The sequence below is a fragment of the Theropithecus gelada genome, chromosome 6, assembly GCF_003255815.1.
Source record: "Theropithecus gelada isolate Dixy chromosome 6, Tgel_1.0, whole genome shotgun sequence".
In the NCBI taxonomy this organism is placed as follows: Eukaryota; Metazoa; Chordata; class Mammalia; order Primates; family Cercopithecidae; genus Theropithecus; species Theropithecus gelada.
Genome location: NC_037673.1, coordinates 62,226,286 through 62,803,001, shown reverse-complemented (window position 1 = coordinate 62,803,001; position 576,716 = coordinate 62,226,286). Strand labels below are relative to the sequence as shown.

The 576,716-nt window shown below is 37.6% G+C and overlaps 4 protein-coding genes and 1 pseudogene across 13 annotated transcripts in view; 3 read left to right on the top strand and 2 right to left on the bottom strand.

Annotated features, from left to right (window-relative positions):
* The window catches only part of PPWD1 (peptidylprolyl isomerase domain and WD repeat containing 1), a 24,510-nt gene extending 11,203 nt beyond the window's left edge, over positions 1-13,307 (bottom strand). The window contains exons 1-6 of one of the 4 annotated variants that reach the window (XM_025388623.1): positions 13,040-13,247; positions 12,720-12,768; positions 8,689-8,791; positions 6,571-6,671; positions 6,306-6,426; positions 3,768-4,215 (exon numbers count right to left, since the gene is read on the bottom strand). In XM_025388623.1, coding sequence (XP_025244408.1) covers positions 3,768-4,215; positions 6,306-6,426; positions 6,571-6,671; positions 8,689-8,791; positions 12,720-12,768; positions 13,040-13,108 — 891 coding nt within the window. In that variant the 5' untranslated portion in view covers positions 13,109-13,247. Of the gene's footprint in view, positions 1-3,767; positions 4,216-6,305; positions 6,427-6,570; positions 6,672-8,688; positions 8,792-12,719; positions 12,769-13,039 lie in introns of all 4 variants that reach the window. The other 3 variants (XM_025388624.1, XM_025388622.1, XM_025388625.1) reach the window with 3 other exon arrangements.
* Positions 13,308-13,377: 70 nt separating this feature from the next.
* Positions 13,378-62,464, top strand: CENPK (centromere protein K). Of its 5 annotated transcripts, none has more exons than XM_025388160.1 (11): positions 13,378-13,448; positions 14,968-15,035; positions 21,278-21,427; positions 23,679-23,735; positions 24,911-24,983; positions 39,701-39,747; positions 53,810-53,892; positions 53,992-54,090; positions 54,427-54,553; positions 58,678-58,731; positions 61,590-62,464. In XM_025388160.1, the coding sequence occupies exons 3-11, from the start codon at positions 21,317-21,319 to the stop codon at positions 61,746-61,748; spliced, it is 810 nt and encodes a 269-aa protein (XP_025243945.1). In that variant the 5' UTR covers positions 13,378-13,448; positions 14,968-15,035; positions 21,278-21,316; the 3' UTR covers positions 61,749-62,464. The 5 variants fall into 5 exon arrangements, with proteins under 5 accessions (XP_025243945.1, XP_025243946.1, XP_025243948.1 ...); XM_025388161.1 differs by having other exon boundaries at positions 14,968-15,069; XM_025388159.1 differs by having other exon boundaries at positions 13,384-13,448; positions 21,326-21,427.
* Positions 62,465-103,708: 41,244 nt separating this feature from the next.
* Positions 103,709-430,415, top strand: ADAMTS6 (ADAM metallopeptidase with thrombospondin type 1 motif 6). The gene is made up of 25 exons (XM_025388157.1): positions 103,709-104,286; positions 111,777-112,151; positions 114,619-114,983; positions 125,412-125,580; positions 132,561-132,772; positions 133,266-133,349; positions 133,863-134,008; positions 253,795-253,838; positions 258,425-258,530; positions 283,943-284,089; positions 292,668-292,809; positions 310,123-310,230; positions 320,657-320,802; positions 323,260-323,323; positions 342,350-342,452; positions 357,849-357,982; positions 359,018-359,141; positions 359,665-359,745; positions 368,669-368,832; positions 369,229-369,367; positions 387,066-387,195; positions 395,749-395,953; positions 411,497-411,673; positions 414,765-414,921; positions 427,199-430,415. Exons 2-25 carry the CDS (start codon positions 112,055-112,057, stop codon positions 427,306-427,308), a joined length of 3,354 nt encoding a protein of 1,117 aa, XP_025243942.1. The 5' UTR covers positions 103,709-104,286; positions 111,777-112,054; the 3' UTR covers positions 427,309-430,415.
* Positions 430,416-499,111: 68,696 nt separating this feature from the next.
* Positions 499,112-499,862, top strand: LOC112626340 (annotated as a pseudogene). The gene has a single exon (XR_003119869.1). The product of XR_003119869.1 is annotated as a peptidyl-prolyl cis-trans isomerase A pseudogene (transcript).
* A 67,040-nt stretch (positions 499,863-566,902) lies between these two features.
* The window catches only part of CWC27 (CWC27 spliceosome associated protein homolog), a 256,746-nt gene continuing 246,932 nt past the window's right edge, over positions 566,903-576,716 (bottom strand). Inside the window, exon 13 of one of the 2 annotated variants that reach the window (XM_025389139.1) lies at positions 566,903-567,509. In XM_025389139.1, coding sequence (XP_025244924.1) covers positions 567,486-567,509 — 24 coding nt within the window. In that variant the 3' untranslated portion in view covers positions 566,903-567,485. The remainder of the gene's footprint in view (positions 567,510-576,716) is intronic. The other variant, XM_025389137.1, reaches the window with a different exon arrangement.

Genomic DNA, 576,716 nt, shown 5'->3' with positions numbered 1-576,716 from the left:
GAATCGCTTGAACCTAGGAGACGGACGCTGCAGTGATCCGAAATCGCGCCACTGCACCCCGGCCTGGGTGACAGAGTGAAACTCCGTCTCAAAAAAAAAAAAAAAAAAAAAATCGTATTTCAAAATGGTAACTGGTTCTTCTAATTTAAAACAAAACCCAGTTGGTTAATATAACTACTGGTTTCTCTACAGAATACATCTGCTGCCTTTTAAAAGTCACAGAGTAGCACTTTCCAATGAAATATAATGCAAGCCATATATGTAATTTTAAAGTGTCTAGTAGTTACATTAAATAAAAGAAACCGATGAATTTCATTTTAATGTTTGATTAAACTCAAAATATCCAGAATATCATCTCAACATTAACAATATAAAAAATTGGGATAGATTACATTCTTTTAAAAAAATATTAAGTCTTTGAAACCTTGTATTTACACTTTCAGCATATCTCAGTTTGGACTAGCCATCTCTCAAGAGCTCAGTAGACACATGGCTAGTAACTATTTATATTGGATAATGCAGCTATAGACTATGAGGTCCTTGTGCAAGGTTATGTGCCTGACATATAACAAGCTCTCAATTTTTGCTGAATGAATTCATCTCACTAATTTATAACAAATTCATGATATTTCAGAAAATGTTTCAAGTTATTTTGACACAGGGCAGTGAGATTACCATTAGGTACATGTGGTTTAGTAGACATGACTATTTCTATGAGTGTCCTTTAGAGTTTGGAAAATTGGTTTACTTTTGATATTACACAAATTTCAAGATAGGCATCACATCTCTAACTGTATGAACATATTATGAACCTTCCAGAAGAAGATAATGATCTTTATATTGTTTTCTACACAATCTGGGCATCAAACAGCAGCATTCAAAAATAGCTCTCCATTGTAGATGAAAATAAGCCAGACTTCTGTCCCATCTAATTCTATCCTTATTTCCTGATTACATCAACCAAAATCTTGTGTTTTCTAGATAAGGTTAGAACAATATACAAAACTCAAAGAATCAAAAAGAGGTACGTGTGTTAGGGTATAAGCACAAGGTCAAGGTCTTACAGAACAGTTAGAAAGCCTAGTTGTTAGGTTTTTTTGTCTCTAGTCTCAAAGACAGAGAGACTGATACATATTACGCTGCTTATTTATGTGCCAGGAATAGCCTAGGATGCTGGACTACACATTTTGTAGGGAAGGGCCAATGATCATTTCTGCTGGAGAGAAGACTCAGTTTTTAAGGCATAAGGTCTGTAAGTGGTCATCTGTCCATATGTAAGTATTCCATAAATGTTATCCAACCTGGTAAGTATCTGATCAGAATCTTTTTAGAGTGTTCTAGACTTCACAGCAGGGCTTATGTGATACGCCAACTGAACAGCCATATACAGTGACCCTGGTTAATAAATACTAAAAGATAACTCACACCATCCCATTCAATTGCTTTTCTGTTAAAGTAGGATTCTGATTGGTTAGAAACTACCCTCCTCCACTACCACCTCCTTGAGACTCCAGTCATTTACTAGTCACTAGCACTGTAAGTAATTTAACTGATCGTTGGCTTTTTTGGCAAGCTCTCATTCTGAATCTCCACTTCTGTCTTAAGTTCTACTACTGACTTCTTGTCACCTCAGGCCAATCATTTAAACAAATGTTGAAGACAACAATGAGCAAATAGAGTGAACTGAGCAGCTCAGAGTATGTGTGTTAAGAAACGTGTGTCCAGAGACTAGATTCTGAATATTCCTTTGCCTAAGGGATCTTGGACGAGCTGCAAGTTAATAGAGTTTTAAAATTTTATTTAAATTGCAAGTTATATTTAGTTATCTGCCACCATTAAAGAAAGTATTACCAATAAATGTTTCTCCTTAAAAGCAGAGTGGAAAGCTCTCTTCTTCCAACAAGAAAATGTGTCATGAGGATAATTTGGCTGGCAAACAGATCTTCACATTTGTCTGGAATTATATTACTTCAGACAGACAGACAGACAACCAACTCATTTATTACCACGTGCTACCAACTCAAAAGGGCCACTAGGAAGAGTTGACAATTTATGAAGAAGTTACAGCAGGGAATCCAATGCAAATTGGTCACTGCCAAGGACAAAAGAATTGACAATGTCATATAGTAAACACTGCAACAAAGGTTCAATCCGGATAGCCTCGGATTCAGAGAACCACTTGATAGCAATAGTTGCAATCACAAAAACCATTGAATTGCATGGATTAAAAACTCTTATTCCACAACTACATGCTGTAACAAATTCTTGTTAGCAGTCTAACAAGTGATGGCTAGAGTCACTCTTTCAAGATATTTGAATAACTCTGTGTGAGGTAATGTTTTTACTGTTGGAGTTAGAATCATGAGCTAAATCATCACACAGGGCTTAGTCTACTGGAGGTGATACACATTAATCAAATAATATGACCATATCAAATGCTCTAAAAGAAAGAGTGAGCTATAGTCACATTAAAAAAAACCTCTGCTGGCTTGGCACAGTGGCTCACGTCTGTAATCCCAGCACTTTGGGAAGCCAAGGCAGGCAGATCACTTGAGGCCAGGAGTTCAAGACCAGCCTGGCTAACATGGTGAAACCCATCTCTACTGAAAAAAAAAAAAAAAATTAGCTGGGCGTGGTGGCACGCGCCTGTAGTCCCAGCTACTTGGGAAGCTAAGACAGAAGAATCGCTTGAACAGAGGGCGGAGGCTGCAATGAGCTGGATCATGCCACTGCACTTGAGTGCGACTCTTATCTCAGAAAATAATTAAGAAAAAGAAAACAAAACAAAAATAACCCAAACTATGCAAGACAGGATGAACAGTCAAAGCCTCCCAGGGGAAGTGAGTCTTCATTTGAAATTTGAAGTACCAGTTCAATAGGTAACGGAGGAATATGAGGAGGGAGGGAGGGCCTCACTCCAAGTGGAGGAAACAACTTATAAAAAGGTCCTGTGGTGGGACGCATGTTCAAGAAATAAAAAGAAGGCCCAAATGGCAGAATAAGAGGCAGGGAGAACAGTGACTTATGGTTTCACATCATGGTAAGCCATGACTCTGGTCTTGATCCCAAGAACTGAAGGAATTAACTGAAAAGTTCTAGGCAAAGGAATGACATAACCAGATATATGCTTTTAAAAGATGGCCCTGGGTGCAGAGTGGATATTAGGAAGAAGCCAGAATAAATACAGGTAGTAGGCCATGCAATAGATCAGGCAAAAGAGCATGAACTATGGTGACAGCTGTGCTGAAAAGAAATTGGTGTATTTATATTTAGAAAGCAAAATTGGCATAGAAGGGTAAAAGAGTTAAGGATAACTCTTAGATTTCTGGTTTGAGCAACTAGATGGATACTGGCACCATTTACGAAGACAGGAAAAGAAAGAGATAGCACCAGGTTTGCTTGTAATAGAAGGCTAGAGAAGTAAATTTAGAAGTAGTCATATGGACAGGAGTGAATAGTGAGAAGGGGTCCTAGAATGAGTTTTGAGGATCTTAAGAGAATAGCTTGCAAACAAAACAAAATTGTAAAAAACAAAATAACCACAAAAATAAGACAAAACTGACTTGGAAAACGCACATCATAAACCCCTAGAGAAGAGAGTTTCAAAGAGCAACACTACAAGATAGAAACAGTTGAATATCTTTAATGTGCTAAGAAAAAAAATAACTGTCTACCTAAATGTCTATGTGTAGAAAAAAGATCTTTCAAGAAAAGGCATAAAATAAAGCATTTTTAGAAAAGTATGGTTAAATTTAAATTACACTTACGCTTAGTGATTCATCAAAGACTCTCATGAGTTTTCCAGTTAAAAACCTGAAAATTCTAACTTTTCTATCAGAACCAATAGTAGCTATTTTCTTCCCATCCGGTGAAAAACATATGCTGGTTGGATAAGCCTTACACTTGGCAAATTCATATAAATCAGTGTCAGTTTTATATTCCCAGTTCACATTTTTGGGGAATTTATATTCATGAGGAGGCCCAGTCCAGTATTCAATCATCCCAGATTTGTCAGAAGACACTACTGCTTTGAAAACTGGGTTTAGCCGTATCTGAGTAAGAGGTGATGTATGGAGTTTGTCAAAAATATGAAGTGGCTGGTTATCTCCTCGGCCATCATAAATGAAAATTTTTCCCGTACTCTTTTCAGAAGCAGCAACTGAAGAAATTGCATCCCCTGGGCAATAGATCCACTCACACTGTCCAGGAAAATAGCTAAAATCGTAAAGAATTGAAAGGGGGGGAAAAAAAAGGTCAGCACAACAAGCAAGAATCCCTCCCTATCCCACTACCAAAATGTCTTGGCCAGTGATTTAGACAGTTTTGGATTCCCTGCTCAAAAGTAGCAGAGACACAGAATGGGGAGGAACAGCTAAGAATAGTTACTTTTTTTTGTCTTTCTGACCTCATCAATATAATGATAATTCTGAGAATCTGTCAAAACACAAGAAGAGAACTGCATATAGCAGCACATTTATTTCTCTTGGGCAGATAAGGAAACTTAATCACATCTGGACCCTAAGACCTTCTGGGACATTGCTTTTTGGATCTCTCTACAACAGTCTATGTATACTTACTTTAAAATAGGTTAGCATGTAATAGTATACTTTATAAATCCTTTCTTGAAATATTTAAAATCAAATATTTTATTATGGCAATACTTCAAATAAAAATACTGTCCTAAAACACTCTCATTACTAACTAAATCTTGATATTAAAACTCTAAGCTTTAAACATTCTACCTGATGAATAAGGCATAAAATAATTCAGACTGATTTAATCAATTGTACTAAAACACTCAAAAATGAATGTTGTTTCCTTCAAGGTAGTGATTCTGGGAAGCGAAACTATTATTCTTTTTTTTTTTTAAACCTTCCAGTATTTCTTTATTATACTTAAAAAATAAAATCTAATTTCTTTATCTTGGGTACAAAGTCCTGCAAGATCTGACTCCTGTCAACCTCACATATTCTTGTCCTCTTGCTTACTCTGCTCGACCCATATTGGCCTTCTTTCTGTTTTTTTAAATTTTTTTTAAAATTTAAGTTGTAGGGTACATGCGTACAACATGCAGGTTTGTTACATATGTATACATGGCAATGACACTATTATTCTAACCATGGTGCTGATGCTCAAAACCTTCTGGACCTCTTCTTTAAGAATTTCTATCAAAGTCTGAAATATACTCTTCCAAGTATTCTCAAAGGGCAAACGTTCAATATTTGTGAATGAAAAGCTTTGAGGAAACAAACCTGGGGAGTAAGACAGATGATCAAGACAGGTAACTATGTTTGTGCCATTCTAACCATAAATAATGAGACTGATTTCCTTCAGTGGCTCATAAAGTCATAAACTGATTTTGAAGGAAATTCTAAGATTTGAAATTATTTGAATTGTGGACATAATTCAGCCCACAGTTGGAATTCCATCAGTTGGAATTTCTAGAGACAGGGTCTTCAGGAGGTAATTAAGGTTAATGAGCTCATCTGATGGGCTTGTGGCCTTACAAGAAGAAAAAAAGATCTCCCTTTCCCTCTTTCCTCTTCCTTCCTTCTTCCTCCAGCCATGTGAGAACATAGGGAGAAGCAAGAAAGACAGCCCTCATCAGAAATCAAACCCTGATGGAACCTTGATCTTGGACTTTCGAGCCTCCAGAACTGTGAGAAAACAGATTTCTGTATTTAAGTCACCTAGTCTATGGTTTTTTTTTTTTTGTTATGGCATCCAAGCAGACTAAGGCAAGTCCCAAAACTTTCTGACACTGTTATGACTTTCAAGCTGACATTTATTTAGATGTGTATAAATTCAATATGTTATCTTAAAAAAGACATGCTTAAAACAAAGTATCAGTCCTAATACTGTACAATCTAACCATAGTTTTAGTATCAATATATTCCAAAGTTTAACATCACCAATAAATAGCTTTAATTCCAAAAATGTAAATAAACCTTATAGGAACTCAATTCTATATTACTGAGATAAGTAAAGCAAGGAAGTTAACCGTAAGTACCAGTAATTAGATATGACGGAGCTCCAGTAATATTACTAAGTAATGTCAATTTGCATATAAGGAATCCTTGTTATGATGCTGTTTAGAAATTTCTGTGATTGATAACAAACCAGAGCAGATGCTTCCAAACATTATAAGGGTTCACTGTATCTAACTTTCCCAAGAAAAACCCAAAGGCACATTTTTTTTTAAAGATCTGGTAATATACTATTTAGAAATAACCTATTAAATGATAAAGTCTGATTTACAAATTACTTCAATAAGTTAAAATATATATACTTTTTAAAAGACTCACCCAAGTTTCAGCATGTTGATCATGTCAAAGTTCACTACATCAAACACCTTCATTGCTTTATCATCACCCACAGAACAGAACAATGCTCCCTCAGAGCTAACTGCAATACTCTCAATAACTCCTATTTCAATAAATGAAATTAAAACATTCTAGTAAATACCAATAAAATAAATGTGCATGATTCAAAGAAAAAATTTTAAAAAATTTAAACTTTAATTAGTACAGTTTAGAAAAGAGCTACAAGAAAATGAGGTGAAATTCTTACCCAGGTGACTACGAAAATGTTTAACAAATTCAATTCCCTCTTCTATTTTTTTCCAGAACTTGACATGTCCATCATGACTGGCAGTAATAATAAAATCTGTTCTGCATATATGAAATGTTAAAAGTTAATTTCTAAAACAGATCTATGAATCACTCAGTATTCCCAAAGCAATCATTCACTAAGAATCTGACTTTTGCATAATGGGTTTTTTAAAAAAAACCTTTCTTTAAGCAGACCACTATATTACAGAACACTGTAAATTTTGAAGCTCCTTTCTGGATATCAAAACAGTTACAGCTGCACTTAGTTTAATCTCAAGAGCTAGGATCAGAATTGAAATAAAATTTGAAATTAAAATAAAAATCTCACTAAGAATCACTATACTTTGGATTCCTTATTGCTAAAATTACCCTATAGACAGTCTTTTCACAAGAAAATAAACTATTTGTCAGTAGCTGATAAGTAAATCTAAACATACTACTTTCACATACAACAAAATTCAACAAAAGTTTGTTTTATATCCTATACAAAGTATTTTGGTTACTTAAGTATCAAAAAGATTTTGTACAGAAGGATCTCTCCTATTAGGTATGTAAAAATAGAAATCATTTATGGAAACCCAGTATATGTCAGGTACTTTGTACATATTACCTTAGTAATTTTACAGCAACTCTATGTATTTTTATCATCATTTTATAAGTAAGAAATAGTTTTAAAATGTTAAATGTACTTGCCTCAGGTCCATATAGCTAGAGTGGCTTTCAATCTACCTAACCAAAAAACGTATATTCTCTGTATTACCGTCCATTGCCGTGGGTTAAAAAAACAAAACAAAAATATTTGAGAAGAGAGCGACAGCAATGCTAGTATCTATATGTTGTTCAACACACTGAGAACTTGAGACTAGAAAAGGTGCTAATATTTGGTCAGAATTATCCTATTTTTCATGAAATATAAATATTTTATTTAGATTTATATATGAAATTAAATTTGTCTTCAAGCCATCAAGAATAGACTGATCTACAAAAGCATAAAGTAATCCATGTACTTCCCATAGTCACTGCTAGTATCATCCAAGCCACCATATCTCATCCAGATTTCTATATCAGCTTCCTAACTTCTCTCCCTGTATCCATTCTTGACCTGTTTGAATCCATTCATCTCACCACAGCCAGGGTGGTCCTTTAATAAAAATAAATCTGATGTTACTCTCCTGCTCACAGGTTCAAAACCCGTACAAGAAATAAAGTCTTCTAGGATTTAACCCTTGCCTTTTAAATAGCAGCCTAATATGCTATTTAACCTCTCTAAACTTCAGTTTCCTCATCTCTAAAATGAAGAGCATGTACTAACTCACAAGATTATTCTTATGATAAATAAAAAAATTTATGAAAAAGCCTTAACTTGACAGATAAAAAAAGAAAAAGCCTTAGCACAGTACCTGGGACATATTATGAGCTCAACAAATGGTATAATATTACTACAGTTTGAGTATCCCTTATCCAAAATGCATCAGACCAGAATTGTTTTGGAGTTTCAATTTTTCAGATTTTAGAATATTTACATTATACTTGCTGGTTGAACATCCCTAATCAGAAAATCTCAAACGCTCCAAAGAGCATTTCCTTTGAGCATCATGTCAGCACTCAAAAAGTATTGGATTTTGGAGCATTTTAGATTTTGGGTGCTCAACCTGTACTATTATTATCCTTTTTCCAAGATCCTACTCATCTGTTTTGAAGGTCCTTTGCTATTCTTAGGGTATCTTAGCCCACATTTTCTCCACTAGTACCAAAGAGGCCAGGTACCAATTATTCGTATCTTAACTAATGTACCCTCTTCTTCAGGGAAGCTCAGACACTACCTGGTTCATTCCCCTCTTGGCATTTATCTCCAAAGACATACATATAAACTAAGGAGTTCTGTCTTAGAGAATTCATTATTTGTATGATATAGGAAAGAACATGTAGGACTTTATTTCAGAACTAATGAAATTAAACAAAAATCTATAAAATTTTAAAATTACCTCTATAAATCTACCTCAAAATTGAAGCTTTTTTTTTTTTTTTTTTTTAAATAAACTTCTCAGAACAAAGTAAAAAAATGTGATAGACTTACTTGGTGCATACCACATGGGTGATAACATCTCTATGCATGTAACTGCGCTCATACATGGATGCACTGGGGAGATTATCAAGATAGACTCTTTCAAACTCTAAGACTGAAGAAAAAAAAGTAAAGTATAAAATATATTTTTAACAAATAAACCAAATACTATCTTGTATTTTATTTAAAATTGTCTACACTCTACTTAGTATTTTCTCCTAGATTTTAATTTTTCTCAATTCACAATTAAAAAATCCAGTATTTTATGTCAGTTTTAACGTCTATTATTTCAGAGCACTGAAGAGCACCATGATTTAGTGAGTTACAAGAGGTTCCCAGGTATTATATACATGCTAACTGTCCCCAGGACTTAAGAAATGAGTGGTTCTGGCTTAATGTGAATGTTCTATTAAAAAGAAAAGGACGGGCGCAGTGGCTCACGCCTGTAATCCCAGCACTTTGGGAGGCCGAGACGGGCGGATCATGAGGTCAGGAGATCGAGACCATCCTGGCCAACGCGGTGAAACCCCGTCGCTACTAAAAATACAAAAAAAAAAAAAAAATTAGCCAGGCATGGTGGCGGGCGCCTATAGTCCCAGCTACATGGGAGGCTGAGGCAGGAGAATGGTGTCAACCCAGGGGGCGGAGCTTGCAGTGAGCTGAGATCCTGCCCCTGCACTCCAGCCTGGGCGACAGAGCGAGACTCTCAAAAAAAAAAAAAAAGAAAAGAGAAAAAAAACTTAAAAAGTTTCATGAAAATATCACAACCATCTTCCTGACATTGCAGATATAATTTAGTGCTAACTTAAAAGAGTCCAGTGGCCATCTGTAATTTGTCTCAGTTAATATTTAAAGCACTGATTCTCTTTGAAGTTACTGACACTGTGTTTGAAACATTTAAACATGGTACAATTCTTAGATATTTACGCCTGAGAACATCCTAGGGGGTATCCAGTTGAATGTATCTCAAATTTTTTCCAAGGGCAAAACCTGGAAAAAATCCACCTGAAAGAGTAGTAATCTGAGGAATGTCAGGAAATACTGATTTACTATATGAGGTATGAACAATTTTACTAGCAAAAAAAAAAAAAAGAAAGGAAGGGACGGAGGGAATGAGGGAGGGAAGGAAGGAAGGAAAGAAGAAGGGAGGGAAAGAAAGAGGAAGGGAGGGAGGGAGAGAGGGAGGAAGAAAAGGAAGGGAAGGAAGCAGAGAAGGAGGGTAGGGGAGGGGAGAATTATATGTATCCCAAATAAAATAACCCAACGATGGCCAAACGTGTCTAAAAGTTGCTAAATTAAACATGATGAGCTGTTTCAGGCTTGTGTCTGATAAACTACTTTTCCCTTCATTTTTGGGAACAGAACCCCCATTTATATATGGGCATACTGATGTCCAGCTATAACATGACCTTTCTCACTTTCCCCTGGAGTGAGGTTTAACCATATGCTAATGAGTAAAGTGGAAATGTTTTGTCACAGGAAGTCTTGAAAAAATGTGCCCTTCTTGCTTTCCTCAATCCTATACCTTGGAACTGCGATATGACTGCTGTAATCTTAATCATTCAGAGAAATAAAGATGAGGGCTGTACCTTCGTTATGTTAGGGCAGAAAGCTGGGGAGAGCCTAGGAACTTCTGGAGCCTCCACACCAATCCTGGACTGCCTGTCTTGGTACTTCTACACATAAAAGAAGTAAAGCACTATCTCTTCAACATCATTGTTATTTTGGGTTTTTCTGTAATATGTAGATAAAGTTAATCCTATCTGATTCAGATTCCTTTTTCTGTGTGATAGTTCATTTGTGGACAAATACTTATTAAGAACAAAATGTGTTCTAAGTCACATGGGCATAAAGAAGAGTAAAACACAGTTCCTGTCCTGAAGAGGCAGTTTAAAGTTCAGTGTCATATAATCATGTCTTTCTGAAAATATATACAACAGTCCAAAGTCCAAAGAACATGTTAAAGGGGGTGACTCCATTTCTAGAAAGCTGAAATTGTTAAACACTTGTCCATTTAGACAAAATTTTAAATATTTTTGTCACATTCCATGTATGTTTTTTAGTTTCCATTTTTTTCTTCAAACTGAATACACTATTGGCAGTCTTTTTTTTTTTTGAGACGGAGTCTTGCTCTCTTGCCCATGCTGAAGTACAGTGGAGCAATCTCGGCTCACTGCAACCTCTGCCTCCCGGGTTCAAGCGATTCTCCTGCCTCAGCCTCCTGAATAGCTGGGATTATAGGCGTGCGCCACCACGCCCAGCTAATTTTTTTGTATTTTTAGAAGAGACGGGGTTTCACCATGTTGGTCAGGCTGGTCTCGAACTCCTGACCTGATGATCTGCCCGCCTCAGCCTCCCAAAGTGCTAGGACTACAGGCGTCAGCCACCGCACCCGGCCAACTATCGGCTGTCTTAAAACAATAAACAACTGATTAAAGATTTTCACACCTACTAATTTATATGTCTCAGTTATATTAAGTTTATAAGTCACTTGTCTGGTAACACTAATATCAGCATTTCGATATTTCTGGATTTTTACACTTCTCCTTACTCGTTTAATTAAAGGAGAACTTGCAAAAATATTCATATGCAACAAAATAGTTAAAGACCAGCATAAACGCTTTAATATTCATTCATTAAATAAATACTTAGGCAAAACACTGTACACCAAGCAATGAACAAAAAAGGCGGGATCCTGGTTACTTGCTTACAGTCCTAGTAGTGTAGAGAAACATTCATCAATCACATGAATAAATATGTAAGTAGAAAATGCGGCAAGTGCCATAAATGAAATGGTTAGCATGGAAACATTTAATAAGAGGACCAGGAAGTAAAAATGATAATGCACTGTAAGGGTGTTGATATACAAGGTTCAAAAAAACAGCTTCTTCAAAATTTGTATACATAAAATTTGAAGGCTACCTATAAATTCAGTGTTGATAGATAACTACCTCAGAATTATGATCAAAGTACTTTAGAAATCCAGTCCAGATTGGAGAAGTCACAGGCTTCCCAGAGAAGATGATAGCTAAGTGCTAAAGGTTGACCAAAAGTCAGTTCAGTGGAAGGGGTGAGGGAAATTATTCCCGGTAGAGACACCATATCTGGGTAGGAATCCAGAGGAAAAAGAGTACATGACCCATTCTCGAGTGATTTTAGAATGGCTGGAGTACAAAGTAAGGGGTTGGAAGAGGAGGATAATGGAAGACGCACTAAGAAGGTAAGGAGAGATCACATCATAAAGGGCTTTATATACCATGTGAGGGAGTTTGGGCTTTAATGAAAATAATGAGCCGGGCGCCGGTGGCCCACGCCTGTAATCCCAGCACTTCGAGAGGCCGAGGAGAGCAGATCAAGAGGTCAAGAGATCAAGACCGTCCTGGCCAGCATGGTGAAAACCCGTCTCTACTAAAAATACAAAAATTAGCTGGGGCGTAGGGGCGTGCGACTGTCGTCCCAGCTACTCAGGAGGCAGGAGAATCGCTTGAACCCGGGAGGCGGAGGTTGCGGTGAGCCGAGATAGCGTCACTGCACTCCAGCCTGGGCGACACAAAGAGACTCCACCTCAAAAAACAAAAAAAAAAAAAGGAGAAAATAATGAGAAATCATTGAAGAGTTTTAAGGGAAAGTGCTAAAGTATGATTTGAGCTTACACCACATTTAAAATGTCCTAAATACTTAAGGAAAACATTTCACAGAAAAACAAGACAAGAAAACAACAAAGAAAACTTAATCTACTCCTTTTCCTACCCTTTTATTTGATAATAATTTGTGATTATTCCTCGTTAGTGACAAAATGCTTCAGCCCATCGTACCAAGAGTATGATTTCAAAACCACAGACTTCGGGTTTTGGATGAAAACAAATCTGTGATCTAGGAAGCTTACGTGACTTTCCCTAGATACGAAAATTTATTAGTGGAAGTGTCAGAGTTGAAATTATCTTTACCTACCATGATTCGAAACAAGCACCGCCTTCCTCTCGCGCCCCAACATTAACGCATTAACACCACGCCTGAACTAAAGCTTTAAAGAGAACTAGTACCCTTTTCCATATCTAAATAAGAGTTCAAAATTCCAACTTCATGTGGCTGCTGTGGGGAGTAAATGAGAGAAGCCAAACACGTAAATATAGGAAAATGTTAGTTTTAGCATCTATCATAACAAATCAACACGTTGTACTACGCTTAAATCACTATTTCGTTAAGACATGCAAGTATGGAGTGGCTAGAAGTGAGAGGACGGCCCTCTGTTCTGAGGGCACAAAACTCCACACACCATCCCTCTTCGGATCTGGCTTGAACTCAACCCTCCCACTCGGCGAATGCAGCACTCCAATTCGTCCGGTACTATGTCTGCAGCTACCTTTCCTCTTCTTGGCCAGTGTTGCCTCCACAGGTAAAGGCCCAACCCAGCGCTCTTCGTTCTCCTCATCGTTCTCCTGGGACACCGCCACTGCTACTGCCAGCTCTCTTTCGCTGAGTTCTGTTTTTTCCGATTCCTCCGGGTCCCGACGCCTTCTCCGTCTCTGCTGAAAATCGCTACCACTTTCCGCCGCCATGTTGTTCGCGTCGCCAGAAAAAGCGCGACACACAACACGGCAACCAATCCCAAAGCAGCGGCGCAGTCTTCTGTTAGCGTCCGAGCGAGCTTCGGGATTGGCTGGGGTGGGAAAGAACAGCTCCAATGGGCATGCAGCGCGCGCAGACGTCCGGGACTGGCAAGCGCTGCCTACACAGCGCGGAGGCGACCTGGAGTTTGTGGCGCTGTGATGGTAAGAGCTGAGCTGGGTAGGGCGATATAACGGTTGAAGCTTGTGGAGCTCCAGTCCGGAGGGTGCAACCCTTACCGCTGGCGAACTGCATACCTGACTTCCAAACCCGGCTTTGAGCCCCGTTTTTCTCGGCTTCCCGCCCGCCAGCGCCAGCTCCAGAACCTCGCCAGTATCTAGAGAAAGATGGAGGGGTGGGGACAGAAGGAAGTGGTTAACTGGCGGGTTTCCTTTCAAATGCACTAGACCTGTTTTGTCTCCTGACCTTTATTCTCTCACACACTCTCTGAAGAAGGCGGTGAGTGCCTGTTACCGTTTCTGGGGGTGGAGTGGAGAAGCAGCTACTTCAAGTAACCAAATGACCTAGGGCAGAACGGGTCACCCTTCTGTCTTCTCCCTGGTATAGGATTTCATCACCTGGCAGTCATCTGAACTCTTTCTCCTCCTTCTCATCTGTGTTCTTCATTTTTAAAAAATTAGGTAAAAAGCACATAACATAAAATTTATGATCTTAATCTCTTTTTAAAAAAATCAAATACAACTTGTCAAAAATGACCTCCGTAAAACACTTTTTTTCTCCGCAGTTACTTTTGCACCAATCCAATAAAATCCTCGTGGTAAATCTCTTCTCTACTTTTGCCTTGAGATAGGCACCACGTACAGGGAGGAACTGCCCCCCATAGTAGGCTCTTTATTTCAAAGGTTCCCATTGTTTGACCATTCTACCTAGCAAGTCTCATTTCTTCTCTGCCCTCTGCTCTCATCAGACTACTTTCTTTTGTGTCTCACAAATTTCCCTTGTTCGTTCATGCCTCCCAGTCTTATGTGTTTATGCTTGAAAGCATCTCCACAGCAATCTAGCCTTCATGTTTACAACTCATTTTTCAGAGACCATGGCAATAATGAGGATGAAGATGATAATGATAATAATAATAATGTAGCTAGTTAACATTTATTAAGCATTATTATGGACTAATTCCTTTATTCCGGGTTTGTTTCTCTAACCTTCACTATCTTGAATTCTGATAGTACTTGCAGGCAGTGGTGTATACTTTACCATTTCATAGCACTTCTGACTACCTGAAAGCATATCATGTGTTTAGTTATCCATTCATTTATATTGTCTGCATGAGAATGGAAGCTCTATGAGTACAAAGACTTTTTCACCTACACAGTTAGTGTCTGACCAATGGCATATATTAACATATTTGTTGAATAAATGAATATATTTTAGAATTATGTGGGGTTTTTTTGCTTATTTCATGTATATTAATCTTTTCCCAATTAATAGTGCAAGTTTCTTTAAGTATAGTATTATCCCTAAATAAAGAGATACTGTTTTTCTTTAATAAATGATTAAGTATTGTAGTCTTAACTGGGGACCTCAAAAGGTTGACTTGTTCCCTTTCCAGGAAGATAGGTTTAAGGATACGAAATATGGGAAGGGGAAAAGTTAAACTCTTAAGTGTGTGTGTGTGTGTGTGTGTGTTTTAATTAAACAACTGAAATTTATTTCTCACAGGTCTAGAGGCTGGAGATTCAAGATCTCGGCACCATCATTTTCTGGTTCTTTTGATGACCCTCTTCCAGGTTACATACAGCTCACATCTTGCATCCTCAAGTGGTAGAGAGCAAACTATTAAATGTTTCTATATGTTTTTATTCTAATGCCACATTAAATCGCCACGCCAGATAATTTGTTGACTATCTATCCCTCACCCTCCACCCCCACCACATGTGCAGAGTTTTGCATTACTTTTGCATATTGATAATATATTTTAGTGGTCAGTAAAGAAATATTTATGTTTGACTTTTTCGCTTAAAAATATTCTAAAATTGATCATGACTGATTTTGGCTTTGTAGACTTTATGTCTTATGGGTATAGCAGGTGAGATATTCAGCCTTTTGCTAGTTGACATTCAAATTGTTAATAGCAAACACTGATAAAGCTCTTTATATGCTAGCTACATTGCTTTTATATACATATATATATACACACACACACACACACACACACTTAATTCTCATAACCCTAGGGAATATTTAATGTTATCTTCATTTTATAGGAAAGGAAACTGATGCACAGGAAGTTTAAGTGACTTGCCCAAGTCTCATAGCTTTTAAGTTATCAAAACTGGGATTTAAACCTATATAGTCTGGTTGCAAAGTTCATACCTTTAAAGTTTTTTTTTCTTTAAGTAATGCGCCATAATTGTTTAGATTTACGCAGACATATCTATCTTTAGGATTATTCCTAGGAATAGAACTTCTGGGTCAAAAGAAATGCATGTGAAATTTTGATGGATATTATCATACAAAGTGGTTGTTCCACCAACAGTGCAAGCTTCTTATTTCACATGCTTACCAGTGTTATCTCTTACCAATTTTACATTATTGCCATTCTGAATGAAAATTAATGCTTGTTTAATTTGCATTTTCATAAATTATATATGAGCTTATGAATGTACTTTTTCTGTATTTAAAAGGTATTTGTTTTTTCTTTGAGTTCCTCATTCGTGTCCTTTGCGGGTTTCTGTTGAACTGTTTTGTTGTTTACGTTTTTATTGTAAAAATGCAGACACAAATCCACACAAAATAAATGTAAAGTTTACTAATTATTATGAGGTGAACACCTTACCATCATGCTAGTCAAGAAATAAAACTTTGATAATTACCTCAGAAATCTCTCCATTTGGCCCATCCCAGCTACAACCCTTCTCTCCCTTCCACTCTTTCTCCAAAGTAATTGATATCCTGACTTTTTTGGTAATCTTTTTTTAAAATTTTTTTTAATGGTGAGTTGTTTGGTTTCTTCTTATGAATTTGTAGGCACTCGTTATACATTAAGGAAATTAGGTCTTGGGTTGCCATATATATTACAAGTATTTCTCCTAAGTTTGGGGGTTTTATATTTTAACTTTGTTGATGAGATGTTTGTCCATGAAGAATTAAAAAAAAAAAAATTTATGTAAAGATTTTAGTTTTGCTTAGAAAGGTGTTTCCTAGTCTAAGATTTAAAAAGTTTCTGTGCTTTCTTCCTATTTTTTATGATTTCTATTTTGGGTTTTTTGAGGGAGTGAGGAGTGACGTAAAGATTGAGGTATGAATTTAGACTTATTTTTTTCTCCGCAAGTACTGATCAGTTTGTTAAAAAAAAAATAAAAGGGAAAGATTTATATGGACTAAAGTATACAATTAAAAAACAGTATTATATATAAAATACGTATCTATTTGGATTAGTTTTTTCTCCTTGATTTGCATTGTCATCTCTGTCATATGTCATGTGTCCATATGTATGTGAATCTAGAAAGTCAAGAAGGGCTTTGTATTGTGTTCGTTGCTCGATTTGCCTATTTTTGTGCCAATTCTACATTGCCATAATAGTGTAGGGTATGTCCTCCCATCTTATTTTTCATGAGGAGCTTAGGCTAGTTTTAACCCTTTGTACTTCCATGTAAGTTTTAGAATTTGCTTGTCAAGTCCCGTAAAGAGAAACAAAAACTTTCAGGATTTTGGTTAAGATTCAGTAGCTCAACTTGGGGGAGAATTAATGTCTTTACAATGTGGATCTTTCAGTCCATGAATATGATGTATCTTTCCATTTATTTAGGTTTGCCTTAGAACTTCTTGTTAATAAGTTACTGATTAAGCAGTATAAAATGCCGAAGTTCCATATGAATAAAGATATTGAGGAGGCATATTCTGGTTTGCATTCGATGTGGGGTAGACATCCTCATTCTTTATTGCACTGTCTACCTTCTTAAAATTGCCCGGTTTTGAATCTTATGCCACCAGATTTGGTAACCCCCTTCTATTCTTTGCAGGAATCATCTAGCAAGATTGTTTTACTCGCCCTCATTCCTTGAAGATTTTTAGCTCCTGGCTCACTGTTGCCCTTTGCAGTACTACTATCATCATTCTTAGTGATTTTAATATCCTTATAGATGATCCAATAATTTGGCCTCTCTTTTTCTTGACCTTCTCTTCCCTAGTGATTATGTTCTCTCTCTTGTATTAGCTGCTTATTCCTATGACCATTCTTTCACTTTGTACCTGTCTGTGCCTGTGGTGCTACACCATAGAAGAAAACATAACAACCATGCTCTGGTTTTACTTTAAACTCATGATACTAATCTCAGGTGAGCCTGTAATGCTACTGCTGAATAATCCTGTAACTTTATCCTCTCCCATCTTTTTATATATCTGTTTTATACATCTCTTTTTCCTGTGCCCTTAAACTTGCAATACTTTCTTCCCATCCTTTCATAGCTGATGACTGTAGTTACCATTTACTGAGAAAAGAGAAACAATCCACATGGAATTTCTACAAGTTCCTAGCAGCACGTCTACTTACCTACCTACATCTACACTCTTGATATTCTGATGACCCTCCCATTAAAATGCATGAACTGCATGTCCATTTATCTTAAGCCAACCCCTCTACTTATGTACTAGATCCCATTCTTTCTTTTCCCCTTTCTCTTTTATATTAGCAATATTTCTTTCTTGTATTGTACCATATAAAGATACTATATTTTCTCCCATCTTTAAAAAAGAAAAAGTCTGTTTTAACCCTATATCTCCCTCCAGTTAGTAACCGTATTTCTCTCTTTTGCTTTAAAGAAAAAAAATTTGTGTGTGTGGTTTTTTGTTTTGTTTTGTTTTTGTTTTTGGTATGGTCTTACGGTCTTGCTTTGTCACCCAGGGTGGAGTGCAGTGGTGTGATCATGGCTCACTGCAGCCTCAGTCTCCTGGGTTCACTGGGCTCAAGGGATCTTCCCACTTGACCTCCTGAGTAGCTGGGATTACAGGCATGTGCTGCCATGCCTGGCTAGAGAAAAAACTCTTGAAAACATTTCATATACTTAATATTTTTAATTCCTTGCCTTCCATTCTTTCTTGAATCCACTCCAATCAGACTTTTATTCTTGCCATTCTTCTAAAACTACTCCTATAAAGGTTATCTGTGGCCTTCATTTTTGTATGTTTACTCCAATAAAATTGTTGTAATAAATTACCCCAGAATGTAGAGGTATAAAACAACTATTTATTATGCTCATGGGTTTTGTGCATTAGAAATGCAGACAGGACACAGCAGGGGCAGCTTCTCTGCTCTACAGTATCTGGAGCCTTGGCTAGAAGATCAAAGCCTAGGGGCTTAATTGTCAGAAATGATCATGTGTATGTCTGGCAGTTGATACTAGCTTTTGTCTGGGAACCTCAGTTCCTTTCCACATGGACTTCATGTGATCTCTTCCTTTTGTGCTACTTTGGGCTTTCTCATAACGTGGTGCCTGGGTTGCAAGGGTGAATGTTCCAAGAAAGAGAAAGCGAGAAGTTAGCTATATTGCCTTTTGTGACTTAGTCTTGAAAGTCATGTGGTGTCATTTTCATTGTATTCTGTTTATAAAGACAGCCACAAAGTCACACTCAGTTTCAAGGGGAGGGGAAAAAGACTCTGCCTCTTGATGGGGGAATACAACCTGAAATATTGCTGTGACTATTTTTAGAAAAAACATTTTGTTCCTCTTTATTACTAAATACATTGTCAGTTCTCTGTAACTTGACCCGTCTCCAGTGTTTGACAGTTATCATTCCTTCCTTGAATACATTCTTGGATTTCAGGACATCATGTTCTTGATTTTCCTCTTAACTTACTGAGTGCTGCTTCTCAGACTATTCAGTTGGTTCTTACCTCAATAACTCCTGGCCTGAAGATCTCATTTCTAGCTGCACGCTCTTCCTTTTCTTATTTCACCCACCCTCACAACTGTAAGTACAGTCGTGTATCACTTAACGGGGATATGTGCTGAGAAGTGCATTGTTAGATGATTTCATCATGTGAGCACAAACCTAGATGGTATAACCTACTACACACCTAGGATGAATACTGTAGGTAATTTTAACAGAATGGTATTTTTGTATTTAAACCTTTCTAAACATATAAAAGGTACATTAAAAAATATGGTATGAAAGATAAAAAGTGGAACACCTGTCTAGGGCTTTTACCATGAGTGTAGCTTATAGGACTAGAAGTTGCTCTAGATGAGTCAGTGAGTAGTGAGAAGATGTGAAGGCCTAGGACATTACTGTACCCTACTGTAGACTGTAAATACTGTACACTTAGGCTATACTAAATTTATTTTTTAATTATTCAATAATAAATTAACCTTAGTTTGCTGTAAGTTTTTTGCTTTATCTTTTTAATTTTTTAACATTTCAACTCTTTCGTAATAACAGCTTAAAACATAAACATGTTGCATAACTGTGCAACAATATTTCCTTTCTTTTTTTATTTTCTAATTTAGAGACAGAGTTTGTCTCTGTCACCCAGGCTGAAATGCAGTGGTGTGATCATAGCTTACTATAACCTTGAACTCCTTCGCTCAAGTGATCTTCCTGCCCCTGTCTCCTGAGCAGCTAGGACTACAGGACTGTGCCACCTCACCCAGCTAATTTTTAAATTTTCTTTTAGAGAAGGGGGTCTCACTTTGTTGCCAGGCTGTTCTGGAACTCCTGGACTCAAGTGATCCTACCACCTTGGCCTCCCAAAGTGGTGTGATTACAGGTGTAAGTCACTGCACCTGGCATATTTTCTTTAAGTCTTTTTTTTCTAGCCAATTTATATATTTTTATTTTTTACTTTTTAAGTTTCTTTGTTAAGGACGAAGACACACATTAGCCTAGGCCTAAGGCAGGGTGAGGATCGTCAAGACCTCAGTAGGCAATAGGAATTTTTCAGCTCCGTTGGAACCACTGTTGTATGTGCGGTCTGTGATTGACCAAAATGTCATTATGTAATGTGTAACTCTTATCTATGTTATGATGGCTGTCAAATTCATATTTATAGCTCAAAACTTTCCACTGCAGACATGTATCTCTAATTGCTTAATTAGCAGCTCCAATAATTGACACCTCAAATGTAGCATATCCTAAACTGAGTTTTTAATCAGCACTTCTCCCATGTTTGCCGAATCTGTCTTTTACCATCTTTCTCACCTCAGTAACTGGCAACGTAATAATTTACTTCTCTCTTTGACAATCCATATATGTGCTGTTAAGATATTCTGTTGGCTCTGTCTTGAAAATATATCCAGAATTGGACATTCAGTGCTGCTTCTATCAGTATTATCCTGGCGTACATCTTGCTTGGGTCATTGCAGTAACTTTCTAATTGGTTTTCTTGTTTCTGTCCTTACTGCCTATAGTTAACCAGAGTTGTACTGTTAAAATGTAATTCAAATGATTAATTCCTCTGTTTCAAACTAATTGCTTATCATCTCAAAGTCCTTAAAATAGCCTACCAAGCCCACATGATCTCATCCCTATTGTCTCTCTGACCTCATATTCAACTCTGTCTTACTTAATCTGCTGTAATCACACCAGCTCCTTCATTACTGTGGAAACATGACAGTCATATTCCTGCCTCAAGGCCTTTGCACTTGCAGTTCCCTCTGCCTGGACCCTCTGCCCCTGTTCATCCCTGTACTTCATTTCTTTATCTTCTTCGTGTCTTCTTACTCAGTTGTCAATTTCTCAGTAACCTTATATCACCACCTTATTTAAAATTATATTGTCCTTGCCCTAGCATTCCCTGTGTTTCTTCCCTGTCTTTTCTCCATGGCACTTATAAATCATTTTATATACTACAGTATATATATGTTCTATTTTTTATTTTGTTGTCTGTTTTCCTTATTTAGAGTAAGGTTCACGGTAGGAGGAATTTTTGTCTATTTTGTTCGTTGCTGTATTCTTATCCCCTAGATGAGTATCTGGCAGGTAATAAGTGTTCAACCAATACTGCTGAATGAATAAATATTTTTTGCTTTAGTTTTTCTTCTACAGCTAAAAAATCGCAAAGCACATATCAATGAATCAGCAAGATCTAGATCCAGATAGTACTACAGATGTGGGAGATGTTACAAATACTGAAGAAGAACTTATTAGAGAATGTGAAGAAATGTGGAAAGATATGGAAGAAGTAAGTATCAAAAAATAGAAGTGATATTTAATATAAGATGTAAATCAACTTCAATATTAGACTCAGGAAAGAAATGATTGTTGTGCTAGTTTCCAAAAGCCATTATGTATGATAAATATTTATATAGCTTTTAGACCTATAAGCATTCATTCAAGAAACTTTACACTAGATGAGCTATAGAAAGAAAAATTTTGGCAATCCATGCTCCCAAGGAGATTACCATCTTATGGAAACAACAGCCATTATATTATGTTGTAGTACAATATTAGATGTATTATAGAAGTACAAAGACTATGCTTAGGAGAAGTCCTAAACCCAGATGAAGGGGTCAAGGATAGCTTTTTAAAAGAGGTAATTACTGGGATAGGTGCGGTGGCTCACACCCGTAATCCCAGCACTTTGGGAGGCCAAGGCTGGGGGATCATGAGGTAAAGAGATCGAGACCATCCTGGCCAACATGGTGAAACCCCGTCTCTGCTAAAAATACACAAATTAGCTGGGCGTGGTGGTGCATGCCTGTAGTCTCAGCTACTCGGGTGGCTGAGATAGGAGAATCGCTTGAACCCGGGAGGCGGACGTTGCAGTGAGCCAAGGTAATGCCACTGCACTCTAGCCTGGTGACAGTGGAGTGAGACTCTGTCCCAAAAAAAAAAAAGAAAAAGTAATTACTGATTTCGTTTCTAAAGAATAATTAGTAGTTAGCCTGTAAAAGTAGAAGTAGTATACAAAGCATGAAGAAGAAAATGTGTAAAAGCTGAGAGAGTTGACAGAACACTAAATAGAATATTATGTATAATGTACATTAGGAGAAGGACTTCTAGGGTAAGAATGGAGAAGTAATCAGGGGCAAAAACATAAAGGATTTTGTTGAGTGTGTACTAATGGGGAGCCACTAAAGGATTTTAAGTATGAAAGTGACATGATCAGATATGCAGTTTGGGAAAATTACTCTGGTGTTTTTGAAGAAAATCAAATGCAGAAGAGTAAGACTACAGATAGAAAGCATTTAGGAAGCTCAAGTAATAGTCCTGGTAAAAAGTAAGGAAGCCCTAAGTATTGTCATTGCAAATAGAAGAGTGGATTCAAGAGATAAGTAAGTAGGATTAGAAGTTAATTGATGTGCAATGGAAGGGATATATGGTTAGTTTTAGGTTCCTGGTTTGGGTCATTGGGTGGTTGATGGGATTATTTCCCCAAATAGAGAATATAGAAGTGGGAAGAACACATAATTATGAGTGAAAACATAAATTAATTTAGAAAATGTTGTTTGAAATGTGTGTACCTTTTTGAAGTTGGTGAGATAGAACTGCCTTTGGTACACTAGAATATGTTGGTGAAAATTTGTTCTACTTAAAGCAAGCTTGTCCAATGCGCGGCCCAGGATGGCTGCGAATGCAGCCCGACACAAACTTTCTGAAAGCATTATGGATTCCTTTTTTTTTTTTTTGCTCATCAGTTACTGTAATGTATTTTGTGTGTGGCCCAAGACAATTCTTTTTCCAGTGTAGCCCAGGGAAGCCAAAAGATAGGGCACAGATATTTTCAGCATCTTATTCTTCCCAGTAAAGTTTCAGAATTGGGCAAATTAGTGAGGTTTTTCTCTTTTCTTACAATTATTTTTAATATAAATACTTGGTATTTTGTATTATTAATATATTTTCAGGATAATTTTTATAATCCTCCCACCTTTTATTTTTTGCTTCAGGTATTTTTTCAGTATAAAAATTTGGATTTTAAAATTACTTAAAATTTGTATAGAGAAATGCTGCACTACAAATGAGCAGAAATAGAATTTACTCATATTTTTATCTCATATAATTATCATGAACAGTTTTGTACTTTTTTAACGGCACAGAAACAATGTCTCCTGAAGGCTTTATTTTCTTAGGATTTCTTAGGATCTTTACTATTTTCTTACTTGTTATTTTTCTATAGTGCTATCCCTCATATTTTTTAATCTCCCACTTCCAGTTATCTGACTTATAATTCATTCTAGCTATTAGTTTTTGGGTTTTTTTTTTTTTTTCTCTTCATTCTAGTGTCTCTTTTTACTTGTGATGTATTCACCTTGGGACTTGTTTGGCTGCCTTAATCGTCCTACTTACAAAGTGAAGAATTTCAACAAACTCTTCTCCATCAGATGTTTGTGGTTTAGAAGAGTGTTATATTGGCCTGGTACAAAAGAGGAGGGGAAGGGAATTTTCTGTGAGTTATTGTGTGTGACTTGCTTTTTTTTACTTTTTAAATCAAGTGTCAGAATAAATTATCACTTACTGGAACCGAAACACTCACTGATTCAAATGCTCAGGTATGAATCTTCTATTTCTTCCTAAAAAATACAAGGTAAGTGGAATTCATTGTATTTTGGAAAAGAAATATATCTGTCTATATTTTTCTCAAGTTTAATAGCTTTGTTAATACCTGTATGCTTAATCATTTGGAAAACTTCTCACTCTTCTTGCTTTAAGAGTTGGGAGAATGTTCTAAAAACTTACTAGAACAAGCTATTATAAATAAGAGGTTTTTTTGTTTTTTTGTTTTTTTGGTTTTTTTTTTTGAGATGGAGTCTCGCTGTGCTCCCAGGCTGGAGTGCAGTGGCGTGATCTTGGCTCACTGCAAGCTCCGCCTCCCGGGTTCACGCCATTCTCCCGCCTCAGCCTCCCAAGTAGCTGAGACTACAGGCGCCTGCCACCACGCCCGGCTAGTTTTTTTTTGTATTTTTAGTAGAGACGGGGTTTCACCATGTTAGCCAGGATAGTCTCGATCTCCTGACCTCGTGATCCACCCGCCTCGGCCTCCCAAAGTGCTGGGATTACAGGCTTGAGCCACCGCGCCCGGCCGAGGTTTTTTTTTTATTATTTGTCTTTTAGCAGGTATACATATATTTAACAACTGAGTAAATTGCTTGTTGGTTGCTATTTTGCTACCTTATTAAAATTAGAAGAAAGACCAGTCCGGCCTACATGGCAAAACCCCGTCATTACCAAAATGCAAAAAAATTAGCTGGTCTTGGTGGTGTGGTCATATGATCCCAGCTACTCAGGAGGCTGAGGCACGAGAATCAGTTGAACCCAGGAGACTGAGGTTGCAGTGAGTTGAGATTGCGCCATTACACTCCAGCCTGGGTGAAAGAGCAAGACTGTCTCAAAAAAAAAAAAAAAAATATTAGAACAAACTGCTAACTTTGTGTTAGGTATAATAGTCACAGATATATTACTATATGTGTTGAATCTGAATTGATTTTACTCTTGGCCTACAAAAAGGACTAAGATATTCATTATAATAATCAGAATTATGGAATTGCTTTAGGAATAGATCAGTGGATCAGTGAAACAGATTAAAAATTAAAATTGCCTCGAGCAGCATGAGAGTTAGGAATGCCAACCCCTTGCAGAGTATTAAAGTATTAAGAATGTTTATATTTTCATCTATGTATAGCTATGAATAGTCCACAGAATATGACTTTGTTTTCTTCTTTTGTAGCTATCATTATTAATTATGCAGGTAAAATGTTTAACCGCTGAACTCAGTCAATGGCAGAAAAAAACACCTGAAAGTAAGATTCTTATTTTAAATTTGAATTTTTTGTAAGCCTATTAATGACAAATTAATTTAATAATTGTAAGAAAAATTACAAGATCCATTTGGCCTTTCTGACATCGCCCAAATTTCAGTGATACTGAGAAGCCGCTTATTTTTTTTCTTTCTATAAATTATTTTGTGCTGCTTTTGTTGTTATTGATAAACATATCTTACATTAGATTATAATAAGCTTGATTATGGAGGCGTTATTATATCCATTATGTTATCCTCATAGACACTTAGACTGCCTTATGCTCACTAGAAATGGTAAATTGTTTTTTTCTTCCCAGTAATCTGAGAGTGTTGTTCTTTTTTTTTTTTTTTTTTTTTATTATTATACTTTAAGTTCTAGAGTACATGTGCACAACGTGCAGGTTTGTAACATATGTATACATGTGCCATGTTGGTGTGCTGCACCCGTTAACTCATCATTTACATTAGGTATATCTCCTAATACTATCCCTCCCTCCTCCCCCATCCCCACAATAGGTCCTGGTGTGTGATGTTCCCCTTCCTGTGTCCAAGTGATCTCACTGTTCAATTCTCACCTATGAGAGAGAACATGTGATGTTTGGTTTTCTGTTCTTGTGATAGTTTGCTGAGAATGATGGTTTCCAGCTGCATCCATGTACTTACAAAGGACTCGAGCTCATCCTTTTTTATGGCTGCATAATATTCCATGATATATGTGTGCCACATTTTCTTAATCCAGTCTGTCACTGATGGACATTTGGGCTGATTCCAAGTCTTTGCTATTGTGAATAGTGCTGCAATAAACATACGTGTGCATGTGTCTTTATAGCAGCATGATTTATAATCCTTCGGGTATATCCCCAGTAATGGGATAACTGGGTCAAATGGTATTTCTAGTTCTAAATCCTTGAGGAATCGCCACACTGTTTTCCACTGTGGTTGAACTAGTTTACAGTCCCACCAACAGTGTAAAAGTGTTCCTGTTTCTCCACATCCTTTCCAGCACCTGTTGGTTCCTGATTTTTTAAATGATTACCATTCTAACTGCTGTGAGATGTTATCTCATTGTGATTTCGACTTGCATTTCTCTGATAGCGAGTGATGATGAGCATTTTTTCATGTGTCTGTTGGCTGTATGAATGTCTTCTTTTGAGAAGTGTCTGTTCATATCCTTTGCCCACTTTTTGATGGGGTTGTTTTTTTCTTTTAAATTTGTTGGAGTTCTTTGTAGGTTCTGTCTATTAGTCCTTTGTCAGATGAGTAGATTGCAAAAATTTTCTCCCATTCTGTAGGTTGCCTGTTCACTCTGATGGTAGTTTCTTTTGCTGTGCAGAAGCTCTTTAGTTTTAATTAGATCCCATTTGTCAATTTTGGCTTTTGTTGCCATTGCTTTTGGTGTTTTAGACATGAAGCCCTTGCCCATGCCTATGTCCTGAATGGTATTACCTAGGTTTTCTTCTAGGATTTTTATGGTTTTAGGTCGAACATTTAAGTCTGTAATTCATCTTGAATAAATTTTTGTATAAGGAGTAAGGAAAGGATCCAGTTTCAGCTTTCTACTTATGGCTAGCCAATTTTCCCAGCACCGTTTATTAAATAGGGAATCCTTTCGCCTGTTTCTTGTTTTTGTCAGGTTTGTCAAAGATCAGATGGCTGTAGATGTGTGGTATTATTTCTGAGGGCTCTGTTCTGTTCCATTGGTCTATATCTCTGTTTTGGTACCAGTACCATGCTGTTTTGGTTACTGTAGCCTTGCGGTATAGTTTGAAGTCAGGTAGTGTGATGCCTCCAGCTTTGTTCTTTTGGCTTAGGATTGTCCTGGCCATGTGGGGTCTTTTTTGGTTCCATATGAACTTTAAAGCAGTTTTTACCAATTCTGTGAAGAAAGTCATTGGTAGCTTAATGGGGATGGCATTGAATCTATAAATTACCTTGGGCAATATGGCCATTTTCACAATATTGATTCTTCCTATCCATGAGCATGGTATATTCTTCCATTTGTTTGTGTCCTCTTTTATTTCACTGAGCAGTGGTTTGCAGTTCTTGAAGAGGTCCTTTACATCCCTTGTAAGTTGGATTCCTAGGTATTTTCTTCTCTTTGAAGCTATTGTGGATGGGAGTTCATTCATGATTTGGCTCTCTGTTTGTCTGTTACTGGTGTTTAAGAATGCTTGTGATTTTTGCACATTGATTTTGTATCCTGAGACTGCTGAAGTTGCTTATCCGGATAAGGAGATTTTGGGCTGAGACAATGGGGTTTTCTAAATATACAATCATGTCATCTGCAAACAGGGACAATTTGACGACTTCTTTTCCTAACTGAATACCCTTGATTTCTTTCTCTTGCCTGATTGCCCTAGCCAGAACGTCCAACACTATGTTGAATAGGAGTGGTGAGAGAGGGCATCCCTGTCTTGTGCCAGTTTTCAAAGGGAATGCTTCCAGTTTTTCTCCATTCAGTATGATATTGGCTGTGGGTTTTCATAAATAGCTCTTATTATTTTGAGATACGTTCCATCAATACCGAATTTATTGAGAGTTTTTAGCATGAAGGGCTGTTGAATTTTGTCAAAGGCCTTTTCTGCATTTGTTGAGATAATCATGTGGTTTTTGTCTTTGGTTCTGTTTCTGTGCTGGATTATGTTTATTGATTTGCATATGTTGAACCAGCCTTGCATCCCAGGGATGAAGCCCACTTGATCATGGTGGATAAGCTTTTTGATGTGCTGCTGGATTCGGTTTGCCAGTATTTTATTGAGGATTTTTGCATCGATGTTCATCAGGGATATTGGTCTAAAATTCTTTTTTTTTGTTGTGTCTCTGCCAGGCTTTGGTATCAGGATGATGTTGGCCTCATCAAATGAGTTAGGGAGGATTCCCTCTTTTTCTATTGATTGGAATAGTTTCAGAAGGAATGGTACCAGCTCCTCCTTTTCCCTCTGGTAGAATTCGGCTGTGAATCGGTGTGGTCCTGGACTTTTTTTGATTGGTAGTCTATTAATTATTGCCTCAATTTCAGAGCCTGCTATTGGTCTATTCAGGGATTCAGCTTCTTCCTGGTTTAGTCTTGGGAGAGTGTGAGTGTCCAGGAAATTATCCATTTCTTCTAGGTTTTCTAGTTTATTTGCGTAGAGGTGTTTACAGTATTCTCTGACGGTAGTTTGTATTTCTGTGGGGTCGGTGGTGATATCCCCTTTATCATTTTTTATTGCGTCTATTTGATTCTTATCTCTTTTCTTCTTTATTAGTCTTGCTAGCGGTCTATCAATTTTGTTGATCTTTTCCAAAAACCAGCTCCTGGATTCATTGCTTTTTTTGGAGGGTTTTTTATGTCTCTATCTCCTTCAGTTCTGCTCTGATCTTAGTTATTTCTTGTCTTCTGCTAACTTTTGAATGTGTTTGCTCTTGCTTCTCTAGTTCTTTTAATTGTGATGTTAGGGTGTCAATTTTAGATCTTTCCTGCTTTCTCTTGTGGGCATTTAGTGCTATAAATTTCCCTCTACACACTGTTTTAAATGTGTCCCAGAGATTCTGCTATGTTGTGTCTTTGTTCTCATTGGTTTCAAAGAACATCTTTATTTCTGCCTTCATTTCGTTATGTACCCAGTAGTCATTCAGGAGCAGGTTGTTCAGTGTCCATGTAGTTGAATGGTTTTGATTGAGTTTCTTAGTCCTGAGTTCTAGTTTGATTGCACTGTGGTCTGAGAGACAGTTTGTTATAATTTCTGTTCTTGTACATTTGCTGAGGAGTGCTTTACTTCCAACTATGTGGTCAATTTTAGAATAAGTGCGACGTGGTGCTGAGAAGAATGTATATTCTGTTGATTTGGGGTGGAGAGTTCTGTAGATGTCTATTAGGTCCTCTTGGTGCAGAGTTGAGTTCAATTCCTGGATATCCTTGTTAACTTTCTGTCTCGTTGATCTGTCTAATGTTGACAGTGGGGTGTTGAAGTCTCCCATTATTATTGTATGGGAGTCTAAGTCTCTTTGTAAGTCTCTAAGGACTTGCTTTATGAATCTGGGTGCTCCTGTATTGGGTGCATATATATTTAGGATAGTTAGCTCTTCCCGATGAATTGATCCCTTTACCATTATGTAATGGCCTTCTTTGTCTCTTTTGATCTTTGCTGGTTTAAAGTCTGTTTTATCAGAGACTAGGATTGCAACCCCTACTTTTGTTTGTTTTCCATTTGCTTGGTAGATCTTCCTCCATCCCTTTATTTTGAGTCTACGTGTGTCTCTGCATGTAAGATGGGTCTCCTCAATACAGGAAACTGATGGGTCTTGACTCTTTATCCAGTTTGCCAGTCTGTATCTTTTAATTGGACCATTTAGTCCCTTTATATTTAAGGTTATTATTGTTATGTGTGAACTTGATCCTGTCATTATGATATTAGCTGGTTATTTTGCTCGTTAGTTGATGCAGTTCCTTCCTAGCATTGATGGTCTTTACATTTTGGCATGTTTTTGCAATGACTGGTACCTGTTGTTCCTTTCCATGTTTAGTGCTTCTTTCAGAGTCTCTTGTAGGGCAGGCCTGGTGGAGACAAAATCTCTAAGCATTTGCTTGTCTGTAAAGGATTTTATTTCTCTTTCACTTATGAAGCTTAGTTTGGCTGGCTATGAAATTCTGGGTTTAAAATTCTTTTCTTTAAGAATGTTGAATATTGGCCCCCACTCTCTTCTGGCTTGGAGAGTTTCTGCTGAGAGATCTGCTGTTATTCTGATGGGGTTCCCTTCAAAACCATTCAACTACATGGACACTGAACAACCTGTTCCTGAATGACTACTGGGTACATAACGAAATGAAGGCAGAAATAAAGATGTTCTTTGAAACCAATGAGAACAAAGACACAACATAGCAGAATCTCTGGGACACCTTTCTCTCTGGCTGCCCTTAACATTTTTTCCCTCATTTCAACTTTGGTGAATCTGACAATTATGTGTCTTGGAGTTGCTCTTCTCGAGGAGTATTTTTGTGGCATTCTCTGTATTTCCTGAATTTGAATGTTGGCCTGCCTTACTAGGTTGGGGAAGTTCTCCTGGATGATATCCTACAGAGTGTTTTCCAACTTGGTTCCGTTTTCCCCGTCACTTTCACACACACCAATCAGACGCAGATTTGGTCTTTTCACATTATCCCATGCGTCTTGGAGGCTTTGTTAATTTCTGGTACTTTTTTACTCTTTTTTCTCTACACTTCTCCTCTCACTTCATTTTATTCATTTGATGTTCAATCGCTGATACTCTTTCTTCCAATTGATCGAGTCAGTTACTGAAGCTTGTGCATTTGTCACGTAGTTCTCGTGTCATGGTTTTTATCTCTATCAGTTCTTTAAGGTGTTCTCTGCATTGATTATTCTAGTTATCCATTCATCCATTCTTTTTTCAAGGCGTTTAGTTTCTTTGCGCTGGTTACGTAGTTCCTCCTTTAGCTCTGAGAAGTTTGATCAACTGAAGCCTTCTTCTCTCAACTCGTCAAAGTCATTTTCCGTCCAGCTTTGTTCTGTGGCTGGCAATGAGCAGCGTTCCTTTGGAGGGGGAGATGCGCTCTGATTTTTTGAATTTCCAGCTTTTCTGCACTGCTTTTTCCCCATCTTTGTGGTTTTGTCTGCCTTTGGTCTTTGATGTTGGTGACGTACTGGTGGGGTTTTGGTGTGGGTGTCCTTTCCGTTCGTTAGTTTTCCTTCTAACAGTCAGGACCCGCAGCTGCACATCTGTGGGAGTTTGCTTGAGGTCCACTCCAGACCCTGTTTGCCTGGGTATCAGCAGCGGAGGCTGCAGAAGATAAAATATTGCTAAACAGCAAGTGTTGCTGTCTGATTCTTGCTCTGGAAGCTTCGTCTCAGGGGTGTACTCAGCCATGTGAGGTGTGAGGTGTCGGTCTGCACCTAGTGGGTGGTGTCTCCCAGTTAGGCTACTCAGGGGTCAGGGACCCACTTGAGCAGGCAGTCTGTCCATTCTCAGATCTCAACCTCTGTGCTGGGAGAACCACTGTTCTCTTCAAAGCTGTCAGACAGGGTCGTTTACATCTGCAGAGGTTTCTGCTGCCTTTTGTTTAGCTATGCCCTGTCCCCAGAGGTGGAGTCTACAGAGACAGGCAGGCCTCCTTGAGCTGGGGTGGGCTCCACCCAATTCGAGCTTCCCGCAGGTTTGTTTACCTACTTAAGCCTCAGCAATGGCGGGCGCCCCTCCCCCAGCCTCGCTGCCGCCTTGCAGTTAGATCTCATACTGCTGTGCTGGCAATGAGGGAGGCTCCGTGGGCGTGGGACCCTCCGGGCCAGGTGTGGGATCTAATCTCCTGGTGTGCTGTTTGCTAAGACCCTTGGTAAAGCACAGTATTAAGGTGGGAGTTACCCGATTTTCCAGGTGTCGTGTGTCTCAGTTTCCCTTGGCTAGGAAAAGGAATTCCCTTCCCCCTTGCACTTCCCAGGTGAGGGCATGGCTCACCCTGCTTCAGCTCTCTCTGGTCGGGCTGCACCCGCTGAGCAGCACTGACTGTCTGACATGCCCCACTGAGATGAACCTGGTACCTCAGTTGAAAATGCAGAAATCACCTGTCTTCTCTCTCGCTGACGGTGGGAGCTGGAGGCTGGAGCTGTTCCTATTCTGCCATCTTGTCTGCCCCCCTAGAAGAGGTTTTTTTTTTTTTAAGACAGGGTCTCATCGTGTTGCTCAGGCTGGAGTGCAGTGGCACAAGCATGGCTCACTGTAGCCCCGATCTCCTGGGTTCAAGTGATCCTCCCACCTCAGCCTCCTGAGTAGCTAGGACTGCAAGTGTGTACCACCATGCCTGGTTAGTGGTTAATTTTCTTATTTTTTTGTAAAGATGGGGCTTTACCCTGTTACCCAGGCTGGTCTTGCACTCCTGGACTCAAGGGATCCTCCTCCCTTGGCTTACAGGCTTGCCAGTAAATTGTTTCTGAATGAATGAGATTTACCTAGTGGAAGAGAGAAGCTATAAAGTTAATTTATTTTAGATACTTACACAAAAGGGCCACATGGTTTATATGGTTTCTTGTGTCTTGTCCAACTGGTGCCAACTATATTTTTGTCTTCAGTTAGGGAATAGAAGACAGCATAAAAATTTATAATTGTGATACTCAACTAGTACATCTTTTTTTTTTTTTTATTATGAAAGCTTAAGTTTCTCTATGCAACATATTTCTATACAGGCACACCTCATTTTATTGCACCTCACTATTGCACTTTGCAGATACCGTATGTTTAATAAATTCAGTTTGTAGTGAACTTGTGTCACGTTTTGGTAATCTCTCAATATTTCAGACTTTTAAGTTATTATTACATCTGTTAGAGGGAATCTGTGATCAGTGGTTTTTGATCTTACTATTTTAATTGTTTTGAGGAACCACAAGCTGCACCTGTATAAGATAGTAAATTTAATTAGTAAATGTTGTGTGTATTCTGACTGCTCCACTGACCAGTTGTTTCCCCATCTCTCTCCCTCTCCTTGGCCCGCCCTTTTCCTTAAAACACCATAATATTGAAATTAGGCCAATTAATAACCCTCCAATTGTTTCTAAGTTTTTAAGTGAAAAGAAGAATTGCACATCGATAACTTTAAATTAAAAGCTAGAAATGATTAAGTTTCATGAGGAAGGCATGTCGGAAGCCAAGATAGGCCAGCCACTAGGCTCTGGCGCCAGTTAGCCAAGTTGTGAATGGAAAGGAAAATTTTTTGTTTTTTTTGAGATGGAGTCTCGCTCTGTTGCCCGGCCGGAGTGCAGTGGTGTGATCTCAGCTCAGTGCAGTCTCTGCCTCCTGGGTTCAAGCTATTCTCCTGCATCAGCGTCCCAAGTAGCTGGGATTATAGGCGCATGCTACCACACCCACCTAATTTTTGTACTTTTTTATTAGAGACAGGGTTTCACCATGTTGGCCAGGATGGTCTTGATCTCCTGGCCTCGTGGTCCACCTGCCTCGGCCTCCCAAAGTGCAGGAAAAAATTTTAAAGGAAATTGTAAGTGTTGCTCTAGTGAACACACAAATTATGAGAAAGCAGAACAGCCTTATTGCTGTTACAGAGAAAGTTTTAGTGGTCTACTTAAATGATCAAACCAGCCATATCATTCCTTAAGCCAAAGCCTAATCCACAACAAAGCCCTCGCTCTTTTCAATTCTACAAAGGCTGAGAGAGATGAGGAAGCTGCACAAGAAAAGTGTGAAGCTAGCAGAGGTTGGTTCATGAGGTTTAAGGAAAGAAGCCATCTCCATAACATAAAAGTGCAAGGGGAAGCAGCAAGTACTGAGGCAGAAGCCCCAACAAGTTATCCAGAAGATCTGGCTAAGATACTTGAAGGCAGCTATGCTAAATAGCAAATTTTCAATGTAGTCAGAACAGCCTTCTATTGGAAGAAGATGCCTTCTAGGACTCTCATAGGTAGAGAGGAGAAGTCGATGCCTGACTCCAAAGCTTCAAAAGGATAGGTTGACTCTCTTGATAAGGACTAGTGCAGCTGGTGACCCTGAGTTAAAACCAACACTCATTTATCATTCCAGTAATCCTAGGGCCCTTGAGAATTATACCAAATCTACTCTGCCTGTGCATTGTAAATGGAACAGTAAAGCCTGGATGACACTACACCTGTTTATAGCATGGTTTACTGAACAGTTTAAGCCCACTGTTGAGACCTACTGCTCAGGAAAAAAAAGAAAAAGATTCCTTTCAAAATATTACTGCTCACCATCTCTTCACTCAAGAGCTGTGATGGTGATGTACAAGGAATTTAATGTTTTCATGTCTGTTGATGCAACATCTGTTCTGCAGTCACGGGACCAAGAAGCCATCTCAACTGAAGTCTTATTATTTAAGAAATACACTTTGTAAGGCTATAGCGGTCATAAGTCCTCTGATGGATCTGGGCCAAAATACATTGAAACCTTCTGGAAAGTATTCACCATTCTAGATGCCATTAAGAACATGCGTGATTTATGGAAGGAGGTCAAAATAACAACATTAACAGGAGTGTGCAAGAGGTTGGTTCTAACCCTTATGGATGACTCTGAGGGGTTCAAGTAACTACAAATGTGGTAGAAGTATCTAACTCGAATTAGAAGTGGAGTCTGAAGATGTGACTGAATCACTGCAATCTCGTGATAAAACTTGAACAGATGAGGAGTTGCTTCCCATGGATGAGCAAAAAAAGTGGTTTCTTGAGACGGAATCTACTCCCATTGAAGATGCTTTGAACACGGTTGAAATAACAACAAAAGATTTATAATATTACATAAACTTTGTTGGTAAGGCAGTGTCAGGGTTTGAGAGTAGTGACTAATTTTGAAAGAAGTTCTGCTGTCCGTAAAATGCTATCAAACAGCATCTCATGCCACCGAGAAATCTTTTTGTGAAAGGAAGAGTCAATCAGTGTGGCAAACTTCATTGTTGTCCTATTTTAAGAAATGGCCACAGCCACCCCAACCTTCAGCAGCCACTAACCTGATCAGTCATCAGCCATGAACACTGAGATAAGACCTTCCACCAGCAAAAAATTACAACTCACCAAAGGCTCAGATTAGGCATCTCAGTTAGCATTTTTTAGCAATAAGATGTTTTTAAAATAAGGTATGTACATTTTTAGAAATAATGCTAATGCATAATTTAATACGCTACAGTATAATGTAAACAAAACTTTTATATGTGCTGGGAAAACAAAAGATTTGTGTGACTCGTTTTGTTGTGATATTTGCTTTAGTGTTGGTGGTCTAGAACCAAACTTGGACTATCTCCAAAGTATCCCTGCATTTGGTATTCTATTCGGATTGTACCCTCTTTTTCTATACGTCTCCCTGCTTCTTTCTTCTCCCACTCTGTTTTCTTTCCTTTAACTGTCCTACACCCCATGCTTCCCTTCTTAGTCTTCTTTGTAGGCTTATCATTCTCTTTCCCAATTAATTGAAATTCCGCTAGGAGCAGTCTTCAGCTGTTTTCTCCTCATTCTCTTCCTATACAATTTTATCCATATTCTTGCTTTAATGACTGTCTTCATGCCAATGTCAACCATTTTTCCACATCGGTACTACTACCTGTTAGTCATTCATTTGAGCATTTCTGATAGGTGTGTAGTATTAAACAATTGTGATTTTAATTTGCCTTCAACCGTATGTCTTACTGCCTTTTCAGTAGTAAGCATCTCAAAAACTGCTCATACTGAAATTTTGGTTTTTTTTGTTTTTTTTTTTTTTTGAGACAGTCTTACTCTGTCACCCAGGCTGGAGTGCAGTGGTGCAACCTCAGCTCACTGCAACCTCTGCCTTCCAGGTTCAAGCAGTTCTTGTGCCTCAGCCTCCCAAGTAGCTGGGATTACAGGTGCCTGCCACCATGCCTGGCTAATTTTTACATTTGTAGTAGAGACGGGATTTTGCCATGTTGACCAGGCTGATCTCGAACTCCTGACCTCAGGTGATCCTCTTGCATCAGCCTCCCAAAGTGTTGGGATTACATGTGTGTGAGCCACCATGCCCAGCCTCAAATATTAAAATGTTCAAGTTCTCCAGAGAACTCTATAAGCTATACCAGCATTATATCTTCTGCTCGTATTTTTATGTGTTATATCTATAATAATAACTGCTGAATGTTCATATTCTCCAGAGGACCCTATATGCTATATCAGCATTATATCTTCATCTCCTGTTTTTATGTGTTATATCTATAATAATAACTTCCATATTAGTATACTAGAGCTATCATAACACTATGGATTAGGTGGCTTAAACAACAGAAATTAATTTTCTCACAATTCTCGAAAATACAAGTTAAAGATCAAGGTGTCAGTAGGTTGATTTCTTCTGAGGCCTCTCCCCTTGGCTTGCAGATGTCCCATCTTCCTGTGTCTTCACATGGTCTTCCTTCTGTGTCTTAATCTCCTCGTTTTATAAGGACACCAGTCTTATTGGATTAGGGCCAACCCTAATAACCTAATTTTAACTTAATTACCTCTTGAAATACCCAATTTCAAATGCCATCATATTCAAAGCTATTGAGAATTAGGATGTCAACATAGGAATTTGGGGGTGGGAGCACATCAACCAATCACAACTTACAAATCTATATATTTAAACCAGACTTCTCTGCAATATCAGACTCAAGTATCTTTGTACTCCTAGGCGTCTTTTCCAAAATATTTCATAGACACCTCAGATTCATAAACTGACCTTTTCTGTTTCCTCATTCATTGAATGGAGCATATTTGATCAGTTACCAATTTAAGAGTCCTCCTAGATTCTTCCTTTTTCATTTTGCACATATAGCACATTTGTTAAAATTAGAATAGTTGGGCGTGGTGGCTCACGTCTGCAATCCCAGCACTTTGGGAGGCCAGGGCTGGTGGATCACCCGAGGGGGAGAAAAAAAATTGAACAAAAACATTAGAACTAGAACATATAGCTAGTTACTAAGTATCGAGTCCTACTGTCACAGATTTTCTTTGGGTTTTCATCACCAGTCCATTAGATTATTATAATAGACTTTTTTTAATCTCTTGACCACAATGGGTTTCCCCCACCCGGGCAATGATAGAAGTTTTCAAACTTAAAGAAAAGTTAAAAAATATATATATAGTTAGCTGCAGTAAACTCAGAGACCAGATTCTACAGTTACCAACATTTCTCAATCTTGTTTTAGGCTTTTTTGGAATGGCTTTATATAACATACATTTATTATCTCATAATTTCTGTAGGTCAGGGGTCTGAGGACATTTACTGTTTCACGGTTTCTGCCGGTAGGAGTCTGGACATAGCTTAACTGGATCCTCTGCTTAGGAATTTCATGGCTGCAATGATAGATTTTCCTCAAAGGCTTAAGGAGGGATCCATTTCCAAGCTTACTGAAGTTGTTGGCAGAATTTATTTCCTTGTGACTGGGATTTATGGTAGCTTTAGTCTATGTTTTTGTTCTTTCTATTGTTTGTTCTTTCTTCCTGATCTTCTGACATTCCTTTTATTGTTTCTGTTTCAAGAACTTTCTTGAGCCGTTCTTTTAGAGTTGATCTGCTGACAACAAATATTCTTAGTTTTTCTTTATCGGAGAATTTCTTGATTTCTCCTTCATTCCTGAAGGATATTTTCACTGGATATGCAATTCAGGGTTGTTTTCTTTAGGAACTTAAAAATGTTGTGCCACTTACCTCTGCCTCCCTTGGTACTGATGAGAAATGTGCTGTCATTCTGATGGGCTTTGCTTTATAGAAAAGGCTTTGTGTGTGTGTGTGTGTGTGTGTGTGTGTGTGTCTGCTTTGGGGACTTTTTCTTTGTCTTCAGCTTTTAGAAGAATAGTTATGTATCTTGGCCTGGCTTTCTTTGGCTTTATCTTACTTAGGAGTCACTCAGATTCTTGAATATGTAGATTTATGTCTTTTACAGAATTTGAGAACTTTTTAGCTCTCATTTGATGTATTTTTTTTAGCAACTCCCACCACCTTCTTTCTCCTTTCCTGGAATTTCAGTAACATGAATGTTAGACCTTTTGTTACAGTTACCCAAGTCCCCAAGGTTTTCTTTAAAGAAAATTTTTTAGTTGTGGTAAAATATAAACTTTACAATTTTAACCATTTTTAAGTGTATAGTTCACAGTAGTGTTAAGTACATTCACATTTTTGTGCGGTGTTATCTTCAGAACTTTTTCATCTTGCAAATCTGAAACTCTAAACACATTAAGCAGCAACTCTCCTTTTCCATCTTCCCCCAGCCCTGGCAACCTCAATTCTACTTTCTATTAATTTAATTAGTTTAGATACCTTATATAATGGAATCATATAGTATTTGTGTTTTTGTGGGTGGCTTATTTTACTTAGTGTAATGTCCTCAAAGGTCTTCCATGTTGTAGCACGTTAGAATTTCCTTCCTTTTTAAAGGCTGAATAGTATTCCATTGCATGTATATAGCACAGTTTGTTTATCTATTCATCTGTCAGCAGAAACTTGGGTTGCTTTCATCATTTCATTACTGTGAATGTGAGTGCTGCTATGAACATGGATGTGCAGTTATCTCTTTGAGGCCCTGCTTTCAATTATTTTGGATGTCTACCAGAAATAAAATTAGTAGATCATATGATAGTTCTATTTTAAGTTTTTTGAGGAACCACCATACTATTTTCCATAATGGTTGCACCATATTACAATCTCACCAACAGTGCACATGGTTTCAATTTCTCAACATCCTTGTCAACACTTGTTACTTTCTGTTTTTTTGATAATAGCTGTCTGCTATGGCCTAAATATGTCCAGCGAAATTCATGTTAAAACTTAATCACCAGTATGATAGTGTTAAAAGGTGGGGTCTTTAGGATGTGATTAGTGAGCTTCTTATGGAGGTTGAAGGGAGTGTCTAGTCTTTTTTTCCCCCTTTTGCCTTCCACTATGTGAGGACTCAGCAAGAAGACACCATCTTGGAAGCAGAGAGCAAGCCCTTCCCAGACACTGTAAATATTCTAATACAAACCTGTCTATGAAGCACATGTAGAAAGTTCTTTCCTGTTAGAAGGCTTTCTAGAATAGCAGATATCTTTGAAAGTTTTCAGTAGCCTATCATTTGAGAAGTTTCAAATAGCACTTCATTAGGAAAGGAAAATTTCTAGTGTAAGGATTGAACACATTAAAATTTGCTATACAAAATTACACATTTGTTTCTACTCATCAGGCTGGCAAAAATTTTAGAAGAGTTTTTAATGTTTCTTGCTGTTTTTTCTTCATAGTTCATGGGAATGTCTTTAGAAAGGAAGCTGACATTCTTGACTCAGATTCAAAATGCATATTTCATTCTCCGAAATTTCATTTCTGAGACTCTGTTCTATAGAAATGAGAGCACCAGTACATAAAAACATATATAAAAAAGTCTGCTTACTGCATCCTTGTTTGTTATGGTTAGAGACTAGACACAAAGTTAGTCTAAAATCAAAGTGTTCAATCAATAGGGAAATCACTCAGTATATTATGGTATATTCATTTTGGAATATCATGCAGCCATTAAAAGTTATGAATTAGACCTATATAAGTCTAGGTTTTCCTGGGGGCTTTATTGAGTGAAAGTAAGATGAATATAATATGTATGATATGATCCCATTCTTATAAAACCAATGATGATAAAAATAACCCTTTTAAGTGTATGTATATGTATGTTACATATGTGTACATAGGATACATGACTGCAGGGAAGGTATTTGAGGAACACACTATAGATTATTAGCTTTGCTTTTGAGGGTTTGAAGAACAAAAGAAGAAAAAAGCACTAAATGGTACATAAATAGGATCGAATTTATCTAAAGTTGTATGTAGTTGGCTATATGTGCAAAGATGTTAAACATAAATAAAATGAAAACTACACACATTTCATAAAAAGTTGTGTATTATCAAGGCAGGTGGATCACTCGAGGTCAGGAGTTCAAGACTGGCTTGGCCAACATGGTGAAACCTCATCTCTACTAAAAATGCAAAAATGAGCTGGGCATGTTGGTGGATGCCTACAATCCCAGCTACTCAGGAGGCTGAGGCATGAGAATTGCTTGAACCAGGAAAGTGGAGGTTGCAGTGAGCCAAATCGTGCCATTGCACTGCAGCCTGGGTGACAAGAGGGAAACTCTGTCTTGGGGGGAAAAGAGTTGTATATTATGTAAATAGATATGGAAAGAATTATCTTAGAAAACTGCAAAATTAAATTCTTGATTTTTGAGAGTTAACGATGTGTGACTTTGTTTTGTTTTTGTAGTAATTCCTTTGACTGAAGATGTTCTCATAACATTAGGAAAAGAAGAGGTAAGCCACTCAATGAATTTGTAGTGACCCCAAATAATTTCTAACTAGATCTATTTTAGATAAGTTCATAACATAAGAAATAGGATGAAACTACTCTAAAACCATATTAAATTTTCCGCTTTTATTTATGTTTTATGGAACATAATATTTGAATTTTGTTTTGTTTTGTTATGTTATGTTATGTTATGTTATGTTATGTTATGTTATGTTATGTTATTTTTGGGACGGAGTCTTGCTCTGTTGCCCAGGCTGGAATGCACTAGCACAATCCTGGCTCACTATAACCTGTACCTCCCAGGGTGAAGCGATTCTCCTACCTCTGCCTCCCGAGTAGCTAGGATTACAGGCACGTGCCACCATGCCTGGCTAATTTTTGTATTTTTAGTAGAGACGGGGTTTCACCATGTTGGCCAAGCTGATCTTGAACTCCTGACTTTGTGATCCGCCCGCCTCGGCCTCCCAAATGCTGGGATTACAGGCGTGAGCCACCACACCTGGCCTAAGGATTTGAATTTTGAACTCGATTTTTGCATCAGAACTATTACTGAAGTTAATGGTTATGTGTAAACGTTAATCTCATACCTAGTTTTTAGTTGATTAAACTTCATAATAAAAGCAAAATATTAAACATAGCTTAATGACCCCATACATGCATCTCTCCTTCTGCTGTGGACTAAATATTTATGTCTCCCCAAATCCATACGTTGAAATCTATTCCCCAGTTGATGATATTAGGAGGTGAGACCTTTGGGAGGTGATTAGGTCCTGGGTGTAGGACCTTCGTAAATGAAATTAATGCCCTTATAAATGTCTGAAGAGACCAATGTCCTCCCCTTCCATCATGTGAGGACGCAACTAGAATGTACTGTCTATGAAGACGTGGGCCCTCAGTAGACATTGAATCTTGGACTTCCTAGCTGACAGAATTGTGAGAAATAAATTTCTAGTTTTTATAAGCTGCCCAGTCTGTGGTATTTTGTTATAGGAGACTGAATGGACTATGACAGAAAGTTGGTACTGAGAAGTAGAAGTGATACTATAACAAATACCAAAAAATATGGAAACATCTTTGGAACTGGGTAATCAGTAGTAGCTGGAAGAATTTCGGAATGTGTGCAAAGGCCTACATTGCTGTGAGCTGACCTTTAAAGGTGATTCTGGTGGGAACCGAGGTTATAAGAGAGCTGTAGAGAAAGCCTCAGTTTTCTTTGAGAATACTTGAATAGTCCTGAAAAGAATGTTGGTAGAAATATGCACAGTAATGGCCATTTTGATAGGTCTCACCTGGAAAGAAAGAACATGTTTCCAAGGATAGAGAGGAAAAAAATCAAAATATTTTTCCTAGTCTCCCTTACCACTCAGTATAACATAGCACTTCTGTTACCAAAATGAGTGGGGAATTCTCCTCACCAGCAACCAATTCTTTGGCAGATTCTTCAGAAGATGATTCTCTCCTAAACACCAGTTGGGTGTCCTCTTAATTCACTTCAGTTCTGACACAATCTACTTGGAGGTAGCATCAGATCCCACAGGTTGGGCACTCAGTCCCACATGCTTAACCCTAGTTTCAGATACCAGTTGCCAGTAATAGATTGTAGCCTGTATTCTGACTGACTGTAAATCAGGGGTTTCCATGATCCCCTCCTCCTTAGGTTTGATTAATTTGCCAGAGCAGCTCACAGAACTCAGAGATAAACTTACTTTCATTTACTCATGTGTTGTAAGAGGTATTACAGAGGATACATGGCTGGGCATGTTGGCTCATACCTGTAATCCCAGCACTTTGGGAATCTGAAGAGGATGGGTCACTTGAGCCTAGGTGTTCAAGACCAGCCTGGGCAATATGGCAAAAGCCTGTCCCTACAAAAAAAAACACCAAAAAACAGAAATCTTTTGTGTGTGGTGGTGTGTGCCTGTAGTCCCAGACACTTGGGAGTCTGAGGTGGGAGGATTGCTTGAGCCTGGGAGGTTGAGGCTGCAGTGAGCCATGGTTGCATCACTGCCTTCCAGCCTGGGCAACAGAGTAAAACCCTGTCTCAAAAAAAAAAAAAAAAAGATACAGATGAACAGCCAGATGGAAAAGATGTGTAGGGCAAGTCATGGTGGAAGGGACATGGAGCTTCCATGCCATCTCTGGACATGGTACTCTCCAGAAACTTGCCTGTGTTCAGCTATCTAGAAGCTCCCCATACCCAGTTCTTTTGGGGTTTTATGGAAGCTTCGTTATGTAGGTACGATTGATTAAATCATTTGCCGTTGATGACCAGCTTAACTCTCAGTTCTTCTCCCCTCACCAGAGTTTTGAGGGGCGGTGCTGGAAGTCCTAACTCTCTAGTCAGGTTTTGGTCTTTTTTTATGACCCGCCCCCATCCTGATGTTACTGAGGGGCTCCCAGCCATCACTGAACTCATGCATAAAAAGATACCACAATAGGGGTAAAGACCAAATATATGTTTTACAGTATCACAATGTTATTGCATAGTGGAGTAAATATCATTCTTGTTATAAAGAGGCAAAGAGCTTGGCTGAATGGCATTCCTGCCCTAGTGTTTTGTGAAAGATAGAACTTACAGGAATGAAGTTGAATCTTTGAGGAGATAGTTAAGAAAAGTGTTGAAGGTATGGCTTGACTTCTCTTACTTGTGTATAGTAAAATGTGGGAAGAGAAAAATGACTTAAATTGATAATAAAAAATGAAGCTGAATTTAAATGTTTGAAAAATTGTCAGCCTATCCATATTGTAAAGAATGAGAAAGGCTGTTTGGGAAAGAACTTAAAGGGTGTGGCCAAATGACCATCTGATAAGGAGATTAGTCAGCTATCTCAACTGAAGCCAGGAGCTGTTGTTCAAAACAATGGAAGAATGCAATGTAAGGGCTACTGGAGTCTGTGGGACCTTGAGCTGTACTGCCTAGCATGAACTCATGCTGTGGGCTCTGCTCCCTATACTTAAACTGTGTTCATCAGTTGCCCCAGGTGCAGCTTCCGTGTGTCTAGATGTGGCAGAGGCTGCAGTGGTCACCCTTCTGGAGGATCATATCTCCTCCAGGGTGCAGAATGCAGAAGCCAGGGGTAATGGCTGGTTCCACCTGGGTTTTAAAGGAAGGAGCCTCCTGGCAGAGCCTTCAGCTTATGACATCAGCCCAGGAGAGCCATGGTGCCCAGGCACAGCGATACTGTGAGTGAAGCACAGACAGAGCTGCTGGAGGGCCATTTTGCCAAGCTGTGGGAACAAGGATGCTCAGAGCTGTGGAGCCCCAAATCCCTGCTCAGCAAAGCTGCAGGGGCAGAACCACCTTCACTAGTGGGCCTGGAAAACAGCATCGAACCAAAGATTATTCTTGGGCCTTAAGATTTAATGTTGTTTACCCTGTTGTGCTGGGAGTTAATTGGGACATGTTACCCCTTCTTTCCTATTTTGGAATAGAAATGTCTGTCCTGTGTCCCTCCCACCATTGTATTTTTGAAGCACAAAACCTGTTTGATTTCACAAGTTCACAGCTGGAGATCAGTTTGCTTCAAAATCTATTGTACTGTGAATTTTACTCATTTAATTTAAATCATATTTAGATGAGGTGTTAGACTTCAAACCTTTGAGTCGATGGTAGAATAAGTTAAGACTTTTGTGGCCATTGGGATGGAATGAATGTACTTTTGCATGTGAAGAAGACATGAATTTCTGAGTTTTAAATATGAATGTCCAGACAAGGATCATAGAACTTTCTCAAACCTTAAATGTCAATAATGTCATGTTTTTAAAGTGTCAGTTCATAAGGTTAAAATATAGAAGAGAAGGTAGAAGCAAACAAAAATTTTTACAAGTTATAGAGCATGGAAAGAGGTAAGTATGTGCCTAGAGACAGAAATCATGATGAAAAGAGTTTGTCTGCCCCCACAGAATTGAAGAAAGTCTTGGGATTTGAAGGAACCTGTTACTGCAAAACTCAGAGTTCAAGTGTGGAGCTAAAATCAAGGCTATTTCTTTAAAATAGGAATATAGATGGTTAAATTTTCTTAGCTTACTGTTGCTAACTTCTTACCCATATATTTGAAAACTGGAAGTATATGATATGGAGACAGTAAACTAGTGAGGCTCTTGACTCAGGGATACCAGGTTGGGTGGTTAGTAGGGGTGGTGTGCAGGTCAAAAGTCAGAAAGATCAAGTTAACATTTTTATTTTGCATGGTGTACTGCTAGTTCCCTCCATTGCTCTCTCTGTCTGCAGAGGTCCCTAGTGTTTTATGAAAGATAAAACTTACGAGGAATGAAGCTGAATCTTTTGCTGAGGAAATACTTAAATGAAATGTTGAAGGTATGGCTTGGCTTCTGTTGGACTGTATAGTAAAAGTGAGAAGAGAAAAATGACAAAGAAATTGCTAATCAAAAAAGAACATAGCCTTAGACGGGAGATAAAATATTTTCAAGAGAAAATATTTCTAAGTAATAATATATGGAGTCCCCAGTGAAAAAGCAGGGTGGGCACACATCATAAAGCCTTATTCATAAACATAGCATTCTTAATAAGTTTTTGAATTTTAAATATGAATGTCCAGACAAGGATCATAGACATCTGTGAAATGTCTCCAAGTTGAAAGACAGAAGTTCAAAACAACTGAACAAAGATGAGCCTCTAGGAGAGACAATTCAGGGAACCAACGAGAATTTAAAGAAATAATACCATCCACAGGATAAGAAAAAATTTTGATTCCACAAAATAACAATGCCAGTTTTTAAAAAAGGACCACTTTACACCATCTGGGATGGCTATAATCAAAGAACAGACAATAATGTGGGTTGGTGAAGAAGTACAAAAATTGGAATAGCAATACATTGCTAGCGGCAGTATAAAATGGTATACTATTTTAGAAAACAGTGTGGAAATTTCTCAAAAGGTAAAAGAGTTAGTATATGACGCAGCAGTTTCATTCCTAGATATATACCCAGGAAGAATGAAAACGTGTGTATCCACACAAAAAGTTACACATGAATGTTCATAGCATCATTTTTCTTACAGGCAAAAAGGGAAAACAACCTCAAATATCCATCAATTGATGAATGAATAAAATGCAATATATCCTAACAGTGGCACATTATTGGACAATAAAAAGAAATGAAGTACAGGTACATGCTAAAATATGGATGTACCTTGAAAACATGCTAAGTGAAACAAGCCAGTCACAAAGAACTGCTGTCTTAGTCTGTTTCCTTCTGCTATTACAGAGCATCACAGACTGGGTAATTTATTTTTAAAAAGTTTATTCACCAGTTGGGCGTGGTGGCTCACACCTGTAATCCCAGCACTTTGGGAGGCCAAGGTGGGTGGCTCACAAGGTCAGGAGATCGAGACCATCCTGGCTAGCATGATGAAACCCTGTCTCTACTAAAAATAAAAAAAAATTAGCCGGGCGTGGTGGTGGGCGCCTGTAGTCCCAGCTACTTGGGAGGCTGAGGCAGGAGAATGGAATGAACCCAGAAGGCGGAGCTTACAGTGAGCTAAGATCGCGCCACTGGACTCTAGCCTGGGCAACAGAGCAAGACTCCATCTCAAAAAAAAAAAACCAAAAAGTTTATTCTCCTATAGCTGAAAAAGTTTATTAAAAAGTTTGTTCATACATAGTTGCAGGGAGTATTGAGCACATCTATGCAACTCTACTGGGAAAGAACTCCTGTAAGCTTATCCCGTGTGCCTTTTCTTTGTCTATATTAATGTTTCCTCTCACTTTAACTCCAACAAAACAAAGTTCCACTTTTTTTAACTGCAGAACTTTAAAAAGGTTGAGAATCTAAGAGCATGGTGTTGTTTCTGGTGAGGGAGGGCCATCTTACTGTATTATAGCACAGCAAAAGGATAGAAGGTGGAAATGAATACAAGAGACAGGAAAAGGGGGGTTGAACTGCTATGATAACTAACCTCCTCTGGCAATTATGGCATTAGTCATTTCATGAGGGTGGAGCCCCCAATTGCTTCCCAAAGACCCTACCTCTTAAAACCACCACAGTGGCAACCAAGTTTCTGTAGTCATGGAAATGTAAAGAATGGGTCAGGAATGGGAAAAAAGGACAATTGGAATAATAGAAGAAATAAAGCTAAACTCGAATTACGAAATTTTACTATTAGAGGTTGGAGAATATTAAAAAATAGAAGGCAAGAAATAAATAATACATGGACATTTTCTCAGAATAAAAGATAATTATTCTCCTAACCCCCACCCCTATATACATATATTTTTTTCTTTGAAACAGGTTATTACTCTATTGCCCCGGTTGGAGTGTAGTAACATTATAGCTGTCTCATCTCAAACTCCTGGGGTCAAATGATCTTCCTGCCTTAGCTTCCCAAGCAGCTAGGAGTACAGGTGTGTGCCACCATGCCTGGCTAATTTTTATATTTTTTATGTTTGTTTTTTCATAGAGGTGGGGTCTTACTGTGTTGTTCAGGCTGGTGTCAAATTCCTGGTCTCAAGCAGTCCTCCCACCTTGGCCTCCCAAAGTGCTGAGATTACACGCGTGAACCACTGTGCTTGGCTTAGATAATGATTCTTTACATTGAAAAAGATCCACCAAATTTCCAACACAATTTAGAATGACCCATGGTAGATGATCCAGCAAAATTTTTCCCTTTCGAGCAACTCTTAGCAACCCCAAACTAGCAACTGTAGCTTAGAGTGGCCAAAATCCAAACTTGATGCAGTGCCAGCATCCTTCCCAAAAACTTTCATTTTAGCTATTTTTCATTACAGTTAAAAATAAGAAGGGGATTGTATATTTAGCTTGCTTCTCATTTTACATTTTGTTGTATATTCAGTGAGCCAGCTCTACAGGAACTGGTTCTATGATTGTATATTTTACTAGTAACTTCTACCTACAGTAACTTACTGCAGTGCAGCTGTTGTTTTATACCATCGGTGACTTAGTAACCACCTGGCATCAGAGTTTACCCACCCTGTAATCCTTCCTTTTCTTAAACAGTGCTTTCCTCATGTTTCAGCTAGCAGGAGTTATTATAGCAAATCTCATTTGTAATGCTAGTTGGGTCAGTGTTTTCTCTAAGACTACCCTCAGGTGCAATGATTTGTGGGATAGACTCACTGGACTCGGAAGAACTGCTGTTCTCTTGGTTGCAGCTTATTAAAGTGAGAGAGAACATTACAGTGAACAAAGGAAAAGGCACATGGGATAAGCTTACAGGAATTCTTTCCCAGTAGAGTTGCATGGATGCACTTAATTCTCCCCGCAACTATGTGTGACATCTCATGTGGTGAGTTGGCAACCAGGGAATCTCACTTGAGCCTTGTTGTCTAGGGTTTTTATTGGGGGTCAGTCGGGTATGCATGCAGTGCTTGTGTGACTGACCTTAACTATGTATACTTCATCCACCTAGAGTAAAAATGCATTCAACACAAATCACATAGTTATCATAAACTCTCTAATCAAACTGGTGCCATGTGACCCAAGGCTCTAGACATAGAAAAATGCTCATCAAGCAGAATATTCCAAGGGCTCAGAGCTTATTTTCAGGGAACTGACCAAGGGCAGTTCTGAAGACAGGCTTTAGTAATGTCAAGGTTTTTGCAATCTAGGCCTGCTGAGTTAACTCTTTACTGCACAATTGTCTTTTCACCTCCCTCCCTCCCTCTTTTCCTCTCTTCCTCTCTTCCTTCCGTCCTTGGCAGGGTTTTGCTCTGTCACTCAGGCTGCATTGCAGTGGCATCATCTCAGCTCATGTAGCCTTGACCTCAGGCTCAAGGGATTCTCCTACCTCAGCCTCCTGAGTACCTGGGACTATGGGTGTGCACCACCACATCTGGCTAAGTTTTGTATTTTTTTGTAGAGATGGGATTTGCCGTGTTTCCCAGGCTTGTGTGCACTCCTGGGCTCAAGTAATCTGCCTGCTTCAGCCTCCCAAAGCGCTGGAACTACAGGCATGAGCCACGGTGCCCGACTCCTTTTCACTTTCTCTGCGGTGTTTTGGAGAACTTAAGTTCCTAATTTGATTAACTCCAAACTCAAGTTTTCTATTAAGGTCTGAGCTCAAAATCTAAGAACTGTTTGCCCCATTCAGGGTCACAAAGATTTTCTCCTATGTTTTCTGTTTAAAAGTTTTTAAGTTTTAGGTTTCAGTATTTAGGTTCATGATCCATTTTGAGTTAATGTTTATGTGTATATAGTATGAGTTAGTGATATAGGATCTTTTTTTTTTCATTTGGATACTGACTGTTTCAGCGGTATTTGTTGAAGAAACTGTCTTTTCTTTTTTGAATTTCCTTTACGCTTCTGTTGAAAATTAGTGACTATATATGTGTGTATCTATTTCTGAACTCTATTTTTCTCTATTCTGTGCTTTGGATATTTCCGGTTTTTTGTTCTGTGTTTCTGTCTTTAAGCCAATACCACATTATCTTTTTTACTGAAGCTTCAAAATAAGTCTTGAAATTAAGTATTATGAATTCTCTAACTTTGTTGTTCTTTTCAAAATTGTTTCATACTTCCATTAACTTTTAGAATTGGTTTGTCATTTTGCCCCATAAAAAGCTGGAACTTTCATTGAAATTTCCCTGAATCTATAGGTTAATTTGTGGAAGATTGCTATCTTTAACATATTTAGTCTGAATGCAGATCCATTAGCACTGTATCATCTTTGTATTTATTTAGGTCCCCATTTATTTGGTATTTAAAAATTTTGTCTCACTGGTATTTTGCAGTTTTCAGCATACAGGTCTAGCACATCTTTCGTCAAATTCATCATTTTAGTATTTCATAATTTTGACTATTAAAATGGTATTCTTTTAAATTTCAATTTTTGTTGTTGAGACGGAGTCTCACTTTGTCACCCAGGCTGGAGTGCAGTGGTGCAATCTCGGCTCACTGCAAGCTCCACCTTCTGGGTTCACGCCATTCTCCTGCCTCAGCCTCCCGAGCAGCTGGGACTACAGGCGCCCGCCACCACGCCCAGCTAATTTTCTTTTTTATTTTTAGTAGAGACGTGGTTTCACCACGGTGGCCAGGATGGTCTTGATCTCCTGACCTTGTAATCTGCCCGCCTCGGCCTACCAAAGTGCTGGGATTACACATGTGCCTGGCCTTAAATTTCAATTTTTATTTATTACTAATAAATACAAATATAATTAATATTTGTATATTGATTTTATATCCTTGAGAAACTTTTATTCTATATATTTGTTATCTGAGATCAAACACAATTTTACATATTTTTTCCCTTCTGTATGATTTGTATATCTTTTTGGGGGGGTTATTTTGCTGTCCTAGAACTTGTACTTCAGTAAAATATTGAATAGAAATAGTAAGAATGGACATCTTTTCCTTATTCCTGAGGTTATCAGAAAACATTTGCCCTTTCACCATTAAGTGTGATGTTAGCAGTAGGTTTTTCATAGATACTTTTAATCAGATTGCAGAAATTTTCTTCTGTTACAGTTTATGAAGTTTTATTTTATCCTCCTACCCTCCCTCCCTTCCTCCCTTCCTTCCTCCCTTCCTCCCTTCCTCCCTTCCTCCCTTCCTCCCTTCCTTCCTTCCTTCCTTCCTTCCTCCCTTCCTGCTGTCCTTCTGTCCTTCTGTCCTTCCGTCCTTCTGTCTTTCCTTCCGTCATTCCCACTCTGTCGCCCAGGCTAGAGTGCAGTGGCACGATCTCAGTTCACTGCAATCTCTGCCTCCTGGGTTCAAGCAATTCTCCTGCCTCAGCCTCCCGAGTAGCTTGGATTACAGGCACCTGTCACCACTTTGGGCTAATTTATGTATTTTTAGTAGAGACGGGGTTTCATGTTGTTGGCCAGGCTGGTCTTGAACTCCTAACCTCGGTCCTCGGGCTCCCAAAGTGCTGGGATTATAGGCATGAGCCACCGCCCCTGGCCTAAGTCTTTTATTTTAAAATCACAAATTAATACTGAATTTGGTTACTTACTCTTCTTGAATTTATTGAGGTTATTAAATGTTTTTCTCCTTTTTAAAATCTGTTGATATGGTGAATTACATTGATTGATTTTTAAAATTGATTTTTTTTTTTTTTCTTTTTTGGAGATGGAGTTTCGCTCTTGTTGTCCAGGCTGGAGTGCAATGGCATGATCTTGGCTCACTGCAATCTCCACCTCCCGATTCAACCAATTCTCCTGCCTCAGCCTCCCAAGTAGCTGGGATTACAGGCATGCTCCACCACACCTGGCTAATTTTATATTTTTAGTAGAGACGGGGTTTCTCCATGGTGGTCAGGCTGATCTCAAACTCCCAACTTCAGGTGATCTGCCTGCCTCAGCCTCCGAAAGTTGTGAGATTACAGGCATGACCCACCGCCCCCGGCCTTAAAATTGATTTTATCTGCTTGCTTAACTGCATATTCCTGTGATAAACCCCACTTTGCCATAGTATATTAATCTTTCTTACTTATTGCTGAATGTAATTTGCTGAAATTTTATGAGATTTTTGCTTCTGTGTTCATGAGGTATATTGGTCTGTGGTTTTCTTTTTTGTGATGTCTTTGTTAGGCTTTAATACCAGCCTCATGGAACAAATTAGGAAGTATTCTCTTCTCTTCTAAAGAGTTTGTATAGAATAGAAATTTTTTATTCCTGACGTGTTTGTTTGAATTCTCAGATAAAACCATCTGGGCCTAAAATTTTCTCATAAACTGAATAAAAATTTAGAGATGAATAAAAATTTTCATCTGTGAAAATTTTTAATTAGAAATTTTGTAATTTTTAATTACAAATTCTGTTTCTCTGGAGCCAGATTTCTTATTTGTCTAAATGAGCTTTGGTAGCTTATGTCTCTCAAATAATTTATTTACCTGATTAGTGACAAGATTGTCCATAACGTTTCTCCATTATCATTTTAATGTTTGTAGTGATGTCACCTGTCTCATTTCTGATATTGGTGATTTATGTCCTCCTCCCCACCCAGTAATTAATCTAATTTTATTGACCTCAAAAACCAATTTTCATTGCTTTTTCCTTATTTTTTATGTTGTACTGATTTAACTTCTTTGTTGTTATTATTTCCTCAACTTACTGTGGGTTTCATTTGCTCTTTTTTCATATTTCTTATGATAGAAGCTGAGGTTATTAATTTGTGAACTTTCTTTTCTTTTAAAATAGGCTTTTAGGCCAGGTGCAGTGGCTCACACCTGTAATCCCAGCACTTTGGGAGGCTGAGGTGGGCATATCACGAGGTCAGGAGATGGAGACCATCCTGGCCAATATAGGGAAACCATATCTCTACTAAAAATACAAAAATTAGCTGGGTGTGGTGGCACGCACCTGTAGTCCCAGCTACTTGGGAGGCTGAAGCCAGATAACCTCTTGAACCCGGGAGGCGGAGGTTGCAGTGAGCCAAGATAGTGCTGCTGCACTCCAGCCTGGCAACAGAGCGAGATTCTGTCTCAAAAAAAAATAGATTTTTAGTGGTCTGAATTATCATCTGAGTACTGCTTTTGCTTCATCCCAGAAATCTTGATGTTGCATGTCATTTGTTTGGGGGATGAAAAAATAAAAGACAAATTTTGATGTTAATGTTTTTATTTCTACTCAGTTACAATAATTTCCTATTTTCCTATTGGTTGCTTCTTTGACCCATGGATTATTTAGAAGTATGTTTTTGGTATCCAAATGGTTGCAAAGTTTTCTAGATACCTTTCTATTATTTTTCAATTTAATGCCATTGTTAGACCATATTTAATATAATCAATATGGTTGCATTGAAAGATGTGTTATTGATTTATATTTTTGGGTGGGGAGGGAGGGTTGGGAGCAGAGGATCTTGCTCGATTGCCCAGGCTGGGTGCAGTGTTGATATCATAAATCACTGCAGCCTTGAACTCCTGGCCTCAAACAACCTTTTCACCTTAGCCTCCTAAAGTGATAGAATTACAGGAATGAGTTACCAGGCTTGGCCTTGATTTATCTTTCTTTTCATCCTACTGTTTTTCTGTTCCTGTTTTTTCCTTTTCCCACTTTCTTGGATTGTGTGTGGTGTTGTTGTTGATTGTGTGTGGTGGTGGTGGTGTCGTCGTCGTCGTCGTCTTTGTTGAGGCAGGGTCTTGCTCTGTTAACCAGGCTGGCATGCAGTGGTATGATCTCAGCTCATTGCAGCCTGCACCTCCTGGCCTCATGTGATCCTCCCGCCTCAGCCTTCCAAGTAGCTGGGACTACAGGCTTGTGGCATCATGCCTGGCTAATTTTTGTATTTATTTATAGAGACAGGGTTTTGCCATGTTGCCCAGGCTGGTGTCTAATTATCAGTATTGGCTTATTAGTTATTTCTTTTCTTTTTTTTTTTCATAGTTACTTTAGGGTTTGTAATATACACGTTGAACTTACCTGATTTATGTTTAAAAAGAGCTAATGGAAACCCTTGTGATCAGGAGAATGGAACACTAGTGCTTATTGTAATTCTCTTTGGTCTTCTTTGTTGTTCCTGAAATCCCTCAAGCATACTTTTGCCTCCTGGCCTTAGTACTTAACTATTCCCTTTCCCTGGAACATTCTTTTGCTAGAGAATAACACGATGTTTTCCTTTGTCTTCTTTCTCTGTTTTTTTTTTTTTTTTTTTTTGAGTCAGAGTCTCACTCTGTCACCCAGGCTGGAGTATAGTGGTTCAATCCCGGCTCACTACAACCTCCGCCTCCCGGGTTGAAGCGATTTTCCTGCCTCAGCCTCACGAGTAGCTGGGACTACAGGCGCCCACCACCACTCCCGGCTGATTTTTGTATTTTTAGTAGAGACAGGGTTTCACCATCTTGGCCAGGCCAGTCTCGATCTCCTGACCTTGTGATCCACCCGCCTCGGCCTCTCAAAGTGCTGGGATTACAGGCTTGAGCCACTGCACCTGGCCTTTCTCTATTACTTAAATGTTATCTGATCAGAGAAGGCTTCTCATATCATACTACCTAAAACGTCCATTTCTTGCTCTTCATGCCTTTACTTTTATTTTGATTTTTTTTTTCTTTATGACACTTGACCATTGCTGGAGTAAATGTCTGAATTCCTCTTTGTTCTGTTCACCTTTGCATCTCTCCCTCCTTCAGCAATGCCTAATAGTCAATGATTGATCACAAATTTGATTGAATGATTGAATAAATATTGAATGAGTGAGTCATTTGTGTCTGTTTTGTACAGTCTCCTTAGAAAAGGTACCTGGGGCTGGGCACGGTGGCTCACACCTGTAATCCCAGCACTTTGGGAGGCTAAGGCAGGTGGATCACAAGCTCAGGAGTTTGAGTCCAGCCTGGCCAATATGGTGAAACCTAGTCTGTACTAAAAATACAAAAATTAGCTGGGCGTGGTGTGGTGCGCCTGTAATCCCAGCTACTCGGGAGGTTGAGGCAGGAGAATCATTTGAACCCGGGAGGCAGAGGTTGGTTGCAGTGAGCCAAGTTCACACCACTGCACTCCAGCCTGGGCGACAAAGCAAGACTCCGTCTCAAAAAATAAAAATGAAAAAGAAAAGAAAAGGTACCTGGGCCAGGCGCGGTCGCTCACGCCTGTAATCCCAGCACTTTGGGAGGCTGAGGCGGGCGGATCATGAGGTCAGGAGATGGAGACTATCCTGGCTAACATGGTGAAACCCCGTCTCTACTAAAAACAGAAAAAATTAGCCTGGCATGGTGGCGGGCGCCTGTAGTCCCAGCTACTGGAGGAGGCTGAGGCAGGAGAATGGCGTGAACCTGGGAGGCGGAGCTTGCAGTGAGCTGAGATGGCACTACTGCACTCCAGCCTGGGTGACAGAGTGAGACTCCATCTCAAAAACAACAAGAAAAGAGAAAGTACCTAATCTCTGATTACTGAAAACACACCATTATCTTGCCTTTCAATATGAAATTAAAATTTACTGCTCAAAACCCCTTCTGATATTTTTGAATTTAACCATAGAATATTACCACAAATTTAGCACCTATTGTATATTTACCTTTTCAAATGCTTTCTGCTAGGCTTTTTTACTACTGATGTCTGACTGGAAGTATCCTGGACCACTATGTAAATTTGACTGTTGTTCAGAAATAAAACTGTAAGATTAAAGACTAAGCAATTAATTTGAATTATTTTATTCTAGTTCCAAAAGCTGAGACAAGATCTTGAAATGGTACTGTCCACTATGGAGTCAAAGAATGAAAAGTTAAAGGAAGACTTAGAAAGGTATGTTTATGTTATAATTACTATTAATCATTCATATGTATTAAGTGGCCTTTAAAGTTTTATTTAGATATTGCTTGTTTTGTTTTTCCATGTCAAAAGAGAACAACGGTGGTTGGATGAGCAGCAACAGATAATGGAATCTCTTAATGTACTACACAGTGAATTGAAAAATAAGGTCGAAACATTTTCTGAATCAAGGTATTTTAATTTTATGTTCTAGGTTTTTAAAATAGGAAAAGTATTTTATTTTTTGCGTTACATGAAACATAGATGAAGTTAATTTTACCAGGAATCAGGAGTCTTGGCCTAACTTTTGTTAACTATTAGCTATTATATGATATTTTATGAGTGACTTGACTGTACCTTTGGTTTCTCTACTTGTTATATACACAATATTATTTTCAAAAAGGTAGTTATTTGGTTTGAGCAAATGAAGTTTTAGCAAAGTTTTCGATCAACTTCATGAATAACTAGTTACATGTGCATATGTGTTTTAGCAGTTAAATGTTTCTCTTAATTTTTTGAATCTATTAGAGTCTTTAATGAGCTGAAAACTAAAATGCTTAATGTAAAAGAATATAAGGAGAAACTCTTGAGTACCTTGGGCAAGTTTCTAGAAGACCATTTTCCTCTGCCTGATAGAAGTGTTAAAAAGAAAAAGGTAAGTTTTAGAGAAGACATTTATATAAATTATCATATTTGAAATTATTTTAGGTGGGTTTAGAAGCATATTTTCTTATTTAGTTCAAAGGTATGCACATGTATGGAAATATGCCATTATCACATTATATTTATTGAAACACTAGAAGCAACCTAATTATTCAATAAAATGGGATTAAGTATATGTATAGTTTTTTGGAGGGGGCGGGGGGACAGAGTCTCTGTCACTCAGGCTGGAGTTCAGTGGTGTGATCTCAGCTCACTGCAACCTCTGCCTCCTGGGTTCAAGTGATTCTCGTGTCTTAGCTTTCAGAGTAGCTGGAACTACAGGTGTGCGCCACCATGCCCAGCTAATTTTTTGTATTTGTAGTAGAGAGGGGATTTCACCAAGTTGCCCAGGCTGGTCTTGAACTCCTGAGCTCAGGCAGTCTGCCCACCTCGGCCTCCCAAGTGGGATGATTAGATGTTAGGATTACAGGTGTGAGCCACTGCACCCAGCCAGAGTATATTTTTCATATTATATCCATATGATGGGAGTAAGTCAACTTGTCATATAATGTATTGAACACCTTCAGAGAAGTTAATGAAATACAACTAATTGTTGAACAAATAAAACCCTGATGGTTAAATTGTTTGAATCTAATTTATGTTTAAAAAATTGATAGTGCTTATGTCTGAGAGCTAGGATTGTAGGTGTTTTTTTTGCTTTTCACAATTTTTTCAATTTTCTGTGATGAGTATGTACAACTTTTTAAATCAAAAGAATGATGTTTAAAATTTGTTACAGATTATTGTAAGTTATTGACTATTTTAATAGTAGCTATAATGAAATAAACCTTTTCTGAAAAAGCGAATAAATATTTTATTGAGTGGCAGAAGATTGTGAACAGTTCTTATATATATATACATATGGTGTTAAGACTTTTTTGAAATTGGAGTAATCATTGAATAATAATATGTTTAGTTTAATCATTTTCAGTGTAAAATCTTTCATGTCTTCTTAGGGAATGAAGTCTGTAAACTTCTTAGAAATCTCTTCATTAGGATTTATACTATGGACTTCTGTCTCCTCAGCCTCATTTCCCAACATTCATCCATCTCTTACGTGAATCCATTCAGCTGTGTCACCAGTTGACCTCTCACTTTTTTGTGGCTTACACATTGTTTTTTCTGCCTAGGTTAAAACCCTTCCAATCTGTTGAGGGTGGCAGATTCCTACTTAAGACAGTTCAAACATCTTTTGAGTGAAACATATGAAATTTAGGTGTTCTTTTATTTATTTATTTTTAATTTTTATTTATTTTTATTTTTGGGGACTGAGTCTTGCTCTGTCACCCAGGCTGCAGTGCAATGGCATGATCTCTGCTCACTGCAACCTCTGTCTCCCAGGTTCAGGCGATCAATTCTCCTATCCTAGCCTCCCGAGTAGCTGGGACTACAATTACATGCCACCACACCCAGCTAATTTTTTTTGTATTTTTAGTAGAGACAGGGTTTCACCGTGTTGTCAAGGCTGGTCTCAAACTCCTGACCTCAGTTGATCCTCCCGCCTCAGCCTCCCAAAGTGCTAGGATTACAGGCATGAGCCACCACACCTGACCTATTGATTGATTTTTTTAGAGACGAGGTCTTGCTATGTTGCCCAGGTTAGACTTGAACTCCTGGGTTGAAACTATCCTCCCGCCTCAGCCTCCACACAACAGGTACTACAGATGTGAGCTACTGAACCTGGCTCTAGGTGTCCTTTTATTAACACTTTTCAAATGATTTTGTTAGTGTTATTTATGTGTATCTCTCCCTTCACCCCCATGCCCTGTGAGCTACTTGATGTGTTCAGTTCATCTTTGTATCTCTTCTATCTTGCATATCTTTTATATAGAGCCTTCTCAGTTCATATTTATTGAATGGATGTGACTATAATAAGAAAAGGAGAAAAAGTTCTGTTTGTTTTTGTTTTTACTATCTGTGTTCTTTTTACTCTTCCCTTTCTTATAATTGTCTATAGGCTTTACATTTGTTATGGACTGTGTCTTCCATTCTATTATTGTTTTTTACCTCTTATTTATTTGTAAAAGTATGACAGCCTTCTTTTGACCATTTCATTAAAGTCATGATTCCTTGCCTCTTTATGACCTTAATCTTGAAATAACTCGCTGATGTATTTTCTGGTCCCAGTCTCCTCCATTTTTTTCAACTTTTTTTGGTTGCTTTTGCTCCACTAATAGAACCGGAGGTTTGAGGCATCCTTAAAAGGAAGCTTGATTACCATGAGCCATTTTGGGGTCGTTACGTCAGATTTGATAACCTCACTTCTTTTTTCCAAGATAATACTAATCCTAATCAGAAAGTTTTGAATTAAGATTAGTATTATCTTGGAACTTTCTAGCAGCTTCCTTTAGAGTCTGTCCTGTTGAACATTTTTAACAATAACTTAGGTAAAGAGATAGAATATATGGCTATCAAAGTTTACAAATGACGTGAAAGTAAGAGGGCTAGATAGTAAATATGTTGGATGACGGAATAAAGACTTTATTTCTTAGCTAGTTAGGAACTAAGGCAAATAAAATAGGATGATGTTTAAGTAGAAATACAGAGGATATCTATGTTTAAAACATTATAGAATAAGGAAGACATTTTTAGCTAGATATATGAAAAATACTTTGGCATTTTAGATGATAGTATTCTCAGAAGTCCACAAGGAAAAAAATAGACGTCTAAAAGCTAATACCATCTTAAATTTAATGTATAGAATTCTGGTCTCCGTAATTATGAAAGTGGGTGTTCTTTTTTTGTCTTCGGTAGTCAAATCACACCTAGATCATTGTGGGAGACTAGATGAAGGAAAACAAAAGACAAATTAGAGCACATTCAGAGAATAATCATGGTATTGAGAAGCCTCAAATTTGTGCCATATGAAAAATATTGAGGTGGGGTGTGGTGGCTCACACCTGTATTCCCAGCACTTTAGGAAACTAAGGTGGGAGGATTACTTGAAGCCAAAAATTTGAGACCAGTTTGGACAACGTAGCAAGACCCTGCCTCTACAAAACAAACAAATTTAAACGAAAACATTACTGTGTCATATGCTTGTAGTTCCAGCTACTCGGAAGGCTGAGGTGGGAAGATAGCTTGAGCCCAGGAAGTCAAGGCTGCAGTGAGCTATGATGGCACCACTGCACTCCAGCCTGGGTGACAGAGTGAGACCCCGTCTCCAAAAAAAAGAAAAAAATAATTGAAGAAACAAATGGTGATTAATGTGAAAAAGAGAAGACTTGGGCCTTATAATAGCAGTCTTCAAATATTTGAGGAACTCTTGGATAGAATTGGAGTGAGATTTGTTCTCTGTCATTCCAAGGAAGAAACAACTAATGAGTTAACATGACAAACTGTCAAGAGCTATAGAAAGATGATTAAGTCTCTCATAAGAACAAGTTTCCTGTACTGAAACTGCATAAATATACTCTAGAATGTCATTTGGGGAGTTTTTATTGGGGGATTTAAATACTAAATTTTTTATATGATTATATATAATGTGTATATCTATTATATGTTTATGGATAGTTTTAATTGTATCTTCCAGTTACTATAAAAGTTTTCACTGTCTTAGAAGATATTTCCACTGCATTTTTATGAATCTGACTTAAATACAATAACATTTACTTTCAGAATTTTTTGTCACTTAATTATGAATATTTGATTTTAGTTACTTTATACCATTACAGCTAAAAAATACTAATTTTAAAACTCTTGGCCAAGCATGGTGGCTCATGCCTGTAATCACAGCATTTTGGGAGGCCAATGTGGGCAGATCACCTGAGGTCAGGAGCTCCAGACCAGCCTGGCCAAGATGGTGAAACCTTGTATCTACTAAAAATACAAAAATTAGCCAGGCGTGGTGGTGGGAGCGCCTGTAATCCTACCTACTCGGGAGGCTGAGGCAAGAGAATCACTGGAACCCGGGAGGCGGAGGTTGCAGTGGACTGAGATTGGCCATTGCACTGCAGCCTGGGCGCCAAGAGCGAAACTCTCTCAAAAATAAAATAAAAGTCTTGTAAAAACAGTCCAATATTTCACCATTGGCAGAACTGAAGTGGTAATTGTTTGTTATTCACATTTCTCTTGAAGAAAAACATTCAAGAATCAACTGTACAGCTGATAACACTGCATGAAATGTTAGAGGTAAGTGTTTTGTGTACTTTGTCTTGTCTTGAAGCTGTCTCTTAATTAGTTATTTGTGAACAATTATACTCAGACTTGAAAAACAAGAAATAATTCTTAAAGTATTCATCATTCTTTATTAAATATATTTGTAATAATATATCTTTGGTATAAAATTAGTTTCTGTTCCCTGTATAGTACTGAGAGGAATATTGTTATTTTTAAAATAATGTTAATTTAAGGTCTATCTCTTAATCATATTCCCAAGATTTATTACAGGTAAAGTTTTTATCTAGGTATGAGCTGACAGGGTGAAAAAAAATTTTTAATGATGTCATCTAATATTTACATAGTAAAATTCTATGCTGTTACATTGACTCTTTAATTGGTAGCTCTGTACTCTGTATAAAATACATAATGAACTTAAAGATTCCTTCCACAAAGTTGTAGGAATTGTACAATTTAAAAAAAAATAACATCAGTCTCTTTTCTTGTAATGTAAGTACTGAGTTTTCCAACTTTCTCTGACTTGACATATACCTTGTTTTATAAATATCTTCGACCTTTTCAAAAATGTTTTTGAACCTCAACCATATTATCAATTATTTTAAATACTTTGGAAGATCTTGATATGACAATTCATGACAAATTGGGCAGAAAGGAAAATGAAATAGTGTATGAAGAACAGGGTATTTACCAATTAGTGTACCCCCTTTTAAAATTATTGTTAAATTTTGAAGAAAGAGTGATTTCAGAAAATGTGTTTCATTTAACTTAATGAACTAGGTGTTAAAGTCTCTTTTTGCCCAGCTGACAAGTTTTGGTTCCTCAGGATTTAATACAGAATATTATTGCTTTGAAAAGCAAAATACAAATATATATTAGATTTGTAATTAGAATATTTTAACATATTTCTAGCTACTCTAGTTTATGCTGAAACTAAATTGTCTATAGTTTCTCATGGATGACTTAACTTTTTTTTTTTTAATGAAAATTGTCAGTCATGGGAATACTGAAAGGTATTACATGTATAATTTTTTAGTAGTGTACATAGTATGTACCATATGTGTTAGGCCATTCTTGTATTGCTGTAAAGAAATACCTGAGACTGTATAATTTATAAAGAAAAGGAGTTTAATTGGCTCATGGTTTGCAGGCTGTACAAACATGACACTGGCATCTGCTCAGCTTCTAGGGAGGCCTAAGGGAGCTTTTACTCATAGCAGAAGGTGAATCAGGAGCAGACAGTTTACATGGCCAGAGTGGGAGCAAGAGGGAGGGGGAAAGGTACCACACACACTTTTAAGGAACCAGATCTTGCAAGAACTCACTGTCATGAGGACAGCACCAAGGGGATATGCTAAAGCATTCACGAGAAATTCACCCTGATGATCCAATCACCTCCCACCAGGCCCCACCTCCAACACTGGGGATTACATTTCAATATGAGATTTGGCAGGGGATACACCTAAACTATATCAGCATATAAAACTTAGCATTAGAATCCTAAGTTTGTCTCCAAGGCTCATATTGTCAGTGATAAAGGAACTAATATTAAAACTGCAGTTAGGTTAAAAATAATATGATTAAAATTAGAAATGCAAAATAGGAAAGATTTGTACTAAAATAAGCCATTTGTACTAAAATAAGCCATTGCTCTAAAATACAATTAATATTTAGTTCTGTATCATGGTACTCAAAAGAAATGAGGCCAAAGCTTTTTTCCTCCCATGGGATGTGGGACATGAAATAATTAATAATAGTTGAAAATTTTATTTCAAGAAATAAGGTATTACAAAATTTTATTGAGATTAGAGCTTGATGGATTAATTTGATTTATTTCTATGGCACTTTGTAATTGTATAAATTATGCCTTTTCTTTTCCATGTTCCTTAAAATAATAGCATCTTTCAGTTAAAAATTTGGCCTGACAAATTTTTGAGATGCGGAGGTAATTTTGAGATATGGAGTCTAATCCAAGATCCACCACTGATTATGTGCCCCTGAGGAATCCCTTAACTCTTCTGAGTTCTAGTTTTGTAATTTGTGAAGGCACTGGAAGATAGCTGAGGAGGCAAAATAATAATTGATCTACATTTAGCGTTTTTCACTGTATTTCATAACATTAGTATTGAAACAATTGTAAATACTTCTTTCTTCAGAAGACTTTTATAATAGCAGTGGATTTGGGAAAGACAGCTGATTCTCACTTCACATTAGCAAGCTTTCCCAAGCTTGTTTGATCACAGAACTCTGTTTTTCAGGAACTAAGAACATCTTCAGGGAGACTAATTCTATGGAATGCAGTTTGGAAAATGCTAGCCTATATAATTTAATACAAATAATAAAAATTCAATTTGTGGTTGTAATTCCACAATATCCTTAATGAAGATCAGGGATACTCAGGATGAAGCTGAAGGAAGCGATGGTGATAAAATTGAATCTTATAAATATTTATCAGAAGAATAGGTGTTTTGTGGAGGACAGGACCAGTGATTTTTCCCTCAAATATTAAGACACACTTGCTCACTTTCTTTTTAACTTTTTTGTGTTTTTTGTGAAATATTAATTTTTTAAGATTTTTGTCTTTATCCTAAAGAAGATATTAATCCCAAGAGAAGTGGGAGAATTGTAAATTCTTTCTTACCAATTTTTAGGAAATGTTTTTCTAAATTAAAGATGCAAAACTTCACTTTAAAGTTTTTTTCATTAGCTAATACCCGTAGTCCTTTCAAAAAGGAAATTCAAATTTGTAGATTAAAAGTATTAAACAGTTGTTGAAAAAGAAAAGAGGTCAATATTCTTTGACAAAAAACTTTATTATAGCTGTATTGACTTTTTCCCAAGTAAAGTATATTTTGAATGATATTTTCTCCTAGATTCTTATAAATAGATTATTTGATGTTCCACATGATCCATATGTCAAAATTAGTGATTCCTTTTGGCCACCTTATGTTGAGCTGCTGCTGCGTAATGGAATTGCCTTGAGACATCCAGAAGATCCAACTCGAATAAGATTAGAAGCTTTCCATCAGTAAAAGGATGTTTTCTTTTTTCACACAGTAAAAAAATCTTATCATTCAAGGATATTGGAACCACAGGACTATTTGGATAAAAAACATTATTTGCAAATTAATGCACATAGTCCATCTTCCTTTTATTGCTGAATGGCATGTGCTGCCATCTATTATTCATTTTTAAATGATCCTTTCTTCAATCAGTGCTTTGGTGTTTTAAACTATATGGAGAAGAATGCAGGTAGATAATATTCTAGGCATAAAACATTTAATATACCTTACCTCATGCAATATTCTTTGGAAAATTCTTTGTTGATTTATTATATTCCTAATATAATGTTTTCTTAAAATGTGTAACAATATCTTTCATGCATTTTGAGTTCCAATTGGTGCTTCTTTATATTTAGAAATTATAATGGGAAGGTCATTTAATTTGCGGATGGTTTTAAAATTGAGGTAATACCTGATGTAGAAGCTGGCATAATTTAAAAGTATTTAGCAAATTGTTTCATATGTACTGCCTTATTTCTAGCTTTGTTTAAAATTGGAATATGAAAAACTGATGGATAAAGCTAGCATAAAATTGATATTTTAGTTTGTATTATTCATATACCATGTAACCTTATATATTAATCTACTCTTGATTCTGCTAATTATTACCAACAAAATTGTATTCATGACATTTTATTAATCCTCTATGAATTTTCTTTAAATAAAATTATTTCTAAAAATCTCTAGCAATTGGTGATGTGGGATATTTTTATAAGTAGCAAATACTTTTTAAAGCTGGATAAATTAAGATATAGGACTCATTTAGTATTGCATACAAGCTAAACTAGAGAATCCTAAATCCATTAATATCATTAGTTTTCTAAGAGAAATTTGTTACTTTTTTACTTGAAAGTGCTTCCTACTGTATATTATCCAAGTTCCTTGCTTACCTTAATTGCTTCATATTTTCTAAAGTAAACAAATAATATTTGAAGTATACCAATCCCTCTGTAGAAAATACAAATACTATTATATTTTAGGGAATGTAACTCTTTTAGGGGAAGATGATACATAAAGTACCTCCTAGAATACTCGAGTTGGATATTGAAGGGGTGAGCAACTTTTTACTCTTTGAAGTAACTGGAGAGGGAAGAAATGGCAGTGTAGGTCTGACAAGAATTCTTCAGAGCAGGTGGTACTGTTGTCCATGAATTACTAGCAAAACACTTTTGGTGTTTGCTAATGAAAACATTAAAAATATGTAAATCGAGCCAGACATGGTGGCTCACGCCTGTAATGCTAGCACTTTCGGAGGCCGAGGTGGGTGGATCACTTGAGGTCAGGAGTTCGAGACCAGCCAGGCCAACATGGTGAAACGCTGTGTTTACTAAAAATACCAAAAATTAGCTGGGTGTGGTGGTGCACACCTGTAATTCCAGCTACTTGAAGGCTGAGGCAGGAGAATCGCTTGAACCTGGGAGACAGAGGTTGCAGTGAGCCAAGATTGCGCCGCTGCACTCCAGCCTAGGCGACAAGAGCAAAACTCCGTCTCAAAAGAAAAAAAAAAAAAAAAGCAATCCTTATGCTTGCAGTGTCTACCAATAGACCGCATTTTTCTAAAAGTTTATATGGGGTATGTCAATAGGCTACCAACTGCTAAATGTAGTGGTATCAAATACTTTATTGCATTTTATGACATGCTGATTCAAAAATTAGTAAGTGAAAAGTTGCTAATGGCTTATTTTTAATATTCTTAATACTTTTCCTAGATTATTGTTTATCCTACAACTTTGTTTTGATGGAATCTTGCCTTTTTTTTTTAGCTTGTAGAGATGTAAAATTTTTAATTTATTTTTTATTATACAAGAAATAAATGCAGATATTACAGATAAAAGTGAAATGTCCTTTGATATTTCCTATCTAGGTCGTCCTCTCTGCCTTGGGGTAACCACTATTTGATACATGCTGTTATTTTTCATGTTACATAATTATTCTCTTCTATCATTTGACTGTGTCCAGAAGTTTGTCCATTTTAATCTTGTTTTGCAACAATCAGAGAGCCAGTTCACATGATGGTAGATTGTTACATATCTGTTTAATCCTGGTAAGAGAGCAGAGACAATGGAATTGTACAGGATGCTAGATTAAACTTAGAGAAGGCAGAAAAGTGGAAGACAAGAACAAAAGAAGAGCAATTAATAGAAAACATTAACAGATATAGTAATTTATATCAATCAGTTTAAATGTGAGTTGTCTAAATACACAAATACACAGATACTGTCACAGAAGATTAAAAAACAAGACTAAACAAGAAATCCACTTTAAATACAAAGATGGAGAAAGATACATCACGTGTTAATGGACTGAATGTTCATGTTCCCCCTGTTCCCCAAATTTGTATGTTGAAGCCCTAACCCCCAGTGTGATAGTATTTGGAGATAGGGATCTTGGAAGATAATTAAGGTTAGGTGGCACCATGACTAACATAAGGTTAGTGTCCTTATAAGAAGGGACACAGAGAGCTTGCTCTCTTTGCCATGTGAAGATACGACTAGAAGGTAGCTGTCTACAAATGAGAAAGCCTTCCCCAGAAATTGTGATGACACCCTGATCCCAGACTTCCAGTCTTCAGAAATTTGAGAAAAAGAAAATTTATGTTGTTTAAGTCACCTAGTGTATGGTATTTTGTTAGGGTAGCCTAGATAGACTAACATATCAAACTACACTCATGAAAAGAAAGCTGGCGTAGCTATATTAATTTCATACAAAGCTGACTTCAGAACAAGGAAAATGATCAAGCATGGTGATAAAGGGGTAATTAACTTTTAATAAAAGACACCATAGAATGTATGTCTTTAACTACAAAGGAATTAAATTAGAAAATACCTGGAAAATCCCAAAATACTTGTAGATTAAGGAGCGCACTTTTAAACACATAGGTCAAAGAAGTCTCAAGAGAAAATATATTTTGAAATAAATGAAAATACAAATTATCAAAATTTGTGAGATGCGATTGGGCGCGGTGGATCATGCCTGTAATCCCAGCACTTTGGGAGGCCGAGGCGGGTGGATCATGAGGTCAGAAGTTTGAGACCATCCTGGCTAACACGATGAAACTTCATGTCTACTAAAAATACAAAAAATTAGCTGGGCATGGTGGCGGGCACCTGTAGTCCCAGCTACTTGGGAGGCAGAGGCAGGAGAATGGCATGAACCTGGGATGTGGAGCATCCAGTGAGCGGAGATGGCACCACTGCACTCCAGCCTGGGGAACAGAGCGAGACTTTGTCTCAAAAAAAAAAAAAAAAATTGTGAGATGCAGCAAAAGCAGTGGCTAGAGGGAAATTTATAGTATTGAATGCATATATTGGAAAATGTTAAAGATCTAAAATCAATTACTACTTTAGGAAATTAGAAAAAGAGCAAATTAAATGCAAAGTAAGCAGAAGAAATAGAGTAGAGATCAATAAAATTGAAACAAAAACAATAGAGAAATTCAGTGAAACAAATGAAATTCAATGAAAAGTTAAAATTTATGAAACTTCCTGCCATAACAAAAGAAAAAACAAAAATTACTAAAATCTGAAATGAAAAGAGGTGCCATTATTATTATTCTTCTTCTGAACATTAGGACATTAGAAGGATAATAAAGGAATGTTATGAGCAATTCTGAGTGCACAAATTTGATAACAGATGAAATGGACCAATTTTGTGAAAGCACAACCTACCAAAACTCACACAAGGAGAAATAACTGCCTTGCATAAACTTATAAAATAAATTGAATCAATTATGAGCTTCCAAAACAAAGCACTGGTCTCAGATGGCTTCACTTGTGAATTCTACCATTCAAGGAGAAAGTGATGCCAGTTTTATATAGTCTATTCTAGAAAATAGAAGCAGAGGAAATGTTTTAACACATTATGTGAGGCCAGGTGTGGTGACTCATGCCTGTAATCCCAGCATTTTGGGAGGCTGAGGCGGGTGGATCACGATGCCAGGAGTTTGAGACCAGCCTGACCAATACGGTGAAACCCCATCTCTACTAAAAATACAAAAAAAAAAAAAAATTAGCCAGGCATTGTGGCACGTGCCTGTAATCCCAGCTACTCAAGAGACTTAGGCAAAAGAATCACTTGAACCTGGGAGGGGGAGGATGCAGTGAGCTGAGATTGCGCCACTGCACTTCAATTCAGCCTGCATGACAAAGTAAAACTTCGTCTCAAAACAACAACAACAACAACAACAACAACAACAACAACAAAAGCATGTGAGGCCAGAATTACCCTGATAACAAAATTAGGTAAAGTTGTTACAAAAAAGGACTACAGACCAGTATCTCTCATGAACATAGCTGTAAAAATTCTCAACAGAATATTAGCAGATCTGCCGGGTATGGTGGCTCATGCCTGTAATCCCAGCACTTTGGGAGGCCAAGGTGGGTAGATCACCTGAGGTCAGGAGTTTGAGACCAGCCTGACCAACGTGGAGAAACCTTGTCTCTACTAAAAACACAAAATCTGCCGGGCATGGTGGAACATGCTGAGGCTGGAGGCTGAGGCAGGAGAATCGCTTGAACCTGGGAGGAGGATGTTGCATTGAGCCGAGATCACACCATTGCACTCCAGCCTGGGCAACAAGAGCGAAACTGTCTCAAAAAACAAACAAAGAATATTAGCAAATCTAACACAACAATATATAACAAAAAACTATACACCACAGTCAAGTGGCATTTATTTCAGGTATGCAAGGCTGATTCAACAAATCAGTTTATACAATCCATTACATTATCACACTAAAGGAGAAAAGTCATGATCATATCAACAGAGGCAGAAAAGCCATTTGACAAAAAAGCCAACACCTATCTGTGATAAAAACAAAGCTCTCAGCCAACTAGGAATATAAGAAAACCCTTAACTTCATAAAGAATATCTACAAAAAACCTACAGCTAACATACTTAATGGTGGGACATCAGATGCTTTCCCTTGAAGAACGGAAACAAGGCAAGTAGATTACATCACTCCTATTTAATGTTGCTCTGGAAGTTCTTGCTAATGCAATAAGACAAAATTCCTATGTCTCAACGAAAAATAATTTGGAACTAAAATCTGAATATAGCAAGTTTACAGAGAATGTATGGTTCATACACATTCAGTTACTTTCTTGTATATACCAGGGATGAACATTTGGAATTAGAAATTTAAAACATTTACATTAGCACCAAAAGAGAGCAGAGAGAGAAGAAAGGAAGGAAGGAAACGAAATTAACTTTGTACAAGATCTATATGGAAAACTACAAAAGTCTCATGAAACAAATTGAAGATAGAAATAAATAGAAGAATATTCCATGTTCATGTGTAGGAAGACTAAATATTGTTAAGGTGTTATGTCTTCCTGACTTTACAGATTCAATGAAATCTCAATAAAAATCCTAGCAAGGTACTTGTGGATGTTGACAAAATTTTAAAGTTAATGAGGGAAAGACCCAGAGTAGCTGCCAAGATACTTAAGAAGAACAAAGTTGGAGGACTGACACTGACTTTGGCGATGACTTTTTAGCTACAACACCAAAAGCATGATTCATGAAAGAAAAAAATTAGTTGGACTTTATTAAAATTAAAAACTGCTCTGTGAAGGACACTGTTAAAATGAAAAGATATGCCACAACCTGGGATAAAAATTTTGCAAAATATATATGATAAAGGATTTGTATCCAAAATATACAATGAACTCTTTAAAAATCAACAATAAGGAAAACCAATTAAAAAGTAGGTAAAAGACCATTTGGCGAGGGGTGCCCAAGATGGCTGAATAGGAACAGGTCCAGCCTCCAGCTCCCAGCGTAAGTGACACAGAAGACGAGTGATTTCTGCATTTTCAACTGAGGTATTGGATTCATCTCACTATGGCGTGTCAGACAGTCCATGCTGGTCCGTGGGTGCAGCCCAGCCAGTGAGAGCTGAAGCAGGATGAGGCATTGCCTTACCTGGGAAGCGCAAGGGGGAAGGGAATTCCTTTTCCTAGCCAAGGTAAACTGAGACACTCAACACCTGGAAAATCGGGTAACTCCCACCTTAATACTGTGCTTTACCAAGGGTCTTAGCAAACAGCACACCAGGAGATTAGATCCCACACCTGGCCCGGAGGGTCCCACGCCCACGGAGCCTCCCTCATTGCCAGCACAGCAGTCTGAGATCTAACTGCAAGGCGGCAGCGAGGCTGGGGGAGGGGCGCCTGCCATTGCTGAGGCTTAAGTAGGTAAACAAAGCTGCCGGGAAGCTCGAATTGGGTGGGGCCTACTCCAGCTCAAGGAGGCCTGCCTGCCTGTCTCTGTAGACTCTACCTGTGGGGACAGGGCATAGCTAAACAAAAAGCAGCAGAAACCTCTGCAGATGTAAAAGTCCCTGTCTGACAACTTTGAAGAGAGCAGTGGTTCTCCCAGCACGGAGGTTGAGATCTGAGAACGGACAGACTGCCAGCTCAGGTGGGTGCCTGACCCCTGAGTAGCCTAACTGGGAGACACCACCCACTAGGTGCAGACCGACACCTCACACCTCACACAGCTGAGTACACCCCTGAGATGAAGCTTCCAGAGCAAGGATCAGACAGCAACACTCGCTGTTTAGCAGTATTCTATCTTCTGCAGCCTCCGCTGCTGATACCCAGACAAACAGGGTCTGGAGTGGACCTCAAGCAAACTCCAACAGACCTGCAGCTGAGGGTCCTGACTGTTAGAAGGAAAACTAACAAACAGAAAGGACACCCACACCAAAACCCCGTCAGTACGTCACCATTATCAAAGACCAAAGGCAGACAAAACCACAAAGATGGGGAAAAAGCAGTGCAGAAAAGCTGGAAATTCAAAAATCAGAGCGCATCTCCCCCTCCAAAGGAACGCTGCTCATTGCCAGCCATGGAATAAAGCTGGACAGAGAATGACTTTGACGAGAGAAGAAGGCTTCAGTTGATCAAACTTCTCAGAGCTAAAGGAGGAACTACGTAACCAGCGCAAAGAAACTAAACGCCTTGAAAAAAGAATGAATGAATGGATAACTAGAATAATCAATGCAGAGAAGACCTTAAAAGAACTGATAGAGATGAAAACCATGACACAAGAACTACATGACAAATACACAAACTTCGGTAACCGACTCGATCAATTGGAAGAAAGAGTATCAGCGATTGAAGGTCAAATGAATGAAATGAAGCGAGAAGAGAAGTGTAGAGAAAAAAGAGTAAAAAGAAATGAACAAAGCCTCCAAGAAATATGGGATAATGTGAAAAGACCGAATCTACATCTGATTGGTGTGTGTGAAAGTGACGGGGAAAATGGAACCAAGTTGGAAAACACTCTGCAGGATATCATCCAGGAGAACTTCCCCAACCTAGTAAGGCAGGCCAACATTCAAATTCAGGAAATACAGAGAACGCCACAAAGATACTCCTCGAGAAGAGCAACTCCAAGACACATAATTGTCAGATTCACCAAAGTTGAAATGAGGGAAAAAATGTTAAGGGCAGCCAGAGAGAAAGGTCGGGTTACCCACAAAGGGAAGCCCAACAAACTAACAGCAGATCTCTCGGCAGAAACTCTCCAAGCCAGAAGAGAGTACGGGCAAATATTCAACATTCTTAAAAGAATTTTAAACCCAGAATTTCATATCCAGCCAAACTAAGCTTCATAAGTGAAGGAGAAATAAAATCCTTTACAGACAAACAAATGCTTAGAGATTTTGTCAGCATCAGGCCTGCCCTACAAGAGATCCTGAAGGAAGCACTAAACATGGAAAGGAACAACAGGTACCAGTCATTGCAAAAACATGCCAAAATGTAAAGACCATCAATGCTAGGAAGGAACTGCATCAACTAACGAGCAAAATAACCAGCTAACATCATAATGACAGGATCAAGTTCCCACATAACAATGTTAACCTTAAATGTAAAGGGACTAAATGGTCCAATTAAAAGACACAGACTGGCAAATTGGATAAAGAGTCAAGACCCATCAGTTTGCTGTATTCAGGAGACCCATCCTACATGCAGAGACACACAGACTCAAAATAAAGGGATGGAGGAAGATCTACCAAGCAAACGGAAAACAAACAGAAGTAGGGGTTGCAATCCTAGTCTCTGATAAAACAGACTTTAAACCAGCAAAGATCAAAAGAGACAAAGAAGGCCATTACATAATGGTAAAAGGATCAATTCAGAAAGAGCTAACTATCCTAAATATATATGCACCCAATACAGGAGCACCCAGATTCATAAAGCAAGTCCTTAGAGACTTACAAAGAGACTTAGACTCCCATACAATAATAATGGGAGACTTCAACACCCCACTGTCAACATTAGACAGATCAACGAGACAGAAAGTTAACAAGGATATCCAGGAATTGAACTCAACTCTGCACCAAGAGGACCTAATAGACATCTACAGAACTCTCCACCCCAAATCAACAGAATATACATTCTTCTCAGCACCACGTCGCACTTATTCTAAAATTGACCACATAGTTGGAAGTAAAGCACTCCTCAGCAAATGTACAAGAACAGAAATTATAACAAACTGTCTCTCAGACCACAGTGCAATCAAACTAGAACTCAGGACTAAGAAACTCAATCAAAACCATTCAACTACATGGACACTGAACAACCTGCTCCTGAATGACTACTGGGTACATAACGAAATGAAGGCAGAAATAAAGATGTTCTTTGAAACCAATGAGAACAAAGACACAACATAGCAGAATCTCTGGGACACATTTAAAACAGTGTGTAGAGGGAAATTTATAGCACTAAATGCCCACAAGAGAAAGCAGGAAAGATCTAAAATTGACACCCTAACATCACAATTAAAAGAACTAGAGAAGCAAGAGCAAACACATTCAAAAGTTAGCAGAAGACAAGAAATAACTAAGATCAGAGCAGAACTGAAGGAGATAGAGACATAAAAAACCCTCCAAAAAAAGCAATGAATCCAGGGGCTGGTTTTTGGAAAAGATCAACAAAATTGATAGACCGCTAGCAAGACTAATAAAGAAGAAAAGAGATAAGAATCAAATAGATGCAATAAAAAATGATAAAGGGGATATCACCACCGACCCCACAGAAATACAAACTACCGTCAGAGAATACTGTAAACACCTCTACGCAAATAAACTAGAAAACCTAGAAGAAATGGATAATTTCCTGGACACTCACACTCTCCCAAGACTAAACCAGGAAGAAGCTGAATCCCTGAATAGACCAATAGCAGGCTCTGAAATTGAGGCAATAATTAATAGACTACCAATCAAAAAAAGTCCAGGACCACACCGATTCACAGCCGAATTCTACCAGAGGGAAAAGGAGGAGCTGGTACCATTCCTTCTGAAACTATTCCAATCAATAGAAAAAGAGGGAATCCTCCCTAACTCATTTGATGAGGCCAACATCATCCTGATACCAAAGCCTGGCAGAGACACAACAAAAAAAGAGAATTTTAGACCAATATCCCTGATGAACATCGATGCAAAAATCCTCAATAAAATACTGGCAAACCGAATCCAGCAGCACATCAAAAAGCTTATCCACCATGATCAAGTGGGCTTCATCCCTGGGATGCAAGGCTGGTTCAACATACGCAAATCAATAAACGTAATCCAGCATATAAACAGAACCAAAGACAAAAACCAGATGATTATCTCAACAGATGCAGAAAAGGCCTTTGACAAAATTCAACAGCCCTTCATGCTAAAAACTCTCAATAAATTCGGTATTGATGGAATGTATCTCAAAATAGTAAGAGGTATTTATGACAAACCCACAGCCAATATCATAGTGAATGGGCCAAAACTGGAAGCATTCCCTTTGAAAACTGGCACAAGACAGGGATACCCTCTCTCACCACTCCTATTCAACATAGTGTTGGACGTTCTGGCTAGGGCAATCAGGCAAGAGAAAGAAATCAAGGGTATTCAGTTAGGAAAAGAAGTCGTCAAATTGTCCCTGTTTGCAGATGACATGATTGTATATTTAGAAAACCCCATTGTCTCAGCCCAAAATCTCCTTAAGCTGATAAGCAACTTCAGCACTGTCTCAGGATACAAAATCAATGTGCAAAAATCACAAGCATTCTTAAACACCAGTAACAGACAAACAGAGAGCCAAATCATGAATGAACTCCCATTCACAATAGCTTCAAAGAGAATAAAATACCTAGGAATCCAACTGACAAGTGATGTAAAGAACCTCTTCAAGGAGAACTACAAACCACTGCTCAGTGAAATAAAAGAGGACACAAACAAATGGAAGAACATACCATGCTCATGGATAGGAAAAAGAAATATTGTGAAATGGCCATACTGCCCGAGGTAATTTATAGATTCAATGCCATCCCCATTAAGCTACCAATGAGTTTCTTCACAGAATTGGAAAAAAAACTGCTTTAAAGTTCATATGGAACCAAAAAAGACCCCGCATTGCCAAGAGAATCCTAAGCCAAAAGAACAAAGCTGGAGGCATCACACTACCTGACTTCAAACTATACCGCAAGGCTACAGTAACCAAAACAGCATGGTACTGGTACCAAAACAGAGATATAGACCAATGGAACAGAACAGAGTCCTCAGAAATAATACCACACATCTACAGCCATCTGATCTTTGACAAACTTGACAAAAACAAGAAACAGGGGAAAGCATTCCCTATTTAATAAATGGTGCTGGGAAAATTGGCTAGCCATAAGTAGAAAGCTGAAACTGGATCCTTTCCTTACTCCTTATACAAAAATTTATTCACGATGAATTACAGACTTAAATGTTCGACCTAAAACCATAAAAATCCTAGAAGAAAACCTAGGTAATACCATTCAGGACATAGGCATGGGTAAGGGCTTCATGTCTAAAACACCAAAAGCAATGGCAACAAAAGCCAAAATTGACAAATGGGATCTAATTAAACTAAGGAGCTTCTGCACAGTAAAAGAAACTACCATCAGAGTGATCGGCAACCTACAGAATGGGAGAAAATTTTTGCAATCTACTCATCTGACAAAGGGCTATTAGAACCTACAAAGAACTCCAACAAATTTAAAAGAAAAAAACAACCCCATCAAAAAGTGGGCAAAGGATATGAACAGACATTTCTCAAAAGAAGACATTCATACAGCCAACAGACCCATGAAAAAATGCTTATCATCATTGGCCATCAGAGAAATGCAAATTAAAACCACGATGAGATACCATCTCACAGCAGTTAGAATGGCAATCATTAAAAAATCAGGAAACAACAGGTGCTGGAGAGGATGTGGAGAAATAGGAACACTTTTACAGTGTTGGTGGGACTGTAAACTTGTTCAGCCATTGTGGAAAACAGTATGGCGATTCCTCAAGGATCTAGAACTAGAAATACCATTTGACCCAGCCATCCCATTACTAGGGATATACCCAAAGGATTATAAATCATGCTGCTATAAAGACACATGCACACGTATGTTTACTGCAGCACTATTCACAATAGCAAAGACTTGGAATCAGCCCAAATGTCCATCAGTGACAGACTGGATTAAGAAAATGTAGCACACATACACCGTGGAATACTATGTAGCCATAAAAAAGGATGAGTTTGTGTCCTTTGTAGGGACATGGATGCAGCTGGAAACCATCATTCTCAGCAAACTATCACCAGAGCAGGAAACCAAACACCACTCTTCTCACTCATAGGTGGGAATTGAACAATGAGATCACTTGGACACAGTAAAGGGATCATCACACACCAGGTCCTATTGTGGGGAAGGGGGTTAGGGATAGCATTAGGAGATATACCTGATGTAAATGACGAGTTAATGGGTGCAGCACACCAACATGGCACATGTTTACACATGTCAGAAACCTGCACATTGTGCACATGTACCCTAGAGCTTAAAGTATTATAATAATAATAAAGAAGTTAGGTACAAGATCTGAGCAGGCATCTCCCAAAAGAAGATATATAGATAGCAAATAAACATGAAAAAGTTGTTCATTATCATTTGTCATTAGATTATTTCAGGTTTAAATAAAGAGATATCACTATGTGTCTACCACAATGGCTGAAATTAAAATATAATACCAAAAGCTGATGAGGACGTGGAGCAACAGGAACATATAGCCGCTTTGTGTTACAGTTTGACAGCTTTTTGCAAAGCTAAATATAGCCGTACTACAGGCATACCTTGAGGATACTGTGGGTTTGGTTCCAGACAACTGCAATAAAACAAATATCCCAAGTGAGTCACAGAAATTGTTTGATTTCCCAGTACATGTAAAAGCTTTGTTTACACTATAGTCTAGTAACTATATAGCATTAATTCTAAAAATGTACATACCTTATTTAAAACAAACCTTATTACTAAAAAATGCTGAGATGCCTAATCTGAGCCGTCAGCAATTTGTAATTTTTTGCTGGTGGAAGGTCTTGTCAGTGTTAATGACTGCTGACTGATTAGGGTAGTGATTGTTCGAGGTTCTTGCGGCTGTGGCCATTTCTTTTGTTTTTTTTTTTTTTTTTGAGACGGAGTCTCACTGTGTCTCCCAGGCTGGAGTGCAGTGGCGTGATCTCGGCTCACTGCAAGCTCCGCCTCCCGGGTTCACGCCATTCTTCCGCCTCAGCCTCCCAAGTAGCTGGGACTACAGGCGCCCGCCACCGTGCCTGGCTAATTTTTTGTATTTTTAGTAGAGACGGGGTTTCACCATGTTAGCCAGGATAGTCTCGATCTCCTGACCTCGTGATCCACCCGCCTCGGCCTCCCAAAGTGCTGGGATTACAGGCTTGAGCCACCGCGCCCGGCCGGCCATTTCTTAAAATAAGACAGTGAAGTTTGCCACATCGATTCACTCTTACTTTCACCAATCGATTTCTCAGTAGCATGGTAAGATGCTGTTTGATAGCTTTCTACCCACAGTAGAACTTCTTTCAAAATAGGAGTTACTCCTCTCAAACCCTGCCACTGCTATGTCAAAAATGTTTATGTAATATTGTCAATCTTTTCATTTCAACCATGTTCACTGCATCTTCACTGGAAGAAGATTCCATCTCAAGAAAACATTTTTTTCTCATCCATGGGAAGTAACTCCTCATCTGTTCAAGTTGTATCATGAGATTGTATCGATTCAGTCACATCTTCAGGCTTCACTCCTAGTTCTCTTGATATTTCTACCACCCGTGTGGTTACCTGGACCCCCCCCCCTCAGAGTCATCCAAGAGGTTTAGAACCAAATTCTTGCACACTCCTGTTAATGTTGATATTTTGACCTCCTCCCATGAATCACACATGTTCTTAATGGCATCTAGAGTGGTGAATAATTTCCAGAAGGTTTTCAATGTACTTGAAATCCCAAATCCGTCAGAGCAGCCATCTCTGATCTTTTTGTCACCAGGGACCGGTTTGGTGGAAGATAGTTTTTCCATCGACCCATGCCATGGCTAGGGGGATGGTTTTGGGATGAAACTGTCCTACCTCAGATCATCAGGCATTAGCTTCTCATAAGGAGCATGAAACCTAGATCTCTCCCATGTGCAGTTCACAAAAGTGTTTGTGCTCCTGTGAGAATCTAATGCTGCTGATCTGACAGGAGGCAGAGCTCGGGCCGTAATGCTCACTGGCCTGCTGTTCACCTCCTGTGGTGTGACCCACTTCCTAACAGGCCATGGACTGGTACCAGAGCACAGGCAGAGCAGATTTTAGTATGATAAGGACCCTAGGATTGCTGGAATGGTAAATGAGCACTGGTTTTAACTTAAGGTCACCAGCTGCATTAGCCCTTAACAAGACAGTCTTTCTGTCCTTCGAAGCTTTGAAGCCAGACATTGACTTCTCTAGCTATGAAAGTCCCTAGATGGCCTTTCTTCCAATAGAAGGCTGTTTTGTCTACATTGAAAATTTGCTGTTTAGCATTGTCACCTTTATCAATATCTTAGCTAGATCTGGATAACTTGTTGCAGCTTCTGCCTCAGCACTTATTGCTTCCCCTTGCACTTTTATGTTATGGAGATAACTTCTTTCCTTAAAGCTCATGAACCAACCTCTGCTAGCTTCACACTTTTCTTTTGCAGCTTCCTCACCTCTGTCAGTGTTCATAGAATTGAAAAGAGTTAAAGCCTTGGGGATTAGCCTTTGGCTTAGAGGAATGTTGTGGTTGTGTCTTAGTCCATTTTCCGTTCTTATAACAGAATAACTAAAACTCTGTAATTTATAAAGAAGACGAATTTCTTTCTACAGTTATTGAGCCAGGAATTCCAAGATTGAGAAGCTGCATCTTGTGAGGGCCCTCTTGCTGCTGGTGACTCTGAAGAATTCCAAAGTGGCACAGGCCATCACATGGTGAAGGGTCTGAGAGGAAGATCTCTCTTCCTCTTATAAATTCACCAGTCCCATTCCAATGATAACCCAATACTCCATTAATTAATGAATGGAGTAAGCCATTTTTCTTTCCTTTTTTTTTTTTTCTTTTTTTTTTAAGATGGAGTTTTGCTCTTGTTGTCCAAGCTCGAGTGCAGTGGCACAATCTTGACTCACTGCAACCTCCGCCTCCTGGGTTCAAGCGATTCTTCCACCTCAGCCTCCTGAGTAGCTGGGATTACAGGTGTGTGCCACCATGCCCGCCTAATTGTTTGTATTTTTAGTAGACACGGGGTTTCACCATGTTAGCCCAGCTGGTCTTTAACTCCTGACCTCAGGTGATCTCCCCATCTCGGCCTCCCAAAGTGCTAGGATTACAGGCGTGAGCCACCGCGCCCAGACACCATTTTTCATTCATTAGAGCACAGTCCTCGTGACCCAATCACCTCTTAAAATCCTTGCCTCTCAATACTGCCATGTTTTGTGGATTGAGTTTCAACATGGATTTTGGAGGACACTCATTCAAACCATAGCAGGCTGGTTTGATCTTCTCACGAGAAAACTAAAACTTTCTCCATTGATCAGCAATAAGGCTGTTTCCCTTTCTTACCATTTATATGTTTGCTAGAGCAGCATTTTTAATTTTTTTCAAGATTTTTCTTTGTATTCATTATTTGGGTAACTATTGGTGCCAGACTCCCAACTTTTGTCCTATTTTGACTTTTGACATGACTTTTTTCACGAAATTTAATTCTTTCTCAGCTTTTGATTTAAAGTGAGAAATATGTGATTATTCTTTCATCTGAACACTTAGAGGTCATTGTAGGGTTAGTAGTTGGCCTATTTCAATATTGTTGTGTCTCAGGGACTAGGGAGGCTTAAGAAGAGGGAGACAAGGGAATAGCTGGTTGGTGGAGCAGTCAGAATACACAAAACATGTATTACTTAAGTTTGCTGTTTTATATGGATGTAGTTCTTGATTCCTCTAAACAATTAGACTGATCGCTGATTACACATCAACATAACAGACATAATAATGAAAAGTTTTGAAATGTGAAAATTATCAAAATGTGATATAGGGACACAAAGTGAGCATGAGCTGTTGGAGAAATTGTAGTGGTAGACTTGCTCAACACAAGATTACCAAAAACCTTCCATTTGTACAACAGACAATATCTATAAAACACGATAAAGGGAAACTCATTAAAATAAAGCATGCTTTTATATGATCTAGCATTACACTCCTAGGTATTGGCCCAAATGCGTTGAAAATATGTCTATACAAAATCCTGCATATGAATGCTTATAGCAGCATTATGTATAATTGCCCAAAATTGGAAGCAACACAGATATTCTTCAGTAAATAAATGGATAAACAAAATGAGGTACATTTGTACAATGGAATAATATTTTGCAAAAATATTTGGAGCGATGAAGCTATGAAAAGACATGGAAGAACCGTAATGCCAGTTACTCAGTTGGAGAAGCCAGTCTGAAAGTGCTATATGCTATATGATTCTAACTATATGAATTCTGGAAAAGGCAAAACTACGGAGGTGGTAAAAATATCAGTGGTTGCCAGAGGTTGAGACTGAGAAGGGAGAATGGAAGCAATGCATAGGTTGCCCAATGAGGACTGACTTTCTTAACATAGAGGTGAGACCAAGCATATTGTTTATAACTGAGAATCTGCCCAACTCACAAAGCAAAACCCAAATGCACTATACAGGAGATACACCAATACAAGATGATTCAGAAAGGGTAAACATAAAGGGATGGGAAAAAGTGTATTAAATGGAATTCTTTTGCCCATGTTTAGAGTGGGTGGTCTTATTAAGTTTTAAGAGTTTTTGTATATTCTGAATATAAGTCCTTTCTTAAACGTATGTTTACAAATAGTTTCAGTCTATGGCTTGTCTGTTTTTATTTTCTTAACGGCATCTTAAAGCACAAAAATTTGAAATTTTAATGGCATTCTATTTATTAACTATTTCTTTCATGGATTGTGTTTTTGATGCCATATCTAAAAACTCTTTGCCAAACCAAAGCACAAAAAATTTTCTTCTAGAAGTTTCACAGTTTTAACTTTTTGTTGTTGTTGTTGTTGTTTTGAGATGGAGCCTCGCTCTGTCACACCCAGGCTGGAGTGCAGTGGTGTGATCTCTGCTCACTGCAACCTCTGCCTGTTGGGTTCAAGCGATTCTCCCACCTCAGTCTCCCAAGTAGCTGGGATTACAGGCGCCTGCCACCATGCCTGGCTAATTTTTTTGTATTTTTAGTAGAGATGGGGTTTCGCTATATTGGCCAGGCTGGTCTCGAACTCCCGACCTCAGGTGATCCACCCACCTTGTCCTCCCAAAGTGCTGGGATTACAGGCGTGGGCCACCACACCTAGCTCATAGTTTTAGCTTTTATGTTTATGTATGTAAACTATTTTGAGTTAAATTTTGTGTAGAATATGATATAAGGAGATAGTTTTGATTTTAATACGCAGAATAAAATAAATATCCAAATCCATAGTGATATAAAATTACAATCAACTAAATGTGAGAGAATGGATAATTCTTCCTTATAGAAGTATTACAACTAATAAATGTAGAAGAAAAGTTGTCTTTAAGCAAATACCCTAGTGATAATTTTGTAGACACACAGTAATAATTTAGCGTCTTCTGAAGGATGCTAAAATTAGTGGGTGAAAATTCAGAATGAAATAGGATCTTTGCATCATCTAAAATTATATTTTGTATTTATTACTTACACAGGAAATACAGTAACTTTATAGTGGAGAAACCCAGCAGACACCACCTTATTCATGTGGTCAAGGTTAATATCACAGGTAATCAGATAAAAGGTCTCAATAATGAAAATCTCTTTATATGATATAATTAGAAAGACACAACATTGTTTCTGTAGTATTTTTGCCAAAAATGCATAACCTCATTCTAATCATGAGAAAATGTCAGACAAATGTAAATGAAGTTTATCCGATGAAATAAGTTGTCAGTAGTTTTCAAATGTGTCAAGGTTATGAAATACAAGGAAAGTCCGAGAAACTCAAATTGGAGGAAACTAAAAAGAAATAATAACTACTTGTAAGGTGGGATCCTACATAAGTTCCTTTAACTGAAAAAGAACAATACTGGAAAAATTGGTGAAATTTGAATAGGGTCTACAGTTCAGTTAATGCCATTATATCAATGTTAGTTTACTGGTTTCAATAATTTTAATATAATTATTATAAAATGTTACACATAATGGTATCATGATAACTGACTCGGAGCTTGTAGATGAGGCAGACTGAAACAATTTAAAACCTTTAGGTGGGGAGGGGCGAAAACAGAGTGGGAGTAAGAGAATAAAAATGACAAACCGTAAACATAACACTTTTCTAGTAATATGACCGTGCAAATCAAAATGAAGGAATCTAATGCAAAGATAGCCAAGGCAAGCAGATTTTGTTTTTTGGCTCTCCCGTTCTTGCTTTCTAACAGAATTGATTTTTGTTTTGGTAATCCACTCTTGGCTACACAGCCATGCATTTAGCTAAACCAAACATGCTTATCTGAATCCTCTTTAGTGATTTATTAAATAATATATTTGATGCCGTATTTACTTATTATGTATCTTCTGAGGAACTTTGGGGAAATGTTTTTTTCACTGATTAAAAAAATGCCAGGAAGAAGTGGCTTCTCTTGTTCTGGTGGATATTACTTGGCCTGCATGGGACATCTGGAACTGCTTAGCCATTTTGTAACCATAAGGAGAGCTTGCCATGGACAAATCTGGGATGTTTAATATGGCAGAAACACAAAAGAAAAAGAGCAAATTCTGATAATGTTATTGAGCAAGTGAATTAATTTATTCTAGAGCTTTCCTACTTGGGAACATAATATGTAAAATAGTAAATTTTCCTTCTGGTTTAAGCTGATTGAGACAGGTTTTATGTTGCTTGAAACTGAAAGCATCCTAGCTGGTTAGCAACACCTAACAAAATCATGAAGTGGAACATTTATTTAGTCTTGATCAAATTAGTTTTATAGAATAGTGTGACAGAGGCTTTTGTAGGGACATGGATGCAGCTGGAAACCATCATTCTCAGCAAACTATCACAAGAACAGAAAACCAAATACCACATGTTCTCACTCATAGGTGGGAATTGAACAATGAGATCACTTGGACACAATAAGGGGATCATCACACACCGGGTCCTATTGTGGGGAATGGGGGAAGGGATAGCATTAGGAGATATACTTAATGTAAATGACGAGTTAATGGGTGCAGCACACCAACATGGCACATGTATACATATGTAACAAACCTGCACGTTGTGCACATGTACCCTAGAACTTAAAGTATAATAAAAAAATAAAATAAAATAAAATAAAATGGATATTTTGAAGATGTTTGAAAAAACAAATTTCTTTTAAAAGACTTTTTATCTGTGTTTTGAAACCAAGTGTTGCTCTGTTGCCCAGGTTGGAGTACAGTGGCGTGATCTTGGCTCACTGCAATCTGCTCTTCCCGGATTCAAGAGATTCTCCTGCCTTAGCCTCCTGAGCAGCTGGGATTACAGACACCCACCAACACACCTGGCTAATTTTTTGTATTTTTAGTAGAGACGGGTTTTTGCCATGTTGGCCAGGCTGGTCTTGAACTCGTGACCTCAAGTGATCCACCTGCTTTGGCCTCCCAGAGTGCTGGGATTACAGGTGTGAGCCACCATGCCTTACCAATTTTTGTGTTTTTAGTAGAGACCATGTTTCACCATGTTGTCCAGCCTGGCCCTGAACTCCTGGGCTCAAGCAATCCACAAGCCTCAGCCTCCCAAAGTGGTGGGATTCCAGGAGACAACCAACTCACCCGGCCTTTTTTTTTTTTTTTTTTTTTTTTTTTTTTTGAGATAAGGTCTCACTTTTGCAAAGGCTGGAGTTCAGTGGCTTTGAACTCCTGGGCTTAAGCCATCTTTCTCTCTCACGAATAGCTAGGACTACAGGTGCCTGCCACCATGCTGACTAATTTTTTTTTTTTTTTTTTAGAAATGGAATTTTGCTATGTTGCCCAGGCTGGTCTTGAGGTCTTGGTCTCAAGACATTCTCCTGCCTGGGCCTCCCAAAGCACTGGGATTACAGGTGTGGGCCACCATGCCTGGTTAAAAAGAGCAAGGACCTTTAAAACAAAAATAGGAACAAATGAACCAACATTTGGTTATGAAATTGAATTAATTACAGATTCCATATAGGATTAAATATAATAATTTCAACACAATTTCTACAAGTAGGATAAGTTTTGACTGGCAACAGTCAGAGAGAATGAACTGAAAGACAGTTGAAAAATTTACCCAGAAAGATTAAGAGGTAAAAATTATGAAGCATGGATAAGAAATGTAGAGGAGAGATTGAAGGACCCTACCATATGTCACATAGAAGTTTGTGATAAAAAGAATGAAAGAATGTAAATAAGTAATATCTGAATAGATTATAGCTGAAAAATCTCCAGAATGGAGAAAAACAGAAGTCTTTGGAAAAGCATGTACACTAAATGCTGTGCAGGATAAAAAAGCTAAATGTGCTAAATCCACAACACGACATAAGTTTTTGATTTGTTTTGTTTTTGAGATGAGCTCTCACTCTGTCACCCAGGCTGGAGTGCAGTGGCAGAGTCATGGCTCACTGTAGCCTCAACTTCTTGAGCTCAAGTAATCCTTCCACCTCAGCCTCCCAAGTAGCTTGGACTACAGGTGTGCACCACCATGCCCAGCTATGTATTTTTTATTTTTATTTTTGTAGAAACAAGGTATTACCATGTTGTCCAGGCTGCTCTCAGACTCCTGGCCTCAAGCAATCCTCTTGCCTTGGCCTCCAAAAATCCTAGGATTACAGGCATTAGCCACTATGCTCAGCATATATAGTTTAGTGAAACTACAACACATTAAAGAGAAAATATTCAAAGATACCAAGAGAAAGGATAGTAACCTAAGGACAGTAATTATATATATCATCAGAAACAGTAGACATTGGTGCTGAGGGGTAAAAGGGATCATCAATCTTGAATGACATAACCAGCTAAAGTATTACTCAAGAATGAGGACAAAATAAATGTTGTAGCCTGGGCAGCAAAGTGAGAACCCATCTCTACAAAAATAAAAATTAAAAAAAAAAACTAGCTGAGTATGGTGGGACATGCCTGTAGTACCAGCGACTTGAGAGGCTAAGGCAGAGGATTGCTTATACCTGGAGTTCAAGGTTGCAGCTAACTATTCACTATATTCTATCAAGCCTGGGTGACAGTGAGTGACCATCTTTAAATAAATAAATAAACTTTCTGACATATAAAAACTAAAAATCTTTCCCACTTACACACTTTCCCTAAAATAAGAGTTAACAGATATAACTTCAACCAGAAGAAAAGTTAATCCAGGGGAGGATGGGGTTAAGGAATCAGCCATGAGCACATAAATTTATTTAAAATCAGTTGTGGAAAGAAGAATGTAAAGACATTTAGAAAGAAAAAGTGTTTCTTGAAGAGATGTCACAGGGATGTCATACTTCAGAACAACTGGCTATTCAATTAAAAAATGCAATATATGTTTAAAGGAAAATTACCTGCAAGGTTACAAAGTTTGTATTAGCCTATTGATAGTGGGGACAAAAAAGCAAATTTTTCACATTGATATCATGCACAAAAGTGCATATGTTCAGACAGTTGTATTACATAAGTAAGTAATAGACATTTTGTAGAAAGTTAACTTTTGAGAAATACTCTTTTTTTTTGTTGTTTGTTTTTTGAGACAGAAATTTGCTCTTCTTTCCCAGGCTTAAGTGCAATGGCACGATCTTGGCTCACTATAATCTCCGCATCCCAGTTTCAAGTGATTCTCCCACCTAGGCCTTCTGTGTATCTGGGATTACAGGCATGTGCCACCACATCCTGTCTCAGGTAGATTACCTCAGGTAATCTACCCACCTTGGCCTCCCAAAGTGCTGAGATTACAGGCATGATCCACTGCACTGGGCCAGGTTTTTTTTTTTTTTTTTTTTAATTTAAAATTTAAAATTTAATTTTAAATTAAATTTAATTTAATTTTTAAAATATAAGACAAGATTTCCCTTATTTTTAGCTTATATCTGGGTCAAAGTGTTTTCTGGTTGGTTTGTTCTTTGACTGTGGAACATGATATTCATACTTAGTATAATGATAGCAAAGGGTTGTGTTTGCTTCAGGACAGTTGCATATTACAAAGAAGCCAATGTTTTTTGCTTTTCCAAAAAAAAAAAAATGTTTAGCAGGCCAGGCATGGTGGCTCACGCCTGTAATCCCAGCACTTTGGGAGGCCAAGGCAGTCAGATCACGAGGTCAGGAGTTCTAGACCAGCCTGGCCAATATGGTGAAACCCCATCTCTACTAAAAAATACAAAAATTAGCCGGGTGTGGTGGCACGTACCTGTAGTCCCACCTACTCTGGAGGGTGAGGTAGAGAATTGCTTGCACCCAGGAGGCGAAGGTTGCGGTGAGCTGAGATCAAGCTACTGCACTCCAGCCTGGGCGACAGAGTGAGACTCCATCTCAAAAAGAAAAAAAAAAGAGGTTTAGCAAGTAGACAAAAACAAAAAGTATCTTAAAGATAATAGAAAGAGTTCTAAATATTTTTTTAATTTTAAATGTGCCAATTTAAATTATAAATTTCTGTCTATAGAAAAAGAAGACATCTTTAGACAGAGTCTATTAGAAGGCAACCCACAGAGTGGGAGAAAGTATTTATGGTAACTATCCAACAAAGAATTCACATCTTAAATGCATAAAGAGCTCTCCTTAAATCAACAATTAGAAGACATTCATCCTAATTTAAAATTATAGGCCGGGCGCAGTGGCTCATGCCTGTAATACCAGCACTCTGGAAGGCTGAGGCAGGCAGATCACCTGAGGTCAGGATTTCGAGACTAGCCTGGCCAACATGGCGAAATCCCGCCTCTACTGAAAATACAAAAATTAGCTGGGCATGGCGGTGTGTGCCTCTAATCCCAGCTACTCGGGCAGCTGAGGCAGAATCGCTTAAACCCAGGAGGCAGATTTTGCAGTGAGCCAAGATCAAGCCATTGCATACACCCTGGGAGACAGAGTGAGACTCCATCTCAAAAAAAAAAAAAAAAAAAAAAAAAAATTACATTGGTGGGCAGGCGCTGTGGCTCGCACCTGTAATCCCAGCACTTTGGGAGGCTGAGACGGGTGGATCAGTTGAGGTCAGGAGTTTAAGACCAACCTGGCCAATATGGTGAAACCCTGTCTGTCCTAAAAATACAAAAATTAGCCAGGCGTGGTGCCTGTAGCTCCAGCTACTTGGGAGGCTGAAGCAGGAGAATCACTTGAACCTGGGAGGTGAAGGTTGCTGTGAGCCGAGCTTGCACCACTGCACTCCAGCCTGGGTGACAGAGCAAGACTCTGTCTCAAAAAATAATAAATAAATAAATAAGTAAAATTTTAAAAATTATATTGGTTAGAAGACTTCAGAACCCAGGCGCAGTGGGTGATGCCTGTAATCCCAGTGATGTGGGAGGATTGTTAGAGCCCAATAATTTGAGACTGCAGTGATCCCACCACTGCACTCTAGCCTGGGTGACAGAGTGAGACCCTATTTCTTAAAAAATCAAACCAAACAAACAAACAAAAAAAAGAAGGCTCTTCACGTTAGAGAATAAATATCTTGAAAATGTTTTAAATATCTCTTCATATTAGAGAATAAATATCTTGAAAATGTTTTAAAGGAAGGAGAGAACTTCTAGTTGCAGACTAAGAATAGACATACTTCTCTCTATTCTTTCTGTTAGTTGTAGCTTAAAACTTTGCACATTATATGTGATACACGTGTTAGGAAATGTCTGAAAAGTGGAGCGAAGGCAGCAGACTGCCTAGGGACTTTGGGACGCAAAGAGGGACACAGCAGTTTTCTTTTTGCCTTGTATATACCAGACTGGATGCTAGAGAAGCTTGTAACCTTGAAAACACCAGGCCGGGCGCGGTGGCTCAAGCCTGTAATCCCAGCACTTTGGGAGGCCGAGACGGGTGGATCACGAGGTCGGGAGATCGAGACCATCCTGGCTAACACGGTAAAACCCCGTCTCTACTAAAAAAATACAAAAAACTAGCCGGGCGAGGTGGCGGGCGCCTGTAGTCCCAGCTACTCGGGAGGCTGAGGCAGGAGAATGGCGTGAACCCGGGAGGCGGAGCTTGCAGTGAGCTGAGATCCGGCCACTGCACTCCAGCCTGGGCGACAGAGCGAGCCTCCATCCCAAAAAAAAAAAAAAAAAAAAAAGAAAACACCAATGGAAGGCAAGTCTCCCAAAACTTGGCTCTATCAAAAGGATGAGGAAAGAGGCAACACTGTAAGACAGAAAACTTTTCAACTATAACCACCCTACTACACCTTAACACAATGGAAAAAGTACCACCCTACCACTACTGCTGTCCAAAAAGGCCAAAAGTGGTAGACCTCAGATTCTACCCTTGTTGAACTATAACATGGTGTCCTGCCCCTGGGGTGATCAGAGAAGACTGAGTTGGGAGTCAGGACTTTCTTCCCTGCCAGCAGTAAGAAGCCATGTGGTGGCTCTGAACTTACATACCCACCCAGTGGTAAAGAGGCAACCCTGTTCATTAGAGGAAGCCACGTCAGAACTTTCACCACCATCCAGGGGTAAGGAGGCCTCCTACTCTTGACTGTAGAATCAGTGGAGGCCACCTGGCAATCAGTAACAAGGTGCTCCTTCCTTTCTTAGCCAGACTGATGTCAGTGGAGGCCTTTGAAGAGGCTGAAATTCCCCAGCTGCCCAGATGTCACAAAGCACTTCTGTTTCCCTACCCCTGGGTGTCAAAAAGGCTGAGCAGGAAATGTGGACTTTCACCACTACCTGTGGTAGTAATGAGACTGTGCCCCATTTTCCTTCCATCAGAATGGTGTCCAAGGTGGCCTGCTAAAACAGAAGATTTGAGTAAGATCTAGAGTGTTATAATAACCAAAATGTCCGGGGTACAATACATGCCCCACCAAGAACTAGAAAAATCTGAACTTTAATGAAAAAAGACAACACACAGCAACATCAAGATAAAACAGGGCCAGGAGCAGTGGCTCATGCCTATAATCCCAGCATCTTGGGAGGCCAAAGCAGGTGGATCATATGAGGTCAAGAGTTCGAGACTAGCCTGGCTAACATGGTGAAACCCCATCTCTACTAAAAATACAAAAATTAGCTGGGGGTGGTGGCAGGTGCCTGTAATCCCAGCTACTAGGGAGGCAGAGGTAGGAGAATCGCTGGAACAAGAGCGCCAAATGTGGCAGTGAGCAAGATTGTGCCATTGCACTCCGCCTAGGTGACAGAGCAAGACAATGTTTAACTCAGCAATTGCAAACATGCCTGAAACAAATGAAAATAGAAAGTCTCAGCAAAGAAATAGAAAATATAAAGAAGAATCATATTGAAAAGTTTAAAATAAGAGGCACAATAACCAGATTCAAGATTCGGTGATGGGCTCAATAGCAAAATGAAGAGGGCAGAGGAAAGAATCAGCGAACTTGCAGATAGAACAATAGATACGGCTAGGCACAGTGGTTCACGCCTGTAATCCCAGCACTTTGGGAGGCTGAGGTGGATGGATCATGAGGTCAAGAGATTGAGAACATCCTGGCCAACATGGTGAAACCCTGTCTCTACTAAAAATACAAAAAATACAAAAATTAGCTGGGCGTGGTGGTGTGCACCTGTAGTCTCAGCTACTCGGGAAGCTGAGGCAGGAGAATCGCTTGAACACAGGAGGCGGAAGTTGCAGTGAGCCAAGATCGTGCCATTGCACTCTAGCCTGGAGACAGAGTGAGACTCAGTCTCAAAAAAAAAAAAAAACAAACAAACAAAAAACAGAAAAACAAAGAACAATAGATATTCCCTAATCTGATTAACAGAGACAAAATATGATGAAATCAAATGAACAGAGCCTCAAAGACCTATGGTTCTGTAATAAAAGATCTATATTTGTGTCATCAAAGTCCCAGAAAGAGAGGAGAAAGAGGGTAGATTTTAAAATAGTGGCTGAACATTTCCCAAATTTGGTAAAAAGCATAAACCTACAGGTTCGAGAAGCTGAGAGAACCCCAGCTCGGGAAAGGATACACCTAAATAAGCCTACACCAAGACACATTGTAAGTAAACTGAAAACAGAAGGCAAAGAAAAAGTCTTAAAAGCATTGTGAGAGAAAGGATACCTTACCTACCGGAAAAAACAGTTGGGAGGACAGTAGATTTTCATGAAGTATCAAGGAGGCCGGAAGGAAGTGGCTCAACATTTTTCAGTTGCTCAGCGAACTGTCAGCCCTGTCAGATACCATTTATCTGGTAAAATTACCCCTTAGGAACGAGGGGGAAATAAATACATATTAGATGAAGGAAAACTAAGAGAGTTTGTTGCTAGCAGACCTACCCTAAAAGAAGGCTAAAGAAAGTTCCTGGCTGGGTGCAGTCTCACTCCTGTAATCCCAACACTTTGGGAGACTGAGGCCTGCCAAGCTGAGGCCAGGAGGACAGCTTGAAACCTGGAGTTCAAGATAAGCCTGGGCAATAAAGTGAGGCCACATTCTCTATTTAAAAAAAAAGAAAGTCCTGAAACGTAAAGGGAATCATAAAAGAAGGAATCTTGGAACATTACGAAAGAAGGACAACAGGAAAGAGCAAAAATGTGACCAAATACAAGACTGGGTATGTTGACTCACACCCGTAATCCCAACACTTAAGGAGGTTGAGGTGAGAGGACTGCTTGAAGCCAGGAGTTTGAGACGAGTCTGGGCAACATGGCGAGACCCTGTCTCTACAAAAAATAAATTAGCCAGGTGTGGTGTCATGCGCATGTAGTCCTAGTTACTAAGGAGCCTAAGGCAGGAAGATTGCTTGACCCAGGAATTTGAGATTATGGTGAGCCATGATCAATGCCACTGCACTCCACCCAGGGTGGAGTGAGACCCTGTCTCAAAAAAGAGACAGAATCAGACCCTGTCTTTAAAAAAAAAAAGAAAAGAAAAGAAAGAAAAGGAAGATATATGACCAAATACAATAGTTTCCTTCTTGAATTTTCTAAGTTATGTGTCCATGATCGAAGCAAAACGTATAACGATGTATGATTTGATTCTCAGTGATGTAGAGGAAATATTTAAGACAATTATAAATGGGGAAAGGTAAAGATATTTAAAGGAAGGTAGGGTTTTACTTCATTCAAACTGATAAAATGTTAATACCAGTAGACTGGTAAGTTATATAAGTGTTATGTAAATGTAATAAAGCAATCACATACAAAAAACGTATATAAAGAGATATGCCGTCAATCCCTAGATGTATTCCTTGAAGCTTGGGAATATATCTATATTTGTATATTGATAAACATTTATGTAACATTAGAGATATATAATATATAAAAATGTTTCAGAAAACATTCAAGATATTTTAAAAGTAAATTCTTTCTAGGCTAGGGTAGCAAATGATAATGTAAGGAAATTGTAGCCTAGTCTTATGAACATAGATGCAAAATCCAACAGAAAATACTAGAAAAACAATTCATACCACTTATACATATAGTATAAGAAATTTACAATACTGAAATTCAATTTCTTCCCTCTTGGCATTTGTGTTATTGTCAGGTCTTTTATTTTGACAAATGTTACAAACTCCACACTATATTGTTTTTATTCTAACTTAAATAGACTTTTGAATATATATATGTGTATATTTTATTTATTTGTTTGTTTGTTTGTTTGAAATAGGGTCTTGCTCTGTTGCCCAGGCTGCAGTGCAACGGCACAGTCATAGCTCATTGCAGCCTTGAACTCCTGGTCTCAAGTGATCCTCCCACCTCACCCTCAAAAAGTGCTGGAATTACAGGCATGAGCCACCGGCCTGCCTTTTTATTGGAACATTTAGTTCATTTGTGTTTACAGTAGACAGACTTCTAAAACCCTGTTCAGTAATTTTCACCTCCTGGTATCCCTGGCTTTGTGTTATCCCCTTCCCATTAGGTGTGGACCAGGGAACTTATGACTTGTTTGTAATGAATCAATAGAACAAAGGGACATGACTTCTGAGACTAGGTTACAAAAGACTGTGACTCCTATCTTGCTGTCATTCTGTTGCTCTTTCTCCTTTGCTTACTTTGACGAGGTCAACTGCTATGTTGTGATTGTCCATATTGTAGTTTCTTATCACTAAGGGTGACTGCTTCTAACAGCCCGTGAGGAACTAAATTATTATTATTGTTTTTTGAGATGGAGTCCCAGTCTGTCACCCAGAGTGGAGTGCAGTGGGCCAGTCTTGGCTCACTGCAACCTCCACCTCCCGGGTTCAAGCGATTCTCCTGTCTTAGCCTCCCGAGTAGCTTGGATTACAAACATGTGCCACCATGCCTGGCTAATTTTTGTATTTTTAGTAGACATGGGGTTTCACCACGTTTGCCAGGCTGGTCTTGAACTCCTGACCTCAGGTAGTCCGCCTGCCTTGGCCTCCCAAAGTGCTGGGATTACAGGCTTGAGCCACCGCACTTGACCACTTTTTAAATTTTATTTTTATTTTTTGGAGACGGAGTCTCGCTCTGGTTGCCCAGGCTGGAGTGCAGTGGCGCGATCTCAGCTCACTGCAACCTCCGCCTCCTGGGATCGGTCAGTTCTCTACCTCAGCCTTCCGAGTACCCGGGATTACAGGCGCCTGCCACCATGCCCGGCTATTTTTTTTTTTTTTTTTTTTTTGTAGAGATGGGGTTTCACCATCTTGGCCAGGCTGGTCTTGAACTCCTGACCTTGTGATCTACCTGCCTTGGCCTCCCAAAGTGCTGGGATTACAGGCGTGAGCCATCGCACCCGGCCTTTTTATTTTTATAGTGAAAATATAAGTACTTAGGAAAAAAAAAAGGAAAGTATTAAAATGAAAATTTAAAACCCCACCACCCAGAGATAACCACTTGTGACCTTTTTTGTATTACTTAACCTTGATCCTAACTCTATGACATGTGCTAGAAAATATGAAATTATGATCCTAATTTTATGAAGTGTTTATATATACATTTTACATATATGCTTATAATGTTCTTTATGATTATACTATATAATGAGCTCTGCTTGTTTTACTCTTCGCTGTATTTTTCTTATAACTAGGTAATATTAGAAAAAACATTTTCAAGGCTACTGGACTATTAACAAAGTAGGAGTACCATCATTTATTTAACAATTTTTCTGTTATTGGCTATTGAGGTTGTTTCCAGTCTTTCACTCTTAAAAACAGCACCATGATCAATGTCTTTATATAAATTCCTAGAAACAGAGACACTAGGTCAAAGAGTGTAAGTGTTTTGTTTTGTTTTGTTTTGTTTGAGATTTTAGCCCAGGCTGAAATGCAGTGGTGAAATCATGGCTCACTGCAGCCTCAACCTCCCTGGCTCAAGTGATCCTCCCACCTTAACCTCCTAAGTAGCTGAGACTACAGGTGTGCCCCACCATGCCTGGTTAAGTTTTTGTATTTTTTTTAGAGACGGGGTTTTGTCCTGTTGCCCAGACTGGTCTAAAACTTCTGGGCTCAAGCAAATCCACTCACCTTGACCTCCCAGAGTGCTGGAATTACAGGTATGAGCCACCTTGCCTGGCCACTAAGGCTCTTGATTCATATTGCCAAATGCCTTTCCAGAAAAGTTGAAGCAATTTCTACCCCCACCAGCAGTGTATGAGAGTGCCCATTTTATGGAACCCTTGCCAACAATGAGCATTTTTAAAAATTTTGTCTATTTGATAAAAAATTCTTGTTTTAATTTATATTTCTAGGATTATAAGTGAAATGGAACTTTTTTTTATAGATTACTGGCTGTTTGTGTTTCTTATTTTGTGAATTTTCTCTTTGTTTCCTTGATCATTATTCTAGAACAATACTGAATAGGCACCTAATGCGAACTATGTATGTAATTTTATAATAAATTTTCTTATGGCCTCGTTAAACAAGTAAAAAGAAACAGGTGAAATAAATTTTAATGATAAAATTATTTTAGTAATAGCAATCTTAATAATAAAATTTATTTAACTAAATACACCCCAACTATTATCATTTCAACACTGGCACTGGCTACATTTCAAGTGCTCTTGTGAGCAGTGGCTACCATATTAGACAGTGCAGATTCAGAACATTTCTGAATGTTCTGGAAAGTTCAACTGGACAGCACTAGCATGGAGCTACAGCTTTTGATTTTTTTTTTATAAGGAAACTTTATATGTTTAGTTTTTTGTCTATCCTATTTGTTGTAGTTTTTTCCAGTATGCCATTAACCTTTTAATTTTGTTTATTCTTTTTATTTACTTATATTCAAACAATATAGGTGGATCTGTCATTCCCTTTGTTGTCTCTTCCATTGTTTTAGGTTTACCTATTCCCAGATAGTTAATTCTTCACCTATATTTTCTCCCCTCGCCTCCCTTGTTTTTACAGACAGGGCCTCACTATGTTGCTCAGGCTGGAGTGCAGTAGCTATTCGCAGGCATGATCATAGCACACTACAGCCTCAAACTCCTGGCCACAAGTGATCCTTCTGCCTTGGCCTCCCAAGAAGCTAGGACTACAGGGACACCCTATTGAACCAGGCTACCCTAGATTTTTTAATGGCTTCATTTGTAATGCAATTATTTAATCCTGAAATTTATCACATTATTTTAAAAGTGTACCTGGTTTATCAAGAAGCTTACTATGGTTGCATGTCTATCAATTTCTCCGTGGAGTTTCTAAGAGTTTCTATCTCAAGTATTTTGATGCTGTGTTATTTAGTACATAACAGTTTGGGATTGTTGATCATTGTAAACGACTATGATTCTCCTGGTCCTTTGTAGCAGTTTTTGTTTTTACTCTACTTTATTTGAAATTCATATTGTCACCCCTGGTTTGGGTGGCAGCATTTTCCTAAGAAATCATTGCCCAAGCTTTAATTTTTAATCTTCCAATTTTATTTTGCATATACTTTTGGAATTATTATTATTATTATTATTATTATTTTGAGACAGAGTCTCACTCTGTCTCCCAGGCTGGAGTGCCAGTGGCGTTATCTTGGCTCATTGTAACCTCCACCTCCCAAGTTCAAGTGATTCTCCTGTCTCATCCTCCCGAGGTAGCTGGGATTACAGACATCTACTACCATGCCAAGCTAAGTTTTACAATTTTAGTAGAGATGGAGTTTTACCATGTTGGCCAGGCTGGTGTTGAATTCCTGGCCTCAAGTGATTCACCCAACTCAGCCTCCCAAAGTGCTGGGATTACAGGTGTAAGCCACTGCACCCATCCTTTTGTAATTATTTTTGTAACTGTGATTTAATCTTAACTCTGTTAAATTGATTTTTTTCTTATTGCTGGTCCTTTTATACGTCAGTTTCTCCCATTTTTGAGTTGTTATTTTGTATATCATTTAGACTACTGATATATGCCTTTGGTAATTATTTTCAAAAACATAACTTATAGTCAGTACTCAATAAATATTTCCTGAATAAAATAATACATGAAGGAAGGAAGGAAAGAAGGAAGGATGTTAAGCCTTTACACATCATAGAATGTCTTTCTGTTCTGTGGTAAAAAGCATATGTCTTTTTTATGATAAATCTACTTTTTACTCTTGAATGATGGTCTCATGTCTCTCTCTTTTTTTTCAACAAACTTAATTTTTTAGCTTTTATTTTCTTTTAAACATTTAAACATTTTGCCAGAATATGTCTAGGTTTTGGTTTCTTTACATTGATTTTACCTGGAAAAGAATGAGACTTTTAATCTTCCAATTTAAGTCATTCTTAAATTCAGGAAAGTTTTCTTCTGATATGTATTTGTCTGTTTTTGTACAGTTGTTCTGAATCCATTTTCAGGAATATGACTAATTTTGAGATTGGATCCCCAGGTTCTAGCCCTTATATCAATAATTAATTTTCATCTGTTTGCTCATTTTATGTATATTTAGAAGGATTTTTGGCAAATGACATAAGGTGAGGAATTAAGTCTTTTTTTTCTAACTAGCTTGCCTCCTCAAAACTGAAAAAAAAATGTTTATTTTCTATATCTTTCATTCTGTTTTTATTTTTTAATTAATTTTTTATTTTTTATTTTTATGGGCACATAGTAGGTGTATATATTTATAGGGCACATGAGACATTCTGATACCGGCATGCAATGTGTAATAATCACATCAGGGTAAATGTGATATCCATCACTTCCAGCATTTCTCTTTTGTTTCACAAACAATCTAATTATACTTTTTTAGTTATTTTAAAATGTACCATTAAATTGTATTTGACTGTAGTCACCCTGTTGAACTAGCAAATACTAGGTCTTATGCATTCTTTTTAAAAATTTTTATTTTAAATTATTTTTTGTAGACACAGGGTCCCCATATGTTGCCCAGGCTGGTCTTGAACTCCTGGGCTTAAGCAGTCCTCTACCTTGGGCTCCCCAAGTGCTGAGATTACAGCCACTATGCCCAGTCATGCATTTCTTTATTATTTTGTACCCATTAACCATCCCCACTTCTCTTCAACGCCCTGCCCCCCACTATCCTTCCCAGCCTCTGATAACCATATTTCTACTCTCTGTCTCCATGAGTTCAATTGTTTTAATTTTTACCTTCCACAAATAAGTGAGAATGTTTGAAGTTTGTCTTTCTGTGCCTGGCTTATTTCACTTGACATAATGACCTCCTGTTCCATTTATGTTGGTGCCAGTGATAGGATCTCATTCTTTTTTATGGCTGAAGAGTAACTTCATTGTAGAGTATTCCATTGCATACCACATAGTTATGATTGCTAGTGAGGTTGAACACTTCGTTATTTATTTATTGGTCTTAGCTTGTTTTCTCCCGTGACTTGCCTATTTAAGGCATTTTCCAGTTTTTTTGGTCTGTCTCTCATAGATTTGTGAGAGTTATTTAATGAGAGATATTTATTCTGTTTCAATTATATGTATTGCAAATCCTCCCAATCTCTGGTTTATATTTTTCACTTTTTAATGATCTTTTAATTTTCATTTAATAAAGTAAAACTCATCAGTCTTTTCCTTTATGCTTTGAGTCTTTGCACTTAAGAAATTCTACGATAATTAGAAAATATTTATTTTTACTATATGAGATTCAAATCCCATCGTATGGAAGGAGTGAAATGTATCATATTGAAAGTATATGCAATTTGGCCAGGTGTGGTGGCTCACGCCTGTAATCCTAGCACTTTGGGAGGCAGAGGGAGGTGGATCACCTGAGGTCAGGAGTATGAGACCAAACTGGCCAACAGGGTAAAACCCCATCTCTACTAGAAATACAAAAATTAGCCGGGCATGGTGGCATGAGCCTGTAATCCCAGTTACTTGGGAGGCTGAGGCCCAAGAATTGCTTGAACCTGGGAGGCAGAGATTGCAGTGAGTTGAGATCACACCCTGGGCGACAGAGTGCGACTCTGTCTCAAAAAAAAAGAAAGTATATGGAATTTGGTTTAAAAATTTTTTTTTTTTTAGAAACAAGTTCTTGCTGTCACCTAGGCTAGAGTATAGTGGCAGCATCATAACTATTGTAACCTCAAACTCCTGGGCTCAAGCAATCCTCTTATCTCAACCTCTCAAGTAGCTAGGACTACAGGTGTGCACCACTATACCCAGCTAATTTAAAAAAAATTTTTTTGTGGAGTCAGTGTCTTGCTATGTTGCCCACTCTCGTCTCAAATTCCTGGCCTCAAGCCAGGAATTCCCATTTCAGCTTCCCAAAGCAAGAGATTTCAGGTATGAGTCACCATGAGAGTTTGGTTTTAATGTGTTACATCTAGTTTTAATATCTCAGAAGTTGAATTAATAATTCATCATCTTTAGAGAGAGTCACCTGCTTCAATGCAGCAATTAATTCCCAGCAAGTATACAATCAGAATTCTTCATGTCATTTTTCTGAAAACACAAGCAGTCTAATTTTAAGAAATGACTTGGTTTTCAACTTAAACATTTAAGTTTAATTTATAGGTTAATGTATTAAAATTTTTAAGGGTTTGTTCTTACCTCTATAAATTCCTCAATCCCTGTTCTTTGGCTGTCAAATTCTTCTGCCTTTGCTTCTAGTTTTCAGTTTCTGAAATATATACCTATATATAAACAAATTTCTTCCTCTCCCCAATTTCCATTTATTCCATCTTTGGTTTCCTGAACAGGGTTCACTTAAATTTATTAGTTTTCTAAAGACTCCTCTAACTTTTTTGAGAGGGTGTGACTAGGGAGTTTGCTGTCAACTCTGTTCTGCCCATAATCTTCATTTCTTAATTAAATGAAGAAAGAAAAGCTGGAGGGAATGAATGATGGGAAACCTGGGTCCCCTGAGGAAGGACCCCACTACACTACCGACAATTTTTGCTGTTAATCTTTCTCCCATCTTTCCCCAAGGAGACCTCTGGCCTTTTACCAGAGTAACTGCACTGGGGAAAGGGGAATGATCAGACTTTTCAGGGACTTACTGGATACTGGCTCTGAGCTGACATTGATTCCAGGGGACCCAAAACATCATTGTGGTCCTCCAGTTAAAGTAGGGGCTTATGGAGGTCAGGTACTTAATGGAGTTTTAGCTCAAGTCCCCAGGAGTCCAGTGGGTCCCTGTACTCATCCTATGGTCATTTCCCCACTGTCAGAATGCATAATTGGCATAGACATACTTAGCAGCTGGCAGAATCCCCACATTGGCTCCCTGACCGGTAGGATGAAGGCTATTATGGTGGGAAAGGCCAAATGGAAGCCATTAGAGCTGCCTCTACCTAGAAAAATAGTACATCAAAAACAATATTGTAAAAACAAAAACAACAACAAAAACGAGTATCACATCCCTGAAGGGAGTGCAGAGATTAGTGCCACCATCAAGGACTAGAAAGATGCAGGGGTGGTGATTCCCACCACATCTCCATTCAGCTCTCCTATTTGACCTGTACAGAAGAGAGATGAATCTTGGAGAATGACAGTGTATTATCATAAGCTTAACCAAGTCGTGACTACAATTGCAGCTGCTGTGCCAGAGGTGGTTTCATTGCTTCAACAAATTAATACATCTCCTGGTACCTAGTGTGCAGCCATTGATTTGGCAAGTGGCTTTTCCTCCATTCCTGTTTGTAAGACCCATCAGAAGCAATTTGCCTTCAGCTGGCAAGACCAGCAATATACCTTCACTGTCGTACCTCAGGGGTATATCAGCTCTCCGGCTTTGTGTCGTAATCTTGTTTGCAGAGATCTTGATCACTTTTCCCTTCTCAGGACATCACACCGGTTCATTACATTGATGACAGTATGTGACTGGATCTAGTGAGCAAGAAGTAGCCAACACACTGGACTTATTGGAGATACATTTGCATGCCAGGGGATGGGAAATAAATCTAACTAAAATTCAGGGATCTTCTGCCTCAGTAAAATTTCTAGTGGTCCAGTGGTGTGGGGCCTCTCGAGATATTCCTTCTAAGGTGAAGGATAAGTTGCTGCATTTGCCCCATCCTATAACCAAGAAAGAGGGACAACACCTAGTGGGTCTATTTGGATTTTGGAGGCAACACATTCCTCATTTTGGTGTAGTACTCCAGCCCATTTATCGAGTGACCCAAAAGGCTGCCAGTTTTGAGTAGGGTCCAGAACAGGAGAAGGCTCTGCAACAGGTCTAGGCTGTTGTGAAAGCTGCTCTGCCACTTGGGCCATATGACCTAGCAGATCCAATGGTGCTTGAGATGTCAGTGGCAGATAGGGATGCTATTTGGAGCCTTTAGCAGGCCCCCATAGGTGAATCACAGCAGAGGGCTCTAGGATTTTGGAGCAAGGACCTGTCATCTTCTGCAGATAAGTACTCTCCTTTTGAGAGACAGTTCTTGGCTGGTAGAAACTAAATGTTTGACTGTGGGTCATCAAGTCACCACGCAACCTAAACTGTCATAAACTCGTGCTTTCTGATCCATCTAACCATACAGTAGGGGCATGCACAGCAGCATTCCATCATCAAATGGAAGTGTATATATGTGATCAGGCTTGAGCAGGTCCTGAGGGCACAAGTAAGTTATGTGAGAAAGTGGCTCAAATGCCAATGGTCCCTGCTCTTGCCACCTAGCTCTCTTTCCCCCAGCCTGCACCAATGGCCTCATGGGGAGCTCTCTTTGAACAGTTGAAAGAGGAAGAGAAGACAACAGTCTGGTTTACAGATGGTTCTGCACGATATGCAAGCACCACCCAAAAGTGGACAGCTGCAGCACTACAGCTGCTTTCTAGAACATCACTGACAGACAGTGGTGAAGGGAAATTTTCCCAGTGGGCAGAACTTCGAGCAGTGCACCAGGTTGTGCAGTTTGCATGGAATGAGAAATGGCCAGATGTGTGATTATATACTGATTCATGGGCTGTAGCAAATGGTTTGGCTGGATGGTCAGGGACTTGGAAGAAGCATGATTGGAAAATTAGTGATGAAGAAATTTGGGGAAGATGTATGTGGATGGACCTCTCTGAGTGATCAAAAACTATATTTGTATCTCTTGTGAGTGCTCATCAAAGGTGACCTCAGCAAAGGAGGATTTTAATAAGTGGATAGGATGACTTATTCTCTGGGCATCACTCAGCCCCTTTCCCCAGCCACCCCTGTCATCACCCAATGGGCCCATGAACAAAGTGCCCATGGTGGCAGGGATGGAGGTTACGCATGGGCTTGGGAACATGGACTTCCACTCACCAAGGCTGACCTGGCTATGACCACTGCTGAGTGCCTGATTTGCCAGCAGCAGAGACCAACACTGAGCCCTTGATATGGCACCATTCCTTGGGGTGATCAGCCAGCTACTTGGTGGCAGGTTGATTATATTAGACCTCTTCCATCATGGAAAGGGCAGCAGTTTGTCCTTACCAGAATAGACACTTACTCCAGATATGGGTTTGCCTATCCTGCATGGAATGCCTTGTCCACCATCATGGTATTCTGTATAGCATTGCCTCTGACCAAGGCACATACTTTACAGCTAAAGTGCGGCAGTATGTTCATGCTCTTGGAATTCACTGGCCTTCTCCTTATCATTTTGAAGCAGCTGAATTGATAGAACAGTGGAATGGCCTTTTGAAGTCACAATTACAACACCAACTAGGTGACAGTACTTCGCAGGGCTGGTGCAGAGTTCTCCAGAAGGCTGTGTATGTTCTGAATCAGTGTCCAATATAAGGTACAGTTTCTCCCATAGCCAGGATTCACGGGTGCAGGAATCAAGGAAGTGGAAGTGGCACCACTCACCATCACCCCTAGGGGCCCATTAGAAAAATTTTTGCTTCCTATTCCCACGACATTACATTTTGCTGGCCTAAAGGTCTTAGGTCCAGAGTGGAGGGTGCTGCCACCAGAAGACACAACAATGATTCCATTAAACTGGAAGTTAATATTACCAACCAGACACTTTGGGCTCCTCCTACCTTTAAGTCAACAGGCTAAGAAGGGAGTTACAGTGTTGCCTGGGGTGATTGACCCAGACTATCAAGATGAAATCAGTCTACTACTCATCTTGAAATCAGTCTACTCTTCCTTACCTAATGGAGGTAAGGAAGAGTATGTGTGGAATACAGGAGATCCCTTAGGACCTCTCTTAGTATTACCATGCCCTGTGATTAAGGTCAATGGGAAACTACAACAACCCAATCTAAGCAGGACTAAAAATGACCCAGACCCTTCCAGAATGAAGGTTTGGGTTACTCTACCAGGTAGAAAACCACGATCTGCTGAGGTGCTTGCTGAAGGCACACGGAATACAGAATGAGTAGTAGAAGAAGGTTGTCATCAGTACCAGCTATGACCACTGTTACCAGTTGTAGAAACAAGGACTATAATTCTCATGAGTATTTCCTCCTTATTTTATTAAGAACATGTTTATACATGTATACAGTTGTACTAAGAAAATATCTTCATTTTCCTTTTTCCTTTATTGTGTGGCATAAAATTTATTGACTTCATATCAGCATTTAAGTGGCAACTTTATGTAATAGCAGTTAAAGGATTAGTGTGCTTCCGGTTTTACGAAGGATAGAGATAGCTGTATTATGTTAAGCATAATTATGACCTTATTATTATTGTCTTTATTTGAAGATTATGTATGATTTCAGGAGATGTGTATGAGTTCCAGTTGGCAAAAGGTAGACTTCTGATGGTTAATGTTGAGTGTCAACTTGATTGAATTGAAGGAAGCAAAGTATTGTTCCTGGATGTGTCTGTGAGGGTGTTGCCAAAGGAGATTAACATTTGAGTCAGCAGACTGGGAGAGGAGGACCCACCCTCAAGCTGGGTGGGCACAATCTAATCAGCTGCCAGCATGGCTAGAATAAAAGCAGGCAAAAGAACGTGGAAGTACTAGACTGACTGAGTCTTCCAGCCTCATCTTTCTCCTGTGCTGGATGCTTCCCGCCCTCAAACATCGGACTCCAAGTTCTTCAGCTTTTGGACTCTTGGACCTATACCAGTAGTTTGCCAGGGGCCCTTGGGCCTTTGGTCATAGACTGAAGACTACACTGTCAGCTTCTCTATTTTTGAGGTTTTGGGACTTGGACTGGTGTCCTTGCTTCTCAGCTCGCAGATGGCCTATTGTGGAACTTCACCTTATGATCGTGTGAGTCAATACTTAATAAACTCCCCTTCATATATACATCTATCCTATTAGTTCTGTCCCTGTAGAGAAACCTGACTAATATAGCTTCTGTTTTTTGGTTTATGAAATATATACATATAAACAAATTTCTTCCCTCCCCAGTTTCCATTTATTTCATCTCTGGTTTCCTGAATGGGGTTCACTTAAGTATATTAGTTTTCTAAAGACTACTAGCTTTTTTTTTTTTAAGATGTGACTAAGGAGTTTCCTGTCAACTCTATTCTGCCCATAATCTTCATTTCTTTCTTCTTTTTTTTTTTTTTGAGAGGGAGTCTCGCTCTGTCGCCCAGGCTGGAGTGCAGTGGCGCAATCTTGGCTCACTGCAAGCTCCACCTCCCGAGTTCACGCCATTCTCCTGCCTCAGCCTCCCGAGTAGCTGGGACTTCAGGCGCCTGCCACCACGCCCGGCTAAGTTTTTGTGTTTTTAGTAGAGATGGGGCTTCACCGTGGTCTCGATCTCCTGACCTCATGATCCGCCCGCCTCGGCCTCCCAAAGTGCTGGGATTACAGGCGTGAGCCACCACACCCGGCCCAATCTTCATTTCTTAATTAAACGAAGAAGGAAAAGAAAAGCTGGAGGGAAAAGTTTTGAAAGAGAAAAAAATTGGTCTCTATAATAATTTTCAAGAATTTTTATTGCAACTAAAATTCTTTCAGTGATTAGTTTATGAAGAAAAAAATGGATGGGTATAGTACATACATTTCCATGGTAACAGAAGTGTTAAATACAAGATATTTATATTTAAATTTATATTTAAATATCTTGTATTTAAATATCTTATTAATTTAAATATCTTGTATTAAAATGGTAAGATATACCTGTAATCCCAGCACTTTGGGAGGCCCAGACAGACGGATCACGAGGTCAGGAGATTGAGACCATCCTGGCTAACACGGTGAAACCCTGTCTCTACTAAAAATACAAAAAATTAGCCGGGCGTGGTGGCGGGCGCCTGTAGTCCCAGCTACTCTGGAGGCTGAGGCGGGAGAACGGGGTCAACCTGGGAGGCAGAGCTTGCAGTGAGCCGAGATCATGCCACTGCACTCCAGCCTGGGAGACAGAGCGAGACTCCGTCTCAAAACAACAACAACAACAACAACAAAAACTTAGCTGGGGATGGTGGTTCATGCCTGTAGTCTCAGCTAATATATATATATATATTTATTAGTCAATTTAAGTAAGTAAATAGATAATAAAATAAAAATTTAAAAGAGACTTCAGAGAATGGCGGTTACACGGGACAGTTCACTTGTGAAAATTCATTAGACTGAACACTTGTCATCAAACTATATAATTATTTATGCATTTTTCTGCATGAATATTTTACTTCAATTAAAAGTTTATTTAAAAAGAGATCAAGCCATTGCAATGTATGGATCTTGATTCTAATAAAAGAGGCATTTTTTAAAGCCCTTTTTGCAATTGGGACAGCTGAGTACAATATTTGATGACATGAAAGAGTACCTGATGTTTTAAGAAAAGAGTTACTGATGTTTTAAGAATAATAGTGGTGTGTATTTATTTTTTAGTCCTTTTATTTTAGAAATACAGGGAAATACTTAATGGATGCAATGAAATGATATCCGAGGTTGACTTCATACAGTAGGGTTGATGGAACAACTAATGGGAATACATAATAGATGAAACAAAGTTGGTCACACTTGAACACTTGAAACTGGATGATGGCTGCCATGAGTGTCCATTATACTGTTTTTTGTTTTTTTTTTTTGATATATGTTTGAAATTTTCTGCAATGCAGTTAAAATATTTACACAAACACATATATATATACACATATATAAAGTTAAATTGACAATTCGCCATTTCCCACCCTAATCAATTTTCACCAGTTTTTCAGAGTATTCTTGACCCAATCACTTGGAGACAGAATCTGCTGGAAAAGTTTCATTACTCTGTTTAGACACAGGATGGCACTCTTTGAATAAGTAATTAGCCAAAGTCCACTCCCACTAAGTAAGCTCCTCTACAAGCTGCTACTTTGTAGGGCAGTTTATCTTAGTTGAGGGTAAAATCTTTTCAGAGAGCTTACATAGATGTTTATTGCTCATACCTTTATTTTTTGTGTGTGTACTGGCTGTCCCTATTTACTGCCAGTACTGGAAAAATTAAGGAAGGTTAAGGTTCAAAACTATTTAAATAGTCATTTGATGCCTACTTTTCTTATTTTTGGTGTTTACAATTCTTGCTATATTTTGCTACCTCATGTATTTCACATATATGTACACACATATGCACACATACAAATACACACACATACATACATACATATGAATCATCTTTATTTAAAACTCAAGGCCAACTATTGAACAGATTTCTACATTTTAAATGGCATTTAGCCAAATACTACTGATTAACGTCAGGATGAGGACTATTGACTGTGGACAGATGCTTTCCGGACACTTTCAACCCTTGAAGAAGAATTGAAATAACTGTATTCTTGGACGTTCTCGGTCTGATTCATGCCTCCTTTTAGCCAACTATTCATAGATTCACCAGAAGAATTACACCTACTACCTCCGGCGTAGGAAGGAAAAAAAAAAAAAATCAAATGGGCAATAATGTTAGCAGAAGCTTGAAATTTAAGAGCCGGTGTTCGGAAAGATCATCCTACTCCCTTCCCCCTGGTCCAGTTCTCCTTTCTGGTTCTGGCCATCGGAAATCGACTTGGCATTAACTAAGGACTGGAATTTCAAGGCGTCAATTTTCCCCTGCCCCCAACCTCGGAAACTCTTAAACAGCTCCCTATTCTACACTCAATGGTAGAGACAGATAAATGATGCAGCAGATTACACCGTTGAAAGGCAACATTTGTCCTGAGCTATTTTCACATTTTTTCCTGTTTCCGATGTATTTGCCAGACTTTGTTTGCTTGCTTAGGACATGGAAAACATTGGGCATTTTCTCCCCAGTGGCAGGTTTCTCTCAGCAAATGAAAGTGAAAGTGCTACATTGTAGCGGTATTTTATCCTTAAAGTCTGGACTGGCAGCTGGTGTGTAGGGGGGAGGGAGGGTGGGCTTGGGAAGCTTGAAGAACCAGTTTTGAGGTTTTGTTTGTTTATCTTGAGATCGCAGCAGGGTTCCTGTTCCCCCCCCCCCTTTTTTTGGTGGGGGGTGGTGGGAGGGAGGTCCTATTTCGGATTTATTTTCATTTGGGCATCATTGAAGTTTCATTCAATGAACTGACTTTAAAAAAATACACTGCACTTGTGGTTTTTCCCGGTTGCACTTTAAAACACCATCCAGTCTCACCCTCATCTGGAAATAATGCAAGCTTCTCTCTTCCCCCGCTCCCTCCTCCCCTACTTTTTTTTTCTTTCTCTTTTAAAGCTCCACATAACCTGAAGTCGATAATCAGATGGAAAATGTGCTGGTATTAGTTTACTTTAGTTTACTTTTCCTTTTGGTGCTAACCATACTTGCTGAAGTATGTATAAAACACAGGCATTTTGTACACTTGTAGCTACTGAGGCTTGATGTCTGCCTGCTCCACGAATCTAAGCTTTAAGTTTCCTCACAGGCACTGTTTACGTGCAAGTTTTAACATTTTGATTGTGTGGAGTTCAAAAATAAAATTACACAGAGAATGACACCAGAGATCTTAACAGTGACATTAGTCCATCTAAAGTCATTCATCCTTCTCCCTCCCCCTTCATTTTTCCAAGAAACAACTAATAGCAAACCAGGCTAGAATTTCTAAGAGTTTAGAGGAGGAGGAGGAAAAGAGGCGGAGTGAGATAGGAGAGAGGTTAGAGAGGCCAGAATTTCTCTCATTCACAGTGTGGAAAAGTTGACATTGTTTAAGCCCTTCTGAATGGCTGGTAGTTGGTTACCCTGATTGTACCTCTACCTCCCCTCCCCCTCCACGTGACGACCCAGGACACATGCGCACCCGACGCAGCCCAGGCACATCTGCAGACTGACGTCAGTGTGCTCTGCCTCCGAGGAAAAGCTGCCAAAATTTTCTCCTGCTGCAATTCAAGTTGGCTGGGGGCCGGTAGTGAGATCTAGGGCTACTTCAACAAAACTTTGCTGCCCTTCCTGCTCCTCTTGTCTTCTTTTCTCCTGATACCTTTTGATGCTCTGCACATGTTATTTGCATAGCAAAGGCACTAAGCTTTCCAGGAAGACAGGGCACCACTTCCACCCCCAATAAGTCTTTTTTCCCGTCTTTTCTTTCTTTTCCTTTCCTTTTTTGGGGGGTGGGGAGGGAGAGAAAGGGGGTTTGCAAAGGCAGCATCTCAGAGTGATAGCCTAGATGTATTGAAGGCATCTCTTATTCTGCCAAATCGGAAAGTCAGTTCTCTAAAGCCCGGGTTAGCCAGACCATAGGGTTTTATTCTGGCTGCAGAATAACTGGCTGGTGTGGCTTTGCAAAGGGGGGCAAAAAATTTAAAAAAAAAAAAAATTAAAAAAAGTTAGAGAAGAGAGGGAGTACGTGAGTCGTCCAGTGCAATCTCTATTGTCTGAAACTTACTTTTTATCAGAATTTGAAGATGAAAACGGTAAGGAAGACTTAACAATATTCAATGAAGCTTTTTTTTTTTTTTTTTTTTTTTTTTTTTTTTTTTTTTTTTTTTTTTTCCTTTTTAAACCAACAACTTGTGCTTTGCTTGTCTTCCAAATAACGCTTAGAAAACTTTTTTTCTGTGTGTGTGTTTTGGGTTTTTTTTTTTTTCTTTTTCTTTTTTTTTTTAAATGGCAATGAGTGAGCTTGACTGAACTCATTTTACAAATAGATATCTTTTTAACTCCAGACTTGTCGGGGGTTGTAGAATTCTGGGACTTGCAATTATTTTATGATGCAAAAAATACGTTTATTTTATGAATATACAATACATGTTTTGTGAAGTGGACTTGATTATGATTATTGTAATCTTTTAACTGATCACCAAATAGTAATCCGGAAGGTAATAATGATGTGTGTTTTAAATTGATTTCCAGTTTTCTTAAAGAAAAGTCTTCTGCATTTTGTAGTTTCATGTCAGTGTCGTAAGTCTTCAGACAAGTGCATATTTTATGCTTGGACTCAGAGGGTAGCATTAATGTGCTAGCTGTAGCCCCGATGCTCTAGGACATGTTAAGCTCTTAATAGGCTAATCAAAGAGATGGAAGCGTGTGTTTTTGATTTACTTTTGGCCACTTGGGACGTGCTAGACTCATAACCCTCCGGAGCCTTGTTTATCGGGGTATGTCTGTATATATGGTGTATGGGACCAAAGTTCAGGGATTGAGGAGGGAGAGCTAGAGTGCGAGAATGGGGTATTGGAAAGCCTCTTTCTGATAATATGTGCTGCAATTCCTGTCTTTGATGCTTTCTTTCCTTGTACTAGAGGAAAAGTGAGCGAGAGATTGAGAAAGCGCACTGAGAGGGAACAAGAGAGTGAGTTTCTTACTCTTGTTTTTATTTGAGCTGCCGGTGCAACGCGTTTGGGCCAGATGCCAACTGTCTGGGTCACACGCGTTTTATCCAAATAGATTTAGCGCTGCTGTCTGGAAATGGGCTGCTGAATGTTAACTTTAGGATCAACTCAACCAGGGCAGCTCAGACTGTTACCCTCTGTCTGGGCGAAGTGGAATGGTGGGGACGGGGGGAGGTGAGGGTGTGCAGAGCAGAGAGAAAAAGGGAAACTGAACCATTGCTTGGAACTTTAAAAAAGACACTTGAGTGTGATTTTCAGCATATTCTTTTTATGTTCAGATGTCGTGGACTAATTTTCTGTTCTTTTTTCTTTCTTTTTTAGTTTTTGTTAATTAGACTGAAATGTTTAGATGTGGGAATGACAGTTTTCAGAATTCATGACAGGAAAAGAAATGTAACAAAAACTTGGTGTAGTTGAAAGAAATTAAGAAAATTAATTTTGGAGATAATTGTTTTCTTGTGTTGCAGCAAAGTGGTAGCTGCAGTCTAGTTTATGTTAATTTTGTGCTTAAATGTGATCATTAGTGTTTTGAATTTTTGAAGAATAGCATTTAGAGGCAAATACATTGATTTCAAACAAGTCAAATTCATTCATTTGCCACAACATTTGCCACAAATGGCTGCAAATGAAATCTGTGTAGTGGTCTTAATATTTTTGTGATTCCCAAGAAGAAAAACTTCTAGCCTCAAGACTTAAAATACTGTAATATTCCTCATGTCTGATTCCAATACCTGTAAGATTAATTCCTACTCTGGTCTACTCTTAGCACTTCCTCTTTCTTTCCTTAGTAACCACTAGTAGTTACTAGGATGGGTCTTTATGCCAAATCTTATCAAGTTTGTGACTTTAGTGAGTGAATGAAGGGAGTTACCATATTGAGAGTTAGTTAACAACATATTTGGAATATGTGTTGGGGGTAGTGGGGAGAAAAAGAGGGCAAGAGGTGGATAGCTCTCTTGCTTCTGCCAAAAATCATGGTTGATTATCAAGCTAACCTCAAGAGAAAAAACTTCTAATACAGATAATGTGTATTTACTTGCTATCTGGAAAAAAGTGTGAGACTACATGTAATTTAGGGCTTGAGTTTTATAAATCATGGATTGTGTTTTTGCTTTTAGCTCGTTTGCTTTTCTTGATAGATATGTTTTGGGTAATTTATGTGTTTAGTTTCACCTTTCCTTGGAAACCAATCTCACAAATTTTATAAATGACCTAGAAACCTTTATACTTAGAGCCTAATTGTGTCCTTAGCATATGGTAGGTGATAATAAATATTTGTTGAGAGAATAAATGGAAAATGACAGAAGTTAATTTTCATATATAAAATTTAAATACCTGAAACGAGCATGGTATTGTTGTTTCTTCCATGGAGATCAAATCAGCCTTAAATAAATAACCAGAGTTAAGATGGATGAAAGAAGTTGAGAAGAACGTTATACATGTTCTTTAGCTTCATAATAATAGTTCACAAGAGGAAATTATTACCTTGGCTACTCCCAGATCACTTGAGTGGGAAGTAAAGATGATAGAGGAAAAAAGACAAGTAATACCCTCCAACCAGAGCAGACTACTGAGGAAATCACTATAGTGCAAGTTGTGTGATCTTTTTTCTTCTTAGGTAGTGTAGCTTTGATCCATGGAAGCAGGTAAATGATCACTTTACTGCCTGGTGCATTTGTGTTAGGGAAAAAAGCATACGTGAAATCAAAGTGAAATGGATGTTTTGGTTCTGTTTTCAAATTTAAAGTAGTTATAAGTATCATTATCAAGACCGAAGTTCTTTATTCCTTGCTGTAAAAGACGATGTAACTAGTTGATTGACTCCATCATCATATCTAACTTATTTCACATTTATGAGGGAAAGAGGAACATGAAACTATTTTTGAAGGAAGGCCTTTGAAAAGTGATGTTAGATAATGAAGGAGGGCTAATATTATTTAGCTTAAAGTGAAGTACAGAGACACTTTACATCATATGTAATCTAATCTCTTAACAAGTCTTTGTGAGATAGACATCAGTATCATAGTTTTATAGATGAGAAAGCAGATACAGAGAGGTTAAGTAACTGGGGGTCAGGCCAGGACTCAAAGCCTTTGTGCTTTCCACAACATAATGATGTTTCTGCTATACAATTTAAAAGGTCAATGCATTGTAATTTTTGGACAACTCTTTAGTATTTTAATGTTAGTTTGAACTTTGTAAACTATATCTGGAAAAGTCACAGGCTCTACATATTTATGGTGTCCAGATTAACCTCCCCACCAGGTGTCAGAAAGTGGGTTAACTCATTCACTTTTATTTTGTAGGGGACTAAGAGTCATTAGATTTGTTAGTTGTGTTGATTTTAGTTAAATTCTTTTTTTTTTTGTTTTTTGTTTTTGAGACCGAGCCTCACTCTGTCACCCAGGCTGGAGTGCAGTGGTGCAATCTTGGCTCACTGCAGCCTCCACCTCCCATGATCAGGTGATTCTCTTGCCTCAGCTCCCTGAGTAGCTGGGATTACAGGTACGCACCACCACGCCTGGCTAATTTTGTATTTTTAGTATATTCAAGGTTTTGAAATGTGGACCAGGCTGGTCTCAAACTCCTGACCTTGGGTGATCTGCCTGTCTCGGCCTCCCAAAGTGCTGGGATTATAGATATGAGCCACCATGCCTGGCCAATTCTAGTTGAATTCTATCTAGACTAATTTACTTAATGTTAAGTTTCTTCACTGAGCACTGGAGGCCAAAAAAAAAAAAAAAAAAAAAGAGAGAGAGCAAGGGAGCGATAAAGGAAAAAGAAACTCACATGCCAGTTATTGTAACTAGTGTTGGAACCAAGACTATAACTGGTTTGTTTAACTTCAAAGCTCCTGCTTTTTCAACTATGCACCAATGCCTTTTTTACTGCAAATCTTTAAATCATACGGTAGTCTACTTCTGGCCAAATAGGTATTACTTTTTTTTCTCAATGCTACTGGCTTAGTTAACTTGGGCATTTACAGGAGAATAAGTAAGAGTGAAGGTTATGAAACTGTAACAATTTACAAAAAGAGCAGGACATTTCTCAAGAGGGAAAAATAGTTACTCCCTAAATCCAGTCAACTGTATTGTAAGTTTCTCAGTAGTTTCAAAACCCAGAAAAATAGGGATGAATGATTTAATCAAATCTATCTCCATTGCTAGAAAATTAACTCAAATGTGTTAAGTATATGTTCTTTAAAGGACGATTATAACCTAAACTATATGAGGGACTCATTTAATGTCAGATTTTATTACTCAGAACACTCCAGTGATTTAAAAAAATTAAAACAATGAGAATGAATGTTGTTCATGAGGCAACAATTATAATTTTAAAATTACATGGGAAGGTTTAGAGTATGGAAACTGTATTTAAGTAGGTTGGAAACCAAGATAATGGAATTCTTTTTATTGCTGTTATTGAATAATGGTATAACTTAATCTCTCTAAAAATTTTTACCTGAGAAAGGATATATAGTACCTGGTATCTTGCCTAAATTAGTGTAGAAGTAATTTCGAGAAGAAACAATGACTGTATGTGAAGTTGTTAAAAACTATTCACATTAACTAAACAATACCATTTATAAATATCTTGGCCGGGCGCAGTGGCTCATGCCTGTAATCCCAGCACTTTGGGAGGCCAAGGCGGGCGGATCAGGAGGTCAGGAGATCAAGACCATCCTGGCTAACACGGTGAATCCCCGCCTCTACTAAAAAAATAAAAAATAAAAAATAAAAAAAATCAGCTGGGCATGGTGGCATGCACCTATAATCCCAGCTACTCAGGAGGCTGAGGCAGGAGAATCACTTGAACCTGGGAGGCGGAGGTTGCAATGAGCCAAGATCGTGCCACTGCACTCTAGCCTGGGCAACAAGAGTGAGACTCCATCTCGAATAAAAAAAAAAAAATCTTATTTGACATTGGTTGTTATTAACTGCTATTGACTGTTTAAATTTGAGTGCCTTAAACTGAAAGTGTGATGTAATACAAAGAATTTAGACTTTAGAATCAGACAGCCTTGTGTGAATCTGGGCTCTACTGTTTGATACCTATCTGACCAGTGAGCTTCAGTTTATTTGTGAATTGGTGGCTGTATTAGTAATCAATTGCTGTGTAACAAATTACCACAAACTTAGTGAGTTAAAACAATACACATTTATTATCACACAGTTTCTCTGGGTCAGGAATCTAGGGGTTGTGTCCTCAGCTTTAGTGTATCTCACGAGGCTACAAAGTGTTGCCAAGGACTAGGGTCTTTACAGAAGGCTTGACTGGGGAAGAACCTGTTTCTAAGCTCACTTATTACTGAATAGGATTTAGTTTCTTGCATACTGTTGGACTGAGGGCCTTAGTTCCTTGTTAGTGATATCAGAGGCTGCTCTCAGTTTCTTCAATGTGGGCCTCACCAAATGACAGCTTGCTTCATCTAAACCAATTAGGGAAAGATGTGGCTGGCAGGATGGAAGTCAGAATCTTTTGTATGTAATAATGAAGTGATATCCCCTCAAAGTTGAGATATTCTATTGGTTAGAATCAAATTAAGAGGAGGGGAACAAGGGAATGGATATGAGGAAGCCATTATTATTATTATGGGCTTATCAGAGTCTATTCTACCACAGGGGCAGAGTATATTTACTTCACAAGATTGTTTTGGAGATTAAAAGAAGCAATATATATTTAAAGTTTTTTATTTTTGGTCTGATCTTAAACTACCTTTCTGGTTATTACCTGTTATTTTTTTTTTCCACAGGAACAAAATTTGCTATTGCTATTATTACTAATATTGTTTACTATTTCCCATTTTTTTTTTCTGGTTATCTAGACTTTGTGGAATGCATTTCTTCTATTTGTAATGATTACCTTCAGCAATTTGATTTGTAAAATTATATTCGTCTTCCAGGATCTGTCTGAAATGCTGCTTTTTCCATAAACATTCCTTGATCAATTCTTCTCTGACCCAGAAGTTATCTCCCTCATCTGATCTCCCACAACAACTTTGCACAACCTTGTCATGGCATTTGTCAGTCTGCCTTACACTTTTCCTTGTTGTTTAGATTATGAGCTCCCCAAGGGCAAGGATTGAATCTTAATCTTTTCTGTTTCCCTTAATCCTTTTCTGTATTCTGATGTTGTTATAACATCATCTTTTTAACATAGTAGGACAATATTTATTGATTAATGAATTAGCTTTTCCAAGGCTTAGCAGTTTAATAACTTGTAGAGACAGATGTAAGGAATTTTAAATGGCTGTTGTTGTTTTATATGTTGTATGTACCAATATTTCTAGCACCGCAGGGAATGAAGTGTTTCACATAAGTTAATTTTACAGGTAACTACAAATACTTTTTATATGCCTAAAGTGATTTTATTTTAACCACTATTCATTTATTCATTCTTTTACTCATCCATTTTTTTCAACCAACAAATATATATTAAGTATTTAGTATGTGAAAATTTTATGTATTAGGGATTTGGAATGAAAATCTTTCTAATATCTTTTGTGTACTTTCCTAACTTACTAACAGTAACGTATCTTATTAAAAGCATTTATCTTCTTATTTTGGACTCAGGCATAGTATTATGAATGTCAGATATTGAACTATATAACACAGTTGTACATACAATAGGAACTGTTAAACTATGTAAGACCCATTTGCCTCTACCCCAAACTATATTACTTTGGGGTTCTTAAACTACATTTTAGTTTTTTATCGTTTTTTTGGGTCACAGTTTTGCTGTTTATGGCTAGTTTTTAGTCTCTTAGTTATTTTCTTCTTCTGATCTGCTGTATCCTGGGAAATCAGGCAGCCAAATATGCTATTCTGTATCAAGTGTGAATGAAGACTCTGAGTGAGGTTGTTAGTTGAAAGTAAAGTACATGAGATAGTACTTGAAATCTGTTGTAATACTTGAAATGAAGTTTTTAAAATTTCTTTTAAGTTACATTCCAGAGAGTTGAAATTGACTCATGAGTTGCCTTGTAAGTCACATAAGACTTCCAAGTAAAGTCAAGGGTTATGGTACATATAGTTCAACTTTTTAGAAGTTTAGTTTCTGATACTGTCTTAGTGTTCACAGATGGCTGCTAAATGTCACTGTATTTGTAGATCTACTTTGTCAGAAAAAAAATGATAGGTGCCTTATAAAGCAACACAATATCTGGATATGAGTGTGTTTAAAAGGCATGTTATGGAATGGGATCACATATTGTTTGTCACTTACATATAATGAACTGAGGTAGTGAAGTCAGCTGACTTTATTTTATCAAAAGGAAGTTAACTCACTGCCCATCATTGTTATCTTCAAAGTTTTTTAAAAAGAATTATGATTTGTCTTTAGATTCCTTATTTGATTATTAAGTAGCTCTGGCATTATGCTGATAACCATTGAGGTCTCTAATTCTGTGTCTAATCTTGTGAATGTTTATTTAGACTACAAAGAGTAACAATGGTCTAATTTAACTATATTATTTTGTAGTTACGTCTTTTGGCAAGGATTCAGTACTATATAGGACTTGGATTTTTCCATTCTGGATATTTTTCAGTTAACTTAAATTTTTTTTTTTCTAGGTTAAAAAATGGCCATACTTTAGTAACTAATCAGCCTAATGCTTTGCTTATGAAAACTTTTACCATCATTATTTTTTCATTTTGGATTGAGAAAATGAATCCAGATATAGAAGAAAGTGCAGGATGTTGGATAAAAGTGCCTCTTAAACAGTGGAACATCCAATAACTAATTTACAAGAAGTTTTAAAGAAATAAAATTGTTATGCTTCGATTTTGGTATGGTATTGACTCTTTAGCACATAGGTAGCCCTCAAAAAAATCATCCAGTTTTCTAAATTATGGAAATTTTGTGGAAGACGTTGACCTGGATTTTGAGCCTCATCATGGCTTCATCGGAATTTCATAGTGACCACAGGCTTTCATACAGTTCTCAAGGTAGGATTCTTGCTTTTGAAACTGACACAAAATATTGCTATTAATTGGACAAGAAAAGATTCTGCATATTTAGTTTGGGTGGATAGTTTTTTTTGGGATATGTAGTGATAGGAATAGAGTCCCACTGTGTCAATTCGGTGCTCGTTTCATAAATGTTAAGGGCTATGCGTCGTTTAACTTGTCCTACTAGTATTTAACATCTAGTGGATTTTAGAGTTGACTGGTCTTTCTTGGAAAATGATAGACCCCAGGCCTTGTTCTTCTGAGACTTAAACTTTAATAAGCTTGTTCATGACTAGAGTTTTTGGGCAAGGACATGTTCAAAAAAATCCAAACATTTATACTGTGGAAGAAGAAACCAGATAAATTATGATACAGGACCCTTTTAATATGGACCCTTTGTGAAAAAATACTTTTCCAAACCTAAGAATTCTGATCTAAAGACTAGAATCTGAGTATAAGAGTGAGAACTGTAAGAAGTGCAGCTTTTCATGTTCTAATCTTTATAATTTTAATCTATAGAATTGAGCCTTATATCATAGAAATGATCTTAATAAAGCAGGCCCAGGAGTAAATGTCATTTTGCTTTCCATGGACCAGTCCAGTCCGTATAGAATTATTGAAAGGCATACCTTTTGGATTTCCCTCCCATGAATACATAGTAACAGATAATTTTTTGGTGCCAATGAACCAGATTTTCAAGACTATTACAGATTGATGTATGTGTCTAGAAGTCCGTGTTAAAAAGTGTGGCTTTGAGTAAATCAATGAAGCCGTGACATTTAGTATGAACTCTATTTATAAGAAGTGAAATAAACACTGTCTTTTAATTTATTTACCATTTGGTTATGGTTTTATGGGAGTTTATATTAGTGGGTAAACTCCATATGTAGATACTGAGGCAAATAAGCAGACATTTGGTTTCCCTTAGTGGTAAATCTAGCTGAAAGAAGGTATGGCTAAGAAGGTAGGTGGATAATATTTAGTACATCTAAATGAGGAAAATATGTCTAAAAGTTATCTGAAATTTTAGTCAAGCTGTTTTTAAAATAGCTTTATTGAGATATTACTACACGTACCATGTAATTCACCCATTTAAGGTATATAAATTCAGTGGTTTTTAGTATTTTCAGCATTGTACAGCCATCACAATAACCTATTTTATTTTATTTTATTTTATTTTATCTTATTTTATTTTTTGGCACTAGTGTCATCGCCAACATAATCAATTTTAGAACATTTTCATCACTCCAAAAAGAAGCCTATACTTCTTAGTGGTCACTCCCAAATTCTCTCCAAACCAGCTTTCACCCCCAGCTGTAGGCAACCTCTAAGCCTTCTGTCTGTAGAGATTTTCCTATTCTGGATATTTCATATAAATGTAATGATGTGTGGCATTTTGTGACTTGCTGTTTTACTTAGCATAATGTTTTAAATGTTAGATAATGAAGACATAAAATGTTTGATTATGAAGACAGTTGTTATGAAGGTTCATTCATGTCATAGCATGTACCAGTACTGCATTCCTTTTTATTGTAAAATAATATTCCATTGTGTGTATATACTACATTTTGTTTATTCATCAGTTGATGGAAATTTGGTTTAATTCCCCTTTTTGAGTATGATGAATAATGCTGGTAAGAGCATTCACATCTAAATTTTTATATGAATATGAATTTTCATTTCTATTGTGTACATACCTGATAGGAGAATTGCTGGATCATATGATTACCTCCATGTTTAAAATTTTGAGGAATTGTCAGGCTGTTTTTCAAAGTGGCTACAGCATTTTACATTCCTATTGCCGATTTTTTTTTTTTTTTTTTTTTTTTTTTTTTTTTTTTTTTTTTTTTTTTGAGACGGAGTCTTGCTCTGTCGTCCAGGCTGGAGTGCAGTGGCGCAATCTCGGCTCACTGCAACCTCTGCCTCCCAGGTTCAGGCGATTCTCCTGCCTCAGCCTCCAGAGTAGCTGGGACTACAGGCGTGTGCCACAACGCCCAGATAATTTTTTGTATTTTTAGTAGAGACGGAGTTTCACCGTGTGATGATTTCTTAAAAAATAATAATTTCTACAAGGCTATAGAGATTCTTTTTTGGATAACTTTCAAAAACAGATTCTATCTGAGCTAAAGTCTTTTCTTTTACATATGTGTGCTTTTCATTATTTTTTATTTCAATGTAAAATTTTCATATTACAGAATTTAGCTCTTAGGATCCATGTTTTAAAAATTAAAAAAGTAAAATAGTCTTTCACAAGTAATATTAAAATAATTGCAACTTAACCTTCAGATTTTAAATTTTTCTTTCATTTTTGTTTAATATAACTTTTTTTGTACATACCTCACGTATAACGATTCATAGTTTTAACTGACATGGTTGTTGTTTATATTGCTGCTTCTTTGTTCCGTTAAATTTTCTTTTCTTCCATGTGTTTTTTTTCTGGATTCTCTGCCTTGTGATTACAAAGAGGAATTCCTGACTTACCTTGAACACTACCAGCTAACTATTCCAATAAGGGTTGATCAAAATGGAGCATTTCTCAGCTTTACTGTGAAAAATGATAAACACTCAAGGAGAAGACGGAGTATGGACCCTATTGATCCACAGCAGGCAGTATCTAAGTTATTTTTTAAACTTTCAGCCTATGGCAAGCACTTTCATCTAAACTTGACTCTCAATACAGATTTTGTGTCCAAACATTTTACAGTAGAATATTGGGGGAAAGATGGACCCCAGTGGAAACATGATTTTTTAGACAACTGTCATTACACAGGATATTTGCAAGATCAACGTAGTACAACTAAAGTGGCTTTAAGCAACTGTGTTGGGTTGGTAAGTAGATGCTACAATTTTAAACTTCTGATGGGAAAATAAGTTCGCAATATAAATGTCTTTCCTCAGATTAAAAATATATATATTATATATATGTGTAGTTTAAGTAGGAAGGTAATAGTTTACATTTTTTTTGCTATTTCTGCTGCCTTTGATTTTGATTTTCTTTTTAATAATGTATTGACTTTTCAAATGGCAGCTTTTAAAACTCTATTATTAGAAGAGGAATGAACAAAACTTCAAGTTTCCCTTTAAGTTTTTCTGTTCAGATAAGATATCTTTTATGCATAAACAAAACTCAGTCATTTTTGAAGAATTTTAGGGTATGTTTGTATGTATGTGTGTATTATGGCAGGAAGCCATGACACTGACATTCTTTTTATAATCTCTTTCTTTGGTAGGTAACATATCTTAAAATTACTTATGACCTACTTATAGTTACGAGTTCTCGAAGTAGAATCTTTTATACCAGTGTCTATGAGATAATTTTTTATGTATTTATATGAAGATTGATGTAAATCTTACTTTACTTAGAAACTGGGTTCTAGGCTGCATGAGGTGGCTCATGTCTGTAATCCCAGTGTTTTAGGAGGCCGTGATGGGCGGATTACTTGAGGCTGGGAGATCAAGACCAGCCTGGGCAACATGGCGAGACCCCCATTTCTAAAAATATATTTTAAAGAAAGAATAGAAAAAAGAAAAGAAAATGGGTTCAAGACTACAGAGTTTATCCTGGGCATTTGAATCCATTCTAGTCTAATGGTAAATACACAGTTCAAAGTTGCACATAGTAATAATTGCAAAACAAAGCAAATTTCCATACTTTCTCTTCTGTGTTTACCCTGTTCAGGCTAATGTAGATGTTCCATTAAAGCTGTGTCTGTGAAAAGGGTACAAACATTTTGATGCTCAAGGAATATTTTCAGAAACTGTTTTTCTTTTTTATTGTAACATACCCATCTGTTTCAATATAAAATAACTATAATTCGAGTTGGGTTTAAGTAAGTTTTAAATTTGAAAGAACTATCAAGAACTACACAATGGAGGAAAACATTTCACTGTAGATGTATATAGGAATGTGCTCCAATTGTCTGCTTTCTATCACTGTTAAGTAAAATGAGCCAAAATGTTTACTTAGCTTATAAGATTTAGGTTTAATTTCTATAGACAAATTGAGTACACTCATTACTAGTTTCTCTATAAGCAGTGTTAGGACTTTATCTATAAAACAGACTTATCTTTTTGAATAAGATTATCCAAAATGTATTCTAAAACTTCTCATATGTTAAAATGACACACTATTAATTATCATAGAAAAATGCTATTCCTAGTCATTGACTAAGTTATTTACATTTGGCATTAACATTAATTATGCCATTGCTAGTTTTAACAGGGTGATGAAATGAGCAAATTCAAGATTTAGAAAAAAGCAAAACAAAACTAATTCCATTGTGGGATTTGAGAGAAGAGTGATTGTAGATATGAAGATAATTTAGAACATGTAGGAGACAATAAGGGCCTATTCAAAGACTATGGCATTGAGAATAAAGAAGATAGAATGAATTTGAACCACATTTTAGGACAAAATTTAAAATATTTGCATCCTATTTTTTCTTTCCTGACATATAATAAGACAGAGAATAGTAGGTAGTTAATAATATTTTTAAAATTGAAATAGAATTGAACTTGTTGTGAGAGAACAAGGAGAGAAAGCAATTGAAGATGGCTGAGATATCTCTTTTGGATGAAAGTATATATGAATGTTATGAGTTGAGAACGAATGTCAGAGGAGAGCTGGATTGGAGAGTAATTTGAAGAGAATGCCTTTGATATAGCAAATATGAGGAATCTGAATAAATAAAGGTTAAAGATGTCTAATGGTATTTGAGAAATATAGCTCTGAAGTTTAGAAAAGAATTCAATTCTGGAAACAAGTAACTTCAGAGCAAGTAACTTCATATAGGTGACTTTATGAAATTGTGAAACATGCTCTTTGATGACTCAAAAGTGAGAATAAAGTTGAAAATGGAACCTTTTCTACAATGAAGGAGATGACAAAATGTCACCTATTCATCCTTATTGAGACTTTGTCTCTTGTTCTTTCCCTCTGTTAACACCTTTCTATTTTACTTCATCCCTTATTGACACTGTATGGCCCATGTTAACTAAGTTTGCTTATTTGATTAAGGGGTGATCTGCCAGGTTTGTCCTCTGAAGTTACTATTTTTTCCCTTGATAGTTCCTAAGGAATTTGTGAGCAGATATTTCACACTTTTACACACCAGTTTTAGTAAACTTTACCTTCATTCTTATTCTGTATAATGTTACTTTTTTTTTTTTTTTTTTGAGACAGGGTCTTACTAACTCTTGCCCAGGCTGGAGTGCAGTAGCGTGATCTTGGCTCGCTGCAACCTCTACCTCCTATGGATGTTACATTTTTAATCAAATGGAATATGTAAACAAGTGTTTTTTTTTTTAATTCTACTTTTCAAAGGCCACCACTTTTAATAAATTCTGTGTTTTTAATCATTCTATATAAAATAGTTGTTAATGCAGAGATCATCAGTGTTTTCTACTCCTATCTCCTCACCCATAGTTTTAGTGCTGGGACTCTTGCACCATTCAAAGGACAAAATTCCTAACATTATAGTCTGTCAGTTTCATATAATGTCATATTTTAATTTGCTTTGTATTTGGACCACGGTTTCTTACTCAGGTTTTATTTTTTTCTGGAGTTTCTATTTACTTTTACTTTTTCTTATTGAGAAAAAAGCATAGATTCTTTATCAAGTGATATAATATTTTCCAGTTCCTTAGTCCTTGTATCTATTGCTTGAAATACATTCCATTCTTCTTTGGAGGCATTTTTCATGGAGCCATTTAATTAATTTCTTGGGCTAATTTCTTGATGTTAGTTTCTGTAACATCTCTCATTTTGGGGCTTCTTCTTTCCTAAAGTAGTTCCACATCTTTCTCTTTCTGAGTTTACATCCTGGTTTTGTTGGAGAATATCTTCAAATAATTACCTCAGAACAGGCAACTGGGAAGTAAAGTTTCTGAGTCTGTGTCTGTTTGAAAGGGACCTTGTGCAGCCCTCATGTTTGATTGATAATTTAGCTGAATGTGAAATTCTGGGTTCAAATAATCATCTTCCTTAATGATGATGGATGGTAGTACTGGGAAAGGGAATATATAGGGCATAAAATTTATTTATATGGTTTTATAGCTTTAAAAAAGGAAAAATACTTAAAGGTCTTAAAAGTTAGCATTGATTCACAGGTAGATGTCTGCTGCTAGTCAGATTCTTGTCCTTTTTTTCTTTAAAAAATTTTTTTAGTTAAAAAAAAATTTCCCTCAGTGAAAGCATGTTCCTTTTATCCTTCCTGTTTCAGGAATTTATAACACGTCTAACTATGGGTTTTCTTTCCTAATTTCTGCTTAGTATTTGATGGGTGCTTTTAATAAAGACCCTCCTTCAGCTTAGAGAAATTAAAAAAATTATTTTCTTAATAATTTTATCTTCTTATTTTTTTCTTCCTCCATGTTCTCTCTTTCTGGAATTGGTTCTCTGCTTCTCTTATCGTTTTCTCTTTTTCCATTGTTTTCTTTTTTGTTCTAAGTTCTATGAGATTTCCCTGATTTCATCTTCTTTTCCTTCGGTTGATTAAAAAATTATAGCAGTCATATTTCTAATTTTCAAAAGTTCTTTCTCTTTTTTCTTGGATTTTCTTACATTCTGTTATTTCATGAAAACTGATTATCTTCAGTCCCTCTGAAGATTATAAAGACTATATAGCTAGTTAGAAAAGCTCAATGACCCCATTAGACTTTCTGGTCATTTAGTCATGTCCACAGTTGTCATTCTCCCCTTTTCATTATTCATTCATTTCACTAATACTTATAAGTACCTTCCATATAATGAGCACTGTTCTAGGTGCTAGGATTACAATAGTCAAAAATAAAAATCTCTATTATCATATAGCTTGCATTCTAGTAGGGCATACACACAATAAGATAAATAAATAAAAACTATAATATATTGGGTAGTGATAAATGCTCAGGAGGAAAAAGTATTGAGCAAAGACCCTAAGGGAAAGGAGGAAGGAAGTGCTGGCATCTGAGGGATAAGATTTTCAGGTAGAAATTTTCAAGTACAAAGATATGATCTGAGAGTGTTTGAGGAACAGCATGGAGGCCACATGGCTGTAGCCAAGAGAAAGTGAGGGAGAGTAATGGAAGTTGAGGTCAGAAAGGAAACTGGGAGCCAGACGTAAAGACTTTAGGGGTTGCAGAATAAAATCAATGATAACTACAAGTTCGAGGCCTGAGCAAGTAACATAATCTAACAGCCATCAATTAAAGTGAGAAAGACTCAGGAATCAACTGAGATGAAAAAGCTGTTTGAAGAGTAGGTAGGGGGATGTATATCATGAATTCAGTTGGAGGTATTAAACGTGAGATGTTGTATAGGATATTGGATATGTCAGTCTGGAGTTCAGAGGAGAGATATGAATTAGAAAGTTGTAAATTTAGGAGTCATCAATGTATAGATGCCATTTAAAGCCAAGAGATTATATGAAATTGCTTTGAAGGGAGCATAGGTTGAATAGAGAAGAGGTCTAAGGACTGAGCCCTTGGGCATTCCGAGAGGTCAGGGAGGTCAGAGAGACATAGAAGAAACAACAGAGAACAGAGTAATAAAGTTGAAGGAATATCAGGAAAATGTTCTGGCAGCCAGAAGGAAATATTTCAAGAGGAAAATGCTGCTGATGAGTCCAAATAAGAGTAGCACTGCAAATTGCATTGAATTTATCATTGAGGAAGTTATTGGTGACCTTGACAAAAGCAGTTTCAGTGAAGAAGAGTTTGGAGAAGAGGCAATGACATGATTAGAGTAGGTTTAAAATGGAGTGGGAGGAGAGAAAAAGAGTATATAGACTGTTATTTCAGGACTTCTGGAAAAGCAAAAAAAAATTTTAGTAGCAGGCAGAAGTATGGTCACAGGAGGTTTTGTTTTGTTTGAAGATGGGAATGATTAGGTAGAGTGAGAGGTGCTGGAATGAAGTTCTTGATAGGTGAGAAATGATAGAATTTTCCACACGAATAGAATAATTTTATCTTTAGCTAGGGGAATAGATAGTTCATCCATTATAATAGGGAAAAATAGATTTTATGGACATAAGATGCAGGTAGGTGAGTATTTGTGATTGTAGGAATTTGTAGGAGGTTTTGCGTTGTCTATTGGAGGGGAATATGAAGGTTTTAGAGGAGTAAGTAGAGATGAGAAAACATGAAAGAGTTATCCAGGAGAATGGGTTACTGAATGAACTTGATAAATATACGATTTCTGTGAAGCATTACAGTTACAGTTAAAATTATTAATGAATTTAAAGTGAGACCAGTCAGCATTCTGGTATATTTTCCTCTGGCTAAATGCAGCTGCAAAGGTGCAAGCTCAGCAAAGTTGAATCTTATCAAGGTTGTGGTTTAGCCAGCTGGATTCCATGAGGTGAGAAAGAGGTAAGGGAATTGAAGGTGGAATTGAAGCTGGGTTATGAGGGAGGTGAGGACATGAGGTGGGTAAAGGACAGTGAAAATGTGGTAGGATCAATGGATTATGGGACCTCATGGGGATAAAAGGACTATCCCTTGGAGTTGGTATATTAGAGGGACAGTTTTAGAAAGATAGAAGAATGGGATACTTGAAATCAAGATTATAGAAGGCTCCAAATACTGATAATGCTCAAAGTCTAGGGTTTGACCATGGGCATAGTGTAAAAGGTAAGGTGAGGGACAAGATATTTGAGGGGGAGGAGGTCAAGAAATTGAGAGGACAGGGAATGAAGAGACCATCTATGTCATTAGTTTTTAAACTAGGTCCATGGATGGGATTATATGGTAACCATATGGAATGATAGCAGTACATGTGACTTTGCCTCCAATAGAGACCACAGATATTTTCATATCGTTACAGTTTTTGCATTCTTTTCAAAATATTTTTATTCATCACTGTTGTGAAATTGTGGAAGTTATTTGAGCCACTGAAGATCTTATTTAAAGTGTTATGCAAGTTGTATGTATTCTTTTTAAAAAATATTTTGATAACTGTATTTTACTAAATTGGTTTTATTTAGTAAATATATATATTTCCTATATATTTTTTCTGCATTTAAAATATTCTGAGGAGGAGTCCTTAGGTTTCACCCTTAGACTTCCAAAGGGATTCAGAGTATATGCATATGCACATACATGTTTTTTAAGAATCTGTGATATAAGAAGATATTGAAATCAACTATTTCAGGAATGATGTTGCAGAGAATGACAGTAATCCAGAATCTGTTATTTTTAAGGAATGAGGGGACTGACTTGGGATCAATAGATAAATGCAACTGGGAAAGGAGGGAGAAGATCGTGGCACGAGGTTCAATGCTGGTGTGTGTTTGTTGAGGAGGGAGAAAGAATTGTTTGGAAATGGCAGTGAGTTGCAAGAACATCTGATGCTACCTTCAGGTCCAATAGGAGGCATGTAGAAGAGAAAGCAGCCACTGTTCCAGAGGACTACAGGAAAAGAGTATCATTTAGGGAGCTTCAGGTTTTTGTTAGAGCAAGATGAAGTGAATATTCACAGATGAAGCTGGGGATAGAGGAGATTTTATTGATGATTGACCTTGAGTTTGCGAGAACACAGTGGAAGTGTTTCAAATAATAGGGAGAGGTAGGAGATGGGATCAGAAAACATGATGTACGTAATCATATGAGAATTAGAATCCAGGGGGTGAGGTTTGGGCTTCTCATAGGAATTTATACTGCCAGGAAAGAGGACGCATGGTGAGATTAACCCTGATGGTCCTGAGGCAGATAGTGTAAAGGTGAATGGGGATACTGAGGTAAGTGAGAGCAGGGCTCTTGCCAGGCATGCATGGATTTCTGGTGCTCCCACTAACTTCAGGCCCTCCATCATCTGGTTTTCAGACCCTTTTTAATCTCATAATCACTGTTCCCTTCCCTCCCTTCAGTCACTGTAGCTCCTGATTGTTTCTGAAATACTGTAAGCATGCTCCTACCTCATTGCCTTTGCATTTGCTGTTGCCAGTATCTGGTCTGCCCTTTCCCAAGATAAATGTTTAGCTTGCTCCCTCATTTTATTCAGGTTTCTGCTTAAATACCACCTTATTAGGGAGGATGGTTGCAACTATCCAATATAGTTTCTATAATTCTCTCACCTCTAATTATTCTCTGTCCTTTTTGATTGCTTTTATCTCTCCTCTTAATGTTTATCACTACCTGCTTCATCATTTATTTGTTTAATCAATTAGCTTTTTAAAAAAATTTTATTTTTTTTTTTTAGACAGAGTCTTGCTCTGTTGCCCAGGCTCTGGAGTGCAGTGGCGTGATCTCAGCTTACTGCAACCTCTGCCTCCTGGGTTCAAGCGATTCTCCTTCCTCAGCCTCCCGAGTAGCTGGGATTACAGGCATGCGCCACCACGCCCGGCTAATTTTTGTATTTTTAGTAGAGGCAGGGTTTCACCAAGTTGGTCAGGCTAGTCTCAAACTCCTGACCTCGTGGCTGACCTGCCTCAGCCTCCCAAAGTGCTGGGATTACAGGTATGAGCCACCGCACCAGCATAATTAGCTTTTTCTAGCTCCTCCCACCAAAATGTAAGTACCATGATAGAGCTGGAACTTTGGTTCACTGTTGTATCCCCACCACGTAGCATAGTATCTGCCTTGTGATAGGCACTTGTGAAAGCATATTTTGTGAAAAAATAAATAAATACAGAAACAGCCCTTAGAGGATAAGAGAATTATAGTATAGTGGTTAAGAGTTCTGGCTCCAAAGTCAGTCACAGGAGTTCATTGTTTAACTTTGCTCCATCTCAGTTTCTCATCTACAAAGTGGAACAGATAGTGGTACGTCAAAGAGTTATTAAGAAGAGATAATGTTATAAACATTTTACAAAGTACCTAACATATAAAATCTCTGGATTGTCCTTCCAGAGTCTTTTCATTCTTGAAATTAGAGATTGTGTTTACTTACCAGGCTTCTGACTTCATTTTTCCCCAGCAAATCAAATTTCTTGTCTGGTAACTTTCAATTTTCTTGTGCCCACAGACCAGCATGACTTTAGTCTCTAGCCTTTCTGGACTGTAGCCTAGACCCTGCTTCCTACATATCCCTCTTATCAAAACTTGTACTTGCCTGCTATTCTGCAGGAACTGTGTTCATTTTTTAGCACATTGTTGATCTACCTGGTAAAGTACTTCATACTGAGGTATTAGAATATGTTAATGGCATATTATGTTATTTTTGCTAGTATTTGCATTTAATATAGGGACTATTTTCCTTAAATTAAAGCAAACAATGGTGAAAATTATATGAAGTGACTCAGGGCTGCTTTTTTTGTTTGCATTTCTCAGCTCATTTCATGTAGGTGACTGCCAACTTAATCTATAAATTAGAGCAACTCTGATTATGTCTTATCATTCCTTCCAAGCATGAGGTACTTAACATGAATTTCCCTAAACAGAATCATAGAGGTTTAGAATTCAAAGGGACCTTAGAGATTATCTGGACTAGAGGTTTTCAACTTTCTTTTTAAAGCAGCAAAACTCCTTTTTCAAATGAAATGTTATGTGGAAACTTAATATGTAGATTAATAAAAGCACAACTGATTCCTAAACCCAGGAATCCAAGCCATGTAGGTCTCCCTTTGTTGTCTGGGGCAATCCCCTGAGGGCACTTCCATGGAACCCTTAGGGCTCCCCAGAGTGCTGTTTTAAAACCACTAATTTAGACCAACTCTTTCATTTTTCCAGCTGAGGAAATACACCCAGAGAGTTTTTATTTTATCTGGTGTTACAGGGTAAATTAGTTGGATTAAGAGCAGTCCTCACATGTGCCATACTTAGGAAAACATTATTAGACAAGAGTGGAAATTCTTATTTCAGATAACTTTTACCATCTCATTCTTTTTCATCAACAAAGTTTTATTTATACCTATTACATGTGGGACACTTTCTATGGTTGTAACTGATACAAAGAAATATGAGACATAACCCTTTGCCTTAAAAAGCAAATAATCTAATTGGGAAGCTAAAACATGAAGTTGAAAACTTATACCAACTTTAAATAAGACTTCAAGACTTGAGATGTAACAAAGCAGTGTGGAATTAATTGAAAATAAGTGATACTGAGAATTAGCTCTATTGAAGCTCAGTGGAGGGTGAAGCTACTCCATTTGGACTAGGGACTAGAGAAAGTTATTTTTTGTTTTTCTTGTTTTTTTTTTTTGAGACGGAGTCTTGCTCTGTCGCCCAGGCTGGAGTGCTGTGGCCGGATCTCAGCTCACTGCAAGCTCCGCCTCCCGGGTTCACGCCATTCTCCTGCCTCAGCCTCCCGAGTAGCTGGGACTACAGGCGCCCACCACCTCGCCCGGCTAGTTTGTTTTTTTTTTTGTATTTTTTGGTAGAGACGGGGTTTCACCGTGTTAGCCAGGATGATCTCAATCTCCTGACCTCATGATCCGCCCGTCTTGGCCTCCCAAAGTGCTAGGATTACAGGCTTGAGCCACCGCGCCCGGCCGAGGTGGTTTTTAAAGAGGAGAGATAACTAAACTGAGTAGCACTTGGCTAAGTAGATAGGGATAAGGTGATAAAATACTGTAAGTAAGGGCAGAACTTTGAATTCCAGTACCTTCACTTACCTCTGTATAATATTGGGCAAGTCTTCTGAGCCTGTTACTTCATCTGCAGAATGGGGATGTATGGGATGTGTGTTAATTAACAACTTATTAATTGATGCAACATAAACCTCAAAATGTCAGTGATTTATCACAATAGAAGTTTATTTCTTGTGTGTGTCTGTGTCTACATCAGACAGCTTTCTAAGAGGTCATGCAGGGACCCAGGTTCCTTCTTTTTTGGTTTCTACCTACCCTAGGTATTTGGAGTTGTCTTCATTCAGTGAGGAAAGAGAGTAGAAGATTCCACTGCAGAGGTATTCAGAGGTCGGGCTGAAAGTGTTATATAACCCTCTGCCCATATTTTTATTGTCCAAAACTCAATCACAAAGCTATATCTAAACACAGAGGATATAGTTACATGCATAATGTGGAACTGAAATAAGTTTTAGTGTTCACATAAAACCTCTGTTACCTCACAGAGTCATTGTGAAATTGGAGGAAATCATGTATGTGACATGCTGAGTACAGTGCATAGCATATGGAGGTATTTAAATATTCTTTTTAAAGAATAGGAACATTTATATAGTGTTTTACTGAGTACAGATAATTCGCTAATTTTTTTTTATTAACGTGTTTTAACCCTGTCTTTAGAGAAGTGTCTATTTATTTTTAGCTCTTGTTAATAATGATAACTAATATTTAAAATTATTCTCCTTGGTAAGTTCTTTGTTTATTTTTCTTTTAGCATGGTGTTATTGCTACAGAAGATGAAGAATATTTTATTGAACCTTTAAAGAATACCACAGAGGATTCCAAGCATTTTAGTTATGAAAATGGCCACCCTCATGTTATTTACAAAAAGTCTGCCCTTCAACAACGACATCTGTATGATCACTCTCATTGTGGGGTTTCGGGTGAGTGAGTGTGCAGCTTTTAGAAAGCATATTGTATTGGATTGCTGCTTTTTCTTTCTTATGGCAAGTGTAGTAAGGTTAGCAATAAAAGTAACTAGGAATTTGACTAGGATTATAATGTCCAGAGCCCTTTTAATGGATGTCACCTACCAGTAGTTTTTTTTTTTAAACATTTTTCTCTCTGCTTCTTAGGTTGGGTTTCTTTTTTTTTTTTTAATTTTTTTTATTATACTTTAAGTTCTAGGGTACATGTACACAACGTGAAGGTTTGTTACATATGTATACATGTGCCATGTTGGTGTGCTGCACCCATCAACTAGTCAGCACCCATCAACTTGTCATTTACATCAGGTGTAATTCCCAATGCCACCTACCAGTAGTATTAAATCAATCTGGGAGCTCTTTGAGAAGTCTTTAAACTAAATTTGTATAAAATTCATTTTCTTTTTTTGGTTGAAGGGAAAAAAATAACCATCTTATTTTAGGTAATAGCTATAGCTTTTTTGCACAGGTACTGTAGTACTCTATTTGTGCAAATAGAGTATTTGTTTAGCCTGATATTTTTATGCTAGTAGCAGGAATCTAGACACTTTAAGACTTGAAGAATCTTAAGGTAGTATTCAAAAGTAGTGTTAGCACTGAGTGAGGATACTATAAAAATATGCAGTACAGACAACAAACCTAGACTTCAGTGGTCAAGGAGAGCTTCATGGAAGAAGTGACTTCTAAGCTGAGGCCTGGGGGAAAAGTAAAAGTAGCTGTGTAGAAGTGGAGAAAGCATTGGCTATAGTGTTTCACATAGAGAAAACAGCGTTTATGAAGCTCCTAAACCAAAAGGGAGAATGTCATGTTATATAAATTGACAGACAGTTCATGTAACTGGATATTAGAATGTGGGCTGGAGGGATAAAGGTGAGGTTCATAGTGGTTGGGGGAAGTGGCTGTGAGAGATGAAACTGGAAAGATTAGCAGAGGCCACATCATGAAGAGCTTGTAAACCATGTTAAGGGGTTTGTTTATCCTAAGTACACTAGAAACCCACGGACAGGATTTAAACAGGAAGAATAACATAATCAGATTTGTGTTTTACAAAGACTACTCTGGCAGCAATATGGAGATGGAATTAGAGAAGAGCAAGACTAGAGCTAAGGAGTTAGGAGGATGTTAGTCTAAAGGTGAGAAAATGTAGAGAAACAGTGGATATAACATAGCATAGCAAAAAGAACATGTGCTTTGGTATAGCATAGGACCAATTAATTACCCAACCTCTCTGAGTGCTCATCTCAGCACATACTAGTTACCCAATCAAACTGTAGCTATCATTAAAATGACTGTTTCTAGTACACTAAAGTGTTATTATATTAAAATTTTTTTAAAAGATTTGTTCTATATAGCTCCAGTAGCTAGAACCAGGGGCAGAATGTTTCAGAGAGAGATTTCAGCTTAATGCAAAGGTAAAATCACCAATGAATACATTTAGTAAAAAATAGAAAGGGTTAGCCAGACGTGGTGGCTCATGCCTGTAATCCCAGCACTTTGGGAGGCCGAGGCAGGCAGATCATAAGGTCAGGATTTCGAGACCAGCCTGGCCAATATGGTGAAACCCTGTCTCTATTAAATAAGCCAGGCGTGGTGGCGCTTGCCTGTAGTCCCAGCCACTTGGGAGGCTGAGGCAGAAGAATCGCTTAAACCCGGGAGGCGGAGGTTGCAGTGAGCCCAGAACATGCCACTGCACTCCAGCCAGGGTAACAGAGCGAGACTCCATCTCAAAAAAAAAAAAAATAAAAAGAAAGAAAGGATTGCCTTGTGAGTTAGTGTATGATATGCATCATCCTTTTGTTTCTTCTCCATATTCTTCATGGGCTTGTTTTCTTCTTAAGTATTAAGTCTTCTTTTCTTAACCTACTATTCTCATTCTGCACACTTTCTTCTTGAGTAATCTCTGAGGCTGTTAATTAGGTCCTTGTTGGTACCAGAAAAAGACAACTTACAGTGAATCTACTTAAAACTTGAAATAAAATTGCATAGTTAATAATGAAAGCAGAAGATTTGTTGGGTCTTTGTATTGAGTAATGAAACGAAACATTATGGAAATAAGTTTATCTTATATTTAACAACATTTAGACTGTAAGTGTAACTATATGTAAATTCTTTAAAAACTAGAATTCAGTCTGGGCACAGTGGCTCATGCCTATAATCCCAGCACTTTGGGAAGCCAAGGCAGGCGGATCACGAGGTCAGGAGATCGAGACCATCCTGGCCAACATGGTGAAACCCCTTCTGTACTAAAGATACAAAAATTAGCCGGGCATTGTGGCACGCTTCTGTAGTCCCAGCTACTCAGGCTGAGGCAGGAGAATTGCTTGAACCTTGGAGGCAGCGGTTGCAGTGAGCCAAGATCACTCCGAGTGCGAAACTCCTTCTCAAAAAAAAAGAAAGAAAAAAAACTAGGATTTAAATATTCAGTTGTTTATTATAATGTAATTATTCTATCATTTTTCCATAATATGCCAACCTTCACTGTATGATGGTAAAGAAGATCACCTTTTGTAAAAATCTTTAAAGATTTTATCATATTCTGAAAAGCCTATCTCTTAATCCTTTCATATTTAAATTATCCTTTTTTGAAGTACGTATCACATTATTTTAAGTCAGGCAGATCCTTATTTTTTAATGGTTTACGCATTAGTGAAACACTTCTCCAAATCCATTCTTATGGCTGTCATAAAATTCTGTCCTTTTGGGGAAAGATTCTTCTACCATCTCTCATTTGGATTACTATGAGAATTTCCTAAACAGTGTTCCATTTCAATGTTTTCAATTCACTTGTCATTTCTACTACCCCGAACTCTAGTCTGTTTGTTTTAGACCGTCATTATCTCTTGACGAGACCACTATACTGACTTTCTAATTATGCTTTCTGCCTCCAGGTTTGTGTTCTTGTTTTCAGTAAAATCTGTCCCCTAAATCTGGCTGTATCACACACCTTGAAAAACTTCACTGGCTTCCTATTACTGGGAATATAAAATAGTATTTCCCTATGTTCTGGGCAAGTGTTACTAGACTTAATTGGAAAAAAAAAATGTTTTGTGTTTAGTAGTAAATTTGGGAAATGTCTGGCTAACATCTTAATTGTAATACTGTTTCAACAGCATAGGTCAAGTGAGAGATGTGAATTTATAGGCATACACTGCCAGTTAGCCTATTACCTGGAATTCAAGTTTATGTCAAAATATAAGATATGAAAACCCCTTTGACACTGGATATATTTATCTTACATTCAGATACTAATTTTTTCCATTCTAATTAGATTCAAACTCTGAATTTTTAAAAATTTTATAGAAGTAATAAATGTTCTTTTTAGAAAATACAGGACAAAAAGGAAAAAAAGAAACTGAAAATTACTTATTCCAACACCCAGAGATAACTAAGTATTCTTCTAGTCCATTGAAATAGATGTCATTACGTCTCTATATCTTCATTATCTACTTATATATTCATTAAGTAAATATTCATTTAATTCCTGTATGCAAGGCTATTCTAGGTGCTGGGGATGCAGCAATAAATAAAGCAGAAAAAGTCCCTGCTCTCATGGAGTTTATATTCTAGTGAGGAGAGACAGTTAACTAAATAAGCAAACAAACAAACAAACAAATATATGGCCAACTGTCCAGAAGTAGTAAGTACTATGTAAGTACTAAAATAAAGCAGGTTAATGAAATAATAGTGAATGGCTGTATATATTCAAACACTTTGATATTGATCAAAAAGTTAAAATCTTATTTCAAATGGCAATGAAATCCATATATTGATTTTGGGAAAAAGTTACCGTGTTGTATGTGTTTATGAGCAATATTTTCCTAACATGCTATAATCTAATCAAAATTAAATTAAGCAAAGCATCTGTAACAGGTATCATTTGAAGAACTACTGTCTTTATTTTGAAACAAAGCAAGTTAATCTCGTTTTCTATTTTAGACTAAGAAAGATAGTACTTACAGATCACTAAGCTTAACATTAAGAAGTCAATTGGCAATTATAGAATGCATAGTTTTATAATGAGCTAATTATGCTGGATTAATTTAATTTTTAAAGTGAAACTGAAGATGTTCTCTCTTGATTTTATTCATTCAGTATATGTGTATATGTATAAAATATTGAATATATAATTATATATGCTATATATAAAATACCTTTGATGGACATTCATAAATAAAAATATATAGTTTTAATGTTCAAATAATTTGTAGTTTGTTAGAGTGATAGCCAAGCCAACTAAAAATTTTAAAAACTAAAATGTTGAAAATTAGGACAATAACAAAGATGATGATAACACCAATTACCTTACACTGAATACATTTTTAGTTTTATTATCATTATTTTTGAGATGGAGTTTTGCTCTTGTTGCCCAGACTGGAGTGCAGAGGTGCCATCTCAGCTCACTGCAACCTCCACCTTCCAGGTTCAAGCAATTGTCCTGCCTCAGCCTTCTGAGTAGCTGGGATTACAGGCACCCTCCCCACATCTGGCTAATTTTTGTATTTTTAGTACAGATGGGGTTTCACCATGTTGGCCAGGCTGGCCTCAAGGTCTGACCTCAGGTGATCCACCCACCCCAGCCTCCCAAAGTGTTGGGATTATAGGCGTGAGCCATCACACCCGACCTGAATACATTTTAAATGAGAACTACCATTGCGTTGTGTTTATTGCACAATAATGTCTAATTGTTTTCACAATATTTTAAATAAAAATAAGGAGAAATTGAATGGGTCAGAGAAGGGGAAATGATCAAAAGAATGAAAATAAAATCCTATATTTGGACATTTAAGCTGTTTAGCCAGAGTAAGAGACTAGGCATGACTTGAATACATGAGTGGTTTTATGATCACAGAGGACTGAGCAGGAGAAATTGGAGTTATATTGATGTGGAAAAGCTTTCAGCTGTTTTGTAATAATATTAGCCAATAAAACCTAGTGGCTTACTCAGTATACTTTTAGTATTTCACAGTTTCTGTTGGTCAGGAGTCTGTGCATGGATGGGTCATCTGCTTAGCCTCAGCTAGGGCTGAATTCTCATCTGGAATCTTGACTGGGGAAGAATCCACTTCTCTACCCCCATAGTTGTTGGCAGCATTCAGTTCTTTGTGGTTACAGATAGCTTTAGTTTTTGGATGATTGTCTTCAGATGCCAGCGTCAGTTCACCAATGTGATTGCTTGCTTTCTCTAAGTCAGCAAGGGAGAGACTCTAGGTAAATGCTACAATATTATGTAACATAATCATGTACTAATATACTCAAAGTCACAGGCATCTCATCATCTTTGCTGTATTCTGTTAGTTAGAAGCAAGTCACAGGTCCTACCCATATTCAAAAGGAGGAAATCACAAAAGGATGTGAACATCAGGAGACAGAGGTCATGGAGGCCATCTGGAGAGTCTGTCTGCCACAAATGGATATAGAGAAACACTTACTATCTGGAGGATATACTATTGAAATAAGAAGTGGTGTTTATGTCTTTGCTTCTCTTGACTTTAGGAGTTTCAGGAGTATTTAACTGATGGGTCTTATGATCATTTCCACCTTATTTCCTAAAATTTATTCATCCTACTGTCTTAGCACGTTTCCTGCTGCTGTAACAGAATACCTGAGACTGGATAATTTAAGAACAGTAAAAGTTTACTAAGCATATGGTTCTGGATGCTGGGAAGTCCAAGAGCATGGCTCCAGCATCTGGTGAGGGTCATCTAATGGAGGAAGGCAAGAGGAGGAAGTGAGTGCACACAACAGAGAGAGGAAATTGGGCTGAACTCATTATTTTTTATCAGGAACCCACTCCCACAATAACCAACCCACTCCTACAATAATGCTTTTAATTCCTTCATGAGGGTGGAGCCCTCAAGTTCTAATCATCTCTTAGAGGCCCCAGCTGTTAATACTGTTTCAATGGCAATTAAGTTTCAACATGAGTTTTGGAGGAGATATTCAAACCATAGCACCTACCAATGCAATTTTTTAAAGAGAAAGGCTAAAGAAGTTGGAGAAATGAGAATAGTTACACTTTCTGTCAAGTGTATCATATATATTAATCTAATTATTCCTCACTAAATTTTTCAATAGTGGGGATGAGAAAGATTTCCTATTCAATATAAGGATGTGGAAGATATACAGAGGCCCTCTACATGCTCAAGTTTATTTAATGAAGATGATAATCAGTGAGGCAGGTGTTTACAAATGCCGTAGCACTAAAAGGCTGCCTCTATACTGAAGAACCAAATGTGTAGAAAACAAAGGATACATTGCAATCCGTACTAAATGTGGTTCAAAGCAAATTATGCTGGAATCGTGATCTTTCAACTCTAATTGAATGTCTCTTACTTCTAGGCTTTGGAAAATAAGTATTTTGAGTACTCTGTCAGAATAAATAGTTGTAGACTGCCGACCTAAGTGAAAAAAGTAATTCATTGCCTTTTAGAATTGAGATTTCTAGAGCAGTAGAATTGATTCTAATTAAAATAGCTTAATAGAAGCATCTTGTTTTAAAATGAATGCTCAAAGTATCTTTGAAATAGATTTTTGCAAAATCAGGGTTCTCTATCAGAGCTGTCTTAGACTGATTCAAAAGTTCATACTCTAGATGCTTTTTAAATAACTTTAAATGATTCTTTAAAGTATATATCCTAAATTTAAATGTATCAAGATATAATTACTGGAATAATATGAAATGATTATTTGAAAATTATTTTTTATTAATTCATTTATTAGATTTTTTTTGTTTTCATGAGCAGTTGAATTTTTTTTTTCAGATAACATTATTTTCAAAAATTTACAGACTTATTTCTCACTACTGCATTTTCTCATTCTCTTCCCTTTGAAAAATCTTAATATATTAGATAATTTATGAGAAGCATGTCTACATGAAAGATTTATAAATAAATATGTTTAATTAGTGAACTTACCTGAATTGGTTGCTTTTATTGTAGATTTCACAAGAAGTGGCAAACCTTGGTGGCTGAATGATACATCCACTTTTTCTTATTCACTACCAATTAACAACACACATAACCACCACAGACAGAAGAGATCAGTGAGCATTGAACGGTTTGTGGAGACATTGGTAGTGGCAGATAAAATGATGGTGGGCTACCATGGCCGCAAAGACATTGAACATTACATTTTGAGTGTGATGAATATTGTAAGTTTGATCCCTCTATATAATATTTTATTTCATATTTGTTGTGTTTTTGACTAAGGTCACAAATTTTTGCTGTGAAGTTAATAATGATAAGAATTTACCTGTCTAAAATGGTAAAAGATTGGTCTAGTATTGTTTCAGTTCCATAGAAATACATTTAAAGATGACCTTATCATTCATTTTTAGATAATACGACAGTTTTAGTGGATCGTTAAATCTTGTTTGAGGGTTTTGTTTTTCTTTTTTAACTTGAAACATCAGCTCACCCTCTAATTTCCATGCTGTAGTTCATGTCTAGGAGAAAATATTTATTGAGGTAGACTGGTATAAAAACCTTTTACCAAGGCACCTTGAGGGTAGAGTTCTAAGTGATACAGAGTAATGTATACAGTGGTTAAATTTATAAAAACTTGTTTTAGCACTTTAAAAAATCAAACTATCACCCTATGATTTTTGTCTGACTTTGTGTCTTTTCTTATTTTCTGGAGGTCAGGTTGCCAAACTTTACCGTGATTCCAGCCTAGGAAACGTTGTGAATATTATAGTGGCCCGCTTAATTGTTCTCACAGAAGATCAGGTAAGAATGTGTTAGTTTATAAGTCTAAGATTCTTAACAGACAGGCTATAGAGCTATAGAATTACTTATTATTAAATAATATGTTTTATTATTGCTCCTATTAGGAAGTTCTAGTTGGATATGAGTTTTAGCTCTACACATTTAATATCTTAAGCAAATTTTAAATACATTACAAGAATATGCCTTTTATGTTAAAGCTATATAGATTAGCTATGTTTCAGTATAAGGGTGAGCATTTGCATGGCATATCTTATAATAATGGTTTTCTTTAGTTTTTATGTTGATAATCTCACATATGTTCACGTTATCATTACAGCTGGAACTGGAAAAAATATCTGTTCAATAATATACCAAATGAGCTCTAGGTCAGATATTACAGAAATAAAAATTGGCAAGAGATTATTCCTAGAAACCACTGCTTCTAATTATACTCCCACTTTAGTCTTCAAAAGTTTTAACAACTGACCTTAGTAATTTGTTTGGAACATTTCTGGTATGCATGTTGTATTGCAGCCAAACTTGGAGATAAACCACCATGCAGACAAGTCCCTCGATAGCTTCTGTAAATGGCAGAAATCCATTCTCTCCCACCAAAGTGATGGAAACACCATTCCAGAAAATGGGATTGCCCACCACGATAATGCAGTTCTTATTACTAGGTATGGTTTGTTGCAAGTATTTTTCCATTGATTATTGTGTTTATTCACTATTGTAATAAATTTGGTTCTATCTAAAGCCTCATTCAGATAATGAGTATAGAGAAAGCAAAATGGTAATTTATTTTTCACTACTGGGAAAGAATGTATTACACTATTATTGTGTTTGCATCAAATGAACCAAATAAGAAAAAAGAAAATATTAAAATTTGACTTAGAAATTTAATAAATGACTTTCCTTCTACTGATAAGTTCTATTCATAATGTTTAATAGAAAGCATGTAGATGATTTGTTAACTGAACAAAATACACACTAAAACAAGATTAAAACATATGAGAAAATATATATCACAAAAATAAAGTGACCATTATTGGTTATAAAATATATTAACTATTTTTACCTTCCAGTTGTGTTAAAGTTTATTAAAAGAGAGGAGGACACTGGCAGTTATACAACTTACTTGAATGTCTATCTAATTTAAAATACTTTAATTAAGATATATAAACATAAAGAAGCAGATTGATTACACTATGTGTTGAACAGCTTGTCTCTCAAGCAAAATTATTTTTTGATGATAACCCATTGAATTTTTATATTGCTTTCCAATTTTACAAAACTGTTTTCAGATCCATTTTATTCTTTACTCTCCAGCAACAATTCTGTAGAGAGTGTTATTATGTTAGGAATGAGGGAACTGGTAGGTAAGTTTCTCAAGATTACTCAGCTAATAAGTGAAAGAATACGGCTCAGATCCTGGTGATTCTGTCTTTGATTATATGATGCTATCTGTTTTAGTTTTTAATACTCTTAATTATAATTGGTTAGAAATATTATACTTAAATTATTTTAAGATAAGTGTGCCTTTTGACTTCTTATCAATATTTTAAAATAAAAAGTAACAATAAACAATAAGCAAAATGGAAGCATTATAGTCTTTGGTATGATGATTATTTCAATTTGCAAGACAGTATTTAACATACGCTTCATCTGTGGTATGTTCATTGACCCTACATTAGGTTCTAGGGAGGGAATACAAAGTATATGAGTTAGAATCTTGAGATCCTGTAAGATAATGTAAACTTTAGAAAAATTTTTTGAGTAACTGAGTCGTACAGTGAAATTTCTGAATTTTTTTTATAGTTATAGTCACTTTAATTGACTTTATCTACCTGGCATCATAAGTGAGAAAATTTGGTTTATGACATGCCTGCTGAATAAAAACATCATATGGTTCTATATAAATACACGTTGACATTTTAGTCTGATAAAATTTGCAACCCCTTAGAGTCTTGTGGTCTGGAATATTCTTAAATATACTTAAAGAATTAAAAATATACTGGGAATTGTGCAAATGTAGAAACCTTTCTGTTAAAAAATATGGACGTTGATTAGTGTCAATGAAATTACTAGAAGAAAATGTTGTTGTATATAGCTTACAAAATGATCATAAATATTTACATGACTTTTGTATTTATATTTGTAAAGCTCTTTCTCTCTTCCCAAATGTGACACACAGTGGGCTCCCAATACTTCACATTTGCATTATTATATCTCTATTGGATTTTTACCTTTTGCCTCAAATGACAGAAGTTACACCAAGCATGTATATAGGTATTCAAGTAGTAGAGTACATCTGGGCAGTTAGCCCACCTTTCTTTGCACTGGCTACAACATTCAGCTGTCTAACTTTTTACTCTGAATTCGCTTGGATATTTTCCTGATTCTCTGCAGGGCTCTTGTTTGCTTTTGTAAGCTACTTCAAGTACCTTTTTGAAGTTTGAGATTTAAACATAAAATTTTATTTTTTATTTTATTTTATTTATTTTATTTTTTTGAGATGAGTCCCGCTCTGTCGTCCAGGCTGGGGTGCAGTGGTGCGATCTCGGCACTGCAACCTCTACATCCCAGGTTCAAGTGATTCTCCTGCCTCAGCCTCCTGAGTAGCTGGGATTACAGGTGCGTGCCACCATGCACAGCTAATTTTTTGTGTTTTTAGTAGAGACGAGGTTTCACCGTGTTAGCCAGGATGGTCTCAATCTCCTGACCTCGTGATCCTCCCACCTTGGCCTCCCAAAGTACTGGGGATTACAGGCATGAGCCACCGTGCCTGGCTGAAAATTTTCTTTTTAAACTTGTCTCCTAATGATCAGACTAGTACTAGAAATGATCTCAGGATTTAATAGAGTAGTAGTTCAAAGAGTTCATATCATATTATTTTAGATTGGCTAATGTAACAGAGGTTAGAAAAATGCTTTTTGGAGCAGTGTATAATTCTTTTTTGAATTCTTATTAAAGTTTCAAAGTAACTTCTAGCCTATTTAAAAGTCTATAATTATTTTTGGATTGCTAGGGCCACAGAGTGACTTATCAAAATGAGAGGAGTATCATCTTTAATATTTAAAAATGGTTAGTTTTTGAGGATCAGAAGAGAGGTACCAGTGTTGGACTCTCTTGTATATTTTTTATTTTGAAATCCAACATGTGTTTAAATCATACTGCTAATTTTTGTAAAAATATTTTTTAAAATGGTTAGTTTTTGAGGATCAGAAGAGAGGTACCAGTGTTGGACTCTCTTATATATTTCTTATTTTGAAATCCAACATGTGTTTAAATCATACTACTAATTTTTGTAAAAATATTTTTGAGAATTCCACAGATGATTTTATATTACTGTTGAAAATTGGTTGATATAACTCACTTATTAACATGTTCAGGGGTTTGACCCGACTGTTTTTGAGTGAGATCATGTTGTATGTTTGCTTGAAATGTCAACTCACTAGGGAGAATGTATAATGTGTGTGTCAAGAATGCCAGGGCTGGGCACGGTGGCTAATGCCTGTAATCCCAGCACTTTGGGAGGCTGAGGAGGGCAGATCACAAGGTCAGGAGATCAAGAACATCTGGCTAACATGGTGAAACCCTGTCTCTACTAAAAATACAAAAAAATTAGCCAGACGTGGTGGTGGGCACCTGTAGTCCCAGCTACTCGAGAGGCTGAGGCAGGAGAATGGCGTGAACCTGCGAGGTGGAGCTTGCAGTGAGCCAAGATTGCGCCACTGTACTCTAGCCTGGGTGACAGAGTGAGCAAAAAAAAAAAAGAAAAGAAAAGAAAAAAAAGAATGCCAGAGGAAAAATGATTGATATGTTTATTTCCACTGGGCCAAATTTTGTCCCAGGGACTCAAAGGTTTTATGCAAAAGCCATTTGAGATTGCAATCACTTAAGTAACAGTAGTTACTTTTAAAAACTCAAAATGTTATCCCTTTCTTTAAAAATGGTATCTTATTGTTTTATTTTGTTGATTTACATTTAAAATGTACTGTGCTCTGCAAAGCTATCAGATCACTCTGACTAGAGAGAAAGAAAATAAAGGAATTTTGCATGTTGTTTTTTCTGATATCAATAATATTGAATGAACACCAAAGAACATATTAAAATTTATATATATTATATATGTGTATTTTATATGTACATATGTGTGCATATACTATGTTCTATATAATTTTTCATAATAAATAATATATAATATAATGAATACCTGTTATCACTACCTAGATTTATCAAATCTTAACTTTATGCTATACCAAAGAGCAGCTTTAAGCCACTTCCTAAAATGATGATTACCTCTCTATGTTGTATTAAGTACCTGACATCTTAGCTCTGAATACCAAAGTTAGGGCTAAAATGTATACATTTGTAGAAATATGGCAATATTTCTATAGTTTATTATATTTCATATATTATAAATATGCATTAATAGAATAATAAAACTGATCTTTCATTTTTGTGATCTATATTTTTAGTTAAAATATCAGTATTAGTAACTGGTATTGATTGATTTCATAGACTAAGATCTATTAGAATTATTTGATGATGATTAATATTCACCTAAAGTAGTGAATGAAATTCACAATACATCAGTGGTGAAATATAACATTATATACCTAGGTCAAGAAATGATTAATATTCCTTACTTGAAACTCTAGAAGCAGAATTTTTGAAGGCAAAATAAGACTGTGCACACATAGTTAAAAAGCTAACTTGCTATAAAACTTGCAAATTATCTTTATTAAGCTTTGTATTTTGTTGTTTTAAAATTATTAAATTGACAAAAATTGTGTGTCTTTATGGTATTCAAATGATATTTAGATATATCTAAACACTGTAAAATGGCTAAATCTATCAGTGGCTTGATATGTGTTGCCTCCCATACTTTATTAAGGTTTTTATTGATAAACCAAATTAATAGCTACTTAGGAATAAAAACCTGCAAGTTGACAGGTTATTTAATTTAATTAAATTTTCAATTGAAGTCAGGAAATATCCACCACAAGTTTAAAGTCAAGCCAATATCTAAATCTATTTTGTGGTAAAATACTCAAGAAATCTATTTGTTGTCTGAAATTCAGTAGGAATTCAAAGACGTGGAGTACATTTGCATCAATGTTTAGCAATTAGCATGAACAGACTAATGCATACATTTCTTGGCTTTCTCTCGTATAAAGTATTGGAATCAGGTTTTTCCATTTTTAAGATAATAATACATAACAGTTTATATTTAGGGTAGGAATTATAGCCTAAGTTCTTTTTATGGTAACAGCTTTATTGAGATATAATTCACAGACCATACAATTTATCCATTTAAAGTATACAGTTCATTGGTTTTTAGTATATTCACAGAGTTGTGCAATCGTCATTATCATCAATTTTAGAACATTCCATCACTCCCAAAGGAAGTCATCCTCCATTTCCCACATTCCCCTCAGTCCCCACTCCTACCCTAGTCATAGGCAACTGCTAATGTACTTTTTGTCTGTATAGATTTACCTCTAGACCATACATATAAATGAAATAATACAATATGTGGTCTTTTGTAACTTGCCTCTTTTACTTAGCACAGTGTTTTCAAGGTTCATCTATAATGTGGCGTGTATCAATACTTCATTCCTCTTATTAGCCTAAATTCTTGAGAATTCAAGACACCTTTTAAGACTGCCTCTGTAGGCTATTTGTCAATTATTATACTTTTACAGTTTTTCATTAATGAAAAGCACAGGATTTATAAATACGTCTCAAAATACAGATGCAAAAATTGCACACCAAGTCAAATAATTTAGTCTTTAATTAAAATGGGCATATTTATCCTCTTAAGGGGTCATGACTGTTTGCTTTGGTGCTGTTGGATTATAAAGGAATTAGAATTTCCAAAGTCACATAATGTTTTCAGTTGGGAGTATAAAAATAGCTATAAAAGTGGTTTATTGTTAAAATTTGGCCTGCAGTCTATGCATTTAAACAAGTTTTCTTATTTTTTAAATAATGTGTTTATCAGGATTATATATTGGTTTCATGGTAATGTATTAGAACAGATAGAGGAAAGGGAAGTTAAATGTGATACATTAACATTTATTTGGTATTCATTTATGGATTTTTAAAAATCTTTAAAGAAATGCCAGTTACCTGTTTTATGACCAGTTAAATATTTATTTCACTAAGCTTTTAAAGAATATATTAGGTTTATAGGAAGTGTGAATTCAGATTGTGGGTGAATTAATTTTGTTATGTGGGCATTTTGAAGCATTTATTTTTCTCTTACCATGCTGCTTTTTCTGAATTGTTTGAGACGATCATATAGTTCATCTTTCTAAAAGTGTATTAACACAGTGAATTGCAATGATTGGTTTAGAATATTAAACCAACCTTTTGTTCTTTTTTTTCTTGAGACAGGGTCTCACTCTATTGCCCACTATATCTACCCACCCCCATTGCCCATATTCCTCCTCTTCAGTTTCCCTTCCTTTTGTCCATGCCTTGTTGGTTTCTTACTCAAAAATCTTTATCTAGATTCAGTTTCCATTTCAGTCTAGGACTGTGACAAACTGGAGTGACTCTAATTTCTTGTGTACACTGGGACACTTTTAAGAGTGAAAGAGGGGGGCTGTATGCAATGGGTCATGCCTGTAATGCCAGCACTTTGGGAGGCTGAGGTGGGAGGAATACTTGAGGTCAGGAGTTCAAGACCAGCCTGGCCAACATGGTGAAACTTGTCTCTACTAAAAATACACAAAAACATTAGTCAGGCATGGTGACATGCACCTGTAATCCCAGATACTCAGGAGACTGAGGTAGGAGAATCTCTTGAACCCGAGAGGCAGAGATTGCAGTGAACTGAGATTGCACCACTGCACTCCTGCCTGGGCAATAGAGTGAGACTCCATCTTAAAAAACAAAAAACAAACCACAAAAAAAACTGAAAGAACATGCCATTGACAGTTATGTCTGGAAAATAGGCACAAATTAGGACCTGGTGAAACAGGATTATGGTTATCTCAGGCATTACCTGTGTGTGTTTGTTGAAGTTCAAATAAAAATGAAAACAAGAAGATACTTTTTCCTCAGTACCCAAATTTAATCAGTTATCTTTATGCACACCTTGAATAAATACTGTACCTTATTTGTAGTAGGCACCATTAAATAGTTAAAGAAGGATGTATCGTTCTAAGCTCTAAGGAATAGTAACTTAAGTATTTATATTGGTTTTATGGATGTATTGATGTATGTATATAACCAAGTACCAGATACTTAAGTGCTTTACAGACACTTAATCATTTAAACCTTAAATAACTGCATGAGATAGGTACTGCTGTTTTCTCCATATTGCAGAAGAGAGAGCTGAAGCACAGGAAAGTTAACTGATTGGCAAGGTCACACAGCATCTTAGAAGTCTGTGGTAGGCAGGCTTCTAAGATGGCCTTCAGTGATCTCTGTCTCCTGGTATTCATGACTTTATGTAATCTTCTCCTCTGGAGTGTGGTCTAGCAAATTGCCATCTTAACAATATGGAGTCTTCCAACTCATGAACAAAGTCTGTCTCTCCATTTATTTAGGTTTTCATTACTTTGTCTCAGCATTGTTTTGTGGTTTTCAGTGTTTTTATACATTTGGTCATATGTTTTGATATTATTGTCCATGATACTCTTTTTAAAATTTCATTTTCCATATTAATAGTTTTTCACTGGTATATAAAAATGCAATAGATATGTATATGGATTTTGTATCCTGTAATCTTGCTAAGTTCATTTATTGGTTTTAATAGCTTTTCTTGTGTGTGTCAGAGTCTCTCTTATCTCCCAGTCTGGAGAGCAATGGCACGATCTCGGCTTTGTGATTCTCCTACCTCTGCCTCCCAAATAGCTGGGAATACAGGTGCCCGCCACCATGCCCAACTAATTTTTGTATTTTTAGTAGAGATGGGGTTTCGTCATGTTAGCCAGGCTGGTCTCAAACTCCTGACCTCAGGTGTTCTGCCTGCCTCGGCCTCCCAAAGTGCTGGGATTAGAGGCATGAGCCACTGAGCCTGGCCTGGTTTTAATAGCTTTTTAAAAGATTCCATATATAAAGATGATCACATTGTCTGAGATGAAAGACATTATGCTTCTTCCTTTTAATAATGAATGACTTTTATTTATTTATTTATTGCCTTATTGGAATGTCTAGAACTTCTAATACAGTGCATAATAAAGGCGGTAAGAGCAGAGATCCTTGTTTTGTTCCTGACCTCAGTGAGGAAAGAATTCCATCTTTCACCATTAAATATGATGTTAGCTATAGGTTTCTTTGTTGATTCCCTTTGTCTGGTTGAGAAAATTTCCTTCTGTTCATAGTTTGCTGAGAGTTTTTTTTTTTTTTTAATCAGTAATGGGTGTTGGAATATTACCAAATGCCTTTTCTGAATTGTTTGAGATAATCATATAGTTTATCTTTTTAAAAGTGGATTAATACAGTGAATTGCAATGATTGATTTACAGTGTTAAACCAACCTTTTTTTTTTTTTTGAGACAGGGTCTCACTCTGTTGCCTAGGCTGGAGTGCAGTGTTGTGATCTTAGCTCACTGCAACCTCTGCCTCCCAGGCTCGAGCAGTCCTCCCACCTCAGCCTCCTGAGTAGCTGGTACTACAGGCGTGCACCACGATGCCCAGCTAATTTTTTGTATATTTTATAGAGATGGGGTTTCACTGTGTTGCTTAAGCTGGTCTTAAACTCTTGGGCTCAAGTGATCCTCCCACCTTGGTCTCCCAAAGTGCTGGGATTACAGGCATGAGCCACACTGTGCCCGGCCAAACCAACTTTTCATTCTTAAGATGAACTAAATTTGGTCATCAATGTATTATTCTTTTAATATAGTTAGATATCTAATTTACATTCCCACCAACAGTGTAAAAGTGTTTCTATTTCAACCATTGTGGAAGATGGTGTGGCCTAGTTATCCCAAAGGAATATAAACCATTCTATTCTAAAGATACGTGTACATGTATGTTCAATGCAGCACTATTCACAATAGCAAAGACATAGAATCAACCCAAATGTTCATCAATGATAGACTGGATAAAGAAAATGTGGTACTTATATACCATGGAATACTATGCAGCCATAAAAAGGAATGAGATCATGTCTTTTGCAGGGACATGGATGAAGCTGGAAGCCATCATCCTTAGCAGACTAACACAGGAACAGAAAACCAGACACTGCATGTTCTCACTCAAAAGTGGGAGTTGAAAAATGAGAACACATGGACACACAGAGGGGAACAACACACTGGGGCCTGTTGAGGGTAGAGGAAGAGGAAGGAGAGCATTTGGGGAAAGAGCTGATGCATGCCGGGCTTATTACCTAGCTGACGGGTTGATAGGTGCAACAAACCACCAAGGCACATATCTACCTGTGGAACAAATCTGCACATCCTGCACATGTACCCTGGAACTTAATTAAAAAAAAAAAATATATATATATATAGTTAGATATCATTTTCTATATAATTAGATATTATTTTCTAAAATTATGGGGTTTTTTTTAGATTTATATTTATGAGGGATGTTATTCTGTAGTTTTTTCTTAGACTGTCTTTGCCTGATTTTGGTATTAGGGTAATGTTGCCCTCACAGAATGCGTTACGAGATAGTTCCTCCTTTTCAATTTTCTGGAACAGTTTGTCTAGAATTGGTATTATTTCCTCCTCAGATGTTTTGTAGAATTCACAAGAAGCCATCTGCACTGGGAGTTTTCTTTGTGGAGTGATTTTTTTAGAATTCACAAGAAGCCATCTGCCCTGGGAGTTTTCTTTGTGGAGTGATTTTTTTAAAACTACCAGTTAAAATTGTTTAATAATATAGGGCTAATTAGGTTATCTTATTCAGTGAGCTTTGGTAGTTTGAGTATTGCAAGGAGTATGTTTATTTTTTCCAAGTGGTGAAATGTATTGGCATATTTGTTCATAATATCTTGTTATCCTTTTAATATCTATAGAATATGTAGTAAAATCACCTCTCTTTATGGTATTGGTAGTTTTTGTCTTTTGTCTTTTATGTCTTTTTCTTGTCTTTTGTCTTTTTCTAATCACTCTGGCCAGACATTTTAATCATCTTCTCAAATTTGGTTTCAGTTATTTTTTTTCATTTTTCTGTTTTCTGTTTCATTGATTTCTTTCCATTCGTCTACTTGCTTCAGGTTTATTCTTCTGTTTGTGGTTCCTTATGGCAGAAGTTGTGGTCATTAATTTGAGACCTTTCTGCTTTTCTAATATATGTGTTTAATGTTAGAAAATCTCCCCTCTGTATAGCTTTATTGCATCTCACAAATTTGGATATGCTGAGTTTCAGTTCCATTCAGTTCAAAATACTAATGTTCCTTTAGAGTATTTCTTTCTTTCTTTCTTTCTTTTTTTTTTTTGACCCATGGCTTATTTAGAATTGTGTTATTTAGTTCCAAATCCCCCGCCACCACTGCAGAAATTCTTCTGTTATTAATTCATAATTTATTTCCACTATGGTCAGATAATATAGTTTGCATGACTTGAATGCATTTCAATTTATTGAGACTTGCTTTATGGCCCAGAATATTGTCTTTCTTGGTAAATGTTCCAGGTGGTTGCGCTTGAAAAGAATAGGCATTCTGCTATTGTTGGATGGAAATGTCTATATATTATCAATTAGGTTAATTTGGGTGGTCATGGTGTTTAATTATTCTTTACCCTTACTGAGTTGAACAATTTGATTACGAAATGTTTTGGAGTAGTTTTCATGTTTGGGGTCATTGAGCTTCTTAGATCTAATTTAATCAAATTTTGATGATTTTGGCCAATATTTTCTCAATATTTTTTTTTGGTTTTGCCCTTCTTGCCTTGCTTTGGTGACTTTAATTCCAGATATATTTGGTTACTTGAAGACAACTCACATATGGTCTGTTTATTATTTTAAATTCTCTCTTCTCTGTGTATTCAATTTTGGGTAGTTTCTATTGCTGTGTCTTCAAGTTGACTTTTTTCTACAATGACTAATCCAACAGTCTGATCTACTATGTATTTTCGTCTTATGTAGTATAATTTTTTTCATTTCTAGTGGTTTAATTTGTTTTTTTTTTATTACTGTACTTTAAGTTCTAGGGTACATGTGCACATCATGCAGGTTTGTTACATATGTATACATGTGCCATGTTGTTGTGCTGCATCCATTAACTTGCCATTTACATTAGGTATATCACGTAATGCTATCCCTCCACCTTCCCCCCAACCCGACGACAGGCCCTGGTGTGTAATGTTCCCCTTCCTGTGTCCAAGTGTTCTCATTGTTCAGTTCCCATCTGTGAGTGAAAACATACAGTGTTTGGTATTTTTTCTTGCGATAGTTTGCTCAGAATGATGGTTTCCAGCTTCATCCATGTCCCTACAAAGGACATGAACTCATCCTTTTTTATGGCTGCATAGTATTCTATGGTGGATATGTGCCATGTTTTCTTAAATCCAGTCTGTCATTGATGGACATTTGGGTTGGTTCCAAGTCTTTGCTATTGTGAATAGTGCTGCAATAAACATATATGTGCATGTGTCTTTATAGCAGCATGATTTATAATCCTTTGAGTATATACCCAGTAATGGGATCAGTGGGTCAAATGGAATTTCTAGTTCCACATCCTTGAGGAATCGCCACACTGTCTTCTATAATGGTTGAACTACTTTACAATCCCACCAACAGTGTAAAAGTGTTCCTATTTCTCTACATCATCTCCAGCACCTGTTGTTTCCTGACTTTTTAATGATCGTCATTCTAACTGGTGTGAGATGGTATCTCATTGTGGTTTCGATTTGCATTTTCTGATGGCCAGTGATGTGCATTTTTTCATGTGTCTGTTGGCTGCATAAATATCTTCTTTTGAGAAGTGTCTGTTCATATCTTTTGCCCACTTTTTGATGGCGTTGTTTGATTTTTTCTTGTAAATTTGTTTGAGTTCTTTGTAAATTCTGGATATTAGCCCTTTGTCAGATGAGCAGATTGTAAAAATTTTCTCCCATTCTGTAGGTTGCCTGTTCACTCTGATGGTAGTTTCTTTTGCTGTGCATAAGCTCTTTAGTTTAATTAGATCCCATTTGTCAATTTTGGCTTTTGTTGCCATTGCTTTTGGTGTTTTAGGCATGAAGTCCTTGCCCATGCCTATGTCCTGAATGGTATTACCTAGGTTTTCTTCTAGGGTTTTTATGGTTTTAGGTCTAACATTTAAGTCTTTAATCCATCGTGAATTAATTTTTGTATAAGGTGTAAGGAAGGGATCCAGTTTCAGCTTTCTACATATGGCTAGCCAGTTTTCCCAGCAACATTTATTAAATAGGGAACCCTTTCCCAATTGCTTGTTTTTGTCAGGTTTGTCAAAGACCAGATGGTCGTAGATGTGTGGTATTATTTCTAAGGGCTCTGTTCTGTTCCATTGGTCTATATCTCTGTTTTGTTACCAGTACCATGCTGTTTTGGTTAGTATAGCCTTGTAGAATAGTTTGAAGTCAGGTAGCGTGATGCCTCCAGCGTTGTTCTTTTGGCTTAGGATTGACTTGGCAATGTGGGCTCTTTTTTGGTTCCATATGAACTTTAAAGTAGTTTTTTTCCAATTCTGTGAAGAAAGTCATTGGTAGCTTGATGGGGATGGCATTGAATCTATAAATTATCTTGGGCAGTATGACCATTTTCACGATATTGATTCTTCCTATCCATGAGCATGGAATGTTCTTCCATTTGTTTGTGTCCTCTTTTATTTTGCTGAGGAGTGGTTTGTAGTTCTCCTTGAAGAGGTCCTTCACATCCCTTGTAAGTTGGATTCCTAGGTATTTTATTCTCTTTGAAGCAATTGTGAATGGGAGTTCACTCATGATTTGGCTCTCTGTTTGTCTGCTATTGGTGTATAAAAATGCCTGTGATTTTGGTGCATTGATTTTGTATCCTGAGACTTTGCTGAAGTTGCTTATCCGGTTAAGGAGATTTTGGGCTGAGACGATGGGGTTTTCTAAATATACAATCATGTCATCTGCAAACAGGTACGATTTGACTCCCTCTTTTTCTAATTGAATACCCTTGATTTCTTTCTCCCACCTGATTGCCCTGGCCAGAACTTCCAACGCTATATTGAATAGGAGTGGTGAGAGAGGGCATCGCTGTCTTGTGCCAGTTTTCAAAGGGAATGCTTCCAGGTTTTACCCATTCAGTATGATATTGGCTGTGGGTTTGTCATAAATAGCTCTTATTATTTTGAGATACGATCCATTTAATACCTAGTTTATTGAGAGTTTTTAGTATGAACGGCTGTTGTATTTTGTCAAAGGCCTCTTCTGCATCTGTTGAGATAATCATATGGTTTTTGTCTTTTGTTCTTTTTGTATGCTGGATTATGTTTATTGATTTGCATATGTTGAACCAGCCTTGCATCCCAGGGATGAAGCCCACTTAATCATGGTGGATAAGCTTTTTGATGTGCTGCTGGATTCGGGTTGGCAGTATTTTATTGAGGATTTTTGCATCGCTATTCATCAGGGATATGGGTGTAACATTCTCTTTTTTTGTTGTGTCTCTGCCAGGCTTTGGTATCAGGATGATGTTGGCCTCATAAAATGAGTTAGGGAGGATTCCCTCTTTTTCTATTGATTGGAATAGTTTCAGAAGGAATGGTACCAGCTCCTCCTTGTGCCTCTGGTAGAATTCAGCTGTGAATCTGTCTGGTCGTGGACTTTTTTTGGTTTGTAGGCTATTAATTATTGCCTCAATTTCAGAGCCTGTTATTGGTCTACTCAGGGATTCAACTTCTTCCTGGTTTAGTCTTGGTAGGGTATATGTGTCCAGGAATTTGTCCATTTCTTCTAGATTTTGTAGTTTATTTGCATAGAAGTGTTTATAGTATTCTCTGATGGTAGTTTGTATTTCTGTGGGATCAATGGTGATATCCGCTTTATCATTTTTTATTGCATCTATTTGATTCTTCTCTCTTTTCTTCTTTATTAGTCTTGTTAGTGATCTATCAATTTTGTTGATGTTTTCAAAAGAGCAGCTCCTGAATTCATTGATTTTTTGAAGGGTTTTATGTGTCTCTATCTCCTTCAGTTCTGCTCTGATCTTAGCTATTTCTTGCCTTCTGCTAGCTTTTGAATGTGTTTGCTCTTGCTTCTCTAATTCTTTTAATTGTGATGTTAGGTTGTCAAGTTTAGATCTTTCCTGCTTTCTCTTGTGGGCATTCAGTGCTATAAATTTCCCTGTACACACTGCCTTAAATGTGTCCCAGAGATTCTGGTATGTTGTGTCTTTGTTCTCATTGGTTTCAAAGAACATCTTTATTTCTGCCTTCATTTCATTATGTACCCACTAGTCATTCAGAAGCAGGTTGTTCAGTTTCCATGTAGTTGAGCGGTTTTGAGTGAGTCTCTTAATCCTGAGTTCTAGTTTGATTGCAGTGTGGTCCGAGAGACAGTTTGTTATAATCTGTGATCTTTTACGTTTGCTAAGAATTGCTTTACTTCGAACTGTGTGGTCAATTTTGGGATAAGTGTGATGTGGTGCTGAGAAGAATGTATATTCTGTTGATTTGGGGTGGAGAGTTCTGTAGATATCTATTACGTCCGCTTGATGCAGAGCTGAGTTCATATTCCTGGATATCCCTGTTAACTTTCTGACTTGTTGATCTGTCTAATGTTGACAGTGGGGTGTTGAAGTCTCCCATTATTATTGTGTGGGACTCTAAGTCTCTTTGTATGTCTCTAAGGACTTGCTTTATGAATCTGGGTGCCCCTGTATTGGGTGCATATATATTTAGGATAGTTAGATCTTCTTGTTGAATTGATCCCTTTAGCATTATGTGATGGCCTTCTTTGTCTCTTTTGATCTTCGTTGATTTAAAGTCTTTTTCATCAGAGATTAGGATTGCAACCCCTGCTTTTTTTTTGTTTTCCATTTGCTTGGTAGATCTTCCTTCATCCCTTTATTTTGAGCCTGTGTGTGTCTCTGCACGTGAATTGGGTCTCCTGAATATAGCACACTGATGGGTCTTGACTCTTTATCCAATTTGGCAGTCTGTGTCTTTTAATTGGAGCATTTAGCCCATTTACATTTAAGGTTAATATTGTTATGTGTGACATTTGATCCTGTCATTAGGATGTTAGCTGGTTATTTTGCTTGTTAGTTGATGCAGTTTCTTCCTAGCATCAATGATCTTTACTATTTGGCATGTTTTTGCAGTGACTAGCACTGGTTGCTCCTTTCCATGTTTAGTGCTTCCTTCAGGAGCTCTTGTAAGGCAGGCCTGGTGGTTAGAAAATCTCTCAGCATTTGCTTGTCTGTAAAGGATTTTATTTCTCCTTCACTTATGAAGCTTAGTTTGGCTGGATATGAAATTCTGGGTTGAAAATTTTTTTCTTTCAGAATGTTGAATATTGGACCCCACTCTCTTCTTGCTTGTATTCTGCTGAGAGATCTGCTGTTAGTCTCATGGGCTTCCTTTTGTGGGTAACCCGACCTTTCTCTCTGACTGCCCTTAGCATTTTTTCCTTCATTTCAACTTCAGTGAATCTGACAATTATGTGTCTTGGAGTTGCTCCTCTCAAGGAGTATCTTTGTGGTGTTCTTTGTATTTCCTGAATTTGAATGTTGGCCTGCCTTGCTAGGTTGGGGAGGTTCTCCTGGTTAATATCCTGAAGAGTGTTTTCCAACTTGGTTCCATTCTCCCTGTCACTTTCAGATACACCAATCAGATGTAGATTTGATCTTTTCATATAGTCCCATATTTCTTGGAGGGTTTGTTCTTGGAGGGTTTGTTCATTTCTTTTTACTCTTTTTTCTCTAAACTTCTCTTCTCGCTTCATTTCATTCATTTGAACTTCAATCACTGACACCCTTTCTTCCAGTTGATTGAATTGGCTATTGAAGTTTGTGCATTTGTCACATAGTTCTCGTGCCATGGTTTTCAGCTCCATCAGGTCATTTTAAGGACTTCTCTACACTGGTTATTCTAGTTAGCCATTTGTGTAATGTTTTTTCAAGGTTTTTAGCTTCTTTGCGGTGGGTTCGAACTTCATCCTTTAGCTCGGAGATGTTTGTTATTAGCGATCGTCTGAAGCCTTCTTTTCTCAACTCATTAAAGTCATTCTCCATCCAGCTTTGTTCTGTTGCTGGCGAGGAGCTGTGTTCCTGTGGAGGGGGAGAGGCGCTCTGATTCTCAGAATCAGCTTTTCTGCTCTGTTTTTTCACCATCTTTGTGGTTTTATTTACCTTTGGTCTTTGATCATGATTATATATAGATGGGATTTTGGTGTGGATGTCCTTTCTGTTTGTTAGTTTTCCTTTTAACAGTCAGGACCCTCAGCTCCAGGTTTGCTGGAGTTTGCTGGAGTTCCACTCCAGACACTCTTTGCCTGGGTATCAGCTGCGGAGGCTGCAGAACAGCGAATATTGCTGAACAGCAAATGTTGCTGCCCAATCGTTCCTCTGGACGCTTCGTCTCAGAGGGGTACCTGGCAGTGTGAGGTATCAGTCTACTGCTACTGGGGGGTGCCTCCCAGTTAGGCTACTTGGGGATCAGGGACCCACTTGAGGAGGCAGTCTGTCCGTTCTCAGATCTCAAACTCTGTGCTGGGAGAACCATTACTCTCTTTAAAGCTGTCAGACAGGGACATTTAAGTGTGCAGAGGTTTCTGCTGCCTTTTGTTTGGCTATGCCCTGCCCCCAGAGGTGGAGTCAACAGAGGCAGGCAGGCCTCCTTGAACTGTGGTGGGCTGCACCCAGTTCGGGCTTCCTGGTCTCTTTGTTTACCCAATCAAGCCTCAGCAATGGCAGACACCCCTCCCCCAGCCTCACTGCCACCTTGCAGTTCGATCTCAGACTGCCGTCCTAGCAATGACTGAGGCTACATGTGCTTGGGACCCTCCGAGCCAGGTGTGGGATATAATCTCCTGGTGTGCTGTTTGCTAAGACCATTGGAAAAGTACAGTATTAGGGTAGGAGTGACCCAATTTTCCAGGTGCCATCTGTCACAGCGTCCCTTGGCTAGGAAAGGGAATTCCCTGACCCCTTGCTCTTCCCAGGAGGTGATACCTCGCCCTGCTTTGGCTCTCACTCGGTGGGCTGCACCCACTGTCCTGCACCCAGTGTCTGACAAGCCCCAGTGAGATGAGCCAGCTACCTCAATTGGAAAAGCAGAAATCACCCATCTTCTGCGTTGCCCACGCTGGGAGCTGTAGAATGGAGCTGTTCCTATTCAGCCATCTTGGAATCACCCCCTAATTTGGGTTTTTTAAAAAAATTTTCAGATCTCTAGGCTTTAGAAAATACAAAAACTGTTTTAAAGATTTTCTCTACTAATTTTATTATATGTGTCAGTTTTGGATTGGTTTCAATTGACTATTTCTTTATTATGTACTGTATTTTATTGCTTTTTTGCATTTTTGGTGATCTTTGATTGTGCCTGACATTGTGTTATTTACCTTGTTGGGTGCCAGATATTTTTGTATTTCTGTAATTACTCTTGAACTTTTCCTTGGGGTGCAGTTAAGTTCCTTGGAAACTGATTCTTGCTTTTAAAATTTGTTTTGTTGAACCAATTCAGTGTTCAGTCTAGTGCTAATTATTCCCCAGTACTGAGGCAAGTCCCTTCTGGGTACTCTACCCAATTGCCCTGTGAATCTTGTGGTTTTCCAGTTTGTCTTGGTGGATAGATGTCCTATATTTAATGTTGTGGTAAGTGCTAGGCATTATTACCTCTAATCCTTTTGGGTGATTCTTTGCCTGGCCTTAAGTGCTTCTCTTATGTCATATGAGCCAGATTCACACTCAGTTGAATAGTTAAGGGGAATCCTTTGCAAATCTCCACAATTATCTCTTTGTGTAGCTGCCTCTGCTGCTGTACTTAGTCCTGTAAATTTTAGCTGTCTTCATCTCCTGTATTTTCTATTCTGTCTCTTCAACTCAGAGAGTCCATTGGGCTCTGCTTTGTTTTCCCTACTCTGTTTCATGGCATCCAATTTCTCAAGGTAGTAAGCTGGGGGCAATCTTAAGACTCACTTTGTTTACTTTCCCATTTCTCAGGGATCACTGTCCTTTTCTTCCTGATGTCTAGTGTATTGCAAATTGATATTTCATATAATTTGTTCATTTTAAAAATTGTATGAGAAATCAGGATAAATTTGATCTCTATTAATTCATTTTGTCTGGAAGCAGAAGTCCCAGGCAAACATTTTAATATTTCTGTATTACTTTCGAGAGTAATTGTAGACATCATTCTTCTTTACCCCTAAATACTTCAGTTTGTGCTTTCTAAGAACAAAAACATTCTCAGCGGGGCATGGTGGCTCACGCCTGTGATCCCAGCACTTTGGGATGCCGAGGCGGGTGGATCACTTGAGGTCAGGAGTTCAATACCACCCTAGGCAACATGGCAAAACCCTATCTCTACTACTAAAAATACAAAAATTAGCTGAGTATGGTGGCGCATGCCTGTAGTTCCAGCTACTTGTAGGCTGAGGCACAAGAATTGCTTGAACACGGGAGGTGGAGGTTGCAGTGAGCTGAGATCATGCCCACTACACTGCTGCCTGAGTGACAAAGCGAGACATTGTTTCAAAAAAATGAACGTAGACATTCTCTTATATAATCCCAGTATAGTTGTCAAAATCAAGATATTTAGTGTTGATACAGTACTATTATTTAATCTTCAGTTCATATTCAAATTTTATCAGTTGTCTTAATAATATTCTTTATAGCTATTTCCCCCTCATGCCACTAGCTAACCTAGGATCACATGTTTTATTTACTTGTCTTGTTCAAGAGTCTCTTTTGATTTGGAACAGTTCCTCAGCCTTTTTTTAGCTTGACTTTGACATTTTAAAAGAGTACATAGCAATTTTTTATTTTAAGCATGTCTTCATTTGGGTTTTCTGATATTTCCTCAGGATTAAATTTGGATTATTCATTATGTCCTTTTAAATGCTTTGTATCGTAAGACATTTGATACTGGTTTTTCCAAATATTGGAAAAGTTGATTTTGATCACTTGGTTCATCTAATGTCCACCATGTTTCTCCTTTGTAATTTTTCCCATTTTAATTAATAAGTAATTTTTGGCAAGTTACCTCAAGACTGTAAATATCTACTTTTTATGAAAATTTTACCCTCCAATTTTGGCATCCAGTGATGATAGTCTAACTCTCGTTATTCCTTCGTTATTAGGTAGTTGGCATTCTCCATAAATCAAATATTTTTTTCTTTCTTTCTTTAAATATGGACTCACACTTTTTAAAAAATATAGATTTGGAGGTTTCTTTTCTAGGGCTCCCTAGTTTTTGGGATTTCCCCCCACTTTCCAGCAACCCTCCCATTTCTGTAGCTTTCTGTCCTTTGACTCCTCATATCAGAAGACTACCATCTTCTGCTTTATATTTTACCACCCTGCCAGTAAATAGCTTCAATAAACTGAGGATAGGGAAGAGAGGAGGGAGCTAAATGAAACAGATTGTCTTCTCTTAAACTTTCTTGTACAGAAATTCTAGAGTTCGCACCTTGTGTTTTTGTTTGTTTGATAGTTTATTTCTGCCAAATCTTTATGACCTTTGGTCTAATAAATAGTTATAAAATCTTTTCAAATATATTTTTATGTTCTGAATAAAAAATGTATTAAATGAAGGGAAGTAGTAACGTGAAGGCAAATTAAGTGAACCCCAAAGTACATACTATATCTGCAGCACTGTCCAAGGGAGAAGATGGCCAATAGCAAAGAGAAGTATTCCAAGATATAATGGCAAATATTTTCTTGTGTCAGAGATGGATTCAGCTATAGTTTTCTGATACTGCCCATTAAAATATATAGGTATGATGTAGGAATCTGTTTTTTATTTTATTGATTGATTGATTGATTGATTGATTAGACAGAGTCTCACTCTGTTACCCAGGTGGAGTGCGGTGGTGTGATCTTGGCTCACTGCACACTCCGCCTCCTGGTTCAAGCAATTCTCATGCCTCAGCCTCCCAAGTAGCTGGGATTACAGGCACCTGACACCATGCCTGGCTAATTTTTTGTGTTTTTAGTAGAGATGGGTTTTGCCATGTTGGCCAGGCTGGTCTCAAACTCCTGACCTCAGATGATCCACCTGCCTTGGCCTCCCAAAGTGCTGGGATTATAGGCATGAGCCACTGTGCCCGGCTGGAATCCTTTTTTTAATACTGGGCATTGGTGAAGCCTCTAGTAAAATATTATATTCCATTTTGAAAGTCAGTTTGAGGTGAACAGCAAAATGAATAAAACTTTGGAAACAGGTTTTGTGTTGAGAGGCTAATCCATCTAGGCTTACTTACCTTTGGAGGTGACAAAACCAATTTAGTTCTGAATAGTCTTCAAATTGTCAAGGAACTATTTTTGAAAATTCAGTAAATATTCTTGCCCTTTAATAACATCACTCTCTCAAAGGGGTAACATTTAAATTATAGTAAGAAAGCACCCACTTGAATATTAAAAATACTTTCTTGACTGAGAGGTTTGAAATACAGTTGGCCCTTTAGATTTGCAGGTTCCATATTTGCAGATTCAACCAATCATGGATTGAAAATATTCCATGGAAAAACCCCCAATAAAAAATAACAATACAACAATAAAAATATAACCACTATTTTTGTAACATTTACACTATACTAGGTATTATAGGTAATTTAGAGATGATTTAGTGTATACAAGAAGATGTGCAAATACTATACTATTTGGTCATATGCAAATACTACTCTATTTTGTATCAGACTGGAACATCTTTGGATTTTCGTATGTGCAGGAGTCCTGGAACCAATCTTGAGAGGATACCAAAGGATGACTATACCTTGTGATATGGTTTGGCTGTGTCCCCACCCAAACGTCATCTTGAATTGTAACTCCAAAATTCCCACCTTTTGTGGGAGGGGGCTGGTGGGAGGTAATTGAATCATGGGGGTGGGTCTTTCCCTTGCAATTCTTGTGATAGTGAACACATCTCATGATATCTGATGGTTTTAAAATGGGAGTTTCCCTGCACAAGCTTTCTCTTCTCTTGTCTGCCGCCATGTGAGACGTGCCTCTCACCTTTTGCTATGATTGTGAGGCCTCCCCAGCCATGTGGAACTGTAAGTTGATTAAACTTCTTTCTTTTGTAAATTGCCCAGTCTCAAGCATGTCTATATCAGCAGCATGAAAATTGACTAATACACCTTGTTAATAAAGATAGTGGTATTTACATTTTGAAAGTTTTTTTTTTTTTTGAGACAGAGTCTTACTCTGTCGCCAAGGCTGGAGTGCAGTGTCACTGTGTTGGCTCACTGCAATCTCCATCTCCTGGGTTCAAGCAATTCTCCTGCCTCAGCCTCCTGAGTAGCTGGGATTACAGGCGCCCACCACCAAACCCGGCTAGTTTTTTTCTTTTTTTTTTTTTTAAGTAATATTTTTAGTAGAGACAGGTTTTACCATGTTGGCCAGGCTGGTCTCGAACTCCTGACCTCAGGTGATCCACCCATCTTGGCCTCCCAAAGTGTTGGGATTACAGGCATGAGCCACTGTGCCCGGCCAAGATTTTTTTTTTAAATAAAAGGATGCAGCTTGCAGCTGTTTTTCTTAAATGATTTGAATGAAGCCTGGCCTTGAGGTGAGCTCAATGACTAATTTTCAAGGTTCTTTTAATCTTATGATTCCATTCTAAGATAAAATAAAGTATGTCTTAAAATAATGCCACAATTTGTTGAAGAAGAAGCAAATTTGATAAGAAATAAATCGGTGGCCTTCAATCCATTAATTGGGCTTTTTGTTGTTTTGAGACAAGGTCTCACTCTGTCACCCAGGCGGGAGTGCAGTCATGCCACTATGTCTAGTATTCCTAAAAACCATTATAATTTAAAACACTTTTACAAACTTTTTCTAAAGCTTAATCTGTCACCCAGGCAGGAGTGCAGTCATGCCACTATGGCTGGCTTTGTGAGTGTGTGCATACGTGTGTGTGTGTAGAGAGATGGAGGTGTATGTTGTTTAGGTTATGTTGCTTAGGTTGGTCTCGAGCTCTTCAGCTCAAGCAATTCTTCGGCCTCTCCCCAAGTGCTGGGATTATAGGTGTGAGCTGCAGTGCCCGGTCCCCTAATTAAGCTTTAGAAAAAGTTTGTAAAAGTGTTTTAAATTATAATGGTTTTTAGGAATACTAGACAATAAGAATTACCACCACCATTTATTTGACCTCTAAAGTGCATTTTATTTTTTAAAATATTTATTGTTTTTATTTAAAAAATTTTAAGGCTGGGTGCATTGGCTCACACCTGTAATCCCAGCACTTTGGGAGGCTGAGGTGGGTGGATCACTTGAGGTTAGGAGTTCAAGACCAGCTTGGCCAATACAGTGAAACCCAGTCTCTACTAAAAATACAAAAATTAGTGTATGGTGATGGCACGTGCCTGTAATCCCAGCTACTTGCGAGGCTGAGGCAGGAGAATCACCTGAACCCAGAAGGCGGCGGTTGCAGTGAGCTGGTATCACGCCAGTGTACTCCAGCCTGAGTAATGGAGCAAGACTCTGTCTCAAAAAAAAAAAAAAATTAAGATATAATTTTTAACTTATTTTAGAATTACAAAAAAAAGTGCAGAGTTCTCTTATGATCCTCACCTTGCCTCTCCTAATGTTAACATCTTGTGTAACAGTAATGCAGTTATCAGGAACAGGAAATTAACATTCATATAGTATTATTAACTAACTTAAAACGTTCCAAACTGAAAGAAAATACAGAGAAAATGTAAGAAACCCATGTAGTTTAGCAGATGTAAACATTTTTCTATTTGCTTTGAATTATTTGAAAAAATAAAAAATTACTCATAAAAGTTGAAAGCTTTCCTGCACTCAACTTTTTTCCCCCAATTCCTTGCTCTGAGATAATCACTATCCTGAATTTGTATGTATCCTCCATATCCACGTTTGTATTCTTTTGCTCTATCAGCATATATACTCAAAGCTTAAGGAATAACAATACATAGAATATGTTTTCATTTTGTGTTTTATTTTTAAAATTAACTTTGTGTTTAATTTTGTCTTTTACACTATCTAAAAAACTGCAGTTATCCTTTCTAATTTGATTTTTTTAATTCATCTTTATTTTCAAGATTTATCTATCTGATGGACATAGGTCTATTTAACTAGTTGCTGTGTAATATGGATATATATTCAGACTTTTACTGATGAACATTTAGATTATCATTTTTCCATTATTATAAACAATTTTAAATGATGCTGCAATCTGCATCTTTGTATCTGTCTCCTTAGGAGTTTTCTAGGGCAAATACCTAGAAGTAGAGCTGATGGGTCATAAAGGATAATCATTTTATCTCTACTAAGCACTGACTAAATGCTCTACAATGTGATATTACCAATTCACATACCCCAAAGCAGTGTAGGAGAGTTCCAGTTTGTCCCAGCTTGTTTTGTAGTGCTTAATACCTTGTAAATAGTCAATAAGTAGTAATTAGTTGTTTTATTATTATGGGACCCAAGTTGATGTTATTTTACTATCTGAAAAATTTTACTCGTAAACAATAAGGGAAGACTTAGAGAAGTAATTTGTGTATTTATCTGTTATGAACTTAGTTTGTCATTGTCTTCTAGCTTTACTGTCTTACTGTAATGTACTTTTCCCTCCTCATGTCGTAGATGAATAAAATCAAGGGTAGTTCCAGTTATATTTATTTCTTTCTTCTATAACAGCTTTACACACCATACAATTTACACACCATACAATTCACCCATACAATTCATACCCTACAATTTACACACCATACAATTCACTCATGTAGCCTGAGTGAATTGTGTAACTCACAAATTTTCATTTATTCAATGGTTTTTAGTTGAATATAATTAAACTGTTTTTAGTTTATTCGCAGACTTGGGCAACCATCACCACAATTAATTTTAGAACATTTTCCTCACCCCAAAATGAAACTTTATACTCATTAGTTGTCATTCTCCATTTCCCCAGTTCTAGGAAACCACAAACCTATTTTCTGTCTGTATAGATTTGCCTATTCTGGACATTTCATATAAATGGAATCATACAATATGAGATCTTTTGTAACTGGCTTCTCTTTACTTGTTTTCAAAGTTCATCCATGTTATAGCATATATCAGTATTTCATTACTTTTTATGGTCAAATAATATTCTATTATGTGGATATACATTTTATTTGTTCTTTCATCAGTTGATGGACTGGGCTGTTTCTCCTTTTCAACTATTGTGAAAAATGCTATGGTGGACATTCATGTGTGAGTTTTTGTGTGGATGCGTGTTTTCATTTCTCTTGGGTATATACCTAGGGGTAGAATTGCTGGCCCATATGGTAACCCTGTGTTAACCTTTGAGAAACTGCCAGGCTGTTTTCCAAAGTGGCTTCACTAGTTTACATTACCACCAGCAATTTCTCCACATCATGGCCACCAGCAATTTCTCTGTGTCATGGCCAACAATTTTTATTGTCTATCTTGTTAGTTATAGTCTTTCTAGTGGGTGTAATGTGATATCTGACTGTGGTTTTGACTTGCAGCTCATTGATAGCTAGTTATATTGAGCATTTTAAAATTTACTCATTGTCTATTTGTGTATCATTTTTGGAGAAATATGTAAGTTACTTTTACTTGATTAGATTGTATTTCTTGTATTACATTTATATAAAAAGTTATGTAAAATGAACACAACTTTATGAAAAATCAAATAGTCACTTGGACTATATTAATTATTCAAAGATTTATTCAATAGATATGCTGCATAATGGAAAAGAAGTGGATTTGGTAGTCACACAAACCTTGAATCCTGCTCTTGCCATCTGTTTGTTGGTATTTGAAGCTGAACACCAAAACTCTTTGAGTTTGTTGAATGGTTATAATGTTACGACATCATGTGTGAGGTTTTTGGTACAGTGCTAAGCACCTAGTAAGGAGGCATATTAATAATTTGGAGCTATTATTAACTGTATGTTAGTCACATACTGGGTTTTGAGAAGAAAAAATATGGTGGAATCATAGAAGCAGCACTCAATTTTGCATGGAGAAGCATCCAAGCATAACTTCATTAGGGTGTGATGTTTTATCAAGGATCTGAAAGTTGTATAGGGATTTGGATAAATGACAGATGCCTACTCAAGAAGAAGGCAGTGCATGTATAATGATATGGAAAAGATGAGAAAAAAAATGACCTCATTTGGGGAACTAAATGGTTAGTATTTTTAGAGGGGAAAGAGTGGGTAAGGAATTGTAGGATATATGATTGGACAGTAGAAATTGATTCATTCATTCAGCCCATATTTATTGAACTGATAATATGTCATGGTGCTGTTATCTTCTAGGTACCAGTATGAAGTAAGTTAAAGAATGAGCTTAGTGGGTTTGAGGAAAACAAGTGACATGTAGTGAACAAAGAGGAGGATGATATGCAATAATGTTAGAGAGGTTGCAGAGGCCAGTACATGACATAATATAAAGTAAAACAAGCAAACAAAGTTATAGAATAAATCATACAACATTTCTTTTATGTTAAAACAAACTCAACAAAGCTAATAAAAGAAATTTAGCTTCTAATTAGTTTACATAATGGATGGCATTGGATAAATTTAAGCAGAAAAGTGACATGATCAGATTCGAAAAATGTTCCTGGCAGGGGTGTGGAGAATAGATGTTGTGTGTGTGTGATTAAGTGCTAATGTATGCAAAGCAGTGAAAAATGGGTGGAAAAAATTGAATGGCTCTTTTCTTTCTAGTTCAGAAAGGCTTTTAAGAGCCATTTGAATTAACATTTCACTTTCTTTTTTCTTTTATCCCAAAGAATTGGATGCCAGGCAAAAATTATTGAGTTCTGATGTTGGGAGATGGGGAGTTTTTGATGAGTGAAGTAGAACGGTAAAGGAGAGAGAGAGGAGATTTGGGGAATAAAGAGAGTGAAAACTCCATTTAGAAACTTATTTATTAGAAGTTCTTCCTCTTTTTTGGTTAAAATTTCATGCTGGATTATTTTGAGATGATATCTACTAAATCAGCTATCTTTCCTACCCTACCCCACTACAAATTTATCAAAAACTATCATCTTTACAAATTTTATTCTTATTTCATAAGTTCTCTACACCTTAATAATAGGCCAATGTTAAAGCAATGCTGACAGAAGTAATTCTAAAAAGTCTTTCTAGACTAAGAAAAAACAATGTTTGAGTATTTTACCCGCCTCTCTCAAAGTCTCTTCTAAACTTTCATTCCGTTTTAGTGATCTCATTCATTTTTATGGTTTTAAGTACCATCTATAGTTAAGTATATGCAGCTTTAAGAATTATCTATATCCAAATATACATCTCTTGCCCTGACACCTCCCCTAAATTCTCTATTTGTATATCCATTTGCTTAATTGACATCTCCATGCATCTCAACCTTAATATGTCCAAAACGAAATTCCCAATTTTTCCCTTGAACCTGCTCTTTCTGCAGTTTTTCTCATTTCAGGTTTTCTCTATGTGGCAATTATGTTTGCCTGTTATAGAAAATGCAAAAATGGTTTCAGTTTAAAAACTAGTATCAGGAAGTTGACACTGGGAAATTAATGTATATAAGGTTGAGCTCTCACAGAATATTTAATCTTTTCCTCTGTTACCTTGTTTTACGTTGGTATTTTTTGTTTGCCTGTGTCTCGTGTCTTTGGTCCTGTCTTATGGTTAGTTTACACATATCATGGGCTAAATTAGCAAAACATACATACTTAAAAGTACAATTAAAATGGAAGAAGACGAATTATAGTTTTTGAAAAGGCATATGAAATGAAGTATTAGGGGATTCTGTCTACCAGCGTATTTCTCTGGAGTTATCAATTTAAGTCGCCATATAGGTTTGGAGAGCCTTAAAGACATACTTAAAATGACACAATATGGTGTCAAAAGTTCCCTTGAAAAACTAACATTTATTCCTTCATTTTACCAATTATAAAGGCTATTGAGAAACCAAAGGCTATGAGACATACAATGTTTATATGGCTGCAGTGGAAAGACTGGAAAAAGTAATAGAGAAATTATTAAAAAATAATTTTGAGGCCGTAGAAATAGTTATCGCCTCCAAGAAATACCTTAAAACTTCATTTATTGATTTACTGAGACACTCAACGAACATTTACTGAGTGCTTTCTACTTGTAAGTTGTTGGGATTATACAACCGTGAATAAGACGGATAAAAATCTCACCTCTTAACTTTCACTGAAGAGAAACTTGATTATGAATAAGTAAACAACAAATAAGTACACAATTTTAATGTGTGATATGTATCTAGGAGTAGAGAGAAACAGTAATTACATCAAGTAGTAGAAAAGCCTGTTGAGATAACTTTTTAAAACATTCTGAAGAATGAGGAGTCAACAAAGAATAACAATGGCATGTGTTCTAAGCAAAGAAAAAAGCATGTGTAAATGAGATGGGACAGAGCTTGGCTTATTTGAGAATATTTGCTACAAGAGTCTGAGAACATGCTCTTTTTTACCCCTGTTTATTTTGGCTGTCTTACTCTTTGAATCCCCTTGCCTGTCTGTTCATTTTGGAAAAACTGCTAACTGGGAGCTTTATTTACTTGGGTAAGATTGGTTATGGAGGACTTCCATTAGAGTGATTGGATATTGGTTTACTTTTTTCCTGAGGGAGCAAAAAAGTTTATAGGTCTTGTCTGTGAGACCATTCAGTTTCTCCAAAGAATAATCCAGTAGTGTCCTGCTTGGTTTTAAGTGTTCTGAAAGTAAGATGGGAAAGGAGTGTGCGAGTGTTCCAAGTAGGCACATTGTCATTGTTTTCAGCCTTGGGCTTCACCTTTGCCTTATACTGGGTTAGGTGTCCTTGAAACTCAGCCTCTCTAATTCTGTTTTTCCAGAGAATAAAACTGGGGTCAGGGCTGGGAGAGAGAACAGTTGTCTAGGTTTGTAGGAGTACCAAGTCTTTTGTATATAGTCCTTGAACCAATCTCTGTTTTCAGTCTTATATCTCAGTCCCTTCAAAGGTGGTTAGTTCTTGAATTTCTGTCTTTTTTTAAATAACAAAGATAATTTTATTAAGTTATTTAAATTAACTTTACCTTCATTCAGAAATAGAAAACTAATGTTGATAATAATAGTTGCAATTATCAGCTATTATAATGATAACTGAAGTTATCTGCTGAAATGATAATAAAGTTATTATTTTATAATTTTATTAAATTTTATTTTATTAGACAAAATTTTATTAAATTTAAGACAGATTAGTAAATATAATTTTAACAACTTCATGGAATATACCCTGGTAACACCTTAATTGTTAAGTGACAGTTGTTAGAATGCCTACTTTCTTAAAATACTACCTATAAAACAGAAAAGATAGAGGTACATAGTATGTAATAGTTTCTAATTTTGTTTATGAACTCTTGATTATTCAAATAGAACTATTATGCGTATTTTCTATGTCAGGTATGTTACTAGCTCTGTATTTTATTGACTTTCTTTTAAAACTTCTCCAATTTAATTATTTAATTTTAATGCTGTACTGTTATTTAGTACTGGCTGCTTCTGATTAAATTGTTCAGTAGTATGATGGTAAACAATATCGTATACAAAGCATAGGGGAGAAAGGATTTGTTTTCTCACCCATCTAAGGGTTCATGGCTGACACCCCTAATAACAAAAGACTGATTAACAAAAGAAAGCATACAAGTTTAATATATTTTTTAAAATTTTATTTATTTTTTATTTTCATAGGTACACAGGTATATATATTTATGGGGTACATGAGATGTTTTGATACAGCCAGGCAATGCATATTAATCACATCATTAATGTAAGTTTTATGCAACACTGGACCCATTAGAAATGATGACCCAAAGCAACAGGAAAACTGTACATTTTATGTTAAGTTTGATGAAGAAGTGGATAGTTGTGGAGAAACATGATTGGACAAAAGGGGAGTGATCCAATGGTAGTAAACTGGGGGGAACTCAGCAAGGCCTGTTTATCCAGATTCTTCTTTGTGTCTATCTTCATAGATAAGGACATTCCTTTACTCTGAGTATAAGGAGGACCCTCTGGAAGGAGGATCTGATAGCTGATTTTCAGGGGAAGGTCAGTCAGGTTTTATGACCCTTGCTTCGGTAGAGAAGGGGCAAGAGAAATTCTTTCTAGTTTCTATGGACTGGTTCAGGAGAGAGGAGGTCAGAGAGATGTTCCTGTTTGTGCAGTTTTCTCAGTTTCTTTCAAGTATAAATACTCAGTGTGCCTAGGTACTGTATTTTGGGATAGCATGTCCGGAACCCCATCAATGTAAATTTATTTTCAATTTCATGTTTGATTATTTTTTCCTGTTGATTCTTTTTCTCCCAATGGCAGTTCCTCATTTCCTCAACTTTTTTCTGTAGTTTTTTTGTGTGGTCCTTAATTAAGTCTAGTCAGAAAGCAAGCCTTGATTTCCATACAAGGGTTGAGTTAATACAGACTGAACATGCCCTTTGGTCTTCTCCCAGATAAATGCTCTAGAAAGTCATCATCATTGCCTGACAGCAAGGTACTTTGTTGTGTATCAGGGTCTCCAGGAAAATTCAAATATGTAAAATAAGTTCTTAAATGGTTTGCAGAGAAAAGTAAGCAACTTGAGTGTAGCATGTAAATTGAGGAGCCATTTTGGTGATTGGCAGTTAAGTACTTCTTGAAGTCCCCCCTGTTTTTTCCTTGAAGTCTTTTAAATCCGGTCCTTTGGCATGTAAGTACTTTTACTTTTCAATAGAGTTGTAGAAGAATAATGATTATATTCATGAGTTTGAATGTTTATTAAATTTTAAAAAAAGACTAAAAATGGTAACACTTTCTTAGTGAACCTTTTTTGTTGGAAACAGAGGCAACAATTGAATCCATGCTGAAATAATGGTTTTTGAGCTTTTAAATTGAACCTGTTGTATTACTTCTCCTGTTTCACAAATGATTTCTTAAAACAAGGAAAATGTAATAAAACTTTCTTTAACTTTTTTTTTTTAGATGGAGTCTCACTTTGTCACCCAGGCTGGAGTGCAATGGTGCGATCTTGGCTCACTGCAACTGCTGCCCCCCAAGTTCGAGTGATTCTCCTGCCTCAGCCTCTTGAGTAGCTGAGACTATAGGCACACACCACCACATCTGGCTAATTTTTGTATTTTTAGTAGAGACAGGCTTTCACCATGTTGGCCAGGTTGGTCTCAAACTGCTGACCTCAGGTGATCCACCTGTCTCGGCCTCCGAAAGTGCTGGGATTACAGGCGTGAGCCGTGCCTGGCCTTCTTTATTGAGTTAATCGTGATTAGACTTCTGATTATGTTTTTTTATTTTCCAAACTTACCTTTTTTTCGTACAAGTTTGGCTTTAAATTAAATAATTTTTTTTTTTTTCAAATACTGTTTTGAGTCATACTGGCATTTTGACTCATACTTGCATTTAGCTGAATTTGTTTATCTACTTTTATTCTAAATTTGAGTTTATATGTATACCAAATAATATATTTGTAATCCTAGCCATTTGGGGGGCTGAGGGGGAGGATCCCTTGAGGCCAGGAGTTTGAGGCTGCAATGAGTAATGATCATGCCTTGGCACTCCAGCCTGGGTGACAGAGTGAGACCCAGTCTCTAAAAAATAAAATAAAATAAAATAAAATAAAATAAAATAAAATAAAATAATTGATTCAACTTCCTAATTTGATGTGAAATGATAGAATAAAAATATAGAAAAATAGAAAATTTATTAAATTATGTTGCTATTCAGTACATTTATATAACCACAAGAAGTTGCTAATATTTTGAAGTGGCATTTTTATACTTCAAGTTTCTTTTAGGTAGTGTTGGTATTTTTTCTATTGTTTTACTTCTAACCCTTTTCTATTATTTATTGCAGGTGTGCCTCTATTAAATAGCCATCACTAGGAGGCTTATTTCTTCATCCTTTTTGACAGCCTCAGTCTTTTAGCTGCAAAGTTTGTTCTGTTTCCATTTAGTGTGATTTTTGATGTATTTGAGTAGGCTTCTGTAATCGTGTGTAGAACTGTTTATCCTGTTTAATATATAATGTGCCTTCTTTATCTGTGGGCTCATATGTTTCATCAATACTGGATGTTTTGCAGCATTAGATTTACAAATATAGCTTCTTAGTTGTTTGTGTTTTCTCCTGGATCTCTTTTGACATATGTTTGACCTTCTCATTTATCCTCCAGGTCTCTTAAACTTTTGTTTTGTTTTTAATAACCTTCACTTACTTGTCACTCTATGCAGCAGTCTGGGTAATTTTTTCATATCTACAAGTTCTTAAGTATCTCTTTAGCTGTGATTAATCTGCCACTTAACTCCACTAAATTTTTGTTTTAAAATTATACATTTTTTGGAAAGTATTGTTTTTATCTTCCTATCCATTTTTAACAATCTTTTTTTTTGTTTTGTTTTTAAAATATTTCATGTATTTATAAATTTTTTATATTTTGCCTTTTTTCGTTTTTTTCCCAAGTGTCCAGTTCCCCTATGTAAAATAAAAAGAAGATAAATCTAAACTTGATTTTAGCCAAAAGACTGAGAAGTGATTAAAGTAGGTTAATTTAGACGCACTACTTAGGCCAGACACAGTGGCTCACACCTGTAATCCCAGCACTTTGGGAGGCCAAGGTGGGTGGGTCACCTGAGGTCAGGAGTTTGAGACCAGCCTGGCCAACATGGTGAAACCCAGTCTCTACTAAAAATTAAGAAAAAAAAAATTAACCAGGCATGTTGGCAGGTGCCTGTAATCCCAGCTACTTGGGAGGCTGAGGCCGGAGAATCCCTTGAACTTGGGAGGCGGAGGTTGCAGTGAGCCAAGATTGCGCAATTGCGCTCTAGCCTGGGAGACAGGAGCAAAACTCAGTCTCAAAAAAAAAAAAACAAGCACTACTTGAACTCATGCAATACATTTGTCTTTCTTCTTTTAGGTTTAGTTTATTTGTTCTTAATAATAAGATAATAATGTCCTAGGAAGGTATAACTAATAATGGGTAAATTGCACTAAGGACAGAAAGATCAGTTAGGAAGTATCTATATGACATAAATACCATACTTCTGAGAGTGGGAAATTTACCTTAAGCAGGAACATCGCAAAGGCAAATCTGGACTATTCTACGTGAAAGCCAAGAGGGAGCAGTCAAAAATAACACTGAGTTTCAACTTGTAGGATGAGAATGATCTTTTGCATTTACAGGTATGGAAAAGATGAGGTTATTGGCTTCAGAATATGAGAGTGATGGTAGGATGTTAGGATAGAAAAATCCATTAGGTAGGAAAAAATGCAGGTCTATCATTCAAAAAGTAAAACTTTATATATTGGCTGGGCGTGGTGGCTCACGCCTGTAATCCGAGCAGTTTGGGAGGCTGAGATGGGCGGATTACCTGAAGTCAGGAGTTCAGGACCAGCCTTGCCAACGTAGCAAAACCCCATCTCTAAATACACTAAAATACAAAATTTTTAAATACACTGAAAATACAAAAATTATCTGTGCGTTGTGCCGTGTGCCTGTATTCCCAGCTGCTTGGAAGGTTGAAGCAGGAGAATCACTTGAACCTGGGAGGTAGAGGTTGGAGCGAGCTGAGATTGCACCATTGCACTCCAGCCTGGGCGACAAGAGCGAAAATCCATCTCAGAAAAAAAAAAAAAATCTGTGTGTATCACTAGGAGAAGGAGAGTTGAAACCAAGGGAGTAAAAAATTATTTAGAGGAATTAAATTCAAAAAGGAAAAGACAATCCGAGGCTGTAAGACTGAGATATAATCAAAATTAGGTCCTAGAAATTGATGTAGAGTCCACTGATGAAGGCAAACAGTATAATTAAAAAGGCAGGATAAGTAAGATCAGTGAAACAATGGCTAAATTTATTGAAATGGTAAGTTTTATTATTTTTAAAATAGAATTAACTTGAGGTTTTTGTCTGTGTGTGCTTTTTTTTTCTAAGCAGACCATTTTTGCCTTATAGATGCAACTTTAATGCTTCTTTGATCCATTACTATGTTTCAGAATATACTGTCATAGGATCATTAGTGAGATGTTCTCAGAGCTTTAATCTGAAATGCAGCAGTAATGGAAATGACCCCCCTGCCGCCCCACAACTGTGCTCATTTAGCCTTTAAAGGTACAATCCATTTACTTCCAAGAGTCTTGATGTAGTAAGATCAAGAGACTTTGTTAACTTTTTGCACTTGTTTTCCAATGTCCATTGACAATACAATAAAACCGTTTTTTAAAGTCCCAATTTACCAACAGTACATTTGGTTCATAGGTGGATGAGGTTGAGCACACTTAATCTTTATGTATAAATTTGATTTTCTAACTAAAACTGCCCATTTAATTGCCTACTTCGTGAGTTCTGTAGTAGAACTCTTTTGGGGAACAGAGGGTTTCAGAAAAGCTTTGATTTATTCTCTTTTCATGATCTGTACTTCAAAGTGGAATTTTCCTTGCTTGATTACACTTAGAGGAAGAGGGGTGGTGAGGAAGGGGTAAAATCAAAGTAAGCTATGCTTTAAGAAAAAAAGAAAAGAAAAAGTAGTTGCAGCCTGGAGAATAAATTTGACCTCTTTAGTTTTATATTGTTTCAGCTAAAACCTGTGATGAGGTCATTCCTAGTGAACTACTTATAACTACTTATTTCTTCTAAATGCTGCCAATATATTTTTTTTTAATCGTGGTATTTAGGAAAGAAAAAAATAAAGATAAATAGTGAATACATGTTGATGAGTTATATGAATTTGTTTATTCTTGGTATTGCTTCTTAATTGTAAAATGTGAAATGGTTCCAAAGAATGGGCTTTTAGCTCTGTTTTTTGAAGTAGCAGCTATTTGTGCAAAATGTGCAAAATGCATAGTAGGCAAAATGGTGTTGATAGTTTACATTCTGTATTTTGTGATTAAAATTAGACAGCAATCCAAAAAGATACATAACTTCAAGTACATTCATGTCATACTTTTGCTTATTCTTTAATGTTTTTCATCCTAGTATGAATTTGAGATTAGTTTTACTGGCATTAAAAAAAAGAAGAAGAAAATATTTTATCTTACACAATAGCTTTTACACAGGCTTTTGCTTTTAATTGCTATTGATTATCAGCTGATGGTATTGAAGATTTAGATCTAAAATGCTAAATTATAGGTATTAAAGGGGAATAGAATAATTTTGTTAACATTAAGTAAGTTACCATCCACTACATTAGTTGGGTTTTATCCAAATTATGTTACATTATTACTATAAATGAAAATTGGGGAACTAAGCTGAACTTTATTCTTAGTCCAGTAAGTCACTCAATTTATTTTATACTTAAAGGAATTTTTAAAGTGTATATATACCTTTTATTTCAATAGCTTTTGAAGTACAAGTGGTTTTTGGTTACATGGATGAATTGTATAGTGATGATGTCTGAAATTTTAGTGCACCCACCACCTGAAGAGTATATATTCTACCTAATACGTCCTTCTTTATTCTTCACCCTCCTCCTATCCTTCCCCCTTCTGAATCTCCAGTGTCCGTTATACCTCTTTGTATGCCTTTGCATATCCATTGCTTAGCTCCCATTTATAAGTGAGAATATACAGTATTTGGTTTTCCATTCCTGAGTTACTTAACGTAGAACAGTGGCCTCCAGCTCCAACCAGGTTGATGCAAAAGACATTATTTTGTTCTTTGTTATGGCTGAATAGTATTCCAACGTGTATGTATATATACATATATATGTATCACATTTTCTTAATCCATTCATCAGTTGATGGAAACTTAGGCTTGTTCCATATCTTTGCAATTCTGAATTGTGCTGAAATAAGCATATGAATGCAGGTGTATTTTCGGTATCATCACTTCTTTTCCTTTGGGTAGATACCCAGTAGTATGATTGCTGGATCAAATAATAGATCTATTTTTAGTTATTTGAGAAATCTCCATACTGCTTTCCATAGAGTTTGTAGTAATTTACATTCTGACCAGCAGTGTATAAGTGTTCCCTTTTCTTGTTCTTTTTTTTTTTTTTTTCTGGAGACATAGCCTCACTCTGTTGCCAGGCTGGAGTGCAGTGGCACAATCTCAGCTCACTGCAGCCTCTGCCTCCTGGATTCCAGCAATTCTCCTGCCTTAGCCTCCTGAGTAGCTGGGATTACGGGCATGTGCCACAACACCCAACTAATTTTTGTATTTTTAGTAGCAACAGGGTTTCACCATGTTGGCCAGTATAGTCTCCATCTCCCAACCTCGTGATCCACCCACTTTGGCCTCCCAAAGTGCTGGGATTACAGGCGTGAGCCACCAAGCCTGGCGAAGTGTTCCCTTTTTATCATGCCCACACCAACATCTATTGTTTCTTGACTCTTTAATAATGACCATTCTGGCTGGGGTAAGGTGTTATCTCATTGTTATTTTAATTGGCTGATCTTTAATTTCCTGGTGATTAGTGATGTTGAGCACTTTTTCATATATTTATGTTGGCCATTTGTTTATCTTTTTTTGAGAACTACCTGTTCATGTCATTTGCCCACTTTTTATGGGATTACTTTTTTCTTGCTCATTTGTTTGAGTTCCTTGTAGATTCTGGATATTAGTTCTTTATGGAATGCGTAGTTTGCAAATACTTTCTCCCATTTTGTGGGTTGTCTGTTTGCTCTAATCTCCCATTTTGTGGGTTGTCTGTTTGCTCTAATAATTGCTTCTTTTGCTGTACAGAAGCTTTTTAACAAGGCCCCATTTATTTAGTTTTGTTTTTGTTGCATTAGCTTTTGTGGTCTTCTTCATAAATTATTTGCCTACACCAATTTTCAGAAGAGTTTTTCCTAAGTTTTTTTCTAGAAATTTTACAGTTTCAAGTCTTAGATTTAAGTCTTTTATCTCTTGATTTGATCTTTTTATGTAGTGAGCAATATGGATCCAGTTTCATTCTTCTACACGTGGCTATCCAGTTTTCCAAGCACCAGTTATTGAACAGGATGTTCTTTCCTCAATTTGTGTTATCATATGCTTTGTTGAAGAGCAGTTGGTTTTAAGTATTTGGCTTTATTTCTGGGTTCTCTATTCTGTTCCGTTGGTCTACATATCTACTTTTATATCAATAGCATCCTGTTTTTGTTACAGTAGCTTTGTAGTATAATTTGAAGCTGGGTAATATGATGCTTCCAGATTTGTTTATTGAAGAGCCTTTATTCAGGCTATCTTAAGTAAATGTGAAGGAAAAAATTCTAAGAGCAGTGAGACCAAAGCATCAAGGTAAACTATAAAGGAAAACCTATCAGACTAACAGCAGACTTCTCAGCAGAAACCTTACAACCCAGAAGGGATTATGGTCCTGTCTTTAGCCTCATTAAATATAAAAAACTGTCAGCCACGCATTTTGTATCCAGCAAAACTAAGTTTCATAAATGAAGGAGAAATAAACTCTCAGACAAGCAAATGCTGAGGGAATTTGTCACTATCAGATCAGACCTATAAGAAATACTAAAAGGAGTTCTAAATCTTGAAGCAAAAGGTTGATATGCAAGAGAATGGAACCTCTTGAAAGCATAAAACTCACTATAAAACAATAACACAATAAAAAAAAACAGAGTATCTTGATAACAGTCAACGTGATGACTAATACAGTACCTCATATCTCAATATTAACATTGAATGTAAATGGTCTAAAGGCGCCACTTAAAAGATACACAGATTGGCAGAATGAATTAAAAATCACCAAGCAAACATCTGCTTTTTTCACAGACTCATCTAAGACATAAGAATTCTTACAGACTCAAGGTAAAGGAGTAGAAAAAGTTTTTTTTTCTTTAAATGGCCTATTGATTGTTTTCTTCCTATAATTATCCATATTCCTTACTATTATTGTCAGTATGCTCTTTTGTCCTTTAAATAATGTTCAAACTTTAGACTAGAATTCAAAAAAACTTTACCATTTGACCCTAAGTCTACCTTTCTAGCTTTTTTTCCAGCTACATCTAATACTTTATATTGTCTTCAAAAGGCATTCCTTTTTCTTTATTTTCCATTTTAAGAAATTCAGAAGCTGGGTGTAGTGGCTCACGCCTGCAATCCCTGCACTTTGGGAGGCCAAGGTGGGCGGATCACCTGAGGTTGGGAGTTTGAGACCAGCCTGACCAACATGGAGAAACCCTGTCTCTACTAAAAATACAAAATCAGCCTAGTGTGGTGATGCATGCCTGTAACCCAGGCTACTCAAGAGGCTGAGGCAGGAGAATCACTTGAACCCAGGAGATGGAGGTTGTGGTGATCGGAGATCGTACTATTGTACTTCAGCCTGGGCAACAAGAGCAAAACTCCACATTGAAAAAAAAATTTCAGATCTAATTTATATACCATAAAATTCACCTTTCAAAAGTGTACAGCTCAGTGGTTTTAGTATTGATATGGTTAGGCTCTGTGTCCCCACCCAAGTCTCATCTTAAATTGTAATCCCTATAATCCCCATGTGTCAAGGGAGAGACTAGGTGGAGGTAATTGAATCATGGGAATGGTTTCCCCCATACTGTTCTCATGATAGTGAGTTCTCACAAGATCTGGTTTTATTACATATAAGGGACTTTTCACCCTATGCTTGTCACTTCTTCCTGCTGCCTTGAGAAAAAGGTCCCTTGCTTCCCCTTCACCTTCTGTCATAATTGTGAGTTTCCTGAGGCCTCCCCAACCATTCTGAACTCTGAGTCAATTAAACCTCTTTCTGTTATAAATTACCCAGTATTGGGTATTTCCTTATATCAATGTGAGACTGGACTAGTATAAGTATATTCACAAAGATGTACAACCATCACCACTATCTAAATTTCGGAATATTTCCATTACCCCAAAAAGAAACCTTGTGCCCATTTGTTGTCATTCCCCATTCTCTCCAGCCCTAGGTAACCACTAATTTACATTACTTCTCTATCGATTTGCATATTGTAGACATTTCCTTTAAATGGAACCACACAATATGTGGCCTTTTGTGTTTGACATCTTGTAGCATAATGTTTTCAAGGTTCATCCATATGGTAGTATAAATCAGTACTTCATCCCTTTTTATGGCTCAATAATATCCCATTGTATGGATATACCACATTTTATTTTATTTTATTCATTGATTTATTCATTCATTCAAAAATATTTTTCTTTTTAAAAATTTTTTCTACGTTTATTTTAGATTCAGGAGTTACGTGTGCAGATTTGTTGCCCAAGTATATTGTGTGATGCTGAGGTTTGGGGTACAAATGATTCTGTCACCCAAGTAGTGAGCATAGTATCCAAAAGTTAAGTTTTTCTACCCTTTTCCCCCTCCTTCCTTCTGCCCTGTAGTGGTTCTCAGTTTCTATTGTTGCCATCTTTATGTCTATAAATACCCAATATTTAGCTCCCACCTATGAGTGAGAACATGTGGTATTTAGTTTTGTGTTCCTGCATTAATTTGCTTAGGATACTGACCTCTAGTTGCATTCATGTTGCTGCAAAGGACATGATTTTATTCTTTTGTTATGGCGGTGTAGTATCCTGTAGTGTATATTTATCACATTTTCTTTATCCAGTCCCCCATTGATGGGCACCTAGTTGATAACATGTCTTTGCTATTGTGAATAGCACGGTGATGAACAGGAGATTGCGTGTGTCTTTTTGGAAAAAAGGTTTGTTTTCTTTTGGATATATACCTATAAGTGGGATTGCTGGGTCAAATGGTAGTATGGTTTCAAGTTCTTTGAGAAATCTCCAAACTGCTTTCCACACTGGCTGAACAAATTCACATTCTCACCGTCAGAGTAGAAGTATTCTCATTTCTCCACAGTGTGCCAGCATTTGTTGTTTTGGGTTTTTAAAATAATAGCCATTCTGACTAGTGTGAGATGGTATTTCATTGTGGTTTTGATTTGCATTTTTCTGATGATTAGTGACATTTAGCATTTTTTCGTATTGTTTGTTGGCCACTTATATGCCCTCTTTTGAGAAGTGTCTGTTCGTGTTTTTGCCCATTTTTAAATGCTGTTACTAGTTTTTTTTCTTGTTGAATTGTTTAAGTTCTTGATAGATTGTGGATGTTAGACCTGTCTTGGATGCATAGTTTGCAAATATTTTCTCCCATTCTCTCATTTTTTGAAGTTATTAAATTGTTTATTATACTGCATTTACAAAAAAACCTAGACAATTATTGAGCTCAGTAAATGTATATGGGGTACTTGGAAGATCAAGTTCTACAGCTGCCTATTTCCACATCTTTTAATTCGTGTGACTCTGTAAACAATAGGGAAAAAGCCCCTATTTGGCAGAGGAGTGTTTTAAATCTGTTGATAGTTTATTTTGCTGTGTGAAAGCTCTTTAGTTTAACTAGGTCCTAACTGACAATTTTTGTTTTTGTTGCAATTGCTTCTGAGGACTTAATCATAAATTATTTCCCAAGGCCAATGTCCAGAATGATGTTTCCCAGGTTTTCTACTAGGATTCTTATAATTTGAGGTCTTTCATTTAAAATTTTAATCCATCTTGAGTTAATTTTTATTTATGGTAAAAGCTAGGTGTCCAGTTTCATTTTTATATAGCTAGCCAGCTGTCCTAGCACCATTTATGGAATAGAGAGTCCTTTTCCCATTGCTTATTTTCATTGATTTTGTTGATGATCCGGTGGTTGTAAGTGTGCAGCTTTATTTCTAGGTTCTCTATTCTATTCCATTGGTCTAGGTGTTTCTGTACCAGTACCATACTGTTTGGTTACTGTAGCCTTATAGTATAGTTTGAAGCTAGGTAATGTGATGACTCTGGCTTTGTTCTTTTTGCTTAGGATTGCTTTGGCTATTTGGGCCCTTTTTTGGATCCATATGAAGTTTAGAATAGTTTTTTCTGGTTCTGTGAAAAATGGCATTGGTAGTTTGATAGGAATAGCATTGAATCCGTAGATTGCTTTGGGCAGTATGGCCATTTTAACAATATTGATTCTTCCAATTTATGATTATAGAATATTTCCCATTTGTGTCATCTATGATTTATTTAATGGTGTTTTATAGTTGTCCTTGTAAAGGTCTTTTACCTCCTTGTTTAGATGTATTCCTAAGTATTTTATTTTTGTGCGTGTGGCTGTCGTAAGTGGGAACACATTCTTGATTTGGCTCTCAGCTTGATTGTTATTGTTGTCTAAAAATGCTATGGGTTTTTGTATATTGACTTTGTATCCTGAAACTTTACTGAAGTTGTTTATTGGTTCCAGAACCTTTTGGCAGTCTTCAGTTTTCTAGGTATAGGATTATATCATCCTATGCACAGAGATAGTTTGCCTGATTCTTTTGCTATTTGGATGACTTTTATTTATTTTTCTTGCCTGATTGCTCTGGCTAGCTCTTCCAATACTATGTTGAATAGGAATGGTGAGAGTGGCCATCCTTGTCTTATTCCAGTTCTCAAGGGGAATGCTTCCAGTTTTTGCCCATTCAGTATGATATTGGCTGTGGGTTTGTCATAGATGGCTCTTACTATTTTGAGATTTGTTCCTTCAGTGCCTGGTTTTTTGAAGGTTTTTGTCATAAAGGGATGTTGGATTTTATAGAAAGCTTTTTCTGTGTCTATTGATATATGGTTTTTGTTTTTAATTCTGTTTATGTGGTGAATCATGTTTATTGATTTGTGTATGTTGAGCCAACCTTGCATCCTAAGAACAAAACCTCCTTTATCATGGTGAATTAACTTTTTGTTACACTGTTGAGTTCAGTTTTCTAGTATTTTGTTGAGGATTTTTGCTCCTGTGTTAATCAGGGATATTGATCCGCAGTTTTCTTTTTTGTTGTTGTATCTTTACCAGGTTTTGGTATTACAGTGATGCTGGCTTTGTACAGTTAGGGAGGAGTTCCTCCTTCTTGAGTTTTTGGAATAATTTCAGTAGAAATGGGATATACCACATTTTATTTTATTTTATTTATTTGGTTTTGTTGTTGTTTTGTTTTGTTTTTTGAAATTGAGTCTTGCTCTGTTGCCCAGTGCAGTGGTGTGATCTCGGCTCACTGCAACCTCTTCCTGGGCTCAAGTGATTCTCCTGCCACAGCCTCCCAACAGGCTGAGATTACAGGTGCCCACCACCATGCCTGGCTAATTTGGGGGGATATACCACATGTTAGTTATTCCTTCATCTCTTGACAGATTTTTGGATCAATGCCTCCTTTGGGCCATTATGAATAATGCTGCTATTAATAGTCATACAAGTTTTTGTGTGAACGTATATTTTCAATTTTCATGAATATATACTTAGGAATGGAATTGCTGAGTCATATCATAATTCTATGTTTAATCTTTTTTTTTTTTTTTTTTTTTGAGACAGAGTTTCGCTGTCTTGCCCAGGCTGGAGTGCAGTGGTGCGATCTTGGCTCACTGTAAGCTCTGTCTCCTGGGTTCACGCCATTCTCCTGCCTTGGCCTCCCAAGTGGCTGGGACCACAGGCGCGTGCCACCACACCTGGCTAATTTTTTGTATTTTTAGTAGAGAGGGGGTTTCACCGTGTTAGTGAGGATGGTCTCAATCTCCTGACATTGTGATCTGCCCACCTCAGCCCCCAAAAGTGCTGGTATTATAGGCATGAGCCACAGCGCCTGGCCTATGTTTAATCTTTTGAAGAACTTAAAAGTTATTTTCCAAAGTGATTGCATTATTTTACATTTCCATCTTCAGTGTTTAAGTGTTCCAGTTTTTTCACATTATCACCAACATTTGTTATTGTGTCTTAAAAAAAAAAACAGGCTTGATTCTTTTTATTTTTCTTGTATAAAACCCTATCTTGTACCCACAGCTGGAGACTGGGTCTTCTGCGTGGAGACTCTGGTGTGGGTCTTGATGGGGTGGTCAGTGAATTCCTGATAGGGAGACTTGGTGAATACAGTCTCCTTCCAGAGGTCAGGGGTCAGGTAGCTATAGGTCTTAGAGATGGCATTGAAGGTGGCCTTGGTGAAATTGCCCAGGGCGTCCATGCAGCCCCTGGCTGAAGTGTAGCAGTCATCGATACCAGCCGTCATCAGCAGCTTCTTGGGCATGGGAGCTGAGATGATCCCAGTGCCCCTGGGCACAGGGATGAGGTCACCAGCACAGAGCTGCAGTGGCCTGTCACCTTGCAAGGGACCATGTGGGGCTTGCCGATCTTGTTCCCCCAGTAGCCTGTGCACACGGAGACAAGGGAGAGCTTGGCCAGGATGATGGCCTCGTGGATGGCAGTGTCCACCTTCTTGGAGTGCTTATTACACAGACCTACCTGGCCATTGTAGTCCCTGATGGCAACAAATGCCTTAAACTTGGTGTGCTGGCCAGCATAGATCTGCTTCTGCACTGACATAATCTTCAAAACCTCATCCTTGAGAGAGCCCCCAGAAAAAAGTCAATGATCTCAGACTCCTTGATGGGCAGGAAGAAGAGATGGATCTCCTCTAGGGACTTCATCTTCATGTCCTTGACCGGGTGACCCAGCTTGGTGATGGGCATCCACTCCTAGTCCAAGGCCTTGCCTCTGTGAGCTTCGCGACTTGGGCTGTGGCCCCGACCATGGCCACAACCCTGGCACCAGATGCCACTGCTGAAGCCTCCATGGAAGCCACTGTGGTTTCCCATCCCTGGGCCTCTGGGATACACCCTTGCACCGGCATCATCCGCCATTTGGTGTTTTCTCAGAGAAGGTTATTGTATCTTTTTTATTGTAGGCATCCTAGTGGGTTTGAAGTGGTATTTTGCCTGTGGATTTTATTTGATTTTCCCAAATGACTAATGATGTTGACCATCTTTTTATGTGTTTATTGGCCATGTATATATCTTCTTTGGAGAAATGTCTATTAAGAGCCATTACTCATTTCTTGAGTGAGTTATTTGCCTTTTTATTGTTCATTTGTAATAGTTTTTAAAATAAATTTGAATATTAGACTTATCACATATATGATTTGCACATATTTTTCCTCATACTCTATATTGACTTTTTACTCTGTTGATAGTGTGTTTTGAAGCATGAAAGGTTTTATTTTCAACGAATTCCAATTTCCCTATTTTTTTCTTTCGTTACTTGTGCCTTTGGTGTCATATCTAAGAAATCATTGCTTAATACAAGGTCGTAAAGATTTACTCCTATGTTTTCTTCTAAGATTTTTGTAGTTTTAGCTCTTGCATTTAGGTCTTTGTGTTCATTTTGAATTAATGTTTGCATATGATGTGAGATAGAGACAAAGAGTACTTCTTGTCCTTTCTGTACACAAAACATGTTTTCACACTTTGTCCTGTTACTTAAAAGTGTTCCTGCACTTCAGCTAGTCTTCCCCTATTCTAAATCATCACCAAATTCTATTTTTTTATATTGTAGCTCAAATACCCAGAAATTCTTTTAAAACTTCTTTCCTTTACTGCCAAGAAACCAAGAATAATCTTACCTCTCATATGGCTTTATCTATATCCTTCTTACAACACTTTTGTCACTTTCCATCTAATATTATAGTTGTTTATGTCAATATATTAGCATTTTTTCCTAAGGTAAAGTTAATAGTTTTATTTGTTTTCATCATTTAGTGTAGGTGAGGAAAATCTTTCCCTTGACCTTCTTAGAGTCCCCAGCTGAGTCTGAAAATTAAATGGAATAATAAGACATGTTAACAAGTGGAAAGCACACAAATTTTATAAGGTTTTTTTTTTTCTTTCCGAGACAGAGTCTCGCTCTGTCACCCAGACTAAAGTGCAGTGGCCCGATCTCGGCTCACTGCAAGCTCCACCTCCCAGATTCACGCCATTCTCCTGCCTCAACCTCCTGAGTAGCTGGGACTACAGGCGCCCGCCACCACGCCCGGCTAATGTTTTGTATTTTTAGTAGACACAGGGTTTCACCGTGTTAGCCAGGATGGTCACGATCTCCTGACCTCGTGATCCACCTGCCTCAGCCTCCCAAAGTGCTGTGATTACAGGTGTGAGCCACCGCGCCCAGCCAAATTTTATAAGTTTTATGTGACACAGGAGTCTTCATAAGGAAATGAAGACACAAAGAAATAACAAAAGTAAATAAAAAATAGACAAATGAAAAAATAAAAAATAATTTAAAAAGCCTGAGTGTTTTTATACTAGGTTTGATGAAGAATGGAAAGTTGTAGAAAAATGTGATAGACAAAGGGATATGAGCTAAGAGTAGTAAACTGGGGAAAACTTAGCAAGGCCTATTCATTCAGACTCCTCGTGGATTCCCTCCCTCTTTCTTCAGAGATAAGGAGGCTTTTTCCCTCTGGATATAGGTCTCGATCTGCTGACCTCGTGATCCACCCGCCTCGGCCTCCCAAAGTGCTGGGATTACAGGCATGAGCCACCGCGCCCGGCCTAAATATTGAATCTTTTTACAATTAGATGTTTATAATATTATTAAAAGAATTTTACTTAAAAAAATCCCTGCCATGTTTGTTATGAGAAATATTTTTGGAAAATGTGAGTGTTACATTGTCCTACTGAAGAAAATTGCCTGGGAAAACTGTCATTGACAGCTTATGGTAAGGTTTGCAATCTTGCATAGGTATCATGCCAAGTTTTCATTTATTCACTTTCTTGAAAGTGGAAAGAAATTTAGAAAAACATAGGCTTACCACAGAGTTCCTTTACAGAAACTATTTTCATGTGAGAAGATGCCCCGCTGAGCCTGTTTTAGTCTGTGATTCTTTAAGATATGGAGGCCTATTGCTAGGTCTTATAAGGCCATTCTGAGAGGCTAGACATTGATCAAAAAGACAGGTTCTTCCTTTGGTGTTACAGATAAGTAAATGCAGTTTCATGAACTTTGATTTTTAATATGTAGGTTAGAGCTGTGTGTTAGCAAACTATTAAGCAAGCTATAGAGGGTTACTAAATCTTGATATTCATAAGATTAAATAGTATCACAAAGAGTAATGAAGTGCATATAATTAGAGAATTGTAAACTAATATTAACATTTTCAACTACAAATAGTTGGATTAAAAAACTCTTTGTATCAGTATTATTTGAATTATGGTTTTCAATTATTTCAACTGCTAATTTTCAATTATATTATTGCTTTTAATTTAGCTTCATCATTTATTTTGGTTTTAGTTGTTATTTGATCAAATATGTATTTTGCATAAGCATTTTTTTTGTTTTTGACCAAAATTTTCTAATAACCAGATTGTCATATATTATATTTCCTATATGGATCATTTTATTGCTAATGTAGATGTATGCAAAATGCCCTCTTCTCCAAATTTATTTATGTAATGACATATTATCGGTGATGTGTGCCTATGAATGTGAAAATAGCTTATAATACACTGTCAAGGTAAGAGTAATAAGATTACAGATTTAGAAATACTTAAAGGGCATTGTTTTGATATCAAATCATGTGTTTTTGGTTATCAGTATTGTGTGTGCATGTATGTGTGTGTGTATGCGCCTGTGTGCATGTGTGTATGTGTGTATGTGTTTTCACTAAAAAATTACTTCTATATAACTCTGTAATCCTAATCCTCTCTTCCGAGGACTAACTATCAACAGGTGAGACTTTGCATTAGTGTGTCATTCCACTATTACAATTTAATTTCTTGGTTTTTAAAGGCTTTTAGTATTTAGCATTCCCATTTTCATTTTAAAAATGTATATTCTTCCAGAATACATCACATATTAAGCATTTATAGCATTAAAGATCTTTTCTTGCATTTTGCGACTTTACTGTGTGATCTTGAGGCAAGTTACTTTACTTTGTGCTTAAATTTCTTTACCCATAAAATGAACAGTATAATAATAACCTACCTTATAGGATGGTTGTGAAGATGAAATGATTCATGTAAATGTCTTAGAATGGTGCCTGGTTTAAATTAGCACTCAATAAATGATAGCTATTATTAACATTAGTACCGTAGTGGGACTAATTGACTTGGTAGAAGACTTAATGGGGTACATAGTATGGCATTTCTAATTCCCTACTTCTTTATACTTAAGGATATAGTAAAGGGAACTAAAGAGCACTCTATAAGTTTAGTTTGTGCCAGCATAATTTTTCAAAGACTTATATTTAAATGTTACTACATAATATTATTTAATATAAATGTTTTCGGTGACTAAATTGTTTTTCTCTCTTCCTCCTTCCCTTTATACACTTATCTTTGAATAAAGTTTTATCAGCAAGAAGATGCAGCATGTTTTAACTTATGTTTTTCCCTACCTGTGACAACCTCTCAAACTCCCTAGGTCACTCATACTCCGGTTTGAGACATACAGGGACCAGATAGACTATGGGGAAGGATTGACACAAAAGATGGAAGACAGCTGGAGTAGGAAGAAAATGCTGATGAAGGAGATAATAGGATTCCATTAGATTACAGTCATTTATAGAAATTTGGCTCTTAAACTTTTCCATTTCTAAATAAAGACTTTTTATTCAAAAATTATTGAGAGAAACAAAGCTGTATAGGCACTATGGAAAACAGTGTGAAGGTTCCTCAAATAATAAAAAATAGAACTGTCATAGGCTTCAGCAATCCCACTGCTAAGTATATATTCAAAGGATATGAAATCAGTATGTTGAAGAGAGATCTGCACTCCCATCCCATGTTCTTTGCAGCATAGCGAATCAAACTCACTGTTCACTGATGGATAAATAGATTTTTAAAATATGATATATACACGTAATAGAACACTATTTACCCTTAAAAAAGAAGCAGGCCACGCTCAGTGGCTCACACCTGTAATTTCAGCACTTTGGGAAGCTGAGGTGGGAGGATCATTTGAGCCCATGAGTTCAAGACCAGCTTGGGATAGATGGAAAGACCCCCTTTCTACAAAAAATGCAAAAAATTAGCTGGGCATGGTGGTGTGTGGCTATGGTCCCAGCTACTCAGGAGCCTGAAGCAGGAGGATTGCTTGACTTCAAGAGCTCAAGACTGCAGTGCGCTGTGATTGCACCACTGCCCTCTAGCCTGGGTGACAGAATGAGATCCTAAAAGAAAAGGAAATCCTGTCATTTGTGATGGCATGAATGAACCTGGAGGATATTATAGTAAGTCAGCCAGGCAGAGAAAGACAAATACTGTATGATCTCACTTCTATGTGGAGTATATAAAAAAAGTCAGAGTCATAGAAACAGAGTTAAATGGTGGTTGCCAGAAGTTGTGGGGGTTACGAGATGTTGATCATAGGACACAAAATTTCAATTAGGAGGAATAAGTTCATGAGATCTATTGTATATCATGGTGACTATAGTTAATGATAATATTAATATGCTGCATTCTTGAAAACTGCAATGGTATAGGAAAGAGTAGATATTAAATGTTCTCTCCATAGGAAAATAAATATTTGAGGTAATGCATATATTATTTTGATTTAGCTGTTCCATAATGTATACATATATCAAAACATCAAACTATATGTTATAAATATATACAATTTTTACTTGCCAATTAAAGAAAGAATGTTAACTCTTGTTGGCTGTAACTTTTACCCATAATTTATTCAACTGATTGAGTTATGAGTAGCTCAATGTAAACTGTTAAGTATAACATGATTGAATTTATATCTAACAATAATTTATATATGAAGAAATGTTATTTTTCATAATATATTCACTTTTGTTGTATAGTTGGTTATCTGCAAGTTCTGGGACTTGAGCATTTATGACATGAGTTAAGTTTGTCATTGGAAGTCCCAACTTTTCCTTTTGATGCCTTTTCCCACTTTTTCTCTGCTCTCAGTATTGCCCGTCTTCTTTTCTCTCAAGTACAAGTGTTTTTAGGAAACAATATGATGAATTCAATCAAATGAAGTTGGAAATAATTTTATGAAGTTACAAATACTGTGTTTTTTCTTTCTAGAGTAGGTGATTTTAATAGCGGTCAAACCTTTTAAGTAACTTATATTGCATATGATAAAAAACTAAGTCTGCATCTATTGAGATAATCACGTGGTTTTTGTCTTTGGTTCTGTTTATATGATGGATTATGTTTATTGATTTGCATAGTTGAACCAGCCTTGCATGCCACGGATGAAGCCAACTTGATTGTGGTGGATAAGTTTTTTGATGTGCTGCTGGATTCGGTTTCCCAGTATTTCATTGAGGATTTCTGCATCGATGTTCATCAGGGATATTTGTCTAACATTCTCTTTTTTTGTTGTGTCTCTACCAGGCTTTGGTATCAGGATGATGCTGGCATCATAAAATGAGTTAGGGAGGATTCCCTGTTTTTCTACTGATTGGAATAGTTTTAGAAGGAATGGTACCAGCTCCTCTTTGTGCCTCTGGTAGAATTCAGCTGTGAATCTGTCTGGTGCTGGACTTGTTTTCCTTGGTAGGCTATTAATTATTGCCTCAATATCAGAGCCTGTTATTGGTCTACTCAGGGATTCAACTTCTTCCTGATTTAGTCTTGGGAGGGTGTATGTGTCCAGGAATTTATCAATTTCTTCTAGATTTTCTAGTTTATTTGCATAGAGGTGTTTATAGTATTCTCTGATGGCAGTTTGTATTTCTGTAGGATCAGTGCTGATATTCCCTTTATCATTTTTTATTGCGTCTATTTGATGCTTCTCTCTTTTCTGCTTTATTAGTCTTGCCAGTGGTCTATCAATTTTGTTGATGTTTTCAAAATTGCAGCTCCTGAGTTCACTGATTTTTTTGAAAGGTTTTTTGTGTTTCCATATCCTTCAGTTCTGCTCTGATCTTAGTTATTTCTTGCCTTCTGCTAGCTTTTGAATGTTTTTGCTCTTGCTTCTCTAGTTCTTTTAATTGTGATGTTAGGGTGTTAATTTTAGATCTTTCCTGCTTTCTCTTGTGGGCATTTAGTGCTATAAATTTCCCTGTACACACTACTTTAAACGTGTCCCAGAGATTCTGGTATGTTGTGTCTTTGTTCTCATTGGTTTCAAAGAACATCTTTATTTCCACCTTCATTTCGTTATGTACCCAGTAGTCATTCAGGAGCAGGTTGTTCAGTTTCCATGTAGTTGAGTGGTTTTGAGTGAGTTTCTTAATCCTGAGTTCTAGTTTGATTGCACTGTGGTATGTGAGACAGTTTGTTATAATGTGTGTTCTTTTACATTTGCTGAGGAGTGCTTTACTTCCACCTATGTGGTCAGTTTTGGAGTAAGTGTGATGTGGTGCTGAGAAGAATGTATATTCTGTTGGTTTGGGGTAGAGAGTTCTGTTAATGTCTGTTAGGTCTGCTTGGTCCAGAGCTGAGTTCAAATCCTTGATATCCTTGTTAAAACTTTCTGTCTCGTTGATCTGTCTAATGATGACAATGGGGTGTTAAAGTCTCCCATTATTATTGTGTGGGACTCTAAGTCTCTTTGTAGGTCTCTAAGGACTTGCTTTATGCATCTGGGTGCCCCTGTATTAGGTGCATATATATTTAGGATAGTTAGCTCTTCTTGTTGAATTGATCCGTTTACCATTATGTAATGGCCTTCTTTGTCTCTTTTGATCTTTGCTGGTTTAAAGTCTGTTTATTCAGAGACTAAGATTTTGCAACCCCTGCCTTTTTTTGTTTTCCATTTGCTTGGTAGATCTTCCTCCATCCCTTCATTTTGAGCCTGTGTGTGTCTCTGCACGTGAGATGGGTCTCCTGAATACAGCACACTGATGGATTTTGACTCTTTATCCAATTTGGCAGTGTGTGTCTTTTAATTAGAACATTTAGCCCACTTACATTTAAGGTTAATATTGTTATGTGTGAATTTGATCCTGTCATTAGGATGTTAGCTGGTTATTTTGCTCGTTAGTTGATGCAGTTTCTTCCTAGCATTGATGGTCTTTACAATTTGGCATGTTTTTGCAGTGACTGGTACCGGTTGTTCCTTTCCATGTTTAGTGCTTCCTTCAGGAGCTCTTGTAAGGCAGGCCTGGTGGTGACAAAATCTCTCAGCATTTGCTTGTCTGTAAAGGATTTTAGTTCTCCTTCACTTATGAAGCTTAGTTTGGTTGGATATGGAATTCTGGGTTGAAAATTATTTTCTTTTAGAATGTTGAATATTGGCCCCTACTCTCTTCTGGCTTCTGGAGTTTCTGCAGAGAAATCCACTGTTAGTCTGATGGGCTTCCCTTTGTGGGTAACCCGACCATTATCTCTGGCTGCCCTTAACATTTTTTCCTTCATTTCAACTTTGGTGAGTCTGACAATTATGTGTCTTGGAGTTCCTCTTCTTGAGAAGTATCTTTGTGGCATTCTCTGTATTTCCCGAATTTGAATATTGGCCTGCCTTGCTAGGTTGGGGAAGTTCTCCTGGATAATATCCTGAAGAGTGTATTCCAACTTGGTTCCACTCTCCCCGTCACTTTCAGGTCCATCAATCAGATGTAGATTTGGTCTTTTCACATAATCCCATATTTCTTGGAGGCTTTGTTTGTTTCTTTTTACTCTTTTTTCTCTAAACTTCTCACTTCATTTCATTCATTTGATCTTCAATAGATGCAGAAAAGGCCTTTGACAAAATTCAACAACGCTTCATGCTAAAAACTCTCAATAAACTAGTTATTGATGGGATATATCTCAAAATAATAAGAGCTATTTATGACAGACCCACAGCCAATATCATACTGAATGGGCCAAAACTGGAAGCATTCCCTTTGAAAACTGGCACAAGACAGCCATGACCTCTCTCACCACTCCTATTCAACATAGTGTTGGAAGTTCTGGCCAGGGCAGTCAGGCAGGAGAAAGAAAGAAAAGGTATTCAATTAGGAAAAGAGGAAATCAAATTGTCCCTGTTTGCAGATGACATGATTGTATATTTAGAAAACCCCATTGTCTCAGCCCAACATCTCCTTAAGCTGATAAGCATCTTCAGCAAAGTCTCAGGATACAAAATCAATGTGCAAAAATCACAAGCATTCCTATACAGCAATAACAGAGAAACAGAGAGCCAAATCATGGGTGATCTCCCTTTCACCATTGCTTCAAAGAGAATAAAATACTTAGGAATTCAACTTACAAGGTATGTGAAAGACCTCTTCAAGGGAAACTACAAACCACTGCTCAACAAAATAAAAGAGGACACAAACAAATGGAAGAACATTCCATGCTCATGGATAGGAAGAATCAAATACCTGGCAATACTACCCCAGGTAATTTATAGATTCAATGCCATCCCCATTAAGCTACCAACGACTTTCTTCACAGAATTGGAAAAAACTACTTTAAAGTTCGTATGGAACCAAAAAAGACCCCGCATTGTGAAGACAATCCTAAGCAAGATGAACAAAGCTGGAGGCATCACGCTACTTGACTTCAAACTATAATACAAGGCTACAATGACAAACAGCATAGTACTGATATCAAAATAGAGATATAGACCAATGGAACAGAACAGAGCCCTTAGAAATAATACCACACATCTACAACCATCTGATCTTTGACAAACCTGACAAAAAAAATAACTGGGGAAAGGATTCCCTATTTGATAAATGGTGCTGGGAAAACTGGCTAGCCGTATGTAGAAAGCTGAAACTGGATCCCTTCCTTACACCTTATACAAAAATTAAATCAAGATGGATTAAAGACTTAAATGTTAGACCTAAAGCCATAAAAACCCTAGAAGAAAACCTAGGCAATACCATTCAGGCCATGGGCATGGGCAAGGACTTCATGACTTAAACACCAAAAACAATGGCAACAAACGCCGAAATTGACAAATGGGATCTAATTAAACTAAAGAGCTTCTGCATGGCAAAATAAACTACCATCAGAGTGAACAGGCAACCTACAGAATGGGAGAAAATTTTTACAATCTACCCATCTGACAATGGGCTAATATCCAGAATCTATGAAAAACTTAAACAAATTTACAAGAAAAAATCAAACAACCCCATCAAAAAGTGGGCAAAGGATATGAACAGACACTTCTCAAATGAAGATATTTATACAGCCAACAGACACATGAAAAAATTCTCATCATCACTGGCCATCAGAGAAATGCAAATCAAAACCACAATGAGGTACCATCTTACACCAGTTAGAATGGGAATCATTAAAAAGTCAGGAAGCAGCAGGTGCTGGAGATGATGTAGAGAAATAGGAACGCTTTTACACTATTGGTGGGACTGTAAACTAGTTCAGCCATTGTGGCAGACAGTGTGGCGATTCCTCAAGGATCTAGAACTAGAAATACCATTTGACCCAGCCATCCCATTACTGGGGATATACCCAAAGGATCATAAATGATGCTGCTATAAAGACACATGCACACGTATGTTTATTGCGGCACTATTCACAATATCAAAGACTTGGAACCAACCCAAATGTCCATGAGTGACAGACTGGATTAAGAAAATGTGGCACATATACACCATGGAATACTATGCAGCCATAAAAAAGTATGAGTTCATGTCCTTTGTAGGGACATGGATGCAGCTGGAAACCATCATTCTCAGCAAACTACTGCAAGGACAGAAAACCAAACATCGCATGTTCTCACTCATATGTGGGAATTGAACAATGAGAATACTTGGACACATGATGGGGAACATCACACACTGGGGCCTGTCGTGGGGTGGGGAGAGTGAGGAGGGATAACATTAGCAGAAATATCTAATGTAAATGACAAGTTAATGGGTGCAGCACACCAACATGGCACATGTATACATATGTAACAAACCTACATGTTGTGCACATGTACGCTAGAACTTAAAGTACAAAAAAAAGCAACAAAAAACTGTCAATTATGTGTTCTTAATTCATTAATGAATTAGTGATATACAATACTAAAATTTTATAAGGTTTATTGGAATTTTTTCAGGATTTGGTATATAATCTCTGGATTTAGTTGACAACTTGGGCAAAGATTCTTAAGCAGTGATTTTATATTGGGAGAAAGTATAATGTTCATGAAGTTACTCATTTTTATCAGGCACTTTTTTTTTTCTGTGCATTCTGTGCACTGAAATACAGGAGTGAACATATAAGTTTCTTGTTCTCTTTTGAAGAGCTTACATTTTACTAGGGACACAGGTGAAGAGCTTACATATTACTAGGGGACGCTGGTGAAAAGAAATATAAAGAAATATGGAATAAGTAGTGATAAATCCATGAAGATAATGGAGTCTAGAGAGTTATATTATATGTGTCAGAATTGCTATTTTACATGTAACTTTTTTACATGGTAACTTGTCTCATTCTAAATATACACTTGGAAGAGAGTTCCAACAGATTTTTGAAAATTTATTGAATAGGAGTATGAGAGAAAGAGGAATAAATGAAAATGTGAAAATTTTAGACTCGCAAATTATTTGATTGGAATTGCTTCTTACAAGATAGCGGTAAACATGCTGGAGGAACAGGTTGATACAGAAAGATCAAGAATTCTTGATCATGATCTTGCTAATTTTAAGATGTTTGTTGGCCGGGCGTGGTGGCTCACGCCTGTAATTCCAGCACTTTGGGAGGCCGAGATGGGTGGATCACGAGGTCAGGAGATGGAGACCATCCTGGCTAACACGGTGAAACCCCGTCTCTACTAAAATACAAAAAAAAAATTAGCCAGGCGTGCTGGCGGGCGCCTGTAGTTCCAGCTACTTGGGAGGCTGAGGCAGGAGAATAGCATGAACCCGGGAGGCGGAGCTTGTAGTGAGCCGAGATCGCGCCACTGCACTCCAGCTTGGGCGACAGAGCGAGACTCCGTCTCAAAAAAAAAAAAAAAAAAAAAAAGATGCTTGTTGATAAGCCTGGATTTCAGAAGGGAAGATGGAAACGGACTTAAAATTTTGGGAGACATAAATATATAGATAGTATTAAAAGCCATTAGACTAGATGAAATCATACAGGAAGTGTATGTTCAGAAAAGAAGTGTTTCAAAGATGGATTACTTCTGTGTGTAAAGTCTGGATTACTTCAGTGTGTAAAAATTAGAGAGAAGAGGGAAAATCAAGAAAGGAGACAGAAAAAGCAGCTAGTTAGATAGAAAGAGAACCACGAGAAAGTGTTGTTCTGAAAGACAAGTGAAAAAAGTGTTTCAAGGAGGAAAGCATCATCATCTGTATCAGATGAATGTGATAGTTTGAGTAAAATGAGGCCTTAAAATTCATTATTGTAAAAGGGTTGGAGCTATTGATGAGTTTGAAAAGTTATTTTAATGGAGGGGTAAGTGGAAAGATAGATTGGAATGGATTTATGGAAAAAAAAAAAGGAAGAAAAGGAAGTAGAGACACTGCATATACACAACTTATTCAATGAGTTTTGTCATAAAGCAGACCATAGAAGTCTGACTGAAGAGTCCTTGGAGTTCATGGAGGTTTTTCATTTCATCTTATTTTGCTTTTTAGGATCATATATTGTATGATAGTGAGAATAATTAAAGATAGGCCAAAAGTGATGATGTAGGGAAGATGGGGGAAAGCAGTAGTAACAGTGTGCTTGAGAAGACTTAAAGGGAAGAGATCCAGTGCCAAATATGGGAGGGGTGTCCTTAGATAGGAGCCTGGACATTTATTCATTGTGATACCATGGAGGGCAGAGTATGTACATCAAAATGTAATTGGTAAGATTTGGTGTGTGAGTATCTGGAAGTTTCCTTCTGGTTCTTTCTGTTTTCTCAGTGAAATAGAAAGCAGTCATTAGCTGAGAATAAATAATAAGAAGGTGATGTTAGAGATTTGAGGAGAGAGAAGTATGAAGTTATCATTGATGAAACTAGGAGAAAGTCCCTAGTGAAAGGTAGTAGCATTGTTGGGTATTGCTAAGGTCTTACTTGAGGTCACTTGTTGAATTTAAAGTGAAATCAGTCAACATGGTTGTATTTTGTCTTCAGTCACATTCATCTTGTTGGGTAGAAGTGAAGGATAGGTAGAGATTTGGATTTCCCTAAGATATGTGTTTTTGCAAGTGAATTCATTGGAGAGAGAGAAGGGAAAGAGACATAAGAGTAGATGCAAGAAGGTGGTGAGAATGACTAACCATGGAGTGTAAGCCAGGTAAAGAGAGAAAAAAATTATGTGAAGACAGTGAGAAACAGTGAAAAGTGGTAAGCTGGGAAGATCAGCAATGGTAGAGAGTGCAAAGCTTGAAATTAGTAATGACAAAGTCTTGGATATGATGATGGAAGTAGATAGCTGAGGCAGAAGGAGGAAACAACCACTGGAAATAACAATGTTAAATAAATGAGAGGCCAGTGTATTAGGATGATTTAAGTTGGAATTGAAATCATTGAGAGTTATGACATGTGATAGTGGAGACAGAGAAAGGGAGGGAAAGAAAGGGAGAGACTAAAGAAGGAGAAAGTGAAAAAATCAAAGAATTTCAGTTTCTACCAGTAAGGAGCTTTGAAGCTGCCACTCTATCCTAACAGTACACGAAAATCTGAACAACTGAAAAATCAATAACTCTTCTTAGATCTGTAAGAGAAGTGAGGTCACAGGGCAAACAGTGTCTCCCAAAATTGGAGTGACAGACAAATACAGAGAATCACAGCATATCAGAGCAGAAACCTCCATGGAAATCAGTGCTGGGATAGGAAAACCTGACCTGTAATTGACAAATTGCTGGAGGCTCTATGTGGACAAGTCTAAGAGTTAAAAACTCCAGGAGGACCTAGTTTTAGATGGACCCCCACACTTGAGAATTATACCTGTAGGAGCTCGACTAGGTTCTCACAGTAAATATTGGAGAAGAACTCCCTTGTGTTCCAGCAGCAGAAGGGGAAAGGAATCTATCTGGGAATTTGCTAGAGCACTCTGTTCTTTTTAATAAGATCTGATCTCAGGAGAAACTAGCTAACAAGAGCCTAATCTGTGGGGTTTGATCAGAGCTAACTGTTCTGGGGGAATGGAAATACTCAACTCTAGTCATCCTGTCCCACGTAAAAGGGGAGAAAAAAGACTACAAAATACTTTTTCAAGAGTTCAGAGGCATAGGCGTACTGAAAGGCTGAGACCTAATTGTAGGACTATAGAATGTTTCCCCTTTCCCCACACCTTATCACCACATTATTAAAGGCCTATTTACAGTAATTGCTTTTACCCAGTATATCATGTCTGGCTGTCAAGAAAAAATTACAAGGCATACTGAGAGGCAAAAAACACAGTTTGAAGACAGAGCAAGCATCAGAAGCAGACATGGCTGAGATGGTGGAATTATCAGATAGAATTTACTACTATGATTAATATGCTAAAAGCATTAATGGAGAATGTAAACAGCATGCAAGCACAGATGAGAACTGTAAGCAGAAAGATGGAAATTCTAAGACAGCCAAAAAGAAAGTGCTAGAGATCAAAAACACTGTAATGGAAATGAAGAATGCCTTGATGGGCTTCTTAGTAGACTGGACATGACTGAGGACAGAATTTCTGAACCAGAAGATATATTAATAGAAGACTCTAAATTTCAAAAACTAAAAGAACAAAGACTGAAAAAAAAAAGAACATCCAAGAGCTGTGGGAAAACTATAAAAGATGTAATACATGTGCAATGAGAGTACCAGAAAGTAAAAAGAGAAAGGAATAGAAATATTTGAAACAATAATGACCGATAATTTATCTAAATTAATGTCAGACACCAAACCACAGAATGCCTATTCCTAGGCATATCACTTTTAAATTACAGAAAAGCACAGAATAAGAAAAAACCTAGCTGGGCTGCAGTAGATCATGCCTATAATTCCAACAGTTTTGAGAGGCCAATGCAAGAGGCTTGCTTGAAACAAGGAGTTAGAGAACAGCCTGGGCAACAAAGCAACATCCTGGTTTCTACAACAACAACACAAAAAACGAAAAAGCCATATGCAGTGGTGTGTACCTATAATCCCAGCTACTTGGGAGGCAAAGGTAGGAGGATTGCTTGAGCTCATGAGCTCAGGAATTTGAGGCTACAGTGAGTTGTGATCACGACACTGCACTCCAGCCGGAACCACAGAGTGAGACCCTATCTCTAATAAAATAAAATGTACATTTAAAAATTAAAAAGAAGAAAAAATCCTGAAAGAGGACAGAGAAAATAAACATCTTACCTATAGAGAAACAAGGGTAGGAATTACATCTGACTACTCATCAGAAACTATGCAAGCAAGAAGTGAGAGGAGTGAAATATTTAAAGCGTTGAGGAAAAGAACACCAACTTAGAATTCTGTACACTGTGAAATTATCCTTCAAAAGTGAAGGGGAAATGAAGACTTTCTCAGATGAACAAAAACTGAGGAATTTTATTGGCAATAGATCTGCCTTGCAAGAAATGTTAAAAGATAGAGAGAAGAAAAATAATATAGATGAGAAACTTGGATCTATGTAAACAATGGAAAGCATCATTGAAGGAATTAGTGATTGATCTATCAGATAACAGTTTGTTAAAAATGATATTAGCAACAATTTGATTATGTGTGCTTATGTATCTATCATATGTATATCTATATCTGTATATGCTCATATAGAAATGAAATAAATGACAGTAATATCACAAGGGAAAGGAGGAAGGAATTAGGATTATTTCATTATTATAAGTTACACTACCTATGAAACAGTATGGTTTTATTTGAAAATGAACTTGCATTAGTTGTAACTGTATATTGCAAACTCTAGGGTAATCACTTAAAAAGGTAAAAAAAAAAGAAGCATAATTGATACACTAAAATAGGAGAAAAAGTGGAGTCATACACAATGCTCTATTAAAAACCACAAAAGGCAGACAGAGTGGAAAACAAAAGAACAAAGAACAAGGGCAACAAATACGGTAGATATTAATCCAGCTATATTAATAAGCATTGTGAATATCAGTGCTCCAAATGCACCAGTTGGAAGACAGAGATTGTTAAAATGGATAAGAAAAATAAGACCCAATGAAACTATATGTTGTCTACAAGAAATCCACTGTTTTTTGAGACAGAGTCTCACTCTGTGGCTCAGACTGGAGTGCAGTGGTGCGATCTCGGCTCACTGCAACCTCTGCCTCCCAAGTTCAGGCGATTCTCCTGCCTCAGCCTCCCAAGTAGATGGGTTTACAGGGGCCCACCACCACGCCCAGCTAATTTTTGTATTTTTATTGGAGACGGGGTTTCACCATGTTGGCCAGGCTGGTCTTGAACTCCTGACCTCAGGCGATCCATCCGCCTCGGTCTCCCAAAGTGCTGGTATTACAGGCATGAGCCACTGCACCTGGCCAAGAAATCCACTTTAAGTATAAAGACACATATAGATTAAAAGTAATTGGATGGAGAAAGATTTACCATGCCAATCCTAAGCAAAAGAAAGCAGAATTAGCTTGCTTGCTTGCTTGCTTTCTCTCTCTCTCTCTCTCTCTCTCTCTCTCTTTCTTTCTTAGACAAGAGTCTCACTCTGTCATTCAGACTGGAGGGCAGTGGTGCAATCTCAGCTCACTGCAACCTCTGCCTCCCGGGTTCAAGAGATTCTCCTGCCTTAGCCTCCTGAGTAGCTGGGACTACAGGCACATGCTGCCATGCCTAACTAGTTTTTGTATTTTTAGTAGAGATGAGGTTTTGCCATGTTGGCCAGGCTGGTCTCGAACTCCTGACCTCAAGTGATCTGCCTGCTGTGGCCTCCCAAAGTATTGGGGTTACACGCGTGAGCCACCGCACCCAGCCAGCTATATTAATTTCTGTTAGAGCAGAATGTAGAGCAAGGAAAGTTGTTAGGGATAAAGAAGAGTATTACGTAATGATAAAGGAGTCAGTTCTGCAAGAGACATAACAATCCTTAATGTGTATTTGCCTAACAACAGATCAATAAAATACATGAGACAGAATCTGAAAGAACTGTTGGGAGAAATAAATTAATCTACTATTATAGTTGAAGACTTCAGCACCGTTCTATCAGAAATGGATAAATTCAGCAACTGGAAAGTCAGTAAGGACACAGTTGAACTCAACAACACCATCAATCAGCTGGATATGATTGATATCTATAGACTACTTTATCCAATAACAGCAGAATATATATTCTTCTCAAGCTCACATGGAACAGTCACCAAGACAGACCACATTCTGGGCCATTAAACCCATCTTAACAAATTTAAAAGAATAGATATCATACAATATCTATTCTCAGACCACATGGAATTAATCTAGAAATCAGTCACAGCAAGGTAACTGGAAAGCCCCAAACAGTATATGGAGATTAAACCACATACTTTTTTTTTTTTTTTTTTTTTTTTTTAAGACAGGGTCTCACTCTGTCACCGAGGCTGGAGTGTAGTGGCAAAATCATAGCTCATTGCATCCTCTGCTTCCTGGGCTCAAGCATTCCTCCCACCTCAGCCTCCTAAGTAGCTGGGACTACAAGCATGTGCCACCACACTTGGCTGATTTTTCTATTTTTTGTAGAATCAGGGTTTCTCCATGTTGCACAGGCTGGCTTTGAACTCCTGAGCTGAAGCAATTTGGTCTCCTGGGCCTCCCAAAATCTTGGGATTACAGGTGTGAGCCACCACGCCTGGCCGTAAACAACATACTTCTAAATAACACATGGTTCAAAAGAGAAATTAAAAATGCTTTGAACTAAATGAAATGAAAACATAACTTACAAATTTGTGAAAGGCAGCAAAAGCAGTGCATAGAGGGAAATTTATAGCATTGGGTGCATATATTAGAAAAGGAAATAGACTTATAAAACCTAAGCGCCATTTTAGGTAACTAGATAAAGGAGGGCAAATTAACCTCAAAGTAAGCAGAAGAAATTGAATAATATAAACTAGAGCAAAAATCAATACATTCGAAAACAGGAAATCAGTAAAGAAAATCAACAAAACCAAAATTTGATAAGATAAATAAAATTGATAAGCCTTTACCCAACCTAAGAAAAAAAACAGAGGACACAGATTACTAATACTAGAAATGGAAGAGGGAACATCCACAGATCCTGTGGACATTAAAAATGTTAAAATGGAATGCTATGAACAACTCTATGCTCTCACATTTGATAACAGAGAAGAAATGTACTAATTCCTTGAAAGACACAATCTGCTAAAACTTGCACAAGAAGAGATGGACAATCTGAATAGGCCTTTTAGCTATTAACGAAATGGAACCAACAGTTAATAATCTTCCCAAACAGAAAGCACTAGGCCCAGATAGAGTCACTGGTGAATTCTACAAAATATTTACAAAAGATATTATACTGATTCTCTACAGTCTCTCAGAAGATAGAAGCAGACAGAATGCTTTTGAACCCATCTTATGATGCCAGCATCTCCCTCATACCTGAACTGACAGAGACATTATAAGAAAACCACAGACCAGTATCTCTTATGAGCATAGATGCAAAAATTCTTAACAAAATATTAGCAAATAGAATCCAACAGCGTATAAAAAGAATGACATATCATGACCATGTGGGAAAAATCCTGAATACTCCACCGTTTTAGCCTTCTGTTCTAACTGTAACAGCGTCCTAGCCATTAGAAGACGTATTTAGTGTTTTCTAAAGGCAGAATCAGTGAAGACTGAATTTTCTGAGTACTTATCCGATGGGCAATAAGATGCTTTCTGCTTTTAAATCTCTAGTGGCTGGAGAGGTAGCCGGAGGGTTGGAGTGGGAAAGAGGTGACGGTTTGGCAGCACAGATGAGATGGGTTAGATTAAGAGTAACCAGGAGAGAAACTGGGTGGCCACTGACAGAAAATGTCTGTGTGTTTCAATCAGATAGTAGTGTTGTTTTCTTTCTTATCGCATAATCAAGACATTTTAAATCCTATAAACTTTATTTTTAAAGTTTCTGAATTTAGATGAAGACTGTTACAGCATTCTAATTCTTTGGCAAGAATTATTAAAAGGGTTGTATGCATGCATAAAAACAGGAGTAGAAACTAGAAATGATATCCTTTGGACTATTTATTCACTTTCTACCCAAAAGGAAGGTTGTACAAAATGTATGTAGAGTTCTAGTTTGCTTTTTTTTGAGATAATTAACTAGTTTATTTCATTTTTTAAATTTCTGTAAATTTCCTATGATGAAATAAATAATCAGGTTAAACTCTATTGGCATATTACCTTAATTTTATTTATTTATTTTTTAAGAACTGAAGTGCCATGTTAGTGATTAAGCAAGTGTATTGTGACTTATGCTGGGCTAATGTGACAAGTATGTGGCTTGAAGCCAGTTAAATGTTGGTATGTTCCCAACCCTACTTAGTGTTCTCAGATATATAGCTGTCATAGTTACTGCGCCTGTTATACTGTTAGGATTGAGTCTATTGTTAATGATACAAGTTATTGTTGAATGTCAGAATTTAAGTTATATGGTTTCTTTGTATCATTGGCCGGGAAGATTTTTTGGTATATCTTTTCAATGTTGCAAATGGGACTGGGGATTTACAGTAGAACTACAGAAGCTTTAAAATATTAACAGCCCATTAAGTACAGGATATGGTTCATGAGGTTTAATGGGAAGTTGTTAAAAGGAGATGGAACTATTCCAATGGTTGGGGAGGCATGGTTAGTGGCAAAGAACAGGGCAGAGAATTTTTAAAAGCTTGTTTTTTGTATAAATAATATTCAATGTTTGGGCACACTGAACAACAGCAACAACAAGAGACCTCCTCTGTCTGACAAGCAGTATCTTGGAACTCAATGAGAATTCCATTTGGTGCATATGTTAACTTTCCTTTTCAGAAGATACCCAACAGTGTTTTGTTAAAAAAAAAAATGTCCTGTGGATTTGAGATGCTTGGCGTTCATTAAATCAAACCTTAAAGGACTTTGAAATAGCACCTACTTTGTTTAACATTAAAAAAATTACAAGGCTCCTGAGACTAGTCCTTGGAACAGTCTTTAGTGATTATCCAGAGTATAATAAAAATGCAAGATTTTCAGAAGAGGGTATTTAAAAAGCAAAATAGTGTAACACTTAGGAGCATAATGTTTAATATACACCTGAATCTTGGTTCCTTAGAGAGTGGCACACACAGACTCTGGGTCACATGGTCAGTGATTAGAGTATAATGTATCATGTACATTCCATACACATACTTAGATCTTGGCTCCCAGATCAGGGTAGCAGGTCTAGTCTTCTACTTGCTTGAATTAAATACTTTTTCCCTTCGTTCCTTAATCCTGAGCAATTTTTGTAACTTTTCTGAGACTCAGTTTTTTTCTCTATCAGGCTCTGCTATTTCATAGGATTATTTATAAGATCACATGAAATCAGGTACATGAAAGCACTTTGGAAATTATCAAGTGTTAAACTTACTATATATAATATTATTATTAGATTATAATAGATAAGACAGAAGCTAAGACTCTGTAACTTTGGAGGCCCAAATATTGGAAACATAGCTCTACTTAATGCTGCTGCTAACTCTTTTTAGTAGACCTAAGTTAACTTTACCACATATGCATCATGAATTTGTTGCTTTGGATTTTATATTGGATCCATATCACTGAATAGAATTTGAAGAAAACTGAGAGTCCTGTGGAAACTTGAATGAAAATTAAGGGAACATTCAGCATGACTTCCATACCTTAATTCCCTACTTGAGCAATCCTCCTCAACCCAATCCATGTTATTATTCAGTATTCACTGTCTGGAATGCTGACATGTCCAGTTTTCTATTGCTGCATGATAAGTTGCCCCAAAACTTGGTGGCTTAAAACAACAGCAATCATTTTTATTATTGCTCTTGGTTTCTCTGGGTCAGGAGTTTGGGAGGTGCTCAGCTGGTCAGTTCTGGCTAGGTCTCTAATGCAGTTGCAGTTAGACTGTGGCTGGAGGTGAAACAGCAGGGGACTGAAGCAGCTGGGGGATGGCCGGGCATCTTTATCTTTTAATGTGGTTTTTCCATGTGGACTAGTTTGGGCTTTTGCCCAGCATGCTGGCTTCAGGGCAACCAACCTGCTTACTTGGAGGCTCCAAAGGCCAGTGTTGCAAGAGAAACAAGAGAACTGAACTGTGATGTAGGACTTAGCCTCTGACACTACAAGCCTGCCAAGAATCAAGGGAAAGAAACATAGATCCTGCCTCTTGAGGAGAATGTCAAAGTCACATTATATGTGGATGGGAGATGCTATTGTGACCATCTTTGAAAAAAACAATTTGCCACATGAATGATTAACTCTGTCACTTCATATATAGCTTTTGCTCCCTATTAACCTGACCTCTGTAGGGCCACTGTATGGAATAATTTATTCTTCCTTTTATTTTGCAGCTACACAGTTTTCCTGTCACAAATGAACAAGAAAGAAATAAAAGCTAACTAAAAGTAACAGAACTACTCTTTTTATATCCTCTTAAACCTAAAATCAACGTTATTTTAGAAAGATTGTTTGACACATATAATGAAAAAGAAAAAGTCTCAATCTTTCTTGACATCTTACTTTCTTAAGAAAAGATATGCTCCTAAATATTGTTTTGGAAAGCTCATATTAAATAGCAAAAAAGCATTGCTACTGACTGGCATTAAAACTCCAGAAATTCATGCTCAGAGAATCATTTGTGCTCTGACAGGCATTGAGGATGTTTAATTTTATCTCCCAAGGCACTGATTTTTTATAGGCTGAGTCTTTGTGTAAGAAAAAATTCAAAAATTGTAGAGATCTGCTTACATATGAAATATCCTAATATACCTCAAGGAATTACAAGTTTTCAGATGATAATTCAGTCATTTGGAGAAATGATGAGAGCTAGGTCATAGTGTTATAATTATGGATATAAAAATTACCTTTTGCATAATAAGTATGGATACAAACCTGCATTAATATAATTAAATTGGTATATGTTCATGGAAGGATTATGTTAAAGTAATATGATTGGAATAAAACAGTTTTAGGGATACACATTTTTAAAAGGAGTTTGAAATGACATTTTTCCTACACACTTTTTTTAGCAATTGTTCAACTGGCCAACTTTCCATATGTTCAATACATGTAATATTTTAAGCCTAGAGAGTAATAAAGAAGACATTCTTTTTAGCTTCCTACCTTTGTGTTCTATGGAGAAAGGATAGTTTTGGTAAATAATGTTTTTGGCTTTAATATTCGAACTAATTGTCAAGGTTGGCTTGCAATGAATGACTATAAATGAGATCTACTGAGCATATTTTGAAAATCTGTTTTTAACGGAAAAATAAAAGCATTGCTAACTTCAAATGTTGAGAAAATTTGGTAGAGTTGACAAGGAGTACTTAGAGTATACTACTCATATCCTGAGATTCTAGGTAAGCTAGAAAGACATATAAAATATAGTATTTTAATATTTTATGATTATCATGTCTTAGATGGCTGTAAGATTGCCAGATAATTAAGACATTTAAACTCTTAAACAATCGAAGAGATTTTTTATTTTAAACACCAGGCAGTTTTATAATGTTGGTTTTTCCAAAGTGTTAGAACCTTCTGAAAGTGACCTTTAAATTCTAATATTTAAAGATAATTTAACTTTGCAAAGAAAAGGAGGCTTCTCAGAGAAATGGCTGATTTCAGGAGTATAGGTTAGGGTCAGTGCTAAATAAAACAATGGGGTCACAAAACAAGGACACAGGGATCCTATTGGAGGCATTCTCACTGGCCAATTTGGGACCAATAGAGCACAAAAATATAAAGTATGGTAATAGTTTATAAATCACTGAAAAACTAGGAATTGATAGGTCTATAAATAGATGAGAAAGAGAGGTTCCTCTTTATAGTAAAATACTGAGGGCTGACTAGTATTAATATATATAGAGACCTGGAGTTGAAAAATCATCATGATAAAGATTATATTAGGCAAGGATCATGTATGGATGCTAAATCTAGGGGAGGATTTTGATGAGGACAGGGTATTTGATTAACTTCAAGTGTTAGACTGCTTATTAAATTGCTATAAAGAAAAAAAGTCTACTATTTATGTAGTGGAGAAATAGGTAACATCTTGACCAGATGATAAAAGTTTATGCAATGAATGAAGGACAGATAGATCTGATATTTCTCCAGATGTGATTTTCTGCTCAAGAATGTATAACTTCAAATTAATCACATCAGACAAATACAAAATGAGGAATGTTTTTATTAAAAGAAAGGAAGGAAGATGGTGTCCTTTAAAAAATGTTAATGTCAGCTTGGGCGCCGTGGTTCATGCCTATAATCTCAGCACTTTGGGAGGCCGAGACGGGTGGATCACTTGAGGTCAGGAGTTTGAGACCAGCCTGGCCAACGTGGCAAAATCCTATCTCTGCTAAAAATACAAAAATTAGCTGGGTGTGGTGGTGGGCACCTGTAATCTCAGCTGCTTGGGAGGCTGAGGCACGAGAATTGCTTGAACCCGGGAGGCAGACATTGCAGTGAGCCAAGATCACGCCACTGCACTCCAGCTGGGTGACACAGTAAGACTCTGTCTCAAAAAAAAAAAAAAAAGTTAATGTCGCAAAGACAAAGAGGCTGTTGAAATATTCCATGTTAAAAGAGACTAAAGAAATATGACAACTAAATATAATTCCTGACCCTAAACTGGGTCCTGTACTAGAGGAGAAAACATAAATACTATAAAAGACTGATAAAATTGGAAAATGGATGGTAGAGTAGGTAAAAGTGTTGTAATGTAAATTTGTGCATTAAGGTATGCATTAAGTGGATTTCTTAGGATTTACATACTGAAATATTTAGGGGTAAAGGGCCATGATTTCAAATGGTTGAGGAAAAAAGTGTGTGTGTGTGTGTGTGTGTGTGTGTGTGTGTGTAGAAACACAGAGAACATGGCTGCAAATAATAAAGCAAATGTTAACAGTATCGATAGATAAGTCTGGGTAAAAGGAACATGGGTATTCCTTGTGCTATTTTCATTTTTGCAACTTTATTTTAATTTGAATTATTTTCAATAAGAAGTTTTTTTAAGGAACCTGAAAACACCTACCTCATTTTGAAATTAAACAAACAAGGCCAGGCTCCGTGACTCACGCCTGTAATCCTGGCACAAGTTGGGCAGATTGCTTGAGCCCAGGAGTTCGAGACGAGACTGGCCTACATGACGAGACCCTTTCTCTACAAAAAATGCAAAACTTAGCTGGCTGTGTGCCTATAGTCCCAACTAGTTGGGGGGCTGAGGTCGGCGAACAGAGATCATGCTACTGCACTCTAGTCTGGGTGGCAAAGCGAGAACTTTTAAAAAATAAAAAAACCCCTCAAAAACAAACAAAACCAACTTCCCAAGGCACAATTTCATAATTTAATAAACTGTAGAAGATCCATTACTTGGAGACATTTGAAAGTATATCATGTGAAGACATGTAGGAGATTCTTTATGAGCACCAAAGTGAACAATATGATGTAATTAGCTCTGGTGTCTATAATTATTTCTCTCTGTGACTGTTTCAACTGATGTAACCAAAGATGTGAGAAAAGAAAGGTAAAGATGAAACAAAATAGTAGTGAGTTTATTGATAATATCTTAATTTATTGTGTCTGTTATTTTGGACTATTCATGTGTACAGTAAGAAAAAAGGACCTAAACTATTGTCTTTCCTTTTAGAACATATGCAGAATTAGAGAAGAAATAACATACATTACTTTCAATGGCCTGAATGACTGAATTTATACTGTTACTCATGAAAATAGTTGCCTGACCTCTGCTGATATATTAACCATTCTGTTGTATCTTGCTTTGAAAGCTCTCTTCTGTTCTGAAGCTTTGTAATTAGATTCATTAATCCTCTAATCTACTCTAATTTTACCAGTTCACAGAAATTTCCGGCAGCCTACTCTATCAATGCCTTTTTTACTTATTTTTTTCTCTCATCTTTGATTGGATGATAAAGTTCCTCTTATGAACTGTTTAGTCAGGAGGAATCTTGACACATTCAGACAATTTAAAATGCTCGACTAAGCAAGTCACAACACCAGGTGAAATCTCTTACTATAGTGGACCTGGTCTATACTAAAATTTGTCATATTTTATGACTTTATTAATATTAATATGCTTGTATCAAATTGTGAAAAGCGACAGGCCATGTATAAATGAATAAAACTAAATAGTTTTTTTTCAATGACTTGTTTATACTTTCAGAATTGTTCCAGAGTGTTAGAATTACTGTATAATCTGTTAAGCCCTAATTACTTATGCTTCTAAGACACCATGATTTCGGGCTTTGAGAGTTCTCTTGAACACTCTACAACTTGTTCTCTTCATTAAATCAAAGAAAAACATTACTAATGGCAAAATTCCAAAAATGGCCATTAAAGGTTTCTCTTTATTGTCACTCAAATGACACTGCATAAGCAGTGATTGCTAAATTGGTCTATCTTTATGCCCATTGATTAATTTTGTCATATAAAGCCTGAAAACTGAAATCAAATTATGCCCATTAGACCTCCCAATTATTACCAGGAACTGGAAAAAAAAAACAAATAAGCCCAGCCAAATGCCAGATAGCTATGTGATAATAAATGTATATGGGGAAAAAAGGATGGGTACTAAATTTTACTAAAAGCTGTCTTGGGCTAGGCACTATGTAACTAGTATCACGGTTTCAAAAGAGAAATGTACAGATTCCTTTGTAAAGAGAAAAATATACTCTCATATCCTCCAATATTAAATTATTTTTGTTTTGTTTATATATGTACAAATATAAAACAAAATGTTTTTATACTTACAGCTCTTACAGAATTATAAACTCATAATAAGTTATAATTTTAATAATGAGAAAAGTATAAAACCAAAAGGAGTTACACCTTACTAGGAGGTTCTTCCTTACTAGGAAGGCAGAAATCATTACTGAAACTAAATTGCTTTCTCAAAGTGAGTATGACACAGGTTTCTTGGAGGCTTAGTATGCCTGTAAACCACTGTGTGATAATTATTCTCCCATCATTTTTCTTTATTCCAACTATTGGAAACCTTCATTTCTATAGCATTGTGACTTTGTTGAGCCTTCACTTGACACAAAAACATTCTTTATGTAAGTATTTCCCTGTTTCTCATTTGGCTATGACAATTAAAGTAGTAATATTTGGGGACAGGGTCACCCAGAACACAAATGCCAAAGCAGACACTGACACTACGTAGCAGTATTTTGTTGTAACATGTTCACATTATATGTTTGTTTTTATCAGAATATATTCATGTTCATTTTTTGAAAGATTGTCATCAAGATTTAAATCTATATGAAATAAGAAATTATCAAAAGGAGGATTTGATAGACTTCTAGGATGAATGACACTGTATTATCAGATCTAATCTTGCAGATGAGGGGATTGAGGTCTAGAAAATTTAGTAACTTGCATCAGGTCACGCAGTGAGAAAGCACCTTTAATCCCATGCTTTTCTGGCTCCAAACATCATGCTCTTTCTGTTAAAACAACTTGCCTAAGCTAAAAGTTTAGGAGCTCAACTGAGTGTAGGCTGAGGGTTTCAGTGTTATAACTTCATCCCCTGCACCTCATCAGAACCTTCAGAGGCAGTGGACTACAGAAGGATGGTAGTTGTAGGAATGGTAACAGTCAGGTTGCATGATATATTTAGTGTGACAATCTGAAAACATTTATTGTACAAATTATTTATTTATTTATTTATTTATTTATTTATTTATTTATTTATTTATTTTGAGATGGAGTCTCACTCTGTAGCCCAGGCTGGAATGCAATGGCGTGATCTTGGCTCACCGCAACCTCCGCCTCCCGGGTTCAAGCGATTCTTCTGTCTCATTCTCCCAAGTAGCTGGGATTACAGGCACCTGCCACAACGCCCGGCTAATTTTTGTGTTTGTAGTAGAGACCGGGTGTTGCCACGTTGGCCAGGCTGGTCTTGAACTCCTGACCTCAGGTGATCCGCCCGCCTTGGCCTCCCAAAGTGCTGGGATTACAGGTGTGAGCCACCGTCCTCGGCCTATTGTACAAATTATATTATTTGTTTATTTATTTACTTTAATCCCCCATGTTATATAGGTATTCTAAGGCATAATAATGCTATGGTATTTAAGTTCACTGTTGTTTCAATTCACTGAATAGTCTTTCATTTGTGGTAGTATATAGTAATCTCCCCCCACTTGCTTTTTCTTTTTTTTGGCCAGAAGATTAACCAACACACGCCTCTCTGAAAATTTTCAGAGTGACCCATGAAAATCCACATGAGGTGCACATCAAAGGAGTTATTGATGCTCTCCTTCTTTACCACCCTCTGAGACCAAAAATGTCACCGCTATAAAACTGCTGATTATTACCTACTCGGAGAGTAAGAAACTCATTCATGCAATCCGGTGTCTTGTATCCTTTAGACATCAGGCTCATTTGACCCAACCATGAATCTGAAGTTAACAACGACCTTACTGTCAACCTGTCAGACATTTTAAACTTGTAATTTAAAAGGCACATTGTAAGTATATATAAGGTGTGAAGTCCTAGTCCTGTGCTAGATATGGAATTATAAAATTTTTAAAATGTGACATTAATCACTTAGCTACAATAGTTTGATGCTGGAAGAATAAAGGAATAATTAATCTATGAAGTACATTTTATTTCTTATTTTGAATATGTTTTAAATAAAGTGAATATTTGCACTCATGGGTAATTGTATATATAATGTTAGTTTTCTAGCTTTCAAATTAAACTTCAGACAAATAGTGTAGGTTTTGTTTCTTAGCACTTACGCTGATATCAGTAAATGTTGATTATTATAATTCTGCCTTATATTTTGAACCAAAGAATGACTCTCTACTCATGGAATTTCAGGTACCACAGAAGACCAACATGAGATAATTTTAAAATTGTGTAATTTCCAAATGACTAAAATATAAATTGGCTTGCATTATTGTTCTTCTTTCCATAGCAAATACAGTGAAGTCATCTTTGTTTTTCAATAATCATTTTGTGCTTATCTTTGGCAAAAAATAAACAGTCAATGCTTGTTAAGATGTTGATTAAAGAAGTTAATACTCGACTGGGTGCGGTGGCTCATGCCTGTATTCCCAGGATTTTGGGAGGCCGAGGCGAGTGGATCACTTGAGGTCAGGAGTTTGAGACCAACCTGGCCAATATGGTGAAACCCCATCTCTACTAAAAATACAAAAATTAGCTGGATGTGGGGCAGGCACCTATAATTCCAGCTACTCGGGAGGCTGAGGCAGGAGAATTGCTTGGACCTGGGAAGCAGAGGTTACAGTGAGTCAAGGTCAGGCCACTGCACTCTGGCCTGGGTGTCAGAGTGAGACTCCATCTCAAAAACAAACAACCAACCAAAAAAGAAGTTAATAGTTAAGGTATTGTATCATAGGTCCTCATATCTCCTGTGCTTGGTAGTATAAATTAGCATAATATTTCTGCATTTGTTGTTAATGTAAATCAACAGTGTTAAACATTTTTCATACTTACCTTTGATCTGTCAGGTACACTTCTAGAAATTCCTTATAAGGGCACAAACAAATGTATCATCAAAGATTTGTGTACAAGGATATTGCCATACTATTTATTATAGATAAAAATCAGGTGCAACTTAAATACCTGATAATACCTGATAAAGGGGAATGTTTCAATATACATTTTGAAATATATGAAAAATAAGACAGATGTACTCATCACCCAACTTTAAAAGGAACATTTTTTAAAAAAAGAAAAATGTGAGATATTATCAATGTTAGACATGACATAATAATATATAGCCTGGAATTCAATTAGAAGAAAAACATATTTAAGATGTTGTTGAGAAATCATTGGTATTCTTTGTGGAGGACTCATAATTCTGGTAGAATTATAGCTTATTTAGTAAATTACATAGTCCATATTGTTAAAATGTTCAATAATAGGCTGGAGGGATTCTGATAAAATTTAGTTGCCATAAACAGCTTATCTTTTCTCTAACCATAGAAGACATCACTGCTTCTTAATTCTTAGTCCCTTCTCCAGTGCTCAGCCAAAATAAGCAGTGGTAAATTGTAATGACCACATTGAACCTTACATTTGGTCAGTGCTTTTACTTTATGAGATACTTCACATAATGTATATCTCATGTTAATTTAAAATTCCTACAATTGCTTCATCTCATGTATTATAAAATTGGCTGTATTTGCCCCTTTCTTTGTAAAATACTCTATAATCTAAGATAAGATCATGCCACAGCAAAGGAATTACAAGCATCTTTCTATCCTCATGCTTTAAAAATTTATTGGGAATCAGAATTAATTGATCTTCATATAGAGAGACTCAAAATGTAAATAATTTAAAAAATTAGAAATAATAAATAAAATTAAAAATGATAATAATTTTTACTAAGTGGTACTATGAATCGGTCCTCTGCTAAGCCCTTTACACATAACAATTGATTTCATACTAATATAATCTCACTTCACAGTGGAGAGAACTGAAGTTCAAAGGAGATTACCCAAGATCACAATCACCCAGTTAAAATATTGCAAAGCTGAAGTCCAAACTTGGGTCTCTCTGAGTTTAGTTTGCAGTCATTGTTGTCCAAGTATTTGTTAGTGTTTATTTTATGCTACTGTGCAATGAAGTGATTCTACATTTGTGAATAAAAATTTCATACAGTCTATACTACTGGAATTTCTATTCTAAAGGGGAAAGATAGGCAATAAACAAGTAAACAAATACATATTTGCTAATTGTGATAAATTCTGTACAGGAGAAATCAAGATACAATGTGCTATGATCTGAATGTATGTCCCTTCCTGCCTCTGAAATTCATATTTTGAAACCCAGTCTCCAAGGTGATGGTATTAAGAGGTGGGGACTTGAGGAAGTGAATAGTGAGGGCAGAGCCTTCATGAATGGGATGAGTGACCTTATAAAAGATGCCTGAGGGAGGTTGTTAGCCCCTTTTGCCCTTCTACCATGTGAAGATGCAGCAAGAAGGTATCATCTATGATGCAGAAAACCCTTATCAGACACCACATCTGGTGCTCCCTTGATCTTCTTCCCTGCCTCTAGAACAGTGAGCAATAAATTCCTGATGCTTATAAATTACCCAGGCTAAGGTATTTTGTTGTAGCAAGCTTAATGGACTGAAACAGACAATGGTATCAAGAAGTGGGGTGTTGCCATATAACAAATACTTAAAAACATGGAAGCAACTTTGGAACTTAGTTATGGGTAGAGGTTGGAAGTTTTGTAGTACACAGCTGTGAAAGGAGGCTTAAGGACAATTCTGTCAAGTGCTCAGGAGAAGAGGAGAAATGTAGAAAAAGCCTAAGTCTTCTTAGAGATTACTTAAGTGGTTATGAGCAGAATATTGGTACAAATATGGATAAAGTAGGTCATCTTAATGAGGTCTCTTTGTTATAAATTGACAAAGAACTTGGCTGAATTGTGTTTGTGTTCTACTGCTTTGTGGAAGATGGAACTTCTGAGTGATGAAATAGGATATTGGGCAGAATGGAAGATGGAACTTCTGAGTGATGAAATAGGATATTGGGCAGAAGAAATATCCAAGAAAAGTGTTGAGGATGTGGCATGGTTTCTCTTGACTGCGTATAGTAAAATGTGTGAGAGAGAAATGAATTAAAGGTGGAATTTATAATTAAAAAGGAAGCAGAATTTGAAGACTTGGAAAATGCTCAGCCTGGCTATATGGTAAAGAATGAAAAATGTTTGGGGAGAACACTGAGGGTGTGGCCAATCAAACGTTTGATAAGGAGATTAGTATGGATAGAAGGCAGTCAGATGCTACTCATCAAGACAATGAAAGAATGACCCTAACGGCATTTCAGTAATCTTTGGGGTTGCCCCACCCATCACAGGGTCAGAATGCCAGAGCCTTGGAGGTGGAACGTTTCAAGGCTCTACTCCCTGAGTTCTGATGCAGTGCTCCTTCACAGATTTAGTTGTGGCTCAGGCTGCCTCTCCAAAATGCATGGGTGGTAGATCATGCTGGTGTTCATGCAGTACCATCTTCATGACTGCAGAAGGCATGAACTGTGGTGGCATGGGTACCTCCAACTAGATTTCTAAGGATGCCCCAGAGAGTCTTGGATCTCAGGCAGAGAATTGTTATGAGGGGAGTCATCACAGAGGGCCGCCACTACAACGATGCCTAGTGGAGCTTTGGAGAGAGTCTCCACTAGGGCAATGACCATTGGAGCTGTGAGGGTGGGAATGCCCCCAACACCCCAGAGCAGTAGAGGAACCAAAGTGCAGTTCCAGCATGGGAGAGCCACAGGCACATGACTACAATTGGTGAGAGCTGCAGTGTGGACTTCACCAAGCAAAACCATGAGCGTAGGATTGCCTGGAGCCTTGGGGGCCCAATCCCTATCACAGTATGTCTGGAAGGTGAGTCATGGAGTAAAAGATGGTTCTCCAGTCTTAAGATTCAATGTTGTTTGCCCTGTTGGGTTTTGAACTTGGGACCAGCTACCCCTTTCTTCCTTCTCATTTCTCTCTTTTGATTTGGGAACACCTATCCTGTGCCTGTCCCACCATTGTGTTTTGGAAGTTTATAACTTGTTTTATTTCACAACTGGAGAGCAGTTTGCCTCAGGATGAGTCAAACCTTGAGACTCACCAATATTTGATGACTTTAGACTTTCGAGTTGATATTGGGGTGAGTTAAGACTTTTGGGACTATTGGGATGGAATGTATGTATTTTGTATGTGAGAAGGATGTGAATTTTGTGGGGTCAGAGCCAAAAGTGTATGTTGTGGATATATGTGTCCTCCCAAAATTTATATGTTAAAACCTAACCCTCAAGGTGATGATATTAAGATGTTGAGCCTTTGGGAGGTGACTAGGTCCTGAGGGCTTAGTCTTCATGAATGGAAGTAGTGTCCTTATAAAACAGATCCAAAAGAGCTTATTTTCTTCTTGCACCATATGAGAACACAGCAAACAAGTGCCATTTAGGAAGTGGACTCTCACCAGACATAGAATCTGCTAGTGCCTTGACCGTGGACTTCCCAGCCTCCAGAACTGTGAGAAATAAATTTCTGTTATTTATAAATTACCCTGTCTAAGGTATTTTGTTATAGCCGACTGAATGGACTAAGATACATGAAAGAGAACATACTTAGATATGGTGGTCAGGAATAGAGGGAATACTTAGATATGGTGGTCAGGAAAGACCTCTTTTAGGAGTGACACTTAAGCAAATATCTGAAAGACGAGGCGTCACCTGTGAAGGGCAATGAGAAGACTACTCCAGGCCTGGAAATAGCATATGCCCTGTGGCAGGAGGAGGGAATCCCTTTTGGGGAGGCAAAAATGAAGTATGGAGTGGGGTTGAAGATCAAGAAAGTACCAGGTCCCCATTCTTAGAAACACTCTGTGTTTTGTGCAATGCTGTCTTGTCATCATCTTGAAATTCTTAATTTTTGTACAAAGGGACCCAGAATTTTCATTTTACCTAGTGGTCTTTGCAAATTGTATAGGGAGTCTCTTTGTGAGTCATGGGAAACTGGATTTTATTATAAGTATAATGGAATGTCTCCAAAGTGTTTTATGCAGGGATACAACCTGATGGCTCAACATCAATACGTAGAAATTAAAATTGAGTTTGACAATCATGACCCAAAATATAAGTATCCAATTTCAAATGAGTACATTCGGAGTTCAGCTGGTTCAATTACTTGTATTTCAGGACAGTCTGGGGCTCAAATCAGATATTTCACAGGAGTAATATTGAGACTTCTTATATGGCCAAGTCAGGTAATGACTAATACCTTATCTAAACATTTGTTAGAAATCTTTATCAGTGAATCCAAAGTTGATCTTTGAGGAAAATCTTAGCTTTGCCTGCAGATATGCCTTACTTTCTGTTGAGGTGACAATACCGTTTTGGCTTTTTATTATATTGGAAAATCCAAGAGTTATGGAGTTTCCTTCATTTAGAACTCCTGTGCTCCCGACTTTTTCTAAACACTTCAACCTCAAATTGTGTGTTCCAAGAAGCAAAAGTCTAGCTGAAATAATTTTTAAGAAAAACAGTCCGAGGGAGCTGCTAGCTATCTCCTCTTCTAGATATACAGAAGTCTGTTTTTAGCATTATGATATACTACCATGCTTGAATTATATTAATGTGATTCATTTTCCACATTCCATAAATGCTAATTTGAAAATAACATTAATTCCTCACAGAATGGCATTTATCAAGTGAGCTTTTACTCTGTATCTATAAAACTATTGTTAAAGATATCATGTGTTACCTGAATTTTCTATAACTTTTCTTTAGTTTCTTTTTTTTTAAACTTCATGAAGAATTTCTATACGAAAAGTCTGTGTCTTTCAAAGGATTGCTATGTTTTCTTTTATCAGCAACAAAAATGGTATAATCTGGAGGCCGGGCATAGTGGCTCACACTTGTAATCCCAGCACTTTGGGAGGCCACAGTGGGTGGATCACCTGAGGTCAGAGTTCAAGACCAGTCTGACCAACATGGTGAAACCCTGTCTCTACTAAAATTACAAAAAAAAAAAAAAAAAAAATTAGTCAGGCACAGTGATGCATGCCTGTAATCCCAGCACTCGGGAGGCTGAGACAGGAGAATCGCTTCAACCTGGGAGGTGGAGGTTGCAGTGAGCCAAGATGGTGCCATTGCACTCCAGCCTGGGCAACAGAGCGAAACTCCGTCTCAAAAAAAAAAAAAAAAAAAGATATAATCCTCCATAGTTTCCATTTTGCTTTGGTTACCTAGAAGCTTATAGCCAAATTTAATGTTTAATACAATGTTTGCCTTTTTAACTCTCACAATAAAGCTAGCACATTTGCTTTTTTCTGTACTTGATCATTTAAAAATTTTCATTTTGCTGACCTTTTTGTGAGGAAGAGAAAACAAAAAAGAGAGAGAAACAGAGAGAATCATTTAGTATATGCCTCATTAGATTGTTTTTGAAAAGAAAGAAAACTAACATTTGTAAAGTACATGAGTTATCTCAAGTGCAATTACTGTATTTATAGTTACAATTATGTTTATCATTTAGATAATAATTTTCTAAGAATTCTGTATTTTTGCTTAGTTTATGTTAATTGAGCTTTTCTCAATCAGTAGCCAGAATTTCCACAATTTCAAATCAGAATACTTATAGAACTGTTACTGCATATAGAATTTTATATGTCATAAATCATTATTAGAAAAATTATAAGACAAATGGCCAAAATGTAAAAATGTTTATATCATATGTATTGGACAAGTGTTTAATATCTTTAATAGTAAAAAACTCTTACAAACCAAGAAAAAGCTATATATTCCAGAAGCAAAATGGAAGACATGAGTAGATAATTTAACACACAAAAAAATCTGTGGCCAATACAGTTATGAAAAAAATGTTATATCTCACCATCAAACAAAGAAATGCCTAAATAAATTTTAAAAATTTTATCCATCAATTTAGGGGCATTTCAGAAGTGATGAGTCATATTCCCAATATGTTTTTGTTTTTTGAGACAGAGTCTCACTTTTATACCCAGGTTGGAGTGCAGTGGCGTGATCTTGGCTCACTGCAACCTCCGCCTTTCAAGTTCAAGCAATTCTCCTGCCTCAGCCTCCCAAGTAGCTGGGATTATGGGTGCCTGCCACCACACCCTGCTAATTTTTGTATTTTTTTTTAGTAGAGATGGGATTTTGCCATGTTATCTAGGCTGGCCTCAAAATACTGACCTTGAGTCATCTGCCTGCCTTGGCCTCCCAAAGTGCTGGGATTACAGGCATGAGCCACTACTCCCGGCCTCCAGTATATTTTTAAAGGTAGTGTAGTATAAAGTGCTAGTTGTTAATTCCGTATGTACTGATATGCATAATCTGTAAGATATATAACTAAATTTAAAAAGCAAGGTGCAGAACCTATACAGCATTGTCAGTGGTATGCTGGTGAAATGGCTGTCTGGAGAAAAAAAAGTTCTGATTTATAGTATTTTCGTATTTTCTTGGTGTAACTAATTCTACCATGGCCTATTTTATTACTGACATGCTGTCACTGAAAGTGGAGATGGAAAGAGACATATAAGCAATCGTCATGAGTAAGAACTGACTCCAGCACACAGTTAAATAGTATAATGTATATATATTAGGAATTCAAGCAATAAATATAAAAGTTACTCTTGATTTAACCTTAAAAGGCAAATGTATGTATCAAATATTTTGTGTATATATATAATATTTATATAATTATATAAACACGCATGCATACGTGTGATCCCAATTTTGTTTCAAAGTTATGTACATGTGTGTGCATGTGTTTAGGAGGGGCGGGAGGAGAAAGCAGGGGCATTGTTTGCCAGGTATTGAAGACATGAAAGTTATGTACGTGTGTGCGCATGTGTTTAGGAGGGGCGGGAGGAGAAAGCAGGAACACTGTTTGCCAGGTATTGAGGACATGAAAGTTATATACATGTGTGTGTGTGTGTTTAGCAGGGGTGGGAGGAGAAACCGGAGGCATTGTTTGCCAGGTATTGAGTACATGAAAGTTATGTATGTGTTTGTGCATGTGAGTAGGAGGTGTGGGAGGAGAAAGCAGGGGCATTGTTTGCCAGGTATTGACATGAAAGCTGTGTACATGTGCATGTGTGTGTTTAGGAGGAGTGGGAGGAGAAAGCAGGGGCATTTTTTGCCAGGTGTTGAGGACATAAAAGTTATGTACATGTGTGTGCATGTGAGTAGGAGGGGCGGGAGGAGAAAGCGGGGGCATTGTTTGCCAGGTATTGAGGACATGAATGTTATGTACATGTGTGTGCATGTGTTTAGGAGGGGCAGGAGGAGAAAGCAGAGGCATTGTTTGCCAGGTGTTGAGGAAATGAAAGTGCTACCAACAGAGTCTTCTCTGTGACAATGTAGAAAAGAAAGAAAACCAGTTTATTGTTAAGTAAGTATAACAGAATATGCACACATGCAGCCTGCTAGAGACTACAAAGTTAGGATGAAATATCACACAATTTATATGGCAAAGCAGAGAAAAGAACAATAATTTTTATCACCTTGTGACAGTCTGTACATCTCATGAGAGCCCTGGGCTAATTCTGGAAGTATGTGTTTACATATGTAGAAGTTATTTGGTCTTACAAACTTTCATGTATCTCTTTACTATAAAAATGGAGCAAAGATGGAGTTCAATCCCTACAGACATTTATCAATATTCCAAAGGTTAAAGACTTGGATTCACTGTAAGGGAAAATAATTTGTCTTTACTCTTGCACAGCTGTAAATGAGGACTAAAACAAAGGATTAAATGAGGATTAAAACAATTTTTTAAAGTGGTTGTTTGATGACTGGTTTTATTTTTAAATGATTACCTGTGTTTTCCAGATATTTCTAATGAACACATATATCTTATAATTAGGAAAAAATGTTATTAAAAACAGATTTTGAAGACTTGATTTTACAGTAAGATCATGACTTTTTTTTATTCTCTTGAGATTCCTTTTTAAAATCTCCAATTGTTTTATTGTTAATGTATGCAGAAGTTTGTTACTATGTTCTCTTTTCTGTTCTGGAGAATACAGAAAGAAGCACAGAGAATGACCTTGACTTCAAGAGTTTATAATATATTCAGCATTAGAAGCTTAATTTATATAGAATAGCAGTGAATGACACAAGCAAATGATATATATCCAGGGATTACAGTGTGTAGTATGGTGCTGTAGTAGTTAAACAGAGAAAGAAATCAGGGTATTCTTAAGTTCAAGAAAGGTTAGTTAGAAGAAGTAGTTTGGGGTTAGCTTTGGATGTTGCTTCTTTAAGTGGATGAAAATCCCTTTAGATGAGTGTAACATCATAAGACAAGACAGGGAGGCAAAAGTGAAACTGGAGGAGTTTTTAAGGGAATTATATAATTTCACGCATATTGAGAGGAGTGAAGAAAGCAGTGTATATAGAATGGATTCCTTTGATGGGGAGAGCCTGGAAGTAGAGAGGCCAATTCAGAGACTTTTGAGAACAAATGAAACTCAAAGGACTAAACTGAATTAGTACCATGAGAATAAAGAGAAATATTGATAGGCATTGATGGTTGAGTGGATATTGGGAGAAGATAGAGAAGGATAAGTTAAGATTATTCCAAGAGGTATGGGAGAAGAATGAAAGGAAAGAAAAATCTGTAGGATAAAATAATGCTTTTTATATTTGAAGCAACAGTTCTGCATCTGATTTGAAATGTCCATTTGTCAGATGCTGTATGGGTTGGATTGTATTCCCCCCAAAAGATATGGTGAAGTCCTAACTCCCAGTCCCTCAGAATGTGAGCTTATGTGGAAATAGGGTCCTTGCAGATGTAAGTAGTTAAGATTACTGCAGTATGGTAGACCCTTACTCTGATGTGGCTGGTGTCCTTATAAGAAGAAAAGAGATACAGAGACAGAGACATACATGGAAAATATGGCCACATGATGGTAGAATCAGATATTGGAATGATGCATGTCAAGGAATACCAATGATTGCCCGCAAAAAACAGTAGCCAGAAAAGGCAAGGAAGGATTCTCCCCTTCAGGTTTCAGAGAGAATATGGCCTTGCTGATACCTTCATTTCAAACTTCTACCCTCCAGAAATTGTGACATGATAAATTTGTGTTATTTTAAGCTAGCCAATTTTTGGTACTTTGTTAATGGCTGCCATGAGAAGCTACAGATGCTGGTACTATTCTTTCATTCTTCTTTGTTGCCATCCCTCCCACCCACTGAAACTTTCTCCCTGGAAAAAATTTATAAACACAAAATAAAGCAAAAAACTATACAAAACACAAATGGAGGTACACAGAATCAAAATTAGAGTGAACAATGTGTTAACATTTTTTAATATTTTGTATCTACTGGTATTTTATTCTCTTTATCATTCTTAAATGGGATTTTAAAAGGGGCTAAATCATCTTTCTGGATTGTGCAGGGATAGCTCATTGGAGTGTGTGTTCTGCATCTCCTTTTAGGGGGTATTTAAAGATAGTAATGTCTCTCCAGCTTGTTTGGCAATCTAGAATTCCATTGCTTAACTTTTTATTCAAGAATATCAGATGTCAGAATGAAGCGACAACTTAGCCATGTGGAAATGGGAAGAATATGGGGATCACAAAGTAAGCAAGGCAATATGGGTCATAGAGCATGTGGGCAAAGGCATATGCTCGAATGCCTTGAGGACCCACTGTAGTAAGAGGAAATGTAAAAAAGGAGAGAGAAGGAAGTGCTTGTCTCTGTCACTCCCACCAAAAATTTCTCACCTGAGCGTTTGTATTAATGTTGTCTTTACTGATTTTTTAAAATTTTTAATGATTGAAATGAGATCAGAGTCATATTCCATTCCAGACACTGTTCCCTTTTGTCTTAATCTGCTTTTCTTGTTGGGTATATTTATATATATATATGTCTTCCATGAAGTAGGGGGGATGCTCTCACCCCTTTTTCGACTGTTAAATCAACAACTTTTAGAGATTGGTCAATTAGGTTACCAAATATTTTACATGACTTGGAAACCAAATATTTTACATAATTTGGAAAGTAAAGCTGTTTTGTTAAATTTTTTTTAGCTTTTTAATTTTTTTGAGACAGGCTCCCATTCTGGGCTTGAGTGCAGTGCTGTGGTGTTTTATGGCTCACTGCAGCCTCTACCTCCCAGGCTCAAGTAATCCTCCCACATCAGCCTCCTGAGTAGCTGAGGCCACATGTACATGTCACCATGCCTGGCTAATTTTTGTATTTTTTGTGGATACAGGGTTTTCTCAACGTTGCTCAGAATGGTCTCGAATTCCTGAGGCTAATTGATCCACCCGCCTTGGCCTCCCAAATTTTGGGGATTACAGGCGTGAGCCACCTCAGGCTTCTGCCTGAGAGTATTTCCATTAACTATTTTAGCTTTATGTCTCTTTAGTAGAGGAAGGCACAGAAAAAAGCATTGAAAAGCAAAGTGAGGGACACTTTGAAGCAACAAATGGTAAGCCATTCAAGACCAATAAATTGTCAGGCCAATTGAGTTGGTTTTGCATTTTAAAGGCAAGTATGCTTTGAATAGCATCAGGATCCAAAAGAAATGCTGTTGCTGGTGAAATAATTTAAATAAGCAAAAGGAGTTTCTGTTCTTAAATGTAGAGACACAGATTGATTTCTGATAACCATCTTGCTACAGGGAAATGTGAAATTAGAATAAGAGGGCAAAACAGACATACTAGGACCAACTCATAAAAGTTAAGTAACCTTTAGTCTTATCTTTATTAAATCTTTCCTTTCAAAATATAGCCCTGTAAATCTTCTGAGTTTTGTGACCTCAGTGACAGTAGACTTTTAGCCTTAGATTACTTTGTGAAATAAAATAATGAATTAAAAAAGATAATTTTTTTGTAGTAAGATATGACGTGGTACAATCACAAATAGAATTTTATACGATTGGTCATATGTGTGTGTGTGTGTGTGTGTGTGTGTGTGTGTGTGTGTGTATGTAGTACTGTTTGGTTTATGTCCAACAGTTGCCGGTTTGTTCCCCAGGAAACAAGATTAATATGCAGTAACTTTGTAAGTGGGAACTCTTGGGATTTGCACCTGTAGAGGAAGGGATGGAAGCAAGATTGGACAAAAGGAGAAGTTGGATGCAGTCAGAAGAAAGGCCTCAACCAACTGCATGGGAAGGCTGTTTGGAGTTGTTCCAGGTTGGAGTAAGGAGGCTGAGCTTTTGTACCCCAGTATTGACCAGTCATTTGATGCAAATTGCCCCTAGGAGATAGTGTGATCCTGGGCAAGGTAATCTGTACAGTTGAGGGTAATTCCCAGAGAGGACTAGATAGCTGAGGGCTGACAGCAGTTGAGAAGTAAATTCTCCAAACTTAACTGTATCTTGGGAAAATCAGATTTAACTTACAAATTTTAGTTTTGCATCTTACTTTTTAGGAATATTACCCATGGTAAGTGCAATATTGTACCCATATGTGTTCTCAAGGCTCTGGGGTTGGAGTATTAAAGATGATTTATTCAAGCTCAGGATAAAGAATGCTCTTTTAAGATTAATATGGAAGCTCCACTTGAGACTCCTCCCACGTCCAAAAATATTAAGTTAATTCTGTTTAAGTCACTTATTTGTAACGGCATCCTGTGTATGCCGAATACTAAAGAGGAATAGTGTGTTGTTATTCTGTTTTTTAGTTTTTAATTCAATTTGATCATGGGAATATTCATTTCAATACAGCTCCATGATTATCTCTGTAATATTTTGAAGGATTCTGATGTAATGCATAATTCTTGATTCCCTTGTCCTGTCTCATAAAATAACTGGCTTTTATTTAAAAAGTCTCCCGGCTCCCCCAACCATTCTTTTTCTTGGAATGAGAGCTCAGAAAGCACAGAGTCTGTCTTGGTTGTTATCCATGCATCCTTGCCTCTTGGATAGACTGTTAAAATTTATTTTCTTTTGGCCTTTCCCTGAAAGTCATCCAGAAGCAACAGTATTTATAGAACAGGGCAGCTCTACTACTGAACATGGCAGGGGATGGGGGTGGGAGGATATCCTCTGGAGCGTATATTTACTGCAAGAACAGCAGTCAGATGGATTGAATTTAGATTTTACTGATTTAATACTTAGAATAATCTGAACTTTAAATCTATGAACAGTAAGAATCTGAGGTCAGCAAGATCTATCATCTTTAGGAACATTGATTTCTATGAAACTAGATTATAATGAACACACTAATTATGTGATGGTCCCACACATCTTGTGTAGCAGAATTAGAATTTTTGGAGTGAAAATCTACAAGGCTGAGAAAATCAGTAATAGTTTAAGCACCATTTTACTCAGCTACCAGGGGCATTGTGACTAACTTCTTGGTTCAAGTGTTTCTGGTCTTGATTGGATTCAAATATCATTGGTAGATTTTGGTAGAATTCTGTATTAAATATTTTCTTCTCCTTCCCATTGTCCTTTTTCTTTGACTATTTTAAGACATAATCAGAATGAAAGTGTTATAGATAGTACTTTTATAAGACCTGCCAACATTTTTTTACCATCACCATTAGTAAATAACTTAAAATATTTGATATAGGATTCTCTGAGCCATAATTTTTACTTCTACCTTTATCTAAAACTAAAGTTATTGCATTCCTTTGTCCCTTAGGAGGTTGCATTTATCAGGTTAGGCGTGTTTTCTTCAGGTTAGTTTTAGAAACAAGTTTCTGTGAGATCTGATGCAATGATTGGTTTTAAACCCAGAACAAATGGATTTTTGTTTTCGGAGTTTTATTCAATGACTTTGTGCCTATGGTACCAAAAGAGATGTGTTTTGTTTTATTTAATGATTATAAAGTTCAAAAACAGAACCAGAAACTTATCTCTTAGCATTTGATTATATAGAATTGCTCATTTCTTGGAACTATAGATGTATTAAATCTGTAAAGTGCTAAAAAGCATGTACTCAAGTGAAACAATTAGCAGGCAAAGACACATTTTACTTTGTAAAATAAGAGCTTATATAGGATGTTTTATAGTTTGTATTCAAGCTAATTTTACATAAAAATATGACCATCTATAATAAAAGCTATCCTAAATAGGGTCCTTATAACAGGGTTCTTAGTCCCTTAAAAATTCTGTTCCAAATAATTTATTTAATATTGCTTTATTCAGTTAATTTTTTTTTTTTTTTGAGACTGAGTCTCGCTCTGTTGCCCAGGCTGGAGTGCAATGGTGTGATCTCGGCTCACTGCAACCTCTGCCTCCCAGGTTCAAGTGATTCTCTTGCCTCAGCCTCCCGAGTAGCTGAGATTACAGGCATGTGCCACCAGGCCTGGCTAATTTTTTGTATTTTTAGTAGAGATGGGGTTTCACCATGTTGGACAAGCTGATCTCAAACTCCTGACCTCAGGTGATCTGCCTGCCTTGGCCTCCCAAAGTGCTTGGATTACAGGTGTGAGCCATTGCGCCCAGTCTGTTCAGTTAATATTGAGAAGAATTTTCTAAGTTTGCCCACTTGCAAAATCATATGTGAATACTATGCTTCAGCTTATGAACACTTTGTTTTTTTTGTTACTTGATTAGCATAATTCTATGGAATTATTAAGACATATTATTGTCCCTAATCTTGGTATTGTCCCTATATTCCAGATAAGTGATCTGGAGTATATAATTAACAAATGGTAGATCTCCTGATTCCAGTGGTCTTTCTGCCACATCATACTATTTACTGTGGATGATCAGTTGTTTTGGTTTCAGTACAAGTTAAGTAGTTCCCCTCTGCCTCAGCCTTGAGCAAGCAAAACCTCTTTTAAAAGGATAGAAATAGGTGGTGTTAGGTTATAAATGATGCAGATCTTCATCAGGCTGGCAAGATCTATAACCTCGTAAGTTTATTTGATTTGAGCATCATATCTACGATAAGTAGCCTGTAAGAAATTAAATCAGGCAGGCCTGGCGTGGTGACTCACGCCTGTAATCCCAGCACTTTGAGGGGCCGAGGTCGGATCATGAGGTCAGGATATTGAGACCAGCCTGGCTAACACGGTTAAACCCCGTCTCTACTAAAAATACAAAAAAATTAGCCGGGCGCCATGGTGGGCGCCTGTAATCCCAGCTACTTGGGAGGCTGAGGCAGGAGAATGGTGTGAACCTGGGAGGCGGAGCTTGCAGTGAGCCGAGATCGCGCCACTGCACTCCAGCCTGGACGACAGAGCAAGACTCCGTCTCAAAAAAAAAAAAAAAAAAAAAAAAAAAAAAAGAATTTCAATCAGGATTCCATAGTCAATAACTTAACAAAAGGCAGCAGGAAAGCTTTAGTGATGATGATGTTACCAGCGCTGTCTGAGTTTCAAAACTCCAGGGGGCATACTCATATTTTATTCTCTATGTTATACTCTGGAGTTGTGCAACATGATGATACTCCATGATATTTTAAGAATATTGAAAGAGAGTAGTTGTTTAATGAAGAGCTCTGAAGATTGAGATATTTTATTCTGGCTAACTCTGATAATCAGTAAGTCATTTTCCCAGACAGAATCTTTTCGTCTTAGAAGGCTGAGGTCAACTGTCACAGCTGCAATTTCTCCAGGGAAAAATAGTCCTTGTACTTAGCCAAAAGCCTTTCAATCAATATTGGAAGAGAGAGCCATATCCTGCAGTCAAATTGAGGGTAGTTATGCCCCCTTCAAACATAGAGTGATCGACTTTTTAGATGAATGAACTGTTTGGCCAAGTGACAGGAGTTCAGGACACTAGAGTCCTTATCAAATCTTCATGTGATTTTTGTGCTTCAGTTTTTCTAAATTCAAAATAGATTGTGAAGATCGTTCTCAGTTGGCTCTGAGAATTTTAAGTTATGGCTTAGATCAAGTTAAATATCCTGGGATTATCTTTAAATGATTTATAGTTAGGCACAAGCTTTTCACAACATTAACAACATTTCTATTTGATACAGAAAATCATTCTTTTTGAATAGTTGGTGATTTATTTTTATTTGAAATTCTAAATCCCAAAGATAATTTTCTTACCGTGAACATTGTGTTGTTTGGCTGGTAGTTTTCCCTAAAGATTATTTAAAAGTCTCTTATTCTTAATTGAATATGTTACACAGCATAGAAGTCCACTAAGTGATGCTTCCAAAAATTATTTGCATTTAGTGGATTATGCATAACCCCATTTTAGAGCTGATGAAAGGAGTAAGCTTAAATGCATTTTCAAGATGTTGAAATACTCATTGCCAAAGAGAAGATTAAATATTGGTCTGAAATGAATTAAAAGTAAACGTTTTATTTGATACCAGAAAGTACCATTTTGGGATGAAAAGGTAAAGATTTTTCAAATTTATGTTAATGATAAAATTTTCTTTTACTTTTCTAATGCTAATTTTAAAATTTGTCAAGATAGCATTATTTTCAGTCTATGCATAAGGGATGTGTAATTTTTGTAGCACAAAAGGAGTGTGAAGCTATTGTTACAACCTTGCTGGTCATAGATTAAACCATTTTAGTATGTTGTCACATGAACCTAAAAATAGAAAAATAGAAATAACCATATTTGAAGCAGCTTACATTGAAATTGTATCGGTAACATACTATGGTATTTTCAGAGTATTCCCCCCAAAAGGTTGAGTATTAACTATTTTATTTACATGAGAATTATATCTTATCCATGGATTAGTATGATTTCACAGAACTATAGTACAATAATATTTAATACAAACACTACTTAGAATATAATTTAATATACAATGAATGTGAAACCCTGACAAGCTTCTGCTGTATCTTGGGGTACATCTTTATGAATTTTAGATATTATGTGGTACCTTGGAAAAATGCTGATTTTTCTCATTTTACCTTTTGGATTTTGGATAAACTGGGGTTTGTTATATATTCCTGCTATATTTTTTGATGTGGAAATTTAAGAAGCAAATTATTTTTATTCAGTAATATTCAAGTTTGCTTTTTAAAAAAATTTCTTGACAGAAATAGGATAGCTCCATTTGATTGCATTTATGAATGATTCCTCTACTGGAGTGAAAATTGTAGACTAAGCTCTATTTGTCTCTCACACCACTGAAGGCAGAAATCTCTTCTGAAGTCAATAAAAGGTTAACAAGGGAAAAGAAAAATATGTGATGGAAAGAATTGAGCCCAGAAATTCTTGCCATTATGGTACTACATCTGAAACATGTAGAGTACTCTTCAAGCTCTACTTCCCATTGTTAAATTAATATAGAAATATTTATAGAATATGATTATGAGCAGTGTTTACTTTTCTAGATTTATAATTTGATTTTTAAGGAAACAGTCTCAGAGAAGTACTTAACCTTGGATAATTTTTTGGAGGAAAAATGACAACAATGAAATGAAATGATGTTTGATTAGTTTGTTTAATAAGTTTAAGTACTTTTCTGTCATGTAGAAGATTTCACCTGCCTTCCTAGCAATGCTGTGAAGTTGAGAGAGCCGATATGGGAAAATTACAGCACAATGAGATGCTTGCCAGATGGTATATATAGCTAGTTACCACTGACTGGGTATCACCAGAACTAGTATTCACATCGCCTGACAGGCTAACTTCATGTTCTCTTCAGCCAACCACAGCCTCATTTTATAATCTGTTGATCACTATGAGGGAAAATTTTTAATGTTATAGAGATTAGCCCTTTCAAAAATCTACAAGAATGATTCCTTCAGGCACACTACCACTACTTAATACCAAGCAGTTTTCTTGAGTGATAAATTAAAAATTACCATGGTAGGCCGTGTGCAGTGGCTCACGCCTGTAATCCCAGCACTTTGGGAGGCCAAGGTGGGCAGATTGCTTGAGCCAAGGAGTTTGAGACCAGCCTGGGCAGCGTGGCTGGTTTTCTCTACAAAAAATACAAAAATTAGCCTGGCATGATGGCCCATGCCTGTTGTCCCAGCTACTAATGGAGGCTGAAGTGGAAGGATGGCCTGAGCCTGTGAGGTCAAGGCTGCAGTGAGCTGTGATCATGCAACTGCACTCCAGCCTGGGTGACAGAGTGAGACCCTGTTTCAAAAAAAAAGAAAAAAAAATTACCATGGTAAAAATAACTTTCACCCAAAAAGGTAGAGACTAAATAAGGTGATGCATTGAGTTACTATTTCCTAGCCCAGCTAAGGTACCATTTGTAACCCAACTGATTTAGATCTTTATCCTGGCTTGAATTTGGTGGCACCTCCTAGTCTCTCATGGACTTTTTTTCCACATCAGACGAAACCACTGAATGGTTTTGTGTAGTCTGGCAGGATTGTTAGTTGCAGTGGTGTAGAAGCGGAAACAATTTGGGAGTTGTAGGTTGAAACTGAGGTGCCTGCTTCTATGAAGTGGTATTGGTACTGAACTTTGAGTACCAGATTTATGTATATATTTAAAACATTTTTTTAAAGGTGGATAGTAGTGGTGGCTATTTGAGTGTCTTTGGAATACTGAGACATTCAGCATAATTGTACATCTTATAAAGTGGAATTTTGGAGCAGGATGGGTTGTAAATTCACTGTAAATTTAGAATCCAAACAAAACTCATTTCATGTTTGTCTAAACTATTTTAAACCATTTTGATCTTACTAAAATTTCTTTCTGTAGTCTGTATTTTTGTGTTTAAGGCTAGCTTTTTCTTTTTCACTATGGGATTCATATTCAGTTGGCCTGCTAAATCACTTCCATACTGGTCCTAAGAGAGGTTCATGCTACTCTGTTACATTAAATCCATTGCAATCCTTATTTACAAATAATATTGAGGATCCACAGGATTCACTAAGTTCTTAGGAGACCTGACATGATAAAGAGAAGGTATGATCAATGCCTGCCAAAAGCCCATGTTATAGGGCATTAGACCAGCACGGTAAACTATTTTTAAAAATCAGTAAAAAGTTTTATAAGATACACAGCAGTAAGCAACTTACATGAGGTAGATAAGTTTGGAGTTGTTTTAAGAACATATTTGGCTTCTTTTGAACTCTTATAACATTCACTCTTTTTCTTAGGTGTCTGATTAAAGAATCAGATCACATTGCTTTGTAGTGGTCAGTTCCCAATGTGTGAATGAAGTAAGAAAAATGATCTTGAATTTTGGATTACAAATACAATTTTCCTTCAATCTACAATTTCATTAATTTTTTACACAGTTACATGCATTTTCTACTTTTTTTTTTAACAAGGAATTATAACACGTTGACTTGTTTCTTGTTTTTTACTCAGCTCTATTAAGGTATAATCAACAAATAAAAATAGTATATATGTACTGTGTACAATGCAATGTATTGCTATGTATGTACATTGTGACATGATCACATCAAGCTATTTAACATATGCTTTACCTCACATACTGATATGGTTTGGATCTGTATTCCCGCCCAAATCTCATGTTCAGTTGTTGGAGGTAGGGGCAGCTGGTGGGTGATTGGATCTTGGGGGTGATTTCTTATGGTTTAACACAATTCTCCTAGTGCTGTTCTCTTGATAGAGTTCTCAGGAGATCTAGTTGTTTAAAAGTGTGTAGCACCTCCTACTTCCCTCTCTTCCTCCTGCTCTGGCCATCTGAAGTGACTCACTCTCCCTTTGCCTTCTGCGATGATTGTACGTTGCCTGAGGCCTCCTCAGAAGCCGAACAGATGGCCAGCATCATGTTCCTGTACAGCCTGTGGAACATAAGCCAATTCAACCTCTTTTCTTTATAAATTACCCAGTCTCAGGTATTTCTTTATAGTAGTGCAAGAGCAGACTGATATACATGCATACAGTTATTTGTGGTAGAGAACACTGAAAATATACTCTCTTAGCAATTTTTAAGTATACATTATTATCAACTATAGTCACCATGCTGTAAAATAGATCTCGAAAATGTATTTATCCTAACTGAAACTTTACATCCTTTAATCAACAACTTCCCCCTTCACCTCTCCCTACCCTGTGATAACCAGTATTCAACTCTACTATGAGTTTCACTTTTTTTTTTTAGATTCTACATGAATCAGTATTTGTCTCTCTGTGCCTGGCTTATTTCACTCAATATAATGTCCTCCAGGTTCATCTGTGTTGTCTTAAATCACAGGATTTCCTTCTGTTTTGAGGCTGAATAGTATTTCATTATGTCTATGTAGAATGTTTTCATTATCCATTAATCATAGATAGACAATTAGGCTGATTTCATATTTTCACTACTGTGAATAATGCCACAGTGAATTGACTTTGGATATATACCTATAAGTGGGATTGCTGGATCCTATGGTAGTTACAATTTTAAAATTTGGAGGGCCCTCCACATTGTTTTCCATAATACTAATTTATATTCTCACTAACTGTGTAGCAGGGCTCCCTTTCTCTGCATCCTCTGTACCACTTATTATCTTTTGCCTATTTGATGATAGCCATTCTAACAGGTATGATATGATTTCTCATTGTGGTTTTAATTTACGTGTCCCTGATGATTAGTGATGTTGAATATTCCTTCATATGTTTGTTGGCCATTGTGTGCTTTGTTTTGAGAAATGTCATTCATATCATTTGCCCACTTTTTGTTCTATGGATCAGGAGATTCTTTGTACATTTTTAATTGGCTGATTGGTTTTCTTGCTATTGAATTGTTGGAGTTGCTTATATATTTTGGCCATTAACCCCAATGAAATGTATGGTTTACAAATATTTTCTCCTATTCTGTAAGTTGTCTGTTCACTCTGCTAATTGTTTCCTTTGCTATGCAGAAGCTTTTTCTTTCTTTCTTTATTTTTTTTTTGAGATAGAGTTTTGCTTTTGTTGCCCAGGCTGGAGTGCAATGGCTTGATCTCGGCTCACCACAACCTCTGCCTCCTGGGTTCAAGCGATTCTCCTGCCTCCGAGTGATTCTCCTGCCTCAGCCTCCCGAGTAGTTAGAATTACAAGCATGGGCCACCATGCTCGGGTAATTCTTTTTGTATTTTTAGTAGGGACGGGGTTTCTCTATGTTGGTCAGGCTGGTCTCGAACTCCTGACCTCAGGTGATCTGCCCGCCTTGGCCTCCCAAGGTTCTGGGATTACAGGTGTGAGCCACCGTGCCCAGCTGCAGAAACTTTTTCATTTAATACTGTCCCATGGCCTGTTTTTGCTTTTTAAATCTGTGCTTTTGAAGTCATATCCAGAAAATCATTGCCCAGACCAATGTTGTGGAGTTTTTCTCCTATGTATTTTTCTAGTAGTCTTACGGTTGCAGATCTTATGTTTAAGCCTTTAATCCATTTTGAGTTGATTTTTGTATATGGTGTGAGTTAAGGGTCCAATTTCATTCTTCTGCATGTGGCTGTCCACTTTTCCCAGTACGATTTATTGAAGAAACTGTGTTTTCTCCATTACTTGTCCTTGGCAACTTTGTCAAAGATGAATTGAGTGCAAAAGCATGAATTTATTTCTGAGCTGTCTGCTCTGTTCCATTGGGCTATGTATCTGTTTTTGTGTCAGTACCATGGTGTTTTGATTATTATAGCTTTATAGTATATTTTGAATGAGGTAGTGTGATGCCTTCAGCTTTTTTCCTTTTGTTCAAGGTTGCTGTGGCTATTTGAGGTCTTTTGTGGTTCCATATGAATTTTAGGAATTGTTTTTTATATATCTGTGAAAAATGTCATGGGAAGTTTGGTAAGGATTCTGTAGAATCTGTATATTGCTTTGAGGAGCACAGAAATTTTGACAATATGGATTGGACATTTTGGTCTTGTTCCTCATCTTAGAGGAAAAACCTTCACCTTTTCCCCACTCAATATGATGTTACCTGTGGGCTTGCCATATAGGATCTTTATTGTGTTTAGGTACATTTCTTCTGTACCTAATTTGTTGAGAATTTTTACCCAGAAAGGTTGTTGATTTTGTCAAATGCTTTTTATGCACTTATTCAGATGATCATTTGGTTTTAGTTCCTTATTCTGTTAATATGATGTATCACATTTATTGTTGAACCATCCTGCATCCCCAGGATGAATCCCATTTGCTGATGGTGAATGATCCTTTTAATATGCTGTTGAATTTGCTTTGGTAGTATTTTATTGAGAAATTTTACGTTAGCATTTATCAGTGATATTTGTCTACAATTTTCTTTTCTTGTGGTGCCCTTCCTTGGCTTTGGTGCCATAATACTGACCTTGTTAATTTAGTTTGGAAGTATTTCCTCTTTTTCAGTCTTTTGGAAACTTTGAGAAGGATTGATGTAAAGCCTTTAGATATTTAGTATAATTCACTAATGAAGCCATTAGTCTGGAGTTTTTATTGCTGGTAGTTTTTTTGATTACTCATTTGATCTCCTTATACATTATGTGTCTGTTGGAGTTTATATTTCATTATGATTCAGTCATGATAGGTCGTGTATCTCTAAGAATTTATCTATTTTTTTACCTTATTCAATTTGCTGGCATATAATTTTTCATAGTAATCTTTTAGGATTTTTTATAGTTCTGCGATATCAATTGTAATGTCGTCTCTTTCATTTATGATTTTTTTTGAACCTTTCTTATTTTTTAGTCTAGCTAAGGATTTATTCATTTTGTTTTTCTTTTCAAAAGACCAACTCCTAATTTCATTCATCTTTTTTATTGTTTTTTTTAGTCTCTATTTCATGTATTTTGCTTTGATCTTCTTCCTTCTGCCGACTCTGGGCTTAATTTGTTCTTTTTTTTCTAGTTCCTTGGGGTGCAAAATTGGGTATTTTATTGACATATTTCTTTATTCTTAATGAAAGTATTGCTATATACTTTCCTCTTACAAATGCGTTTTGTGCATCCCATAAATTTTGGTGTGTTGTGTTTTCATTTTCATTTGTCTCAGGATATTTTTTGATTTTGCTTTCTATTTCTTTTTTGACCCATTGGTTGTTCAGGGGTGTGTTGTTTAATTTCCACATATTTGTGAATTTTCCAATTTTTTTCTATTATTTATTTCTAATTTCATACCATTGATACACATGAAGTAGTTTTGTACAGTTTTTGAGTCCAGTAAATTCTATTATTTATGCTTTTATTATTTGTTTGACACTCCTCTCCTCCTTTGTCTTCACCCCATTATACCTCACAGCAAACTCTTTACCAAACCCAGTTAGTATTTCCCTGTCTGCACTAGAGGATATTTTGTTAATAATATTATTGCCCCTGAAACATACATATCTTCATTTACAATAGGAAGCTAAATAAAACAGAATTGAGGTATAGAAGGAAAGTAGAGGTAGAAAGCTAAACACCTTCAATGCTTATTCTTTGAAACACACAATTTTAAGATATCCTAAAACTTCAGAGAGCAGCTGCATCAATATTTAATTGGAACTTAAAATCCCCAGTAGAGTCCACCTTCCCAGCAAGATAGAGTTTGAACAAAGTGATAAATGTTAGTATGGTATTATTGGCTTGAATTAATTTGAAGAGACATACACAGAGGGGATCCTTGGCAGTAATGATAATGCATATAAACAAAAGATACTAAATGCTAAACAAGAAAAACTGCAAAATATTTTCCAAGAAAATAACTGAAAAGCATGGCTCTTTGGAGCTGGACAGCTGCTCTCTGGTCCTGTTGTTTGGCTGTTCCTGTTATATTACATGCCTTCCATTCTTATGAAATATGCTTTTGAAAAAACAAGAGGGAAAGAATAGCAGTTGTCATTTGACGTAATTGTGGAGAGGTTCAATGATACACCACAACCAGAACCAGAATGGAGTTCTCCTGTTTGCCAAGATTAGGGATCTTTCTATTGATGACAGGTAGTTTTCAAGAGACCTACAAAAATGTTTTATTTTTAAGATAATGAATTTGTACCTGAGATTATTTTAGTGGATTATTACATCTGTCTGTCTTCATCTAACATTTTTATGATTGTTTACATTTTTCTGGCTCTCAAGCTTGCAAACTAAATACCATATTGATGAATTAAATGTATGAAATACATTGAAAAAATTCGAAATGGAGAACTATTTTTAATCATTTAAATGTAGTCTAACAATATGTCTACTAAATGCAGGAGCCCTGATACTAAAAAAGGAAAAAAAAGTCTGAACATGAATTGTTTCTTAGCATTACTTTACTGTATAAATGTGTGTGCTTGTATTGGAACTAGGAGTGCAGGAATGAAACAATAAAATTAGGGGATAACAGGAAACAATTTTAAAAATAAAGAAACAATTAGAGTAGATAAACCAATCTTATGACAGTGATTATAATTCCAGAACATATTTTCTGAAATAATATTATGCCTGAAGAGTGTGTATTATTAGTTTTATAAAAATTCCTAGTCCAATTATAATATAGAAACTCTAACAAATTAATTAAAATGAAGCTGTTAATATTAATATAATTAAAATAGTTTTGGCTCTAGATTAGACTTCTTGGTCATGCTTTAGATAAGATGCTTTAGTTCCCTTGTTTATTATTTCCCATAGATAGAGTAAATCCAATTCTATTTATCCAAATTGGCTTTGTGTTTTATCTCTCAAGCAGTCATTGTTTTGAAATCTAAGCGGCTAAGTGCCATGACAGGCTAAAGATGGATTTAGAGAAGGCATGTGATTTGAGTGAGAGAAAGGTTATCTTTACTTTGGTCAAATGTTTTTCTCTTGTTTCAGTAATGCCAGATGTGGGTGTCACAGTTCAATTTCCCTTTTGCCATAATGATTCTTTGGTGAGACAGTCATGTCCTATATAGCATAGGAATTGAGTAAGTTAATGATGGAAGTTGAAACCTCAGGTGAAGATAAATTTTTCAACTAATTTGTTTTTTGGAGGATCATTCTGAACTCTTGAATCTTGCCTTTCTTGTCTAAAAAAGTCACCACCTTGGAAAACTCCTTATGGTACAGTTGTAACATACCATTATCCACATCTTTTAACTATTTTATCAGAAAAATATTTAGGATTGGAAGCAGCATCAGTGTTAAGGAACTAGAGGAAGAAATTAGAAGATATACTAGATTTGGCCAACAAACAACAACAGTGCTTCAGGGATTTCAAATTTGATTTATAACTTCTTTAAAAATGAAAGTTAACTATTTTTACAGGACTCACGAGACTAAAAGAATACTAACTTTTTGAAAGAAAGGTTGAGGAATATTTGAATTGGCAAATGAAGAAAACTTACAAACCAACTATGCCTTCATAGTTGCCACAATACCTTTCCCGACACTTGATTTATCTTAACTATAAGGGCTAATAAGTTTTTAGGTTGGCAACCTCCAAGGAAAACCTTGTTGAAGATTCAGAATAAAATGCAAGGCTTGATATTAGTTACATTATAATACCACAAATACCATCTTTCAGTGTCTATTTTTTTAATTCAATTAAGTGAGAATCTATAGAAATTAGAATATTGTTAGCTGCTTCGTAATATTTAGTAAAAGAGGTATTATTCCTAAATTAAAAGCAGTTTACTGAGTGAAATTTGAAATTTGTAATTAGGTTTTAGTAAAGAAACAGAAGAATAAAGTTAGTAGTAGTATCAAATATCAAATCAAAATAACAATTTTATTAATGACTGAATTAGGCTAATCTAATAAATTAGCTTACAAACATTTACTCATATTAACAAAAGCAACAATAATTAAAATGTCAAAAATATTTGTTAAGCCTTATTACATGAATGCACAGTTTATATACATTATCTAAGGAAGACTTAGGTAATGTATATATACATTATTTGCAGAAATCATAAGGAGCCATAGTAACCATTATTTTCCCCATTTTATAGATAAGAAAACTGAAGTTACATAAGTAGGTGAGGGATGAGATAATTCTGAAACTGGAATCCATTTTAGAACCCTATTATGGAGGACACGGAAGCAGTAGAAATAATTGCCTCTGCTCTCATTGTGGTTGCAAATTAGTTGGAGAGAGAAAATTAAATGAAAAATGCAAAGCAATAAAGAATTAATTGCATAATTTAAGAGCAGCTGGAGCTCAAAGGAGAGATCAACAGAAGAGTAGGCATAAAATGCTTCATGGATGAGGTGAATCTTGGATATCTCATATTTACATAGAAAGATGGTAGACGAGGTATGGGGAAAGAAAATAACACGTATGGAAGAAGCCATGAACATTACACTTGATACCAGTCCAAAAAGAACAATGAACTAATATGTCAGTCATTACTACTGCAACAATTTAATAATCTATTTGAAGAAAAGGCTTAAATAGTCTTCCAGAGAGAAGCTTTGGGTTTTTTTGCATATATTTTTGTTATAGTGTCAATATTCACTGAAGTTTCCATTGCCTAAACATGTTGGAAGAGACTAACTCCCTTTAGATGAGCCAAAGAAAGAAAGCTTGTGTGTCTTGTTAACTACTGTATTCACAAAATCTAGAACAGTGCCTCCCCACACATGTTATGTTCACATTAATTATCTGTTGAATAAATGAATTAATATATAAATATATACAATTTGTGAGTAACATCACAGTTTTTAAATCTGAGAACATTTAAGCTTTTTCCAAATGTTAGTCATTGATAAATATCACAGTAATTTTATTTAACTAGAAACTAAAGAATAGTGAGAGTTAATGTTTACCCAGCATTCTGTAATGATTCAATATTAGGGACAAGAATCTTCACATTTCCTCTCTTCCAAAAGTAAAAGTTTTCATTATGTTACCTTCAACAAATGATAAGAACACTAGACTGTTTTCAAACTTACTGAGTTTGAATCCCACCAAGTTTCACTATTTCCTAGCCCTATGCTGTTGGGTAAGTTACTTAACTTCTGTAAATCTCAGTTTGCTCATCATGGATTGAAATTGAAATTGAAATGAAGATAACCTTTTTGCTTCCTATACCACAGAGGTTATTGTGAGATCCAAATGAGATAGTTTCTATGGGAACCATTAATATACTGTAGAAATGTTACATGTTTTGAATCATTTCTTTAATATTAACAGTGTTTCTGGCCAAGACGCACCTCATAGATAACAGCATAATGTTAAGTCTGTTATTATTATAGCATTAATTATGGTATGTACATATATACCTAAAGGGTAAGATTCATTCATTCATATAAAGATCTAAGGAGGAATCCTCAGGTAGAAAGAAGTTATTCATATTTAGGGAAGAATGTAGGCCATTGTGGTCAATAGTGAATGAGAAGGAACATAGTGCTGGAGGGTCTTATATGTCGTTTATGGTCTTAGATCATTTATATATCATTTAGGGTCTTATAGGCCATGATAAGTAGTGTGGATTTATTGGTAAATATATATATATCATATTTATTTGAAATATAGTACTTTTCAACTGAGGATGGCAGTGTTATCTTACTTTCTAATTAGAAGAGAAATCAAGATAAGAGAACTTATATGTATATACACAACTGGATTATGAGAGATGAGCAGTTATATATATGCTGTATGGTATCGTGCACATTTATAAGGCTAACTAAAAACAGTAATGGTTATGATATTACTCTGTCTTACCTTAAATGTATTTTAGAGTTATCTGATCTATTCTAAATTTCGTTTGACCATGAATTATATTTTGATTAGTCTTGTGTAGGACAGAATTTTTCTTCGTTAAAAATTTTTTTTTTACCAAAATATTATAGTATATAATTGTGATAAGCAACAGTTTCTTGCCCCATCCTTTCCCACTCATAGTTGAACAGCTTAGCCAAAAACCACTATTAATTTTTTAAACCATTACTTCTGGAAATTGGTGCCATACTTCTAAATAATACGATTTTTACCACAAGTTTTTGATTTGTCAATTTGAGATATTCTTTTTATTTGTTTCTCTATGGGTAAGAATTTCACTGATTTAAAGAAAGGACTCTATGCCTATCTTCCTGATATATTTAATCATTTTAAATTCCTCTTTTGGTTATCATTTTAACTTTAAGCAACAAATTCACCTTTTTTCTTATTTTATCACTTACAAAACATCTTTGCATCTAAGCTGTGTAGAGGGCAGTATCAGTACCTACTAGATATTTTGACAAGTTGGCTAGAACAGCTTTGTTCAGATGGAGCATAGAACATCAAGATTACTTTGCTTCACCATGGCAATTGAGTACTGATCTTTGTCTTCCATCTCTTAAGTACAATTACTTCTGAACTCTGTATGCTATATAATTCAGATCTGTGATAGTAGCGGGTGACTTGATAGATTTTGTCTGGCTATGTGTACTTCCATGTTAGCAAGCCATTTATATGTCAAAGTTTCTACCCAGTGGGAATTAGGTCAGTTTAATTTTGTTGTTGTTGATGTTTTTTCCTTCTTTCTTTTTTTTTTTTTTAAGAAGATGGGTTCTGTCTGTGTTGCCCGGGCTGGAGTGCAGTGGCTATTCAAAGGTGTGATTATAGCACACAGGAACTTCAAATTCCTGGCCTCAAGCCATCCTTCCACCTCAGCTTCCTGAGTTGCTAGGACTACAGGCTCACACCACTGTGCCTGGCTAATTTTCTTAGTATTTTATCTGGCATAGCTCCACATATAATAAGGTCATTATAAAAATTCTTTTTTGGATATTTATCCATAAACATTCAGATTTATTCAATTAATGACAGAATCAAATGCCTAGTAGACCAAGGTAACCCAAAGAGTTATAACATATTGTGATTCTCCAAGATTTTCATTGTTTTCTGCAAAAGAAATGTCAGTATTTTGGGAAATTTTAAACTTAATTCTTTGAGACTTTGTGAAGTTTTAAAAACATTTTGGTTTTTTGTACTTTATGCTCTATAGCCCTTGAGACAGTCAATGTCACTTGAGACAGTCACTTGAAAGAGATGGAGCAAATTTAATAAGTCTTTCATAATTATATATTTTCCAGAGGACTGTGAATTCTGGCACTCAGTCTTGTAGAACACTTAAACAGCTCTTACAGATATGTGATGGTTAGATTTCTAATATTAAATTACTGGCAACTGGAGTTGGAAAGAAATATGGTGCCATCAAAGCTTTATATCATAAAAGAGATTAGTGTTAGACTAAAATAATTTTGCAAATTGGAATATTGATTTGAAATTAGAATTATGAAATATAGTAGGAGAGGAACATAAAGCATTATGGTTAGAGAGGGAAAATAGCATAAAGTCCAGAGGATGAGTAACTATATATAAAGTTAGAGGCCGGGTGCAGTGGCTCATGCTTGTAATCCCAGCACTTTGGGAAGCCAAGGCGGGTGGATCATTTGAGGTCAGGAGTTTGAGACCAGCTTGGCCAACATGGTGAGACCCTGTCTCTCCTAAAAATACAAAAACTAGCTGGGCCTGGTGGCGTACACCTATAATCTCATCTACTCAGGAGGCTGAGGTAGGAGAATTGCTTGAACCCGGAAGGTGGAGGTTGCAGTAAGCTGAGATCGCACCACTGCACTCCAGCCTGGGTAACAGAGTGAGACACCCTCCCCAACCCCCAACCGCCCCTAAAAAGTTAGGAACTCCCTGAGTAGTAGAGTATTAGCATTAGCTCACAATATAATGTTGTGATTAAAGCAAACACAATACATTGTGACATAAATATGAATAAAAAATGTAGGAAACTTGGGATTATTTTCCCATTGTTCTTGTCACTTGGTCAGACGCCTGCATGAGCTTTGTTTCTAGTTCTCTGTGCTTCCGCTAAGGAAGGACTTGGAAAAGTTGGAGAAAGTTCAGAGGAAGACCACAAAGATAATTAAAGGGTTGGAAAAGAAACCTAAAAGAAAAAAAGTTAAAGTAGCAGGGATTATTATTCCAGAGAAAAGAAGACTTAGAGGTATTTAACTTATGCCTAAAGGATGGAGGCCAGATGTTCTCAATCTTCACTGAAGGTCAGACAAAAAAGAAATCCACTTCACCTTCAGCATGAAGGATTTAAGTTAAATATGAGGAAAATTTTACACTGATAATGTTAGAATAGGCCACTATGGAACACGTGACATCCTTTACAACACTATAGATACTTACTGACAACATCAAAGAGCTCAGAGGGCATTCATTTGATATACTTATCATTCTAGTAGCTCATTAGTAAACATGTATTTTAGCATTTTTGAGTTCTGAGTAAGGAAAAATAACAGCTGATCTGGAAATTCTGACTTATGATCAGTTCCATGGAAAATGTGGTTGATTTCATAGAAGTAATGTAATTAAAGTTACAATCAATTCTGTTTATAAGACACTGTAGTGTGCTGCTCCATTAAATCAGGATAGACAATCTGACCTCTGAAAGTCTTTTTTTTTTTTTTTTTTTTTGGAGACAGAGCCTCACTCTGTTGCATAGCTGGAGTGCATTGGCACGATCTCGGCTCACTGCAACCTCCGCCTTCTGGGTTCAAGCGATACGCTTGCCTCAGCCTCCCAAGTAGCTGGGATTACAGATGCCCACCATCATTTCTAGCTAATTTTTGTATTTTTAGTGGAGATGCGATTTCACCATGTTGGCCAGGCTGGTCTCGAACTCCTGACCTCAGCTGATCCACCTGACTCAGCCTCCCAAAGTACTGGGATTACAGGTGTGAGCCACTGTGCCTGGCCTCAAAGTCCTTTTTAAGCCCATTTTAACTACACAATGCTTTAAAAGGCAAAGGACAGCTGTTACTTATCAGTTGGTTTGATGATAAATACCAGTAAAAATGAGAAATGATTATGTTGAAATTTAAATATATTTTAATTCTAGATTTTAATTTTTAGATACATATTTAAAAATTTTAAAGTGCTATGGTGATTTTTTTTAAAGGGTGCTCTATTTTTTTTTGAAGTCCAGTTTTCAAAATCAGTGTTGTTGAATAATTTGCCAGACTGTAAATAAAAATTCTTTATCTTTGCAAACCAACTTCCAAGGTATGCCTAACAGAATTAGACTATTGGCTGCTTGAAACTAGATTTAAAAGACCCTACTAATAATAGAAAAATTTTTCTTTTTATTGAGCAATGTGTAACATGTATATTATGCTTTTTCTTCCTTGACTTAAATAGCTTCTTTGGTTTTGAGGTTTTTGAGGAAGAAGACAAAATAAGCTGTGTACTTTATTTTAAGGCAAAGAGCTGTTGTGGTCTACCATGTTCTGTAAAACTAAAATGATGCTGTAGTAAAAATTTGGAAAGAAAAAATTTTAGATGTAGTACAGTGTATAAACTGTCTTTATGTTACAAGTAACATTAAATGGACTGACCAATTTTTTTATTGTTCATAAAGCATTTTCATTATATGTTGGTATCAAGTATAGTTTTTAATTCCTTTTTAATTTTTTTTTTGTATTTTAAAAATTTATTGTTTTGTTGTATATTGACAAGTTACAAACTTTTTTTAATGGGCAATAATTGTGTATATTTATGGGGTACAATGTTATGTTCTGATATATGTATATATTCATTTGGAATGATTAAATTAAGCTAATTAATATAATTATCACCTCACATACTTTTTTTGTGGTACAAACATTTAAAAATCTACTTTCTTAGTAATTTTTACATATACATTACATTCTTAACTATAGTCTCTTTGCTGTGCAATAGATCTCAAAAACTTATTCCTCGTAAGTGAAACCTTGTATCCTGTAACCAATATCTCCCCATTCCCTTCTCTCCCATCCCTAGCCTGTGGTAACTACCGTTCAACTCTCTACTTCTATGAATAGAGATTTTTTGGATCCCCTATGTAAGTGAGATCATACAGTATTTGTCCCTCTGTGCCTGGCTTATTTCACTTAACATAATGTCCTCCAGGTTCATCTATGTTGTCTTAAATGACAGGATTTCCTTCTGCTTTAAGGCTGAATAGTATTTCATTGTATGTATGTAACACATTTTCATTGTCCATTCATTTGTAGATAGACAGAGGTTGATTTCATGTCTTAGCTACTGTGAATTATACTACAATGAACATGGGAGTGCAGATAGCTCCTTGACATACTGACTTTGGGTATATACTCATAAATGGGATTGCTGGATCCTATGGTAGTTATAATTTTAAAACTTGGAGGGCCCTCCACACTGTTTTCCATAATACTAATTTATATTCTCACTAACGGTGTAGCAGGGCTCCCTTTCTCTACATCCTCTGTAACACTTGTTATCTTTTGTCTTTTTGATGATAGTCATTCTAACAAGTATGAGATGATTTCTCATTGTGGTTTTAATTTGCATTTCCCTGTTGATTAGTGATGTTGAACATTCTTTCATATGTTTCTTGGCCATTTGTATGCCTTCTTTTGAGAAATGTCTGTTCATGTCATTTGCCCACTTTTTGTTCTACAGATCAGAAGATTCTTTGTACGTTTTTAATAGGGTGATTGATTTTCTTGCCATTGAGTTGTTTACATATTTTGGACATTAACCCTGATGAGATGTATGGTTTAAAATATTTTCTCCTACTCTATAGGTTGTCTTATCACTGTGTTAATTGTTCCTTTGCTGTGCAGAAGCTTTTTCATTTGATATGATCCCATTTGTCTTTTTTTGCTTTTTTAATCTGTGCTTTTGAAGTCATATCCAGAAAATCATTGCCCAGACCAATGTTGTGGAGCTTTTCTCCTATGGTTTTTTCTAGTAGTCTTATGGTTGCAGGTCTTATGTTTAAGCTTTTAACCCGTTTTGAGTTGATTTTTGTATGTGGTGTGAGTTAAGGGTCCAATCTCATTCTTCTGCACGTGGCTGTCCACTTTTCCCAGCACTGTTTCCTGAAGAAACTGTGTTTTCTCCATTACTTGTTCTTGGCACCTTTATCAAAGATCAATTGAGCATAAAGCATGGATTTATTTCTGGGCTCTCTGTTCTGTTCCATTGGGCTATGTATCTGTTTTTTGAAATGAGATAGTGTGATGCCTCCAGCTTTGTTTTTTGTTGTTGTTGTTGTTGTTCAAGGTTGTTGTGCTTTTGTGAGGTCTTTTGTGGTTTCATATGACTTTTAGAAATTGTTTTTTCTATTTCTGTGAAAAATGTCATTGGAAATTTGATAGGGATTATATAGAATCTGTAGATTGCTTTGGAAAGAGCGGACACTCTGCCAATATTGATATTTCTGATCCATGAACATGGGCTATCTTTCCATGTTCATGGGCTGTCTTCTTTAATTTTTTTAATCAATGTCGTATAGTTTTCAGTGTACAGATCTTTCACCTTTTTGGCTAAATGTATTCCTAAGGTTTTTTTTTTTTTTTTTTTTTTTTTAATGCTATTGTAAATGGGATTATTTTCTTGATTTCTCTTTTGGGTAGTTCATTGTTAGTGTATAGAAATGCTACTAGTCTTTTTTTTTTATTTTTATTTTTTTTTGAGACAGTCTCGCTCTGTCACCCAGGCTGGAGTGCAGTGGCGTGATCTTGGCTCACTGCAAGCTCTTCCTTCCAGGTTCACGCCATTCTCCTGCCTCAGCCTCCCGAGTAGCTGGGACTACAGGTGCCCGCCACCATGCCCATCTAATTTTTTTGTATTTTTTAGTGGAGACGGGGTTTCACTGTGTTAACCAGAGTGGTCTCGATCTCCTGACCTCGTGATCTGCCCACTTCGGTCTCCCAAAGACCTCTCCCAAAAAAATCTTGCTGAGATTACAGGCATGAGCCACCGTGCCCGGCCGCTATTAGTCTTTTTACGTTGATTTGGTATTCTGTATTTACTGAATTTATGTTATTAGTTCTAACAGTTTTTTAGTACAGTCTATTTCTGTATTTACTGAATTTATGTATTAGTTCTAACAGTTTTTCAGAGTTTTCTATATGTTAGATCATATTATCAGAAAGCAGAGACAATTTTGTCTTTCTTTCAAATTTTTGTGTCTTTTATTTTTTTCTTCTTCTTTCTTTCTTTCCTTCCTTCCTTCCTTCCTTCCCTCCCTCCCTCCCTCCCTCCTTCCTTCTTTCTTTCTTTCTTTCCTTCTTTCTTCTTTCTTTTTTGCCTTTGCTCTGCCTAGGACTTCCAGTACTATGTTGACTAGAAGTGGTAAGAGTGGGCATCATTGTCTTGTTCTAAGAGACAAAAACTTTCACCTTTTTTGTATTCAGTATGTTGTTAGCTGTGGGTTTGTCATATAGGATCTTTACTATGTTGAGATACATTTTTTCTATATCTAATTTATTGAGAATTTTTACATGAAAGATTATTAAATTTTGTCAAATGCTTTATCTTTACCCATTGAGATGATCACAGGGTTTTTGTCCTTCGTTTTGTTAATGTGATGTCTAACATTTATTGATACATATGTTGAACCATCCTACATCTCCAGAATGAATCCCATTTGATCATGAAGAATGATTCTTTTAATGTGCTGTTGAATTTGATTTTCTGTTGAGGAATTTTACATCTATAGCAATGAGTGTTATTTGCCTGCAATTTTCTTTCCTTGTAATGTTCTTGTCTGGCTTTATTACCATGATAATGCTAGCTTCATAAAAAGAATTTGGAAGTAGTCCCTCTTCTTCAGTCTTTTGGAAAACTTTGAGAAGGATTGGTATAAATTCTTTTTTAGATAAGTCAAAATTGCGTGCAGCAGAAGATATGTTTAGGGAGAAATAAAAGACAATTTTGTAAAGGTAAATTTAAGCTAGATTATTAGGGGTTTTGAACTTCAGTCTAACGTGTTTAGATTTTGGGGACAATTGAGTTTTTGAGTGCCAGAATGGCATGAGCACAACTGTGCTTTCTTTAGGAATAATAAGCTATGTACTGTATAAGATAGATTTTAATAAAAGATGTTTGCATTAATCGTAACACAATTAAAGGTATAAATTAGGGATTTTTAAATAGGGTCAGAACTGAAAGGACAAATACAGCTACGTTGCGGGAAGATTTTTCATTCGTGTGAAAGAAGAAAGGAAAGGGAAGACTAAAAAGCGACTTCAAAGTGACCAAAGTTCAGGCTAATAAATTGTACTCCAGTGGTGTAAAAAAAATGAAAACCCTTTCTTTTTCTGGTAATGTATAATCAAACCTTTCCTGATTATAGAAAAGTTTCTAAATTTTCTAAGTTGAGAGATTATGTCAGTCTTGTGTGTTTTTTCCTTTCCCTGATACGTGGTAAGCTCTAGTATTTATTGAAAAAGTGGTTCAATTTTTTTTGATTCACTAATACGAAAGAATGTCTTATTAGGTGAATTTTTATGTGAATCAAATGTATTTCATTATCTATTTACCAAGGCAATACTATATTAAATATACCTTTTAAAATTGTTTGATTCCCTTACAAATGTACAGCAACTTCATGATCTGTATTTTGATACTTCAAAAATAATTTTTTTCTTATGAATTGGGAAATAGAAATAGAGACTGGAAATTGGAAGATTATTAAATTACTGGAAATTAAGGATATTGAGAATGGATTTGTGGAATCATAAGCTGATGTAACCTTTGTAGAGGGCTTTAACTCTATAAATATTATAGACACTTACTATGCTCCAGGAATTTTTTTTAGATGCTGGGATACAATAGACAGCAACAGAGACCACTCCCTAATTTCAGAGAATTTGAGTCTAGTGTGAAAGACGCATACATAAAAATTACCAGTTTGATGAGAGATATGTAAGAAAAATTTAAGGAGCTACATTTTATTAGGGGAATCTCAGTTAGTTAGAAAACATTTCCTTCAGGAAATCCGTTGAAAAGAATCTGAAGGATTAGTAGGAATAAACTAGCAGAAGAAAGTGTAGTCAGTAGAAAAGTGAGCCAGATAGCATGAATAGCATAGTCAGAGGACATAAAATAGAATAAAGCATTTTTGTTTAGGAAACGAAAATACGACAAATATGTCTTGAGACTGAAAAGAGAGGACAGAGTGGACATAAGGCAACAGAATTGGATAGGAGCCAGATCATGACAATATAAATGATAATCCTTAAATATGTTTCACTCCTTGGAATTTATCATGGAAGAATCAGACAAATATATAAAAATATAGTGATGTTCATTGTGATTAATTTTGTATCAGTGAAAACTTGGAAACAAAAATTTTCAACAATAGGGAATTCTTCAATTACACTTTTCTACATCCAGAGGGTAAAATATGATAAAGTCATTAAAATGATATCCGTATGTCTTTCCTGACATAGAAAGATTTTCAAAATATGTTGGTAACTAAAAATCAGGATGCAAATGATGTAATATCCCATTTTTGTGGATGTATAGAAGTATAGTAATAATTTATTACTATATTAATATTTATTGCAAATAAATATATAACATAATTTAGTAACAAAACAATCAAAGAGAAAGTTATTTTGTTATCCAGGAGAAGGAAAAGGGTTGGAATAGTAGTGAAGAAAGGCCCAGAGGACAGATGTTATAATCTGTTGAATTGTGGTTACTGATGATGGCAAAGAAGTGAAAGCCCTCTATTTGTAGGCTTTTGTAACTGAGCTCTTGTTAAATAAATCAATATTTTAAAACACTGTGGGGACAGTTTTGCCAGGGAAAAAGACATTTCTGGCTGTCTCTATGCTTTCTAATAAAAAATACCCTGCATTAGAATGAATGTAAAACTCAAATTATGATGTGACTAGCCAGGGAAATATTTTACAAATAGCAAATCTTTAATTGAGGCTATCAGCAAAAGCATGATGATTAGTGATGTTGAGCATTTTAAAAAAGTAAGTGTTGGTCATTCGAATGTTTTTTTTTTTTTTTGAGACGGAGTCTTGCTGTGTCGCCCAGCCTGGAGTGCAGTGGCGTGATCTCGGCTCACTGCAAGCTCCGCCTCCTGGGTTCATGCCATTCTCCTGCCTCAGCCTCCGAGTAGCTGGGACTACAGGCGCCCACCACCACGCCTGGCTAGTTTTTTTTGTATTTTTAGTAGAGACGGGGTTTCACCATGTTAGCCAGGATGGTCTCGATCTCCTAACCTAGTGATCCACCCGCCTCGGCCTCCCAAAGTGCTGGGATTACAGGCTTGAGCCACGCGCCCTGCCTCCAATGTCTTTTTTTGAGAAATGTCTGTTCAGATTATTTGCCCATTCCTTAATTGGATTGTTTGTACTTTTGCTGTTGAGATGTTTGAATTTCTTGTATATTGTAGGTATGGTATTAATCTCCTGTCAGATGAGTAGTCTCCAAATATTTTCTCCCATTGTGTAGGTGGGTGTTTTATTCTATTGATTGCTTCTTTTGCTCTGCAGAAGCTTTTTAGTTTGGTATAATTTCATTTGTTTATTTTTGCTTTTGTGGCCTGTGCTTTTCAGGTTTTATTTATAAAAATTCTTTTCTCAGACCAGTGTCCGGAAGCATTTCCCTTATGTTTTCTTCTAGAAGTTTTAATGTTTCAGATATTACATTTAGGTTTTTGATCAATTTTGAGTTGATTTTTATGTAGAGTGAAATCAACTCTATATAAAAGGGGGGTCTGGTTTCATTCTTTTGCATATGGTTATCTGGTTTTCCCAGCACCATTTATTTATTTATTTATTTATTTATTTTATTTTATTTATTTATTTTTTTATTATTATTATTATTTTTTTTGAGACGGAGTCTCACTCTGTCGCCCGGGCTGGAGTGCAGTGGCCGGATATCAGCTCACTGCGAGCTCCGCCTCCCGGGTTCACGCCATTCTCCTGCCTCAGCCTCCCGAGTAGCTGGGACTACAGGCGCGCACCACCTCGCCCGGCTAGTTTTTTGTATTTTTTAGTAGAGACGGGGTTTCACCGCGTTAGCCAGGATGGTCTTGATCCCCTGACCTCGTGATCCGCCCGTCTCGGCCTCCCAAAGTGCTGGGATTACAGGCTTGAGCCACCGCGCCCGGCCTATTTATTTATTTTTTTAATTATACTTTAAGTTCTAGGGTACATGTGCACAACGTGCAGGTTTGTTACATATGTATACACGTGCCATATTGGTGTGCTGCACCCATTAACTTGTCATTTACATTAGGTATATCTCCTAATGCTATCCATCCCCCCTCCCCCCTCCCCACAATAGGACCCAGTGTGTGATGTTCCCCTTCCTGTGTCCAAGTGATCTCATTGTTCGATTCCCACCTATGAGTGAGAACATGCAGTATTTGGTTTTCTGTTCTTGTGATAGTTTGCTCAGAATGATGGTTTCCAGCTGCACCCATGTCCCTACAAAGGACACGAACTCATCCTTTTTTATGGCTGCGTAGTATTCCATGGTGTATATGTGCCACATTTTCTTAATCCAGTCTGTCACTGATGGACATGTGGGTTGATTCCAAGTCTTTGCTATTGTGAGTAGTACCACAATAAACATACGCCCAGCACCATTTATTGAAGATACTGTCCTTTGCCCAATGAATGTTCTTGGCACCTTTGTCAAAAATCAATTGGCTGTATACATGTGGATTAATTTTTGTGTTCTCCATTCTGTTCCATTGGTCTATACGTCTGTTTTTAATGTCAGTACCATGTTGTTTTGGTTATTGCAACTTTGTAATGTATTTTGAGGTCTGGTAGTATGATGCCTCCATCTTTGTTCTTTTTGCTTATGATTGTTGTGTCTGTTCAGGGTCTTTTGTGGTTTCTTACACATTTTAGGGTTTTTGTTTTCTGTGAAGAATGTTGGTGTTTTTAAAGGAATTACATTGAATCTGTAGATTGATTTGGGTAGTATGGTCATTTTAGCAATATTAATTCTTCTGATTCATGACCACAGAATATCTTTCCATTGGTTTGTATCCTCTTCAGTTTCTTTCATCAGTGTTTTGTAGTTGTCCTTGTAGAGGTTTTTTGCCTCCTTGGTTACATTTATTCCTAAGTATTTTACTTTATTTGTAGCTATTGTAAATGGGATTGTCTTCTGGATTTTTTTTCAACTAGTTCATTTATGTATAGAAATGCTACTGATTTTTGTATATTAATTTTGTATTCTGTAACTTTACTGAATTTGTATATCAGATCTAAGAGGATTTTTGGTAGAGTCTTTAAGTTTTCTATATATAATATTATTTCGGAGGGTGGCACCAAGATGGCCAAATAGGAACAGCTCCAGTCTGCAGCTCCCAGCATGAACGACGCAGAAGAAGGGTGATTTCTGCATTTCCAACTGAGGTACTGGGTTCATCTCACTGGGGCTTGCCTAACAAGTGGGTGCAGCCCACAGAGCAGGGCGGGGCATTACCTCACCAGTGAAGTGCAAGGGATCCGGGAATTCCCTTTCCTAGCAAAGGGAAGCCATGACAGACTGCACCTGGAAAATCAGGACACTCCCACCCTAATACTGCACTTTTCCAACAGCCTTAGCAAACGGCACACCAGGAGATTATCTCCCGCGCCTGGCTTGGAGGGTCCCAAGCCCATGGAGCCTTGCTCACTTGCTAGCACAGCAGTCTGAGATCCAACTGCAACGCAGCAGCCAGGCTAGGGGAGGGGCATCTGCCATTGCTGAGGCTTGAGTAGGTAAACAAAACAGCCCAGAAGCTCAAACTGGGTGGAGCCCACTGCAGCTCAAGGAGCCCTGCCTGCCTCAGTAGACTCCACCTTTAGGGGCAGAGCGTAGCTGAAAAAAAGGCAGCAGAAACTTCTGCAGACTTAAATATCGCTGTCTGACAGCTTTGAAGAGAGTAGTGGTTCTCCCAGCATGGAGTTTGAGATCTGAGAACGGACAGACTGCCTCCTCAAGTGGGTCTCTGACCCCCGATTAGCCTAACTGGGAGACACCTCCCAGTAGGGGGAGCAAAGGACACCTCATAAGGCCAGGTGCCCCTCTGAGATGAAGCTTCCAGAGTAAGGATTAGACAGCAACATTTGCTGTTCTGCAGCCTCTACCGGGGGTACCTAGGCAAACAGGGTCTGGAGTGGACCTCCAGCAAACTCCAACAGACCTGCAGCTGAAAGTCCTGACTGTTAGAAGGAAAACTAACAAACAGAAAGGACATCCACACCAAAACCCTATCTGTACGTCACCATCATCAAAGACCAAAGGTAGATAAAACCACAAGGATGGGGAGAAAACAGAGCAGAAAAGCTGAAAATTCTAAAAATCCCAGTCCCTCTTCTCCTCCAAAGGAATGCAGCTCCTCGCCAGCAATAGAACAAAGCTGGACAGAGAATGACTTTGACAAGTCGAGAGAAGAAGGCTTCAGACGATCGGTAATAACAAACTTCTCCGAGGTAAAGGAGGATGTTTGAAACCATTGCAAAGAAGCTAAAAACCTTGAAAAAAGATTGGATGAATGGCTAACTAGAATAAACAGTGTAGAGAAGTCCTTAAATAACCTGATGAAGCTGAAAACCAATGCACAGGAACTACATGATACATGCACAAGCTTCAGTAGCCGCTTTGATCAAATGGAAGAAAGGGTATCAGTGACGGAAGATCAAATGAATGAAATGAAACAAGAAGAGAAGTTTAGAGAAAAAAGAGTAAAAAGACATGAACAAAGCCTCTAAGAAATATGGGACTATGTGAAAAGACCAAATCTACATCTGATTGATATACCTGAAAGTGACGGGGTGAATGGAACCAAGTTGGAAAACACTCTTCAGGATATCATCCAGGAGAACTTCCCCAACCTAGTGAGGCAGGCCAACATTCAAATTCAAGAAATACAGAGAACGCCACAAAGATAATCCTTGAGAAGAGCAACTGCAAGATACATAATTGTCAGATTCATCAAAGTTGAAGTGAAGGCAATAATGTTAAGGGCAGCCAGAGAGAAAGGTCAGGTTACCCACAAAGGGAAGCCATCAGACTAACAGCGGATCTCTCGGTAGAAACTCTACAAGCCAGAAGAGTGGGGGGCCAATATTCAACATCCTTAAAGAAAAGAATTTTCAACCCAGAATTTCATATCCAGCAAAACTAAGCTTCATAAGTGATGGAGAAATAAAATCCTTTACAGACAGGTAAATGCTGAGAGATTTTGTCACCACCAGGCCTGTCTTACAAGAGCTCCATAAGGAGGCACTAAGCATGGAAAGGAACAACTGGTACCAGCCACTGCAAAAACATGCGAACTTGTAAAGACCATTGATACTAGAAAGAAACTGCATCAAATAATGAGCAAAATAAGCAGCTAACATCCTAATGACAGGATCAAATTCACACCTAACAATATTAACCTTAAATGTAAATGGGCTAAGTGCTCCAATTAAAAGACACAGACTGCCAAATTGGATAAAGAGTCAAGACCCATCAGTGTGCTGTATTCAGGAGACCCATCTCACATGCAGAGATACACATAGGCTCAAAATAAAGGGATGGAGGAAGATCTACCAAGCAAATGGAAAACAAAAAAAGGCAGGGGTTGCAATCCTAGTCTCTGATAAAACAGACTTTAAACCATCAAAGATCAAAAGAGACAAAGAAGGCCATTACATAATCCTAAAGGGATCAATTCAACAGGAAGAGCTAACTATCCTAAATATATATGCATCCAATACAGGAGCACCCAGATTCATAGAACGAGTCCTTAGAGACCTAAAAAGAGACTTACTCCCACACAATAATAACAGGAGACTTCAATACCCCACTATCAATATTAGACAGATGAATGAGATAGAAAATTAACAAGGATATCCGGGAACTGAACTCAGCCCTGCACCAAGTGGACTTAATAGACAGCTACAGAACTCTCCAACCCCAATCAACAGAACATACATTCTTCTCAGCACCACATTGCACTTATTCCAAAATCGACCACATAGTTGGAAGTAAGCACTCCTCAGCAAATGTAAAAGAAAAGAAGGATTTAAGAAACTCAGTCAAACACTAAACTCCGTGGAAACTGAACAACCTGCAAAAGAAACTACCATCAGAGTGAACAGGCAACCTACAGAATGGGAGAAAATTTTTACAATCTACCAATCTGACAAAGGGCTAATATCCAGAATCAAAAAGAACTTAAACAAATTTACAAGAAAAAATCAAACAACCCCATCAAAAAGTGGGTGAAGGATATGAACAGACACTTCTCAAAAGAAGACATTTATGCAGCCAACAGACACATGACAAAATGCTCATCATCACTAGCCATCAGATTACTGCAAATCAAAACCACAAGGAGATACCCTCTCACACCAGTTAGAATGGCAATCATTAAAAAGTCAGGAAACAACAGGTGCTGGAGAGGATGTGGAGAAATAGGAATGGTTTTACACTGTTGGTAGGACCGTAAACTAGTTCAACCGTTGTGGAAGACAGTGTGGCGATTCCTCAAGGATGTTTAACTAGAAATTCCATTTGACCCAGCCATCCCATTACTGGGCATATACCCAAAGGATTATAAATCATGCTGTTATAAAGACACATGCACACGTGTGTTTAGTGCAGCACTATTCACAATAGCAAAGACTTGGAACCAATTCAAATGTCCATCAATGATAGACTGGATTAAGAAAATGTGGCACATATCCACCATGGAATACTATGCAGCCATAAAAAAGGATGAGTTCATGTCCTTTGTAGGGACATGGATGCAGCTGGAAACCATCATTCTGAGCAAACTATCACAAGAAAAGAAAACCAAACACTGCATGATCTCATTTATAGGTGGGAATTGAACAATGAGGACACATGGACACTGGCTGGGGAACATCACACGCTGGGGCATCAGGGGCAGGGGGAGGGATAGTATTAGGAGATATACCTAATGTAAATGATGAGTTAACAGGTGTAGCACACCAACATGGCACATGTATACATATGTAACAAACCCGCACGTTGTGCACATGTACCCTAGAACTTAAAGTAAAATAATTTAAAGGGGAAAAAAGATTATGTCATCCACAAACAGGGGCAATTTGACATCCTCTTTCCAATTTGGATGCTCTTCATTTCCCTTTCTTCCTTTATTGTTCTGGCTAGGACTTCTAGTACTATGTTGAGCAAGAGTGGTGAGAATAGGCATGCTTGTCTTGTTTTAGATTTTAGAGGAAAAGCCTTCTTCTTTTCTCTGTTAAATATGATTTTGGCTGTGGGTTTGTCACATATGGCCTTTATTAAGTTGAGGTACTTTCCTTCTCATATGATTTAGCTGTGTCCCCACCCAAATCTCATCTTGAATTTTAGCCCCCACAATTCCCACCTGTTATGGGAGGGACCTGGTGGGAGGTAAGTGAAACATGGGGGCGAGTCTTTCCCATGCTATTCTTGTGATAGTGAGTAAGTCTCATGAAATCTAATGGTTTCATAAAGGGGAGTTTCTGTACACAAGCCCTCTTCTCTTGTCTGCCACCATGTGAGACACGCCTTTCACCTTCCACCATGATTGTGAGGCCTTCCCAGCCATATGGAACTATGAGTCCATTATACTTCTTTCTTTGATAAATTGCCCAGTCTTGGGTATGTCTGTGTCAGTAGTGTGAAAATGAACTAATACACCTTCTATATCTAATTTATTATGAGGTTTTATCATTAGGCAATGTTGAATTTTATCAAATGCTTTTTCTGCATCTATTGAGATGATGATATGGGTTTTTTCCTTCATTCTATTCATGTTATATATGACATTTATTGATTTGCATATGTTGAACCATCCTTGCATTCCTGTGATATTTCTCACTCGATCGTGATGTATTATCTTTTTGATGTGCTGTTGTATTTGGTTTACCAGTATTTTATTGAGGATTTTTCTGTCTATATTTATCAGGGATATTGGCCTGGAGTTTCCTTTTCTTGTTGTCTCCTTGTCTGGTGGTATCAGAGTTATGGTGGCCTCTTAGAATGAGTTAGAAAAGATTTCCCTCTGCTTCAATTTTTTGGAGTAGTTTGAGAAGAATTATCCTTCTTAGAAGATTTGTTAGAAATCAGTGGTGAAGTCGTCTGGTCTAGGACTTTTCTTTCTTGGAAGACTTTTTATTATTGATTCAATCTCTTTGCTTATAATTGGTCTGTTCAGGTTTTCTGTTTCTTTTTGGTCAACCTTGGAAAGTTGCATGTGTCCAGGAATTAATCCATTTCTTCTAGGTTTTCACACTTATTGGAATATAGTTGTTCACAGTAGTCTCTAATGACCCTTTATTTTTCTGTGGTATCTGTTGTGACATCACTTTTTTAAATTTCTGAGATATTATTTATTTGGGTCTTCTCTCTTTTCTTCTTAGTCTAGCAAATGGTTTGTCAGTTTTCGTTATCTTTTCAAAAAACCACCTTTTTGTTTTATCGATCTCATATTTTTTAGTTTCATTTTCATTTATTGTTGCTCTGATTACATTATTTCTTCTACTAATTTGGGGTTTGGGTTTTTCTTATTTTTCTAGTTTCTTGAGATTAATTGTTAAGTTGTTTATTTGAAATCATTCTAGTTTTTTGATTTATGCATTTATTGCTATAAGCTTTCCTCTTATATTGCTTTTGCTATGTCCTATAGGTTTTGGTATGTTGTGTTTCTATTTTTATTTGTTTCAAGGAATTTTTAAATTTTATTCTTAATTTCTTCCTTCACCCATTGGTCATTCAGGAGCATGTTGTTTAATTTCATATATTTGTATAGTTTTGGATGTTCTTCTTGAACATCTGATGTTTCCTTGTTGATTTTCTGTCTAGATGATCTGTCCAATGCTGAGAGTGACATATTATTGCAGCCTATCTCTCTCTTTAGATATGATAATATTTGCTTTATATATCTGGTGTTCCTGTGTAGGGTGCATATATATTTATGATTGTTATATTCCCTTGCTGAATTGATCCCTTTATTATTTATTAAATATTATTTTGTCTATTTTTACAGCTTTTAATTTCAAGTTTGTTTTATCTGATATAAATAAAGGTATACCTGCTCTCTTTTGGTTTCTGTTTGCATGGAATGCCTGTTTTTATCCCTTTACTTTCAGTCTCTATGCATCTTTACAGGTGAGATGCATTTCTTGCAGATAAATTATATTGGGTCCTTTTTTTAAAAAAAAAAAAATCTTATTTAGTCAATTTATATCTTTTCAATGGGGAATTTAATCCATTTACATTCTAGGTTACTATTAAGAGATAAGAATTTATTCCTGTCATTTTTTTGATCTTTTTCCAGTTATTTTGTTTATCATTTCCTCCTTCCTTCCTCTCTTATTGTTTACTTTTGCCATTGGGTGGTTTTCTGTAGTGCTGAGGTTTGATTCCTTTCTCTTTATTCTTTGTGTATTTACTTGACCAGTGAGTTTTATAATTCTACATGTGTTCATGATGGTGGTTATTATTTTTTGATTTCCAGATGTAAGACTTCCCTGAGCATGTCTTGTAAGGCCAGGCTAGTGTTACAAAAGTTCCTTAGTTTTTGCTTGTCTGTGAAATAATTTTTTTTTTTAATTTCTGAAGAATAGCTTTGCTGGGTATAATATTCTTTGGTGGAATAGTTTTTTTTTTTTCTTTCAGTATTTTAAATACACCTTCTTATTCTCTCCTGGTCTATAAGGTTTCTGCAGAGAAATTAGCTGTTAGTCTAATGGTGATTTGTTTATATATGACTTGACACTTTTCTCTTGTTGCTTTTAAAATTCTTTGCTTTGACTTTTGACAATTTGACTATATGTGCCTTGGAAAGGATTTGTTTGGAGTAAATCCATTTAGAGTTATTCGAGCTTTCTGCACTCTCTCCTAAGACTTTGGAAGTCCATCTCTTTCCCAAGTCTTTGGTAGTTTTCTGTTATTCTTTCATAAAATATGGTTTCCTCACCTTTTTCCTTCTTTTCTCCTTCTGAAAGCTCATAATACAACTTTTGTTAACTTATTGGTGTTTCATAAATTCTATAGGCTTTCTTCATTCTTTTTTATTCTTTTTTCTTTCTTTACTTTTTCTGCCTGTGTTATTTCAAAATACCTGTCTTTTTGTTTGGAAGATCTTTCTTCTGCTTGATCTAGTCTGTTGCTGAACTCTTGATTGTATTTATTTCCTTCATTTAATTCTTCTGTTCTAGTATTTCTCTTTTCTTCTATTTTTTATTTGATATTTATCTCTATTGAACTTCTCATTCAAATCATTAATTGTTCTGATTTCATTAAATTGTCTATATTATATCTCACTTTCCTTAAGATTATTTTTTTGAATTCTTTTTCTGGCATGTCATATATTTCCTTATGATTTGGTTTCTGTTACTGAAGAATTATTGTTTTTCTTTGTGGGTTACCTTTTTTTCCCCTTTTTTTATGATTGACATGTTCCCATATTTATTTCTGTGCAACTGGTAGAAAAGCTACCTCTTCTAATTTTATGGAGTAGGTTTCATAGGGAAAGATTAATCCATATAAGTAGATCTTGGGGTGTCAGTTTGGTAGGGTCTGTTGGCCTTGGTTCTAGATAGACACAGTAGTATTGTCTGTGTGTAGTTTCTTCAGCTGTAATTCACATTAGTGGTATTTGTGAATTTCTCAGTGACCTAGGCTGAGAGAATTTGCTTTGATGGTGGCATAGCTTTGCCAGGGGTGGGCTTGCTGGGCTATTTCTCAGGTCAGAAATGTGTTCACATGGTGGGTTGGCTAGCTTGCGGTCTGACTCACTAGGTTTAGGGCCATCGTGCTATTACTCTGATTGGAAACACAGGCATGCAGTTACTTAGACAGCCTGGGGGTGTGCCTGCCAAGAGTCGCTTGGGGGGCTATTTCTCAGGTCCAGGACATGAGTGCACAGCTGCTTGGCTGGCATGGGGATGTGTCTGCCAGGGTTGGCCCACAGGGCTATTTCTCAGGCCTGTGACGCAGGCATAAGGATGTTCAGCTGGCCTGGTGGCATGTCTGCTGGGGGCAGACTACAGGCTGTTTATCTTGCATAGGACACAGCTACATAGCTCCTTGGTTAGCTTAGGGGCATGTTTCCCAGGGGTGGCCCACATGGCTGTTTCTTAGGCCTGGGATGTGGTCACATGACTTCTTGGCTGGCCTGGGTGGGTGTCTGCTGCAGGTGGCCCATGGGGCTGTAGTCCTGGCTCTGGGCCCAGGCACACAGCTGCTTGGCTGGCTGGGAGGGCGTGTCTTTCAGGGGCAGTCCATGGGGCTGCTTTTTAGGCTTAGGATTCAGGCAAAGGGCTGCTTGGCTGCCCTGGAAGCATGTCTGCTGGTGGTGGAAGGTAATGCTATATTTTGGAGATCTTAAAATGCAACTTAATCATGTGTTTTGGTCAGTTTCTCTGATAGTCATGCCTAGGCAAAAGTTACCAGAAAATTAAAGAGTTGAAAGTATCCATACCCGAAAAGTATCCTATGTTATAGTCTCAACCAAATTCTCTAGTTTTGATCTTGCTCAATTGTCCAACCTCATTATGAATTTAGGATAAAAGAATGGCAACATATGCATTCATCTGCTTACTCAAAAGTGGAACCCTAATTTCCCTAAAGTCCTGGGCTTTATGTAGATTCCCTATGACCATCTTTCTTAATTCTTTTTCGTCTGACCTGAAGCCTTTATTACACTTTCACGAAAAGAAAACCAAAAAAGTACCATAGGGATAAGGTGCTATTTTTCTATCCTAATTCAGAATAATGGACATTTTCCAATTTTATTTCAGCTTTTCTTTTACTTCTTAGCATTCCAGTGTACTTCTTAGCCTAGTCTGAAGACAGGATCACAGGCCCAAGTTTGGGGGCTCCTGCCACCTGTGGGTTGGTAAGGATTTAGTAGTGACTGATTTTTGTAAAGGGTGTTGAGAGTAAGCAATCAGAATTCCTTTTCCTCAATCTTCTCTTTTTCAATTTGTACTGCTGCAATAAAAGTCCTAAAAGTATACCAATTATATATTTGGGATAAAGCCAGACTCCTTGCATTATTTTTCTTTGTAATTTTTCTGAAGTGGTTCAGATCTGGAGGAAAATAAGGCAAACCTACAGTATGGCAGAGAGTTGATGGGATGTAGAGTGAATGTGATGCAAAGTAAAAATGAGAAAGGTAAAAGAAAGAAAGAGGGTGTGAAGTTAGTGAAGATTATTATTATGGCATAAAATTTAAAAATGCTATTTAAAGATAAGATGGGAGACAACTGAGAGTTATATCGAGGAACTGAAATAAGCTGGCTCATATTTGGCCTACTTTAAGAGACAATGACTTAAGTGTAGTACAGCTTGAATTAAGTGATTTCTTAAGATTTTTTACATTTGCAAGCAATATGGGGCTGCCAGCACAGAAAATAGTTTCTGGGAAAGGAATCAGGAATTTATACATGAAGAAGGAAAATAGGAATAAGAGAATGAATAGAATAAGAAATATCCCACAAAAAAGAAATTGAAAAAGGTAAAATATGAGATAATAGTAAGTTTATAAAATATGTAAATAGTAGACTAAAAGTAATTTTGAGTTTTAAAAAATGTCTCAAATGATTACCTTGCACTTCTGCTGAACATTTTGTTACGTGTAGGTAACATGATATTGAGCAAGTATACACAAAGTGTGAAAAAATATTTGTATTCATCAATTCTATATTTGAATAGAAATTCAATATAGTTGAATAAGATTACCTTCAGTAGAAACTTTAATGTTTCAGATTTATTATTCCCAATTTATAATATAAATACAACTTGATTCTATGTAATTCATGGATAAGATGGTGTAATTTTAAAATCCATGACTGAAGTCTTTTTCTGCCCACAGTCTGTTTCTACTATTCCATGGTACACATTAAGGAAAGGCAATTATAGGAATGGCCTAAAGAAGATAAATCTATTAGAAGTAGGTATCATGGTAGATAAAGCCACATATAAATTTTTTTTTTATTACCTTGTCATGTCTTCCATTTATCAATCTGGAATTTTTATTGTTGCAAACTGTCCTAAGCTATGTTCAGGCAAAACCTTAGGATTTGGTGGATAAAGGTTATCAGTTATAATGAAGGGAAGTTTTAGATCAAATTCCATTATAAATATAAATATTCGTAAAATAAGCAAGAAGGCACAAATATTTCATATTCCTTTTTTTATAAGCTTGACGACATTCCAACTCTGTTATTTAGGTGCTCTGACAATACTTTGCATGAAGAGTGCACTCAATATGTATATGAATTTTTTATTACCCTTATATTTGTCATCAGGTACTCTAATACTCCAAACCATTGAGTGAACATACAGGACAAATCTCAGATGTGTTACCTAAGTGTACATCCTGCAATGCTTGCTGGGTTTTTGTATGGGTTCATGCAAAGTGGGGCAATGTTTCTGAAATATTTTGGCCAATCTACAGATCTGGAACACCATTAATTTTTTCCTTCAGTGCAATGAAAAACACATTTTTAACATTCATTAGACATTCATTGGCTAATTATCAAGTTTCTCTTTTGTTTATCATCAGAGACAGGCCTAGCTGAAAGACTTTCTGATTAAAGTTGGTTGTACAGAAATTTATATATGTATGTATATTCTCCATACTCTCTCACCTCTCCCTTAGATACCCACTGTTATCCTTCCAGATTTATATGTATATATAAGCAATCTGTATAATAGTCATACTTTGAAAAAATTCTTTTCTACTATACAAACTATTTTCTAAGTTGCTTTTGTCTATAAGAAAAACAAATCTGGTTTAACATTCAATATTTCAGCCTCTCTGAAATTCTCATAGTTCTTCAGTATGCAATACTCTTTCTAGACTTTGTTCCTTTGAATACTCTATTCTCTACTTGGAATGCTTTTACTTTTCTTTGTTTTAATCTGGCTTAAACTTTAAGACCTGTTTCAGATGCATGTCCTATATGAAGCTGTTTCCTAGTTTTCTATGTGTATTCACTGTTTTGTCTGTATTTCTATATTTTGTATTTAAGTAGGTTATGGCAGTAATCATCATGATAGTCGTTAACAAATACTGGTTGCATAGTGTAAATCTAACTATTTTTACATTTATTTTTTTTAATCTTTTTTCCAGATTTCTCTGTAATTTATCACTTGTCTTTTGTTTTCCAAAATAGACCAAAAGTAACTTATTTATCTTTCTATTCCCAGTATATGGCACTATACCTGGGCATATGATAAGTGTTCAGCAAACTGGTAGACCAGTTTTAGGAAGGGCACTGTGGAACTTGGAGATTTAGAAATAGATTCTATTGAAACATCTGTATCTGCATTACCATGAAAAGTCTTCCTTTACGTTTTCTTGAAGACAGCTAGAAAGGGTTGTGGCTATTTAACAATAGGCATAACACACTATGATCACAAGATAAATTGACTGTGACACCAAGAATATACTTTATAGTGCTTTGGTGAGTACATTAATACCCTCTCTATATCTTACATTCAATGGTGTTCCAAGCATTGCAGTCCCATGGCTTGCTAATTGCAAAAGAAGAAACAGAGAGGATGAATGTGTGAATGGTCAGAAGAGAAGTTTATGCAAGAGGAAAAGAAAATCCCTTTGCTCAAATGTAAAATGAGCAGGATGAAGAGTTTGAAATTCTAAAGATAGACACAGGGTATCTCCAGAAATTTTAATGAGTTCAACAACCCAGTGATATGGCTGGTTATAATATTTTTCCATGAAAATACATTTTGGTCTGGTGATTGATAAGTAAAAATGGGATTATTTACTAACCCTCTACCCTACTAATATTGACTAATCGTTATATACAATAAAAGAGAACTTTTACAACTTGGATTTCACTGTAGTTTATGAAACTTTACTTTTTAACTGTAAAGCTTTCCGCTTCCAGCATAAAACAGAAGCAAATAAAAATTTTTAGCCTTTTACATTTATTTTTTACTCTCACTTTAGAAACTTTAAATACTTTTGGTTTTAAAAATATTTACAAGGATATACCAAAAATGCTTAAAATAAATGTTTATATCAATATTGACAGGATTCTAAATGTAATATTTTTAAAATATGCAACATTATGGACTCAATCTTTTGTATTGAGTTATAATGCAGCATGGTATAGAATAAATCTGACCAACATTAGGAAAGCTTTCTATTGAGAGATTCATTTAGCCTTTTGTAAAATCATCTAAAAATATTTGTATTTTAGCCATGCTAATTTGCTGGTATACAATTTGGAGAAATATGTAATATCAATTTTATTCCCACTGTTGTATTACATGATCTTTTCTTCTTTAACAAGAATCTGTGTTAAAGCAACTCCAAATAGTGCCTATAGCTCAGAAGTATAAAATACAGTCTGTGTCTGTAACAAAACCCTATTCCCACAGGTTCAAAGGAGATTGGCAATAAGAAGCTACCTATTTGCACTTTGCAGAAGTAGCAGCAATCTGCAGACAACCCACTCTAGCTTCAAAACAATATGGTAGATGGTTTTATGGAACTTGCAATTACAAAAATCCGCTTTAACCTTTCTTTCTTACTGGCAGGTGTTCTATTGGCTTGCAGCCAGAGGCTGTGAGTGTAGTGCTGCCTGTGGTGTTCCTCAGCACTGTAGAGTGCTGAAAATGCCAACACTCCAGTTGATTGCTCATAATTGCATTAATTGTGATTTGACAACTTCAGGAGAGAAGTATGATGACTATAGAAAAATATTTTACAAATTTGATCAGAGTACAAATTGCATCTCTTTTTTCTCCATAGATATGATATCTGCACTTATAAAAATAAGCCTTGTGGAACACTGGGTAAGTTTTTTTTTTTTTTTAATTTTAATAAAGATAGAATGGTTCAGATTGTCTTCCTGGACCAACGACTTTAATCTTTATTATTAATTTGCTCATTTTCCTTTCTGTACATCTGAAATCCCTAAAATCTGTTACACCCAGCCTTTGCAGATATGTCATTTACTAGGAAACAAATATTTATTACTATCATAAATATTATATAAATTTCATTGGCTTTTTTGACAACTGGAATGATTATTAAAATTAACTTAGAATATGATTCAAAATCATTAAAGAATTATAAATTGAGGTTATCACTCATGTTCATATAATCCATCTCTGTAATGTATTTTCTAAAAATACCAAGATTGTGAGAGCAAATGAAAGCAGTCAACATCTTGAAATTTCAGGCTAGAAAAGGAAAGGGGGAAAAAAAAAAGAACTAAGGATACTTAATGAGGAGGCACCAAGAACAATACTTCTTTTGGTACAATTTTGTGGAAAGAGTATAGCCCCATAAGATAGTATTGGAAATTTTATACTACCCAAAAAACAACAACAAAAAATAATCTTATAAAATATTATAGCCACAGGTGAAGAAGGGGGACAGGATTATCTTTCTTGTGCTCCCAAAGGGTCATTTGTCTTTTTAAAAGCATTTCTGTAGTATTCTAGAATTTTAAAAATTACACGTTGTTACAGAGCATAATTTCATAGTTAACTGCAAATACAAATGGGCAAAAAAGGTAGCTCTCCAGTAGTCTAACATATTAAGCAACTAGAGTTATTTTAAAGGACAGAAGCTCTTTTTCTCTGATAAATTTTTTAAGGTCATAGAGACTTTTTACAGACTCAGAAGGTAAACAGCTGAAGATGAATTCTCTAGTTTCTCTATGACAAGTCTCAGTTTTCTTAATTGTAAAAGAATAGTTATGAAATTGATTCCTATGCACCTCATAAGCATTTTGGGAAGATCAAATTAAAGTAGATATAGGAGGAAAAGTGTAACCCAACTTCCTGGGAAGTTCAGTGAAATATCTCTTCAGAAACTAAAATTTCTCTTGATAATTTTACCCGACTTCCCAGGCTTCTCCTACCCATTTCCCTCAGGATTTATGGCTGAAGAAGAAATCCCAAATAGCCAGTGCTGAGTATTAACTATGGAGAAGCTTGCTAGTTAAAAAGCATAATGGAGACAGAGCTCTCTTTGCTGAGCGAGCTCACATCAAAAAGATTTACTTTGTAGTGTTTTAAGCTAACAAGACCAACATAATCCAACAGAGGGGACTCTGAACTGGGAACTAACAACTGGCTTTGACAGTTTCAGTACATTAACTTTTACAGTGTATTTAAGCTCTTTGTTCCCCAATTTTCTTATCTATGATGTAGGAGTAATATCTGCCCTTATGCTACATGGACATTGTTAAAGTCATTTCAGGAAAAAAATGTAGATATATTTAGTAAAGAGGTAGTATAAAAATGAACTGGTATTATTTAATGTAGAAATTGCCTATACTTTTAAACTTTAGATATAATAGACAGTAGACCTCAAATCAGGTGCACATATCAGCCAGAGCTAGTATTTTTCTAGTATATCTATATTTGAAGAAATGTGTATATATACACAAAAACACATTTATACATATACACACATATTCTCTCTCTCTTTATATATATATACCCTCACTCTCCCTATGTATATATCTCTCTATATATAGATATATCTATATATATATACCCTCACTGTATGTATATCTATATATACACCTCACTATATGTATATCTATATATATAACCTCACTCTCCCTATATATATATACCCTCACTCTCCCTATATATATATATATATATTCTGCTTTTTGAAGGTAGATTATTTACATCGAGATATGCTCTTCGTTGTATTAGATTGGTGCAATTTACTTCGCACCAACCTAATGACATTAGTAAGACACACACACAGTGATTTTTACTTTTATTTTGAGATATAAAGTATTTTGGTACTGCCTAGTACTTTGTCATTATTGGCAAAGATTTGAGGTGTTTTCCTATTCTACTTCTGATTTTATTTTTCTGAAAATAATGTGTTCTAACTTTGATAGTTTATTAATTCATAGAATCAGTATATTAATAGGTATGTATCAATGCACTTTTCAAGCTCAATATAAGTTATTTTTCAAATTATAAACTTGTATATTGTTTTTATACTACTTCTTGTGAAAATGGAATGAGCTGTATATATATTTATATATATTACACACACACGTTTTAACTTCATCTATGGAAAATGTATTATCAGTAGAGAATTGAGCAGATTACTTTTTGACTTGTATTCTAGTCACTTTCATATTGGCTTTTATACTGATTTTTCAATAGTATCTTGCTTAATAATTCTGATGACCAATTGTAACATGGCCAAGTAGGCTTAAGGGTGCAAACTGTGGCCATCAAGCTGAGGAAACCTCAATGACCCAAATAGTAATCAAATCGCCATTAATACAATCACACATAAGAATTTTGACAGTCTCAATTTTATAGGTATACAGAACATTGTGGGGGGTTGTGAAAATACATCGCATTTAAAATACTTCCATTTTAGTTAAGATTTAGCTTTATATTTCAATGAGTAGGAATTTTCCAAGTATATTCTTTCTGAAGTTGTTGTTTTAGCGGAGATAACAATTTTATACAGTAAACCTGTGCTTGTAAATACACCTTGAGGAGTCACTGAAAATTCTCAATTGAAAATACAGCCACATGGCACGTACCAAAAAACGACGCAACAACAACAAAACCCAAAAGCTAACCCATGGAATAATAGATTTTGGGAAATGTAAGAAACTTTAATTTAACAATAATTATTCTTAATAATTCTGCTTTTCTTTTGAAAAAACATACATTTCATAAAGCTCAAAACAGAAACAGTATTCAGAGTGGCTTTGTTCTTTCCATATAATAGGCCATATTGAACCAAATAATTTAAACCCAGATAATATAATGCAATTTTTAAAAAGATTTCGGGTACTTTCCTATTCTACTTCTCATTTTATTTTTCTCAAAATAAAAGTAAAATTCACTATGTGTGTCTCTCTCTTTCTCTCAGTGGAGATTGGAAATGACATTCATTAAAATATTTTAAATATTTAAACAAATATTAAATATTAACCAAAAATTAAATGAAACAAAAAAAATAAGTTATCCTGCTCCACTTTTTACATTCTCTGTTTTAGGTCCCAATACCTCTAATGAATGGAAGGGCAGCCCAGGGGTATCACCAGTATTTATAACTCTGTGAGGCAGAAATCACCTCCCTCCCCAACTCCTGCCTCTCTCACATAAAACAGTAGGAAAGGCAAACAATCTATTAGCAAATCCAGCATTAATCTCATCTCTGTTCCAATGTAGCTGTTGATACATATATTAGAAAATACAGAGAAACACAACTTCTAGAGCTTTCTTGTCAGTAAAATTATGGATTATATATCATTTATTGTTTCTAATTAGTACAGCTGGGAAATTATACCTAGCACAGAACATTGCTTATTGCATTCAATAAATATTCATTGAATTGAATTGAAATCACTTTTGGTGGGAAAGTAATTATTAATGTTTGGGTGACGATAGTAGACTACTGACCATAAAAAATGTTTTTCCTACTTCTCCTTCAACTTCTTTGAAATAACTTTTTGTTTCTTTGTGCATGAAGTATGATTTGGCATCTGTTTCCTTATAAGAGATGACATTTCTGCTTTTGCACAAAAATTCTTTTTTTGAGCACTCTGTTAAAGTTCTGTAGTATTTCACACAGCATGATATTCATTTGAAAGTAAATATTAAAACTTTTACATACTAAATCCCCAAGGGGAGAATACCTTGAGTAACATAACATTTCACTGGAATCAGCGAATTAACACCATAGTATTTGCTTTATTAGTAAAACTCTAATGCATTGAAGTAGGGAATAGGAGAGAGGAAAAGTGACACTGAATGTGTGAATGACTTTCCTCCCATTAATATACTAAAATAAATTGTTGCATCACTGTCAGGATTAATTTGAGATGATTAAAAAAATATGCAAAAACCTCCCATCTTTAATGGCTCTCCTTTCCATCTTTTGAATCATTCATTTTATTTTTAATAAAAATATCACTTAAAAAATCATTTGGGATTCCCCCTTTTTTTGGTAACTAGAAAGTTACTTGTATATTTTTATGAACCCACTAAACTTAAACAGATCTCTTTAGAAAAATAATGTGGATATATTTTGCTTTCTACAGCCTGAAGAATGTTAAAATAGAAATGCTTTCTTGAATTCCCTCTTCTGGCTCAAGTTACTAGGTGGTCCCAAGTTACCAGAAGTAAAATTTATAAATCTAACCCCTAGTCTAGACATTTTCCAGCACTGACTGCAGTTCAAAAAATATTAATGTCTAGCCGGCAAAGTGAAATTCCCCCCAGTGATTTTGCAAATGACTAGAAAGTTAACCTTTTGCCAACGGCTCCTTCTGTGCATGGAGGTTATTAAAAAGAATCCAGGCATTTATAAGTATGGGCTTTTAAAGACTGAAACACCTTGGCTTGACCCTTTGTGTCTCTTTCTGTTTATTCAGGCTTGGCCTCTGTGGCTGGAATGTGTGAGCCTGAAAGGAGCTGCAGCATTAATGAAGACATTGGCCTGGGTTCAGCTTTTACCATTGCACATGAGATTGGTCACAAGTGAGTGAGTTTAAGAAAATCAAAATAAATTTTAGAACTCCGCTCTTGAGCAACTTGTAACTACTGTGTGGAAAGGCTGTGCTGAACCTTATTTTACTGCCTTTTTGTCTGATTCCAATAGAGGATGTTATTATTTTGGGTATTGGGATAAATCATCTTAAGAACTGGAGACTTGTTAGATCATCTTTGTTATTCAATGAGTAGTGTCCTCAGTGGTGAATGCACCACGTTTAAGTTTTTGTTCAGTCTCCTCGATACCTGTTTCCTTACAAGTCCAGTTGTTTAAATGATCTTTCTTTTCCTCAAGTGACAATGCATATATATTTTAAAATCATTGACACCACTACCATAAAATGTAGTTTTAGTTTTCACTCTTCATAGAGCTGTCAGCATCCCTTTTCCAGGCATAAAGTTTGTGCAGACATTGCTATGTAACTTGTATTTTCAGGTGCGTTTGTATGTCATTGAAAAAAATAACTGCAAGAAGTACACGATACCATCCTCCTTTCTTCCTAGGAGAACCTGAAGGTTTTAATGTTTGTTTTAAGTGAACCTGTGCCAAAGGAAAAACTATCTTATGCACCCTGCCCCCGACCCATGGCAAAAAATACCATTTAAAATTGTAAACAACAGGCAGTAGTAATATGAAAGCCTGTTCATGTGGAAGGAGAGAAGCTTGGTAATACTTTTTTAAAAAATTTCAACATTTGTGTTGAAATTTGACTGAAAGATGACTTGCCTCAATTAGTCAATTTCTAAGCTGATTCTGATGCTCTTATAAAGGTAAAAACTAAACAAAGGAGCTTCCAATTTACTAACAGGATTTTTTTTTAAGCAGGGAAGCTCTTCTAAAACAGAAACAGTTAACATTTAGCAAATGACTAATTATATCTGCTTAAAAAAATGAGAGAAAACTTTAAAATGTTAGTCCAGCATTTTTAGCTAAAACAAGCAGCTTACTTGCAAGAACTCCTGACATATTTATAATTTAAGTTTTATAATCTACTTTTTTGGTGGCGACGTAGCTAGGGGAAAAAGAACAAATAAAAATCAATGTTTTTAACCAACATTCAAGACCCATCTAAAATGCCAATTCTTCCATTAAACTTTTAAAAATTCTTAAAAAAAAAAATCAATGTTTATTATATAATTGCCTCACAGGTAATTCCTGAGGTAAATCTGTAGTTCAGCTTTTTTTGTTGTTGTTGGAGAGTAAAATTGGGTCAGTTGGCTGCATTATTTCAAAATTGCAATCAAATTTTATCAAATTGATATTGATTTAGGTGTAAATTTAAATAAACAGCAAGTTTCAAACCTGGCTTGATTCAGACACAGGAAAAGTCAATATTATACTCTTAATGAAGACTGAAAAATATTGATGTTCTACTTTCCATTGTAATAAATATCAGGTGAATAAAAGGAAAAAGCCCTCTTAACCAAGCAGTTTATCTTTAATTCACTTAAAAATCTGGCTAATTAATGACTGTCATACTCCTATGCAATCAAACTGAATTTAATAGGTTCTGTTAGATTCAGTTAAATTGGAAGGTTAGGAAAAGTAACATACAGTGAGTGAACACTTGTGTATGTGAAAACACTATTATCTTATGTAGTCACAAGTTAGTCAATGTCAACACACACATTTCACGTTCCTTTCTTGTATGTACATACTTAAATAGTTGAGGTGAGGGTTTATCTTTTTTTGTATCTTTTATAAAGATTCTGATTTGGCAACTTCCCAGGCTTCCTAGATTTTGTTGTTGTTGTTGTTGGCCTTATAGATAAATCTTTTCAATTCTTCCTACAATGAATGGCTTGTACCTTATGTAGAAAAACTGTGAAACAGAAATAGAATATACCTCTGAAGTTTTATGTATCTTGGAGTAACTTTGTTTCATAGTTAACTCTTGTTTGAAAGTATGAGTGTTAAAAATGGCAAAAAAATCCACAAAATCCTTGGATTGAGAGCCAGAAAAATGCTTCCATTTAAAAATGTTGTTTGACAGACAAAAAAAAAAAAATAGCTTTTTCCCTATGTCCAGTTTATCACCATGTTACTGTCCCCCTTCCCCAGACAACTGGGCAGATGTGTTTAGCATATATTGTCTGTTTTGTGTTGCTCTAAAGGAATACCTAAGCCTGAATAACTCATTTAAAAAAGCAGTTTATTTGACTCACAGTTCTGCAGGCTGTATGAGAAGCATAATGCCAGCATCTACTTCTAGTGAGGGACTGAGGAAGCTTCCACTCATGGTGGAAGGCAAAGCAAGAGCCAGTGTACCACATGGCAAGAGAGGCAGCAAGGGAGATGCTGTGCTCTTTTAAACAACCAGCTGTCATGTGAACTCATAGAGCAAGAATTCATTCATTCCCCCCAGGAAGGCACCAAGCCAATTATGAGGGATCTGCCCCCATGACCCAAATACATCCCACCAGGCCCCAGCTCCAGTATTTGGGATCACATTTCAATATGAGATTTAGAGGGAACAAACATCCAAACTATATCAACATACTATTTTTTTCAATTAATATGTCAAATTATTATTTGGTCAGTTAGGGAAAATCTGTTTCATATGTGAAGATCCCTTTACTTGCTTTTAAGATCTTAGGGTTTAGCCTTCAGGAACTTAGCAGGTCAACTCTGGCACAATTCATGTTATCATTAAAATATAGTGATCTCTATTTTTCCTGAACCAAAGCAGTAGCCATAGTAAATATATCAAATATATTTTCAGATGAAGTATACTGATTTTTTGTGACTCGTATCCTTTACGAGAATGGATGTTAAGTGATGTGATGATATCAGCAGATTCATTACAGTGAAGAATATTTGACCATAAATTACTGAGAAGAGCCCCCTCTGAGTAACTAGACTGTGTGAATATTTTCTCCCTTTCTTTAAATTGTGTAGAATATGGTTTTGCACACAATGTATACTTGTGCAGGGATATAATATCTATTTAAAATAGCTGTGAGATAACATTTTCTTTGGCTAAGCCTTAGTGACCACTTTTATTTCTCTCCATCCTCTCCATCCTTTTGTGAAAACAAGAAATTAGTTTCGTTGTCAAATGAAAAATTGTGGGTTTTTTACTATATTTAAATGACATGTCTAGGTTTAATATAGGCTATAAGCCAAAGGCACTTAATGAAATCTTATAGGAAAGAATGTTCTTTGAAAGATTTAAAAAATTAATTATGTAGTTGACATGAATTTTATAAGTTGAAAAGATTATGATGTCAAAGAGGGGTGGCAAGAATGCAGCCAGACATCTGGTATATTGAGAAAGCTATCTAGTGTATCTAAACTGTACAAAAACAAATAATCTTAATAAGGGATCTTAAAAATACTCATTTTTTGGTTATGAATGCATACTGAAGTATGTGAGACTGAAGTGACATGATGTACAGGATTTTCTTTTAAAAGAAAGGAAAAAAAGAAAGAGAAAACAAGAATAGCAACATCTTGAATTTTATTATCTTGATGATGTGTTTATGGAGTTCATTATGCCACAGTTTCTACTATTGTATATGTCTGATTTTTTCCACAAAATGAGTTCTAAGATCATACATTGTTCAGGTGTGGCTTAACTCATTTCTTAATCATGACTGAGTGAACTTTAATATTGAGAGAATTTTTAAAGTATTACAATTTGTAGTCAGACACCGTGGCTCATGCCTGTAATCCCAGCACTTTGAGAGGCCAAGGTGGAGGATTGCTTGAACCCAGGCATTGGAGACCAGCCTGGGCAACATGGCCAAACCCTGTCCCTACAAAAAATACAAAAATCAGCCAGGTGTGGTGGCATGCACCTGTAGTCCCAGCTACTCGAGAGGCTGAGGTGGGAGGATAGATAAGCCCAGAAGATCAAAGCTGAAGTGAACCATGATCATGATCATGCCACCACACTCCATTCTGGGTGACAGGCCAAGACCCTGTTAAAAAAAAAAAAAAAAAGAAAGAATGAAAAAAGAAAAAGAAACCTGTATTGAAAGCTGTAGGGATATATTGGTCTTGCTTTAGGAAGTAAATATCAGTATTTTGTCTTAACCATAGGAATTCTCCCTGTGGATTAGTTAGGAGATAGGTTTTAATGTTAGTTTTATAAAATGAATTAGGAAATATTTTCTAGAATAGTTTGCTTTCCCATAAGTACATTTTAAAACATTATTTAGGTATAATTTACATACATTAAAAATGCACCCATTCTGTTTATGATTCATTGAGCTTTGGCAAAGTTGTATAACCATGTCCCACCACCACAGTCAAGATATGAACATTTCTATTATCTGAAAAAGTCCCCTTTACAGTTAATTTCTACCCTCTTCCCCACTCCTTCATCCCCAGACAACCGTGGATCTCCTTTTTATCACTATAGATTAGGCTCACTTTTCTATAGTTTCATCTAAGTGGAATTACTCAATGGGTACTCTTTTGTGTCTAGGTTTTTCCCCTGAGCATAAGGTTTTAGGAGAGCCATCCATGTTGTTGTGTATATCAGTAGTTCACTTTTTTTCTGAATAGTAATCCATATCACATCACTTTTCTGGTTGTTTTTAGTTTTGTGCTATTATGGATAGAATTATAATGCAGATCTGTTCATAATTATTTGTACTGATGTAAGCTTTCATTTCTCTTGGGTGATACTGTTGGTAGCATGGTGTTAGTTTAATGATGTTAGTGATGGTGAGCAATTTTCATGTGCTTCATATACATCACTCATGTATCTTTGAAGTGTCTGTTCAAATCCTTTTCCCACTTTGAAAAAATGGGTCGTTTTCTTCTTATTGAGCTGTATTATGGATAAAAGTCTTCATCCTATTTATATGTATATTATGTGTATACATACACACACATAAATAGGATGAAGACTTTTATCCAAAATATATAATATATATAACATATAACATATATTCATCCATAATATATAACATAAAACATGTATAGTTTATATTTGTGTGTATATCATCATTTTCTCCTCATCTGTTGCTTCCTATTTACTTTTTGAATTGTGTCACCTTATGAAAAGCAGAAATTTAAAATTTTGATGAAGTCTAACTTAAAATTTTTCTTCTGCGGTTTGTGCTTTTTGTGTCCTAAGAAAGCTTTGTGTATTTCAAGATTGTGAGGATATTTTCCTGTAGAAGATTTATACTTCTAGCTTTTATATTTAGATCTATAATCCATTTTGAGTTAATTTTTATGTATAGTAGGAGGTATAGGTTGAGGTTCATCTTTTTTCCATATGAATATCCAGTAACTTCAGCACAATTTGCTTTAAAAAGTTGGTTGGTTTGTAGTTTTATTTTAATGCCTTTGTCAATAAAGGTTGTCTTATAAAATGGGTTAAGTCACAGCCAACGTTATACTGAATGGGCTAAAGCTAGAAGCATTCCCCGTGAAAACTGGCATAAGACATAGGTGCCCTCTTTCACCACTCGGGCTCAGCATAGTATTGGAAGTTCTGGCCAGGGCAATCAGGCAAGAGAAAGAAAGAAAGGGCATTCGAATAGGAAGAGAGGAAGTCAAACTACTCCCTGTTTGCAGATGACATGATGCTATATCTAGAAAACCCCATCATCTCAGCCCAAACGTTTCTTAAGCTGATAAACAACTTCAGCAAACTCAGGATACAAAATCAGTGTGTAAAAATCACTAGCATTCCTATAGACCAACAATAGTTAAGCCAAGAGCCAAATCAGGAATGAACTTTCATTCACAATTGCCCCAAAATGAATAAAATACCTAGGAATACAGCTAACTAGGGAGGTGAAAGATCTCTACAAAAAAAAAAAAAAAAAAAAGCTAATGGGACTAATGGGATTTAATTAAACTAAAGAACTTCTGTACAGCAAAAGAAACTACCAACAGAGCAAACAGACTGTGTACAGAATGGAAGAAAATTTTTTCAGACTATGCATCTGACAAAGCTCTAATATACAGCATATATAAGGAACTTAAACAAATTTACAAGAAAAAAACCATTAAAAAGTGGGCAAAGGACATGAACACACACTTCAAACAAGGCATACATACATACATACATATATGAAAAAAAAAGCTCAACATCACTGATAATTAGAGAAATCCAAATCAAAACCACAATGAGATACCATCTCAAACCAGTCAGAATGGCTGTTGTTAAAAAGTCAAAATTAACAGATGCTGGTGAAGTTGTGGAGAAAAAGGAATGCTTATGTTCTGTTGGTGAGAGTGTAAATTAGTTCGACCATTGTGTAAGACAGTGTGGCGATTCCTCAAAGATCTAAAGACAGAAATACCATTCAACCCAGCGTTCCCATTACTAGGTATATACCCAAAGGAATATAAATCACTCCATTTCAAAGACAAATGCACATGTATGTTCATTGCAACCCTATGCACAATAGCAAAGACGTGAAGTCAACCTAAGTGGCCATCAATAACAGACTGGATAAAGAAAATGTGGTACATGTACACCATGGAATACTATGCAGCCATAAAAAAAGAATGAGATCATGTCCTTTGCAGGGACTTGGATGGACCTGGAGGCCGTTATTCTCAGCAAATTAACATAGGAACAGAAAACCAAATACTGCATGTTCACATTTATAAGTGGGAGCTAAATTATGAGAACACATGGACACATAAAGGGGGACAACAGACACTGGGGCCTTTTGGAGGGTAGAGGGTGGGAAGACAACTAATGTGTACTAGGCTTAATACCTGGATGTATTAGTCAGGGAAATAACCTATACAATAGACCCCCATGACACAAATTTACCTATGTAACAAACCTGCACTTGCACCCCAGAACTTAAAATAAAAGTAAAAAAAGAGAGAGAGAGAATAAAATAAAATGGTTTAAGTTTTCTATTTTTTGGAATAGTTTGTATATTTAATGTTATTTTTTTCTTTAAATGCTTTTAGAATTCATCAATGATGTCATCAGAGCTTAGAATTTTTATTGTGGGAAGATTTTTAATTAAAAATTTCATTTCCTTGTTAGATATAGGATAACATTTTCTAGATCTTCTGAGTCCTTATTTTGTAATTATGTCTTTCCAGTATTACTCAATTTCAGCTGAATTGCCAAATTAACATTTGTGATATGCTTTTACTGTTTTTTAATGCCTGTAAGTATATTCCCTCATTTATTCCTGATATGTACAATTTGTGTTTTCTCCCCTTTTTCTTGATCAGTCTACCTATAGGTTTATTGATTTTATTGTTCTCTTTTTAAAAAACATCTTTTGGTGGCCAGGCTCAGTGGCTTACACCTGTAATCCCTGCACTTTTGGAGACTGAGGTGGGTGGATCACCTGAGGTCGGGAGTTCGAGACCAGCCTGACCAACATGGAGAAAGCCCATCTCTACTGAAAGTAAAAAATAAGCCAGGTGTGGTGGCACATGCCTGTAATCGCAGCTACTCGGGAGGCTGAGGCAGAAGAATCACTTGAACCGGGAGGCAGAGGTTGCAGTGAGCCGAGATTGTAGCATTGCACTCCATCCTGGGCAATGAGAGTGAAACTCCTTCTCAAAAAACAAATAAACAAAAAAACCTTTTGGTTTCATTGATATTCTCTATCGTTTCCTTCCTTCCTTCCTTCCTTCCTTCCTTCCTTCCTTCCTTCCTTCCGTCCGTCCCTCTCTTCCTTCCCTCCTTCCTTCCTTCCTTGCTTCCTTCCTTCCTTCCTTTTTTTTTCATGGTCTATCATATGTTCTATCTTGGTGAATGTGTCTCACATTCTTTTTTTTTTTTTTTTTTGAGTTGGAGTCTCTCTCTGTCACCCGGGCTGGAGTGCAGTGGCCGGATCTCAGCTCACTGCAAGCTCCGCCTCCCGGGTTCACGCCATTCTCCTGCCTCAGCCTCCCGAGTAGCTGGGACTACAGGCGCCCGCCACCTCGCCCGGCTAGTTTTTTGTATTTTTTTAGTAGAGACGGGGTTTCACCATGTTAGCCAGGATGGTCTCGATCTCCTGACCTCGTGATCCACCCGCCTCGGCCTCCCAAAGTGCTGGGATTACAGGCTTGAGCCACCGCGCCCGGCCTCACATTCTTATTTTTAATTTTTAATTTTTGTGTTTACATAGTTGATACATATATTTATGCGATATATGAAATGTTTTGATGCAGGTGTGCAATGCATAATAATCACATCATGGAGAATTTTGGCATCCAACTCCTCAAGCATTTATCCTTTGTGTTACAAATAATCCAATTATTTTAGTTATTTTTAAATGTACAATTAAATTATTATTCATTATAGCCACCCTGCCGTGCTATCAGGTAGTAGGTTTTGTTCATTCTATTTTTTTGGTACCCATTAACCAGCCTACCCCCATTCCCCAACCTCCCCAACTACCTTACCAGCCTCTGGCAGCCATCCTTCTACTCTCTATGTCCATAAGTTCAGTTATTTTGAGTTTTAGCTCCCGCAAATAATTGAAAACATGCAAAGTTTGTCTCTCTGTGCCTGACTTATTTCACTTAACATAATGATCTCGAGTTCCATCCACGTTGTTGCAAATGGCAGGATCTCATTCTTCTTATGACTGAATAGTACTCCATTATGTGTATGTACCAGATTTTCTTTATTTATTCTTCTGTTGATGGACACTTAGGTTGCTTCCAAACTGGCTACTGTGGATAGTACTGCAATAAACATGGGAGTGCAGCTATTTCTTCCATAACATGATTTCTTTTATTTTGGGTATATACCTAGCAGAGGGATTGCTGGATCATATGGTAGTTCTATTTTTAGGTTTTTGAGGAACCTCTAAACTGTTCTTCATAGTAGCTGTACTAATTTACATTCCCACCAACAGTGTATAAGGATTCCCTTTTCTACACATCCTTGCCAGCATTTGTTACTGTCGTAATAATAAACGCCATTTTAACTGGGGTGAGATGATATCTCATTGTAGTTTCGATTTGCATTTCTCTGATGATCAGGGATATTGAACACCTTTTTATATGCCTGTTTGCCATTTGTATATCTTATTATTATTATTATTATTATTTTTTTTTTTTTTTTTTGAGACAGAGTCTTGCTCTGTCGCCCAAGCTGGAGTGCAGTGGCGCGATCTTGGCTCACTGCAAGCTCCGCCTCCCAGGTTCATGCCATTCTCCTGCCTCAGCCTCCTGAGTAGCTGGGACTACAGGCACCCTCCACCACACCTGGCTAATTTTTTGTATTTTTAGTGGAGACGGGGTTTCACCGTGTTAGCCAGGATGGTCTCGATTTCCTGACCTCGTGATCCGCCCGCCTCGGCCTCCAAAAGTGCTGGGATTACAAGCGTGAGCCATCGTGCCCAGCCAGCCATTTGTATATCTTCTTTTTCAGAAATGTCTATTCAAATCTTTTGCCTATTTTTTTAATCCAGGTATTAGACTTTTTTCCTATAGAGTTGTTTGAGCTCTTTATATATTCTGGTTTGAGCTCTTTATATATTCTGTTATTAATCTTTTGTCAGATGGATAGTTTGAAAATATTTTCTCCCGTTCTGTGGGTTGTCTCTTCACTTTGTTGATTGATTGTTGTGCTATGCAGAAGCTTTTTAACTTAATGTGGTCCCATTTGTCCATTTTTGCTTTGGTTGCCTGGCCTGTGGGATATTGCTCAATAAATTTTTGCCCAGACCATGAGATTTTCCTTAATGTTTTCTTGTAATAATTTCATAGTTTGAGGTCTTAGGTTTAATTAAGTGTTTAATCCATTTTAATTTGATTTTTGTATATGGTGAGAGATAGGGTGTATCTTGCATCCTTGAAAAGTATATCTGCCCTTGTTGGGCCTGGTGTTCTAGCATTGTCAATTAGTTCCCTTTTGTTGATAATGTTGTTCAAGTGTTTGGTGTTATACCTTTTCTTTATAGTTGATCAATCAATTACTAAGGGAGGAGTGTTGACAACTCCAAATGCGTACGTAGATTTGTCTACTTCTCCTTTTCACTCTGTCAATTTTTGCTTCATGTATTTTAAGTTTTTAAATTAAGTGCATTCACATTTAAGATTTTTATGTCAGCTAGGTGCAGTGGCTCACACCTGTAATATCAGGACTTTGGGAGGCCAAGGCGGGTAGATCACTTGAGGTCAGGAGTTCGAGACCAGCCTGGCCAATGTGGTGAAACCCCATCTCTACTGAGAAATACAAAAAAATTAGTCAGTTGTGGCGGCGGGTGCCTGTAGTCCCAGTTACTCAGGAGGCTGAGACAGGAGAATTGCTTGAACCCGAGAGCTGGAGGTCGCAGTGTGAGCCGAGATCACGCTCCTGCACTCCAGCCTGGGCAACAAACAAGACTCCATCTCCAAAAAGAAAAAAAAAGTTTCTAACTATAATAGTGGATTTGTGTATTTCACTTTGCAGTTCTATAAGTTTTTGACTCACTTTTTTTTTATACTTGGTTGTTAGGTGCATACACACTAAGACTTTTTTTTCTTCTTAGAGAATTGATGCTTTTATTGTTATGTAATGTCATTCTTATCCATGAGAATTTTCCTTTATCTGAAGCATGCTGTGTCTCACATTAATATAGCTACCCCAGTTTTCTTTAGATTAGTGTTAGGATGGTATATCTTTTTCCATCCCTTACTTTTAACCTAGCTGAGTCTTTATATTTATAGCAGGTCTCTATGGTATTCAACATGTAGTTGGGTCTTATATTTTTCGCCTCTCTGACAATCTTGGGCTTTTAATTGGTATATTTAAAACTTTCATATTTAAAGTGATCATCAAGATAATTGAATTAATATCTGTCATGTGTGTAACTTTTCTATTTATTGTATTTTGTTTCTTTTTATCTTTTTTCTGCCTTGTTTTAACGGAGCACTTTATGATTCTATTTTATCTCTTCTCTTAGCATATCAATTATACTTCTTTTAAAACATTTTAGTTGCTGCTCTTGAGTTTGCAATATAACAATTTTATATATAAATTATATTTAATGTGTACATATATATCAATTTGTAGCTAATCTAAGTCTGCCTTTAAATAACACTAAATTGCCTCGTGTGTACTGCAGGCTCATTTAAAGAATGTATGTCCAATTCTTCATTCCTGTTCCTTATGACATTGCTGTCCTTCATTTTATTTATCCATTTACTGTAATAACTAATACATTGTTACTATTATTAATTTAAATAGTTATCTTTTATATCAATTAAGGATAAGAAAAATATATTTTATTTTAGCATTAGTCTTTTTTAATTTTTAGTTTTTATAGATACATAATAGTTGTATGCATTTATGGGGTATGTGTGATATTTTGATCCAAGGATACAAGGTGTATGATCAAATCTGGGTGATTGGGATATTCTTTTTTTGATGTCCTTCCTTTCTTTATATAGACCTAAGTTCCTGACCTATGTCATTTCCTTTTTCCTGAGGAGCTTTAAAAAATATATTTCTTGGAATGCAGGTCTGCCAATAAACTGAATTCTCTTAGTGTAGGTTTGTCTTAGAAACTCTGTTTCTCTTTAATCTTTGAAAGATAATTTCATTGGATACAGAATTTACATGGTTTCTGATAGAAATAGCTGAAATTTCTATCCTTGTTTCTCCACGAGTAAGGTGTATTTTTTTCACTGTATTCTTTCAAGATTTTCTCTCTGTCTTTTATTTTCTGCCATTTGAATATGATATGCGTACATCCAGATTTTTTGGTATCTACCTATTTAGTATTTCTGAACTTCCTGGATCTGTAGTTGGGTATCTGTCATTGATGTTGAAAAGTTCTTAGCCATTATTACTTCAAATACTTTTCTGCTCCCTTCTCTTTTTCTTCTCCTTCTAGTATGTCAATTACATGGAAGTCACACTTTCAGATATTGTCTCAGAATTCTTAGATGGTCTATTCTGGGGTGTGCGTGTGCATGTGTGCATGTGTGCGTGTATGTGTGTATGTGTGTGATTCTTTTTTCTCTCTGTATTTCAGTTTGGGAAGTTTCTATTGACCCTATTATCAAGTTCACTGGTTCTTTCCTTAGCAAGTTCAATCCTTAGCATGTTCAGACATTCTTCATTTCAGATATGTAGCATTAAAAAGATTTTTTCTTAGAGTTTTCATCACTCTGCATACATTAATTATCTATCTCTTCTTGCATGTTGTCTACTTTTTCCTTTAAAGCTGTTAACATATTAATTATAGTTATTTTAAATTCTCTGTTTATTCCAAAATCTGTGTCATATTTAATCTAGTTCTGATGGTTGATTTATCTTCTTTGCCCATGTTTCAGTATGTCTTATATATATTTTTTTACTGAAAGCCAGACATGATGTATTGGGTAATGGGAACTGAGGTAAACAGTCTTTTAATGTGTAGTAGTAGGTATTCTGTCAATAATTGCTAATGAATGATGCATGTTTGCATTGTAAAGTGTAACTCTAAAATGAAACTTGTGGCTCCTTTAAGTCTTTATACTCTTTGGAAGAACCAAATGAACTCAGTTTTTTCTGGTATGGAAACATTTTCAGTTAATGGAGCATGACTGAAGCATTTTACTCTGTCAGTTGATTAAGTTTCAAAGCTATATAGTGTCATCGTTTTTTTATCCAAACTTGTAAAATCATGCTTAATAATATTATTTTCTTATGTCTCTGCATTTACATTATATGTTTTAATCACTATAAAATTTTTATATTTTTCAAATTAGAATATACTGCTATTATTATTAAAGTAGCACTCCATATTGTCTTTTAATAAATATTAAATTTTGGTCAGGGCCAGTAAGATGCCAAAATTATGCTATCTATGTATCCACACACATAAATAAATGCACATACATATACACACGTATATATTATATATACAATATATATAAACTTTCATCTGTAGACACTCACATATGTAGACATATTCACGTAGTAGCTAAAACAATAATGTGAAGACATTCTTTAGAAAAGTTATTAAAATAAAGTCTAACAATTAAATTATTTCAATAATTAGGCTCTTGCCATAGTGTGGACTAATGCCAAAAAATAGGTAAGTCAGTCTGCTGATTACTGCATTAAGTATCTGGAATTTCAGAATAAACTCTGTGTGTGTGTGTGTGTGTGTGTGTGTATGCTGCAAAAATAATAAAACTACTGAAATAGATTTTGTCACTATCAAATTTTGGAACTTTGATGGGAGATTTTCTTCATTTTGCTGGAAAAATAAAGTTAATTTGTAGGCAGACACCATTGTCCGAATTGACTGGTAAGAATTTTAGCTATCATTAACTAATTCAGCAACATTTTTCTCATAGTACTAAGGAAGACTACAATGGCCACAGTTTCCTTGTTCCAGCTACCTTCCCTATCTTTGCAATGACTATTATATACCCACACATACACATACATATACCCCAACATGTTAGTATAGCTCTAATAGCTAGCTTCCTCTGGTAACTGGCATCTTTACAGTGACATGAAAAGAAAAATGTGTAAAGTAGTAGTAGAAAATATATAAATATGTTATGATACTTTCTTTGACTATTGGAAACTTAACCTTCAACTCAGAAATGCTTATACCAAATGTGATCATTATTATGTATGATGTGGGGACAGTCTAGGTCCTGGATTCTGCTAGACACCACCCTTATTAAATATTTTCTTACCTAAGTTCAGTATCTTGAATTCACTTTTTAAAGTAGATTGTATATAAAGTTCAAAAGTAGAATTAACGTTCAAGCTCTGTTTTAGAAAACACATGAGCAAATTGTAATAATTATCCTATTGGGTAAATACTAAATCTAAAAATGTTTGCCAGATGTGGGTATAGAAGGTTCTGACCGAGTACATCACTTAAATTCTGTCTTTTCTTTACTGTAACAAGTGATTCGTAGCCAAGCTCAGTTATGTATTAGAACAGTTCTCTAAGGGAAAATCATTCTAAATTTAGAATGTCATTTTATTCCCTTTTTTTTTTTTTTTTGCAATGGGAAAGCTTAACTTTGAGATTTTTACAGTTGGCACAATTTAGACTATCATTATCTCATCATTTAAAAAAGTTGCTTCTTAAAGAAAAAATCAATCATGTTAAAAAGCATTAGGAAACTGTTCTTTAATCTGGTAATCGTATGTGTGTTATCTCTTTGAAGAACTGACTGATCATCTATTTATTTTTTCCTTTGGAGGCAGACTTTAGAAGTACATGTTCTATATACTAGTGATTGTTTAACAAAATGCTTGACAGAGTTTAAAGTACCATGATTATCTAACAAAAACAATGATGTTGATATATTAGCAACATGATTATCTTCAGTTTAAAAATTAAGATTGCTTAGATAGAAAAATTTAACGAGGCATTTTAAGATTTTCCTTCGCTATATAGATCTTCTGTTTGGTTTGAAAACATCTGTTACGATTTTTAAAAGAATCTCCAGACTAAATGCAAATTAAATTTATACTCAGTACGCTATGTTTGCTCTCTCCATTCTTACAAATCTCCCAACAGAACCAATAAGAATTATGTACCTAAATCAAGAGTAAGCTATTATTTTTGTGGTACAAAATGCATTATATTATTTTCACACTGTTAAGGGGAGGTCATATAATGTAGGAGGAAATGACACAAAATATAATCACAAATGGGCTGCCTCATATATCTTAAAAAATGAAAAGACATGATAAATTCTGTCATTTATAATAGTATGCTTTTACCCTATATAAGGAAATTTTGTTTTGTTAAATGACATTTCAAAGAAAAATATCATTTGCATGGAAAATGATCTGCTTTAATATTTAAAATATTTCAGAAAAGCATGTATGTCAAAAGACTGATAGATGCTGAGTTACAGAAGCTTAATTTAATGAATAACCTTTATGGCACAATTTCTGTCAGTCTCTGTATAGTAACCACTTTGTCTCCGACTGAGATGCCACTTGTTGTGACCAAAAACTCACCCCTTTTACCCTTTTATTACTTATTATATAGTATTATATATTTTATTACATTATCCACCATTAAGGGAGGTATGTACACATATGATGCTTCCAACATTCTGCCTCTCATGGTTTACAGTTAGTCAGCAGATAGTTTCTAATCGATGCACAATTTATTTGGATTTAGAGAGTTACTGAGCACCTAATTCCAGAGATTTACTGAGATGGTTACAATGGATACTGTGCATTGTGGGTATAGTGATGATGAAAACAAAAGTCTTATCCTGGAAGGATATTTTTTTTTTTCACTTTTCTCTTTTTCTTTCTCCAACTCTTGATCAGTTACTTCGAGAGCATCTTCCTCTAACCCACTTGCATTCATGAGCCAAAATGTAAAATTACTAGGCTAGGGATGTGTAGTGTTATGAAGAAAAATAACAATACACAATTTTAAATTTGAACCTAAAATAGAATCAGAGTCATTTACCTGTAGAACTTTTTGGAATACTTTAAAGTCCCCTTTAGAACTTCTTCAGTTATTTTCATGTACCTTTTCCTTGTTAAATCTGCTTTTCTTTAAATGCCACTAGTTCTATAGAAAACTTTAAAATATATTTCATTCTGCTAAATTGCTAATGCCAACAGTATTGTATACTATTCCTCATTTCACAGACACTGATTTAGTCTGCAAAATATGTTAAATAGGCTTATTTGAGCCATTCTCAGACATATAATAACAATTTATACCATTATTTTAATTCAGTTTAATTTAATTTTTTTTGAGACAGGGTTCATTCTATCACTCAGGCTAGAGTGCAGTGGCATGAACCCAGCTCACTGCAGCCTCAACCTCCTTGGCTCAGGTGATCCTTCTGCCTCAACCTCCCATGTAGGTGGGACCATAGGCATGTGCTACCACACCTGGCTAACTTTTTAATTGTTTGTAGAGACAGGGTCTCACTTTGTTGCTGTGTTCATCCACTCTTGCATTGCTGTAAAGAAATACTTAAGACTGGGTAATTTCTAAATGAAAGAAACTTAATTGGCTCATGGTTCTTCAGGATGTGCGGAAAGCATGATGCTGGCATCTGCTTGGCTTCTGGGGAGGCCTCTGGGAACTTACAATCATGGAGGAAGGCAAAGGGGGAGTGAGGTATCTCACATGGCTGAGCAGGAGCGAGAGAGAGAGGGAGGAGGTGCCACACACTTTTAAAAGACCAGACCTCACAAGAATTCACTCACTGTTGCAAAGACAGTACCAAGGGGGTTGGTGCCAAACCGCCTCCATGATCCAATCACCTCCCACCATGTCCCACCTCCAACACTGGGGATTACAGTTTGATATGAAATCTGGGCAGGGACACAGATCCAAACCATACCAGTTGCCCAGGCTGGTCTGGAATTCCTGGGCTCAAGTGATCCTCTCACTCAGCCTCCCAGAGTGCTGGGATTACAGGCATGAGTCACAGCGCCCAGCTATACCATTATATTTAGAGTAAATTTTTTCAGGGTTCCAAGAATGAGCTTCAAAACTTGAGAACAAAATCAATTTACAAAGCCGAGTCTGCTGTCTTGTGTAGTTAATCTGAGAGGAGAAATCAATTGCCAAATTGTAGAACAAAGTATTCTGTGTATATTCAGGTATGTATATTTAACTATATAGAAACTTTATTTTAAAATATTCTCTCTGTGTGTGTGTGTGTGTGTGTGTGTGTGTGTGTGTGTGTGTGTATTATAACAGGGGTCCCCAACTGTGGCCTGTTAGGAACCGGGCCACACAGCAGGAAGTCAGCTGTGGGTAAGCAAGGGAAGCTTCCTTTGTATTTACAGCCGCCCCCCGCCCCCCCTGCCACCCCACATTGCCCACATTACTGCCTGAGCTCCACCTCCTGTCAGATCAACAAGGATTACATTCTTACAGGAGCGAGAACCCTTTTGTGAACTTCTTATGTGAGGGTTCTTGATTGCCAGCTCTTTTGGAGAATCTAATGCCTGATGATCTGTCACTGTCTCCCATCACCCCCAGATGGGACTGTCTAAATGCAGGAAGACAAGCTCAGAGCTCCTACTGATTCTACATTGTGGTGAGTTGTGTAATTATTTCGTTATATATTACAAAGTAATAACAATAGAAATAAAGTGCACAATAAATGCAATGTGCTTGATTCACCCTGAAACCACCACCACCCCCAACCCCACCCTGGTCTGTGGAAAAGTTGTCTTCCCATGAAACTGGTCCCTGGTGCCAAATAGGATGGGGACAACTGTTTTATCACACATTCATGTGTCCACCATTCACATTTAACAAATATTAATATTGTCTTATTGCTGTTTTAGGGCTTTTATTGCTGTTCCTTTAAAAGGTTGCAAATATCATATTGCTTTAATTACCATAGTTTTATAATAGGTATTGAAGCTCTCCCCTCCTTCTTCAAAATTAGTTTGGCCTTTTCTGATTCTTTACTTTCCTATATTAATTTTGGAATCTTAGTGTCAGTTTCTATTTTAAAAACTAATAGAATTTTAGTTAAGCTGCTTATTCATTCAGCCTTGATGATGGGTTTGCAGGAAATTTACATGATTCCTAAGTGTTTTCTCATGCACTGAATGAAGACCCGTTCTTATGTGAGGTAATGTAAGAACCTAGGTAGGGCCATCCAGGGAGAGTTATGCTCCAGAGAAGAGAGAAACCTTTGGATAGGACAGGTGATGAGATAAGGCCTAATGAACAGAATGTCTTTTTTTCCCCTATAGTGCAATAACTGCAATTCTTAAGATCCTATGTTATTTAAAATTATGTTTAAAAGTATTACTTGCATATGAAAAAAATTGATTACCACCCAGAGTTTCCAGTTCACAATTTTATAGTTAGTTTTCCTGCAGAAATTAAACAATTAAAGGCTTCGATCAAACCTAACAAAACACATAATTGCATCAGTTTTTCCTTTTAAGCCACGCTTCACTAACACTGTCTTCTCTATTCCTTTCGCCTTGACCTGGCATTTTTACATGGAGCACAATGCATAGGCACCAGCAGTTCTTAACAGAAGCACACATAACTAAGTAACACTCCAATGAAGTACCTAGACTGAAGCAACCATGTGTTCCTATGCTACAGACACAGGCTTTTTATTTTTTTCTTCGAAGTTGGTCTAGTTCCCAATACCCCCTGCTGTATAACCAACATGGGTCTAGTTAAAGCAAATTATGTTAACTAATGAATTAAGCACATTATATCCAATTCACATTATGAGAACTTTACTAGTTTAGTCTGGCATCAGAGCTTAGATACAGATTCAGTCAGGAAATTGTCAACATCATGGAAGTCCTGTGGATTGCTGTAAGTGTATGTCCCAGAGGTTGGAGAACAAGGGAGACTGTGACTTTAATACCCCAAAGCCAGATGGGATCCTTGCTTAAAGAGAAATGAAGTACTGGCCAGGATCTCAGAGTCTCAGGAGCAGGGGAACTAGACAAGTGATTCAGTTTCTCAGACTGGGGTATAAAATAGTGTCTTGTTCACAAGAAACAGGACCAGAGCCTAACTACTAGAATTCACTGGAAAACTAGAATAGAACTGGACCAACAATATGCCATATTTTAATGCTGCTCTACAAAGCTAATGGCCTCCATCTCTTTAAATTCTCTCTAACAATGAATGCAGTTGGTCCCTGATCCCATGAGCAGAGTGGAGCCTTGCTGTATATGTGAATTGTATAACTCCAGTGTGGTAATTGCAGGAACAAACGGGCAGAAAAAAGGGCAAAGTTCATCATAGTGAAAATGGAACTCATGGCAGATCCTCTGGATCCCACGTTTTACAAGAGACTGTTTATTAGGTCTGCATTTTAACCTCATGAGTCTCCTCAGTTTATCCAAATGAAATATCGACCTCCACTGAGATTCAGTTCACTTCACTAAACCTCTAAGCCTTCATCACCAATTGTTAGACTGTTTATATGCTAGGTACAGTGAATAAAATGAAATATAAACCATACTTTTTGCTCAGTGGGATAACAAGTAAAAATGGAATTCAGTGTCAAGCTATACACATAGGCTTAAAAATTTATTATTAACAGCCACTTTGGAAGACACTTTGGCAGTTTCCTACAAAACTAAGCATACTTTTAACATAGGATCCAGCAATACTTAAATGTGGAAATCAAACTATTAAAGATTTCAGAAGATAATATGGAAGTAAATCCCTGTGACCTTAGGGTAAAGAAGGATTTTTTTTAAACAAGATTTAAGAACATGAAGCGTGTGATTAACCAGTTCAACCACATTAAAATTAAGAGTTTAATCAAAAGATACCATAAAACAAACGGTACAGTGGAGGAAAAGGTGTTTGCTACTGTGTTACAGTTAAACACATTTAACTGATACGGTCCAGTTTCAAGAATATATAAAGAACTACAAATTAATAAAATCAAATACCCCAATAGAAAATATGCAAAGTACCTGAACACTTTACAAAAGAAGGCATCCAAGGAGTCAATAAGCATATAAAAAGATGTTCAACCTAATTAATATTCAGAGAAAGGCAAATTATACCTACCATATTTGGCACAAATTAAGAAATCTGAAAATACTAAAGATTGGTGAAGATATGGTGCAACTAGGATTCTTACACACTGCAGGTGAGAATGTAAATTGGTGCAATCACTTTGAAAAGCTGTTTGGCATTGTCTAGTAAATTTGAAATTTTATGCAATTTATGACCCAACAGTTTATTTTGCACATCTATACTAGAGCAGTGATCCCTGGGATCTCTGAGGCATTTTCAGATCAAAACTAGTTTAACAATATTAAGACTTCATTTGCCTAAAAAAAAAACCAACAAAAACTATATTGATATTTGCACTGATTGTGTAAAAGCAATTGTGGGAATAAATGCTGACACCTTAGCCTGAATCAAGACAGCCATACTAGTATTCAGTGTGTTTGTAACTCCTATGCACTCACAATAAAACCACACCATTTTCACTTGAGTGTCCTTGATGAAGCAGCAAAAGTATTAGTTTTATTAAGTCACAATCCTTGAGTTCATGTCTTCTTAATATTCTATGTTACCCATTACTGCTACATGAATACTGGCTACATGATATTTCTGGGTCAGAGGCAAAAGATGTTATTACAGTACAGCAAGCATCATAAGCATCAACATATTTACATTGGTTCCCCTTGGCCCCAAATTCCACAAGGGTGACACCATATGGCCCATATAAATGCTGCACATGCAGTGAGTTTGCATTGCAACTGAGAAACATGGAGCTTAAGGAATCTACCACTTTTATAGCAAGTATTAAGTTAACCTGTTCTTTGTCCAAGAGGAGAGATGTTACCTCATCTCTCAAAATTACCCTGACAAATGGCTTGAGTAAAAGAACAAGTGATCAGGCACATGCAGCAAGATGTGGAGGATCACAAAAGGCCCAAGGATGACTGTCTCTCCCAATATGTATCTGTCTCTGTGTGTGCATATGTGTGCATGTGTGTGTGTCCCTGTGACTCTTTTTCTCTATCTGTGTGTGTGTGTTCCTAAAACCCTCCACAAATGAGAATCATTAACTCAATGTAATCTGAAATGTTTACTAAACACATAAAACTGGCAGTGGAGATATTCCCTTGTTACCACTATTCATCCATTGGGGTGGGCCCGAGGTTTGCCAAACACTCCTTTGTTCTTGTTTTTGTTCTTCTTTTTTTAAATTATTATTTTTGAAACTCAACAGCAGAGAGTTGAGTTAGTTTTTCTTCTCTCTATTATTTATCTATACTTAGTTCAAGGCACAGCATCATTATCTGTATCAGTACAAGCAGGGACCCTTCTTGTTTAATGCTTGTATTAGTTTTTATATTTCTATAGTCCCACTTATCTCCTCTTGTAGACAGTTACTCAGATAAATTTGATATGTATATTTGAATCCCTATGTATCCTCATAAAATATTGCAGATTGTTTTGTTGTGTGTTTACTTTTTACTTTTTAAGTCTGAAATGATTTCATATTTACAGAAATATTACTATAGTAGAAAGATTTACCATGTGTTTGTCACCCAGATTCAAAAATAGTAAAGATTTTACAACACTTGTTTTATCTTTCTCTATTTATATGTCCATAAATATTTTTCTGATCTCTTTGAGAGTAAGCTGTAGACATTATATCCTTTTTTCCTAAACATTTTAGCATGTATTTCCTAAGAACAAAGGATATTCTCTATATAGCTGTCATACAATGGTCAAATTAGAAAGTTTGATATTGATACACTACTATTATCTAGTATACAGTTCATACTCCAATTTCATTTATTGTCGCCAGCAATGTTTGTTTTCTGTAGCATTTTTTTTCTCCCTAATCCAGTTTCCACTGCATTTACTTGTTATCTTTTGAGTATTTAATCTGGAATAATTCTTCAGACTTTTTTGTTATTCAAGATTGTATATGTAACTTTTGTTTACTTATATGGTGTAGCGCTACAGATCTTGCTCCCTTTCTTAACTATATATTTTTTACTCTTTTTAAGATCCACTCATATAGGCCAGATGTGGGGGCTCATGCCTACAATTCCAGCACTTTGGGAGGCCAAGATGGGAGGATCACTTGAGCCCAGAGTTTGAGATCAGCCTTGGTAACATAGTGAGACCCCATTTTTATGAAAAATTTAAAAATTTGCCAGGTTTGGTGTTGCACACCTGTGGTCCCAGCGACTTGAGAGAATGAAGTGGGAGGATTGCTTGAGCACAGGAGGTCGAGGCTGCAGTGAGCCGTGATTGTGCCACTGCACTCCAGCCCGGGTGACAGAGCCAGACCCGGCCCCGTTGCCCCAAAAAAGATCCACTCATATTAATGTGTAGACATCTATCTTGTTTGTTACTTCTAACTTCTGCTTAGTATTCCACAATATACATCTGCCAAAAAAGAAATATATTTTATACTACAGCCTGAACATCCTATTAAAGGGATCTTTTGAAGCTGATGTCATGAATGTCAGTTGTAAACTTACATTGTACTTTGTGTCACTGTAAGTGAACTATTTGACATTGCCAGATCATTTCTGGGATTTCTTATGTTTGAAATATAGGTTACAGAAGTATATATTCTCTTAAATGACTAAAACCTAAATCCTTGAGACAACTATCCACAGCTGACAGCTAAACTATAAATATTATTAATAGAAATAAAACTCAGGATTTTCTTCAGTACTTGAGTTCATTGGTTTTAAAATCTGTTGGCTTACATACATCTGAAAGGATTTTTTAAAATCATGTACCTTATTGTGTATTTTTCAGTTGATGTCTAAAATTTTTCCTTTTATGTCTAAGTAATTGCAAAGGATAGAATTTCCAGTGTTGCAAATATTGTTATTTAAAAATAGAATTGATATAGCCCTCTCTTAATTATATGCAGTTTAATCTAAATGCCATAGCAATTAGGTAACTATCATTATGCATTTAAAAAATACATCAACAGGTTCTGTAGTCAAAATTTACATCATTTTCCCCTCTTTTAATTCAATGTGCTCATTCCCATTTAGAACTTTATCTTAATGTATATTTTAATATATCCTAATATATTTTAAAATATATTTTATGCTTGAGTATTTTAAAATTATACACTGTATTATATCTCTCTACAGCAAAAACATGTATATTAACATTTATTAATTTGTTTCTATGATCAGAAAGAAAATAAAAATTTCTTCCAGATTTGATGTTCATTACATTACAATAATTATTAGTTTCAGTGATTGTTTGGAAGAACATATACATATTACAAATTTTGATAAATAATTAAATACATAAGTAAAGTTTTTATTAGAAGATGTTGTTAATTGGATGTATTTTTTCAATTATTGCATTTATGTATGTAGTGCTATAACGAGGCAGGATTTCAGCATCAATTCAATTTCTATAGATGTGAATGCTGAGAAAATTTGCCCACATAAGAAGTAGACAGGGATAAAAGGAGTTTATTATAGAAATATCACTCAACTCTTTGAACTCCTTTTGAATTATTTGTCAAAATATAACCATGGGAATCTATCATCAAAGAATAGTTTTAACCATTGATCAGCTGGTTGTTTGATTATGTGCTCCTGCAAACCTGATAAAAGTGAGGAATTGGAAACTACCTGATATGGTTTAATTAAAATCAATCATCAAAAGTTATTCTCTTAACATTGACACAAATGTTCACTTGCCTCTTTTCTTGGCATCATGTTTTTATACTCCAAGGCAATGTACTATTATAAAATTATAGATAGGTGAAAGATATGCCTTTCTTTGTAAGACAGGAGATAGAATTTTGAAAGTAGGAGCTTGATTTGTTTTTAGAAAAGAGTGCGTAAGGAGTCAAGAATCTCGAAATTGATGCTCTTAAAGCCATCTGAGCCTGTCTACATACCTATGTTAACATGAAACAGGGATACGTATAAAATTGCCGCTAAAAGGAAATAGTATTTTTAAAGCTATCATTACTTGAAAAGAATCATAGTGTTATTAACACAGTAGCGTCAACGTTTCAGAGAAATAAGGAATATTACCCATTTACACTACTGAGGTCTTTATGTAAATCCATAGTTGATTATTTTGACAGAATGTACGTCTGATTCAACACACTTGAAACTTCACCTTCATATTCCTTGAAGACCATTCACAGAGACTTACTCCACTGTGTTGAGGTCGGCCTAGAATACTAAATATTGGTGTTCTTGGAAGGTTATTTGATGTTTTAATTTAGGGCTCTGGATACTGTCATACACTTCTCTTTCTTTGCTTATTTTTGTTCCTCCACCTGAATTACTAGCTCTTCCTAATATGTGTGTATGCACATATATGGGGCTGGGAGGAAAAAATATATATAATATTTTATATATATATATATATATATATTTTTTTTTTTTTTTTTTGAGACAGAGCCTTGCTCTATCACCCTGGCTATGGTATAGTGGTACGATCTCAGCTCACTGCAACCTCTGCCTTCTGGGTTCAAGTGATTCTCATGTCTCAGCCTCCTGGGTAGCTGGAACTACAGGTGTGCACCACCACCCCCGGCTAATTTTTTCTGTATCTTTAGTAGAGGGTTTCACCATGTTGGCTAGACTGGTCTCGAGCTCCTGACCTCAGATGATCCTCCCGCCTCAGCCCCACAAAGTGCTGGGATTACAGGTGTGAGCCACTGGGCCTGGCCTATGCGGACATATTATATGTCTTTATTATAACTCTTTTAATGTTGTACTTATGAAAGTCAATTAATTCTGCTTCCTAAGCATGTCTCAAACCTAATTCTACCTGTTTATCCAGCACCCTTGTTCAGATCAACATCAGTTCTCAGTTGGTAATGATCTTCTGACTACTCCCCTGGCTCCATTCTCTTCCTACTTCAGTATCCCCACCATGGAGTTACTATAATTACTTGTCTAATAGACAGATCAATTCCATATTCCCTGACTCAGAAATCTTCAGTTGCTCTTACTTACAAATCTTCCCTGTTTCTATGCTGCCAAGAGGACTGATATTAATATTTACTTTTATTAATTATCTTGTACTTAACTATTCCCAACTACCTTTCCAGATTTTTTTCTCCAGCAACTATCCTCATCTATTTTATACTCTAGTGACATTTTCTTGGACATATATCATGGTGCACTTACTAGAATATATGTCATAACAGACACATAAATTTATTTTCTTAGTAATATTCAACCTAAACTTCTGGTTACTTGTGAAGAAAGGTTAAAACGTATATGTAATCTGTATTACACATACATTGTATAAACACACACACACATATAGAGTATGTAGTGGGTATATCCTTTTCAGGAAAACATTTTTATTTTAAATGTAAAATGTAAAAATGTGTTTTTAGATCACATTGTTAGCACTAAGCGTGGCTATATAACACAGGAAAAAAATGACAAAATATTTTTAAAATGAAGGAGGCCACAATAAAGAAAAACCATAATCCTTAACTATATCTATGGTTTTCAAAAAAGCGTTTTGAAACACACATACAAACGACTACAAATTACATGTGTGTTAAATTATCTTTTATTAATATTAATAAGAAAAAGGACTTCTGTATTTGGCCTATAACCTAAAACTCAACTGATCATAGCTATCTTCTTATAATTCTCTTTTGGATTCAGCATAGTGAGGTAGGATGAACACTAACATATTAAAAGGTAGGTTCTGCTAACAGTTCCAACACTGACAAACTGTGTGATCTTTAGCAGGTTGTTTATCTTTGCTAAATCTGTTTTATAATTTATAAAGTAAGAATTGATATGTAATATATACGGCTCAAGGAGAAATTGAAACGTGTGATAACAGGTGAGAGTATGTGACTACATTTAAAGAGATTTAGACATGTGTTGTATCACTGAAGTATTCTTTATTCCTTAGTCTCTTTAATTTTAATCCTAAATTTCTTTAGAGGATATAGCCTATCCTGATGGAAGGCATATGTTGATAAGGCTAATAAATGGCCAAACAAGGAAATAAGGGATGTGTTGGTTTTTTTTTTTTTAATTTATTTTTTCTATGTTTCTTCCTCATTAAAACAGTTTTGGTATGAACCATGATGGAATTGGAAATTCTTGTGGGACGAAAGGTCATGAAGCAGCAAAACTTATGGCAGCTCACATTACTGCGAATACCAATCCTTTTTCCTGGTCTGCATGCAGTCGAGACTACATCACCAGCTTTCTAGAGTAAGTAATCTCTGGAGAGTGATGATAAATTGCTCCAGAAGTAAGCCACTGGTAGAAGCCTAATATGTAGTGCTTTCAACTTTGCATAATGAGTAACTTTTATAGGGCCTACTGATATTTCAACTGTTTCTTAAATACTTTAATATATCATTGTGGCAATTTTTTTTCTTCATATAGAATTTATAGAATAGAGGAAGTGGAGCAAGGATATAAGTGGGACTGATGGTGTGAGTGTTACAATTGTTTAATAAATGGGACACAATTTCAGAAAGCATTCAGATTTGCATGATTTAATAGTACATAGGCCAAACTTATGTTCAGTGATTACATATTTTATTTTGTCGGTGAAAAAACTGAGTTCTATAGGAGAGCCAAAGTATCTAATAGTAACAAACAACAACAAAAAATAACCAAACACCAAGGAAATGAACACTTTGAGAAAAATATTTGTTTTTGAAAATGTATTAAGCGATCCATTTTTCTGCAGTTTGAGAACTTTTTGGTCCTTTAATGTATATTCCAAGAGTCTGGTTATTTAAATGTGAAGAATACAAATTAGCTCAGGTATAAGCATGTTAAGGAAATCAGATGTTCTTCTACATCTCACTTGCATAGGGCTTGAGGATTGTACTTTGGAAACTGATAGACTTGGGTCTCACTTCTAAGTGCGTGTTCCTTAACTTTTCTAATCTTCAGTGTCCTAAGTTGTTAAATGAAGTTAAGTCATACTGTTTATGTCATCAGGTGTTATATATGTAATTATGTGTCATACTATAATGTATATAAAATATATAACAGACATTCTTTAAATGGTAAATATTATTTTAAATAATATCAAGATTTCAGTGCTTTATTGCTTTACCATGATTTTTAACTGTTTTGTGCCATTTTTTTTTCCTTGGGGAAGAGAAATTAAATACTCTGTGAAAAAGTAAGGTATACATAAAGTACAGACCAGCAATGGAAATTCTTCTTAAAAATTGGCTCTGTTCAAAGTTTATATTAAAACAATTATATTGTAAAATTTTAAAAATTCAAACAGGTTACATACGGTAACATTATTTATTAAAATTTCCTTCATATCTACTAATAGCCAGAGCATATATTTTGAAAACTATGATTAGATATTTTTAAAAGGTCACAAACAAGAGACTTTAAATTACCTAGCACAATGCTTTATTAAAAAACAAATCAAAAGATAAATGTTTAAAATGAGCTCTTTTAAATTAATGTAATAATAAAGTTGAAGGAATTTGAAATTTATTTGAGAAGGTGGTTCTTCTGATAACCATATTATAACCTAATAACTTTTAATTTTAGTAACAGAAGAGTATAAGATTATACTTGCCTACGGTGAAAACTGATTGAAGTGCTATAAAGGTACACCACAGAGCATTTGTAAGATATCTTTTGGTTGTTCTTAATACAAAGCACTAGCAATATCACGTTCTAAGATGTTTTTAATGAGATCGTTTACCTGAAACATTTTTGAAGATCTGCTCTCCCTAGACATCAAGTCAGATCTGGAATTTCTCCCTTGACTTGGCTTATGTTTTTATAATGGAGTATTAATGTCCATCACCAGAAAGACAAACTGTGTAACATGCTCAGGATTCCTGTGCATTTCTGATGGTTGCTCTTATCTTGTTGTTTTCGTTGTTGTTGCTGCTGTTGTTATTGCTTTTGTGCCGTTTTCTTTTCTCCTTTATCTTGTTTCTGTCCCATTGGCTATATTGCACAGCTCATTTGCTAGTACCATCTCTGTATACTAAATACAAGGACCAGTTGTGATCTCCTGTCAGATCTTGTCTACTTGAAACCATATTGAGGCTAAGACACTCCAAAAGGGAATCCTTAAATTGCTGGTAAAATACAGTTTAAAAATCACCACTGGTTTGGTGAGGGACATAAAAGTATTACTAGTTTCAATAAAGTGTTCCATTGAATTAATTAAAAGAATTGATCCAAAAAGCATTATTTAAGCCTTATTGCCTCTTTGCATTTTGTATGTGTAAGCATGATTAGTGTTGACAGGGTTCTAATGGGCTTATTTATCCTGTATTTTATAAAAATATTTCCATGTACATCCTCATGGGAATGCTCACAAAGTTAAAACTATTAATGAAAGATAGATGTGAAGCACAATGGGTAGAGACTTGGGGAAAACTTGGCTTTCCCTCCTCTTTAATAATAAAACTAAACAAATCTGATTATAATCTGACCAAGCAATAAAGGGTTTTTAAACACAAGGCTCTTTAAAAAGGTCAGTTCACCAGAGCACAAAGACATAATAGTAACTTTCTTGAATTTCTTTGTTCCTTTTTATTAATGCAGTGAACTTAATTGCTTTAACAGCTATACGTGATATTTTTTAAAATCCAGTGCTATTTTGATCAGGGATTGAGGTTACATTTATGTTTTATAGTTGGCTCAAAAAGGCTCATAACATTTTATTTTAGCTTCTCTTCTCAAGAAAAAGAATCTTGAAAGATGAATTGTTTAGGAACTGCAGCCCAGCCAACAAAACGCATACCTTTCTCTACTTAGTAGCTGTATAGGCCAAAGATGATGGTGGATTTTAACAATGAGCTTTCTATGATTTATAGAGATTCACTATTCACTATGTTCAACTGAAAACGATTCCATGGCCAATAGAATACAAAGTCTCTCGTGTCATTCTAAAACACTAGGTGCTACTGATCAATCAGGAGTTTACCAACTCCCAATATTTTTTTTCAGATTTCTTAAACTCGGTGATTCAATAAGTGGTTCATGAATCGCCCAGAAGCCGTCCTGATTAAATAATAAAGAACCCATTTCCGTTAAAATGGACGTGTTATGCCAGCTTCTGATGTTTTCCGGCGACGGCTTTGCAGGTAGTGTCTTTCCTATCTGCCTGCGGGACTGATTTATTTATTTATTTAGAATATAGAGAAAGGTGAACCTGGTATTATGGCTCACACCCATTGATGACTATGGGCTAATTTACCAGGCAGTGGTAGACAGCCAGAAGTAATTTAAGCCAGTTTTTCGTACATTTTCCACCACTTAGCAATAGTACAGAATAATTTCATATAGTTTTCAAAAATTATGGGGGCTCTGTGAATCAACTCTTGCTCTATTAAAATTAAAGCCTGTTAACTTGTTTGAACTGTCAAAGATCCATAGCAAAATTTCCTACAGTTCCAAATTAAATACAGAGTAGACATTTTCACAGAAAGGATGGAAGCTGAACGTATTAAGAGAAGCAATGTTACGGTCAGAGTTGACCTAGGAGGAAAGGTGACTGTGGAGCTACAAGAGAAGTGATATAAGATGAGCAAGATGACCAAAGCACTCACATTTCCTCTCTAGCAATGACCTTCGAAAGTCAACATCAGGCTGTTATATAAAAAACAATCTTTATAGATGAAACCTTTTTAAATAAATGTAGAATCTAAGAACTTGGCAAAACAGGTTTCTCCTCCTTCTGTTTATCTGATACATTTGGGGAACCTTGCTCTAATCATAATAACTTTGATAAGTCATAATTATATATAGGGGGAAAAGGGTAAACCACTCTCAATACAGTATTTGTGTCTTGAAAGCTTCAAGCTCAGTTATATTAAGGGTGAGAGAGAAAGATTTGCCTTAGAAGGCAGTACGTTGTTAGCTTCATTGAGAAGACTGACAAAGCAGTTTATGAGAATATAGTATGTAAGATGGTTGACTTACTATAGATGATACCAACCCAATTCTGTTTTGCTTAATTTATGAATCAGCACAACTTAGTGGAATAAAAATAGGAGGTGGCATTAAGTGTTAACTTTTTGTTGTTATTGTTAAGAGACTGTTAAGATATGTACAGGGTTATAGAGAAAGATTTATTTTTTAGATTGACCCACTGTATTATGGACTAAAAGTTTCTATTTTATGGTATAACTGTTTTAGTGAAAATACATCTAAAATCACAATTAGGAGTATATCCTAATGTGTTCTGGAAACAAAGCCATGAATGCATATTTTACATAGGAATCTAAATTTTTGCTGAAGACCGAACTCTAACTCATATTCCTATATTCAAGGCTAATTTTTGGACTATGCAAATAAGACCTCTCTAAATTAGAAGTAGAATTCATAAAATATGACTTTCTCATCATGCTGCAAACATTTTGGGAAATGTAAATATACTTTGATTTACTATGAATTTCATAATCAAGGGAGAAGTATATTCTGAAACTAATGCATTTTTTTGCTTGGTCTTAGAAGCATAAACAAAAATAGAGGCTAGGAATTCAATAATTATCTGTGTTGCTGTAGATATTAACTAGGGTTTGGCTTTTTAGTTGTGATTATATGCTGCTAGGAAAATAATCACAGGTCTACTTTTTATATGTACAATTTTGCTCTGACAAGTACATGTTTAATAATGTTGTAACTACATATCATAGATGGAGACTATTCTACATTTGATAATGAGTGAGGTTCATGTTTTCTGACTGGAAAAATTTGCATATTACACCAACATACAAACCATCTATGTTTAAAATTATTATTTGATGAGAAGATTTGTATATAGTATCACTACAGTACTATTATAATTTTGATAGTAGCATAAATAACACTGGACGTTGTAAGAATTGTATAGTTATATCTCCATTAGCTAGAACCCTAGATTAAATAAAAATTTCCCATAAATTTCAATTTTTTAAAAAAACGAGATAATTACAAAATATAAGACAACAACTTATATCTAATATTTTATGAAAGGAGATGTTAGGTTGGCGCAAAAGTAATTGTGGTTTTTGCCATTAAAGTAATTGCAAAGCCACAATTACTTTTGTGCCAACCTAATAGATTTACACATTTATACCAGGAAACATACAAAAAGTGTTCATCTCAGCATAATTTGCAATTCTTAGAAATTGGAAATAATCCAGATATTTATTAGTAGAGGAATTATAAATAATTGTGACATACTTATAAATGGAATATTAAAGAACAATAAAAATGAACTGGCTACAATTACATTTACACACATCAACATAAAAGTATCTCATATTCACGATATTGAGCAAAAGAATAAAGTCACAAAAGACTACCCACAGTATGACTACTTTTATATAGAGTCTCAAAACAGGCAGATGAATAATAATTAGACAGTAAAATTATTAAGCAAAGCAAGGAAATTATTATTATAAAAAGTCAGAATAGTAGTTACCTTTGGGGGTGGGGGGAAATGAGGGCTATTACTGGAATAAAGCACTTGAGAATTTTCATAGGAAAAAAAAATAAGGAAAAGCACTCCCAAAATATACATTGCTCGCATCTATGTCTTCCACCTCTGTACCTGTATCTGTAATATTTCATAATGGTAATTGATGACTCAGAGGCATGAAAATATCCAGAATTATTTTAAGAATTAATTAGTAACTAATAATTATTGTCTATAGACTTTAGTTACTTGAACATAGCAGGAAAGTAGCAGACAAATTTTGGTTAACATAGTGCAAAAAGCATTTTTCTTGCTTAACCCTTAGTTAAGAATTCAAATATAGGCTGGATGCAGTGGTTCATGCCTATAATCCCGGCACTTTGGGAGGCTAAGGCAGGAGGATCTCTTGAGACCAGGAGTTCTAGACCAGCCTGGGCAAGATGGTGAGACTCACTATCTACAAAAGATACAAAAATTAGCCAGGCATGGTGGTACGTGCCTCTGGTCCTAGCTCCTCGGGAGGCTAAGGTGGGAGGATCACTTGAGCCCAGTAGTTCAAGGCTGAAGTTAGGTGTGATCATGTCACTTCACTCCAGCCTGGGTGACACAGCGAGACCCCATCTTAAAACAAAATAAAAGAATTAAAACAGGAAAACGATCCCATCCCTCAAATATTTAAATCAAGGTTTTACTGTATATACCAGATATGGTTACTAGAAGGAAAATGTACTACACATGTAGTAAACATGCATTGAAATGTACAGACAATTTAAATCCACCTTGCAGATATATCCCCACATTTGCTTTACTGGCAGACACTTGACTTGTAAGCCTTGCTAATTTGTACAAATACAACCAAATCCATTTCAAAAGTCCTTTGTTTATTCCGTGTTTCTAAATACTGGTTCATTTTTAAAGATCCATATGGTTTTCCTTTATGTTTTATTTCATATGGTGTTTTATTCTTCTGTAAAAATATACTGGAAAAGGAGAACAAGACTTGTCTAGACTACATTAATACAAAGCAATAGGTGCTTCCAAAGAACTAAAACAAAAACACACGTTTGGGATAAACTTTCTTAGAAGAGTTTTGACCACAGGTGTGTGCAGTTCATGGCATTCTTGGTGGTGTGAAGGCCATTGCAGTTGTCCTCTGGTTTGGTAGTTTTTAAAGAACATGAACCATGATTAGAAGCCCACTAATATTAATATATTGAAACAATAATTTTAGATGAAGCAATTATTCTTGCTTCCTGCTGGGTTAAGTCAGTTTCCAATTTGCCATCAGAAAAGAATTTTTTCCTCAGGATATCTATTCTTAAACTCTTCTTTGGAGTCCACACAGTTCTTTCTCTGATTCTGGGTTAATTTTATGTATTACTAAAAGTAATTATTTTAAAATTTAAATAAAATAAGTTGATGTCACCAAAAGCTGGTGTCACTTAGGTGAATATATCCTACACTTTTTTGATTATGTCATTGTAAATATTTTTTGCCTATTGGATACCTACTCCAGTACACAATTTAAAATAAATATTTTCTATAAAAAATATTTATAGTAGTGCTTAACTTGTTATTTTATTTTTATTACATATTTAATTCCTTTCATAAAGATGTTTATAATTTTATTGTCAATAGAAATGAAACAGATATTTTAGAAGAAAGTTGGGGAATTAAACTACTAATTCAGTTATCTCACCAATATCCATATTATCAAAATGGTTCTTTTCCCATTATACTATTCAAATATGACCTCTTTGTCATTAACCTTAATATATAATTTAAAATTTACTAGTAGCATTACATTTGCCTAAAGTTTGCATATCCATATAGATTAAAGATATATTACTTAATAAAACCAAAAAAGCATTCTATTTAAAAAATTCATCTAGAGATAATTTTTCTTGCTGAGGTACATGTTAATTTCTAAAAGTATAATAAAAAGGTAATAAAAAAGTGTTCTGTTATGAAAACTGGATAGCTGGGTGAAAAAAGATTGTTCTTTTTTAGTTAGATACCTTGAGCAGTGACAAACGAAATGATTGTAGTAGCCAATGGTAAAATCCATCTGTATTAGTACCATACTTAATATTCCATCTAAATATTTCTTATTGATTAAAAAATTAGGAGGGCATGAAAGAAAGGAGAAGGATATAAAGAAGACAGTAGTCTGTCTCTTTCATCTTTAACTCTATATCACCTTAGGAATAGTATGGTTCAGTTTTTAAAAGGTATTAATTTGCTGCTGTGTGGGAACATACCTTTTTATATAACAAATTGACTTTGACATGTTAAGAATATAAGAAACTTTTAAGTGAATAGGAAAGTGATTGTTATGCATAGTTCTTTCTTAGTTATCTATAAATGAAAAATTGTACTGTCCTAAATAACAGTTGAGGAACTTCTACTTGTGAAATTATTTTCCTTTGGCAAAGTGGATGGAAAAGATTTGGGAAAAAAAAAACAAAACACAAGTGCTGGCACAATGGACAGGAATGTTGGAAAAAATTTTTAAATGTTGGCATAGGAATTCTTTAAAAATTCTAACTTACTCACATGTGAAATGAAAGTAAAAAAGCATCTGTCCTATTTTATGCACACTGACTAAATAAAAATGAGCAATTATATTTAGCAAAGTTTAAAGCTTTTTAAACTAAGGTATTCTGTCTGGGTTTTGGCGACCTTTATGTTATTTGTTCCACTGAATTAAAATATTATGTTTGAGTGCAGGCATAGCTTGAAACGTAGAAATTATACAAAGAAGAGAACATTCTCTTTTCCAATTCTGATGATTCTAGATGAAATATGAAATTTTTGAGAGACTAAACACTTCTAATATATTTGAGAGGAAAACTTTGGTCCTTGGCCTCATCTGTCATTCAACCCATTTATTAGTGAAATATTTCAAGAACCTATGGACATGCCTTAACACAACATCTATTGTTCTGCGCAAGGTGGAACTATATAAATTAGGTCTTTAAGGATTATAACCATATTTATTTTTTAAAAATTTTCTGCATTTCATGTTTTTAATTCTACTACCAGATGTGGTTATATTTTGAATGAAAACAAACAAGAAGCTTACAGCAATATGAAATTCTGTTTTGATTCCTTGAGAAATTAGTTTAAATCAAGGCCAACATGACATTTTCAGATTGTTGTCTGAAATGATTTTATTGTGTCTTGGTGCTGAAATGAATTATTTGGAGCTCTTATTCAGGTTTCAGTAAAGCTATTCTGTTCTGTCATGTGATTATTTATTGGGAGAATGTATTGTTTTTCATGCATCAAGTTATTAAAACAAAGCTCAACACATGGTTTCATAATTGTGCCTGAAATAGTCCATAGAGTACCTAATTTCCTTTGATCCTTTATGTTGAACAGTTCAGGCCGTGGTACTTGCCTTGATAATGAGCCTCCCAAGCGTGACTTTCTTTATCCAGCTGTGGCCCCAGGTCAGGTGTATGATGCTGATGAGCAATGTCGTTTCCAGTATGGAGCAACCTCCCGCCAATGTAAATATGGGGTAAGAAGTCTTCATCCTTATGTTTCGTCATTTATATGTGTTCTTCCATGACACAGATGTTGAGATAGAATTATGATGAATGTCATTTCCCTCTAGCAATATCTTTAATTTAAATATAGCTTTTGACACTGCAGTTTTTCTGATATAATATTTATAATATTTTTTCTAAATGTTTCAATAATCCTAAGTTAAGCACATTACAGATTTCTTGTGAGGGATGCAGGTAGAATTTTAGTAATTCTTAATGTGTTTTTTCTTTAAATCTTAAATTTATGATGCCGACTTTATTTCGTCTTTTGAAATATTATGGCTTTAAAATCCCTCTACATGCCACTTTTCTGATACTCTTATAATTGAGCTAAAGGAAATTTTTACATTAGCTAGACGGCTTTGCTTTTATTCATACTTGATAGTACTAAGTCACATCATGTTGCTTCATCCACTGCCCACATTCCAACACCACAACCAAGCAGGAACAAGAAGACATTAGCTTAAGTAGTGAAACAAGGAAAATTGCTATGGAAGAAAAAAATGTAGGCATCATAATTTACTCTGCATGTCTGCCTTAAAAAGAAGTCACAGTGTCTACATCAGAAAATGAATACAAATTCTTTTTAAGTTTCACAGAGCAAGATTTTAGTGGACATGTTCATATTAAGAACATAATATAAGCATAGTGAATGAAAAAATGGGTTGTTAATATGTCAAATTGCTTACCAAAAAAATTCAGATTTAAAAAATAAGTTGAAAGCTTGATTTCTTTTTCTTTTTCTTTTTCCTTTTTTTTTTTTTGTTTTGAGACAGAGTCTTGCTCTGTCACCCAGGCTGAAATTCAGGGGTGCAGTCTTGGCTCACTGCAACCTCTGTCTCCTGGGTTCAAGCGATTCTCCTGCCTCAGCCTCTTGAGTAGCTGGGAATACAGGTGTGCACCATCATGCCTAGCTAATTTTTGTATTTTTAGTGGAGACGGGATTTTGCCATTTTGGCCAGGCTGGTCTCAAACTCCTGGCCTCAAGTGATCCACCCACCTTGGCCTCCCAAAGAGCTAGGATTATAGGCGTGAGCCACCATGCCCCACCTGATTTCTATTTTTATGCAAATAGTCTTTTAAATCCTGTTTTAGAAATAATAATAAGTATTAGGGTGGTATTGTACTGTATCATTGTACTGTATGTATCCTCTTTGGGTACAGAATAAAGGGAAGTGTTTTCTTAAATATCTCTTGGATGACAAGTGTATTATTATTATTCTTGTTAGGCTTTAGCAGCATATTTCTGCACTAGATTTAAAGATTGTGTGTGATTATATGGATATGTAGAACCTTGTGTAAAACTTTGGCTTATCCTTAATCTTATTTTGTATGGTTCTAGTTTCTTTTGTTCTTAGGTTGTTTGTTTCAATAAAAGTCAGTCAAACTTTAACCATAGTCTTTCTATATATACTTATGGATTAATACATTGAAATTCATGATCAAATGAACTTAGAAAATTTCTGTTAGATTATTCATATCCATGTCTCTCATTTCTTTGTTAGCAAGTGAAATAATCTATATTTTTGTTTTCTATTGGAAACTGGATTTTAACTCCACCTGCAAATTTCTACATTAGATAATTTATATTATCAGTTTTGTAGAATCTATGGCTACAGGATACAGTCTTTCTCTCTCTCAAATAAATTAATAAAAATTTGACTTAATTCTTCTTGCTATATCTATATATCTAATTCAGTTCAGACTAATTGATTTGAAATGAGATGAACAATACAAAATTACATATTTTTACTTTATGTTCCTGATATTCTGCTTTTACATTCTTTTTATTTGAGATGGAGTTTTACTCTGTCACCCAAGCTGGAGTGCAGTGGCACAATTTTGGCTCACTACAACCTCCACCTCTTGGGTTCAAGAGAGTCTCTCACCTCAGCCTCTGAGTAGCTGGGATTACAGGCATGTGCCACCACACCTGGCTGTTTTGTATTTTTAGTAGAGATGGGGTTTCACCATGTTGGCCAGGCTGATCTTGAACTCCTGACCTCAAGTGATCAGCCTGCCTCGGCCTCCCAAAGTGTTGGGATTACCGGCGTGAGCTACTGTGTCTTAATATGTTTTGTTTATAAATACTTCTGTAATGGTACAAAATAAAATTGGAAAACTGAGAAAGACATTAGCATCTTACAAACCTATACAGTTTTAAGTATTTTATCATGAATCCTTTTCACTTTGATTTGTAGCAAAATAATGGTTTCCCTAGATTCATATGAAAATGCTTGTGTTATTTTTTTAAGTGCTATATGTTACTAACAAAGTATATTGAGTCATAACTGATTCTTTACAATCACTCCCACCTCTGAACTTGTGTCAGTTTACACAAACCTACACTGGTTTATATCTGGTGAATCCCTAAAGTTTTAAACAATTCTAAATACTACTTTGGAAAACAATAGTGGTTTCAAAGTTCAGAGTCCAGTGGGTAAGCAAATCATATTTCAGATGGTAGCTGAAGGGAAAAACAAACCAGCCCTGATTTAGGTAGCTGTCTGAGTATAGCATGCTGAAATGAACACTAAATACAGTTGCTGTAGACTTAGGAGAACACTTTAGAATTTTTGAGAGGGGATACATCTGGTATTGAAAAATCATGAAATGATTCCTCTTTCAACTAGCAGATCTCTCATGATGTCAGGAAAGATTTTAAAGAACTACAGAATGGGCTGGGCGTGGTGGCTCACCCTGTAATCCCAGCACTTTGGGAGGCCGAGGTGGGTGGATCACGAGGTCAGGAAATCGAGACTGTCCTGGCTAACATGGTGAAACCTCATCTCTACTAAAAGTACAAAAATTAGCCGGTGTGTTGACGCGCGCCTTCCAGCTACTCAGGAGGCTGAGGCAGGGGAATCACTTGAACCTGGGAAGTGGAGGTTGCAGTGAGCCGAGATCGTGCCACTGCACTCCAGTCCAGCCTGGGCTACAGCGGGACACTTGGTCTAAAAGAAAAAAAAAAAAAAAAAAAAAAAGAACTACCGAAGGATCTATACTGCTTTCCATCTCTTCCACTTGGCCATGAAGTAGTCATTGCTGGGTTACCAGTGATTACATCTGTAGTTAAGAAAAATCTTGCCTGAATTCTTAGTGAGTAGGTTCATTAATATACATGTTAGTTATGTTTGGAAATTTACATGAAAATTTTTCTGTTTTATTTTACTCATGGCAACATTTTTCATATTATTCTTGCATATCATCTATTCTTATTTTTCAGGTGTTATTAAAATTCCAATAGAAGTTGTGAGGAGGTTGTAATGGCTATGAATACAAAGAGCAAAACTGTACAGTACAATATACAGAGTAATATAGTTGTATAATGCAGTAATCTATAAATGATGTATAGTTTCTGGTATTTATGTAGTGACTTTTTTCTGAACTACTTCAGACTGAGTTGATAAAAATCGTAATTATTGGCCAGGCACGTTGGCTCATACCTGTAATACCAGTACTTTGGGAGCCCGAAGCAGGTGGATCACCTGAGGTTGGGAGTTTGAGACCAGCCTGACCAATGTGGAGAACCCTGTCTCTACTAAAAATACAAAATTAGCCAGGCGTGGTGGCACATGCCTGTAATCCCAGCTACTCGGGAGGCTGAGGCTGGAGAATTGCTTGAACCCGAGAGGCGAGGCTTGCAATGAGCTGAGATCGTGCCACTGCACTCCAGCCTGGGCAACAAGAGTGAAACTCCATCTCAAAAAACAAACAAACAAATCATAATTATTATATAATATTTTATAGGTGAGGAAACTAAAAATACAGAATGTGATATACCTACTCCAAAGTAAAATAAATAAAGTCCTAATTGATGTCAGTTCTCTTTTCTATTAGGAGTAGTAATTATGTTAATGAAGCAAAGGTAGCAGATGTATTTTGTTTCACAAGACACTTGTTATTAAATTTTTATCAGGTAATGTCTGTTACTAAAAATCTTCTCGAAAGTCCCTATCTTGTCCTAGTCTTTTTTGGGAGAGAGGTGGTCAGGAGATCTTCTCTAAAGTCATTTTTTAGGGTCATAAGTTATCAGATGTCTGAAACTCTGAGTCCTGGATTTGAGTGAATTTCTTTTCTTTCACCTTATATAAAAAAATAGGATGTCTTCAAGGTAAAATACAAGTACAGACAAGTAGCCTGAAAAGCTAGATTCTTACTAGATCATCTAAAAATATCTGCTAGCTCTGTTGTAGGTTTCTAAGGGGACTTGGATAATTCCTGGATGAAAATACATTGCAAATAAAACAGCAGTATCAGTATGTCCAAGAAATGTTTCTTTCCCTTTTTAGAGTAACAAGCTCTTTCCTGTAAAACTCTGGAGAATCTGTTGTCTCACTTTTCTTCCATTTTCCATTAATCTCCTCTTTTATTAGAAAAGAATACAAAAACTGAATTAACAAAAAGCATATTGCAGTAATAACAATAAGTTTAAACTTAGGAAGGAAGTCACTAATGAACCTATATAATGTAGGGGCCGTAGGTGATCTTTTGACTGCTTCCCAAAAGGCATAGATTAATTTAAGGCTCAGCCTCAGCTTTAGCTCTTTATTTCTTTATTCTGTCACTTAAATCATATCTCAAATATTGTTTTCCAGTACACTTAATGGTTCAGTATAGGTTAACAATATCCAGTACATAATTTACTATTGATTATTAAGAGCTGATTGTTCATCTACAGGTAGATTTAAGGCCACAAAATCAAAGAAATTTTATAGACATCATAGATTGGTTTATTTATGGGAAATTTTTATTGTCTGTGAAGTTTGTCACTGTTTACATAGACTTAAGAGTTAGCACATAAATGCATAATAGTGTGTTGTACATGTTACTGCTTATTTTAAATGTAGAACTGAAGAATCAGTAGATCATATATCCTGAACCATAAATGGGATGATCTAGTACATGGTGTCATGATGGATGGAACAGCATATTTTTATCAGAATATTTTAAATAAAAAAAATCTGTTCACCATAAACTATTACCTATGACCTAGAATTGACCATTAATAGATTTTACTCAGTCTTGGGCACTTTTTTTCAGTGAACAGCAGCCAGGTTCTTGTAAACTTCAGATAGCAAGAGGGTATGACAAGCATGCAAATTGTCTTTTATTTACCTGGCACATGACATTCAATAAATGTTTTCATTTCCTCTATGAACCTCTGTAATCTATGATAACATTTCTGTATAGATGATAATGCTGGTACTGCTTTAGGAGAATCTGAACCTTTTGTACTTTGGGGAGCATGTTAAGATACTCCAAGGCACACATACTGACTCAATTTCACTCTTCAGTCTCAGCTCAAATGCCAGTTTTTCTTCAGACAGGCCTTCTGTCTGATCATTCCCTATTAAAAAGGCTTTCCCCAGTTACTCTGTTTCACATTATACTGTTTATTTCTTTCATAGCACTTTTAAAATCCATAATCATGTTGCTTATTTGGTTACTTATTAAATGTGATCATGTAAATGAGGCCTTTTCTAACAACATTACTTAATATTGTACATCCACATGCACACACACACAGAGTTTCTATCATTTTCCTTGCCTTATATTTCTCCTTAATATTTATAAATTTCTGACATACTATCTATTTTACATGTTTATCTTGCTTATTACTGTTTTCCCCACTGGAAAGTATTTTTCTTGGGGGTAGATATTTTGTCTGTTTCATTCACAGCTATATCCCCAGTGACTAGAACAGTGCCTGGCCCATGGTAGGTGCTCAGTTAATACTTGTTGAATGAATAAGCTGATAATTATCATGGGAGTGTAATTGCCATGAGGGGAAGGATTCCACCTGACTTGTTTATGGCTATTTGTATCGTGACTAGCTCAATGCCTGGCTCTTATGGGAACTCAATAAATATTTGATAAATAAATGAGTGAGAAGAGTTATCTGGTGAAGAGAGTGGGGAGAGGACCGTTGTGAAGACCCTGAGCCTGTGTATTTGAAGAGCTGAGAGAAAGCCACTGTGCCCAGTGCTCTCAGATAAACACTACACAGAAGAAACAGGAGAAAAAGGTAGAAGCCAAGTGTAACTGCACCTTATAGGCTACGTTAAGTTTTTATCTTAAAAGCAGCAAGAAACTATTGAAGTATTTTTAATGGATGAGACCAAGAGATGCGCAGAAAATAACAGAATTTCTAAGGCATATTATGTCTTAGGAAACAGATTTAATTCTGTAATCTGGAAAACCCAAGTTAGAAAATTAAAGGCTTTTGTAAAGTGATCTATGATGTCCTCTCTTCCCTTTTCTCTTGCCCTCCAAACACACCCTACGCAGAGTACTAAAACAGCTCTGCCACTAATGATTCTCCAGTGTAGCAATGTCCTTACTTTTCTAGGTAAATATAAATTTATTCTTTTTATACTAGAGGGTGCTCATAACTCTGAAATTAGATGAATGGAGGTGTTTATGTGTAAAGGTGTGTGGGCTCCATAATTTTGATTTAAGATTGAAGAATCCCAGTGTGTTGTAGTGGAAACATAAAAGAACTTGTAAAAAGAGATTATGACATAACTTTAAGACTTCTCATTAATTTTGACTGTATTTGTGGCCATTGTTATATTTTACTTACAGATCACCAAACTTGAAAGTTTTCTCTTCTACTTACCTCAATTAGATGATTAATGATAGAATAATCTACAAGTGGTTGAGTACCATATTTGTCCCAAATTTTAAGTGATAAGAGACTTTTAGGATTTATTATTAGAAATGAAGATCAAAAGAGTAAATATAGATATAAATTTGGATTAATTTATAGTAAGAAATCTAGCCACATAGTTTATATTCATTCAATTCTATTGAAATCTGCATACTTTCTCACCGAAACAAACCTACCTGGTAGGCCAATTTATTATTGAAAACTTATTCGGTAAGCATTGAATAAAAATATGAGGTACTACATAGATTATTTCCTTAACATATTAATTAATAACTATAATAATAATGCCATCAAGCTATGCCTACCTGAATGTAGCTCTTTGACGTCAGGGTAACTGCTAGAGACAAGATAGTTGAGTTCTCTGATCAGGGTATCCTTCCCCTGGAGAGTATTTAATAAAAAACAACATACTTTGTCTCTCAGACTCATGCTTACTCCCTTTTGTTTATTATTTTATCACCACCAATTAAATAAGATTCAGTCATTGCATTATTATTGAGAATAATTCTTTCATATAATTGTATGTTAGTTGTACGAGTCTTGGGGGTATCATTGGCCACCTATGCAACTTTTTTAAGAGATACAGACAACTTGGGAGAGGATAGCAAGGAAATACTGAGAAGTACGTATAAGGGAACGAGAAAATGAGTTTGAGTAGCCTGTAAAAAAGAAAGCTAAATGTTGGCCTCGAAACCATTTTCTGGTTTTGGAACGCTTATTACAGTTTGATTGCTAGTAACAAATTGTTCTGCTTCCCTACCAAGAGCATAAAATATCCCACAGTTGTCTTAATTTTTACAGCTGGATGGTTGTAGATTAGGTATTAGGAAGAATTTCAAGTTATTAAATATTGGAATGTTAAACTGAGAAAGATTATAAAATCACACTTTCTTTGAAGATTTTAAGGTGGTATAAATATTCTACAGTGTCGTTTGATACGGGCTTAGGGAATAAAAGGTATGTAATTATTTTAGCACCTCAATATTCTTTTGAAATCCAAACATATATTTATCAGGCATACACTTGACAAGAAGTTTATTTGATTTTTTTCTTAAATTCTAAGCTAAAATCATAAGTCCATGATCACTTGTATCTTTAAAGATTACTAGTTTTTACTAGTAATTTACTAGTTTTGCATTTGCTTCTTAGAGGTTTTTTCTTTCTTTTCTTTTTTCTTTTTTTTTTTTTTTTTTTTGACCATTTAGTCAGTTTTGAATACTTTTAAGTTGGTGATTAGTTATATAAATGGGATTTGTGAATTAAGGGGTTTTTTTTAGTTTAATTTTTGTTTTTTTGCCTTTCTAAGATCTGTTGCACTTAAATTTCTTATTACCTGTAACATAGCAGGATTAAACTATTTAAGGCAAAAATAAGGGTACATTATCCTCTTTCTTCAGTTCGCTACTAAACACCTGGAACTAGGCCATAAGGTCACCATATGTTGGTTTTCAATTTTCCTTTGTGTGATCAAATGATAAGTAACCTTTCTAAGCACTGATGCTCCTTCCTGACCTTTAGGGCTTTGCTTTCCCTCTTTACCTTCAGGATCGTTTATTGCAAGCAGCTGTTGAGAGGTGTTACTGATAGGCTAATGTGGACAAAGAGGATGTTTCATATTTAGAATCAAGGACCCAACATGCGTAGAATTTAGAGTTTCCCAAGGGCCGAAAGTGTGCGCATGTCTCTTTTTTATTCTTTAAAGTTTATTTTTAAAAAAATTTTAAAGCCAGCCAGCAACTGTAAACCAACAATAAAATCCTAAGCTCCTCAACCAGCTGATATACCCCTGCCTTCCTTCTTGGCCAAGGTTATTCCAAAGTAAACCTGAAAATCTAGTTGAGGCCACGATGGGAAGGTGAGGTCAGACATACCTCATTATACCGTCCTCTCTTTGGAAGGCACAACTGACCAACATTATCATTAACACAGAGATCTTAAGATTGATGAAACAGACTCTCTGTAGCAATAAGATACCAAATTCCAACCTGACTCTCGTATAGCATCACATGACAGATAGCAGGCCCTGAAAAAAATGGAAGAATTTTACCCTAAAATCTATTTATTTGGCATATGTTGAAGTGGCCCTGTAGAGCTGTCTCGTGTGGGGAGAATCCACATTCTGCAGAGAATCCCCTTCCCTTTCCAGGTCTTTTCCCTGATCCAGCAGAGAATTAACCTTTTTAAGTCTAATAAGAAACATTTACAAACTATTCTTTCTTGGAAGCCTGCTTACCTGGAGGCTTCATCTGCATAATACGAACCTTGGTTTTCACAGTTCCTTATCCTAACCCAGACATTCTCTTCTATTGATTCCAGGTCTTTAGATAATAACTCTTTGAACCAATTGCCAATCAGAAAATCTTTTGCTCCACCTATGACCTGGAATTCCCCACCCCTTTAAACATATAAAACCAAGCTGTAGCCTGACCACCTTGGGCATATGTTCTTAGGATTTCCTGGGGCCCTATCATGGGCCGTTGATGACTCATATTTGACCTAGAATAAATCTTGTCAAATATTTTACGGAGTTTGACTCTTTTTTGCAGACACAATAAAGACACCATTTTCTCTTCACATACTGCTTTCCTTAATGACATAATAATTATAAAATGATTTTGTACTTTTATGATGTCACCTCCTCCCCTTGTGTAAGCTGCTAATTTTAATTTTCCTCGGTAAATAGAAGAGCTTCTCTTCCCATTTTTTAGTCTGCTTTAACATATATAGTTTCTTAAAAATAATGAAAACATTAGAAAAGGTAATTCTAACATTTTTTAGAAATTATAAAGAGTCTTTGTGAAATAATCATTGTATTATCAAAAAAGCCCTGGTTTAGTTCTTTACAAGGTTATTTTTAGTGAGGTTTTATATTTTATTGGAATACAAAAGCAAACCATTACTAATCAGCCTTAATTGGCCAGTGCCATTATTCAGTTCTATTACATTTAAGAGAAATGGGAAAGTAGCTTAGGTGTGTGGTGATTATCTTGGACACTGATTATCGAGCAGAGCTGATTCAAATCTATATCTAGTTAGAATTGAAACAAATTGCTAAATTTTTCTGAACCTAAAGTTTCTCACATTTTCTAAAGAGATTACCATGATGAATAAATGAGACACAAATATGAATATGCCTGGCATACTAGTTGATAGTATACCCTGAAAAAAAAACATTAGTTCCTTTCTTTTATTCCTGCCTACAACATCCCTGCTAAGCGATCATGAAATATGTGCTGAAGTAGCTACAGTGATAGGGATTCAGTTTTGTAGTTCATCATGGTTCACTCTGACTTTTGGAAGATTATTCTATATATAGAACTGTAATCTGCTGCCTCTAGCTTTTACGCATTGATTGAACTGACTTCTTTTCTAGGTTGACCTGCACATTTTTTTCCCCAGTCATTTATAAAATTGACTTTCTAAACTGCAGGAAAGTAGTTCCAGTTTCAACAACAGGACAAACAGTAAACACAATCATTCCTTCAGGTATGAAAACAAAAATGCTAGATAAAATAAAACTAATAAACTCAACTAAATTTAGTTCATTTAGCTACAACATGTGATAAGAAGGGACATAGGAACAACTGAGGAATGATGCCAGTGTAATGCATGAGCCTTGTTTTTTTCATGTGTGATTGTTTCCTAGAATATTAATGATTTGAAGTTATCAGGCAAGCTTTCTCATATTTAAAGAAATAGTCGATAGCATTAAAGACTCTTAGGCCTACAGAAAGGTCTTTTTTTAATTGAACATGTTGGTTTACTTAGTGGCTTTATTTCTAAAACACTAAGCTTTCTATTGCAGCCATGAGGGCAGATGAAGAAACTGTGAAGATACACATCGTTTGTATCATTTGTGTTATAGTTTAAAAGATGATTGATAAAGCTAAAGTCTGGATCCAATTCTTAATTTTTATGAAAGTGGTCTCTATTGGAGGCAAATGTCCTCCAAAGCCAATGTCTCTAAGAAGGAAGCATTAAAAACCACAGAGGTTAAGGCTGCAAAGGATCAGCTGATTGGGATGCTGGGAACAAATGCCAGTAGAGATTTAACTGTGCAAATGCTTTAATGAGGCAAAAAATGGCACCCATAAGAAACTGAAGCCCCAGGCTTGTGCCTCACATAAGAAGAAAGTAAAACCGTATAAAGCCTACATGGTGCTGATCAAATAAATCAACATGACAAATGGATTCAGTGAAAACCTTGGGATGTGTGATAGAAATAAATGAAGATGCACTTCTGCAATTCAAGAGGCACAGAATACACAAAGAAAAAGTAATGTTCACTGAAGATAAGCGTGAATACAAAAATACAACACAAGGAAACAATCCACCATGAAGTTGACAGGTTAGGAAAATTAATGACCCAAGACAAAAAGATACGGAAATATCGAAGACAGGTTAAGAAATAGGTGATTGAAATGAGAAGGTCTAATGCAAGTTGAATAGCAGCTTTAGAAGAAAAAATAGGAAAGATACACATTAAAAGAGATAATAACTAATAGTTTTTTAGAATCAAAGAAAGACATAGAAATTAGAGCATGAATCTCAAGTAGATAAATAGAAAGAACACTTAGATACAGTAATGAAGCCCAGGCAGAGTGACTCACGCCTGTAATCCTAGTACTTTGGGAGGCCAAGGCAGGTGGATCACTTGAGGTCAGGAGCTCAAGACCAGCTTGGTCAACATGGTGAAACCCCGTCTCTACTAAAAATACAAAAATTAGCCAGGCGTGGTGGCAGGTGCCTATAATCCCAGCTACTCAGGAGGCTGAGGCAGGAGAATCACTTGAACCCAGGAGGCAGGGGTTGCAGTGAGACAAGATGGCACCACTGCACTCCAGCCTGTGCAACAGAATGAGACTTTGTCTCAAAAAAAAAAAAAAAAAAATACGGTGATGAAATTGTCCTAAAGCAGACAGAAAAAATATTGAAAGCAACAAGAGAGACTATAAAGATCCGGTGCGGTGGCTCATGCCTGTTATCCCAGTGTTTTGAGAGACTGAGGCAGGAGGATTCCTTGAGCACAAGAGTTCAAGACCAGCTTGAGCAACATGGCAAAGCTCTGTGTCTACCAAAAAATACAAAAATTAGCTGAGCATGTTGGCATGTGCTTGTAGTCGCAGCTACTTTGGGGGAATGAGGTGGAAGAATCACTTGAGCCTGGGAAGTCAAGGCTGCAGTGAGCGGTGTTCACACTACTACATTTCAGCCTGGGCTACAGAGTGAGACCCTGCCTCAAAAAAAAAAAAAAAAAAAAAGACTATAAAGAAGAAACAGCAGTTAGACCGACAAGTGACTTTTCATCAGCCTCCACAGAAGTCAAATGGCAATGAATTTTAACACCTTCAAATGCTAAGGTAAGATAAATGTCAGCCTACTATATTCAATTTAAATACATTAAAAATGAGGATACAATTAAGATGTTCAGAAAAATAAGAAAAAGTGTCACTTACTAAATTAACTGCTAATGGATGTATGTCAAAAAGAAAGAAATTGGATTCAGAAGATAGTGGCAAGATATAAGAAGAAATTGGCATTAAAAGCATTGATAAACAAAACACACAGATACAACTAAACGAACATTGATTATCAAGTGTTGGGCAATGGAAAAAATGTTCAACATCACTAATCATCAGGGAAATGCAAATTAAAACCACAGTGAGATACCACCTTACTCCTGCAAGAATTGCCATTATTAAAAAGTCAAAAAACAACAGATGTTGGCATGGATGTGAGGCGAAGGGAACACTTACACATTGCTGATGGAAATGTAAATTAGTACCTCAATGGAAAACATAAAGGAGATTCCTTAAAGAGTTAAAAGTAGGTCTGCCATTCGATCTAGCAATCCCACTACTGGGTATCTACCCAGAGGAAAATACGTCATTATATGGAAAAGACTCTTGGACATGTATATTTATAGCAGCATAATTCACAATTGCAAAGATGTGGAACCAACCTAAGTGCCCATTGACTAATGAATGGATAAAGAAACTGTGGTATATACATCTTGTGGAATACTACTTAGCCATTAAAAGATCAAAGTATATCTTTTGCGGCACCTTGGATGGAGCTGGAGGCCATTATTCTAAGTGAAGTAACACAGGAGTGGAAAACCAAACATTGTATGTTCTCACGTATAAGTGGGAGCTAAGCTATGAATATACAGAGGCATACAGAGTGATATAATGGACTTCAGAGACTCAAGGGGGAGGGTGGGAGGGATCTAGAGATAAACTACACATTAGGTACAGTGTACACTGCTCAGGTGAGAGGTGCACTAAAATCTCAAAATTCACCACAATATAATTCATCCATGTAACAAAAAACCACTTGTACCCCAAGCGTTACTGAAATAAAAAATTTTTTAAAAAGTCTTGGGCAGCGGATCATTCAGAAACTTTTAGACTTTTGTAGGCAAGGAAAATTTCCCTCTAAAAACTAGCAGACAAGGATAGAGATGCCAATTCTTAATTTTGCCAGGAAGGAACATTTTGCAAAGCCTGCCATAAGCGTACAGACCCTGCCCTTGGGAATTTTACAGTCTACTGTAACACCAATAAAATAAAAAGATTACAACTTAACAAATAAGGACAGTCCATTAAAATAATAAAAAAAAGTTTTGTGGAAAAAAAAAACTGTCCAGGCTTGGTATGGTGGCTAACACCTGTAATCCCAACACTTTGGAAAGCCAAAGCAGGAGGATCTCTTGAGCCCAGGAGTTCGAGGTTGCAGTGAGACCTCAAAACTAAACAAGCACCTGTTCACATTGACATCATCCTTCTACTTTTGTCAAAGAATATTAAAAACTTTATCATAGAGCAATACCAATCCGTGCCATTTGGGCTACATGTCTGACTATAACCTACCTTTTCCTCTGAAGTGCCTGTTAATTCTAAGTGATTATTATTTTTTTATAAAACCAATATAATACCTGGTGCATAGCAGATTCTTGATAAATATTCTTGAATGCGTTGGGAAAATGCTATTACTTTTGTATTGCCAGGCATTCCTTCTAACTGATTAGAAGTTGACCCCATAACGTTAGAGATTCCAATTCAGATTTCCAGTGTCATATAACGGAAATGTCCTTTAGTGGTGACTGTGGGTAACTTCTCTCTCCTTCCTTAAACTCAAGAGCAAGCATAAAGACCCGAATTTCCCCTACAGAGTCTTCCCAAAACAAAATTTAGGATTATCAAGGGGATTCTAACACGCAGGTGCTGATTTGTTAATTCACAGAGGTTATGAAACTAATCTTAATAAATCTTAACTTCTATCAGGATTCATGAGTATGTGAAAAGAACTAGAGCTAAGCTGGTGGATAGTAAAAAAAAAAAAAAAAAAAAAGAAAAAGAAAATCATTCTTTCTCACTATACTTCAACACCTCCTATATTTTATTTAGGGAAATCTGCCTACTATGATGGTTGCCATGCAAATTCCCCAAGAGGCAAACAATTTCAGCATGCATTTAACTTCATTAGAGCCTGGAACCTATGTTAGGCTGCTTATTCAGCAACTAATGTGCATGTGCAAATGAAACTGACATACCTATGCAAATATATCATCCATGTTCTAGGATTTAGCAGTATAGAGAAAGAAGTATATTTCTGAAAGTGTGAAATTGATCTCAAGTTCATTCAGGAACTGTACTTCTTGTTTACTTTGTATGAAATGAAATTTTCTTTTTATCTTTCAAGAGAGTATCCTTTTAAAAAAAAAAAAGTAAAAAATCTTGGGAAACATTCCTAAATTGGCCATCAGTATCTTTCTTATTCAAGTTGAGATTCCAATTTCTAGAGCTATCTGAAAACTCTTCAGAGCCTTCTCCATGACTAGTTCTACATTTTGGGAGTATTCCTCAACATAGAATTCCACTCCCATAATTTAAACAGTGATTTCTGAGAAGTTAATGCGTTAATGAAATTTGAATCCCCAGGAGTCCACCAAGGTAACAAAATGCATTAGAAGTGGGGATCTAGTTTTCAAAATGCATCATTCTCTAAAAGTTAAGAGGGCTCTATTGTGAATCTTGAGATTAAGGTTTTGAAAAAAGTATCTTAAGCACCTGCTACTTTGGGTAGAGATTTTCAAGGCACTTTTGGAAAATAAAGTTTCTGTAACCTAAATAGTGTGTTTTCCTGATAGATAGATAAGTATTGTCCTTTTCAATACTGGAACTTTCATTGCTAAGTTTTGTCTGAAGTAAACTTCAGGCTTCTTTTACCTTTGTCTAAAGTAAGAATGCAACCTAATAAAGATCACAAAAGATCAGGAGTATCATCCAGGACTATGGATGAAATTTTGTTGTTGTTGAGGCGGAGTCTCGCTCTGTGTCCAGGCTGGAGTGCAGTGGCGATCTCGGCTCACTGCAAGTTCCGCCTCCCGGGTTTACGCCATTCTCCGGCCTCAGCCTCCCGAGTAGCTGGGGCTACAGGCGCCTGCCACTACGCCTGGCTAATTTTTTGCATTTTTAGTAGAGATGGGGTTTCACTGTTAGCCAGGATGGTCTCGATCTCCTGACCTCGTGATCCGCCCGCCTCCGCCTCCCAAAGTGCTGGGATTACAGGCGTGAGCCACGGCGCCCGGCCTGAAATTTTTTCATAATCTATATTAATCTCTATTAATGCTTCTCTATTTTTACGGACACATTTTTCCTTGAATTTGGATAGATTTTTGATACATGGAGCAATATTTCAAAGCCCTTAAATGTTACTCCTACTGTTTTATAAATATTAAACTACAAGAAAATATTAATAAATATAAACTAAAAAACCATATTCTTCTTGTTGTTTATTTTATTTTTATTCTTTTTCCTTTTCTTTTTCTTTTTTTTTTTGACACAGAGCCTCATTCTGTCATCCAGGCTGGAGTGCAATGGTGCAATCACAGTTCACTGCAACCTCTAACTCCTGGGCTCAAGCGATCTTCCCACCTCAACCTCCTAAATTCTGGGAATACAGACATGAGCCACTGCGCCTGGCCCATGATCTTCTTTTCTAATGTTTTCTCTCTCTCTAGGCCACTAGTTCTCCAAATGGAGTTTAAACATTTTCAGGTATTAAAAAGCCTAATAGGACCAGGCACGGTGGCTTACGCCTGTAATCCCAGCACTTTGGGAGGCCAAGGGGGGGGCAGATCACGAGGTCAGGAGTTCAAGACCAGCCTGGCCAACATAGTGAAACCCCGTCTGTACTAAAAATACACAAATTAGCTGGGCATGGTGGCGGGCACCTGTAGTCCCAGCTACTTGGGAGGCCAAGGCAAGAGAATTGCTTGAACCCAGGAGGCAGAGGTTGCAGTGACACTGCACTCTAGCCTGGGTGACGCAGCGAGTCTGTCTCAAAAAACAAAAACAAAAACAAAAAAACCCTTAATAGATGCTATATGTCTCCTCTCTGCCTGGTAGGAGGCACCCTAAAGAGGAACCCAAAGAGATCCCCTCAATTCGTTATACTCTGTGGGGCACTTCCATTTGTAGGACCAGTTAACTAGTGACATTGATATTTCATTGCCTTAATTCTGATTGGGTTTGTAACGTGAGTTCTTGTTTTGAGAGTTAAAAGATCAGTTGAGGAATAAAAGCAAAAGGATTAAATGTCATGTTAGTTTACTTTTGCATTTCAGATAATCATATTTTTATTATAAATATATATTATACTAGGTTGTTTTAGCTTAAATTAAAAACTTGTAACATTGGTAATGATGCTAGTTGGTGATTACATATTTAAAAAACTGAAAATTTGAGTACTTTCTTCAAAAGTAAGCTTTTTAGGGGCTGTTGAAATGCTTTATATAGGAATAATATTGGACAGCTTGTTTTAAAATCTGATACGTTAATACGGTATTAACAAAAAAGTATTTTATATTGTCAATATTAGAACAAGTGTTGTAATTTTCCTATGCTGAGGTAGCATAATGGAAAATCATAAGAAAGGAAACAAGACAACTCCACACAGCATACCCAAAACATTCTATAAATAGCAGCGTTTGTTCAAAACCAAGTTTGTTTTTCATGGAGGTAGGCTATATTGATGTACTGAAAATAATGTTGCTAGATTGTACTTAGGCATATATGAATGTTAAAAATTACTCCAAAATATACTTCAAAATTTAAAAAATTCCTACATTAAATTCCTATCCATTCCATGGCCTATTTTCCTGCTTTTTAAAATTGTCTTCATTTGAATATTATGGTAGATCTAAAAAGTCATTTTCCTGGAATCTCTTTATTAGTAATTGGTAAGTTTATATTATTATATATTTTTGAGTGTAATAAACACATATTTCCTTTCTACATAGTCATTGTTTTCTCCCTACTCATCTATATTAATGAAATTTCTATACACTATTGTAGAAAGATCCTAACTAATATTAAAAGCTAAGATATACTTTATCTGCTAAAATAAGAATTATAAAGACAAATATTTAAATGATACTGCAAGATGTTTCATAAAAACCTCCTCCAAAATCCATCTCTGATGCTTCAGCAGCAAAAGGTACCTAGGGTCTCTTTTGAAAGTAATGCAGAGTGACTTTAAGTGTATTTTATGGAAGAACTGGACATGACTCTATTTCTGATCAACTTGCTTTTGCCTTCTTTCCTAGGAAGTGTGTAGAGAGCTCTGGTGCCTCAGCAAAAGCAACCGCTGTGTCACCAACAGTATTCCAGCAGCTGAGGGGACACTGTGTCAAACTGGGAATATTGAAAAAGGGGTAAGCTCAATGATTTACTACCTGTTTGACATGTATACAAAAGTGATAAATTCCTGGTGCTGATATTCAACCACTAGGAAGTCTTATATATTCATTTAAAATCTACTTAAAAATAATTAATTCCTAGAACAATAGGTTAATTGTCATACCTTGGTAGCTGAAATATGCATTATTTAGGAAATTACAGTTGGTAACTATCTTTTATGTCAGTTTCACGTTTCTGTTGGTATATGTATGTTACATTTGTACCAAAAGTAATGCAACAGCAATCTTTTTGTTATGTAATATAGTCTGTTTACTTATATGACATAGTCTAGTTTTTCTGGTAAATAATTCCCCAGAAAATTATGCGACCCAGAAGTAGACTTTATAACTATAGTATTACTAAAGTCACTTTTTTTTTTTTTTTTTTGAGACAGAGTCTCATTTGGTTGCTCAGGCTGTTGTGCAGTGGTGTGATCTCAGCTCATTGCAACTTCCGCCTCTGGGGCTCAAGCGATCCTCCCACCTCAGCCTCCTAAGTAGCTGGGACTACAGGTACACACCACCATGCCCAGCTAACTTTTGTATTTTTGGGTAGAGACGGAGTTTTGCCATGTTGCCCAGGCTGTTCTCAAACTCCTGGGCTCAAGCGATCTGCCCACTTCAGCCTCCCAAAGTGCTGGTACTATAGGCATGAGCCACCACACCCCTTTTAAAGTCACTTTTAGATTGCAGTATGAGAGAAGGGACTAGTAGAAAAATAATAATTAATTAATTAATTGGCCATAGAAATTAGAGCAAATAATTTGTTTCATCAATCTAGTTTTCAAAAATATAATTATTAAGACTTGTTTAAACATGCTTGGCACAGTGGCCCACCCCTGCAGTCCCCGCTAAGTGGGAAGCTCGGGTGGGAGAATCACCCAAGCCTAGAAGCTCGAGTCCATCCTATGCAACAAAGTGAGAGACCCTGTCTCTAAAAAAGAAACAACAACAACAATTGTTGAAACAGATAGTAGCAGTTTGTGTACCACTCTCAAAATTTTCTAGGAATTGCTCTTTATGTAAATTTAAATTCTAGAGTTTATTTCTATAGACTGAATTTGTAATAACTATCACTGTCATCTGTTCTCAGTTCTGACTTCTTCCATGTTAGCTGGGTTAGTTTCAACAAGGATTACACTGAGTTTCAGCTTGCAATCTGATGTTTGAATAAAAAAGAATGAAAGCTTTTGGGCAGCTGTCACAGTTTATTAATCCTTGCGGACGGCTTCATTCAGGACCCATCACCTAGTGCCATGTTGATGGCTTTTCCATGCTAAGTTTGGAAATGTTGGTAAATTATGCTAAATATATAAATTGATAGGGTAATTTAAAAAGGATTTAGAATCTTTTTTTAGATATTGTAAGTAGCCAATAAAAATACGAAGAAATTCATGCACTACCAAAAATTCCTTCTACTTTTTTTCACTGAAGTAATAGAAAATATTAGGAATTGCATTCTTGAAACAACAATCTATATTTATTTTGGAACCAATAATTCTTGTCAATTTACCTCAATCTCTGCTTAGAAGAAATACACAACCATAAAGAGGGAGAGTCACAGGGAGAATCTATTTCTTTATTTACCATTTTATTATTATTCTCATGATCAAGTTCATGGTCCACAGTAAACCACTAGTAGTGGCTATCTGAGAACAAATAGCTCAGCTCCACCAATAAATTATACTGTAAATACATATTTAATACCGATCCTTTGTGCTTAATAGCAGGGCCCTCAAATGTCATATCTTATAGCATATATATGCATATATATGGTAGAGATGATATATTTCTTGGAAATTACAATTTGAAGGATAACTAGAAATACTCTCAGACAATTTTAAAGCTAACAGTATTGAATTTAAATTGAATTTAAATTTCAATAAGCAAATAGAGGGGAAATGTAATACTTCTTTTTTTTAAAAAACAGAGTCTAGCTCTGTCACCAGGCTGGAGAGCAATGGCACAATTTTGGCTCACTGCAACCTTCACCTCCCGGGTTTAAGCAATTCTCCTGTCTGAGTAGCTGGGATTACAGGCACACACCACCATGCCCAGCTAATTTTTGTATTTTTAGTAGAGATGAGGTTTCACCACGTTGGCCAGGCTGGTCTCGATCTCCTGACCTCATAATCTGCCCACCTCGGCCTCCCAAAGTGCAGGGATTACAGGTGTGAGCCACTGCGCCTGGCCAAATATAATTACTTCTAAGCATAAATAAGAATGATCACAAACAAGAGAAAGTGAATAAAATGGGGCAAAATATATTTGATTTCTAAAGATTCAAATTCTTAATCTAGGTTAGTCATCAACTTTTTGATCCATAAAGGAAGTCTGTAGAATTCTAATATATATACATTTGAAAAAATGGAAATGCTGTGGTTTAAAAGCCCCTTGCCTGCCCTTTACCCTGTCTTTGGACCTTGTCAGCTTCTGACATACCTCCAAAGAACCCATGGCCTCCATGAAAAACTATTTAAAAACCTTATAAGTATGGCAAAATTTATATGTCAAGGGGTCATTTATATTCATAATGTAAGAGTGTACTATCACAAGGCCAATATAGTGGATATCACTATCTAAAACTAATCTACAAAACAAATCTTTGTTGTTTTTCCAGAGACCTGGAAGATAGGTAAAGTTTTAGGAATAACACTAATAAGTCTTAAAAAGAATGAATAAATGAATGAAAAAATACAAATGCAGACTCCTAGAAAGGAAAAGGATAGAGTAGTAGATGGCCCTCAGAATAACCTTATCATTAACTTTGAACTTATGAAGAAGCTTTCAGAAAACTAAATCAGCCTGCATTTTTAAGAAAAAACAAACAAAAAACAACTAGACATGTGATCCGAACACTTCTTTATTTTTTATCTTTTACTAACTGTATTGACCATGTTATCTCTCGTATGAATTTTTGTTGTTAATTTTTGTTATTTTTTTCTCCTTAAGAAGGAAGCATATTTACTGTTGCCAAATGGAGATTTTGCCCTTAGGGCTATAATATTTGGAAAGTAAACCAGACTTCAGAATTTTGACCCAAAGCAAAACAGCCCTGCAAAGAGCTAGTGACAAAATTAGAGTGGAATTTTCAATTAATCTGGTCAACTTTCTGTGGTTAGTTTGTATACGTGCCATCTAAAAATAATTGACATCCCAGTAACAATAATGACAAAGATGATGAATATTTAAGAAGTACTTACGGCCGGGCGTGGTGGCTTACGCCTACAATCCCAGCACTTTGGGAGGCTTAGGCGGATGGATCACTTCAGTCAGGAGTTTGAGACTAGCCTGGCCAACATGGTGAAACCCTGTCTCTACTGAAAATACAAAAATTAGCTGGGTGTGGTGGCAGGCACCTGTAGTCTCAGCTACTCAGGACACTGAGACAGGAGAATCACTTGAACCCAGGAGGCAGAAGTTGCAGTGAGCCAAGATTGCACTCCATTGCACTCTAGCCTGGGCAACAGAGCAAGATTCCGTCTCAAAAAAAAAAAAAAAAAAAAAAAATGTACTTACACTATGCCTGGCACATATTGCTAAGTGCTTTACAATCATTCTTCTGTTTAATATTAAGAAAAAACCTATGAGGTAGGTACAGTTTTAACTCCATTTTACAGAAGAGAAAAATAAGACTTACTAGCTCCAAATTTCACAGTAATTTAATGGCATAGCTGACGCTTCAGCCCAGCTCTTTCTAATTTCAGAGTTGAAATCTTTGCCTCTCTCTACTGACTCTAATTTTACTTTATCTTCACATGAGAAATTTTGCAAAGTGAAAAAGCAGTTTTTCATTATCACAGGAATCAAGTGGGTCACTAAGCCTAATCTAGGTGGTGACAATGTATTTCACCCTTTAATACTAAATAGATTTTTCATTTTCTACCTGTAAATGGTATCTTGTTTTAGGAATCACAATAAGAAAACAATGTCAGTAGAACATTGAGCTAAGCATATATGAGTGTGTGACAATTGGTAAAATAATGAATCTCTAAAATGAGAGACAACCAATTTCTATATATTTCATAGAGATATTATGAGGATAGAATTAGATAATATTTCAGTGAGCTTTTTGCGGGCCTCCTCAGAGGGAAGGTGCTAACATATTACTAATGAGTATCATCAATACTTTTCGTTATTATTTGCCAACCTTAGATGATGGTGAGCAGAAAATTCTTTGGCAGACTGCCGTAGCTGGCAGTAGAGAGTGTAAGCATGAGTTTGTGTGTCTCTGAGAAATGGATGAAATATTCACAACCTCTGATCTTAACTCTGAGTTTCAAAACTACTCTCACCGGAAGGAATAAGAAAGAACCTATACACAGTCTAGCCAGGAGAATAAAACCAAAGCTGCTCCTAGTTTTCTGTATAAATCTATTTTAAAAAGGGAAGGGCTAGAAATACTGCTCAAGTGATAGCATAGACATATCCAAAGGATTGAATCCATGATGATCTCGTCAAACTCTGGCTGCAAAAGATATGGGATCCCTGCCCAGGGGCGCAGTTCCACAAATGTTCCATGTAAGTATGGGAACTGTTCCGTGCACATTTAACAGATGGAGTAAGAAATATGGCCAAAAAATTAAAAACTGATCTTTGCGTGAGTCCTGGGGGGTCTGACATCGCTATTACAGCCATTGGATGTTCGCCTGAATAAGCCATTCAAGGATTGAATAAGAACCATATGGTCTGAATGGATGTGCTCAGGGACAGTAGCATTAACCAAAGGAGGAAATTTGATGAGCCCAGACGGTGTGCTGGTACTGCGTGTCCATGGGTCAGTCTCCTACAAATCAATTAATACAACTTTCAGCCAGAGAACTTTCCTTGGATACAGCATCAGCAATAGCCCTTTGGACAGGAATCAGACTGATGCCATAATTGGTGAAATAGTAAATAAGGATTTAGATTGTAAAAACTTTGATAGTAGTGTTGGCATTGTTACTGAACAGGATATTAAGGATAATCAAAACCCAATCCTTGTAATCCCTGTTGGTGACCACAAAGAAGGCTTCAAATACTGGCTTATGGCCAATAGATTGATTTAATGATTCTGCAAGCCCCAGTTAGAGATATAGCCCAGCATTTGGGTTTACATGTAAGTGACATTGATTCCTAGTATCTTTGCATAGGAAACATACGGCTGGATTAGAATAGGATTATTAAATGCCCTTCTCAAGCACTGGATATATAATAGGACATTTGCAGCCTTAGATCTTAATTTACTTAGGGTAGAATACAGTATGTTTTGACTGGGTCCCATACTATAAACACAGGAAGTGAAGAAAGAATAGTTCTTCCAATTGCTGTAGAAATTTAAATAGTATGGGATGACAAATTCTGATTTAGAATTTGGGCTGAAATGTAGCTTTAGCATTCCTGCACCTGCACAGTAGAAAGATAAGGCTTTTAATAATGCTGTGCTCCAACACTCAGCTCTTCTGACTTGGGAAGAATGTTCTATACTGAATCACTAATATTACTTCCTGCAAAATCTTAGAATTTCCTTAGAGGTCTCTTATTTCAGATGCTGCCTGGACCCAGTACTGGCTATTACAAGATATACCATAATCACATCTAAAAAAAAAAAAAATTTAAATACTGCATATACTTATCTTGAAGTTTTCCTTTGTGGAAATGTGACAAATTTTCAAAGTTAAATTGTTTGATTTAAAATATATCTTTCTTAAATGAAGTCCCCTGATGTAGATCATAGTATTTAGTAGTATAATAGCAAGATACGTTGTTTAATAATAAGTAGTATTTCTAAAGAAGGCTCCTAAAGCCTTACTGGAATATGCCATCTTTCGAGATTGTGTTGAAAACATTTATTTAATTTAGAAGGAATGGGAAAAGCAATAATGAACAATATAAGATTTTATTCTTGGAAAAAAAATATGATGGCTTAACTTCTTTCACCTTTATGAATGTGGTTAAACATACCCCGATTAGCAAGAAGGCGGCCAAATTTATCCGATTTATGTGGATAATTTAGGCTAAAGTAACACGACTGTTATTTGGAATAATCCAAAATCATTAGATTGGATCACCTTTGAAAATAAAGATTAGAAACTTGTTTGCATCTACATATTTAACTTTTCTAGTTTAAAATGTAAAATACAATTCTGTGTCTCTGTAAATAGAGCTTTTACAGGTTTGGTAACTTCAGGTAAAAGAAAGAATAAAAACAGATGGCACAACACTCAGAATCTCATTATTATGTGCTTATAAGATTTATATACTCCAAGTTGCTTTATTTGGTATAATCTAATTATTTTACTCATGATTTACACACATTAAACTTTTAATTTATATTGATTAATGCAATCAGCTAGAAGAGTCATTCAAATCACTTGATCCACATGAAGTTTCCATGGGCTTCTTAAAGCCATTTTGTTAAGTTAAATAAATTTCTTCTCTTAAAATCATATACTGCATTGATGTTTACTACTACCAAAGGAGAAAAGTAGCTGTAATTATAAAGAGATCCTTTTTTATAAATAACAAAGGAGGAAAACAAAACACGAACACTTCTGCAGAGATAAAAATCAAACAAGTTGTTTGGTAGGTCTTTAACTTTTTTGAAGGTATGTATGCATTGAACTAATTTTAAAAGTTTTCCTAATCTAAACCATAGTGGAATCTAAAGAACTAAAATTAGTTTCCATTTTATAGTTAAGGAAACAAAAGAGAAGAAAGAAAAGTGACTTGCTTTGGACCAAAGATATTGCTAGAGCTGAAGTTTGTAACATGAAGTCCTACACAGACCAAAGTTGTTAACTTGTTAGCTAGTTAAGTAAGTTGTTAACTAGTTTTAAATTAGAGACTAAACTTGTCAACCGCTAGGTGACTGATACTTATGTTATATTATATATTATGATTTATTTACCCATTAATCTTTGTTACTTAACTTTCTGATAAAATTTCCTATTATGATATAACTCCATGGAATAGATATAACCAAAGCATGAATTTGTGCAATATAAGGCCTTTTAGCAAACCATTTATGAAATACTACTGCTGTGTAGACTGTAGTGATGAACACTGAGCAACATTTTACAAAGTGAATATTGTATTTATCTTTTACCTGAAGAATGACTTTAGTTCATGTGACTTTTCTTCCTGCCCTACATTTTGTGAGCATTCTAGAAATGTGTAATAATATTAATATACTTTGGAAACTACATCTTTAAGTATTCTTGTAGCTCTCACAATTCTACAATTCTTTTATCACCTGACAAATGAAAAAACCTGAATATTTTTTCTCTACAAATCATAGGTATATACAAAGAGGTCTGAAATAACATGCGTATCTACAGCTGTGTTTAAAAAAAAAATCTCTAGTATTATTTTGTATTTTATGTAGTTATAAAAATCCAGTAAAGCATATTATTCTTTAGTGTCTTCAAATACATAATCATACACCTCCAATGGATTTTTTTTTTTTAACCACTAATTTTTTGTGTGTATTTTAGACAGATAATCCCTTTTCTACTAGTATGTGATCTTGGGCAATTCAACTCCTTTAGGTTCTGGTTTCCTCATCTGAAAAAATGAAGTGCTTAGGCCTTATGAATTCTAAAGTTCCTTTGAGCTTTAGATTCAACTCTGTGATTGTATAAAATAAATGTAAAATCGAGCTTTAATCTTATTTGAAATCAATAATGCTAAGTTTCCAATTTGAAAAAATAGGCATGTTTTAAGATTTGAAGTTTCTGAAAGTGTCAGTTCTCATTAATTGCAGACAGGGGGAAAAAGAGCAGTTAATTGCTGGCCAGGACTATACTGCTCAGTTATTTGCATAGGAAAACTGGGTGCAGACATAAATATTTTCACACACAGTTACTTGTAGTAACAGAACCACAAAACTGGAGATTATTTGGCCAGATGCTGTGACTTTTGTATAGGTACAGATCTGATACAATTAACATATCACTATAAAAATTATTGTTCTTCAAGACCAACTAGGTAAGTCATAAGTTTTCAAGTGGAACATTTTCTCCTTCTCAAGTATACATTATCAGTAACCCTGATCACAGGGTTGATACTATATTATTGGTTTAGCCAACTGCCTCTTCTTCATCATTTTGGACAGATGATCTTTTTTTCTTCATGATAATTTTTACTGCTCAAAACTCAATAATCTTTCTTAATATCCTGTTTTAATATTTATCAGACTTAGGGTCAGATATTCTTCCCTACAGCCAAGGAAATGTTAACTTCCTCTTGCCTAATTTTTTTATAGACACATAATTGCTCAGCACACCTCTAAAAAGTCCATTATGATTGTCAATTGAGTACCACCTACTAGGAAACAAATATGAATTTGGTTTCTTTACCTTCCATATCTCGAGTTCCTTCCTGACATGTGATAACCAAAATAGGACACAATTCCTTAATTTATTTACTAATTAATCTAATAAATTTTTGTTGCATATATACTATGTGCCAATTAATTAATTTAATAAATTTTTGTTGCATACACAATACATGCCAAGTACTATTCCAGGCATTCATTGTTTACAATAAAATATTTTGTGGTGATGCAGATATTCTGCATCTGCTCTGTCCAACACAGTAGCCACTAGCTACCTGTGGCTAGTGGGTATGAGGAACTGAATTCTTTAATTAATTTAAATTCAAATAGCCACAAGTGACTCTTGAGGCTTTTACATTCAAAGGAGGAGAGACAAACAAAGAAATAATCTAATAAGTAAACAGGGCAATTTAAAGTAGCGTTAAGTGGTAAGAGGGAACTAAAGCAGTAGGACAGAATCACTATTACATGGGGCGAGGGATGCCGGGACGCGATCTGGGAGCAGGAAAGGGTATTGAGGTATCATTTTAGAATAAGGATGGTCAAGGAAAGATCTCTCTGTTGAAATGACACTTGACCTGAGACTGAAAGATGAGAAGACAGCAGTAGAAGGAATTGGGAACAAACCATTACTAGAAGGACCAGCAAATTTAGATGCTCTAAGGAGGAACAAGCTTAGTGTATGAAGGTGGAAATCCAATGTGTCTGGAGTAATCTGTGTAAGAGAGAGAATGGGGTTGAGGAAGGAGGCAGGGGCTAGATCACTAAATCTACTGTTCATCGGTGTTATGGAAATAGGAAACCACTGAGGTTTTTTAAGCAAAAAGGTGACATAATGTGATAACATGTTTTTAAAAGATCTTTCTAAATGCTCTCTGGAAAATAGATTCTAGGAGAAAAAAGTAGAAGCACAATCATCAGGTAAGAAGCCACTCCATTTGCCAGTTTGATCTAGAGTATAGCGATGAAGAAGGTGAAAAGTGAAAGAATTCCAGGGATATTCTGGAGATAAAACCAACAAAGCTTGGTGATAGAATTAGTATAATAAACTGATCACTTTCTAAGTACCATGTCATGATCCCTTTTCATTTTAATATAAGGTTGAATTTTTATTAAACAACCTAACATGGATGACATTTGTTCAACTTTGCTTATAACCATGTTCCTTACTGTTATTCATATAAACAAATGACTTTCATAGTATCATTATTTTGATTTGTCAAAGTTTGATAATTTGAAAAATGCATCAATAAAATTCTACAAATGCTTAGTTTAAAAAAGACTTTCATTTTGCCATATTCTGCAAATAAGATTTATCATGCTAGAGTTATGAGTTGATTTTGTGATGTCTGTGTCTCGATAAATTATTCCTGACTTTCTACTTAGGTGCAGTATGTGTGGTTTATTGCAGAGAGTAGAGCTGAGCAGAATTCCAATACATATGTTCATGTGGGGGCCATACACATTGCTAGTCGGTGTATAAAGGGTTTTTTTGTACCCAGTCCCTAATGTCTTGGCATTACTTTTATTATGTCTGCAGTGCTCATGTAGATGAAATGCCACAACACATTCTTTTACTATTGTAGCCTCAACCAATCTTTTTTTTTTTTTTTTTTTTTTTTTTTTTTTTTTAAGAAAGAGCAATTACCATCATAAAAATTCCTTACTGGGGAACTTTCCATATTGCGTTATCATTCCATGCGTCCAATAATAGTGGAATATAAAGAAAAATTTTAAAGAAAATACTAAAATATCTAAAAAAGACTTTGAGGTCTATAGCTAGCTCTATAATGAGAAACACTAAAAGTCTAGAGGAATAGAAACAAGGGAAAAGAAGCAATGTGACTTTTTTTTAAGAACTCCCAATATATGTTAGAGGCTTATAAATCATGGCCTAGCTAAGATCATTTGCAAGTCACATGAACCTTCACCAATGTCTGAACACAGTTAGAGAACAATCTGTCTGTTATCTATTGGGAGAATGCTAATGCCTATAATTGGTCAGTACCTGACCCTTATGTATTTCTGTCCTGATAGCTGTATCTGCCTAACAGCTAATTCTGTGTTTTCTGTGAAATCTTGCAGTGGTGTTATCAGGGAGATTGTGTTCCTTTTGGCACTTGGCCCCAGAGCATAGATGGGGGCTGGGGTCCCTGGTCACTATGGGGAGAGTGCAGCAGGACCTGCGGGGGAGGCGTCTCCTCATCCCTAAGACACTGTGACAGTCCAGCGTAAGTAGCTAAAGTAAGCCGGAGCCAACAAAAAGACACAGTTGGAAATGATTCAAAGCTGTGGTTTCACATGTTATCTGTAAAAACGTTTCACTAGTGAGCCAAGTACTTGTCTTCAGAACAAGCCATAGGCACAGGAAGGTGGAGGAGCTTTGTTAAATAGACTTTCTTTTTCTTCCTTTCCCCTTATTGTGTAACTAAAAATAAAATGTAAAAAATAGAAAGTATTGTATATCTGTCCCAGATAAGCCAGACTTTTAATCTAATAATAATCAGATAGATTTCCTCCTCCAAAAACTACTGAATTATGGATGAATCCAAATCTGGTCTTAGCTACATTACTATTATTCCCAGGAAACCTAAGGTCTTTTCACATGTCACATAAAATTATTACTGCTACATTAGTATTAAAAGGACCAATGAGAGCACTTCAAGGGTTGAAATGCCTTGATTCGCATCACAAATCACAATGAAAAGAATACTGCCCATGTGTTAAAATAGTTTCCATTCATATGCCCCCATTAATCATCTTCCGGAGCTGCCACCACTTTTCTCCCCATGACTGTTTCATGCAGGTCAGACTGCTCCTCTCCCACCACTCTTTTCTCCAGCCCGAGTCCCCCTGGCGCAAGGCCAGCACCATCAGTATTCTTTGCTAGCTCTGTTGCTTCTCCCTCCTACCAGTGCTTCATGCCCATTACAGGTGGACGGTTCCTCTGGTTGTATTTTCTTGTCCTCCCTAAGACTAAACCGTTCTTTGGCTGCCACATGTCAAGTGCCCATTTTTGTCTACAACGCTGGTTGAGGACCTTCTTTCCCAGCTAGTATTCGAAGGAGAATAATGTTATGATAATGCTTTTCCTTTTTTTTTCTCCTTCTGAGATAAAAGATGGTCTATTTTTATTTTTTGTTTTTCTCCATTTTTAACTCAGGATCCCTCTCTTTGGTTCCTATCTCCAACTGTCTTTTCTTTTACTCTTTTAACTTGTTTTGCTTTATATTAGTTCTGTGTTTCCATTCTGCCACTTCCTATCAGTTATTCCCCTCTTGCTAAACAGAGCTTCCTGTCACCCATTCATGAACAAGTCATGCTACCACCATCCCCACTATCTTGTTTTTATCTGACCAACCCATTTCTCCAAAGCTGGTTCAAGCTGAGCCATTTCCCTTCCTTACTTAGAGTCAGCATTCACTGGCATTCAAAATATATTCAAAAGGTAGCTTTAATGATCCCATTGATACCAGTGAGCCAAAATTATGATTTAGACTTGATCTTTTTTTTTTTTTTTTTTTTTTTTTTTGAGACGGAGTCTCGCTCTGTCGCCCAGGCTGGAGTGCAGTGGCTGGATCTCAGCTCACTGCAAGCTCCGCCTCCCGGGTTTACGCCATTCTCCTTTCTCAGCCTCCCGAGTAGCTGGGACTACAGGCGCCCACCACCTTGCCAGGCTAGTTTTTTGTATTTTTTAGTAGAGGCGGGGTTTCACCGGGTTAGCCAGGATGGTCTCGATCTCCTGACCTCGTGATCCGCCCGTCTCGGCCTCCCAAAGTGCTGGGATTACAGGCTTGAGCCACCGCGCCCGGCCTAGACTTGATCATTTTTTAAAAATTACAGAATAACTAACCTAAGTTCAACTGAAAGCTGCTATAAATTAATAAAAGTATAAAAAACCCTGTGATAAATAATATACGCAGATACTTAAGGAAAAAAACTGGACCTCTTTTAAAAGAAGAAATTAGTTGTTTTTATCACTCAATGGTAGTATGCCCAAATAATAGCAATGGCTTTCCCTAATGTTAAATCCTTTAAAGATAACTTATATGGTCAAATATGTGATGTCTTACTGTTTCATTAATTTTGGTGAAATATAAAATATTTAGTATTTATATAATGCAATGCCATCTGATTTTTAGATTTAAATTTTTAAACTTCATGGACTATTTTGAAATGAGATGGAAATTTGTTTTTGCATTATTCACTTTGAATGAAAGCTATTTCCAGGGAGTTATTTCATGTTTCCTTGCTTCCTGTTTGGAGTAAAAACAAACTTTCCATTTCCTAGTTGGTAAACATGTAGCATCAGATTATGGATTTTGTTGAATATGATTTAAATATCTTTTCATTATAAATAAGTTATTTTTACTATGATAATTAGAAAGTATATTGACTCAATTGATTTTCTTGAGAATATAAATCATGACAATTAAAAATCTTATAAATTACTAGTAAATTAATACAAAATTAATAGTACTATTAATACAAATTAATAATAAATTGCCTTAATTTTTATGTTCAACAACCATAATTATTGCTAACAATCACCAGCATGATTAATAATTAAAACATGTCAAATGATACAGTTTTTGAAAGTAAACTTTAGTATGTTTTCATCAAGTAATATATATACTCTGTATGGATAGATGTATTATATTCACATTTTAAACAAAATGTTTTTTCAGACCTTCAGGAGGTGGAAAATATTGCCTTGGGGAAAGGAAACGGTATCGCTCCTGTAACACAGATGTAAGTAAACCAAACTCTTCTATGAAAAATTAGCTTACTCTTTCCCTAGAGTAGGGAAATTTTTTAAATTTTAAACTATTTGATAAGAAATTCATGTGTGTGAAGGTCACATTAATTTTCTAAATTGTTAATGAATGGAGCTGGCCTCAGCTCCATCAATTCCATTAATAAGGGTCAAGGAGGAGCTCCAGCACTGGGAACAAGTATATTCTTCCCCCAACAGATATCAAGAGAGGCCCACACACTCTGAACTGCCCTGTCCCACACACTCACAACTTCAACACCACTATCTTTCTTGACTCCACAGAATTAATCTTATTATGCCCTTTATTCAATTTTATGTTTGCCACTGCAAGAAGTCCCAGACTCCTACATCATCCCTCATCCAATAGACAAGATGCTGTATATTTCCTCTTCTGTTCTGTTTTCTATCCCTGCCCAATTACTGAAACTTCTCCTGTACCTTCAGGAATTCAAAACCCCTAATAATCACTTCTCTGAATTTTCCTTCCTTTTACCTTCTTACTTTAATGGAAACTAGCTCTTCCTCTGAAGATAATGCTTCTCCTATAGTCTTCAAACTGGTAGGCTTTTGTTTTCTCTCTTAGCCATTGAATGACGGAGCCTGAAAGTGGATTGACAGTGTTTATATCTCATTACTCCTCCAGATCACTCTTCCTTCCCCTATCTAAAAACCATACCTGTTAATTAATGTCATTAGACTGTTAACATTTTCATGCTCTCCACCTCTACTTCTGTCTTAATTCTTGGTGATTTTATAAATATGCAGATGATTGTCCTAACATCTTCTCTTCTGAATTTTTTCATAAACACACAAACATGCTCCTATCTGTAAACAAACAAACCAAAAAACCATGCTAGTTATTTTCCTATTGCTTTGTTTCCCATTGAAACAAAATTTCTCAAAAGATTTGTCTATACTTACTGAATCCATTTCCTCTCTTCACATTTTTTTTTTCTAAAATGGCTCCTATCAGGTTTTTGCCTTGATCATTCTATGGAAATGCTCTTGTTAAGTCACAGATGATTTCCATGCTGTTAAATCTAATAGTCAATTCTGAGTCTTCAGCTTACTACTTCACTTTCAATAGGCTTCCAGGAAACTACATTGCAGTTGTTATTTTACATTAATGCTTACTCCTCTTCCTCCTTCACTGGTTCCTACTCTTTATTTTATTTTTATTTTTTTGAGACAAGAGTCTTACTCTGTCGGCCAGGCTGGAGTGCGGTGGCACCATCTTGGCTCACTGTAACCTCTGTCTCCCGGACTCAAGCAATTCTCCTGCCTCAGCCTCCCGAGTAGCTGGGATTACAGGCGTGTGCCACCACGCCTGGCATATAGTTGACGGCATATATATATATACTTTTTAGTAGAGACTGGGTTTTTCACCGTGTTGGCCAGGCTGGTCTCGAACTCCTGACCTCAGGTGATCCACCCGCTTCGGCCTCCCAAAGTGCTGAGATTACAGGCATGAGCCATCGCGCCGGACCGGTTCCTACTCTTTACTCTGACCTCAATGTTAGAGTACCCAGGAGTTAGTCCGTGGCCTGTGTCTCTGCTCTCACCAGTACTCCTTTCTTTGGTGATCTTATCTGGTTCCATTGCTTTTGTACCATTTATTTGCCATTTGACCCAAAAATTTATATCTTCAGCCTGTACTTCTTTCATGAATTTCAGGTTCATATCTTACTATTTGAGTAGACTTTTAATGGACATTTAATGTTTCACATGTCCAACTGTTATCCCCAAAACATTTTCTCCACTCGTTCTTCCAGCAGGTTTTCCCATCTCAGATGTCAACTCCATTTGGCTTACACCAAAAATCCTGGAGTCTTTCTTGACACCTTTTTCTGTCTCATAGCTTATATCCAATTCCTCAGGAAATCCCATTAGTTTTGCCTTCAAAGTATATGGTAGGTGCTTCTTAACTTCACTACTGCTGCTGTGGTCTAAGTTACTGTTATCTTTCACAGGATTACTCTAATAGCCTTTTATGAGGATTCCCCTTTACTATCCAGTCCTCAATATAGGAGGCAGAGTGAGTCAGATTATCTTTTACTCAGAACCTCACAATGGCTCCCCATTTTACTTAAATCCAAAGTCGTTACAACAACCTGCAAGGTCTACACAATCTGGCTTTCATTACTTCTCTGAACTCATCTCTTACTAGTTTCTTTATCATTGTCTCTACTCCAGCAACATAGGCCTCCTTCCTTGAATGTGCCTGACATGCTTCTACCTTCGGGCTTTTGCAGTAACTGTTCCCTTTGCCTTGTGTACTCTTCTCCCAAAATATCTATGTGGTTAACTCTCTCACCTCATCACCTTTACTCAACTGTCACATTTTCAATGAGACCATTCTGAATACTGAATTTCAAATTGCAGCCCTCTCCACTCCATACAACTCCAGGACTCCTAATCTTCCTTACCCTACTCTATTTTCTGCCCTTCTATCACCTATATAATTGATTTGTCATATTTAATTCTATTAAAATTGTATTTTGGAGTATTTTGGAATAATTACATGTAACTTCAATTATGATGATCTTTTAGAGTTACCAGTGTTATTTATTCATTTGTTTAAAAAATAATTGAATGCCTGTTGTATATTAGACCATGCTTGGGTGGAAAAGACAATCTCTGCCCTCAAAGAGCTTATAAATTTATTGGGAAATCACTTAGGTACAGAAAATTATAATACAGAGTGATAAGTGATATGATGGGATTAGTATGGGATGCTATAAAAGTGCATAGAATGGCACCTAACCTAATTAGAGACTTAAGGACTTTGTCCCACAGGAAGCTAGAGACATGAAGGGCAAATCTAAGGTGACCAGAAAAAAGTGACAATGAGAGCATCTTAGACAGAAGGAAAATTAAGTGTAAGGCCTGAGGGTTAAGAAGTGTGATCTTTATCTTGGGACATTAAGAAACCATTGAAAGAGCCTCAGATTGATGCTTTAGATGAGAATGGATTTGTGAAAGACAAGATTACAACAGAACAATAAATCAAGAAAAATGTAGGGATATTGGTAAGAATGATTGAAGTGCTGAGCCATGGGCTCCATGCCAGGAGTAACAGTGGAGTCCAAAGAGGGCTAACAGGGAATAAATTAAGGACCTAACTTAAAAAGCCATAAAAATCAAAGAACCAGAGTAGTAGGAAATACAGGGTGAGAGAGATAGAAGGTAAGGAGATCAGAGAATGACATGTATTTCAATTAAAGATATGACAAGTGAGAATATTCTCAATGATGACAAACTGACAAATCTGGAGTGTGGCCATGGGAGTGTGTGCCTAACCTGACTAGAGGTAAAGGAGTTCAAAAACCTTAAGTCTTGAGGAGGAGGACCTTTAACATAGGGATGTGAAAGTCACTTAGGATGCTACTGAAACTTAGAATTTAGTTCATACTATGAACAGGCTATCAGACTCCTTAATAAATGAGAGAGAGAGGCACAGTGGCTCAGGCCTATAATTCCAGCACTTTGGGAGGCTGAGGCAGGCAGATTTCTTGAGTCCAGGAGTTCAAGACCAGCCTGGGCAACATGGTGAAAACTTGTCTTAAGCAAAAAGAGAGAGAGAGAGAGAGAGAGCGAAAGTGACCCTTATTTATTAAGCCAGATAGGAGTGAAGCCAGATAGTGATTTGGATGATATGAATCTCGGAAGAATGGAAGTTTTATATAAGGTTAGAAGAACTGAATACCTATCTACAGTATGTCACACTTTTAGGTAGGAGTGAGAAAATCAAACCCTCCTCTCAATTCCCAACTCATTCCATTATTGTATAATCGCAGGGTTGGGCATACATTTAGGCCCCAATAATGTATGTATTATATACTGTAATGTGAATAATGGTAACAGGAAAAAAGTGCCAAACATCTCAGCTTGTTGCATTTTATTCATGAGTTACGTGTTAGATGTTCAGATTGTAGAACTTACTATTGGTGGGTTGAGATTTCTATTACTATCTTTGTCTTCTGTTTCATCTTTCAGCAAATTATAAGGAGATACAGTAAACATAACTATATTATGGATACATAAATATTTATGTTTTCTTCATTAATATTGACTCTACTAGCTCAGAACTTGAGGCAATTCTGCTGTCATACTAAAATATATTTTCATGCTATCCAAGTTAATAAAGTTGTCTGAATGCAATTTTGTTTAAGCTGGGGCTTGCTTTAATGTAATCTAATATATAAAAATTTCCCAAATACCTCATCTACACTAGCGCTGTCCGATAGAACTTTCTTCAATGATGAAAATATTCTATGTGTGCACTGTCCAGCCCAATAGCCACTAGCCAAATTAGCTATTAAGGACTTGAAATGTTGCTAGTGCAGCTGAAGAACAGAAATTCTGAGTTTAATTAATTTTAATTTGAACAGCCCCATGTGGCTGGTGGCAACCATATAGGACAGTACAGAGCTCGACAGTCTAGCTATGCAACAGAAAAATTCTTGTTACAAAGAAGGTTGTAAATTTTATGCGTAAAATTCTCCAAACAAATCACTCTTAGCTCATAAAGAGTTCACACCTATAATACCAACTACTCAGGAGGTTGAGGTCGGAGTATCACTTGAGCCCAGGAGTTTGAGGCTGCAGTGAGCTATGATCATACCACCACACTACAGCCTGGGTGACAGTGAGACCCTGACTCAAAATAAATAAATTTTAAAAATTAAATTAAAAATAAATAAAAACATAAATAAATGTAGAGAGACTTCCATTTTTGGTCGTGACAGACTAGGTTATTCTGACAAATTTTTTTTTTAATTACTCAGTAAGATTTTTTTATCATTTAAAAATTAGCAAGGAACTGACAAGATAGCAAAGGGGATGTCAGGAGGTCAAATTCTGTGAGAAAGGGGAACATAAAAAGATAAGTAGAGCATCCAAGCACCTAAAGTACTTCTGCCCTGACGATATTGAGAGGAAGAGAAAAGATAAACTGCTCCACTGTCGTTTTCTTAAGTATTACGAAAGTTGTTCCCAGATCTCCTTCCCTGCTCCTCAGCAAATTTTTTTCAGGTTTTCAAACATCATATGCTCTCAGTCATAAGTGGGAGCTAAGCTATGAGGATGCAAAGGCATAAGAATGATGCAATGGACTTTGGGGGCTCAGGGGAAAGGATAGGAGGGGAATGAGGGATAAAATACTACACATTGGGTGCAGCGTCCACTGTAGAATCTCAGAAATCATCACTAAAGAACTTACGCATGTAACCAAACACCACCTGTTCCCCAAACACCGATAGAAATAAAAAAATTAAAATTAAAAAAAAAAAATTTCCTCAGGTTTTATTTGCCAGGAGGTCATTGTGGCCACCCTTAAAGCAGCCATTGACAAAAGGAATGAGATTACCAGAATTGGTTTAGATTAATAGTGATTTGCCCCTAAAATGGGGTTAGGGTCACCTTTCCTGAGAGACAGATTCCTAAGCAAAATATTGAACTTCTATTAGCAAGAAAGCAGAGAGTAATGGATATTGGGTAAGCCACAGGTGTCTCTCTCAGAGCTATTTTAATTTCTATCTTTACTAGTAAAAGTAGTAGCCACAGAAGTAGTGATAGTAGTAGGAGCAACTGCTGCTGACATTTACTGAGCACTACTATGTACCAAACATATTATTGTAATCATATTCTCTTCCCATACTGAGAGAAGTTCTCCTTCTTGTCAGTAGTGAGTTGGTTTGGTGGAGTATTTTACATTTCCATTCTTTCAACATAAATCTAGAAAAACTATAATATAAAGTTTTGGTATAGTTTGCTCTGTTACAAGCTTGCTTCTGCAATACAAATTATCTTATATTTGATTGTTATTTTGTGATATTAAATAATATAGCAGCAAGAGTCAAACAACATCAGCATAGCTGAGGGACAAAGGAAAATTGTACTGCACATGATGACTATTCACCCCACATTCTTCTTTTTGCTCAAAACGTTTGGCCACATGCAGCATCATAGGAGCCTTATTGTGTGTTTCTGCCTGTTCTTCCTACGCTGGCCTCCTGTTTCTCTAACTCAGCAGTCTCAACTGATAAGCCTTCCTTATTTTTTCAAGTTTTTAAAAAGATAATATCTTACATTTACTCCAGTATTTCTTTGCTAGGAATTTGCCATGTGTTTAAAATATTGTGCTAGTATTTTATTAGAATTTTTTCTTTTTGTTTTAATGCCCTGTCTTGAATCGTCTGCTTCTAACCCAATTTTTCCCGTATGCCAGCTACTTTTAGTGTGCAATTTTACAGAAAGAGATTTTTCATGAAGGCGTGTGTCATATTAGAGCAGAAGTGTCTACATTTTAAAAATCTAAGAGCTTCTATTATATAACCTATAGAATTTAATAATAAAGTATAAAAGGTGAGGTGATCGGAGTTAAGACTGAATAATGTGGTTGGGTGTGGTGGCTGGCTCCTGTAATCCCAGCACTTTGGGAGGGAAGGTGAGCGGATCACTTGAGGTCAGGAGTTTGAGACCAGCCTGGGCAACATGGCGAAATCCCTTTTCTACAAAAAATACAAAAATTAGCTGGGCATGTGCCTGTAGTCCTAGCAACTTGGGAGACTGACATGGGAGGATCGCTTGAGCCCAGGAGGTGGAGGTTACAGTGAGCCGAGATTGCATCACTGCACCCCGGGCTGGAGATAGAGCGAGATCCTGTCTCAAAAAAAAAAAAAAAAAAGATTGAGTAATGTAAGCAAAAGTTTAGTGTTTTCCAGTTAACAAAGAATAGGTGTTACTCTTGAAACAGTATGGTATTATGTCTGTGTTCTTTAAGTTAACTTTGATGCTTTTTCTAAATGTATAATAGTTTAAATGTTCTTTTTTCCAATGATGCCCAGGTGTCTGTTATGTGTGAGCCACCCCAATTTAAAGGATTTAAAAGAATATACCTTTCTTTTATCAAACCAGCTTCCTGCCTTAGTACCTATTTTACATAATTTAATACTACACATATCATGTTGAATGGTCTTATAAATAAGATTTGAAAGTAAACTTTCCAATTAGTTAAAATTAATTTGACAGTCAAGGACTAGATAACAATACATAAGCGTTTTTGGCTTGGTCATTTGCAATTCAAAAACTTTTCTTGAAACTTAATTAGAAGTAATACAAAGAGTAAGTTAAAATGATCCTGGAAGAATTTTCTAATCAGTGCTCAAAAAAATAAGATAACGTCAGATAGTCAAACAACTGGAGAACCAGAGTTTTTTATTTATTGCCATGAATCTTTGAGACTTGCTGTATGTTTTCTAAAGTATGCTCAAAGTGTAAGTTAAAATAGAAAATAGAAAATTGGCTGGGTGCCATGGCTCACGCCTGTAATCAATTCCAGCACTTTGGGAGGCAGGGGCAGGTGGATTGCTTGAGTCCAGGAATTTGAGACCAGCCTGGGCAACATGGCAAGAGCCCATCTCTACAAAAAATACAGAAATTAGCTGGGCATGATGGTGCATGCCTGTAGTCCCAGCTACTTGGGAGGCTGAAGTGGGAGGATCACCTGAGCCCGGGAGGTTGAAGCTACAGTAAGCTGAGATGCTCAGTACCCTCTAGCCTGGGTGACAGAGACCCTGTCTCAACAAATAAAAAATTAGAAAAAAAGAAACAGAAAAGAAAATAGAAAATCCAGACTATTAGGCTGGTTCAACTGTGTTTGATAGATTTTACCTGAATTCCTTTTAGGACCTTGCAACCCATTCTACATAGCCCATGTAATATAATAGTCTTGATCCTCTCATTTCTGTGGTTGAGTAGTTGGTACTATGGTTTACTGCATGGTTCTCATGGTTTTACATATAATAATAATAATTGTTATTAGTTGTAACTCTCTGATTAGAGTTGTTAGCTTATAGCACTGCATTAAAATCAAAACTAAAAAAAAAATATAATACATTAGAAGATCAGAGGAAAAGGAAAATAATATAAATATGTATAATTTAAAATACGTATAAAATTGGCCAGGCACAATGGCTCATGCTTGTAATCCCAGCATTTGGGAGGCCAAGGCGGGTGGATCACGAGGTCAGGAGTTCAAGTCTAGCCTGGCCAAGATGGTGAGACCCCGTCTCTACTAAAAATACTAAAAATTAGCCGGGCGTGGTGGTGGGCGCCTGTAATCCCAGCTACTCGGGAGACTGAGGCAGGAGAATGGCGTGAACCCAAGAGGCGGAGGTTGCAGTGACCCGAGATCGCGCCACTGCACTCCAGCCTGGGCGACAACGAAACTCCATCTCAAAAAACAAAAAGATGGGTCACAAATTTTGCTCCGAGCTTCCTAGTAACCCAAGTAAAGAGACAAACATGATCAGTTCTAAGATTCATAATGTCTTGTGGTCATGACAAAAGGACATACATCCACAACCAAAAAGGAATACTTTATTATTTTGAAGCTTTGATATTCCTCCTGTGTGGAGCCCTACACTGGTGAATCAGATTGAAACATACAAGGCTCATAGGACTCTCTTTGCTTAGGTTAGAGGAGAAATTAGAACCTAGAGTCAACGTAGGGCAAGTAGTCTAAAAAAGTAGCAAGCTCAAAAACAGTATATCTGCAGTTTCTTTTTTTTCTTTCTTTCTTTTTTTTTTTTTTTTTTTTGACGGAGTCTCGCTCTGTCGCCCAGGCTGGAGTGCAGTGGCGCGATCTCGGCTCACTACAAGCTCCGCCTCCCGGGTTCACGCCATTCTCCTGCCTTAGTCTCCCGAGCAGCTGGGACTACAGGCGCCCGCCACCACGCCCGGCTAATTTTTTGTGTTTTTAGTAGAGACGGGGTTTCACCGTGTTAGCCAGGATGGTCTCGATCTCCTGACCTCGTGATCCACCCGCCTCGGCCTCCCAAAGTGCTGGGATTACAGGCGTGATCCACCGCGCCCGGCCTCTGCAGTTTCTTTCTAATGCTGATTTAATTTCTACCCCAAACATTTAAAAGGTATAGAAATGGTAAGAAGAGAAGAGAGCTCTTTGGTGGAAAGGGAACAGTGTTCCTATTAACTCCTATCCCTCTTAACCTGATTTCAAAGAAAAGATCCACAGAGATAGAAGAAGCAACTTATGAAGACAAAACTTTCATTCTAAGAATTTAAGAATAGAACAGAAAAGGATGTCAAGCTGTAAAATTGGCCTGCCCACTCTCAACAACGACATAACCAGCCTAGATGCCAAAGGTATTCAGTTACTAGACTCTGAGGCTGATTAGTTGCATCAGGATGTGTTGGATGGGCAGTTTGTTTCCTGTATCACCGTTTGTCGCCCTAGAAAGTCTTCAAAAGCAGCTACACAAGGACCCTTTCTTTGATATACAAATAATGATCTCCAGGCTGGAATAACAGGTAAAGACAATAGCTGCAGCAGGAACAAATTAATATACTTTTCATCTTGAAGCTGCTGAGAAACCAGGAACATTTATTAAAGACATATAGGAGAAATGGATAAAATTTGATCTTTCTGTTAAGCCAGGAACTACAATAGAGTTTTTGGCATCATGAGCTAATCTAATAGACATGGCCTTGTGGAACCTGGGTTTGGAGGGCAGAATTTTATAGAAGTCATAATGCTTGAGAGTTCATTGGTTGAGGACACAGTTCTCGTTTTTGCACATAGAGATAAATGGTTGATTAGGTCCTGACAGATTTTATAAATATGCAAAGGTAGAAACTAACATGATTTTCTGGCAGAGCCATTATGAAAAGTGAAGACCCAAGATCTGTGCTCAATCTTCTGAAAAATGTTTGCTTAGGAGCTGCTCAAAAGTAGACTTTTGATTATTATGTATATGGAATCTTGTTTTTACTGGCATAAAGAACACTGACTACTAATCAGGCATTTCTGTATTTCTGAACAATTTTTCATTCAAATGACTTGAAACTATCATGCAGAATGTTCTAAGAGGATAAAAATTGATGTACATATTATAACTATTTTAAGTAGCAGAATTTAAAGGTTAGTGTTGTGAATACTAGAAAACTTAATTTTTGTAAAGAGCAAAAATATGACTATATAAAGGTTATAAACCAAATTTTATATCAAAGCCTAAAGAAGAAATATTAGCTACTATGAAAAGGATTTTCCCAAATTTCTGAAAAGAGTTTTCTGGTGCTTAGTTGTTTTCCAAAACCAAAATTATCTTTGTATTTTTCTTACTCCATATTATTTGTGATTTGGTGTTTACTTGATAATATGATTATGATAGAACTTCTTGTGAAGCATATAAGCTCCGCTTTGGCTGGGATGGAAAGGCACGTTATTCTTGCATCTTAAACATTTGATTTCCCTTCTTTATGTGTAAAAGCTGAAAAAAATGTATGGAGGAAAAGGGTTTTCCAGGTCATCTGTGGTCTGTTCTAAGATTTAAGTATAGGTTATGTAGTACTTGGGTGTGTTCTCAGTCAGCTCTGCTAGAGGAGTATATTATTCAGCAATTTTTTTCCTTTTCAGTGCATTGCTTAAGATCATTAAATAGTGTTTTTGCTTTGGTTGTGGCAGACAGGAAAATTATATATTTGGAAGTAGGATTGCGGTGAAAATAAAAGCATGCAGTTGGAAGTTAAATTGATTGACTTGAGTGTGAATGTCACACATGTTGCTATTTGACCTTGGCAAATCACCTAACCTCTCTAAATTTCAGTTGACTCCTATATAAATAGGCTCTATGAAACTTGCAGAGTTGTTTGACAATTAAAAGAAGTAACATACATAAAACATCTAGTGCTATTTCTAGTACCTAATTGGTATTCAGTACCTCATCAAATCTTCAAATCTTTAGTCTTTGGAAAGACCAGTATTTTTAAAGAAGAGGAAACTAAAGCTTAGCAACTGGCTAGTGCTGTGAAAGAGATCCAGTAAAGCGTGGAATTTCTAATCTAGTGCTCTTAAAAGAGATGAAGCCCTTGGGAGGTGGGTGTGGCAAGGTAAGCTTCTCTGAAAGAACTGGGTCACCTTAGACATTGTCTTCCAGTCTAACCTCACTAGATAGCTGAGAACCAGATAGCTGAGAACATTCTGAAACTACACATCTTGCCCTCAGGGAGAGTTGCAGGGTAAGTGAAGACAGGGTACAGAGTTGATCCATTGACAAACAGTGTTATAATCATGTCTTAAACTATAATTAGAAAACAAGTATGTGTCAACCATTTTATTCTTATAAACATACTTTATATATTTTACTGGTAGAAGGTAGCCGAGTTACCAGTGGCAAATCACTACAGGTCTGCAGCAACCTCAGTTCTTGCCTGTTCAGAAGAAAGAATACAACTGAGGGCCGTAAGGCAGAAAAAGACACCGAGGCAAGTTTCAGAGCTGGAGCAGAAGTTTATTTAAAAGGTTTTAGAACAGGAAAGAAGGGAAAAGAAAGGATGCTTGGAAGAGACTCAAGTGGGCACCGAAGTCAAGTGCAGTGTTTAACTTTCATCCTAGAACTTAATAGCCTGGCCCCTTTCTCATGATTCTTCCCTTAGGGTGGGCTGCCCACATATGTGGTACCCTCCTGCCCTTGGGAGGTGAGCATTCCCAGTGTGTTTAGGAAGTTGTACGCATGCCCATCTGAAGCTTTTCTTCCCTTTTCTGGTGGAGTGACCCTGGAAGGTCATACTCCACCATTTTGTCTCTTAATGTGCATGCCCAGGAAGTTGCTTCTCCCTGGCACTTGCATTCAATTAACACTTTAGTGCAACAGGTGTGGACCATCAGGAAATGGCCTCTCCCTGGCGCCAGCTGCCAATTTATCACTTTTAGAGAGGCAATATGATAATTGCCAAACTGTCACCTGACATTCCTAGTGGGTCGGGGAGAGCCCTTTCCTGCCCTGTTCATGCCTATCTAACTACCTGTAACATACACACACACACACACACACACACACACACACCACACACACACACAACACACACACGGCAAAAAATAACAGGAACAATATCTTGGTAATCTTAAGTTAATATGAATTTTATAGTGTGTATTATGTTTTGAGAAATAAGGACTAAGTTTTAAGCACAAAATAGAGCTTGTTTGTTTATTTTGTGCTTTAAAATACTTTTAAAAATTACAAAGTAAAAGTTTGTTTCTTAACCTTTTTTTGGAGACAGGGTCAGGCTCTGTTGCCCAGGCTGGAGTGCAACAGTATGATCTGGACTCACTGCAAGCTCTGCTACCCAGGCTCAAGCAATCCTCCCACCTCAGCCTCCCAAGTAGCTGGGACTACAGGCATGCACCACTACACCCGACTAATTTTTGTATTTTTTGTAGAGATGAGTTTTGCCATGTTGCCCAGTCTGTTCTCAAACTCCCGAACTTGAGTGATCCACCCTGCCTCGGCTTCTCAAAGTGCTGGGATTACAGGAATGAGCCATTATGCCTGACCTGTTATTTAATGTGTTTATAAGCTCAGGGAAAGAGTTTTGCCATAGGTAGATGGCGTTTTAATTAAATTCAGACTATTGAAGGCATACACAAGTAACTTTAATTTTTAAAACCTGCATAAAAGATTATGGTATCAAGCATGACACTGGATTCAAGTTTGTCTGGACAATGTGAGTTATCTGCCTTTTGTTTTCTTTTGCTTTAAAAGTAAATGTATAGTGAAAAAAAATCAGAAACTATTTGGGAGAAAAAAGAGAAGAAAGTTGAATAAAAACTGAGGTTGAGATGCTTCACTACAGGCATTGACCACTAAATTCAACTTTATTTGAATGCCCTAGAATGAATTACTTTATCAGTGGTATATGATAACTAAGGAATCAGGAAATTTGTTTGCAACATTTAAAAGAGGGTATAGAAGCAAGGCTTTTGTTAGCGTGTATGGTACCTTTGTGTAATTTCCAAAAAGATGCCCATCTGGGTGAACACATAAAAATGTATCCCTTCACAGGCCCTTGTCAAGTACATGACTTGCTAAGTAGGGCAGGGGTTGGATTTTAAACTCCCTCAATAAACAGGGTGCAATCTGCTAAGAATATGTTGTTTTCCTGTAGAGGAAAAAGAAAATGAAATTTTGGAAGTGTTGAAGGTTGATGTAGTGTAATAGGGATGATGTAAGAGTGAATTTGATATGAAAGCAAAAAGGAAGAAGCAGAAGGCGGGAAAGGAGTAGAGAAAGGAAGCAGAAGAACAGAAGGTCAGTTTTGCTTAGTTTGCAATTTTCCCTGAGGCCATAGGAGTCATTGTATCTTTCCAACCTGCATATCTTCCTTTAGAAGAGGAGAGGAAAGGAAAGGGAAAGGGACAAAGGCATTTTCATTCTTGGCTCTTTTTTCATGTTACCAGTAAGAAATTATACATCGTTTTTAGAATTTTCCTCATTTGCAAGATATTTTGATGTGTATTTCTCTTGAAGGTAAGAGTTTTGGGAGTATATTTTGCAAATGAAAAAAAGGAGGCTCAAAAAGGATTGGGGACTTGCCAGTGTCACCCTATTCTTTGGGACAAAACCAGGATTAGAACCCCAGTAATAGAAATGCCACTGAAAAGTTTGTAAGCAGAAGCTAGATTTCTTTCTGTAGCAACTTTTAGGCCTCAATGAATTATTCTTTTTTTAAGAATTATCTACCAATACAAAGTATTAAGTTTACTCAGAAGGAGAAACTTCTAAACAAAATAGTTGGAAGACTGTTGTTAACTTATACAGATCTCTGGAGAAGAGAATAGTGATAAAGATGCTAATATTAATTTATTTCTTTGAAAATACTAAGATCTAAAGATGCTGAGACCTGCGGCTTTGCTATCCAGATTTATGTAGGGCCCTACTAGTTTGTTTTTTAAAGGAGAAGATGCTTGATGAGTGTTAGCACTAGAAGGCTGAAAATCTGTCAGGCTTTTACTTTAATTATCTGTTGCTTATGCTTTTTTAATTACTGCTTTCTGTTATGGTTTCTGCATAGTGTCAGCATTTATTATCCTTAAGTAATTTCAATACCATTATTCTTTAAACTCTCTACTATTCCTAAACAAAACAAAAATGTATTTTACGTAATTTTTCCTTAAGGAAATCCTCTTTCGCTCTCATTTTTTCTTTTTTTTGTTTTTTTTTTTTTTGAGACTGAGTCTGGCTCTGTCGCCCAGGCTGGAGTGCAGTGGCCGGATCTCAGCTCACTGCAAGCTCCGCCTCCCGGGTTCACGCCATTCTCCTGCCTCAGCCTCCGGAGTAGCTGGGACCACAGGCGCCCGCCACCTCGCCCGGCTAGTTTTTTGTATTTTTTAGTAGAGACGGGGTTTCACCGTGTTAGCCAGGATGGTCTCGATCTCCTGACCTTGTGATCCGCCCGTCTCAGCCTCCCAAAGTGCTGGGATTACAGGCTTGAGCCACCGCGCCCGGCTCGCTCTCATTTTTTCAAACCAGCATATGTAATTGCAACTGAGCCTATTTTTAATCAACGCAAATTCAGAGCATTCCCTGATGGAATGAAATCAGGAAAGCAGAATGCTGGCTGATGTATTCTAGAAACAATGGCATGGAATCAAGTCCCCAAGTCTACTTCAATTCCCTGAAACCTTTCCATTCTCTATACTATTCTGTGAACACCCTGAATACACTCCTGCCTCAGGGCCTTTGGATTTACTGTGTTCTGGAAGATTCTTTTCACGGATATGTACATAAATCATTCCTTCAGTTTCTTTTCACTCTCCGCTTGAACGCCACCTTATCAGAGAGGATTTCTCTGATCATAGTATTTAAAACAACTTCCCTCCCACCTCACTGTCAATCTCCTTATCTTGCTTTATTTTTCTTCTTTCTCATCTCCAACTAGAGTAAACTCTATGAAACCAGAACTCTAATCTGTTTGGGTTTTGTTTTTCTGTAACCCTGCAGCCTAGATTGTATCTGCCACATATTAAGCATTTTATAAATACTTGCTAAAATGTAAAGAAAGATACTTAAGGCCCAGTCTTGCTGCCTTGTTTTAAGAGGACTAACAATAAGTTATGATGTGCCCCTAGGAAAGCCATCAAGGTCCAGATACCTTTCACTTTAGGGTAAGATTTGTTCAGTGTGGATCCCGAAGAAAGGAGAAAGATAATTGGGTTATAGGAAGGCAGGTTTTGACTGAAAGTAAGGAAGAACCTGCTAATAATTGCAGCTGTTTGAAAAGTGTTTGATCTTTTTTTCTGTAGATGTTTATATAGATTGTATGACCACTTTGGGGATAATTATAGAGGAAATCCAAGCATCTTATGCAAATTAGATTATATCACTTCTAACATGAGTTCTTACAAGGTATGATTCTATATTGACTGAGAAATTAATAGTTGGGTTGAGTTCTTCCGTGAAATGCTGCCAAACAGATATATCTATGTTATGTTAACACCCTACACCAGGAGTTGACAAATTGTACCTCTCAGGCCAAATTGTATTGGTTAACTCTTTTTAAAGTATTTTTATTGGAACACAGCCATGGCCATTTGTTTACATATTGTCTATGGCTTCTCTCACACTATAATGCACAGTTGAGTAGTTGCAACAGAGACACATGGCCTGCAAAGCCTAAAATATTCGCTGTGTGGACCTTTACAGTAAAAGTTTGACAACTTCTGCCCTAAAGTGCAAAAATATTGTGTGGAAACTTATCTTATTCAGTTTCCAAGTCGTTCATCATGATGATGATGATGATGATGATAACTGTTGTATCAATTAAGATTTAACTATAACATAATAGACTAGTCTGAATATTAAAATAGAGGGAGTTTAATGCAGGAAATTGATTACATGGATGATGAGAGTCTGACTAGTTTCTTCCAGGAAGATACGTAGGAGGTAGGTTTGTCAGAGCCCAGAGGTTAGAATCACACAGCAGAAGCTGGAATCATAGGATAGAAGGGTAGGGAGGATGGAACTGTTACCTGAAGGTGGAGCTACAAAAAAGATTCTCCTTCTGCTGAGATGCTGCCCAAGGCACAGAGGAAAGGAGAAAAATACTCTAGCTTCTCCAACTAGTGCCTCCCATTACCTGAACCCAACCATAAGTCAGCTGACAAAAAAGCCTGGGAAATGGAGCTTTCAGGGTTTGTTCCCCTAAAATACAGAGCAGAGCAGAAGGGTAAGGAATGAGTGTAAGGACCCCTGCATAGCTGCTAATGATTATTAAGTGCTACCTTAGGCCAGGTACAGAGCTAAACAGTTTGCATGAATATGTTGCCTAGGAGGTAAATACTAGTATTACCCCCAGTTTGTAGATGAGGCTTAAACAAGTAAATTGCTCAAGGCCATGAATTAAATAAATGACCAAGTTAGAAATAATCCAGGTCTGCCTTACTCCAAAACTCTTGCTTCTATCCCTCTTATTTTACAAATGAGAAAAAAAAAGTAATATGGAAAGATAAGAAACTTGCATCTGGTTAATGACAGGGCCAAGTCTAGAACCCAAATTGTTCCTATTAGGTTTTTGTACATTTTAAGGAAACTACAACCTGTAATGCTATTATTGTAGCATTTGGAGAGTGTCCAGAGGAGACTCCCACACTTATGGTGAAAGTATCCTTATACGCTGAAACTATTACTGAGCAACCTTTCTGTACCCCAGTTTACTTCGTTGTAAAATGGGATTATTAATTATAACTACCTCAAAAGAGTGTTGAGAAGGAGTATATAGATAATATATCTAAAGATCCCGGAACAGTGTGCCACATAATAAGTTCTTAGTAAATACTAGCTCGCTATTGTTATTGTTAATGTTTTTATTATGCTCACCCTGAGAGTGGTTATCACAGGAAAAAAGTAGATCAAAAATGTCATGAAACATTATCAAGTGCTTCATTAAATAGTAATATCCTCATATTGGACATTTTACTTTTCTTCTATTTAGGAGAATTGTTAGAAGATACTAAAATATTGCATTTTTGTTTTGTTTGCCTTTAAGCGAACGGCCGTCATGATGTCGTAGTTTCTTAATTCAAGGTCTTTTTAATGTACCAGTGCTTATACATGTGAAACATCATTTCCTCTTATGCTTCTATATAGTTCATCTCTTTCATCTAGGTTGGCCTTTTTCCAACCATTCCCAATATGTGACCTTTTCCTTCCTATTCCCATGGCTTTTCTTGGCTTCATTCTTAATAGTCTCCCGCTCCCTGACAAGTCCTTTTTCTTTCTTAACTAGAACAATTTCTGTCATACTTCGGTACATGCTCAAGATTTTTTTCTTAACTGATATATCCCTAGCTAATCATAGGACACATTTATATTTCACTTGTATCCAGCACATATAGACAGTCTGTAACATGCTGTCATATACTATATGTATTGCTCAAGATGGTTCTTTTTTCATGGTCGTTTTTCCATTTGTGTCTTGTTTCTCCAACAAAGTTGAAAGTCATGCTTGGATGAACTTTAGGTGATTGGTGCTTTACAAATACTTAAGTGCTGAATGAAAACTTATAGCTAGAGTTCAAACTGTTTGTTTTTGAAATCGTTATTTGCTTTTAAAAGTAGTCTTGCTGCATGACAAAACCCACTAACAACTTAAGTCCTTGTGTGGGATTCACTAAAAATCGCTTGAAAAGTAAAGGATTCCTTTAACGGTGAGCACTCTGAAGATGCAAAGATTAGCTGACCAGGAAACAAAAGACCCTGAAACCATATCCTTCCAGCCTGATACACCTTTTAGCCTATGGTAAATATTTTTCCTTTTTTTTTTTTAAAGGCAAGCAAGAAGGTAATTTGACAATATTAATCAGTAGATTTGGCATTGGAATGTCATATTTTAATGTGCTGAAAACACTTTAAAATGCAGGGCTCATAACAGAGTGTGGACCTGCTGCCACTATTTTCAGAATCGGAGGCTTTGGACTTGATGTGGTGAAAATTGAACTGTAGTATATAGGAAGCAATGATGACCATGCAAATATTTGCACATTGTGGTCTGTTATTACTGCATATGCTTCAGAGTGACCATTTGCAATGTACTGTCCTCAGAAAACTATATAAAGCAAACACAGAGATCTAAGGGAGGATAGTAAAAAGTCCTCAAAACAATCTCTGAGTGTGACTGTAACACACTTGTCATTTATTCCCAATTCAGAATTTTCTCTAGTGACATATTCTTTTCTTCCGTATTTAAGGAGAATGTTTTCTCAGTCTTTCAAAATCAGTATTTTTTAGTTTTTAAGTACTACAGCTGTTGAACTTTGAAAGATAAGTCAAATTAAGTCATATCACTCAAACACGATGAGCTTTATAATTCTTTGTGAACTTAAAGGTTGAGTTTAGGATGACCCTGTGGTATATAGAATCTAGAGCTAGCTGGATTGGCAAGATTTTTCTCTTTAAAAAACTTCAGAAGCGTTTCTGAATAGAAGGAACATTTCCAGCTTTTAAAACAGATAATCCTTTTTTCACCCTCTTAACATCCCTCTCCATACCTCATACAAATGTCCATGTTTTGGGCCATTTTGTATTTTATTTTCTGGGATGTTAATAAATTAAATGTAAATCTTAATAAGTCCAAATCCCTTGAATTTCAAGATGTTTATAGTTGAGGTCTAGTATTTTGCCTACTTTATTCCTCATTTAAAATATGGTTTTTGTCAAGGCTAAACAGTAAATTGCTATAGTAGTAGGAGTCCAAACCACAATTAATAGGGCTGAATGTCATGTTACAAGCCTGCTTCTTGATTTTTTAAAATAAAGATCAGGGAGTAGCTATGGCAACTGGACCTCAAATACTGTTACCCCAAAGGATTTTGTGTTTTAATTTCTTCATCTAGGTTTTCTGTGTCTTTATAAGGAGACACCTGATGGACTACAAAGAGGATTATGACATGTATCCAACCGTAAATTTATAGGGAAACAGCATACCACTTTGTTTAAATTACCTAAGTTAGATCTTCTATAGCTAAGATTACAGCTCACACATTTCACTCTGAATACTGATTGTAATACAGAAAAGCAAATGCCAGAGTTATAGCCACAGAATAAGGTAGTGAGTTAATTTGATGGAGTTCATTTTAGGGACATTGTCCCTTGCTTTTGGTATTTTCCAACAATGGTACCATTTATTATTTTATTTTATTTTAGCCATGCCCTTTGGGTTCCCGAGATTTTCGAGAGAAACAGTGTGCAGACTTTGACAATATGCCTTTCCGAGGAAAGTATTATAACTGGAAACCCTATACTGGAGGTAATGTATAACCTGACAGAGCATTCATGCTTGAGCACTTTGCAAATATCAAAGAATATACAAATACATAAAAACAAAAACACGCATACATTCATGTACATACTAGTTAAAATTAGTGTCTGCCAATAAAAGCAGGGAAATGCTTATAGTACTATAAAGGTCTCATGGCTTATTTGCCCTGTAATAAGGTTTATATATTAGTACAAATGATCAGAAATCATTTTTTAAAACCTAATTATGTTTAACAGGTATAAAATTCCTAGAAAGGATATCTGGATATCAAAACCATGTAGTATTTTTTGAGTTCTGCTTGAAGCTTCCTTGGGGTATATGTAAGTTACATTATAATCTTTAAATGTTTGCAATTATCACCCTAAAACAAGTTATAAGAATATAAATCAGGAAACTGTGTCCTTGCTTAGTCAAAGGCCAAGATTATTGTTATTCTTTTTCAGAGTTAGGAAACATTTTTGCTCTTTAATTTGGGCATGTATCAAGCACTGATTGTTCAATAAGCAGATGTATTTTACACTCCCAAAATATAAATTACATTTGATTGAAAATTTCTCTTGGAGGCCAGGCATAATGGCTCATGCCTGTAATCCCAGCACTTTGGGAGGCCGAGGCAGGTGGATCACCTGAGGTCAGGAGTTCAAGACTAGCCTGGGCAACATGGCAAAACACCATCTCTACTAAAAATACAAAAAGTAGCTAGATGTGGTGGCGTGCACCTGTAGACCCAGCTATTTGGGAAGCTAAGGCAGGAGAATCACTTGAACCCAGGAGGCGGAGGTTGCAGAGAGCCAAGATCACGCCACTGCACTCCAACCTAGGCGACAGAGTGAGACTCCATCTCAAAATTTAAAAAAAAGGAAATATACTCTTAAGATAAGTTTACTGTTTGCTTGCTTTTCCAGTATCTTATATTAAAAGAATTTTACAGTGACAACTTTGTATTTACCACCAAGATTCTACCATTAACATTTTACTATACTTTCTTCATACATGTCTATTCTTCTATCCATTTATTAATCCATCTTATTTTTTGATGTATTTCAATTTAAATAGCAGTCATTAATGTACTTTCCTCTAAGTACTTCAGCATGGTAACATTATTGACAGTTCAGTTATTTGTTTACTTTTTTCTCTTAAGGCAAGATTATACACAGTGACATGCAAAATTTTAACTATGCTTTCTCTGGTTTTTGACCAATGCACACACTTTAAAAATCCTATTGCAATATGGAACATTGACTTTACCTCCAAAATTCTTCTAGTCTTTGCCTTAGTCAATTTGGACTGTGATTACAAGTTACCATACACTGGAGATCTTAAAATATAAAATTATTTCTCAGTACTGGAGGCTGGAAATCTGAGATCGAGGTGTCAGCAAGGTTAGAGTCTGGTGAGGGCCCTCTTCTGGGTTGTGAACTGTTGTTTTCTCATTGTATCCTCACATGGCAGAAAAAGTGGGGAAAAGAGCTGTCTGGGATCCTTCTTATAAGGCTACTACTCCCATTCGGAGGGCTCCACTGTCATGACCTAGTTACCTTCCAAAGGCCTCATCTTCAAATTGGGGATTAGGATTTCAACATATGGGTTTTGGAGGGACACAAACATTCGGTCCGTAAAAGTCCTTATAGTCCTTTGCAGTCAATAGTTGCCTCTCCCTACTTCTCCTAAGAGACAAGCATCATTCTGATTTTTTTTCTCACCGTAGTTTAGTTTTGCCTGTTCCAGAACCTATTGTATACAATACCGTGTTGTAAATCTTCTTTAAACCTAATGTTTCTGAGATCTATCTACATTGTTGTACATAGAAGTGGCTCACTCTAGCCAAGCGCAGTGGCAGATACCTGTAAGCCCAGCTACTTGCGAGGCTGAGGCAGGAGAATCACTTGGGTCTAGGAGTTCTCTTTAAAAAAAAAAAAAAAAGGAGTTTATTCTTTTTTACTGCTGAGCAGTATTCCATAATAATAACCAGTTTTTCCATTCTGCTGTGATGGACACCTGGGTTGTTTCTAGTTTTTAGCTATTATGAGTAAACTGCTATGAACATTTGTGTACTGTCATTTTGTGGGCATATGTTTTCATTTTACTTGGGTAAATACTTAGGAGTAGAATTGCTGGGCAATAGATTAGATGTGAATTTAGTTTAGTTTTTAAAGAAACTGCCAGATGTTTTTCCAAAGTGATTGTAGCATATTTAACTCCCACTGACAATGTCTGAGGGTTCTATTTGCTGCACATCTCTGTCAATATTTGGTCTTTTCAGTCTTCTTCTGGAGGGAGTAGAGTGGTATTTCAATGAAATTTCCGTTTCCATTTTCTAATGATAATGTTAAGCATGTTTTGATATATTTATTGGCCATTATATATCTCCTTTTGTACTGTCTATTCAAATCTTTTGCCTATTTTTAATTGAGTTGTTTACCTTCTCAAGTGGTAGTCATTTATAAGTTTTACAAATGTTTTGTCACATTCTGTGGCTTTCCCATTGCTTTTTAAATGGTGGTTTTATGCATATAAGCTTTTAATTTTTCTGTTTTTAATTCCAATTTTTAAATAATTTTTCTTTCTGGTCATTGTGTTCTGTGTCCTAAGAACTCTTTGCCTACCTCAACTTAAGAAAATATTTTTTTATGTTTTCTTCCAAAAGCCTTATTGTTTAGTCCTTACATTTACATCTATGATCTATCTCAAAATAATTTTTGGTATGATTTGTATCTGTAGTGTATTTATGGATTTTCTGTTTTGTTTTGTTGATCTGTCAATCCTGTGCCAGTACCATACTGACTTGATTACTGTAACTGTATAGTCATGAACAGATTTGATGTTTTTTATAAGAGTTCTTCCAATATGCTAACTTACTTACTTTTTCATGTAAATTTTTGCCTCAATTGTTAATCTCCACAGAGAAACCTGCTGGACTTATGAATGGTGTTATGTTGAATCTATAGATCAATTGAGGGATAACTGAATATTAAACCATATTGAATTTTACAATTTTTGAACATGGTATATCCCTCAATTTATTTATGTCTTTAATTTCTCCCAGCTATGTCTTGTACTTTTAAGTGTAAGGTCCTGCATGTACTTTACTAAATTGATTCCTGAGTAATTTATGGTTTTGACATTATTGTTAATTAAACTTTTGAAAATTCCATTGATATTTGTATATTAACTTTGTATTCTGTGACCTTTCTAAATACCCATATTTTTTTCTTTCTTTCTTTTTTTTTTTTTTTTTGAGACAGAGTCTGGTTCTGTCGTCCAGGCTGGAGAGCAGTGGCTCAATTTTGGCTCACTGAAACCTCCACCTCCTGGGCTCAAGCAATCCTTCCACCTCAGCACCCTGAGTAGCTGAGACTACAGGTGCACACTGTCATGTCTAGCTAGTTGTATTTTTTGTAGACACAGGGTTTTGCCATGTTGCCCAGGTTGGTCTCCAACTCCTGGGCTCAAGTGATCCACATGCCACAACCTCCCAAAGTGCTGGAATTACACACCCAGCCTAAATTCCCATATTCTAATTGTTTTACAGATGCTCAGGATTTTTTTTGATAAACAGTCATGTTGTCCTGAAATAGAGACAATCTATTCGAATCTTTATGCCTTTTATTTCATTTTCTTGCCTTAATGCACTGGATTGGGCCTAGAGTATAATTTTTACATGTACTGATTATATTTTTTATTCTTTATCCTATTAATATGCTGAGTGACCTGATAGATTTGACAATCTCAAACCAAGATTTTTTTTTTTTTTTTTGAGACAGGGTCTTGCTCTGTTGCCAAGGCTGGAGTGCAGTGGTGTGATCACAGCACACTGCAGCCTCAACCTCCTGGGCTCAAGCACCCTCCCACCTCAGCCTCCTGAGTAGCTGGGACTGCAGGTGTGTGCCACCATGCCTGGATAATTTTTGTATTTTTTGTACAGATGGGGTTTTGTCATGTTGCCCAGGCTGGTCTCCAATGCCTGGGCTCAAGCAATCCACCCATCTCAGCCTCCCAAAGTGCTGGGATTACAGGCATGAGCCAATGGGCCCAGCCTCAAACCAAGCTTATATTCCTAGGATAAACCGCATGTAATCATGATGTATTATTTTTTATTTATTATTGTATTTAACTTAATTGATAATGTTTTATTATGGATATTTGTATCTGTGTTTAAATTTGTAAATATTTTTCATGTAATTTGTAAATATTTTTCTTGTGACGTCTTTGATAAGTTTTGGTATCAGATGCATTCTGGTTTCCTGAAATAGAATCTTTATTTATTTTCAAAAGAATTTTAGGATTGGTATTATTTATTCCTTAGAATAGATTTCACTAGTAAAACCAGCCAGGCTTGATATTTTCTTTGTGAAAACCTATTATTAAAAATTTAACTCCCTTAAGAGAAAAGGGCTATTTAGGTTTGTTGTGTGCTTTTTTTTAAAATTTCTCGTGGGGTTTTTTTGCTTGCTTTTTTTTTTTCTTTTTTGAAACAAGGTCTCCCTCTGTCGCCCAGGCTGCAGTGCAGTGGCCCAATCGTATCTCACTGCAGGCTCGATCTCCCGAGCTCAAGAGATCCTTCTTCCTCAGCCTCCTGAGTAGCTGGCCACCACACTAGTTAATACTTAATTTTTATTTTTAGTAGAGACTACATCTTGCTATATTGTCTAGGCTGGTCTCAAACTCCTAAGCTCAAGGGATTCTTCAATCTCAGCCTGCCAAAGTACTGGGATTATAGGTGTGAGCCACCATGCCTGGCCTTGTTTCAGTTTTTGATTTTGTGTCTTTAAGAAATGTATGTTATACCCATGTGGTCCAGTTTATTGATATAAAATTGATCATAACATTCTCTTGTTATGCCATTTAATATTAATATTTATAAAATCTGTAGTGATGTATGCTTTCATTTCTGATATTGATAATTTGTGTTTTCACTGTTTTTCTTGGTCAGTCTTGTTTGGGATTTAACAATTTTATTTATCTTTTCAAAGAACCAAATTTTTGCTTTGGTACTCTTTCCTGTAATTTGTCTTTTTTTCTAACTTATTTATTTTTGTTCTTATAGTTATTATTTTCTTATTTATTTTCAGTTTCTTTTGCTCTTTTACATTTCCAAAATTTGATGTTATATTTTTATAGCTTTTAGTTCAAACTATTTTATTTACATTGTGAGTTCTTTGACCTCTGGGTTACTTAGAACCATTTTGTTTTAATTTCCAAATATTTGAAATTTTCTAGAATTTTTTGTTGTTCATATATAATTTAATTTCATTAAGATTAGAGAATAGGCCAGGTGTGGTGGATCATGCCTGTAATCTCAGCACTTTGGGAGGCCAAGGTGAGAGGATTTCCTTAGCCCAGGAGTTGGAGACCATCCTGGGCAACATAGTGAGACCTTGTCCATACAAAAAATAAAAAATTAGTTGGGTGCAGTGGTACATGCTTGTAGTCTCAGCTACTCAGGAGGTTGAGGTGGGAGAATCACTTGAGCTCAAGAGGTGGAGGCTGCAGTGACCTATGATCACACCACTGCAGAGTGAGAACCTGTCTTAGAAAAAAGAAAGAAAAAAGATTAGAGAATACTCTTTTCTTGGTGAATGTTCTATGTATACTTGGAAAGTAATGTTTTCTTCTGTTATTGGCTATATAGTGTTCTATAGATATCTATGAGATCAACTTGGTTGAGAATGTTGTTCAATCTTTTATATTCTTTCTGATTTTTGTCTACCCTTATTGTATCAATTATTGAGAGTGGTGTGTTAAAATCTCCAACTATTATATGGCTTTGCTTTCATTTTTAAGAAGATTTTGCTTCATGTATTTGAATCTTTTTTATTAGGTGCATATACCTTTGAGATTGTTTTGCCATAGTATAGGAGAAGTGTCTGAAATAATTTACAGACTTAATAATTACCATTTACATAATTTCATGCATATTGAATTAATCCTAAATTCATACTAAGCATTAGCTTAAGGTAATTGGTTAATATGACCTTTCATTTAGAAAATCATTTTAATTCCTTTCTGGAATTAACAACTGTATTAGTCAGGGTTCTCTTTTTTTTTTTTTTTTTTTTGAGAGGGAGCCTGGTTCTGTGGCCCAGGCTGGAGTGCAGTGGCCGGATCTCAGCTCACTGCAAGCTCCGCCTCCCAGGTTTAGGCCATTCTCCTGCCTGAGCCTCCTGAGTAGCTGGGACTACAGGCGCCCGCCACCTCGCCCGGCTAGTTTGTTTTTTTTTTGTTTTTTTTTTTCGTCTTTTTTAGTAGAGATGAGGTTTCATTGGGTTAGCCAGGATGATCTCGAGCTCCTGACCTCGTGATCCGCCCGTCTCGGCCTCCCAAAGTGCTGGGATTACAGGCTTGAGCCACCGCGCCCGGCCTTAGTCAGGGTTCTCTAGAGGGACAGAACTGATGGAATATATGTAAAGGGGAGTTTATTAAGTATTAGCTCACACAATCACAGGGTCCCACAATAGGCCATCTATAGGCTGAGGAGCAAAGAGAGCCAGTCTGAGTTTCAAAATTGAAGAGCTTGGAGTCAAATGTCCGAGGGCAGGAAGCATCCAGCATGGGAGAAAGATGTAGTCTGGGACGCTAGGCCAGTCTCTCTTTTCACATTTTTCTGCCTGCTTATATTCTAGCCTAGCTAGCAGCTGAGTAGATTGTGCCCACCCAGATTAAGGGTAGGTCTGCCTTTCCCAGCCCACTGACTCAGATGTTAATCTCCTCTGGCAATACCCTCACAGACACACCCAGGATCTGTACTTTGTATCCTTCAATCCAATCAAGTTGACACTCAGTATTAACCATCACAACAGCCTTACATTTTTCCCCAGTTTCCCTGACATATAATTGACAAATAAAAATTGTATACAGTTAAGGTGTATAATGTAATGTTTTGATATACATATATACTGTGAAATGATTACCATAATCAAGCTAATTAATGTATCCATCACCTCACATAGTTACCTTTTTTCTGTGTATGATGAGAATACCTAAGATCTACTCTCAACAAATTTAAAATATACTATACATTATTCTTAACTCTACTATATTAGATCTCTAGAACTGATCCCTCTTATAACTGAAAGCTTGTACCCTGTGAGCAACATCTCCCTATTTCCACCTAATCCCTGATAAGCACCCTTCTCTCTATGAGTTTGACTTTTTTAGATTCCACATATAAGTGAGATCATACAGTATTTGTATCTGACTTATTTCTGTCAGCATGATGTGCCCCAGCATTTCTTTATTTCTTTCTCATTTAAGATGGAATGATATTTCATTCTATATATCTGTATAAAACAATTTTCTTATCCATTCATCTGTTGACAGACACTTGGGTTGTTTCCATATCTTGACTAATGTGAATAATGCTTCAGTGAACATGGGAGTGTAGGTATCTCTTCAAGATAGTGATTTCATTTCCTTTGGATATATACCCAGAAGTGGGATTGCTGGATCATATGGTTATTCTATTTTTAATTTTTGGAGAAGCCTGCATACTGTTTTCCATAATGGCACTGCTAGTTTACATTCCCACCAATAATGTATATAAGAGTTTTCTTTTCTCCACATCCTTACCTATACTTATTATCTTGTGACTTTTTTGTACTAGCCATCCTAACATGTGTGAGGTAATATCTCATGGTGGTTTTTATTTGCATTTCCCTTATGATTAGTGATTTTGTACACCTTTTCATATACCTGTTGGCCATTTGTATCTCTTCTTTGGGGAAAAAAAAAATGTCTATTCACATTCTTTGCCTATTTTTTAATTAGTTTTTTTTTTTAAACTAGTGAGTTGTATGAGTTCCTTATATGTTTTGGGTATTTTCTCCTATTCTGTGGATTGCCTTTTCATTATATTGATCGTTTCCTTTGCTGTGCAGAAACTTTTTAGTTTGACATAGCCCTGCTTGTTTATTTTGGCATTTGTTGTCGTGCTTTTGGTGTCATATCCAAGAAATCATTGCCAAGACCATCGTGCTGGAGCTTTGCCTTTACGTTTTCTTCTAGTAGTCTTATGTTTAATTCTTTAATCCCATTTCAGTTGATTTTTGTGTATGGTATAAACATCCAATTTCTTCTTCTTTCTTTCTTTTTTTTTTTTTTTTCCTTTTTTGCATGTGAACATCTATTTTCCCCAACAGCACTTATTGAAGAGACTATCCTCTCCTCACTCTATTTTCTTGGCACGTTTGTCAAAGATTAGTTGACTATATATGCATGGGCTTATTTTCAGGCTTAATATTTGTTCCATTGCTCTACTTACCTGTTTTAATAAAATACTATACTGTTCTGATTGCTACAGGTTAGTAATATAGTTCAAAATCAGGAATTGTGATGCCTCTAGCTTTGTTGTTCTTGCTTAAGATTGCTGTGGCTATCTGGAGTCTTTTTTAGTTTCATATGAATTTTAGGATTTTTTTTTCTATTTTTATGAAAAATATCATTGGAATTTTGATAGAGATTGCATTGAATCCATAGATCACTTTGGGAAGTATGGACATTTTGACAATATTGATCTTTCCAATCCGTGAACACATGACATCTTTCTATTATTTGTGTGTTCTTCAATTTTTTTCATCAGTGTTACACCTATTTTTGATGCTATTATAAATAAGATTGTTTTCTTAATTTCTGTCTTATGTAATTCATTGTTGGCCTATAGAAATGGACTGATTTTTGTTTGTTGATTTTAGTGTCTGTATTTACTGAATTTTGGTATTAGTTCTAACAGCTTTTGGTGGAGCCTTTAGGGTTTTCTATGTATAAGAATATGTTGTCAGCAAACAGAGATAATTTTTCTTCTCCATTCCGTCTTGCATGCCTTTTGTTTCTTTTTCTTGCTTACTTGCTCAGACTAGGACTTCAGTACTATATTGAATGGAAGTAGTGAGAATGGGCATCGTTACCTTATTCCTGATCTTAGAGGAAAAAATGTCAGCCTTTCATCACTGAGAAAGCCCATTAGCTGTGGGCTTGTCATATAGGACATTTATTGTGTTGAGGTATATTCTTTCTATCCTTAATTTTTATAATGAAAAAATACTGAATTTTGTCAGATGCTATTTTTGCATCTATTGTAACGATCATTTGGATTTTCTCCTTCATTTTGTTAACATGGTGTATTACAGTGCCTGATTTGTGTATGTTGAATCATCCTTGCATCCTCAGGATAAACCCTACTTGATCATGTTGAATGATCCTTTTAATTTGCTATTTAATTTAATTTGCTAGTATTTTGTCGAAAACTTTTACATCCATGTTCATCAGGGATATTGGCCTGTAATTTTCTTTTCTGTTAGTATCATTGTCCGGCTTGTTATCAGGGTAATGCTGCCCTCATAAAATGCATTTGGAGTATTTCCTTCTCTGCAATGTTTTTGAAAGAGTGTAAGAAAAATTGGTCTTAATTCTTCTTTGAATGTTTGGTATAATTCACTGGTGAAGTATAATATTGCACTTTTATTTGATGAGAGGTTTTTTGTTTTGTTTTTTTTTTTAGTGTTTCAGCCTCTCTTCTTATTATTGTTCTGTTCAGATTTTCTATTCAGACTTCATGATTCAGTCTTTGTTGTATGTCTCTAGAACTTTATTCATTTCTTCTAGTTTAAATTGTTGACATATAAGTGTCCATAGTAGTCTCATGGTCCTTTGCATTTCTGTGGTGTCCATTGTAATGTCTCCTCTTTCATTTCTGATTTTTATTTGAGGCTTTTCTCTTTCTCTCCTAGTGTAGCTAAAGATATGTCAATTTTGTTTATCTTCAAAAAAAACCAACTCAGTTTTGTTTACCCTTTCAATTCATTTTCTTTTCTCTATTTATTTCTGCCCTGAGCTTTGTTATTTTGTTCCTTCTTCTAACTTTGGGGTTAGTTTATTCTTCCTTTTCTAGTTCCTTGAGATGTAAAGTTAAGTTGTTTGTTTGAAATCTTTCTCCTTTTTTCATGTTAGACATTTATTGCTATAAGCTTTTCTCCTAGTAGTGCTTTCGCAGCATCTCATAAGTTTTGGAATGTTGTGTTTCTGTTTTTACTTGTCATAAGGTTTTTTGTTTGTTTTTGTTTTGTTTTTTTGTTGTTTGTTTGTTTTTGAGACAGAATCTCATTTAGTCATCCAGGCTGGAGGGCAGTGGTGCAATCTTGGCTGACTGCAACCTCTGCTTCCCAGGGTCACGTGATTCTCCTGCCTCAGCCTCCCGAGTACCTGGGATTACAGATGTGTAGCACCATAACTGGCTAACTTTTTGTAGTTTTAGTAGAGACTAGGTTTCAATGTGTTGACCTGGCTGATCTCAAACTCCTGACCTCAAGTGATCCACCTACCTTGGCCTCCCAAAGTGCTGGGATTACAGGTGTGAGCCACCACACCTAGCTGCTTGTCATAAGATACTTTTAAATTTACTTTTTTATTTCTTCTTTGGCCCATTGATTGTTCAGGAGCACGTTCTTTAATTTCCACATATTTGTGAATTTTCCCATTTTCTTTTTGTAACTGATTTCTAGTTTTATACCATTGTGGTCAGAAAAATGCTTGATATGATTTCAATCTTAAATTTGTTAAGACTTGTTTTGTGGCCTAACATATATGTATCCTGGAAAATTTTCTGTGTGGGCTTGAAAAGATAGTATATTTTGATGCTTCTGGATGGAATCTTTTGTATGTCTGTTCATTCTATTTGCTCTAAAGTATAATTCAAGTGCATCTTTTTCTTATTGGGATCCTGTCTGGATGATCTATCCATTGTTGAAAGTAGACTACTGAAGTATCTTCCTATTGAATTGTTGTCTATTTCTCTCATTGTATTTTAATATTGCATTATATATTTAGGTACTCCAATGTTGGGTGCATATTTACAATGGTAAATTGTACTGAATTCATGAATTGACTCCTTTATCATTATATAGTGACTTTGTCTCTTGTTACAGTTTTTGACTAATAGCCTATTTTGCCTGATAGAAGTATAGCTCTCCCAGCTCTGTTTTGGTTTCTGTTTCCATGGAATATATTTTCCCATCACTTCACTTTTAGTCTATGTGTGTTGTTAATCTGAAGTGAGTCACTTGTAGGCAATATAGAGTTGTCTTGTTTTTTAAAAAAAAATTCATTTTGTTTTTCATTGTAGAATTTAATCCATTTACATTTATAGTAATTATGTTTCAATAATTACTACTTGTATCTTGTCAATTGTTTCTGGCAGTTTTATAGACTTTTTTGTTTCTTTATTTTTCTCTGGCTGTCTTCCTTTGTAATTTGATGATTTTCTGTAGTAGTATGCTTTGATTTCATATATATATATATATCTGCTATAAGTATTTTCGTTTGTGATTACCATGAAGCTTATATAAAAATCTATAGTTATAATAGTCTGTTTTAAGCTGTTAACAACTTACCTTCAATCATATACAAAAATTTGACACTTTTACTCTTCTATTTTATATTTTGATGTTATAGTCTTATCTTTTTATATTGTAGTCCATTCACAAATTAGTGTAGCTATCAGCCTCTTCTGGCCTGCAGGGATTCTGCTGAGAAATCTGCTGATAGACCTATGGAGTTCCCTTGTATGTTATGAATCTTTTTTCTCTTGCCTTCAAAATTCTTTGTCCTTGATTTTTGACAGTTTAATTATAATGTGTGTGTGAAGTCTTCATTGGGTTGAGCCTTATTAGAGATCTTTGAGCTTCATGTATTTGAATGTCCATATTGCTCTCTAGATTTGGGAAGTTTTCAGCCATTATTTCTTTAAATAAGCCTATTCCACTTTCTTTTCCATGTAAGATTCCTATAATGTGAAAATGTAGTTATCTTGGTGATGTCCCATAAATCCTTTTTATTCTTTTTCCTCTGACTGCAGATTTTTAAATGACCCCTCTTCAAGTTCATAGATTCTTTCCTCTGCTAGATCAAGTCTACTGTTGATGCTCTCTATTGCATTTTTTCATTTTATTCATTTTTTTTTCACCTCCAGAATCTGTTTTGATTAATGATTTCTGTCTCTTTATTGAACTTCTCACTTTGTTCATGTATTGTTTTTCTGATTTCATTAAGTTGTCTGTGTTCTCTTATAGTTCCCTCCCCTTCCTTGAAATAATTATTTTGAATTGTTTTTCATGCCATTCATTGATCTCCATGTCTTTGGGGTTGGTTATTGGAATATTACTATGTTTCTTCAGTGGTATCATGTTTTCTTGATTTTTATTCTGGTTCCTTGAAGTATTGTGTTGCTGTCTTTGCATTTGGAGAATGCAGTCTTTACTGATTGGCTTCCAGAGAAAAATGTCTTCACCATACAGCCCAGTTAAAGATTCTGAGGCTCTCTCAGACCTTCTCTATGGATGTGCCTACTCCACACCTCTTATTCTGTCTTGGGGAGGAATTCTTAAGAATGTACCCCTCTCTGGATTCCACGTAGCTGAACCAGGTGCTGAGAGCCTCCTGTTTGTTTTTTCTAGGGTGGTTTCCTAAATGCTCAAGTCGTGACTTCTCCCAATCCTACAAAGTTGTGGTGGCTGCATAAAATGCTTACACTTTCATCCATGGGAGCATGCTTGGGCAGCTGGCATATAGCAGTTGGGGGAGGATGGGGCATGCAGAGTTTTTGACGCAACTGTTGGCTAGTTGTGAGGTGGCCCATAGGCAAAACATCTTAAATGGCTCATGAGTTGGCTTCCCAACAGAGTCCGTGGAGTGGTTACTTGGGCCTATGGCCTCTCGCCTCTACTCCCAGGCTCTTCCAACCACTTAGCCATGCTGATCACCTCAGTATTCTGGATGAGGCAAGGAAACAGTAGGACTCTTAGGCAGTGTCCCACACAGCTAGGGGAGCTTGGTGCTTACTCTCTGTACTCTCACTTTCCCCTGTGGGAGAATCACAGGCTGGGGAGGGTGGCAGGGAGTCTCTCTTTTCACTGAGCTGTGCTGCCTTGAGGGAGGTGTGATACAGGTGAAGTGAAACTGGTCTTAAACCTCTTCAATTTATCTGTTTGGGGATTTTTTTTTTTCTCCAATGGCATGCTGGAACTTTTCTGCTGGAGTCCCATGAAAGTACACTTGTCTATAAGTAGCTGTCAGAATTGATCTTTCTGCAGGAAGATGACAATAGAAAGCTCCTCTTCCACCATCTTGCTGATGTCACTCTAGTACCTTTTCTGAAAGCTCATTATATCAGAAGAAGCTGAACACATCTTCAGCAGTAAACAAGAAACTTATTCCCATTTTCATCACATAATATAGTGGGCTAAGGATTATAACCGTAGTATTTATATGTCCTGCCTATCAAATATTACCTTACATAATTAATGTTAAAATGGAATAAACAGAAGACTCAGTTTCTCTTTTAAAAGCCTAATGCATAAAATGCTATATTAAATTCCAAAGCATTACGATAAAAAAATAAGAACTGTATTAGGTAATAATGAAGAAATTTCTGTTAAGATTCATGGACATCTAGGGTAATTTAGTTCATGAGAATCATATAAAAATAAATATAAGTAGTTTTGTTATCAGTTTGGGAAGAAATTATTTTATTTATTACTTGTTATTTCTATGCTTAGTATGGCAAAATTAATCATTAATCATTAACCTAAGGCTAAAAATAACATTATAAGTTAGATAGAAGCTCTATAGCCTAGAAACATTGAAAATGGAAGAAAATATAGACTCAGGCCAGAGGTTGTAAGCTGGCAATTTAGCGACCAGTTTTTATCTGCATACATATTTTAGCCTCCCACAGTATTTTTTATTTTTTTTACAAAACTTTGGATCAGTTGTTACATTTAAAAACAAGAAGAGTTTAGATGGGAAAAAAAACTTGTTTTCATCTCTTCTTGAAAAAACAGACTGACAATATTGGACTATCTTCTTGCATAACAACATTCAACTGTAGCAGTGATCTCCTTTATTGGAATATGCTCTCTCTAATTTATCATTGACTCTACCACCCAGTCTATTTTTTTTTTCTTTACTTACCGTCAACCTGCAGAAACATGATTTCTAAAAACTTCACTGAGATGCAGGCACGTCATTTCATCTTTCTGCTTTATTTCCTTTATTAAAAGTAGTCTTTATTTCAAAGAGAAATTTTAGCAGCATAATTAGATATGGTCAAAGTGATGAAATAGAGGTACAAAAGAAAATATTTTAAGTCATGATTTAGTCAATAATTACATTTTTATAAATAGTAGCTTTATCATGTGCTGCTTTTAATACAGTAACTCCACATTTATTGCTATTTTTCCAATATACTGTAGTTATGATATATACTCTGTTTTTTAAAAATTTCTATTAGTTAAGCCTATTTTTAACTTCAGCCTTAACACAAATTTCAATGACAAAATGAAAATGTTCAAATTACTATATGTATTTATTCACAAAGAAAATTAGTGTTTTAATTATTCAAATGTAATACTATATTTTATATTTATCTTTGATTAATTTGATGAGAATTATTCAAATTTAAAGTTATAGTTAATTTTAGTTTTGATTTGCTAATCATAAAAATTTATATCCTTGCTAAATCCAGGTTCACAGACTATGATATGTTTAAGGCAGGTACAAATTTAGTTTTATTTTATTTTATAACTACCACATCCTTGCTTGATGTAGCAGAGTTTTTGTATCAGCTTCAGTAACATATGTAGCAGAAACTTCTATTTGTTAGGCAAGGTTCTTTTTGCAAGCATCCTTAAAGTTTATTTTCTTAGGTTTTTTAAAAAAATTGTTTTTCTTGGCCGGTGCAGTGGCTCACACCTGTATAATTCCAGCACTTTGGGAGGCTGAAGCAGGTGGATCACCTGAGGTTAGGAGTTCAAGGCCAGCCTGACTAACATGGTGAAACCCTGTCTCTACTAAAAATACAAAAATTAGATGGGCATAGTGGCAGGCGCCTGTAATCCCAGCTACTCAGGAAGCTGAGGCAGGAGAATCTCTTGAATTCAGGAGGCAGAGGTTGCAGTGAGCCGAGATGGCGCCACTGCACTCCAGGCTGGGCGACAGAGTGAGACTCCATCTCAAAAAAAATTGTTTTTCTTTCATTTTTTTTTAAAAAAACATTCAATTACCTTCACTATGATCCTTTTTTACCTAAATTATAAATATATAATGGAACAAGAAATATAAAATACATTATAAATATATGATTATATTACAAATATATAATGGAAATACCTGAAACTTTTAAACCTGAAAACTGCTGATTAAGTCCCCCTTTAAGTTGCACAACCAATTAAAATAAAGGTGAAATTTTAGAAAAGGAGGAAAGAAACCTACACAATCAGGCATGTAAGCAGGGAATTATGTCTACGTGAATTATAAATTTGCTATGGATAATACTGAATCACTCATCATTAGGACAACCACTCCACTTATTTATCTTCTACTGTATTTGTCCAGGTGGGGTAAAACCTTGTGCATTAAACTGCTTGGCTGAAGGTTATAATTTCTACACTGAACGTGCTCCTGCGGTGATCGATGGGACCCAGTGCAATGCGGATTCACTGGATATCTGCATCAATGGAGAATGCAAGGTTGCTCAGATTTTACTCCTTTCTGTTGGGGTTTTTGAGACTTTTGTCTTTTTCTCATTAACTCCTATTTAACACTATGTTTAATTTTGTTAAAAAAAGAGGGCCACATTTTAGAGAAATTCAATTCCCATTAAGAATAATAAAATATATAAAGGTAAAATGACCCATTCATATTCAAGCACCATACAAATGTGCTTTATTCTGGTATTCTAGTTATTTTTACAGTAATTGCCAGAAATATGAAAATATTTTGGATTTTAATTTCCGTTATTCTTCTGTTTACAAACAAAATGATAGAAAACGAGAGAGAATGAGGATTCAGCTCTTATTCATATGCCTACCATATGTTCTTTTGGAACATTATTTGATAAATTTCATAGCATAAATTTTCCTCAAAGTGTGAAACAGTAATGCTCCTCCTACTTTATCTCTTTTGAAGCATTTACAATGGTTTTCATTGTGGAGTTAGTCTTTATCTTATTAAAGCATTTGCTTTAGGGAATTAGTCAGACTAGTTGGGAATTGTAGGAGCAAATCCATGCTATTTTCCTAGATCTGTGTATGATTGTGTCATAATAAGAAAAGCCACAAAAACCACTATTTTCATAAATTTTTTTACTTGTCTAGTTTTGTTTTACTTTAAAGAGAAGCACAAATTAAGTGCTTCAAACTGAGAAAGATGAGATAAAAAGCACCATTTTACTTAGTCTCATAATTTCTTGGAAAACTTTCTATCCTTCTGGCTACTTGTCTACAAATATATCTGATAATGATTCAGTTTGTGTATGATATTTGTGTGTGTTTATGTATCTGTGGGCAAGGGGTACTTTATTTTCTTGAAGAAAAAGTCATTTTTATGGCAGTATCCAAGTTTTTCAAATAACAAAGACCCAAGTATGGTTTTTATTCATGGATTACCTTATTTTTATTTTCTTTACTGGAAAAACAAGCAAATAAATAAGTTATATGTATTTGATTGGTGATGATTCCAATAATTTCTCTCTTGACACACTGCATATTCCTCTGTGTTTTCAGCACGTAGGTTGTGATAATATTTTGGGATCTGACGCTAGGGAAGATAGATGTCGAGTCTGTGGAGGGGACGGAAGCACATGTGATGCCATTGAAGGGTTCTTCAATGATTCACTGCCCAGGGGAGGTGAGTATGTAGAGACAACTCTTCCTCACACCTCTGGTGTACTGGGAGGAGCCAAAACCCTTGGTTTCCTCTACCCCCTTTTTTCAGATTTCTTTATTTAGGGAGACAATATTTTCTTCCCCAAATTGCTTTCAGTCATTTTAGTGTCAAACGTGGCTTCATGTAAGATATTTTAAGGAAATATTCTCCCTGCTTAACTTCATTTAGCCATGTTTCTTTAAGGTGTACATTCTCACAGAGCATTGATATGAGGGGCATGTGCTGAGGAAGAAAAGGAACCATTATTATACGTGTTGAGGCTTTTAAAATATCTTGAGATGATTTTAGAGAAAAAGACTGTTAAATACTGTTTCTCTAAAATGTGTCCATGAACCCAAAGGGTAATTTGCCCATATTTCATAACTCATAAAATGCAAAGTCAAAGAAAGAATGGAATAATAAGGAAACTATTAGTATTGAATGGTTACCAAATTCTCATTTCCTGACCAAGGCTGCTTAATACTGGCTGTCTTCTGTGTTCCAGGCTACATGGAAGTGGTGCAGATACCAAGAGGCTCTGTTCACATTGAAGTCAGAGAAGTTGCCATGTCAAAGAACTATATTGGTATGTTAGACTGGTATGTTAGTTTGCTAGATTTTAGTTGATGAGGAAAAATAGCACCATATCATGAAGGAAAACGCATGCTGCTTTGAGGTAGATCACTTTCATGCTAAAAATGAAGTAAGCTCCAAGTTTTATAGGACCACATGTACAATGCTGAAGAGAAAAATTATAATTTATAGCTTATTCTTCACTGGGTTATTTTATATGTAAAAAAAAAAAATCGGGCCAGGCGTGGTGGCTCATGCCTGTAATCCCAGCACTTTGGGAGGCCAAGGTGGGCGGATCACGAGGTCAGGAGATCGAGACCATCCTGGCTAACACGGTGAAACCCCATCTCTACTAAAAATACAAAAAAATTAGCTGGGCGTGGTGGCGGGCATCTGCAGTCCCAGCTACTCGGGGGGCTGAGGTAGGAGAATGGCGTGAACCCGGGAGGCACAGCTTGCAGTGAGCCGAGATCGCACCACTGCACTCCAGCCTGGGTGACTGAGCGAAACTCCGTCTCAAAAAAATAAGTAAAATAAAATAAACCACTGTCTCAAAGAGATATCCACACTCACATGATCATTACAGCATTATTCGCAATAGCTAAGATACGGAAGCAACATAAATATCTGTCAACAGATGAATCGATACAAAAACTTGGTTTATCCATATGCAATAGAATATTATTCAGCCTTAAAAAAACAAGGAAACTTTTCATTTGCAACAATATGGATGAACCTGGAGGACATCATGCTAAGCTAAATAAGCCAGACACAGAAAGGCAAATACTGCATGATCTCACTTACATGTGGATTCTAAAAAAGTCAAACAGAGAGTGTAAGGGTATTTACGAGGGGGCAGGGAGAAGGTGGAATGGGAAGATGTTGGTCAAAGAGTACAAACTTTCAGTTATAAGAGGAATAAGTTCTGCATATCTAATATACTTAATATACTTAAAAGTTAATAAAACGTATTGTATACTTGAAATTTGTTAAGAGAATAGAGCTTATTGTCACCACATACAAAAAAGGCAACTGTAGGAAGTTATGGATATGTAAATTAGCTTGATTGTGGTATTCATTTCACAATGTTTATGTATATCAAATCATCACATTGCACACCTTAAACTTACAATATTTTATTTGTGAGTTATACCTCAATAAAGCTGGAAAAAAGAAAGTATGAAAATGTTTCCCAAAATGGATGTATTATTTTATATTTCTTCAGTAATATAGAAGAGTTCCAGCTGCTCTACATCCTTGTCAGTACTTGGTATTGTCAGTCTTTTTAATTTTACCCATATGGATTTTTTTTTAGTGAAGTGTCTACACAAATATTTTACCCATTTAAACATTTTTTCCTTTTTTTGAGTTATGAGTTCTTTATATATTCTGGATAGAAGTCTTTGTCAGATATATTTTATGGATATTTTCTCCTAGTTTCTGCTTGCTTCTTCATTTTTTGAAGTGTCTTTTAATTTTGATGAAATTCAATTTATTAATTTTTTAATAGTTTGTGCTTTCATGTCCTATCTTAGAAATTTTGCCTGCTCCAAGATTGAAAAGATAGTTTTCAATATTTAAGAAGCTATAGTTTTATTTTTATGTTTAAATATATGGTCTATAAAATATAAAATATATTCATTAAATGTAAAATAAAATTCAAAATACAGTCATTAAAGACGTGTATTGTGCATACTACGACTGATACCTATGAGGGGGAGAGACAACCAGGCAAATCTATTTGGGGAAGAACAATTATTTATTTACTTGAGTAACACCCTGTCCTTTGATTTAACACTTAGAGTAATGAACTTAAGACTTGAAACTATGATAAGAAATGTAAGATGCATGAAATTCAAAAATAAAATTGAAAAACAAACACATGTAGTCATTTTAAGTTAATTTTTATATAAGGTATAAAGTAAGGGTTGATGTTCCATTTTTTCATATGAATATTCAATTGCTGTAACACTGTTTGTTGAAAAGACTATCACTTCTTCCATTGAATTACCCTGACACATTTGTGAGAGATCAATTAAGCATACATGGATGAGTCTATTTCTCTTCTCACCCATTGATCTAGGTTTCTGTTCTTAAACCAACACCACACTGTATTGAGTAATCAAACTTCCCAGTGGGTCTCAAAATCCAGAAGCATTAGTCCTTGAATGTGCTCTTTCTCAAAATTATTTTTGCTTTTCTAGGTCTTTGTATTTCTATATACATATTAGCATGAACTTGTCAATTGAGACAAGTCTTTTTATACAAAAAGAGAGTATATGGAATCTATAGATTAAATTGTGGAGAATTGACATCTTAAAAATATTGAGTTTTCTAATACATGAAAAGATTTACCTCTACATTTATTTAGGTCTTTTTAAAATTTTTTCACCAATGTTTCATTTTTAGTATATAGGTCTTGCACACATGTTCTGTTAAATCTAATCATGCTTTTTGGTGCTATTGTAAATACTACTGTATTTTAATTTAACTTCCAGTTTTTTGTTGTTATGTAATAATATAGTTGATTTCTTTTTATATTGCCCTCATGTCCTGAAACCTGGTTCACTCACATATTACTTCTAACAGTTGTTTTGTAAATTCATTTGGATTTTCTCTATATATTATCATGTCATCCTCGAACAAAGGCACTTTTACTTCTATCTTTCCTATCTTTATGCCCTTTGTTTTTTCTTACCTTATAGTAGTGTTCATGACCTTTAGTACAATGTTGAATAAATAAGGAGACTAGGTAGCCTTTTGTTTTCAACCAATCTTAAAGGCAAATCATTCCTTGTTGTTTTTAACCATTAAATATAACATTAGCCAGAAGATTTATGTAATGACTCTTTGTCAGTTTGAGGATGTTCCCTTTTATTTCTAGTTTTCTAGGAGTTTTAGTCATGAATAGGTATTGAAGATGTCTGAATCTATTGACATGATTAGGTTGGGTTTTACCCTCCCTTTTTCTGTTAATACAGTAAATGCATTGATTGATTTTCAAATGTAAAATCCATCTAATATTCTTGGGCTATAAACCACTTTTTCATGATCTATTATTACTCTTATATATTGCTGGAATTGATTTTGCTAATATTTTATTAAGAATATTTGGACCTATGTTCATGAGAGATATTTTTCTAGAGTCTTTTTCTTGTGATTTCTTTGCTGGTTTTTGTATTAGGTTAAGCCTGGCTTCATGAAATGGCTTGAGAAGTGTTCCTTTCTCCTCTATTTTCTGGAAGAGTCTGGAGAGAATTGTTATTATTTTTTAATGCTTGATAGAATTCAACTGTGAAGCCATCTAGAATGGAGTTGTCTTTGTGGGAAGTTTTTAATGTGGGAATTTTTATAGCAAAGTTTTCAAATTTATTGGCATAAAATTATGCATATTTTCTTATTATCCTTTTAATATATGTAGGATCTGTAACAATGGCTCTTCTTTTCATTTTCCATATTGAAAATTTGTGTCTTCTTTCTTTACCTTGGTAATCCTAACAAGGGCTTTATTAATTGTATTGATCTTTTTAAAGAACAAGCTTATGGTTTAAATGATTTTCTCTATTGTTTGTCTATTTTGCATTACATTGATTCGCACTCTTCTGTTTGTTTCTTTTTTCTATTCACTTTGTTTAATTTGTTCTTATTTGTTCTAGCTTCTCAAGATACAAACTTAAATTACTGATTAAAAATCTTTTTTCTACTATAAAACAAGCATTTTTTTTACTATAAATTTCATCCGACATTTGATACATTGTATTTTCCTTATGAAGTTTTAAATATTTCCTTATTTATCTTGTGACCCATGGCTTAGAAAGTATTATTTAATTTCCAAATATTTTGGTGTCTCACAAATACTTTTCTGATACTGATTTCTAGTTTAATTCTATTATGGACAGAAAACACACCTTATATGATTTTAGTTTTTTGTTAAGGTTTTTTTACAGTCTAGCACATGTGCACTTGAGAAGAATGCATATTCTGCTATTTTTGGGTTAGTATACCATTACTTGCTGCCTTCTTGTTGAAGAATTACTGAAAGAATTATGTTGATATCTCCCATTGAATTGTGGATTTGTTTACTGTTCTTATTAATGGCAGAAGCTGCGATTACTTTTGCACCAACCCAATAGTTTGTAAGATTTTTGCTTCATTTATTTTGAAACTATGTTTTAGGTGTGTAGACATTTTTGATTGTTACATCTTCTTGATATATTGAGCATTTTATCATTTTCAAATGTTTCTGTATATTCCTGATAATATTCTATGACCAGTCTGGCATGGTGGCACATGCCTGTAATTCCAACCACTCAGGAGGCAGAGGCAAGAGAATCATTGAGCTCAGGAGTTTGAGATCAGCCTGGGCAACATAGTGAGATACCCATCTCTTAAAAGTATTCTTTGTCCCAAAGTCTGTTTTATCTGATACCAATCTAGCTGCCCCAGTTATCTTCTGATCAGTGTTTGCATTGTAAATCTTTTTCTGTCTATTCAATTTTCATATGTAGGTACGTCTGTCTTTAAAATCTGTTTCTTTTAGGACACATGTAGTTTGATCTTTGTTTTTTATTATGTCTAACAATCATTGCATTTTTAAATTATAGTCTTTAGTTTGGTGGGGGGTTGGGGTCGGCAACTATTTCTGTTAAGGGTCAGACAGTAAATCTTATAGTCTCTGTTACAACTATTCACTTCTACCATTGCCCTGTGCAGGCAGACATAGGTAATAAATAAATGGGTGTGACTGTGTTCCAATAGAACTTTATCTACAAAAACAGGAGGTGGGTCGTAAGTTTGGTGACTTCTTGTTTAGATCATTTATATTTAATGTAATTATCAATATCGTTGGGTTTAAGCCTACTATCTTGCTGTTTTTCTGTTTGTCCTGGGTGTTTTTTTCCCTTTTATTCTCCCTTCATGTCTTCTTTTAGATTAACCATGGGTTTTATTGTATTCCATTTAATCTCTACTAAATAGCTTATTAGCTATAGTTCTTTGCTCTGTTTAATTAGTGGTTGCTTTAGGATTTACAAAATGCATTTTTAATTTATCATAATACATTTCCAAATAATATTGCACCATTTTGTAAGGTCATAGAATATTATCAGGAATATAGAGAAACGTTTTAAAATGATAAAATGCTCAATATATCAAGAAGATGTAACAATCATAAATGTCTACACACCTAAAACATAGTTTCAAAATAAATCAAGCAAAAATCTTACAAACTATTGGGTTGGTGCAAAAGTAATCGCAGCTTCTGCCATTAATAAGAACAGTAAACAAATCCACAATTCTAATGGGAGATATCAACATAATTCTTTCCGTAATTCTTCAACAAGAAAGCAGCAAGTAACAATATAAAAAACATGAAAAAACTATCCAACCAAAGGATAGTTGCGTCCTTTAATTTAATGAACGTTAATGGTATACTAACCCAAAAATAGCAGAATATGCATTCTTCTCAAGTGCACATTTCCAAATAATATTGCACCATATAGTGTAAGGCCCTTGCAACAATTTACTTCCATTGTCCCATTCCATTCTCTGTGCTGTTTTTTTTTTAATACTTTTTACTTCTTTATATGTTATAAATCCCACAATATATGGTTATTATTTTTGTTTCAAAGAGCCAATTATCTTTAAAAACAATTTTTAAACAAGCAAAATTATTTTGCATTTACCCACATATTTACCATTATTCCTTTCTTTGTATAGATCTCAGTTGCCATCTGTTACAAATATGTGTGTATATACATGTAATGTCATCATGTTTCTTCTCATTATATTTATGTTTTCATTTAAAGTTCTTGAATATAATAGCTACTTGAAAATTATTTTCTGCTAATTCCATATTTTTTGTTATTTCTGGGTCTGTTTCTTTGGCTTTGCCTTCTTCCTGTTTGAATCACATTCTCCTCCTTTTCCACATTGGTAGTAATTTCTCATTGGATGTTGTACATTGTGAATGTTTCTTTGTTAAGAGCCTGGATTTTGATTTATTTCTTTAAAGGGTGTTAAGTAACTTGTAGATAGGCTTGATCCTTTTGATGTTTGCTTTTGAGCTTTGTTTGGGTAAATCCAGAATATTCTTTATTCTAGACCTTGCTCAGCTCTCCTACAAAAGTATGATTCTTCTTGGGTGTCTATTGAATGGCCTGGTGATTGAAATGCAGTAGTTCTGCTTCCTGCTCCAGAGTAGTTTTTTTGCCTGACTTTATGTAATTTTATCCTATGCATATGCAGATCAATATTCAGCCACAGATTTTCTCCCTCCACTCTTGTTCTCTGGTCCTGCATATTCCAGCTATGTCAGCCTTCCCAGTTTCTGACCTCTCTTCTTCACTTGGTGAGACCACCATGTTCTGCTTGGGTTCTTCACCTAAAGAAAGTGTCTCCAAGCAGAAAGTTGTGGAGATCATGGTCTCTGCACAGTCCTGTTCAATGCGTGAGAACAGCTGATTCACATATTTTGTGAGTTTTCTGATTATTTACAATGGGAGGGCAAGTCTAATACCAGTTATTTCAACATGAAAGTGAGTAGAAGTTCTATTTATTTGATGTTTAATCCTTTGAGATGGTTTTAGTCTCTCCAGAAACCCTTAGTGAGACCTAAATGAGTTTTTGTTTTAGTTAAAATACCATTCCCTTTCTCTGAAAGCTTTTAAAAATAAGGGTACATCCAGAGTGTGTCTTGAGACAGAACACCAATATCATCAGCCTCTCCTTTTATTTAAGAAGACTCCTTTATTTTTACACCATAATTCTGAATTATTTTCTGCATCAATAATACTCAAAAGAAAAAGATTTCTAGCCTCAGCTTTTTCCCTCTCTGGTAATTCTCTTTTCATAATGCCACATCATCTTCCTTTAGTCATTCTTACTTAATGCCTCTTAAATGGTTGGCATTTTTCTGAGCTACATTATGGCACCATTAGTTATATATTCCTAACAGCCAAGAGGTGTTAGAATTCCTTCATTTAGTAGTTGTATTTTTAAAAAAAAACACACAAAAACAAAAAACAAAAAAAAAAAACAAGGAAGTGAGAGCTCAACCTGAAGGAGAATTCAAAGGTGCTTAGTTGTTTTTATCTTTATTTTTACTATTTCATATATGACAGTCTCAGATGTCATTATAAAACCAAATGTTTTAAACTAGACAGAAAACCACTGCAAGTGAGAGTTGAAAATAAAAATTTTTAAGTTCGGGAAAAGTTCAAGGCCAGGTAGTTCTTCTATTTGCTTGTTCCTGTCTCAAAAGGTTCATTAGATTTATTTTTTGGCAGTTAAATGAATCTTGAAAACATATCTGAAGTTAAGAAACTACAAATATTTTTGCCAGGCAAATGGGGGTTGGGAGATGACAATGGTCTGTAGTATGAAGGACAAGAGCTGGAGGTCTAGAGAGTCAGAGACTCTGTACCATGACCCTTTAGTCCTTTTGGCCTACTTGTTTATCTGGACTGATGAATCACAGTTTTTGCAATCAGCTAGCATACTAACAAAATATTAAACTGACATATTTATTTATTTCTTGTTTGTTTATGGGAGTTTTTGTATGTTAGTACTAAAAATACTTTTTCAGCCACATGTACTTTTAAACTGTGTGTGTGTGTGTGTGTGGTTCTTGTAAGAGATTTTTTTTAAAGTATGCATGTTTATCTATTAACATTTTTTTCTGAGTTTTTTGTCATGCTTAGAAAAACTTTTTATACCCTAATATTATGAGAAAAAAAAGTTCTATATTTTCTCCTGACATTTTAAGATTTAAGTATTTTTATATTTAAATATTTACCCATCTGGCATTTATCCTTTCTCTCTTTTTTTAACTTTGTTTTTATTGAGGTGAAATTAACAATACATAAAATTAACCATTTGAAGTGAACAATTAAGTGGCGTTTAGAACATTCCAAAACATTTACATCACCTCAGAAAAAAAACCATATCCATTAAGCAGATTACTCCCCATCCTCCCCATTCTCCCCATTCCCCATCCCCTGGCAACTACCCATCTGCATTCTGTCTCTGTGGCTTTTTACCTACTCTGGATATTTTATATAAATGAAAGCATACTATATGTGATCTTTTCTGTCTGGTTTCTTCCACTTAATGTTTTTGAGGTTCATCACATTACAGCTTGTTATCAATACTTCATTACTTGTTATGGCTGAATAACATTCTGTTACATTATAATACCACTGTTTGTTTGTTTATTCATCCATTGATGAACATTTGGGTTGTTTTGATTTGGGGCTATTGGAAATAGTGCTACTACGAATATATGTGTCCAAGTATTTGTTTGAGTACCTGTTTTCAATTCTTCTGGATGTGTGCCTAGGAGTTGAATTGTGGCATTTATTCTTATATAAAGAATGAAATATAAATTCAGCATTTTTTTTTTGCCAAAAGAATAGTCTTTTGCCTTACCGCCATTTCTTGTTATCTTTCCTTTACTAATTTAAGATACGTTCTTTATCATAAACAGAATTCCAAATGTACTTGGGTATATTTCTTAAATCTGTTTGATTTGTGTTCTGTTGATCAGTCTGTGTCCAGGTGCAACAGGTCATCCCCACCCCATATCCATTTAATTACTATTTCAATATTTGGAAAGGAAAGCCTGCTCCCCACCCTCATGTTAACTCTCATCTCTAGTTATTCCTTTTCTCATAATTTTCCTTGCTAATTCCACATGTTTATTCCTCCAGGTTAACCTTTCATTGCTTTCTATTAATGACATTATAAATACTTAAGTAATATCTTCTTACCATTCACATGAAAAATCACCATTTTAATTTGTACTTAAGAATATGGTCAAGAGTCATATCTCTAAGTGGAAATCGACATTCATTGTATACTTTATTGCAGTAATTAATCAGTGACACTTTGGTAAATGAAGTTTCACATTTTTAGGTGAATTGTGATTTGTTTTCTAGCTTTAAAATCTGAAGGAGATGATTACTATATTAATGGTGCCTGGACTATTGACTGGCCTAGGAAATTTGATGTTGCTGGAACAGCTTTTCACTACAAGAGACCAACTGATGAACCAGAATCCTTGGAAGCTCTAGGTCCTACCTCAGAAAATCTCATCATCATGGTAAATGCGTCTTTGCCATTGTATTTCTTCTGTTTGTAATTCCTCCTTGTGAGGTAGGAAGGGGCAGGTTTTACTATCTCTGTTTTACAGGTGATGAAATTAAGGTAAATAAAGGTAAAATGATTTACCAAAGGGTGTTAGAACTGTACAAAGTTAAGGCCATCGTGCTCTTGCTTGAATAGAATTTTTATAACCAAACAAGACAGATGAAAGCAATGGCTCCAAAATACCCATGAAAATGGGAAGCGAAAATTTGATATAAATGCATGTGTTTTATATTATCTTAAATTTCCTATAAGACTTGTTTTGAAATTTTCTTCTTCAAAAGGAATAATAAATATCTGAATGAAGGCTCATTGTATTTTAATTGTCTTCACCAGTTGTTTTCAATGGCAGGTTCTGCTTCAAGAACAGAATTTGGGAATTAGGTATAAGTTCAATGTTCCCATCACTCGAACTGGCAGTGGAGATAATGAAGTTGGCTTTACATGGAATCATCAGCCTTGGTCAGAATGCTCAGCTACTTGTGCTGGAGGTAAGATGCCCACTAGGCAGCCCACCCAGAGGGCAAGATGGAGAACAAAACACATTCGGAGCTATGCTTTGTGTTTGTTAAAAAAGCTAATTGGAAACATTTCTTGCAGGTTTGCTTCAAGCTGTAATTTAGCAAAAGAAACTTTGCTTTAATTATATTATATTCTATTTGTTTTCAACCTCATGTAATTTGTGCAGATTTGTTGGTAAAATACATCTTGGCACAATGAGTGTCTCTGCTGGTGCTTCTCCCAAGACTGTCTTGAAGGTGGGCTGTTTGCCTTTCGTGAACACATTCTTGGTAAAGAACATCAAAAATTTTAAAAAAGAAAATGAGCAAGAATCAGACATCACAGATGCAACTTCTTGTAATGGGAGATGAGAATGTACGGCTATGTGCTTGTTGTGTGTGTTTGCGTGCCTGTGTGTTTGCCACAATCCTATTCAAATTCCCTTCTCCTGCCATCAAAGTTAAGGGACTGTATACTGGGATACTACAATAATTACTGGTATCTGGGTTCTGGGTTAATGGTGTATACTGACCCCATTACAGTCCCTCAGAGGTAGCTGCTAGGCGGTGGTTGGTGATGTGTTGGTTGTCCCATGTGCGTTTTTCATGGGTGCCTTTTCCCTACAATTTACTCTATTCCTAATCCTCCTCCCTCTAGTGGCCACCAATGCAATTCTTTACCTCTGGCTGGGAGAGCAGGACAGTTGGCTTCCTTCAAAGCCAACACCCTTGCTGCTGCATGGACTGGTGAGTAGAAGTGCTGTGCAAGCAGCATCTTCCTTCTCTCTGGAGACTAAATGCATCGCCTCCACCGTACACCTTGATCCTGATAGGCAAGGAAACAAACCTGTCCTTCAGGCCTAGGCTGGACTAGATCACCTCACCATTCCAGAAGCAAATATTAAATTTTAAATAGTGATATTTAGAATGGGCAAAATTAAAATAAAGTAAATCACCCAATATATTACCTATACTCCTTTTTTAAACTATGCAGAAATATATGCTTTTTATGTAGACTTCATCCTGTCTTATATTTGCGTCTTCTGATTTTCAAGTCTTAAATTGGAGAGGTTATTTTTAGAGAAATAATTATCATACAATCTAGTCAGTATTTTTATTTTATTACTTATTACTATTTTTTTTTGAGATAGATTTTTGCTCTGTTGCCCAAGCTGGAGTGCAGTGGCACAATCATGGTTCACTGCAACCTCAACCTCCGGGGCTCAAGTGATCCTCCCACCTCAGCCTTCTGAGTAGCTAGGACCACCGGAGCACGCCACCACGACCTGGCTAATTTTTAAAATTTTTGTAAAGATAGGATCTCACTGTGTTGCCTAGGCTTCTCTTGAACTTCTGGCCTCAAGCATTCCTCCTGCCTCAGTGTCCCAAAATGCTGGGATTACAGGCATGGGCCATCACTCCCAGCCTAATTCAGTATTTTTAATCTCATACAGAATTAAAGCAATGATTAACTACAACTCCAATTTCAATATAAAGTCTATACAACATGAAAAAAACAAAAAAGATGAATAATATATTGATGTTCTCTACTGTATAAAGTATCATGAAACATGGTTATGTATAATTTGTGACATATTTTAAAAGATCTCTAGTTCCCATCCATTTTATGTGTAAAATGGCTGGTGATTTGTAATGTAAAGTTTTTAAAGTCATAGGGCATTACCACTTTTAAATAAATAAATATGTGCAACTAATTGATCAAGTATATGCCATTGCATTATTTTTTAGTGGCATTTATACGTGTATCTTTCTTTTATCCAGTTCAATTCTTTTTATTCTATAAATTAACTTTTCCCTTTGCATATTCCAACAAAAAGTCTTCTAGAACAGTACGTACATAATTCAGGCCCTGAGGCAAGGTGGAATGAACTTATTAAAGAAGAATTAAAATAATTTAAAGTTTAGGAAATCTAATAAGGATAGTCTAAAGTTGAGGTGGATTAGCTTGTAGAAAAGAAAGCTAAGGGGATGCGTATTAGTATGCGACAGAAGGTTGAATGGAAATTCTTAGAGCCGGTTCATCTTTGTACTGAAATTGCTATATTTGGGGATGGTTTAGACACAGTCTTGTCTGAGACCAAGAAGGGATTAAATGAATTCTCAATGTTCCTTCAATCCTATGATTTTATTTGTTCAGAAAGGAGATAGTCCAACAAAAAAACAAAGAAGGAGAAGAGGAAAAAGGCCATGAGAACTGAATTTGGAAGAAAAAAATATAATTTTGTTGAAGTAGGAAAGTAAAAAGTCTAGATGAGTGTCATTTTTTCCGATAACACTTGTATTGAGAAATAGAAGTGATTTCTTGTGGTAGGGGGTTAAAAAAAAAAAAAAGACAGGGAGAGAGAAAAGCCTCTGGAAGGGAGCGCTTTCTCTTCCTTGTTATTTATCCTTCTTTCCGTGATCTGGAACTACTGGTCTTAGATACTGGAGGTGGTTCTGGGAACTCACATTAGGCTTGGTTGTGGGTGATTATGAGCATTCTTGAGGCTCTTGCCTTCTTCAGATGAAGGGCATGGTGTGAAGAGCTGCCATTTGTTTTGGTAAGTGGTTCTTAAAGTCTGCCCCCCATCCCCAGCAGCATCAATATCATTTAGAAACTTGTTAGAAATGCTAATTTGAGTGCCCCATTTCAGACCTACTGAACAGAAACTCTTCAAGTGGAGCCCATTAATCTGTGTTTTAACAAGCCCTGCAGGTGATTTGGATGCTCGCTCAAATTTGTGTACCACTGGTCTTGGCTGACAGAGAAACCAAATCCAGTGTTCTAGACACATGGAATCCATGTCCTCATCACTGAAGTCTGTGCATCTTTGTAGACTCATTTTGCCCCTAGAACAATATCCAAAACATAGTAGGTACCCAATAAATGCACTTTATTGAGCACCTTACTGAGGCCAACGGTGGCCTCCCAAAGTGCTAGATGAGTGAATGAGTAAAAGGAATTAATTTTGGCAATTATATATTTGTGCTTGTCCTTTCTAATGTGGGAGATGAAAGTTTAGAGTTGCTACTTTTCTTATAGAGTGGGGCAAAGCTTTGCCAAGGAGAAAACAGTATAATTTTAATTAGCATAGGTAAGTAAAACCAAGCTCCTCTCTTTTTTACTTTGTTTTTTGTTTTGTTTTGAGTTTTTTTGTTTTTTGAGACAATCTCACTCTGTCACCCAGGCTGGAGCACAGTGGTGCGATCTTGGCTCACTGCAACCTCTACCTCCCGGGTTTAAGCGACTATCCCACCTCAGCCTCCCAAGTAGCTCGGACTACAGGTGCACACCACCATGCCTGGCTAATTTTTGTATTTTTGGTAGAGACGGAGTTTCACCATGTTGGCCAGGTGGTCTTGAACTCCTGACCTCAAGTGATCCACCTGCGTCAGCCTCCCAAAGTGCTAGGATTACAGGCGTGAGTCACCACACCTAGCCATCTTGCTTACTTTGAATAGGTGGAAAATATTTCCTAGGATATAGAGTGCAGGAATCAATTATTGAAGTTGCTCTTCTTACACATACCCTCACTTTTAACCCCAGGTTCTTTAAATATAGGAAGCTTATGATTGAGGGAAGTGAAGTCCCTTTAGGGTTTAGGAACTTTGACCCAAGAAAAAGCCAGAGTCATCTTCTCCTTAATGAAATTTAATTTTATAGTTAAGAAACCTTTCCAGAAGAAGTCATTTCTACCTAGCTTTCACTCAGAAACTAAGGATTAATTCTAAAGTCAGTTTTTTTGTTGTTTTTTATTTTTTGTTTGTTTGTTTGTTGCTGTCAATAAGTCTATTGTCTATATAAGGGACATTTTGGGATGGTTCCACCTCATCCTTTTAACTTCTTTCTTGGGCTTCTTCTCATAGACTGGATTCTCTCCTATGGCAGCATGAGCTTTCTTACACATCTTCCCCATCATTCTGGAGTTATGCTGTTCTTTATGTATTGAGAGAACTGTTTCTTGTAAGCATCTTCATCTTCCTCCATTAAGTAGCACATGTAATCTGAAATATTCTGGCCCATGATGTGCTTCTGGTGTATTTCTACATTAAATTATTTGCTTCCAGAATCATAACCAGGGAATTGTTTGGTACTGTGAGGGATAGAGAAGCCTCCGTCCACATCTCCCTTCAGGGTACCAAAAACTTTATTGCCAGTGGTAGTTCTGGCAAGGCCTGCATCCAAATAGCAGATAAAGGCACCCTTTTGAACATCAGTGATTTCCACATTATACATTCATCTTCAATCACCTCAGCTTGGCCTTCATAGATCTTATCCATGCCAAACCTATTGAAAAGCCTGGGCCCGCAGCAGGCCAATATAATATGCTGCAGCATCATTTGTCAGGCCAATCTTCACACCATATTTTGGCAGTTCATGTGCATATGCTGTGCAAACTATCACATCCCCTTCTATATGGGGATAAGCAATCTGACAAATGGTATCTCTGTTTGTTACATGAACTATCAACCTGTATTTGGGTGTGTGTGTGTTTTATTTATTTATTGTCCACCGTTTAACAGAGACCTGCAGGCGCAGCAGTGCTAGATGGGGAAAAGGGATAAAGTCAGTTCTTAACTGGGATACTCCATGTTCATCTCTCCAAGGAGGTGCTGGGTGTCTTGAGGCTGTCAAAATTCTTTTAAGTGGCAAAGAGAAAACAAGAAATATCTCAAGGAACTTTTGGTGGCAGTCTCACAAGATCTTTCAGTGTTCTCACTTGTTATTGTCCTGCATGTGTTTTATTAATATCCAGACCTTTGGGCTTTAATTGAGTTTGGGAGCAATAATGATAGCTTGATCTTACGAGATCTTTTAAGATAAGAAGCTTGAAACTTTTTCTGTTGCTTAGCAGATCTAGTGACAAATCTAATGCTACAGGAAACATTGGTGATTCAGTCCAAGTAATGGTCTTTTCTCTGAGTCAGTGATGAAACACTTCCTTTGCCTCAAAAGGAACATTGAGATGCTATGGGGTGTTGTCTTCAGGATACGTGTGATTTTTGAGATACAGCTGCAACTCTTCCTCAGAGAGAAATCCAAGCCCAAAATCATGACTATTTCCAGAACCATTGCTACTAGAATTTGTTTCTGTATTCCTTACCCAAACTTATTTTGTACTTTGTAATTTACTGACTCCCAAATTTATATGCTACCATTGGATTAGTGATTATAATCAGGTGCTAATTAATAAATCTTGGCTGTGTAAGGAAAGTTGTATTGTTTTGAAATACAAAGCTGTAGCAGATTTTTAAAAGTAGTAATTATGCCAGTATACTTATGCACTGTGACTTCTAAAGTTTCAAATAACAAATATTGTATATTCATCCTTTGATTTTATTCATACGTATTCTCTTTTTACTGATGTTTGGCTAGATGTGTGGTTCTCAAATTTAAGCACACATCAGAGTTACCTGAAGGACTTATTAGGACACAGATTGCTATGTTCTACCAACAATTTCTGATTCAGTAGTCTAGGGGAAGCTTTAAGAATTTACATTTCTAAGTTTCCAGGTGTTGCTGGTGCCACTGGCTCAGGAACTATACTTTGAGGCTTCAGGGTAGACACTTAGATTTCCTAAAGTAAATGCCCACTAAACAGACTGACAAGTCTTTTAGGTAATAATCCATATTATAGTTGTAACCACAGTATCACTAATCTTTTTTGGTGACAGGTGGTTCTACTGCTCAGCTATGTAATAATAAAATTGTAAAGTTTAAAACATTTTCTGGTACTGTATTTCATTTGATCATCCTCAGTAGCTACATAAGATAGGCATTGAAATTATTAGTCATAATTTATAGATAGAATTCAAGTAATTTGCTGAAATCAAGACCTAGCAATTTAGTCTCTAGTGACCTTTTTAATTTAGTAATGCAGTATTCTCTTGTAATAAAGAGAGCTTTTTCACCAGTTGGCCACCTCAGTAGGGAAACGTGATATATCCCCACCCATAAAGATCTCCTTCACTAGCTTGAAATTTCATTTTTTCAAATGCTTTCCCTAGAGCAATGATTCTTAACTTTGGCTGCACAGTGGAATACCCAAGGAGAACTTTAAAGAATGATGATACTTTGTCCCCACCCCCAGAGAGTCTTCTTTAATTGGCTGGGGGTATGGCCTGGGCATCACATTTTGAAAAGTTCCATAGGTAATTCTAATGTACAGCCAAGGTTGAGAAGTACTGCTTTTGAAACTGATTAAAAGTTTTACTGCTTTTGAAGCTGATTAAAAGTTTTAGTCTTCAAAAAATTAACATTCAGATGCAAATACCTCTGGGAGCATTACTAACACATATCTCTGTTTTTAAGTGGCTACTAGTTGAATTCTAGGGTTATGAGACTTAGGAATGGGTTTCTGGGATGGGAAAGTAGAGAGGAGCATCAGAGAAGGGAATGAAAGAAGGGATAGCGTGCTACTTAATTTCATAATTTTGTTTAATATGGCCATTGGCCTTGGGCATGCCTATATATTTACAGTCTTCCTTCACTTGATGGATCATATAAACATCCAATTAATGTAATAAATGCTTTTAAAACTGACTGAAATTGTGCTAAACAGATTTCTGTTTATTAGAATAAACAGAAATTTATTCTAATTTTAAGTTTATCTGATACTTAACAGAGCTAAAATGAGTAGATGGTTGGGTATTCAACCAACTTTAATTTAGATGCACAAGTCAGAATAGAAGAGGCATATGGCCCCTGTTTGAACTCAGTTATTATGAACACTGATACAATTTGTTTTCTTTTAAATTACGGTTCTAATCAGAGAAGGCCTTCTATTTTTTAGGAAATTACTTTCTTTAAGGGAATGAATCTTTGCAGAATGCAGCAATATTCATGATAATTTTCTACCCTACTTTTCTGGGTGTGTTCTCATTTCCCTCTGTTCATACCATTCTCATTTCACTCCCATCCCCACTTCTTACTTAATATTATACAATGCTTAGGCTTTAAAGTGAAACCTTCCAAAGCCCATTAACCGATAATTGATGCTGTAGTGTCGTATTTAACTTTGTACCTGTTCTGTTAGAAAATAAACCTTAAGAATACTTTATTTTCAGTACAAATAAATATCAGAAATACATATGATATTTTATATTTATTACAATTTTATATTTATGCTCTAAATATACAGTCTTTGTCCTGCATTGGCTCTATTGACACTCCTGATTACTTTCTCCAAATATTTTTCTAGATTTTTCTTTCTTCTTCTTTGTATAGAAGTATGAAAATTGCATACCAAAGAACTTAATTTGGTCAAGTTTCTGCTAATACACAAAAGCATCTCTCTGCTAAACATTGCTTTGCAGCTCTTTGGGGGAAGAGATAAAGCTATGCTTAGATTAATGAGGAGTTAGGAAGGAGACAGGTTTACTGTTAGAGATATTTTTTATTTTGTTTGAAGATCAAACAGCACAGATTTTATTTTAAGTATACTATATGGTTATACAGGAATGTTTCTGATCAGTCATCATTGACTATTTAAAATGCTATTATTACTTTTTCTTTTACATTTACATAGTCTAATTTTATTTGTGTGTTTGATGCATCTTTTATTATACTTTTTCTTCCCTGAATGTCATTTTGAGCCTAATTTATGAGTCTGTGTGTGTGTATATTTGTATGTGCGTGTGTGTGTGTGAGAGAGACAGAGAGAGAGAGAACAGCATATAAACATAGAAGATATTTACGTCTTTCTTTTTTTGAGCTAGGACAAATTCTTTTTATTTTACTTTTTGAATCTGTGCCTGATTCTGTTTTTTTTTTGTTTTGTTTTTGTTTTTGTTTTTGTTTTTTTTTTGAGACGAAGTCTGGCTCTGTTGTCCAGGCTGGAGTGCAGTGGCACGATCATGGCTCACTGCAACCTCCACCTTCCTGGTTCAAGCAATTCCCCTGCCTCAGCCTCCCGAGTAGCTGGAATTACAGGCACATGCCACCACGCCTGGCTGATTTTTTTGTATTTTTAGTAGAGACGGGGTTTCACATGTTGGCCAGACTGGTCTCAAACTCCTGACCTCAGGCAATCCACCCGCCTCAGCCTCCCCAAGTCATCTGGATTCTTATACATGTTGTGGCTGGTTTCGACTCTGAGATTTTTAAGATGATTTATATGATTTCCAACTACTATTTTGAATTTTCCTGATGTGGGACCGTGTTTTTCAAAGTGTACGAAGGTGCCCAAGGGCACTGCAGAACATTGTACATTTTCGGGGAAACATAGCTATATTGATCTTACAGCATACAAATCATTATAAATAAGTTATTTGGAACTAACTACTAAGTAAGACTCTTAGTCATTTTTTTTCTGTCTTGGGGATGTTATTTTAAAAATTGGAGATACTAAGGATACTGTGAACTGAAAAAGTTTGAGAACCCCTAATTTAGGGTAAAATGAGTATCATTAAATTTGGATTAAAAATGTCACCTAACTTCCTTTCATTAGATGTTGAATTTCATTTCAGAAGAGAAAATAAATGCATATAAGCTGCTCATTATTCAGGGCCCTGGTGATGTTTGGAATTTGAAACTGGAGACTCTTCTGTACTTCTAGCTAAGAGACTAGAGGTTTTGCATAATATGTAAATTTCTCTCTCATATCTATATTCCTTCTGATGTGTCCTCCTGAATATGTTTCCTTTCTCCATCTCTGTTAGTTTGGGGTAAGAATGGTGGGTGATTAAAGCAAAGGAAAAAAGGAAAGGAAGGAAAGAAGGAACTATATATTTAAAGGAGAAATTGTTAGCAACTTCTTTCCTGACAGCTAACAATTTTATGTGATAACCTATACTATTGCATTTATTAATAACACAATTTTGAGATTACTTTTAACAAATCTATCGTGCCTTGGCCCCTTTAAAAAGTTGGATATTTCTACATTGTTTCTTGGAAACGTTTGTTCCTATTATATATTTTATTGTTTTCAGGAATGATACAACACAAGCATAATGTAGACTTAAAAGTATAGTAAGTCCATTCTAAAATGACAGTTTTTAAATTATTTTTAAAAATAATTATTAGAAAATATGTAGTACAGTCTTTAGGACAGTACTAATAGCTGACTAAAAGAGAACAGCTCTCAAAGTACCAGATAAAACAGAGACAAATGCTTTACATTTTCACAGATGTCCTTTTAATTTTTTGTCAATTCTAAGATGTCTAACACATTTAATATCACTAAGAGGTTAATTCACATTATTATTGAACTAACAGAATGTGCTTCAAACAAACAAGGGTTTTGAGACTTACGTTTTACAGACATAATAACAAAAATAATGACTAACACTTGTATTGCAGCTTATAAAGGACACATTCACTGTACCTTTCACAGAAACTCAAAGCAGAGGAGCCCCAAATGGAGCATAGGAAAACAAAGTCCAGTTGTTTTTTTTCAAGATTCAAAATAGACTTGGTTGAAATTAAGTGTGAAAGACATAAAAAGGTTGAATCCTATAACAAATGTGCTTATCTTTGACTTAGAAGTTACCAATCCAGAAGTTATTTTCAGAGTTAAATAAAAGATTACAGAGGGAAACTTTAGTTTGAATAGTTAAAAGCACTTTATTCAATGCCATTCATTTCCCTCTGAAGAAACATAGTTGTACAGTTAGTTTTAAAGAAAAATTCCCTGTGAAAGATAGTTTCTGTGTGGGGTTGTACAATGTACTATTATTTTTTGAAATCATGAAGGTCTTTTTACATTTGAGTCCTGTATATATCAAACTGAGATATAAAACCTATCACTGAGATTTTTAAAATAATACAAATCCCCTATAAAAAAATGACTTGAGTTTAGAAATAATAAAGGTTTGCATTCAGCTTTGTTCATCATTATTCCCTAGTTTTCACTTTGGTCTTTGAAAAATAATATATTTATCGGACTAGACAATGGTCTGTCACTGCATTAACTATGACATCCCCCTATTCAATCTCTCCCACAATTCCCTCCTCTCAGTTCACTTTCAATGTTGTGAAGGAAGAGTGTCCTTTAATCTGGGATTAACTATACCTGACATCATAACAGGGCACCTTGAACATCACAGCCCCCAAGATCCTAGACTCTGTCATCATTAACCTTGTTGAGTTAGTTCTAGTATAACTTGGCTCTTTTTTTTTTTTTTTTTTTTTTTTTTTTTTTTTTTTTTTTTTTTTTTTGAGACGGAGTCTCGCTCTGTCACCCAGGCTGGAGTGCAGTGGCCGGATCTCTGCTCACTGCAAGCTCCGCCTCCCGGGTTTACGCCATTCTCCTGGCTCAGCCTCCCGAGTAGCTGGGACTACAGGCGCTCGCCACCTCGCCCGGCTAGTTTTTTGTACTTTTTAGTAGAGACGGGGTTTCACCGTGTTAGCCAGGATGGTCTCGATCTCCTGACCTCGTGATCCGCCCGTCTCGGCCTCCCAAAGTGCTAGGATTACAGGCTTGAGCCACCGCGCCCGGCATAACTTGGCTCTTGAGATTGCAGAGTAACTCTTCTCTACAAACTCATGTTTGTGGTTGGTTCACACTTCTGGAAGCTAATATGTGTATTCATTTATTTATCTATAATAATTTTCATTTATCTTTTTTCCTTAAGCATATGATTTCCCCTATATAACTACTTTTACAAAAGTTCTTTGAATTCTCCTGTATATTTTCAATATAACTTAAGCTTAAAGTCTTACATATGAAGGATTATTTTGATAGTCTTGACATGTTTTACTGTTTACCTCTGCATGTTGTTGGTTGCATTTTCTCTAATGTGAAGATTTGTAACTGAAGGCAAGAAATCTCTAAGCCAAAATATTCTCCAAGTGCTGTTTCATCATTTCATCAGTCCTCTTTCATCATTTCTATTGCTTTAGTAATTATATTCTTCCCTAACATGAGCAGGGTTTGGATACATATTCACTCACTAAAAAACTTGGGTGAGTGTGAAACCAAAGTTAGAGTGCATTCCTGTTGTATTAATGATGTATATATCACAGGTCATGTTTCACTTCGCAAAAATTCTTTCCAAAATAGTATTTTTAACAGTCATAACATTATTCATCTTTACAAGGTTGAATGCATAAAATACTTTTGGAAAAAATAAAGCCTTTTAAAAATAAAGCATTTTATTATGGTAAGCATGATCATCCTGATTTTGTGGGAACTTACGATATTATGATTTCCATTTTTACTTGAAGAAAATGATGATTTTAGTTTAAAAGCTATACAGTTAGTATATGATTATATCCTTATTTTAACTCAAATTTGAAATATTTCAAGATTTGGTTCCAAGAAAGGGATTTTATATATGTTTAAAAGAAAAGCCTGTCTATTGATGATAAATACATCACACTGTGTGGAAGAAGCTCAAGGCCTTTGTACTCTCAACAATATTCCTCTAAAATTTAAATAAAATACCAATAACAAGCTCTTACTTAAGGTCATGGAGATTACTTTCTAGTATAATATAACTAATCCTTTTTTTTTCCTAGAGACAGGGTCTTGCTATGTTGCCCAGGCTGGAGTGCAGTTGCACAGTAATAGGTCACTGCAGCCTAGAGCTCCTGCCTCAAGTGATCCTCCTGCTTCAGCCTCCCGAGTTGCTGAGATTACAGGCGTGAGCATGGACACCCATGCTGGGTATACCAGCATGATTTAATTCTTCATATTAGGAAACTGACCTTTCACAATTTCCTATTTCTAGTTACTATTCTGCCTCTTGACATGTGTAACCCCTTTGACATGTACCTTACACTGGTACAAACTTAGGCACTGAAACAAGACTACAAAACCAAATGAAAAGAAACATGCCTGTGTTCTAGACTTACTCCGTAGAATACAGAAGAAAAGCAGACACATAAGAGAGAGAATTGGTGGAAAAAAATATTGAACAATTGAAATGTGGAGGGAGAAAAGAGAAGGCAACTTTTACAGAATTTTGGATCTGGAAGAAACATTCTAAATTATCTCTATGTATTTGATTATCTCATTTTACAAAGAAGAATGAAAACTTGCCTTAGGTCATTTATCTAAACCACTTAGAAGTCAAAAAGAGGTAACCAAACATGGCAGAATTTGGGATGAGGAAAAACAAAGGAACAAGATAAAGTGAAAAGTAATGATATAGTAATTTGGCTATGAAAAGAGTCCTTCAGATCAGTGAGGATCAGGAAAAGAGAAATCAGATAGTAATAAGACAAAATAGGGAATCTATAAACTAAAAATATTAGACCTGAAAATGCACTATTTTATTAGATATCTTTCATCATGTAATATAATTATAATGGTACTTGCCCTATTCCACCCCATCCCCATTTTAATGTAATCCCATTGAGGTCAAGACTGTTTTACTCAGTAACTTTCTCCCTTATAGTACTAAAAAAGTATACATTAGACATAGTAGAAACTAAATTAGTTAAAAAGTTAGATACTTTATATGGAAAAGATTACTCTTAATAGCTAAGGAGTAATAGGAATTCTCTCCAGGGATAAGCTCAGTATACGTATGTTCCACCCTACCTACCTTACCATTACTAAACACAGTTGTTCTAGAAAAATACAATATTTTAGAGCTACATTTTGCTTTTGATCATCCTGTTTCCTGAGGACATCCAGTTTTGCTTAGGACAGAAGGAAAGACACTGAAAAGGACAGAAGGTAAGGCACTGAAAAGAGAAGGGAAGCCTTTGAAAGATAAAAACTAGCAGGAGGCTTTTCGGAAGAAGGAACCATATGGGTGGAGTTGATTGGTACCCTGGGTTCCAGCTGTCAGATCCAAGGCAGATGGGCTTTGCTCTGCCCTGCAAATGCTTGTGTCTGGCCAACAATCACACAGCACAACAGCCAGATTCCAGCAGTGAAAGGCAGAGCAGAGAGAGATTTTTTTTCCTGGCACTTGTCACTCTTTGGATGCTATCTGCAGTAAAGATTTAAATTAAATTAATATTGCTGGCCATATGCTCTGTATACTGTAGTTATATAGTGTTGTCTTGGTTGCTAGCTACTATGGATGCTGTGGTTAAGCAAATTGTTGCCTTAGCCAGCAGACACATTTTTAGTACAAACTCTGACTTTTTAATGTTCCCTCCTTCTCTTCAGAAAACTGTTTCTTGGGTAGATATGATGTGCTATGCCACTAAGTTAAATTGTTTAGATGTTGGTTAGCCCATCAGTTCCAAGAATACATTTATACTTCTTTCTTTTTATTATTGACTCACTCACAGTTGGTTATAGAATGCCCATTTATCCATTACATGGTCTATCACTGAAATGATGGGACTGATGAGTAGAGTTGAGAAGACTTAGAAGGTCTTTCTCCTGCCCTTCACCACCCCCGACCCATCCTTCTCGGTTTAACACATATCACCCTTGCAAGTTAAATTCAAGTTGTAATTTCTGTGCATTGAGTGCCTTCTTTCTACTTTTAAGATGGTAAATTGCCCTGAGAAAAGCAATATATTGCCAAATACTGTGTTACAAATGAGTTTACAAAATTATTTCATTCTCTGAAAGAAGAGAGAGATAGGAACACATTGGGCAGCTGATAAGAGGAGTAGAGGCATTGGAATGGAGGCAAGAAATGAAGAGGAGCGATGGTCTCTGAAATCTTTGCTCAGACTGGGACTCACTTGAACCATCACCACCCCCTAGAGTAAGAACAGCAGATGGTTTCCATCCAGGACTCACTTGCCCTTTGGTGGGCTTCTTGCACATTTTCCTTTGGTATATACTGTATAAAAATACTATTAAAGCCATTTCTTGATGTGTAGCTAGAGCAGTGATTCAAGTGGAGTATGCCTTCTTCCCATTGTATAAAAGAACCTTTGATGGGAAAATAGATCTTTAACTTTTAACTATTGGCAGAAAATTAAATATAGGATCTGACATTTAAACTTATGGACAAAAAGTGAGGGTTACATTTCCATGTTAAGGACCATCATATATGAATCTTTAGTATCAAAGAATGAAAAGATAAGCAAATTAAAAGTCTTTAAACAGAATATACCTTTTGTAGAGGGTTTTAAGTAAATATATATTGGCAATGTCATCTTTTATAATTAACTTTTGTAATATGAAGCCATTACTTTTTTTAAGCATGGAAGAAGGATTGCGTTAAAAAACATATACATACAGTTTGCATGCCAGTAACTTTAGGTGTTTAAGAATAAAATATAATTAGTGCATTTTTATTAAATTCTGCAGAACATCTGCTTATCTCCAGGAGATCTGGACACTAAGCCACTAGAATTTTGTTTTTGATTAGGTACACACTGACTGGTCATGTGGACATTTTATGTTTTTGTTATAAACTATAAGTCTTTAGATTTGAAAGCCTCGTGGTTTCGTGTAACTGGATGTAATTATTCCCAACCGGGTTTAAAATCAACATCTTAGCAATGTTTTACAGACTACTTTAAAAGAAGTTATGTACAAGACGCTTGATCATATAAAATGAATCTAAACTCAATCATTTCTCTTGTGGACTTAGTTTAGATTATTTCCAGTTGATCTGTATTTTTTACTTTCTAAAGTTAAAAGCTGCATTTTCTGTAATTCAGAAGTATGTGTTTAAGAATCCATTCATTTAGATGCATTGGTTTATAGAGTTATCCTGTTGCTACTGACTTAAAAAGAAAAAAAAGTCTATAAATCTGCCAAGTGTGGGAGTAATAGTTGGAAGGAGCTCTGTATGCTGTTGGAGGAAGATAGTACAGTGTTGTAGGAAGATTTGGAATAGATTACTGGTATAGTCAACCCTTGAGTGTGAAATACCACACTGTCTAATATAACATTCTAGAAGAAAATTAATAAAAGATGAACGCAAGGAAAAAAATGCATCTTCATAAAATATAGAGCTGTTTCAGCTGTCTATTCAAGGACTTTAATTTTTACTTCATAAAAAAATAGCATTCTGAAATTATGAAGCTAAAACGAACCCCCAAGTACTCTTGATTCCCAGTTTTTAAGAAGTATGGAAGGAAGGCCTAATCAAAATTAAGTCAATTCATAATTCTTAGCACTTAGCCCAGTATCTCATACGAGATACTGTGTTTATATCTCATAAACACAACGCTTTGGTTTAGTAACTATCTCTGTTGAATGAATGAATGAGTAAATGAATGAATGACCTGCCAACTGCATTTAGCTGACAGTTTTAGTTTGGGTATATATGTAATTTTTAAACTAATTATTGGATCCCACTAAAGAGCAAAATAGCCCTGAAAGTTAAGGGTCTGAAACAAAATATTGGACTATGGGTCAGTTTTATTTTCTTCCTTGTGGTTTTGTGTAATTTTCCAAATTTTTGATAACAAATATTATGTACCATATTTTTTTTCAAGATACATACATTGTTAGAATTTACCTTAAAATGAAATATAAATCTCAGCTCTACTAACTCATATCTCATCTATGATTCAAATTGTAGAGTCCCTGATTTTGCAATAAAGGCTACTTTTGAAAACAAATGTAATTATAGCCAAACAACATTTCTAGGGTTAAATTAAAGAAAGAAGAATTTTATCTTGACTTAATTCAGTTTCTACAAGTCAAGATAAATTTCTCCTTTCTTTAACTTAACCCTAGGAACCTGAATTAATGTTTCTGCCACTGAAACAAAACCAGATCAGTTGTATTTTGTAGTGTTGAGAATGTTTATTCTTTCCTGAGAAATAACCAAGATATATTATTGAGTGCCAATGTTCTTGCTTCAAGTACAGTCATGTTTGAATGACTTAAAAAAAAAAAAAATCACACTAACTGATAAAAAAAAGTCCCCTGCTTACCCTGATAGAGGCAAAATATTGAATCAGGGTGGATGGATAATCTGAGCCACTGTTGCAGTTGGTAGTTGACTCCTATGACTAATGGTAGAGGTATCTGTCTAGGTGGACCACATGGACCTAGTTATCTGCCCACTGGAATGACACAATGGGGAGATATCCGATGAATATCATGGAACATCTGTGAATGGATCACAACTATGCCTGATGTGAATCATTCTTCCCTCAAAAAATCTAAAGTTTAATAGTTAAAAAATTCCAAACTGTTGTCGTCACATAAACTTAGTCGTTTGGCTTATTTTAGGGGTTGGGAGGGAAGGAATACAATACATACTCTAGGACATTTTGCCAGTCAGTTGTTTGACTATGTTTAAGACCCCTAAGTTTAGGAAAACATAAAAAATGACTGCAGAAGGTGATCAGCAAGAGCCCGGGGTCACTGCAAGCAATAAAAAAAGACTTTCTATAACTGCTCACCACTGTCATGGAGCTACAGGATTTAAGTTTCATGAGCTTGGTGGATTTAATAGTTTGCCCTGTGAGTCTTTAAATTAAAGGCTTAGTTAAAGGTGTGCATAACATGATAACGGAGGCACTCCCACCTGCAGAATTGCCATGATTTAGGGGAACTTGGGGGAAGCATTTGGTGTCTAGCTCTTTAGGTGACAGTTTCTTTCACTGAATGATCCTGTTTCACATATATTTCCCTAATTTGTGATCACACTGTTTTTTTTAGGGCATTATTACTTAAAACAACCGGAGGGGGCGGGGGGAAGAAAAACAACTGAAGGATTGTGTGGGATTAGCTAGGTGTGAAGCTGTGGTTTCCTGGATACTGCTAATGCTGCTTTTATAACTCTTTCTGGGTAATTTAGCCTACCTGTTTATAGAGATGGGGTGGGTGAGTGGGGGAATAGTTTAGTTTGTGCTCTTATTTCTGTTGCCAGGAATAACCTGTTACCGCTATATGATCTGAAACAGTTAGCATTGTCTTGTAGTTTGACTTGTTTCTCTTTGATATCTTGATATACCTATCTGCTTCTTTTGATTCCTTGACTAAAGAGAAAATGAGTATACATAAAATCTGTTCACCAGGAACATTTACAAATACGAGTGTGTGTTTGTGTGTGTCTTTGTATTTTGTGAAATGTGAGCAAGTTATGGTGAATATCTTTGCCAATAATTGATTGACATATATTTAATATTTTATAAACTGTATGAGAATATTTTTAGCTGTGGTAAACAGATCACATAGACTAATTTTTAAAAATGAGATAAGTTAATATTTGAATGAACTATGTATTTATTTGACAATGGTATAATCAACAGGGGGTCAACTCTGTTGGAATAAACAGACTAGTTGGCTATAGTCCAAAAGAGGCCCACTGCAATCTCTAATTTCTGAACAATGAATGGGCTTTTAGAGAGATAAATACATAAATGGAAGAAAAAATGAAATGTGTGGATGTGATGTATTCCTAACAAAAACTAAATAGATGGGATTTGTTCTACAAAATATCAAAAAGTAAATTTGTCCCTATTGTTCTATTTTTAAATAAATATACAATCATTGTTTTGCATTGAAATGTGTATTTGTACATTTTATCTGATAATATTATTTTGGGAAATTGTAATCTGTTGTTTTGTTTTTTAAGGGAAGCACGAAGAAGAATTTACAATTGTGAATAAAATTGTTTAAGATTACCAATAGTTTCTTTTCTGAAATAGTTATATTTCTAAATATGAGAACAATAACTTTGCCTAAAATTTCAGTATAATGACCAGGTCTTCTCTCCATTTTAGAGAAGCAGTCCAATGTGGAACAGATAAGACGGCAGCGATCCACTGAGGTCAATTCCCCACAGAGGAAAGCTATGCATACCTAACTTAATGGAAGGCAAACTTCTCTTCAATTAATGATGTCCTCCTTTTCTCAAGGTGTCCAAAGACAAGAGGTGGTCTGTAAAAGGTTGGATGACAACTCCATTGTCCAGAACAATTACTGTGACCCTGACAGTAAGCCACCTGAAAATCAAAGAGCCTGCAACACTGAGCCCTGCCCACCTGAGTAAGTAAGGGAAAGAAGTGAGAATTATTTTCTTCAGGTGCAAAGAGGAAAACATTATGTATTCATGTTTGGAAATATATTTATATGATGAGAATAAATTAGACTGAAAAAAGGTAGAAAACATCCTGAGAGGGAGGAATTTTGATGTCTCTTTTACTGAGCAAGGTTCCTATTTATCCACAGATTTCAGTTATTAACTTCTTTAAAGCAGGAACTTCAATGAATTTTGTTCTGGTACAATGCTGGAAATGATCATATTTCATCAATTCTAAAGCACACATCTTTTCACATTTTAACATCTCTGAAATTAGGATTCAACGTGCAGCGAATGGTGTCTCATGATAATAATTGACATTTTCCCCCTTTCTTAATGGTACATAAAAGAACATGTCTTAGATGTGATAAAATATAGTGATTTATTTACACTCCTGTCTTTTCTAGATATTTGTCCTAAAGCCCTAAGGATTTTTAAAATGGTTTAGAAATACTCTGGAATAGAGTATCATGGCTTTAATTTGCTAACCCAGTTTTAAGTTCTGTTGCTGTAAGGCATCCTATCTTCTGAGTGTTGGGTACAGGCATAGAGGTATACTTCAGTCTCTTTCTGTTGATTAATGCAGCAATTATAACTCACTGTAAAGGGATTAACAAGGAGAGAGCCCATTCATTTTAATGATGGTTTGAAATGAGACCTGCTCTCAATGAGCCACACATTATAATCTGTAAGAACAGAAGGGTTTCTTGATTGAGCAAAAGGCAATGATTATGTGAAAAAAGATAATGGATGTTGAGTTGATCATGATGAAAGTAATCTTTGTAGAGATTTTGCCTGACTGACAACTGCAGGAGAAAACGTGTGAATGGCATTTCATTCTTGTTTGAGAAATTGGATGAACTGTTGTTACCTGCCTGGTTAGTTAATTATCCCAACATGAAACTGATAAGGCAAAAGAGAATAAGCAAGTTAATTTGTATGTACCAAACTCTCTACAACTGGAGAGAAAACCTTTATAATGAAGCTTTTATAAAAATGACTAGAGTGGAGCTACAAAAACATGGAACTTACAATACATGAATAATCCATGTACCAAATAACGTTTAAACCAAGGTGCATTTCTTGTTCCAAAGCAATCATGCCTTATGAACTTCCATTAGCTAAAGTCAGTGTCTGCCTGGACATTTGAATCTTAAAGGTGATACTCACTACTAGTCCCTTGAAGAGGTGTAGGGTATTGGCAACCAAATAGGAAGCACAAGGAATCTAGAGTGATAGTTTTTGTTCTAAGACTTTTGTAATTTTACTTTGAGTTCTTTTCAAAATGTTATCACCATATAACTAATCTCTTAAAACCCAGACATGGGAAAGTATGGAAATGTGACCTGTCATATGTATTACAAAGACAAGTTATTAAATTTTTTTCACATTCCTTTTTTCTGCCAATTATTTTTATAAATTTATCTCAAGAGAAACTGAAAAACTGTAAAGCAACGGGATGCTCAAAATCCATGGGTCAGTTTTGTCCCTTTCCATGTTTCCAGTAACTTCAGCATATTTTCATGTCATTGTGAGTCTCAGCCTGTTACGTTAATTCTCTGACACTCAAGATCTTAAGTAGTACATTTGGCATTTGATCAGCCTTTGAAGGCATCTGAGTGAGCCTGGTCACACCCTATTCCATTTTGGCCTAAGCTTTTTCATTTGTTTAAGCTTAAAAGCTTAAATGTCCAATGTCCTTAGAGATTTCAGTTGTTGGTCATTTCATCCCATATGTTGTGTGTTTGAGTATTACACTGGAGGTTTGTTTTTTATAACAGTTTAAGGATAATTGACATATTGATGTACAATATTAAAATTAAGCTTTCTGTCTCCTTTCCTTATGTAGTTCTGAAGTGAAGTTACTTATTTAAGTTTGGAGATGGATAATGGAATTCGAAAGAAAAGATGCCGAGAATATGGGGAGAATAGAAAGTTTAGTCTGCTGGGGTTTTTTTTTTTTTTGAAAGACCTAAATGTAGATATTTAAAATATTACTCATTATTAGCTTACTTCTCTTAGTTGCTTTTTAATTTCTTCTTTAGTCTTTTGAATTCAGACTATGAAAAAGGAAATTTTAATTCTTCAAAATGGTTATCGTATATTCTTGACTTGCAGTGGGATTACATCCTGATAAACATTGTAAGTTGAAATGCATTTACTTCACCTAACCTGCTGAACGTGATAGCATAGCCCAGTGCACCGTAAATGTGCTCAGAACACTACCATTGGGCAAAATCATCTGGCAACACAGTACGCTGTAGAGTATTGGACGTTTACCCTCGTGATAGCGTAGCTGACTGGGAGCTGCAGATTGCTGCTGCTGCCCAACATCTAGAGAGACATTGTACTGCATATTGCTAGGGTAGGAAAAGGTTAAAATTCAAAAATTCAAGTAGTTTCTACTAAATGTGTATTGCTTTCATACTATTGTAAAGTTGAAAAATCATTGGGTCAAAGCATCAAATATCAGGGATCATCTGAGATTCCCAGATGACATTGGTATTATAGAGATAGAAATCATAGAAAGGCCACTGAATTCAATAAAACTTTACATGAGTGTGAAGAAAGCAGATAGATTTTTTTTTAGATGATCATGTGATAGGCAGATAAGCAAAAAGAAGAAAACAAAAAAACCTATAAACCACTGTTAATACTTTGATGTATATATTTCCAGTATTTTTTCTATGTATACAGAGGCATGTATATATAATAAAATTGTATTATACTATTTATGACACTTTATAGTCAGTTCTCAACATTTTGAACATTTGAAGTCTTTGACAACATTTAGGAGATATGTGATTGTTTATTTAAATTGGTATTCCACTGTTGAACAATTTTGGCTGTATTTTTTATTTTGATCCCCTGGCAATAATACAGCATTAACCATTTATGCTTCTGAAACTGTTCTTTATAATTATATATGCTAAATAAAGAAGAAAATAATTTATAGTTCAAATGGAAGCACATGTTAGTCTTTGAGTTCACATTGTCCAGTGACTTTCCAGAAAGATTGTATGAATCTATTTTCCCATTAACAGTCTATGAGAATGCCATTTCGTGGAAGTGAACCACAATGGGTATTATTATTTTAAAAATAATCTTTCATTATTTTATAGGGGAAAAAGCCCTGATATCTAATTGCTGTTTTATTTTGCATATATTGGACTGCTGATGGGGCTGAACATTTAAAAATTATATTTAGTGGCCATTTGTACTACTTCTCTTTTGCCTTTTATCATTATGGCCTGTCCTATTGAACTACTTTATCAATACTTCTATTGAAGTATTTATTATTTTGTTACACATGGCCTGTCCTATTGAACTACTTTATCAATACTTCTATTGAAGTATTTATTATTTTGTTATTGATTTGCATGAACTCTTCATGTATTAAGGATATGAACTCTTTTATCTGTGTTCTGAATACTTTTTCCTAGTTTGTCATCTATTTTCCATGTCATTTGTAGTGTTTTGATGTATTTTTACTTGTAAAATTTAGAAAATCTTATTTAAGAAAGCTGTCAGACCTTTATTTCTTCACTGGTATACTGTTTAGAAAGGTCTTCCCCACTCTTATACTTTCAAAGTTTCTTTTTTTTTTTTAATGTAGACATTGATCTATCTGAAATGTTTTGCCTGATTTGAGGAAGGGATCTATACTTATTTTCAATGACAATTGTTTTCCCTATACCATTAGTTTAAAGTTCTAAATGGTATTTTTTATCAGAAAGTATTTTTTCACATAATGAAATATTTCAAATGTCTTTAATTATATTGAGATAATTTATAAGTACAGTGTACAAAAAGGGAGAACAGTAAGATTTGTCCTTATAGAGAAAATGACGGAGGACTAGGAAGAATAGACAAAAGACGAATTGATAGAGAAATAATAATATGTTTATTTGGAAGACTTTGAAGACCCAGAGGAGGCCTTGCTGAGGAAAGTTAGCGTGGTCATAGCAGCAACTCTTTTATGAGGAAGAGTATAGTAGTCAAGGTAGTAAAGTGACTATGAATGAAAGTAGTGGGATCTATGATACAGCCTTAAATAACTGGAACGGGAAAGGAAAGGAATTAATATTAAAGGATATGATGGGTAAGAAGCTAGTCCCCAACCATAAGAAAAAAAAAATAAGTTGGAGTTCAAAGAGAAAGGCTGAGTTCAGTTTTTACCATGCCGTGTTTTAATAGCAAGAGTATTTCTGCATATGACTTCATGTGAAGAATCTTTGAGTGATAAATATTATTCCTCTATGATATCGTGTTTTTAAAATTGTGAAAACCAGAGAGGTGAAAACAAGAGAACTATTCATTTTAATAACATTGTGACCAAGAATTTAAAAACATTTATTAATCAACTGCAAGTTGGAAGACACTGTACTTTGGGGAGAATTCCTGAGGGTAATCTAATTGGGCAAATATATATAAAAATAACTATAGTACAAGACAAAATCTATTAAGTATGATAAGAGAGTTATAAGCAAAAGTGCTGAAGGAAACTTAGGGTGGGAAGAGATTAATTTTTATCCAGTGGCTAGGTTTTATTTAACTGGTATATTTTAAAGTATAATGTTTAATAACCATTATTTTGAGTCATTGGACCTCACCCATGGACAACTATCGTCTCTTATTTTAAGTTTAGAAAAAGATTCATCAGAGTCATCTATAAAACTCCAAAATTTAAGACCTAGGAAGAATCATGGAAATTATTTAGGTCAACTCCCATCATTTCACAGACTGAGGTATACTAATATCCAGTGATGTTTTTCCCATTATATCAGACATCTCCAGCTTTGTAAGGTACAAATCAAATGTCTGGTGGCACTTTAATACATCTAATTTTGCTTGCTTCATTGACGCATTCTCAGTTGCTACAACTTCAGAGATGTTTATCATGTTGATTTTTAAAAATTTACAAAAACCTTGACTGTATAATGTTTAGGGCATAGAGCATTCTGCTTAATATTAGTTTCACCTTCCAATTAGCTGAGAAATGAAAAAAATTTCTTTTTATATTTTTACCAACTTTTTGTTGTGAATTTTTTTTTAAGTTCTTTTAAAACGTAGGAAAGTTATTTATCTTTGTAATGTAAGTAGACAGTAGGTTATATAACTGAATCTCTCTTTGAGTAAAGATATTATTGTCAAGTTCTGAAGATTTTTACAATTTTGCTATGTTGTGTTTATAAAAACGTTGATGATTAGACCCCTGACTCCGGGACAAAGCCTAGGAACTCTCTCTCTTAATCCAAATATTTAATATCACTTTATTTTCATATGCTCTGCCATTTTCCTTTAAATTAAAAAGCAAATATAATATTCTGGTTTATGATGATTATTTCTTCAAAAATATTCTGGTTTACCATGGTTGGGGCAATTTTTTTATACTATCTCTCTTATTCCCTTCTCCAAATTATACTATTGTTTGTAATAATAAGAGATTGGGACTGTAGGTCAGATTACACAGGCTGCAGCAAGCCACTCTTATTTCAGACACTCGAACATGAATCCCACTAATTGGTAAAGTCTAATGGCTATGACGGACTTGTGAAGATGAAGACAATTTGATCACTGAGTATTGGGAAAAGCTCAGAAAGAAATAGCCCCAGAACTGTTCCACCTATAATGATTCAGCAATTTATATTCCCAGAGATAATTTCTGTATTCATGTTTTTACCACCAAATCTAGAGGAGGGAAAGAAGACAGAGAAAGAAAATGCCATCAAAGGGTCATGCAGAAGGAAGACAAGGGAAGCAGTATGTCTTAAACTATGTGGCAGAGTGGAGAAACTGAGACAAGCAGATGCAGTGGTAGAATTGCAAAACTATTTAAATAACTCGAGTGTGATTTAATCCTTCAGAGAGACATGGGATGGGATGGTATGATGAGCAATAAAGATGCAACAGGGACTGAGTGTGAAGCCTGAAATCAGAGTTAAAGTCAGAAAGGAAATTGGGAGGGTGATTAATACTTTTAATTTCATATATTCCAAGTTAAAGGCTAGAGTGATACATCTAGGTTAAGTTTCTGAGGAGAGATGGAATGGAAGAGGGGACAAAGAATAAAAAGACAGAGGTGTCCCTGACCCTTTGCAACACTTCTGAATCATTGTGGTTACTCGGGGCACCTGTGTTTAATTTGAAGGCCTCCATCCCTCTTACATTATGAGAACTAATGAGATCATGGCTGGAGGTAGTGTGACTGAACTGTTTGTGACTGTAATACACATTTCTGTTTTATCCCCTAATCTTGGTGATGAAATCACTGTTGCAAAGTTGAATCAGAGTTTCACTACGGTTGGCATGCAAGTTATTATTTTCAGTACACATTTTATTCCTTACCAAAAATGGTGTTAACAACTGGGGATCATGTTCATCTGTGGAAAACAGAAAGGAAAGAATATGAAAATTACTTTAAATCTCCCTTGGAAAATGACTTAGAAAAAATGTTTGTGTCAGATTTTTAAAATTCAAAATTAAATCATCATTCTTTAAATGAATTTTAGGCTGAAAATTTGTAGATGTTGATAAAATACAATTTAAATTTGAAAAACTGGCTAACTATATTTCTAAATGCTGGTTTTCTTTATAAGTAAAGACAATATGAATAATAATGGACAAAGGCCAGTGTTGCTTCATTGGCTTAATGCAGGCTCAAATTTAGGATACTAGTACTCTGACTTCACTAAAGTATTATCTTCCATATACAAAACTGGCACAATGGTGCTATGCTCACAGAAATAGTGAGAAATTTGTTGTTAAGCTTTCCATATTCTTCTCTCTCAGGAGTCTGCCACCCAAAAGCATGAGCATGTCCATTGAGAATAACTGCATGATTTATAATTATGGATTGAAGAAAGTGCCTTGTGATCCCATGCTTGTAACCTATATTTTACTATTCAGTAATGTTAAAATGAATTTTCATTGAAATAGCAGTCGATGGGGAATCTAGTCCTGGTTCCATCATTGCTCTTTTCATGATTTTGGAGAACTGTTTTCCTAACACTGGATCTTACTTTCTTCTATAAAACAAAGCACTACTCTGCCTTGAACAGAGTAGACATTCAGCAAATATTTAATAAATGAAATACAATATGTCAGTCAAGACCCTTGTTACAGATAACAAAACTTCAACTTGAGCTGGCTTCAGCACATAAGATTTATGTAACAAAGCTGAGGGAAGTGTAAGGGGGACCTAGCTTGAGAAATGGCTGGAATCAAGGACTCACACACCATCCAGACATTCTAGCTCCTCTGCATTCTTTGAAATCAGCTAATTCCACTTGACAGGGAACCCAGCCACTGCAGCTCTGGACTCATCTTCTTATGTACCTTTGTGACCAGAAAGGAAAGGGTCCCTTTTGCTCTAGTTGAGATATAAAAATTCTAAACCAGAATTCTCATTGATCTGATTTAGATCATGAGTTACATCCCTTAGACTAATTAATGTGTCCAGAAGAGTGAGTCCTACAGAAGTGTTGCAAAAAAACAAAACAAACCACAAACCCCCTGAAATTATGTATGTGGAAGTTTATGACTTTAGGGTAAAGGTGTAGTGTACCTACAAATGTGAGGCATGTTATTTTTTCTAAGACATTTGCATTTCTTTCCACATTAGCTGTGTAGAAGCTGTTTTTGGGAGTCAAAAGGTTGAAACAAGAGATCTGCATGTTTTCATAGAGCTAGCTCAGAGCTCTGATCTTGTTGAAGGTGTTTTAAGACTCCCATGTCCTCAGGATGGATACCGGCCTTCTCTGTCCCTGTAAGGACATTCAAGTCATATCTTCATAGAGGTTTATTTCTGGAAATTGAAAAACAAATCCCCAATTTCCTTACAGTGGTTTTAGCATAAAATTTTTAATTATGGGGGAACCTGCCTCAATATCATAATAATAAAAATAGCTACTATTTCTTGTTTGTTACATGACAGACACTATGTTAGAAGCATTCAGTGGTGTGCTGGAGCCAGCTAGTATTGATTCATAGGACCCTATTATTAGCATATCTTCTCCTGTTCACCTTTAGTATATCAAGCTGGTAGCTTGAAATTGGCCATAGTGAGGTTTTTACACTACAAAAATTGGCAAATGCCACAAATCAGAACTCCCCCACCCCGCTGCCATGGGGAGCCAGTGGTTAAACATTTACTAGCACACCACTGGGAGCTTTATATATATGACCTTATTTAACCCTCATGACAATTTTATGAGATTGATCATTGTTATCCTCATTTTAGAATGTAATTAAAAAGAAGAAAAATAAAAGAGGTTTAAAGACATAGTGCACTTGTTTGAATCTGGGTTCTGCCTGCTCCAAAGCCCACACACTACACTTTAGAAAGCAAATGACAGTAAAGGTTTTTCCTTAGCAGCTTTTTCATTTGCTATTTGTCTTATCAACCAACATTGAAATGTCAGCTCATAGTCCATCAGTGAACGTGCCTTCACTTAGCTAAAAATCTCTGGATGCACTGAGGAAATGCTTTTCTGTGTTTCTTCCACGTCTTGCTGCAGGTGGTTCATTGGAGATTGGTTGGAGTGCAGCAAGACTTGTGATGGTGGGATGCGCACAAGGGCAGTGCTCTGCATCAGGAAGATTGGACCTTCTGAGGAGGAGACACTGGACTACAGTGGTTGTTTAACACACCGGCCTGTTGAAAAAGAGCCCTGCAACAACCAGTCATGTCCACCACAGTGGGTGGCTTTGGACTGGTCTGAGGTAAGGAAATCTGAGGCCATATGTATATGTTTTGAAGTCTTAACTATCTATCCCAAATCAGTTAATATTAAGGACACCTGAGCATCTTAGAACTCAACAAGTAAGGGCTGCGTAATAGTGAATTTGACCATGTTATATTTTATTGCTGCTTGTCAGGAAGTAAAGGGTTTTTTTGGGTAGGTAAGGGAAATCAGCGAGAAACTTGTCATCAGTTTGGTTAAAAATAAGTCTAAAGTAAATTTGAAATAACATTATAGTGGGTACTCTTTATAAGTGGTTTTTCTCCTTCTTACTATTGAGCACATCACAAGTTTAGAATTTGTGATATGTGATTAAAAATTGAAGTTCGAAAGGAGAGTCAAGAACCTTTCTTACCCTAAAACTTATTGAAGATCTAGAATGACCTTTTCTAGGATCTCATTTGGAAAGCACAATTTTTAAAATATCTTTTTTCAAGTAATGCAGCAGCCTAATTACATAACTCTTAGGTATGAATTGTTATCAATTCATTATCACTTATGACATATCTATATCTATATATTTTATGTCTTCTATTTCAACTGTGGAAGAAATATGGAGCTGAAGGTTATAACATAGGAAAACGTCAAATTTGAAATTGATCATTCCCTTCACTTACATGAGGAAGACCTGACCAAGATAATGTTTTCTTGGCATAGATGTATACAAAATAGCCTAATAAAATCCAGAGCAACTCAGAAAAATTACCTTATGAAAAATGAGGTAAGAGGTAGTTAATTTTTGACTCCTCAGTATCCATAAGATATATACATTTGCATACTATATCATTTTCCACATCTCCCGAAGAAGAGCTGAAACCTTCTATAGCGTGTGTTAAGTGTTAAGAATGAGTACCTTGCTATATAACCAGAGACATTTCTTTCAAGTTAGCAAAACAGGATGCATCTCAGACTCTATTCTAATATATCCTGCCAGAAACATTGTGGTACTTGCTTTGGGTATTTCCTGTAGACCTCATACATTTGTCAAAATACAAACAAAAAGATTAAACACTGTTCTTTAGGAACCTTTGGATGTAACTATTCCCCTGTGAATCTTACTGCTTGAGTGGCCTTATTTTGCTGGAGCAGACGACCAAAAGAAGCACTGTGTTTAAGATGGTACATGGAAGTGGAGATTCTGTCCAGTTGTGGTTATCCATGGAATCTTTGACAGGAATTGGGAGTGTTCTTCCAAGTTTCCTGGCCATAGTCCAGCTTCAATAATTACATTCTGCCTACCTAAGTTAGATTTTTTTTTTTTTTGAGACGGAGTCTGGCTCTGTCGCCCGGGCTGGAGTGCAGTGGCCGGATCTCAGCTCACTGCAAGCTCCGCCCCCCGGGTTTACGCCATTCTCCTGCCTCAGCCTCCCGAGTAGCTGGGACTACAGGCGCCCGCCGCCTCGCCCGGCTAGTTTTTTGTATTTTTTAGTAGAGACGGGGTTTCACCGTGTTCGCCAGGATGGTCTCGATCTCCTGACCTCGTGATCCACCCGTCTCGGCCTCCCAAAGTGCTGGGATTACAGGCAGATTTTTTAGTTATATATTTCAGTCATATGTAGAGATATCCTTGGTATTATTCTGTCAGTGTTTATGGAAAACAGTATGGACTCTTCTATTCCCTAATGGGATGCATTAACTCCTAAACTGATTTGAAAGATAAAATCCATTGATAAAGAATAGACATTCTGGAGAGTTGTATACATGTTAGTGCCCAGGATCCTTATAGAAATCCATAAATATTCATTGGTATGAGAAATTTGTTATGGGAAAATCATAATAGGAGACCTGATGATTGGCTGCCACAGTTTGAGGGCTTCAGGTCAAGTCAGTAAGTTTGAGTGATTACTAAACATACTGGGATAGGCACCATGGGTAATATGAAAGAATCTTGTAAGCATGGGCAAATGAAAAATACCCATGAAACAACTAGAGAATACTACATATAAGGTAGTGTGTAATAAAACAGTGGATTGTGAGGTATAAATGTATAAATTCATATAGAAATTCAGAGCTGAGAAGGGTAGAATAGCCTGGAGTATGATCAGAAGGCTTTTTAGTTGATGGGAGTTAAGCTGAATATTCAGGGGTATAGAGTTGGGAGTAGGGAAGAGAACAGGGAAGTTAGAGAAAGGATGCCTGAAAAGAGAAATGACTGCACAGAAACACAGAGGGGGTGATGAAAGCAGTGTGAGAGAAAAGGGTTTGTTTTTAAGAGTAAATGAAAGACTGATAGTGATAGGTAACAGGAAGGTTGGAATACAGAACTCTATACTATATCATCCTTCATAAGCAGAAAGAATGCCTTCTGAGAAATTTCTAGAAGAAATTGCTGCCAACCACTAAAATATCAAAACTTCATGTAAGCCTCATTTTACCTGATCTTCTGACCTACACTCTTCTGTATCATTATATGTTTTTAAATAAAACAACCAGATATAATCACCTTGAGGGATAGCTTGTATATATCAACTGATATGCTTCCATTCCAAATGCTATTTTAAAGTTTCCTTCAGAATTCAACTTCATATAGGTTGCTCTTACCCCTCTCTTAGAATTTTGATTCTTATCTATCCACTCTTTGAAGTGACTCACTCAAATGGCTCTAAGAGGCTCTTAGGCATTTTCGGAGGCTGCCTGAAGATGTACATCTAAGCTGAGGACACTTTTAATCACATTTCTGCAATACTCTTTAACATGGCTGAGTCAAAGCTTAGGGGCAAGAAATGGTGCTGAGGGACTGGAGTACACATGTGGGGACTACCACCTCAGATAAAGCATTGTCCAAGGAAGCTGCTGTTGTCTTTCCCCAGACAGGAAACAATTCTGGGGTAAGCACAGGTTGAAAACTGCTGCTGTCACTGTCTCAAAAATTCTAATTGTGCACCATCTTTGTCACTGTCATCATCCTTTATTCAAGAGGAAAGATGATTTTTGCCCCATACTGTTTCTCCTATTTATTTCCCCAAGCGGGGTATGTGGGGTGTCTTTACTCTCACACTTGCATTCCCTTAGTTTACCAGACAACCCACCTCTTCCCTTCCCTAGATGGGTTAACAATAAGTAAGAATAAATAACGTTAAATGAAATAGATGTCTGAGTAGCTATTGTGAACAAAATGAGAACAAGGAGCCTGTTCTTCCCAAAGGAATGGAACACCTCCCACTAATGAAAAGAGAACGTCCCAGCAGAAGAGCAGGCGGTATTCAGTCTCTTTCAGTTAACCTTTGGCAAATATTTCACACAATTTTTTTTGACACACCCATGAAAACCTCCCCTTTCTGCCCCCTCCCCACTTCCAGCGCTCAGCTGTCTGAACTCTGCTAATCACAAGGGTGAGGTTCAACTGGTGAAAACATATTGCAGCAAGAGGAATTTACCCTTTGACCCTTTCCTTTTCTAGTATAAAATTTCCATTGTTGTAAAGCCAGCGTCAGTGAAACCCACCCAGTACTTATGGCAAAAGGAAGAAAAAAAAAGTTAAATTACCTTGGTGGAAAATGGCTCATCAGCAGCCTTTTCCGGAACTAATGAAGCCACAGCTTTCACATGTCCTATAATCTATGCTTGGGATCACCTGGGCTATTTGGACTTTAAATAGTTTTCTGTTTTTGCCCTCACTTGGCAAGTAGCTCTTGAAAGCATTGCTGCATACCGTGGATGGGGTCCAGCAGCCCTAACCCATCCTTTTGATGTATCAAAATGGTTGATTTGACTCCTACAGAATAATGCCTATTGAAAAAGATACATTTCTTGTACTTACTCTTGGACAAGTGGGTAACTAGCATCTTACTCAACTGACTTTATAGTACTTATGTTTAGATAGCATTACTTAAGAAAGATGGGGAAAATCTACCTACAAGGGACTGTGTTTCGTTTGATGAGACAATTGTGTCAGTACCTTGTACACTCCTAGGTTCTACTCTAGTCCTTTGACTAAGTAATTTAAACCCATCTCTCCAGGGAGAACTCAGTGTAACCCCGAAATGTTAATGTTTCTGTCCTTTACAGGTGAGGGCCAAATTTTTTTCCCTGGTTGGTTTCAAATACTTTTTCTGCAAAATATATTTTTGCTTCTTAAGCTGAAGCAAATGCATCTCTCATAAAAGTCACCTCTTATAGTCCACTGAGATGAAAACCAAAAACAGAAGGTCTGGTCGGATTTTAAATGATCATGAGATTCTAATTATATGAATAAAGAGGAAAAAATAGGCATTTACCCACATAAGGAGAAATAATGAGAAACAATTTTACTAAAGAATAGACCACTAGTCTTCTAAATTTTATAATATCTTCTACCCTGCTACCTAAAGGTTTATTATGAGAAAGAATGAGATGAATTTTGATGTTTATAACTATTCTTTGATCTGAAAAATATAGTATTGAACTAAGTATCCCAATTTCTAATTATTACTAATAGATTTTACTGCACACTCAAAAGTTATGCAAAAACATACTCTTTGTGTGGGTATAGGCCAATGATTATCTCTGGAGAATGCTCTGAAGCATTCATAATTAAGTTAATGTCTATATATTACATAACACACATGTCTATACATGCATAACCATGGCTCATCTTGCTTTTCTAGAAATTTTTATTTTTTTATTTTATTTTTTAATTATTTTATTTTATTTTTATTTTTTACATAGCTAAATAAAACAGAGGACTTCAGATGGACAAACACATTGATAGTAGTCCCCCCTTATCCACAGGGGACGTGTTCCAAGACCCCCAGTGGATACCTGAAACTGCAGATAGTACTGAACCTTATATATATAATATACTTTTTTCCTATCTATACAAACCTATAATAAAGTTTAATTTATAAATTTATAAATTAGGCACAGTAAGAGATTAACAATAATAATAAAATTACAATACTGTAACAGCATACTGTAATAAGAGTTCTGTGAATGTAACATCTCTTTCTAAACATCTTACTGTACTGTACTCATCTATTTTCAGACTTCAGTTGATCACTGGCAACTGAAACTGTGGAAAATGAAACTGCGGATTAGGAAGGGATACTGTATTTATCAGTAGGGTAAAGAGGGAAAAATGAGGCCTTTTAGGCCTCGAGAAAGCAGAAGGAATAAGTAAATATAAAAACAAACTGAGGACTTCTCTGCTTGAACATCTCTGACATAAGGTCAGAAGGACTTGCTAGGTTCTACTTAAATGAACCAGGTTTAAGTGGCATTCCTGTGCCTTTACTATTTTTACAAGCAATTTTTAAACATTTAATTTTATAATCACCTGTAAGAAGTACAATATTTGCAGAGACCAGAATTGAGACTCTGGCTGTAGACATGTAATATTTGTGGCTGGATCTGCAGGGTTCAGGCCTGGTGTATTCACTGAGTAACAAATTTGACAGCAATGTAGTTTTCAGTCATTCGCTGTCTTGAAAATCTGGTTAATTTTCAGTCATTCACTCTCTTGAAAATATTGTATAAAATCTCTGTACCTCTGTTACTGTAAGATAAAATATCCTTGGCTAAAATAGTGAATTTTGAGGTGTAATTTTTCTAAAATGATTTCTTGCCTAAGTAAATGTCATTATGTGTTTACCTTTACACATAACTGCACATTGTTCTACAGAAGGTTAGTCTTTTTGCATTTATCTTTCAGAGCTTCCTTTTTAGTAGGAAACTGCCATCAGGATTTGTGTGTACCTCTTAGCACTTAAGTTTCCTCACCTATAAAATGGATTTGTAACAGTACTCAATTCATGGAGTTTCTATGAGGATTAGGTAATTACATGCCAAGGATTTAGAACACTACTTGACACAATAAATATTAGTGCTGCTTTGTCTTCTTATCCTCCTTTTTTTCCCTTTTTTTTGGAAACGGAGTCTCGCTCTGTCACCCAGGCTGGAGTGTAGTGGCAGAGTCTCAGCTCACTGCAGCCTCTGCCTCCTGGGTTCAAGCAGTTCTCTTCCTCCCAAATAGCTAGGACTACACGCACGTGCCACCACACCTGGCTAATTTTTTTTTTTTTTTTTTTTTTTTTTTTTGGTATTTTTAGTACAGACAGGGTTTCACTATGTTGGCCAGGCTGGTCTCAAACTCCTGACCTCATGATCCGCCCACCTTGGCCTCCCAAAGTGCTGGGATTCACAGGCGTAAGGCACTGCGCCCAGCCTTATCCTTCTTATTATCAATCATATCTGGTTTGGTTTTGGTTTGAGTTTCCTTGGGACTTCTCAGACGGAGGTGAATGAATTGTGTGTCTTCGCATTCTTTGTCTCCCCTAATTGTAAGTACGACCTGGCATATGATTTTAGGAAAGGCAGCTAGATTTTACTATATTCTTAATAACAGAAGCTTCTTGCCACTGGAAAAAGTTATTAGAATAAACAAGAGATGTATGTCCCAGAATTTAATATACACACACATGATTTTAAAATGTGAAGGAGTCAGGGGAGTGGCACAAGTGCATTTTTCAATGAATGCTCCCGTTAGAAAACTAATCATAGCCTCGAAATACAAAAACTGAGTTCCCTATACATCCTGTATGTTTTTGCATAACATATGGATGAAGTGGCCTTGTATCCTCTTATACTTCACCTCAACTTATTCTTATAATAATTTGTATTTACTATGTATTGTCATGAGTTTGTTTCTGCCAACACTAAGAGCAGCCTGTGAATACAATAATAACAGAGAAATGGATAACAAGTAGGCCCTAAAGTACGGGTCACAAGGCCTACGATTTCGTTCCAGCTTTACCATTTGCTGTTTACCCTTAAAGAAGTTCTTCATCTATAATAATTCCTAAACATTTGTTTAATAATGTTTAATATTATATCGAAAGCAGTATAGTAGTGTTACTGTTACCAGTGATAATATTAAGCTTTAAGAGAGTGGCAGAAATCCTCTAAGTCTTCAGTTTGAACAGTGGAGGAGAATTGGCATGAAGTGAAGAAGATTACAACAAGTGGAACAAGTTCAAGAGATAGAAATGGACTCGACACAAGTGAGGCAAGCTCAAAGACTTGGATTAGGGCTTTATTTATTCTACAGAAATTATTGCATGCCTTGGTTTCTTGAAATATAAGTGATTGTTGTATTAAATTAGACAATACATACAAAGTACATAGTACAGTGTCTGACATCCAGAAAACACTTAGTAAGAATTAGTATTAGAATGGCTCCACCATTTAATATATGTGTGACTTTTTACCAGTCACTCTAAGTTTGCTTTCTCATTTTAAAAACAAAATAATAGGGCCGGGCGCGGTGGCTCAAGCCTGTAATCCCAGCACTTTGGGAGGCCGAGGCGGGTGGATCACGAGGTCAGGAGATCGAGACCATCCTGGCTAACGCGGTGAAACCCCGTCTCTACTAAAAAATACAAAAAACTAGCCGGGCGAGGTGGCAGGCACCTGTAGTCCCAGCTACTCGGGAGGCTGAGGCAGGAGAATGGCGTGAACCCGGGAGGCGGAGCTTGCAGTGAGCTGAGATCCGGCCACTGCACTCCAGCCTGGGCGACAGAGCAAGACTCCACCTTAAAAAAAAAAAAAAAAAAAAAAACCAGAATAATAATTGCCACCTCATAGGAGAGTTGTAAGCACTATATAAATTATAGCATTTAGCACACTTGGTATATACAGTATTTATTAAATGATAGATGCTATTAGCAGCAGTAGTAGTAGTAGTTACTGTAGCTGCAAAAGCAACACTATTTGCTTTGTGCCTGACACTGGGCTAGTACTGGAGAATATTGGAAATTATTTTATATGACTGACATATAGAGAGATGAACTTCAAGAGGTAAATAGAGCCTTACTACTGTGGTGTACTAAGCATATATAGAGTTTGAATTTTTATCTTGAAGGCAATAGTAAGCCATTAAGGGATTTTTTTTCAATCAAAATGCAGTATAACTGGATTTGTGTTTTAGAAAGATCCCTCTGACTAAAGTTTAGGGAGTGGATTTGAGTGAAGCAAGAGGAAGAAACAGGAGACCTACTAGAAAGCCATTACAAAATTTTATATGGGAAATGATGTTTGTCTGAAGTAAGATTAGTGGCAGTAGAGATGGAGAGAAATCAACAGGCGTGAGAGAGATTTCGGAATTGGATTAATAAGACCTAGTGATGGATTGTAAGGGTAGAGTGAGGCAGCACCAGGTTATGAGGATATTGATTAGGCTGTGAAGAGGAATAAAAGGGATCAGGAATTTCTCTCTTGATCTTCCTTCCCTAACTAAAGCCTCTTCTCGAGCTACACTGGAAAAAATTGTGTTATCCTCCTTCAAAATGCATCTTAATGAAACCTTTTCTAAGTTGGAGGAAATGCATTCTGTGATTATATTCATTGTAATAAAGTTTGCATTGAATCATTGATTTTCATCTGAAAAAATTATTAATATTTTTCTCTCTTTCTATGACATATTCTAGGCTCAAAGATTGCCCCTAACAAAATCCATGTGTGTACATGTGTACGGTGTTCACCTAGATCTCCCCATCCACAACTAGTACATCTTGATTTACCTAATGGTAAATCAGAACTGTCACCTTTCCAGATAAAGAAGAGCATATATTTATCAAGCGTTTACTCAGAGTCCTCAGCTGGCTCCTGGGGTGTGTGTGTATGTGTGTGTGCACACGCATGTGTGTGTTTTCATGCACACAAGCATGCAAAGATGAAACAAATGGAGTAATTTTAAGGAGCTTATAGTCTAGTAGAGATGAAAAGACATGTAAATACATAATTATAAAACAGGCTGATGGTGTTAGGGGCACGATAATTTATGTGTTCTACATCCACTTATCTGATGCTTTTAACATTAACCTGTGTTTCCATGTCTGTCTCCTAAATAAGACTCTGAGCTCCTTTAGGGTAGAGACTATTTAATTCATTTTTTTTTCTGAAGATGGAGAGGATTCATTTTCTTTTTTATGCAAGTAGCCTAAATGACACAAGACCAGTATCCACATTCATTTCCACACAGTCCTAATTCATGACAAATGTACTTGTTTTCTGCCGTATAGCCTCTTTCCTAATTAAGAGAACCACATCCTATTCCTAACTTATTACTATTAATGACAGCACAGGCATCAAACTTCAAGGTGACTTGTTTGGGCACCCCTTTTTCTTTTGTTTTGGCTGACATTTTACTCGTATCGTTTATGAGCCCCCACTAGTCCTCAGTCCTTAATCTTATTTCAAAAACTGTGGTCATGGGAGGCTCAGATGGGTCATAACACACATCAGGTTGGTCATTTCCTGGGCTACATACCTTGTATAGAATAACATTATACAAATAAGTTCTTTTTAGAATCCCAGTACACTTATAATAACCATAAAATAATAGGACTATAGCAACTTTTTGTCCTGCCTCAGTGACTTGATGTATACACTGGGAACAGCCGTCAGTCTGAGAAAGGTCAGTTGTAGTCCTTACCCTACAAGTCCAAATTTTAAGGAACATGAGTTCCACGATGAGTTTCGTCATGCTTCGGCCGTGCATGGACCAGTCAGCTTCCAGGTGTGACTGTAGCAGGGCTTGTCATCTTTTTCAGAGTCACTTTGCAGGGGTTGGCAAAGTGCTCCCGTCCACGTACAGCTCACAGTCTGTGATGTTCAAGGATGGTCTCAGAGGTTGGGCCTGCTAGAATAAACTGAGTTCAACACCTCTACACAGTTATGTTCAACTGGGCTTTCTGATACTGGGAGCAAGGTGGTGGGGTTTAGGGTGTTGCAAACTTCAGTGGTTATGTGGAGATTTTCACATAGCAAGCTTTGGTACTTGGTTAATCTAGCATGTGTTAACCAATGATGTCCTTTGGTAGTCATTAAAGTTACCACAGTATGGGGGGCCTTTGTTTTCAGGTTTTGCTCAAAGGTTCGTTTATCTGCTTCTTACTTGTGCTAACAGGGACCTTGCTGCCAGGGCCCTTAGACATGGGGGCCAGCCTTTGGAAACCCCGTCTAGTTGTTCTGAGAGATAGGCCGCTGGCCTTCGCCAGGGCCCCACAGTCTGGGTTAAAACTCCAACTGCCATTTTTTTCTCTTTCTGACACATAGGGTGTAAAGGGTTTTCTCAGGTCAGGTAGCCCCAGGGCTGGGGCCAACATGAGTTTTTCTTTTAACTCATGAGAAGCTTGTTGCTGTTGGTTGTAATAGATGTAGTTTATCCAATCTACATTTTTATTAACTGTCACCCACCAAAATATTGACTCAAATCCTGCCTCTATTTGATTTCAAGCTTTAAATTGATCTGGTGTTCCCCATGGGACTCCATAGACATGAGAGTTGAAAGACCCATAAGAGGCTTCTCTCGCTTTACAATGTCTTATTTTTCCTCCCTCTGGTTGATGAAATGCCAGGGTGAAAGGGATAGCCAACTGGACTAAAGTACAAGTGCCACTCCAGTTATTCAGCAGAGCACCCAGTAAAGGTCCACCACAATACCACCACACATCTGCTCGAGGATGAACAAGGGCTGACTGATTGATAAGCTCTTGAAAATACTTAAGCTCACTGCATTCCTTCAGGTCTCCAAGGAACACTAAGTTTCCTCCCTGTCGTGAGAGACATGAAGTGAACTTAGTGTTGGGAGATGGAGGCTGGATGACCCTCGAGGGCTGACCCGCAGGATGCCGGACTTTGAGATATAGCCGAGAGAGCTTGGCACTACTTATTACTCCAGGCTGTAGAATCCTGGAAGAGAGCTACCATGCAGCCCACGCCTGGTCTACTGAAGGACCACCTTAGTGGAAAGGGGACAATCTGGGCCTCTGGCCTGCTACGTGCACAAGCATAACAATTGCTTTTGTTTAACATGCAGATGGAATATTTGATCCATTCCAACCAGGCATTTGCATCTTGGTATCCTGTTTTAATTGCCAAAGTTTGTTTTAAGTCTAACTTTTATGATCCTCTAGTAAAACGAATGTATGATTTTAGGAAATTACAAAAACTGGTTGGGGTAGTCCATCCTTGCTCTTTAGTGGTCCACAGAACGTTGGACCAACTATGGCATGAAAGCTCTACATTGGGGGGCAAGACTCCTGGTTGACACTGGAGTCTTTATCGAAATTTACCCAGATTAAATGGTCCTAATTTACTAATGCCCAGTCTGAGGAGAGGCAGGAGGGACAGAGGTACTTTTCTGAAGTTGAGCGCTGTTTTTGACTTGGCAAGTCCCCACAGGGTATAACAAGGCAAGCGTTAAATGCAATAGTTTGAGGCAAAATTGACTTGGTTATGTTAATAACTAAATGGTCAGCAATAGAGCGAGGGAAGAAGAAAGAGTAATAGAATAGATGAAAGCATTAAATTTTTCTTAGCTTTAATTTGGTAGGATTTTCCCCTGGGACTGTGGCCCATGACTCTGTAGGGGGTGGCACTTTGTCTCAGGTGTGATGAGTCCATCCCTTTTCTTCTCTATGAATGGCAGTCTCGGTGGTTAGCAGCACAAGGTAGCGTCCTTCCTAGGCTGGCTCGAGTTTTTCTTCTTTCCACCCTTTGATGAGAAGGTGATCTTCAGGCTGGTGCTGGTTTACTGGAAATTCTAGGGGTGGTACCTATTCTAAAAGACTTAGTTTTGAGGGAAAGGAAAGTGGAAGATAAACCAAGTATATAATTTCTAAGAAACTGACCTTTGTTTTAAATGTGGGGACATCAGCAGTGGACTTTATAGTCCTTGGTGTCTTTCTACTGAGAAATTTCCTTTAGCATCTATTTTTATTAGTTTTTAGACAAAAGAAGCCAAACACCATTTTATATTTGACAATGCTTCCTGTATGATTTTTATACCAGATAATCTAAATTTTACCTTTATATTAGTGTGCTATTAATGTTAAACTTAGTTTTAATAAAACTTTGTAGACATTTATTCAATTTTTAATGTTGGGCCATAAGGTAAGATTTTTATAGACTCTTTTTAACCTTTTATAATTTTTATTAAAGAGCAGGTTAGTGCTTTAAGAAAAACTCATGTTTTTACTTTAATGTCCAATTCACAGAAAAACTGGTTGATACCCGTTTAACTTTAGCCAGTATGTTTACACACAGATTTTTATTTACAATTAATGTTTTAAAACTTGATTAAACCTTCAAAACAATATATATTTTTAACCTTTTAATGTAGGTAAAAATTTACATTCTTATGCCTCCTTATAATCCTTTTGCCAAAGGTATATTTTACTTCCCTTATACACCTTGCACATAAACTGTTTTTTTTTCCAATAGTTTTACATTCAGGAGGCCTAGTTACTTTTAAATTATATGACATTTCTTGCATAAATTCTATTTTTTAATAACTTTTTTTCTTTCATGACTTTCGCAGACAATTGTTCGATATGCCTCAACTTTCTGACTTATTACAAACATTTCTTTCTTTAAACAACCAGTTAATTTATTTCAGGACAAGAATTTACCATATAACACTCTTTTTACATAAATTCTGCCCCCCCTTTTTTTTCAAAGATGATAACCATTCTTTTCCAAAGTGAACTTCTTTTATGTCTGTGGACTAGACTGTCTAAGGCCACAAGATTAGAAGCTACTATAATACATGTTACACTGTTAACTTTTGGCAAACTTTACTTTTGTTGAAAACCTTATAAGTTTGGGATTTCGATTATCCTTTGCTATTAATAAGACCTTGTTTAATCCAAATTAACTTAGAATTGGGATAGATGGTTTTTTTTTTTCTCCTTCAATTACCTGGGAGGAACCATCCATCCTCCTGTCCTGAAGGGAGTTCCTCCTAGGTCTGGTCGGACCTTTGTATGGTAATTAAGATTTAGATCCCCTCTTAGGAAACCTGCTGGGTTAAGGGAATTTTCAGTGGTTAATGTTAAATCATCCTTTTTTTTTTTCCTTAGGATACTTCTGAACTGGTGAGGTGTGCTCACAATGAGGTTTCCTCTAAAAGTTTTTTTTTTTTTTTTACTTTCTTCTGTTAGCAAAGCAGTTGCTGCCAGAGATTGAATGCATCTGGGCTATCCACAGGTTACTGGGTTAAGGATTTTTGATAGGAAGGCCTCAGTGCTTTCGGGATAAGCCCTTGTTTACACTGAAAACAAAGTGATATTAGAGTGTTACAGGGTTACAGAGAATACCTTTAATTATCAATTGTAGGTTTTAAATTTACCTTGGCTTTTAAAGGAATAGGGTACACTGGGTTTTTTTTCCTTAACTACTTGTATATTTCTCTCTTTCTCTCTTTGACTTTCTGTCTTTCTCTCTTTGACTTTGCATTTGCCTTTGTCTCTTCCTCTCTCTCTGCCTGTCTCTCTCTCTCTCTCTCCTTGACTCCCTGTTTGTCTCTCCATCTCTTCCTCTCTGTCTTTTCCTCTCTCTCTCTTTGCCCCTTTTTCTTTCTCTTTCCTCTCTGTCTCTCTGCTGGTCTTTCCTTGCCTCTGCCAGCCGCTTATGCTGCTGTTCTCTCAACCACTGGTTGGAGGGCAGGGGGTGGGATCTAAAACCAGCTGTAACCAAGGGTTTATGTACGGGAACTGGCCTGGGTGCCCTGGCTTACAGGTTACCTTGTGCCATACCTTTGAAACAAGGGACCTGTCCAGGCTTCCTTCTGATGGCCAACCCACCTCTAATGCTGGCCAGTGTATTTCACACAAAGTTCTAAGTTTTCCTGGTGTCATAGTAACACCATAATCTCCCTTAAATCCTTTCTTGAAATTTTTCAACATAGTTCCTAGTGGGGTGGGCTTACTTTGCGTGTGACCCATGCTTCTTCGAGACAAAACACCACGCTAACACCACACGCACACCACGAAACAAAGAACAGATAACAAGGGCACACACATACTTTTATAGTTCACACAAAACCAGAATCAAAACCAAAATCAGAGTATCCAGAAATCCAAGCCAGGTCAAAACCAAAGTATCAAGCAATCAAAGTCAAGTCAAAAACAAAAACCAAAGTGCCAGTACAGGCACACTGTGGGTGATCAGGCCACGCTTCCCCTCAAATGGAGTGGCCAAGTTCCAAAGACTAGTCTTACCAAGTTTCAGATGTCCAGACTCCAAGTGCCAGTTCCTTCCTGGTGTTCAGCCACTGCGTTGATCCTCCATGGGGGCCTGCCACACACTGCTCTGGTGAGGCGTTCCACTCGGGCAATTGCCTACCCAGGAGCACGCTCAGGATCTGCATCACTCAAGCTGGCCAGAGTCCCCCATAGGGATGCTCCACAGGGCAGGCCTAAGCTGCCTAAGAGGCTGCCTCAACCGTCTGACCATCTGTTAATCACCTCACTTCCTGGTCAGGGAACCAAGACATGTAGCAGAACAAGCTGCAGACAAAACCCCTCAGACACGGAGTTAAAGAGGGAAGGACTTTAATCGGCTGGGACCTTTGGCAAGACTCACGTCTCCAACCAAGCGCCTGTTTCATTCATTTTTGTATCTCCCCAGTCTAGTGTAGTTCCTGTAGGAGATCTGGAAATGTTTTTTGCATGAAAGGTATATATACAGTGCTTCCAAATGTTGTGGGGAAGGTCCTCCCTTGATTGAGGGGAAGTATAGATTTTTTTTTTTTTTTTGAGACAGAGTCTTGCTCTGTTTGCAGGCTAGAGTTCAGTGATGCAATCTTGGCTCACTGTAACCTCCACCTCCTGGTTCAAGTGCTTCTCCTGCCTCAGCCCCCCAAGTAGCTGGGGCTACAGACACGCACCACCACACCCAGCTAATTTTTGTATTTTTAGTAGAGACAGGGTTTCACCATGTTGGCCAGGATGGTCTTGATCTCTTGACCTCGTGATCTGCCCACCTCAGCCTCCCAAAGTGCTGGGATTACAGGCGTGAGCCACTGTGCCTGGCCTGAAGTACAGATTTTTAAGGAAGGGTCCAGATATACAGGGGAGAAAGCTGGAAGACTCAAGTCAGCTACTATGTTAAATAGGTGACTTCTAGAAACACCTGGAGATGAGGTACATAAGATTTGTGACATAGGGAAAAACATCCTTCCCTCAGTATGAAGAACAAACAGAACCAATTCTAAAGAACAACTTCCTTAGATTTGTAACTGATGTATGGGGAAAAGTTAAGAGATTTTCTGTGCAAGAAACCTTCACCTGTGACCAAGTATTCTTAGCGACTCGGCATAAGAATAGTTCATCTAAATCAACCCTGAACTTGCTTTACAGAGACAAGTTCTTGTGGTCTACTAATAACATACAAATTCCTTTTAGAAGACCACACCCACCAAGTAGGAAACCAAGGATTCCACATTCCAAAAATTAGCAGAATCTTATCACAGCTGATGAGGCCAAGGATAGAGAGGAATAGAGGAATCAACCTATCCCCAACAGAGCAAGAAAATGAGTTAGCCAAGAAAAGCAAATGTTGGATTTAGCTCTTCAAACCCTTAAGACAAAAATAAAAGTACCTCTGCTTAAAAACCTTTAAGGAACTTTGTATCTGAGAGACTGCCTAGAACTTAGTATATGTGTATATTCTATACTAAAACACACATTTACTTGAAGAAAGACTTTCCTCAAATTTTCCTCTGTCTTTAAACTGTCGTGATTCAATACTATTTTATTTCCAGTGTACTCCAAAATGTGGTCCAGGATTCAAGCATCGGATTGTTCTGTGCAAGAGCAGTGACCTGTCTAAGACATTCCCAGCTGCACAATGTCCAGAGGAAAGCAAACCTCCTGTCCGCATCCGCTGCAGTTTGGGCCGCTGCCCTCCTCCTCGCTGGGTCACAGGAGACTGGGGCCAGGTAAGGCGTTTGTACTGTGGACTCCTGCTGAAATAGCACCTTGAGACACAAACCTGAGGTTCCTTGTGTGATCATTGTAAGGGCTTGAGAGATGAGTAAGAATTAACACGTAGAAGTCTAGGTATGAGGCATGAGTGTGAAACTGCACAAACCACAGCCGCCACATGTGGACACATACAGAGTGTGCCAGTGATTCTCCCACACCCACACACTTCCAACTTCAGATTCTATTCTTCAGATCCATTGTAGATTAAAATTAAAAGAGAAACAGAATAACCAGTAGAGATTTGAACAAGCTACCGAAACTTTGGATTCTAGTCCCGGCTGTCTCAGCTGTTAAAGGAATAAATCAGTTAACACCAGTGTCTTCATTTTCCCACTTGCAAAATAGAGAACTCTTAAACTCACAAAAAAGTTGTGGGGTTTTTAATTAGTTTGATACTGTGATTGACAATCCTTGAAATATTAGTAATACTTATTCATTAATTGATTTGTTTTTATCTGATGGATGCTATGAATTGGGAAAAAAGTATATAGGAATTTTGGTATGTATTTTTATATTAGACTCATTTCCACCTTAAGTTCCAATTCTTATTTTTTTCTGTCTTATCTGCTTTTAAATTGTGTTATCTTTCTGTAGGCCACCTTAAATTCTATAAAAACAAGTCGGTTCTCAGCACAGTATTAAAATTTTGTGAAGTAATATGTTAATTAGCTAGATTTAGTCACTCCACAGTGGTTATATACTTCAAAATATCATGTCATACATGATAAACAGACATAATTTTTTTGCCAAATAAAAAAATTCTTAATAAAAAAGACCAAGTTGGTATATTTAGATAGAAGGAAAATTAAGTATTGTTCTTCTAAATGTCAAAGAGGAAATCTATTAGGTTACATTTTTTAAAATGCCCCAGAAAGTACATATCTAACCAATCAATGCCCTTACCCTGTAGTTTCATAACTGACCTTGTAGCAAGTCATTTTCTAATATTTGAGGCTCAAATAAATCATAATGACATATTGTGATTTATGCCAATATGATTTTGTTTGTGCTCTGGGTCTGCCTTTACTTATTAAAAATGGCATTTCATATAAGTAGCTGCCAAAACTCTGGCCAAAATTCAATATTGCCAGAGTACAGTAACATCTAGACACCTCTTTCGTTTCATTTGGGAGAGGGCAAAGATTTTCAGTACCCATGAAGGTAACTAAGTATACTTGCTCTGTGCTCAGCACTTTGAGGAGACAAAAGAAATATAATCATAAAATTAGTAGTGCTTGGCATCTCTATAGCAGTATTTAGTTTAATTTGCAAAATGCTCAAGTAGAATACACATGACAGTGTTAAGCACTGTATGCAGTTAAGTGTCAAATTATGTTTCACTATAGAAGTGTGACAGCTTCACAACGCATGATTGATATGATGCTATTAAAGAATCAGAGCAGACCTGCTACATGATTTTTATTTTAAATCAGGCAGGCATTTCCTTCTCTATATATTCTTTGTTGCAATCTACTGTATAAAAGTCAGTTGGAAGTTTTTGTGTTTTAGTAATTTTGCCAAATTTACCATTGTCAATTTGAGATTATTCTTTTAAAGGTTGTCAAGTCCTTTTCTTCCCATTTACAATTTCAATTCAGTTTCCTAAAATTCAAAATAACCAGTGAAAATACATTTTCAAAGATGCTTTAATATATTAGAGTACATTTATTTCTCATTCTGTATGAAAACTGTTTTTTTTTTTTTTTTTTTTTGAGATGGAGTCTCACTCTGTCGCCTAGGCTGGAGTGCAGTGGCACGATCTCAGCTCACTGCAAGCTCCACCTCCCAGGTTCACGCCATTCTCCTGCCTCAGCCTCCCAAGAAGCTGGGACTGCAGGCGCCTGCCACCTCGCCCGGCTAATTTTTTGTATTGTTAGTAGAGACGGGTTTTCACTGTGTTAGCCAGGATGGTCTCGATATCCTGACCTCGTGATCCGCCCGCCTCAGCCTCCCAAAGTGCTGGGATTACAGGTGTGAGCATCCACACCTGTCCGAAAACATTTTTTTTTTAAGGCTCTTCATGAATATCCTTACAAGTCCTGTGGGTACTTTCAGAGTTTTTGCAAACAAATCCAACAGGGCTTCAATTTTTTGACCCTGTAAACATCACCATCCCCTGTGTTGGCACCAGTTACTTCCTCATGCCTTTGATCCCACATTTCATAGGCTTTCTGGTATTCTCGATGGCAGGCCCATAGACTAACCCAGCTTCATTCTTCAGCCTCAGCAGCTGATCAGTCCCAAATGAAACTAAGCCCCTCGGACAGTAACTTCAGTCCTGAAGAGACTGAATCCCAGAGTAGATGCAAAAGGAGAGGGAGACACGCTCATTTGAGAACACAAGACTGCTTCTCAGGTTTGTGTGGCTTGCAATCCCTTAGAAAACCTGAGGGACTTATTTAAGCTCTTTTTTTTTTTTTTTAATGACCCCATCACCAGGCTCCACAGCTGTCACTGCTATTACATTGAACTAATAGTTTGATCACATACAGGACACTCCAATAAGCCACCAGGTTATTTACCTGCACACCTATAATAAATAGGGAGCAATAGTGATTTCCTAGCCCTACAATCTCTCATTATTCTACTTCATCACAAGGATTTTCTCATGACACTCCTGCTAGAGGTCACCAGCCTTGCTGGGAATTGTTGCAGTGATAGCAAGAAATCTCTATGTATTATCTTCTGGGAAGTATATTGAGTCTATTTGCTAGGGAAATAACATGATGTTTGACTTTCCAAACCAGTTTGATAGTAGAATGACCTAATCATACACCTCTCAAAAATGAACCACATGTGGGCTTTAAAAGTTAGTATTGTGGCTGGGTGTGGTGGCTCAAGCCTGTACTCCCAGCACTTTGGGAGGCTGAGGCAGGAGGATTGCTTGAGGCCAGGAGTTTGAGACCAGCCTGGCCAATATAGCAAGACCCTGTGTCTCAAAAAAAAAAGTTCATATTGTGTTGCATTTGAAATGACATAGTATATTTTTTACCTCCTGAAAATTGTTGAGATTAATATTTTGTTTCTTTGTGTCTTTGGATTTAGTGTTCTGCTCAGTGTGGCCTTGGACAGCAGATGAGAACTGTGCAGTGTCTCTCCTACACTGGACAGGCATCTAGTGACTGTCCAGAAACTGTTCGGCCTCCATCAATGCAGCAGTGTGAAAGCAAATGTGACAGTACCCCCATTTCTAATACTGAAGGTGAGTTTTTCCATGGAGGAGGGGCCTGTGGTTGCTAATGACCCACCTTTACTGTACTGTTCCCAGGGTTTGAAGAGCACAATAAACCCACTACTGTAGTGTAGTTTGAGTAGAGCATTTGTGAAAGCTGCTTATGCAGACAGCAATCAGGAAACCAAAGTTTTTTCCTGACTTTTTAACTAACTTTATGACCTTGTTAAGTCACTTAACCTCTCTGGAGCTAAGTTTATCTATGAAATAAGAAATTGGAGTAGATAATCTCTAAGATCACATCCAGCCTCATATTCTATGTTTGATTTATATTAAGACTTTAGAGATGTTTCCTAATGAACTACTCTTGAAGTGCAAACTTCTGTTTCTTTTTGGATATGACAGTGGATCTCTATCATGCTGAAGATTTAAATTCATTATTGTTGTACATATAATGAAAGTATATGTTTGAAACTACTTGCATTTTAAATGCTAATTTTCTTATCGTAGAAAAGTAGAAAAATAATTATGTAGCTGTTTATAAAGGAGAACAAAGGTCTTTGTGCTCTGGAATTTCTCTTTCTGTTTTTTATACATTGGGAAATCCCTTTATTAACAGCAGATGCCCCACCCCCCCACCACAATTCTGACTTTTAAAAATCTGTTGTTTAAATGAAAGTAATTTCTTTATTCATTTAGGCATTCATTAGGAATTTCTCAAATGCTACTATGTGCGAGTCACTGTGACAGAAATTATTAGGAATGTGAAGACAAACATGGCATAGTCCAGAAGTTTAGACTGCCTTCTCACATGAAAATACAGGCAGGATCAAATATATGCACATGAACAACATCTGAAGCCACAAATTTAAATTATAAGGCCCTGAAAAAAACCTATCATGAATATATAGTCAAATAATTTGTTACTATTTTTCAAGTGAAAACTGTATGTTTATAAACATCTTCAAGAGAGATCGCTTTATTTTGATCAACTCTGTCTAATTCAAAGGATTCTTAAAAATTATATTCACAATTTAAAAGTGTTTTCTTGGGAATTTTGTTTTAAGAAAGTGATCTTGTATGACAAGATCCAGACACCTTGCATCTTTGCAGATGGTCTGTTTTGTATACTTAAGCCTCAACACAGTGCACTTATTATACACATAATTACTCTTTCAAAATGTATAACCCTATGCTACATCAATTCAAAATCACAACTTTTAATTTTGCAGAATCTCTGGCTTTACTGCTACTTCTTTTTTGTCCCTTTGGATTCTGGAAATCTACCTTTCCCTCTCTTGAGAAGGGCTCAAAATCTATAACAAATAAAGTATTTTTCTTGGAAAAAAATTATCTTTTAAATTATCTTCGAAAAAAAAAAATCTCTTAGCTGGGTGCGGTGGCTCACATCTGTAATCTCAGCACTTTGGGAGGGTTGAGGTGGGAGGATCACTTGAGCCCAGGAGTTCAAGACCATGCTGGGCAACATAGTGAGAACCTGTCTCTACAAAAAAATTAAAAAGTTAGCTAGGCATGGTGGTGGGTGCCTGTAGTCGTAGTTCCTTGGGAGGCTGAGGCAGGAGGATCACTTGAGCCCAGGAAGTTGAGGCTGCAGTGAGCCCTGATCATGCCACTGCACTCCAGCCAGGGCAACAGACTGAGACTCTGTCTCAGAAAAACCTCCCCAAACCAAAACAGAACAAAATCTCTCTTCTGTAAGACTCCAGCAATAATTTATTTTATCCATTGTAAGTTAGTTAGCAAAAGATCACATGAATTCGGGGTTCTCTTTTTCTTTCAGAATTGGAAGATACAAGGTTAAGGTAGGAGAGAGGATATAACTGTCATATTAAATTAGTCTATGTTGGGTATTATGTTAGGCCCTTTATATAGTCTGTCTTATATATCTCACATACACAAATAGATCTCTCTCTGCAAGTCTGTGTGTGTGTGTGCGTGCATGTGTGTGTGTATATAATCTTATATAATCCTGACAACAAGCTTCTAAGAGTTGTTATTACTAATGAGGAAAGTGAGGCACATGGGAAGATAGTGATTTGCCCAATTTAAAGACTAGGAAGTAGTAGAGTCAGGATCTGAACCCACATTTGGTAGGGTCCAAGTACCTGTCAATTTCAACTATATTTGCAGGCTATTCTTAATTTAGTCTTTAAAGTAGGGTTTTTTGACATAAAAGCAAGAGTTTCTGATTTTGAAGTAAAACATTTCTGGCATGACTGTCAGCCTAATTCAATAGATTAAGCCTAAGTCATTGCTGAAAGAACTGCCTTTTGACATGCCTAAAACAATGTAACTGTTGGAGTTATGCTCATAGCTTCATTTTAGACAATTTTAATAATTTCTCTAAAATCTTCTCTATAATGCATAATCATTATAGATAAACTTTGCAGTTTATATATAATAAGTTTCAAAACTATTTTCAGAGTAGGCAGAATATCATTTGTACCTGTGCTAATTTCTGCCTTAAGGGAATTGTCTTAAAATGAATAGGTGTTAATTTGAGGTTTCTTGGGTTATTTGGAGAAACACCTCATGGTTATTTCATCTATCTGGCTAATCACTTTTTATTAATATTATTCTAAAGTAAGCAGTAAAGACAATATATTTAGACTTCTCAGTAAAGGAGGAAATTTTTAGGAAATTATTAATCCTGCTAAGTATGATTCATGTTAGAATCATTATTATCTAAAGATGTCAGCTCATTTAAAAGAAAGAAGATAACTCTCTTTACAAAATTAGATTTAAAGTACAAATGATATGTCTGTCATAATGTGTTTTGTGTTCTCTTTAATTTCCCAATAGCATATATGGAATGCATTTAAATATCTGAAACTATTTGTTCATTTAATCAGCAGCTAATTATTGAATGCTTTCTATGGCCAGCCTCTGCTATTTATTAGGGAAAATTCAAATATATTTATAAGTTCATAGTCTTTCAGAGCAAATACTTAAATGAAAATTTTTTTAATTCAAAAAAATTTGAGAAAAGAAGGTGGAATGTGTTATGTGGAGCAGTTTACACAAGTGCTCAAATGAAGGACCAATGACTTCACATTTTCCATCAAGGCTGGCTTCATAGACTAAGGAATCAGTAAGCCATCTATATAACACATACTTGGAAAAACCCAGTGTGTACCTTGGGAAAAGTGAGTAAAACATTATGAACCGAATTATAAGTTTTCATCCATAGAGATATGGAATGGACAGATAACACAGATTTCAAAAGAGACAAGGAGGCCGGGCACAGTGGCTCACGCCTGCAATCTCAACATTTTGGGAGGCCAAGGGAGAGGATTGCTTGAGCCCAGGAGTTTGATACCAGCCTGGACAACATAGGGAGACCCCTTCTCTACAAAAACGTTTAAAAACTAGCTGGGTATGGTGGCACGCATCTGTAGTCCAGCTACTTGGGAGGCTTAGGTAGGAAGATCACTTGAGTTTGGGAGGTCAAGCTTGCAGTGAGCCATGATCACACCATTGCACTCCAGCCTGGATGACAGAGTAGAGACTCTGTCTCAAAACAAAAATTCGAGAGAGAGAAGAGGTTCTAGTGTGAAAATAATGCAAAAGTGGTCTGTTATGGTTTGTAGGAGGCAAATCATGGAAGAAAAGAGGCTGGGCGTAGTGGCTCACTCCTGTAATCCCAGTAGTTTGGGAGGCTGAGGCAGGCAGATCACCTGAGATCAGGAGTTCGAGACCAGCCTGACCAACATGGAGAAACACTGTCTCTACTAAAAATACAAAATTATCTGGGCCTGTATGTAATGCCTGTAATCCCAGCTACTTGGGAGGCTGAGGCAGGAGAATCGCTTGAACCTGGGAGGTGGAGGTTGTGGTGAGCCGAGATCATGCCATTGCACTCCAGCCTGGGCAACAAGAACAAAACTCTGTCTCAAATAAAAATGGAGAAAAGAAATGCCTTTTAGCAAGGAAAAGTTAAGAAGAAAGTTGGAGAAGGAGCAGTTTCTGGTTAATGCAGGAGAGTGGAAGAGGCAGAAGAGGATCCCTTTTCCTCCAGTACAGTCAAATTGCCATGACTCATAGTACGAGGCTACTGAAAAATCACTTCAGCTCTACCCCAAGACAGGGCAGGATTTGGGGAGATGTATTAGGATCTAAAATAGAGTTTTTCAGTTGAATCTCTATGAATGAAATGGGCCACAGATAGAATGTTGAAAATTGTTTTGACTATCAAGGTTTAGGTAATGGTCTCCCTCCTGTCAGTATTTCATTATGAAAAAAATTAGAAGTTTCAAACATACAGCAAAGTGGAAAGAATTTTACAATGAACATCCACCATCTAGATTATATTACTTTTAATGGCAAAAACTACAATTACTTTTGCACCAAACCATAGTGTTATCATTTACTGAACATGCTTTTTCATATATGTGCATATATCCATCCATCCATTATGATTTTTTAAATAACATCCTACATTCATCCAATCATTTATTTATTTACTTAGCAAACATACTTACCATGTACTAGGCACCAAGACTATGAATGCAATACAACAGGTTCCATGTTCTCAAAGGTTTAGTAGGGTTGGCAACATACAATTAATTTTGACAATATGAGCAGTACTGTTCCAGGGGTGGGAAGAAGTGACCATGAGTGCACAGAGGAGCAGGTAATCAGCAGAAGCATCACAGAGAAGGAAAGCTGAGCTGAACATGGAAGATAGGAAACAGTTTACCCAGAAGACATTGAGATGCGGGGCATTCCTGACAGAGGACAAGTGTGTACAGTCACAAGGGCATGGAGGCAGTTCACTATCGCTACGGTGGGTTGGCAGATGAGCGGGCAGTGCACATGAGGCTACAGAGAGAGAAGCAGGGACTTGGTTTTGGAAACTCCACATGTAGTGGAAGGAAGCTAGGACTCTATCTTTGGGTTTTAGGGAACAAGTGAAAAAAAAAAAAAAACTGGGGCTTGACATGCTCAGGATGACAGAAGGGTAAAGGAGCAGAGGGAGGGCAGCCTTGTGTGGGAGTAGAATGAGAAAGATTTGTTCTAAGAGTCCAGGCAAGAGAGGATGGAGGCATGAACTAAGACAGATATTGTAGGGATTAAAAGGAGAGTGATGAACTGGGGGAAAAATAATAAAATGAAAGGAGAATAAAAAGAGCCTGATGAACAGTTAGACAAGGAGATGAGAGATATGGAGGTATTCAGGATGACTCCTACATTTCAGATTTAGGTAACTGTGTACCATCATTAATCATGAAGGAATTCAGGCATCTGTAGGGAAATTAAACACATTAGTCCCCTGAAGCTTTAATAAGAAATGGAATTTGAATAAGATTTAAAAATGAAATAAATGGAGAGAGATTGAAGAAATGGAGGGAGGTCAAGCAACAAATGATAGTAAGGGAATCAGAAGCAGAGTTTCAAAAAATTAAAATAGCAAGAGGGAAATGGGAGGAAGAAGAAGGGAGATACAATTTGCTGTGTTCAACATCTGCTTTAGTTTTTTTGTTTCTGAAAGCCTTTGGCAAAGGGTTAAAAGATTAAAGGCATGATCTTGACAGACTGCCACTGATGAGGGTAACACCATGTTGCTGCTAAAAGTGAATTATAGACACCCTGGGTATCAGTAAATTTGAAATGCTACTCAGAGTAATTTTTTAAAAAGTACATATGTCAGTTGGGACTAACCTACTCAAGCTCACCTGAAATTCTATGCAAAATGCCATTTTATTCATCTTTCATGCAGTTTCAAGTTCCCTTGTAGTTTATATAGTGAGTCTTTTCAGCTTCTCAATAGCACAAGGCACTCTGTCACAGAGTATTTATTGCTGCCAGGTAATGATTCATGGTGTGCCAGGGGCTGGTAACCAATCCAGGAAAGGTGTGGTTAGTGTACAATGGTTTACCAGCCCAGGATGTCTAATGGTGGCTTTGGTGGCTCTCAGACTCCCTCATGTAAATAGCTCTGGGAAAGCTTAGGCAGCTCCAGAAATCTCGAACCAAGAATTTTGGTCAAACTAGCTACCGCATTTGGGTTTTAATGTGGCACCTGATGTATGAAAATCAGTAAAGGAACGATAAAGGTCATTTGAAGACTTTGGTTTCAAAGAGGTGAGGAAGGCCAGTTTTTTTCCTTACCACTTCAAAGAGTTCATAAGTCACTTAGCATGCGGGTTCACATTCCTGGCTGTCTGGTCTGGAGGGAACCCTGGATTTGGGTTGAGATTATACCACCTCCAGGTTGAATGTGGGTGGCATCTAGGGAATAAGACTAAATAAAAAGAAACAGAAAGCAAAGAGAGAAAGGAATGGTCTAGTCTGTGGGAAATTGAAATCAGTATGAAGTTCAATAGCTGATACCATCTTGCTTCAAGGATAAAAATAAGCTGGTGGACTGTTCTATTACAATGAATAATGTTAGGTTCCCAAGCAAAAGTTGCCATTTCATCCTTTTCTAGCCTGAATATCTAAACTGTCAAGGGCTCAAGTACACTTTATTAGGAGAAGTATACTGAGTTAACATTCCCCACCCCAACTTCTGTGCCACGCATGAGCAGCCTTTGCTATCTCACTTCTCACCAGGTCCTGCATTTCCATGGGCAGTTTGTCAGAAGTACAGCTGTTTGTACTTTTTAAATCCCAAAGATAGACCTTTAGGTGCCTAAGTCATAATTCTTCACTTACTGTGTTCTTCTGAACCACATAAGGAGTTTACAGGAACAGAGGGCATGCATTCTCCAAAGAGAGATGCTGATGGTCCAACCTGGTCATGAAGGATATCTCCCAACTCCAGTGAGACAAGTAGGCAAGCTTTGCAACATTCAATGAAATAAATGCAAAAGCCATGCTTTGAGGACTTGGTCTTGTATTTCTTGGACCAAATCAAGCCTTCAAAGTAACAATTAATTTGAACCTAATTGCATTCTAAATTCATAAACCTCTGTTCAGTGTATTTTGAAAGCATGTCTTTTAGGTCAGAGTTTTGAAAGGTTAATGTAAAGCACCTGGGGAAAAACCCATTGGCACATCAATGATAAGTAGGTTCATGTGTTACCTATGAAACAGGGTGTCTAATTTTATCATTCAACTCTACCAAAACCCAGATTACCAATGAGAGCCACTCCAGCATGCCTGGCAAATTACTTCAGATTCTAATAATGGATCCAGTTCACATTGCAGGGCCTAGGGGCTGGCTTTCAGCCCTTGATTTATTCCCAAGTCTCCCTGAGAAGAATTTGGGAATTCTCCGTAAAGCCATTCTCACCAGAAGTCTCTAGTCCTGGGTAAAGTGTAACTTTTCTTTCAAGGGTGGTGTGGGGTGTAAAAAGAGGGGAGAATAATTGGGTTTACAAAATGTTAACTAGAAACCACATGATGAGGACCTCTTACCTTTCCAGTATCCTCACAGAAAAGGGTAGAAAGAGTGTCTTGTCATTCTTCTCCTAGGAGAGTACTTAACTGGTACATGATGATAGTCGAAGAGAAAATAAGGCTCCTTCATCTGAAAATCCTTGACCCACTGGCTCAGATTCCACTACTTAGAAAGCAGTAGATAGATATAAGTGTGTTTGCATGAAGAAAATACAACATTAAAGCTCAAACCTTCAAAACAAATTAACTACAGAGTGATTATAATACCAAAAAACTCAAACTAAGTAATTCTTTTTAATGGATCTCTTGGTATTATTTATTTGCACACTGTGCACTAATTGGGTACAGAGGAATTTTTAATTTTTAAACATTTTAAGTGTCAGCTAGAAAGCAATGCCAACTGTAAATCATTCAGAAATTAAAACAGAACATTTATTATTGTTTTAATTTCAATGGGATATGTGATTTAATTTATGTACAACTTTTCCAGAATATTTTTGTTGTTGTTGTTGGGTTTTTTTGGTGTTTTTTGTTGTTGTTTTTTGTTTGTTTTGTTTTTGTTTTCCAAAAGTAAGTTGTACTGCTCAAGGGTAGAAGAGAAAAGGCTTTCATAATTTCACTGGGCTTTAAGGATGAGGCAGACTAATGAAATAAGTTTTATAATTAAGGCCTGTCAATGACATCAGCATAATTTCAGTAAGCACAACAAATCAGTCCTCTCTGGCTAAGTTAAAAGTGGTAGATGGGTTGAATGCCCCAATATAATTTAAAACTGGTTCTAATATTTTGAAGATTACATTCAGCTTTCTGTAATAATGGGGCTTTAAAACTTCTTGATGTATCTAAAATCACCTTTTCACTTGTGTACTTTTACAAAATTTGAGGAGGAATATATAGTGACAAAAAGTATAAATGGATAATTCAGTCTATTCTAAATAATTCAGATGTTATTCTGGAAATCTCCTTTTAAAAAACATATTTCCCCTTCTCTAAGGTGGCACAGCAAACTCTTAAAGAAACAAAACCTGACCAAGACGCTCCAAGTTGATTTATCAGTGGTGTCAGCCAAGAATACAGAATCAGAGACAGGTAGAAACTTCTTGCATTTAGATGCTAAGAATATTGCTGAAATATGAGTGGCTCTGGAGTCAGATAAACCTGTTCTTAGACCAACTAGCCGTGTGACCCAGCATGAGTTTCATAATCTTTTTGAGCTTATGTTTTACTGTCCATATAAAGCTGACATTTTATATACGGTCACTGTATAATATACAAAGGTGGTCCCACAATATTATAATATTATATTTTTACTGGATCTTTTCTATGTTCAGATATATTTAGATACACAAATACTTACCAGTATACACAAATACTTGTGTTCCAACTGCCTACAATATTCAGTACAGTAACATGCTGTACAGGTTTGTAGCCCGGAAGCAATAGGCTATACCATGTGGCCTAGGTGTACAATAGGCTATACCATCTAGGTTTGTGAAAGTACACTCTGTGATGTTTGCACATTGACAAAATCACCGAACAATGCATTTCTCAGAGAATATCCCCATCATTGAACAACACATGACCGAACTTACAAGGATTGAAAAATATATATATTTATAATATATATGTTTATGTTGTGCTTTACACAAATGATATGCTTGATAAATTATAATTTTTAATGCTGTCACTACTAAATTAAGCTCTTGTGGAGTTAAAAGACAGAGAATAAAAGATGAGTCGTGGTTGGTGAAGAGATTTTCATCAAATCTAAAGATGTAATGAACTGATTCTTCTAGTCAGGCCAGTTCCTAGAAGGCAAAACCAAGAAGTAGGAACTGGATCTTCCATACAGCCTAGGAATCTCCATATTAATGTCTGATTCCTGGAAGTCTCCAGATCTCCCACAGGTCTTTCCCCACTCCTGCCCTCATCATAATTTTCTTGCTTTCTGTTTAATAGCTTTCTTTTATTTTGCTTAAATGTGTAAATGTGTAACCCTTCCTGATACTATATTTATTTTGACAGGGATCCCAGAGAAATAATACATGATGGTTGTTCTCAGAGGCAGGTGTTTTGCTGTTAATAATGAGAACTAATTAACAGTGCTTACTCTGAGCTAGGTGCCATGGCACATGTATTATCTGCATTACCTCATGCAAACCTCACAACGTCCTATGAGTAGACTTTATCATAGTCTTTATTTTGGAGATGAAGTGAGATTTAGAGAGGTGAAGTAACTTGGCAGAGGACAATCAACTCCTAGAAGAGGCAGAACCAGAATTCACCCCCAGGCCCACCTGAATCCATATCTCCTGCCCCTAACTACTGGGTTATGTTGCCGCTGAAGGCAACTCAGGGGACACTACTAATCCCTACATCCCTAAGCTCGATCCTGTTCCCAGAACCTACTGACTTCCTGCTTTCAATCAAGTTAGTTGGGAACTAACTTAACAAGGGTATTGGGAAGTTCAGAAAGGAACATCCTGATAGCCGGCCACCAGCCTGCCCACAGGCTAGATGCTGCCTCTGAACAAAAGGCTGTGTTCTGGGCCTCTGCATGTAGAGAAGAGTCTTATTTCTAGCACTCATCTAAGGAACAGAATCCCTGACTGTTCATATTTGGGTTTTTTGTTTGTTTGTTTTTTGAGACGGAGTCTAGCTCTGTGGCCCAGGCTGGAGTGAAGTGGCACAATCTCAGCTCACTGCAACCTCCCGGATTCAAGTGATTCTCGTACCTCAGCCTCCTGAGTAGCTGTGACTACAGGCGCATGCCACCACACCTGGCTAATTTTTGTATTTTTAGTAGAGATGGGGTTTCACCATGTTGGCCAGGCTGGTCTTGAACTCCTGACCTCACGTGATCCACCCACCTCAGCCTCCCAAAGTGCTGGGATTACAAGCATGAGCCACTGTGCCCAGCCAACTATTTATATTTGTAATAGCCTTAATTGGTGAGTGGATAGGCGGGTGAAGGGAGAAGCAATTATGAATATTCTATTTCATTTCTTATGTACTATAATTTAGTCAGATTATAAAGTTTAAATCTAAAAGGGAAATTGGTGAATTTGCTTATAATTTGCTCAACCCAGAGTTTTCTTGGTCCAGCTACTCTTCCAAAAATGGAGTAGTAAATCTAATGAAGTTGTGCCCCAGGAAATACTCTGGTTTGTTTTGTCTTCAAACTGACTCGTATCTTTAGGGCAGTATTTTCTCAGTAGTAATTCAAATATTGCATCCTCATTGAGATATTTGGAGTGTAGCTCCTTGCTTCCTTTCTGTCAGGCAATAAAGATACTAATAACTAATAATTGTAATAATAATAGCAATTCAGTATCCTACACTTATCCCATACTTCCTGTGTTCCAGGCACTGCTCTAGTTGACATTCATAAGGATACACATGTTACATGTTAAATGTTACATGTGAGTGTGGGTTCTCTAATCATTTCTATTTTACAGATGAGAAAACTTAAGCACAAAGAGGTTAAGTGATTTGTCCCTTCTACCTTCTTCCAGCTAAAACTTAAATTTACTGAGGATCCTAGCGTGAAAAGTTTTAACTCAGATTTCTAGCTATTAATCTCTTTGTAAGTCAAATGTTGAGTAAGGGAGTTAGATGGTGACAAAGGTTATGTTTTCAGAGGATTTGGGAGTTCCAGTTTCAAATTTTAAGACTTTCACCAAAGGAGCATTTAAAAAGTGAGGTCAATAAGATTGTTATCTTAATCGTCAATAATGAGAACTGGGAACTTTTCCATTTCTTTGCATTTAATTTTCCATGTTTATCATATGGCCCATATGATAAACTACAATGTATGTGATCTCTTAGAACTTCAGTGGGTTTTTGAAGCCAGGAAAAAACAAGCAAACAACAAAAACTGTTCTGTAACATGAACTTTACCCACTGCCCAGCCTGATTCCTAATTACCTTCAACAATTTACCCAGGATGCTTCAGTATAACTACCTGGAAAAATGAGGGTGGAACTTTGGTTCTAGCAGGCATGTGAAAATTTCGTTGCTAGGTTTACAGAGTATCCTAAATCTCCAAATAAAAGTGACAAGTATACTGGAAAAGAATATTATTACTAGCAGTGTTGTTGTATGGGGCCAGGGGGAGTTCTGAGAATCAAAGGCCCGTGTCCCTTTCTCTACACTGGACCCTCATCCCACCTTCTGCAACCAGCCGCAAGGGGAGATGGAGAAAGAATCATTTATTCACCTTCCGGCTGCAAGAACTGCAGACTGCAACTGTGGCAGTTCTAGCACTGAGGAGAAAATACACATAGGAAAAAAGAAGACCATGTCTCACTTCCAAATTAAAAAAAGACATTTCTACATGTTTCCATAACCCACAGACTGCTGCCATTTGAGGCCAACCCCTCAAAGCTTTCTTCTTTGTCTAGTGTAGTTGCTGAATCTAGGCCACTCTCAGCAATCCTTTTCATTCACCCAGGCCCATCCCCACGCCTCACAGATGCAGAGATTCTCTGGAGACATGTGTACTTTGGTATCAAACAGTGCAACTCATGTTTGATTTTGGATAACCTTGCACTGTTGAATAAAATAACCCTTGAGAAAGAAGCAATAAAAGCGCTGTAAGAAAAATGACTCATGTTTCCAAGCTGTCTAAAGTGATCACTTATCCCAGCAAATGGTAATTCTTTCAAGACACAGTGGGCATACACCATACTTATAAAAATCTGGAAGGAAAGCCTTGCAAACATTTTTTTTAAATTGTGTTAAAATATATCAAAAGAATGTTTCTAGTAGACTGTACCAGGCAGGGTATGCTTAAAAACAAAAACAAAAACCACATGGAGGTCGAAGCCAAGGTGGATTGACCCAAAGGGGGCCCTTGCTGAACATGCAGGCCGCATCGGCTTGTTTATGTACTTGTTTATGTGCCTCTAATTGTTTTCCATTTTCTGCCCCCATTCGTTAGAGTGCAAAGATGTGAATAAAGTGGCTTATTGCCCACTGGTGCTGAAGTTCAAATTCTGCAGTCGAGCATACTTCAGACAGATGTGTTGTAAGACCTGCCAAGGACACTGACCCACAGAAAGCCAGAGAGAGTGCCTTGTCATTTCATCATGGAAATGCGTCCATCAAAGAGAGCCACCCAGAGGAAGAGGATTGATGTCCTTGCAAATGCATTACCCTGTGGAAAACGTAACCACTGGTCAGCCCTAGCTGACAAGATTTCAATATTATTTTAACTTCTGTGAAGTGGGATTTATTGATCCAAAGTGCTGGACACAGTATTAGGAGGGAATGCCAGATTGGAGAGATCCAAACAACACAGGGAGACTTGCTTACTGTGGAGCGTTTGTGTTCTTTCGAGTAAATCCAATAGCCTGTTTACCTCCTTGGACCATTAAGATAATTTTTGTTATGGACTTAGCAATGACACTGAATCCATTTGTATTTAAAACTGTTTAAAATGTAGCTGTTACGACTTGGTCAACTATGGAAGTGAAGAAGGTTCAGAATTCTTAAGTCATAGCTTAAAAATATTTACTGTACTTTATCTCACTACAACAGCACCACGATTTAAATTATAAAACGGGCTTTGGACTATAATTTAAGGAGCAATTATAAATCAAAAGTAATGAAAGTTTGTATTATTTTTCTTCATTCCACTTAATTTCCTTAGGAATAATCCCCCGGTTCTGAACACTGCTGTGAGCCATATATAAAACTATATTAAACTGAACAATAATGAGGGGCATAGTTTAAAGCAGTGCATCAGTTACTGCAGCTGTGCAAGTCTATAAACTCAGTGCTGAAAGACTGTGGCCAACTTGCCATTGTGCAAGTAAAGCTGAGATTTCCATTAAAACTTTAAGAGAAAAACATTTCAATTTCATGCAGAAACCAGACCTGGGGTATGGTAGAGACTAAAGGACCAGGCCCTTTACTGCCACCACACAGGATGCCTTAGTTCTTATTTGAGTCCCCCCAACTCACTTGTGTTTACATCCACTCCAGCCACAGCATGGCTTCTGCCCTTTGGATTGCTGCACGCATGTTGAGCTTACTGAGATGATACCATGCAAAAGATAGACTGGCTCGGTAACAACCAGGCAGACCCTTTTGCAATTTGCTGACAATTACGATGGGTTCCAGATGTCCCTTCTTTGATATGGTAGAAGGGCATTTATTTATATGACAGCAAATGTGTGTGTGTGTGCGGGCGCTTTTAAGTGTGTGGATAGATGAGTGTGCTTGCACATAATGTGCTATTTCTGTGAGTTTTAAAGTAGGCAAGGGATAATAACCAAAGAAGAAAATTTCATGAAGACTAGACATCATAAAGCATAATATTAATAGTCACTCAACCAAGTATTTTGTATTTTTTATGGATTCTCTGAATGGCAATTAAATGTGAAACCCAGTTTCTTGGGCAAGTCAAATTCTAGAATCACATCCACCTAAATTAAAATGACTAGCTCGTATTTTCCCTATCTTCAAGTTTCACATCCTGCTCATCAAAAGACTTGACAGCAAGACTTAGAATGAAAAAGGGTACTTGTTTTATATTAATATTTTTTACTTGAACACGTGTAGCTTGCAGCAGGTTCTTGATGAATGTGCTTTGTGTCCAAAATGCCTCCCCATTGTACACAGGTGTACACCATGCATGCATCAACACCTAAAACTCAAAACTAAATGGCTATTTTGTAAGGTTAACACTTTCAGTTAAAGAGCATGTTTGACTTGATTCCATCATGGTGCTCTTAAATTACATATCAGTGTGTCACATATATCATGATCTAATGCAGATGACTAGGTTTTTTCCAAAAGACAGACAGACCCTCAGACACCAAAAGCCAATCTAAACTCCCAGATTTGCTGTGGACAATCAGCATGGAATGTTTTCTGCACTCTCAGTCATGACCACCTGTATCTTGTTACCTGCTTTCTCTCTCAACACCACAGTTCTCAACCCTGAGCCTTCCAGGGAGAGCTATTGATGATACAAGAGGAATCACCAGGGCCCGGGTCTAAGATGCCATTAGAAGACCTGCCCAAGTGCCGTCTTAGCCATTCAGTGAAGGGCAAGCAGCCCACGGGCAGCATGACCCGAGCACTGAATTCCCTTGGGCCTTTTCAAAGACCAGTTAACTTGGTGCTAATGTGCCCTAGTGAAATAAAACAAAGAAATAAAAGGTGGGTGGTTTCTGTGGCATTTTAGGCATAGGTTTGCAATCCAGATCTGATTTTCTCCAACATAAATATCAGCTCATGTTTTTATTTCAAAAAGATTTCTTATTACCGAATAAAAGCTATTTTTTACCTCACCTGGAAACTACCATTGTGAGGGCCATCCCCCAGGCACTCCACAGCACCTTGGCTGATGCTGGAAGAGGAGGGCAGCCAGTGTCACTTCCGGGATGTGCTCCAGTTCTGAGAACAAAATGCAGGCACACCTTGGGGGCAGAATCAGAGTGCCTTTCTAGAGGGAGCCACGCACAGAATGTAACAGGATGAAACAGTTTCAGGTAGGCCTTGAATTTAAACCTGAGTAGGTTAAAACAATTCTATTTCATAGCACATCACAATACTGCTGCTACTCTGTAGCCACCCCCATGGCTACATGATGCCCTATTCCTAAATAATAACAATACGATTGTCAGTGGAGGCTGGGCCACCATGGCAGACCTTCAAAAGTAGTGAGCTACGTAGACTACTTAGAGAACCCCAGGGAAACTGGTACCCTACACCTGGGAGCAGTATCTGCCACTGGGATAAAGGTCTACTAAAAAAGGAAAGGTAAATGTACCCTAATGATTAACCCCATGAGATTCATATGATGTCCAAACAGTCCATTTCATTAGGAACTTTTTTATTTGAATGAATGTCACATAGGTATCCTCAGTAACACAGAACAAAATTACCTTTGTATTATTGTGATTAGTTGTTGCTTATTATTTTATACTCAGTAATAATGTGGTACACTGTTAATTTTTTTGCTTTTGTAAATTATATTCTAATTTATTGCCATGTTTCCTAACACTTGTCCTACATTCATTCTCCTGCTTGTAATGAAAATGAAAAAATCATTGTAACACTTGATGGAGTGAAATTCCACGCCAGGCACAGAATTTTTTTGACATAGATAATTTAGTAAAATAAAAATTCAGCTTATAATAATGATACAGATTGAAGTTGTCTGTTCCCTGAAAAGCCTGTGTTAAACTTGCAGTACTGAGAATGAATTCCCTTGGGATACCACACTTACATTATCCAAATTATCCAAGTATAATCTAGGATTGGGATGATTTGCTGTATCCTTATTACCCTCCTCAGAGATTGCATCTATTTCCATGTGTTTTAGTCCTGTCTAAATGCAAGAGTGTCAGGTATTACTGGTGGGGCTACATCCCCAGCCACCATCAGCCACTGCTCTGAGGCCCCAAAGGAAGTCCAGACTGGTGGCTGCCACACCCCCTCAATTGCTAGTGCCCAACTCTTTTGCTCTCCTTTTCTTTTTTCTTTTCTTTCTTTTTTTTTTTTTTGAGACAAGAGTCTCGCTCTGTCGCCCAGGCTGGAGTGCCGTGGTGCGATCTTGGCTCACTGCAAGCTCCACCGCCCGGGTTCACGCCATTCTACTGCCTCAGCCTCCCAGGTAGCTGGGACTACGGGCACCTGTCATCACGCCCAGCTAATTTTTTGTGGTTTTAGTAGAGACGGGGTTTCACCGTGTTAGCCAGGATGGTCTCGATCTCCTGACCTCATGATCCACCTGCCTTGGCCTCTCAAAGTGCTGGGATTACAGGTGTGAGCCACTGCACCCGACCCTGCTCTCCTTTTCTTGCCTTCCATGTAAATTATTTAATATAGCAAGATAGTTCACTGTGCCAAGGGCACTAAACCAAATGAATTCATACTTGAGGGATTTTTCTAGTCAGGGCAAAGAAACATGATGAGCTCACTTTCTAGCTTTAGCATTTCCTTTTGGGCTGAAGATGAACTAATGACTCAGTCTTTGCTGAGTTAAGGAATACGATGATATGCAAAGGAACTTAGAAAAAATTTTGAATATGAAGGTGACCCTCTTGCATGCTTAGCTATTTGAGTACTTTTTTTCTTTTTCTTTTTTGTTGTTGTTGAGATGGAGTCTCACTCTGTTGCCAGGCTGGAGTACAATGGTGCAATCTTGGCTCACTGCAACCTCTGCCTCCCAGGTTCAAGCGATTCTCCTGCCTCAGCCTCCTGAGTAGCTGGGATTACAGGCGCACGCTACCATGCCCAGCTAGTTTTTGTATTTTTAGTAGAGATGGGGTTTCACCATGTTGGCCAGGATGGTCTCGATCTCTTGGCCTCATGGTCTGCCCACCTCAGCATCACAATGTGCTGGGGTTACAGGCGTGAGCCACCACTCCCAGCCAGCTATTGGAGTACTTTCATAATGACAACTTCATCAATTACATAAGAAAAGTGGAACTGGCTGGGTGCAGTGTCTTATTCCTGTAATCTCAACACTGTAGGAGGCCAAGACAGGTGGATCACCTGCGGCCAGGAGTTGGAGACCAGCCTGGGCAACATTGTGAGACATCATCTCCACCAAAAATAAAAGATGTGAAATGTTCAGACTTGATGGTGCTTTATTCTACCCACTCCGATGTCTCATACACACCATACCCAGTTGTTTCTTCATTAGAAGAAATCAGGTTGCATTACGTGAGACAATTAGATAGTCTTAGAAGAGTATTTCTCCAAGGTTACCATAGCAACCAAAAGCTGCTGAACTATGAATACTCAGTTCATGAGAAGACTGTGGATGATACCAACCATTTTAACCTCCCATTGCAGTTGCAAAGGATAATTCTGCTGGGGTTGGGGAGGGAGGAATACCAAGAAACAAGATTTACTTTAGCTTAGATTCTTAAGTATCAAGTCTAGTATCTTTTCAGCTACAGTTGTTTTCAAGTTTCCAATTAAATGCCTTTTTTCCCTCTGACATATCAAAAGGACACTATCCTGCTTAGGGTACTGACTCCAAGGACAGTCTGCCTTCCATGGAGACTCGGCCACTCCTCAGGGAGCATGGGGATCATCCTTAAGCCTTTATGCTCCAAAAGGCCCGATGTTTTTCCAAGCAAATTCAGGAACAAGTTAGGTCTTGGAACAAAAACATGTGAATTTGCATGGCTAATATAAGACTCATTACTTTTTAAAGAAGGAAAAAGAAATCTTGTTCAGGTAGAAAAAGAAGTCACAGCCCAAGAGAACTGAAAAATTCTAATTAAGTGGTCACAGGAAAGTTGCTGCATTTAAAAGTGACAGATAAGTGGCCGGGCGCAGTGGCTCACACCTATAATCCCAGCACTGTGGGAGGCCAAGGTGGGCGGATCACAAGGTCAGGAGATAGAGACCATCCTGGCTAACATGGTGAAACCCTGTCTCTACTAAAAATACAAAAAAAAAAAAAAATTAGCCAGGCATGGTGGTGGGCACTTGTAGTCCCAGCTACTCGGGAGGCTGAGGCAGGAGAATGGCGTGAACCTGGGAGACAGAGCTTGCAGTGAGCCAAGATCACCTCACTGCACTCCAGCCTGGGCAACAGAGCAAGACTCTATCTCAAAAAATAAAAAAGTCACAGATAATTTTTGTTTGGAATTCTCTCTCATTCATACCATCAGAATGTGTAGAATAAACTAACATACATTTTTAAAAAGAACAGCTGTTCACAATGGTTTTGTGCCTGAGTTCAAAACCTCAAACTTGAACTTAAAAAGAAAACGGTCTTTTCTCCCATCTTTTTCTCAGAGGGCTATTTCTAGCATTCATTGTCCCCCATTTCATCCACAGATGATATGAGGCCTGAAATGGAACTGTGGTTTAAAAGCTGGCTCCACTTTGTGGGGAAACCAAGGTTATGCCTGTGTTGTCTTGATCAATGACTCCCCTTGCCCATTGAAAGCCTTGAGCTGCATAGGTGATGAAGTGAATTTCCACAGCTATGTCCTGTCTACACCAGAATGACACTGTGTGGTTTGCACAAGGGCCCAATACTACATGATGTCCCTGACACCAGGGACTGGGAAGCCTGAATATTACCATTCACCTCAGGGCACACGACATCATGCCTAACCAATCGGATTTCATTGCCCAGACCTTAGAGCTTGTGAAAATCAGGAGGTTTCTTCTTGGCTTGGATACCCTACATTGCAGAAAGTTTGCATGTAAGAGAGACAAGTTATTCCACCAACTTCAGGCCTCCCAGAAGTCAGAGTGCCTTCCTCAGGTCGATGGTTCAACACTAGGTGGCTTCTACTAGCTCCAGGCTGATAGGATTCTGGGAGGAGTCTAGTCTGTGCCCCCCAGCAAGGGGAGTTAGGGGTGGCAAGTCCCCTTATGGGCCCACAGAACTATGCTCACTTTGAAATTCCTGCTGGCAGAGCAATAATTGTGAGATGAGGCCCCTGAAATTCCAAGCAAAGGTGGCAGCAGGAAGTCCCCGTCCAGGGCCACTCCAGGCCAGGTGTGAGCCTCTGTGTATGGAGAGGGGCATCAGCCATGGTCATTCATTCATACAGCTAATATTTGCTGAGCATCTGCTGCACCCAGGTCCTGTGCTAAGCACTTAACATATGCTGTCTCATTGAGTGTTTTACAACAAAACTAGGAGGACAGTACTATCAGTCCCCATTGACAAGTGCCAAAACTGAGGCACAGAGAGGTTAAGTTGCCAGGGGTCACAGGACCAATGCGAGAAGTATCACCTCTTCAGCACACAGAGGGGCAGCTGCCAGATCTGCATCTGGGGCAGGGAAGTTGAGAAGGGTGCTCATTGGCTAGAGAGATACCCATTCACCAAACCACAGGAAATAACGTCCTATTTCCTGAGGAACAATGGTCTTGAGGCCTTGGGAGGGGCCTCAGGAGTCAGGGAACAGGGAACTTTGGTCTCAGTAGGTGGTGGTATTGACTACAGGAATCTCAACGATAACAGAATTACAAGTGGGGACCTAAAGTGGTTTCTAGGAGTTAATGGCAAGAGGTAGAAAAGGAAGGTCAGAAACATTCTAGGATGGAAGATGTCTCAATGGCAGTTAGCAGCCAAACACAGCGTAGGGGGCTCTCATCTCCGCTGAAATACCTTGTCGTAACTCATGGAGCCTATACCTGCCTGACAGTCTACTGCACCATTTCCAGACGTGCCAGACGGATGGCCTAGCTGACCTATTTCAACATAACTGGAACGGATGATTTCCATGTTGGCTCTAGGATACATTATAAGGAATAAAGGTGGGTTTCTTTCTGTTTCAATCACAGCAAGACCATCAGGGCTTGAAAAGTTGGGCCATCAGGTTGCTGCGAACAAGCACATTCTTTGACCTTCTGTGGTGGGTCCACAGAGTGGAACCAGGTGTTCTTTCAGTCCATGCCAGAATGTATTGGCCGCCCAACTGGCCGCCTGCCTCCACCCCACCAACAGGGCTTTGGCTGGCCCTCTACCAAACAGCTGTTTGGGGAGACACAGGTGGCCACCCACGCTCGTGCCCAGGCCAGCAGCTGTGTTGGCCTGATTCAGCCTGGCAAGATAGACCCTCCTGTGCTTCTGCCCCTGTGCCCCAACTTCTCCCTGAGCCAGGTCACTCAGGGATTAGGGAGTAGGAAAGCCAAAGGGTAGATACACTGTGTATTAAATGCATTCATAAACTTGTTTCGTGACCCAAAGGCAATAAACAAGAGAATACTTCTTCAATATCATCAATTTTGGTATTTTATTTTTAATAATTCAAATTAATGTTATGTAAATGAATAGAACTTTAGTTCCCGTCTCTTGTTTGTATTATTGTTAGAATAAAAATCTCCTGTTGCTATGTATCTATAATAAATATGAAGGTAAAAAAGGATTACATCCCAACTTCAGCAAAATGCTATCTGGGAGACCATGCTAGGTGCCCAGATAATAACTATCATAGGAGCACGATTGGATATACTGAAAAAGCACCCACAGGAGTGCCTAAAATATAATATGAGCTGAATGAAAGAGGGTAGCAACATCCATGTTATCACAGCCAAGCTAATTGCAATAAGAAATAGTTCTATTCATGAAGTTTAGAATAAGAAAAAAGCAAAATTGAGAAATTCAATATTTTATTTCGAGATTTAAAAAAGAGACTCTATGTTGAAACTACGAAATAAGATAATAAGCTGCAGGCACATCTAGCTTTGAGGAGTATCTCAACGTAGGTAGGGCCAGGACCCCACCTGATGCACTTAGGGTCCAGGTCCCCACCAATGTCGAAAGCTCCTGCTAGAGGGAAGTAGTAGGGGGACCCACTGTTTCATTTTATCTCACATTTAAACCCAATTACAGAAATAATTGTGCAAACCATCCCATACTAGCCTCTAAAATCAACACATTAGAACTTCACTATCCAAATGAATGTTGTCTCCTTCCATGTAGCAATTGGAGATCACTCCATACTTATTCTAAGAGTAAAATCATCATTCAAGAAAGTTTTAAAATTGCTTCTTTAGACTGTCTCTCAGGGAAAGATAAATTTGATTTTCATAGAAGCCCAAACTCATTCAAAATAAAATCTGGTAAGTAATTTGCATATAACCATTTTGGCCCCAAATATGTCTTACAAATTGACCCAAGGTAATACCATGAAAGGTATTCCAAATATGCTTTGAATAAGTGACCACTTTAAAGGATTTTGTTCATTTGGATTTAAAAAAAATGCTGGTGTTTTTTTCTAAAAATTATTGGGATGTCTTCATTATTCTACTTAAAATTCATGTAATACATTTCACTAAATGTACTGTTACTTCCAATTCTAAAATTAGCCGGAACCTGAACCACCTAAACGGCATTATCTGTCAGGGTAAAGAAAGATCTCTGACATCTTTGAGGACTGAGTAACCCTTAAAGCCAGGAAAACAAACCACTTCTCCAGAAACAGGAAATGGGCAAACAGCTGTCCTTACAGGATTCTCTTTCTCAGAGTCCCTGGAGTACAAAGTCTCCTTCCCAAGGGACTAATTAAGGGAAGTCCGTCAGCAACATTAATGAAGACCCTGTGGAGCATGCAAGCCCCAGAGTTCTGCTTCCTGACTACAGAGTCAGGGAGATGGGACCATACAGATGTGCCCTTTTCACACTACTATATGTTTGCTCAATTTCCGTAGCTCGAATCATTTCCCATTTACTTATATGAGAATTCCAAAATGAGCCTGTCTTTTGACTGATAACCTTAATTGACTGTGCGCACCAATTGACATTCCAGCATTGAGTGTCTTCTCCCTCAGCCTGCTTTCCTTCCAGAGTTTTCAAGGAAGTTGTTAATGATATGTAAACAAATACTTAAACCTATGGGGAGAACACTATTATTTTAAGAAATTCCAAGAGTGAATCTTTCGGAGAGGATAATTACTCCTATGTTTAACTTTGAAGTTTGAGTTCTCATCATGAGTTTTTTAAAAAATAAAATACATATATATATCCCAAGACACAAACATTTTTTCCTAACATTTCTGCAGAAACTTGCCTTAAAGTCCACAATCTTTACATCTTTTTCTCCCTGAAAGAACCTTTTTAATACACAGCCTCTCTAAACAGCTTTTAAAGGCTCCATGGGTGGCCAGGAGTTCCTATTTGCCAAATTTAGCAATGACAGCTATGGTTATGGACACTGTTGGAGTAGAATGTCCCTAATCAAGATGAAAACTTAACCTTAAAAGTAATGTTTAAATTTCTCACTCTCAGAGAAAGTATTTGCAAACTATGCATCTGACAAAGGTCTAATATCCAGAATCCATAAGGAACTTAAACAATTCAACAAGAAAAAAACAATAGCCCCATTAGAAAGTGGGCAAAGAACATGAACAGATACTTTTCAAAATAAGGCAGACAAATGGCAGATGAGCATATGAAAACAAGATCAACATCACTGATTATTACAGAAATGCAAATCAGAACCACAATGAGATACCATCTCATAGCAGTCAGAATGGCTGTTCTTAAAAAATAAACAAAAATAGCAGGTGTTTGTGAGGCCGCAGAGAAAAGGGAATTATTATACACTGCTGGTGGGAATGTAAATTAGTTCAGCCACTGTGGAAAGCAATTTGGAGATTGTCAAGGAACTAAAAATAGAACTACCGTTCAACTCAGCAATCCCATAACAGGGTATGTACCCAAAGGAAAATAAATCGTTCTGCCAAAGACATACGCACTCATATGTTCATTGCAGTACTATTCACAATAGCAAAGACTTGTAACCAACCCAAGTGCCCATCAATGGTGGACTGGAAAAAGAAAATGTGGTATTAATACATAGCAACTGGGGAGGTGAAAAATCTCTAGAATGAGGACTACAAAATACTGCTCACAGAAATCAGAGATGACACAAACAAATGGAAAAACACTTCATGCTCGTGTATACAAAGAATATCATTAAAATGGACATGCTGCCCAAAGCAATGTATAGATTCAATGCTATTCCTATCAAACTACCCATGATATTCTTCACAGAACTAGAAAAAACTATTTTAAAATGTGCATGTTTAAAATAGTTTAAAAAAAAACTATTTTAAAATTCAAAAAAGACCCCAATAGCCAAGGCAATCCCAAGCAAAAAGAACAAAACTGGAGGCATCACACTACCCAACTTCAAACAATGCTACAAGGCTACGGTAACCAAAACAGCATGGTACTGGTACAAAAACAGACACAAAGACCAATGGAACAGAATAAAAAGCCCAAAAATAAGGCCACACACCTACACCCATCTGATCTTCAACAAAGCTGACAAAAACAAACAATGGAGAAATGATTTCCCATTCAACAAATGGTGCTGGGAGAACTGGCTAACCACATGCAGAAGATTGAAACTGGACCCCTTCCTTACACCATACACAAAAATCAACTCAAGATGGATTAAAGACTTAAATGTAAAACCCACAACTATAAAACCCTAGAACACAATCTAGGCAATGCCATTATGAACATAGCAATGGGCAGATGCCAAAAGCAATTGCAATTAAAGCAAAAATTGACAAATGGGATCTAATTAAACTAAAGAGCTTCTACACAGCAACAGAAACTATCAACAGAGTAAATAAACTATAGAATGGGAGAAAATATTTGCAAAATTTGCATCTGACAAAGGTCTAATATCCAGCATCTATAAGGAACTTAAACAAATTTACAAGAAAAAAACAAATAACGCAATTAAAAAGTAGGCAAAAGACATGATCAGACACTTTTCAAAAAAAGACATACATGCAGTCAACAAGCATATGAAAAAAAGCTAAATGTCACTGACTATTAAAGAAATGCAAATCCAAACCACAATGAGATACCATCTCACACCAGTCAGAAGAGCTATTATTTAAAAATCAAAACATAACAGATGCTGGCAAGGTTGTGAAGAAAAAGGAATGCTTATACACTGTTGGTGACCGTGTAACTTAGTTCAATCATTGTAAAAACAGAAATACCATTTGACCCAGCAGTCCCATTACCACATGTTCTCACTCATAAGTGGGAGCTAAATGATGAGAACACATGGACACATAGAGTGAGGAACAACATACAGTGGGGCCTACTGAAGGGTGGAGGAAGGGAGGAAGGAGAGGATCAGGAAAAATAACTAATGGGTACTAGGCTTAATCTGGGTGATGAAATAATCTATACAACAAATCCCCATGACACAAGTTTACCTATGTAACAAACCTGCACATGTACCCGTGAACTTAAAAGTTAAAAAAAAAAAAAGAAAGAAAGAAAATGTGGTAGATACATTCCATGGAATACTACCCAGCCACAACAAAGAATGAAATCATGTCTTTTGTAGCAACATGATTGCAGCTAGAAGCCATTATCCTAAAAGAGTTAACACAGAAACAGAAAACCAAATACAAAAACAGAATACCAAATACATGTCCTGTCTCATAAGTGGGAGCCAATCACTGGGTATACATGGCCATAGAGATGGGACAATAGACACTGGGGACTACTGGAGAGGGGAGGGTAAGAATGGAAAAACTACATATTGGGTATTATGCTCACTACCTGGATGATGGGATCAATCATACCCCAAACCTCAGCATCATGCAATATACCCATGGAACACATGTGCACATGTGCCCCGGGAATCTAAATGAAAGTTGGGCCAGGCACAGTGCCTCATGCCTGTAATCCCAGCACTTTGAGAGGTCAAGGCAGGTAGATTACTTGAGGTCAGGAGTTCAAGACCAGCCTGGTCAACAAGGTGAAATCCTGTCTCTTTTAGAAACGCAAAATTTAGCTGGGTGTGGTGGCAGGTGCCTATAATCCTAGCTTCTCAGGAGGCTGAGGCAGGAGAATCACTTGAACCTGGGAGGTAGAAGTTGCAGTGACCCGAGATTGCACCATTGCCCTCCAGGTGAAAAGAGCAAAACTCTGGCTCAAATAAACAAATAAATAAATATAAAATAAAATAAAATGAAAGTTAAAATTTTTTTTTTTTAATTCCGCATCAAAATTTTCTAACCAGATCAATTTTTTTATTTTATTATACTTTATGTTCTAGGGTACATGTACACAACATGCAGGTTTGTTACATATGTATACATGTGCCATGTTGGTGTGCTGCACCCATTAACTCGTCATTTACATTAGGCATATCTCCTAATGCTATCCCTCCCCACTCCCCCCACCCCACGACAGGCCCCAGCGTGTGATGTTCCCCTTCCTGTGTCCAAGTGTTCTCATTGTTCAATTCCCACCTATGAGTGAGAATATGCAGTGTTTGGTTTTTTGTTCTTGCGATAGTTTGCTAAGAATGATGGTTTCCAGATTCATCTATGTCCCTACAAAGGACATGAACTCATCCTTTTTTATGACTGCATAGTATTCCATGGTGGATATGTGCCACATTTTCTTAATCCAATCTGTCATTGATGGCCATTTGGGTTGGTTCCAAGTCTTTGCTATTGTGAATAGTGCCGCAATAAACATACATGTGCATGTGTCTTTATAGCAGCATGATTTATAATCCTTTGGGTTTATACCCAGTAATGGGATGGCTGGGTCATATGGTATTTCTAGTTCTAGATCCTTGAGGAATCACCACATTGTCTTCTACAATGGTTGAACTAGTTTACAGTCCCACCAACAGTGCAAAAGTGTTCCTGTTTCTCCACATCCTCTCCAGCACCTGTTCTTTCCTGACTTTTTAATGATCTCCATTCTAACTGGTGTGAGATGGTATCTCATTGTGGTTTTGATTTGTATTTCTCTGATGGCTAGTGATGATGACCATTTTTTCATGTGTCTGTTGGCTGCATAAATGTCTTCTTTTGAGAAGTGTCTGTTCATATCCTTTGCCCACTTTTTGATGGGGTTGTTTGTATTTTTCTTGTAAATGTGTTTGAGTTCTTTGTAGATTCTGGATATTAGCCCTTTGTCAGATGAGTAGATTGCAAAACTTTTCTCCCATTCTGTAGGTTGCCTGTTCACTCTGATGGTAGTTTCTTTTGCTCTGCAGAAGCTCTTTAGTTTAATTAGATCCCATTTGTCAATTTTGGCTTTTGTTGCCATTGCTTTTGGTGTTTTAGACATGAAGTCCTTGCCCATGCCTACATCCTGAATGGTATTGCCTAGGCTTTCTTCTAGGGTTTTTATGGTTGTAGGTCTAACATTTAAGTCTCTAATCCATCATGAATTTTTTGTATAAGGTGTAAGGAAGGGATCCAGTTTCAGCTTTCTACTTATGGCTAGCCAGTTTTCCCAGCACCATTTATTAAATAGGGAATCCTTTCCCCATTGTCAGGTTTGTCAAAGATCAGATGGCTGTAGATGTGTGGTATTATTTCTGAGGACTCTGTTCTGTTCCATTGGTCTATATCTCTGTTTTGGTACCAGTACCATGCTGTTTTGGTTACTGTAGCCTTGTAGTATAGTTTGAAGTCAGGTAGCGTGATGCCTCCAGCTTTGTTCTTTTGGCTTAGGATTGTCTTGGCAATGCGGGGTCTTTTTTGGTTCCATATGAACTTTAAAGTAGTTTTTTCCAATTCTGTGAAGAAAGTCATTGGTAGCTTAATGGGGATGGCATTGAATCTATAAACTACCTTGGGCAGTATGGTCATTTTCATGATATTGATTCTTCCTATCCATGAGCATGGAATGTTCTTCCATTTGTTTGTGTCCTCTTTTATTTCACTGAGCAGTAGTTTGTAGTTCTCCTTGAAGAGGTCCTTCACATTCCTTGTAATTTGGATTCCTAGGTATTTTATTCTCTTTGAAGCAAATGTGAATGGGAGTTCACTCATGATTTGGCTCTCTGTTTGTCTGTTACTGGTGTATAAGAATGCTTGTGGCTGGGCGTGGTGGCTCAAACCTGTAATCCCAGCACTTTGGGAGGCCGAGACGGGCGGATCACGAGGTCAGGAGATTGAGACCATCCTGGCTAACACAGTGAAACCCCGTCTCTACTAAAAAATACAAAAAACTAGCCAGGCGAGGTGGTGGGCACCTGTAGTCCCAGCTACTCGGGAGGCTGAGGCAGGAGAATGGCGTGAACCCGAGAGGCAGAGCTTGCAGTGAGCTGAGATCCGGCCACTGCACTCCAGCCTGGGCGACAGAGCGAGACTCCGTCTCAAAAAAAAAAAAAAAAAAAAAAAGAATGCTTGTGTTTTTTGCACATTGATTTTGTATCCTGAGACTTTGCTGAAGTTGCTTATCAGTTTAAGGAGATTTGGGGCTGAGACAATGGGGTTTTCTAAATATACAATCATGCCATCTGCAAACAGGAACAATTTGACTTCCTCTTTTCCTAATTGAATACCCTTTATTTCTTTCTCTTGCTTGATTGCCCTGGCCAGAACTTCCAACACTAGTTGAATAGGAGTGGTGAGAGAGGGCATCCCTGTCTTATGCCAGTCGTCAAGGGGAATGTTTCTAGTTTTTGCCCATTCAGTATGATATTGGCTGTGAGTTTGTCATAAACAGCTCTTATTATTTTGAGATATGTTCCATCAATACCGAATTTATTGAGAGTTTTTAGCATGAAGGGCTGCTGAATTCTGTCAAAGGCCTTTTCTGCATCTATTGAGATAATCATGTGGTTTTTGTCATTGGTTCCGTTTATGTGATGGATTATGTTTATTGATTTGCATATGTCGAACCAGCCTTGCATCCCAGGGATAAAGCCAACATGATCGTGGTGGATAAGCTTTTCGATGTGCTGCTGGATTCGGTTTGCCAGTATTTTATTGAGGATTTTTGCATTGATGTTCATCAGGGATATTGGTCTAAAATTCTCTTTTTTGTTGTGTCTTTGCCAGGCTTTGGTATCAGGATGATGTTGGCCTCATAAAATGAGTTAGGAGGGATTCCCTCTTTTTCTGTTGATTGGAATAAATTCAGATGGAACGGTACCAGCTCCTCCTTGTACCTCTGTGAATCTGTCTGGTCCTGGACTTTTTTTGGTTGGTAGGCTATTAATTATTGCCTCAATTTCAGAGCCTGCTATTGGTCTATTCAGGGATTCAACTTCTTCCTGGTTTAGCCTTGGGAGAGTGTATGTGTCCAGGAATTTATCCATTTCTTCTAGGTTTTCTAGTTTATTTGCGTAGAGGTGTTTATAGTATTCTCTAATGGTAGTTTTTATTTCTGTGGAGTCAGTGGTGGATATCCCCTTTATCATTTTTTATTGTGTCTATTTGATTCTTCTCTCTTTTCTTCTTTATTAGTCTTGCTAGCAGTCTATCAATTTTGTTGATCTTTTCAAAAAACCAGCTCCTGGATTCACTGATTTTTTGAAGGGTTTTTTGTGTCTCTCTCTCTTTCAATTCTGCTCTGATCTTAGTTATTTCTTGCCTTCTGCTAACTTTTGAATGTGTTTGCTCTTGCTTCTCTAGTTCTTTTAATTGTGATGTTAGGGTGTCAATTTTAGATCTTTCCTGCTTTCCCTTGTGGGCATTTAGTGCTATAAAATTCCCTGTACACACTGCTTTAAATGTGTCCCAGAGATTCTGGTATGTCGTATCTTTCTTCTCATTGGTTTCAAAGAACATCTTTATTTCCGCCTTCATTTCGTTATGTACCCAGTAGTCATTCAGGAGCCAGTTGTTCAGTTTCCATGTAGTTGAGTGGTTTTGAGTGGGTTTCTTAATCCTGAGTTCTAGTTTGATTGCACTGTGGTCTGAGAGACAGTTTGTTATAATTTCTGTTCTTGTACATTTGCTGAGGAGTGCTTTACTTCCAACTATGTGGTCAATTTTGAATAAGTACGATGTGGTGCTGAAAAGAATCTATATTCTGTTGATTTGGGGTGGAGAGTTCTGTAGATGTCTATTAGGTTTGCTTGGTGCAGAGTTGAGTTCAATTTCTGGATATCCTTGTTAAAACTTTCTGTCTCATTGATCTGTCTGATGTTGACAGTGGGGTGTTAAAGTCTCCCATTATTATTGTGTGGGAATCTAAGTCTCTTTGTAGGTCTCTAAGGACTTGCTTTATGAATCTGGGTGCTCCTGTATTGGGTGCATACATATTTAGGATAGTTAGCTCTTCTTGTTGAATTGATCCCTTTACCATTATGTAATGGCCTTCTTTGTGTCTTTTGATCTTTGTTCGTTTATAGTCTGTTTTATCAGAGACTAGGATTGCAACCCCTGCCTTTTTTTGTTTTCCATTTGCTTGGTGGATCTTCCTCCATCCCTTTATTTTGAGCCTATGTGTGTCTCTGCACATGAGATGGGTCTCCTGAATACAGCAAACTGATGAGTCTTGACTCTATCCAATTTGGCAATCTTTTGGTGTCTTTTAATTGGAGCATTTAGCCCATATACTTTTAAGGTTAATATTGTTATATGTGAACTTGATCCTGTCATTATGATGTTAGCTGGTTATTTTGCTCATTAGTTGATGCAATTTATTCCTAGCACCGATGGTCTTTACATTTTGGCATGTTTTTGCAGTGGCTAGTACCGGTTGTTCCTTTCCATGTTTAGTACTTCCTTCAGGAGCTCTTGCAGGGCAGGCCTGGTGGTGACAAAATCTCTCAGTATTTGCTTGTCTGTAAAGGATTTTACTTCTCCTTCACTTACGAAGCTTAGTTTGGCTGGATATGAAATTCTGGGTTGAAAATTCTTTTCTTTAAGAATGTTGAATATTGGCCCCACTCTCCTCTGGCTTGGTGAGTTTCTGCCGAGAGATCCACTGTTAATAGTCTGATGGGCTTCCCTTTGTGGGTAACCCGACCTTTCTCTCTGGCTGCCCTTAACATTTTTTCCTTCATTTCAACTTTGGTGAATCTGACAATTTTGTGTCTTGGAGTTGCTCTTCTCAAGGAATATCTTTGTGTATTTCCTGAATTTGAATGTTGGCCTGCCTTGCTAGGTTGGGGAAGTTCTCCTGGATAATATCCTGCAGAGTGTTTTCCAACTTGGGTCCATTCTCCCCGTCACTTTCAGGTACACCAATCAAATGTAGATTTGGTCTTTTCACATAGTCCCATATTTCTTGGAGGTTTTGTTCATTTCTTTTTATTCTTTTTTCTCTAAACTTCTCTTCTCACTTCATTTCATTCATTTGATCTTCAATCATTGATACCCTTTCTTCCAGTTGATCGAGTCAGTTACTGGCAAGGAGCTGCGTTCCTTTGGAGAGGGAGAGGCCCTCTGATTTTTAGAATTTTCAGCTTTTCTGCACTGCTTTTTCCCCACCTTTGTGGTTTTATCTATCTCTGGTCTTTGATGATGGTGATGTACAGATGGGGTTTTGGTGTGGATGTCCTTTCTGTTTGTTAGTTTTCCTTCTAACAGTCAGGACGCTCAGCTGCAGGTCTGTTGGAGTTTGCTCGAGGTCCATTCCAGATGCTGTATCCTGGGTATCGGCAGTAGAGGCTGCAGAAGAGTGAATATTGTTGAACAGCAAATGTTGCTGTCTGATCGTTCTTCTGGAAGCTTCATCTCAGAGGCATACCCAGCTGTGTGAAGTGTGAGGTGTCAGTCTGCCCCTAATGAGGGATGACTCCCAGTTAGGCTACTCGGGGGTCAGGAACCCACTTGAATAGGCAGTCTGTCCGTTCTCAGATCTCAAACTCTGTGCTAGGAGAACCACTACTCCCTTCAAAGCTGTCAGACAGGGACATTTACATCCGCAGAGGTTTCTGCTGCCTTTTGTTTGGCTGTGCCCTGTCCCCAGAGGTGGGGTCCACAGAGGCAGGCAGGCCTCCTTGAGCTGCAGTGGGCTCCATCCAGTTTGAGCTCCCCAGCTGTTTTGTTTACCTATTTAAGCCTCAGCAATGGCGGGCACCCCTCCCCCAGCCTTGCTGCCACCTTGCAGTTCGATCTCAGACTGCTGTGCTAGCAATGAGGGAGTCTCCGTGGGCGTGGGACCCTCCGAGCCAGGTGCGGGATATAATCTCCTGGTGTGCCATTTGCTAAGACCCTTGGTAAAGCGCAGTATTAGGGTGGGAGTTACCCGATTTTCCAGGTGTTGTGTGTCATGGTTTCCCTTGGCTAGGAAAGGAAATTCCCTTCCCGCTTTCACTTCCCAGGTGCTTTGGCTCTCGCTCATTGGACTGCACCCACTGTCCTGCACCCACTGTCTGACATGCTCCAGTAAGATGAACCTGGTACCTCAACTGGAACTGCAGAAATCACCCATCTTCTGTGTCACTCACACTGGGAGCTGGAGGCTGGAGCTGTTCCTATTCGGCCATCTTGGCACCACCTCCCAGATCAATCTTTTCCATCAATTTCATAATAATTCAATTGCCAATAACTGATTAAGAGAAGAGCCCTATGAGACAGACAGATGGGGTCCCTTCAAGGAGTTCTAATGCAGGAAAGAGTGAGAGGGTATGTATTTAATTAAAGCAATATCCTTTATGAGGGAATGGGATGCTAACAAATGGTGTTTCCTACACCACCAAAAATATTTAATTTGGTGTTCTTTGCTTTGGGCAAGAACTTATCAACTATTGCTTGTTTATTTTTGTTTTGTTTTATTTATTTTGGAAATTATCAAACATATGCAAAAATAGAGGGAATCATTTAATGACTACTTCTTCACCCAGTGTCTGCAATCAACACGTGACCAATCTTGTTTCCAACCATACTGCCTTACCCTGGACTATTTAGGCCATCATTATATCATTTCATCATGAAATACTTTGTAATGTGTTCCTGCAAGCTAAGGATTCTTTTTTTTGTTTTTGAGATGGAGTCTCGCTCTGTCGCCCAGGCTTTAGTGCAGTGGCCGGATCTCAGCTCACTGCAAGTTCTGCCTCCCAGGTTCACACCTTTCTCCTGCCTCAGCCTCCCGAGTAGCTGGGACTACAGGCGCCCACCACCATGCCTAGCTAGTTTTTTGTATTTTTTAGTGGAGACGAGGTTTCACCATGTTAGCCAGGATGGTCTTAATCTCCTGACCTCGTGATCCGCCCATCTTGGCCTCCCAAAGAAGCTAAGGATTCTTAAACTACACTACTGTTAATTCATATTTTTTTGTAGAATTGAGTTTGCTCTTTTTTAAACTACTGTCACCAAACTTAGGGAAAGTAATAGTAGTTGTATATACCACCTAATGAGCACCTGGTATATACTATATTCCAGGCAGAATAGTAGGTGCTTTTTGTCCATTATCTTATCATCATCATCATTATTTTTTTTATAGAAGAGGAAACTGAGGCTAAGAGATTGAGGCACTCATCCACTGGCAAGTCCCAGCTGAGCAGGACTGCAGAGGATCAAGACTTACAAGAAAACCTTTCTACCACCAGTGTCTGTCTTGTTTTTCCAGCGCAAATCATACTCAGGAAGACAAACATCCAACATCATCCTCTGCTTCTTGGGCCCAGAAGAGTGTTATAAAAATAAGTAGCTCATGAAGAAAACAAATCTTCCTTCCTTGGCCTTTTGGGTCATGGCTGGATGGAGCCTTAGCTACATAAGACAGTGTTGCCTTGGTGCAACTGCTTTGTTGATGCAGATGCCCTCAGCTCTATTTTTCCTTACAGTCAGCAAGTTGAAAAGTGTGTGCATGTCTATGTGTCTGTGTGTATCGAGAGAGTGTGAGAGTGTGTGAGGGCACACAAGGGTTTATTGGTATCTCAGTCAAAAAAGTTAAAGCTCAGTGAATGACTCTTTCCTCTTTTTTTCCTTCTTTCTAAGCAGGAAACCGAATGAAGGGCAGGAGTCAGAATCACAAGCTTTTCATGTAAAAGAGTGGCCAGACAGGAGAGCTGCTGGGCTACAAACCAATCTGAGTCCTAGTCCAAGAATGAGTTTTTCCTGAGTTAGAGCAGTGGTTCCCAGACTTTCAGATTTCATGGATCAGTAAAATTTCAAAAATACTTTGGAGACTAACGTAGGGTTGCTAACGTTTTGCTCTGCCAAGTAAGGGCATTTAAGATAAAATCTTTCGTTTATTATTACCACAAAAGTTACATTTCTAAAAGAAAGTACCTTATAATAACATCACAAAGTATATACACTTTTGTTTTAGTAGAAGCTACTACAATGCCCTTATTTTTCTATTTAATGTCTTTTTCAAATAAGGATTTCAGCTGCAAAAGTAGAAGACTGAACAAGTGACCTAGACACTAAAACAGGTCCCTGTTCTGCAAGGTGCCAAGTGCTCCTCTTCCATCTCTCCCACTGACCCCCATGTGTGGTTTCCATCATCTGCACTGGCTCCCATCCTCTGCACAATGGCAGCAGCAATGCCAGGGACACATGCAGAAGAGGCTGTGGCTAGTAAAGAGGAGAGGCTGTTTCTGCATGTGTGTCACTTTCTATCCAGGACAAATAGTGTTTCCAGAAACCCCAGTAAATTTACCCTCAGGACACAGTGTCCAGGGCCAAGCCACATGCCTATACCCTAGCATGAGGGAGGCTCAGAAGATCTGCAGTATTTTTGCCTCTGTACTGGAAGCTGCCTCTGCAAAGAGAAGCCAGGAATGGCTGTTAGTAGAGACCAAGAGATCACATCAGGTCTGGAAAAGGCTCATCTGGGGCTAGCAAGCCCAATATTTAGGAGTGAATCAATTAGAACTTCCCATGCGGAGGCCTGCAGTGCCTGCTGAGCATCTATCCGCAACATAAGACGTGTTTTATTTAGCCTTATCCAAGTTTAGAGCAAAGATTTGTAAAAATAACTATCAGTCTTCCTGCATTTCAAGGGAGCCTGAAGAAGCCTAGCCAGATGATATCACAGCTCTGTTGAGAAAAGCTTGAAAATTTTCCTATCATTTCATCCCCAATTGCATATTAACAATTATTTTCTTTATTAAGTGTTTTATTGAATATTCATAAAAACAAAGATATTCAAACCCTCAGTATCAGCCTTCCTTTGCTACATAAAAGAAATTATAACAGTTCCTAGTTAGAATTATTGGTGTAATTAAAAGGAACTTTTTAGTATCTTGAAGAGCTGCGGAAAGTGCCATAACCCACAGTGACTTTATAACGGCATTTCAGCCTGCAGTAGCTGTCTCTTTCATGACATGCACCATCACTGAAATTGGATAGAAGATACATTATAATATTAAGCAAAAACTGAAGAAACAGATTTCCCGGATAAGATGACAGAATGAAACAATAATATAGAATTTATCTTCCCCACAACTTAAGAAAATATAACAAATAAACAAAAAGAATAAAAAGACATCCCCCCACCCCAAATCACCAGCAGTAAACAATCAAGAGACACAGAATAGCCTTCTGCTGTCAGTATTAAAAAATGACACTTAGGAAAGATGAATCAACAGATTCCTGAACATTCTCATTAATGCACTCAAATGGGGGAAGAAGCAGACCAAGGGACTGCATAGGTGGCTCTGGCAAAAACAAGAAAAAATTATCACAAGCAGAAGTCCCTGCCTGCTGTGCTTCAGACACAAGAAAAGCCACAATCTACGACAAACAGTAAGGGCCTTTCTCATGAAAAATTAAACACAGAATTACCATGTGATCCAGTAATCCCACTTCTGTGTATATACCCAAGAGAATTGAAAGCAGAGGCCTGAAAAGATATCTACATGTTCGTGTTCACAGCATTATTCACAAGGGCAAAAGGTGAGGCAGCCCATGTCTATCAACAGATAAACGGATAAACATAATGTTGTATATATAATATATATGTGATATATATAACAGAATTATATATATAATATGCATATATATATATAACATATATAATGGAATGTTATTCAGTCTTTAAAAGGAAAGAAATGCTAACACACACATGAGCTATCTAGAGCAGTCAAATTCATACAGCCAGAAAGTAGAATGGTGGCTGCCAGGGACTAGGGGGCAGGGGGAATGGGACATGAGTGCTTAATGGGTATACAGTTTGAGAGGATAAAAAAGTTCTGGTGTTGGATGGTGATGATGGTTGTACAACAGTGTGAATGTATTTAATGTTACTGAACTCCATGTTTAAAAATGGTTAAAATGACCAGTCATGGTGGCTCACATCTGTAATCCCAGCACTTTGGAAGGCTAAGGCGGGTGGGTCACTTGAGGTCAGGAGTTCAAGACCAGCCTGGCCAACATGGCATGAAACCCCATCTCTACTGAAAATACAAAAGTTAGCTGGGCATGTGGTGCACGCCTGTAATCTCAGCTTCTTGGGAGACTGAGGCAGGAGAATCGCTTGAAAAGGGGTGGAGGTTAGCCACTGCCCTCCAGACTGGGTGACAGAATGAGACTCTGTCTCAAAATTTTAAAAAATGGTTAAAAGGGTAAATTTTATGTTATGTATGTGGTACCACACACAAAAAAGACAGAAAGACAAGCCACAAGGACTTGCCATCTCCAAAGGCACTGTGCAGATTGGGAAAAAGCTTCCATGTCCACAGAAAAGGGATCTCCCAGCTGCATATGTGCATGGAGTCGTGATACCGGCCTGCGGTGGGATGCATGGTTGCTCCCAGCTGCTCCCTGCCTTCCTCATCCTTGCCCATTGCCATGTGCTTTACAGCGGCTCCTGCTATGGAAGAGTCTATTTCCCTGCCCCACTGACTTTGGCCTGGCCATCCTACTTGTGTTCAGTCAGTGGAATGTGAGCAAATGTGATATACTCTGTATCCTGGCCATTGGTGGTTGACTCTTTCTTTTTTCCCTCTGCCATGAGATCAGCTTCTCCCAAATAGGCACCGCTTAGATGATTTCCATTTTGGATGCTCATTTTAGTGCATCCCCTGCCTTCTCTTCTGTCCATAACCCTCAGCCTCACTTTGCTCCGTAGGAGGAATGGTTCCGGAAAGCATTTGCCCTAAATAGAGTGTTCTTTTCCATCACATGCCTGGCTTCCCTATCTTGTGAATAAGGTCCTAGCTGAGGGTGGCTATTCTGAGATTCTGTGGTGAAATCTTCTTCCAAATTTGTGTAGAGAAATGAAAAATGTCCATCCCCATAATCTATGGGAAAATCCTGGAACTCTTGCCAGAGCATCAGAAGGGACAGGCCATTGCTCCGGATAGGGGAGGGTGCCCAGACTCAGAGTGGAGGGGAATACTCTTTGACCATAGGCTGGTCCCTGAACTTTTGTCTTTAGCTCGTGTGAATACATTCTCCATTATTCTTAGTTTTCTTTTCTATTCCAATCTTCAGAATTTTTCTCCTCGTCTCACTTGAGATGTGTAAGTTGCTAAATGTGGGGCAGATCCCTTCTTCCCCTGTGTAACTCTATAGGAATTCTTGCCTGTTCCCTCAGTGTCTGACCAAAATAGGTACAGTCATGAGAGCCGCTGCAGCCCACAAAATGCAGGCTGCTGTCCCCTGGGCTATGGAACAGACAGAGGAATGAGAGTGGGTTTTTCCTAGGACAGCCTGTGGCAGAGACCAGGATGCACACACTTGCTAGACAGAAAACAGTCCAACATGATGATCTCAACTTATTTTTGATTGCTCATTTCTAGTTACTGTGCCGAACACAGAGTAAGAAACAATCTGTGCTGGGGGAGTTTTTAGTCTAAGCTGCCAATGGTGTGCCCCGTGCACCAGGCTGGTCAATAAATATCACTGGAGACCTGGCAGGCTGTTGGGAGGGAAGGACACACTGGATCTCAATAGTTCAGACACTTGGTCCAAGAGGAGAGAAATGGGATTCAGCCAGCAGTCCAAGTCTGGCCTGGTTGAGAAACCTGGTAACCAAATGATAAGTAATCATGCTTGTTTATGATCAGAGAGCTTTTTATCCCACAGGCCAAGGTACTCTTGAACACAGTTCCTGAATGTGTCCAGTGGCCTCAGAAAGTTCCGACTGACCACATCATCCCCATCTTTGAGGAGGAGAGATTGAGTTATGGAGGTGTAAGTCCGCTTTTCCATGGTTGTAGGGTGCAAATAGCCCCAGAACTAGGTTTCCTGCCTTGCAACCAAGGGACACATGTTTCAGGCCTATTGCCTCTTCCACGGGATTCTTCTGATACAAATGTCACCTGCCAAACATCCAAAAAATTCAAAGGCCCAACATGGCTTTGGCTTGGAACTTAAGTTGGCAAATGATTGGCAATGTGAAATGGAGACCTTTCCAAAAAGGGGTAGGGAAACAGCCAAGCAGGAGGCGAGTGTGGCTCCCCTCGCCCAGTGTCCTCTGCTGGAGGGAGCAGATAGACACTAGACACCTCTGCTGTCCCCAGTGGGCCCCACAGACAATGCCGAGTCTGCCAATGGGAGAGACTCACCCCTCAGTGCTCTGTTGGCCATTTGAGGCACTGGCTAACACAGATGTGAACAACAGGTTCCACACTTGGCTGGCTCGGCCCAGCCCAATCTCTGAAAATGAGTGCATGGCTCAGAATCCCTGGAAGTGCCCACAGGGGCTGCTGGTCTGGGACAGTTTGAAACGCCTAGTCCAACTTAACCAGAAAACTAAATGGCTTCTCTACAAGCATGGTTGCCAAGGAGATCATCAGTAAAAGGAAAAATCAATACATTGAATTATTTTTTTAAAAAATGAAATGGAAGCCAACTAGTTTAACCAAAGAGGCAAAATACTCAGTTTTTTAAAAACTCACTAGAAGCCCGCAAAGAGGATAAAATACAAAGCCAGGAGGAGTTGCCAGTCCTTAGAGACATGGCATGTTGAATGTGGCACACCAGCTGGCCAAAATGACAAGATTGTTGTTGATGGGGACAGTCCTCCAGGGAGATGGGTTTGGATGGTATTGCTCTGGGATGATCACAGTTGTTTACATCTGTTCCTTGGAATATTACACAAGAATATATTCCAAGCCCTGTGCCTCAGAAACCTGGCTGCAGTCCCCTCGGAAGCACAATGGCCCTGTCTTAAGAAGAATCTTCCAAGCACGGTTAACCAGAAGGCCACGGTGAAACTGGCAGAAAGAGCACTGGATGAGGGATCGTAAGAGCTGAGTCCCACCCCTGCTTCTGCAACCTGTCTGTACATCACTGGCTTCAGTTCCCTCTAGGTAAAGTGGAGTTCATTCTTCCCTACCCTGTGTGTTGACTTGAGGCTCGAATGACATTCTATGTGTCAGATGTAAGGTTGTGGGTGCCCCAGGGCTATTCCACCATTACCCTGGCTTGTTGTAGACCTCAAGGTGGTCCTGTCCCACCATCCTAGTCAATGTAGGGGCTTGGTCTTCCACTCCACCCATAGCTGATCGCGTGGAACCTTGGTGTAGATGAGCCAGTGAAATTTCCCTGGAAATGTGGAATTGGGATTCAAGGATGCAGCTCATCTATGTGTATGGCTGCACCTGCAGGACACATACACTTGTGCTCTGTGGGGTGGACATCTGCCATGTGTGTGGAGGCACAGAGAATGCTGATCTAAATATAGAAGAGGCCAGATGCAGTGGCTCATGCCTGTAATCCCAGCACTTTGGAAGGCCAAGAGGGGAGGATTACTTGAGTCCAGGAGCTCAAGACCAGCCTAGGCAACAAAGCAAGACCCTGTCTCTACAAAAAAAAAAAAAAAAAAAAAAAAAATTAGCAGGGTGTGATGGTGCATGCCTGTGGTTCCAGCTACGTGGGAGGCTGAGGTGGGAGGATCATTTGAGCCTGGGAGGGCAAGGCTGCACTGAGGCATGATCACACCACTGCACTCCAGCCTCAGCAACACAGCGAGACTCTGTCTCAAAAAAAATTAATAAAAAAATAAACAGGAAGAAAGCAGCCACAGAGAGACAGCCAAAGAAGAGAGGCTGTCTCACCCCACAGAGAGAGTGGCTGCCTTTGTTGCAGACAGCATCAGAGTCTGAGTCCAGTCCCTTGTGAATCGTGGCTCTTTCACTGCTATTCCATGAGACTCTCCTAAATTCTTACACCACGTTCTCTTTTTTAAACTCACACTAGATTTGAGTTCACTTCTATTTGCAATTCTAATAACCTTAGCTAACCATCAAGAACCTTGCAGGTCAGATGAAAAATCTTAGCCCTCATCTCATAAGCAGTGGGGACAGTTTACAGCCAGTAAAGCAGAAGCTCCTCAAACTATCACTTAAAGACAACACTGAAATGTGTTTGACACAATATCTTGCACACAGTGGTCACTCAGTATATGGTCCTTGAATTAAAACATCAAGATAGGGCCGGGCGCGGTGGCTCAAGCCTGTAATCCCAGCACTTTGGGAGGCCGAGACGGGCGGATCACGAGGTCAGGAGATCGAGACCATCCTGGCAAACTCGGTGAAACCCCGTCTCTGCTAAAAAAAAAAAATACAAAAAAACTAGCCGGGTGAGGTGGCGGGCGCCTGTAGTCCCAGCTACTCGAGAGGCTGAGGCAGGAGAATGGCGTAAACCCGGGAGGCGGAGCTTGCAGTGAGCTGAGATCCGGCCACTGCACTCCAGCCTGGGGGACAGAGTGAGACTCCGTCTCAAAAAAAAAAAAAAAAAAAAAAATCAAGATAGGTCATAAGTCATGTGCAGGACAAATACTGTAGTTTAGTAAAGGAGAGCAAAACAATGAAAACAAACTGCTGAGACCTCTCACTAATCTTACTGACAATTAAATAATCTATTTATTCAGGAAATGGTGGGGGCTCCATCTCTCCTAAGTAGTATATTTTTCAGAATATGTGTATATATTCTGTCATAAAATAGTGTTTATTGCACAAGAAAGGCAAAGTTAATGAGGTCTTCTTTTTCTGTATGGTAATTACAGACAGACGGATGTACATTTCAAAATACTTCCAGGAATAGGTATTTTCCAAATACATATAAATATTAGAAAAATGCTAAGAGAGGAAACCTAGACATTTCCTTTCCAGCAATGCAGTACTTCTCAACTCTTCACTCATGCTAGATTTGATTTTGCTTGTTTGTTTTGAAACAGGGTCTTGCTCTGTCAGCCAGGCTGGAGTGCAATGGCATGATCATAGCTCATGGTAGCCTTGATCTCCCAGGTTCAATCAATCCTGCAATCTCAGCCTCCTGAGGAGCTGGGAATACAGGTGCGTACCACCATGCTTGGTTAATTTGTTTTTTAGTTTTTAATAGAGACAAGGTCTTGTAATTGTTGCCCAGGCTGGTTTCGAACTCCTGAGCTCAAGTAACCTGCCCACCTTGGCCTCCCAAAGTGCTGGGATTATAGGTGTGAGCCACCAGGCCCAGCCTTGTGCTATATTTGGAGACTGTGTTTGAAACTCCAGAGTGATGGACACAGATAAACTAGAGAATGAACACATAAAAATACCATGGTAAGGAGACAACATTCAAGAACATGGTCTTGGATCAGAGAATATTTGGCATGAAGATGTCTTTGCTGCAGTCTGAATGCTTATGGATCCACGGCTCCGGCCCCTGTGTTGAGACCTAATCCTCAATGTGATGGTATTAAGAGGTGGAGCCTTTGAGAGGCGATTAGGTCCACTCTCATGGATGGTATTCATGCTCTTTTAAAAAATGCCTGAAGCAGTTTATTTGCCCTCTTTCACCTTGCGAGGACACAGAAAGGATTGCCGTCTAGCAAGAGGGCCCTCGCCAGAATCTGTTGGTGCCTTGATGATCTTGGACTTCCCAGCCTCCAGAACTGTGAGAAATACATTTATGTTGCTTTAAAGACACCAAGTTTATGGTATTTGTTACAGCAGTCCTAAGACAACTTCTTAATCTTTATACCTGTCTTTAAGTATCTTAAAGATTTTCAAGTTAGAGAGAAATTAAGCTTGTCATATATTATTCCAGAGGGATAAACCACAGGGACACATTTTTCATCTGAAACAAACTACATTGTTGTTGTCCCAACATTACATAGTTCTTATGGGTTTTCTACCTCTTCTAGTAGCAGTGCCACACGGTGGGCCTATGACCCAAGAGGCCGGGCCTCTCAGGGAATGTATACCTTATCCCTTTCTATTGTTTGCTGCATGACCTATGAATTTCATTTTTCTGGCAAAGCCAACTTGGATCCATGTTGCAAGCAACTGAAAGAGTCCTGCCCAGGATTTATAAGAGTGCCGTGACAAGAAGCAGGCAGTTTCTAAGCAGTGAGTTCCCACCATGGGGCATGATCACAGAGGGCCAAGAAGTAGCTTCATGAGGTCGCTTCAGAGATTGAAAAACTGGCTGGGGCAGTGGCTCATGCCTGTAATTCCCAAACCTTGGGAGGCCAAGGAGGCAGATCATTTGAGGTCAGGAGTTTGAGACCAGCCTGGCCAACGTAGTGAAACCCCATCTCTACAAAAAAAAAAAAAATAGCCAGGTATGGTGGTGCACGGCTGTTGTCCCAGCTAATTGGGAGGCTGAGGCAGGAGAATCGCTTGAACCCGGGAGGTGGAGCTTGCAGTGAGCTGAGTGAAGTGCCACTGCACTCCAGCCTGGGCAAGAGAGCAAGACTCCATCTCAAAAAAAAAAAAAAAAAAAAAAAGAAGAGAGTGAAAAACCAAGAAGATGTCATCTGCACTAACTGTGCCCCCCCACCCCGCCATCACCTCCTGATTACTGCATAATAGTGACATTCTCCCTGCAGTTTATTCACTGGGGAACTGAAAACAAAGCATTGGACCTGTCATATGAAAAATAAAAAGCCAGTAAATCATGTAAATAAATTAATGCTATACTCAATTACAATGGGAATTTATTACTCAGCTTATCTTTATTTAATAGCTATCTCCTCTGTATCAACACCTGGCACAAACATTTCTTAATAAATTAGAATATAGGTGGACTGTTTTCATTTTAATAATTTGCAGCATTTAAAGGAAATTACTTACCTGAATTCAGAGATTTATCTAAAATCCAAGTATACTCATTAGGACAAGAAACTCTCCCTAGACTCACCCTAGGTGCACTCCTCCCTGGAGGAGACAGCCCTGTGTCCCGGATTTAATTCTAATTTCCCATTCGCTTAGGGCAGTGGAGGGAGGCCTGCCCTCTGTGGGTGTCTGCAGCAGGTTCTTTCATGTCCCAGGATGAGACTGGCCCTTCTGGCAGGTTGGCCCCTAGCGGTGGGATTATATTAGTGTCAGATTTCTTACCTTACCCTTCAACCCCAATAGACACAGAAGCCGCCCTCCAAAAGTCACCAGGGGAAAATCAGCCTGAACAGACAGAAAGCCCCGTGACTCTGCAAGCTGAACCTTGCAGGCTGGCCTAGAGGGGCAGAAGCTGCTGGAATGTTTAAGCAAAATTCCTTGTGGCTCTGGCCCCTTGGCAGCCATTATTGCTGCTCTCTGGCCCCGGCTGCTTATCCTCAAGGTCTCTCAGATCGCCACAGGCAGTGGCCTCAGATCTCCCTTCCATAAACACTTGTCACAGTCACCCAATAGCACTCATCAGATGCTGGAATTACTGAACATATGAAAGCAGTGGGGAAATTCAAGGGTTTGCCATCTTTTTTCCAATAGAGTAAGGGCCTTTATAGGGTGAGGGTGATCAGACAAAACTGAGATCTCTATTTCCGGAGAGAAAGAAAACTTAAAAATCATTTAATTATGACATTTGGGCTTAATATTAACAAGCTCAACATTTTCCAACACCCTTCAACAAAGCCTCACAGCCTCCAAATGACTTCAGTTTGCTTCGAGACAATCCACTCTGTGTCTGGGGCATCAGTTTGATTTACAGAGCATTTCAAAATATTTATATATTTTTTAGGGTTTCCATCACAGCTTCAGCCAGTAACCTGCTGTGTTTGAAAATGTCTAGGCAGTAATTGTCATTGTTTGCAACAGCTATTTTGGACTGTAGTGAGAGCTGTGGCATTTTGTAGAATGTAGGAATGCAATTACCAAGGTTGTATACATAATCCAAGTGACCTCCTGGCTTCAGAAGCTCAACCCCTAGGAAAAAAAAGGATAACAACAGCAAAACTTTTGTTTAATTTTTCTTCTGTAGTTGGTCAGTGGTAGGTGGATTATATTATGGCCAATTTGGCAAAAAAATGATTAGTATAACAATTCCTTATAAGTACAAAACAATGTTGGTTTAAACATTCAAGAAGGAATATGCCTGGGATGATGGGCACTTCTGACCCACTTTCGTACCTAAGTGTTTCTGGAGGAAACTGGACACTGAGTGGATGTCTGGGTCCTGGAGTGTGACTCATCCTCATGATGGTTGCTTTTTACCAATTAGAAAAGGGCACTCTAATGTCATTTAAAAATACATTTATTAACAGCTAAGGGGGTTAGGTTTTAAAAGAAACAGTACAAAAACCAATTCAGTAAGAATGAGACCATTTTGGAGTCAGTAAATGAATGTACAAGTTGCTCTGCATGTCATTTGGGACTGAGGTTTCTTGGATCTTATCTGTTTCCGAGAGGCTCAGATTACTCCCAAATTATTTTCTCTCCCCCTGCTCCCTTTTTTTTTTTTTTAATTTCAGATACTATCTGGAAACTGCACTACTAAAGCCCGCCCATAGTGTGAAACAGAGTTGTTAGACCTAAGTACAGATCCATAAACAGAATCTCTTGATTTCCAAGCAAATCAGTGGTTCAGATCACTCTGTTGCTAGAAATAAGAAATTGTCCCGAATGATTTCAAATCTTTTAAAAAGAAAAACACAACAAAGTGTCAAATAGAAACATCCATTATCATTTCCTTGGTACCTTCCAGGCATAATACATCAGCTCCCACCTTATCTCTGTCTGCCCCTGTGTAAAAGTGCCTGTAGCTCTGAGACCCAGTAGCTGGAGCTTCTGGCTGTAGCTTTCCTTCAGGCTGACCTCTGGATGGATGGTGGGGCTCTGTTTGCTGCTCAGGGCCTTTTCTTGATGGTGGTCTTTGCTTTCCAGCTGGCTCGTAGACTGTCAAAGGGCCACTGGGAAACTGCAGTGAAGCTGACCCTAGCGGGTCCTCTGAAGGCCTGTGAGGGTGTGAACAGTGAGAGCAGTGAGAGAGCCCCAGACACTCTTACTGCTTGGGATTCATCTTTATCCCACTTCTTTCCCAACCTCCTCACTCCACCTACTGTTTTCTCACCCCTGCATGGAATTATACTAAGTATAGACAACCCCCAACCCCCTCCCATCCCCCCAGCTCCCAAAAAACCACACATCTGTTCTGAAGCGCTGCTGTAAACTGCTGACCTGGATGGTTCTGGCCAAGCTCCCCAGACATCTACGAGAACAGCAAATGCCACGCCAGGAGCATACGCGGGCTGTCTCCAAAGGAAAGCACTGCCAGCGTGTCTCAGTGGGGGAAGAGCTTCGTCAGGATGGGCTAATCATTCCCAGTCAAGCTGGATGCTGCAAGACTGCATGGAGACAGCTGTCAGACCCATTGTTCAGGAGGTGGCAGCAAGCCCGAGGGGCTAGGGAGGGGGTCCTGAACCCAGACTCCAGTGGTGCTCCGATAGTGGTCATGATGATTACATCTAAAGTGTCCACCACCTAAAGAGGTGGCCACATGTGCAGTCTCATGAGAAATCCTCCAGAAAGCTCCAGCAGGAAGTTCTTCTCAAGGAGAATCTCAAGTTTTTTCTTTTCAGATTGGGCACATGACCAAGATAAAATGTGTTAGTGGCTACTGTTTACATAAATTGTATGGCTCTGAAATGGCAATTTCGTATCCAGACAGGCATATCTGTCAGCCAAAGGAGCTTTTATAATGTAAGCTTTACTAGGTACTTCCTTTCTCTTTCATGTATACTCAGTTACCCTGGTTTGTCTTTTATTACTGTAAGCATGGCTTTTGATCAAAAGAAATGAAAGCATTGACATTTTGGTCCATTCATTCATTCATTTTAAAAGAAGGCTGATGCTTTTGTGATGCAAAGATGTTCCATGGGAAGCAATGACAGCCTTTGCCGGAAGAGCGGATTTAACAACAAATACATTATTCTTGCAGAATTTTTCCTTGTGCCAGGAAAGCAAAGGGCTCTGAGCTTCATGGGGGAAAGAAAGCCACTGTGCCCATGTGAACACAAGGCAGGCGAAAGGGCTGTGGACCTTCCCAGGCTCACTCCAACCATAGGCTAAAATGCCTTACACCACAAGCTAGCAAATTATATCTTCAGTATGTCTTTAACTCTTTAAAATTTAGCTACCAGGGGACTGGGGAGGCTACAAATTTATCATCTGTTATTTATGCCTGAGTCTGAATAAAAGATTTGAGAGCAGATTTTGATAGAAGAAAATCATAGAATGTTAGAGTGGAAACAGTTTACAGAAAGAATATCAAATCTAGACCAGGTGCGGTGGCTCATGTCTAGCACTTTGGGAGGCTGAGGGAGGCAGATGGCTTGAGCCCAGGAGCTCAAGACCAGCCTGAGAAACATGGCGAAGTTCCGTCTCTACAAAAAATAAATAAATAAATAAATAAGAGAAATTAGCCGGATGTGGTAGTGTGCACCTACAGTTCCAGCTACACAGGAGGATGAGGTGGGAGGACTGCTGGAGCCCAGGAAGTCAAGGCTGCAGTGAGCCAAGATTGCATGACTGCACTCCAGCCTGGGCAACACAGCAAGACTCTGTGGAAGGAAGAAAGGAAGGAAGCAAATCCAATGTCCTACTCCTACCTTATACCTTTCTAAGTGGCCTGTGAACAATACCAGTCTATGGGACAGTTCTGTGGCAGGGTTGTTCTTTGGAATTTGTAGGGGAGGAAAAGCAATATATTTTCCTGCCCATCACAAGGTTCATGGCTGATACCCCTTTAACAAAAGACAGATTAAAAAATGAAAAATATGAGAGCCTTTGGAAACGAAGACCCAAAGACCTTAAGAAAATAACGAATTTTTATGTTTAGGTTTGGCAAGGAAGGGACAGTCATGTGGAGGTATGACTGGAAAAAAAGGGGGTCTGACCTAATGGTAATAAACTGGGGGGATCTTAGCCAGGTCTGTTTGTTCAGATGCTTCTCAGCCTCTCTGTATAACATGCCTTCCCTTTGTGCATAGGGCAGGACACTGGTCATATGAGGGTCTTTGAAAGAGAGGGAGTGGGATAAATTCAGAGAGACCTTTCTGCTTCTGAGCTTTTTACAGTTTCCTCCAGCTTTAAATAGTATGCAAAGGGGCCATATTTTGGGGTTATGTGACTGTACTCCATCACACTTTATCACCAAGCGATATTGTTCCTAATTCTATCATTTGGAGCAAAATACAAGTTACTCTCTTTTCTACCTAAAGGCCTCCAAATATTCAAGGATAACCACCCTGTTTCCCTTGGTTCTGTATTCTCTAGGTTCTGGTCCCTGTTCCTTCCACCTCTCTTTAAATGGTGTGATTTCCAGGTTCCCTCATGTCCTACCTGCCATCTACCAAACCTACTCCAGTGGATCAGTGTTCTTAAAATGGAGTGTCAAAACTCAGCACAATATTCCAGGTGTTCTGTGGCACACAGAGGGACCTCTGGAGGGGGGTCCCCAGTGGCATGCCATGAATATTAGGCATTGCTCGTATCTTATTCAATATTAGCCATGATTTTTGATAAATATGTATGGAAGACCTGTTTGTCACATTCGAGAATAACACAAAACTAAGTAGAATAGCAAACGCAAAAGATGTCACAAACAAGAGACTGAAGCATCAAGGAGGAATTTCCTATGGATAAATATACATTTTTTTTATTAAAAATAAGTACAAGATGGGGTTACATGTCTTGATACCAGTTCATAGAAAGAAAATTGGCCTCAAGCTCAACATGAGAGCAGACTCTGTGAAGATAACTGTATTGTTTGGAGTACAGAACATGGGGTCCCTTGTGCTCCACACAAGAGCTAGAATATTGTGCACAGTTCTAGGCACCAAAATTTATTTTATTTCATTATTATTATTTTTTGAGATGGAGTATTGCTCTGTTGCCCAGGTTGGAGTGCAGTGGTGCGATCTTGGCTCACTGCAAGCTCTGCCTCCCGGGTTCACGCCATTCTCCTGCCTCAGCCTCCTGAGTAGCTGGGACTACAGGTGCCTGCCACCATGCCCGGCTAATTTTATTTTATTTTATTTTTTGGTATTTTTGTATTTTTAGTAGAGAAGGTGTTTTACCGTGTTAGCCAGGATGGTCTCAATCTCCTGACCTTGTGATCCACCCGCCTCGGCCTCCCAAAGTGCTGGGATTACAGGCGTGAGCCACCACACCCAGCCTATTTTATTTTTTAAATCTGGTCAAATGCAGTAGTGAGACGGGGGAAAGGATAGAACAAGGAGTTCAATCTGTAACTGTACAATTCATTGAGATCACTCGCTACCTTCAGATCAACCTCTAGGCACATTTTAAAAACACTGAGCCACTGGGCAACTCCTGCTTTCGTCCTTTGATTCCCAGACCCGTGTATTCTTTCTCTCGGGGAATACATACATATAAAAGACTTTGATCAAAGTAAACATCGCATCACAGAGGATGGGCCTCATCTTCTTAAAGTGCCTGAGCTGGGACTCCAATTCAGTATTAAATAGGTAGTTTCTATGTTCTATCAGGCTGGGAGCTTCTGTAGTAGGTGATATGACCAGTGGATCCCATGATTAAGAAACCCATTCTCTCATCTCCTTTGCTATAAAGTGGGCCTCTGCTCTAATGTGATGTTATGTGGATTTTATGCCAGCAGATCAAATGCCCCAGAAGCTCTCAGGTCATGGGGCTGAGTAAGGGTCTTAGGATATGGGATGCAAATCTATATGCAGACTATGTGTCTATCTATTCCTTTCAGAATGAATCACTAGCCCTTCCTAAGTGGAAGGGACTCAATGTAGTCAATTTGTCACCAAGTAGATGGTTGGTCTCCTTGATGGATAGGACCATATCAATGACTGAATATTGATCCCTGGTGCAGTCAGATTAGACATTCAGTAGCAGCAGGCACAGTTAAATCAGTCTTGGTAAGTGGTTGCCCACAGTGTTGCATCCATTTACAGTGTCCATCTCTGCCACTAAGACCACTTTGTTCATTTACTCATTGGCATGTATCTGACTGTTTTTAATGCTTCTACTGTAGAAGATGCTCTCTGGTGAGAATAAACATGCTATATTAAAGATCTTCACTCTTTGCACCCACTTCGATATATTTATCCATATGCTTCTATCCCAGAATACCTGTCCCTACATTCTAATATTTCTTCTGATAAGCTTCCGACAAGCTGGCCAGGCCATTCACCACTGCCTGTGAGTCAGATTATATTCTAACTTGAGGCCACTTCTCTATCTACACAAAGTAGATGATCAGGTACATCACTAAAATCCCTGCCTATTGGAAGCATTTTCTTTCACCATTCTCTTTCTAGACCACTTGTGAGTCAGGTTGTAGTACAGTTGCATCTGTGTTCAGCTTTCACTCACATACCAAACAGATCTACCTGTGAATGAAGCCTGGGTTTTCTCCTCCTCTGAGAGCTGGTTTTAAGGACTATCTCATGCAGCAATAGGTATGTGGGAGGGGAGCTGATGCAACAGCAGTGGATGACACATGGGCGTGCACGTGCATTCTGGTCCTACTTGTGCTCAACCCTGGGTAGATTGCTGCTGGGTCCTCTCGACCATATGACTGGGTGAGTCACATAACCAAGCTGATGATGAGCAGTTCTGGACACATGATCAGGCACTTGATCAGGGCCCAGCAGCATGCCAGGAATTTCTCCCATCATCTTGGGATTCAATATTGACTTCGATTCACTATTTGGGGGGAAGTTTCGGACATTTGTACTTCACTGTCCCCATTATGATATTCCTTATCCCACAGGCTAATCTGGGGTCACACTAATCACCAGCATATCTTTCCTAATTATGCATTCAGGAACAGGGGAAATGTCCATGGCCTCAGTGGACCCACTGTGAGTGGGACCATGGCCCATTACATTCTATTTGCTATTTCACTTATTGCTATGGTTGGAAAGTTTGTGTCCCCCCAGAATTCAAGTTTTGAAACTATATCCCCAAAATGATGGTATTCAGAGGTGGGGCCTTTGGGAGGTGATGAGATCATGAGGGCAGACCCCTCATGAATGAAATTAGTGCCCTTACCAAAGAAGCCCACAGAAGCTTGCTTGCTCCTTCTGCCAAGTGAGGACCCAGCAAGAAGACACCATCAATGAATCAGAATGTGGGCCTTCAACAGACACCAAAATCTGCCTCCAACTTGATCTTGGACTTCTCAGCCTCCAGAACTCTAAGAAATAAATTTCTGTTGTTTATAAGCCACCCATACAGCAGCATGAATGGTCTAAGACACCTAAATACGCCTACACTAATAGGGGGTCATGATGATGTTTTTGGTCTCTGGCTTGATGTCATCGATGAGGTAAATCAATGTCAGCTCAGACCTTCTGTCCAACAATCTCAAAATATTGGGCATTCCCCTTTCCCCAGTGTTCAGTCAACCAATTAAGTGTCTGTAGATCCCTTTGAGGGAGTATTTGCGGAATCATTACCATGTACATCTGTTAGGGTGTTTTAGGATCCTTCTATTTTTCCTTTTAGTGGTTTCAGGCCTAAAAACTGGCTCAGGTCTGGAAATTGGATAAGGTAATGGCTTCTTACTGGGGCACCTTCCTCCAGCTTCCTGATCATTCATCCATCCTTGGTTCTTCTGATAGTACAAGGAGAACACTACTCTTGTGGGCTGCTCATCTATTCTGCCCCACTATGATGGTTAATTTTATGTTTTAATGTGGCTGGACCAAAGTGCTCAAATATTTGGTCAAATATTATTCCGGATTTTTCTATGAAGGTGTCTTTTTGGATGAGATTAACATTTGAATCAGTGGACTTTGAGTAAAGCAGATTAACCTTCGTAATGTGGTTAGGCTTCATTTAATACCTTGGCAAGGACCCCAGAAGGTGATGTTGGCAAGGACCCCAGGGGTGATGATGATGTACGTTCACCTCCTGGGGTCCTTGCCAAGGTATTACATTCTGGATTTAATTGATAAGCTCTCTTTTCTCAGTCAATAAACTCCCCCTTATCTAACTGTATATTCTAGTCTTCTTAATCAAGTACCTTCAGAATTCAGGGGAGGTGTACTACCCTGGCTCCTGCTGGGGAAGGCCTTAACAGAACAAAGCTAACCTCCTCAGAGCAGGAAGAAATTCTTCCTGCAGAGTTCTTTGAACTCAAACTGCAACTCTTCCCTGGGTCTCCAGCCTGCTAGTCTACCCTGCAGATTTCTGACCAAGCCTCCACAATGATGTAAACCAACTCCCTAAAATAAACAGATTTTTCTTTATATGTACTCATGCTGTTGGTTCTGTTTCTCTGGGGAACCCTGACTAATATACCCATGTTTTATTATCTATCTCCATAACTCTGAAAGTCAGGCCCGCTTGGCTGCCACTCCCATCTTATCACATTAAAATAATTGAATCTATATTTACTGTTTGGCTTCTGACTCAACCCTACTCTATTGTCTCAACTGTCTCAACTCTATTGTTTCCAGGTTGTAGCATCCTCATTGCTATCAGGGAATCTGGTTCTGTAATGGCCACTATCAAATGTCTATTAATGATGTTGCTACGTCCTCACTAGTGCACCCCTGCTGGTCTCGCCAATAATGATTATTGTGTTAGTCCGTTTTGCATTATTATAAAGGAAAAGCCAAGGCTGGGTAATTTATAGAGAAAGGAGATTGATTTGGCTGTGGGTTCTGCAGGCTGTACAAAAAGCGCAGTGCCACCATCTGCTTCTGGTGAGGCCTCAGGAAGTTTTTGTCATGGCAGAAGGGAAGGGGAGCCAGCGTGTCACATGGCAAGTGAGGGGGCAATCAAGAGGGAAGGAAGGAGGTGGCAGGCTCTTCAAACAATGAGCTCTTGCCTGAACTAAGAGAGAAGTCACTCATTACCATGGGGAGGACACCAAGCCATTAATGAAGGATCTGCCCCCATGACCCAAATACCTCCCACCAGGCTCCACCTTCAACATGGGTATCATATTTCAACACGAGATTTGGAGAGGACAAACATCCAAATGATAGCAATTGTCTGAATCCATTTGGGCTGCTATAACAAAATACCATAAACTGGGTTGCTTATGAACAACCCAAATTTGTTTCTCACAGTTCTGGAAGCTGGAAATTCCAAGATTAAGGCTCTGACAGATTCTGTGCCAGGCATTTCTAGACAACAGTCTTTTTGCTGTGTTCTCACATGATGGAAGAGGGGAACAAGCTCCCTCAAACCTTTTTTACAAGGATATTAATTCCATTCATGAGGGCAAAGCACCCATAACCTAGTCACCTCCCAAAGGCCCCAGCCCCTAATACTATGATCTTGGGGATAAGGATTTCAACTAATGAATTTCAGGGGGGATGCAAACATTCCAACCATAACAATGATGAATTCTCTGGACCTTCCCATGAAACATAATCATTGGTAAGTTTTTCAGCCTCACATAGTATATCTACTTCAGCATGCCCACCTCTCCAAGTCTTTTAATCCCTCCTCCACCAACTGCTACAGCAATTCTGGCATCTCAACCTCACTTAGCATAACCATCACTTTTTTCATGCTACTAGGAGCTATCCTAGCAGTGAACTTATCAATTAAGTTCAGGACCCCTCAAATGAAGTCTGTCCACTGACAGCACTCCAAGAAGCTGGACAATTTCTTTCTTGTCACCATAGGAGTTAATATCAAGATTTTGCAATTATGTAAAAGTCTTTTTTAAAATTTTACTTTAAAACATTTCTTTTTTAGAGATGGGGTCTTGCTATGTTGCCCAGACTGTTCTTGAACGCCAGCCTCAAGTGATCCTCCCATCTTGGCCTCCCAAAGTGCTGGAATTATAGGCATGAGCCACTGTGCCTGGCCTTTTTGATTGTGTATTTAATTTTCAATAACCTCTCATACTTTTTAAGTTATACACAGGCTTCTTTGGACTTAACTGTGAAATCTTGCCTGTATTTCCTCTGACATTTTTGAAATCTTCTTTCCTTAACTTTAGGCAATATGGCAGATTGAGTTGACATAAATTAGACCCCTTCCACTGTAAAAAGAAATATGAACTATAAGATGATAACCAAAAATTGATGTAGTATCATAGCAGTAATTAAAAGTTGCTGTGTTGGCAGCCAACAGAGTGTAGCACTGAGGGCCCTTTGGGGTAAGAGTCTAGGGTTTTAATGAGGTTCTAATGACCCTAGACACTCACCCCAAAGGCCCTCAGTGCTACACTCTATTGGCTTTGGAAGGAAATATGGCCTTGGTCATGTCAGAATTGATCCTCTTCCATAAAGATCAAAGCTTAAGAGACATTTCAGTTGATCAAGAAACAGGAGAATTTAATGATACACTTCTTAATTCATTTTATAATACTAGATCATACAAAGATATTACTAGAAAAGCAAACTAAAGACCAATATTTCTCAGGAACATAGAAAGAGAAATAATGAAGAAAAAAATGTAGCAAATCCAATCTAACTATATATATAAAGGATAAAACATTATGATGATGAAGTGAAGTTTATCCCAGGATTGCAAGATTGGTTTAATATTTGAAAGCCAATCAGCGTAATTCACTATATTAGTAAACTTAAAAAAGAAAACCCAGATGATCACATGATCATTTCAATAGATGCAGAAAAAGCATCTGACAAAATTCTATACCCATCCACGATTGAAGAAAACAAAACAAAACACAACAACCAAAGAAAACCCCTCAGCAAACAAGGAATAAAAAGGAACTTCCTCAATCTGATAAAGTCAATAGAGAAAAAGCTTTACACTTAACATCATATTTAATGGTGAAAGATTGAATGCTTTTCCCTTAATATCAACAACAAGACAAGAGTGTCCATTTTTCCTAATCTTATTCAACATAGAAATAGAGGTCCTAACCTGTACAATAAGGCAAGAAAAAGAAATAAAAGTTATATAGGTTGAAAAGGAGTAAACTGTTTATTTGTAGATGACATGACTGCCTACAAAGAAAATACTAAGAAATAAGCAAAAGAGCTAATGGAATAAAAAAATACATTTAGCAAGGTTTCCAGATATAAGGTCTATGAACACAAATTATTTGTATTTTTACATTTAACAAAAACAATAGAAAATTGAAACAACATTTTAAAAAACCCAATAGCATTTACAATGGCATCAAAAATAAAACACCTAGGGATATATTTTTAAAAATAAAACACCTAGGGATATATTTTTTAAAATATGTGTGCAATTTATTTAATTAAAACTATAAAAGATTGCTGAGATAAACTAAAACTCTAAATACATGGAGAGATATATCACATGTATAAATCTACACACTCAATATGTTGAGCTGTCAATTCTCCCAAAATTGATCCAGAGATTCAACATAATCCCAATCAAAATTCCAGTAGACTCTTTTGTAGAAGTTGACAAGTCTCAATAATGTCCATTTAAAATTTGAAGGTAAGCACTAAGAAAGTAATAAAGGCATCATCACTTTGAAACCAGTAAAAGGAATAAATAAAAAATTAAAACCAAACAAATCTGGATCAATCTAAAAGAAAGGAAAAGAGAAGTCACAAAGGAAAGAAACAGCATTTTGAAAATATGAAACAAAATCATATGGTAAAAATAAGTTCAAATATATTGGTAATCTAAGACTAAGTAGCTTAAATTTAATTGTTGAAAGATAGCAATTCTCAGATTGTATTATTATAACAAAATCCAGCTATTTGATGTTTTCAAGAGACTGATTAAAACATAAGTACACAGAAAGTTTCAAAATAAAAGAATGGAAAAACTATGTACCAGGCAAATTTTAAATTTAAGAAAGATAGTATGGCAAGAATTCTATCTGAAAAAAATAGATTTTAAGGAAAAAAGTATTATATGAACAAAATAATATAAACTTTCAAATAATATAATTTACTTCTATATAATATGGAAAAGCTACTTAATTAGAATATAAATAATTTACTTGCTTTAAGAAAATATAAAAATTTTACTCAATAATACTATGAGTAATATAGTGCTATGGGCAATATAACAATCCTGAACCTATATACATACCTAACAGCACCGCATACAAGCAAAACATGACAAACATTCAAGGAGAAATTGGGAAGATATTAATCTTATCACTTAGAAACTGATAAGATCAAACAGACTAAAAATAGTAGGATAGAGAAGATTTGAACCACACACTTAACCACACAATATATGTCAATGGACATAGATCAAATCCTGCATGCAAAAGATAGAGATACACTCTTCTTAGACAAAAAGGGAATACTTAAAACTGAGCCCCAATATAAACATCAACAAATGCCAAATAATTGACATAACATTGATCCCATCCTCTCACCACACTCCAATAGAATTAGAAATCAATAATAAATTTAAGTTTGATTTCCTAAAGTCTAAAAGAAACATTTAACTATACTCAGTATTATCACCTCACAGATGACTTTATGACTTTCTTTTAAGGTTTTTATACTTTATTTCCCCACCGTCAACAAAATTCTTCTTGACCAAAATGAAGTCCAGACTAGCAGCTTCCCTGTTGTTTATTCATTCTTTCAAGAGATGAAATTGTAGGTAGGAAAGGCCAAAATGTTATCAAATATTCTGCTTTTGGTTGAATAATACTTCTAACACACGTCTACATGGTTAAAACATTTTATTGCTATTACATCAGTTTAATAACCTGCATTAAGAAAATATTATTTAAAACTAAAGTATTTCTCACATGCTCAGTCTGGCCAGGCTGTCTGCAATATGCTCCTGTGACATTATCATATCCATTTCTGAATACTTTTATTTTTCATCCAGATGTTCTTTGCCTTGCTTCTGCCCTCAGGTTTATGGATTCCCATACAAGTACATAGTTTCATTACTCAAATCCTATTTCCCTAACCCTTATTCTATCTGAAGCTTCTCTTTCAAATCTTCTTAGTTCAGTATAGTATTCCATTTATTCATATAAAGCCACTGTACTTTCAGTAAATCTGTATAAGCTTACATTTCTAAAATTTTTAGTTAGTATTTTACTGGTTTGTCTCTACCTGCAGTCCATTAGTACACTAATAACAAAGTCAAAAGTTGTTTCTCAGCCTCCTTTCATTTTTCTCTTCAACAGGGAATCTTTTGGTACTTTCTTCACTGTTTCTTCTTCCTCGGGCACCTTGGTATTCCTCACATACTTTCACAATTTTTTATTTAGATACTTGTTTTTTTGAGACAGAGTCTCACTCTGCTACCCAGGCTGGAGTGCAGTGGTGCGATCTTGGCTCACTGCAACCTCCACCTCCCGGGTTCAAGTGATTCTCCTGCCTCAGCCTCCCGAGTAGCTGGGATTACAGATGTGCGCCACCACGCCAGCTAATTTTTGTAGAAAAGGGGTTTCACCACGTTGGCCAGGCTGGTCTCGAACTTCCAACCTCAGGTGATCTACCCGCCTCAGCCTCCCAAAGTCCTAGGATTACAGGCGTGAGGCACCATGCCTGGCCTAGATCCTTTTAAAGTCCATTTTCACCCTGATTCTACTTCTTAAGAGCTTTGCTTTCTTGAGCAAGTACTTTACCTTTCTGTGCTTCAGTTTCCTCATCTATAAAATAAGGATAATAGTACCTATATGATAAAGTTGTAAAAATTAAATGAGTGAATACATCTAAAATGTTGATGTCAGTGTACATAGAGCTTAATACAAATTAGCTTTTATTAAAATGATTTGCCCTTGAAATTCAATTTATAACCCTTTTGATTTCTTTGGTGAGTCTTCTGTCAAACACATTCTTGCAAGACTTCTTGTGGCATATTCTGTCCCGTGATTTCTGGCTCACAGCCAGGAAACTCAACAACTTCTTGACATCACTGACAAAGCTGTTTGTTTAATTTTCAAAGTCAGAATCATAAAATAGCAGAAAAGTTTTTTTAAAAAAAATCTATTCCTGGCCAGGCGTGGTGGCTCACGCCTGTAATCCCAGCACTTTGGGAGGCCGAGGCAGGCGGATCACGAGGTCAGGAGATCGAGACCATCCTGGCTAACACGGTGAAACCCCGTCTCTACTAAAAATACAAAAAAATTAGCAGGGCGTGGTGGTGGGCGTCTGTAGTCCCAGCTACTCGGGAGGCTGAGGCAGGAGAATGGAGTGTACCCGGGAGGCGGAGCTTGCAGTGAGCCGAGATCTCGCCACCACACTCCAGCCTGGGTGAGGAGCAAGACCCCGTCTCAAAAAACAAACAAACAAACAAACAAAAATCTATTCCTGGCCGGGCACGATGGCTCATGCCTGTAATCCCAGCACTTTGGGAGGCCAAGGGGGGTGGATCATGAAGTCAGGAGTTCAAGACCAGCCTGGCCAAGATGGTGAAACCTGGTCTCTACTAAAAATACAAAAATTAGCCGGGCGTGGTAGCAGGTGCCTGTAATCCCAACTACTTGGGAGGCTGAGGCAGGAGAATTGCTTGAACTCGGGGGGTGGAGGTTGCAGTGAGCCAAGATCATGCCAGTGCACTCTAGCCTGGGTGACAGAGTGAGACTGTCTCAAAAAAAAAAAAAAAAAAAAAAAATCGATTCCTAAATCATTCCATCTTCTAGCCACCGTCTCTGTTATTAGAAATACATTCCACACTTTTTCTGACTCTATCTAGTTCTATACATGTGAATCAGTAGACATGAACAGGCTCAAGTACAAGTTCCAGAGCTTACAGCTAAGGTTGATTCCACAATCTTTAGAGTGGGAGTCATCAGCCAGTATTACCCCTGTGCTCTTCCCAAACAAATGCCAGGAGCTTTCTGATGTGATGATATGTGGGAAGCCTTAGTATTCCAGGCTTCAAAATCAAACTGAAGCAAAGGTTATTTTTAGTTGACTAGCCACCAGTAACTATGAAAGCACAGTTTCTTTTCCTTATGGTTTTCTACAAGATCATATTATTTAATTCATTCCTTTACATTGTTTCTTATATGTCTTTTTCATCTTTTTTTTTAATTTTTATTTTTATTTATTTATTTATTTATTTGACTTTCTAGATTTCTTCCATTCTGCAAGAAAATCATCATCCTCTCTAGTATGCTGGAGAACAGGCCCGTGCCTCTTGAGCCTTTTGGCTTCCCTCAGCAGAGAGACCAGCCTGCATCTGTAGTGAACACACGTAGGGACTATGCTAAGTAGGAATCAGAGTCCTTAAATGTAAGATCCCTAGGGCAGTTTCCTCAATATAAGCAAGCAATCCTTAGCTCACCCTTCTTCACACAGTTCCTGGTAACTTCCACAGAACTTTTCCTTGTAAACCTTCTAGGGTCACCCATTATGTAGCCATTACCTTACTGCCCTACAGTAGATTGTTAACAATTAAGCCATTATTATTATTATTTTATTTTTATTTTTTAGACGGAGTGTTCCTCTGTCGCCAGGCTGCAGTGCAGTGGCGCATTTCAGCTCAGTGCAACCTCCGCCTCTCGGGTTCAAGCGATTCTCTTGCCTCAGCCTCCCGAGTAGCTGGACTACAGGCACGCACTACCATGCCCAGCTAATTTTTTGGTATTTTAGCAGAGACCCGGTTTCACCATGTTGGCCAGGATGGTCTCAATCTCCTGACCTTGTGATCTGCCCGCCTCGGCCTCCCAAAGTGCTGGGATTACAGGCTTGAACAACTGTGCCCAGCCCAATTAAGCTGTTATTAACCACTCCTTAGGCACTCTCAAAGAGAACTTGGTAAACTCTTTCCTTTTCCCCTTTGAAATGCACTTAATTTGTTGCAGTCACATCATTCTGAATGTAATTCCCATGAATTCAGCTATCAAAAGACTAGATAAGAGAGTGACATCAATGAAAATGGTGGAGTAGAGAAAGTAAAAGTTTTGTTCCTTCCTAAAAGCAGCAAATAAACTAGCAAAAACTGTCAGAATCAACTTTACTGGAACTCTGGAAATGAATCAAAATTTTACAGCAAGCAGTTGAATGCTAAGAAAAAAAATCCCAGCTGAATTTTTTTTTTTTTTTTTGAGACGGAGTTTCGCTCTGTTGCCCGGGCTGGAGTGCAGTGGCATGATCTTGGCTCACTGCAACCTCCGCCTCCCGGGTTCAAGCGATTCTCCTGTCTCCGCCTCCTGAGTAGCCGGGACTACAGGAGCACCCCTCCACGCCAGGCTAATTTTTGTATTTTTAGTAGAGACGGGGTTTCGACATGTTGACCAGACTGTTCACGAACTCCTGACCTCTTGATCCGCCTGCCTCCGCCTTCCAAAGTGCTGGGGTTACAGGCGTGAGCCACTGTGCCCCGCCCTGAATCTCGATAAGAGAGCTTTGTGACATTTTATCTTAACCTTGACACCACACCTCAGCTTGTTGGCAAAATTGAAGACAACAGCCCACATTTCTGGTATAGGTTTCTAATACTGAAGGAAGCAGAACAGATCTTATTCTCAAAGATTTGTGGTTGTTTTGACCTCTCTCAGGGTTCTCTGAAGGACCAGTTCAAAGGATTTATCTTTATGTAACCTAATCTGGAACTCTCCCAGGACTAGGAACTCTCCCAGGACTGAGGTGGCTACCCAGGGGGCATTTGCTGAAAATACTGAAAGGCAAATGTATTAACCATTGCCAGCTGGAGCAAGTCTTTGTCTAGTAAGTCCAATGCTTGGGCTTCCTTGGGAACAGTTTCCATTAATTTTTTCCCTGTGTATGGGCCATAATTTCTTGTTTCTTTTCCTGACTCATAATTTTTTTTGTTGAAGATGGGACAAATAACTGGAGCCAAAAACAAAAACCAAACTCCCAGTCTTTGTAAATAGGCTGTGCGTGTATATTGGGGCATGCCTTCAACACTCAGCCAGGCAGTTTACAACACTGTCTTAGCCTTCACTTCCTGTTTGTAACAAAGCCTGAAGGTTAATCAGAGGTGAGAGCTTAGGAGTTTCTCAGGTCTTTTCTGCACGATCGCCAAGCCCTGGCAATATACATGGCATTCTGGATATCTAGGAATATGTGGGAGCTTTGCAAAGCTCTTATTCCTCAAAGCATCTCACTCCCAGCCTTTCCTCTTAAGTGTTTTGGTTTGCCTATTGTTTGCCATCAACTCCTTGCTCTATTGATTCTTCAAATATTTGTTCTGTTGAATAGGAGTCCCAGAAAGAGACAGAGAAAAAGGAAGAGATAGTGTCCACAAGTCTCAGGCTCTGATAATTTTTTTCTTTCATTCTTTCTTTTCTACTGCTTCTTGAGTTGGGTCATCTCAAATGACCTGTCTTCAAGTTCAATGTCTTTCTCTTGCCTGCTCAATTCTGCTGTTAAACCTCTCTAATCAATTTTTTTAAATTTTGGTTATTATAAATTTCAACACTACAATTTCTGTTTTCTATAATTTATAAGTCTATCTATTGATATTCTTTATTTGGTGAGACATCATTCTCATACTTTCCTTTAGTTCTGTGTACACGGCTTTCTTTAGCACATTGACTATACTGAAAATGTTGATTTGAAGACATAATGGCTGAAAACTTCCCAAACTTGATAGGAGAATCCTGAAAGCAGTGTGAGAGAAGTGACTTATCATGGACAAGGGATTCTCAACAAGATAAACAGCTTTCTAGTCAGAAATCAGTGAAGCTAAAGGGTCTTAGGACAACATACCCAAAGTACCAAAAGAAAAAAGAAAACAAACTGTCAATAAGAATTCTATAGTTGGCAAAACTATGCTTCACAAATAAGGGAAAAATCAAGACTTTCCCAAATTAACAAAAACTGTGATAGTTTATCACTGGTAGACCTGCCCTACAAGAAATCCTTCAGGCTGAAATGAAAGGACACCAGAAAGAAACTCTATTCCACACAAAGAAATCAAAGATACCAGTGAAGGTAACTACATAGGTGAAGACTCAGTTTTAAATTACTTTTGGCTCATAACTTTCTTTTTCTCTATATAATTTAAAAGACAGCACCCATTCTACCAATCTCTGCATCTTAATTGGAGAGTTTAATCCATCTACATCTAATGTAGTTATTTATAAGGAGTTACTTCTGCTGTTTTTCTATTTGTTTTCTGTGTCTTATAACTTTGTTTTGTTTCTCAGTTCCTCTACTGCTGTCTTCTTTGTGTTAGATTTTTTCTAGTGTACCATTTTGATTTCTTTCTCATTTCTTTTACTATATATTTCTTAAATATTTTCTTAGTAGTTGCCCTGAAGATTACAATTAACATCTTAATTTATAAAAATCTACTTTGAATGAATATCAACAGCACATAAAAACTTTGCTCCTATAGAGTTCCACTCCTCTCTCACCTTGCTTATGCTGTTATTATCACAAATTACATCTCCCTATATTTTATGCCCATCAACATTGATTTCTAATTATCCCAGGATGCAGAAGTATTTCAACATATGAAAATCAATGTACTATGCCATATTAAGGGGGGAAAACCCACATGATTACCTTAATTGATGTAGAAAAAGCATTTCACAAAATGTAACACACTTTTATAATAAAAACAGTTTAAAAACTAGGAATAAAGGAAAACTTCCTTAACAAGATAAAAGCCACATATGGAAAAAACCCACAGCTAACATCATACTTAATGGCAAAAGAAGACATTTATGCAGCCAACAGACACATGAAAAAATGCTCATTATCACTGGCCATCAGAGAAATGCAAATCAAAACCACAATGAGATACCATCTCACACCAGTTAGAATGGCGATCATTAAAAAGTCAGGAAACAACAGGTGCTGGAGAGGATGTGGAGAAATAGGAACACTTTTACACTGTTGGTGGGACTGTAAACTAGTTCAACCATTGTGGAAGACAGTGTGGTGATTCCTCAAGGATCTAGAACTAGAAATACCATATGACCCAGCCATCCCATTACTGATATGCAATTACATATCTGATAAGAGTCTAGTATTTAGAATATATAAACACTTACAACTCAACAACAAAAAGATAAGTGATCCAATTAAAGAACTGGCAAAGATTTAATAGATATTTCTCCAAAGAAAATATAGAAATGATCAATAAGCACATGAAAAGATGCTCAACATTCTTAGTCATTAGGGAAATGAAACACACACACACAAAATGAGACACCACTTCACACTTACTAAGATGGCAATAATAACAAAATGGAAATTGAGTGTTGATGAAGATGTGGAAAGATTGGAATCCTCATACATCACTGGTGGGAATGTAAAATGATACAGCTGCTATGGAAAATAGTTTGGCAGTTCCTCAAAAAGTTAAACATGGAATTATATGACCCAGCAATTCCACTCCTAGGTACATACCTAAGATAATTAAAAATAGGTGTTGAAACAAAAACTTGTGCATGCTTGTTTATAACAGCATTACTCGTGATAGTCACAAAGTGGAAACTACCTTAGTGTTCATCAACAAATGAATGAATACCCAAAATGTAGTATATCCATACAATGGAATATTGTTCAGCCATATAAAAGAATAAAATATGGATGAAACTTGAAAATATTATGCTAAGTGAAAGAAGCCAGACACAAGGGCCACATATTGTATGATTCCATTTATATGAAATGTTCAGAATAGGCAAAGCAATAGAGACAGAAAGCAGATTAGTGGTTGCCAGGCTGGAAGGAGGGTAGAATGGGGAGTGACTGATTAATAGGTACAGAGTTTCTTTTGTGGGTGATGAAAATTCTGGAATTAGATCATGATGATAGTTACAAAATCTTGTGAATGTACTAAAAGTCACTGAATTGCACTCTTTTAAATGGTTAAAATGGTGATTTTTTTGGGGGGGAGGGGAAGCTAAAATCCAGATTCAGAAAGGAAATTAAAAGATAAGAATGATATTTGTAACCTCAATGCCTATTGTTATACATTATAAAATTGACCTTGCAAACTTAAAGGAAGATTTTACTTTAAATCAAATTAGGGTGACTTACACAGGTATAGAAACTGTGTATTCCAAAATTATTGAAACAATCTGATTTTACTTAATTGTATTATTTTCAATAAAGGTGATTCATTATATGGTAAACAAAAAAAGGCTAGACAAATAGTATACTTAAAATTACAACAGTTGGTTATTCCACCTGACTTTCTATTCATTAAAAGTGTGTCCCAGAATGAAGGTAAATTGGGAAAAAGACATAGATGATTAGGCTGGGTGTGGTGGCTCACGCCTGTAATCCCAGCACTTTGGGAGGCCGAGGCGGGCAGATCACCTGAGGTCGGGAGTTCGAGACCAGCCTGACCAATATGGAGAAACCCTGTTTCTACTAAAAATACAAAATTAGCTGGGCGTGGCAGTGCATGCCTGAAATCCCAGCTACTCAGGAGGCTGAGGCAGGAGAATCGCTTGAACCCAGGAGGCAGAGGTTGCGGTGAGCCAAGATCGCACCATTGGGCGATGAGACCTAGGTTTGATTCCTGACACTGGAAAGGGATTAACCATGAAGACTTCAGGAAGTCACTTAACCTCTCTTCAGCTCAATTCCTAATTTCTTTATTGAGATGCCAATCTACCTAGACTAATAATTAGCCTCAGAGGGACTAGCGTGTCGTATACATGTAATACATTATTATAATTTCTATAGATTAGCCAGTATGGGAAAATAAGAGAAAGCTACCTTAAACCTCCTAAAGGAAGTTATGGCAAATTTCCCAGATCTCAATTGTCTTAAGCTGGCTAGGATGACAAGGGAAAAAGAACATTCTGTGCAAAAGGAATTACATATGCAAAGAGACAAAAATATGGAAGATAATGACACAATATTTTATCAGGAACACAACACTGAGGTAACTTGGGCAGCACAGGTCCAGAAGGGGCAGAAGGTGAGCTGGAAAATGTCAGTTGGGGCCAGGTCATTACAGAGTACTCCATCTTCAGTATATCACTTAAGAACTTTAAGAAGAGGAATGCAGTCAGCTTTGCATTTCTAGAAAGATAACTGGCTGAATGGGCAGAATGGAATGCAGTGAGAGGCAGTTCATCAAGGTAAACAGTTGGGAGGCCAGTTCTTCTATACCAGCAGGATTGGCATAGATGAAGACTAGAAGTGATAATCGACAAATGTTGACTGAATGGGTATTGGAGGACAGGAGGCATCAAAAAGTAACTCTAGGGCTGGGCGTGGTGGCTCACACCTCTAATCCTAGCACTTTGGGAGGCTGAGGCAGGAGGATCATTTGAGGTCAGAAGTTTGAGACCAGCCTGTCCAACATGGGGAAGCCCCGTCTCTAATAAAAATACAAAAATTAGCTGGGTGTGGTGGCACACACCTGTAATCCCAGCTACTCAGGAGGCTGAGGCAGGAGAATTGCTTGAACCCAGAAGGCGGAGATTGCAGTGAGCTGAGATGGCACCAGTGCACTTCAGCCTGGGCAACAGAACAAGACTGTCTAAAAAAAGTGACTCTAGGCTTCTAGACTGTCCTTCTTGGAGGATAAGGACCACAGGAAGAGGAGCAGTTTGGGATACAGTCAGAAATATAATCAGCTCTCTGTATCCATAGGTTCCACATCCCTGGATTCACCAACCATAGGTTGAAAATATTAGAAAAAAATTGCATCTGTACTGAACATGTATAGACTTTTTTCCTTGTCATTATTCCCTAAACAATATAGTATAACGACTACTTACGTAGCATTTAGATTGTATTAGGTATTATAAGTAATCTAGAGATGATTCAAAGCGTATGGGAGTATGTACATGGGTTATATTCAAATGGTATACCATTTTACATTAGAAACTTGAGCATTTACAGATTTTGATATCCACAGGAGGTCCTGGAACCAATCCCCCACAGATACAGAAGGACACCTGTATATATTTGGAACCCAATGGGGAGATACACATTTGAGAATAGGTGGTAGCTGGTATCATTAATTCATTATGTCCAGCAAGGTATTAAGTTCTGTGATGCTATGACATGGACTTGCTCTTAGGAGTTTATAGACTAGTGGGGATAGGTAAGATATTTCACAAGTAGATGCATTAAGAGGTGTGAAAAGCAATATTGTAATCAATGAAATACAGAATAGGTCACCCAGATTAGGAGTCAGAGGAAGCCTCTCTGACAATGTAACATTTCCACTTGGACTTCAAGGGCAAGTTGCAATTAGCTGGAGAAGAGAAACTAGGCAGAATGAACACTATGTACAAAGGCCTAAAGAAAAGAGAGCACTGCCCACTCAGGACATGAAGGACATTCAGGAATACTAGAGCAGGGAATGCAAGAGATGGGGAAAAGCAACAAGCAGGAGTGAGGGTGTGAGGGGCCTCATAAGCCTTGGAAATAAATCTGGGTGTTTGGGTTGGGAGTATCTTGATAAGACTGAGTTCTAGAAAGGTCATGGTGCCACACCAGAGAATGACAGAGAAGGGTGTGAGGTTGTTTGCAGAAATCAGTTAGAAGGCTTTCAGTGGCCTAGATGAGACTGATGGCAGCTCATACAGAAGGAATGAAGAAAATAGCAGATTTGATTGATTAATCAGAATTGTTTCAAGGAGACAGAAACCACCTCAAAAAGTTCAATTAAAAGTGAGGAACTTCTTGGCTTCAGTAACCGAATCACAGAAAGGCAAGGGAGCTGCTGGCCAGCAAGGGATGGATGGGGGAATGGAGTGCTGCCAGGACACCTTTTCTACTTTTGCACTCATCTCTGCTCATCTTGGAAAGTTTGCTGTTCATCTTTCAGGCCTGGTAGGGTACATGGCCTGTTGGTGGTTCTGAGATCACATCTCTACAGCTTCTAACTAAAGGAGACCTTTTCTCCCGATTCAGAATAGATTCAGAATATAAGGTCCCAGGAAATGCTGGGATTGGCTGGGCTCAGATCATGTGCTAATGTCTGGATTCAATTCTGTGGCCAAAGTACCTCTCCCCTTGGAGAGGTAAGAGCATTATCTAAGGGACATGGTCACCCCAATGGTCAAGGAAGTAAGGTCTGATACCAGGAAGGCTGTGAAGATGCCGGCAATCTCAGGCAGACACAAAAGCAATCCGGATATTCAGGTGATAGAATTGACACAAAACCACTTCAGATATTCTGGTGGTAGAATCAACCGAATTTGGTGACTGATTGTTGGGGAAGGGCAGCAATGAGCCAAGGATGACACTTAGATTTCTAGCCTCGGGCAAATGGGAGGATGTAGGAGCCATTCTCTGAAACAGGAAACACAAGAATAGAAAGCAATAGTTTGAAAGAGAAAATGAGTTCAGACTTGTACCCTGGGAATGCTGAAGAGCAGATGGGACGGCCAATTTGAGATGCCCAATAAAGGCCTGATGCACAGAAGAAACAGCCAAGCTGGACAGAGATTTGGGGATCATCAGCACTGGAAGGGTCACTGCAGCCCCGAGATTGGATGTGATCTTCCAGGAAGAATGGAGAAAAGAGGAGGAACTCTGGGGGCACCAACATCTAAAGGAGGAACAGAGAAAACTATGAAACAGCAAGACAGAGGAAGAAACCAGGAAAGAATCCCATTATTGTGTGAATGATGGTTCATAATGGTTATGAGAGCTGGCACAGAGAATTAAAAAGTGGTGGGAAGTGGGACACCACATGCCCTCTAGTTTCTAAGAAGCTCACAATCTGTAAAACCAGATCAGATCAGAATATATCAGCTAACAATGCAAGTAATGTATGACAGGTACCAACATGAGTTCTAGGAGGAGGAAGAGAGCAGGAGCATTATGGATTGGGGTAGCCAGGGGAAGTAGGATATAAGTAGACCCTTAAAAGTGGGTAAGACTTGAATAGCTGGACACTGGGATTGGAGAGAGGAATTTCAGGTTAGAGGAATTTCAAGTTGGAGCAATTTCATGCACAAAGGAGGAACTACACCAGTTCCTCCACCAGGAACACTCAGGAGATGTGCTGATGTTGGGGATTGATGACAGATTATTTTAGGAGGGTAAGCTGGGCCAGATGGAGAGGGCCTTGAATGCCAAGCAGAAACACCTGGTAATAAACTTTAGTTAGTAGGAAGCCTTCAAAGGTTTCAGATACTCCCTAAAAGAAACTTCAAAGCATCCCTGTCAGACCAGTCCCTGTTATCTAAACTTATTTCTCTCCTATCATGTCGTGTCTTCCTTTGTTGACTTTATTTTTAAAAATATTAGGTGTGACTCTGACACTTTGGGTATCTGGGACTATTCAGAAGCTTTCTCTAACAGGTAGTTAAGTTTTCTTTTCTTCTATCCTATTACTTCCAGTTCCATCCCTCAGGGAGCATGAGAAACAATTCCACTTCTCCTTATGTTTATATTCGGAGGATGCTTATAGAGTTTCCACATTCCCTGTGCTTTGAGCTCAGCCAAGGTATACATACTTAATTCTTTTAATCTCTCCCCCTAAGTCACTCCCTCTGGCCCCTTAAGCATCCTAATTGCTCTTCTCTGAACGGCAGCCAGCTCATTATGTGCATCTTCCTTGGGAGGCAATGAGGAACATAGTATTCCCCGTGTGGTCTCACTAGACTCATATATTACCTCCCAGTTGCATCCCACGACTGGACATGTGGAGCCGCACCCCTTCTGCTCCCCGCTCCCCACAGTGCGCCCTGGCCTCGGTAAATCCCTTATCTCAACAGGTTATCTCCCATTTCCAGTTGGCCTGTTCCAAAACTTGGAACCTGTGTTCACCACATGTTCAACCCCCAGCTCCCGTCTCGGGAGGTCTCTTACTGGGGAAGGTGGCCCGGAACCAGGACGAGTATCTGTGGAAAATTGCAGCTAAGATTGCGTAAGTAAACCTTGGAAGAGGAGAGGCTGCGGAATGCCCAGAATTAAGAGATGCCGCTGCCTGCCATGAGCTTCCCGGTCTGCCCGGCTGTGACAGCATTCAAGAAGGTGCAACTTGGAGGCTTAGCCTCTGTTTCCAATTATCCCTTTTATCTCTGCTGTAGCCCCTCTCCTTACCTAAGTGTTTTCATAGCTCTCAGCCATTACTGTTTAGCTTTGTGAGGATAAACGTGAAACCAAATTATACATATCCTGTCTCAAGATGTGTTATCACCTTCTGACTAGAAACCCCCAGAAGCCTGCGGCTTTTGAAAGCTCTACGTTTGTTTTTTTTTAAGCTTTGAAAAAAAAAAAAATGGTGGCAGAGGTTAAACTGCCTTTGAGAACGCCAAATGTTTGGATTTCAGTGAAGGTTGACATGGAAACCCACCTGAGGCTTCCTCGGGTGTCTCGGGAGGAAATAAAACCCGAGCTGGATGCTGCTGCTACTGGGGGAGGAACAGCTCCCAGAGCGGCAGGTGGGGCCCGCGCGGCCTGAGGAAGCTGCCCGGGGCCGCACAAAAGGGAAGTCGAGGAGCGGAAGCCAAAAGTCAGAAAGGGCACGACGGCGGCGTGGGTGCGGGTGTCCGAGGAGACCTCGGCCGTCCCAGAACTTTCCAGGGCCCGGGGACGTGCGCCGCCCCGACTGGAAAGTTGGTATTTTTACTCGAAGCCCTGTCTGTGGGCAGTTTAATAACAAACAGCGGCCGCGGCAATGGCGTCCGCGCCGGCAGCGTCCGGGCACCCGGAGGCGGGGCGCGGCGGGGCGGGACTCTCCTCCGGCTCAGGCCCGGGGCAACCCACGCACCCGACAGCCGCTCCCGCCGGGCGCCGAGGCGAGGGGCGGCAGAGCAGGGTCGGGAGTGCTGAGGCTCCGGGGTTGCCGGAGGCGCGGGCACCCGAGTTTACGCGGCTTGGGGTTGACGCTCGACTGCTGGGCTGCAAATGCACCGGAAGCTTTGCCCACCGCTTGTCCCGTAGGTTCATCGCTTTATTCCCATCGACGCCCAGGCACAGGAGAACTAGTGAAGAGAGTTATCTTATGTTGGTTTCTTGGGGAGGAGGCGTGTGGAGAGGAGCGAGCGAGCGAGCCCTCCGAGAGAGACGAGGGAGAAAGGCAGAGGGAACCCATAGGGAGAGGAAGCAGGACGCCAGTGCTGCTTCCTTCCACCTTCTCTTTGTCTCCGTTCAACACGGATTCCTCCCCATGGTGGCCAGCCTTAGAGGTTCGTCTTTGCCCCCCAAGCCACCACAGACTCTGTGTTTCTACTCTGAGTACTAGAGGATGCCCAAGAAAAGAAATCTTGAGGACCTCTCTCTTCAAGACTTTGAGGGCCTCCACCTTCCAGCCACTGTTTCGTCCAAGTCTGGGTTATCCATTCACTAAAGGCTTGCCAGATAAAATACAGCACACTTGGTTCCATATGAATATCAGATAGACAACGACAAATTTTGAGCATAAGTATGACCCACACAAAAATTCGCGTGCGTTCGTTTGTTTTATTAACTCTAGCAATCCTAATTCAGTATGTATTTCCGGTTCTTCTTCAATTCCCGTCCAGACAGCAACCCTCTGAGACAGGAAGGGAGTGTGCTCTCACCAGGCACCATTTCCTGCCTCTCCCTCGGTCCCCTCTAAAGCTGGTACACATTCAGCTGCAGGCTAAACCTTCAGGTGTGTTCTGGGGAAGTCCCAACAGAAGTGGAGAGAATAAAGATGGGAGTAGAGATCAGGGGTGAAGTAGTTTAAGGTCACTTAACCAAAAATTGGAAATTTCAAATGCAAGAGCTGAATTCTCCTTTATTGGAGGAATTAACAAGACGTGCTGTGAACATAAGAGTTAAATAGTAGTCGCCTTTTGTAAGCAACTCAAACTGAGGTTTACTTTTGGGATTAATAGTAAACTCCCCAGGCCTTACTGACAGAAGAATGTAGTTGCCCAAATAAACAATCTTTTGATCAGGACTCGGGACCAACCCTCCGAGCACTCAACCTCTTCCTAGCAGGAGCATTTCTCAACTCTGAAGTAATTTGTAATGTGCTGGGAAAACATTTTCAAAAAATGGATATCTAAGATACCGTAAAAGGGAAAACAGTTCTCTCTTTTGAAGTAAGAAATACCATTTGCAGTAAAATTTCTTCTGTTTGCATTTCTGAATTATGTTTCGATAAAGCTAGGCTTATAGTGCCTGAGTGCTGCCTATGACCAAGTGAGGAAGAGTCTAGTGGAACACTGTGGGTCTGGGGTTTACTGTCCTCTAAATATTACACTGTCTTCTTGGTACACAAAACTAAGAATACCTCCCACTGATGGGATTACTGTAACTGGCCTTTACTTTCCACTGTAGGCTTCCTGGAACTGGCCTTTCAGACTGAGTGGAAGACCCCTCAGACAGCACAATTCTGTCACACTGTCTCTCAGCGGCCACTGTTCCTTCAGGGGTAGAAAAAGTTAACATTTCCCAATAGCACTTTGACTAGAAACATGAATGTGCTGAGAAGCACAGAAAACATATTGTTTTACTGGGAGGTCTCAAATGGCTCCGGGAGGACTCCCTTGAAAAGGCCCTGGCTCCAGGTCAAACTCCAAAAGTGCTGCTCACTCTGCCCCCTGGTGCAAGTCGGTGTGCGGCTCATCCAGAAAGGAATTCCTCCCGCTTTCCAGGTGGTGTTGTGGACAGCTTTGGAGGACCCTGCTTCCCAGGGGACCAGTGACTGTTTCTCTGTGTGTCATGAGCTGAAGGCCTGAGGAATCTGAAGATTTGTATTCTCCTCCAATTCAGTCCTTCAACAAGTATCTGTTGATTACCTGCTATGTCCATACCACTCTTCACCAGGCTATCAAGGGAGGCAGGCTTGTGGGTGAAGGGGGAATTCCGAGTCATCGTGGGGAGTGATGAGGATGGGGAAGGGCAAGGAGAGAGGACGGACACACAGGAGCAGTAAAGCTGCCGTATGCCCATGTCTAGTGCTGTGGCTGGCACAAGGCAGATGCTCAGGAAATGAAGCATTCTACTGCAAATGGTGTTTCTTCCTTCAAAAGGAGATAGAGGTGGGTGTCCTCAGGAAATACTTGTTAAATCTCTTTAAGGATGAAATATTCTGGGTGACTTTACGTTATCCCTAAGCCAACTTTTTTTCCCCAACTTATTATCTTTTATCGATACTGTTAGGTAAACAGGTGCATAGGAGAGCCAGGGTGACACCATTTTAAAATCAACTCCATCTGAAATCTAACAAGGCACAGTCATGACCATGGTCCTAAGATGTTTACAGCTAAGGAAGCAGCTTAATAATACCTGCAAGAACAAAATCCTATGACGACAAAATGCCCAGATGCACCAATATCACAGGATAATATATACTTTTAAGATGATTATAGCCATGCTTTGATGTGCCCACACACTAAAATGCCAAGGATAACTTTCATTATATCAACAAAGTGATACATTTTGTCACATTGTCAGCCCACCCACACATAGATATAACTTAGCTTACCCTTTACATAGATAAGACCCCTCTAGAAGAATTTACAACAAAGATGATGTATTCCTCCTCTTGCTTTCTGAGGATGCCCTACTTTGTATCTGAGTAGCTTTCAATAAACTATCTCTTCTCACTGTACTCTGCAACTTGCCTTGAATTCTTTCCTGTGTGAGATTCAAGAACCCTCTCTTGGGGCCTGGATCAGGATACATTTTTCTGGCAACAATACTACTTTAGTAATGTTGTGTACTAAACAAAGCTGTTTTTTTGTTTGTTTGGTTTGGTTTGGTTTTTGTTTTTTTGAGATGGAGTCTTGCTCTGTCACCTAGGCTGGAGTGCAGTTTCATAATCTTGGCTCACTGCAAGCTCCGCCTCCCAGGTTCATGCCATTCTCCTGCCTCAGCCTCCCGAGTAGCTGGGACTACAGGCAGCGCTTGTGCCCACGCCCGGCTAATTTTTTGTATTTTTAGTAGAGATGGTGTTTCACTGTGTTAGCCAGGATGGTCTCCATCTCCTGACCTCGTGATCCGCCCACCTCGGCCTCCCAGGGATTACAGGCTTGAGCCACCATGCCCGGTCACAGAGCTGTTTTTTGGTTTATCTTATTTTTCTTCTTGGATGGTTATAAATGTCACAGCATGTCAGACTCAACATTCCGATCTTGGATTGCAACTGACGGGTAGTGAGTCCTGCAGCCAGAGGTTGTAGGAGATGAGAGTGATGAGAATGAGTGTGCATTGACCCAAAGGCAGGCTTGGCATTTCTCGTGAAATCTCTTATAAAAGTTTCCTTGTGGAGATCCTTATTCCTTATGGAATCCTTAAGGAATCCATAAGGAATAAGGGAAATCCTTAAGGATTTTGTCAGACATGCCTTATCTAAGGTTCCTTACAGAGATGCTCTATCTCACTGAAATCTAGCAAGTGATGTTTGGGCTTAGGATGGGAAGGCAAGGAAAGCAGTTAGCTAGAAAATTGGTATTCATCGGGAGCCTACTAAGGAATGCAGTGTGGATATACAGCTCAGGACAACACACATGTTGTTTAAGTTTGCTTGAATAAAGTAGACCGGCCTCTCCTCTGTCTTTGGCTGGCAAATAAGAACATATCTGGGAGACTCCCATCAAATCCACATGGTTGGCTGCTCACTCTGTAAGATAATTTATGGAAAAGTTTGTCCAGGAGTTGGCATAAGAAATAATGCTACTGATTATTCAAACAATTAGATATTTATTGATTCCAGACAGAACATTCCATAGCACTCGATGTGGTGGTAGATGGAGAAGGAGGAGAAGGCACTGTCTCTTCCTGTTGGAAACTTGTTGAATAGTTGAGGATTTGAAGCTGATACACGCAAAACAACCAAGTGCCAAGTACAAGGAAGGTCTGGGTCTGAGGGGTTGGAGTGCAAGGAGGGACCTGAGGTAGTAGTGATAATATGGCAGGCCAGGCACTGTGTGTGCCAAATGGACTGAGTAGATCATTTCTGTTCATCTTCACACCAGCTCTATGATATTTGTACCATTGTTTCCCCCATTTACACACAAGGAACCTGAGCCTTAAAAAAGTTAAGGAGCTTGCCCGAGGTCACCCTGCAAGAAAATGGCAGAACTGAGCCAAAAACATTTGTATAGGAGAAAGTAAGAGAAAGGGTGGGTGGAAAATTGTTTAGTGGAACAAACACTGTTTCCTTGCCTTCCTCTGTCTTTGAAGTGTGGATAATAATCTCCACCTTTCAGGATTGTTAGTCAGGATAAATGAGAGTGTCTGTGAACATTTCCATTGAGCCACTGCCTGGTGCTCAGTGGGAAGTTAGACGGCACCACATTCGGGAAAGGAGGTGAGGACAGATATCCCATAGAGGGAACTGGGACATGACTGATGTGGAGCAGTGGGAGGTAAGTTTGGAAGGGAAAAGGGACCCAGTTTATAGAGGACCTGAAACCCAAGAGAGAAGGTGAGCATTGATGTGGCATTAAATACTTTAACAAAATTATTAATACTTTTCTGATTTTTATACTAAAAATATACTCATAAGAACTTTGGGGGAAAAAAGCCCAGAAAAGTATAAAGGTGAAAATTAAAAATCCCACCCCCCAGAGACAACCACTCATAACCTTTTTTGTATTACTTAACCTTGATCCTAACTCTATGACATGTGCTAGAAAATATGAAATTACAATCCTAATTTTATAAAATAAAGTGTTTATATATGCATTATATATGCTTACAATATTCTGTATGATTATACTGTATAATAAGCTCTGCTTTTTTCACTCTTTGTTGTGAACATTTTCCTCATACCTAGGTAATATTAGAAAAAAACTTTTTAAGGCTACGGACTATTAACAAAGTAGAAGTACCGTAATTTAACAATTTCTCTATTACTGGCTTTTGAGGTTGTTTCCAATCTTTCACTATTAGAAATAGCACTGTGATGAATGTCTTTATATATATATATAAAACTTTAACCGCATTAAAAAATTATTTCTTTAGGCTGAATTCCTAGAAATAGAGACACTAGGTCAAAGAATATAAGAGTTTTTAAGGCTCTTGATTCATATTGCCAAATGCCTTTCCAGAAAGGTTGAAGCAATTTCTACCCCCACCAGCAGTGTATGAGAGTGCCCATTTTGTGGAAACCTTGCCAACAATGAGTATTTTTTTTTAACTTTGTCTATTTGATAGAGAAAATATAGTATCTTGTTTTAATTTGTATTTCTTGGATTATAAGCGAGGTGGAACTTTTTTTCATAGTTTATTGGCTGTTTGTATTTCTTCTTTTGTGAATTTTCTCTTTGTTTCATTGATCATTATTCTAGAACAGTACTGCATAGATACCTAATGCAAACCATGTATGTAATTTCAAATTTTCTTGTGGCCACGTTAAACAAGTAAAAAAAACAGGTAAAATAAAATTTAATAATAAAACTATTTTAGTAATAACAATCTTAATAATCAAATATATTTAACTAAATACACCCCAAATATTATCATTTCAACATTGGCACTAGCTACATTTCAAGTGCTCTTGTGAGCAGTGGCTACCATATTAGTGCAGACTCAGAACATTTCCATCATAGTGGAAAGTTCAACTGGACAGCATGAGCATGGAGCTAGAGCTTTTGATTTTTTTAATAAGGAAACTTTATATATTTAGCTTTTTGTCTATCCTATTTGTTGTAGTTTTTCCAGTATGCCATTAACCTTTTAATTTTGTTTATTCTTTTTATTTACTTATATTCAAACAATGTAGGTGAATCTGTCATTCTTTCCCTTTCTTGTCTATTCCATTGTTTTAGGTCTACCTATTCCCAGATAGTTAACTCTTCACCTATATTTTCTCCCCTCGCCTCCCTTGTTTTTACAGACAGGGCCTCACTATGTTGCTCAGGCTGGAGTGCAGTGGCTATTCACAGGCATGATCATAGCACACTTCAGCCTCAAACTCCTGGCCACAAGTGATCCTCTTGCCTCAGCCTCCCAAGAAGCTGGGACAGCAGGCATATACTACTGAACCTGACTCTCCTAGATTTTTTTTAATGATTTAATTTGTAATGCAGTTATTTAATCCTGAAATTTATCACATTATTTTAAAAGTGTACCTGATTTATCAAAAAGCTTACCATTGTTGTATGTCTATTAATTTCTCCTCAGAGTTTTAAAGAGTTTCTATCTTAAGTATTTCAATGCTGTGTTATTTAGCGCGTAACAGTTGAGGATTGTTGATACTTGTAAAAGAGTATGATTCTCCTGGTTCATTGTAGTGTTTTTTGTTTTGACTCTACTGGGTTTGAAATTAATATTGTCACCCCTGGTTTTGGTGGCTGAATTTACTGAAGATCATTGTCCCAGCTTTAATTTTTTTTAACCATTTCAATTTTATTTTACATATAGTTTTGTATTCATTTTTGTAACTGTGATTTAATCTTAACTCTGCTAAATTGATCTTTGTTCTCATCACTGATCCTTTCATATGTCACTTTCTCCTGTTTTTGAGTTCTTTATTTTTTATATCACTCAGATAACTGATATATGCCCTCAAGTAATTATTTTCAAAAAAGTATCTTATAGTCAGTACTCAATAAGTGTTTTCTGAATAAATGCATGAATGAAGAATTTAAGCCTTTGCACATCATAGAATGTCCTTCTGTTCTGTGATAAAAGCACGACTTTTTTTTTCTGTGATAAATGTACTTTTTACTCCTGAATAATGGTCTTGGGTCTCTCTCTTTTTCCAACAAACTTAATTATTTAGTCTTTTTTTTACATTTAAACATGTTGCCAGGATACGTCTATGTTTTGGTTTCTTTATATTGGTTTTACCTGGAAAAAAAAAATGAGACATTCTTAATCTTCAAATTTAAGTCACTCTTAAATTCAGGAAAGTTTTTTTCTGATATATATTTGTCTGTTTTGTACAGTTGTTCTGGATCCATTTTGAGAAACATGACTAGTTTTGAGATTGGATCCCAGGTTCTTCCTTTATATCAATCATTAATTTTTATCGGTTTGCCCCTTTAATTTTTTTTTTTTTTTTTTTGAGACAGAGTTTCACTCTTGTTGCCCAGGCTGGAGTGCAATGGCGCGATCTTGGCTCACCGCAACCTCTGCCTCCCAGGTTCAAGCAATTCTGCCTCAGCCTCCCGAGTAGCTGGGATTACAGGCATGCGCCACCATGCCTGGCTAATTTTGTAATTTTAGTAGAGACAGGGTTTCTCCATGTTGGTCAGGCTGATCTCGAACTCCCGACTTCAGGTGATTCACCCACCTCGACCTCCCAAAGTGTTGGGATTACAGGCATGAGCCACCATGCCTGACCTAATGTATATTTAGAAGGAGTTTTAGCAAATGGCATAAGGTGAGGAATTAACAAATTTTTTCTAGTTAGTTTGCCTTCTCAAAACTGAAAAAAATTACAACTTTATCTTCTCTATCTCTCATTCTGTTTTCTTGTTTTTATTTTTTTAATTAATTTTTTATTTTTAATTTTTGTGGAAACATACTGGGTGCATATATTTATGGGTTACATGTGATATTTTGATACAGGCATGCAATGTGTAATAATCACATTAGGGTAAATGGGGTATCCGTCACCTCCAACATTTCTCCTTTATGTTACACACAATCCAATTATACTCTTTTAGTTATTTTTAAGTGTACAATTAAATTATTTTTGACTGTAGTCACCCTATTGTGCTAGCAAATACTTATTTATTTTTTCTACTTTTTGTACCCATTAACCATCCTCAGTTCCCTCCAATCCCCGACTATCCTTCCCAGCCTCTGGTAAACATCCTTCTAGTCTCTTATCTCCATGAGTTCAATTATTTTAATTTTTAGCTCCCACAAATAACTGAGAACATATGAAGATTTCCTTTCTGTGCCTGGCTTATTTCACTTAACATAATGACCTCCAATTCCATCCAGGCTGTTGCAAATGATGGGATCTCATTCTTTTTTATAGCTGAATAGTACTCCACTGTGTATATATACCTCATTTTATCTATTCATCTGTTGATAGACACTTAGGTTGCTTCCAAACTAGCTATTGTGCAGTAAACATGAGAGTGCAGCTATCTCTTCAATAACATGATTTCTTTTCTTTTGGGTATAAACCTAGCAGAAAGATTGCTGGATAATATGGTAGCTCTTTTTTTAGTTTTCAGTTCTCCATAGTGGTTGTACTAATTTACATTCCCACCAACAGTGTATAAAGATTTCCTTTTCTCTGAAAGGTCACATATTTCTGTTTCTCCAAGATTGGCCCCTGGTTCCTTATTTAGTTCATTTGATAAGGTCATGTTTTCCTGGATGGTGTTGATGCTTGTTGATGTTCACTGGTGCCTGAGCATTGAAGAGTTAGGTATTTATTGTAGTCTTCGCAGTCTGGGCTTGTTTGTACCTGTCCTCCTTGGAAAGGCTTTCCAGGTATTTGAAAGGAATTGGGCATTGTGGTCTAAGCCATAACTACATTAGGAGGCACCCCATGACCAGTAATGCTGTGGTTCTTGCAGACTCAGAGGTACTGTCTTGGTGGTCTTGGATAAGATCTGGAAGAGTTCTCTGGATTACCAGGCAGAGTCTTATTCTTTTCCCTTACTTTCTTCCAAGCAAATGGAGTCTTTTTCTTTGTGCTGAGCTGCTTCGGACAGGGGTTGGGGTGACACAAGCACCCTGTGGCCTCCACTGGGACTGTGTTGGATCAGACATGAAGCCAGCGCAGCACTGAGTCTTGCCCAAGGTCTACTGTAACCAATACCTGGCTATTGCCTATGTTTGTTCAAGACCCTGGGGCTCTACAATCAGCAGATATTGAAGCCAGCCAGACTTGTGTCCTTCCCTTCAGGGTGTCAAGTTCCCCCAGGTCCCAGGCAGGTACAGTGATGCTATCCAGGAGCTAGAAACTGGAGTTAAAAACCTTAGTGACTGAGCTGGCCCTCAAACCACTAGACACAGTCCTTCTCACTCTTCCCTCCCCGTTGCACAGGCAGAGGCGCCTCACCCTGTGGCCACTACCGCCACAGGCCCACTGAGAGTAATGCCAGGTAACCACTGATGCTCCCTTAACGCCCAAGGACTCTTCAGGCAGCTTGTGGTAAATGCTGCCAGGCCCGGGACTCACCCTTCAGTGCAGTGGGCTGCCTTTTGGCTCAGGGAAGGTCTAGAAATGCCATCCAGTAGCCAAGTCTTGGGATCAGGGGCCCCAAAAGCCTGCCTGGTTCTCTACCCCACTGTGGCTGAGCTGGTGCCTGAAGATAGCACATCTCAGAGCCTCACCTAAGGCCTATGTCATACTACTTAGTATTGCTGCTTGTTATTCAGGCCCAAGGGCTTTTTAGTCAGTAGGTGATGGATCCTGCTAAAACTTGGTCCTTCCCTTCAAGGCAACAGTTTCCCTTCTGGTTTAGGGTGTATCTAGACATGCTGTCCAGGAGCTAGGGCCTGGAATAGGGGCCTCAGGATTCTGCCTGTTGCCCTATCCTAGTGTAGCTGAGCTGGTATCCAAGATGTAAGTCAAAAGTCCTCTTTACTCTTCCCTCTCCTCTCCTCAGGTGGAAGCAATGCGTCTCTTTTGGAGCTGCTAGCTGTGTTGCCCGGGGTTGGATGAGGAGTGGTGCAAGTACTCCCTTAGCTTCTCTAGCTGGTGTCTCAGTAAGTCTCATGTCTCCCAACTCCACTGGCTCTCAACCCAGCTCAGCACCAGGACTTATAGTCCTTGTGACCTAGAGTGCCTTTCAAATTTACTTAGGGCCCCTGGGCACTGCAGCCTACAGTGGCAGGGCTTGCCAGAACTGAAGTTCTGACCACTGGAATGGGCAATTCTCCTCTGACTTAGGCTGGTCTGAGTACTTCCTCCATGAGCAGGTATTAGCTGAATTAAGCCCAGTTTTGCTTTCTACCGTAATAGGGCAGCACTGAGTTCAGGGCAAAGCCTCACAATCCACTGCACTTCCCTCTCCCAAGTGCAGAGCCTCTCTCCATGCAACGCTGCCACTGTTGGGGTAGGGGGTGGGGAGGGGTGATGCTGGTGATTGAAGACTCTCTTTCCTACCCTCTTCAGTGCCTCTTACAGTGATATGAAGTTAAAACCAAGTACTGTGAGTGCTCACCTGATTTTTGGTTCTAATGAAGGTGCTTTTTTTTGTGTGTAAACAGTTGTTGAATTCGATGTTCCTGCAGGGGGGATGATCACCGGGGGTCTCCTATTCTGCCATCTTGCTCTGCCACCACTCTGTTATCAAGAATGTCAATTGTACACTTTTGGGGCTGTGATGCATATGTCACGTCTACTATTATGTTTTTTATTTTAAAATGTTTTAAAATCTCAAGCAACTTTCTTTTCATCCCAGCCCGATTGCTACTCATAGTTTTCTGGTCTTGTTTCATAAAGTACATATCCTCTTATGCCTTATTGATGATGCCAAATAGCTTTATCAAATATTCATTGTTTTCAGGTGTCTGTTTCAACAAAAAGTTTTCTCTCATTCTTTCTCTTATTTTATATTTATTTTTATAAATGTTGTGTTGCTTAATAACTTAAATATATAAAACTATATAACATATAAATGGACTGCTCCATGAATTTTCTGAAAATATAACTACCACTCAAATCATGAAAGAGCACAGTATGAGCATGAGAGAAACACAGCTCACACACCCTCCCAGTTACCACTCCTAAAGTAATCACTATATCCTGACTGCTGTCACCATCTATTAGTTTTGCCTGGTTTAAAACTTCATATAAATAGTTATTTCATTTTATTTATTTTACCTTTTCAGTTATTCTGAAATAGGAAGAGACAGATCCAGATCCAGTATTGGCCAACAGACTGGGTGGTGATTGCCTTGTCCCTTTCACTATCTTCTTCAGCAGATGGATTCCAGTATGAGAATAGTCTGTTCTCATACTGCTATAAAGAAATACCTCAGACTGGAAAATTTATAAAGGAAAGAGGTTTAATGGACTCACAGGTCGGTATGGCTGGGAGGCCTCAGGAAACTTATAATTATGGCACATCTTACATGGCAGCAGGCAAGAGAGAGCATGTGAAGGAGGAACTGTCAGACACTTATAAAACCATCAGTTCTGGTGAGAACTCACTCATTATCAAGAGAACAACATGGGGGAAAACCACCCCCATGATCCAATCACCTCCCACTAGGTCCCTTCCTCAACACATGGGGATTATGGGGATTACAATTAGAGATGAGGTTTGGGTGGGGACACAGAGCCGAATCATATCAGTATACTTTGTAGTCCAGTTTTCTAGAATGTTGAAATGTTACACTCTTATCTCCTCTCTGATTCCTTGATTCTGAGAACATATGATACATGAAAAATATAACTCCCAGCACATACTATGAATTAATTAGGATTTGGTTCAATGCATGAAATAAAGAAAAACATCACAGCAACTTACAAAAGAGACATTGCTTTCTTTCTCAAAAAAGAGTCCAAAGACATCCAAGGTTAGGATGACAGCTCTGTTCCACAAAGTCCTTGGAACCCAGGCTCTCCCCAGCCTTCTGCTCCACATCCCTAGGGTGTGGCACTCATTATCAGAATCCAAAGTAACCATTAGAATGTAACCATTCCATTCTAGGCAGTAGAATGGAAAAGGGGGTGAAGAAAAGGGAGCAAAAGGAAAGTGCTAGTTGTTTCAAAAAGAGATTCGTGCATCTTCCATGTATATGCCACAGATCACAGCTATTACTCTAGTGTATCTTTATCTGTGACCTCTGCCTCTTTCCTGGGGTTCCAATTCACATTTCCTATCTCTTACTAGGGATTCATCTTCTCTGTCCCTCAGGAACCCTAAATGAATATATCTCAAATCAAATTTATTATCTTCTCCAACAATCCTACTTCCTATATATTCTATTTCCATTCCCATTTCACAGTCTAAACTTGAAACTTGGGGGTGGTCCTCACTCCCCCTTTCTTCTCTCTCTTTCATGTTAAATTGGTTGAAACTCTTTTTGTTTTTACTTTCTTCATACCTCCTGTGTTGATTGTCTCCTCTCTCACTCCCCTTCACTGTCAGAGGTCCTAATTATTGTTCATGTTGATCAGCTTTCTAACCAATATCCTTGCTTTTCCTTTCATTCCCCTCAGATCCATCGCCAACATCTTTTTAGAGTGATCATCGTAAAATAACAATCTGATCATTCTACATCTCTGTTTTAAAATGTGTAACCATTTGCTGTTACCCAAAACAACGGTTCATTGTTTTTTTTTCACGTCAAGAAACATTGTGGATGCCCATATATCTATTAATTGAGAAATTATGTAAACCAAAAGCTACTCTGAATCCAGCAACAATTTAAAATATTTTTGTGATTAATAAGCATGGAATTTACATACATTGAATCAATAGTGACATATATTTGGAAAGATAACATGTATTCAATCTGGAGACAATGATTGGTGGATTGGTGAATGCCTTGCAATGACTACTCACCACCAATTGAGACCCATGGCTTTAGAGATGACATCAAATTAATTAGTGGGCTATGAAAGATGCTTTAAACTCTTGAAACCAATGTTTCACTTTTCTCTCCTCACCTTCTGGTCACTTTGCTCTCCTCACCTTCTCACTCAACGGCAGCCACACAAGCTGCCCCTCTTTCTGCTGTTCCTCACTCATCACTTTTCCCAGGAAGGCCCTTTCTTCCTTTTCTCTGCCTGGAACACCCTGACCTTATTCCTTAAGACCTGACAAAAATGTCAGGAGAAACCTTTTCAGATCCCTCTTAGAGTTAGTTGCACTCTCATGCAACTCATAGCATCTCACACATCATCTCAAGCAGAGCTCTTACTGGGATGGGTTTTACATGTGTCTCCCTTGCCAGATTCTGGGATCCTAGGTGGCAGAGACTGGGTCTTATTCATCTTTATATCCTGGACTCCTGAAATAGTGCCTGGTACATAGTAGGTGCTCCTGTAAATAGAGGTTGATGGATTCACAGTGACTGCTAGGATATTTTTGGCAATCTTAGAAAGAGCAGTTTCCTGGCAGAGGAAAACAGTAAGATAGTCCTGCCCTTGATGTCCAGGTTCTTTTCTCATAATTACCACTCCATAACAGAACAAATAATAATCAATCATATATTTAGCCATTAAAAGTATGGAAAGTCACAACTGGAGGGAACTGTGGCTGTCATCCAATATGACTCCTTCATATTGCAGATCAAGAAACAACATTGAGCCTTTTCTTTTCTAGATACAGTAACACAGTTTTCAACTTCCTCCACATTCTGGTTCTTGATTAATTGTCTTTGAATCCTGACTGCAACATTCCTCCTAGGTTGTAGGAATAAGTTGCTCATTTACAAAAAGTGTAACTTTTTGTAGTCACTAACACAAATGCCTGCAATCCATAGATGACATATTTTTTAATGATTGAGACATTTCAGCATTCTTCATGGTCAACTCCTTTACCAGGCATTATCTAAGAAGAACCAAGATTGGCAGATCTGAATTTTAACTTCACTTAGTTCTCTTGCACAGGCTCTGGTGAAGGTGTGAATGGGTAATGAAGGGCCAGGAGGCAAGTGGCCAAAGGAAGAGTGGCAACCTGGACATTTGACTCCTAGAAAATGGAAAACTCACTGGAGTCTACTGTCATCTATGAGAGGAGCACCTGCCTGGTTTTGTAACTTCTGAGTGTTGAGTGTGCATTGCTAGGTGTCCAATGTGAGATGAGTATTTTTGTGGCAACATGGATGAATTTGTGTGGGGGGATGATGTGTATGGAGCTGGTTGTAAGTAACTTGAGGGGAATATGAAGAATATGTGGTTTTGGCAAGATACAATGATGCTAAATATATTTAGGGCACTATGTATTACATGGAAAAAAATTAAACTTTCTTATGTTGCATCCAACTAACTACCTTGTCACTTCGAGGACAACAAAGTGGTAGCTATTGTTGAAGATGTGTAGAAGAAAATTTGACAAAAGTTAGTTACAACCTAGGAGTTCTGAAAAGCCTGCCCAAGAACTAAACTTTATTATTGCCTTTCCATGGAGGGAAAGCCTGGGTATCTCTCCAAATTTAAATGAAAATATTACTGCTAGTGATTAAATGTGAAAACTGGGCTGGGTGCAGTGGCTCATGTCTGTAATCCCAGCACTTTAGGAGGTCAAAGAGGTAGGACCACTTGAGCCCAGGAGTTCAAGACCAGCCTGAGCAGCATAGATAGACCCTATCTCTATGAAAAAAAAAAAAAAAAAAAATTAGCTGTATGTGATGGTACAGGCCTCTAGCCCCAGCTACTCAGGAGGCTGAGGTGGGAGGATCATTTGAGCCAGGAATTTGAGGCTGCAGTGAGCCATGATGCACCACTGCGCTCCAGCCTAGGTGACAGAGCGGGACCCTGTCCCAAAAAAAAAAAAAAAAAAGGAAAGAAAGTGAAAATCCTTTTACATTCAGTACCCTATAGATGTGCAAGCATCTTTACCAATCTGTGTTCCGTCTTTGGACAAGTAAATGTGACCTGAACTCATCTGTCTATACTTTATTCAAAATTTCTAGCTCCATAAAGGGATACAAATGGCCAGGCTCTCAAATTCAAGTGTAGAGAAGTTAAAATCCTGATTGTTTACAAAACTTGTCCATCAAATAGAGCTGGTGTAATTAACTCTGGCACCCCTAAATTCATTTTGCATATTCAGTGGTTGCTATGAAAAGCTAGATCCGAAATAACAAATGCACAGACAGCACCATTAGCAGGGTGCAGGCATCACACGTTTTTCCTTGGGTGGCTTCTGTTACCAAACTTGCAGACATGAGACTAGAGCATTTCTGACAGTTAAGTCCCACAAAAAGATGCTGTTCATTTATTTTGGCAGTGGGTTGTACTATTCTAAGAAGGCAGCTGTGCATGGCAGAACCCAACATTATAACTCAAAATCTGTCACGTCTTAGCATTTGCAGGACATTGGGTTGTGGCATTTTAGAAGGAGATGAAACAGATAGGATGATATCTTAAGAAACAGCAGTTAAAATGCTATGACTTGTAAAATCCCTTATATGCACTACAATGTTTTGAGTTATTAAAGTACATATAATTTAAAGGGCAATTTACTTTACATCATTTGTACTGCTGTATATTCCTACCATATTGGTCAATTATATTTGTTTGTAGACAGTTTTAAACTTGTGCAGTTCAATAGTAGCTCATGTGTATGTTTAAATCTTAAGCCAACATGAGATTTACATTGATATTGTAGAAATTCTAGTGAGAATTTTTCAAGTTATATAAAATTTTCTACAAGTGCTCTACTTAAATAGAATATTCTGCACATAAAATAAGCCAGCAATACAATAGCTGAGAAGTGGGCTTTTATTTTCACCTTACACCTTTCTGGAAAACACAGTTGCAAACTCACTCTGTGTGGATTTCAAGGCACACAGGGAAACATCCATGTATATAGCCAGGGAACAACTTTATCTGCTAGGAAGACAATGACTTTCTTCTGGACTCACGTGACAAAAAACTCACACTTGAATGATAGACACATCTTTTTCTTTCTGTTTGTTGGCAGGTTGTCCACTATAAACCCATAGTAGTTTGCATGCTAAGTAGAATTGGAGGGTAAGAAGGAAACGAGAAGATAACAAAGTGCCTAAACAATTTTTCTTCTTTCCCCCAGCATGAGGAGTACACATCAGAAGTTTATTTCCCCTATAGTCAGTACCTAACTATCTTTATGTAGATGTTAATCAACTTCTTTAATGATGCTGCTGGAATAAAATACTACCACTGTTTGGGGTCACAGACACACATCATATATTTTTGTTTTTGCATATATGTTAGAGCTAATTCATTCCATTGTGTCTATGTATATCATTGTACATGGTATTTATCTATATCATTGTACATAGTTGTCTGCATTTTATGATGTTGGAATAGAGATTTGATTTTGCAATTGAGATACACCTATATTGAGTTGTTTGTTAGTTTGTTTTTAAAAAATTCTTTCTCGCCGGGCGCGGTGGCTCAAGCCTATAATCCCAGCACTTTGGGAGGCCGAAACGGCGGATCACGAGGTCAGGAGATCGAGACCATCCTGGCTAACACTGTGAAACCCCGTCTCTACTAAGAAATACAAAAAACTAGCCGGGCGAGGTGGCAAGCGCCTGTAGTCCCAGCTACTCGGGTGGCTGAGGCAGGAAAATGGCGTAAACCCGGGAGGCGGAGCTTGCAGTGAGCTGAGATCCGGCCACTGCACTCCAGCCTGGGCGACAGAGCGAGACTCCACCTCAAAAAAAAAAAAAAAAAAATTCTTTCTCAGATTATTTCCTTTTTTCTAGTCTGCTTTAGGGCAGACACCCCGAAAGGGTCTGTATGTGGAACAGACTGGGCATTGTTGGTGGTATGTACTTCAGTTCCATGGAAACCATGTCTATGAGTCAGAAAGCAAACACCAGGTCTGTTGTATTGATACCAGGAGGTGTGTTACTAATATAACACCTGACATGTGTGAACTGGCCAGACATCTCCCCAAGAGATGCTGTACAGGATGCCATGAGGGTTGGAGCTAATTGGAAGTATAATCCATGACTGGGGAAGGCAAAATCATACCATCCTAGAAGCAGGCCCATTCCTTTGGCTTCTCAGTGGGGAGCTTGTTTTCTTATTAGTGCTGATGGTTTTATTGCAGTCAGTGGAAGACAAGAGGCCATTTGCTTCTTGCACATCAATCAATCACTTCTGGTCCTGAGGCCTCAGGATATGTTCAGCAGAAAGCAGGCCACACAGCCTCACTCCTGAATTCTTGGAGAGCATTCAAACAAGACAGCTAACTACAAGACTCCAGTGAATCAGACTTTATGGTCGGAAGAGGTGTGAAGAAAAACCCAAATGTCGGCTTTGCAGACGCTGCCGCCGAGGAAAGTCCTGTACTACTAGCCATGGTCAACCCTACCGTGTTCTTCGACATTGCCTTCGACGGCGAGCCCTTGGGCCGCGTATCCTTCGAGCTGTTTGCAGACAAGATTCCAAAGACAGCAGAAAATTTTCGTGCTCTGAGCACTGGAGAGAAAGGATTTGGTTATAAGGGTTCCTGCTTTCACAGAATTATTCCAGGGTTTATGTGTCAGGGTGGTGACTTCACACGCCATAATGGCACTGGTGGCAAGTCCATCTATGGGGAGAAATTTGAAGATGAGAACTTCATCCTAAAGCATACAGGTCCTGGCATCTTGTCCATGGCAAATGCTGGACCCAACACAAATGGTTCCCAGTTTTTCATCTGCACTGCCAAGACTGAGTGGTTGGATGGCAAGCATGTGGTCTTTGGCAAAGTGAAAGAAGGCATGAATATTGTGGAGGCCATGGAGCGCTTTGGGTCCAGGAATGGCAAGACCAGCAAGAAGATCACCATTGCTGACTGTGGACAACTCGAATAAGTTTGACTTGTGTTTTATCTTAACCACCAGACCATTCCTTCTGTAGCTCAGGAGAGCACCCCTCCACCCCATTTGCTCACAGTATCCTAGAATCTTTGTGCTCTCGCTGCAGTTCCCTTTGGGTTCCATGTTTTCCTTGTTCTCTCCCATGCCTAGCTGGATTGCAGAGTTAAGTTTATGATTATGAAATAAAAACTAAGTAACAATTGTCAAAAAAAAAAAAAGAAAGAAAAACCCAAATGTCTCCAAATGATTAAGTAAAACAGGTCGCTTATCTATTGTTTTCTAGGCATCATGAGCCTGCTCTAAGCCAAGGTTTGCTAATGAAGGCCTTTAGCCTGTTTTTGTATGGCCCACAAACTAAAAATGTTTTTAAAGCATTGTTTTTTTAAAAAAAAAAAATCCCCAAAGCAGAGAATATGGGACAGAGACTGTATGTGGACCACGAACCCTGAAGTATTTACTATCTGATCTTTCATGTAAAAATGTCTAAGCAATAGGGTGCAATAATGAAGATATGTTTCTCATTTCTAGCTGCCATACCACTTCTCTGTCTTCCTCAGAGTCCACCTGAATTGTCAGTGGACCCAGGAGAGGACTTTGACTTTGACTTAAAGGACTCCATGAGAACCACGTGTAGCTTTGGGGTTTCCTGCACCACTTTCAGGTAGGCCTTAATATAACGTAACACTGCTTTATGTTTGTGTTCAGCAGGTAATTAGATGGAGAACCAAGGGCTTACAGAAATTACACTGAACATGAATTAGAAAGATCCCCTCTAATTCCCCAGACCATAACAGGGCTTCCAGTACAGCCAGCCTTTCAGCGAGTACATATGTTCATCAGATCTTTGGAGTCATTTAATACTTTGGTGTTTTTCCTCTAATACTCTTCTTTAAGAGCTGGCTCCCCTCCAAAGTTTTGGAAAGATAAGATTCTAAATTAATTCCTAAATTCTCTAGTTAGATAGAGACTGCCTTTCAGTCCAGGTTCTTCTTTGTGCTTTGATCTGGATCCCAGGAGAGTCATGAATGTTTCTGCTGCTGCAGCTTTGTCTAAATATTGCTGGTATCTTGAAGGAAAATCAAAAGTCTGCTGATGTACCCCTAGGTTGACTACAGAGGGCTGAGAGTCGGGGAGATGGAGCAGGGAGCATCCTTTGTCTTGCTTGCTTTTTGGGCCAACACAAATTCCAGGGCTTATGTGGGTAGGGTAATCCCTGCCCCCTGAGGCTAAGCACCCCCCACACCTGCGGACTGGGTGACAACCTGGGATTTAAACAAACTCCAGGGCTGACATACAGTACCATTTCTTTCAATCATTTCCTCTACTCTTCTTTGATGTTACCCCAACTCAGGCCCTCATCATCAATCACTGAGACCAGAGGGGTGACCTCTTCAGAGATGACTCTAATCCCCAAAGTAAACTCAGTCTACCCTACACCCTATTTACAGGAAACTGAAAACCTAGCCGTATCACCAAAAGTTAGAACCTTTCTTTTGGTTCCCCATTGCCTACAAAATAAAAGTTCAACCCTGCCGCAGTATTTTAAGATCTGCCTACTTCCCTAATAGATCTGCCTCCTTCCTTACCCCACCTCTTGTCCTTCAGCCATGGTTACTGAGAGGCAGGCAGTTTCTTAAGCAGACTGCTTCACTCCTGCCTTTACTCATCATGCTGGTCCCACCACCTCCTAAAATGCCATCCTTTGCTTTTTCCCCAGTTTGCTTTACTAATCATCTTTCTTTTTTTTTTTTTTTTTTTTTTTTTTTGAGAGAGAAATCTCACTCTTATCCCCCAGGTTTGAGTGCAATGGCTTCATCTTGGCTCATTGCAACCTCTGCCTTCCGGGTTCAAATGATTCTCCTGCCTCTGCCTCCCAAGTAGCTGGGATTTAATCACCTGCCACCACGCCCAGCTAATTTTTGTATATTTTAGTAGAGACAGGGTTTCACCATATTGTCCAGGCTGGTCTCGAACTCCTGACCTCAGGTGATCAGCCTGCCTCGGCCTCCCAACATGCTGGGATTATAGGCATGAGCCACGGCACCCAGCCTACTAATCATCTTTCAAGTTGAAATCATGGGTCATGTTAAGGGTTGAAATATATCTCCCTGAAATATGTTCAAGTTCTAAACCCCAGTACCTGTGAATGTAACCTTATTTGGAAATAGGGTGTTTGCAGATGATCAAGTCAAGAATGGGGTCGTTAAAATAGGCCCTAATCCAAAATGACTGTTGTCCTTACGTAAAGGGGAAATTTGGACACAGAGACAGACATGCATAGAAGGAAGAAAATAAGACATAGGGAGAAGATGGCCATCCATAAGCCAAGAAATGACTCAGACCACCAGAAGCTGGGAAAGAATCATCGAACTGATTCTCTCTCCTAGCCTTCAAAGGGAACCAACACTGCCAACACCTGGATTTGAGACTTCCTGCCTCCAGAACTGTGAGACAATAACGTTCTATTGTTTGAGCCAGCAAGTTGGTAATATTTTCTTACAGCAGCTCTAGCAAACTAATACATGTAACTTTTGGTGTACAACCTTTCTTGAGCCACATAACATCAAAATGAATAGCCTACTGTTGAACCCTAGCTTGTCCCAAGAATATCTCCCAATCCCAACAGGTGTAATATGATAAAGCTGTGGTTTTCAAATTATAATATGCACATGAATTACCTGGTAATCTTGTTACAATGCAGATTCTGATTCATTAGGCCTGAGTTGGGACACGAGGTTCTGAATTTCTAGCAAGCTACCAGGTGATGCTGATACTGCTGGTCCAAAGGTCACACTTTGAGTGCCAAGACTTTAGAGCACTTGTCTGCCTACAAGGCTATAATATGCCTGGGGTCAAAGACTATGCCTTTGAATACCCAGTGCTTGCAGCAGTGCTGGGAACATGACAGGCACATAACAAATGTTGGTTGAATGGTTGATGAATGAGGAATGAATGAATCTATGCTCTTAGGATTATGGCTTTGGTATTGAACGGTTCATAATCATTCCCAAGATATATCGGGCATACAGTAATTGCACTGTGAAGGGCCTCTTAGCTTTCCCATGCTTCATCATTTTTATGCATTTAAAATTATTCTTCGAAAGGAAAAGAAACTCCACATCATGCATTTGAAGAAAGACATTCTGGAACATCACAGTGATGGTAGGAAGCTGAATGGGCTAATCTTTCTGTGTTAACTGTATTTGAACCAATTCTTTAACACTGGCTTGCAAAAGCCACCTCTTTCCTCTGACTCTTCTCCACTTCTACTCTCTGTGTAAGTGCCCAGAAGCTGGTCACTGAGAGCAAAACAACAGGAAAGATATGTACAAGATTAAGCTCAGAATTGGACTCTGGCACTGTACACGTAAAACAGCTCCATGAGTAGGTAACATAATCCCTAGTTACAGATAGAAATTTGAGGTTTAAAGTAGTTTGTCCAATGTTATCAAACTATTGAGTGGCAGAACCAGCAGTCAAACAGATTGAACGTCAATGCCTGTGCCCTTTCCATCACACAGAGAATGTTGAAAAAGAGAGACTAATGGTCTAACGGGCCACACAGTTGAGATACCTGTGCTGCTTTCCTCTTTCCTCCCAGTAGAAAATTCGAAAGCAGTAGAGATGATAGCTCAGAGGCAATTACCCAGCTGCTCTCTAAAATATTCCAAATCTGACAGTCACAGAGATGCCTCATTTTTCTGGCATTTTCAAGAAACATAATCTTTAATATAAACATTTTCCAGATAACTATGATTCTTGCCTTTAAATTTTAAAAATTATAATAATTCTGGATAGAATAATTCTAAAATACAGTGTACTTACTTTGCTACCTTAAATTAGTTCTATCTTTTCTCGATGATTCAGGGCCACTGTCATGGATTGTCAATTCCAGAATGATGGTGAAATTCATTCATATTGTCAGGTATTATTGAAATATTGAACTGTGTGTTCCTACATGAAATGGTCTCAGATTTTTTGAGAAAATATTTCTGCTCTTACAGTTCTTTTTCAATTCCTCCTTTAATCTAAAGACTATCAGTTCTTCCTTTTTGCTGCTGTCAATGAATTTGCTTCTAACATTGTGTTACGTCTAATGTGTTAATTTCATTCTCAAGGGGGGGAAACTGATAGGGAAGCTTGTTAGAAATATATGCAAAGTAAAAATGAGTAGGATATGAGTTGAGCATCTAAGAGATCTTTTTCAGAGTTACGGTATGAGATTTTGTGCTTTTTAATAGTTGTTTTTGACTGCTCAGAGACTTATGCTCATGTCCTGGCTCTGAACATTATATTCTGAAGTTGAGATCATCTGGAAAATGACCCCTATAAAAGTGTAATGTTGCTATACAGTATATTACCTTTTTTCCTGGAGGTCAGTACAAGGCACATAGTTACCTTCTCTAAAGGGTTCCTGTTGCCTACAGAACAGCTAATTACAGCAAAACCTCACTAACATGGAACAACTCAATAAAGAAGATATTCTGAATTGATTTTTTAAAATCTCATTTACAGTAATTTTTGCCTGGCGTGGTGGCTCATGCCTATAATCCTAGCACTTAGGGAGGCCAAGGCAGGAGGATTGCTTGAGGCCAGGAATTTGAGACCAACTGGGCCTTGGGATTCTTACTTTCAAAATAAAAAAGTGACTCCAATTATCTGCTAAGAAAATGTACTAAGACTTCTTGTTGGATGTATTCTGTCTAATAGATAACAATATCTTTTGGCTCTAAACATATATTCAAATACTTTGTCTTAAGTAATTTAAACTTAGTTCTATAATCATATGTATAGTATTGCTTCCCTGTTAAGTCATTTCTAAATAGTAAAAAACTTATCTTTAGTCTTCACCAGGTTGAATTATCCCTAATTAGTAAAGTCTAATTTTCATACATATATTTCAAATATATATAATTTTCATATAAAATATTTAACTGCTAAAGAGTCATCTCCATGACCCTTTGACATTTCACAATTTAAACAATTTCAGAAAAATTTAAGATTTTTCTCTACCTTTGGAAGTAGTTTAAACCCGAAGAGTAATTTTATCCATACTTTTAAAATTATATACTACGGTTTCTCATTTTGGAAAAATGAGAAAGGGAAAAAGGAAGAACAAGCAAAGATGAAAAGGAAAAAAGTAAATCAAAATTCAAAGTGATGCCATAAGGCAGGCTGGAGGCCAGAGAACAGGTCCTGCAGGGAAGGCCTGGTAATGAATGGAATGCATAGCCTGGAGGCAGCCTCTTCCTTATTATTACTCACAAATGACTCTTTTGTTCATCTAAAAAAAAAACCCAGAATTTGAAAGAGATCAATATCCACAAATTAGTTATTTCAAACATGCAAACAAACCATAAAGATTATTTTCTAGACCCTGGCTTTCATTCCCAGTAGCTTAGAATAGAGAGATTCACTACAAACTATTGTACTTTCACTACATTGAAAGTAATGGCAGGTGTTGTGGCTCACACCTCTAATCCCATCACTTTGGGAGGCTAAGGTGAGAGAATCACCTGAGGTCAGGAGTTCAAGACCAGCCTGGCCAACATGGTGAAACCCCGTCTCTAATAAAAATACAAAATTAGCCATGGTGGCGCATATCTGTAATCCCAGCTACTCGGAAGGCTGAGGCAGGAGAATCACCTGAGCCTGGGAGGCCGAGGTTGCGGTAAGCCGAGACTGCACTACTGCAGTCCAGCCTGCGTGACACAGTGAGACTCCGTCTCAAAACAAACAAACAAACAAACAACAACAAAAAACGTAATTAATGGCAAAAACTGTGAATACTTTTGCACCGACCTAATAAAAGTACATTGACCTCAGATAATCCAACAAATTTCTCAGTTCTAGTAGGCTTTCCTGGTTTAACAGAAGCTTCTCATTACAAAATAATCATCATTAGTAAAAACAAGAAAACTGTGCTTCAAACATATCTTTCCTTTAATATTTCTTTTCCTACCTTTTATCTTTTCTTACCTTTTATCCTCTTGCAATAGTGCAATTTTTTTCTTGTTTCAAAAAGTTTTTATAAGTAATGAAATAGGCTTATATGTTGCAGTTAGAGCTAAACACACAAAGCAGAATATGTAGTTTAAAGATATCTACAGCTTACCAGCCAGAACCACATGTATTAGGCAAAAGCCTTCATAAAATAATTATGAATGTAAAATAGTTAGCTTTGGTTTATCATGTAGAAAAATTATAGGCCATTCCTTTGGCAACAATAGTACTAACAGAAAGAAAAGAGAAGGAAGGAAGGAAGAACGGAAGGGAGGGAGGGTAGGAGGAAGAGAAAGAAAGAAAAAAGAAAGGAAGAAGGAAAGAAAGGAAGGAAGTATGTTTTTGTAAGATGTATGCTCACACAATCTAAACAAATTCTTAAAGAAACATGACTACCTAGGTGCAAATTAAGTGCTTTCTTAAACTTCAGTCACTTTTAACCACTGTTTTACCAACCTTATTTTTTCTATTTTGATTTAAAGAAAATGCTGTTTCCACACGGTGCTTCAAAGAGCAGGAAATTCTCTCACAATAATCTCCTTTAAACTTGCTGCTCATACACATCAAAAGGGTTTAACTATCTATTTGTGCCCCAAAAGGATCTAGATTGCTTCCAAGCTGTGGGAGAGAAACCTACATTCTCCTAGAGAAAATGTAACTTATATTTGCCTATACTGTATGTTTCCTTTCCAAATTGGAAGTTTCTAAATAAGAAAACAAGGGGGAAAAGCGGGATGATCAAGATGTCAATGAGACTTTCCATAGCCTGTAAAAACTCCATGATGGTTTCTTTCTAACTAGAAAAGATTTCGCAGGAGAAAGCACTCTTTTTGTAAACTCCCTTCTCTTTCTACAGCATTGAAGCCCAATTTTGTATAAAAATTAATTTGTATTGAATTTCTAAGCTCCTAGTTGTTTTTAAAACTGCTTCTCAAAGAAGCTTAGATCTTTTCCTGAGTGTTTAAAAATAGATTTGAACAGAAGTTTTAATAAAAAGCCAGTGTGGAGAAAAGCCAGTATTATCACAGAGCCCACTTTTGCAGGTGAACGTGAGAGTATGTCAGAGTCAAGAATTACCAGTGGTTCTAAAATCCAACTACAAGCATGCTCTTATCTAATTACACGTGCCACTCATGTCACTGGTTTTGACCTACCGCCATCTCCGATCCCAGACAATTGATATACAAGTTCATTGATGTTTCACGCTTTGGTTACCTATTTTTCCAAGCATTTTCAAAAACAAACATTCCATATATGTGCTGAACTCTTCCTCAGTCTTGTGTTTTATCAGAAAAATAAACTTTAAATGCTTTTTGGCCAAGATAAAATATGTTTGGTTCGATTTTGTGCCAGACATTTTTTTCTAAGTTTGTAAGATCTTAGTGGACTTCTACTTCTGGAATGTAGTGTCTTGGAGGGTGTGTGTGTGTGTGTGTGTGTGTGCACATGTGTGCGTGTGTGTGTTGTTTAAGTAAACATTGAAACATGTAAGTGTTATTTTAAGTAGATGTTTAAGAAAATTTCCCTCTCACAAATGTAGGTATGGGTGAGAATTTCATGGTCTTAGTGCTTCAATGATCCAAGTTTCCAAGTGCTCAAGGATTGCACCCCCGGGAAGCCCCAAAATCTTCCCTTAAGAGAGGCTGCTCCAGAGACTTCTAATGTCCTCACTGATCTTCCTTTAACAGTGAATCAACAAGTGTTTCATGTGGTATCAAAGGGGACCATCTCTTTCTCCTCCATACTCAAGTACCTCACCCATGTCAACAACAGAAAAGAATGTTGTCTCTCTGTGAGAATACTGTTCATTTGAATTGGGTGTTCTGTTAGCTTTTTGTGGTAAGAGAAAAGCATTTCAACAATTCCCTATGCTTATGCTGGAAAATGCATCTCATCCCTGGTCTGTTATCTTCTTTTTGCATAGAGTGAGGTAAAGAAATGATTTATCTTCTCAACTGTATGCTCTGCATTGTCTCGGTAACTTCCCTTCCAGGCTCTCCATGGGATTTGAAAATTTATATTTCCTTGCTTTTGTTTGCTGATTGTATAAAGGATTCTTATCTTCCTGTTTCAAGTTAAGTCTCACAAGCTAGGATTTCCTTTCTTTAGTAACACTTTGTCTCCTAAACGTTTTTTCGCTTTTCCTTGCATTTGTTGACACTCCATTTTACTTATTTTGTTTCTTCCTTTTTTCACATGTATTTTAAGAAGGCATGGCTTTTCAGCTCTATCCACTGCCTGTTTTTCTTTTTCTATTTCCTTGGAATAGCAAACTATTGTTTCTCTCCCTTTCTCTTTCTGTCTCTCCCCTGTCTTTCTCTCACTGCTATTTAAAATGACCCAAAAGGTGAAGTCCAATACTCATCCCAAGGGCCCCGAATTTTTTGTTTCTAAAAGCACTACCAATCAGAATTTACATTTGTACTGAATAGCTATTCTCAGATTAGAATCTTCTCTTGTCACCCACCTAGCTCAATTGTCCTTTGGGGTGTAAAGCTTAGCTCTGTCCAGATGAAATAGAATATATGCCAGGGAGAACAAAAGAACAAAGGTTCCCTCATTCTCTGGGTTCCCACCTATGTAATCGTTAGCAAACAAGGACTCAGCACAACACCCCAGGTCTAGGACTCAAGTGTTTCACACCAAGATGCGTGTGTGCGTGTGTGTGTGTGTATAGATAATTTCTGTAAGAACAAAGAAAAATTGATGAATGTCATGGACAAAAGAAATAACTTTGCAAGTTAAATTCAATTTTAATAAAACACAGCAGAAGTTATATTTGCAAGAGATTTTCCAAGTTGCAGTTTATGGCTCATATTTTTAAAACAGTATTTAATATAATAAAATTCCAAGTCAATAGAGGAATTGGAATAGTGCTTTGGAATTTGTAAAATTAACTAAGTACAAATTTGGTTTGTAGTTAGTTAATTCAGTTGATGTTTTAAAGTTTTTCCCTTAAATAATACCTTAAAAAAATTCAACTGATTCAAACATTACCCTACTAGAGAATCAGCAGCAGTAGAAGAAAAATGTGTTGCCCTGAAACATCTGGGACATTGTCTTACAAGATTATTTGTAGTATACAATAATGAGAAAAGGTCAAAAAAGGGCTACCTAAAAAAGGGAGTTTTTAAAGTATAGCAAAGGTTTACCTGATTTCCCCTCGTTTCAGAATTTCTAGCTTTCATGATTTTGTTGGATGTTTTCTATGCATACACTGTTAAGGCCTCATACCACAATCCAAACATACCTTCAAAAGACAACGGGCACACCAGATGACCTCTCTCCACCCCGGAACCCTCCCTGTAGGCACTTCAGTTCAGCTTCTCAAATGCTTCAAAGTGACAGAGAAAGTACCCAAGTGGCCTCCAGACATGTCCTATCTAACATGGCCATGGAATTCATCAAAGAATTCAGGCTAGTCTTTAGGATCATGTTAACATCTATCTCAGTATAATTCCAAGGAGATGTCTTTACCATTTATTTAGTCATGTCTTACCAGTGTTTGATTTTTTTATTTTTTATTTTTATTTTTGCAGCATATAAAGTAAACCATTCTTTCTCAAAGTACAGCCTGCAGACCACTAGCATGGGTATTACCTGGGAGTATGCTAGAAATGCAGAGTTGTAAGCCCCACCCCAGACCTACTGAACCTGCCTTTAAGATCTGCAAGTGATGCACATCAAAGTTTGAGAAGCAATGAGAGTCTCCTTACAACTTACACTGCTGTGAACATCTTCATGCACATGTATTTCCCCTGCTTGGGGATGGTTTCGTTGTATTCCATTCCCAGAAGTGAGATTATGAGTTCTGAGAATTTGCAGATTTGTATGCTTGCCAGAATTTCAGGAGGGTACTTCAAGAGCCAGAGGGGTGGGTGTGGCCAAAGGCTATATAACCTGAGGATTGGTCCAGTTAGTGCCCCCTGTAGAGAGGGAATTATAATTGATCTATTGGGGCCCTCTGCCTTTAAACGTCTTGTAATTTGAAGAGCAAGCCTCATCTGGAGGCACGGACAGAGAGGAAAATAACTTTCTGTTCCGTCTCCCTGCCCTGTAGACTCACAGAGCTTCTCGCAGTGCCCATCAGATTGCAAAGCTGACAACTCCTAAATATTCCAGATACAGGCCAGAAACCTCCTTAAATTACATGTCTAGGGAATTCATTCCTGACTTTCTCTGAGTCATGAAGAAAAAGAAATGCTTCTTTCGGGGGCCTTTAGATTCACCTTCCAAGCCACAGTAATTCTAGCTTTGTTCTGGCAATTATAACCCAAAGGATCACTATGCTGCTTCCTTGATGGTTCCCTAAGTCTCCTTTCCTCCCTAGGAGCTGCAGATATTTTCTTTCACAGATAATCTCCGCCCTGTAGGGGTCTGTGATTCCAGTGCTTATGCCGTTCTCCTTGGGTTCCAACATGTCCAGACTTTTCTCTGCTCCCCGCTGCTTTCACAGCTGACCTGCTCTTCTCCTCCAGCATCTCCAGTTTTTCAGCTGGCTTCTCAGTTGCTGTTTTTTTTTTGGTGGGGGACAATGCCACATTCTGAAGTTTATGATATGCTTTCTTGATAGTGATGTTGTCCAGATCCTCAGTTTGTTTCTTAGTGTTTCTTAAGCCTGCCTGTCAAAGCTGCCGCACGTCAGGCCTGCTTATCTGTGTGGATGTCTGGAAGAGAGTCTGGCAACTTCATCCCTTTGGTTTTACCTTCATTCAGGGATGACTGCAAATGGCATCTGGTTGTCTTAAAATTGGTGGAATATCAGTATCCATCCTGACAGACTTGACCAGATTACCTACATGCCTTTACAATTTTTTCTGAACGGATATTCTCCAATTAAGTTGCCCTCTCCTTTCCATCAGTGACAGAGTTTAATGTTATCTCATGTAGAAATGGAAGTGTGCTTTCTCTCCCCCATTATTCCATATGGGATTCAACCTGTAAGTTGCCCTTTATGTTTAGGTAGACAACTTTTGTATTTGAGCATAGTACTATAATAAGCACCATTTGGAACAGTTTGTGTAAGAGTGTGTGTGTGTGTGTGTGTGAGAGAGACAGGGAAAGAGAGCGAGACAGAGCGACACAGAGACAGAGAGAGAGAGAGAGAGAGAGAGAGAGAGACACTAGCTGACCTTTACCTATAGTTCATTTTGCTCTGAGATAGGTAAAGTAGAGTAGCTTGTCTCCAAAATGGCAGCCATCAAGTCCTTCTCTTATTGTATTCCTTCTCTTATCGAGGGTAGAATTTATGCCTCCACTTCTTTGAGTCTGGGCTGGTCTGTGAATACCATGATAAATAGAATATAGAAGCTTGTAGCTTCTTCATGGCTCTCTTGGAATTCTGACTCCAGGAAAATCCAGCCACAATAAAAGAAATCAGACTTCCCTGAGACTACCATGCTGTGAAGAAGCCCAACATGGTCACATGGATAAGCCACATGAACAGAAACATGACCAACAAGCCCTCGGCCATCCCAGCCCACATGCCAGACATACAAAGGAAGAAACCTTTAAAGACTCCAGCCTCTGCTTCCATCCAACTGCAATTACATGAGGGAGTTCAGAAAAGAACCACCCAGCTGAGCCCCTAAGCCCCCAGAACCATGAAATATAATTTTTTTTTTTTTTTTTGAGACAGAGTCGCTCTGTCGCCCAGGCTGGAGTGCAGTGGCGCAATCTCGGCTCACTACAACCTCCACCTCCCAGATTCAAGCAATTCTCCTGACTCAGCCACCCGTGTAGCTGGGACTACAGGTGCCGGCCACCATGCATGACTAATTTTTGTATTTTTAGTAGAGACAGGGTTTCACCATGTTGGTCAGGCTGGTCTCAAACTCCTGACCTTAGGTGATCTGCCCGCCTCAGCCTCCCAAAGTGCTGGGATTACAGGCATGAGTCACCTCACCCAGCTGAAATATAATAGTAAATTATTGCTGTAAATCATTTACTTTTGGGTATGGTTTGGTGTACAGCAATAGATAACTGGAATACCAAATACCTATTTTTTGTAAGAAAACCTTTCAGATCCAAGGTAGTAAAGCAATGGCATCTGTGGCTCTGCCACAGGGTTTGAAGTTCTGTTTCTACTTGACTTTAATAGATATGGCATGCTAAATTACTCTGGAAAGGGTAAAGTAGCTACTTTAATTTGCTATCCAGATGTGGCTTGGAGGTGCTATTCTCCAGAGGTGGGTGATGGTGGACACCAATTCATTGCTGATAGATTAGCTATGTTCTAGTAATTTATTCTTGGAGAGTCTGACATTATTAACACTAACTGGGTATGAAAATAGGCAACAGTCATAGCAAGTTAGAGAAGGAAGGGATCTCGTAGAGGAAATCACCGAGTCCAGCTACCTATACATATTTTTTAGATAGGCAGAAGTGCCCAGAGGTAAGTGTCTTGCCCAGATCATAGCGCTGTTTGGTGGTAATGCCAGGAAAGAAATGCAGGTCTCCTGGACTAGGTGCAGCTCCTTCCCGTGCCACTCTGCCTCTTGGACACTAAGGAAACCCTGAGGAAATTCGTATGCAATCTGGTTTTATTCTCCCTTTCATTTATTGTGTGTGTCCTATATGCTATTGATCTGTACAATGGGACAAATACCTACCTCTTATGGTTACTAGGAGCATTAAAGGAGATAGTTTATGGAAATATTTGGCACTTGCTATGTACTCAATAAATGGTAAGTACCTTCTTTAAGAGCCTAGTAAAAAAAATTCTTTGGATAACCATCTCAAGGGCCTTTAAACTGAAAGAATTTCCCTACAAACAATACCCTAGGTATGAGAAATTCATCACTGGGGAGGACTACAGAGGGGAATTCAACATCCATCCAAGTTCTAACCCAGACAAATAGACATTTAAACGACCTGTGAGAAAAGAAAGGAGCGGGTTGTGGATAATTAGCACGAGCGCATGGAATAACTCACCATCCTGCAAAGGGAAACAGACAGGGCTGAGTCAGCTCTGGACATGAGAATTAGAAGACAGCAGGCCTGGATGTCTGGAGTTCCTTCTGTCAACTTTTTATAAAAATAAGTACCTCTAGCTGTCTGTCTGTCTGCTGAGGAGACGATCCATCACCCAGTCTGTGAAAGTAGCTTTCCTTGAGCCCATCTCTCCAGACTTCTGTTGTGGTTACACGTCTCACTGTGGTTATCCCCATGTCTGCTTCTCTGTCTCCCTTGTATCATATGTGCTGTGTGTGTAAAACTCTTTATGTGGAGTCTGGGAATGGTTTTTAATGCATTCAGAGTAATAAGCCATAACCTCCACCTTTAATACCTGCTTCTGCCGTTTCTCATCACCGGGGCTGCAAGCACATATGGGAAGCATCCGCCCGTGACGGCTCGGGGCCCCGCCGTGCATGCAGAAGCAGATGGGGAGAAAAGGGAGCTATTGTACTGAACACCTGTGCAGCCACCAGGACCGAAAACCTGAAGTGTTCTAGAGGCCACGTGGTACAATGGACAGAGTCCTGGTTGTGGACATGCTAAACAAGAGACACCGCAGGTGTAACTGTCATGATGATTTTAGGTGATGGGCAGAAAAATCATTTTCACTAGTCTTCTGCTCACCAAATGGTAAGGTGAAGTTGTTTCAGGGCTGTTGGGAGACGCCCTTGGAGTTAGATTGATAGGTTCAAACTCCAGGTCTGCTGCTGGTTGACTTCATGATTTGTGGTAAACTGTTTAACTCTGAGCTACACTTTCCTCATGTGGAAAATGAGGGTGATAATAATGCCTGCTTTACAGGCAAGTTATAGAGAAGATGACAGGGGAATGGTGCAAGTAAAGTGCCTATCACCACCCGTGAATATTGCAGATGCTCCCTTAATTATAGCCATTATTATGTTGACAATGACTTTCAAACTAAAAAAGAAAATGCTGTGGAATAAATAAAAGTAGTTTACTCATTTGGATTAATTCTTCAGTCTCCCCACACCTATTAAATGAGGATTGCTTTGTCTGACCCACTCTCAGATCTTGTGAATCTTAACATTCGCTGTAGCTGAGCTCCCTTTTCCCTGTGACATCAAGATGTCTCACTCCAGAAGATGTGAGGGACTTCAGGATTTTAGTCTGACGGTCAGGATTGGTCTGAATCTGTTTATAAGACAAATGCAGGGCTTTTTGTACTTGGTGGAAAATTGTTTGAGCTCTTCCTCAAAGGGGTACATTATAAACAGCTGCTACTATTGTTTGTCCTTTAAAAATGTTATTGTTCTGTATAAAGAATAAAAAGGAACTTCTAGTCCTGTGTGCTTTGCTAACAGTTTTGTAATCAGTATAATAGTGAATTGTGTTTATAGACTTGACTAATAATAAAAAAAAGAGAAACAACTGTTTAAGTGCCTGCTATGTACCAGACCCTTCACAATCCTCCTCTTGAGGTAGGTGTGGCCATTTCCATGGTGCAGAGGAGAAATCTGAGGCAGGAGGTTAGGAATCTCACAGAAATCCCAGCTGGTGATTGGTGGAGTTGGGGTTTGAATGCACATCTGTCTGAGGCCAAAGTGCTTGCTCTGCCCAGTCTACTTGACTTCCACCAGGCTCAGCTCCATTTGTTTGACTTTAATGAGGACCCAGTAGAAACTCAGCCTCACAGTTTTCTCAGGCTGCTTAGGTCCTAGAAACTGTCCGTGCTCTCTCTCATCTTCTGAGTGACCCTGCTGCTTCCACCCTGGGTCCAGATGATAGAAGCTCTGTGTGCACATGTCAGTTATTACAAGATGCTGTGTGTGAAACTTTTAATCAAGTATTTCAATGCCACATCTGGAAGCAATAATCCAGATGTTATAAACCACTCTGGCCAGCAGTTGCCAGACTGCTGTCCAGGTGATGAGTACAGAACACGCCCCCCTCCACATGTGGAAGATGATCTGGAGGGACTGAGAGCTGGGAAATTTTTAACTACTGTGCTGCATCCCTCCCTGAAAAAGACATTAGGGATCTGAATCACACAGCTCCCAGACCAAGGGTGTCCTGATCACTCAGAAGATTGTCCAAGCTGAAGAATAATTGGCCTATTTTCTTCACAATCCCTAGAGTTGCACCAGAAACAGTGGTCGGGGGTGGACTGTGCACCTGCAACGCTATGGGCACTGCCCCCGACAGCCTGAATTCGGAGTTTGTTTATAGGTTGCTTTCTTCCCCCCTCCCAAGCCTCTTTGGAGAAAGCTGAATCCCAGAGCAGCTGGAATTGAACAAAGGGATGCCATGCCAAATAAAGGGATGGGGCAGGGCTTCTGCCATGAGGTCCAGATTTTGTGAGAATTATGACACCATCCAGAAGTGGTAGGGCTCCTGTGAGCCACACAACTCCATTATAAGACAAAAATGACACAGGTAACTGATTTCTAATCAAATTTATGGTTTGCTCCATATCACCCGGCCTTTTGGGTTTGAGCCCAGTGTTCACTGTCACTATCAATTGCCAGTGGAGGCCAGCCTACTAATAGAGAAGCAACATGGCATCATGTAAAAAGGCTTAAAAAGTATGGATGTGCAAGTTAAGCTATCTGCATTCAAATCTATTTCCTTCAACCTGTGTGACCTGGGAGAAGTTAACCTTAGTGGAGACTAAGCTTTCCCCCTTAAAAAAAAAAATAGAAGTAATGAAAATATCGGCCAGGCATGGTGGCTCAGGCCTGCAATCCCAGCATTTTGGGAGGCTGAGGCAGGTGGATCACTTGAAGTCCGGAGTTCGAGACCAGCCTGGCCAACACAGTGAAACCCTGTCTCTACTAAAAATACAAAAATTAGCTGGGCGTGGTGGCAGGTGACTCTAATCCCAGTTACTTGGGAGGCTGAGGCATGAGAATCGCGTGAACCCAGGATGCGGAGGTTGTGGTGAGCTGAGATTGTGCCACTGCACTCCAGCCTGGGCAACAGAGCGAGACTCCGTCTCTAAATAAATAAATAAAATATCAAACTTCACAGGAGGATTGTGAGGCTCTAAAGAGATGACAGATGTAATACACTCAGCACAGTGTAAATGCTCAATGAACATCATTGTGGTGGTGGTAGCTGCTGATAAAAATTGTTTTAAGAAAGCCTGATGTGTTCCTGTTAGCTAGAAGACCACTTCTCCACTTGGGAAGAGAAGGTGCTAGGGATCACTGAACTGTTGGGGATTTGCACCAGAGAAGGGAAAGACCAACTGGGAAGGGCTGAAAGCTGTCTGATGCTATTCACATGCACTCTAGCAGACTCCACTTGTAATCTGGCCCAACCAGCTTGATTCAAAAAGCCAGCCTCTCCACAGGAATTTCACACATGCAAATGAGAATTTTGATGGTCCTTGTAAAATAACCTCTCGTTTAGTCTGAACAGTCCCTGCCATTTGAGAGCCAAAGTCCCCAAGATGGGCCAAATTCACTGCACAATTGCTCTAGTCTGAACCCAGCCTCAGAGACCACAGAGGTAACAGTTTTCAATCTTCTAGTCCCAAGGATGCTCCCAGCATTGCTGCTAAATAAGCCAGCCCTTTGGTTACTTCAGTGCAGAGTGAGCCAGAAAACCCTTAGTCCTAGGAAACAAAAGTCAACCCACATTAGCACCCACCTTTTAATACTGTATTTTGAAGCAAAAATATCAATGTAACCTTTAAGAATGAGAATTTTTTGGTTTATAAAGCAAGTAGGACCCTTCTAAGGTATACTCATTTGTAAATTTTTCTTGATACTTTCAAGATTTTGGCTCTCTTTTACATGCCTGTAATTATTTACTTACCTCCTTGAAAAGGATTTTTTTAAGGTTTTCAGGAGAGTGAAATAGTTGAGCTCTTGGAAATATTTAAGTATAGTTCTGCTTTGTTTTATCCAGTACATCTGGATTATTTTAGCCCTAGGCAAAGATCCATTAGCATCACACAAAACTATGTTGTCTTCAAACTATATTTTTGACTAAAATTTTCACCTTAAAGCAAATGATGTTTATACTGTTTGATACAGAAAAGACTCATTCATACTCTGACTTCTTGGAATCTCTTTGTATTTTCTTTCTTTCTTCCTCTCCCTCAAATGTGGGCCTGTCCCAAAGGTCTATGCTTGGTCTTCTTCCCCAGTCTCTCCTCACTGCAAAGATTTTAGTCATCCATATTGTTTGACCTGTCACTTCTATTTAGGTGCTGTCTAAAGAGTAATGCTCAGAAAAAGAAGTGAATGATCCCTACTTCAAAAGCATTGAGCTTGGGGAGCCCACAGGATGTCCAAATAGAAAAGTCCAACAGAAACATTTCCCCCAGTGCACACAAAGACACTGTTAAGTAAAAGCTTTATTCAGGTTACTCTTGCCTGTAATCATGCCTTGAAAAAGCTCCTATTTTAATAAATCATGGGCCATATCTGTTTGACAGAGAAGCTGATGAAGCAGGTCTATTTTTCTTACGTTGTTTCTTTCTTGCTTGCTTTTTTTGCCCGTGGGGTCTCTCATTTCTTGCTTCTGTTTATCCAAGTTTTATTTACAGTATCCTAATAAATCTCTATGTTGCAGGATCATACGGACATGTAGACAGTTTCAGGGGTTAACCAGGAGTATTGTAATATTAGGAAGCATATGGCAATGCCTTACTGTTGAGGACTCAGGGACCTCACTGCATGATACTGAAGTCAAGTTTCTCTCACTTGACTTAAGGAGATTCAAATGGAGGACAAGACGGAGTCTTATACAGACCCTGTCCAAACCACCCCTGGGCTAGGAGCAGCAAAAAAATGTTAATGTTATCCCTTCCTCAGCTGGGTGATAACACATAGAAAGCTACTTACTTCCATAATAAAAGTGCATGTAAAAATTATAATATTCAAATGCCCCTAAGTATCACCTGCCTACAGCTGTCAATGAGGTCACATCAGAATCAGTTCCTTAGCCCCTTCTCAAAGCCTACCTATATTATTTCCAGGTGTCCCCAAGACTGTCCAGCCTGGGTTAATATTTTGATGTCATTCCGTATGAACATACATTTGATGCATATCGCTTTGTCATCTTCTTTTTCACTTGTAGTTTACTATGAACTTTCTCCAATGAGTTAGATATTTTTTCCATAACATGATTGTTTATGTTTATATCACATGGATAATTTGTTTAAACAGTCCTCTATTGTTGTACATTTATTTCCAGTAAAAAATAACCTTGTGGTGAAAGTCTTTGCTTATACATCTTTGCATATATCTCAAATTATTGGCCTGAAATAAATCCTTGGGCATGAAATTGCTTGGCCATAGGTTATGCTAATTACAAGAAGTAAATGCTACTATTATAAATAAATAATGATAAGGATATCAAGTACTACTAAATATGGGTTAATAGGTGGCAGTTCCTCTGGAGAGAGCTTTTAAAAACAAAAAGATACTTACAGCTTTTTAAAAAAATGCATCTTAAGGAACAAAAACCATACCAAATTTATCAATACGATGGAGCAATTTTGAATTTCAAAACCGCTCTATAATCTGACATTTTTGCTTCCTAAAATTTAAAGTAGGCATAGTATTCATATGTAGGAATTGTAAGCATCTATTTAAAGGACATTAATATATAAATTATTAGTGATATTCATCATCATTAAATCATGCAAGTATGAACAGGCATTCTGCACTTTATTTGAAAGCTCAGTACTTGAAGTTTCTTCATTCTCTACTAGAGAGATTTTTAAGTTCCAGTGGTCTATAAAGAATTAAGTGGAATGTATGACTTGTATCTTCTCTAGATTTTAAGAGAAAGGAGTTGTCACCAATATATTTTGACCAAATGCCTTATTAAAGACACCACCAAGAATGGAGCTTGGAAGCAAGGGTAGTCCAGACGCCTCTGGCAGCTCCATCACTCTGTACTTTAATAACTCGTTGGCAACATTATGAAGTAGTTTATGTTCCAGACTTTGCCTCCTGGTATCTAGATTTTTATAGGTGTTTTGACTGAGGTGTAGAGGAGGCATTTTTTTGGCCGCTGATTTCTATTCCAGATTGTGGGATGTGAATAATTTGGTAAATTAATATCAATGGGTTAGACTGTTCTTTGTTACCAAAGGCCCCTGGGCTGCCTGTTCCACTGGATGGTCACATTAATTTGCAACCACAGGAGGATGGCTGCTGGGCACATATGCCCAAGTTAAATTTCCTTTTGCAGGTTTTCTCCCTATTTTGGATATTCAGGTAGCCACTAAAGTCTGAGGCAGCTCTCTCTTGTGCATTCATAATTCTGGCTAAACCTAGGGCTTCCAAAACTAATATCAGGGAGGAAAGATCCAAACCTTAGTGCTTTTGTGGCTTTTTTTTTTTTTTCCTGGGGCCAGTTTTCGGCTATGTTTCCAATGATCAGTCTGTACTCCTAGTTATATACTAAATACATAAACTGTGTGTGCTACAAATGATGTTTTTCTAGCCTGTCCATATAGCCTATTAAACCAGAGTTGGCAGTTTTCCATCCCTTAGGAGAAGCATTTGGCATAAATAATATTGTCATTTGGGAAGGCTAGACATGGTTTGAAGAAGTGACCTTGTATAAATATTGTCTGAGGTATGACTGAGGCTAAATTATATGACAGGGAGCTAGTATAGTCTGGGCTCTGGGCCCTCCTGGTAATGAAGTTGCTTCTTGTAGTAATGGAACCATCTGAATTGAAAATGTAATCAAATACATCAGAGGCTGTTAAAAGCACAAGAACCAGCTTATTTATGAGCCCCCAAGGTCCAGAGGATGAGAAAACAGTGCTGGAATTTCTTTGTTGTTCAAATGGCTTTGTCTTTTTAAAAGACAAGATGTCCTAGAAAGTGCCTTTTGTCCTTGCCACAGAACTTCCCTCAGTGTTGAGACTGCTGGTCAGGCCAAGAGTTTGTTGATTTCCCTGCCCACATGTGGGGTAAGCAACTGGCACAGAGCAGAGTCTTGGGTATTGCTGGGCTATTGGTGGTTGACCTGGTAATATCAGTAGCACAATACAGTCTCCCCAAAGACAGTTACTTTCCATTCCCTCTCTTAACACCCTAGTTTAGGATTTCATGTCCTCTTTTTTGGCCTGTGTTGTTCTACTGGCCTCCTAATTATTCAGAATTCCTTCCCTTCACTTTCTCTTCCTTCTATTGATTTGCTAGATTTGTCTTTCAAAAGCATGATTTTCATCAATCCATCTATGTATCCATTTGTTCAACAAATATTTGTTGAATGCCAACTGTGTATCAAGCACTTTGCTCTCTGCTGTAATAAATAAAATTTACAGTCTAGTGAGGAAACAGATGTTTGACAAATAATCATACTACTGGACATACAATTATAAGAAATTATAATCTTGCTTCTTGCCTACAGAATACTCTTTTTCAATAACTCACCTCCTTCCTCAACACCTTTTTCAACCCCTTCTTCAGCAACCTCCTTCTCAGCCAACTCTGCTGAGGGGGAAAGGGAAAGTATTAAAGGTTCTATCACATCAGAGTTCCAGAGGGTGTTACAGACCAGTTGAAGCTAGTAACTGGGAAGTGCTAATTATAAAATTATATATTTGGTATTAGCATTGGGGAAATTGTAAAGGAATTTACAGAGAAGACAGAGGAGTTCCCTGAAGCTGGGGAGTCTATGCCCTTGCCCAGAGAAGGGGCGAATTATTGCAAAAGAGTGTACTGTAGGAAAGAAGCAAGATTCTTTGGTAGTGTGAAACAAAGGAATCTCATCTAGACTGAGGAGTCAGGAGAGGTTCCACCAAGGCAATGATAACTAAGTTGCAGTGTGAAGATGCACAGGTCTCAACTTGGCAATAAAGGGGCTGGGGAGGAGAGACAGGCTTGGGAGGGTAGAGTGCTTTCCAATCAGGGGAAAGGCCACAGCTGGGAGAAGTATGACGCCATTCGAGGAATGAAGAGACTGTTGTCGTGGCTGGAAGTACAGACAGCGAGGGCCATACTGGGAAGGTTATGTAGCTCATGTTAAGAATTGAGGACTATATTCTCAATTCACCATTAAAATGAGCCATTAAAGAGTGCCTAAGTAGGGCTGTGATTTGATCAGATTTGCATTTTGAAAAGACAACTTGTGCTGCAGTGGAGAGGACCAATTAGCAGGGGCCAAAGAGATCAGATAGGAGGATAATGGCAAAGCTGGGTGTCAGCAGTGGAAATGAGAAGTAGACAAGTTTGAGCATTGTTTATGTCGGGAAAAAAACCACAAGGTTTGATGATGGATTGAACAAGAGGAATAGGGCAGAGGGAATCATCAAGGAGAATTGCAAGACTCCAATTTGTGCAACTGGATTGTTTGCACATTTAGTGAGCAAGGGAATACTGAAAAAAGGAACTAAATTTTGGGAGAAAATAATGAGCAAAGCCTTGAAGCAGAAGCATGCTTGATGTTTTCAAGGAAGAGCAAGGGGAGCATAGTAGGTGTTAAAGTCACAAAGGCATGATTGGAGAGGGAGGCAGAGTCTGTCCTGTAGGACCTTGCAGGTCACTATAAAAGGGTTTTAGTTTTTAACTTAGTGACATGGGGAGCTATTGGAAGATTTTCAGTAGAAGAATTACATGATCTGATTTACATTTTTTGAAGATTACTGTGGTTGTTCTATGAAGAAAAGACTCTAGGAGGACAAGTCCAAAATCAAGGAGACCAGTTGGGTTACAATTACCATAATCCAGGTAGAAGACGGTGGTGGCGGCTTAGATCAAGGTGGTGGCTGAGAAGGTGGTGAGAAGTGGCTAGGTCCTGGATAGATTCTGAATAGAGAACTGGCAGCATGTTCTGATGAATTTGTTGTAGTGAGAATGAAAGAGAGGAATAGGATGACACCAAGACTTTTGGTTTGAGCTACTGGAAAGATGGGTTGCCATTTACTATACTGTAGAAGACTCCTGGAAATTCAGTGGTTTTATTTTTTTTATTTTAATTTTATTTATTTATTTATTTATTTATTTATTTATTTATTTATTTGAGACAGAATCTCTCTCTGCTGCCCAGGATGGAGTGCAGTGGTGCGATTTCAGCTCACAGCAACCTCTGCCTCCTGGGTTCAAGCTACTCTCATGCCTCAGCCTCCCAAGTAGCTAGGATTACAGGCATGCGCCACCACACCCAGCTAAGTTTTGTATTTTTAGTAGAGACAGTGTTTTTCCATGTTGGTCAGGCTGGTCTTGAACTCCTGACCTCAGGTGATCCACCACCTCGGCCTCCCAAAGTGCTGGGATTACAGGAGTGAGCCACCGTACCCAGCCATGGGTTTGATTTTGAATTATTAGGCTTGAGGCCCCTATTTGATAAACAAGTGGAAAGATTGAGTAGGCTGTTGGATATATGGACTAAAGTTCAGAGGAGAGATCCAGAAAAAACATACAAATTTGGGTATCTGTGGAGATTAGATAGAAGATACTACAACCCATGAGAAAGGATGAGTTCACCAAGGGAGTAAGGATAATTAGAGAAGAGGAACAAATGTTTAGGAGCTGAGCAGAAAGAATATGATTCTAATCAATAATGTTCAAGGTTATCATCACTAGTAATAAGACCTATCAACAGCATTCACCCCGATATGATGCATTGAGAAGGACACACCGTTATGTCTGTGGTAATTTTGCTAAAAAATACCAGATAATCTCCATTTAACCATGAGAAAATATCAGACAAGCCCAAATGTAGGCATGTTATACAAAATAACTGACGAGTACTCTTTAAAAGAGTCAAGGTCTGCTGGGCCTGGTGGCTCATGCCAGTAATCCCAGCACTTTGGGAGGCCGAGGGGGGCAGATCACTTGAGGTCAGGAGTTTGTGACCAGCCTGACCAACATGGTGAAACCCTATCTCTACTAAAAATACAAAAATTAGGCGGGTGTGGTGGCACGTGCCTGTAATCCCAGATACTCAGGAGGCTAAGGCAGGAGAATCGCTTGAACCCAGGAGGTGGAGGTTGCAGTGAGCAGGGATCACGCCACTGCACACTAGCCTGGGTGACAGAGAGAGACTCCGTCTCAAAAAAAAAAAAAAATGTTAAGGTCATGAACAATAATTAATGACTAAGAAATGATTACAGATTGAAGGAAATTAAAAAGCTATGATAATTAAATGCAACATGGGAACCCAGATTGGATACTATTAAAACAGAAAAAAGATATTAGTGAAAAAACTGCTGAAATTTGAATAAAGACTGTAGTGTAGTTAATAGTATTGTACCAATGTTGTTTTCCTGGTTTTGATCACTGTACTATGGTTACATAAGATGTTAACAAGGGAAGATAGTTTAAGGAAATAGAGGAATGGTCTGTTTTATTTTTCCAACTTGTCTGTAAGTCTTAAACTATTCCAACAGAAAAAGTTAAAGAAAATTAAGTTTATGGCTTTTCAGCCTGCGCCCCAAGGATGTGGCTGCCCTCACGTCTGGTCTTTCTAGGTAAGCACAGAAATGCTGGAGAAGGAGATAGGGCCACCCTATAGGGTCTAACTGTGCGAAAGGCTTTGAACTTTCCTCTAAGATCCAGTGAAGGGGTAGGCAGGGTATGTGGGGGAAGATGAGAAACCAGACATGTTTGTTTTCGGCAAAAAGAGACAAAAAAAACAGAATAAATACTGGGTTAGGCCTGGATTCAGGCAAACACCCAGTTACTTTCAATTATTCATCCTGTTCTCCAAACAGAATTGACCATGAGTGACTTCATGACTCACAAGGGTGTTAGCATATTGTAACGTCTGGCTAGGAAGATTGCTCAAATCCCAAAGGATTTGCCTTGAGGAGCCTTGCAGCATTCTGCTTTTTTCTGCCACGCCTACAGCTCAGGCACAGTTGTAGAGGGGATTTCAAGTTTATATGCCTGAAACGTAGGTTGTATGTGCATTATATCTGACCTTCCCTGTCTGGAATGATTCCAGAACAAAGAATGCATCTGGATTGAGATACCAACCTGCAGTGAGTGAGGATATGCCTGGAATAGACCTAATAGGAATGAGAAGAGAGACTCCCGCAGCCAACAATGCAGAGGGAGGACGGGGAGCATTACAGGTTCCATCACATTGAAGTTCCAGAGGGTGTTGTAGACCAGTTGGAGATGGTGACCAGGAAGTGCTAATTATAAAATTATGTATTAAGTATTAGCTCTGGGGAAATTGTAAAAGAGTTTTCTAAAGAAGACAGAGGAGCCCCTGAAGCTAGGGAATCTATTGCCCTTGCCCAGAGAAGAGGTGAATTACTGAAAAAGACACACCCTTTAACCTCCCTACTGCCTCATGGGGAACAAGTCAATAGTCAGGGACAGGCTCTTAATCCCTGGAGGCCAGGGTATGATCACCTCCCTGCCACTAACCTACTTCATTGTCTGACCTAGCAGGAAACTGTGCATGTCCACCCTCTGCTCTCAGAAACTGAAATCTTGCAGTCCAATACCCTAAGGTTCTAATGCTACAAAATGCTACTATTAATGGTAGCTGTCAGTTTCTAAATGCTTACCTCATACTAGGCTCTTTATATAACTGTTTCTAATTCATTCAACAACTCTTCAAAGTAGTCATTATTATCCTCATGTTTTACAGAAGATTTTATTGATAAGGAAATAAACGTTTAGCTTTTCTGAGATCACACAACTAGTGAGTAGCTAAGCCAGGATTTGAACCCAGATCTGACTTCCTACAGAGTCACAGAACTTTCCAATGAACCTGCTGCCTCTCCTATCTCCAATGAACCCCAGGGGCCAGGAGAAAGTATGCCTTGGGGAAACATTAGCCACTCTGGGAAGGCTGTGACCGGTACTGACCATCACTCCTGGAAGGCTGCTCGGCATGCACGGCGAATGTGAAGGGTTTCAAGAAATTTCACTGGGGATGGAAAATCAGCAGCCTGTGTCTCCTCAGGCCGGATTCGGTGGCCTGGTGCTGCTGCAGGCAGTCAACAGTAACTGAGGTCTGTGGAGTGTGAGGGGGAAGGGCATGAAGTCACGAGTGGAACACCTGGGCCCCTGATGGTGGAAAATCACAAGGATGTTTTGTCGCGTTTGCCTGCAGCTACATTTCTGGCTGAAATTTTGGGTGGCTTTACCAAGCCTCAAAGGCAGAAAGAAAAAATCATGTTGAGAGAGACAGGCGCTTTGACAGGAAACAAGGTCTGGGTGCTAGCTGGCTCTTTGCCATGAACTTAACACATGAAGAGGAGCAGAGAAGCTTCCTTGTTACCATCAGACTGTCATCAAATTGCCTTGGGCGTCCTGCAGAGAGAAAGGTAGCCAGGTCTCCACCCTGAACAAACCCTTAGATGCAGCATTACAGAGGAGTCCAGGACCACAAAAGACTGTGTAACGACCTACCACATTGATAAAAATAGATCCACTATGAACTATTTTCCTAATGAGGCAAGAGCATTTTGTGTGTTGGAGACATTTTTAAAAGCCAGCATTTCCTAGAAAAAGTGAGTGAGAAAAAAAAGAAAAGTCAACTTCACACTGTGTTGAGAAGAGGGAGTAAAGTCTGAACTCCAAAGCACCATTTATAAGATCAGCCCCTGCCTTTTCCTTGTTCTATCTCCCACGGTTCTCCTCTGCAGCCTTTGTTCCAACCACACTGTTCTCCTGCTGCTCTGCTCTTGTGTATCTGTCCCCTCTCCCAGCACAGCCCCTGCTTCATTCCTCTCCCTGCTCCCATCAGCTGAGGAGCTCCTCCTTGTCTTTCACAACTGAGGTCAGTACCTCTCCCCTGGAAGGTCTTCCCTGCCAACCTGAGCTTAGGCAGAAGCCATCCCATGTGCACCTGGTGCACCCTTACCATTCTGCTTATTTCGCGCCTCAAAAGTAGGGACTGAATTTTTTTATCATCATTCTCTAGCTCTTAATGTCCTAAGCTTCAGGGATACTCGGTGAACAAGAAAGTGAGGACATATGGCTGTGAACTAGACATCTCTACATGGATGTTTCACTGGCTCCTCATACTAAATTAACTGTGCCTTTACCTGGCATCTTTATCATTCAACCCTATCAACCATCTTTGACTCTTTTCTCTCTCCCCTGCCTCCTTTATTTAATCATCCACTGAATCCTGTGTATTTAAATAACAATAAGACTCAGAACTTAATATGCTTTAGGCATTATGAAAAGTACTATATGGTACATGTTAACTCATTTCAGCCTCACAAAAACCGAAAAGGTGGAGCCTCTCATAGTATACAGATGAGGAAATTGAAGCAAAAGAGGGTGAGTAATTTGCCTGAAATCACACAGCTAAAAAGTGATGGAGCTGGGATTGGAACCCAGGCAGTCTGGATTCAAAGCTCTATCTCCTAAATATTTTTCAGTCCCTACAGGCCACCATTACCTCATTTCCTCCTGCAATCCATTCCCCATAATGTAGCCAGAGCAATTTTTCCAAATAAACTCTCCTTAAAAACTTCCACTGCTCCCTAATATACTCTAAACAGAATTGCAATATCTTTAGACACTGATAAGCGCTTTTCCTGTCTGCTCTTGCCCACCTTCCAGCCTTGTCTCTTGTGACCCTTCCCCTCAAAACCTGGGCTATTCTGCAGGTGGTTTATGTGTGTGAAACATTGTAGACTCATTCTCCCTGCTAGCCTTTGGCCTCATCTTAGACATGACTTACACCAGGAAACCCTCTGTATGAGTCTGTTCTCACACTGCTATAAAGAACTACCTGAGACTGGGTAATTTATGAAGAGAGAGGTTTAATTGACTCACAGTTCCACAGGCTGTACAGGAAGCATTGTGAAAGGCCTCAGGAAACATACAATCATGGCAGAGCTCAAGTGTCTAGAATGCAGTAAGGCTATGCAGGGCAACATGGCCATGGGCCTGGCCCATGAAACCATTCAGTCCTACTAGGCCTCTGGGTCTATGATGGGAGGGGCTGCCACACAAAGATCTCTGAAATGCCTTGGAGGCCTCTTCTCTATTGTCTTGGCTATCAGCACTTGGCTCCTTTTCATTTATGCAAATTTCTGCAGCCTGCTTGAATTCCTTTCCTGAAAATAGGCTTTTCTTTTCTACCACATGGCCAGCTGCAAATTTCCCGAACTTTTATGCTTTACTTTCCCTTTGAATATAAGTTCTGGGCTGAGCGTGGTGGTTCATGCCTGTTATCCCAGCACTTTGGGAGGCCGAGGCGAGTATACCACTTGAGATCAGGAGTTTGAGTTGGTCAGCCTGACCAACATGGTGAAACCCCATCTCTACTAAAAATACAAAAATTAGCCAGGTGTGATGGCAGGCACCTGTAATCCCAGCTACTCAGGAGGCTGAGACAGGAGAATCACTTGAACCTAGGAGGTGGAGGTTGCAATGAGCAGAGATTGTTCCAATGCACTGCAGTCTGGGCAAGAGTGAGACTCTTTCTCAAAAAAAAAAAAAATATATATATATATATATATATATAAATATAAATATAAGCTTCAACTTTAGGTCATTTTTTTGCTCATGTATATGACTATGTTGAAAAGTATGTTATTAGTAGCAGCCAGGCTACATCTTGAATGCTTTACTGCTTAGAAATTTCTTCTACCAGATATCCTAAATCATCATGTTTAAGTTCAAAGTTCCACAGATCCCTAAGGCAAGGGCACAATGCAGCCAAGTTCTTTGCTAGGACATAACAGAAGTGACTTTTGCTCCAGTTCCCAATAAATTTCTCTTTCCACCTGAGACCTTCTCAGCCTGGACTTCACTGTTTACGTTTCTATCAGCATTTTGGTCACAAACATTTAGCAAGTTTCTAGGCTGTTCCAAACTTTTTCATCCTCCTGTCTTCTTCTAAGCATTTTACAGTCTTCCAACCTCTGTTACCTAATCTCAAAGCTGCTTCCACATTTTCAGGTATCTTTATAGCTCTACCCCAGTTGTGAGACAAAATCTCTGTTTTAGTCAGTTCTTGCACTGCTATAAAGAAATACCTGAGACTGGATAATTTATAAAGAGAAGAGGTTTAATTGACTCACAGTTCCACAGGCTATAGAGGAAGCATGACTCTGACATTTGCTTGGCTTCTGAGGAGGCCTCAGGAAACTTACAATCATGGTGGAATGCAAAGGGAAGTGAGGCATCTCACATGGTGGGACTGGGAGCAAGAGAGAAGGGGGAGGTGCTACACACACTTTCAAACAACCAGATCTCATGAGAATTCACTCACTATCATGAGAACAGCAGCAAGGAAATGGTGCTAAACCATTCATGTAAAACCACCACGTGATCCAGTCATCCCCCAAGTAGGTCCCACCTCCAACACTGGGGATTACAATTGAACATGAGATTTTGGGGGGACACAGATCCAAACTGTATCAGCCATTCTTCAGACCCCATTGGTGGCAACAGTGGATGGAGTATGCTTATCTTTGTGTTCTAGGGTGGTATATGCTGGTGTATGTTGGTAGGTCAATTTTTGGGCCTCCAGGTAGCTTTCATGGATGCTGGTAGTGACCACAGTGGGCTGGGAAGGTGAAAAGGTTCTTGGGTCCCTCCACCATCATGAAAACACATGAAAATACAAAACTTACTGGTAAAGCAATCACACAAAACAGGAAGGGAAAGGGCTCAAATGGTATCAGTACCAAAATTCACCAAACCACAAAAACAATCAATAAAATAAATGGAAAGGAACAAAGAATATATAAAACAACCAGAAAACAATGAACAATATTACAGAAACATGAATTAAAATTTCTACTGAAAACATGTCAAATGAATGAGATCATGTCCCTTATAGGAACATGGATGGAGCTAGAGGCCATTATCCTTAGGAAACTAGCACAGGAACAGAAAACCAAATACTGTATGTTTTCACTTGTAAGTGGGAGCTAAATGATGAGAACACATGGACACATAGAGGGGAACAATAAACACTGCAGCCTACTGGAGGAGGTAGGGTGGAAGGAGGGAGAGGATCAGGAAAAATAACTAATGGGAACTAGACTTAATACCTGGGTGATGAAATAATCTGTACAACAAACACCTGTGACATGAGTTTACCTATATAACAAACATGCACACGTAGTCCTTAAATTGAAAGTTATAAAACACAACAAAACAAAAACATGTAGAATAGCTAAATGAAATTAAAAAAAAAAAAAAACCCACATGATCTAATTATATGCTGCTTACAAGTAACTCACCTTACTAGCAAACACACAATTAGAGTAAAAGTAAAGAAATGAAAAAAAAAAAAAAAAAATCCATTAAAAAAAAAAAAAAAAGGAGAAGGAATAACTACACTTATATCAGATAAAGAGACTTTATATAAAAAAAATAAAAAAAAAAAAAAAAAAAGAAAAAAAAGAAAGAAAGACAAAGAAGATCATTATATCATGATAAAGGTATCAATCCAGCAATTCTAAATGTATATGCACCCAACACCAGAGCACCCAGATTCATAAAGCAAATATTGCTAGATCTAAATAGGGAGACTGACTGCAATGCAATAATAGTGGGGAACTTTTATAGTATATTGCACTCTCAGCATTAGATTGATCATAGACAGAAAATCAACAAAGAAACATTGGATTTAAACTGCATTTTAGACCAAAATGAACCTAACAGACATTTACAGAAATTTCTATCCAACAACTGCAGAATATACATTCTTTTCATCAGCCCATAGATCATTCTCCAAGATACACCATATGTTAGGCCACGAAACAAGTCTCAACAATTTTTTAAATGTCAAAATCATATCAAATATCTCCTCAGATCATAATGGAGTAGAACTAGAAATCAATACCAAGAGGAGCTTTGGAAACTATGCAAATACACAGAAATTAAACAACGTACTACCGAATGACCACTGAGTCAACAAATAAATTAAGATGAAAATCAAAAAAGGTCTTAAAATGACTGAAAATGGAAACAGAACACGCAAAAACCTGTGGGTTACAAAAACAGTGCTAAGAGGGAAGTTTATAGCAATAAATGTTTATATCAGAAAAGGAGAAAGATTACAAATAAACAGTCTAACAATGCACCTCAAGCAGCCAGAAAAGCAAGAACAAACCCAACCCCAAATTAGCAGAAGAAAAGAAATAACAAACATCAGAGCAGAGCTAAATGAAATAGGGACTAATAAAACAAAACAAAAGATCAATGAAACAAAAATTGGTTCTTTGAAAATATAAGCAAAATTGATACACCATAGCTAGATAACCAAGAAAGCAAAAGACATATAAACAAAATCAGAAATGAAAAAGGAAACATTACAACTGATATCGCAGAAACACGAAAGATCATCAGAAACTGTTAGGCACAACTACAAGCTGACAAACTAGAAAACCTAGCAGAAATGCATAAATACAACCTACCAAGGTTGAGTCAGGAAGGAATAGAAAACTGGAGCAAACCAGTAACTAGTAGCAAGTTTGAAGTGATAATAAAAAGTCTCCCAGAAAGAAAAGTCCAGGACTGGATGGATTCACAGATTAATTCTATCAAATATACAAAGAAGTACTAATACTTATCCTCCTGGAACCATTCCAGAGGAGGGAATGTTCCCTAACTCATTCTATGCAGCCAACACCAGCCTAATACCAAAACCAGACAAGGACAAAACAAAAAAGAAAACCACAGGCCAACATCCACAATGAACACAAAGACAAAAATCCTTAACGAAATACTAACAAACCAAATGCAGCAGAACATCAAAAAGGTAATACAGTACAATCGAGTGAGATTTGTAATAGGGATGCAAGGGATGGTTCAACATATGCAAATCAACAAACATGATACATCACATCAACAGAATGAAGAAAAAACACTGTGTGATCATAGAAGTAGATAAATCCTTTGATAAAATTCAATAGAAGCAGAAAAGTTATTTGATAGAGTTCAACATTTCTCCATAATGAAAACTCTGAACAAACTAGAAATAGAAGAAACATACTCAAAATAATAAAGGACATGTAGACAAACACATAGCTAATGTCTTTATGAATGGGGAAGAGGTGAAAACCTTTCCTTTAAGAACTGCGGCTGGGCACGATGGCTCGTGCCTGTAATCCCAGCACTTTGGGAGGCTAAGGAGGGTGGATCACAAGGTCAGGAGTTCGAGACCAGCATGACCAACATGATGAAATCCCATCTCTACTAAAAATACAAAATTATCTGGGTGTGGTGGTGCATGCCTGTAATCCCAGCTACTTAGGAGGGTAAGGCAGGAGAATTGCTTGAACCTGGGAGGTGGGGGTTGCAGTGAGCCAAGATTGCGCCATTGCACTCCAGCTTGGGCAACAAGAGCAAAAACTCCGTCTCAAAAAAAAAAAAAAAGAAGAACTGAACTGAAACAAGACAAAGATGCCCACTTCCACCATTCCTATTCAACAGTGTACTGGAAGTTCTGCCAGAACAATAAGGCAAGAGAAAGAAATAACAGGCATTCAAATTGGAAAAGAGGAAGTCAAATTGTTCTTCTTTGTGATATGATCTTCTACCTAAAAGACAAACAAACAAAAAAAACTACTAGGTAGATCTTCTACCTAAAAAAAAAACAAGAAACAAAAAACAAAACAAAACCTCTATCAAAAAACTATTAGCTTTCATTAATGAATTCAGTAAAGTTACAGGGTACAAAATCAATGTACAAAACCCAGTAGTGTTTCTATACACCAGTAATTATCTAGCTGACAAAAAAGTCAAGAAGGCAATACCATTTACAATAGTTACAAAAAGTAAAATACTTAGTAACAAATTTAACCAAGAAGGTGAAAGATCTCTATAAGGAAAACTGTAAGATGCTGATGAAAGAAATTAAAGAAGACACCAACAAATGGAAACATTCCATGCTCATGGATTGAAAGAATAAATAGCATTAAAATGATCATATCACCAAAAGCAATCTACAGAGTCAGTGCAATCCCTATCAAAATATCAATGTCATTCTTCACAAAATCAGAAAAAAATCCTAAAATTCATATGAAACCAACAAAGGACCAAAATAGCCAAAGCAATCCTAAGCAAAAAGAACAAAGTTGGATACATTACATTACCTGACTTCAAAATATATTACAAGGCACCAGGTGTGATGGCTCACACCTATAATCTCAGCACTTTGTGAGGCCAAGGCAGGAGGATTGCTTGAGCTCAGGAGTTTAAGACCAGCCTGGGCAACATAGTGATACCTTGTCTCTACTAGAAAAAAAAAAAAAAAAAAGGCAGCTGGGTGTGATGGCGCATGTCTGTAGTCCCAACTACTTGGGAGGCTGAGGTGGGAGGAACACTTGAGCCCAAAAGATTGAGACTACACTCCAGCCTGGATGACAGAGTGAGACCTTGTCTCAAAAAAAAAAAAAGAAAACCAAAAAAACAAATACAAGACTATAGTATTATAGTGTTGGTATAAAAATATATACACCAATGGAACAGAATTGAGAATCCAGAAATAAAGCCACAGGCAACAGAACAAAAATAGACAAATGGAACTTAATTAAACAAAAAGCCTTCTGCACAGTAAATAAATAATCAACAGAGAAAAGATAACCTGTTGAATGGGAGAAAATATTTACAAATTATTCATTTATCAGGGGACTAATATCCAGAATTTACAAGAACTCTAGCAATTCAACAGGAAAAACAACAACAACAACAAATAATCCCCTTAAAAATAGGCAAAGGATATAAGTAGACATTTCTTGAAAGAAAACATACAGACGGCCAACAGGTGTATGAAAAAATGCTCACCATCACTAATAATCAGAGAAATGAAAATTAATACCACAATGAGATATTACCTTACCTTAATGGCTATGATTAAATAAAAAATAACAGATGTTTGGTGAGGATACAGAGAAAAGGGAATTCTTACACACTGTTAGTGGGAATATAAGCTAGTACAGCCACTATAGAAAACAGTATAGAATTTTCTCAGAAAACCAAAATAGAATTACCATTTGACCCAGCAATCCCACTCTTGGAATCTACCCAAAGGAAAAGAAGTCACTATATCTAAGGGATACCTGCACTTGCATGTTAATTGCAGCACTCTTCACAATAGTAAAACTGTAGAATTAGTTTAACAGTCCATCAAAAGATGAATTAGTAAAGAAAGTATGGTGTGTGTGTGTGTGTGTATATATATGTTTATGTGTGTGTGTATATATATGTTTATGTATATACAATGGAATATTGTTTAGCCATAATAAAGAATGAAATCATGTCATGTGCAGCAGGATAGATGGAACTGGAGGTTATTATGTTAAGTGAAATAAGCCAGGCACAGAAAGACAGACAAGACATTTTTTCACTCCTAGGTAGGAGTTAAAAAATTTGATCACATGGAGGTAGGGAGTGAAAAGATAGATAACAGAGACCAGGAAGAGTGATTAGGCAGGGGGATGAAGAGAAATGGGTTAAAAGGTACAAACATACAGTAAAGTAGAAGGAATAAATTCAGTGGTTGATAGCACAGCAGGATGACTACAGCTAACAAAAATATATTGCACTTGGGTGATGGACACCCTTAATATTCTGACTTGATCAGTATGCATTATAGACATGTAACATGTATCTCATAAGTTTGTGTCAAGAAAAACAGTGGATTGCCACTGTATTAATAGACCAGCATAGAAAGAAAGAAATAGTGTTGGGACAATTGGTTACCCACGTAGAGAAACCTAAAATTAGGTCTCTCATTACACCATACACAAACACATGTCTAAGTGGAGTTAAGACTTAAATATGAAAGGCAAAGATATAATACTTTTAGAAGATAAATTAGGACAATATATTTATGATATTCTAATGTAAAGAAGGAATTCTTTAAGCAAGATATAAAAACCTAAACCATAAAATAAAAATGGGAAAATCTAATTCTGTTAGATGTCTGCTATTGAAAGACATTATCTAGAGAATAAAAAGAGAAATCACAAAGATGAAGACAATATTTCAACAGATATACAAACAACTAGTATCCAGAGTATATTAAAAATTCCTACAATTCTGTAAGAAAAAAACACAGATTCTAATAGAAAAATGATCAAAAACAGACATTTAATGAAAGAGCATTCAACTTCATTAGTGCTCATCTTTTTTAGTAATCAGGGAAATATATAATAAAATTACAATTTCATGCCCACTGAATAGGCAAAAATTTAATTATGATAAATCCAAATGTTAGCAAGGATGTGGAGTAATGAGATCTCTAACTCATTGTTAGCAGGAATATAATCTGGTGTAAGCATTTTCAAAAACACTTTGGCATGACCTAATAAAGTTAATACATGCATATCTGAAATCCATCCCTTATCCCTCTAAGTATGTAGCTTAAAGAAATTGCATATGTGTGTTAAAAATCATGTATAAGAATGCTCTAACAGTATTACGCATAACAGCTATGATTGGTAACTCTTCAAATGTCCATAAAAAGTAGAATAGACAAATTTGGTATATTTATATAATGGAATATTACACAGCAGAAAAAAATGTACAAATGACTATAACATGTATCAACATGGATGAATCTCAAAAACATGGATGAATGATGATCAACAGAAATAAACTACTAAAACTCAGGCAGTATGGTTTCATTTATATTAAGAACAAAAATTAGCCAAACTGAGTATTAAATTCTAAGAGATACAGGCATACTTGGTAAACTATAAAGAAAAGCAGGGGTATGATTAATACAAAATTCAGATGCTGTTTTTCTTGCAGGGAGGAGAGGGCACTATAATCTGAGAGAGGTACACAGAAGTCTTTAAGATACTGGTAATGTTCTGTTTCTTATCCTGGGTAATGGCTGCACATTTCATTATTTGAAAACTCTCCAGATAATATTTATTCATTTTTATATATGATATATTCTCCAATATAATGAAAAGTCAGCTTTGTAATATTGTGGCCAAGACTGAATGACACAAGACACATAAAGTGTCAGGCATCTAAGAAGTGCTCAATATGATGTGTCTAAATTTAAAAAATAGAATAAAATAACGCTTCCCTCAGGCCAGTACTAGGGTTGGGACAGGAGGGCACAGAGGGGTAGGCTGGACAGCAGGGCATATTCTCATGGGGCCCCACGTGGGATGCAGAGACTCAGACATTGGCTGGAGTTCATCCAATCCTTGAGGAATCTGCCAAGCGAAGCAAGCAGACGCATTCCAGAGGATGGCATGTTTACAACCTCTTGGCCGGACACCGCTGCCATAAAGGCAGCCAACCCAAATCCTTTTCTTCTTATGTACTAATGAGCCCCAGGACATTATATTCTTCATGGAAGAAAATACTGTTTTTTTAAAAGAAGATGAACTGTTTCACTGTGTCCCCTCCCTACCCACCAGCCCTGCAGAAACTTAGCAGGAAGTGATGAGGCCACTAGATAATGCTTATCCACCTCGCCCCTGCCCATGGGTCTCAAACACACTGGCTGAAAGCCATGCCTCACTGGTGGCTCTCAAGGTCTCTCAACAAACCTTAACTGAGCACCTGATAAGTGCAGGACATTTTGCTAGACACACGATGTTATGGGTTGAATTGTGTCCCCCCAAAACTTATTGAAGTCCTAACCCCCAGTACCTGTGAATGTGACTGTATTTGGAAAGATCTTTGCAGATGATCACAGTAAGATGAGGTCATTAGCGTGAGCCCTAATATAAATGGTGTCCCTATAAAAATGGGAAGTTTGGACACAGAGACAAGCACACAGGGAGAACGCTATAGGAAGATTAGAGGTACGGTGCCACAAGTCAAAGAACTTCCAGAAGGTAAGAGACAGCCTGCTACAGACTGAATGTTTGTATCCCCACAAAAGACATATGCTGAAATCCTAACTCCCAATGTCCTGGTATTAGGAGGTGGGGCCTTTGGGAGGTATTAGATCATGAGGGCAAAGCCATCACAAATGGGATCTGAGCCCTTATAAAAGGGATCCCAGAGAGCTGCCTCACCCCTTTTGCCATGTAAGGACACAGCAAGAAAATGGCCATCTGTGAACCAGAAAGTGAGCCCTCATTGGACACCAAATCTATGAACACCTTGGGCTCACACTTCCCTGCCTCCAGAACTGTGAGAAACACATTTCTGCTGCTCATTAGCCACCCAACCTACAGCATTTTGTTATAGCAGCCTGAACGGACTAAGACAGAGACCTGAGACAGATCCTCCCCTCATACCTTCAGAGGGAGTGTGGCCCTGCTAATACCTTGGTCTGTGACTTCCTGAACTGAGAGACAATAAATTTCTGTTGCTTAAGACACTCAGTTTGTGGCACTTTATTTTGGCAACCCTCAGAAACTAATATAAATGGGCAAAGACATAGAAAAAATATGACTTTCTACCCTCAAGGAGCTTACTGTTTCCTAAGGCCTGGAAAGAAACAGTTGTATTTTAAGCAGAATGAAATAAGTAAAATAACAAAAAGTAAAGGAAGCACTCTGGCTGTGCAGGCTAGAGAATTCATAATTCTCACTACAGAGTACAATATGACACTTTATAATTATTGATTTTTCTTTCAAATATTTATTCACAGGGGACTATAGAATGTATTGGTTAACTGGTTAAGAATACATTGGCTTTGAAGTCAAATAAACCCAAGTTCAAATTTTAGCTCAGTTGGTTTCTAGTCATGTGATACCAGGAATGTTAAATATTTTCATCAGGGCTCTTTTTCTCCATTTATAAGATGAGGATAATCATTCCTATCTTGCAGAATCATTATATGGATTAAGTAACACAATGTGTTGGAATACATAGTCATATATATACATATATAGCTTAATACAGTTCCTAACACATAGTAAGTATTCCATAAATGGAGCTGCTGCTGCCAGGAGCAGCAGCATCACTATTCATCCAACACAAGTTTATTGTGTCTGCCTTTGAGCCAGATGCCATGCTCAGGATACAAAAACAAGGCAATGGGCCAGGTGCAATGGCTCATGTCGGTAATCCCAGCACTTTGGGAGGCCAAGGTGGGCAGATCACTTGGGGTCAGGAGCTGGAGACCAGCTTGGGCAACATGGCAAAACCTGTCTCTACTAAGAGTGTAAAATATTAGCTGGGCGTGGTGGCGTACGCCTGTAATCCCAGCTACTTGGGAGGCTGCGGGAGGAGAATCTCTTGAACCCGGGAGGTGGAGGTTGTAGTGAGCTGAAATCATGCCACTGCACTCCAGGCTGGGTGACAGAGTGAGACTCCATCTCAAAACAAAAACAAAAGCAAACAAACAATCAAAAAAACAAGGCAATGGTTTTTGCCTCCACGGAGCTTACGGTCTAGTTCCTTCCTGTACTGAAGACAGATGTGGAAGTTAACAACTATTTTAAAAATAGAATAAATACTGAGAGAAGTGTCAACCTAGTTGGGGTTTCACGTCTTGAATGAAGGATTAGGGTAGATGCAGAGAGGAGGTAATGCTTGAGATGAGTTTTGAAAGCTAAGAGTTTGTTGAGGAAAGGGTCATTCCAAGGAGCAGGAAGGAGTATGAATAAGGGAACGGAAGCCAGAGACTATGAGCAACACTTGGAGAGGGCAAATAATTTAGTGCAGTGGAAGCACAGAGAGATCCTGAGAGGGGAGAGGATCCTGGAAAGATGGGCCAGGGCCACATTGTAAGAAGCTTTATGTGCCAATTTGAGTAAGTTTGACATCATCTATTGGCAATGAAGAGCTTTTAAGGGACTTTTGTTTTACAATAATGTGTGGTAAGGAAAGGAGTGACATGGTAAGATTTGCTTTTAGACATACTGCTCTAGCGGGTATGGAGGGGAGAAAAGAGGCAGAGGAACCAGATATGAGGTGGTCACCACATTAGTCAAGACTACAAACTATAAAGACTAGAACTGAGTCAGTGGTGGGGGCATGGGTGGACTTGGTAAAAAGAAGATAGTGTTAGTTGACATCTGTGATGCTTCGTAACTGCCAGGCATTTCCTGAACACCCTTCCTATGATTAGGGAATTTCCCAATTACAGTCCGTCCTCCTCAAGGAAGAAGTGAGAAACTCCTTTTCTCACCTCTGGCAGGAGGATTCAAGCGTGTGACCTGAGCTCTGCCCATCAGATGCCATCAGGACTTTGATCTGGAAGAGAAGGATGTGAAGAAGATATTGCATGGAATTCATTCTGAACAAGGATGGTAGTGAGACACTACCATGCTTGTGAGTGTGAGTTTTGAGGCACAATAGTCTTAGCAGTCACTTTTCACCCCAGAGTTCGCATGTAGTCTGTGGCAGCAGCAGGATTTCTACTGGATAGCCAGGCAGGGTGACTGCGGCATTGTTTCTCTCTGCAAAGTATCCAAGTCAGGCCCTTGGACTTTCCTGAAGATTCTACATGTTACCTAATAAATTAATACATTTCTTTTTTTTTTCTTAAGCTAGCTAGAATGACTTTTGTTTTCTGCAACTTAGAACATGATCTGATACAAGTAGAAATGATGGCATTTGGTGATAAACTGGGAGTGAGGAAGAGGCTGAAATTTAGAACATCCATATCTCTCTCAGGTACCTAGGTGCATGATAGTGCTGCTAAATAAGCTTGGGAATGAGTGGGAAAGAGCAGCTTAGGGGAGAGTGTGTGAACAGCTTAGGGGAGAGAGTGGGAAAACTCAGTTTTCAAAATACTGAGTTTGAATTTCATTAGGAACATATGGGTCAAAGGTGGTGAAAAATGCGAACCTTGATATCAGCAAGGAGGGCTAAAATCAGATTTTGGACTTGTCAGAATATATTTACCTATTAATTAACATTAATTGAGTACTTACAGTGGTCCAGACACTGAGGAAACAACAGTAAGACAAGATCCTTGCTTACATAAAACTTATGAATAAGTAAACAAGTCAATTAAAAAAAATGATCTCGAGAGTGATAAGTACCAAATAAACAAGCAGAGCAGAATAAAGAGATTAAGGGTGATGGTTAAAACAGCTGTTTTAGAAAGAGTGTCCATGGGAATCCCTCTCTGAGGAGGTGACATTTAAACAGAATTAGGGAGTGAGCCCTGCCAAGTTTTGAGGACATGGGAAAACATTCTAAGCAAAGGGAACAGCAAATGCAAAGAGAAAAATAAGCTGAGGGTGTTTAAGGAAGAGCAAGAAGGCTAATGTGGCCAGAGTGAAGTGAGTAAGAGGATAGTGGTGGAAGATAATCTTGGAGAAGTGGGCAGGGACCGGATGACATAGAGTCTATATAGTTGATCAGGATGAGAAATTTTCATTTCATTCTAAGTTTGTAAGAAGTCATGAGGGGGCTCTGAGCAGGAACAGAAATGAGGTGACTTATTCTTTTAACTCTGACAGTTGCCTTGTGGTGTCTTTGGGGGGTGGCAAGAGTGGAAGAAGGTAGATCAGTTGGGAAGCTAGTACCTTAACCTAGGCAGAAGATAATGGTGGCTTCGACTAAGAAGGTGATGAAAATAGTGGTGTGGTGAGAAATCGTTGAATGCCAAATATCTTTAGAAGGTGCAACCAACAGGACTGCCAATGGAATTACTGTGAGTATCAGAGAGAGAGAAATCTAGGATGACTCCCATGTTTTTGGCCTAAGGACTAGGTGACCAGTGGCGTGATTTAATGAGGTGGGTGAGGGCAGGATTGGGGCTTGGTAGTGGAAATCAAATATTTTGGTTTGAATACTAATTGGAAATGACTATTAGACACCAAAATTGAAAAGCTAGGGCTAGAGTTATCAATTTGGAAATCATTAACTCAGAAACAGTATTCAGACACAGAACCAGGGGAGGTCACTGGAGAACAGGATGGGAACACGCATCCACAGGACTAGATGAAGTCTCCAGACAGTAAATGTGGATAGAGAAGAAGACTTAGGACTGAGCCTTTTGGTTACGCCTAGCATTTGAACAGATGAGAAGGAACTAATTTCCATTAACGAATAAAAGAACACCAAGTCTCCTGGTATTGTTTTACTCAATGATAAAAACTAGCTCCTTCTATGGAGACTTTGGTGTTTCACGAGTCAAACAAAAAGAGTAGTTTCAAAACGGAAGGAGTAACCAACCTTTTTTTTTTTTTTTTTTTTTTATAATTTTGTTCCCTCTTTCACCCAGGCTGGAGTGCAATGGCACAATCTTGGCTCACTGCAACCTCCGCCCTCCAAGTTCAAGCGATTCTCCTGCCTCAGTCTCCCAAGTAGCTGGGATTACAGGTGTCTGCCACCACGCCCAGATAATTTTTTGTGTTTTTAGTAGAGGTGGGGTTTCACCATCTTGGACAGGCTGGTCTTGAACTCCCGACCTCGTGATCCACCCACCTCAGCCTCCCAAAGTGCTGGGATTATAGGTATGAGCCACCGCATCCAGCCAGGAGTAACCAATCATTTCTTATTTTGCTAAGAGATTGAGTAAAGAAAGATCCTAAGAACTGACCACTGGAACGTGGAGGTTGCTGCTGGGACCTTGGCAAGTGCAGTTTAAATGGCCTGGTAGGGATGACAGACTAATTAGAGTGGGATCAGGAGTGAGTAGAACCGGGCGCGGTGGCTCGCGCCTGTAACCCCAGCACTTTGGGAGGCTGAGGCGGGTGGGTCATGAGGTCAGGAGTCCAAGACCAGCCTGGCCAACATGGTGAAACCCCATCTCTACTCAAAATACAAAAATTAGCTGGTCATGGTGGTGGGCACCTGTAATGCCAGTTACTTGGGAGGCTGAGCCAGGAGAATGGCTTGAACCCGGGAAGTGGAGGTTGCAGTGAGCTGAGATCACGCAACTGCACTCCAGTCTGGGGAACAGAGCAAGACTCCATCTCAAAAAAAAAAAATAGTGAGTGGAAAGTGTAAAAGTGGGGTCAGTGAGAACAGAGCTCTAACAAGAGGCAGTTCAATGGGTGGAGACAAATGGTTAAGGCAGTAGCTGAAATGGGATGCACAGCTGAGATTGCCCAGAGAAAATGTGTAGATTGCAATGAGAAGACAGTTGGAGATAGAACCTTAGGAAACATCAAGAAATGGAGACAATTTCCTCAGAAGATAGATTGAGATAGGAGAAGCAGGAAAGTACCGTGGCCCAGAAACCAAGAGAGGAGAGGTTGTAAGGAGGAGGTGGTCAGCAAAGTCATATGTTGCAGGTAGACCAGATAAAGAGGACTTCTGGAGTTGGCTGTGAAGAAGTTCGTGGTGATCTTAACAGGGGTAATTTCAATGGTGGTGAAGGTAGAGGCCAGGGTGTGTCCTACTGGGAAGGAACAGAGGTGAGGAATGGGAAGAATAAATCAGGCCACTCTTTGAGAAGGAAGGAGAGAAAACTGCTATAAGGAGCCACAGTTGAGGGAAATTTTTATTTTTCAGGAAGAGGGATTTCAGCATAAACATATGCAGAGAGGAAGGAGCAGATGGAAGTGCAGGAATAAAGGTGATGGTGGATGGAGGAGGGAGGAGATGGGGTTTAGAGCACAGGGTGGAGGACTCACCCTGAAGGAGGGACAACTCTTTCAAGGTAAGAGGAAGGAGGCAAAGATGGAAAGAGGTGCACATAATGGTCCAAGAGGCAGGAAGTTCTTACTTGATGGGCTCTATGTTCTCCTTGAAGTAGGAGGCAAGATTCAGTGATAGTGGTGGGGGCGGGGGGGGGGGCGGGGGGCGGTGCTGGGGTGGGGATAATAAGAAGAATGTGGAAAAGAGAGCCTCAAGGGTGCTACCTCAGAGTATTCGCAAATACCATTATCTACCTAACGTTTTGGTGTCTGTCTCTCTGTCCCAGCAAACCTCCCAACTCGGTCTCCCTCCCTTTTCCATCCCCCGTAAATCCCTTCTCAAATCCCACCTGCAGCTGTGGGGAAGCTTCCCGTCATGGGTGAGTTATGGAAGAAACCTTTATCTTTCCTCTCTGGCGCAAGTTTTTCCCCAGGAGGCCTGTACTGAGCCCACCACAAGCAAAACTTAGAAAATAGAAAAAACAGAAAACCAAGGCAAGAAATTTTAAAGACAAGTACCTTGCAATGAATTATAAATTTAAAAATTACAAGTTGAATGGTTGCTGGGCATTGTGGCACACGCCTGTAATCCCAGCTATTCAGGAGGCTGAGGCACGAGAATCGCTCGAACCGGGGAGGTGAGGGTTGCAGTGAGCTGAGATCGTGCCACTGCACTCCAGCGTGGGCAACAGAGCGAGACTCTGTCTCAAAAATAAAATAAAATAAAATAAGAATCATAAGTTGAATGAGTACTTAATAGATAGGTGCTACCTATTTTGGGATCGAAACCTCTGTAAGGCAGCAGTTGTTTTCGTTTTGCGTCTCCTTAGAAGGTAGTTTAGAGAAATGACCTTGGAACTCCACTTCTTGGGCCCAGATTAGAAATAAGTAATCTTGGGCTAGCTACTAAATCTCTCAGTGCCTTAGTATCCTCATCTGTAAAATGGGAATTGTAACAGCACTGCCCTCTTAGGTCTATTGTGGAGATTAAGTGACTGAATGTGTGTAAAGCCCTTAGAATGGTGCTTGTGTTGAAAGCAGTCAATAACCGATAGCTGTTAGTGTTATAAGTTCTGTAAGAGTGCAGGCACATTTTGGACCCTGCGAAGGAAATGCTCAAGAAGAGACTAAAGTACTCCTTTAAAATGTTGTAGGGACAGTAGAATATTGCATTATGGTGAAAGTGGGGAGATGGATCTAGCACCTAATCTTGGATTCTTTTTTTATTCTATGAAAAAATCCCTCTGCTGCGTGGGAGTGCAATGTGTTGACCTAAGCACAAAGTGTGAGGCTGGTAAACAGGGAACTTCTCAGTCCCCATTCAGTGCCATCTCCTTTCTTGAGAGGTTTATTCTTGTTGCAGATGCCCAGTGATCTGCTGTGCTTCCTGCTATCTGCCCCTCCACTCCTATGTGGAGAAGTCCTTATGCCACATAACACACCCCTCCCCATCAACTTGAAAAATAGCCTATCCTGATTCCCAACTCTTCAGGTGAAAGTCTCATCAGCTAGCTGGTCTAATCTAGCATACTTCCTTCCAGGCAACACAGGCGACATGTGCTTTTAACAGAGGCCACTATGAAGAGGTAGCAGGGCTCAGTGGTTATGGGCACACTGAGCGAGAGGGGATTGCCGCCCACACTGTAGAGAGCAGTGGGATTTGGACGGTTACAGGTCCCCATGGCCCATCCTGCTTGGAGTCCTTTGGAGGGTTCTTCTAGAAGGGCTTATGTCTATCTAGACTCTAAACCCTAGAAAATAGGAAATGACATTTGTCCACCTCATGGGAGTGCATCATGCTTATTGATAGCATTGGACTCTAATTTCTCTGGAGAGACGGGATCAACTCTTCAAGTCTGGGAATAAGAATAGCAAAACATCTTTGAAGCTATTTTTGAATGTTGTGCTGTTATTCTGAGGTAGGTCTCATATCCCTGGTGGTCAATGTGCATGATTTGCACAAAAAAACATATCACAGAGCCCAGCCATCATAGAGCCTTTCAGCACTTCACAGTGTCATCTCCAGGTGATTCCTTCCACTCTCTCTCTGCCCCTCATTTACTGAGACTGTGAGGAGGGTAGTCCTTTTCTAAGTATAACTAGGAGGAGGGGGGTCTCACAAGGTGAAATCTCCACACTTTTCCTGGGTCTTTGTATAAGTAAGAGAGCAGCCAATAAAAAGTTCACATCCTCTGCCTAAAGAGATGTGATAGCCAAATACAACACACCATTCCCGCCTGGATCTTGAATAGGGAGGGAAGAAAATAATTGTAGAAGATATTTTGAGACAACTGAAGAAAGTTGAATATGAATTGTAGATTAGATCAGTGCTACTTGGAGTGTGGGTTGTGGCCCAGCAGTAGTGGCAGTGTCACCTGGGAGCTTGTTGGAAGTGAATAATTCCAGCCCCATCCAAGTGATTTATGTGCACATAGAAGGTTGAGAAGTATTATATCAGACAGCATTACTGTGCTGATGTTACATATCTGGTATGTGAGAATGGTATGGCAGGAGAATGTCCTTGTGTGATGAATGGGGTGTGTGTGTGTGTGTGTGTGTGTGTGTGTGTGTGTGTGTGTATACACATACGCCTTCCAAGTGGGAGAATTCAGTCTGCAATCCACACCACCCTGAAGGTGAGGCCTTTAAGGGAACTGGATCCAAGACTCTTGGGTGGCAGCATGGATTGTCCTGTGAAAACCATTAGAATCTTCTAGGCTGGATATACCAGGATGGAGATGTGTACTACGTTAGGAAGAAGAAGAATGCTGGAGGTAGACAAACCCCCAAGGGATGAGGCCCTTGAGTCCTGAAGGTACCTAAGGATTCATTCCCACTATGTGACAGCAAGTCAACAGGTTAGAAGTTCGGGTGTGTTCCCTAAATTCAGTGGGGATGTTTTTCCCCCTCGTTGGATGACACAGTTTAAAATTCCTTTCTTCATATGCTGTAATTCCCTTTGGTTCTCTCCAGCCCTTTATCAAGGTCAGACACACCCCTACAACTTTGTGTGTTGTTGACAAGAGAAAAGTGAGACCTACCCTGTGTTCACAGCCCTCTGTGGAGCCCTTTGCAGGGGTAGCAGCATCACTCCAAGGGGTGGAGGTCACTGGGCTACAGGCTGCATTTGCCAGGAATTGAGTTATTGCCAGCTCCTGGTCTCCTTTAAGGTCTCTGTCTCCTGGGCAGATATGAGCACTGTATTCAGAATTACTAATGTTTTCTGGGACCTTTTCTCCAAATTCCAAATCACATAAGGGGAAGTGGTGAGGATGAACCTTCCCCAAATCCCACATTTCTGTAGCTCTGGAGGATACTGACTCATGGTGGAGCATTTATTTCAAATAAAAAACAGCACAAACCAAAAAGACTTGAGGAAGTACCTCCTCCCACTCTTGTTTCCAAATTCCATTCAGGTTTGGAACTTTTTGAACAATTTTTATTTTGAAACATGAAAAGGTGGAAGAATCCAGCCTCTTTCTGCTAAGAGTAGACATAAAGATAAGCATCTCTCCACAAAGGTACAGGATTATGTTACCCTTCTGGAATCCTGGTAGCCAATTCAAGTTGTTTTTGAAGCACAATGCTACCCATGAGGCCCAAACCAAAAGAACCAGACATTCCAGATTGACTCAAATAATTCCATTTTTTAAATGTAATGTTCTGGCACCTCTGTGATATCCATATTTGTTCCAGTTTTCATCACACCCTGTGATATTGAATGGCAAGAACAAGAACAAAATGCTTCTTTGAATAACTCGGCTGCCTTCCTACCTTGAGGCTGTCAGGTATGGGATGTAGTTTGTTGGGAATTAAAGGAAAACAAAATTTCCACTCAAGAATTGAATTCTTTCAACAAATATGAAGAGAGGAAAAACTGTTTTGTGGTTTATTGTGGGGAACAGAACTCTTAGAAAAAACAAAAGAAGGAAATTCTCAATGGAAACTATGGATCTTTGATGAACTTTTCATTTCCTCATGAGTAGAGAATTATTAAAAGCCAAAATAAAACCTATTTTCTTCTTGCTGTGTCTTATCCAAGTATTTAGCAGGGAGAAAAATGACATTAGTGACTATTGAGCCATTTGACTCTCAAACACATAGTAACTTGGCTTTGAAGGCAAGTCACAACGCTTCTAGGAAACTCCAAGATGGGAAGATTAAATTCTTTTCATTCTCTTTGAACTATTTGGAAACATTCACAGCTTGGAGCTGGGATGTCCATTCTATTGTCCATGGAGTTAGCTGTGTTGTCTCTGACTCCACAAAACACGAGTTTCTAACTGAGAGCTCTCCTGTACTGTGTCTAGTCTGTGTAGGCCAGACTTTATCAGTTTTTGGTACTCTGTGATAATTCCCCTTGCCAAACACACTTGTCAGAATTATTCCCTAAAACACACTTGATAAATGGGCTTATCAATACCATTATATCTTGAATAACTCATATTTGTCCCAGATGACTATCTTTTCAGTTAAAAAATGAATTTAAACAAAATGTAAATGTAAACATATTTCCAACTCAGAGTTCCATTTCAACTACTGAAGCACATCCTAGCACTAAGTCCTTTATTATTTTTGACGTTTATGACTTTTGTGTTTGTTGGAAACAAATAAGTTCTCAGGTGGCTGTATCTGTTTTTTATATTTATGACTCTTTTTACTTATTGGAAATAAACAAGTTCTCAATCTTCTATCTGTAAAATAAAACAAGAACTGCTTCGCAAGAATCTTAGGATAATTAAATAAGATAACAGACATAAAGTAGTGGTCATATAGTAAGTGTTCTATAAATATTATGACTTAATTCCTTTAGCTCTATGGTAGACATACAGAGATTTGGGGAAATAATTTAAGTACATTAATTTTTATCTTTTTTTTTTTTTTCAGATAGAGGTTTCACTCTTGTTGCCCAGGTTGGAGGGCAGTGGTGCGATCTCGGCTCACTGCAACCTCTGCCTCCCAGATTCAAGCGATTCTCTTGCCTCAGTCTCCCTAGTAGCTGGGATTACAGGCATGCGCCACCACACCCAACTAGTTTTTTTGTATTTTTAGTAGAGACAGGGTTTCACCATGTTGGCCAGGCTGGTCTCAAACTCCTGATCTCTGGTGATCCACCTGCCTCAGCCTCCCAAAGTGCTGGGATTACAGGCGTGAGCCACCATGCCCGGCCTCTGTTTTGTAATTAATATATTTACTTTTCATTGTAAAACAATGGATTTCTACAGCAATTCAGAGCTTAAGTTTTGTCTGTTAGCTAACTTACAAAATTTAAGCCTTTCGCGATTTACTTTCAAGGCCCTCTGCTCTTCGGGTCCTATTGCACACAACCCTTTTCATGCTCCCAATTCATCAGTCCCTGTCCTGTCCTTTCACACATTCCACAGTTTCTTGTATCATATTTCCCCTGTCTAAAAAACTTATTTTCCATTTCCATTTATTATAATCTCATTCTTCCTTTAAGGTCCAGTTCAATCATTCTTTTCTTCTACAAAGTCACTTCTGATTTCCTTGGTCCAAAAATAATGTCTCCCTCATAGTCATTCTCATGAAATTGAGTATTTTTTAAACAATTTCAAATTTAGAAGAGGGCTACATTTACAGAAAACTTGCAAAGATTGCACAGAGATTTCCCACGTACTCCTTAGCAAGTTTCCCCCAATGTTCACATCTTATATTACTGTGGTCCATTTGTCCCAACTAAGAATCTAATACTGGTATACACACTGAACACTTGTAACTTACATTGTAGCTGACTATTAACTGTGAAATCCTTGAAATCAGGCTGTGTGGCCCTTAGTTCACTCATTTCTATAATACATACGAAGTCTTTGCTTACCATTGAGCACCAAGCAGGAACTAAAACAATGTTTGTTGAATGAAAGAACAATTGCTCTCATTGCCTTAATTGTCTACCTCAACAAAATCTCTGTTTAAGTGTTTTGTGTAAGTGGAACATAAATACAGAAAAATGTGATTATAAATGTAGAGTTCAGTGATTTTTCACAATCTGAACATACTCATGTAATTGTCACCTGGATTTCAAATAGAACATTTCCTGCATCACAGAAGCCCCTCCATGTGCTCCTTTCAGTAACAATTGCCCTTCATCTTGACTTCTTATGTTGCCTTTAGTTTTATTTCAGTAATGGGACACAGTGTCATGGTTCACGCTTACAATGTGACCCAGTTTTATACTGTTATCATGCCCGTGCAAAGTGGCTTGAATCTATCTATTAAAAAATTCACTGCTTGATTAAAGGAAGTACAGCGCAGTAGATTTTCCAATAGCCAAACAATGTCCATTGTCTTTGTAGTTTATATAGTTTCTGCATTAAAGCCTAGCTTACCGTTGGGTGTACCCACTTTGGACCGAAGGACAATTCCATTTCTGACAACATCATTGAGCCCGGTGTAGGAAGTAGGACATAAACCATTTTCATTTCTGTTCCCTTAGAAACACATGGAACAAAATAAAGTTTGCCAAATGGAAATATACAAAACCACTGGGGAAATAAATGTTATTTTTAGCCTTCTAAGAGACTATCACAAATAACTGGGAGGAGAGTGGAAAGAATTCAAAAAGCAGATGACCTTTTAACAGGCAGAACATAGCAGGGTCAGCAAGTGTCTAGAGAATGTTGTGACTCGGAGAAGCGATGATGGGAGCCCAAGCCTTGAGGAACTGATCTCACCGGCTATGATGAGAACGGAGCTAGCTTCCTCTCAATCCTATGTGACCTGGATAGCTAGAAGGGAACCTTCCTCCAGTAATGGAAACAGTGAGAATCCCTGGGTACTAAACAAAGGAGTAGATTTGGAGATCTAGGAGCTAGTGGGTTTGTGGCTGGCAGCCAGGTCTGGAGTGTTGCCCTCACGAAGCCGGGTTTTCTCTACTCTTTGAGAAAATCTCACCCTATGGAGACACAGTCACCCGCATTCTAGGTGGAGACCACAGAGGTGAGGAAGTGGGTTAGAGGGAGGATGACAGCCGTACTGTCAGTAGAGGGAGCTGTTCTGGGAAGGAGACAGGGAGACAGCCACCTCTTCCACGTTCAGAGGGAAAAGAAAGGCACCACAGCAAGTCTCTCCCTTTTGAAGTTAAATCACTGCTTCACTGCCAGTTCTCAGGGGGCTCAAGAATGGACAGCTACTTTGCAAAGTACGTGCCAATTACACAAAATTGCCTACTCTGTCATGCGAATTTAAACCAAGGCAGATAATGCCTCTCGATCAATCTGGCTTTTCTTACAGATACTCAGCATAGAGAAAACCGGCTTGGTTGGAGACAGAGTTTGTGTCACACTTTTTCTCATAAAGGAAAAGTTGCTCCAGACCAAGCAACAAGGGAGATGTTAAAAGCTGGTTGTTCCAGCTTCTCCCTTGAGTTACAGATAGTCATACAACTCTGAGCACAGGAAGGACCTACAGTGTTCTTAGAAGTAGTAGAGTTCCATGACTTTACTAACCAGGCTAACCAACGGAAGAGTGTGTAAGACCTTCTAGGCAAAAGGCCCTGGGAGGCTGAGTTTATTCTCAAACCACCAACCTTTCTCCCACCATCACCTTCTGTTACCAAAACATACTTACTTTTTTTTTTTTTCCCTGTAACCTCATTTTAGAAGTGAACAGCTTTCAGTTAAGGTGATTTGCAGGAGATAAATAGACATAGGTTCATGCCAGATCTCACAGAGAAGTTCTAGATGTGCCAAGCATGGTGGCTCATGCCTGTAATCCCAGCACTTTTGGAGGCTGAGGCAGGCAGATTGCCTGGGGTCAGCAGGAGTTCAAGACCAGCCTGGGCAACATGGTGAAACCCCATCTCTACAAGAAGTATAAAAATTAGCCAGGCGTGGTGGTGTGTGCCTGTAATCCAAGCTACTTGGGAGCTGAGGCGGGAGGGTTTCTTGAGCATAGGAGGTCAAGGCTGCAGTGAGCCCAGATTGCCACTGCATTCCAGCCTGGGCGACAGAGCAAGACCCCATCTTAAAAAAGAGAGAATGAGAAGATCTGGGTGGTTTATGTCCTCTGCTTATCCTAGATATCTAGAATCTTACAGAAACCTTATATTACTCTTTCATGAAGTGGGAAAAGGACTTTGGAGAAGGGGGACAGATCAGAAGGCAGAAAATGCACTCAATAGTGTGACTCTCTCTTCACTTAGGCCTAGTTCTTTCTCCTGTGCTTCTCTAGTCTTTTACTAAAAGAAACAAGGAGACTGGAGCTTGGACTAACAGAATTAAAATGGCATGTTCAACATCAGTGTTCCAAAAATCATCAGCCATTTATCTTCATGGGGAGTTTTTCCTTTATGCACCAGCTGACTCTCTTTTCTTTGGCCCATCTTTCTCATTCTGCCTTCTGCCACCAGCCTCCATCCCACTGCAAAACTCTCCACCTCCCATTCAGGTCAGGGCCTTCCTTCCCACGCATAAAAGCTCATCCTGCAAATAATCAGTTTCTGCCCAGGTTCTCTACCATTAGCAATATGGAAAAAAGCAAAAGCTTTCAAGTTTTGCTCACAATTTGACATATATTTGATCAAATTTTTAGTTTGGGCTAGTATGTTCCACCAACCATCAAACCCTGGTAAACGTAATAAGGGTGAAGGGATGGCCTACCTCATATACTAGTAAAAACTGGGAACATCTTAGATGCTTATAAACAGAAATAATATTTAAGTACTTGATGATACCTCCACTAAAGAACTCTTTATGACCTTTAAAGAAGTATTTGAAAAAAGCACAAAAAAGTTTCTGCCACAATATTAAGTGAAAAAGGTAGGCTACAAAATGATATAACATGGCTAAATGATGTTAAAAACCTGAAGAGCTGCTGCAAAGAAAAGGGATTGGGGGGGGAGACAGGAAGGAAATGCATCAACATTAACAGAGGTTGAGTCTAGAGGGTGGGGCTTTGGGTGATTAGTTTTTTCTTTGTAATTTTCCACCCTTTAAAAGAGCATGTCCTACTTTTGTAATTACGGAAAAAAGAAAGAAAACCTTGAGCTTTTGCATTTAATCAGTCCACAAAAGCAATAAACAAGACGCGCTGTGGCCAGGGAACCCAGCGTTCGAGGGGCCGGCAGAGCGATCTGGCTGTCGCCTGTGGGAGGGGCGGGGTCCCCGGGACAGCCTCCCGGACCCAGGCCCCCAGGCGGCCCGCAGCCCTCAAAGAAGAGCCTGTTTTATCTCTGAGCAGAGATGACGTCACCCTAAGGAAACCAGAAAGTGCTGATTAATCATGAAGTCAGAACTAATCCCTGAAAAGAAGTCGTGTCGGGGCGAGGCGCGAGAGTGCCCCAGACAAGATTGCAATCTCAGACGCCGCCCAGGCTGGGGTCTGGCGCGTCACACCCAGCCAGGTCGCCGGTGCGCCCCGCCCCCAATGTCTGGCCCACCCCGCCCCGCCCCGCCCCCACCTTACGTCTCCCCGCTTCCCGCTTCCCCCGCGCACACCCGCCTCCCGCCTACCCGAGGTTTCTCCGGCTGGCGGCCTGGGTGGCGCATGCGCAGCGACGGGCTGGCCGGGCCCGCTCCAGACCCTGGCAGCCCACCAGCTCCGGGTCGCCTGCCGTGGTCCCTCCCCCGGCAGGTTCTTATTGTACCGCGCAATGGTCGCGCACCGACTAGGTGTGCTTTTAAAGATGATTATCACCATGGCGATGAGACAGTAATTTGGCCGAGACCTGTTCCAGTACCCGAGCCAAAAAGGGTGAATTAGATCCAAAAAGGGTGAATTAGATCCTGGACCGTCACTGGAAGCCGCTTCGAGAGGGAGGCCATGCTTCTTAAAGTATGGGTTTCACAGCCGCCAGTTTTATGGAGATCTATACTATAATCACATGTTATTCACAATCTTATTTTTATTACAGTCGGTTAAAGGATTTCATCCATTGCTAGAATACTACAATCCGCAGCTTTGGGGGTAACAGGGAGGCTCTCTGCGACCGCTGCTGGGGGGTGGCGGGACCCTGGGTCCGGAGCCAGGCTGGAGGCGAGCGCGCCCCACCGCCGCTGTGATGAGAGACAGCAGGGAAAACTGTGGGCGTCTGGCAGCCCTGTGGAAGAACAGGTTGCTCATCCCTGGGAAGCCCTCTCAGGGGTAAAGGACCTTGGATGCGATCAGTCTTTCTTTGCGGAGAGCCCTCACACCTGTCCTGAGAGATAACTTGCATAAAAGCTGTTTGTGCCCTGGAGGAGAAAAGAAAGTGATTAAAAGAAGGTGGGGAGAGGGGTGGTCTGAGATGTCAGTAAGGATATTGGGCTGTGAAATACGTTGGTCTTATAAGTGGCTCTGCAGTATCTTCTAAGAAGAATCCTCTGTGAGGCCAGCCTCTTGTTTTCAGGCTGGTCAAGCAGAAAAGAAGAATGGAGAAGCCCATTCACTGAGAAGCCACTCGGCCCCGAGGGACACCTCCATCTTGCCTTCACAGCATTTGCTCTTGCAACAGGTTCTTAGATTAATTTGGCCTGGTGGTCGGTCTTGAAGCACCTCCCACATGTGCCCTGGCAGCTCAGTGCCCAGCTGTCCCGTCCTGTGTTTGTCTAGTTGATTAGGCAAGTGTTAACCAGTGAACCACAGAGGCCCATGGTCCAGTGGGCAGGGTGTAAGAAAGTACCTGGAACAGAGAGATGGACGGAGATAGAGCGGGAGTTTGGGCCAGGTGGGCAGCACGGGCACCTCTCAACAATACCTACAAACATATTGCTCTGCTCATTTGTTTTAATCACATCAAGGCTTGTCACAATCTTTCTGTTTTCTTTTCCCTTACAAAACAAAGATCTCACTAGGGTTGCTTCATGAAGTTCACCAGTACAGTAAGTGCTACAGCATGTTGGATTGCCTTGGCAGGGAGAAGGCCCTTTTATCTGCTTTTGATCACTGTTGGAGTCTCAGGCCTTTAAATCTTTTGAACTCACATCCATTGTTCCACACTAGCTGCTACTGATTCTACAACCCCTGTTCTCGATTGATTATATTTCTTTGGATGAAATATGATATCTTTAATGTTTTTTGGGCTCAACGGTGTGAGTGTGGGGAGAAGAGGCTCCTAAGCCATAGTCAGCAGCTTGATTCCCTATCACCTGTTTGGAGCTCATGGTAACCAGAGTCAACAACTAACCAGATTGAGGAGAAACAGCAGCAGGTTTATGTAGCTCAGAAAGATAGTGCAGTTCCAAGACATGGGAGGAATAGATAGGGATGTTTGGTAGCTGCTCAAATCAGAGCTTCTCAAACTGGCGTTTATCATCAGAATTACCCAGGAAACTAAAAAATATCGAGTCCCAGAGTTGGGAGTGGGACAGACATCTGTGTTTTTTGAAGTTTTGGAGTGATTCTAACATCAGCCAGAGCAGGGCCTCTGGCTTATGGCTTGGGCCACCTCAAATCAGCAGCAGCACCCAGCTTGGGTGACACAGCGTACATGGGGTTGGGGCTGCTTTTAGAACTGTAGAAGACTGATCCCTGGGGAGCCCTCTGAGGTGTCAAGCTAAGAGCTTACCAGGTTTCAGAGATACGTTTGGCCCAGTCTTCTAAAATTCTAGCCCTGTTATTGGAGATGGCCTTAAGACCTAGGACTCAGAGCAGAAGGGATCTGGAAAGAGGACAGAAGCATCTAACGTCCTGGGTAACCAGTAGGAAAAAGCTTAGCAGGTACCTAAAACACAGAGAGAGGGTTTTGGCTCTGGTCCAAGAACCACCAGTGGTGAGATTAACAGGAGGATCCAAGATGACTGCACAGCTCTTCTGAGCATCTATCCATTTGGTTCCCTGCTCAGCCAGCAAAGAAGAGATGTAAGGTAAAGCTTATAGGAGTCTGGAACCCAATATTAGACAAGGATTCTATACTACTCAAGCTTTGACTGAAGGAGGAAATAATATCAGTAATAGACATTACTAAACTAATGCTGTCGTGGTTAGCATTTATTGATCATTGTGCTAACCACTTTATACTTCAAACTCAGAATGTTTAAGTACATCCTCTAAGGACTCCCAGCTAGTTGGTGGCAGGGACAGAACTTAAACAAAAGGTTAGAGTATGAGCTCTTTTGATGTCTGATTTCCATTTCACAGGCCTGTTTACTTCCAGAAGGGAGTTGAACACAAGTTGAAGAGTTGGAGTGGTGGCAGTGAGAGCAGCTCAGGGAGTAAATTATAGTAATGCTAAAAAATGCAAAGTGCAATTAATTTTACAACTCACATCTTACATATTTACATTGTTGTTTCAATTTAGTTGCTCATAGTCTGAGATCTTAGTAGGTCCATGCCATCTTAATGTCAACCTGAGGATTGGGTAGGAACACAGTAAACAAGGCAGTGGACCTAGCGGATGATTAGCTTCTAAATCATATTTTAATAAACAGCTATTCATACTTTTCCACAATCATTTAAAGGGAAACCAGAGTAATTTTGTTGGTACAACCCTCACATTTTAAGAGTGTCCTTAAAGTGCTCACCAACTCAGTTTGAGGAGATTGGCAATGACTTGGAAATCATGTCATGTTTGTAATACAGACTTGAGAGTCCAGTGAGGAAAGAGTGAAGGAAATGACAAAGCACCCTTTGGAGGACGATGACAGAAATGTACGCATGAAAATAATCACACCTCAGGGATCTCGGAGGTCCTGCACGCACTACCGATTACTCACCCGTTGTAAGGTCTCCCAGCATTAATCCATCTTGGCAGTAGGAAGAACATTACCAAATGACTACATTGCCTGCTGGCTTCTTCCAATCTCCTGGCTGGAAAAGCAAATGAGTGAATATTCACTCTGGAAGATGCAATTGTTTCCTGTATAGATACTACTTCATGGAGGTTCTTCACGCAAGTAAACCAGGATGTGAAATATTTTTTGTGCACCACATTCCAACAACTTCTGGAGCATCTAAATCCTGTCTTGGAAGCAGTTTCCTTAGGGTTTAACCAGGCATTAAACCAAGGTCAATGACAACCAAGACCATTTTCTAGTTCTACAGTAATTCTAGGGAAAAAACTACTTGGTTTTTGAAGGTGCTTTAATGTTTTTAGTTCAATATTTACTTCGCTTCCTGCATATAAGGTGGTTGGAGAAAAAGTGTATTCATAAAAAAACAAAATAAAACCAAACCCCCCCCCCCCCCATTGGTGGGATAAGTTTTACTTACCAACAGTAAGAAAAATAGAGGATTAAAGACAAAGAGAGCTGGCATTCATATGTTGGAAGGCTTTTTTGAGTGTCACAGATTTTTAAATAGCTGTCTTTTTTTCAAGTGGTTCTTGATGGAATTGTCAGGAGGGGGAAAAAGGTCCTATTATTAAATAAGCCTCAGGAGACATCAAGTGTTTTGGATAGTTAAAGGGAGTAGGGGGAGAGCTACAATGCGCAAGAGAGGTGAGTGTACCATTCCAGCACACTACTAATCCTTGTTAGCATAGAGATTTTCTTTGGGGAGAGACACTAAATACATTATCCACATTATGCATATGGAGAGGGTTTACCCAGGAGCTTGAGGCAGGTCATGGACCATATTAGAATGTTATCCAGGAACCCAATGATGCCACAACCTAGTAGGTCATGAAGACCTCATTCTACAACCTGGAACCATCACCAACCTGCAGAAGAGACACTAGCTACTTGTCTAGCTCACAGGGCTGGGAAGAATGTCAGTTCTTCATTTTACTGGGTGGCCGTTGGATTGCAGGATTGGTGAAGAACCATCTTCCCCAGAGAGTTTCAGAAAGTTGGGAGCCAGAAGCAAAGGGCTGTAGTTCAGTGATTGTGTTACCAGGGGGTTCTTCCTCCCAGAGCTCCCAAGATGGTGGCAGGCCGCTTCCAAAATGGCCACCGGCTGTTTCCAAGATGGTGGCAAGCCTTGTGTTCTCTGACCTGGGGTTCTTGGCCTCACAGATTCCAAGGAATGGAATCTTGGGCCATGTGGTAAGTGTTATAGCTCTATTAGAAGCCGTGGGTCACGGAAGAGAACTGTGGAACCCAGTGACGAGTGTTCAGCTCGATTAAGACGAACCCAGTCACTTAGCTGTGCAGGAACAGTTACAAGCCTTTAGCCCAATCAGGAGCAGCAGTGGGCGCCTACTGGATCAGGAGCACAGCGGACACCCTGTGGGATCTGGAGGGATGGAAGTCAGTGGCGGGTCTGCCAGAGCTGCAGACAGCAGTGGTGGACGATGAGCGAAAGCTCAGCTCGAGCCGTAACAAACACAGACCAGAAGAGAGTGCAGTTGCAAGATTTAATAGTGAAAACAGAGCTCCCATACAAAGGGAGGGCGACCCAAAGAGGGTAACTGTTGCTGGCTCGAATGCCTGGGTTTATATCTTGATCATCGTCCCTCCCGCTGTGCTCTCAGGCGATAGATGATTGGCTATTTCTTTACCTCCTGTTTTTGCCTAATTAACTTTTTAGTGAGCTCTCTTTACTACCTGATTGGTGGGGTGTGAGCTAAGTTACAAGCCCCGTGTTTAAAGGTGGATGTGGTCACCTTCCCAGCTAGGCTTAGGAATTCTTAGTCGGCCTAGAAAATCCAGCTAGCCCTGTCTCTCAATTGTACTAAAGACTCTTTAGTTCCTATGAAGTCTGACTTCTAGGTCTTTTTTATGAACAAGCCATGGGCCTCTGCAGACGACATGGAACAACATATGGCTCAAGTCACAGATTATGTCACTAAGTCTGGAAGGTTGTGCCCTAAGTTTTTACACGAAGACAAGTATTTGACTGGCATCTTCACTGTGGGAAACATTGAAGTGGTACAGGTTAAGTCATGTGGAAAAGACAGCATCTGAAGCTTCCACTATGCTAAACCCGTTAGCTCTGAGGATCATTTTATCTCAGGGAGGACTGACCAGATTCCTCAGAACTGAAGTCTAAGAATGGAGTCCACAGAAAACAGGTGCAGGACAAGAATTGCTGATAGGACAGGGAGGAAGAGAATCAGGATTAAGAGAAGGCAAAGAATTCCAAGAAGGTAGACTTGGATTTGGCAGGAAGAACAGCATGAGTGAGTTTTGTGAGAGCTGTTTAACAGAATTTCAGTAGGAGTCTAAGGAGCATTTGGGCTGGCTAGCAAATGCAGAAGACTGACAGTGAAGAGGGAGGGAGGAAGAGCTGTACAGGTAAGCACTGCGTAAGGGTGCCACGTCTAAAAGAACATAATTCACATCACAAACAACATAGCTTTGATATTTAGTATGACAATTTTTTTCTTGCAGATTTCGTAGTGTTTCTTTTTAATAAAGTAAGTATATTATCACAGTTTTCTGACATATGGAAGTAAAATGCCTTGGGGACCGGGTACCTTTTTCCAATTCATACAAAGACAGCCTATGGGCTAGCAATACTCCTGAGGCAAAAGAGCTCAAAAGCCTCAAAAGCCATTCCATGATTCTACTAAAGTAGTAGAATCAATGAAATTTGCAAAAGAGGAATCTTCTGTTTATTTCTTACCCTATTAATATTATGGTTCAGATGGAGATATTGAAGGTTAATATTTTTATGTGGGGGATAAGAGTGAGATTAATGGAAGTGAATCTTTCTCTCTGTTTTAACCTGTATCAGAACACAGGTACTGATGTTTTTGTGTTCTGAAAATTCCTAAGGGTTTTCTTTTGCAATCCTTTCTGGTCCTAACTCCCTCCCGCTAGGCATGAGACCATTTCCTGTGGTTGCTAGATGTGACTTGAAGGCAGCAGGAGAATGGATAAGTGGAAAAGAGTTACTACTCAAGTCAAAACCACTTGGCTTACATATAAAATCCTTGATGTGTTTCAAAAGCATCATTCAAAGTAGTTAATAAATTAGACTTTTAATTGTGATGTCGTAGGTAATGAAGAATCTCTAGTAAAATTTTCCAAATTTCTTATTTTCTTTCCTATATCTTTGGGAAAAAGAAGTTTAGGAAAATGAGTCAAGTTTAAGGCAAATGAAACCATAGTACCGGAAAAAAATCCATTAATCTTTCTTGTAGGTATAGTTTGTGCTGCCAAAAAAGAGGCAGTTAGATGATTATAGGTAGAGAACAAATACTCTAATCTTGATGCTTTGATAGGGGACATTTCACTGATTAGCTTTTCAAGTAACTAGTTGCTGCCTACTAAGTTTGAGGTCTTTCTTATAAAATAATTGCTATTGCAAGGCTATATTTAAATACCTGGATAAATCACTCATTATTTCAGATAACCCAGCTGTTTTTTTTTTTTTTTTTTTTTTTTTTTTTTTTTAAATAAGTGACTGACTTAACCTTGGAGCGCTAGAAAGACTTACCAAGATCATTAATTGCATTTTCCCGTCATGTAAACATTGTGTTCAGGAAAGGGTGTAGTAGGCAGTTCTGGGAATTGGGAATAGACAAGTTGTCCTACTTGTCTTCTTGGCTTCTCTGATTGTATAGGCGTATTTAATGTTATGAAGTTTCTGTGAAAAATTTTGCATATCAAAGAATATGGTAAATTTACTAGGAACTCATTATATAAAGAAATACCTAAGGGAATGTGAGTCTTTGATTTAAAAAAAAAAAACAACCTATTTTGCCATTTAAGATTCTCATGTCCATTCGATGTTTTTCATTCTTTTAGCTTTCTGCTCTAGGGTAGTGTCTAATTTCTGATTTTCAGAAAATAGGCATCAGAATTAGTTGAGTAAGCTTATTCAAAAAGACACAAATGCAACAGATTCCTGGACCCCTACCCAGATCAACGGACTTGTCATTTCTGAGGCCTGGGAAACTGATTTTGACAAGATTCCTTTCCCTTCACTTCCTGCAGGGTGATTCTGAAGCACATTAATACATTTACGATTTCACATTCTGTGTTGCCGGGAGCAGGATGGAGATAGATTCTCAATGCAATACCAATCCATGAACAAAGAGAGATTAGTCTCTATTGAAGATTCTTTCTCTGTTGAAATAAACAAAGGAGTAGTTTGAGAAAACCTGGGTGTATTTATAAAGGGCACAAAACTGGCTGTGTAGGCTGATAGGCCTGGGGCTAAAAATATTTGAAACTGCAAATTTGCAAAACCATCAAGTGTATGGATATTGAGAATTCTAAAAAATAAGATGGAGTATACTTTATTATATAACTATCACAGTTTAAATCCTAATAAAGTGGAATTTGTGACTACAGATAAACTTGATTCTTATCAAATAAGATATTTGGAATTTTAAAAAGTTCTGTGAAATATCTGAACCAAGACTTGTACCTTCTAAAGTTTCACAAATTAGAGATTTAAAAAGGATCATAAATTCTTGAATTCAACCTTTTATTCCTGCCTGTTAATAGGCTTCTCTAATGCTAATCTGTCAGGTAACATAGGTGGTGTGCAATTTCTCATAATCTCATTTATCTAATTTACTTGTCTATATAGCTTAGTTTTTTAAGACTTTTCACTGAAATTGTTTCTACCTGATAATCCTAATCTAGCATTCTTGATCACTTCATGAAACTGGGCTTAAAGGGAAATCAATTTAGGTAGCATTAAAATAATTAAGGAACCTGAATATGAGGATTGTGTTGTGTGTTGTAGTCTCTGAGTTCCCTCTGCCTGTAGGCCTGGCTGTAGCCCTTGGATGGGAGGCTGTGGGGAGGGGTCCCTTGGTTCATTACTGTGGTGAGGCTGACAGCGGCTGCTTTCCCAGGCCTCAGAGTTTCCAGCCTTGGGGTGATGTGCAGTTTCACTCCCTTGTCTAGCCCATCATGACTTCCTGTTCTTTTTCGGTAATGTTTTTCAGATCTGCTTCTTCCTGTTGCCTTCCCAGGCCTGGGTCTGGTCCAGGCTCTAATTACCTCACACACACCTACACTTTTCTAATATCCTTTTTCCTGTCTACAACTTTTCTTTTCAGCATTTTTTCCCCTCTTCACACAGAATTCTCTTCCTTAAGCATCATTTCCATCACCCTCCTCTTCCAGCAGCTACCAATTTCATCAAATCCAATCTCCAGGTCCTCTCCTCCAAATCCCACCTCTCTGCTTGGGCCTTCTATCTCCTCTACAGCTGGACTCTGCTTCAGCCAAGCAAATGGCCTGACACTATGTCTATACAATGCTATAACATCTGGTTAATCCAGTCAACTCTGTCAAATCTTCAGTTAATCATCTGGATGTTTTGTCTACAAGATGCCAAACATCTGGATTGACTGAAGAAATTCACTGCATTGATGGAGGTTTTGTGTTTTGTTTTGTTTTATTTTTAAACTGAGTTGACCAGATGTTTTGGCATCATGTAGACACATTGCTGTCTCTGACATTTGTCTTAATAGCTTGTCTGCACAACCTTCTCCCCACCTGGAACATGACCTGTCTCCTCAATGCCATGTTTTCCCTTTCTTTCAAATTATGGTCAGAATTCCGTCTGCCACAAAACAGTTCTAGATTAATCCCGCTAAACCCATCTCTTGCTTCATTCTGGCATTCACTTAGTTTCTACATGTATAATTCTTTTCAACTGAAATCACTGTGTTTTGTCTTTTTATTTTTGGGCATTGTCCTCCTCCTCAACCCCATTAGATCCTAAACTCCAGAGGTGAATCCAAGGTAGATAATGAAAACACCTGGGCTTGTGTAGTGAGAGGCTCAGCAGTCTAGTGACAAAGGGCAGAAACTCTGGAAGTCAGTCTTGTTTTGTACTCCAGCTCCTCTGCTTACCAGGTGACTTGGACAGGTTATTTAACTTCTGTAAGCCTCAAGTCTCTTCCTCATTTGTGATATGGAAACAGTAACAGAGCCTACTTCATAGAGTTGTTTATAGGGATTAAATGAGTTAATACAGATAAAGTGCTTAGACAAGAGTCTGGCATCAAGTAAATATCCATTAAACGTTAGCACTTACCACTACAGGGGCTTTACCTTTGTAAAAACTTGGTTTTCTTGTCTATTCTTTCTTTTGACTGTTACAACACCTTGACAGGTAAGTAAGGCAGCTGTGACTATTCCCATCTGAGACAGGAGGAAACAGATATCAAGAGGTTGTATCATTTGCCTATTAAATCAGTTGCAGGTCTGAAGCCTTACAGCCTTGCTTTCTATATATCACATGCTGGCCCTCAATTCTTCATAGTCTCAGGACTTACAGCCCATCTGTGACAAAGTGTCTTATGTTAAATGAGAAAAAGACTGTGGTGATAGTTCCCTAAAGTTACGTTTGTTCAATTATTAGAGCAGTCCCTGAAGTGAGGTTGTATCCTTCTTTCATTTTTAGTGTAAACGTGTCCTATCTTTATGAAATGATGGTGACATTAAACTACAATATATGTGATAACCCTACACTGGATCCCGAGGGGTTGTCATTAATCCAACAAATATTTATTAAGTGTCTACTATTTGCTAGGCAGCGTTCTAGGCACTGGAACAACAGTGAACAAAACTGACAGAAATCCTTTCCTTCGTGGAGGGCATTCTAGGGTGGGAGAGGGATGATAAAGAATAAATTAACCTTTTTAGGGCTCAGTTTCCTTATCTGTACAATTGATAGCAAGAGTCTCTATTTCATAGGGTTGTTTGTAAGAATTAAATAAGCGAATAAGGCAAAGTACATGGGAGTTAAAAGTGCTATTGAATACAACTGAACAAGGAGATTAAGAGACTGAGCATGTGGGAGGCGTGGCTGGAATTTTAAAGTAGAGTGATTATTGTAGGCCTCATTGAGAAGGTGCCATGTGAGTAAAGACTTGAAGGAACTGAGGGATTTGGCCATGTGGACATCCTGGGGGCAGTATTCCTGGCGGAGGGAGCAACCGTTGCAGAGGCCCTGAGATGGAACACACCTAGCTTATTTGATGAACAGCAGGAAGGATAGTGTGGCTAGTGCAGAGTAAGTGATGGAGAAGGTAGTAAGAGAGAAAGTCAGAGAGACTGAGAGGAAGAGGTGGTAACTACATAGAGCCTTAGGCCTTTGTAAGGACTTGGGCTTTTACTCTGAATTAAATGGGGAAGCATTGAAAGGTTTTGAACAGAGGAGTATAACAACATGACTTGTTTTAAAAAGTTTAACTGGCTTCTATGTTAATAATAAATTATAGGAAAAAAAGGGTGAAAGTTTATTATAGTAGTCCACATGATAGTTGATGGTCTCTTTGACTAGGGTGGTAGCAGTGGGAAGTAGCAAATAATGGTAAAATTCTGGAAATATTTGAAGGTGGAGTCAACAGAATATCATAACAGACTGAATGTGTGAGATAAAGACAGGAATCCAAGCTATTTGGCCTGAGCAACTGGAAATTGCATTATGGGCGATGCAGTTATGGCAGTGCCCATAATGGAGATGGGAAAATTACAGAGGAAGCAGTTTTGGTGGAGGCGGGGCTGGGAAGTATAGATGACAATTCGATTTTGGACATGTTAGGTTTGGTGGACATTATGGAATTTCAGTCTGAAATGAATCTAGTCCTCACATAGTATTATGTATAACTTTTCCAAATTAATTTAAAAATCACTTGTTGAATTCTTTTGTTCCTTGGGAAATAGTATCCCATTCTTAAGCAGTCTATTCACTTACGCCAACAATGTAGTATTATTACAAAGTTTTGTAATAGAAATAAAATGGTTATATTCCTCTTACTCTAAATAAGGTGTTTCCTTAAAATTGCAAATTAAAAAATAATACACACCACACAAAAAGAAGGAAACCTTCAAATTGTAAGTTTACTTATAGCTGTTGAGAATGAACCATACGACATATAGTCATTTATTTTCTATACATGGTATGCTTCATTTCAAATATATTCTTTTTTTTTTTTTTTTTTAAACAGATTCTCGCTCTGTTGCCCAGGCTGGTGTGCAGTGGCGCGATCTCGGCTCACTGTAACCTCCACTTCCCTGTTCAAGCGATTCTCCTGCCTCAGCCTCCTGAGTACCTGGGACTATAGGTGCGTGCCATCAGGCCCAGCTCCTTTTTTTTTTTTTTTTTTTTTTTTAAGCCGGAGTTTTGCTCTTGTTGCCCAGGCTAGAGTACAATGGCATGATCTTGGTTCACCGCAACCTCTGCCTCCCAGGTTCAAACCATTCTCCTGCCTCAGCCTCCTGAATAGCTGAGATTACAGGCATGTGCCCCCACAATAATTTTGTATTTTTAGTAAAGATGGGGTTTCTCCATGTTGTTCAGGCTGTTCTCAAACTCCTGACCTCAGGCGATCCACCCGCCTCGGCCTCCCAAAGTGCTGGGATTACAGGTGTGAGCCACTATGCCCGGCTCATTTTTGTATTTTTAGTAGAGAGGGGGGTTTCATCATGTTGGCCAGGCTGGTCTTGAACTCCTGACCTCAGGTGATCCGCCTGCCTCAGTCTCCCAAAGTGTTGGGATTACAGGCATGAGCCACCGCTTCTGGTCTCAAATGTATTATTATTCAGGTGTTTGAATATCATAATAAATCTCTAACTAGAGTAAATTCAGAAAATAAGTAGGAAAGTCACTTAAGAGTGTCCTGCTTTTAAAATTATCCTGATTACTTTTAAAAAGTGCCATAACTTTAGCAATGACTATCATTTTTGGCATCATGAGAATGAGAAAATAATAATTTCCTAAAAGACCAAGAACACCTTCTTTTTGACTGGTGCTGTGAAGAAAGCCTCCAGAAGATGTTTAACATGAATTAGCACCATGATCTAATCTTAAGGAAATAATTCTCAGCAGATGTGGAAAAGAGAGAGACCAGACTCCTGTCTGCATTTCATTTAGAAGCCAGTCATCTTTTCTTTTCAGGTAGGATTTCTCACCCCCAAACCAGAATACAGTTTAAAATAAATTAAATAATGAATTTATACATTATCACTTACCTGGAATAATTCAAAGAACTATAGTTATATTTCTTTCCTTTCCCCACCCAATGCTGTTTTTTTTTTCTTTCCCCCTGTAAGATTTGGTTGCTTCTTGAATTGGACATAGACTAATTGGGGCAAAAAACACAAGAAGCAGGGAGAGAAAAATGTGGGGCAAGTGGTTTTGGAACACTCCATCGAGAGAATCTAAAGATATAAACTGCCATAAAAATGTAGGGTACAGATATTGCTAGAACTTAGGACGGTGTGAAGTAATTACATAAAACAGAAATATGCATGAAGACTGTGATCCTAGCAAAGGGTTCAAACGTTTGTGTAAGTTCTTTAGGGCCAATGCAAGAGTTACTATATAAGCTTTGAGCTAGAATGAAACAAAATGGGAAAAATAACCAGTTTACTGGAGCTACTTTTGGTGGCTTGAAATCAGCCATGGTGAGAGGACTTATGTTGTGGAAATCAGTAAATGCTGCAAATGAGGGCTCTTCTTTCCTTTATTAAGGAGAGCTGATTTACCAGCCTACCGATGAAAACAACTTTCACAGGGATTTCCACAGGGATTAATGAAACTCTTAGCACCTGTGACAAAGATCTCTCCCTATGGCTTTGGTGGTGGTGGTAGTGATTTTAGGGAATGACTGAACGATTACTTCTACAAATATAGGACTTTTAATGCCCATCCTAGTAAGATCTGGTGTTTCATTATTTCTCTCAGAATTCCAATTTCATCAAATCTTTATTAGAAAGGATTTCTCTACAATACGGTTCCTGTTTCACTTGTCTTCAGTAAAAGCTAAAAGAAAGGAGATAAAATATACTTGGGACAGTTAAACTTCCTGCTTTCTAGTAAGCAGAAATGATACCACCTGATAAACTGTTGAGAGTTATTGGAACAGAGACAAAGCCACAGAGAAACTAGACCTGCTTTTGTGTGTGTGTGTGTGTGTGAATGACAGTGTTAAAGAATGAACCTCTCTTAACTTCTCTACACCCCTTACAGACAAATTGCTTATACTGATACAACCCTCAATGGTAACTCACTTCACACCTCCATTTTCTTTCTTGTTATCACCAAGATTAAACAGCATGTTTGGGCATTATTTTGCATTTATCTAACCTTTTCCATACAGGCCACAGGGCTACAACAGAACAGGTTTATGTACCTCACACGTCAGATCTTATCAAGGAACTTGGTAGTGACAGCTTGATAAGGACATCATAGCTTATTGAACTTGTTCTAAAAACAGCAGCAAACCACTCATCTCCTCACACTTTTTAATGCCCTTGTTCTATGGTAGCCCCATTTTTAGATGCAGCAGATGCATTACTGTGTGGCCTCAGAGGATACAGAGTGCTGAAGGCATGTGTATTATGACACCATTTCGTATTCACCTATGGCTTTGATGGTGGTGGTAGTGATTTTGGGGAATAGATGAATAAATGTTTCTTTCTACAAATCCAGGACTTCTAATACCCATCCTAGTAAGATTTGGTGTTTCATTATTTCTCTTGGAATTCAAATTTCATCAAGCTTTGCATTTTGTATTACATCATTAAAAATTCTAGAGAGATCTGCATTTGCCTCAATTACCTATTGAGAATGGAAAGGTCTAGGGTTAGTTTTAACTTTCACCTTGCCAGTGACTTCAACCAAGAGAAAAACTGGTTTGTCATAAAATGAGAAAAAAAATTGCTGGGAGTTGCTTTTCTCTTTGCTCTCCAGAATGTGCAGCATTGTCACAGACAATGAATAACAATGTTAACTCATACAGCAAGGAAGAAATGTAAAAAACAAAACAAACAAACAAAACACCGAGGCTAACATACTTCCTTAGGATAACATCCATAGGGTAAGACACATAACATAAAAATCCCAAATATGAAATTAAAATTAAAAGACTAATTTTCTAACAGGTTTTGGTTTTTTTTGAATTGTTTTTTTTTTGGCAATTCATTTGGCTCCCACACATTCCTGTAACATTTCCAAAAGCTTTACTATGAGCACATTTCATACAATATTGAACAGATAATTCAACTACATTTTAAAGCTTTTTAAAAATTATTACTGCTTTTATTCAGTTAAGTTTATGGTGAATTTTATTATCATGGTGAAGTTCTTCTGATAAAATTCTAATCTCTGTGGAATTTCAGATCTTTCTGCTACTTGTGGTTAAAACAGGATGAGAAGCATTCAACCAAACCGAAGTTTTAATTTTGTCATTCAGTTATGTTTTTAAACCTGCAAATATTATTCTCTAGTGTGTGCCCTAAAGGTCTGTGGTTTCCTCTGTTCCAGGATAACACTGCACTGGTTAAGGTAGACACAATCCAGGAGGAATGGTAGAGAAACCATAGGGTACTTCAACAGAGACAGATTTAGTGGTAATACCTTTCAGAATAACTAAGAGAGACTTTGTGAGTTTGGAAGATGAAATTCTGTTTTATCTGAAATAAAACCAATATTATAACCTTTATGGTGAGGGGAAGATGGGGTATACTTCCAAACACTGGCTTATTTTGGGGTGGCTTTGAGTCTGACCACTCTGCATTTGAGTGGGTTGACATTTTCCCAGAACACCTCAATCATAGCCCTCTCCTCCTCTTTGAAGCTCTCTCCTTCCTAAAGCAAAATAGAAAGGGTTCTTGTTAGTACTGGGGGTCCTTCTGTCTTCTCACCTCAGGTTCCAGATATAATCATAAAAAAATTGTGAAATATTTCAGGTATTTCAAAATGTACAGAAAATGAGAACTGAGTACTTACCATCTAGCACTTAAAAAATAAAACATTACAAACACAAGTGAGCTCCCTGTGAATTCCTTCTCAGAGGTAAACACTATTTCCACATGTATTTTTATACTTTTCTACATATGTGTACATCCATAAACAATATATCATAATGAATTGTCTTAATTTTTATATGGGTGGTTCCTTTTTTTCCACATTAAAGGTCTGCTACTACATATAGCTCTGATTTACTGATTTTCACCTCTATGAAGTATTCCATAGTATGAGTATTCAACAACCTATTTATCCATTCTTTGGTTGATGCTTTAGTGTATAACTTAGTACTCCTCTCCTTGAGCAATATGTGAGAATTTCTTTAGGATTCCTAGGACCTAGATTTAGAATTTTTGGGTTATTGGATATACACATTTTTAACTTCACTAGATATTGCCAATATCAAAAGAGGTGGAACCACCAGCAGTGAGGCCCATCCGTTTAACGAGCCCTCGGGGTCTAAAGTTTCAGATTCAGTAGTCTGAAGGAAAGGTGGTAGTGGTGGGTAGTATGGCCGAGAAGTTACATTTCTGACATGTTCTGAAGTGATGCTACTGCTGTAGTGTTTCATCTGGGATTACATTTTGAGAACCAGAGCTCTATGCTCTAGAGAAAGTTTATCAGATTACATTCTGAAAGAGAGAGCTGATGAGACACAATCTGAAAAGAAGTAGCTGGTGACATTTTATCAGGCTAGTGAAATTAGCCTGTGATATAGTTTTAGCATTCAGACTGTAGTATATAATATAGAAAATATACAGTAAATAACCAGTATGGGCCGGTTGCAGTGGCTCATGCCTGTAATCCTAGCACTTTGGGAGGCATAGGCAGGTGGATCACCTGAGGTTGGGAATTTGAGATCAGCCTGGCCAACATGGAGAAACCCCGTCTTTACTAAAAATACAAAATTAGCCAGCCATGGTGGCGCATGCCTGTAATCCCTGCTACTTGGGAGGTTGAGGCAGAGGAATTGCTTGAACCCAGGAGGCGGAGGTTGTGGTGAGCTGAGATCGCGCCATTGCACTCCAGCCTGGGCAACAAGAGCGAAACTCCGTCTCAAAAAAACCAAAAAACAAAAAACGAGTATGAATGATTGTCATCAAAAGCTAAATTCTTAATGAGTTTTTATTGTCAGAATGGGACCTCTGCATGTGCTCTTGGTATCACTGTGCTGAGAAGGGCAGAGGAGTGGGCAGGGGGCCAGGTGTCAGGCTGGGCATGCAGTGAGCCTGGCTGATGTTACTTAGAGTGTTAACATATCTTGACTGTGTCCATAAAACGCAGGCACTGGCCTGAATGGAGGTGTGAATGTTCACTTGGGGGTTCCTCAAGACTGAAGGCATGAGGCTATTGAGTTGTGCTGGCTTGGATATTTTGAATATTTATATACAAAAAACCCCATCCATATTTATATTCTATATTTTATTTATAATCTTTTATTATATTCCGGAGTTAGTGAAAGGGAGGTTTCCCACAAATACTCTTTCTGTAAGAACTTCTTATGAAAAAATCTTGAAAAGGAAGCCTTCATATATTTTAGGGTAAAAGGACACAAACAGGCTTGCACAGTCTGCAATGGTTAACATGTAATGTGGAAGGAAAGTTATTTTATTTCAGATTTAGCAATATAAAAGGTCAGCTAGGAAAAAACGCATGTACCAGTAACCAAAAGCATTTGCTTACATCATTCCACAATTTGCAAAACAAGATAATTGTTTTTCAAAACCAGACAACAGGTTCAAAAATACTTCTTTTCACACCCCTAAGTGATGCTGTTGGGAACAATGGCTGTTACAAGGCCATTGCAGGCACATTTCCAGCAAGTTCTGGTTATCATTATTCTCATTTTATCTTCTTTCTTTTTTCTCTCTCATCAGCTTTTTGCTTTCTTCCCTCCTTCTTTTATTCACTGGATTCCGAGGATCATAGATTTCAAATGTATCTGAGTCTTGCATGCTTGCATCTTTCACTTTTCTGCTTTTATCCTCAAACTGAAGTACATGTGACATCCTAAAGAGGGAGAGAGATAGTTCAGTGATTCTTGCATGGGAACTTAAAGTAGAAATTCTATACTCTACTATCATTGACATAATGAACCATAAGCGTACGGAACACCAAGATGGGTTTGTTGTTTACTGGTGCTTACACCACATGGAAACCAACTTCTCAGAAAACTCTTAAATTTGAAAAACATGTCTGGAGTTTGTTCTGCTGGTTTATATTTCTAGTAGAGAATCTCTTTGCCTCAGTCTTTACTTGAGGTTTCTTTCCTGATGGGAGGTTAAAAGAGTTCTATACAGAAGTGTTCCTCAAAGTAAACTCAGAGGACACTGTCTGCTTCCTTTAAAGAACACATTCCTTTAGCCAGAGTAAGTCAGGTTGCAGAGCAAAACTCAAGACAATAAGCCAGCCCTATCTGATTTTTAAAAATTTCAACAGTTACATGGGTCAAGAGTAGGGAATACATTAAGATAATTTCAAAATGATGTTCAAATGGTGTTATGACTCTCTTTCCTGGGGAATTGCTGGTTTAAAAAATATTTTCTTTATACAAAAGGAAACTAAACTTTTGACATAACTCTATGGACTAATTTCTTCTATTGTTGATTACAACAAATCTAACCAATCCTGCTCTCTTCATTAAAAGCTTACTGGTCTTAAGGTATCAGCATATGCTGGAATCCTGAGAGGTCATAAGCTAGCTATCTTTAGGATCAGTTAAATATGTTAGTAATTAGCTGTGCCCCATATGAGGTGCCAGGAATAAACAGAGAAGTCAAAAGAGCAGACTTCAGAACAGTTGAATGAATTTGGAAAGAGAAAAGTTCAATTTTTTTTTTTTTTGAAATGGAGTCTCACTTTGTTGCCCAGGCTGGAGTGCAGTGGCATGATCTTGACTCACTGCAACCTCCACCTCCTGGGTTCAAGTGATTCTCCTGCCTCAGCCTCCCAAGTAGCTGGGACTACAGAGATGTGCCACCATGCCTGGCTAATTTTTTGTATTTTTAGTAGAGATGGGGTTTCACCATGCTGACCAGGCTGGTCTCAAACTTCTGACCTTGTGATCTGCCTGCCTCGGCCTCCCAAAGTGCTGGGATTACAGGTGTGAACCACTGCGCCTGGCGAAAAGTTCAATTTTTATAAAAATAAAACAAAACTCTTAAGTCTTTTCCTACCGTTATACCCTATATACACTTTTTTTCATCACAGCAGAAACGGTTAAACTGTAGGATTAATGCTGCTTATATGCCTGTTGTAACTTTCAGATGAAACCCTAATATCTTTTCCCCCATATAAGCAGAGATCTGGGTAGTAGGTAGGCAGTAGTGAAGATCCCTCACTCTTTTCTCTCTACAGCAGCACAAATGATGAGTGAAATTTCCTTGTGTGGCAAATTCCCATGGGTATACCCAGATTTTGAAGAATCCTAAAAAGATTTTTGGAGGGAAACAAAATGTCACAATTTTAGTGATACCATCATTACTAAGGGTTTAGTAGCTGCTGCTCACCAGGGCTGGCAAGTTGAGGCTTATGTACCATTTCTACCTTCTTTTGTCTCACCTGAGAAAACTTACTGGAACGCAATAAGTAGAAATGATATATATGGATGATCTAGAATCCACTTTAATTTACTGAATAAGTCACATTCACATTTTTATACTTCATTATTCTTATTATTATTATTTCTGAGATGAGATCTTGCTGTGTTCAATGGTCTCGAACTCCTGGGCTCAAGTGAACACCTTGCCTCAGCCTCCCAAGGAGCTGGGATGACAAGCGTGTGCCACCATGCTTGGAACTATATTATTAATGATACATTATTTGTATCAAATTTCATAACTGATCTCAATACCTGAACATGTGGAGTTGCTGACTTTTTATACTTCCATTCCTTTAGTAGACACCCTTATTTAGAAAATGTATTGTACAGTCGTTGCAAAATCTAATTTTCTAGTGTTTTCAATTTCCTACAGCTTTTAGGTATTAGCTTCTGAAAGTAAGACAATCTCTAACTCCCAGAAAAACGCTGACTGTTCGACAGCCATGGTATTAAGTAAACCACTAGAACCAGTTGGAAAAATAATTAAACCAGATTTATGCAATTAATGCTATCTCGCCAAGGTCTAAATAATCAGTGACAACTCACTTCAGTAAATACACCTCTGAAAGCCAATTAACCAGTGATAGCTACATGCTTTTGAAATTTGGCCCATCAGTTGCAGACTCGCTCCAGTGGTTGTGCTTCTGAAAGCCAGCCAGTCAACAAGAGTCTCTTTCGAATAATGGGGCTTTTGAGGCTGACAGCTGCCCCTAAACAATTCCTGACCCCAAAACACTCTGTAAGATTTGCAGCCTGCTTTGCTTGGAGACACTGTGCCTAAAAAGCACAGCGCCTCTTTACTTAAGTAATAAATTAAGCCTTTTTTCGTCCAGTTATTGAGAGGTAGCCTTTTTCTTCAACACTTCTTACAATCTTTGCTGCACCCCCCACAATATGCACCATTTAAAATTGTAATAGTACCACTGATGAGAAGTAAGTGCAGAAGAATGGTGGGACTCCTGTTAAAGGTCCTTTACCACACATCAGGGGGCGTCTAGACCCCTCTGCTGCACTTCAGTACATGCTTAGCAGCAGCTTTCCAGGTGCTTACAGGCTGGCTGTGCTGATGTCTAAGCCAACACCAGTGTAGCTGGAATCATATGCCCTTTAAAACAATTTCATCAATACTCCAGGATTGATATGAGAAAACAAACTTACTGTCTTATTAATACCTCTTCATATACATATTCTTCTATTTAAAAAATTATCCTGTTCTCTGCCCAGAAATACAGATGGTTTTTGTAATATCCATTTCTAGTAGGGATTCTCCGTGTTTCAAATATGACTTGATCAGAATTTGTCAATTAAGAATATAAAACGGCACCTTTTTCCTTTCTATGCCATGAGAGAATTTTGCAACTATTGGATTTAGTCGGCTCTGCTATAAAAAATGAACTCTAGACACACGAATAGCAGCACAAAGTCCACAAGAAGAAACAGATTTCCTTACAAATTTGAAAACAAACAGAGAGCTGTAAGTTAAAGGAGCTGTCTTTTTCAACTGTTTGTTTTATACACCACTGCACTAAGCAAGTCCAACATTTTGATTAATAACAAACCTAAACCCAGAGGAAAGAAAGGGCTATCAGCTTACAAACTACTTCAGCTTTAATATCATAATACTTAGCATGGCTGGTTACTTGGCAATAATATTTAATCTTTAATAGAAATAAAAGCATAATCAAAATACTTCATCCATTTATCTTTCAACATGCTTTGGTCACTTCATTGTGAAAAGCAAAACAAAACAGTTATTATGATTTTCAGCATAATAAATTCCTGACTTACGTGCCTCTATAAATCACAGACTGTACGAACTGAAAGCATGCCTGCACTTTACAGTCTCCTATGAGGATACACAATAAGACTTAGAATACAGACTCAATTTGAGTAAAGGGGGTCTGATAGTTTACAATCAGGTATGTCCCAATAACTCAGTACTATCCACTCTGTGGCTGGTTATGGAATTGGCCCAAAAAGAGTAGTGAATTTTTTTGGAATTAATTACACACTGATCATTTACATATGAAAATTGTAGAGCTTGTTCACTTGAAGGCAAAGACAACAATTTAGATTTGATTAATAAAAAATTTCACATAGGTTCAGATTCTCAAATAACATTGACTTTACAGTGTGTTACAATCTTATATATTATATATAGTGTATATATAAAATATATAGTTATATATAATATATAGCATATATATAAAATATATAGTTATATATAATATATAGCTATATATTACATATGGTATATAGTATATACCACATATATAATATATAATCTATTATATATTATAGTATATAGTATATATTATATATATAGTGTGTTAAAATATGGAGGTTTACTATTTTCACAGAGGTTGTGTCTGACAAAGTGGTTTTTTTGTTATTGTTTTTGGTGGTTTTTGGTATGGAGCTATGTAAAATTATAAACAGAAGTAAACAACGGATTTTTCAAAAAGGACCTAGACCTTGACTGGCCTCACTAACTTCTTATCCAGTTTTTAAAGTTCTCCCACAATTGTGAAATAGACTAAGATACAATAGCTATTTGTATCAATGGGAAATATCAAGAGAGGAACTGATTCTCAGACACTTAATAAGTAGCCCAATATAGAATTCCAATATTAGCAATTCATTTCTGATTTAAATGAGTTTAAATTATTTACACTTATATAATGTAAATAGCTATCTTTTTCATTGGGAAGTCTACAAATCTCTTCTTCCCACATCCAAGCTACACTAACTTAGGAACTTATCACTTGATTGTTGCAGGTGTCCTAATTGTTCTACATCTGTACTATTTCCTTCCCAGATCCAAAGCTTAAAAAATAATCTTTCTGACACATTTCTTTTACAGCATTTTTTTGATCAGAAACTACTGGTTATCATATTAGACTGAAATAAATACCCCAGTCTACCCTTAAAAGCCCTCCAACAACTGGGTAGGGTGCTTCAGCTTTGGTTCTGGGTGAGTGCAGTAGTGTAGACTTCTTAGCCTGTAATCAGTTTCAGTGTTGTCTGTGAGTTCCTCGGTGATTAGGCTGTACTTGTTAGTGTAGGTTGTGGTGAGGCTTCTTTGGGTATAGGGACACCAGGTGGGCTGATCCATGGGTACCAGTACTGGCAGTATCCTCAAGTTCCTAGCTGGCATGCCCTGCACCAGCAGCAGCAGGTGGCAAAATGGTACCCAGGCTCCCAGATGGCACATTTGGGCACCCATGGCAGTGGCTATGGGTGGGGCAGATTAATCCCCACACCCCCAGATGGTACTTGCAGGCACTGACGGTGGCAGTGGGGAAGGTTGATCCCCGGGCCCCAGGATGGCATGCTCATGCACATGCACATGTGGCAGTACCAGGGCAGACTTGTTCTCAGGCCCCAAATGACACCTGTGGGCATTGGCAATGGCAATGGCAGACAGAGCATGCCTAACCTCAGGCCCCTGGATGGTACATATGAGTACCCATAGCAATGGACAGGGCAGGTCAGTCCCCAGACCCCAGATAATGTGTGCAGATATCAGTGGTGGTGACAAGGGGCAGGCCTGTCCTCAGGCCCCCAGACAACATGTATAGGTACCAACAGTAGTAGATGAGGCAGTCTGATCCCCTCTTCCCTGGACAACACACATGGCACTAACAGTGGGTGGAGTAAACCTCTCTAAACCCTGTAGTTTCTTAATTCCTAAAGAATGTTTGAACAATTATGAAAAGAGAACTTTAAGTTACTTGTAATCAGTAATAGAGAAAAGCCCTAAAATTAAATATTCATAAGGCTTTTCCTAAAAATTACATTTGATAGTTATAAAATACAGAAATAAAAGCATCCAAGTAATATTTTAATATATACTCTAGAAATCCTACGAAAATATCAAAAATTTAAAACAAAACAGCCATTTATATTTTAAGCAGTAGCCAAAGCAAACTGAGAATCATAGGAGAAAAACTGATTTTGATATTTTGGGTTAATAATGTCATCATTCTGTATATAGCTTGTTTTAATTAACTCATTTGAAATGAATCTAAAGCTTTGTGATTTTTGTGTTACTTGTGATTTCTTAACATCATAATAAGTGCCAAATGTTTGTTAGCATAGTCAACAATTATCCAGACACTATTTTGTTCTTTGTTTTACAATAGCTGCAAAAGTACCTTTAAAGGTATTAGTCATATTTAGGCTTCCAAATTTTCCAGTGAACTAGAAATCTGGCTTCAGCTTGGCAACTAATTCTGAGACCTTCAGTAGCTTCTCTTTAGTTGCTCATTTGTAAAATGGAATAGAGGAAGCTATGTTATTTGCATATTTAAAGAATTCAAGGCTATCTACCAAAAGTTCTGAGAGGTCAGTATTGTGGCTAGATACAAAATAAGTACACAAAAAGTCATCGTTGCTCTGAAATAACCACTTAGAAAACATAATTTTTAAGACTCTAACTCACCAAATATAAATTATCTGGCAATAACCTTTATAAAGATTTATTAAAATCTTTATGTATAATTAAGAAAACTGTAACCTATTAAAGGAGTACATTGATATACTATGTTTCTAGGATACTTAATTTTTGACAAAAACCAAATTATCTAAAAATTATTTTATAAACCTAATATAATTCAAATAAAAATACCAGTAAAAGGAGGGAGAGAAACATGCAAACAAATATAGCCATAAAATGTTCTAATAAAGAGTAGGGAAACATAATTTCTTACTCCTTAGGTATTGGTTATGCATGGTGACATCCTTTCAAAGTGTACATCATGGAAAGCAAGAAATAAAGAGTAACTTCAAGCAGAAAAGATAACTGTTAGGTATTGGGCTTAATACTTGGATGATGAAAGAACATGTACAATAAACTCCCATGACACAAGTTTATGTATGTAATAAACCTTCACATATACCCCTAAACCTAAAATACACATTTATTAAAAAAGAAAGAAATAAAGAAAAGAAAAGAAAGGGTAATTTTGCCGTGTAGAAACCTGTCAAGCACTACCTCAGTGAAGTGATCAAGGTCAACATTAACAGTCATAAATCATGTTGCTAGTATGTACCCTTCAAATGATGTGATGCTAATGCCATTTTACATCTAAGGCCTTTCTCCCAGTAACCCATAAGCCCAGTCTTATCATGAGAAAAATGTCGAATTGCAGCCATATGACATCTGACCAGTACTCCTCAAAACTGTCAAGGTGATCAAAAACAATGAAATTCTGAAAGCTTGCCACAGCCAAGAGTAGGCTAAGGAGACATGACAACTAAATGTAATATGGTATCCTGAATGGGATTCAGGAACAGAAAAAGGATATCAACTAAAAGCTAAGGGTATTGGTCTACTTGGGTTGCCATAAACAAGATATCACAGACTGGGTAGCTTAAACAACATTTATTTTCTCACAGTCCTGTATGTTGGAAGTCCAAGATCAAGATGCTAGTAGGGTTGGTTTCTGGTGAAGTCTCTTTTCCAGGCTTGCAGACAGCCATCTTCTTGCTGTATCCTCACGTGGTCTTTCTTCTGTGCACATGTGCTCATCATATCTCATCATTTTCTTATAAAGATACAAGTCCTATTGGATTGCTGTCCCACCCTTATGACCTTATTTAATCTTAATTATCTGCTTAAAGGCTCTGTCTTCAAATATGGTCACATAGTATATTTGTATGTATATGTATGAATGTATCCAATGTATGAATTTTGCAGGAGCACAATTTGATCCATAACACTAAAGAAATCTAAATAAACTTCGGACTTTACTTAATAACAACCTATCAGTATTGCTTCATTGAGTATAACAAGAATACCATACTAATGTAAGATGTTAGTAATACATCAAAGTAGTCTGAGGGTACAAGAACTCTCTGTACTATTTGCTCAATTTTGTGTAAATCTGAACTGTTCTAAAAATAGTCTATTAAAAAATATACAAATTTTGAGACATAGGTTTAAAAATGAGTAACAGGGTCATGATCTTTCCCAGTCAGATGCCTAAGTATACTACAGAGTTACAATAATTAAAGCAGCAGTGTACTGTACAGGGTGGATTATTTAAGAAATGAAGTTGGGACAGTGAGTTAGCCATTTGGGGCAAATAATTAAATTAGAACTTTATCCGACCCAATATACTAAAACAAACTTCTGAATTGATGAAAGATTAACAAACGAAAAAAGAAGGAAGTGCTAGAAGAAAATATAGGTGGATATTTACATGGTCTTGATGTAGGAAATGATGTGCCTATGTATTGCAGTAGTTCTTAATGAGTTATGGTAATTTTTATTTACTTTTTTTTCTTGCCTCTCAGGATTGTCCTACTTTGCAAAAAGAAAAACAAAAACAGTGAATATATATTGCTTAAGCTATGAAAGTTATAAAAATAAAATAACATTTCTATAATTCTTTGATTCTATAAATAGTGTCTGCTCTCTGAATGGCTTAAGTCTAGTGTAGATAGGACATATTTAGAAATACACATATAAACCCAAAGTGAGTTGGGATCAAATAAGTTATATGTGTATGATGATGTACACAAAACACTTTGAAAGGGTTATGTAGTTGTCTTTGCCCATTTATATTTCCATAAAGGAATGCCTGATGCTGGGTAATTTATTAAAAAAAAAAAAAAAAAGAGAGAGAGGCTTATTTGGCTCACAGCTCTTCAGGCTATACAAAAAGGATGGCACCAGGATCTACTTCTGGCGAGGGCCTCAGGCTGCTTCTACTCATGGTAGAAGGCAAAGGGGAGGTGGCATGTGCAGAACACATCATGAGAGGAGAGTGAGAGTGAAAGGGAAGGTGCCAGGTTCTTTTTAACAACCAGCACTCAAGGAGACTCTCATAGCAACTACTAGAGTGAGAGCTCACTGATTACCACAAGATCAGCACCAAACCATTCATGAGGGATCCACCCGCATGACCCAAACACTTCCCACCAGGCCCTACTTCCAACACTGGGTATCAAACTTCAACATGAGACTTGGCAGAGCCAAGGAAACCATATTCAAACCACAGTAGCAGTATAATAGAGTATTATAAAAATGTAAATATTCATGTAAGCACAGTTTATATGCAACACATAGATACACTATTATAGACTGAATTTTGTCTCCCTAAAATTCATATGTTGAAGCTCTAACTGCCAATATGATGGTATTTGGAGGTGGGGTCTTAGGAAGGAAATGCTTAGCTTTAAATGAGGTCAGGAGGGTGCCCCCGCTTTCCCCTCTTCCCCGTGTTATGATTAGTGTCCTCATAAGGAAGGAAGAAACTAAAACTCTCTCTCTCTGGCACATACTGAGGAAAGCTCATGTAAGGACACCGTGAGAAGGCAGCCATTTGCAATCCAAGGAGAGAGCCCTCACCAGACACTGACTGATGGCACCTTGATCTGGGACTTCTGTCTGCGAGAAAATAAATTGCTGTTGTTTAAGGCACTATTTTGTTATGGCAGCCCAAGCTAACTAAGACACAAAGTACAAAATAAGTTAAAATGATAATAAATGTTTGGACTGCACCTTGCCATTTGCAAAGCCCTTTCGAATCCATGATGTTTGATCCTCAGGCCACGTGAGGTAAATAGGGTGCACATTACCACCCCTCTTCACAGGTGAGGAAACTGAG

Excerpts from the sequence above, each read along its gene's own strand:
- CENPK (XM_025388159.1), top strand. Across the intron at positions 53,893-53,991 it reads TTAAAGGAAGACTTAGAAAG|AGAACAACGGTGGTTGGATG; the intron begins GTATGTTTATGT and ends CCATGTCAAAAG. Across the intron at positions 54,554-58,677 it reads GAAGTGTTAAAAAGAAAAAG|AAAAACATTCAAGAATCAAC; the intron begins GTAAGTTTTAGA and ends TTTCTCTTGAAG.
- ADAMTS6 (XM_025388157.1), top strand. The coding sequence starts at position 112,055 with ATGGAAATTTTGTGGAAGACGTTGACCTGGATTTTGAGCCTCATCATG. Across the intron at positions 357,983-359,017 it reads GCATCAATGGAGAATGCAAG|CACGTAGGTTGTGATAATAT; the intron begins GTTGCTCAGATT and ends CTGTGTTTTCAG. Across the intron at positions 359,142-359,664 it reads TGATTCACTGCCCAGGGGAG|GCTACATGGAAGTGGTGCAG; the intron begins GTGAGTATGTAG and ends TCTGTGTTCCAG.